At 52.6% G+C, this 558,199-nt stretch overlaps 19 protein-coding genes and 1 non-coding gene across 74 annotated transcripts in view; 11 read left to right on the top strand and 9 right to left on the bottom strand.

Moving 5' to 3' along the window:
* Positions 1-1,336: 1,336 nt before the first annotated feature.
* On the bottom strand, positions 1,337-16,737 carry ZNF101 (zinc finger protein 101). Of its 5 annotated transcripts, none has more exons than XM_033200374.1 (5): positions 16,347-16,692; positions 4,442-4,623; positions 4,113-4,239; positions 3,392-3,452; positions 1,337-2,692 (listed from the first exon to the last, which is right to left on the bottom strand). In XM_033200374.1, the coding sequence occupies exons 3-5, from the start codon at positions 4,144-4,146 to the stop codon at positions 1,573-1,575; spliced, it is 1,215 nt and encodes a 404-aa protein (XP_033056265.1). In that variant the 5' UTR covers positions 4,147-4,239; positions 4,442-4,623; positions 16,347-16,692; the 3' UTR covers positions 1,337-1,572. The 5 variants fall into 5 exon arrangements, with proteins under 5 accessions (XP_033056265.1, XP_033056266.1, XP_033056264.1 ...); XM_033200375.1 differs by lacking the exon at positions 16,347-16,692 and adding an exon at positions 15,240-15,309; XM_033200373.1 differs by lacking the exon at positions 4,442-4,623 and having other exon boundaries at positions 16,347-16,689.
* Positions 16,738-20,896: 4,159 nt separating this feature from the next.
* On the top strand, positions 20,897-39,718 carry ATP13A1 (ATPase 13A1). 4 transcript variants are annotated; one of them, XM_033200343.1, is made up of 26 exons: positions 20,897-21,701; positions 25,256-25,345; positions 25,419-25,642; positions 27,486-27,558; positions 27,747-27,902; positions 27,982-28,051; positions 28,132-28,238; positions 28,715-28,844; positions 28,964-29,019; positions 29,243-29,369; positions 29,444-29,581; positions 29,656-29,776; positions 30,185-30,342; positions 30,742-30,917; positions 30,992-31,102; positions 32,160-32,285; positions 33,080-33,188; positions 34,958-35,157; positions 35,235-35,331; positions 37,149-37,309; positions 37,380-37,494; positions 37,577-37,773; positions 38,571-38,713; positions 38,932-39,043; positions 39,127-39,270; positions 39,385-39,718. In XM_033200343.1, the coding sequence occupies exons 1-26, from the start codon at positions 21,306-21,308 to the stop codon at positions 39,493-39,495; spliced, it is 3,648 nt and encodes a 1,215-aa protein (XP_033056234.1). In that variant the 5' UTR covers positions 20,897-21,305; the 3' UTR covers positions 39,496-39,718. The 4 variants fall into 4 exon arrangements, with proteins under 4 accessions (XP_033056234.1, XP_033056231.1, XP_033056233.1 ...); XM_033200344.1 differs by having other exon boundaries at positions 21,302-21,701; positions 25,452-25,642; XM_033200340.1 differs by having other exon boundaries at positions 38,932-39,270.
* Positions 39,719-41,244: 1,526 nt separating this feature from the next.
* Positions 41,245-55,760, top strand: GMIP (GEM interacting protein). Of its 10 annotated transcripts, none has more exons than XM_033200345.1 (21): positions 41,245-41,400; positions 42,281-42,365; positions 42,848-42,923; positions 43,032-43,089; positions 43,994-44,119; positions 44,205-44,269; positions 44,371-44,478; positions 46,092-46,172; positions 46,249-46,419; positions 46,521-46,658; positions 46,996-47,192; positions 47,529-47,641; positions 47,762-47,851; positions 48,788-48,898; positions 48,982-49,136; positions 49,322-49,510; positions 49,607-49,744; positions 49,833-50,029; positions 50,346-50,745; positions 54,625-54,763; positions 54,900-55,760. In XM_033200345.1, the coding sequence occupies exons 1-21, from the start codon at positions 41,382-41,384 to the stop codon at positions 55,271-55,273; spliced, it is 3,030 nt and encodes a 1,009-aa protein (XP_033056236.1). In that variant the 5' UTR covers positions 41,245-41,381; the 3' UTR covers positions 55,274-55,760. The 10 variants fall into 10 exon arrangements, with proteins under 10 accessions (XP_033056236.1, XP_033056240.1, XP_033056238.1 ...); XM_033200349.1 differs by having other exon boundaries at positions 54,697-54,763; XM_033200347.1 differs by having other exon boundaries at positions 48,821-48,898.
* An 822-nt stretch (positions 55,761-56,582) lies between these two features.
* On the top strand, positions 56,583-61,677 carry LPAR2 (lysophosphatidic acid receptor 2). Of its 3 annotated transcripts, none has more exons than XM_033200395.1 (3): positions 56,583-57,121; positions 57,244-58,665; positions 60,772-61,677. In XM_033200395.1, the coding sequence occupies exons 2-3, from the start codon at positions 57,924-57,926 to the stop codon at positions 61,083-61,085; spliced, it is 1,056 nt and encodes a 351-aa protein (XP_033056286.1). In that variant the 5' UTR covers positions 56,583-57,121; positions 57,244-57,923; the 3' UTR covers positions 61,086-61,677. The 3 variants fall into 3 exon arrangements, with proteins under 3 accessions (XP_033056286.1, XP_033056288.1, XP_033056287.1); XM_033200397.1 differs by having other exon boundaries at positions 57,712-58,665; XM_033200396.1 differs by having other exon boundaries at positions 57,924-58,665.
* A 6,142-nt stretch (positions 61,678-67,819) lies between these two features.
* On the top strand, positions 67,820-126,947 carry PBX4 (PBX homeobox 4). Of its 7 annotated transcripts, XM_033200390.1 has the most exons (9): positions 67,916-68,052; positions 73,603-73,756; positions 89,934-90,008; positions 117,929-118,176; positions 118,463-118,653; positions 119,190-119,325; positions 123,440-123,596; positions 124,638-124,744; positions 126,315-126,714. In XM_033200390.1, the coding sequence occupies exons 3-9, from the start codon at positions 89,960-89,962 to the stop codon at positions 126,405-126,407; spliced, it is 981 nt and encodes a 326-aa protein (XP_033056281.1). In that variant the 5' UTR covers positions 67,916-68,052; positions 73,603-73,756; positions 89,934-89,959; the 3' UTR covers positions 126,408-126,714. The 7 variants fall into 7 exon arrangements, with proteins under 7 accessions (XP_033056279.1, XP_033056285.1, XP_033056281.1 ...); XM_033200388.1 differs by lacking the exon at positions 73,603-73,756 and having other exon boundaries at positions 67,820-68,052; positions 89,935-90,008; XM_033200391.1 differs by lacking the exon at positions 67,916-68,052 and having other exon boundaries at positions 73,685-73,737; positions 89,935-90,008.
* An 11,750-nt stretch (positions 126,948-138,697) lies between these two features.
* On the bottom strand, positions 138,698-147,483 carry CILP2 (cartilage intermediate layer protein 2). Its single transcript, XM_033200403.1, has 8 exons — positions 147,246-147,483; positions 145,558-145,656; positions 144,862-145,134; positions 144,133-144,288; positions 142,736-143,011; positions 142,412-142,520; positions 141,973-142,130; positions 138,698-141,697 (listed from the first exon to the last, which is right to left on the bottom strand). Exons 1-8 carry the CDS (start codon positions 147,307-147,309, stop codon positions 139,362-139,364), a joined length of 3,471 nt encoding a protein of 1,156 aa, XP_033056294.1. The 5' UTR covers positions 147,310-147,483; the 3' UTR covers positions 138,698-139,361.
* A 581-nt stretch (positions 147,484-148,064) lies between these two features.
* YJEFN3 (YjeF N-terminal domain containing 3) lies at positions 148,065-157,730 on the bottom strand. The gene is made up of 6 exons (XM_033200400.1): positions 157,570-157,730; positions 153,546-153,654; positions 150,934-151,044; positions 150,610-150,723; positions 150,381-150,531; positions 148,065-148,328 (listed from the first exon to the last, which is right to left on the bottom strand). Exons 1-6 carry the CDS (start codon positions 157,626-157,628, stop codon positions 148,123-148,125), a joined length of 750 nt encoding a protein of 249 aa, XP_033056291.1. The 5' UTR covers positions 157,629-157,730; the 3' UTR covers positions 148,065-148,122.
* A 634-nt stretch (positions 157,731-158,364) lies between these two features.
* Positions 158,365-173,179, bottom strand: NDUFA13 (NADH:ubiquinone oxidoreductase subunit A13). 2 transcript variants are annotated; one of them, XM_033200401.1, is made up of 5 exons: positions 172,615-173,179; positions 160,304-160,382; positions 159,204-159,275; positions 158,795-158,864; positions 158,365-158,556 (listed from the first exon to the last, which is right to left on the bottom strand). In XM_033200401.1, exons 1-5 carry the CDS (start codon positions 172,763-172,765, stop codon positions 158,437-158,439), a joined length of 492 nt encoding a protein of 163 aa, XP_033056292.1. In that variant the 5' UTR covers positions 172,766-173,179; the 3' UTR covers positions 158,365-158,436. The 2 variants fall into 2 exon arrangements, with proteins under 2 accessions (XP_033056292.1, XP_033056293.1); XM_033200402.1 differs by lacking the exon at positions 159,204-159,275 and having other exon boundaries at positions 172,615-172,802.
* Positions 173,180-173,263: 84 nt separating this feature from the next.
* TSSK6 (testis specific serine kinase 6) lies at positions 173,264-174,721 on the top strand. Its single transcript, XM_033200398.1, has one exon. The coding sequence runs from the start codon at positions 173,516-173,518 to the stop codon at positions 174,335-174,337; it is 822 nt and encodes a 273-aa protein (XP_033056289.1). The 5' UTR covers positions 173,264-173,515; the 3' UTR covers positions 174,338-174,721.
* A 5,354-nt stretch (positions 174,722-180,075) lies between these two features.
* GATAD2A (GATA zinc finger domain containing 2A) lies at positions 180,076-309,931 on the bottom strand. 10 transcript variants are annotated; one of them, XM_033200362.1, is made up of 13 exons: positions 309,537-309,931; positions 255,713-255,801; positions 225,667-225,936; positions 197,237-197,369; positions 196,963-197,094; positions 195,332-195,421; positions 193,808-193,939; positions 193,475-193,642; positions 189,943-190,222; positions 188,510-188,808; positions 187,884-187,958; positions 187,398-187,593; positions 180,076-183,675 (listed from the first exon to the last, which is right to left on the bottom strand). In XM_033200362.1, exons 3-13 carry the CDS (start codon positions 225,933-225,935, stop codon positions 183,545-183,547), a joined length of 1,905 nt encoding a protein of 634 aa, XP_033056253.1. In that variant the 5' UTR covers position 225,936; positions 255,713-255,801; positions 309,537-309,931; the 3' UTR covers positions 180,076-183,544. The 10 variants fall into 10 exon arrangements, with proteins under 10 accessions (XP_033056253.1, XP_033056255.1, XP_033056251.1 ...); XM_033200364.1 differs by lacking the exon at positions 309,537-309,931 and adding an exon at positions 287,947-288,275; XM_033200360.1 differs by lacking the exon at positions 309,537-309,931 and adding an exon at positions 287,947-288,275 and having other exon boundaries at positions 225,667-225,941.
* A 28,123-nt stretch (positions 309,932-338,054) lies between these two features.
* On the bottom strand, positions 338,055-376,856 carry MAU2 (MAU2 sister chromatid cohesion factor). Of its 3 annotated transcripts, none has more exons than XM_033200371.1 (19): positions 376,408-376,856; positions 361,694-361,711; positions 361,240-361,305; positions 360,202-360,297; positions 358,208-358,302; positions 357,158-357,185; positions 356,632-356,787; positions 355,333-355,479; positions 355,148-355,238; positions 353,783-353,886; positions 352,794-352,871; positions 352,348-352,413; positions 350,371-350,454; positions 347,622-347,671; positions 347,326-347,403; positions 347,121-347,232; positions 342,347-342,437; positions 341,433-341,560; positions 338,055-341,116 (listed from the first exon to the last, which is right to left on the bottom strand). In XM_033200371.1, the coding sequence occupies exons 1-19, from the start codon at positions 376,681-376,683 to the stop codon at positions 341,042-341,044; spliced, it is 1,839 nt and encodes a 612-aa protein (XP_033056262.1). In that variant the 5' UTR covers positions 376,684-376,856; the 3' UTR covers positions 338,055-341,041. The 3 variants fall into 3 exon arrangements, with proteins under 3 accessions (XP_033056262.1, XP_033056261.1, XP_033056263.1); XM_033200370.1 differs by having other exon boundaries at positions 350,368-350,454; XM_033200372.1 differs by lacking the exon at positions 376,408-376,856 and adding an exon at positions 363,924-364,446 and having other exon boundaries at positions 350,368-350,454.
* Positions 376,699-421,586, top strand: SUGP1 (SURP and G-patch domain containing 1). The gene is made up of 14 exons (XM_033200356.1): positions 376,699-377,072; positions 381,903-382,074; positions 387,958-388,061; positions 391,482-391,709; positions 393,707-393,830; positions 394,105-394,205; positions 395,180-395,303; positions 400,481-400,836; positions 417,834-417,940; positions 418,732-418,909; positions 419,301-419,407; positions 420,218-420,363; positions 421,031-421,160; positions 421,425-421,586. Exons 1-14 carry the CDS (start codon positions 377,039-377,041, stop codon positions 421,449-421,451), a joined length of 1,938 nt encoding a protein of 645 aa, XP_033056247.1. The 5' UTR covers positions 376,699-377,038; the 3' UTR covers positions 421,452-421,586.
* A 3,160-nt stretch (positions 421,587-424,746) lies between these two features.
* On the top strand, positions 424,747-434,382 carry TM6SF2 (transmembrane 6 superfamily member 2). 4 transcript variants are annotated; one of them, XM_033200384.1, is made up of 10 exons: positions 424,747-424,997; positions 426,950-427,053; positions 427,632-427,699; positions 427,798-427,901; positions 428,306-428,388; positions 429,921-430,045; positions 430,622-430,723; positions 430,995-431,087; positions 432,160-432,279; positions 433,875-434,382. In XM_033200384.1, the coding sequence occupies exons 1-10, from the start codon at positions 424,903-424,905 to the stop codon at positions 434,082-434,084; spliced, it is 1,104 nt and encodes a 367-aa protein (XP_033056275.1). In that variant the 5' UTR covers positions 424,747-424,902; the 3' UTR covers positions 434,085-434,382. The 4 variants fall into 4 exon arrangements, with proteins under 4 accessions (XP_033056275.1, XP_033056277.1, XP_033056274.1 ...); XM_033200383.1 differs by having other exon boundaries at positions 424,749-424,997; positions 427,632-427,729; XM_033200386.1 differs by lacking the exon at positions 430,995-431,087 and having other exon boundaries at positions 427,632-427,729.
* Positions 434,383-435,288: 906 nt separating this feature from the next.
* On the top strand, positions 435,289-443,410 carry HAPLN4 (hyaluronan and proteoglycan link protein 4). The gene is made up of 5 exons (XM_033197845.1): positions 435,289-436,023; positions 437,530-437,647; positions 437,918-438,280; positions 440,191-440,523; positions 440,874-443,410. The coding sequence occupies exons 1-5, from the start codon at positions 436,021-436,023 to the stop codon at positions 441,263-441,265; spliced, it is 1,209 nt and encodes a 402-aa protein (XP_033053736.1). The 5' UTR covers positions 435,289-436,020; the 3' UTR covers positions 441,266-443,410.
* Positions 443,411-447,105: 3,695 nt separating this feature from the next.
* On the bottom strand, positions 447,106-489,104 carry NCAN (neurocan). Its single transcript, XM_033197527.1, has 15 exons — positions 488,997-489,104; positions 484,366-484,445; positions 481,759-482,160; positions 476,657-476,831; positions 476,419-476,546; positions 475,585-475,878; positions 473,793-474,380; positions 472,230-473,585; positions 465,467-465,583; positions 464,278-464,391; positions 461,093-461,251; positions 458,823-458,905; positions 453,862-454,006; positions 450,443-450,625; positions 447,106-449,554 (listed from the first exon to the last, which is right to left on the bottom strand). The coding sequence occupies exons 2-15, from the start codon at positions 484,436-484,438 to the stop codon at positions 449,409-449,411; spliced, it is 3,963 nt and encodes a 1,320-aa protein (XP_033053418.1). The 5' UTR covers positions 484,439-484,445; positions 488,997-489,104; the 3' UTR covers positions 447,106-449,408.
* Positions 466,403-466,510, bottom strand: LOC117076979. The gene has a single exon (XR_004434586.1). It is a non-coding gene; the product is annotated as a U6 spliceosomal RNA (small nuclear RNA).
* A 10,608-nt stretch (positions 489,105-499,712) lies between the features above and the next one.
* NR2C2AP (nuclear receptor 2C2 associated protein) lies at positions 499,713-501,760 on the top strand. Its single transcript, XM_033199966.1, has 5 exons — positions 499,713-500,126; positions 500,268-500,358; positions 500,571-500,676; positions 500,748-500,815; positions 501,123-501,760. Exons 1-5 carry the CDS (start codon positions 500,089-500,091, stop codon positions 501,237-501,239), a joined length of 420 nt encoding a protein of 139 aa, XP_033055857.1. The 5' UTR covers positions 499,713-500,088; the 3' UTR covers positions 501,240-501,760.
* RFXANK (regulatory factor X associated ankyrin containing protein) lies at positions 501,300-512,257 on the bottom strand. Of its 13 annotated transcripts, none has more exons than XM_033199953.1 (11): positions 512,138-512,227; positions 511,907-511,977; positions 511,363-511,502; positions 510,340-510,534; positions 506,043-506,126; positions 505,839-505,904; positions 505,467-505,567; positions 504,853-504,978; positions 504,360-504,426; positions 503,761-503,925; positions 501,300-501,517 (listed from the first exon to the last, which is right to left on the bottom strand). In XM_033199953.1, the coding sequence occupies exons 4-11, from the start codon at positions 510,524-510,526 to the stop codon at positions 501,447-501,449; spliced, it is 867 nt and encodes a 288-aa protein (XP_033055844.1). In that variant the 5' UTR covers positions 510,527-510,534; positions 511,363-511,502; positions 511,907-511,977; positions 512,138-512,227; the 3' UTR covers positions 501,300-501,446. The 13 variants fall into 13 exon arrangements, with proteins under 13 accessions (XP_033055844.1, XP_033055856.1, XP_033055845.1 ...); XM_033199965.1 differs by having other exon boundaries at positions 511,438-511,502; positions 512,138-512,221; XM_033199954.1 differs by lacking the exon at positions 511,907-511,977 and having other exon boundaries at positions 512,138-512,245.
* BORCS8 (BLOC-1 related complex subunit 8) lies at positions 512,045-522,999 on the top strand. Its single transcript, XM_033199967.1, has 4 exons — positions 512,045-512,375; positions 517,528-517,640; positions 518,437-518,501; positions 522,196-522,999. Exons 1-4 carry the CDS (start codon positions 512,339-512,341, stop codon positions 522,308-522,310), a joined length of 330 nt encoding a protein of 109 aa, XP_033055858.1. The 5' UTR covers positions 512,045-512,338; the 3' UTR covers positions 522,311-522,999.
* The window catches only part of LOC117076443 (myocyte-specific enhancer factor 2B-like), a 42,726-nt gene continuing 2,996 nt past the window's right edge, over positions 518,470-558,199 (top strand). The window contains exons 1-6 of one of the 4 annotated variants that reach the window (XM_033199950.1): positions 518,470-518,501; positions 522,196-522,306; positions 524,103-524,178; positions 526,273-526,328; positions 556,050-556,132; positions 557,385-557,588. In XM_033199950.1, coding sequence (XP_033055841.1) covers positions 522,285-522,306; positions 524,103-524,178; positions 526,273-526,328; positions 556,050-556,132; positions 557,385-557,588 — 441 coding nt within the window. In that variant the 5' untranslated portion in view covers positions 518,470-518,501; positions 522,196-522,284. Of the gene's footprint in view, positions 518,502-522,195; positions 522,307-524,102; positions 524,179-526,272; positions 526,329-533,687; positions 534,955-548,394; positions 549,032-556,049; positions 556,133-557,384; positions 557,589-558,199 lie in introns of those variants that run through there. The other 3 variants (XM_033199951.1, XM_033199952.1, XM_033199949.1) reach the window with 3 other exon arrangements.

The following is a 558,199-nucleotide window of genomic DNA, read 5'->3' on the forward strand; positions in this document are numbered from 1 at the left end:
GTCCAGGCTGGAGTCCAGTGGTGCAATCTCCACTCATTGCAACCTCGACCTTCCAAGCTCAAGCAATCCTCCCACCTTAGCTTCCTGAGTAGCTGGGATTACAGACGAACACCATCATCCCTGGCTAACTTTTGTATTTTTTGTATACATGGGGTTTCTCCATGTTGCCAGGCTGGTCTCAAACACCTGGCCTAAAGCAGTCCACCCACCCTAACCTCCCAAAGTGCTGGGATTACAGGCGAGAGCCACTGTGCACAGCCCATGTGAATTTTAATAATTGTTAAAAATGAAGTTTCCTGTATTTTCCAAACTACTAACATTTCCATCCAGTGTGTATTCTTCGATTCATATCATCCATCTCCACTGTGCACTGACATGTGTCTTTGAATGGAGATGATAGCAATGAGAGTTTCCCCATATTCTGTACATTTCTACAATTTTTCTCCAGTATTAGTCCTTTTATGGCTCTGAATAGAACTGGGATATCTGAGGTCTTTGGATTTTTTTCCAGTTAGTCTTTTCATATCTTTGGAAACTGCATGCATTCCCATATTCCTTACATTCATAGGCTTTATCTCCTGTATAAATGAGAACTATTTTTTTTTTTTTCTTTTGAGACAGTCTCACTCTGTCATCCATGCTGGAGTGCAGTGGCACAATCTCAGCTCACTGCAGCCTCAACCTCCCAGGCTGAAGCGATCCTCCCGCCTCAGCTTTCTGAGCAGCTGGAACTACAGGTATGCACCACCCCACCCAGTTAATTTTTTTTTCTTTGGAGATATGGGGCCTTTTTTTTTTTTTTTTTTTTTTTGAGACGGAGTCTCGCTCTGTCGCCCAGGCTGGAGTGCAGTGGCACGATCTCGGCTCACTGCAAGCTCCGCCTCCCGGGTTTACGCCATTCTCCTGCCTCAGCCTCCCAGGGCCTTCTTTTTGTTTTGTTTTGAGACGAAGTCTCACTCTGTCGCCAGGCTAGAGTGCAGTGGCGCGATCTCGGCTCACTACAACTCCAAGTCCCTGGTTCAAGAAATTCTCCCGTCTCAGCCTCCCGAGTAGCTTGGATGACAGGCACACACCACCACACCTGGCTAATTTTTGTATTTTTAGTAGAGATGGGGTTTCACCGTGTTGGCCAGGACAGTCTCGATCTCCAGACCTCGTGATCTGCCCACTTTGGCTTCCCAAGGTGCTGGGATTACAGGCGTGAGCCACCACACAGTATGGGGCCTTCTTTTCTTTTTTTTTTTTTTGAGATGGAGTCTTGCTTTTGTCGCCCAGGCTGTAGTGCAATGGCGTGATCTCGGCTCACTGTAACCTCCCGGGTTGCCTCCTGGGTTCAAGCGATTCTCCTGCCTCAGCCTCCCGAGTAGCTGGGATTACAGGTGCCTGCCACCATGCCCAGCTAATTTTTTTGTATTTTTAGTAGAGATGGGGTTTCACCATGTTGGCCAGGCTGGTCTCGAACTCTGGACCTCAGGTGATCCACCCGCCTCGGCTTCCCAAAGTGCTGGGATTACAGGCACGAGCCACCGCACCCGGCCGATGTGGGGCCTTCTTATGTTGCCCAGGCTGGTCTCAAACTCCTGGGCTCAGGTGATCCCCGTGCCTCCTGCCAAAGCAGCGGCTGCGCCCGGCCAAATGAGTTCTTTCATGAAGCCTAAGGTAATATGAAAAAGTAAAGACTTTACCACACTGTTTACAGTCAAAGGGTTTTTCTCCAGTGTGAATCATTTCATGTCTTCGTAGGGAACTGCACCACCCAAAGGCTTTACCACACCTTTTACATTCATATGGCTTTTCTCCGCTATGAGTTTTTTTATGTCTTCGAAAACAACTGGGATAATTGAAGGTTTTACCACATTTATTACATTCATAAGGTCTTTCTCCAGTGTGCGCCCTTTCATGTTCTCGAAGGGATGAGGGGCATCTAAAGACTTTGGCACATTTCTGACATTTGTAGAGTTTCACTCCACTATGGGTTCTTTTATGTCTGTGAAGGGAACTGGAGCAATTGAATTTTTTCCCACATTCCTGACATTGGTGGGATTTCTCCAGCGTGTGAGATCTGATTTCATGTGTCCGAAGGTAACCTGCGGAAATGAAGGCTTTACCACATTGTTTACATTTGTAAGGTTTTTCTCCAGTGTGAGTTCTAACGTGAATTTGAAATAAACTGGGATAATCGATAGGTTTTCCACAGTATTTACATTCATAGCGTTTTGCTCCAGTATGCATTTTTCCATGTTTTCGAAAGAAACTGGAAACGGTGAAGGCTCTCACTATTTCCCTACATTTATAGGACCTCTTTCCAGTGTGAGTTCTTTGATGGATTTGAAATAAATCAGGAGAATTAAAGGCTCTCCCGCACACCCTGCATTCATAAGGTCTCTTTCGAGTTGGTGTTACTGTGCGCTGTGCACCACTACTGGGAGAGATGGAGGCTTTCCCATGTTGTTTCTGTTTACGGGGCTTCTCTCCCCATTCCCCACCACACTGGGATCTTTCGTGTCCAGCATGAGCTCTCATGTGCCTGTCCAGGAATGAATGACGGAGGAAGACTTTCCCACACACGCTGCATTTGCATGGCTTCACTCCAGTATGACTTTTCTTGTTCAGGTGACAATCAGGAATCTGGCTGAAGGTTTCTCTGTGTTCACTCCCTTCTTTCCGTCCACAGAGTCTCTCCACCAGACTTCTATGAAAAATGACAAGCACATGGTTTATTAATGCCTTTCTATTAATTGACATGTCTTAAGACTTATGCTGCTACCAAAATCAGGAAAAGTGTAGCTTTTCTGCCAGGTCAGAATTATTAGAAAGGAAGTAGGGCCGGGCGCGGTGGCTCAAGCCTGTAATCCCAGCACTTTGGGAGGCCGAGATGGGCGGATCACGAGGTCAGGAGATCGAGACCATCCTGGCTAACACGGTGAAACCCCGCCTCTACTAAAAATACAAAAAACTAGCCAGGCGAGGTGGCGGCGCCTGTAGTCCCAGCTACTCGGGAGGCTGAGGCAGGAGAATGGCGCGAACCCGGGAGGCGGAGCTTGCAGTGAGCTGAGATCTGGCCACTGCACTCCAGCCTGGGTGACAGAGCGAGACTCCGTCTCAAAAAAAAAAAAAAAAAAGGAAGTGTACTGATGATTCTGCTACCCAGCTCCCCATAGCTATTATCCAAACAGTGACATCCATGTCACAGATTCTTAGTACCCTGTCCAGACACTCAACATCTATATTACATTGAAGGATAGATTTTTGGTGGCAATCTTCTAATAATCAGTTAAAAATCTAACATTGTACTTATTTGTCTTGTTTTTTTTTTTTAATTTTCCTGACATGCTAAGATTTCCCTCAAGAGAATCTTTATTACATTCTTCCTCTTGTGAGTGCAGATTACCTTAGCTTAATCCCCAGATTTTGGTACAGATTCTCAGTGTCCTGGTCTTTCCATTGGATTCCTAAAATGTAGACCCAGAGAAATCATTATGAATTACCTAAAATTACAGAAAAATCACTTGGTTCTAAGTTCATTAAACACTGCCACAATACCTGATTTTTTTTTTTTTTTTTGAAACAAAGTCTCACTCTGCCATGCAGGCTGGAGTGCAGTGACACAGTCGTTGCTCACTGCAGCCTCCACCTCCTGAGTTCTAGTGATTCCCCTTCCTCAGCCTCCCGAGTAGCTGGGATTACAGGTATGCACTGCCACACCCAGCTAATTTTGTATTTTTAGTAGAGACGAGGTTTCGCCACGTTGACCAGGCTGGTCCCAAACTCCTGACCTCAGGTGATCCACCTGTCTCAGCCTCCCAAAGTGCTGGGATTATAGGCATGAGCCACCACAATTGCCCACTCCCCACCACTGTTTTTTTTTTTTAAAGAGACAGGGTCTCATCATGTTGCCCAAGATGGTCTCAAACTCCTAGACTCAAGCAGTCCTCCCACCGTGGCTTCCCAAAACACTAGGATTACAGGGGTAAGCCACTGTACCTGGGCCACGATGCCCGATTTATTCACCAACATATTCTCTTTCCACATTCCAAATTGTGCAACCACACTGGTGACCAAAGCACACTTGTCTTCTAATTCACTAAGGAAGGAAATGTTGTCCTTCTTACCGACAGAGGCCAGGTTCCTGAAGGTTTCCAGCATCACATCTCTGTAGAGATTCTTCTGGGAAGGACTCAGCAAAGCCCACTCCTCCTGGGTGAAGTTCACAGCCACATCCTCAAAGGCCACTGAGTCCTGAAACATCCCACAGGGGTGGAGGAGGAGGGGTGAGACTCAGCACTGGGGATCTCTACTCAATACATGAGTGATCCCATGACACCGGGTTCTCCAAACATTCACTCCATGACTGAGTCATCAGCCTCCTCCTCTCTATCTACATGCACTTCCTCCCTCACAGCAGTTCCGGTGTGAGAACCGACCTACTCAGAGAGCCGACCTATTCAGAGAGCCAGCCGCAGAGGAGGATCACCCTCTCCGTGGTGGGTCCAGGGAGTCAGTTGTGCTGCTGCGTTGCCCCGAATGCTCTTTGTAGAGAGGATCTCTAGTACCTGTCACAACAAACTGCCACCACCTGGTGCGCAGACAGCACTCCTTTCAGCAGTCCTGAGTCTGGGTATCCTTAGAAAGGCGTGTTCACCAAGTTAAACCTTTGCTACTATCAGGGCGAACTCAGACTACGGGAGGGATCCCATCAACCTAAGTGACAAAGTGGCTCACTGTGGCTAAACGGTTTAGTATTGACAAACAGGATGGTACTGACTGAACTGTTTTCCTTCTGAAAGCTTACTCTTTTGCTCCAAACTAGCAGCGGTGCCTAGGAGACTAGCCCCCAAAAAACACTCTGGGCACTGAGTCTTTAATGAGCTTTCCTGGCAGACATATGTCACACGTGTTGTCACAACTTGTCCACTGGGGAACTGAGCTCATCCCATGTGGTTATACCAAGAGAGAATATTCTGAAGGTTGCAAGCAGTTTACTCTAGACCAAATTTAATCTAGTAAATAAGACTCATAATCAATATTTAATTGTCCTCATGGAAGAATTTTAAAATTTCTATCAAAGCAGAATGGAGTAAGTGGAAAGATGACACGTGTTCCAGGAAAAACCTCAATAAGATGTCCCTTTTTCCAAATGATATCCTTATACAATTTCATAAATACCCAATACAGCTGGGCATGGTGACTCACACCTGTAATCGCAGCACTTTGGGAGGCCGAGGCGGGTGGATTACTTGAGGACAGGAGTTTGAGACCAGCCTGGCCAACATGGTGAAACCCCATCTCTACTAAAAATACAAAAAATTAGCCGGGCGTGATGGCACATGCCTGTAGTCCCAGCTACTTGGGAGCCTGAGGCAGAAGAATCACTTGAACCCAGTAAGTGGAGATTGCAGTGAGCCGAGATCATGCCACTGCACTCCAGCCTGGGCAACAGAGCGAGACTCTGTCTCAAAAAAAAAAAAAAAAAAAAAAAATCCTCAAAACAGACATTTTAGGTCAACAAAAGCTACTTTTCCAAACCTCCCACCACCTGGTGTGCAAGAATTAACATCTAATAATTGCCAAAGCCTCCTGAATAGCTGGTGGATGGCTTGCCTAACAAACACCAAGGATTTCCAAACCATCACATTCAGGACAGCATACTATTAGCAGGGAGATACACAAATAGATGAAAGGAAAAGAAGACAGTCTTCAATGGGCCAGTATTCATATGAAAACTTGGTTAATAATAGAGCAGACATCATAGAGTCGTAGGGCAGAACACTTGAGGTCAGGAGTTAAAGACCAGCCTGGCGTACATGGTGAAAACCAGTCTGTATTAAAAATACAAAAATTGGCCAGGCGCGGTGGCTCAAGCCTGTAATCCTAGCACTTTGGGAGGCCGAGACGGGCGGATCACGAGGTCAGGAGATCGAGACCATCCTGGCTAAGAGTAAAACCCGGTCTCTACTAAAAAATACAAAAAAACGAGGCGGGCGAGGTGGCGGGCGCCTGTAGTCCCAGCTACTTGGGAGGCTGAGGCAGGAGAATGGCGTAAACCCAGGAGGCGGAGCTTGCAGTGAGCTGAGATCCGGCCACTGCACTCCAGACCGGGCGACAGAGCGAGACTCCGTCTCAAAAATAAATAAATAAATAAAAATAAAAATACAAAATACAAAAATTAGCCAGGTGTGGTCAGCCTGGGCAAAAGAGCAAGACTCCATCTCAAAAAACAAAAAAAAGTAAAAGTTGTGGCCATCTCCAGAAAAAAAATTTTTTTTTTTTTTTTTGCTCTATTAACATGCAGAAATTTAATACATTACATTTTTGCATAGTAATAATGGAACTGAACTTTCACTTTAAACGTTTAAGTTCCAGGATACATGTGCAGGACGTGCAGGTTACATAGGTAAACAAGTGCCATGGTGGTTTGCTGCACCCATCAACCCATCATCTAGGTATTAAGCCCCACGTGCATTAACTATTTATCCTGATGTTCTCCCTCCCCTTACCATCCCCCAGCAGGCCCCCAAAAAAATTTTGTAAACATTAGCAGGGTATGTTAGCAGGTGCCTGTGGTCCTAGCTACTTGGGAAGCTAAGGCAGGACGATTGCTTGAGCCCAGGAATTCAAGGCTGCAGTGAGCTAGGATTCTGTTGCTGCACTCCAGCCTGGGTGACAGAGTGAGACTTTGTCTCCAAATAAATAAATAAATAAAGATTGATATAATATTTTTTTTGAGATAGGATCTTACTCTGTTGTCCAGACTAGAGTGCAGTGGTACAATCATGGCCCCTGCAGTCTTAACCTTCCAGGCTCAAGCGATCCTCCCACTTCATCCCCTACTACCACCACACCCAGCTAATTTTTGTATTTTTTGTAGAGATAGGATCTCCCTGTGTTGCCCAGGCTCCTCTCAAACTCCTAGGCTAAAGCGATCTGCCCACCTTCGCCTCTGAAAGTGCTGGGACTACATGCATAAGCCACTGTGCCCCGCCTATTATCTTTAAATGAGGCTAAGTCATAGGTCAATAGAATGCTTCCCCTCACCTCAACCCTTACACTCACAACGGCAGCAGCAGAATACATACATACAGCAGAGCACAAAAAACTATACGACTGTACAACTGAGGCTTAATTTCAGAAGTCCTTCAGAATACTTCGGCAAACTAGATAATTGATTACGTGGACAAATGTCTACACATACACAATATACCAAGACCGAGTCATGAAAAAACAAAAAATCTGAATAGAGCTGTAGTAATAGGAGATTGACATAGTAATAAATTAAAAAAAAAAAACAAAAAAAAACAAAAAACAGCCGGGCACGGGGGCTCATGCCTGTTAATTCCAGCACTTTGGGAGGCCAAGGCGGGTGGATCCCCTTAAGTCAGGAGTTCGAGGCCAGCCTGGCACACATGGTGAAACTCCGTCTCTACTAAAAATACAAAAAAGTACCTGGGTGTGGTGGCAGGCGCGTGTAATCCTAGCTACTTGGGAGGCAGAGGCAGGAGAATCACATGAACCTGGGAGGCGCAGCTTGCAGTGAGCCAAGATTACGCCATTACACTCCAGCCTGGGCAACAAGAGTGAAACTCCGTCTCAAAAAAATAAAATAAATTAAGAAAATTAGGCCGGGCGGGTGGCTCAAGCCTGTAATCCCAGCACTTTGGGAAGCCGAGATGGGCGGATCACGAGGTCAGGAGATCGAGACCATCCTGGCTAACACGGTGAAACCCCGTCTCTACTAAAAAATACAAAAAACTAGCCAGGCGAGGTGGCGGGCACCTATAGTCCCAGCTACTCGGGAGGCTGAGGCAGGAGAACGGCATAAACCCGGGAGGCGGAGCTTGCAGTGACTGAGATCCGGCCACTGCACTCCAGCCTGGGCGACAGAGTGAGACTCCGTCTCAAAAAAAAAAAGAAAAAAAAAAGAAAATTAATAAATTGGCCAGGCGCAGTGGCTCACGCCTGTAATCCCAGCACTTTGGGAGGCAGAGGTGGGCAGATCATGAGGTCAGGAGATCAAGACCATCCTGGCTAACACAGTGAAACCCTGTCTCTACTAAAAATACAAAAAATTAGCCAAGCATGGCGGCAGGCGCCTGTAGTCCCAGCTACTCAGGAGGCTGAGGCAGGAGAATGGCATGAACCTGGGAGGCGGAGGTTGCAGTGCACCGAGATCACGCCACTGCACTCCTGCATGGGCGACAGAGCGAGACTCTGTCTCAAAAAAGTAATAATAATAGGCCGGGCGTGATGGCTCACACCTATAATCCCAGCAGTTTGGGAGGCTGAGGCAGGCAGATCACGAGGTCAGGAGTTCAGAACCAGCCTGATCAAAATGGTGAAACCCTGTCTCTACTAAAAATACAAAAATTAGCTGGGCATGGTGGTGCATGCCTGTAATCCCAGCTACTCAGGAGGCTGAGGCAGGAGAATCGCTTGAACCCAGGAGGCAGAGGTTGCAGTCAGCCAAGATTGTGCCACTATACTCCAGCCTGGGCAAAAGAGCAAGACTCATCTCAAAAATAATAATTTAAAAAACCTCAACAAATACAAAACACAGAACACCAAAGAGTTTCACTGCTGAAATCCACCAAATATTTAAAAAAGAATTGCTATCAATCCTCCTCAAATTCTTCCAAAACTGAAGAGGAGACATTTCCAAACTCCCTCTATGAAGTCAAAATTATGCTGACACTACAAAAAAGAAAACCACAAATGTCCTTTATGAATATCAATGCAAAAAATCCTCAACAAATGCTAGCAAATCATACCTGTCATATTTAAAGGATTATACAACATGATCAAGAGAGATTTATCCACAAAATGCAAGGATGCTTCAATATATGAAAAACAATGGGGCCAGGTGCAGTGGCTCACGCCTGTAATCCCAGCACTTTGGGAGGACGAGGCGGGTAGATCACTTGAGGTCAGAAGTTCGAGACCAGCCTGGCCAGCATGGTGAAACCCCATCTCTACTAAAAATACAAAATTAGCCAGGTGTGGTAACCCATGCCTGTAGTCCCAGCTACTCGAGAGGCTGAGGCAGGAGAATCACTTGAACCCAGGAGGCAGAGGTTGCAGTAAGCTGAGATCACACCATTGTACTCCAGTCTGGGCAACAGAGGGAGACTGTCTCAAGACCAAAAAAGTCAGTTGCACTTATATGCACCATAAATGAATAATGAAAAAAAGAAATTAAGAAAACAATACTACAAACAATAGCACCAAAAAGAATTGAATAGGTGGGGCGCAGTGGCTCCTATCTGTAATCCCAGCACTTTGGGAGGCCAAGACGGGTGGATCACAAGGTTAGGAGTTCAAGACCAGCCTGGCCAAGATGGTGAAACCCCATCTCTACTAAAAATACAAAAATCAGTTGGGCGCGGTGGCAGGCACCTGAAAGCCCAACTACTTGGGAGGCTGAGGCAGGAGAATCACTTGAATTCGGGTGGCAGAGGTTGCAGTGAGTTGAGATCACACCATTGCATTCCAGCCTGGGTGACAGACTCCATCTCAAAAAAAAAAAAAAAAAAAGAATTGAACACTTAGGAATTACAAAACCAAGAAGTCAAAAGACTATTTGTACACTGAAAACAACAAAATGTTGCTAAATGAAATTAAAGACACGAATTGAAAAATATCTTGTGTTCATGTGTTCAAGACTTTACATTATTTGGCTGGGTGCGGTAGCTCATGTCTGCAATCCTAGCACTTTGGGAGGCCAACATGGGAGAATTACAAAGCCAGGAGGTCGAGACCAGTCTGGTTAACATGGTGAAACCCCGTCTCTACTGAAAATACAAAAATTAGCCAAGTGTGGTGGCGTGTGCCTATAATCCCAGCTACTCCAGAGACTGAGACAGGAGAATTGCATGAACCCAGGAGGTGGAGGTTGCAGTGAGCCAAGATCATGCATTGAACCCCAGCCTGGGGACAGAGCAAGACTCCATCTCAAAAAAAAAAAAAAAAAAAAAAAAAAAAAAGCCAGGCAAATCACCTAAGGTCAGGAGTTTCAGACCAGCCTGGCCAACATGGTAAAATCCCATCTCTAATAAAAATACACAAAAAAATTAGCCAGGCGTGGTGGCATGCGCTTGTAGTCCCAGCTACTTGGGAGGCTGAGGCAGAAGAATCGCTTGAACCCAGGAGGTGGAGGCTATAGTGAGCCAAGACTGTGCCACTGCATTCCAGTCTAGGCAATAGAGCAAGACTTTGTGTCAAAGAAAAAAGAGACTCTACATTATTTGGAAGGTAATAGTACCCAAAATTATCTGCAAATTCAATACAATCCCTATCAAAATCCTGTGTCTGTTTTTTGTTTTTGTTTTTTTTTCCAGAAATAAAAATACCAGCCAGTCACAGTGGCTCACGCCTGTAATCCCAACACACTGAGAAGTCGAAGTGGGAGGACTGCCTGAGCTCAGGAGTTTCACGCTGGCCTAGCCAACATGTTGAAACCCAATGTCTACTAAAAATAGAAAAAATTAGTGGTGGCAGGTGCCTGTAATCCCAGGTACTTGGGAGGCTGAGGCAGGAGAATCGCTTGAACCTGGGGAGCAGAGGTTGTAGACAGCCAAGATCACGCCACTGAACTGCAGCCTGGGCAACAGTGAGACTGTCTCAAAAAATAATAATAATAATTAATTAAATAAAATGTATATAGAATCTTGGCCGGGTGTGGTGGCTCAAGCCTGTTATCCCAGCACTTTGGGAGGCCAAGATGGGCGGATCACGAGGTCAGGAGATCGAGACCATCCTGGCTAACCCGGTGAAACCCCGTCTCTACTAAAAAATACAAAAAACTAGCCGGGCGAGGTGGCAGGCGCCTGCAGTCCCAGCTCCTCGGGAGGCTGAGGCAGGAGAATGGCGTAAACCCGGGAGGCGGAGCTTGCCGTGAGCTGAGATCCGGCCACTGCACTCCAGCCTGGGCGACAGAGCGAGACTCTGTCTCAAAAAAAAAAAAAAAAAAACTCAAAAAACCCAAAATAGCAAAAACAATAGGGCCAGGCATGGTGGCTCACGCCTGTAATCCCAACACTTTGGGAGGCCGAGGCAGGGGGATCATGAGGTCAGGAGTTCGAGACCAGCCTGACCAACATCGTGAAACCCCCATCTCTACTAAAGCTACAAAAAATTAGCTGGGTGTGGTAGAGGACGCCTGTAATCCCAGCTACTTAGGAGGCTGAGGCAGGAGAATCGCTTGAACCTGCGAGGCGGAGGTTGCAGTGAGGCGAGATTGTACCACTGCACTCCAGCCTGGGCAACAGGGCGAGACTCTGTTGCGAAAGTAAAAAAATAAAATAAATAAATTTATAAATATATAATCATACATATAATTTATAAATACATATATAAAATCATACATATAATTTTTATATATACACACAAACACACATTTTTTTAAGAGACAGGCATCTCACTATGTTGCCCAGGCTGGACTTGAACTCCTGGGCTCAATTGATCCTCCTGCCTCAGCCTCTCAAGTACCTAGAATTACAGGTGTTTGCCAGTGTTCCTGCCCTCAGTTCATCTTGAATTGCTAGTTACAAGCTGCTGAAATAAATTTTTAGAAAATAACAAAGCCTACTGAAATTTTTCTTGAAGTCTGAAAATGTCTCGTGAATAAAATGATTATGATGAAAAAAATATACACTGAAAAATATCAGGCCAGGCGCAGTGGTTCACACCTGTAATCACAGCACTTTGGAAGGCTGAGGCAGGTGGATCACCTGAGGTCAGGAGTTCAAGACCAGCCTGGCCAACATGGCGAAACCCTGTCTCTACTAAAAATACAAAAATTAGGCTGGGCACGGTGGCTCACGACGGTATTCCCAGCACTTTAAGAGGCCGAGGCGGATGGAGCACCTGAGGTCAGGAGTTCAAGACCAGCATGGCCAATATGGTGAAACTCCGTCTCTACTAAAAATACAAAAATTAGCTGGGTGCTGTGGCACGTGCCTGTAATCCCAGCTACTCGGGAGGCTGAGGCAAGAGAATCGCTTGAGCCTGGGAGGCGGAGGTTGCAGTGAGCTGAGACTGCGCCACTGCACTCCAGCCTGGGCGACAGAGCAAGACTCCATCTCAAAAAAAAAAAAAAAAAAAAATTAGCCAGGCATGGTGGCAGGTACTTGTAGTCCCAGCTACTTGGGATGCTGAGGCACGAGAATCGCTTGAACCAGGGAGGCAGAGGTTGCAGTGAGCTGAGATTGCACCACTGCACTCCAGCCTGGATGACAGAGCAAGACTGTCTCAAAAAAAAAAAAAAGAAAAGAAAAGAAAAAAAAAAAAAGGCCAGGGATGGAGGCTCACCATAGTCACCAGTACTTGTAGTCCCAGCTACTTGGGATGCTGAGGCATGAGAATCGCTTGAACCAGGGAGGCAGAGGTTGCAGTGAGCTGAGATTGCACCACTGCACTCCAGCCTGGATGACAGAGCAAGACTGTCTCAAAAAAAAAAAAAAAAGGCCAGGGACAGTGGCTCACACCTGTAATCCCAGCACTTTGGGAGGCCAAGGCAGGTGGATCACCTGAGGTCAGGAGTTCAAGACCAGCTTGGCCAACATGGTGAAACCCCGTCTCTACTAAAAAAATACAAAAATTAGCTGGGCGTGATGATGGGCGCCTGTAATCCCAGCTACTCAGGAGGCTGAGGCAGAAGAATTGCTTGAACCTGACAGGCGGAGTTTGCAATGAGCTGAGATGGAGCCACTGCACTCCAGCAACCCCAAATTCACATTGAAATCCTAACACCCAGCCGGGCTCGGTGGCTCACGCCTGTAATCCCAACACTTTGGGAGGCTGAGGCAGGTGGATCACGAGGTCAGGAGATAGAGACCATCCTGGCTAACATGGTGAAATCCCGTCTCTACTAAAAATACAAAAAAAATTAGCCGGGCATGGTGACAGGCGCCTGTAGTCCCAGCTACTCGGGAGGCTGAGGCAGGAGAATGGCGTGAATCCAGGAGGCGGAGCTTACAGTGAGCCAAAATCGCGCCACTGCACTCCAGCCTGGGCAACTGAGCAAGACTCCGTCGCAAAAAAAAAAAAAAAAAAAAAAAAAAGAAAAAGAAAGAAATCCTAACACCCCAGATGATGGTATTAATATCAGGGGGCAGCAACTCTGGGAAATAACTGTGATTACATGAGAACATGAGAGAGCCCTATGAGTAGGAATAGTATCCTTAGGAAAAGAGATGAATAACTATCACTTTCAGATGTCATTCAGTATTTTTTCCGTAATAAACCATTCAGTAAACAAAAGATCATATCTGACTACTTCTAGATGTTGCCAAACTTATCCCAAAGGACTCAGCATTAATCTGTCAAATCCAGATAACACAAAACAGAACAGTTATCCACCATCACAAATTCCCCAGCCTGCAAAGGAGAGGAACTGATGTGCTGGTGAATCTTTGTAAATCAGTAATTTCTGCGTATCTACCATACCTTTTTTGTTTTTGTTTTCTGAGACAGAGTCTGGCTCTGTCGCCCAGGCTGCAGTTCAGTGGCGCGATCTCTGGCTCACTGCAAGCCCCGCCTCCCAGGTTCACGCCATTCTCCTGCCTCAGCCTCCGGAGTAGCTGGGACTGCAGGCGCTCGCCACCACGCCCGGCTAATTTTTTTGTATTTTTAGTAGAGACGGAGTTTCCCTGTGTTAGCCAGGATGGTGTCCATCTCCCGACCTTGTGATCCGCCCGCCTCTGCCTCCCAAAGTGCTGGGAGTACAGACAGGCGTGAGCCACCGCGCCCGGCCTACCATGCCTTTTTTTTTTTTTTTGTGGGAATGTATTCATATTCTGCAGCCATAATGGACGATTTCCTTTTTTTAAAAAAAAGGTCTCGGCCGGGCGCGGTGGCTCAAGCCTGTAATCCCAGCACTTTGGGAGGCCGAGACGGGCGGATCACGAGGTCAGGAGATCGAGACCATCCTGGCTAATACGCTGAAACCCCGTCTCTACTAAAAATACAAAAACTAGCCGGGCGAGGTGGCTGGCGCCTGTAGTCCCAGCTACTCGGGAGGCTGAGGCAGGAGAATGGCGTAAACCCAGGAGGCAGAGCTTGCAGTGAGCTGAGATCTGGCCACTGCACTCCAGTCCGGGCGACAGAGCGAGACTCGTCTCAAAAAAAAAAAAAAAAAAGGTCTCACTCTGTAGTACAGGCTGGAGTGCAGTGGCGCAATGACGGCTAACGGCAGTTTCAACCTCTCAGGCTCAGGTGACTCTCCCACCTCAGTCTCCTGAGACTACAGGCATGCGCCACCATACCCAGCTAATTTTTGTATTTGTTGTAGAAATGGGGTCTCGCCACGTTGCCCAGGCTGGTCTCAAACTTCTGGGCTCAAGAGATCTTCCCGCCCCAACCTCCCAAAGTGCTGGAATTACAGGCGTGAGCCACCTGGGCAGGAGAATCCCTTTTGACTTCCAGACCAGATTGGGCAACATAGTGAGACCTTGTCTCTACAAAATAATAAAAATTAGCCAGGCATGGCGCAGGCCTATGGTCCCAGCTTCTTGGGAGCCTGCCTGAGGCAGGAGGATTGCTTGGGCCGCAGAGGTTGAGGCTGTAGTAAGCCATGACTGTGCCACGGCATTCCAGCCTGAGCTGCCTCAGAAGTTTCTTTCTACTGTTTCTGGCCCCACCCCACCCCCAAGGGACAGCAGGGACTCCCTCTGGAATTTCCTAAGGAAATTTATTTTCAAAAGAAAGAACTCCTCCCTAGGAAGCCTAATCAAACAACCAGGAAAGATTAACCACACCAGGACAGACTTTTCACTCGTTCTTCCGAGGGCAGCTGGAACAAATCCCTGGACGGTCCTGAAACCCAGGACCAGAAAGATAGGAGGGTGGGCTGAGGACCCAATACCCTCTGAAGTTCCCAAGAGGAGCCTCCACCCAAAGACAGTCTGACAAGGTGTCCGCGCCTAGGGAAGGTAAAAAGAGGGCAGGCACAGTGATTTTTTTAATATCGGAGTGTCTGGGGGTTATTTTCTGCTTTGCTCGCATGTGAAATGTTCACAAACGGAAAACGAACCTTTTAAGAAGTGCCATCTAGGGCTCCTTGGAAAAGATGACAATTAAAACGCTGGGCGCAGCGGCTCAAGCCTGTAATCCCAGCACTTTGGGAGACCTAGGCAGGCAGACCACCTTGTTAGGCAGGAATCTAGACCCAACATGGCGGCGTTACCCGGCATAGCAGGCCTTTTATTAATGACTCCCTTCACCCTTGTACACACCCGCAAACTTACAGGCATCAGAGTTCCAGCTGGGCAACCACACTCCCCCATGACCTGCAGCTCACCTGCATTCCACAAGTTGGTAAACAGCAGTTTCGGTTAACAGTTTCCAAAGACCCCTTCCTCCTGACCCTTACTGAACTCCTGCCCTAATAGTTTCAAGACCCCCCAGGCCCTGTTTGCACAACCAGCTTCCCTACCTCTCAGGCTATAAGCCCCTACCCTCCTCCCTCAGCGCGACTTCCTCGGCCCACGCCTTTGGACCAAGGAACCTCGCCCGCAAGCCCTAATAAAAGGCTGTTCTCACTGCCATTTGCCTTGTGTCTTCGTTCCCAGTTCGGTTCCAGCCTCAGTTTACCTTTACACATCTGAGATCAGGACTTCAGCATGGCCAACGTGGTGAACCTGTCTCTACTAAAAATACAAGTTAGCTGGACGTGTTGGCGGGCACCTGTAATTCCAGCTACTCGGGAGGCTGTGGCAGGAGAATCACTTGAACGCGGGAGGGGGAGGTTGCAGTGAGTCGAGATTGTGCCACTGCATTCCAGCCTGGGCGACAGAGCGAGACTCCGTCTCAAAAAATAATAGAAATAATGAAAATAATAATAATGTGAAGCGGATGTAGTGGAGGGAGAACTTAAGGTTGAGGAATGCGGGGAAATTTAGGGATTTACTGCAGTCCTGGGAGGAGCGAGGCTGGGGGACGGCGCCGTGAGTTTGAAACCCAGTTTCCCACACCTTTGAAAGACTCCGAAGGAAACGGGGGCCGCCTAAGGGAGGAGGAACTGGGGACCCCACAGGCCACGGCTCCTCCCGCACGAACTCCACACCCGAGGCAGGATCCCCCCAAGACCCTCCTGTAGCCCCAGCACAACCTGGGGAGACGCGGGCTACCGGCGCGGAGCTGCCCTGAGAGGGCTCCGGGGTCGGGACATGACACCCGGGGTCCCGGCGGCTGGTCCAGCTCCACCCTGCGACCGAGGAGACCAAGGGTCGAGCTGCGCCTGGGGTACTCGGGTCCCAGACCCCACAGTCGCGGCGGGGAGGCCCGGGTCCCGCCACTGCAGGTTCCGACCAACTCTTCCTCAGGTCTCTGGACGCCCGACTCCGCACGCTCACCATTTCCGGCTTCCGGGTGTCCTGGGTCCTCCCTGGGGCTGGAGCAGCCAAAGCAGGTCCCACACGACAGAATCTGCGGTACCCGGGGCACCAGGGGCTTCACCGAGGAACTAAAACCCGGAGCCGCGTGGGGGCCCGCGCGAAAACTGACCGCTTCCGGCTTTGGAAGTTGCCCCTCCTCTCGGCGCACCTGATTGGACAGTTTGCCCCCCAGCGCCTCCGACTGGATGGCGCCCCAGGCCCCGCCCCTGGGGCTTGAGCGGCAAGGAGAAGTGATCGGAATCCTAGCTGTGTGGGGTGTGACTGACAGGTGCTACCTGCAGCCCCTCGCAGGGCTGGACTATCTCTGGGACCTTAGACTTGGGCTTGCATGGAAGCAGAACTTGCTCCGGTTAGGGTCAACCCAACCAGACTGTTCCCCTCCTTCCCCCATAAGTTTTACAATACAGTCCTTTGTGACCTCCACACAACTCCCCCCGGGCTAGGAGCAGATCCCCTCCCCACTGACCCTTCCACTAACTGTTCAAAAGACTTCAGCTGAACTGGCAGACAGTTGCAGGATGCGGTCAGAACACCTGTCCACCTTGCATAACAAAGCTGGCAAAAACATCGCCAGGATGCGGTCAGGACATCTGCACCTCCAACTCAGTTCTCACATCTCGACCCAGTTCCTTGCCCTATAAAGCCCTGCTGTAGTCTGTAAGCGGGGCTGCCTCCTCTAACTGTGGTGGGGCAGCTCAGCAGGTTAATAAAATTTACATGATTGACTTCAAGTCTCTTTGTCCTTTCTCTCGGCTGACCTTACAGCTCCTGATTTTCCAGAGCAGGCCCTGTCGGCTTCCTGTACTCAGTGGGTCCTTCCTGCTGCTGCTGCTGCTTTTTTTTTTTTGGAGACGGAGTTTCACTCTTGTCACCCAGGCTGGAATGCAGTGGCACTATCTCAGCTCACTGCAGCCTCCGCCTTTCAGTTTCAAGCGATTCTCTTGCCTCAGCCTCCCAAGTAACCGGGATTTCAGGCGCCCGCCACCACTCCCGGCTAATTTTTGTATTTTTAGTAGAAATGGGGTTTCACCATGTTGGCCAGGCTGGTCTCGAACTCCTGATCTCGCGATTCACCCGCCTTGGCCTCTCAAAGTGTTGGGATTACAGGTGTGAGCCACTGCACCCAGCCCCTTCCTGCTTCTTTTTCCAGAACACTGGTCACACGAGTGTGCATGGAATTCCAGACTCCATGTTCAACGAAGCCATCCCCATGCCTTGGGGCTGGGGAGACTCCCAGGTCACTGGAACAGGTAGGAGGCCCTGATGTCCTCCAGAGATCAGGAATTTAAGATGAGGCTATTAGTCCCATGGCCAAGGTTTCCTACACTTTACTTCTCAGGCTACTCGTTTTCAGTCAATAAAATAAAAACATACCTTAAAGGGAACAAAATTATTAAATGCAGGGAGAAACTGGAGTAAACCACTCTTTTTCTTTTTTTCTTTTTGAGATGGAGTCTGGCTCTGTCCCCCAGGCTGGAGTGCAGTAAGCATGACCTCGGCTCACTGCAACCTCCGCCTCCCAGGTAAGCGATTCTCTTGCCTCAGCCTCCCGAGTAGCTGGAACTACAGGCACATTCCCCCATGCCCTGCTAATTTTTATTTTTTGTATTTTTAGTAGAGACGGGGTTTCACCGTGTTAGCCAGGATGGTCTCGATCTCCTGACCTCGTGATCCGCCCGCCTTGGCCTCCCAAAGTGCTGGGATTACAAGCCTGAGCCACCCTTGCCTGGCCTGGAGTAAACATTCTATAAAGGTATTGCTACCAGAAAGGGGTCCAGTCCCAGACTCCAAGAGCAGAAGGTTGGACCTTGCATGGGAAACAATTAATATTGGAGAAAAACCTGAAAAAGTAAGTATACTGAACTGTATAATGGGACAGAAACATGTCATTCCTATTTTTACTGAAGATTATCTTATTCAATACTATCTGATTATTAAGTACTATTACATTTCCTTTCTCCTTTTACAAAGTCATGTATCTTAAGAATATGCGGCCGGGCGCGGTGGCTCAAGCCTGTAATCCTAGCACTTTGGGAGGCCGAGACGGGCGGATCACGAGGTCAGGAGATCGAGACCATCCTGACTAACACGGTGAAACCCCGTCTCTACTAAAAACTACAAAAAACTAGCCGGGCGAGGTGGCGGCGCCTGTAGTCCCAGCTACTTGGGAGGCTGAGGCAGGAGAATGGCGTGAACCCGGGAGGCGGAGCTTGCAGTGAGCTGAGATCCGGCCACAGCACTCCAGCCTGGGTGACAGCGCGAGACTCCGTCTCAAAAAAAAAAAAAAAAAAAAAAGAATATGCAGCCAGGCATATTCTCCAGCTTGGGCGAGCGTGAGACGCCATCCCAAGAAAACGAAACAAAAGACAAGGACCGGGTGCCGTGGCTCACACCTGTAATCCTAGCACTTTGGGAGGCTGAGGCGGCCAGATTATCAGAGGCCAGTTCAAGACCAGCCTGGCCAACATGGCGAAACCAGTCTCTACTAAAAATACAAAACATTAGGCTGGGAACGCTGGCTCACGCCTGTAATCCTAGCACTTTGGGAGGCCGAGGCGGGTGGATCACGAGGTCAGGAGTTCGAGACCAACCTGGCCAACATAGTGAAACCCTGTCTCTACTGAAAATGCAAAAAATTAACCGGGCGTAGTGGCCCGCGCCTGTGGCCAACTACTCGGGAGCCTGAGGCAGGAGAATCGCTGGAACCCGGGAGGCGTAGGTAGCAGTGAGCTGAGATCACGCCACTGCACTCCAGCCTGGGCGAGAGTGAGACTCCATCTATTGAACTCGGAAGGCGGAGTTTGCAGTGAGCCGCGATCGGGCCACTGCACTCCAGCCTGGGCCACGGAGTGAGACTTCATCTCAAAAAAATTTTAAAAAGAATATGCAACAATATAAGCTACAAAATTTAAATATCCAATAAATTTTAAGTTTAAATAAATTTGCTGTATCAGAGGACAAAAAGAAACATAAAATATTATTACTATTTGTCACACATACTAATTGTTTAATCCTGCTAATTGGTACTGTTAAGTAGTCCTATTGTGGTTTTGTTCAAATAGCATTTTTGCAACAGTAGAGTTAATAATATAGAACTATATAATTTCTTTTTTTTTTTTTTTTTTTTTTTGAGGCGGAGTCTCGCTCTGTCGCCCGGACTGGAGTGCAGTGGCCGATCTCAGCTCACTGCAAGCTCCGTCTCCAGGTTTACGCCATTCTCCTGCCTCAGCCTCCTGAGTAGCTGGGACTACAGGCGCCCGCCACCTCACCGGCTAGTTTTGTATTTTTAGTAGAGATGGGGTTTCACCGTGTTAGCCAGGATGGTCTCGATCTCCTGACCTCGTGATCCGCCGTCTCGGCCTCCCAAAGTGCTGGGATTACAGGCTTGAGCCACCGCACCGGCCTTAGAACTATATAATTTCAAGTAAACACCAAATTTTTTTTTTTTTTTTTTTTTTTGAGACGGAGTCTCGCTCTGTCACCCAGGCTGGAGTGCAGTGGCCGGATCTCAGCTCACTGCAAGCTCCGCCTCCTGGGTTTACGCCATTCTCCTGCCTCAGCCTCCCGAGTAGCTGGGACTACAGGCGCCCACCATCTCGCCGGCTAATTTTTTGTATTTTTTTTTTTAGTAGAGACGGGGTTTCACCGTGTTAGCCAGGATGGTCTCGATCTCCTGACCTCGTGATCCACCGTCTCAGCCTCCCAAAGTGCTGGGATTACAGGCTTGAGCCACCGCGCCCGGCCTAAATTTTCTTTTTTTTTTTTTTTTTTTTTTTTTTTTGAGACGGAGTCTTGCTCTGCCACCCAGGCTGGAGTGCAGTGGCCGGATCTCAGCTCACTGCAAGCTCCGCCTCCGGGTTTACGCCATTCTCCTGCCTCAGCCTCCCGAGTAGCTGGGACTACAGGCGCCCGCCTCGTCGCCCGGCTAGTTTTTTGTATTTTTAAGTAGAGACAGGGTTTCACCGTATTAGCCAGGATGGTCTCGATCTCCTGACCTCGTGATCCGCCCGTCTCGCCTCCCAAAGTGCTGGGATTACAGGCTTGAGCCACCGCGCCCGGCCAAATTTTCATTTTTTATGTTAAAGTAATAACTTTTTGTAATTCATTTTTTTTTTTTTTTTTTCGGAGACAGTCTTGCTCTGTTCGCCAGGCTGAGCAATCCTGGCTCACTGCAACCTCTGTCTCCCAGGCTCAAACAATTCTCCTGCCTCATTCTCCCCAGTAGCTAGGATTATAGACATGTGCCACTACGCCCGGCTAATTTTTGTATTTTTAGTAGAGATGTGGTTTCATTTTTTTTTGAGATAGCTGAGACGTGGTTTCATCATGTTGGCCATGCTGGTCTTGAACTCCTGGACCTCAAAGTGGCCCAAAGTGGCCTACAGGGGTGAGCCACCGTGACCGGCTAGATTTTATCATTCCTATTTGGTCCGGTGTGGTTGTGTTCCGGGGCGGTCCCCGCCCTCGCCCCTCACAAGCCCCGCCCTCGCAGCAGGCCCCGCCTCCGGAACGCCGGCGCTCCCGACCCCGCCTCTGCAGGGTGCAGGCTCCGCCCCTCGTGACAGATGGTGCTGATGTAGTCACGGAGGAGGGCTCGCTTTTTTTGATTCAGGCTGTCATGGTGGTGCCCAGCCCGCCTTGCCGGCCTTTTCTTTTCCGGTCTCGTTCCGGCGTGGCAGCAGAGGCAGGCAGCATTAGGTCTTTCAGTCCCTCTCTGTCATGGCGACGCCGTGCCTCTTCTTCCGGCCACAGCCTGTCATGGCGGCATCCGCAGTAGTCCCTGACGGGGCCCGCCTGCTCTGCTGCCCCGGCTCTTCCTAGTCCAGGCCGCCATGGCGGCGCTCAGAGCTTACCGGAAGTAAAACTTCGGAAGTGAGGCGTTCCTCTGCCCGGAAGTGAGCGCGGGCGCTAGGAAAGATGGCGGCAGCGGCGGCGGTGGGCAACGCGGTGCCCTGCGGGGTCCGGCCTTGCGGGGCCCGGCCTGACGGGCAGCCCAAGCCCGGGCCGCAGCCGCGCGCGCTCCTTGCCGCCGGGCCGGCGCTCATAGCGAACGGTGACGAGCTGGTCGCTGCCGTGTGGCCGTACCGGCGGTTGGCGCTGCTGCGGCGCCTCACAGTGCTGCCATTCGCGGGGCTGCTCTACCCGGCCTGGTTGGGTGCCGCAGCCGCTGGCTGCTGGGGCTGGGGCAGCAGTTGGGTGCAGATCCCCGAAGCCGCGCTGCTCGTGCTTGCCACCATCTGCCTCGCGCACGCGCTCACTGTCCTCTCGGGGCATTGGTCTGTGCACGCGCATTGCGCGCTCACCTGCACCCCGGTAAGTGTGTACGCGCGAGCCCGACCCCCAGCACGGTCGGCTTCGCCGTAGATCCCAGCTGCGGCCTTCCTGTCGGTCACCATCCCGACCTGGGCCACCCATCTGCTGGGCCTGGGTCCCCAGGGGCACCCTCTACACTTCGGCGCAGGCTTCATCGTGACCCCGCTGCTGACTTGCTGTGCAACCCTGGTGCGGGTTATTTCCTTTCTCTGAAGTCCTTTCTGGTATGGTCATTTAGATTCAGTAATGTAATACTTGTAAAAGGCTTAGCACAGGGCCCAGCGTACGTCGTCCAGGTCAGGTAGGACTTGTTCATGCTAGTTCCCGTATTAGCGACTACTCTTGTTATTTTGGAAACGGCCCTATCTTCCCTCTCGTTTGTCTCCTACCTTGGTTTTCAAAGTGTAAGGCGAGGCCACTGGGATAGGTTTCCCCCATCTATGAAGCTTAATTTGTTCGTAGACTGAACCAAGTCTTGCTGTCCAGTGCTCAGTGGTCTTCCATACTGTGATGGGAAGGAGCATGAAATGCAGTTAATTACAATGTTGAAGAGAGGCAGAAGTGTTTATGAGCGAGTCACTAACATGATGTCTTTCCGCAAAATGAGGGTGGTGATAGTTCTGCTCAGGATACAACAGCAAGCAAGGTCGCGCTCCTGACCTATAGTTCTGAATGACCAAGTGTCGTCGGAGGAGTTGGTGACTGTGAGCTGCCCTGGGCCTGAAGCAGTGACTGTGCCATCTCTCTCTGGGCCTGCCTCAGGCGACACCAGCAGGTTTGCAGCCATGGACACTGAGGTCTATCAGGACACTTCCCCTCTGATCCCAGGAGTGTGTTTGCCTGAAGAAGAGGAAAAGGGAAGAGCATCAAGGACTACAGAAAGACAGAAGCCCCTACCCTCTCTGGCTCTGAATGTGGGTAGAACCCTCATTCTCCTCTCCTGAGAGACTGAACCTGTTCTGTCCTTCAAAGAGATTTATCCCAGGGGAGGAGCTCAACTTGGTGGCTTTGAGGTAGAACAGTGAAAGATGCCAATGAGGGACAAAATAAAGGAGGGGTTAAGGGGACTGTGGCACCGCTCAAACTTCAGCTGCCTTTTGACCTGCAGCTAAACAGCTTAGCTCTTAACTTCCTCTCCAGGGCTGGAGAAGTGGGAGGACCTGAACAGCCATCAGCCAGGAGAGGCGGATCTGGGTTTGATTCAGATCTCAGAAAGGGCCGCTTCTGCCTTCCGAGTTTCAGTTTCCCCCTTCTGTAAACTGAGAACCGTAACACCTACCTGTGGGTGCCATCATGAGAACGGAGATGATATCTGCAAAGTGCCCTCCCTGGGGCCAGCATGGCATATAGCCTCTTGTACCTTTTTTCCATAACGTCACATTTGTAGTTATGTGATTGTTGTTATTTGCTGCCTGGTTTGGAGGCCCATGAACCACCCGTGGGATGGCGCTTTGTTTCTGCGGGTCGTCATTGTGCTCCCGGGTCTCCATGCGGCTCCGTCTAGCAGAGCCGCAGAGGGATGGATGCGGTTCACGGGATCCAGGGAGCACTGAACGAGCTCCATTCAACATTTCTGTGTCCTTGGTGCTGGGGAAACAGCAGTGAACAAAACAGGCAAATCCCCCTGCCTTTGTGGTGTTACTGGGAGGGAGAACTTACAGTCAGCAGTTGATACTAAAGAGAGTTGACATCTAACATCAGGACAGGATTGGACATTGCCGGGAACTTTAGATGGGGCAGCCAGAGAGGGGCTCCTGGGAAGGTGATGTTTCAGCAGAAGCCTGAGGCAGCAAAGGGGCTGTGTGAATGTGTATTCCGGGCAGAGAAAACAGCACGTGCGAAGGCCCTTTGCTGAGGCTGAGGCACGGTGGAGCCCCATGTGCATGTGGAGCTGTGGAGTGTAGTGAGCAGGGTTGGTGGAAGAGGCAGAGCTGAGCAGAAGGCCGGGGGCCTGTGATGGGGGTGTGGGCTTGGCTCATGTGAATTGAGGGCATACTGGGTGGGTGCCTGGCAGCGTTCTTCCTATTTGAGTTCATGTCACCATCAGCAGAGCAGAGTCCTGGGCGTTCGGTGCTGTCTGTGCACCCAGCTTCCCAGCTTTTTTGTTTTTTTTTTTTTTTTTTTTTTGAGACGGAGTCTCGCTCTGTCACCCAGGCTGGAGTGCAGTGGCCGGATCTCAGCTCACTGCAAGCTCCGCCTCCCGGGTCTAGGCCATTCTCCTGCCTCAGCCTCCTGAGTAGCTGGGACTACAGGCGCCGCCACCTCGCCCGGCTAGTTTTTTTTTTTTGTATTTTTTAGTAGAGACGGGGTTTCACCGTGTTAGCCAGGATGGTCTCAATCTTCTGACCTCGTGATCCGCCCGTCTCGGCCTCCCAAAGTGCTGGGACTACAGGCTTGAGCCACCGCGCCCGGCCGCTTTTTTGTTTTTGTTGTTTTTGTTTTTGTTTTGTTTTTTGGAGGTTTTTGTTTGTTTTTGAGACGGAGTCTGGCTTTGTAGCCCAGGCTGGAGTGCAGTGGCACAACCTCAGCTTACTGCAACCTCCGCCTCCCGGGTTCAAGTGATTCTTCTGCCTCAGCCTCCCAGGTGGCTGAGACTAGAGGTGACTGCCACCATGCCCAGCTTTTTTTTTTTTTTTGTATTTTTAGTAGAGACAGGGTTTCACCATATTGGCCAGGCTGGTCTCGAACTCCTGACCTCATGATCTGCGCCCCCACACTGCCTCGGCCTCCCAAAGTGCTGGGATTACAGGCGTGAGCCACTGCGCCCGACCTTTTTATTTTGAGACAGAGTCTCGCTCTGTCGCCCAGGCTGGAGTGCGGTGGCGTGATCTTGGCTTACTGCAAGCTCTGCCTCCCAGGTTCACGCCATTCTCCTGCCTCAACCTGCCGAGTAGCTGGGACTGCAGGTGCCTGCCACCACACCCGGCTAATTTTTTGTATTTTTAGTAGAGATGGGGTTTCAGCGTGTTAGCCAGGATGGTCTCAATCTCCTGACATCGTGATCTGCGTGCCTTGGCCTCCCAAAGTGCTGGGATTACAGGCGTGAGCCACTGTGCCTGGCTGTTTTTTTTTTTTTTAAATTGAGATGGGGTCTCACTCTATCACCCAGACTGGAGTGCAGTGATGCAATCTTGGTTCACTGCAACCTCTGCCTCCCAGGTTCAAGTAGCTGGGATTATAGGTGTGCACCACCATGTCCGTCTCGTTTTTGTATTTTTAGTTGAGACGGGGTTTCGCCACTTTGGCCAGGCTGATCTTGAACTCCTGACCTCAAGTGATCCGCCCACCTTGGCCTCCCAAAGTGCTGGGATTACAGGTGTGAGTCACCGCGTACAACCTTGTGCTCTCAGCTTTAAGTATGGCACCAGAGGCACAGCAAGGTGGTCTCCTTTGTCCTGATGATAGACAAAGGAGTGACAGAGGCAGCACCAGAGCCCAGTGGCATGTTTCAGAATATGCCCATAGAGCTGCTGCATCCAAAACCTCCCCAGGGGAGGTCTTGGAACTGTAGGTTGAGAAGAGCTAAGCTGCAGTGCTTTCTTTGTCTCTGTCAGGAGTATGACCCCAGCAAAGTGACCTTCGTGAAGGTGGTGCCAACCCCCAACAATGGCTCCACAGAGCTTGTGGCCCTGCACCGCAATGAGGTAGGGACTGCCTGCTAGGCTCCTGGAGGAGGGGCTTGAGTGGGATTCCCAGGCACTGACACCCTAATGTCAGGGGCCTCTGTGGCGAACACACCTTCTGCCACAGGGCGAAGACGGGCTCGAGGTGCTGTCCTTCGAATTCCAGAAGATCAAGTATTCCTACGATGCCCTGGAGAAGAAGCAGTTTGTCCCTGTGGCCTTTCCTGTGGGAAATGCCTTCTCATACTATCAGAGCAACAGAGGGTTCCAGGAAGACTCAGAGATCCGAGCAGCTGAGAAGAAATTTGGGAGCAACAAGTGAGTCCTTGATTTGCTTGTAGCACCTTTGCCTTTCTGTCCTGCTCCCCTCCTGATTCAAGATGCCTAGGAAACGGGACAGAGGCATCTGCCCTTTTATTTATTTATTTATTTATTTATTATTAATATTTTTTTTTTGAGACTGAGTCTTGCTCTGTCACCTAGGCTGCAGTGCAGTGACGCAATCTCAGCTCACCGCAATCTCCGCCTCCCTAGTTCAAGCAATTCTCCTGCCTCAGCCTGCTAAGTAGCTGGGAATACAGGCCCCCCTGCACCACACCTGGCTAATTTTTGTATTTTTAGTAGGGACAGGGGTTTCACCATGTTGGCCAGTCTGGTCTTGAACTCCTGACCTCAGGTGATCATCCCATGTTGGCCTCCCAAAGTGCTGGGATTACAGGCGTGAGTCACTGCACCCAACCTGAACATTTCAATCCTCACTGTTTCATGTCTGCGCGTCTCAGCACTTCAGGAATGGTGATGAAGACAGCGACCAGGTCTGGTCTTTTGTACTGAGTACAATGGCCAATGTGCGATGCACACCCTATCCCTTCATCTTCACCGAAACTGCAAAGGCTGACACGTGGCTGGGAGCTGAGAACTGGGCTCCAGACCCCATCATGGCCTTGTGACAATGGTCCTCAACCTGGAACCCCACAGAACACCTAGGGAGCTCTTTCCTGACTTAATCACTGTTCAGAGATTACAAATATGTTGACTACAACTATCAATCTAATACGAGGATTTATAAGAAACATTTAGCGACTTCGTCTACCCCAAGGTTGGCCAGTCACATTAATGACCTGTGGCAACTATGTTCCCTTTCATGCTCTTCTTACTCACGCAAAGGTACCCAGCAACATACAAGGGAAGGGCTTATTGTTTGATAGCAGTGGGGTTGCTCTTTGGTTGCCTCTTCTCACATCCCATATATAAGACGTCCATCCGGTTAAAGGGCAGAGTGAGAATGACCCTCGTTGACATGACTGGCGCCCTGATCAGATTGGGCCCTAGCACAGAGTGCCGCAGAACACACCCTTAGGCCCGAGTTGTTGCATTCTTGAGGGTTTTGTTTTTGTTTGTTTGTTTTGTGGGTTTTTTTTTTTTTGGAGACAGGGTCTAACTTTGCTACCCAGGCTGGAGTACAGTGGCGTGATTGTGGCTTACTGCAGCCTTGAACTCCTGGGCTCAAGCATTCGTCCTGCCTCAGCCTCCCAAACAGCTGGGACCACAGGCACGCACCAGCACCCCCAGCTAATTTTTAAATTTTTGTAAAGAGAAGGTCTCGCGGTGTTGCCCAGGCTAGTCTCCAACTCCTGGGCTCAAGCACTCCTCCTGCCTCGGCCTCCCAAAGTGCTGGGATTACAGGCGTGAACCACCCTACCTGACCCATTCTGGGGCTTTAATTCAGGAATCGTAGAAAATCTCAGCTTTGGTGGAGCTGGGTCTCAGTGTCTTCTGCTGTCTGTAGCTTCAGGGCCTCCATCCTTCAGAGGTTCCTTCTCTACTTGCTGCGTCATTCGACCAGATGATGGGCTCTCGTCTGACACCAGCCCCAGGCTGCCGGGAAGAGCATATTGCAGATTCAGGAGCTTCATCTGGTTTATGCAGTGCCGAGGGCTGTGGGCGGGCAGCGTGTCTACCCCAGGCGCAGCCAGGATGAGGGAGAGCCACAGTCAAATGGATCCTCCCATCTGGAAGCTCGCCAGGGTTCCTGACACCCACATGTGGCTCTTGGTTTCTTGACAGGGGCCTGCCATGCTCAGGTTGGAGGGGTCAGGGTGGAGGCGCCATACCCCAGACGCCTTGCCCTGGGAACAGGATGGGGCCTGGTCTCTTGCAGGGCTGAGATGGTGGTGCCTGACTTCTCGGAGCTTTTCAAGGAGAGAGCCACAGCCCCCTTCTTTGTATTTCAGGTAAGGCGGTAGCTCTGGCCCATCTCCCAGTTTCCTCCCTGGGGGCTTTCCTAGCCGGAGCAAGCCTGCCCACCACTTCCAAACCTGGAAGCTTCTCCCCGTCCTCACGTCAGAGCCAGTGGGCAGAAAGAAGGGGCTCATGGGAACAGGGCGGGTAGGGCAAGGACAGACGGGCTGGTGTCCCACAGGTGTTCTGTGTGGGGCTCTGGTGCCTGGATGAGTACTGGTACTACAGCGTTTTCACGCTATCCATGCTGGTGGCGTTCGAGGCCTCGCTGGTGCAGCAGCAGATGCGGAACATGTCGGAGATCCGGAAGATGGGCAACAAGCCCCACATGATCCAGGTGCAGCTGCTGGGGAGACCCAGGTGGGGGGCACGGCACAGAGGCGGCTTCTGTGCTGACACATGCGTGTCCCACCCAGGTTTACCGAAGCCGCAAGTGGAGGCCCATTGCCAGTGATGAGATCGTACCAGGGGACATCGTCTCCATCGGTGAGGCCAGGTTCTGCTCAGTCCCAGTGGGACCCCCAGCCTCAGGGCCTCTGGCCAACTCTCCTGCCTCTGCCCTGCAGGCCGCTCCCCACAGGAGAACCTGGTGCCGTGTGACGTGCTTCTGCTGCGAGGCCGCTGCATCGTGGACGAGGCCATGCTCACGGGGGAGTCCGTGCCACAGATGAAGGTGCTTGGTGGGGGATGGGGATCCTCAAACTACTCAGGAGGAAACAGGCTAGGAGGTGGAGGCCCAGGGGGTGGCAGGGATCCCCCCCAGGCACAGGCAGAGGAGGCAGGGTGGGCACAGATGAGCTCTGTGTACTGGGGAGCTGGGTGGTGGGGGCGAGGAAGAAGGGGAGAGAGCCAAGGGCATCCAGGGTACATTGGTGCCCTGGGATGTCAGACCAAGGTGGGCTGGGAGCAGCCTGGAGCGGGTGAGTCCCGGACGAGGCTAGGTGCAGGCCCCAGGGAACGGATACTGTGAGTGCAGTGAGGAAAGACAGGACGGGGTGAGGGTGAGGACCCGGGAGCTGGGTGGAATGTGCTGGTTGGGTGGGGAGCCCCCTGGCTCATTCCAGCCTCAAGGTCCAGCTGTCCAGGAACTCAGATGGAGAAGGAAGCAAGATGGGCCTGGTCATCCAGATTCATGATCTTCCTCCCCAGGAACCCATCGAAGAGCTCAGCCCAGAGAGGGTGCTGGACCTCCAGGCCGACTCCCGGCTACATGTCATCTTCGGGGGCACCAAGGTGGTGCAGCACATTCCCCCACAGAAAGCCACCACGGGCCTGAAGCGTAGGTGCCTCACGGGCATCTAGGGGTATCTGGGCTCCCACCCACTTTGCCCATTTGCTTGATATGAGGGAGTCAGGATGAGGAGACAGGCATGACGGTGACTCTGTTTCTCTCCCCAGCGGTAGACAACGGGTGTGTGGCCTACGTCCTGCGGACCGGATTCAACACATCCCAGGTGCAGGGCCAGGTCTGGGGAGGGTGGACCCCAGGGCAGCTGGACAGCCAAGGCATCAACCCTTTCAGACCTCAGAACATCTACCCCATGGGCTGACTCTGGCAGCACAGCCCTGGACCTGGGCCAGGGTGCAGAGGCCACCCTGAAACCAGGCCCCCTCTCTCAGGCATGAGGTGCTAGAGGGAGCCCAGACAGCAGAAAGACTATCCCTCCATCCCTGCAGGGCAAGCTGCTGCGCACCATCCTCTTCGGGGTCAAGAGGGTGACTGCAAACAACTTGGAGACCTTCATCTTCATCCTCTTCCTCCTGGTGTTTGCCATCGCTGCAGCCACCTACGTATGGATTGAAGGTAAGCGCCATGGCCTCTGCGGTCCCCTGCGCCCGCCCTCTGAGGCCCCAGGCTCTCAGGCCCTGTCTCCACAGGTACCAAGGACCCCAGCCGGAACCGCTACAAGCTGTTTCTGGAGTGCACCCTTATCCTCACCTCGGTCGTGCCTCCTGAGCTGCCCATTGAGCTGTCCCTGGCCGTGAACACCTCCCTCATCGCCCTGGCCAAGCTCTGTGAGTGTGTCAAATGGGGTGGGGCCGAGTGGGCTGGGGCCAAGCAGGACCCCTGACCTCACTCCCGCCCCTAGACATGTACTGCACAGAGCCCTTCCGGATCCCCTTTGCTGGCAAGGTCGAGGTGTGCTGCTTTGACAAGACGGGGACCTTGACCAGTGACAGCCTGGTGGTGCGCGGTGTTGCCGGGCTGAGGTGAGTGTCAGGGGGCCTGGACCAAAGGTCACCCAGATGGGGTTTCTGGGAAGTCGAGAGACAGGTGGCCCATCCACCCCAAGCCGTTGCAGTGAGGGCCCATCAGAGGCCCTGCCTCGGGTTCATTTCCAGGGGCTCCCCACAAAGTCCTGGGTGTGAGCCATGGCAGCGGCACGGGGGCTCAGCTCAGGCCTGGAACATCCCACACCAGCCATGCGAACGCAATACCCCTATGCATGATGCCTGGCTTCTGGGGGCATCTGTGAAGCAGGTGCGGGTCTCACAAAGACACAGTTGGTGCCAGTGACTGGCACAGAATGAATGTCCATGGGGTTTCTCCTGCTGATGGAGATGTAGCTTCACTCTACCCACCTGCACCCTGTAACCAGCTGTTCCCCGTCCTTGCAGAGATGGGAAGGAGGTGACCCCTGTGTCCAACATCCCTGTAGAAACACACCGGGCCCTGGCCTCGTGCCACTCACTCATGCAGCTGGACGACGGCACCCTCGTGGGTGACCCCCTAGAGAAGGCCATGCTGACGGCCGTGGACTGGACGCTGACCAAAGGTGAGGGGCTAGGGCCTCAGGCCCAGCAAGGGGGAGCCACTGGCTCTTACAGCCCTAGGCAGGTGGGCTGCACCCTTCAGAGGATCTTGGGGACAGGCAGGCCTACAGCTCTGATGCTCCCGGAGGTGGGTGGCCAGAGGTTCACCTTAGACCCAGGACAGGCCACATCCTTGGGTGTCCCTCTGGGTTGTAATCTGCCCTGTCCTGGCGGAAGCCACAGTGCCAGGGTCCTCCGAGCCCAGGTCTCCCAGCTCTGGACCAACCCCTGCTCTACCTCAGAGCCCCGGATCAGGCCCTGGGGGAGGCAGGAGGGAGGTGGGGGAGGCCGGGGGGAGAGATAGGGGCTTGGCTGCCTCTTTGGAGCAAAGCCCCTCAGGACTCGTACTTATTTGTTTCCAGATGAGAAAGTATTCCCCCGAAGTATTAAAACTCAGGGGCTGAAAATTCACCAGCGCTTTCATTTTGCCAGTGCCCTGAAGCGAATGTCCGTGCTTGCCTCGTATGAGAAGCTGGGCTCCACTGACCTCTGCTACATCGCGGCCGTGAAGGGGGCCCCCGAAACCCTGCACTCCATGGTGAGCTGGCCCCAGCCTGGGGCAAGGGATGGGGGCGCGGGGCAGCCCGTGACATCCCCCTGCGTTCCCTGCAGTTCTCCCAGTGCCCGCCCGACTACCACCACATCCACACCGAGATCTCCCGGGAAGGAGCCCGCGTCCTAGCGCTGGGGTACAAGGAGCTGGGACACCTCACTCACCAGCAGGTACGGGCCCAGGCTCCCCCACCCGCCTTCACCATGTGCCTGGCCCGTCAGCTCCTCCCTGAGTCACTTCCTGTGCCCTACAGTGCCAAGTTGAATGGTCACGATTTTGTCCACCTTGCCCCACTTCCAGCTTCTACCTTTGGAGACCCCAAATGGCACTCAGTCTGGCCCCTGCTGTGGGGAACCACCCGGTCCTGGTTCATGCAGAGCACATGCAGGCCTCACCCGCCCCAGTCCTGGTGTGTCCCTGGCTCTACTCTTCTGCCCTGGTCTTGGGCAGGGCTTGGTGGCATCAGCCCTCTCACCATCCATCCTCCACACATCCCATCCTCCACCTCCACCACCGGCACATCTGTGGCATGGCTTCTTCCTGGGCTCCTGTTCATTCTGCTTGCATCCTACAGTTGCAGATCCTTCCAGAATTTAGCCTTAGGTTGCAGTGCTGTGTGCAGAGCCCAGGCCACGGCTCACAGCCTGCGTGCTCTGCCCCGTTCCTGCACCTGGAGCCCCCTTCCCAGTGGCACAGGTCGTCATCGCCTTCAGAGTGGGCATTCTGAGGCCTTTCCACACCCCTCTGGATTCCATTCCCACCTCCTCTCTCGTGGCACTCAGTACTCTGATTTCTGTGACCTTCTTGATCATGCCTCTCCCCTGGTGCAGTGTGAGCTCCTTAAGGCCAGGGGTCTCTGCCCAGTCTCTGGTATGTGGGCCCCGGGGAGTAAGAGTTCATGGCTAAACTCCAACATTATTGGGAGAGTCCCTACTTCATTGACTCGGAAGCTGAGCCACAAGGGACTCTGTGGTGTGCCCATGTCCACAACCAGGACATAGAGCCACATTCGGGGGACCTAGACTCCCCAGTCACTGCCAGATCCCACCCCCCAAGCGTGCCCGGTACCCTCCTGGCATTTCTCCCCTCCCAACCCTCGCATGTCCCCACTACGGGAACAGGGCCTTCCATCATCCCCCTGGCTCCTAGCGCATGGTCAGAGCTCAGGAAATGCAGACTATGGGTAGAGGGAGGGACAGGTGGTGAGGGTACCCCGTCTGTCCACAGGCCCGGGAAGTCAAGCGGGAGGCCCTGGAGTGCAGCCTCAAGTTCGTCGGCTTCATTGTGGTCTCCTGCCCGCTCAAGGCTGACTCCAAGGCTGTGATCCGGGAGATCCAGAATGCGTCCCACCGGGTATGGGACAGGGCTTGGCTCCACCCTCTGCATGGGAAATAGAGGCGAGGAGATGACAATTACAGCTTCGTGGTGGGGGTGGGCACCCAGGTCTCACAGGCTGCACATTTTGGCTGAGCAAGATGATAGCTCAGGTGCTAACATTGCTCCTGGCCCAAAGACACTCTGGGACCCGCCTATGCTGGCTCCTCTTACCTCCACAGACCACTCCCCTCATCCCCCGCATCATGGAAAGCTGGGAGCGCTTCTCTCTACTTCCCTGATTCACCGCCACCCTGGAGAGAAGGCAGCTGAGGCTGGGGAGTTGAGGGGTAGGGGCAGTGTCTGCCTGTCCTGGTGGCTTCTGGTGGCTTGTGTTTTCTCTTTTGGGACTTAGGGTGTCTTCTGATAAAAGACAAGGGGCGAGTGAGCTGTCTCAAAGGATGATGACTCTGGGTCAGATGGGTGATGTGGTTAGTCCCCACCAGGCCCAGAGGTCATGGTCCCATCCTCCTGTTCACTAAAATATTACCCTATAGGCAGCTACCAAGCAGAGGGCCCACCTCAGGGGCAGGTTCATTTGTATTGCAAATCCAAGCTAAGGGTGTCTTCAGAAGGACATATACACATGTCATTTGTGTAAAATGACCTGGGTGGGGGTGGATTGTGGCCCTTGGAAGCCCATTCAGGGTCTCGGTTAGAGGCCCAGGATCTCCCACTGTGGCCTGCCTTAGAAGGAGACTTGGCAGCCTTGTCTCTGGCCTAGAGCTTGGCCCTAGGCTGCCCTGCTGAGCTTCTGCCCCTCTCTCCCCAAGGTGGTCATGATCACAGGAGACAACCCGCTCACTGCATGCCATGTGGCCCAGGAGCTGCACTTCATTGAAAAGGATCACACGCTGATCCTGCAGCCTCCCTCTGAGAAAGGTGAGGCCCTAGCCTGGCCTACAGTGGGGAAGGGGGACCCTGAGTCCAAGAACAGCTCCCATCGCAACAGCCCACCTGTGTGCCAGGCCTCAGCAGCACAGTGTCTTCAAATGCCTGGCACCACGGTAGCACCACTAATCACAGCCCTGGCCCACTGGGCACCTGGGACAGCGTGCGAGTATTCACTGGGTCACAGGTCCCGGAAAGTGTGGAGTGTAGGTGTTTATTTACCATAATGAGGCGACAGTCTGACTGCCAGCTCAGGTTTCCTGTGCACTCATGGGCAGATACTGCTCCTACTATGCTTACTCCCTATCCTCAGCATCATCCTCATCTCACACCCTTTTTGGCCCAGCAAGCTGCCCATGTACCGAGCGCTCCCTTCCCAAGCACAGGGACTGCTGGCATCCTCAGCCGCAGTTGATGGCACAGTTTGCCCAGCGTTCAGCCTGACCAGACCCCAGGCGGAGCGCTCCATGTGTCTTACTACGTTGGTCCCTACACCCCACCCTGCACCACACGGGGTGGCTTGCCTTCCCCACGCCACAGAGGAGGAAGCTGGCTGGGTCAGCTCTCAGGGCCCCTGCTTTGTAGAGAAGGGACAGAAGCTCAGAAGTGAACCCACTTGCCCAGGTCACTTGATGTCCCCATGGCTAAGGATTGGAACCCAGACAGCCTGACTCCAGAGCTCATGGCTCCAACCTCTCCCTGGTTACCTCTTTGAGCAATGCCCTGGATTCAGACTGATGAAGAGGCAGACATACAGATCCAGCCCCTCCCAGCTAGAGGTGTGGGGCTTACCAGATATCTGCCCCAGGGCTAGAGGTGAAGCCCCCTGGGCGCACGCAGTCCAGGGCCTGCATGAGTGTTGACAGAGGGCCCTAAGGAGAACCACATGGAGCGGGGTTGCCACAGGGCTGCTGGTAACAAACATTCACAAGTCTGGGCCAGAGCGGCTTCCAGAACCTCCAGACCACCTCTCAGAGGACTCAGTCCCTGCCCTCCTTCTGTTCTGTTGGTCCCAGGCCTCCCCCTGTCCCAGCCCCAGGTACCAGGGTCTTCCAGGGCCTGGGGATTGTGGGCAGGTGGCCTGGAGCGGATGAGCAGGACTGTTGATTGAAAAGTGAAGCTGGTCTAGCAACAGCTGCAGCATGAGCCTCCGGTGGAGGTGTGCTGCTCTTCAGCTGGAGACGGTCCAGGGTGAGCAGGCCAGTGCCAGGAGGGCTGGTGGGCCGCCCTTGGCCATCCTCAGTGCCCAGCATCCAAGCCAGGGCCAGCCGTTAAGAAAGGGGAAGTGGAACAAGAGGACCTTGAGAACTCGGGGGCCCTGTCAGAGTGGGGAGGGGGCCCAGCCCCGAGAAAACAGGATTTCAGAGAGGCCACGGGCACAGGGATAAATGGGGTGAGGGCCTGGTGTGGGGTTTCCCAAGGAGAGCACCATAGTTCCCTTCTGTGTGTTTCAGGTTGGGGGGCCTTGCATGAGGTGGGCGCATGGCTTAGCCGGGGTCAGACTGCCTGGGTTCTAATCTGGCTCTGTCCCATGCTCTCAGGCAAGTAGCTCAGGCCCCAGGCTCTTGGTTCCACCCTGCATACCTGAGGGACGTTCTTTGTGGAGTGCCCAGAGCAGGGCTGGGGGTCACCTGCGTGGTTAGGGAGGTGGGGGCTCCAGAGAAGAGAGACTAGCCAGTGCTGGGGTCCGAGTGGAGGGAGGGCGCTTCTGAGCCCAGGGAAGCCAAGCCCCCAGCCCTAACCCTAGGTGCTGCCCACAGGCCGGCAGTGCGAGTGGCGCTCCATTGATGGCAGCATCGTGCTGCCCCTGGCCCGGGGCTCCCCAAGGGCACTGGCCCTGGAGCACGCATTGTGCCTCACAGGCGATGGCTTGGCCCACCTGCAGGCCACCGACCCCCAGCAGCTGCTCCGCCTCATCCCTCACGTGCAGGTGTTCGCCCGCGTGGCCCCCAAGCAGAAGGTATGTGCACAGCCCTAGGGGTCAGGGGCACAGAGGTAGGCACGCAGCCCCTACTCAGCCTGTTTCCACCGACACAGGAGTTTGTCATCACCAGCCTGAAGGAGCTGGGCTACGTGACCCTCATGTGTGGGGATGGCACCAATGATGTGGGCGCCCTGAAGCACGCTGATGTGGGTGAGTGCTGTGGGCTAGGGTGGTTCCTTCCTTTGTGGGCCAGGTGTTGAGGACATGTCACTGAGCTAGAAAAACAGACCCGGCCCTTGGTGACAGCCATGGGGGCGCTAATTCCTATGAGGAAGCAGTGCAGGGGATGGGAGAGGGTGTCAGGGTCAGGGGCTTTGAGGGCAGGAAGGGATTCGAGTATCCCAGGAACACAGCAGGGTGGAGGCCAGAGGCCAGGAGAGAGGCAACAAGTTGGGAGAGTGACTCAGAAAACCCGGAGCTGAAGCCGTGAAGATGGTTCATAGTCCCAGATGTCTGTCAAAAGCACACACATGGCTGAGCACTGTGACTCCTGCCTGGAATCACAGTGCTTTGGGAGGCTGAGGTGAGAGGATCACTTGAGTCTGGGAGTTCAAGGCAGTGGTGTGATCCACTGTAACCTAAGTGACAGTGCAAGACCCTGTCCTTTTTTTTTTTTTTTTTTTGACGGAGCCTTGCTTTGTCGCCCAGGCTGGAGTACAATGGCACAATCTCGGCTCCCTGCAACCGCCACCTCCCGGGTTCAAGCAATTCTCTTGCCTCAGCCTCCCAAGTAGCTGGGATTACAGGCACATGCCACCACACCCAGCTAATTTTTGTGTTTTTAGTAGAGATGGAGTTTCACCATGTCGGTCAGGCTGGTCTCCAACTCCTGACCTCAAGTGATCCACCCACTTTGGCCTCCCAAAGTGCTAGGATTACAGGATTACAGGTGTGAACCACTGCATCCTACCCAACCCAATTTTTTTTTTTTTTTTTTTTGAGACAGTTTCTCTCTTGTTGCCCAGGCTGGAGTACAATAGTACAGTCTCAGCTCACTGCAACCTCTACTTCCCGGGTTCAAGCAATTCTCCTGCCTCAGCCTCCCAAGTAGCTAGGATTACAGGCACCAGCCACCATGCCCATCTAATTTTTGTATTTTTAGTAGAGATGGGATTTCACCATGTTGGCCAGGCTGGTCTCGGACTCCTGACCTCAGGTGATGCGCCTGCCTTGGCCTCCCAAAGTGCTGGGATTATAGGCGTGACCCACCTCACCTGGCTTTTTTTTTTTTTTTTCAAGAACCCAGGCATTAAATTGAACTTTAAAGATCAACCTTACGTTGTTTTTTTGCTTTTCCAATATTTATCTGCATTTATCTACTAAAGCATTTATTGAGTGTTGTTTGCCTCCTAGAATTGTGCTCCTTGGCTATTTCTTTTGAAATCGATTTAGGTTGTTTTGTTTTGTTTTGAGACAGTCTCACTCTGTCGCCCATGCTGGAGTGTGGTGGTGCGATCTCATCTCACTGCAACCCCCACCTCCCAGGTTCAAGCAATTCTCCTGCCTCAGTCTCCTGAGTAGCTGGAATTACAGGCACATGCCACCACCCCTGGCTAATTTTTGTATTTTTAGTAGAAACGGGGTTTCACCATGTCAGCCAGGCTGGACTCAAACTCCTGACCTCAGGTGATCTGCCCACCTCAGCCTCCCAAAGTGCTGAGATTACAGGTGTGAGCCCCTGCGCTCAGCCAATATCAGTTTAGTTTTGACCCATCTAGTGTTGTGTGTATTTTCATTGCATTTTTTGTGGGCGTTTGTTGTTGGTGGTTTGTTTTCTTAAAGTAGTTTGTAGAAAGCAACATGGGCGCTCTCTGGGGTCTGCTTAGGGTGTCAGGTGAAATGGGGAAGTCTGGGAACTGTCCTCATGGGAGCCAGCTGGGGGGCTTCAGGAGCAGTGGCTCTGAAGCCACCAATCTGCTCCTCCGTGGAGCCCGCTCCTCCGGGTCTGACGCCCTCCTGCCCCCCAGGTGTGGCGCTCTTGGCCAACGCCCCTGAGCGGGTTGTCGAGCGGCGACGGCGGCCCCGGGACAGCCCAACCCTGAGCAACAGTGGCGTCAGAGCCACCTCCAGGACAGCCAAGCAGCGGTCGGGTCTCCCTCCCTCCGAGGAGCAGCCAACCTCCCAGAGGGTGAGTCCCAAGACAGGAGGTGCTGCACCCCATCCTGGCCAGGGCTGACAGCCTACTGCCTACCCTACAGGACCGCCTGAGCCAGGTGCTGCGAGACCTCGAGGACGAGAGCACGCCCATTGTGAAACTGGGGGATGCCAGCATCGCAGCACCCTTCACCTCCAAGCTCTCGTCCATCCAGTGCAGTGAGTTGCCTGCCCCCGCTCCCCCTCCTTTCGTTCCCACCTTGATACCCACACCCACACCTGCCTCCCCACCACCCTGCAGTCTGCCACGTGATCAAGCAGGGCCGCTGCACGCTGGTGACCACACTACAGATGTTCAAGATCCTGGCGCTCAACGCCCTCATCCTGGCCTACAGCCAGAGTGTCCTCTACCTGGAAGGGGTCAAGTTCAGTGACTTCCAGGCCACTCTACAGGGGCTGCTGCTGGCCGGCTGCTTCCTCTTCATCTCCCGTTCCAAGGTGGGCCCCAGAGGTGCTGGAAGGCCAGGGATGCATGGGCCAGCCAGGGCCAGGCTGTTACAGGCACGGGAATTGTCATCCCCAAGTTACAGGACCCGGGGCCCCAGAGGTGGGGGTTGTAGCTCAGATGGCTCAGGAAATGTCGGCAGGGCAGGTGCAGACTGAGGCACCCAGACCCCTCCAGGTGGCACAGCTTGGGGGTCCCACACCTGTCCACAGGCAGGGGTCCCAGGGGTGGGCCCCACAGAGCCCCACCAGCAGTGAACAATCATCAAGAGGGTAAAAAAACAACAAAGCGGGTCACAGGCTACACAGGCGAGGCTGGTGGACAGCTGGGGAGGCCTGTGTGACACCGACAGTCAGGCCGAGGCATAAAGAACCAGGGGCCCCAGCCGCCGGGAACTGGACATACAGGCTCCAAACAGGCATGGGCTGACGCCCGGAGGCCCCGGTGGCTAGAGGGGGTAGGAGATTGGCTGGGCGGGACTGTGCCTGTCCCATGGGCTCCAGGGAGGGCAGGATCTGCTTCATGATTCTCAGGCCCCTGTGGCTGCCACAGGGAGCCTGGATGGCAGAGCCAGGGCTAGGGAGGCAGCCCTGGGCTCGGGTGAGAGGCAGGCAGGGCTCCGGGGACTGGTGCCGACCCATGGAATCCCCCAGGATTTGGTGGCGGCTCTACACAAGCTCTCCCGAGAGGTAGTGACACAAGCTCTCCCAGGAGGTTATTGCCTGCTGAGTGGGCCGGGTGTCCCTGAGTGAGCCAGGTCCTGACTCCCTCACCTGCCTTGCTGTTGCAGCCCCTCAAGACCCTCTCCCGAGAGCGGCCCCTGCCCAACATCTTCAACCTGTACACCATCCTCACCGTCATGCTCCAGTTCTTTGTGCACTTCCTGAGCCTTGTCTACCTGTACCGTGAGGCCCAGGCCCGGAGCCCCGAGAAGTAAGTGCTGCCTTGGAGGAGGTGATGTCCCTGCAGCTAAGAGTAGCAGGAGGATGACGCTACAGACATCAGCAGGAGAGCCTGGGGTTGTCCAGGGAGTCCAGGGAGGGGCACTAGGCCAGGCAGATCACTAGCTTTGTGCCAGAGCAGCAGGAAGCCACAGAGTGTGTGTGAGCCGGAGCAGGAGAGGGGGCCCTGACTCCCATTTGTCCTTGTAGGCAGGAGCAGTTCGTGGACTTGTATAAGGAGTTTGAGCCAAGCCTGGTCAACAGCACTGTCTACATCATGGCCATGGCCATGCAGATGGCCACCTTCGCCATCAACTACAAAGTAAGGCCTGGGTCCCACCCAAACACTCCCTGTCTGCCCACCCAGCCCCACCCCATGAAGCCGTCTGTCCCTCATCCCCACAGGGCCCGCCCTTCATGGAGAGCCTGCCCGAGAACAAGCCCCTGGTGTGGAGTCTGGCAGTGTCACTCCTGGCCATTGTCGGCCTGCTCCTTGGCTCCTCGCCCGACTTCAACAGCCAGTTTGGCCTCGTGGACATCCCTGTGGAGGTCAGTGGCCCTGTGGAGGTGACCCTGGGGCTCAGCTTGATGGATCCTTCCTGTGGCGGTGACCCTGCGCTGGGCTGCAGGTCTCCAGCTTACCATCCCTCCCTGCCCCGACAGTTCAAGCTGGTCATCGCCCAGGTCCTGCTCCTGGACTTCTGCCTGGCGCTCCTGGCCGACCGTGTCCTGCAGTTCTTCCTGGGGACCCCGAAGCTGAAAGTGCCTTCCTGAGACGGCAGTGCTGGTACCCACTGCCCACCGTGGCTGCCGCTGGGCGGGAACCCCACCAGGGCCCCGGGAGGGAACCCTGCCCCCAACCCCCCACAGCAAGACTGTACAGTCTCGCCCTTGGAAGACTGAGCTGGGACCCCCAGAGCCATCAGCTGGCTTGGCCAGCAGAACCAGCCCCGAGCCAGCACCTTTGGTAAATAAAGCAGCATCTGAGATTTTAAAAGCCCTGCCTCCACCTCGTCTGTGCCACACTGTGTTTGCTGGGGGCTCGGGGACAGAGGGTCACTGAGGAAGGTCACCCTCCCCACAGGCCTTGTGATGTTGCTGGTGAATCCCTCAAGCACTTTCAGCACTTGAACGTGGACTTGTCCCTGCCCAGAGAATTCAGTGCCTATTTTCTAGTTTAACAAGAACCCCCACATTTCTGTAGTCTGTTTCACATTTTAACAACTCAGGTGCTGAGAGAAGCCTTAGGATGTGTATTTTTTTCTTTCCCGTAATACATAACAGCATGCCTTCCTCTCGGTTGGTGTCTGAGACTTGAGGAATATGATGTGCATCATTACGAGTCCTGACTCTGTCACCCTCTTTGAGGTCCTGCGCTGCTCTACCATCTCCTGTCACAGTCAGGGAGCTCTGGCTGAGCATCAGCCAGGATGTGACCTGGAAACCTGGCTTGACTCTTAGGTCGATAGTGTTGTTCCTTTCAATGGACTCACTCATCACAACTCAAGAATTGCAGAGTAGGCAGCGCGGAGCCAGTCAGAGAATCCTTGCCTCCTTAACAGCCAAAGCCTTTAGGACACAAAGTTATAAACATATTTTTTTTTTTTTTTTTTTTTTGAGGCGGAGTCTTGCTCTGTCGCCCGGACTGGAGTGCAGTGGCCGGATCTCAGCTCACTGCAAGCTCCGCCTCCCGGGTTTACGCCATTCTCCTGCCTCAGCCTCCTGAGTAGCTGGGACTACAGGCGCCCGCCACCTCGCCGGCTAGTTTTTTTGTATTTTTAGTAGAGACGGGGTTTCACCGTGTTAGCCAGGATGGTCTCGATCTCCTGACCTCGTGATCCGCCCGTCTCGGCCTCCCAAAGTGCTGGGATTACAGGCTTGAGCCACCGCGCCCGGCATAAACATATTTTAAAGTCTCTTTCCAGCCCCAAAATTCCTCTGTGCTGGGTGTGGGAGCATTTTTATAACTGACAGGCGGCTTGTGGCAACCCCAGAGCTGGTGCTTCTGGACAAACCTCCACCTTCTACCTAAAAGGGCTGCTCCCTGGTGTGCTGGAATTGGGGCCTTGAGCCTGATCCAGCTTTGAGGGTCAGGGAGGGAGCCTGGTTCGCCAGCCCCAGAGTATTAGAATTTTGGTTGGAATCGGACAGAATATCAGGCCTCCACTAGGGGGCGCCGTGACTCCAGCGGGGCCCAGGTGGTTTCAGGGCTGTGAGAGACAATCTGGGCAAGGGGATCACCGGGGTCGCGGGTTGTGGGAGCTCCTGAGAGAGGCTCTCCGGGACGGGTGGATTCTGCAACCATTCAGGGAGGAGGGGGCTGGGGCTCCGTGGGATTCGGGGTAGCACAAATATCTGGGAGGGAAACTATGGCCTAGATGAAGTCTTAGGATGCCCAGTTCAGGGGCACTGCAGCCTCCAGTGGTCGCTTAGGGGGCCCCGGCCCGACCCAGTTTCAGGCGGTTCAGGTAGAGGAGGTCACTATCAAGGCTTCCGGGCTACGGGGGCGTGGCCTGGTACAGGGGCGTGGTCTCTGCTGGGCGGGGCGACGCGGAACCCGGGTGGCGGCAGCTGCAGTGGCAGGAAATCGGGGCTCGGCCCCGCCGGCGCGCGACCCCATCCCCATCCCGGCCCCTGCAGAGCGATCCCCGGGCCCAGATATGGACGCAGCAGAGCCGGGTAGGGGGTTGGGGATCCGGGAGGGGCCTCCCCCGACCATCCCCTGCTTCCTACATTGAGGGGATACGCTTGTCCCGCTCCGTCCCGAAAGCCAGGAGAGGAGTTCCTGAATGGGAAGGACCCAGGGATCCTCCATTGTGGGGAGCCCTATGCCTGGAGGGGTTTGGGACGCCAGCCCTTGATTCCCCCTCCCCCTTTAGATCCCTCACCCCAGACGCCTGGGGGAGGGGGCCCAGGAAGGGGAAGTGGCTGCTTCTGCTTCTGATTTTTGTGATGGGGGCAGGGTGCTGAGGGAGAGGGCAACGCGGTAGGATCCCCACAGGGCTCCTCTATAGCCCTGGGGAGCGGGCAGTGCTGGTCTGGGCCCCCTAGGAGAGGGGGCAGGGGGGCAGCAGCAGAAATGTGGCAGGGTCCGACTTGGTGTTTCCGGCCGTCTTTGTGTCTGTGTTGTGTATGAGGAGTGTCATTCGGTCTTTATGTCCCTCATGGCTTCAGTCTCTCCATGTGTGTTTCTGCCTCAGGCTCTGCCTGGCTGTCCCTTGTGTATTTCCATCTGTCTAGCCTGGGTCCATGTGGTTCCATTGTGAGGCCGGCTCTCTTCTCGGAACAGCGTGGTTGCATCTGGGGCATCTGTTTTGTTGGTTTGCTTCTGGGTGCAGACCAGGGTGTGGGTGTCTCTGTTCCCGAGCAGCTGTCTCTGGTCTCTGGTGGTGTGTGAGTCCATCTGCCTGCCTCAAGTTGGCCCCAACTAAGCCCTCCTACTCCTCTCTTTCTCTCTCTCTTTCCCTTTCTCTTCCACCCCCTCCAAATGAGACTGGTTGAGGTGCCGTGGGTGGAGGGAGGCAGTGGTTAGCCCATGTATTACACTCCCCTCCCCCAGGGCTCCCCCCGGCTCCTGAGGGCAGGAAGAGGTACAGTGACATCTTCCAGAGCCTGGACAACTTCGAAATCTCACTGGGGAACGTGTGAGTCTGAGCCTGGATCGCCCCCAAATCCTGCCAAGATGCCCCAACCCCCTAACCATTTAGGTGCCCTGAAGTCCCATTTGGAACCCTTAACATCTGGACCTACATACCTAATAACCAGAGAAATATAGGATGGGAGCCTCCAAAATGCCTGGGTATCCCAAAAGTGTCCCCCTAAATAGACTGGAAATCCCCAAAGTGGTCCTAGAACCCTACATATTCTTGTAACCCCTTAATACATTTGCGATCCCTATAATCCCACTCTATGAACCCCAAAGTTACCTGGGGCCCTTCAGACCCTTTTTCAAGTCCCATTTTAAAAAAACTCACCTGATTCCCCCAAAACACCATTCTTCGGACCTCCTAGGTACAAGAGATGCCACAGAGGTGATGTTTGCCACAAACAACCCTAAAGTCCCCAGCACCCCTTGGCAGGACAGACTGGGTGTAAGGTGGCATCCTGACACACCTTTATCCCCCAGGACCCTTGAGATGCTGGCTGGAGACCCTCTACTCTCAGAAGACCCAGAACCTGACAAGACCCCCACAGCCACTGCTGTGAGTGGGGAGTAGGGGAATAGGGAGGAAGGCCTCAGGCAGAGGGGGCCTTAGGAAGGCCAGGTCCCTGCCCTGTTTGCTTCTGAATACTGTCTCCCTCCCCCACAGACCAACGAAGCCAGCTGTTGGAGCGGCCCCTTCCCAGAGGGTCCCGCACCCCTCACAGGTAGGGGCTTCTGGAGGCCAGGACACTGGGGACCGCAAGCAGTCTTTCCTTCAACAAATCACCACTGACCCCCTGTTCCATGCGAGGCATCGTTTAGGTTTTGGGAACATGGCAGTACACACAACAGATCTCAGTCCCAGCCCTCAGGGAGACCCCAGGCAGGGTGGAGGCTGAGGTAGGAGGATCACTTGAAGCCAGGAATTCGTGACCATGCTGGGCAACAGTGAGACACGATCCCTACCAAAAGAAAAAAAAAATGTTTTAATTAGCTGGATGTGGTGGTGTGTGCCTGTAGTCCCAGCTACTTTGGAAGCTGAGGCTGGAGGACTGATTAAGCCTAGGACTTTGAGGCTGCAGTGAGATATGATCGTGCCACTGCACTGCAGCCTGGATCCCTGTCCAAAAAAATCAAACACAGGCTGGGCACAGTGGCTCATGCCTGTAATCCCCGCACTTTGGGAGGCTGAGGCGGGTGGATCACCTGAGATTGGGAGTTCGAGACCACCCTGACCAACATGGAAAAAGCTTGTCTCTACTAAAATTACAAAAAATTAGCCAGGCGTGGTGGTGCATGCCTGTAATCCCAGCTATTCAGGAGCAAGAGGCAGGAGAATCGCTTGAACTTGGGAGGCGGAGGTTGTGGTGAGCCGAAATCGCGCCATTGCACTCTAGCCTGGGCAACAAGAGCGAAACACTGTCTCAAAAAAATAAATAAATAAAATCAAAAATCAAAACCAAAAACCAGTGAATCTGTAAAATTGCAACCAGGACAAGTGATCCTAAAGCAGTGTTTGGGGAGCTGTGAGGCTGTAGGACAGGGGCCACTGGTCTGGTCTGGGGGCTTAGGGAAGACATCCATAGCAGACTAGGGTGCAAAGGTCAGAGGTCTATCCATTTTCCCCAGGGGAGGAACTGGACTTGCGGCTCATTCGGACCAAGGGGGGTGTGGACGCAGCCCTGGAATATGCCAAGACCTGGAGCCGCTATGCCAAGGAACTGCTTGCCTGGACTGAAAAGAGAGCCAGCTATGGTGAGGACCCCTTCCACCCAGCCCCAGGCACCAGGCAGTCCCCAGACCCCAGCTAGACCCAGAGCCCTGCTCTCTTTTCCCCCAGAGCTGGAGTTTGCTAAGAGCACCATGAAGATCGCTGAAGCTGGCAAGGTGTCCATTCAACAGCAGGTAGTCATGACTAGACCCCCTAGAGAGCCCAACCCCCACTAGAACCTCACCCTTGCCCCTCACAGATCTTCAGTATCCTCCTACACCACTGTCTCCCCCAGAGCCACATGCCTCTGCAGTACATCTACACCCTGTTTCTGGAGCATGATCTCAGCCTGGGAGCCCTGGCCATGGAGACAGTGGCCCAGCAGAAAAGAGACTACTACCAGGTGAAGGGGAGGGACGGAATGTTACAGAGGGTACCCTGCTGTCCTTCAGGCCTGATCCCCTCGGTTCCCAGCAAGCTGGGAGGAAGGCACCACTACCAACATCGCCATTTCACTGATGAGGAAGCTGAGGCCCAGGGATGCTCGGGAACTTGCCCAAGGTTACCCAGCAAAGATTCAAGCTGGGCTTCCTGTGTAATTGCAAAACTTCACTTTACTTTTTTCTTGAGACAGAGTCTCTTGCTCTTTTGCCCAGGCTGGGGTGCAATGGTGCGATCTCAGCTCACTGCAACTTCCGCTTCCTGGGTTCAAGCAATTCACCTGCCTCAGCCTCCTGAGTAGCTGGGATTACAGGCGCCTGCCACCACACTCAGCTAATTTTTGTATTTTTAGCAGAGATGGGGTCTCACCATGTTGGTCAGGCTGGTCTCCAACTCCTGACCTCAGGTAATCCACCTACCTTGGCCTCCCAAAGTGGTGGGATTACGGGTGTGAGCCACCACGCCCAGCCAAAAACTTCATTTTTGTTTGTGGGGAGGGGCACGAGGTGCTGAGTGTTCTCAGGAGGAAAGCCTCGGTGTCTCTGCTTCCAAGCAGAAAGGATGGGGTGACTTGAGACTTCTGGACACAGGGGTTGGGGCGAGCAGGTCTGGAGAAGACCCCAGGAGGAGAATACTGACTCAGAAAAGGGTCCAGCCAGGCACAGTGGCTCACGCCTGTAATCCCAGCACTTCTGGAGGCCAAGGAGGGAGGATTGCTTGAGCCCAGGAGTTTGAGACCAACCTGGGCAACACAGTGAGACCCCCTACTCCCTTCTCCACAAAAAAAAAAAAAAGTTTTTTAATTAGCTGGGCCTGGTGCACATGTCTGTAGTGCTAGCTACTAGGAGGCTGAGGCTGGAGGATTGCTTGAGGCCAGGAGTTCGAGACTAACCTGGGCAACATAGTGAGATCCCTGTCTTTATCTACCAAAAAAATTTTATTTATTTATTTTATTTTATTTACTTATTTATTTATTTTTTTGAGACAGAGTCTCACTTTATCATCCAGGCTAGAGTGCAGTGGCATGATCTCAGCTCACTGCAACCTCCACCCCCCGGGTTCAAGTGATTCTCCTGCCTCAGCCTCCCAAGTAGCTGGGACTACAGGAGTATGCCATCACATCTGTATAATTTTTGTGTTTTTGTAGAGACGGGGTTTCACCATGTTGGTCAGGCTGGTCTCGAACTCAACTCCTGACCTCAGGTGATCTGCCCACTTTGGCCTCCCAAATGCTGGGATTAAAGGCATGAATGAACACACCTGGCTAACCAAAAAAAAAAAAAAGACATTGTTTTTTGAATTAACTAGGCCTAGTGCACATGCTTGTAGTCCTAACTACTGAGAGGCTGAGGCAGGAGGATTGCTTGAACTCAAGAGTTCAAGTTCAATGCTGCAGTGAGCCTTGATTGCCCACTTGCACTCCAGCCTGAGCAACAAGAGCAAAACTCCGTCTCAAAAAAAAAAAAAAGAGTCCAGAGGCGGCAAAGCACATGGCGCAGGAATGGAAGGACTGGGTGGCTGCTTCTGGGGTCGCCCTAAGACAGCGTCTCCATCCCCATCCCCAACCCTTGCCAGCCCCTCGCCGCCAAAAGGACTGAGATTGAGAAGTGGCGGAAGGAGTTCAAGGAGCAGTGGATGAAGGAGCAGAAGCGGATGGTGAGGCTCGGAATGGGTGGAGGGGTAGGCTAAGAGACAGGCCTGGATGCTGACGTTCTCATCGATGATCCCCCAGAATGAGGCGGTGCAGGCACTGCGGCGCGCCCAGCTGCAGTATGTGCAACGCAGCGAGGACCTGCGGGCGCGCTCCCAGGGGTCCCCTGAGGACCCATCCCCCCAGGCCTCGCCGGGACCTAGCAAGCAGCAGGAGCGACGGCGGCGCTCGCGGGAGGAGGCCCAGGCCAAGGTGGGCACCCGGCCCAGAGCCTCTGTAGCGTTTTGGCTCCCCCTGCCCTCTGCTCTCGCCCACACGCGCCACACCACGCCCCTGGCCTCCCGTTTCCCCAGGCGCTGGAGGCCGAGGCGCTGTACCAGGCCTGTGTCCGCGAGGCCAACGCGCGGCAGCAGGACCTGGAGATCGCCAAGCAGCGAATCGTGTCGCACGTGCGCAAGCTGGTGTTTCAGGGGGATGAAGTGCTGAGGCGGGTGAGACCCATCCCCAAGGCCATCCCCCCTTCACCCCGTTGGGGCCCCGACTGAGTGCCCCGCTCCTCGCCCCTAAGCCACCGTGGGAACACCAGGACTAGCCATTTCCCTCGACAGCCAGTTCCCGCCCCCAGACCCATTGTCTCGGCTCCACCCCATGAGATCCTGTCCCCTGGATGACCAGCCCCTGCTCTGACCACGCCTGGGTCCCCTGGCCGACTGCCCTAGTTCCTAAGCCGCCCAGGTGCGTCCCAAACCCTGACCCCGCCCCAGCTCTGGCCCTGCCCCCAGGCTCCCAGGCCCCGCCCCTTCGCAACTTGGTGTCTCCACCCGGCAGGTGACCCTGGGTCTCTTTGGGCTGTGCGGCGCGCAGGCGGAGCGTGGCCCCCGTGCCTTCGCTGCCCTGGCCGAGTGCTGTGCGCCCTTTGAGCCGGGCCAGCGCTACCAGGAGTTTGTACGGGCGCTGCGGCCCGAGGCCCCGCCCCCGCCTCCGCCCGCCTTCTCTTTCCAGGAGTTCGTTCCCTCCGTGAACAGGTGGGTCACTGGAGCAAGGAGTTGGGAATGAGCCCCGGAATCGCGATGCCAGGCTGTTGGCACCGCAGGCAGGGTACTCGAGGTCAGAGAACGCAAAGCCTTAGTGGAATTTAGTACTCCAGGCTCTCGGGGTTCTTAGGAGGCTGAATGGGTTGTCCCAGTCCTAGGGGCAGGGGCAGGAATTTGGGGCTACTGTACTGCAGGGGCCACAATACCCATGGGTGTCAGGGCCTGCAGACCCAAGTGCTTGGAGCTGGTACCTAGACATGATGCCTGGGTGCCATCACCACAGGCCAGTTTCCTGGGATTCAAACCTTCAAACCTCTGTTTTCTCAGCTCCCCTCTGGACATCAGAAAGAAGCTCTCTGGGCCTCTACCTCCAAGGCTGGATGAGAATTCAGCTGAGCCAGGCCCTTGGGAGGATCCGGGCACAGGCTGGCGCTGGCAAGGTGAGTGCAATGAGGGCCAGGTGGGAGTGGTGCCAGGAGTTCATTCCACCCACACATAGGTGGGCTACAGGAGTGGGGTTTGGGAGCAGGGGACCATCCTTATTGACCTGTCCCACCTAGGGACTCCAGGCCCCACTCCGGGCAGTGATGTGGACAGCGTGGGTGGCGGCAGCGAGTCTCGGTCCCTGGACTCTCCCACTTCCAGCCCAGGTAGGGATAGGACCTGGTCCTGACCCACACTCCCCCTGTGACCATCCTCCAGCCCCTGGTCAAGCTCTGACCCTCAATCTTTATCATTTGACCTCTGACCTACCCGACACCCCTGACCTATTTCCTCAACCTCTTTTTTTATCTTTTTAAAAATTATTTATTTGTTTATTTGAGATAGAGTCTCATTCTGTTGCCCAGCCTGGAGTGCAGTGGCATGATCTCACTGCAACCTCCACCTCCCAGATTCAAGCGATTCTCCTGTCTCAGCCTCTGGAGTAGCTGGAATTATAGATGTGTACCACCACACTGGCTAATTTTTGTATTTTTTAGTAGAGATGGGGTTTCACCATGTTGGCCAGGCTGATCTCGAACTCCTGACCTCAGGTGATCCACCTGCCTTGGTCTTCCAAAGTGCAGGGATTATAGGTCTGTGCCACTGCGCCCAGCCTTTTCTTTCTTTCTTTCTTTCTTTTTTTGAGACAGAGTCTTGCTCTGTTGCCTAGGCTGGAGTGCAGTGGTACGATCTTGGCTCACTGCAACCTCCACCTCCCAAGTTCAAGCGATTCTTGTGCCTCAGCCTCCCAAGTAACTGGGACTACAGGTGCCTGCCCCCATGCCTGGTTAATTTTTGTATTTTTAGTAGAGACAAGGTTTTGCCATGTTGGCCAGGCTGGTCTCAAACTCCTGACCTCATGATCCTTGCCTCATGTGATCCTCCTGCCTCGGCTTCCCAAAGTGCTGGGATTACAGGCGTGAGCCACTGCGTCCAGCCTATTTCCTCAACCTCTTGATCCAGCTTATGAACCACGCCCCAGGCTGCTGACCCAGTTCTCCAACCCTTAACCACTGACCTGTCCAATCCCCCTCCTGACCTCTGACCCCTTAGGAATTAGTGGGTAGTTCTGGAAGCCCTAAAAACCAGGAGTGCCTCCACAGCCCAGGAATCTCCCATGATTCCTCTGACCCCAGGCGCTGGCACGAGGCGGCTGGTGAAGGCTTCGTCCACAGGCACTGAGTCCTCAGATGACTTTGAGGAGCGAGACCCTGGTGAGGCTGAAGCAGGGTAGGGCAGGATGGGACAGGGCAGGGCAGGAGGTGGACCAGGCACCCCTGACCCTGTCTCCCTGCAGACCTGGGAGATGGGCTGGAGAATGGGCTGGGCAGCCCCTTCAGGAAGTGGACACTGTCCAGCGCGGCTCAGACCCACCGGCTGCGGCGACTGCGAGGCCCGGCCAAGTGCCGCGAGTGCGAAGCCTTCATGGTCAGCGGGACGGAGTGTGAGGAGGTGTGGCCCAGGCTAATGACCAAATGACCTTTGCTGATCCCTGATCATCTCCCTGACCTGAGCTTCCTACAGCCTTTCTGCCCCTGGGACCCTAACCTGTTGTCTCCCATGAGCCCCCATTCCTTGAGGATCTCTTCCCCTACTGGTCCCTAATGACCTCCCTGTCCCTGTGACCTTCCCTGCAGTGCTTTCTGACCTGCCACAAGCGCTGCCTGGAGACTCTCCTGATCCTCTGTGGACACAGGCGGCTACCAGCACGGACACCCCTCTTTGGGGTCGACTTCCTGAAGCTACCCAGGGACTTCCCGGAGGAGGTACCCTTTGTGGTCACAAAGTGCACGGCTGAGATAGAACACCGCGCCCTGGATGTGCAGGTGGTGTCCTGACCCTTTATCATCCCCAGAAGTGACCTGACCGAATCAATGGCCTGATCACGAACCGGGTGTCTGTTTCTTACCCTCTCCCTGCAGGGCATTTACCGGGTCAGCGGGTCCCGGGTCCGTGTGGAGCGGCTGTGCCAGGCTTTCGAGAATGGCCGAGCGTTGGTGGAGCTGTCAGGGAACTCGCCTCATGATGTCTCGAGTGTTCTCAAGCGATTTCTTCAGGAGGTGGGTGCTCAGGACACTGAGGGGAACGTGGGCAGGGGCCCTCCACAGCCCACCCACACTCGTGTTGCGCCCTCCGTTCCACCCCCAGCTCACCGACCCCGTGATCCCCTTCCACCTCTACGATGCCTTCATCTCTCTGGCTAAGACCTTGCATGCAGACCCTGGGGACGACCCTGGGACCCCCAGCCCCAGCCCTGAGGTTATCTGCTCGCTGAAGACCCTCTTGGTACAGCTGCCTGACTCTAACTACAACACCCTGCGGCACCTGGTGGCCCATCTGTTCAGGTGTGCATGGGTCCCCAAGCCTTGAAACACGACCCTCTTCCCTGGACATGCGACTACTGACTACCTTGGCTGACCCCTGACACTGACCTCTGACCTTTGACCTGTGTTTTCTGAACTCTGAACCATAATCCATGATTCATAACCTTGGGTACTAATCCCTGACCTCCAGCTCTGGATATGTGGTTGCTGGTCTCAGACAACTTACACCTGTGACATGGGCAAGTCACCACTAGGCTGGCCTGTGGGTCCCACCCTTACCCTCAGACCAATGACCTTGCACCCTGTACCCTGACCTTTCTCTTCACACCATCCCCAGGGTGGCTGCACGGTTTATGGAAAACAAGATGTCTGCCAATAACTTGGGCATTGTGTTTGGGCCGACACTGCTGCGGCCGCCGGACAGCCCACGGGCAGCCGGCGCCATCCCTGTCACCTGCCTGCTGGACTCTGGGCATCAGGCCCAGCTTGTGGAGTTCCTCATTGTGCACTACGAGCAGATCTTTGGGATGGATGAGCTCCCCCAGGCCACTGAGCCCCCGCCCCAAGACTCCAGCCCAGCCCCTGGGCCCCTCACAGCCAGCTCCCAACCGCCACCCCTGGACCTTGACCCGGACTCCCAGCCCCCAGTCCTAGCCTCGGACCCCGGCCCGGACCCCGGCCCAGACCCCCAGCCCCACAGTGCCCTGGAGCAGCATCCCACAGCCACACCCACCGAGGTAAGAACCTACTGGGCCCACAGCCATGGAGAGGGCCTTATCTCTGTTCAATTCTCTTACCTTCTCTTTCATCTTCTTTCCTTTCCTTTAAAAATTTCCTTCATTCTCTTCTTCCCTTCCTCATTTAACTTGTGTTCATTCTGGAAGGAATAATGAGGAATAAGCAGTGGGCAGTGATGATGTAACAAGAGGGAACAGCCCTGCACATGTACTGACATGGGTGATCATTCATTCCTCCAACAGAATATTTATTTTTTTTTTCATTTTTATTTTTTTCATTTTTTTTTTTTTTTTTTTTTTTTTTTTTTGAGACGGAGTCTCGCTCTGTCGCCCGGGCTGGAGTGCAGTGGTCGGATCTCAGCTCACTGCAAGCTCCGCCTCCCGGGTTTACGTCATTCTCCTGCCTCAGCCTCCCGAGTAGCTGGGACTACAGGCGCCGCCACCTCGCCCGGCTAGTTTTTTTTTTTGTATTTTTTTAGTAGAGACGGGGTTTCACAGTGTTAGCCAGGATGGTCTCGATCTCCTGAACTCGTGATCCGCCCGTCTCGGCCTCCCAAAGTGCTGGGATTACAGGCTTGAGCCACCGCGCCCAGCCTATTTTTTTCATTTTTTTTTTTTTGAGATGGAGTCTCGCTCTGTCACCCAGGCTGGAGTGCAGTGGCACAATTTCGGCTCACTGCAAGCTCCGCCTCCCAGGTTCACGCCATTCTCCTGCCTCACCTTCCCAAGTAGCTGGGACTACAGGCGCCCGCCACTGCACCCGGCTAATTTTTTTTTGTATTTTTAGTAGAGACGGGGGTTTCACCGTGTTAGTCAGGATGGTCTCGATCTCCTGACCTCGTGATCTGCCCGCCTTGGCCTCCCAAAGTGCTGGGATTACAGGCGTGAGCCACCACGCCCGGCCCCAGAATATTTATTGAACACATACTATGGGCCAAGCATTGTCATAGGCATTGCAGATACATCCACGAGCTAAATATCCAAAGACCCTGCCCTCTCAGTGCCTGTGTTTTAGTGGGGAAAGACAAACCATAAACATGACACAGTCAGTTATCTGAAATGTGATGAGGTGATGATGATAAGGGTAATGGATCATGCAAAGGTAGAGTAATGGCTGGGCGCAATGGCTCACACCTGTAATCCCAGCACTTTGGGAGGCTGAGGCAGGCGGATCACCTGAGGTCGGGAGTTCGAGACTAGCCCGACCAACAAAGAGAAATCTGTCTCTACTAAAAATACAAAAATTAGCCGGGTATGGTGGTGTATACCTGTAATCCCAGCTACTCAGGAGGCTGAGGCAGGAGAATCGCTTGAGCCCATGAAGCAGAGGTTGTAGTGAGCCGAGACCATGCCACTGCACTCCGGCCTGGGCAACAGAGCAAGACTCTGTCTCAAAAAAAAAAAAAAAAGTGGAGTAAGACACATGACACCAGGAAGCAGCACAGTGGGAGGTGGAGGGCAGTTTGTAGCACTAAGTAGGATGGTAGGGGCAGGTCTTAGAGAGCAGATGGACTTGAGCAAAGACTGGAAGGACGTGAAGGAGTGAGCCAGCCACATGGAGGTCAGATGAAGGGTGTTCCAGGCAAAGGGAACAGCCAGTGCAAAGGCCCCGAGGTAGGAGCGTGCCTGGTGTCTTAGGGCGCAGCCCCACCCTGTAATGAATGAGGGGAAGGTGGTATGAAGTGATACCAAAGAGGAGTGGGCCCAGGTGGCTCTGCCAGCTACCCCGACCTTGCATCTGCTATTCACAGGATGTGGACCACCACAGAGCACCTCCTATGCATAGGGCACAGACCACCACTGAATGCGCACCTGCTATGCAGGGGACACTATAGAGACTTCCTGTTGTCCTCTCCACAGTCCTGAGAGGTAGATAGTATTAGTGAAAATCCTTTACAGATGAAACAACGAAGGCTCTGAGCAGTTAATGACCCTAAAAGGGGACTGTAAGCAGTTGGAATCTTTTTTGTTTTTTGTTTTTTTTTGGAGACAGAATCTCACTGTGTCGCCCAACTGGAGGGCGGTGGTGCGATCTCGGCTCACCAAAACCTCCGCCTCCTGGGTTCAAGCGATTCTCATGCCTCAGAGACAAGGTTTTGCCATGTTAGCCAGGCTGGTCTCAAACTCCTGACCTCAAGTAATCCACCCACCTCAGCCTCCTAAAGTGCTGTGATTATAGGCGTGAGCCACCGCAGCTGGCCGCAGTTGGAATCCTTTATTTATTTTTATTTTTTTATTATTTTTTTTTTTTGAGGCAGAGTCTCGCTCTGTCGCCCAGACTGGAGTGCAGTGGCGCAATCTCGGCTCACTGCAAGCTCCGCCTCCCGGGTTCACGCCATTCTCCTGCCTCAGCCTCCCGAGTAGCTGGGACTACAGGCGCCCGCCACCTCGCCCGGCTAGTTTTTTGTATTTTTAGTAGAGACGGGGTTTCACCATGTTAGCCAGGATGGTCTCGATCTCCTGACCTCGTGATCCGCCCGTCTCGGCCTCCCAAAGTGCTGGGATTACAGGCTTGAGCCACCGCGCCCGGCCGGAATCCTTTATTTTTTTTAGACAGAGTTTCATTCTTGTTGCCCAAGTTGGAGTGCAATGGCATCTCCGCCTCCTGGGTTCAAGCGATTCTCTTGCCTCAGCCTCCCGAGTAGCTGGGATTACAGGCATGCACCACTACACCCGGCTAATTTTTTTTGTATTTTTAGTAGAGACGAGGTTTATCCACGTTGGTCAGGCTGGTCTCAAACTCCTGACCTCAGGTGATCCGCCCGCCTCGGCCTCCCAAAGTGCCTGGATTACAGGCATGAGCCACCGTGCCTGGCCTGGAATCTTTAATAAAGGTCACCAGTCTGGATCCAGAGCTCAGCTGTGAACCAGAAAGACAGCAGCACCCGCTGCTCCACATTGCTAGAACAGTCCATGCCCAAGGCCTGTGCTGCTGGTATCTTGCTGCATCTGCCATTCCTGAGAGCAAGGATCTATCCTGCAGCAGCCCAGAGCTGGGAAGCAGCTGCTGGTGAACTGTGGGTCTCTGAGAGCCGGAATGTCTCATAAAGTGCTCAGGACAGTGTCTGATGTGTAGACACTGCCAACCACTTAGCTAAGGATGGAACAGTAAAGTTGGTAAGGTTGCAGAGAGCAGCCCAGGATGGTAGTTCAGAGGTGCTATCTGGTCCTAATGTGGAGACGGCTGAGCCACTCCCTGGGCTGGCTGTTTGCTAAAAAAGGATTTTCCCACCCTCATGGAGCCCACGGTCCAGACTCAGTGAATGACACTGCTCTGTGCTGGAAGAGCAAGCAGTACACTTATTATTATTTTTGAGACGGAGTCTCATTCTGTTGCCCAGACTGGAGTGCAGGGGCATGATCTGAGCTCACTGCAATCTCCACCTCCCAGGTCCAAGTGATTCTCCTGCCTCAGCCTCCTAGTAGCTGGGATTACAGGCATACACCACCACACCTGGCTAAATTTTGTATTTCTAGTAGAGATGGGGTTTCACCATGTTGGCCAGGCTGGTATCGAACTCCTGACCTCAGATAATCCACCAGTGCTGGGATTACAGGCATGCACCACTATGCCTGGCCAAGCAGTACACTTATAAGGGCATTGTCTATCCCCGAACACCAAAACTGCAAAGGATGACAGGCGCACATTCAGTGCTGTTCCATGCCCTGTGCATAGGAGGAGTTCAGTGGTGGTCCATATCCAGTGCATAGTAGGTGTGAAGTCAGGGGTGGCTAGCAGAGCCACCTGAGCCCACTCCTCTTTGGTCTCACTTCCTACCACCCTTCCCTCATTCATTACAGGGTGGGGCTGCGTCCAAACACACCAGGCACGCTCCTGCCTCAGGGCCTTTGCACTGGCTATTCCCTTTGCATGTGCAGGAAGAAGCCCTCAGCTCTCCAGGAATCTCAAAGAACTGGGATTTTAGTGTTGGGGTCGGTTTCTCCCTGCAGATCCCAACTCCACAGGGTGACCAGAGAGAGGATGTGGCTGAAGACACCAAAGATGGGGGAGGGGAAGGTGAGTATGTTAGGGAGAGGCTCAGGAGTTCTGGGGGTGCCTTGGCCCCAGGGTGACTTGGCTAAAAGATGACTCCTGGGGGGGATATCCAGAGAACTTGGGGGTACTCTGCACTGACCACCCATCCCACACACAGTGTCCAGCCAAGGCCCAGAGGACACACTCCTGGGGACACAGTCTCGTGGCCACTTCAGCCGCCAGCCAGTGAAGTATCCCCGGGGCGGTGTGAGGCCTGTAACCCACCAGCTGTCCAGTCTGGCCCTGGTGGCTTCCAAGCTGTGCGAAGAGACCCCCATCACATCAGTGCCCAGAGGGAGTTTGCGGGGGCGGGGGCCTAGCCCTGCAGCTGCCTCCCCTGAGGGCAGCCCCCTGCGCCGCACCCCGCTGCCCAAGCATTTTGAGATCACCCAGGAGACAGCCCGGCTACTCTCCAAACTGGACAGCGAGGTTGTGCCCAGGGCCACCTGCTGCCCGGATGTCCAGCCTGAGGAAGCCGAGGACCATCTCTGACCACCCTGGCACACTAAATAAGGAAGAAGCCCAGATTGTGAAGACGGACGCAATCTCCCTACCTCCCACCACCTGGTGGCCAAACAGCCTGCCAGCAGTTCAATACTAGGAGAGGTCCAGAGGGTTCCTGTAAGGAAAAACTATTTAATACATGGCCTACGGGAGGCCTAAAACCCTTTCGAGGGCAATGTCCTGGAATCCCCCAACTGGACACAGGTCACTGCCAAGCATCAGGGCCACTCGGGCTCAGAGGTCACTCAGGATCAATACTCAGGGTCAATACAGGTTATGAGATCCTTGGGGTTCACCCTAGTCTCCCACCCCTGGGACAGGGGTGCTTTTGCTACTTTGGTTGTGGTCACTCCCCCACACCTGCCTGCCCCCTTCGTGGACTTGAAGTGACCTTCCTGGAGGAGGTGGGCAGCTCAGACTCCACATCCTGATGGTGCCTGGGGGTCTGATGGCCTCTAATAAACTGTGTCCTGTATGCCCTTGGGTGCATCTCTGCTAGGGGAGAGGCCAGCAGGGCAGCACTCCTTTCCCCCGTTTTACTGATCAGGGGAATCAAGACCTCTTTTTTTTTTTTTTTTTTTTTTTGAGACAGAGTCTTTCTCTGTCGTCCAGGCTGGAGTACAGTGGTGCAATCTCGGCTCCCTGCAACCTCCGCCTCCCGGGTTTAAGCGATTCTCTTGCCTCAGCCTCCCGAGTAGCTGGGACTACAGGCGCACGCCACCACGCCCAGCTAATTTTTTTGTATTTTTAGTAGAGACGGGTTTCACCATGTTGGCCAGGATGGTTTCAATCTCCTGATCTCGTGATCCGCCCGCATCCGCCTCCCAAAATGCTGGTATTACAGATGTGAGCCACCGCGCCCGGCCTCAAGGCCTCCTTCTTACATCATCAAACACCCTGCAGCATCTACCTAAAGGCGGTTGGGGCTGGGCCGCAGCACCCGGCTGAGTCACGCCAGCCCGGCCCTCCCGGAGCTCTGCGTCCCCGATCTGGTCCTGCATAATCAAATACAGTATAACAAAGTTCAGATAACCGGGACAATGGGGCTGTGTGCTCCGGACCGTGGGAGCCCGGGGCCGCCGCAGGGAGGCGGAGGGAGGAAGCCACAGGGCAGGGCAGCGCCGGGCTTTGCAGGGGGCAGCGCTGTCCCAGGGTGAGGAGTACGGGGGCGGGATTGCAAAACCCTAGCGTGCGCCCGATGATCAGCTGGGGCCGCAGGCGTGGGCCTCACACAGGAGGCCGCGGCGCGCTGTAGCTGCCAGCTGGGAAAGCCGAGGATGGGCGGGGGTCCGGGCGGTGGGAGCCAAGTCGGATCAGGGAGTGGCTTGTAACTCGGCGGCCCATTGGACACGAAGAAGAGAGCGGGGTGGGGCTGGGAGGGTTGGGGGTCCGGAGAAGGGGCGCGGACCCGAGACCACCTGGAGCTCCGCCCGGGCTGCGCGGAGTCGCGGCGGGAATTTTCGGGTCAGCCCCGCAGGCTCGAAACTGCGGGCGCGTGAGGTGTGCAGGGACCAGGGTGGGGGTCCCGCGCCGGAAATAGAGGCTACCGAGGGGCCGCGAGGCGGGGAGGAAATAGGGGGGCTGCGGTTCCGGGCGACACCGCCCCCGACGCGGCCGCGGAGGCGGGGCTCCCCCAGGTGGCGGGGCGGGGCGGGACTCCCCCAGGTGGCAGGGGCGGGGCGCCGGGGAGACCCCGCCTCCCACGCCCTCTCTGCAGCCCACGCAGGGCGCACCCGGACGCTCCACCGCTCCCGCCGCGGTCGCCGGGCCATGGGCCTCGAGCCCGCCCCGAACCCCCGCGAGCCCGCCTTGTCTGCGGCGTGACGGGAGGCCCAGGTGAGGCCGGCACGGACGGGAGGCGGGCGGGTGCGGGCCTGGGCCCGGGGGAAGGGCGCGGCATGTGCCTGCGGGGCCAGGACGCCGCCCTCTGATCCCTTAACCCTCTACCCCTTCCCCAGTCTGGAGACGCCTGGAGGCCCGGCCAGCTGTCCCTTCCCCAACCGCTGTCTTTGTCCCGGAGACCGCCAGTGTCCTCCGTCCCACCCGGAACAGCCTATTGCCCCGCCCGCTTGGGAAGCACCCGCGCCCAAATCCCGCAGACCAACTTCTAGGGCCGCCTCTCTGTCCACTCCGATCACCTCCACGCCTCGGCACCGCCCCCTCGCAGGGTCCTAGCAAGTGACCTCACTCTTGTCTGCACACGCTCCCGGGTCTCTGCTCCCTACACTGACTCCGGCACCTAAGTGACCCTCCCTCATCTCGTCCTGCAGTTCACACCCCTTTGTCTTGCCCTGACCCTCCTCTACCTACAACTCAAACCGGGTCACACATTGGCAGCAGGTGGGCTGGGATTCGACCATAGATGGGTTTTGTTTCACTTCTTCTAGTTCAAAACCCTATTGACTTGGGTTATGTCTTGCACACAGGTCTTATTAGTAGGCAAGAAACAGCAGCTCCTCCACCCCCACTCCAGCCCCATGGAGCTTGCTTTTTCCAGGCCACCGTGGTCCTCACCACTGCCACTTTGCTCCGAGGCATCTGAATTCAAGATCCTTGTCCTTCCTTGTCCTCTGTAGCTGCCGCCCCTCCCTGTGTCCTTCCAAGAAGCGCCACATGCACTGATCTCTTGTGTCCCCAGATGGTCACCATGGGCCAGTGCTACTACAACGAGACCATTGGCTTCTTCTATAACAACAGTGGCAAGGAGCTCAGCTCTCATTGGCGGCCCAAGGATGTGGTCGTGGTGGCACTGGGGCTGACCGTCAGTGTACTGGTGCTGCTCACCAATCTCCTGGTCATAGCAGCCATCGCCTCCAACCGCCGCTTCCACCAGCCCATCTACTACCTGCTAGGCAACCTGGCGGCGGCTGACCTCTTCGCGGGCGTGGCCTACCTCTTCCTCATGTTCCACACTGGTCCCCGCACAGCCCGACTTTCACTTGAGGGCTGGTTCCTGCGGCAGGGCTTGCTGGACACAAGCCTCACTGCGTCGGTGGCCACACTGCTGGCCATCGCTGTGGAGCGGCACCGCAGTGTGATGGCCGTGCAGCTGCACAGCCGCCTGCCCCGTGGCCGCGTGGTTATGCTCATTGTGGGCGTGTGGGTGGCTGCCCTGGGCCTGGGGCTGCTGCCTGCCCACTCCTGGCACTGCCTCTGTGCCCTGGACCGCTGCTCGCGCATGGCACCCCTGCTCAGCCGCTCCTATTTGGCTGTCTGGGCTCTGTCCAGCCTGCTTGTCTTCCTTCTCATGGTGGCCGTCTACACCCGCATTTTCTTCTATGTGCGGAGGCGAGTGCAGCGCATGGCAGAGCATGTCAGCTGCCACCCCCGCTACCGAGAGACCACGCTCAGCCTGGTCAAGACTGTCGTCATCATCCTGGGTGAGTGGGGCCCTCAGGGGGCAACAGGCACCCTGCTTCCCCTCCGTCTCCCACAAGATACTTCGAAGCAATGAACAAGACAAGCTACCTGATAGAGGGTGATAGGGGGAAGACTTAGGTGGGGGATGTTCTCCAGGGAGGTGATATATGAGCAGAAGCCTGAATGCTGAGGATAGGAACAGAGAGAGTTCCAGGCAGAGGAAACAAAGTAAAAACCTAAAGGCAGTACCAGGCCAGAGCCTCTAAAGAGGAAAGCGGGCTTGTGAGGAGGAGAGTTCAGCAAGGCCTTAAGGGGCACAGACAGGAGTCATATTTTGAGTTTCGTGGGAAGCCCTTGAGAGTTTTTAGCAGTGCTGGCCGGGTGCGGTGGCTCCCGCCTGTAATCCCAGCACTTTGGGAGGCCGAGACGGGCGGATCACGAGGTCAGGAGATCAAGACCATCCTGGCTAACACAGTGAAACCCCGTCTCTACTGAAAAAAAAATACAAAAAATTAGCCGGGCGTGGTGGCGGGCGCCTGTAGTCCCAGCTACTGGGGAGGCTGAGGCAGGAGAATGGCGTGAACCGGGAGGCGGAGCTTGTAGTGAGCCGAGATGGCGCCACTGCACTCCAGTCTGGGCGACATAGCGAGACTCCATCTCAAAAAAAAAAAAAATTAAAAAAAAAAAAAAGCTGGCGCGGTGGCTCACGCCTGTAATCCCAGCTCTCAGGGAGGCAGAGGCGGGAGGATAGCTTGAGCCCAGGAGTTCGAGACCTGCCTGGGTAATACAGCGCGACCCTGTTCTCCACAAAAAGGAAAAAAAAAAAAAAGACAAAAAAAAAAGAGTTTTTAGCAGTGCTAAGCCTGGTTTAACAAAAAGTCTTTAAATTATTTTTTAATCTATATGTATTTTTAAATTATTATTATTATTATTATTATTATTTTGAGACCGAGTCTCGCTCTGTCACCCAGGCTGGAGTGCAGTGGCGCAATCTCGGCTAACTGCAACCTCTGCCTCCCAGGTTCAAGTGATTCTCCTGCTTCGGCCACCTGAGTAGCTGGGACTACAGGTGCATGCCACTACGCCTGGCTAATTTTTGTATTTTTGGTAGAGATGGGGTTTCACCATGTTGGCCAGGATGGTTTTGATCTCTTGATCTTGTGATCCACCTGCCTTGGCCTCCCAAAGTGCTGGTATTACAAGCATGAGCCACCGCACCCAGCCCATACTTTTAAATTTTGAAATTTTTTTTTTTTTAGAGACAGGGTCTTACTCTTGCCCAGGCTGGACTATAGTGGCTCCATCGTAGCTCACTGCAGCCTCGACCTTCAGGGTTCAGGCAATCCTCCCGCCTCAGCTTCCTGAGTAGCTGGGACTACAGGCATGTGCCACCACACCTGGCTAATTTTTTATTTTTTGTAGAGATGAGGTCTCACTATATTGCCCAGGCTGGTGTCAAACTCCTGGCCTCAAGCTATTATCCTGCCTCAGCCTGTCAAATGCTGCAGTGAGGTATGATCGTGCCACCGCACTCCAGCCTAGGTGATAGAAGGAGACCGTGTCTTAAAAAAACACACACAGGCCGGGCGCAGTGGCTCACGCCTGTAATCCCAACACCTTGGGAGGCCGAGGCAGGCGGATCATGATGTCAGGAGATCGAGACCATCCTGGCCAACATGGTGAAACCCCATCTCTACTAAAATTTAAAAAAAACAAGCGGCTGGGCATGGTGGCGGGCGCCTGTAGTCCCAGCTACTCTGAAGGCTGAGGCAGGGGAATCTCTTGAACCTGGGAGGCAGAGGTTGCAGTGAGCCAAGATTGCACCACTGCACTCTAGCCTGGCGACAGAGCAAGACTCCATCTCAAACACACACACACACACACACACACACACACACACACACACACATGTCCAGTGCCTTGGCCACTGTGTACCAATTAGCATAGATGGCCCATCTTAGCAGGTCTTCCTGTTACACCGCAGAATCAGCAAAACAGTCAACTCTTGCACTGCAAACTGCACCGTTATTGTTTGAGCTCTGGAGACCTCTCCAACCCCAAACTGAGAGCTGTAGGTGCCGCGCCTCTGACAGCTTGCCCAGCTCACTTCCGCCTCTGTCCCACAGGGGCGTTCGTGGTCTGCTGGACACCAGGCCAGGTGGTACTGCTCCTGGATGGTTTGGGCTGCAAGTCCTGCAATGTCCTGGCTGTAGAAAAGTACTTCCTACTGTTGGCTGAGGCCAACTCACTGGTCAATGCTGCTGTGTACTCTTGCCGAGATGCTGAGATGCGCCGCACCTTCCGCCGCCTCCTCTGCTGTGCGTGCCTCCGCCGGTCTACCCGCGAGTCTGCCCACTATACATCCTCTGCCCAGGGAGGTGCCAGCACTCGTATCATGCTTCCCGAGAACGGCCACCCACTGATGGACTCCACCCTTTAGCTACCTTGAACTTCAGCGGTATGCAGCAAGCAACAAATCCACAGCCCCTGATGACTTGTGGGTGCTCCTGGCTCAACCCAACCAGCGGGACTGACTGACTGTCAGGCCAGGGTCTGGCACGGCACAGCACCACTGGCAGCCCTCCCCAGGCACACCACTCTGCCCAGAGAGTGGGGGCTTGGGGGTCATCTCCCACTGCCTGGGGGAGTCAGATGGGGCACAAGAATCTGGCTCTTCAGCCATCTCAGGTTTAGGGGGTTTGTAACAGACATTTTTCTGTTTTCACTGCGTATCCTTGGTAAGCCCTGTGGACTGGTTCCTGCTGTGTGATGCTGAGGGTTTTAAGGTGGGGAGAGATGAGGGCTCTCTCGGGCCATGCTACCCAGTGTGACTGGGTAATGAGGACAGACTTGTGGACGTCCCATCCACCTGAGGCTGATTCTTTAGCAGCAGAGACTGAGGGATGCAGAGTGTGAGCTGGGAAAGGTTTGTGGCTCCTTGCACCCTCCAGGGGCTGGCCTGTCTCTGTTAGAATTGAAGCAGTCCACTGGGAGGGGATGATACAAGGAGTAAATCTTTCTTTTCACTCCGAGGTCTCCAAAACATTTGTTGTTATCAATTCAGACAGTGTATCTCTCCATGTGTCCCGGAATTGTCTACCTTGGCCCAGGTCCAGCAAGGATCCTTCAACATTGGCCCTGTGCTCCCTCTTCTTCAGTCTGGCTGGCTGTTATTCCATCTCTTTTTTTTTAGACAGAGTCTCACTTTGTAGCCCAGGCTGGAGAGCAACAGCACAATCTCAGCTCACTGCAACCTCCACCTCCCGGGTTCCAGATTCTCGTGCTTCGGGGTAAGCTGGGATTACAGGTGCATGCCACCACGTCCGGCTAATCTCTGTATTTGTATTTTTATTATTTATTTATTTGTTTGTTTGTTTGTTTTTGAGAGGGAGCCTCACTCTGTCGCCCAGGCTGGAGTGCAGTGGCTTGATCTCGGCTCACTGCAACTTCTGCCTCCTGGATTCAAGCGATTCTCCTGCCTCAGCTTCCCAAGTAGCTGAGTTACAGGTATCTGCCACCACATTCAGCTAATTTTTGTGTTATAGTAGAGATGGTGTTTCACCATGTTGGCCAGGCTGGTCTTGAACTCCTGACCTTGAATGATCCACCCACCTCAGCCTCCCAAAGTGCTGGGATTACAGGTGTGAGCCACCGCATGCCTGGCTAATCTTTATATTTTTAATAGAGGTGGTGTCCCACCATGTTGGTCAGACTGGTCTCGAACTCTTGACCTCAAGCGATCCACCCACCCACCTTGGCCACCCAAAGTGCTGGGATTATAGGCATGAGCCACCACGCCCAGTCCCTCTCTTATTGGGGTCTTGCATCTGTTCCCCTCTATCTCTGTTCTTTGTTTCCCCTGTCTGTTGCTCTGCCTCCATCTCACTGCCTGCCTGCCTGTCTTTCTCTGCAGCTCAGGGTAGTGTCTGTACCCTATGAGCCCCCTCCCTCCCCACTGCCCTTTTGTTTGAGCCCTGATGGTTCAAGGTCATGTGCCCAGCCATTTCTATCCCATTGCCCACGACCTGCATTCACACTTCCAGCCACAGGTTGTGGGGTTCAGGTAGTGGGATGCAGGATTTGAGCATTACCATTTCTCAAGCTCCTCTGATGTGCCTGGCACACTGGTAAGCACTTTAGGTGCTTTTTTTTCCATTTTTTTTTTTTGAGACAAAGTCTGACTGTGTCCTCCAGGCTGGAGTGTAGTGTGCAATCTCGGCTCACTGCAATCTCTGCCCCCCAGGTTCAAGCGATTCTCCGGCCTCAGGTCCTGAGTAGCTGGGATTACAGGCGCCTGCCACTGTGCCTGGCTAATTTTTGTATTTTTGGTAGAGATGGGGTTTCACCGTCTTGGCCAGGCTGGTCTTGAACCCCCAACCTCGTGATCCACCTACCTCGGCCTCTCAAAGTGCTGGGATTACAGGCATGAGCCATTGTGCAGGGCTTTTTTTTTTTTTTTGAGGCAGAGTCTTGCTCTGTTGCCCAGGCTGGAGTGCAATGGTGCGATCTTGGCTCACTGCAACCTCTGCCTCCCAGGTTCAAGTGATTCTCCTGCCTCAGCCTCCCGAGTAGCTGGGATTACAGGTGCCCACGACACCCAGCTAATTTTTATTTTTAGTAGAGATGGGGTTTCACCATGTTGGCCAGGCTGGTCTTGAACTCCTGACCTCAGGTGATCTGCCACCTCGGCCTCCCAAAGTGCTGGGATTACAGCTGTGAGTCACCATGCCCAGCCTTAGATTCCTTATTATTTAATCACCTGCATCTTATGGCCCTATCTTGGCCCACTGCAACCTCCACCTCCTGGGTTCAAGCAATTCTTCTGCCTCAGCCTCCAGAGTAGCTGGGACTACAGGTGTGCACCACCATGCCCTGGGCTAATTTTTGTATTTTTAGTAGAGACGGGGTTTCATCATATTGGCCAGGCCTCCTGACCTCGTGATCCACTGGCCTTAGCCTCCCAAAGTGCTGGGATTACAAGTGTGAGCCACTGCACCAGGTGTTTTTTTTTTTTTTTTTTAGAGACAGAGTCTTGTTCTCCCTCGCCCAAGCTGGAGTGCAATGACAAGATCTTGGCTCACTGCAGCCTCCACCTCCCACGTTCAAGTGATTCTTCCACCTTAGCCTCCCAAGTAGCCGGGATTACAGGCACCCACCATCATGCCTGGCTAATTTTTTGTACTTTTATAGAGATGGGGTTTCCCCATATTGGCCAGGCTGGTCTCAAACTCCTGACCTCAGGTGATTCGCCCACCTCAGCCTCCCAAAGTGCTGGGATTATAGGCATGAGTCACCGTGCCTGGCCTTTTTTTTTTTTTTTTTTTTTGAGACAGAGTCTTGCATGATCTCAGCTCACTGCAACCTTTGCCCACCCAAGGTTCGAGCATTCTCCTGCCTCAGCCTCTCAAATACCTGGGACCACAGGCATGCACCACCATGCCTGGCTAATTTTTTGTATTTTTTTTTTTTTTTTTTTTGAGACGGAGTCTCGCTCTGTGGCCGGGCTGGAGTGCAGTGGCCAGATCTCAGCTCACTGCAAGCTCCGCCTCCCGGGTTCACGCCATTCTCCTGCCTTAGCCTCCCGAGTAGCTGGGACTACAGGCGCCCGCCACCTCGCCCGGCTAGTTTTTTTTTTTGTATTTTTTAGTAGAGACGGGGTTTCACCGTGTTAGCCAGGATGGTCTCGATCTCCTGACCTCGTGATCCGCCCACCTCGGCCTCCCAAAGTGCTGGGATTACAGGCTTGAGCCACCGCGCCCGGCCTAATTTTTTGTATTTTAATAGAGATGGGATTTCGCCATATTGGCCAGGCTGGTCTTGAACTCCTGACCTCGTGATCTGCCCGCTTTGGCCTCCCAAAGTGCTGGGATTACAGGTGTGAGCCACTATGCCTGGCCAGTCTTACTGATTTTTATGTGAGAACACTGACTCAGACATGTTGTGATCTGGCCTATGGTTAACACAGCTTGGAAAGGGCATATACATTCCCTGAGGGACCAGAGAGGCCCCTGGGAAAGGGACTTCAGATTCCCACAAAGCCCAGAGTTGGTCCCAAACTCAGCTGGGCTTTCCCTACCGCACCCCACAGCACCCAACCCACGAGTGCCAGACCCGTGATGTGTCCCCCTCTGAGATGCTCAGGGAAGCCCCCTCCAAGGCACAGTGTGTGCCAGGATCTCATTCTCTGCTCCCACCTCACCACTGAGGAAGTGGGGTTATGTCCCTACTTTTGAGTCCCAGGCTGAATAACAGCTAGAATTTGAACCCAGGTCACTCACACATGAGCCACCGCGCTCAGCCACCTGTGCCAAATTCTTAAACCACTAAAATATGTATTGTCAAAGAACCCAAAACTCCCAGGTCCTTCTCTATTAACTGGGCCTGGCCGGGCACTTTGAGTACCAAGGCTGCCAACTAATTTCTATGCAGTGGAGACCCCCGATGACCTCCAAAAGGCAACTATGGGACGGGCGAGGTGGCTCATGCCTGTAATCCCAGAACTTTGCGAAGCCGTGGCACGCTGGTCACCTGAGGTCAGAAGTTTGAAACTAGCCTGGCCAACATGGTGAAACCTCATTTCTACTAAAAATACAAAAATTAGCCAGGTGTGGTGGTGGGTGCCTGTAAGCTACTCGGGAGGCTGAGGCAGGAGAATTGCTTGAACCCGGGAGGCGGAGGTTGCGGTGAGCCAAGGTCGCGCCACTGCACTCCAGCCTAGGCAACAGAGTAAGACTTCTGTCTCAACAAAAAAAGAGAAAGAAAGAAAGAAAGAAAAGGCAACTCTGTCTCAGGCTCTCTGAGCTGGCTGTTCACATCAGCTCCTCCAGGTTTTAACCTGCACCCCGTGGGTCTCCTTCAAGACCTTGTCCCATTTCCTCTTGTCGATCTCCCCTCTCTACCAAGTGGCTTCAATTTTTGTCTCTGCTGGTCCCTGAAGCTTCCAGTGCCCACAGCCCTCCAAGTTCTCTGAAGGTACTACTTTGTTGGGGTTGGGGGAGGGTTTTGCTCTCTCACCCAGGCTGGAGTGCAGTGGAATAAACATAGCTCACTGTAGCCTCAACCTTCTGGGCCTGACTTATCCTCCCACCTCAGCCTCCCAAGTAGCTGGGACCATGACCAGCTAATTTAGCTAATTTTTAAATTTTTATTTTCGTAGAGATGGCGTCTCACTATGTTCCCCAGACTGGTCTCAAACTCCTGGGCTCAAGTAATCTCCCACCTCAGGCTCCCAAAGTGTTGGGATCACAGGTGTCAGCCACTGCGCCCAGCCTGAAGGCCACTGCTGTTCAGGCCTCCTGGGCAGTGCTGTGCTTGCGGGTGACCTTTTGAACAGGCACTGGTCTCCGTGGCTCCCATGCAATCTATTACTTCCTGTCATTGGAGCCAAGTGTCGGTGGTTTCCTTCATCACAGAGCTTTCCCTATTGTCCTGACAGTCAATGTCTTTCATTTTCACTCCCTACTCCCTACCGTCCCCTTTGGAGTCTCCCAACGCTCTCCAATCCAGCCATATCAGACGGTGTTTGAATGTCCTCCCCAGCAGCAATGGAGAGAACATGGGCCCCACCCTGGAAGGGTTCCCAGCCAGCTGGCTAAGGACCTTTTACTGAGCCCACATCTGGAGCCTGTCCTCATAGCAAATAGGCTCCAGGAGGTTCTGTGACTTTGGAAGAAGCGATTCATGTCCAGTCCTTACTTTTTTTTTTTTTTTTTTTTGAGACCTGGTCTCTGTCAACCAGGCTGGAGTGCAGTGGTACAATCATGGCTCACTACAGCCTCAAACTCGCGGGCTCAAGTGATCCTCTCACTGCAGCCTCTCAAGTCCCAAGTAGCTGGGACCACAGGCGTGCACCACCACGGGGGCTCACTATGTTGCCCAAACTGGTCTCAAACTCCCATGCTCAAATGATCCTCCCGCCTCCGCCATCCAAAGTGCTAGATTACAGGCGTGAGCCACCGCCCAGTTCCTTTTCTTGTGCACTAGGAACCTCTGATGCTGTGTCCTAAGGGCTAGAAACAAAGATGTGAGGATTCGCTCTGATTTGGGGCACACTGCAGGGGAGGCTCTCAGTAAACCTCTTTTTTGGCCGGGCGCGGTGGCTCAAGCCTGTAATCCCAGCACTTTGGGAGGCCGAACGGGCGGATCACGAGGTCAGAGATCGAGACCATCCTGGCGAACACGGTGAAACCCGTCTCTACTAAAATACAAAACTAGCCGGGCGACGTGGCGGGCGCCTGTAGTCCCAGCTACTCGGGAGGCTGAGCAGGAGAATGGCGTAAACCCGGGAGGCGGAGCTTGCAGTGAGCTGAGATCCGGCCACTGCACTCCAGCCTGGGCGACAGAGCGAGACTCCGCCTCAAAAAAAAAAAAAAAAAAAAAAAAAAAAAAAAAAAAAAAAAAAAAAAAAAAAAAACCTCCTCTTTCATTCGGTAACCACGTGGTAGCATTTTCTATGCCCAGAACTGTAGACTGCGAAGATGAATAAACAAGTGAGGTCACTCTTTAGCTGGACCTTGAAAGGTGACTGGAATTGATTTCTTCAGTGGAGAAAAGCGCTGCGTTCTGACCTCCTTGTTACCATCAACCATGCACACCTGCGCTCCCCCTTGGCCGGGTGAAGGGGGCGTGGAAAGCTCTAGAGGAAGAGCCAGGGGTCCCAGTGGCCCACCTGATGGGGCTGAGGCTGCAGGGAGCATTAGGGGGACTGAGCAGGGGTCTGGGGCTTGGGGCTTCTGGAAATGAATGGGGGCTGTTGATCAAGCTATAAGAGGTGTGGGGTTCTGAGGAGGAGGGGGTGGCTTGAAGGAAGAGTTGGGGTGCTCTGGGGAGTTAGGGTCTCTTGAGGACCGAGGGCTTTGAGGAGGAGCAGGAACTCTGAGGAGATGTGAGTGGAGCTGAAGGAGGCGTGCACCGCGGGAGATGTGAGGAATGGGGGCCTCTGGCTGGAGCGGAGCCAGCGCTGCCCTCTCTCAGGCTGGAGGAGGGCACTTGTGAGAAGTGCCGTTGCCTCGGCAACCCCTAACCGAGTCCAAGCCCGGGGAGAGGGAAGTTCGGAGCGTCTCCCGGGGCGGTGCGTGGCGCCGGTTGGCTGACGGCGTTGAAGGGGCGTGTCTGTGGGCAGTGCAATACACGGGTTGGCTGGCGGCAGCGGCGGTGGGCGTGGGTTAGGCGCGAGCGCTGGCTGGCGTGGAGCTCAGACAGCGGCGGTTGGCTGCGGCTCGCGTGCTAGTGCTCCAGGCTCGACGGCTCTTTCACAGCGCCCGCCTGGTCCTGCCGCTCATGGCCGCCACGCAGCGCTCCGCGCCATCGCCCCCCGCCCCGCGCCGCCCGGGGCGGCCCGACACGAGTGACGTCCTGCAGCAGATCATGGCCGTCACCGACCAAAGCCTGGACGAGGCGCAGGCCAGGTGCTGCCCGCGGGCTCGGCGGGGCCACGCAGGGTCGTGGCAGTGAGGGTGGCGGGCAGAGGGGACAGGGCGGGGAGGGCAGACTGACGAGGGACGCTTGAGGAGGGCTGGAGGGGGGCCCGAGGACGAAAGGATGTATGGGGTTCAAACGGAACGGGCTGGACGGGCCTTACGGGGCTGAGCAGTGGCGTGAAGGATTTTCAGCAGTTCATCTTGGGGTGAGAATGTTGGGTTTGGGGAGTAGGGCTGAGAAATGGGTACGTACGGTACTTTTGACGAGCGAATGACTAAATGGGTACGTTAATGGGAGTTCTGCAGGTGGGAAGTTTTTTGTTGTTGTTTGACACGGTCTCGCTCTGTCGCCCAGGCTAGAGTGCAGTGGCGTGATCATGGCTCACTGCAGCCTCCACCTCCCCGGCTCAGTTGATCCTCCTGCCTCAGCCTCCCGAGTAGCTGGGACCACAGGAGCACGTGCCACCACGCCTGGCTAATTTTTTTGTATATTTTGTAGAGACAGGGGGTCTCACTATAGTTGCTTGAACTCCTGGGCTCAAGCAGTTATGCCGCTTTGGCCTCCCAAAGTGCTGGGATTACAGGCCCCAGCCACCGAGCCCGGCCTGTGGGTGGGAAGTTTCCAGGACAGATGATGGAGAGTGAGTGGTGGGGAATGGGACTCAGGAATGTCTCTGCAGGAGATTGAAGAATTGAATTGGGGTAACTTGGTGTGGGAACCATCCAGAACTTTTGGGAAAAGGGTTAGTGGAGTGGGTGGAGATGGAAGACCTATTTTCTTTTTAATGAATTCAGCAAATTTTTATTGAATCCTTACAGTAACTGCGTAGGGAACCGGGTGCTGACAGTCCCTGCTCTCGAGTTCATGATTTAGGGGAAGGAAAGTAAATAGCAAAAAATACGGACTGGGTGGAGTGGCTCACATCTGTAATCACAGCACTTTAGGAGGCTGAGGCAGGAGGATTCCTTGAGCTCAGGAGTTCGAGACCAACCTGAACCATGTAGTAAGACCTCGTCTCTACCAAAAATAAAACTAAAAAATTAGTTAGGTGTGACACAAGCCTGTAGTCCCAGCTACTTAGGAGGCTGAGGCTGCAGTGAGCCGAATCAAGGCATTGCACTCCAGCCGGGGTGACAGAGCTAGACAATATCTCAAACAAAAGCAAAAAAGTATAAGCCAGGCATGGGTAGGTAATCCCAGCTGCCTACCAGTGGGAGGATCACTTGAGTCCAGGAGTTTGAGACCAGCCTGGGCAACATAGTGACACCTCCCTGCACCAATCTGAGAAAAGAAAAAAATAAAATAAATGGCAATAAAAGCTGTAGGGGTAGGGGTTGCATGCTGTGGGAAGCCAGGTGGAGAAGAACATCTGTGGAGAGGACAGCACCTTCAGAGGCCCTGAGGTGGGAAAGAGGTTGTAAAAAGCGGAGCCTGGCTTGGAAGAGAAAGTTCCTAGCCAGGGAGGGAAGGAGTTGAGTTTAAAGGGAGGCTGGGGCCAAGTACAGTGGCTCACGCCTGTAATCCCAACAGTTTGGGACGCCGAGGCGGGTGGATCACGAGGTCAGGGGTTCAAGACCAGCCTGGCCAACATGGTGAAACCCAGTCTCTACTAAAAATACAAAAATTAGCCAGGCATAGTGGTGCACAACTATAATCCCAACTACCTGGGAGGCTGAGGCGGGAGAATCACTAGAACCTGGGAGGCGAAGGCTGCAGTGAGCCGAGATCACACCACTGCACTCCAGCCTGGGCGACAGAGCAAGATTCTATCTGAACAAAAAAAAAAATAGTAATAATAAAGGGAGGCTGGAACCCAATTACATGGGGCCTACGAGTCTCAGTAAAGAGTTTTGTTTTTTCAGCCAGGCATAGTGACTGATGCCTGTAATCCTTGCACTTTGGGAGGCCAAGGTAGGCAGATCACCTGAGGTCAAGAGTTCGAGACCAGCCTGGCCAACATGGCAAAACCCCATCTCTACTAAAAATACGAAAATTTGCTGGATGCAGTGGCTCAAGCCTGTAATCCCAGCACTTTGGGAGGCTGAGACGGGCGGATCACGAGGTCAGGAGATCGATACCATCCTGGCTAACACGGTGAAACCCCATCTCTACTAAAAAATACCAAAAAAACTAGCTGGGCGAGGTGGCGGGCGCCTGTAGTCCCAGCTACTCAGGAGGCTGAGGCAGGAGAATGGCGTAAACCCGGGAGGCGGAGCTTGTAGTGAGCTGAGATCCGGCCACTGCACTCCAGCCTGGGTGACAGAGCGAGACTCCGTCTCAAAAAAAAAAACAAAAAAAACACAAAAATTTGCCGGGCATGATGGTGCATGTCTATGGTCCCAGCTACTTGGGAAGCTGAGGCAGGAGAATCATTTGAACCCAGGAGGCGCCTGGGTTCAAGCGCCCCTGCACTCCAACCTGGGCGACAGAGTGAGACTCTGTCTCAATAAAAAAAGAGTTTTGTTTTTGTCATCTGGGTAACAATCAGTAGGGAGTTTGGACTATTTATTCCAGTTGCAATGGGAAAAAATAAAGGCGTTTTAATACCTCCCATCCTGTTTACCTCCACTCACCGCTTGTCAGCCAGCCAGGATCTGTAGAATCTGCTTCACAAGGCAGCCCACTGTGTCTGGGTCCTGCACTGATTTATTAGAGAAAAGGAAAGGAAAGGACTGAAGTCCTTCTGGAGGATGAGGCCTTGTTGAATGGGGACTGTTGTAAGGTGAAGGACGGTCTCTGAGTATGGAACTAGGGTCTGGTGGTGTGGACTCTGTACCCACTAGAGCCCTGTAGTGGGGAGGGGTTACAAAGCCAGGTAAAGAGCAGTACTAGGAAGGAAGAGGTAGAGTAAAACGTGGATAATGCTTGCATTTGTTCTTCAATGCATTTTGTGTGTGTGTAACGGACTCTCACACTGTTGCCCAGGCTGGAGTGCCGTGGCGCAATCTTGGCTCACTGCAACCTCTGCCTCCCGGGTTCAAGCAAGTCTCCTCCCTCAGCTTCCTGAGTAGCTGGGATTACAGGCACGTGCCCCCATGCCTGGCTAATTTGGAATTTTTTTTTTTTTTTTTTTTGAGACGGAGTCTTGCTGTGTCGCCCAGGCTGGAGTGCAGTGGCGTGATCTCGGCTCACTGCAAGCTCCACCTCCTGGGTTCACGCCATTCTCCTGCCTCAGCCTCCCGAGTAGCTGGGACTACAGGTGCCTGCCACCACACCCGGCTAATTTTTTTTTTTTTTTTTTTTTTATTAGGGATGGGGTTTCACTGTGTCAGCCAGGATGGTCTGGATCTCCTGATCTCATGATCCGCCCGCCTCGGCCTCCCAAAGCTGAGATTACAGGCGTGAGCCACCGCGCCCGGCTAATTTTGACTTTTTTTTTTTTTTTTTTTTTTTTGAGACGGAGTCTCGCTCTGTAGCCCGGGCTGGAGTTTTTGAGACGGAGTCTCGCTCTGTAGCCCGGGCTGGAGTGCAGTGGCCGGATCTCAGCTCACTGCAAGCTCCGCCTCCCGGGTTTACGCCATTCTCCTGCCTCAGCCTCCGCAGTAGCTGGGACTACAGGCGCCCGCCACCTCGCCCGGCTAGATTTTTGTATTTTTTTAGTAGAGACGGGGTTTCACCGTGTCAGCCAGGATGGTCTCGATCTCCCGACCTCGTGATCCGCCCGTCTCGGCCTCCCAAAGTGCTGGGATTACAGGCTTGAGCCACCGCGCCCGGCCTAATTTTGTATTTTTAGTAGAGACGGGGTTTCACCATGTTGGCCAGGCTGGTCACAAATTCCTACCTTAGGTGATCTGCCCGTCTCAGCCTCCCAAAATGCTGGGATTACAGGCGTGAACTACTGTGCCTGGCCTGTTCTTCAGTGAATTTTTAACAAATTTGACCAATATTTATCAGACCTTTACAATATCTGGGTACTGAGCCGGGTACTTTCTTTCCTTTGCTTCTCAGGGAATGTTGACTCTTTCTGTAGTTTCAGATGCTCTATTTCAGAAGTTAGAGTCCTTGTCACCATACAACTATTTCTTTGCCTTTTTTTTTTTTTTTTGATACAAGGTTGCGCTCTGTCACCCAGGCTAGAGTGCAATAGTAGGATCCTGGCTCACTGCAGCTTCAACCTTCTGGGCCCAAGCAATCTTCACACCTCAGCTTCTTGAGTAGCTGCAACCACAGGCCTGTGCCACCACGCCTGGCTAATTTTTCTTTCTTTCTTTTTTTTTTTTTTGAGATGGGATCTCACTCTGTCACCCAGACTGGAGTGCAGTGGTACAGTCTCAGCTCATTGCAGCCTCTGCCTCCCAGGCTCAAGCAATTCTCCCGCCTCAGCCTCCCGAGTAGCTGGGATTACAGGCATGTGCCACTACTGCCCAGCTAATTTTTTTTGTATTTTTAGTAGAGACGGAGTTTCACCTTGTTGGCCAGGCTGGTCTTGAACTCCTGACCTCAAATGATCCACCAACCTCGGCCTCCCAAAGTGCTAGGATTACAGTCATGAGCCACCATGCCTGGACTAATCTTTCTTTTTTTTTTTTTTTTTTTTGAGACGGAGTCTTGCTCTGCCACCCAGGCTGGAGTGCAGTGGCCGGATCTCAGCTCACTGCAAGCTCCGCCTCCCGGGTTTACGCCATTCTCCTGTCTCAGCCTCCGGATTAGCTGGGACTACAGGCACCCGCCACCTCGCCCGGCTAGTTTTTTGTATTTTTAGTAGAGACGGGGTTTCACCGTGTTAGCCAGGATGGTCTCGATCTCCTGACCTCGTGATCCACCCGTCTCGGCCTCCCAAAGTGCTGGGATTACAGGCTTGAGCCACCGCGCCCGGCCTAATCTTTCTATGTTTTTAGGTCTCCCTATGTTGGCCAGGCTGGTCTCAAACTCCTGAGTTCAAGAAATCCTCCCACCTCAACCTCCCAAAAGTCGAGAATTTCAGACGTGAGCCACTGCGCTTGTTTTCAATGAAAACTATTTCCAACTGTTTTCATTGTGGTTTTTTGTTTGTTTGTTTTTGTTTGTTTGGCTGTTTTTGTGTGTGTGTGTGTGTTTTGTTTTGTTTTGTTTTGAAACGGAGTCTCACACTCTGTTGTCCAGGCTGGAGTGCAGTGGCACGATCTCGGCTAGTGAGCAACCTCCGCCTCCTGGGTTCAAGTGATTCTCCCGTCTCAGTTTCCCGAGTAGCTGGGATTACAGGTGTGCACCGCCACACCCAGCTAATTTTTCGTATTTTAAGTAGAGACGGGGTTTCACCATATTGGCCAGGCTGGTGTCGAACTCCCTACCTCAGATGATCTGCCTGCCTTGGCCTCTCAAAGTGCTGGGAATATAGGCGTGAGCCACTGTGTCCAGCCGTGGTTTTTTTTTTTTTTTTTTTTTTTTTGAGACAGGGTCTTATTCTGTCACCTAGGCTGGAGTGCTGTGGTGCAATCTCAGCTCACTGAAACCTCTGCTTCCCAGGTTCAAGTGATTCTCTAGCCTCAGTCTCCCAAGTTGCTGGGACTACGGCCTCAAACCACCAACGGCTGGCTAAATTTTTGTATTTTTTGTAGAGTTGGAGTTTCACCATGTTGTCCAGGCTGGTCTTGAACACCTGACCTCAAGTGATCCGCCCACCTCGGCCTCCCAAAGTGCTGGAATGACAGACGTGAACCAGTATTTTTATTCTTTTTGGAGCATTGTACCAGGTGCTAGAGAAACAAGATGGCTAAGATGTTCTCTGCCTTCTTGGAGCTCATTGAGAAGTAGGGTGTGTGGGAGACCAATTTGTAAATAATTGTTATAACAGGAGTGTGCTGTGTAGAGGTAATTCCTAGCACAGAAGAGCTGTGCCCGGAGAGGGTGCCTTCCGTGATGCCCTGTCTGTTAGGCTAGTCGGAGAGCAGTGGCTTTATTATACTTTGTGTTCCCAGAGCCAGGATCAATGCCTAACACCTTGCATTCAGGACAGTTTCATGACACTGAGGAGATTCTAGAGGGATTAGTAGGAGTTGGGAAAGGGGGAAGATGGATTTGACACACCCAGGAATGTCACCACAGAGGCAGAGCTTTGGGTGTGTCCTGGAAGCTACTTTTGTACTTTCCAGACTGGGATATTACTGCTTAAGGGGTGAACTCTGCTCAGATGTGGCCTTCCTCGGGCCCAGCGCAGCCTCAAGGCTGCTGCATTTTCCTTGTAGCAATCTCCTGAGATTCTAGTTTCCCTAGATAGGCTTTAGATTTAGAATGGAATGCAGCCAGTTACTTCCTTTTTTTTTTTCAGATGAAGTCTCCCTCTGTCGACCAGGCTGGAGTGCAGTGGCGTGATCTCAGCTCACTGCAACTTCCGCCTCCTGGGTTCAAGAGATTCTCCTGCTTCAGCCTCCTGAGTAGCTAAGATTACAGGCGCCCACCACCACACCTGGCTACTTTTTGTATTTTTTTAGTAGAGACGGGGTTTCATCGGCTAATTTTTGTATTTTTTTTAGTAGAGACAGGGTTTCCCCATGTTGGCCAGGCTGGTCTCAAACTCCTGACCTCAGGTGATCCGCCTGCCTCGGCCTCCCAAAGTGCTGGGATTACAGGCATGAGCCACCGCACCTGGCCAGCCAGTTACTTCTTTTTTTTTTTTTTTTTTTTTTTGAGACGGAGTCTTGCTCTTTCGCCCGGGCTGGAGTGCAGTGGCCGGATCTCAGCTCACTGCAAGCTCCGCCTCCCGGGTTTTACGCCATTCTCCTGCCTCAGCCTCCGGAGTAGCTGGGACTACAGGCGCCCGCCACCTCGCCCGGCTAGTTTTTTGTATTTTTAGTAGAGACGGGGTTTCACCCTGTTAGCCAGGATGGTCTCGATCTCCTGACCTCGTGATCCGCCCGTCTCGGCCTCCCAAAGTGCTGGGATTACAGGCTTGAGCCACCGCGCCCGGCCGCCAGTTACTTCTTTACTATTTTCAAAGACAGCTCTTTTTGATTTAAGGCTAAGAAATTAGGCTGGGTGCAGTGGCTCATGCCTATAATTCCAGCACTTTGGGAAGCTGAGGCAGGAGGATCACCTGAGCTCAGGAGTTCGAGACCAGCCTGGGCAACATGGAGAAACCCTGTCTCTACTAAAAATACAAAAATTAGCTGGGTGTGGTGATGCCCGCCTGTAGTATGTGCCAACTACTGGGGAGGCTGAGGCAGGAGAATCGCTTGAACCCGAGAGACGGAGGTTGCAGTGAGCCGAGATCGTGCCACTGCACTCCAGCCTGGACGACAGAGAAAAAAAAAGAAACGAGGGGGGGAGGGGGGAGGGATTGCATTGGGAGTTATACCTGATATAAATGACGAATTGATGGGTGCTGACGAGTTGATGGGTGCAGCACACCAACATGGCACAAGTATACATATGTAACAAACCTGCACGTTATGCACATGTACCCTAGAACTTAAAGTATAATAAAAAAAAAAAAATTCAAACATAAATAGAAATTGATAAAAATAAACAACTCTCATGAACAAAAAAAAAAAAAGAAACTAAATGGTGTGGTGGGGGGCATTATTCATGTTTGATAACACAGGTGTTAGGTAACTGGTTCCTGGTTTCTGGCCTCTTTCTGAGTTGGGATGACCCCTGGGGCTTTTATTTTGAGACTTTGGAAGCTTCAAATCTCCCTCATTTCTTTGGACCTAGCCTTTAGATGAACTCAAAGCCTTAAAGTTCACTCAAGTGCAGACAACAATCTTCCATCCTCAAATGGGCCACATCCCCCCGCTCTGGAGAAAATACGGCTCCTCACAGTAAACCCTGCAGCCTGGTAGAATACCAGCCTGGGCTGGGAAGCAGATTGTCTCTTCTGATCAACTGATCCTGTGAGGCTTTTGCAAATCTTTCTGATCCTGCCCACTCTCAATGTGCGAGTCACCCCTTTCATCACCCCAGCAATCAGTTGAACTTAAGTGTTTAGCAAGAAGGAATTTTTCATCTCAGATGTGAGCCCTCTCAACATGTTTTGTTGCCATACATTTATTTACAGAAGGAAAATATAGCTATCTCTTCAAACCTGGGTGTTTTGTTTTGTTTTGCTTTGCTTTTTTCTTGAGACAGTCTCGCTCTGTTGCCCTCGCTGGGGTACAGTGGTACGATCTCAGCTCACTGCAACCCTCGCCTCCCGAGTAGTTGGGATTACAGGCGTATACAGGTATGCACCACCATGCCCGGCTAATTTTTGTATTTTTAGTAGAGACATGGTTTCACCATGTTGGCCAGGCTGGTCTAGAACTCCTGGCCTCAGGTAATCTGCCTGCGCCTCAGCCTCCCAAAGTGCAGGGATTACAGACATGAGCCACTGTGCCCGGCCTTAAAATTTTTTTGTAGATGCAGAGTCTCACTATGTTGCCCAGGCTGGTCTTGAACTCCTGGGCTCAAGCTATCCTCCCGCCTCAGCCTCCCAAAATGCTGGGACTATAGTCATGAGCCATCCCACCCATTCTGAATGCTCACTGTTATACATGTTTTAGGAGCAAGCAGTGTGGTGTGTGAGATGGCATAGCTAAAACCAAAACTGTATTTAGAAGTTGGTTTTAGGCAACCCAACAGTGCCTGCACAGCTTTTCTTAGGAAGAAAACATATCTCTGAACTTTTCTTTCTTTTTTTTTTGAGACAGAATCTCTCACCCAAGCCGGAATGCAGTGGCATGATCTCGGCTCACTGCAGCCTCCGCCCCCTGGGTTCAAGTCATTCCCCTGCTTCGGCCTCCTGAGTAGCTGGGATTATAGGCACCTGCCACCGCATCCGGCTATTTTTTGTATTTTTAGTAGAGACGGGGTTTCACCATGTTGGCCAGGCTGGTCTTCAACTCCTGACCTCATGATCTGCCTGCCTCGGCCTCCCAAAGTGCTGGGATTACAGGTGTAAGCCACTGTGCCCGGCCTTCTCTTTTTGATTTGATTTTTACTAATATGACCTCAACTAGTAGAGATTTGCGTAACTTTCTTAGTCTCTCCAATATTTCTGCAGATTGACTTTGCTGAGATATGGATTAAATTCCTATTATGAAGGGGAGATAATGAAGTGATTTTGACTATCCTTTAAACTTACTGAAGAGGCAAGGCTTGAGCTGATACCTGAAATGTGTTCCCCTAGGCTTGGTACTTTTGTAATAAGGAATATAAGGTCAGAACATATATACTTATAAAGTATGTATACTTATGTATATTCTAACCTTATATTCATATATAGTTATAAAGCATGTCAGTGAGCATTCAGCCTTCTGCACACCCACTCAAAGAATGCAAAGGCTCTAGAGGGAATTTATGATATGGAATTTCCCAGAGCCAGATAGCATTAGCATGAGAGAGTCTGTCAGTCCAAACCTGGGAAGTAGGATTTCATATTTGAAATTTTCTTTTTCACTATCCCTAAGGAGATTAATTAGATGCCAGTTGACTTCGTGCCTTGTAGTCTTTCTTCTTATCTTGTTTGCAGGCTTTAGTTATGCTCTTAGGTTAACATGCTTAGCTTGACTTGGTCTAGTGCCAGAGGAGTCTTGCTGTCTTTGGTGTACTTTTCCTAAGAGTTGAATTGTGTTGGTTTTTGTTGTTGTTTGACACGGAATCTTGCTCTGTCACCCAGGCTGGAGTGCAGTGGTGTAATCTTGGCTCACTGCAACCTCCACCTCCCAAGTTCAAGTGATTCTCATGCCTCAGCCTCCTGATTAGCTAGAATTACAAGCGTGTGCCACTACACCGGGCTAATTTTCGTATTTTTAGTTGAGATGAGGTTTCACCCTGTTGGGCAGGCTGGTCTCGAACTCCTGACCTCAAATGATCATTCCGCCTTGGGTTCCCCAAAGTGCTGAGATTACAAGTGTGAGCCACTTTGTCTGGCTTGAATTGTGTTGGTTTTATTTTTTAAATTTTATTTATTTATTTATTTATTTAGAGACAGAGTTTCTCTCTTGTTACCCAGGCTGGAATGCAATGGCGCAATCTCTGCTCACCCCGCACCTCCGCCTCCCAGGTTCAAGCAATTCTGCCTCAGCCTGCCAAGTACCTGGGAATCCAGGCACGCGCCACCACGCCCGGCTAATTTTGTATTTTTAGTAGAGACAGGATTTCTTCATGTTGTTCAGGCTGGTGTTGAACTCCCAACCTCAGGTGATCCGCCCACCTCAGCCTCCCTAAGTGCTGGGATTACAGGTGTGAGCTACCGCACCTGGCTCTTCACTGTGTTTCTCGATAAGCAATCAAGTGACCAGAAAACTGGACCATAGTTGGATGGAGATTTGGACATGCTCTGTTGAACTCCGGGGCTATACTGCCTGCCACCTGTCTCTGCTTTTCCCAGGGATCCTACAAAACTCACTGAAATCTGACTTGCTTCCTGCTCAGAAGAGCCCAGCTGATTGGGTGCCATGGGAGATCAGACAGTCAGGCTCGGGCTTTACAGGACACTTTTAAAAGTGCATTATCACAAATTAAATATCATCTATTCAATAAACATGTATTTTGTGCCAGGTCTGGTGCTGGGTGTGGGAATGCAGCAGTGAGTCGTGAAAAGAGATTCATTTTTTGGAGAGGCAGACATCGGAGAGTGCGGTGACAAGGGGACCAGAGAGGGCAATGAGGAGTTAGCCCTTCAGCAATACTAGAGCTTGTGGAGCATGGGCAATCAGAGTGCATGACTCCAGAGTCTAGCTGAAGTCAGGCGGGAGACAAGGAGCCTTGAGGAGACGGCCAAGATCTGGACTTGAGGCTTTGCCTAGGCAAAGAAAGTGGGTGTGGCATTGTAGGCTTGGTGCAAGCATACATGCAAGGCAGGCGTGGAGCATGAAGGCATGCATTGCGGTTCCATCAGGCATGAGTGGTGGGTGTGACCTTGGAAGGGAGACTTGGGGGTGACTGCCTGCCTCAGCTGCTGTCCTACCAAGCATGGCCTTGAACTCCCTGCCAGGTAAGGAGTAGAGTGCGGTTTGTTCCAGACTTGTACAGCGTAAGTACTTTGTACGTTGCAAAGTATTCTGACCTTTTTTTTTTTTTTTTTTGAGACGGAGTCTTGCTCTGTCTCCCGGGCTGGAGTGCAGTGGCCAGATCTCAGCTCACTGCAAGCTCCGCCTCCCGGGTTCACGCCATTCTCCTGCCTCAGCCTCCGGAGTAGCTGGGACTACAGGCGCCCGTCACCTCGCCTGGCTAGTTTTTTGTATTTTTAGTAGAGATGGGGTTTCACTGTGTTAGCCAGGATGGTCTCAATCTCCTGACCTTGTGATCCACCCGTCTCAGCCTCCCAAAGTGCTGGGATTACAGGCTTGAGCCACCGCGCCTGGCTGTATTCTGACTTTTCTAAGGTATTTGTACTGGTTTGTTTTGTTTTGTTTTTGAGACACAGTCTCACTCTGTTGCCCAGGCTGGAGTTCAGTTTTCTTTCTCTCTCTTTTTTTTTTTTTTTTTGAGACAGGGTCTTACTTGCCCAGACAGGAGTACAGTGGCACGATCTTGGCTCACCGCAACCTCTGCCTCCCAAGCTCAAGCGATTCTCCTGCCTCATCTTCCTGAGTAGCTGGGATTACAGGCACGTGCCACCACGCCCAGCTAATTTTTGTATTTTTAGTAACGACATGAGGTATCACCATATTGGCCAGGCTGGTCTTGAACTTCTGACCTCAAGTGATCCGCCCGCCTCGGCCTCCCAAAGTGCTGGAATTACAGGCATGAGCCACTGAGCCTGGCCTGCAGTTTTATTTCTTAAGAGCAGGGAACATATCTTCTAAATTTTTGTTTGTACCTAGATCTGTCTCCAGGAGATGTATAATATTGGTGACTGCTTTTGTCAGCTAAAATCATCCTTCTAGAACTGAGAATAATCAAGGATAATCTAGTCTATCTTTGGTTAAGGTGTTAGAGTCGTTGCTTTCGGGAAGGCTTTTTCAAGTAGTCTTCTATTCCATGGGGACTGAAATCTCTGAATATATCTTTAAATCAAATTCCCAAGGAATTTAAAATGATACCTTGCTGAGGAAAGCAGATTGTTCCATAATTTGGGAAAGTAAATTATAGCTAAAATTATCAGCTAAAACATACTGTTGGTAGATACCAGAATGTGGATTATGTTTTTATTCATTTTCATGTTCCTTAGCCCTTATACAAGGACCAGCATATGGTATTCTTCCACAATAAATGTCTGTCCCATAAATATTGAATAAAGGAGGTTGAAGTGGGATCAAGCTCTATGCTTTCACTTTCTGGCATTTTCTATATGACTCTCAATTGTTTTGCTACAGATTTTGAATATTGGTTTAAAAATGATATTCAGAATTTTGGTTTTGGGCTTTTTTGGTTTTTGTTTAGGTTAGAAGACTCCTTGGAAGTCAACTGAAAGGATTTACTGTTCTTCCTTTTTTTGGAATGTTATCTCATAAATATTAGCATTTTAAAAAACTCAGGTATGTGGCCCGGTGCAGTGGCTGACGCCTGTAATCCCAGTACTTTGGGAGGCTGAGGTGGGTGGATCACTTGAAGTCAGGAATTCTAGACCAGTCTGGCCAACATGATGAAACCCCGCCTCTACTAAAAATAGAAAAATTAGCCACGAGTGGTGGCGTATACCTGTAATCACCGCTACTCGGGAGGCTGAGGCACGAGAATCACTTGAACCTGGGAGACAGAGGTTGCAGTGAACTGAGATCATGCCACTGCACCCCAGCATGAGCAACAGAGCAAGACTGTCTCAAAAACAAAAAAAATCAGATATGTGGATTTGGTAGAATATGTCATATACTTGTGTTTTTTGTGTTTTTGTTTGTTTGTTCGTTTATTTTGAGACAGAGTCTTGCTGTGTCTCCCAGGCTGGAGTTTAGTGGCACGATCTTGGCTCACTGCAACCTCCGCCTCCTGGTTTCAAGTGATTGCCTCAGCCTCCCAGGTGGGATTACAAGCGTGTGCCACCATGCCTGGCTAATTTTTGTAATTTTAGTAGAGACGGGGTTTCACCATGATGGCCAGGCTGGTGGCCAGCCTGGTTTTGAACTCCTGACCTCAGGTGATCCACCTGCTTCAGCCTCCCTAAGTGTGGGATTACAGGCATGAGCCCCTGCACCCGGCCATAACGTGTCATATACTTGTCAGACATACCAGCACCAACCCCATTTTTCTCCCCACAGTCCCCATTCTCTGGCTTCCAGTCTATCTCATTATCAGCTCTCTATTGCTTTATAACAAATCACCGCAAGCCTGGCAGCTTAAAACAGCAGATATTTATTATCTCACAGTTTCCTTGGGTCAGGATTCTGGGCACAGCTTAGCTAGGTCCTCTGCTCAGGGTCTCACAGGGCTGCAGTCAAGGTGTTGGCTAGGCTATGTTCCTATCCAGAGCGTGGGGTTCTTTCCCAGTGTGGCATGGTTGATGGAAGAATTCACTTCCTGCAGTTGAAGTAAAAAGGTCCCTGCTTTCTTCCTGGCTGTGAGTTGAGGCTGCTCTCAGCTCTAGAGGCTGCCTGCAGTTGCTGCCACCAGCTCTCATGATATGGCAGCTGGTGCCAGTGGATGACTCCCTAGTCCTCTAAGGTGGAGTCTTAGATAACAACTTAACGATGGCAGAGATGATACCATCACCTTTGGCACATTGCAACTCACAGGTACTTCCTGAACTCAAGGAAAAAGGATTATACAAGGACATGACTCATTGGGGGTTTCCTTAGGGTATGTCTACCAAGTAAGTGATTTCATCCCCTTGGGGAAGTTCTCATTAGTCAGTCCTCTTTACCTCATTGATTTGCAGCAGCTGCTTGATCGCTGCTAGCTCAAGCACATGCTCAAAGCTTGGGAACTTGTTTTCTTTTCATAATAAACCACAGAAACTATGAAATTACTTTGTATGTGTTAAAAAGTGCTTTCTACTATATCTAAAGTAAAATATTTTATAAGGAGAAAACTGGTAAAAACAAAAACAAAAACTTAGAGCCTTTGCAAAAGCAGAAGAGCCAACTTCATTTTCTTTCCTTTTATGGTTTTTTTTTTTTTTTTTGAGATAGAGTCTGGCTGTGTCGCCCAGGCTGGAGTGCAGTGGCCGGATCTCACTCAGCTCACTGCAAGCTCCACCTCCCGGGTTTACGCCATTCTCCTGCCTCAGCCTCCCGAGTAGCTGGGACTACAGGCGCCTGCCACCTCGCCCGGCTAGTTTTTGTATTGTTTTTTAGTAGAGATGGGGTTTCACCGTGTTCACCAGGATGGTCTCGATCACCTGACCTCGTGATCCGCCCGTCTCGGCCTCCCAAAGTGCTGGGATTACAGGCTTGAGCCAACGCGCCCGGCCCCTTTTATTGTTAAAATTAAGTTTCCAGGCAAGAAACAGGAGCTCATGCCTTTAATCCTAACACTTTGTGAGGCCAAAATGGGAGGATTACTTGAGCCCAAGAGTTTGAGACCAGTCTGGACAACACAGGGAGAATCCGTCTCTGTTTTTTTTATTTATTTATTTATTTATTTCTGAGACAGGGTCTCACTCTGACACCCAGGCTGGAATATAGTGGTGTGATCACAGCTCACTATAGCCTTGACCTCCTGAGTTCAAGGAGTCCTCCCACCTCAGCCTCCCTAGTAGCTGGGACTACAGGCACATGCCATTATTATTATTTGAAACAGTCTTGTTCTGTCACCAGGCTGGAGTGCAGTGGTGCAATCTCAGCTCACTGCAACCTCCTCCTCCCAGGTTCAAGTGATTCTCCTGCATCAGCCTCCTGAGTAGCTGGGACTACAGGTGTGTGCCACCATGCCCAGCTGAATTTTGTATCTTTAGTAGAGACGGGGTTTTACCACGTTGGCCAGGATGGTCTCGATCTTTTGGCCTCATGATCCGCCCGCCTCGGCCTCCCAAAGTGCTGGGATTATAGGCGTGAGCCACTGTGCCCGACAATTTTTTGTGTTTCTTATAGAGATGGGGTTTCACCGTGTTCCCCAGGTTTCACCATGTTCCCCAGGTTTCTTCTATTTTTATATTAAAATATATTTTTTTAAAGAGAAAAAGTTAAATTTCCAGAAGATGAGCTATAACCAGAGTCCATTTTAATTAATGTTAATACCGCTACTGTGGAAAGAAAATGTTTAATATTTTAAGCTGAATATCTCATGTGATCAATGACTGTATACCTTATAAGAAAGACTAACGTGGCCGGGCACAGTGGCTCACACCTGTAATCCTAGCACTTTGGGAGGCCGAGGCAGGTGGATCACAAGGTCAGGAGATCGAGACCATCCTGGCTAACACAGTGAAACCCCGTCTCTACTAAAAATACAAAAAAGTAGCCGAGTGTGGTGGCACGCACCTGTAGTTCCAGCTACTCAGGAGGCTGAGACAGGAAAATCACTTGAACCTGGGAGGTGGAGGTTGCAATGAGCCAAGATTGCACTACTGTGCTCCAGCCTGGGCAACAGAGCGAGTCTCCATCTCAAAAAATAAAAATAAATAAGAAAGACTAACATTCAGGTTTAAGATTTTCGGAAGTTCGTATCTCATCTCATCCCCCATAATCATTTTATATTTGAAGTTCAGAGACAAAGATTTTAGTTCTGCACCCCAGTTGTATTCCTTTTTTTTTGAGACGGAGTCTCGCTCTGTTGCCCAGGCTGGAGTGCAGTGGCTGGATCTCAACTCACTGCAAGCTCCGCCTCCTGGGTTCTCGCCATTCTCCTGCCTCAGCCTCCCGAGTGGCTGGGACTACAGGCGCCCGCCACCTCGCCCGGCTAGTTTTTTTTTTGTATTTTTTAGTAGAGACGGGGTTTCACCGTGTTAGCCAGGATGGTCTCGATCTCCTGACCTCGTGATCCGCCTGTCTCGGCCTCCCAAAGTGCTGGGATTACAGGCTTGAGCCACCGCGCCTGGCCTTTTTTTTTTTTTTTTTTTTGAGATGGAATCTTGCTCTGTTGCCTAGGCTGGAGTGCAGTGATGTGATCTTGGCTCACTGCAACCTCCACCTCCTGGGTTTAAGCGATTCTTGTGCCTCAGCAAGTAGCTAGGATTACAGGTGTACACCACCATGCCCATCTAAGTTTTTGCATTTTTTAGGAGAGACAAGATTTTGCCATGTTGGCCAGGCTGGTCTCAAACTCCTGAGCTCAAGTGATCTGTCCATCTCGGCCTCCTAAAGTGCTGAGATTACAGGCATGAGCCATTGTGCCGGCCTCTCATGGTGTTAATCAATCTGATTTCTGTTGTGAAGTTATTGATTTTCAGATACATTATTCAGCTGTGGCTTTTAATAATGGATCTTTTAATAATGGATGCTTGAATGACAGAGTTACAGGATTTAAAATCATAATAGTAAATGTTAATAGCATAGTACTCATCAAAGTTGTTCACAGAAGTTCTGCTACACGCACATACCAGTTACCCTATTTTTTTTTTTTTTTTTTTTTGAGACTGAGTCTCACTCCCTGGGATGCAGTGGCGTGATCTCAGCTCTCTGCAACCTCTACCCCCTGGGTTCAAGCAAATTATCCTGCCTCATCCTCCTGAGTAGCTGGGATTACAGGCACACTCCATCACACCCAGCTAATTTTTGTATTTTTAGCAGAGACATTGTCTCACTATGTTGGCCAGGCTGGTCTTGAACTCCTGACTTCAAGTGATCTGCCCACATCAGTCTCCCAAAGTGCTGGGATTACAGGCATGAGCCACTGTGCCTGGCCAGTTACCCTATCCTTGCATTATCAAATTCTCTCTCTAGACTGGCTTTTTGGCATATAAACATGTGCTAGTACCTCCTATCTTTAAGAACAGTCAAAGCCGGGCACGGTGGCTCAAGCCTGTAATCCCAGCACTTTGGGAGGCCGAGACGGGCGGATCACGAGGTCAGGAGATCGAGACCACCCTGGCTAACACGGTGAAACCCCGTCTCTACTAAAAAATACACAAAACTAGCCGGGCGAGGTGGCAGGCGCCTGTAGTCCCAGCTACTCGGGAGGCTGAGGCAGGAGAATGGCGTAAACCCGGGAGGCGGAGCTTGCAGTGAGCTGAGATCCGGCCACTGCACTCCAGCCTGGTCGACAGAGCGAAACTCCGTCTCAACAAAAAAAAAAAAAAAAAAGAACAGTCAAAGACAACAGGCTGGGCATGGTGGCTCACGTCTATAATCTCGGCACTTTGGGAGGCTGAGGCCAGTGTATCATTTGAAGCCAGGAATTCAAGACCAGCCTGGCCAACATGCCAAAACCCCGTCTCTACTAAAAATACAAAAATTAGTTGTATGTGGTGGCAGGCATCTGTAATCCCAGCTGCTCTGGAGGTCGAGGCGGGGGAATCACCTGAAGCCACGAGGTGGAGGTTGCAGTGAGCCATGATTGCACCACTGCACTCCAGCCTGAGCGATAGAGTAAAAGTCTGTCTTAAGAAAAGAAAAAAAGAAAAAAACCTCCTTTGACTTACCGCTTGGCGTTGCTTTGTGCCCGGAATTTGTTTTAATGAGGTATGGTAAGATGACAAACATGGAGACAACTGCTCTGTTGAAAGGGAAGTTTATTACTTATAGCTCCAGAGGAGGGGGCACACCATGCCATGCAGGGCCACGTGGGGAAGCACCTGGGTCAGTGGGCGACAGTGGAGGGAGGGAAAACACCGCCCAGAACTTTTATAGTGATTTCCTCAGGAAGGAACAGGCATGGCATGGCAGGCAAGTTTGAGCAAGCTTAGGTTAGATAGTTTAAATAATTTTGGCAGGCTCTGTGCTAGAGTGGTCTCTAGTTGGTCAATACCTGGCCCTGGGGTGATTTAGGGCTGGGAAATTATTGGCTTTGTGCATTAAATGAAGAAGATGATTGGGAATGTGGGCTTTTGATTGGTTGATTTGCATATGAATGGCATGTTCTTTGGCAAGTTGTTTGCTCTCTGTAGTAATAAGCTAGTCCGGGGAAAGGCAGTCTCTCCAAGCCCCAGAATGTCAAAGCAAGATAAAAAAAAAACATAATTAATAGTCCAGGCTCATGCCTATAATCCCAATACTTTGAGGGGCCAAGGCGGGAGGATCTCTTGAGTCTAGGAGTTCAAGAACAGCCTGGGCAATATAGTGAGACTTCAGCTCTGCAAAAATATTTCTTAAAAATTAGCCAGGCATGGTAGCACCACTTGTAGTCCCAGCTACTCATGAGGCTGAGGAGGGAGGATTGCTTGTGTTCGAGCACAACATGGCCACTACAGTCCAGCCTGGGCAACAGAGCGAGACCCTGTCTCAAAAAGAAAAAGAAGAAAGCATGATTAACACACATCCTGTCTTTTGGCACCTGTTATGTTTGTTTGATCTCCCTTATAAACATCAAAGACTTTGTGATTGCTGCTTCCGCTTCCTCTTCACCTCCACATTCTCTTCCAACTTTGTTTCCCTGCTGCTGAGCTACCTATGACCTTCATGTTACTAAATCTGAATTCTCTTTATTCATTTATATATTTATTTATTAGAGACAGGTTCTTGCTATGTTGCCCAGACTGGTCTTGAACTCCTGAGCTCAGGCGATCCTCCCACCTCAGCCTCCCATAGTGCTGGGATTACAGGCATGAGCTACCGCGCCCCACCTCAGATTCTCTTCTGGGTTCTTATTCTGCTTGATCTCTCAGCAGCATTTCTCACAGGCTACTGTTCTCTCCATGAAATTCTTCTCTTGGCCGAGTGCAGTCTGGGCAACATAACGAGACCCCGTCTCTACAACAAATACAAAATGTAGCCAGGCGTGTTGGTGTGTGCCTCTTGTCCCAGCTCATTGTCTTGCCATGTTGCCCAGGCTGGTCTCAAACTCCTGACCTCCAGCCATCTGCCTGCCTTGGCCTCCCAAAGTGCTGCAATTATAGGCATGAGCCACCGATTTTACATTTCTGTAGGTCAGAAAGCCAACATGGGCACTCTGGGCTAAAATCAAGGTGTTGCCCATTGAGCCCATGGACTGGTTCCTTGCCTTTTCCAGCCCATTGAGGCCACCTGCATTCTTTGCTCGTAGTCCCCTCCTCCATGATAAAGGCCAGCACCACATAGCATCTCTCCAACCCTTACATCATCAAGACTTTCTCTGCCCACATCTGGGAAAGGTTCTCTACTTTTTTTTTTTCTTAAGATGGAGTCTCGCTCTGTCGCCTAGGCTGGACTGCAGTGGCCAGATCTCAGCTCACTGCAAGCTCCGCCTGCCGGGTTTACGCCATTCTCCTGCCTCAGCCTCCCGAGTAGCTGGGACTACAGGCGCCCGCCACCTTGCCTGGCTAGTTTTTTGTATTTTTTAGTAGAGACGGGGTTTCCCCGTGTTAGCCAGGATGGTCTCGATCTCCTGACCTCATGATCCACCCGTCTCGGCCTCCCACAGTGCTGGGATTACAGGGGTTCTCTACTTTTAAGGGTCATGTGATGACAGTAGGCCCACCCAGATAATCCAGGTTAATCTCTCCATCTCAGGGTCCTTAACCTTAATTACATTGGCAGAATTATTTTTCCCATGTTTTGTAAAGTACCATATTTAGGGTTCTGAGGATTAGCATGTGGACCCTTTGGGAGCCATTATCCTGCCAACCACAGTTTCCAACCCAAGCGAGCAAAAACCAGAGTTGTCCCCATGACTTTCAAGGCCCTTAGAGTCAATCTCCACTTGCCACTCTAGCTCTCTCCCTCACGCCTAACGCTCAGCACCCTGGTCTCAAATAGCCAGTACTGAACCCAGTGTGTTCCCACAGGGCCTTTGTGCTTGGCTGTTTCTTCTGCCTAAACCATACCTCTCTCCAGCCCTTTTCTTGGTTGATTTCTCCTTCTCATTCTGATCTCAGCTTTGATGTCACCTCAGAGACATGGAAATTCCAAAAAGCCTTCTAACCATCACTGTCATGTGACCCCAGTTGCCCCAAAGGAACTGCCACGGCTGATGGGTTTCTTGTTGGTGTGTATTTTTGGTGTCTCACTCCCTCCATCTTAACCACCATGTGTGTAAAAACCTCAGCTGTCGGTGTCTCTGATGTCAGAATGGTGTGTGGTACATAGTAGGTACTCAGTAAACACCTGCCAAGTGACACTGGAAGAAGATGATTGGTGCTTTTGCTTATGCACCAGGACAGGCCACTGCAGGACCATAGCGTGAACACAGATTTCAAGTTATTGGACCTTGACATTTCATAGTTCTTTTCTTTTTCTTTGCTTTTTTTTTGAGACAGAGGCTCACTCTGTCGCCCAGGCTGGAGTTCAGTGGCGCGATCTCGGCTCACTGCAACCTCTGCTTCCCTGGTTCAAGCAATTCTCCTGTCTCAACCTCCTGAGTAGCTGGGATTACAGGGGTACAACCAACATGCCCAGCTTTTTTGTATTTTTAGTAGAGATGGGGTCTCATCATGTTGGCCAGGCTAGTCTCAAACTCCTGACCTCAGGCAATCCATCTGCCTCAGCCTCCCAAGTGCTGGGATTACAGACATGAGCCACTGCCTCTGGCTTTTTTTTTTTTTTCTTTTGTCTTAATGACAAGGTCTCTTACACTGGCTGGAGTACAGTGGCGTGTTCATAGCTCACTACAGCCACTAACTCATGGGCTCAAGCCATCCTCCTGTCTCAGCCTCCCGAGGGACTGGGACTACAGGTATACCACCATGCCCAGCTAATTTTCAAATTTTTGAAGAGAGTGGGTCTCTTGGCCGGGCGCGGTGGCTCAAGCCTGTAATCCCAGCACTTTGGGAGGCCGAGACGGGCGGATCACGAGGTCAGGAGATCGAGACCATCCTGGCTAACACAGTGAAACCCCGTCTCTACTAAAAAAAATACAAAAAACTAGCCGGGCGTGGTGGCGGGCGCCTGTAGTCCCAGCTACTCGGGAGGCTGAGGCAGGAGAATGGCGTAAAACCCGGGAGGCGGAGCTTGCAGTGAGCTGAGATCCGGCCACTGCACTCCAGCCTGGGCGACAGAGCGAGACCCCGTCTCAAAAAAAAAAAAAAAAGAGAGTGGGTCTCACCATGTTGCCCAGGCCGATCTTAAATTTCTGGGCTCAAGTGATCCTCCTGCCTTGGCTGCCCAAACTGTTGGGATTACAGACATGAGCCACTAATGCCTTGCAATAGTTTTTGATGAGTTATTTGCATTGCTTAATCTTTAACATATAATGGGAAATGTTTTGAATATTTGTATATTGCTTTATATTATTATTATTATTGTTGAGACAGAGTCTTACTCTATTGCCTAGGCTGGAGTGCAGTGGCAGAATCTTGGCTCACTACAACCTCTGTCTCCCAGGTTTAAGCAGTTCTCCTCACCCACCTGAGTAGCTGGGATTATAGGTACATGACACCATGCCTGGCTAATTTTTTTTTTTTTTTTTTTTTTTTTTGAGATGGAGTCTCACTCTGTCACTCAGACTAGAGTACAATGGCATGATCTCGGCTCACTGCAACCTCTGCCTCCCGGGTTCAAGCAGTTCTCCTGCCTCAGCCTCCTGAGTAACTGGAATTACAGGTGTGCACCACCACGCCTGACTAATTTTTGTATTTTTAGTAGAGACAGGGTTTCACCATGATGGCCAGCCTGGTCTCGAACTCCTGACCTCAGGCAATCCGCCCACCTTGACCTCCCAAAGTTCTGGGATTATAGGCATGAGCCACCGTGCCCAGCCAATTTTTGTATTTTTAATAGAGACAGGGTTTTACCATGTTGGCCAGGCTGGTCTCAAACTCCTGACCTCAAGTGATCTGCCCGCCTCAGCCTCCCAAAGTGCTGGGATTACAGGCATGAGCCACCACGCCTGGCCTTTATATTGATTTTGTGCAAATCAAATTCATGAAATGTGATTGTACTGCATTTTCGTAAGGCAGCTTATCTACAGTCAGAGTGGCAGACCTCGTTTGGTTTGATTTCTCAATATGGAAGATCTTTACTCTTGGGGATAAAATGATGACTGTTCTTTTCTCACACCCTCCTCTGTCACCTCCCTTTCAGAAAGCATGCTCTGAATTGCCATCGGATGAAGCCTGCTCTGTTCAGCGTGCTCTGTGAGATCAAGGAAAAGACAGGTAGGCTGTTTAGAAGACACTTCCTGGCCGGGCACGGTGGCTCATGCCTGTAATCCCAGCACTTTCAGAGGCCGAGGCGGGCAGATTACCTGAGGTCAGATTCGAGACCAGCCTAACCAACATGGAGAAACCCTGTCTCTATCAAAAATACAAAAATTAGCCAAGCATGGTGACACATGCCTGTAATCCCAGCTACCTGGGGGGCTAAGGCAGGAGAGTCGCTTGAACCTGGGAGGCGGAGGTTACGGTGAGCCGAGATGACGCCACTGCACTCCAGCCTGGGCAACAACAGCGAAACTCTGTTACAAAAAAAAAACCACTTCCTATGTGTGTTTAGAGCTGGGGCAGCCACACACACCTCTGATCTTGTAACTCAGCCCTGATGTGCATGGTGGGCAATTTTGCTCATCTCTTCTGTCTTGCAGAAGACCGCTAGGATGTTTTCTTTCTGCCTTATTGCCCTGGTTTCTGGTATGCACACTGATTTATTTTGTAGTTTATAACTGAGAAATACTGTTGCAAATCAGTAACAAGCAGCTGCATTCTAGGTTGAAGACCTAAGAGGTGCTTAGCATTCAGTTATACAGAAAAAGCAAAAATGACAGACTTAGGGAAGTTGAATAAGAACAATTTTGTCAGCTGGGCACGATGGCTCACACCTGTAATCCCAGCACTTTGGGAGGCCGAGGCAGGTGGATCACAAAGTCAGGTGTTCAAGACCAGCCTGGCCAAGATGGTGAAACCCCGTCTCTACTAAAAATACAAAATTAGCCGGGTGTGGTGGTGCATGCCTGTAATCCCAGCTACTTGGGTGGCTGAGGCAGGAGAATCGCCTCAGGAGAATCCTGAACCCAGAAGGCGGAGGTTGCAGTGAGCCGAGATTGCACCATTGCACTCCAGCCTGGGCAACAAGAGTAAGACTCCGTCTCAAAAAAAAAAAAAGAAAGAAAAGAAAAGTTGAAAAAATAGCACAGAGTTCTCATATCTCCTTCTTTGGGCTTCCTATCTCGTCAACACCTTCAGAGCCATAGTACCAATATGGAAACCAGGAAATTACGTTGAGTACAGAGCTCTTTAACTGAACTACAGACCTCATTTGGAGTTCCCCAGTTTTTGCCCTAATGCCCTTTTCTGCCCTGAATCCCACATTGTATTTAGTCATCATGTCTCTTTGGTCTCCTGTGATCTGTGACCTTGTCATCCATGAACGATGTTGACCATTTTAAGGAGAAGCGTTCAGTCATTTTGTAGAACATCTGTCAGTGCGGTTTGTCTGACGTTTCCTCTAGATTGGACCGAAGTTGTGTGTTTGTGGCCAGAGTCCCACAGAGGTGATGTGTGTCCTCGGCACGTTGTGTCGGGGAAAACATGCTGTCAATATGTCCTGTCACTGCTACCATTGACCTTGATCACTTGGTCAAGGTTAATAACAATTTGAAAATAGCTTACAAGTGGGGCCACAAATAAGGTATTTAAATCAATGGTCGTCTGCACAAAGGGTCACTTGATTTCCTCAAGTGAGCTGGTCTCTTGAGGTCAGTTATTTGAATTTTGTGTGTCCCTCAGAGCATAGCACTTCATGTGTGCAGAGGCTTCTGGAAAGTGTGTGTATGTTGTGTAAAAGTGTGTTTCTTTCTGAACACTGTTTTGCTGCAAGATTGATGTGCACTTGACATATACAGGGATTGAGAACAGCAAGAGGGTCTGGATCCTGCCTCCACCTCTGGCTGCATGACCCTGGTCCTTGGCTGAACCTTGCTCTGTTCCTGGCCCTCCTCTGATTTGAGGGCAATAATAATACTTAGCTCGTGGTTACTGAGGACTGTTGAGGACTGTGTGAATTCATATATGTAAGCATGTCTCCTGCCCAGCTGTCAGAAGGGATGTGGTAACTAAAGGAGAAATTCAAGTTTAAATCTACATTTAAGGTTCACCTAAATGCTATGAGGACACGATGTCCCTAACCCTCACCAGTGTGAATTTATTTTTATTTTTATTTTTTTGAGATGGAGTTTCACTCTTGTTGCCCAGGCTGGAGTGCAAATGGCGCGATCTTGGTTCACTGCAAGCTCCGCCTCCTGGGTTCAAGCGATTCTTCTGCCTCAGCCTCCCAAACAGCTGGGATTACAGGTGCCTGCCACCACACCCAGCTAATTTTTTGTATTTTTTATTAGAGATGGGGTTTCACCATGTTAGCAGGCTGGTCTTGAACTCCTGACCTCAGGTGATCCGCCTGCCTCTGCCTCTCAAAGTGCTGGGATTATAGGCGTGAACCACCACACCTGGGCTTTTTTTTTTTTTTGGAGACAGGGTCTCACTCTGTCACCCAGGTTAGAGGGCAGTGACATAATCTCGGCCCACTTCAGCCTCTTGGGTGGGTGATCCTCCCACTCCATCCTCCCAAGTAGCTGGGACTACAGGTGCAAGCCAACTTGCCCAGCTAATTTTTGTATTGTATTTTTTGTAGAGAGAGAATTTTGTCATGTTGCCCAGGTTGGTCTCAAACTCCTGGCCTCCCAAAATGCTGGGATTACGTGCGTAAGCCACTGTGCCCAACCAGGCTTGTATTCTGTTCTGCCTCTGCCTGCGCCCTGATTCCTTTCAGAGTAAATCTTGGCCCTTGCTGTGCTCATTGCTGTGGGGGTGTTGCTGCTCTTGGACACTCTTAGGACACAGAGCTAAGGAATATTTGTGGGTTATTACAGATGTGTGTGTACACACACACACGTGCGCACACATTCACATCTGTTCTCGTACGTCTGTATATGTTAAAAACCATGCGTTCATTACAATATCTTTATTTTTGTTTATTTATTCATTCATTCATTCATTCATTCTCACTCTCTTGCCCAGCCTGGAGTGCAGTGGTGCAATCTCAGCCTCCCAGGTTCAAGCATTTCTCCTGCCTCAGCCTCCGAGTAGCTGGGATTATGCCACCATGCCTGGCTAATTTTGTATTTTTAGTAGAGACAGGGTTTCATCATGTTGGCCAGACTCGTCTCAAACTCCTGACCTCAAGTGACCCGCCTGCCTCAGCCTCCCAAAGTGCTGAGATTACAGATGTGAGCCACCGCGCCCAGCTTATTTTTATTTTTGAGATAGGGTCTTGTGCTGTCACCAGGCTGGAATGCAATGGTGAAGTCACAACTCATTGCAGCCTCAACCTCCTGGGCTCAAGCAATCCTCCCACCTTGGCCTCTCAAAGGGCTGGGATTACTTGCGTGAGCCATTGCACCTGGCCCATTCCAATATCTTTAATTCTAGTTCACCACAGGGTTCCCACTATTTTTCTCTCTTTCCATGTTTGTGACTCCTTTCTCCAACAGCGAGAGCCTGCTTCTGTTGTCCTCAGTACTTTTGCTTGTGTAATCCATCTCTCACCTCCTTCACCCCCAAGTATACTTAATCCCCCAGCCAAGCAGACCCCTCTTTGTCCCCACCCCCCAGTAGACTGATGCTGCTGACAGCCTCCACGTGATCCACCCCCTGTTGGTCTCCAACACCCAGTGCCGGGTCATCCTCCCTGACAGGGCCAGTTGCTGGGCTGTGATGCCCCTGGCTTCCTGCCCACCTCAGATGCCTCTCAGGGGTGTGTGAATATTTGATGACCTATCTTATCTGTTCCTTATTTAAATTGTGGGAAGCAGGTGCTATGGAAATTGAAACACAATGGTTAGGCTTTCCTGGGGAACCAGACACACAAGTTTCTTGTTAGCAGGGAACTGGTTTTAAGCAAATTTGCCCTCAACTCCCTGGCAGCACTCCCTGCTGGTGCTTCAGCATTCATATGGTGAGCTGGACAAGCGGGGACCCTGCACCCGAACAAGCCCCAAGTCCTGTGGGCTGAGGGAAACTGCTCAGAGAGGACACAGCCAGTGTGTATCCACCCCCTGGAGACACTGGCTGTAGTCACATGTTCCTTAGTATTGTGGAATTGTGTAATGTTGGCCCATTTCGCTTTTCACCTAATAAAAATAAGTCAGTGTCAGGACCACCTGCTGAGGCATGTGTACCACTAGGCACAGGCAGCCCAAGTTGTCCCCTGCTCACCCCTGACCCTGACCCCAGGAAGCAGCCTTTGGGGGCTCCCTACTGCCCACAGCGGGTGTTTAGCAATGCAACATCTGGAATTTAGTAATAATAAAAAGCTATTTTAAAAAGTACTTTTAAGGCTGGGTGCCATGACTTATACCTATAATCCCAGCACTTTGGGAGGCCAAGACGGGTGGACCACCTGAGATCGGGAGTTCGAGACCAGCCTGACCAACATGGTGAAACCCCGTCTCTACTAAAAATGCAAAAATTAGCCAGGCGTGGTGGCATGTGCCTGTAATCCCAGTTACTCAGGAGGCTGAGGCAGGAGAATCACTTGAACCCAGGAGGCGAAGGTTGCAGTGAGACAACATGCGCCACTGCACTCCAGCCTGGGCAACAGAGTGAGACCCTGTCTAAAAAAAAAGAAGTACTTTAATCAACTGTAGTGTCAGGAAGCTGTCATTCTTGACCTTCTTCCTACCAGTGAGCTGCTGGGGCTGAATGAGAAACTGGTTTTTGAGAGTGTGGGTGTTCAACCTGGGCACGCCTCTTCATAATTCCATCTGCCCCTGTGTGGGTGTGATTGCATGAGTCGTTAGTCTCAAATTCAGCAGTTTCAGGAGGGAAAACAAGAGTTGATAACAACTGTTGCCAGTGCAGCCAAGATGTCTGTATATTTCAACCCCTGGCATGGCCCTGCCCCCCTATCCTCCTAGGCTTTGAGGGCCATGCTGAGGACATTTTTTGTTTTTAGACAGAGTTTCACTCTTGTTGCCCAGGCTGGAGTGCAATGGCGTGATCTCGGCTCACTGCAACCTCCGCCTCCCAGGTTCAAGCAGTTCTCCTACCTCAGCCTCCCGAGTAGCTGGGATTACAGGCATCTGCCACCATACCCAGGTAATTGTTTGTATTTAGTAGAGAGAGGGTTTCTTTTTTTTTTTTTTGAGATGGAGTCTCGCTCTGTCACCCAGGCTGGAGTGCAGTGGCTGGATCTCAGCTCACTGCAAGCTTCACCTCCCGGGTTTACGCCATTCTCCTGCCTCAGCCTTCCGAGTAGCTGGGACTACAGGCGCCCGCCACCTCGCCCGGCTAGTTTTTTGTATTTTTTAGTAGAGACGGGGTTTCACCGTGTTAGCCAGGATGGTCTCAATCTGCTGACCTCGTGATCCGCCCGTCTCAGCCTCCCAAAGTGCTGGGATTACAGGCTTGAGCCACCGCGCCCGGCCGAGGGTTTCACCATGTTGGTCAGGCTGGTCTCGAACTCCCAACCTCAGGTGATCCGCCCACCTCAACCTCCCAAAGCGCTGGGATTACAGCCATGCGCCGTCACGCCCAGTGACATTTTTAATTAATTAATTATTTATTTATTTATTTATTTTAAATTAAGACACAGAGCCTCACTGTGTTGCCCAGACTGGCCTCAAACTCCTGGGCTTAAGTGATCCTCCCACCTCAGCTTCCCCAGTGGCTGGGATCACAGGCACACACCGCCATGTCCAGGGGTCGCTGAGGACTTTTTTTCGGGGGATGAGGTCTTAGTATGTTGCCCAGGTTGGCTTTGAACTCCTGAGCTCAAGTGATCCTCCTGCCTCAGCCTCCCAAGGTGTGGGGTTACAGGCATGCGCCACTGCACCTGGCCACTCACGACTTTTGATTCCTCTAAGCTGAGTCCCAAGGCCACTGCAGGGCTCAGAGCATAGGCCACCTGGGCATTTCCTTGGAAACTAATGCTTTCTTCCCACTGACTGGCTCAAATGACTGGGAACGGGGTATGTTTTGGGGTGCAATAGGACAGGGATGAGACAGCAACTGCTCCTCCCCAAAATGCACAAGCCCGGAGCTGGGGGCTGCCTGTTCCTGAGTGTCACCTGGAGTGTTTTCAGATGTCTTTTTACATCAGAAGTGGTCAATGAGTGCTGTGGGTCCCACCTGTGGGCCACCGGTCTTGATGTGAGGAACACCTCAGCCTTCTAGTCTCAGAGACAAGACAGCCAGTGGCAGGAAAGTAAACAGGATCTCAATTCTGCTCCATCTGTCCCCATCCCGTGACCAGGAATGGCCAAGTCTTAGCCCAGAGGAAACCGTTCATGGTCCTGATCGTGCACCCTGTGGTACCCACGGGCCGCCTATCGAAGGGCAATCCCATGAGGCGAGCTCTTGGCGTGCTTTTGGATGTAACCCACAGTTCTCACATTGCCCTCTGGCTGAAGTCTGTAGCACGCCTTGTAGTAAAGACCAAACTTCCACAGAGCATTTAAAGCCTGGTGGGGCAGGACATGGTGGCTCACACTCATAATCTCAGTACTTTGGAAGGCCGAGGTGGGAGGATCGCTGGAGCCCAGGAGTATGAGACCAGCCTGGGCAACACAGTAAGACCCCATCTCTACAATAACAACAACAAAATGATTAAGTCTGGTGGGTATTGATGGAGCCTGGGCAGGCAGCTTGGGCCTTCCTCGAGTTGTTCCCCAGAGCCCTGCACAGCCTGGGGCAGACCCTGTTTCTCCTGTTTTACAGATAGGCAGTGGGAAGCTCTAAGAGATAGGGGCCTCCCCAGGGCACACCAGTCACCCACAGCCAGGCTACATGCTGCACCCCCATATGCTGTCCTCACTTGTGAAAGGGACCCAGGGCCTGTCCCTCATGGCCTGCGCTCATGGGCCCCACACACCCACCTGTGTCATCTGAACAATGACCATTCCTGGCCAGCGCAGGGTCTAGGATGCGCTATGTTCTCAGGGTCTGTCCTGGTGCCTTTGTTTTTGTTGAATGAAGAACTGTTGTTGGTGACTGATACATATTAACTGAAATCCCTTTCATCCAGTTCCCCTTATGAGGTTCAGAAGATTCAGTGTCTGGGGGCCTGACTTAGAACACAGGGCTTATCACTCACAGCAGCCTGAAAAGAAAGTGGTCCTCCGTGTAAACCTGGCATCACTGGATGCACTGCCAGCACTCCCTGGCGAACCCAAGGAATGGCCTGTCGGAGGTATGCAGGCAGGTGCCTCAAAGCTTATCTCCTGGGGTCAGCTTCATCGCACCACAGTGCCTGGGCGCTCCTGTCCTGAGTTGGTCTCCGAAGGCCAAGGACATCCTCAGCGTATGCATTTCCTCCCAAACCCTCCTTCCCAGAAACAGCTGTCTTCCTCGGTGTCTGGAGGAGCTGTTCTGAGGAGAACAAAATAAACCCTTATTAGTTGCAGAGCTTTGAATTTAGCTGGGAGGACCAGATACTGGCCACAGTCCCTTTGCTGAGATGCTGGGACTAGGTATCTTGCAGAATTCAAAAGCATTGGATTTAAGATTTGTCACGTTGGCCAGGTACAGTAGCTCACGCCTGTAATCCCAGCACTTTGGGACGCTGAGGCAGGCTGATCATCTGAGATCAAGAGTTCGAGACCAGCCTGGCCAATATGGTGAACCACCCCCACCCCCTCTCACCCACCCATCTCTACTGAAAATACAAAAACTAGTCGGGCATGGTGGCAGGTGCCTGTAATCCTAGCTACATGGGAGGCTGAGGCAGAAGAATCACTTGAACCCAGGATGTGAGGGTTACAGTGAGCTGAGATCATACCTCTGTACCCCAGCCTGGGTGACAGAGTGAGACTCTGCCTCTAAAAAAAATAAAAATAAAAAATAAAGTTTGTCACATCGATGTTCCCAGTGAGGACTCAGGTGTGGCCTGAATTCACACAGTGGTGTTTGGCACCAGAGCAGGAGCAGCCTGGCACATTGGAATGGCTCAGGCTTTACCTCCACGTGAGCATGAGTGACAGCTTGTGTGAAAACTTCGGATCTTAGATCTTGAGCGGGCAGGCAGCTTCAAGACGGCGTGCTGAGCCCCAGAGGCCCCTTGTAGACCCATCCGGCCATCCCATCCTGGGCGGTTCTCAAAAAGGGGCCTGCTTTGCCTTCTCTACCATGTGACTATGTCTCTGGGGAACGAGAAGTTTCTCAGCCAGGCCTGTTGTGCTGCAGGAATTCTTGCTGTGCCATAGGAGTGCACAGAGCCCCGTTCAGAGGAGCAAATGTAAATAATGCATAACATCAGGGAATGCCTTTTTGTCTTCCTGACTGATGATTGGCCTTGCTAGTAGTTGGCAGGCATAAGCCATTCTCATTCTCTCCCTTCCTCATCAGCTAGTCGGGTCTGTTGCAATTACAGAATGGGGTTCTGTAGGTTCAGCCAGGAAGCTGTGGTGTCATGGTGTTCATGGGGGTTCCTTGGTCCCAGCAGTCACCCTAAGGCCCACGAGTCACCTATCTGGAACTGAGATCCTTTTTCTAATTAGCTGTACCCTGGGGCTGAGTCCCATGTACATTTCTTTAGGGTTCTTCTGGGAGTAGACCCCCAGGAGCTGGGGGACTTATTCTCCAGGTTGATTAGAGTGTCCTTTCCTCCCCTCAGTCTCAGGGTAACTCACGAATCGAGCCCTTGAGTCTGATCAGCCAGGTGGCTCCAGACACTCACCGCAGGGCTGTTTACATTTGAATTAATTAAAACCAAATGCAATTAACCAGTGCATTCCTCAGCCACACCAGTGACATTTCAAGTCTCAGCAGCCACACAGGGCTGGTGCCGCCTATAATAGACAGATCTAGAACATTCCATCATTGCCAAAGTATCTGTCTGTTGGACAAATGGATCAGTATATATAAATATACAGATTAAGGAATCTGAAAACAACCTGATGTCCATGATAACTAGAAAAACAAAATGTGTGTCCAGGCGCCGTGGCTCATACTTGTAATTCCAGTATTTTGGGAGGCCGAGGTTGGATCACTTGAGGTCAGGGGTTCGAGACCAGCCTGGCCAACATGGTGAAACCCCATCTCTACTAAAAATATAAAAATTAGCCAAGCGTGGTGGCATATACCCATAATCCCAGCTATTCAGGAGGCTGAGGCATGAGAATCACTTGCACCTGGGAGGCGGAGGTTGCAGTGAGCCGAGATTGAGCCACTTCTCTCTAGCCTGGGCGACAGAGCAAAACTCTGTCTCAAAAAAAAAGAAAGAAAACAAAATGTGGTCCATCCATCCAATGGCGTATTATTCAGCCGTAGAGAGGAATGAAGTATCGGCACAGGCTACAACGTGGATGCACCTCGAAAACATGATGCTTGGTAGGAGAAGCCAGATGCGAAATGTCACATCACGTGCTGTGTGATTTCATCCATATGAAGAGTCCAGATCAGGCAAATCCATAGAGACAGGAAGACTCGTGGTTGTCCCGGGGCTAGGGAGAGGGAGTAGAGAGTGACTGCTCATCGAGACAGGGTATCTTTAGGGAGGATGAGAATGTTAGCTAGTGGTGGTGGTCGTACAACCTTGGGAATAAACTAAAAACCACTGAATTATTCACTTGAAGCAGGTGAATTTTATGGCATGTTAATTATATCTCAATAAAGCTCACCTCAAGGACTGAGGGTCTTTGCTAGGGGCAGTATCTAAAACAGTGTGCCTGTAGCTTAAGGCCTTAGTGCACACGCACATTCTTGTGAATTAGCACTTTTTTGCTGCCTTTTAGAGCTTAACCATTGACGGAAACTGTCTTGTGTACTTGAAGTTTTCTGGTTTGTTTTCTGACCTCTGACTCCTTTCCTGGAAGAACAGCATCAAGAAAGCACAGGGCAGATCTGTGGTTCATCTCTGCCCTGTTGTGGGCTTGGCACACCGTAGATACTGAGATACTGGGGAACTTCTTTTTTCCTTTTTTCTTTTTTTCTTTTGAGATGGAGTCTCGCTCTGTCTCCTAGGCTGGAGTGCAATGGCACAATCTCAGCTCACTGCAACCTCCACTTCCCGGGTTCAAGCAATCTCCTGCCTCAGCCTCCCAAGTAGCTAGGATTACAGGTGCCCACCACCACGCCCAGCTAATTTTTGTATTTTTAATAGAGACGAGATTTCACCATGTTGGCCAGGCTGGTCTCAAACTCCTGACCTCAGGTGATCCACCCGCCTCGGCCTCCCAAAGTGCTGGGATTACAGGCAGGAGCAAGTATGAGCCACTGTGCCCAACCAAAATTTTTTTTTCTTTCTTTCTTTTTCTTTGTCTTTTTTTTTTTTTTCTTTGACGGAGTCTCACTCGGTCGCCCAGGCTGGAGTGCAGTGGTGTGATCTCGGCTCACTGCAAACTCTGCCTCCTGGGTTCACGCCGTTCTCCTGCCTCTGCCTCCCATGTGGCTGGGACTACAGGTGCCGGCCATCACACACCACTAATTTTTGGTATTTTTAGTAGAGACGGCGTTTCACCGTGTTAGCCAGGATGGTCTGGATCTCCTGACCTCGTGATCCGCCCACCTCAGCCTCCCAAAGTGCTGGGATTCCAGGCATGAGCCACCGCGCCCGGCCACTGTTTTAACACTTGTACTGGTGTGTCATGTTATTTGCATTCTGAGAAATTGGAAACTCTTTCTGTTGCTATTATATTAATAAAGTTGGTATTTATTTTCTGGTAGTCAAAAAACAAAATTTAGCTGGACGGGGTGGCAGGTGCCTGTATTTATTTTCTTTTTTTTTTGTTTAGTGGAGTCTCACTCTGTCACCCAGGCTGGAGTGCAGTGGCGCCATCTCGGCTCACTGTAACCTCCACCTCCTGGGTTCAAGCGATTCTCCTGCCTCAGCCTCCTGAGTAGCTGGGACTACAGGTGCGTGCCACCACGCCCAGCTAATTTTCTGTATTTTTAGTAGAGACAGGGTTTTAATGTGTTAGTCACGATGGTCCTGATCTCCTGACTTCGTGATCCATCCACTTCGGCCTCCCAAAGTGCTGGAATTACAGGCATGAACCATTGTGCCCGGCCAAGTGCTGTTTTTCTAAGCTGTGGCCCTTAAATGTTTGCAACTCCTCACAGGGGCCTTGTTTTTCCAGATGTGCTGCCTGGCACATCTGAAAAAATACATATTACAATGTTTTACTGTCTTCCTTTTGCCCTGTTACCACATGCAAGGACAGTAGCACAGAAAAACAAGCCTAAACCGCATATCATTTTTATTCAGCATCAGCAGTTCATATAATTGTTTATTTGTTTATTTTGTGAGACAGGGTCTTGCTCTGTCGCCCAGGCTGGAGTACAGTGGCGTGATCATGGCTCAATGCATTCTTGACTTCCCAGGTTCAGGTGATCCTCCCACCTCAGCCTCTCAAGTAGCTGAGACTACAGATACAAGCCACCTTGTCTGGCTAATTTTTGTATTTCTTGTGGATGGGGATCTTGCTATGTTGCCCAGGCTGGTCTTGAACTCCTGGGCTTAAGTGATCCTCCCATCTCAGCCCCTCAAAGTGCTAGAATTACAGGCATGAACCACCACACGCTCGGCCTATTTATTTTTTAAGTGTACAAAACAGTACGAACTTTTTTAAAAAATCACCTAATAGTTTATTTCAGAACTGCAGGGTTTTAATTAACAAACATGTAAACATATGGAAATGAAATTAATTTGCATATTTGGTTGTGGTTCCAGCATCTTCATTTCTCACGTGTCCGTGTGAAAAGACCACCAAACAGGCTTCGTGTGAGCAACGTGGCAGTTTATTTCACCTAGGTGCAGGTGGGCTGAGTCCGAAAAAGGAGTCAGCAAAGGGTGATGGGATTATCATTAGTTCTTATAGGTTTGGGGATAGGCGGTGGAGTTAGGAGCAATGTTTTGCAGACAGGGGGTGGATCTCACAAAGTACATTCTCAAGGGTGGGGAGAATTACAAAGAAGCTTCTTCAGGGTGGAGGACATTACAAAGTACATTGATCAGTTAGGGTGGGGAAGAAACAAATGACAATGGTGGAATGTCATCAGTTAAGGCTATTTTCATTTCTTTTGTGGATCCTCAGTGGCTTCAGGCTATCTGGATGTTTACATGCAGGTCACAAGGGATATGATGGCTTAGCTTGGGCTCAGAGGCCTGACACTTCAGTTGTGACTGGTTGTGATGTATTTTAATTAGAGATGATGGACATTTGCCTAGTGTGATAATTCCTCAGTTGGGTGAATATCTAGTGTGTGGCAGCCACTATTTCAGAAACTGATGAGTGTTTGTTAAGTGTTATTCTTTTTGAAGTCCTGTGGATCTGAGAAACTTCCATGACTTAAGGATTTATCTAGAATGTTACTTTTTTTTTTTTTTGAGATAGAGTCTCGCTCTGTCACCCAGGCTGGAGTATAGTGGCGTGATCTTGACTCACCTCAATCTCTGCCTCCCAGGTTCAAGCGATTCTCCTGCCTTAGCCTCCCAAGTAGCTGGGATTACAGGTGTGCACTACCACGCCCAGCTAATTTTATATTTTTAGTAGAGATGGGGTTTTGCCATGTTGGCCAGACTGGTCTGTCTCAGAGAACAGAACAAAGCCTGTTCTAGCGCCTGTCCTAGAATGTTACTTAAATGGACTAACCTGTGGGATGTGGCCTAAAAGGTAAAGCCAGGCAGTTCTCAATACAAACAGTCTGGGTTCCAGAAGTCTCCTTGTTTAGAGTTAAGGAGTAACCTCAGTGCCCATGATGCCCAGGAAACCATAAGATAAAACAGCCCTTGGGCCGGGAGGTGTCTCACGCCTGTAATCCCAGCCCTTTGGGAGGCCAAGGGGGACGGTTCACGAGGTCAGGAGCTCGAGACCAGCCTGGCCAACATAGTGAAACCCCATCTCTACTAAAAATACAAAAATTAGCCAGGCATGGTGGCCTGTAGTCCCATCTACTCAGGAGGCTGAGGCAGGAAAATTGCTTGAACCCTGGAGGTGGAAGTTGCAGTGAGCCGAGATTGTGCCACTGCACTCCAGCTTGAGCAGCAGAGTAAGACTTCATCTCAAAAAAAAAAACCAAAAAACAAAAATAAAAAAAGTAAAAAAACAGCCCTTGGTTGTGTCAGACCACACCTTGAGGTCTGTTGGGGGCAGTGTGGAGGTTAGGAGGAGTTGTCCGTTACATCCATGACTCTCTGGGTGGCTCCAGCTGTAGGGACACCCTTCAGCCTATGAGTGGGTCACATCTTCTTCGTCGTGCGGTGCTGCCTGCCGGTCTGTCCCCCTCCCGAGTTTCTGGTCTCCTTGACTGGACCTTGCTGGTCTGAGCCAAGGAAGGACCTCCCTGCCTACCTGTGTCTGATTTGAAGCAGTGGCTCTAAAATATCTCCAGGAAGACTGGGGTTTGCTATGGGGTTTGAGGATATGCCCATTATCAGGTTAAGGAAGGTTCTTTCTATTCTTTGATTTGCCTAAAGTTTTTATTTTTTTGAATCAGAGTCTCATTCTGTCACCCAGGTTGGAGTGCAGTGGCACAATCTTGGCTCACTGCAACCTCCGCCTCTTGGGTGCAAGCAATTCTTGAGCCTCTACCTCCTGAGTAGCTGGGATTACAGGTGCGCGCCACCACACCCAGCTAATTTTTCTTTCTTTTTTTTTTTTTTTGAGACAAAGTTTCACTCTTGTTGCCCAGGTTGTAGTGCAATGCCATGATCTCGGCTCACAACCTCCACCTCCTGGGTTCAAGCGATTCTCCTGCCTCAGCCCCCCAAGTAGCTGGGTTTACAGGTGTGTGCTACCACGCCCAGCTAATTTTGTATTTTTAGTAGAGATGGGGTTTCTCCATGTTGGTCAGGCTGGTCTCCAAGTCCTGATCTCAGGTGATCCGCCCGCCTTGACCTTCCAAAGTGGTGGGTTTACAGGCGTGAGTCACCACGCCCAGGTAATTTTTCTATTTTTAGTAGAGATGGGGTTTCACTATGTTGGCCAGGCTGGTCTGGAACTCCTGACCTCAGGTGATCCCCCCAACCCCAGCCTCCTAAAGTGCTGGAATTAGGGCATGAACCACCGTGCCTGGCCAGGTTTGCGCAAGGGTTTTAATTGATTTTGTTAATTTTCTGTATCTTTCTCTTGGCGGGGAAGGGGGTCTTGCTTTGTGGATCTGACTGGAGTACAGTGGCACAGTCACAGCTCACTGCAGCTTCAACCTCCGGGGCTCAAGCGATCTTCCTGTCTCAGCTTTCTGAGTAGCTGGGATTACAGGTGTGTGCCACCACACCTGACTCATTTTTTAAAAATTTTTGTAGAGATGGGGTCTTGCTGTGTTGCCCAGGTTGGTCTCAAACTCCTGAACTAAAGTGATCTTCCCACCTCAGCCTCCCAAAATGCTGGGATTACAGGTGTGAGCCACTGCACCCGGCCTTTCTGCATCTTTGTTTTGTTTGGTTTGGTTTGGTTTTTTTGAGACGGAGTCTCGCTCTGTTGCCCAGGCTTGAGTGCAATGGTGTGATCTCGGCTCACTGCAACCTCCACCTCCCGGGTTCAAGCTATTCTCATGTCTCAGCCTCCCGAGTAGCTAGGATCACAGGCGCCCGCCACCATGCCCAGCTAATTTTTCTGTTTTTAGTAAAGATGGGGTTTCACCATGTTGGTCAGGTTGGTCTCCAACTCCAGACCTCAGGTGATCCACCCGCCTCAGCCTCCCAAAGTGTTGGGATTACAGGCGTGAGCCACTGCGCCTGGCTTTTTTTTGTTTGTTTTTGAGACAGAGTCTCTCCCTGTCGCCCAGGCTGGAGTGCAGTAGCGTGATCTAAGCTTACTGCAAGCTCTGCCTCCCGGGTTCAAGCAATTCTCCTGCCTAAGCCTCCTGAGTAGCTGGCATTACAGATGTCCACCACCATGCCTGGCTAATTTTTGTATTTTTAGTAGAGACGGGGTTTCACCATGTTGGCCAGGCTGGTCTCGAATTCCTGACTTCGTGATCCACCTGCCTCGGCCTTCCAAAGTGCTAGGATTACAGGCGTGAGCCACCACGCCTGGCCTTCTGTATCTTTGAAGCTATGGCTTTTCTCCTTTCAGTTACGGCAATAATTTACATTTATTTTCATGTACATTTCTTTACATTCATTTTCATTTACATTGATGATATACACTGGTAGACTTTGAAAGCACCTGTGTGCAGAGATAATTCCTCTTGGTTATGATTTATTTATACACACACAGATACGGCCAACTTCAGTTTGATTGTCTATTTAGCCATTTCAGTCCTGTTACACGAACGAGACTTATTTTCTCCCTCAACTCTGTCTTAAGTTGGTAGCAAAGTTCTCCAAACAATGATTGGGTGGCTTTTCCTAGTTCTGTTCTCTGAGGCAGTTTGTTGGAGAAAGGGATTCTTCCTTCTTTGAGAGCCTGGTAGCACCTGTCTATAAAATGGCCCAGTGCCCTTCATATATGGGCAGGGAAGGGTTTCTTAGCACAAGCTCCTGTTTTCTGAGCATTATTCTGTGAGGTCGGGCATGGGATGTTTCCAGGTGAGCAGGGCAGTTCCAGACTCAGGTAGCAGAGACAGCCATGCACCCTCAGGGCCACAGAGTAGAGAGATGGGGCCAGCAGAAGGGAGGGACAGCTTCTGGGGACATGTGTGAGCCAGGACCTGACTGATGGGACACATCCGCTTTCTTTTTGAGACGCAGTCTCACTCTCACCCAGCCTGGAATGCAATGGCACGATCTCGGCTTACTGCAATCTCTGCCTCCTGGGTTCAGGTTCAAGCGATTCTCCTGCCTCAGCCTCCTGAGTTCTGGGACTACAGGTGCCTGCCACCATGCCCGGCTAACTTTTTTTTTTTTTTTTTTAATTTTTTGTAGAGAAGGGGTTTCACCATGTTGGTCAGGCTGGTCTCAAACTCCTGACCTCATGATCCGCCTGCTTCGGCCTCCCAAAGTGCTGGGATTACAGGCATGAGCCACTGTGCCCAGCCCACCTCCGCTTTCTTACTGGGAAAGAGCTCATGACTCGGGCCTGAGCTTGGTGTTCCCGGAGCCCTGGTGAAACAGGAGTGTTCCCTTCTCCCCCTTGTAGCGTGTGCGACAGGGGTGTGGCAGCTCAAACTCCTAGTGGGGAGCATGCAGTGAGGTAGGTGGGGGAAGCGTGGGCTCCAACCCCATAGCAGCAGCTCAGTGCCTAGGGTTGTGTTTCCAGCTCCCAAAGCCCCAGTGGGCGTGCATTACAGTGTGCTCTTTCAGCTTAGCTGTCCCTGTCCGCAGGTGGCTTGTGTTAATCAGCTCAGTTAGACCCTCTGCCTTATCTCAAGGATAAAGGGCTTTCTGGATTCTGGGGTTCTTGCCTTAGTGTACTGGAAAAATCGGATCACATGTGGTCTTGGGGAACGAGTACAAGGTTTTATTGAGTGGTGTAGGTAGCTCTCAGCAGATGGATGGGGAGCCCAAAGGGGGTTGGATTGGGAAGGTGGTGTTGCCCTGGAGTTGGGCTGCTCAGCGACTGGGCTCTCCTGGACTTCCCTCGGTGTCCACATCGTTCCACCTTCAATGGCCCGCCAGCGTCTATTGGTGTGTTCTGCTAGTGTGTTCCTCTCGACGTCCAGCTGCTTGTGTGTGTCTGCTTAAGGTCTCAGGCTTATTTGGGCACAAGATGGGGGGTGTGGCAGGCCAAAAGGCAACTTTTTGGCCACGAAAACAGAAATGCTTGTTCTCACTTAGGTCCGAGGGTGGAGCCCTTGCCAGGGACCCTGCCCTTCTCTACCCAGCACTTCCCTGCCCCACTCCCATATCACTGGGAAGCTAGATTGGAGCTTAGAAGTGAGAGGAGCCAGCAGCAGCAGGGTTTGGGGGGTGGGAGGAGGTGCCAGGAGCAAATGAGGCCAGATCCCAAAGGTAGGGGGCCTTGGGTTCTCATGGAAGAGTCCTGCTGGCCTTCTGCCTTCACAGTGTTGGGCTCCCCAACCTCCTGCTGGGGCTACCCCATGATGTTCTTCACATCCCAGGGCACTCTCCTTGGCCAATAACCTTGTCCAGTCCCTCAGCTCCCAAAACCAATGGCAGCACTGCATGGCCTGGGTTCCCGCAGCCTTCCTGACACCCCTGGGCTGGCATTCTTGGGGTTAGACAGGCCTGCTTCTCACCGAACAGGTCTCTCAAAGCGAGTAGGTCGCTCCTCCTGCAGCGTGGTCTTTGTCTCCCCTTCCTTGTTTGGTGTCCTGGCGTTTTTTCCACTAGAAGCGCTGGAGTGGGCGCTCTGCCCTGTGTCATCACCTGGACAAAGGAACGCGGAACGCTGGCTCTTTCCAGGTGGCTGTGCCACTGCCACCCGAAAGACAGTTACGACGTAGAAGGGAAGCAGGCATCCTACAGACGTGTGCGAGGAAATAGGTTTACTCTCAATTCTGAACTGTTCCACCCCAGCTCTTATGGGCCCTGAGAGTTTGGATCTGGGACTGGGGTGGTTCAGAGGCTCATCGGAGCTTCAAGCAGCAGCTCAGGCTCAGCCTTCAGGGCCCTCCAGCCTCAGGCAGGGTTTTGGCCACCCCAGCATGGTGGCCATGTAAAACAAAAGCAAGATGAACTACTGGGAAAAAGAAAGGAAAAATAAAACAGACATACAAGTCAGTAAGGCCAAAAGTTGTGTTAAATTCAGTAGACGTCAAATTACTCTGTCAAATTGCAATACATTTCCACGTGCGGATGCTGGTGTCTATGCTGGCCTCGCTGTAGACAGGTGACCAGTGTGGGCTGGCCCAGAGGACAGATCACCTTTCTAGGAGTCCCACTCTAAACAAGGTAAAATCCAGCCGGGTGTAGTGGTCCATGCCTGTAATCCTAGCACTTTGGGAGGCCAAGGCCGGAGGATCATTTGAATCCAGGAGTTCAAGACCAGCCTGGGCAACATGGCAAAACCTCATCTCCACAAAAAAATATAAAAATTAACTGGGCAGGGTGGCGCATGCCTGTAGCCCCAGCTACTTGGGAGGCTGAGCCGGGAGGATCACTTGCGCCCAGGAAGTCAAGGCTGCAGTGAGCTGAGATTGTGCCACTGCACTCTTGCCTGAGTGACCTTCCCAATAGCTGGTGTTTTCTCTTTTAAGCAGTTGGAGTCTAAGTACAGAAGGTTATTTATCACCTGCCTCCCTTATCCCTGTCCTCCAATATCAGAGGCCTTGTTTAGGGAGGAAACACCCTCACAACATGAAAGTGACTCCTTGCCAGAATTCCTTGTAGAACTTATTTCCTTATTACTTTTGGCTCTTTGACTACAAGATAAGCTGGAGCTGATGGAAGTTGAGCTCTCATTCTGAAAATCGAGACAGGAAAGTTAACCTCAGCCCAGGTCCCAGTTACCACACTGGGTCCCACCGGCAGAGCTGTGGCCAGTGGCCCCGTTCTTTCCAAGGGCCACTGCTCAGGAGGCCGGTAGCATAGGAGATCCTGGTAGCAGCAAGACCCTGGTTCTTATCCCCCCAGGGCAAGCAGCAGCCACTTGTCATCCTCAAAGCTCAGGCCCAGCACTTAGTAGGTGCTCAGGAAGTGACTGAAAAAGCCTTGAAAGGTTTCTAGAAAGCAGGAAGTCCCGGCCGGGCGCGTTGGCTCAAGCCTGTAATCCCAGCACTTTGGGAGGCCGAGACGGGCGGATCACGAGGTCAGGAGATCAAGACCATCCTGGCTAATATGGTGAAACCCCGTCTCTACTAAAAAATACAAAAAACTAGCCGGGCGAGGTGGCGGGCGCCTGTAGTCCCAGCTACTCGGGAGGCTGAGGCAGGAGAATGGCGTAAATCCGGGAGGCGGAGCTTGCAGTGAGCTGAGATCCGGCCACTGCACTCCAGCCTGGGCGACAGAGCGAGACTCCGTCTCAAAAAAAAAAAAAAAAGGCCGGGCGCGGTGGCTCAAGCCTGTAATCCCAGCACTTTGGGAGGCCGAGACGGGCGGATCACAAGGTCAGGAGATCGAGACCATCCTGGCGAACACAGTGAAACCCCGTCTCTACTAAAAAATACAAAAAAAAAAAAAACTAGCCGGGCGAGGTGGCGGGCGCCTGTAGTCCCAGCTACTCGGGAGGCTGAGGCAGGAGAATGGCGGGAACCCGGGAGGCGGAGCTTGCCGTGAGCTGAGATCTGGCCACTGCACTCCAGCCTGGGCGACAGAGCAAGACTCAGCCTCAAAAAAAAAAAAAAAAAAAAAAGCAGGAAGTCCCCATGTTTTCTCCTTAATGTCAGTTTTCACCTGTGCAGAGTCACTGGCACTGTCAGTTCCAGACTTGGTGGGTGGACCCAAGGGCAGGTGGACGTGCGTGTCTGCGCCTGCGCCTTGCCTGTGTGATCGGAGCAAGCTGTGACTATGGGTGCCCACTGCGACTCAGGTCGGCACACTAAGCTTGGGTTCTCTGTCACCAAAGGACTCCTCAGAGAGAGGTTTGGCTGCCTCTCACCAGGCGTCAACCCTCTGTCTGTTTCAGATTCCACAGTTTAATCCTTCTCCAATGCTCATTCCGGTTGTGGATGGTGGGGGGAGATGGGGAGGAGGCTCGGCCTCCACGATCGATTGATTGGCACAGGAGGCCTTGCCTCTGCTTTTGAGGGGCCAGCTCTTGCTGATTTGAAACACCAGGGAAGGCGTGAGGTGAGTGTTTTGCTTAGTCCCACACCCAGGTGCGCTCCGTGCTGGGCCTGTGGTTCTATGTAATTCCATCCAGTCAGGTGCCTGCAGCAGCTCCATTCACAGAGATGGTTCCCACTTGCTATGGGAAGGAGGCAGGAGCATAGCCCGCTGCCAAGTGAGAGCACTGCTGAGTGGGTGAGGGGGCAGGTGAGCAGCTTGGGGAAGTCAGGGCAAAGGAGGGTCCCCTCTGAGCCTTCTGCTTTTCCTCACATCTTTGTTCCTGAGGAGAAAAATTAAAGCAACGTGGGGTTATGTTCCTTTCTTAATCTACTCAGGCCACCCTAACAAAATGCCACAGACTGGGTGGTTTACAAAGTAGAAACTTGGCCGGGCGCGGTGGCTCAAGCCTGTAATCCCAGCACTTTGGGAGGCCAAGACGGGCAGATCACGAGGTCAGGAGATCGAGACCATCCGGGCTAACACGGTGAAACCCCGTCTCTACTAAAAAATACAAAAAACTAGCTGGGCGAGGTGGCGGGCGCCTGTGGTCCCAGCTGCTCGGGAGGCTGAGGCAGGAGAATGGCGTAAACCCAGGAGGCGGAGCTTGTAGTGAGCTGAGATCCGGCCACTGCACTCCAGCCTGGGAGACAGAGCGAGACTCCGTCTCAAAAAAAAAAAAAAAAACAAAAACAAAAAACAAAGTAGAAACTTATTTCTCACAGTTCTGGGGCCTAGAAAGTCCCAGACGAAGGTGCTGGCCAGGTAAAGTTCATTATGAGGCCTTTTATCTTGGCTTGTAGGCGGCCGCCATCTTGCTGTGAGCTCATATGACCTCTTAGGGAAAGCAAGTCTCTGGGGTCTCTGCCCATCAGTACATTAATCCTGTCAGATCAGGGCTATATCCTTATGACCTCATTTAACCTTAGTCACCTCCTAAAAGCCCCACCTCCAAATAGTCATGTTGAGACTTAGGGCTTCAACATGTGAATTTGGAGGTAACACAAACATTCGGCTCACAGCATTGCCATATTGTTTCTTAGAAAAACATAATCCCGATTTTATTTTATGTCATTGTTTGATTTACTGGGGTTTCTGTCACATACAGTAAGTTGGGAACAGAAGGAAATCTGGCAGTTTGAGGAGGGGGGTGCCTTTGTTTCAGGTCTGTTTCCCCATGTGAATGCCTCTAACAGATGGTATCCCTGAACCGAGCTTCTGGTACCTCCAGCCTCCCTGCCTGCCAGTCAAGGGCCCTGGGGGAGCTGAGGAGCACAGCTGAGAAGCTCTGGAACAGTCACCGGAACTGAGCTTGCTGTAATTGATGGTAACGCATGTCTAATGACCATAATTAGGCTAGCAGCAGTGTATGGGGAGCACAAAGGCACGGTGCTGAGGGAGCTGTTGTAGGCGCCACCCAAGCGGCAGCTGGCAGGGCAGATGTCCCCAGCATGGACTGATGGTGGCGACTAAGGCACAGCGGTTCTCCTTGGTAACTTAGCTTTTTAAGTTTTGCTTTTGCTCATAATACATATATAGCAAAAATGCATACTTTTTTTTCTTTTTTTGAGACGGAGTCTCACTCTGTTGCCCAGGCTGGAGATCTCAGCTCACTGCAACCTCCACCTCCTGGGTTCAGGCAGTTCTCCTGCCTCAGCCTCCCAAGTAGCTGAGATTACAGACATGCGCCATCACACCCACCTAATTTTATTTGTATTTTTATTTTTTTTTAGTAGAGATGGGTTTTCACCGTGTTGGCCAGGCTAGTCTCAAACTCCTGGCTTCAAATGATCCACCTGCCTCGGCCTCCCAAAGTGCTGGAATTACAGGCATGAGCTACCGCACCTGGCCTCAAAAATGCATAATCTTTTTGTTTGTTTGTTTTTGAGATGGAGTCTCACTCTGTCGCCCAGGCTGGAGTGCAGTGGCGCAATCTTGGCTCACTGCAAGCTCCGCTCCCGGGTTCACGCCATTCTCCTGCCTCAGCCTCCCGAGTAGCTGGGATTACAGGTGCCCACCACCACGCCCGGCTAATTTTTTTGTATTTTTAGTACAGACGGGGTTTCACCGTCTTTGTTTCAGGTCTGTTTCCCCATGTGAATAGAGAAGCCACCGCGCCCGGATTTTTTTTTTTTTAATTATTATTATTTTTTTAGATGGAGGCTCCCTCTGTCGCCAGGCTGGAGTGCAGTGGCACAATCTCAGCTCACTGCAACCTCTGCCTCACAGGTCCAAGCGATTCTCCTGCCTCAGCCTCCCAAGTAGTGAGGACTACAGACGCATGCCACCACGCCCAGCTAATTTTTGTATTTTTAGTAGAGACCAGGTTTCACCATGTTGGCCAGGATGGTCTCGACCTCTTGACCTCAAGATCCCCCCGCCTCCCAAAGTGCTGGGATTACAGGCATGAGCCACCAAGCCCAGCCAAAAATGTGTAATCTTAAAGAAATAAGGTAGCCGGGCGCGGTGGCTCAAGCCTGTAATCCCAGCACTTTGGGAGGCTGAGACGGGTGGATCACGAGGTCAGGAGATCGAGACCATCCTGGCTAACACGGTGAAACCCCATCTCTACTAAAAAATACAAAAAAAAAAAAAAAAAAAAAAAACTAGCCGGGCAAGGTGGCAGGCGCCTGTAGTCCCAGCTACTCCAGAGGCTGAGGCAGGAGAATGGCGTGAACCCGGGAGGCGGAGCTTGCAGTGAGCTGAGATCCGGCCACTGCACTCCAGCCCGGCGACAGAGCGAGACTCCGTCTCAAAAAAAAAAAAAAGGAAGAAAGAAGGTGGCCGGGCACAGTGGCTCACACCTGTAATCCCAGCACTTTGGGAGGCCAAGGTGGGCGGATCACGAGGTCAGGAGATCGAGACCGTCCTGGCTAACACGGTGAAACCCCATCTCTACTAAAAATACCAAAAAATTAGCCAGGCATGGTGGCAGGTACCTGTAGTCCCAGCTACTGGGGAGGCTGAGGCAGGTGAATAGCGTGAACCCGGAAGGCGGAGCTTGCAGTGAGCCGAGATTGCGCCACTGCACTCCAGCCTGGGCGACAGAGTGAGACTCTGTCTCAAAAAAAAAAAAAGAAAAAAAAGGCTTATCACATCTGATTGCCTCATAATGGCACCCTCAAGAGACTCACAGGTGACACCACAGGGCCCGAGGGTGACAGGTATGCTGTCTGTGCCCAAAGTCATGCACATCTGCACCCTTCTGGTTCCCCACGATTACAAACACTGTGCCTCCTGTAAATACATCTTTGTTTGTAGGTGTCAGTACCCCATAGGATAAATTCTAGGTACAGAATGGGAATTTGGAGATTAAAGATTATGCACTTTTTCAAGGTTAACCAGTATCTCAAAACTCTTCTCCAGAAGTGCTGTACAATGCATACCCCTTGAAGAGTAATTGGAAAGGCACAGGTGTTCTCACTTTAATTTGAGAGCTTTTTTGTTTTGTTTTTGTTCTTGTTTTAACATGGAGTCTTGCTCTGTTGCCCAGGTTGGAGTGCAGTGGCGTGATCTTGGCCCACTGCAACCTCAGTCTCCCGAGTAGCTGGGATTACAGGCGTGTATCACCATGCTCAGCTAATTTTTGTATTTTTAGTAGAGATGGGGTTTCACCATGTTGGCCAGGCTGGTCTTGAACTTTTGACCTCAGGTGATTCACCTGCCTCAGCCTCTCACTATAATTTGAGAGTTTTAATTGGAGGACAGTAAGCCCTGTGGATTTTGTTATATTTTTTTACACTCCTCAGGCCAGGTGTGGTGGCTCACATCTATAATCCCAGCACTTTGGGAGACCAAGGTGAAGGCTCGCTTGAGGCCAGGAGTTTGAGACCAGCCTGGGCAACATAGTGAGACCCCCATCTCTACAAAAATAAAAAAAGCCAGGTGTGGTGTCATGTGTATAGTTCCAACTACTCAGGAAGCTGAGGCAGGGGGATTGCTTGACCCCAGGAGGTCGAGGTTACAGAAAGCTATGATGATGCTACTATATTCCACCCTAGGCAACAAAGACAGACCCCAAAAATAATAAATACAATAAAAATCCTCAACATTTAGTGTGGTGCCTGCACTTTGGGAGGCCAAGGTGCGCAGATCACGAGGTCAGGAGATCGAGACCATCCTGGCCAACGTGGTGAAAACCCGTCTCTACTAAATATACAAAAATTAGCTGGGCATGGTGGCACGTGCCTGTAATCCCAGCTACTTGGGAGGCTGAGGCAGGAGAATCACTTAAACCAGGGAGTCGGAGGTTGCAGTGAGCCAAGATCGTGCCACTGCACTCCAGCCTGGCAACAGAGCGAGACTTCGTCTCAAGAAAAAAAAAATTGTTTTTTAGAAACACGATCTCACCATGTTGCCCAGGCTGGTCTCAAACTCCAGAGGTCAAGCAATCCTACCACCTCAGCCTCCCAAAGTGCTGGGATTATAGACATAAGCCCCCTTGCCTGGCCCCTAAAGACATAAATGAATGAATGAAAGAATGCCACATATTCTGCGGCAGCCCTGCATTTCACACCCACATGAACACACACTCTCATTAAGCTGCATGTGCCAACATTGACTATGCTCCTTTCCCTATTTCAACTGGGCCTGTAATGGAACATGTGGAGGTGGCTTTCCTTGCCCCAGCTGTCAGAGCATGCCGGGGTTCCTGTGTGCAGGGACTGGGTCCTGTGTATCCTCCGCCCATGAATGACAACTGGCCAGGACCTCCACGGGTGCTCAGGAAGGAGCTGCTGAACAAGATTCAGGGGCATGTGGGACATCTGTGCTTGTCAGAGGCTGTGCAAGGCTCCGAGAGGGAACAGTTCCAAAGGCAGGTCCAGAAGAATGTTAGAGACTGGGTTTCTTTTGAACAAAAGAGCGGCATGATGTGTTTGAAGAGGGTCGGCCTGCAGGTGTGCATGAGGGATGGGAGGGGAGAGACTTTCCTCCGCAGGTCACAAAGGGCAGGAGAGGGTTAGCACAGTAGGGGGCCCAGGGAGGGGTAAGTGGAAAGTTGATTGTTGAGGCAAAATTAATAGGATTTGAAAACAGAGAGACCACCGAGAGGACAGCCATTGTCTGTTTTGAGCCAGGAGAGATTAGGAGGAGAGGGGAGCATCATTACGAGGTATAGGCAAACACAGGCTAATTCTGGGAGCAGCCTTTACCTGGCTCTCCGAGGGTGTCCACTTGCTGTGACTGTCACCCATATCTGTAAGACCCAAGTTGTGGGCACAGCACCTCATGAGCATCATTCCAAGTGGGCCCTCCTTGCTCATGGGGTGCTGGCAGTGGGAGGAATTAAAACAGACGGCTGGAGCTTCTTTTTTTTTTGAGACAGAGTCTTGCTCTGTCGCCCAGACTGGAGTACAGTGGTGCAATCTTGGCTCACTGTAAACTCCGCTTCCAGGTGCATGCCATTCTCCTGCCTCAGCCTCCCAAGTAGCTGGGACTACAGGTGCCCGCCACCACGCCTGGCTAATTCTTTTTGTATTTTTAGTAGAGACGGGGTTTCACCGTGTTAGCCAAGATGGTGGAGCTTCTTGAAGATAAAGTAAGATTGTTAGAAAATTGGGTCTCCAGGCTAGGCGTGGGGACTCACGCCTGTAATCCCAGCACTTTGGGAGGCCGAGGTGGGCGGATCACCTGAAGTCAGGAGTTCGATACCAGCCTGTTCATCATGGTGAAATCCCATCTCTACTAAAAATATAGAAGTTATAATTAATAAGGCCGGGCGCGGTGGCTCAAGCCTGTAATCCCAGCACTTTGGGAGGCCGAGACGGGCGGATCACGAGGTCAGGAGATCGAGACCATACTGGCTAACATGGTGAAACCCCGTCTCTACTAAAAAATACAAAAAAAAAAACTAGCCGGGGGAGGTGGCGGGCGCCTGTAGGCCCAGCTACTCGGGAGGCTGAGGCAGGAGAATGGCGTAAACCCAGGAGGCGGAGCTTGCAGTGAGCTGAGATCCGGCCACTGCACTCCAGCCTGGGCGACAGAGCGAGACTCTGTCTCAAAAAAAAAAAAAAAAAAGAAGTTATAATCAATAAACGATTTAATTCTCTTGAAAGAAAAGACAAAAAAACAAAAATTAGCCAGGTGTGGTGGTGCATGCTTGTAATCCCAGCTACTTGGGAGGCTGAGGTAGGAGAATTGCTTGAGCCCAGGAGGTGGAGGCTGCAATGAGCTGAGATCGCACCACTGCCCCTGAGCTTGGGCAACAGAGAGTGACTCTTTTTTTTTTTTTTCTTTTTTTTTTTTTGAGATGGAGTTTTGCTCTGTGGCCCAGGCTGGAGTGCAGTGGTCGGATCCTGGCTCACTGCAAGCTCCGCCTCACGAGTTTATGCCATTCTCCTGCCTCAGCCTCCCGAGTAGCTGGGACTACAGGTGCCCGCCACCTCGCCGGGCTAGTTTTTTTGTATTTTTTAGTAGAGACGGGGTTTCACCATGTTAGCCAGGATGGTCTTGATCTCCTGACCTCGTGATCCGCCCGTCTCAGCCTCCCAAAGTGCTGGGATTACAGGCTTGAGCCACCGCGCCCGGCCGACTCTGTCTTAAAAAAGAAAAAAGGGGGGGGGAATTGGGCCTCCAAACTGGAAGGTTGACTGCCAGCCGATAAAAAGGACACTTTTCCTTTAGCCATTTCAGAAAGAGCCTCGGTGTAGCCCAAAGAGACTGAGTGAGCTGGTGGTGAGGGGCCTTGAGTATGAGGTAGCGGGAACCTGCAGTTCAGCCTGGCACTCGGGGAGAGGGGGTGTTTTCTGAAGCTCTGAGGCCAAGGGCCACAGTGGCCACAGGCTGCAGGGAGCCAGCACCAAGTATAGCCTGAAGTGTCTGCTTAAATAAGTACGTGGAGGCAAAGGAGGGTGTCTATGAAGAGACAGAGCCAAAATTGAGTGATACTCACAAAAGCAGTCTGAGGAATATCCACTCCGATACAGTTCAGCCTCCCAAGGGGATGTATCCTGATGCCCTCATTCCTGGTAATGATTTTTCATAGACGTGGTGATAGAAATTTTAGAAACAGGCCAGGTGCAGTGGCTCACGCTTGTAATCCCAGCACTTTGGGAGGCCAAGGCAGGCGGATCATCAGGTCAGGAGTTTGAGACCAGCCTGGCCAACATAGTGAAACCTTGTCTCTACTAAAAATACGAAAGTTAGCCAGGCGTGGTGGCATGCACCTGTAGTCCCAGCTACTCGGGAGGCTGAGGCAGGAGAATCGCTTGAACCTGGGAGGCGGAGGTTGCAGTGAGCGGAGATCACACCATTGCACTCCAGCCTGGGTGACAGAACGATATTCCATCTCAAAAAAAAAAAAAAAAAAAAAAAAGCCTGATTCTAAGATAACACTTTTTTTTTTTTTTTTTTGAGACCGGGTCTCTCTGTCCTCCAGGCCAGCGTGCACTGACACTGGCAAGATCTCAGCTCACTGCATCCTCTGCCTCCCGGGTTCAAGCAATTCTCCTGCCTCAGCCTCCCAAGTAGCTGGTATTACAGGCAGGCACAACCACGCTTGGCTAATTTTTGTATTTTTAGTAGAGACATGGTTTCACCATGTTGGCCACGCTGTTCTCAAACTCCTGACCTCAAGTGATCCGCCCGCCTCAGCTCCCAAAGTGCTAGGATTACAGGCGTGAACCGCTGTACCTGGCCTTGAAGCCTCCTTTTCACCCAGCCCCACCTGCGCAAGCTGCAGCTCTAGGCTTTTTACTTGGGAGAATGGGGCGCCATTGGCTGTGCTGCCCATGGCAGAATCTGGGAATGACCCTGGACTCTTCTCTGACACCTGTGTCTCAGGGCTCGAATCCTGGGGGTTCTCTGACTGCCCTGTAGCTGACCTGCAGACCCCATAGCTGTGAGGTCTGCCCCTTGACTGCTTCTCCTGCAGTCCAGCCCTGCCCCTGTGCAGGTCCCCTCTCTGCAGAGCTGGAATGGCTTTTCCAAATTGTAGGGTCCAGTATTTATCTTGTTTCTCTGCTTAAAATCTTTCAGTGGGTTATTTCATCTTTTCTGGCACTTTCTTCATCAGGCTTTTCCTCTCTAGCTTTATAACACACCCCCACCCGACACACACCCCCCCACCCACCAGCCACAACAGGCCTACAGCTGCACAGTCCTGGGCCCAGGCCAGCCACGCTGCCGGTGCCAGCCTGCCACTTACCTTTATCAGTGTGCAGCATCTCAGGCGCCCCCTCTTCCCCAGCACTTCTGGAGACTCGGTTCAGGGGTTCAGATGTCCCCAGTAATAGGCGCCTGCCTGGCCCTGCTGCGTGCACACAGCTGTGGCCAAGGTTTGCCCTCATGGGCTACGCCAAACTGCGACCTGTCTCTCCCCATTCCTCCCCAGACTGCGCTCTGAGGATGGCACTTGGACCTATGTCTTAGCGGGGTGCTCAGTGTCTATCATCTAATTTGGTGATAAAGTGGAGTATTCCTTTCTCCCGAAGGGTTCTATGCAAAAATCTTCTGACATAACGCCAGTGCTCACATGTTCTCATGGTTTGTTTTCTCTCCAGAAAAGGAATTGTGATTTGTCCCCGTCTCTCTTATCTAGTGGTAAGCATCTGTGGCATTCAGGACGAAGATCCCCCTGACGCCCAGCTCCTGAGGCTGGATAACATGCTGCTGGCCGAGGGCGTGTGCAGGCCCGAGAAGAGAGGAAGAGGAGGAGCGGTGGCCGGGGCCGGCACAGCAACACCAGGTGGCTGTCCAAATGACAATAGCATTGAGCACTCTGACTACAGGGCCAAGCTGTCCCAGATCCGACAGATTTACCACTCTGAGCTAGAGAAATATGAACAGGTGATCTTTCTGCATGGAAGAGTTTCTGTTATGTGAATGCGCATTTGTCAAAGCGAAACACGGAACGCTAACCACCTTTCTTTCGTGGCGCAGCACAGGGAGTCCCTGCAGTTGGTCACTGCAGAGGTGGCCAATTTTTACTGAAAACCCTTTCCATTTACTTAACAGTCACCCGCCGGTTTGTGGGCCACAGGGGGTGGCAGGCAGCCGCTCCACTGTGGAACCTGCTGCCCCATGCCACCCTGCTGCCTAGTCACAGGCCGGTGTGTCTGTGCTCCCACCCCAGGCATGTCGTGAGTTCACCACGCACGTCACCAACCTCCTCCAGGAGCAGAGCAGGATGAGGCCCGTCTCCCCTAAGGAGATTGAGCGCATGGTCAGCGCCATTCACGGCAAGTTCAGCGCCATCCAGATGCAATTGAAGCAGAGCACCTGTGAGGCGGTGATGACCCTGCGCTCGCGGCTGCTCGATGCCAGGTCAGGGCCGCATGCACCCGAGACCTCAAGGGCCGGCTCTGAGGGACTGGAGGGAAGTAGTCGTGGCTTGGGTTGAAGACAGCCCTGGAGGCTGTGTCCGCAGTCACAGTTGGAGGCCTCGCATAACCTCTTGGGAGGAAGGCCCGAAGTATTGCTGTTTTCATTTTTATTTATTTTTATTTTGGTTTGGTTTTATTTATTTATTTATCTGAGACTGAGTCTCATGCTGGTGCCCAGGCTGGAGTGCAGTGGTGCGATCTCGGCTCACTGTAAACTCCGCCTCTTGGGTTCAAGCGATTCTCCTGCTTCAGCCTCCCGAGTAGCTGGGATTACAGGCACCTGCCACCATGTCTGGCTAATTTTTGTGTTTTTAGTAGAGACGGGGTTTCTCTATATTGACCAGACTGGTCTCGAACTCCTAACCTCAAGTGATTGCTGTTTTCAGAACTACTGGAAAATCATACTCAGAACTAGAGGTGGGGGTGGTACTAGAGTCCTAGCATATTAACGCTGAGTAAGGCTGGCTGTTTTTGCAGGCGCAAGCGGCGGAATTTCAGCAAGCAGGCGACGGAAGTGCTGAATGAGTATTTTTACTCCCATTTGAACAACCCTTACCCCAGCGAAGAAGCCAAAGAAGAGCTGGCCAGAAAGGGCGGCATCACTGTCTCCCAGGTGACGTTCTCTCCTGCCATGCCTCCCCACGCCTGGGAGGGGTGGATGATTAGGTCCCATGGGGACACCCAGGGAAGTTTGCTAAATGTGTGCAGAGGCCAGGCACGGCTGCTGGAATCCCAGCGCTTTGGGAGGATGAGGTAGGAGGTTCGCTTGAGTCCAGGAGTTCAAGACCAGCCTGGGCAACATAGTGAGACACTATGTCTCTACAAAAAATTTTAAAAATTAGCTGGGCTTGGTGATGTGTACCTATGGTCTCAGCAACTTGGGATGCTGAGGTGAGGGGATCACTTGAGCCCAGGAGGTTGAAGCTGCAGTGAGCTATGATGGCGTCACTACATTCCAGCCTGGATGACAGAGTGAGACCCTGTCTCTGAAAAACAAAAAAAGTGTGGAATAGGAGCCAAGTCTCCCTACTGTGAGTCAGCCAGACTGGCTCAGATTCAGGCTCTGCATTACAAATGTGAGACTCTAGCACTCTCCCCCTTCATCTGTGAGGCAGGGGTGCAAGTGCACCCACAGAGAGACCTGGGAACTTCCTGAGGGATGCAGATGGAATGTGAGGTCCCAGAGGTGATGCTGTGGAGTGTGAGCTCCCTGAGGGTTACAGACAGAGTGTGAACTCCCTGAGGGATACAGATGGAGTATGAGCTGCCTGGGGGATACAGATGTGGTGTGAGCTCCCTAAGGGACACAGATGGGGTGTGAGCTCCCTGAGGGATACAGATGGAATGTGAGCTCCCTGAGGGTTACAGATGGAGTGTGAGCTCCCTGAGGGATACAGATGGAGTGTGAGCTCTCTGAGGGATATAGATGGAGTGTGAGCTCCCTGAGGGATGCAGAGGGATAAAGATGCAGTGTGAGCTCCCTGAGGGATACAGACAGAGTGTAAGCTCTCTGAGGGATACAGATAGGGTGTGAGCTCCCTGAGGGATACAGATGGAGTGTGAGCTCCCTGGGGGTTACAGATGGAATGTGAACTCCCTGAGGGATACAGATGGAGTGTGAGCTCCCTGAGGGATGCAGAGGGATACAGACAGAGTGTGAGCTCTCTGAGGGATACAGATGGAGTGTGAGCTCCCTGAGGGATGCAGAGGGATAAAGACGGAATGTGAGCTCCCTGAGGGATACAGACAGAGTGTGAACTCTCTGAGGGATACAGATGGAGTGTGAGCTCCCTGAGGTGATTCAGGTGGAATGTGAACTCCCTGAGGGATACAGGGGGGTGTGAGCTCCCTGAGGGATCCAGATGGAGTGTGAGCTCCCTGAGGTGATTGAGGTGGAGTGTAAGTTCCCTGGGGGATGCTGTGGAGTGTGAGGTCCCTAAGGTGATGTGGTAGGGAGTATGAACTCCCTGAGGTGATGTGGTAGGAGTGTGAGCTCCCTGACTCTATAGCCTGGTAGGCAGCCACCAGTGTCCTCTGTGGAACTGGGGATGAAGGAGGGAGACACTAAGACCAAGAGGCTAAGAAACATTTCTGAAGGTTTTAGCTTGGGAACAGTAAGTCCAGGCAGCCTACAGCAGCAAGCCAGGTCCAGGCCATACCCCCGCAGCAACATGAGTGTGTGGAACAGGCCTTGGGTGCCGCCCTCCCACCCGGAAAGGCACAGCCCCACAGCCTCTGTGGCAGCAATAATGGCAGGCGCTGACCCACAGCATGGCTTGCTGCATGTCACCACAGCCCTCCCTACTTTGTAGTTGGAGGGGCTGAGTTTCTAGTCCTTCACCATCACGCTCTGCCCCAATTCAGACTAAGTCCAGTCAAGTCTCTGTGACAGACAGCAATTGGAACCCCTCGGGGTCACGCAGGCAGCAAAACATCCTGAGGTCATAGTCACATCTCACTCTGCTCATCGGGATCTGCTGTGGTGTCAGAAAAAAGGCCAGAGCTGGAGCAAGGGGCCGCACCTCTGGGTCTTCAAGGCCCCTGGAGAAGCGTGAGACATTTGGCCCCCAAGGAACAATTGTCTGGAGGACAACCAGGGCCGCTTCAACCAGGATGGAGCCTCTGGGGCCTCCCATGTGGATGCAGAGAAGGCTGCTCACACCCCAGGGGTAGGCAGACACTATTTTTAGAACAGAGAGCACACAGACAGGGATCCTTCTTTTTACAGTTAACATTGCAAGGATAATGTAAGTACACCAAACTAAAAAATGTTGGCCAGGCATGGTGGCTCATGCCTGAAATCCCAGCACTTTGGAGGCCAAGGCAGACAAATCACCTGAGGTCAGGAGTTCGAGACTAGCCTGGCCAACATGGTGAAACCCCGTGCCTACTGGAAATACAAAAATTAGCCAGGCTTGGTGGCACACGCCTATAATCCCAGCTACTGAGGAGGCTGAGGCAGTAGCCTCAGTGATTCAAGTGAGAATCACTTGAACCTGGGAGGCGGAGGTTGCAGTGAGTTAAGATCGTGCCACTACACTCCACACTCCAGCCTGGGTAACAGAGTGAGACTCTGTCTCCAAAAAAAAAAAAAAAAAAGGTACAAAAATTAGCCAGGCTTGGTAGCGCGTGCCTGTAGTCCCAGCTACTGGGGAGGCTGAGGCAAAACTTGAACTGGGAGGCAGAGGTTGCAGTGAGCTGGGATCGCGCCACTGCACTCCAGCCTGGGTGAAAGAACGAGACTCCGTCTCAAAAAAAAAAAAAAAAAAGTTTGAAGTAGCAAAGGTCATCCACAATCCTCCGCTGTCCCTTGGCTGTTTCATTTCTGTTTGTTATTACACTATGTGTTTATTTTACTTGCTTTGGGATACTGAAATGTGGCCCTGGGTGGGCATCTGAGGACGTCTCCATGCCTGTAGGAAGGCGTTAGCCTTGGGGTGCTCACTCATGTGAATCTGCCCAGGGGACATTTTTGTTGTCACGACTGCAGGAGGGAGGTGCTCCTGGCACCCAGTGTGTGGAGGCCAGGGATGCCGCTCAGCACCCTGCAGTGCCCAGGACGGCTCCCACAGAGCAGATGGACCCCAAACATCAGCAGTGCCTCCAAAGGTGACAAGCCCCTCCCTGGGGGACTCCAGTGCCAGTTTGCAGTCAGAGTTGGGCTGATTCCACCTTGGTGGTGGACCAGCTTCTTTTTCTCCTGCCTCTGCTTTCATACAGCAGGGATGATAACAGCTGCCTCCCAGGTCCTCATGAGGACGAGGCAGAACAATATATGAGGCTGGGCCTGGAATCCCAGCACTTTGGGAGGCCAGGGCGGGAGGAGCTCTAGAGCCCAGGAGTTTGAGACCAGCCTGGGCGACAGAGCAGGACCCTATCTCTAAAAAAAATTCTTTTTTTTTTTTTTTGAGACAGTCTCCCTCTGTCGCCCAGGCTAGATTGCAGTGGCGCAAACTTGGTTCACTGCAACCTCTGCCTCCCAGGTTCAAGGGATTCTCCTGCCTCAGCCTCCTGAGTAGCTAAGATTACAGGTGTGCGCCACCACGTCCAGCTAATATTTGTATTATTAGTAGAGACGGAGTTTCTCCATGTTGTCCAGGCTGGTCTCAAACTCCTGATCTCAGATGATCCCCCCACCTCAGCCTCCCAAAGTGCTGGGATTATAGGCGTGAGCCACCACACCCGGCCAAGAAACAATTTTTTAATTAAAATTAAGAAAAATATATGAATATATGAGGAGTGCTTAGCCTAGCACCTGGTACATTCCAACTACCCCTTCAGAGTTCACCTTGTTTTCATTTGATAAGTTTGGGATTCGATCACAGTTACTGGATCCCCAGGTCTCCCTGGCTCTCACTTTTCCTGAAGCGAACACGGAAAGTAACCTGCCGCCTGCTGCAATGGCAGCCAGAGGCGCTGTCCCTCCCCGCCCATCTCAGTCTCGTTTTCCTTCCAGCCCCATCCCAGGTCCAAGTTCCAGCAACAAAGGTTTTAGGCAGCAGAGTTCTAAGACATGCCGGCTCCAGGGTGTCCTCAACCCATGTGGACATCTCCCTGGGTCTGTGGTCCAGAGGGCACCACCTCAGTTCCTGTCTCTTCACAGCCCCAGGGTGCAGTGTTGTCTTGTAAGGCAGTGGGAGCAATGGGCACCGCAGGGAACCCACAGACTGCGTCGTGTCTCAGAAGTTGCCAGGTCAGCTCCTCCAGTGACTCCTGTGTGTCCACAGGTCTCTAACTGGTTTGGCAACAAAAGAATCCGGTATAAAAAGAACATGGGGAAGTTTCAAGAAGAAGCTACCATTTACATGGGTAAAACAGCTGCGGATACCACCAAAGTTGGGGTCCCAGGGAACCATGCCAGCTGCCTGTCAACACCCAGCTCCGGTGAGTGAGGCTGGCCCAGGGACAGTCATCTGTACCCACGTGGACGGCCACTGAGCTGCATCTGGGGAGGCCACAGTGGGACTGTATCGCCCTTCCCCCAGTGGTCAACTCTGTGTAACTCTTTGCTCTGTTTCAACTGTGAGAGTTCTGTTCCTCTTGGCCATGAACCCAACTAACAGATCCCTGTGCTTTGGGGACAGAATGGTGATACTGATAAGAAAAGACATGAAAGTGCTGTGCACGGTGGCTCACGCCTGTAATCCCAGCACTTTGGGAGGCCGAGGTGAGTGGATCACCTGAGGTCAGGAGTTTAAGACCAGCCTGGCCAACATGGTGAAACCCTGTCTCTACTGAAAATACAAAAAAAAATTAGCCGAGCATGGGCTGGGTGCAGTGGTTCATGCCTGTAATCCCAGCACTTTGGGAGGCCAAGGTGGACGGATCACAAGGTCAGGAGATCGAGACCATCCTGGCTAACATGGTGAAACCCCGTCTCCAATAAAAATACAAAAAATTATCTGGGCATGGTGGTGGCGGGCACCTATAGTCCCAGCTACTTGGGAGGCTGAAGCAGGAGAATGACGTGAACCTGGGAGGCAGAGCTTGCAGTGAGCCAAGATTGTGCCACTACACTCAAGCCTGGGTGACAGAGCAAGACTCCATCTCAAAAAAAAAAAAAATTAGCAGGGCATGGTGGCGAGTGCCTGTAGTCCCAACTACTCGGGAGGCTGAGGCAGGAGAATCACTTGAACCCAGGAGGCAGAGGTTGCAGTGGGCCAAGATCATGTCACTGCACTCCAGTCTGGGTGACAGAGCAAGACTGTCTCAAAAAAAAAAAAAAAAAAAACAAGACAGGAAAGGACATTAGTAGTGTGGTGGGGAGGACCCCGCTGGCCTCCCTGGGGTGGGGGGCTGAGGAGCAGAGGCCAGATGCTGAGGAGGAGCAGGAGCCACATTCGAGGCCTGTCAGCTGAGGGGCTGGGCGGGTCCCACCCGAGGAGGTGCCACGACTGTGCCCACCCCAGCTCCCACCTCTTCCAGGCTCCTCTGGACCCTTCCCGCTGCCCAGTGCTGGGGAGGCCTTCCTCACCCTGCGGACGCTGACCTCTCTCCAGCCTCCTCCTGGGGGAGGCTGCCTGCAGTCCCAGGAGAGTCTCAGGCACCATCCCACAGCGCCCAGGTGGGTGGCAGGTCCTCAGAAAGGCCGTCTTGTCAGTCAGCCCTCAGCCTTGGGGCAGCTCCCCCAAAGGTCCCAGCAGTCACACAGGCCATGCTGTGTGGCCACCACCGGGGCACAGCTCTGCAGGGCCCCACTCTGTAATGACTGTGCCCTCCCCCACCTCCACCTGTCACCACTGCAGCCGCTGGGAACAGTCAGTGGGAATGAGCCCCAAGATGAGGGCTGTGGCTGTGGAGGGGAAGGGCGCTTCCTAAAGGAGTGTGGAAGGACATGGTGTCCTTCCCTCGAGAGGGAGGGGCAGGCAGCAAGCAGAGGAGAGACAGGACCTTCCCTTGGGCTCAGACCTGGTGCCCTCAGTGCCGCAGCTTGGCCGGGAAGTCAGGTCTTGTGCCAGCACCTCCTCTCCTGCTGCTCTGATGGGGAACTGAGGGCACCCTGCTTGACCACAGTGAGGATTCGTTTTGGCGACCGTGAAGAAAAGGAGCCACGGGTCTGAGGCAGCTGACACACCCACCCCACCCAGGCCCCATGGCCTCCCACTCCCCCTTGGTGGCCACAGGGGCCTGACCCCAGCGGCAAGGGAGGCCACAAGTGGGGACCGTCTTGAAGACACTGCGGAGGCCCAGGTGTGACATGCCCAGCACAGGCGCAAGGCTGTGCAGCGTGTGCCAGGGCCCTGCAGAGCCGAGTGCCCCTCCCAACTCACCACTCTCTCCCAGGGGCTCAGAGAACAGATGCCCCTTGTGCCATCTGTGGGGTCCCGCCTGGTCCTGGGAAGCTCACGTCCCACACTGCCCTGCTGTGGCAGCTGCCCCCCATCACCGTGCAGCCCCCAGCCAGGGACACATGCGAGGGGCCTCACCTTGCCCTTTGCACCCTTGGGACCTGACTACACGCCAGCAGCTGTGCATCCACCCCAGTGCAGAGTGCCCCCCGGGTGGTGCTCCCACACTCACGGGCAGAGCAGTCCCAGCCACTTCCTTAGCCTGTACGGTGCCCACCATAGTGGGGGTGGGTCCTGTGGACAAACGTCTTAGCACCCTTGGACCTGACGCCATCTCTGCACTGCAAACAGAGCCCCCACCCCTCATGACAAGTGGATGCCTCCTGTCCTCCTTGCTGCCCAGTCAGACCAGTGTTGGGCCAGGTTTCAGAGCCCCTTTTTCCTACCGAGTCTCACCATGACACTCCAGGCGTCGCCATGGGCTCCAGGCCTGACCTTGTCTCCCTGCCCCTCACCGGGCAGGAGCCCTTGCTGTACCCGATGCCAGTCAGTCCTTTGCCCAAGCCCCAGGGAAGCCACTAGAGGCCAGTTTTCCTGCCAGGGAAGCTCGTCCATGTCCCATATCAGGTGGCAAGGCCAGCTGTGACCCAGGGCTGACCCCTCCATCCCTTCCCTCCTCCACTGGGTTGGAGGTCATCTGTGGATCTTTTCCAAGCTTTCCCAGGGACCCCTGGAGGCTCCGCCTGTGGCACGAGAGCTGGGTAGTCACCAGTCTCATGGCCACCCCTCTGATGCTCGATCTCTGTCGTTTCAGACCCAGGGTAGCTGGCAGCGGTCCACCCCCCAACCTGCAATTGTGTCACCTGCTGGAGACCCTGGCAGCATCAACTCCAGTGTGTCAGATTAAGTTTTGGGGATAAGCAGGAAAGAGCACCGCTTGAGCTGCCATGTATTGCCAGCCCTTGCGTTGTTACTGAACGTGCCGCCAATGACCTCAGAAAACCCAGATGGGTGGTGGTGCCCATGAGCCCCTCCTCCTCAGCCGGGCCCATGGCGCTGGCTCATGTGTCTGCTGGGACTCGAGATGGCCTGAAACGCTACTCATTCTCCCACCTCAGTTTGTTTTTTTGATAGTAATTTTATGGTAACGCTATGAATTGTCTGTTCTAGGACTTGGCACAGATTTTCCCATTAAAATGTTTGACTTATTTTAATTCTGATGTCTGTTCACCAGATTTGTTTTGGGTGGTAGTTGACACCGGTCACAGCTGCAGTGTCATGTGTGCTGTGATTCTGTCACTCATCTGCGCCGCTCAGGCACCAACTCCCAACACTATCTTCTGTAGAATCATATCATTCTGTTCTGATTTTAAAATGTCCTGACTGGGCGCAGTGGCTCATGCCTGTAATCCCAGCACTTTGAGAGGTTGAGGTAGGAGGAATGCTTGAGCACAGGAGTTTGAGACCAGTCTGGGCAATGTAGTGAGACCTCGTCCCTGCAAAAAAAAATTCTGCTTTCAGAATTTTTTTTTTTTTTTTTTGAGACAGATTCTTGCTCTGTCACCCATGCTGGAGTGCAGTGGTGTCATCTCGGCTCACCACAACCTCTGCCTCCCAGGTTCAAGCAATTCTCCCGCCTCAGCCTCCCAAGTAGCTGGGATTACAGGCGCCTGCCACTATGCCCAGCTAATTTTTTGTGTTTTTGGTAGAGACGGGGTTTCACGATGTTAGCCAGGCTGGTCTGGAACTCCTGAGCTCAAGTGATCCGCCTGCCCCAGCCTCCCAAAGTGCTGGGATTATAGGCGTGAGCCACCGCACCCGACCCCCACCCCCAAATTTTTTTAATTAGCTGAGCATGGTGGCACATGCCTGTAGTCCCTGCTACTCAAGAGGCTGAGGCAGGAGAATCACTTGAGCTCGGAATGTTGAGGCTGCAGTGAGCTGAGATCACGCCACTACACTCCAACCTGGGTAACAGAGTAAGACTCTGTCTCAATTATATATATTTATTTATATGTTCAGAACTCAGAATTTTACAGGGAATTAGTTTTGCACTTTTTTCGGGTTTTGCTCTATTTGCTGTTTTGCTGGGGTGTTTTGTTTTGTTTTGTTTTTTTTGAGACGGAGTCTTGCTCTGCCGCCCAGGCTGGAGTGCAGTGGCCGGCTCTCAGCTCACTGCAAGCTCCGCCTCCCGGGTTCACGCCATTCTCCTGTCTCAGCCTCCCGAGTAGCTGGGACTACAGGCGCCCGCCTCGTCGCCCGGCTAGTTTTTTTGTATTTTTTAGTAGAGACGGGGTTTCACTGTGTTAGCCAGGATGATCTCGATCTCCTGACCTCGTGATCCAGCCGTCTCAGCCTCCCAAAGTGCTGGGATTACAGGCTTGAGCCACCGTGCCCAGCCGAAGTTTATCATCTTTAATGACATTTCAACTGAAAACAGAAACCGGCCGGGCGCGGTGGCTCAAGCCTGTAATCCCAGCACTTTGGGAGGCCGAGATGGGCGGATCACGAGGTCAGGAGATCGAGACCATCCTGGCTAACACAGTGAAACCTCGTCTCTACTAAAAATACAAAAAAAAAACTAGCCGGGTGAGGTGGCGGGCGCCTGTAGTCCCAGCTACTCGGGAGGCTGAGGCAGGAGAATGGCGTGAACCCGGGAGGCAGAGCCTGCAGTGAGCTGAGATCCGGCCACTGTACTCCAGCCCGGGCGACAGAGCCAGACTCCGTCTCAAAAAAAAAAAAAAAAAACAGAAACCAGCTGGGCGCAGAGAGTCTCTCTCTGTCACCCAGGCTGGAGTGCAGTGGCACGATCTCGGCTCACTGCAGCCTCCGTTTCCTGGGTTCAAGCAATTCTTGTGCCTCAGCCTCCCGAGTAGGTGGGATTACAGGCATGCACCACACCTGGCTAATTTTTGTCCTTTTAGTAGAGATGAGGTTTTGCCATGTTGGCCAGGCTGGTCTTGAACTTCTGACCTCAAGTAATCCACCCGCCTCGGCCTCCCAAAGTGCTGGGATTACAGGCATGAGCCACTGCACCTGGCTCTTTTGTTTTTTTTGAGATGAGGTCTCGCTCTGCCGCCCAGGCTGGAGTGCACTGGTGTGGTCATGCCTCACTGCAGCCTTGACCTCCTTGGCTCAAGCAATCCTTCCACCTCAGCCTCCTGAGGAGCTGGAACTATAAGCATATGCCACCACTCCTGGCTAATTTTTGTGTTTCTTTTTATTTTATTTTAATTAATTTATTGATTTTGAGACAGAGTCTTGCTCTGTTGCCCAGGCTGGAGTACAGTGCTACGATCTCAGCTCACTGCAACCTCTGCCTCCCAGGTTCAAGTGATTCTCCTGCCTCAGCCTCCTGAGTAGCTGGAATTACAGGCATATACCACCATGCCTGTCTAATTTTTGTATTTTAGTACAGACAGGGTTTCACCATGTTGGCTAGGCTGGTCTTGAACTCCTGACCTCAGGTGATCTGACTGCCTCGGCCTCCCAAAGTGCTAGGATTACAGGACTGAGTCACCATGCCGGCCTACTTATTTATTTAGACATAGGGTCTTGCTCTGTCACCCAGGCAGGAGTACAGTGACATACCTCACTGCAACCTTGAACTCCTGGGCTCAAGCGATCCTCTCACCTCAGCCTCCTGAGTATCTGAGACTATAGACACGCACCGCAACCTCCCCCTCCTGGGTTCAAGCAATTCTCCTACCTCAGCCTCCCAAGTAGCTGGGATTACAGGCGCCCGCCCTCATGACCAGCTAATTTTTTTATTTTTGTAGAGATAGGGTTTTGCCATGTTGGCCAGGCTGGTCTTGAACTCCTGACCTCAGGTGATGTACCCGCCTCAGCCTCCCAAAGTGCTAGGATTACAGGTGTGAGCCACCACGCCTGACCTGGGACCTGCATGTTAAATGGGGCCACTGGCAGCGTTGTAGGGACTCCCGGTGGCCTGTGGGCACATGGATTCAAGCAAGAATCCCCAGCAGATCCCAAAACCAGTGGGGGACCATTTGAGGAGGGAGTCAGTGATGTCCTCACCTTCCTCAACTAAGTGCTAGGGAAGCCGAGGCACAGAGCGGGAGCCCTGGTGATGTGTGCAGTCCCCTGCCCTCGCACTGTCCATTCCCCAGCCTCCCACCTTGCCCACCTACCTGGGACCCTCACAGGCCCATAGTGGCTCCTCCAGCTTCCACCGGACACCCTCAACCTGGTCCAGCCCAACCTGCCAGAGCCCCAGACAGGGCAGGAGTCCTGGGTTGGAGTCCTGCCTCTGCACCCTGCGTGCTACCCTGTCTCCCTGAGCCCATTTGCCCCTCTGTAAAATGGGCACAACGTGAGTTCCTGCCCGAAGGGCTTGGTGGCAATCCCATGAGCACAGAAAGGTGCTGACGGCTGTGTCCATGCAGGGGTACTCTCGAAAGGTCTGGGATTCTGTTATTCCTTCTTGTCTGTGGGGACATCCAGGCTGGGAGAAGGGGGCCGCTCATCTGCCAGGTTGGGAGAGCTGAAGGGTAGACGGGAGGGTGGACCAGCCCCATCTCCCTGCCCCTTCTCTACTGGGCGCCAGGGGGCGATCTTACAACGGAACAGGATCCGGGCATCTCCCTCTTCGCTGACCCCCTCACTGCCCCTGAATAAGCTCATTCCCACCGCAGAGAGGGCCTCTGCACTGGCATTCCCTCCTCCTGGCTAACTGCTGTACCCCTCCCTAAGACCCCACGGAGCCCCCGACCCCCTCCCAGCCCTCCCTAGCTTTCTTTTCCCAGAGCTGCCTCTCCTCACCGCCAGCCGGCGTCCTGCGACCTCAGCCAAGGGGCTAGGGGCGTCCGCAGGGGCGGGTGCTTGTCTTCCTCCTGGCGCTGGTTCCCTCTCCTGGGATAGAGGCGGGCAACTCAGGCGGCCGCGGGCGTAGCTCCAGTCACTCTCGGTCCGTCGCCCCGACCCTCGGCCCGGAATCGCCCCCTGCCCCAAGTAACGGGGTAAGGGGCTGGGCCGAGTGACCCTAAGGAAGGTGCTGCCCCTCCCTGGGTCGCAACCTTGCGCCTGCCTGGCCCATGGGGGTTTTTGGACAGAAGCGGATCCCGAAGACGGTTGAGGGATGAGGAGAGGCGTGGTGTGTGGGGAGGAGGTCTCTGGCATCAGTCACCCCACGTGGGTCACAGGTCGAAGTAACCTGCAGCGTTCGGTTTACTTTCGCGATCTCTCCTGGGAGAGGGGAAGAATCAGACGACTGGGCGGGCAAGTGGCCTCGGTCCACCAGGACTCCGCCCCTCACCTGTCCCCGCCTTCTCTGGGACCTCTGCCTTTGATTCTAGATCCTTTGATTCTAGATACTGACTCTGGCCCTGTCCTGCATATGGCTACATCCCACTGGTGCTCTGGCCCCAGCGTATCCTGGCCCTGTCCCTCATCCCCCCCACCCCTCGCCGCGGCCCCTCCCCTGCCCCGCTCCTCCACTCTAACCCCCTGCTCTGGCTCTGAGCCTTCTCCACCTCAAGGGAAGCCATCAGGGTCACCTGGGACAGAGGGCGGGTCAGAAACTGGGGTTCTGGTCCTAGGGTGAGGATTGGCTGCTATCCCTGATCCCTAGACCACCTTCCCAGGCCCTGGGCCAGTGGGGCTTAGTTCCAAAACCCTTTCAGCTTCCCCTCCAACCTCAAAGAATGGGCACAACCACACACATTCCCAGGGCCGCCAAGAAGCGTAGGACCTTGAAAATATGAGTTCAGGGCTGGGTGTGGTGGCTCACCCCTGTAATCCCAGCACTTTGGGAGACCCAGGCAGGCGGATCACTTGAGGTCAGGAGTTCGAGACCAGCTTGGGCAACATGGTGAAACCCCACCTCTACTAAAAGTACGAAAATTAGCCAGGCATGGTGTCAGGTACCTGTAATCCCAGCTAATTGGGAGGCTGAGGCAGGAGAATTGCTTGAACCTGGAAAAAAGGAAAAAGAAAAGAAAATAGGAGTTCCGAGGCCCCTCACATGCGAATTCAAAGACTTTCCATACCCAAACCCTAGTAGACATTTCCACATCCCCTGGACCACGCATTGGGAAGATTTAGAGGGCCCCAAACCCAGGTCACGGAGGTATGCTCAGGCCAAGTGAGGTGTGCAGTGGCAGCTTCAAGGCCCCCATATGCAGTTTCAATGTCCCCCATATACAGTTTCAAGGTCTCCCTCATATAGTTTCAAGATGAAAGTTTTGGCAGGGTGTGGTGTCTCACACCTGTAATCCCAGCACTTTGGGAGGCCGAGGGGGGCAGATCAATTGAGGTCAGGAGTTCAAGACCAGCCTGGTCATCATAGTGAAGCCCTGTCCCTACTAAAAATACAAAAAATAGCTGGACATAGTGGTGCCTGCCTGTAATCCCAGCTACTCAAGAGGCTGAGGCAGAAGAATCACTTGAACCCGGGAGGTGGAGGTTGCAGTGAGCCGAGATTGCACCAGAGCCAGACTCTGTCTCAAAAAAAAAAAGATGGAAGTTTCTAGGGTCCCTTCATCAGTGCTTGGCAAAGCCCTATACCCACTCCCTCATGAACGTTTCTGTTCCCCTAGGACTCCAGGGGGGCATTTCAAGACACAATAGACTAGGACCTTCGATAAAGTTTGGAGGCCCCCACACTCTGGGGAGGAAATTGAGGCCCTGATTCGGATGCCTTGTCCTGGGTGGGGTGGGTAGTGATTGCTGAGAGAGGGGAGTTGAGGCTGCCTGGGACACCCCAGCTCAAGTCCCTGCCCCTCTCCTGTGTGTTACTGAGGGTGATGATTGCAGTCACAGAGCACCTAATCCATGCCAGCCTTGCAGTCGCCAATCCCTGAAGAGGCGGAGGCCATTGTTGGTTTATTCCCCAGCTGGGAAACAGGCTGTGAGGTTGAGTGAGGACAGGGCTTAGGTCTGACGCAAGAGGCTGGGTTTTGCAGTCAGGAGTCTCTGTAATGACACAGGAGAGGCTCGTCTAGCATCCCTGTGCCCGCCGAGGAGCCATGGAGGGTGTGTGAGCAGGGAAGTAACCAAAGCCAGTCTTAAGCTAGGGACACTGCAGCAGGCCCCACCATGGCCCAGGCTGCAGCTCTCCCTGTGGCCACCAGGCGTCGTCCCAGCCTGACAAACGAGGTTTCCCAGGCCCTTGTCCTGGAGCCAGTGGGAAACTGGCTTCTACTTCCAGAATCTGCCACCACATCTTCAGGACATGAAAGAAACCCCCTGAGCTTCTGTTCCCCACCTCCTGCAAAGTGGGGCATTAACGGGATCAGCCTCACCAGGAGAGGTCAGTGAAGAGATGCAAGTGAGGTGTTCTGCACCCAGCAGGCGCTCAGTGGATGTGTGGGCCACCAGCCCTGCCTGCGGCGCAGGGCAGATGGATAGACGGATAACCCTGAGACATGGCTACAAGGTGAGGAACACGTTTTGGGGTGAGATACTCGTGTCCATCTGGGACATGCTGAATCCTAGGGGACTAAGGGGACATCCGGAGATCCAGAAGGAGGTGGGACCCCAGGGAAAGGAGGGAGCGCCCAGGTTGCACTGACCTCCCCTCTGTGTGACCAAGGAAGCCAGAACTTCCCATAAAAAAATCAGCCTAGTTACAGGCTTCCGGCTGCCTGGCATGACAGCTGGAAGGGAGTGAGCCCTACGTCTTCAGGGGTGTGCAAGCCGACAAGGGGTCTTCAGCAGCGGCTGGCCAGGGGCTGAGCCAGGGGGCCACGCCAAGAGGCCTGATTCTCCAAGGACGCAGCAGGAGGTAAGTCACAGTCTGACCAGTGGGCACTGAGGATGGCACCGCCCAGCTGCTGGATTCCCCAGTCAGACAACACGTTCCAAAGCGTTAGAGAACGGACATTCCTCGGCTCTGGGCGCCCAGCAGGCCACTCCTGCCTGGTGAAACGTAAGCTGGGCCTGGCCCCGTGGGCTGCGTGTTTTTCCAGTGGCTTCTTCAGCCACGGCCTGACCACAACCCAGATTCCGTTGGGTCGGCCATTTCCAAGTGTTTGTGTTCAGCTGGGCCAGATGGCAGGCGGGGCTGAGGCCGGGGACCCAGGCCTCCCAGAAGGCCTGGCCAAGCACCGCCAGGCCCTCACACCAGCATCCCTCTGCCTAGAAGCCCCCACCCCATGAAAGCCACTCAGCAGCCAGATAACAAAGGACAGGGGATGATCTTGCTGAAAAATCCCAGGGGGATCTTGTAGTCCCGGAAGGAGGGGCCTCCCAGCCTGGCCAGGATTCCAGGTGCAAAGATGCAACTTTTGCCAAGGCAGACTTCTTTCAGCTGCACCATCCTGGCCTGCAAACTTTCGAGTCAGTTTGGGACCAGGTCAGCAGCCACAATTGCACATCAGTGACCAGGGCTGTGTGTGAACAGCTCTGCTTCCCTGTGGGCCCTGAGCAAGTGTCCCTCTCTCACCCTGTTTTCTCAGCTGTAAAATGGGTATCATAATATAATTTGCCCTATGGGTTTTTGACAGGATCCAACCCAACACATGACAGGTGCTTCACAAAGCTGAGGTATCTTCTATCCCTCCTGGCTGAGCCAGTGCTGCCTCCCCCATCTGACTGGAAGCTCCCTGAGGGCAGAGGCTGGGTCCTTAAAAGGAGGTAGTGAATGGGGGTTTGTCTGTCTCCCTCCCCTGCTCAACATCCTCACAGACAAAAGGTAAACTCTAAAACCAGCATTCAAGACTTTTGGACATCTGGGCTTGGTTTGGTAAACTCCTATTCACCCTTCAAAGCCCAAGTCAAAATGCCCTCTCTTCCAGAAAGCCTTCCCTGGGCCCTCCTCTGGATTTTCCCAGCCCAGCCTTTGGGCTGGGCCAACCTTGACCCTGCAGGCTGGGGTATCTGTGACCAGTGCTGCCTCCCCATCCTGACTGGGGCTCTGTAGGGGTCAGTCCTGGGGCTGAGTTTGTGTCTGATGACGCACATCTGTATCCACAGGTCTGCATGTAGCCATCACATGGGTGCATGTGTGTGCCCAGTGTGTGTGCATGGGTCCCTGTGCCGGGCCCCAGGATGGGCAACCGGGCCACCTCCCACCAGACAGTGCTGTCTTTATGAGGCCACAGTCAGGCTGGGATACTCTGGCTCGGCTGGGAGCTTATTCTTCCACCAACTCTCAGCAGGGAGGAACTGGGGTGGGAGCAGCCGGCCTCAGGCTTCATCGTGCTGGCCCCATGCCCTGAACGCCACAGTTAAAGCTGCAGCTCCATCTGGGGCAAGGGGGGAGGCTGGGGCCTGGGGAAGGACTGAGTCCCGAGTGGGAGCCCCCGCCCCCGCCTCAGCGGCCCCGCCAGGCAGCCTTCAAGGACATACCTGAGGTTTGGCAGCCCCTGGCCTAGCCAGCCCCCTGGGCTGAGTCAGCAGGAAGGGATTCAGGACTTCCCTGGAAAAGTGGCTGGGACCTTGAGGCCTCCCGCCAAGTCCCCAGCCCCAGGGCCGACCGGCTCCCCAGGGCCCCGAGAGAGTGGGAGATGCTGCCTGCGCTTGGCATGGCTTCGTGTGCCCCGTGGGGCTGAATTGTGGAGGGTCGTGGGGGCTTGAGATTGGCCCTGACTCGGGCCAGCTGGGAGTCTGGGGGTCAGGTGTGTCCCGATGTGTGGGGTGATGATGGGTGGGTCAAGGGGGCGCTGGGCACAGGTGCGCACAGGTATGCACAGGTGCAGCTGCAGGCACTGCTACCTGACCCTGAAGGGTGGGCCTTTCTCTGTGTTGAGGGTGCATCTGTCTGCCCAAGTGGCTGTGATGAGGGGGCACAGTGTCCAGCGTGTCCCATGGGTGTGGTGTGTCTGGCCTCATGCTCTTTTCGAATGCAACTGTCTATGTTGCTGTCCTGAGGGTGACAGTGTCACCAATCAGGTGACAAGAAGATGGCTAGGAAGTATGAGAAGGAGGGAGTCATGCCCCTGACTACAGGGGACAGGGATGGGGCGTGATGAGGGCAGTGTGACCTCGAGACTGATGGGGCGTGTCTGGTTCTGTGTGACACTCGCCCTGCCTAGGCTAGTGTTTGTTTCCAAACATCAGGGTCTGCTGATTCCCTGACGGCTGGGGTCTCCTCCCTCCTGCCTGCCCAGACCCCCTCCACCCTACGCCCAGGGGTCTAGCCTCAGCTACTGCCCTGAGGCATCAGGACATGGCATTCGCCTGGTCTGCTCTCACCCTGTGGCATCCTGCCTTTGTTTCCACCATTAAAGCACAAGCGCTTCCCCCACCTGACCAAAGCCAGGTCTCCCCGCCAGGCTGGCTCCAGTCTTTGGGGTCTGAGGCTGGGTCAGACCCAACTCCGAGGGCTGATGAGAGAGACAGACGGGGCCGGGGAAGTGGTGGGTTGCCACGCCAGGTCCACGAGGCCCCAGTGGAGGAGCCAGGGATGTTCAGCCAGGATGGGAGGCAGCTGGGGGAGAGAGGGCCCTGGGCTGCAGGGTTTGGACCCTGGAGGGGCCCCCAAGTGGGAGGGAGCAGATCCCAGTTCCATGAAAGAAGCATGTTTTCAGAAGCTGAGTCCTGCACCAGCTCCAGGGGAGTCTTTGTCACGAGATATTGTGTAACCCTCTCCTGCTTCAGCACCTCCCATAGCTCCCTATTGCTCACCAGAGAACTCAGGCTCCTCGCTCAGCATTCAAGCCCCTCCTCACCTTCCCTTTGTGTCTCCCTTCTACTGCTGCCCTCCGTGTGTCTCCCTCCTCCAGCCTTCACATTCACCTTTCCAGCACCCTGGAATGCCCTTCTTGCCTTGGCCATCCAGCAAACTCCTACACATCCTTCAAGACCCAGTGCTTATGTCCCCTTTTCCAGGCAACATTGCCCTTCCTCCAGCCCACAGTATCCCCATTTGCTGTGTGACCCTGAGAAGATTCCTTCAGCTGTGGAATAGGGGTATCACCCTCTCTAAAAGTGTATTTTGGGGATCCCAAGGCAACAGATTTACACTAAATGCCCTTAAAGTGAGTTAGGCTTTGCAGGGGCTGGCTCGGAGGGCTTACATTCAGTCAATGCTCAGTATGTGTTCATTTTTATCTCCCTCCTCTTGGATTCTGTGGTTTTAAGACTCTTGTTTTAAACATTTTACTGTTCCAAGATTTTTTCCCCATCATGGTGCTAGGAATTTTAAGAACCCCTGGTTCTAAAATTATAAAAGTCTAAAATGCCGTGGGCGGGACCAAGGGCCTCTTTGTGCCCTGAGCTGACCCAGGTTGGCTGAAGCTGGGGGTCTCTTTGGGGGGGTCCCCTGCCCCCCACTTCCCTCAGACTGAGGGGGTGTGATCTGGCAACCCCAGTTTGGTTGAGGGGGGTGGACAATGGATTTACCAGGAGGTGAATGGTAGCCCAGGTTCCAGGAGGGAGGGGGTGGGATTCCTGGCTCTAGGGCTGCAGTTGGGGCAGACAGGCAGTGTCAAGAGGCACATGGCTGTTGACTCAGGGCGATGGCTTCCTTCTCTTGGAGCCTCAGTTTCCTCATCTGGAAATTGTGGCCAAACGCTTCCCTCTTGCAGAGTTATCAGCAGGGATGGGAAAGAGCTGGACTGTAGCCCCCATGCCCTGCCCAGTTTTTGCTTCAGCCATGTCCTCCTCCTGAAATGCCCCTCCTGGCCCAACCATGGTGGCTGGGGAAGGGACTTCAGGAGGATGCCCACCCACCCCTGCCCCACCCTAGGGAAGGGGACAGGTCTGGGCCAGCTGCCTGCCCCACACTTGGCTGGCCGCCCTAGCCTGGCAGCGTCAGAGGCCCCAACACTTTCTCAATGAAAGGTATTTGGCTGTGGAGGCTGACACCTCATCACCCTCTGCCTGGAAGCTGCAGCCAGCTTTGCCCGCTGCAAATGGGAGCGCCCCCATTCCTGCCCCTCCCCGGGACCCCACGAGGCAGCCCTGAGCAGGGCTCTGCGGCAGGCAGGTTGGGGACCTAGTTTGCCTTGGGCGGGGGGCCTGCACCTTTGAGCCTCTCAGCTGGGGGTGTAGAGACAGTAAATTCTGGATAAATGTGTGTACTTCCAACCCCTGCCAGCTCCCTCAGGGACCTCAAAGCATCTCCCCTCTCTTGCCTCTCACAGCCTATCGAGGGTGAGGCTGGGGTGCCGATGTCTGGGGCTGCCCAAACCCAAACTCCAGCAGAGCCCTGGGGTCCACCTTCAGAGACCGGGGTGATGCCTCCCATTTTGAGCTTCTCCCCGTGCCCCCAGGCCCCGAAGTCCACGCTAGGGCAAAGGGAATGTTTTCCTGAGTGAAAGGGTGAGAGCTGCGGAGGTTCGGATTTGCCAAGACCTCAGCCGAAGGGGGGATGTGGCCAGTGGACAAGAGCCAGGGACCCCTCTGGGTAGAGCACTGGCCCCAGGGCATATTGGGGTCTGCACATGTGAGCCTATCTCCTCCCAGAGAGAGGCTGTCTCAGGGCCCCTGAGGTTTCCAGTGCAGCAGAGCTCACACCTCTAAATGCTAGATGGCTGGACGATGGGAGGGGGGCCAGTGGATGGGTGGGAGATTGAAGAGGAAGTGGGTGGTTGCCCCCTAAGCTAAGGGATGCTCCACATACCCACTCCCTGGGAGGTGTCAGCCAGGGACAAGTCTCCCATCTCAGGTGCCCTGGAGGCCACGCCAGTCGTGCCACATTGATGCCTTCGTCCCCAGGCCCTGGGGAATCACACACCTAGAGCTCCAGGGGGCTCAAAGCTGCTGGGATTCATGCCAGACTTCAGTTTTTCTATCTGGACAGTGGGGGTGTGGTCAGAACAGCGCCAGCCCCGTGGAGCTCCAGGAGGACACACGTGCACACAGACCGCCAGCCAGCTGTGATTCTGCCGCCTCTGAAACCAGGGTCCTGGCAAGGTCAGAAAGCCCTGGCCTCAGGCAGCCCCATCGCCACATGACCGATGTGTGGCCAGGGTTCAGGCGGGTGGGGCCCAGGGCGGGGCTGCTGTGGACTCGACTGAGGAGGTCCAGGGTGGCCTCGCTCGCTGTTGCCTGCCCCAGAGGCTCCCCTGCCAGGGCCCTTCCCTGCCCGCTGTAGCTCCAGGGCACATGGCCAGGCACAGCCAAGGAGGCCAGGCCAGAGCAGCGGCTGCTACTGTGTTCAGCGGTCACGGCCGCCTGGGCTTCTTGCCCCTGGTGCCCGCGTGTGCCTCCGCGTGTTTCTGCCTGCAAAGGTATATCTGGGCTGGGCAGCCCCAGCCTCCATCTTTCCTCCCTGGAGCCTGACATCATGAGTTGGAAATAAAGCATTTTTAATTGAGCCCCGGGAGGGCGGGAACATCCACCCCAACGCCCCGGGCAGGTCTCTAAGCACCAAACATGTGAGAATTGTTCCCCTCAGCCCCAGAGCCTACCCCACATGGGAACCCCAAGAAGCCCCTTCCTGCTTTTCACTGGGCCTAGCCTGGACCCCGCACCCCCACTCACACCCACAACCAGCTCCCCACGCTTTGTTTCAATAAATAACCCCAAAAACAAAACTCGGGGCAGGGGACCTGGTCTAGCGCTGAGCTCCAAATAGGCAGAGGGGACTTTGTGCTGAACGTCAGAACTCCCAAAGGTAGAAGATTGAAATCAGGGTCAAAATACACATGAAAAGTCAAAGACGGCTTCTGAGCTGGGAGCAGGTCCCTTCAGGCTAGGGTTGAATGTTGTCCCCGGGGTGCTGGCCCCAGAGTCACAGCAAACTCCATTCCATACCACACAGCAACAATCGCCTCCTTGGTGTTTCTACCATCGGATGCTCTGGGTTCCTGTCTGACTCTGAGTTCTGGACAGGGGAGGAGAAAGGAGGCCCAGACGCCTGGGGAGGGGGCTGTCTAGAGAAGAAAGAGGGGCAAAATTTCCTGGGGTCAGAGGAGTCCGGAGGGAGGCAGGAAAGCGAGGCCCCCGGCCCAGGTCACTGCCGGACCCTGCCCCGGCGGGTGCGGAGGGGACCTGAGGCCCGGGCCTGTGCCTGCGCCACCTCGCTCATCTCCCTGCGGATGTCACCAAGTGCTGTCGCCGGGGACTCCAGCAGCCTCTGGAAGAGGCTGGGTCGTCCAGCTGGTGGCTCCCTGCACTGGAAGGTGACGGCTGTGCCAGTGTCAGCCTTCATCTCTCTGGAGAAGCCGTCAGAGGAACCATCAAAGCAGCGGCCAATGGCGATCTCCTTGGCCAGCCGTGGGCTCTGGTCAGTGACCGTGTAGACGCCATAGTTGTGGCCCAGAGGGTCTAGGGGGGCCAGCATGGAGAAGGCAGCTGGGTCCTCCGTGGGCACCGGTGGAGGGTGCCGGGCCAGGTAATCCCGAAGGAGCCCATTGACGGCCACGCGCCGGCAGCTGCCCTGGGGCATAATGGTCACCAGCGTCCTGTCCACCTGCCGCTGGTCGAACAGCATCCCACTGCACTTGAACTCCACGCAGGCTGCCGAGGTGCCCGGTCGCTCAGGGTCCCGCACGCTCCGGGCATCCCGAAGCCCATAGAGCTGGCCCCGGGTGCGTGGGTGGCTGCCCCCCGAGTTGTGGGAGCGGACCATGTACTCCTGGGGACCCTGGATCTTCACCTTGAGGAAGCAGGCCCGGAACTCCTGCGGGTTGGGCCACCAGGCCAGGAGGTCACCAGTCCAGGAGGCAGGCGTGCCCTCTCGGAAGGGCACCACGTTGTACTCATACTTGTCCGCCTCCACCCTGGCGAAGCGGAAGTGGCTGGCGGTCACCGGGGCCCCCTGACATTCCCGCAGGCTGCGCCACGGGTACACAGGCCCGTTGGCCTCGGTGGGGTCACCTGGCCTGGGCTTGGCAAGGTTGATTCGGAAGCCGTTGCGCTTGAAGGCGGGATCGTCGTGGTCCGTCCGACGGTACCCCAGCCTGTCCAGGTAGGGCTGGGTGACGCCCACGGTGGCCGGGAGTGGGCGGGGCAGGGAAGGGGCTGGCTCCAGCTCCTCGCCGCCCAGGGTGGCGGTGACCAGGGCGGTGTAGGCGTCGGGCCGGTCGGCGTCGCAGAAGGCGGGGAGGCAGGCACCATTGGGGCCGGTGACCGCACTGTCAAAGCGGCCCCAGGCGCGGGGGTTGGCGGAGAAGCCAGGGGCGGGCTCCAGGTTGACCAGCGTGACCACCACTCCCTCCACCTGCTCGCTGGGGTTGAACTTGTCGTTGGCGTAGGCGCGCACCTTCACGAAGCAGCGGCGGCGCTCAGGCACGTCCAGGTTGAACAGGCGCCTCTCCCGGATCTCCACGTTGCCGACCAGGAAGATGCGCTCCTCGCGGCGCACCCGGGGACCCGAGGACCCCTCGCGCCGGAAGCCGCTCTCCTCCTCCCACAAGCCGGTCTCGGGGTTCAGCGACCACAGCTTGAGGGACTCTACGTGGCCCGGCATGTGGATCTGGCTGGCGGCCACCCGCACGGCCACTGGCCCCACCTGCAGCTGCTCCGCGGAGCCGGGCGCACGGAGGTCCACGGAGAACATGCCGTAGGTGCGCAGCGGAGCCAGCTCGCCATCGCTGTCCATGAAGCGCAGGTCACTGGGGGCGGATGCCGCCGAGGTGAGGTCTCGGGGATCCACGAACGTCACCCGAGCCTCCACAGGCCCTGAGTAGGGTTTGCCGTCGGCTCTGTGGAAGGCTCCAGAAGGCAGGACCAGCTCGCCCAGGGGCGCCTCATCTTCCAGCTCGCCCAGGGGGATCGTGTTGCTCTGGCTGGCATCTAAAATGACCGGTGCTTTCTTCCGCATGGCCTTGACCTCGTGGTATACGCCGGCACCTCGAGGGTCAAAAGGCAAGACCCGGACAGCGTCCATGAACTCACCGCTGGGGTCCACAAAAGTCACCACCAGCCGCTGGGTAGAGGGTGGCACCTCAATGGTAAAGTCTCCCTGGTAGGCGGTGAAGCCGATGGGCTCCTGGCCCAGCAGAATCCTGGCAAAGCGCAGCGGCTCCCCGGAGTCAGCAGCCACAACACGGCCCCGGACCAGCCCCCGAGGGGGCAGACACTTCTGGCAGCCACACTCTGCCACCACCTTCACCGGGAGGACATAGCCAGGGCAGTGGATCTCCCTTCTCTCCAGACGGCGCACAGAGCAGCAGCGGGAGCTGGTGTCCCCGCAGCGGGGGCCAGAGCCTGCCAGGCTGGGGCAGTGGGTGTAGGGGCAGAGGCCCACGTCCAAGTAGGCAGGGCCGCTGCCTGGCTGACCACAGTCCTCAGGGAGCTTGATCAGGTACTCTTGGGGCCGGGGGTCGCAGGCTGGCTGGCCTGGGGCTGTGGACCAAGAAAACGTACAAGTCAGGGCAGGGAGGGGGACTTCATGGAGGCCAAGGTTGGGGGCTCTGTCTGTGGTCAAGGACTCAACCTAAGGGAAATGGGTCTGCCCAGGGTAAAGACTGAAGGTTGGCACTCAGAGTGGTATGGGGGCTCAGTGGAGGCCTAGGATTGGATCGGTCTGAAGTGGGGGCTCCATTTGGGGTTGAGCTTAGCTATAGTCCGGGCTCTGTTTGGGTGAAGGTTTGCTCAGGGATGTGGCCAAGGACACTCACCAAGTACAGTGAGCCAGGCAGTGCCCGAGCGCACAGCACCCGCCTCGTTCCATGCCTTGCAGTGGTAGATGCCAGCCTGGTCTGGATGCAGCCCCTGGAGTTCCAGGTGGGCCCCATACCTGTACGCTCGCCTGTCCAGCAGGGTCCCATTGTGGAACCTGGGTGGCAGGTGAGTGACACCATAGGACTTAGTGGGAGGGGCTGTGTCGGCCCCCAGTCTGCAGGCGCAGCTCGGGATCTGCAGAGAGGCTTTGCCAAAGTCAGCCTCCTCCCCAGCGAGACTGGCCCCATTCAACCTCCTTGGTAGTCCCTCTCCCAACCAATTCATTCCCTGTTAACGTTTTCCCCACTCTCCAGATGGGAAACCACATAACATCATGAAATTGAATCCAACCCCAAAGCCGGAGAAGATGCCCCTGAGCCCAGGGCGGGTGCTTACCAGGAGTATTTCTTGGGCATTGGGGTCCCAGAGGCTTTGCAACAGAAGGTCACATTCTGGCCAGCCTCTCGCACTCGGGACTCAGGATGTTTCACCAGGTATGGCTTCTCTGGGGTCAAAGGTGGCAAAGATCAGAGCTTCTCCCACTGACCCTTCCCAGGCACAAGGTCCCCATCCTCTCCTTTCTCCCAGAAATGCCCGGACTCACTCTGCGCCTTCGCCAATGACTGTCACATCTTATTTCTTCCTCCCTTGACTTTGAGTGCTAGAACTTCCTCCCCCGATCCTCAGCCCCTTCATGCCCCATGTTGTAAGGGTGCTTACCTAACTTATCAAGGATGATGGTAACCACAGAGATGGATCCATTGGCCTGAGCCTGGGCCTCCCCTGCAGAGAAGCCATCCATCTGGGCCCTGATTTTGGCGTGACTGTCAGCACAGACACCAGGCACCCGGAAGGTTCCGTGAGCATTGCTGGTGGCCACGGTGCCAGGCTGGTCTCGCAGGGAGATCCTGGCTCCTGGCAGCGGTTGCCCAGATGGGGTGACCACTGAGCCCAGGAGGATGTGGTCCGGGCACTCACAGGTGTCAAGGCCGCACCCTGGGGGGATATGGAGAGGCAGCAGGGCAGAGAAGCCTCCACAATCCCTCCTGAGGAGGGCTTTCCACTCAGTCACTCAACAAATATGTCTGGGGCCCCCCTATAAGGTGCCTCTCAGAGGCCTCAGCATGGCCCTGCTTGGAGCAGTCCCTGGTGTGAGGGGGTGATGGGCTGAGTGGTCAGGGCTGGGCCAGGGGGTAGGAACTGGGACCCAGAGATGTAGGGAAGAGGTCCTATAGGAGGCGACAGGAGAGGTGAGTCTCAAAATATGGCACAGACCTTTCCAGCAGAAGAGAAAATGTCTGGACAGGGGCTGGGGGCCCAGCAAGGGGTTGGATCTTGGGCTGAGAACAACTGCCCCCCTTCCCAATCCTGCGGTTTCTCCATAAAATGGAAAATTGCACTGGAAACTTCAGGGCACAGGCGCCGGGAGGGCAGAGCCAGGCGCGATGGGGTGGGGACCCCAACGCCCCATTGGCCACCATGTGCCCCCACCCTGTGACGGGCTCCCCGGAGCAGCCTCCAGGCCGTGTTTGTGGAGCCCAGGCGCTAGCGGAATTTCCAGTCTCCTCCTGGCTTGCCCGGTGTCTGGCCCTGTGAGGGCCTAGGCATCATGTCTGCCAGGCTGTGAGCGGGTGTCTGTGTGGGTGTGGGGGACCAGGAGGGGCTGCAAATGCCACGCACGTGTGCACCCTGAGTGCATGAACTGACTTCTGTTCCCCCACGGAGACATCCGTACAGTCTGGAATGCACACAGGGGAAGCACCCCCTATCTGCCCATGTCTGCCTGCACAAGAGCCCCCTGGCATCCACCTGTCCAGATGTGCATAGTTACCAGTGCTCCTTGGGCCCAGGAAGGAAGGAAAGGCCAGTCTCCACCTGGCTCCAGAGTTTGGGTCCACCAGGCTCCGCCCCTGCACCAAGCCCCGCCCTTCACAGCCCCGTCCCATGAGGCCCCGCCCCCAACGAGATCCTCCCCTCTAGGCATCGCTCATGAGAGGCACTGCCTCTCTACATCCAGGCCCCGCCTCTAACTCCACCCTCTACCCCAGGCTCAGCCCCTAACCTCCCCTCCCTCCCCTTTGTACGGGGCCCCTGCCTCCAGACCCCGCCCCTCCTACCTGGACATCGAGGCCGCACGCACCTCTGCGCCTCCAGAGGACGCCCGGGACACGCATCCCCAGCGGGGCTTGGGCAGTGGCGGCGGCGCAAGCGACGGCCTGGCCCACAGCTCCCCGAGCAGGGACCCCAGGGGCCCCACGCGCCCCACGACGCCTCTGCGGAAGGCAGGGACAGAGATCAGGAGGCCGCCCTCCCCAGGAACCGCGCCTCCGGGTAACCTGGGACTAAAGGACCCTTCTTCCCCATGGCAGATCTGCCATCGCCCCCACCCATGCTCCCGTAAGCGCACCTGTCGAAAACATAGTTTAGGTACCGACCCTCCTCCCCACCCCGGGATAAGGTCCCGGGGGTCAGTCCTGCTCTTCTGCCTGCATCCTGCACACATTTGGGCTCAAGGCACGCCACAGAACTAAGTTCTTACAGATGCGCAAACGAGGGCAGCGGGAGGGAGATGCGTTCCAGGGGGCTGGACATGGGTCCTGACCCGCTGGGCCTCCTGACGGTGCACCTGAGCCCCGCGCTGTTTCCAGCACTTCTCTTCAAAAGCCCCGCCCCCTGGCCCCGCCCCCACACGTGGCTCTACTCCCAAGGGCCCCCTGGCTCTTCCTAGCCACGCCCATACCCCCACGGTCCTGCCCCGCCCAGCCCCACCCTCCCACAACGCTTCCCGGGGGTCGCCAGCCCCGCCCATTCCAAGCCCCGCCCCCATCATCCAGCCCCGCCCTCACCTAGTGGGCAGCGGAAGCGCACGTGGTAGTTGGAGCAGCGGCGGCCACGCGGTTGCTCGCGGTTGAGGCACCAGAAGCCCCGCGTGGGGTTCAAGTGCACGCGCTCGCCGACGGCGGACGGCAGGGCCCAGTCCGTGGTGCGCGCTTCCAGCGCCAGCGGCCGCTGGCACACGCGCGCCGGCCCGTAGTAGAAGCGGATGGCGGCCAGGCTCTCGAAGTCGCCGTCGCCTCCCGGGTGGTCCACGTTGAACCAGGACGTCCATTCGCTGGCCTCTGCGGGCACCGCACGCGCTGGGACCGGGGCGGCGGCCTGTAGGCCCCCATGCGTGCGTGCAAAGGCCTTACCTGCTGTCTCAGCCCCCTCCCGCGGTGGGCACGGGCTAGTCAAGCGCGCCCCCGACCCAAGACAGCTGCCTGAAACAGGTGCAAGGCAGACTGGGTTCCCCGTGCCCCCAGTTCTGCCGCCCAGGGCCTGACCTGATCCATCCCGGTGCGCTGAGCTCTTGCCTCTGTCTGACCGGCCTCTCACTTAGATCTTGAACTTGGGGCATCACCTCCAGGGTGATGTCATGTCCAGGGACCAGGATGGCGCCGGTCCCTTCGCCCAGTGTGTGCCCTCTCCTCACACGACCCCAGTAGCCCAAGCCCCCCAACAAGCCCGCAGCAGAGACGGGGCTCTGAGGCAGGCTAACTCACCTTCCCAGTCCTCCAGGGCTGGTGAGGGCTGGCCGGGGTACACGGACCGTCTTTCCAGGCCCAATGCAGTCGCCATGGGCTCCTCGGTGGGGGTGGCGTCTGTGGGTGAGGAGTGGGGAGAAGGAAGCATGCTGCTACTGATGGGGACCGCTGGGAGCCTCCTTTTAGGCAAGGTGCAGCCATGATCATCCCCCCTTTTTTTTTTTTTTCATATTAAGTAATCAAATTTTTTTTTTTTTTTTTTTTTTTTTGAGACAGAATCTCCCTCTCTCACCCAGGCTGGAGTGCAGTGGCACGATCTTGGCTCACTGCAGCCTCTGCCTCCTGGGTTCAAGTGATTCTCATGCCTCAGCCTCCTGAGTAGCTGGGATTACAGGCACTCGCCACCACGCCCCGCTAATTTTTATATTTTTATTAGAGATGGGGTTTCACCATGTTGGCCAGGTTGGTCTTTTTTTTTTTTTTTTTGAGACGGAGTCTCGCTCTGTCGCCCAGGCTGGAGTGCAGTGGCCGGATCTCAGCTCACTACAAGCTCCGCCTCCCGGGTTCACGCCATTCTCTTGCCTCAGCCTCCCGAGTAGCTGGGACTACAGGCGCCCGCCACCTCGCCCGGCTAGTTTTTTTGTATTTTTTAGTAGAGACGGGGTTTCACCGTGTTAGCCAGGATGGTCTCGATCTCCTGACCTAGTGATCCGCCCGTCCCGGCCTCCCAAAGTGCTGGGATTACAGGCTTGAGCCACCGCCCCCGGCCGCCAGGTTGGTCTTGAACTCCTGACCTCAGGTAATCCGCCTGCCTTGGCCTCCCAAAGTGCTGGGATTACAGGCGTCAGCCACCGCACCTGGCCCATGATCCCCATTTTAACAGGAGGGAAAACTGAGCCTCTGAGAGGCCAGAACCCAGGTGTAGCCCCGAGGGCTGCCACACACTCTCCTCCACCACGCTGCCCACGACCACCACCAGGCTCCCAAAGCCAGGTACCTCTCTCTGACCTAGCCCCAACCCCTCGGCTGGGGAAGTCCAAGTACCATTCAGTTCCCCTAGGCCGGAGTCTCCCTCCCACTGTGTTCAGCTGTCCCGAGTTCAGCCGGCTGTGCCTCTGCCCTCAGGCTGGGCTCCCCCTCATCAAGATAGACTGCTGGAAGACCCTCCCTTAGTCTATCTTCCATCCCTGTACTAGAGTCCAAGCTGCTGGCCAGAAGTCCTTGGAATCTAGACTGGCTTCTCCAAGAGAGGAGCTGTCTAAGATACTCCCGGCAGAGTGATGAGGTCAGACAAGCCCCTTACTTCTGGGCGCCTCAGTCTCCTCACTTGAAAAGTCGGCCCGTCCCCCGCCCCACTGAGTGTTCCAGGGATGGGCATTTCTTTCTCCAGCGGTTGGAGTGAGTGGGTGTGTGGGAGTTAGGTGGGAGGGGCCAGTTCCCACCCCTTCGGTCCAGGATGGGAGAGTCCAGACCCCGGGAGGAACCCTAGGTTCTTATCCACACTCCCGGCTTAGCCAAGGAAGAGAATGGATGAGGCCTGCTCCGCGCCCCAGGTGGTCGCGGGGATCCGACTGGTGAAGGGGACCCAGTCCCCGGGGAAGTGCGTGGGTCCCTGGGTTCTCTCCCCGAGTACGGCTTCATGCAAGGCCGGCTGCCAGGCCTTCGGGAGCTTCAGGGGCTGGGGGCGGGGGCTGGAGGCGCCTCACCTCGGGCCCCCGCCAGGTGCGCGGCGACGACACAGAGACAGAGTAGTGGCAGCAGCGACGCCATGGCCGGGGCAGAGCGTCCGAGGGAGGGTCCGGGCTCCGTGGCGTGCTCGGGTCCAACTCCGGCGGGTCTGGCGGCCGCTGGGACTGAGGATGGGGGCGGGAGGCGACCGCAGATCCCGCCCAGGCCACGCCCTATTCAGGCCACGCCCCCTGGGTGACCAGCGCTCGAGCAACCCCTCTGGGTCACCCCCCTCGGTGCGGCCGGCTGTGCCTCCGCCCTCAGGCTGGTCTGGGTTCCCCGTGGCCCGCTGGAACTCCCTCCCCGAGCCCAGTCCGTCCTCCAAGCTCCATCCTAAGCTGCCTGAGGGAAGTGCCACTTGGAATCCAGCCTCAAGCTGCTCGGACCCGCTTTAGGAGGCTGGAAGTCCTCCCTCGCGTCTGACTTCGATCCTATAGGATTTAGGCCACCCCAAGCATTCTGGGAGTCCCACCCTGAATATACCCTCCATTCTTCTGGCTCGAGTTTTCTTCGTTTTCTTTTAATTTGTAGAGTCGGGGTCTCGCTATGTTGCCCAGGCTGGTCTCAAACTCCTGTCCTTAAGCGATCCTCCAGCCTCAGCCCCCCAAAGTGCTGGGATTACAGGCCACCGCCCCCAGCCCTAGCTCAAGTTTTCTAGGAGGCCAGCGGGTAGTCCCACTCCACCACCCTTCTCCATGCTCCCCGCCTTGGATCACCCAGGATCGCGTGAAGTCCCTCTTCGAGTGTGCCCACCCCCGCGGCGGGCCCGGTGCACAAAGGAGGCGGAGGCGAGGCAGTGGTGGTGGGAGGGCTGTTTATTGGCGCGGGTCCCAGCGGTGTGGGCGCGGGTGGCGGTCACAGTGCCGCGACGCAGTCGGTGCCCGTGTATCCCGGCAGGCGCAGGGCGAACTTGCGGCGCACGTCGTCGGGCACGAACCTGCCGGCCACGAAGTGGTGGCGCCCGGAGAAGCGTCCAGCGCAGCGCTTGGGCGCGGCGAGAGACACCAGCACGTCAGGCCGCAGCCCGTCCTCTGCATCGCTGCCGGTCTCTGCGTCCCAGCCTGAGGGAGGAGGGTTCTGGGGGATTGGGAACTGGGAGGGTGGCCCGCCCTCAGCCTACAGTCCATCCTGGCCCTGCCTCTCCTCCTCTCCCCTCCAACACTGAGCCTCTGCTCTCAGACCAGAGTCCTGCTGCCCCACCCCCCACTTCCCCTCCCCCATCAGACCCAGCCTCTTCTGTCTGACACATGGGTCCTGGTGAGACTTGTCTCCCCCTAGAACTCTGCCTCCGCCCTCAGACAAGTCTCTACCAGTCTTTGGAGGTGTTTCCCTCCAAATCAGACCAGAGCTTCTGCACTCAGACTTTTCTGCTTCTGCTCCCATCCTACTATTCAATCGCCCTCCTCCATCTGACCCAGCCTCTGTCTTCAGACATCATTTTCACCTGCTGCCCTTTCCCATGAGAACCATGCCTCTGCCTTCTGACCTGGTACCTGTCCCTACAACTCTCTCGGCATCAACTTGCAGCCTCTCCACTTTAGAGCCTCTTTCCTCCCAGACCTCCCAGCCAGACCCCAGCCTCACCCCGTGACTAGATATCCGTCCTCTACTCAGACCACAAACTGGCCTCCAGCCTCAGGCAAGCCTCTGACATCGGACTCGTCTCCTTGCCCCAAGTTCTTGCCTCTAACAGGACATGTCCTCCTCCCCACCTGACTTGAGCTCACTTGATTAGAAACTCCTCCATCTGACCGAAGGTCCCTACCCTCACTCCCAGATTAGTACCCTCACCAGCAGATTAGACATTACCTTTTTTTTTTTTTTTTTTGAGAGGGAGTTTCACTCTGTTGTCTAGGCTGGAGTACAGTGGCATGATCTCGGCTCACTGCAACCTCCGCCTCCCGGGTTCAAGCAATTCTCCCGTCTCAGCCTCCCAAGTAGCTGGGACTACAGGCGCATGCCCCCACGCCTGGGTAATTTTTGTATTTTTAGTAGAGATGGAGTTTCACCATATTGGCCAGGCTGGTCTCGAAGTCCTGGACTTATGATCTGCCCACTTCGGCCTCCCAAAGTGTTAGGATTACAGGAGTGAGCCACCACGCCCAGCCTGTTTGTTTTTAAGATACAGTCTCTGTTGCTCAGGCTGGAGTGCAGTGGCACCATCTCAGCTCATGCAACCTCCACCTCCCGGGTTCAAGCGATTCTCCTGCCTCAGCCTCCCAAGTAGCCAGAACGACAGGCGTGCACCACTATACCCAGCAAATGTTTATATTTTGTAGAGACTGGGTTTCGCCATGTTGGCCAGGCTGGTCTGGATCTCCTGACCTCAGGTGACCTGCCCACCTCGACCTCCCAAAGTGCTAGGATTACAGGCCTGAGCCCTGCGCCCAGCCTCCATCACCTCTTGAATGAGCCTCCACTTTCAGCCTAGGAGCCTTGCCTTCTCTCCTATCTCTGACTTGATTCTGGGGCCACTCACCAGAAGCCACTGGATTCTCCCTCAGACTTTAATCCTTCTCTGACCATAGCCACCACCTCAAACTAGAGATTCCTAACTATCCCCTCTGACCTGACAGAGCCACCCTCTCTGTCCTAGGCTAAGCTTGCAGCCTCCCCACTCAGATCAGACAGCACACCTCCTCCCTTGGCGCCCCTGCTCTGCGGCACCCTGCTGGGATGTCCCTGGGATCCCGAGAGCCAGGGGACATCCCCCGGAGTCCAGCCACCCCCACGGAGGGTCCGGCTGGCCAGCGCCTGTTTGTTCCGTCTGCCTGTCGCCTAATGGTTCCAACAGGCATGGGGCGGCGGCCAGGGCGGGCGCGGCCTTTGCTGAGTGAGCTCACGTCTGCCCAGGCGACTGGGCCAGGGGTGGGCAGAGGGCATGTGGGCTGGGCACTGGGGTGGGGGAAGGAGGAGACCTGGGGTCACCTGGGGTGGCAGCCTCGATCTTCCCCATCTGAGGGATGGGTGTGACCCTTAGCCTCAGCCAAGTGTGGGTCCATCCAAGCTGGGGAGACTGAGGTTCAGACAGGCAGGGTCGGCCAGGAGCCGGGGCACGGGGGACTCCACCCAAGCCCTCAAGGCCCCAATGTGCCCCCCTCTGCCCGGCATGCCTGAGGGGATGTCCAGGCTCACGAGGGGGATGGACAGCAGCTTGAGCGTGGCCAGTGCGCGGGTGCAGGGGCCCCCGACCTCGCCCGGCTCCACGCCGGGGCCCAGCACGGCGTCCACCACCAGCCCGTAGGCTTCGTTAATGAGCTGCACCTGGGGATGGCAGGCAGGGTCAGGGCAGCTCGGGGCCACTGCACACCATGTCCCCCTCACTTGCCGCCCAGCGCTGACCTCAGTGGGCAGGTAGCTCAGGAAGGGGATGTCCATCTTCTCACACTGGGTGGTCAGGTCCCGATGCAGCAGGTCCAGCGAGCGCATGGGGTAGAAGATGGTGGGTTCATACTCCTGGGGGCGGAGGAAGAGGGAGTCAGGGCTAGAGGCCCTCCCAGGCTTCTCTGACCTGGTCACCAGCACCAGACCCTACCTGGGACAAGCACTGGGCATATTCTATAACCTGGCCCTGCGTCAATGTCCCGCTGGGACGCTATCAAAAGAAGGCAGTGATTTCTGCAGGGGCAGGGACTCTGGGAGGTCAAAGGGGTCCTTGCTACTTACAAACACCCGCAGGTGACGGGCACAGACCAGCCCCACTGCCCCGTTCTGCTCCGGGCCACACACGACCAGCACCGTCCTCTGCTTCCGGGAGAGAGCGGGCAACGGGAACGCCTGGTGGGGGGGGGGGGGGGGCACAGCAAAGGCACAGGCACAGTCCAGATTCCTCCTTGCCTGGAGAGGAAACTGAGGCCCAGAGTAGAGGAAGGGATGGGGTTTGGGCCTGGAGGCAGTGGGATAGGGCAGGAGGTGAGGTGTTCTGGATGAGGGGCTGGGCCTCTTGGGGCCTCAGTTTCCCCGTCGGAGATGCAGAGGCCCGGTTGGTCTCAGGCTCTGCCAGGTCGGTGCAGGAAAAACATGCGTCCGGCCACTGCCCGTCGCCGGGAGTGCGGTTTGTTTATTCTCCGCCTGAGCTGCAGACATTCTTCCACCTTTCTCACCGCGGGCCGGCCCCCGCCCATGTTTCCAGACCTCAGCCCCTCCCGGAGGCCCCAGAGTAGGGGAGCCCAGCCTTACCCACGATGCCCTGGGGCCTCTCTGTCTCTCTCTGGCTGTTTCTGTGTCTCTCTGTATCTCTCAGACTCCCCATGTCTCTGTCTGTCTCTGGCTCTCTTCATGTCTCTCTCCCCACCTGTCTGGCTATTTCTGTATCTCTCAGACTCTCTGTGTCTCTGTCTGTCTCTGTCTCTCTCCATCTGTCTCTGGCCATCTCTGTGTCTGCATCTCTCAGACTCTGTGTCTCTCTGTATGTCTCTGGCTCTCTTTGTGTCTCTGTCTCTCTCCATCTGTCTCTGGCTGTCTCTGTGTGTGGATCTCTCAGACTCTAGTGTCTCTGTCTCTCTGTATGTCTCTGGCTCTCTTTGTGTCTCTGTCTCTCTGTATGTCTCTGGCTCTCTTTGTGTCTCTGTCTCTCTGTATGTCTCGCTCTCCATTTGTCTCTGGCTGTCTCTGTATCTCTCTGTCTCTGCTCTGTCTCTGTATCTCTGTCTCTCTCCATCTGTCTCTGGACATCTCTGTGTCTCTCTGTATCTCTCAGACTCTGTGTCTGGCTGTCTTTCTCTCTGTATCTCTGTTTGTCTCTGGCTGGCTGTCTTTCTCTCTATCTCTCACCAACAAGTCTCCCTGTCTCTGTGTCTCTGTCTCCATCTCTGGGGCTCCATGTCTCTGTGGCATGTATGCATCTCTAACACAGGCATTTCGGCCCCAGCCCTGCCCTGACTCTGTGTGGCCCCAGCCCCTTCTCCTCTCCCAGCCTCAGTTTGGCCTTTATCAAATGCGATGACAGTGCCACCGGCTGACAGGCACACTGGGTGTCTCCTGAGCCCGGCTGTACTTTAAGCTCCAACACAGATGGCAGATTATTCCCCGCTCAAGTCTCCTCCCCATGGGCTTAGCACAGTCCTGACCTGCCATGAACATGCCTGTGACCCCAGTCACGCCAGGCCCACAGCCCAAGACCCAAGACTGGGACTGAGGGCCTTCTGGACAGACAAGGGACTTTCAGTGCAAAAACCTGATGGCTGGCCACTGAGCGCCAGGGGAGCGGTGACTACCTGGGTTTCTTTCTGGGGTTTTGATTTTCCTTCTTTGGGCGCCTCACCTGGGATCTATTTCATTTGGAAATGCAAACATTTAAGTCTACATGAAGAAAAACCCTGAGTTTTTAAAAAGTATACCATGGCAATAAGAAGAAAAAGAGGAGGAGGAGGAAGGAGGGGGAGAAGGGGGAGGAGAAGGAGGAGGAGGGGTAGGAGGTAGGGAAGTGGGAAGGAGGAAGGAGAACAGGAGGAGGGGGAGGAGGAGGGAGAGGAAGGAGAAAGAAGAGGAGAAAGGGGTGGAAGGGGAGGAGGAGGGAGAGAGAAAGGAGGAGGAGGAGGGCGAGAGGAGGCGGCAGGAGGAGGAGGAAGGAGGAGAGAGGCTAGGGGGATGAGGATGGTGGGGGAGGAAGAGGAGGCAGTCACGCTAGAGCCTTCTGTGTGGGGTAGTTTTCTGAGGCATTCGTGTTTAGGGACTGACTCATCAGTACCATTTATTATCCCGTTGCAGAGGAGGAAACTGAGGCCCAGCACGGCTGGCTGCACGGTGAAGCACTCCGTAGTATGATTATTGCTGTCACCCTTGTGTCATCCTCCTGGGCCCTCGAGGTGTGGGGGTTTACTCCAGAGCCAGACACACTTGGGTTGCAGCCCTGCTTCCATCCCCCTGTGACCCAGGGCAGGCCCCTTGCCACCTCTGAGCTTCCGTTTCCCCACCTGCAGAACGGGGTTGTTTAGGGGTGTTCAGATTGCAGGAGCAGATGTCCCTGGTGCCCAAGACCCAGGAGGTGGCAGAAGCAGGCGGGCCACATGTGCAGGAGGGTCTGCACTTCCAGGGTCGCGGCACTGTCCCTGCAATAACCTCTGCTCTGGCCTTCTCTAATACCAGGGGTCTCAGGTCCCCGTCTAGCCTGTACCAGCCATGAACCTCTCTGGGCCTCAGTTTACCCATCAGACTGGGGTAGGCCCAAGCAAAAAGGGGGTTCTTGAGGGCTGGACCACTCTGGTCAGTGGAGTCATGCAGCTCAGGAGAGTTGGCCGTCTGGTTGGGGTCAGGGTTGGGGGTCAGGGGTCAGGTACCTTGGTCACAGCCACAGCACTAGCATGACCGCACAGCTCCACGAGCTGCTGCCGCCCAAAGCGATAATCCTCCAGCAGCTCCCGCTCCAGGGCGGCTGCCTCCGCGGTGCTGGGGACAGAGTGGGATGGGACACTCAGAGACACACACAGAGCCTCAGATGGAGCCAGAAATGTTCCGCCAAGCTTCTGAACCCGGTCCCAAAGCCACCCTCCCAACCTGTACCCCCGAGTAGCGTCTGCAGCCTTGAACTGGGGATGCCCTCAGTTTCACCGTGCGACACGCGGGTTGAATCGAGGCCTGGCGGGCTGCGGTGTGGGAGCCAAAGCCCGAGGCGCGGGCGCCCTCTGGTGGCAGAAGATGCGCTGGCCGCGCGCGTTGGTTCTACTGCTCCAAACCATGGGACACGGAACAGGATCTGGACGTCCCCAGCCCCCAAGGAGGAAGGAACCAAGAAAGGGGAATGGAACATGAAGGACTTCGATGGGGGCGATGGGCTGATTTCAGGCAGTGGGAGCCACTGAACAAGCTTCAGGACGCCGGAAGGGGCGGACAGGACTGGGGGCATCTGGCGTCCATGGGTTTTTAAGGCTGCAGAGTTTGATGGCACACTCAGCAGGGTGGCCTTGGGGCCTGGGTCTATGAGGGCCTGGGCTATGAGGCCCTTTGGTGACCGATTTTCAGGGGCAGTGACATAATTAGATTATCTGTGGTCAGGCCGGGCGCGGTGCCTCACATCTGTAATCCCAGCACTACAGGAGGATGAGGTGGGTGGATCACTTGAGGTCAGGAATTCCAGCCCAACATGGTGAAACCCTGTCTCTACTAAAAATACAAAAATTAGCCGGGCGTGGTAGCGGGTGCCTGTAGTCCCAGCTACTCGGGAGGCTGAGGCAGGAGAATCACTTGAACCTGGGAGGGGAGGTTGCAGTGAGCCGAGATCACACCACTGCACTCCAGCCTGGGCAATGGAGGGAGACTCTGTCTCAAACAAAACAAAACAAAACAAAACAAAACAAACAAAACGGGCCGGGCCAGGCATGGCTCACGTAATCCCAGCACCTTGGGAGGCCAAGGTGGGCAGATCAGGAGGTCAGGAGATCAAGACCATCCTGGCTAACATGGTGAAATCCTGTCTCTACTAAAAATACAAAAAATGAGCTAGGTATGGTGGTGGGAGCCTGTTAGTACCAGCTACTCAGGAGGCTGAGGCAGGAGAATCACTTGAACCCGGGAGGCAGAGGTTGTAGTGAGCCGAGATCGTGCCACTGCACTCCAGCCTAGGCAACAGAGTGAGACTGTCTCCAAAAAAAAAAAAAAAGGTTATTTGTTGCCAGAGAAATGGGGCCACTTAGCTCTGTCATCCACTTCACTGAGTGATTGGGGTCCATCTCCACCTCTCGGAGCAAAACTGAATATTGGGGTGACCTACACAATTGGTGGGGCTAGGCAGGGCGTGGTGATGGACACCTGTAATCCCAGTGGCCCAGGAGGCTGAGGCAGGAGGATCACTTGAATCTGGGAGGTGGAGGCGGCAGTGAGCTATGATCACGCCACTGCGCTCTAGCCTGGGCAACAGAACAAGACCTTGTCTCTAAAATAATAATAAAAAACACAAACATAAACAATAAAAAGAACCAGGCCTAGAAAAGTTGGAAAAACAACTAATGATTCAGAGAAGCCGAGTGACTTGCCCAGGGTCATGCAGGAAGCAAGTCAGGAAACCGGGTCTTTCCCCCTTGGTGTCTCCAGAGCCACAGGACATGAACAAAGACGTAGAGCCAGACCTACAGACGGTGGAGGTTTGGGGGGATGAATCCTGAGGTTCTTTACTTCAATTCTTTGAATGGGAGATGACTGCCCTCTGGCCAATTTTGCAGCATGTTAAGGCCAGGTAGGCAGAGTGCAGGAGAAAGGACTGCTACGGGATGGGAGTCAGCGAGGGCTTCCTGGAGGAGGTGGCCTGGCACGTTGTGGGAGGTAATGCAGGGGCAAGAATAGCAAAAACCAAGTCCCTTGGGTGGGAAGGAGCCTGGTATGTTCAAGGGGCAGAAGGGAGGCTGAAGCAGTGTGATCAAGGGGACAGGGCAGGCAGGGCCTCAAATGCCAGACTGAGGAACATGGTGAGGAGGACACTTCGGGGGTCCACACATATGGGGAGGTGGAGGCTCAGGGCAGAAAAATCACACCCAGTGTGAATCCGGGACACCCCAGTAACTAGAGCCAAATTCAAACCTCAGCCTGTCTGCAGCTGACACAGGATGAAGTTGAAGGACGGGGTGGGGAAAAGGAGCTCATGGTGAAGTCAGACGAAGAGTCCCCTGGGGAAGGCCAGCGCAGATCCCAGGAAAGAACATAGGAGAAGGTGCGTTTGCATTCAGAGTGAGGAATCTGGCAGGCTGGGAACATGGCTCATTCCTCCACCTCCATCTTGTGACAGCTCTGACTGCTGCCCCCACAGGAGGGTGTGGGGAGGAAGTGGAGAGCGGGATGGCGATGCATTTCTCTTCTTCTGTCCCAAAGCTTTGGCCTCTGGAAGCCACTTGGAACATTCTCTTCCTGCCTAACTGGTCATTAGAATGATAATGGGGGCTCTGTGGGCAGAGGGTCGTCCAGGTTAGGAACCTGGGGGTGGGGCGCAGCAGCAGCGGTGGAGGTGGGAAGGCTGCGTGGGAATTGGAGCCTGGTGGAGGAGGGTGGCAGGCAGGACAGGTCCATTCTGCTGTTGTGGGATTCTGGGGGTGTTCAGTGGTGCCTTTTGCTCCCCCCAATCTCAGCCCCCAGATGAGAGAAGCTTCAAGTCCCCAAGGATTTCCCTGTCAGACCCAGGAAGCCTGAGGTGGCCTGGGTCCAAAGGGAACTGGGCCTGACACTCCCCAAATGCTTCCAGGAGCGGGCTCTCCGAGAGGTGAAACCTCAGGCCAGGGTGCTCATGCCACACTCACCCTGCCTCAGTCCTACCTGCTTCTCTCCACCTCACACCTTTGCCCACCAGACCACCACAGGGCCGCACACAGCAGCCTCCTGCCCCCAAAACTCAACATGAGCCTAGGGTGCTTTGAAAACTTGAACACCAGATTGCATCACGGGATCCCAAACCTGCTGATGGCTCCCCAGGGCTCTGGGAACATTCAAGCTCCAAACTCCTCACCATGCCTAAGAGGCCCTTCTGTGTCTCCAGCCTTGTCAGCCGGTTCTCCACTACGTTCTGCCTCCTACCCATCCCTGAGAGCCCCATCACTCCCCTCACTTAGCATTTGAGGCCCCCCACACCAGCTGAAGTCACGGCTCCAGCTCCTAGAACACTCTTCCCTAGACTGAGTCTGGACACCGGCTGAGGGGACATGTGCCCTGCTAGGTGGGCAGTGGGCAGGAGCTGCTGGACACATCTGGTTCACAGTGAGGTCCACAGCCTTGCCTGGGGTCCCATGTCACAAAGGCTGAGGAGGATGAGGTGGGAGTCACAGCTACGGTGCCAGTTTCAGATCCCAAACTCACCAACCTCTGGCAAACAGCCAGTGTTCCAAATCTGCTCTAGCCATGACTGCCTTCCCCAGGCCTCAGTTTCCTCCTCTGGACAAGGGAAGTGGTAGCATTTGAGCTAAGCTCAGCTCTTCCCATGTCGGGAAGTTGGGGCTGCAGCTCCAAGGTCCCTGGGAGAGATGGAGAGTGGAGTTGGGTCACGGTTGGGGTTCTGTGTGGGAGTGACCAGCGCTGTTGATGAATCATTCATGAGGGGCAGGGTTGCCCCCGAGGTAGTTTCCCCAGCAACGCAGTTGAGTGTCTCCAGCAAGATACCAGGCGGGTCTCGGATTCCCGGGATTCCCAGGCTAGTCTTTGCCATATCCCTGCCTCCGATTCCCCACCGTGGTCATGCCTCTGCCGCTGAACCTCCATCCCAGCTGTGCCCGTCTCCAGTCCCCGGACCCCATTCTGTCCCAGCTATGCCCCTGCCTCCGGTCCTACTGGCTGCTCCTGGCCCCATGAGAGCCAAGCCCGTCTCCAGCGCCCCTCTCCCCAGCTGACCTGAGGAAACGCCGCTCCTCGGGCGCCTCCGACGGGTCTGGGCCGGCTGCGCTGCTCATGGCCAAGGTGAGCCGGGGCACCGGGCGCTGCCGCCACCACCACCGCCTTTTAAGCACACCACTGGAGGGTGAGGGTGCCCGCTCTCCTCCTCCCTCCCGCCCACCCCGCGTGCCCACCAATCAGGAGGCGCCGCGAAGGCGCTGCGCGTCACCATTGGTCGGTGGACTCAGACGGACTTAACCCTTTCGTGCCAGGAGCGGAACTGCCAGGATCCCACGGCAGAGTCACCTGGCCAATCTTGGTTGCCTCATCCGATTTGGTTTCCCTGCAGATATCCCTGTGTCTCTGAGCTTCCCTCTCAGGGAGCGAGGAGCCCCTCCGTAGCCAAATACCCTCGCCATGCCTACAATTGGCGGGGCCGCACAGGGTATGGTGGTTCACGCCTGTAATTGCAGTGACGCAGGAGGCTGAAGCGGGAGGATCACTTGCATCCGGGAGGTCAAGGCTCCCCCCATTCCCCAGACCTCCGTGGAGAAGGTCTGACCCACAGCTGACCCAGGGGCCCCCAGCCTGGAGGGGTGAGCGGGCTGCTGACAGGCAGGTTTTCAACAGGGAGGCAGGAGAGTCCAGGTATATCAGAGGCAGAGAGAAGGCTGGCGGTGGATCCAGGGGCAGCCCCTAGGTGTGTTATGAGGTCACTCTGTATCACATCTGCTTCGTCCCCATGCTACATGTGATCCGGTGGTGCCTAGCTGGGCCCTCTCCTCTCCCCCAGTCCCCAGGAAAACAAGCAGGCCAGGTCTGCAGAGCATTTATTTCATCCCAGTGGGGAGGGGCAGGGATCCAGGTGGCTGGAGGGCACAGGGCCTATGCATACCACATGAAGCTGTGGCTGGCATGGAGAGCCTCCTCCATGGTGCGCAGCCCATACAGCTCCCCGATCAAGGGGGGCACCCAGCGGGTTGTGTTGAACACAGACTCTCCCACCTGTGGGGACAGTGGGGTATGGGTAGAGGCACAGCCACCCACATACAGCCTGCTGGGACCCATCCCCCAGGACCAGTGGCCCCTATGCATGGCCAGGCGCTATAGCCTTCCTTCCTGGGACCCAGCACCCACCACCCCCTTGGTCCTGGGGTTTCTACAGAAAGCTGTGAGAGCTCCCCAACCCCAGGCCCTGTCTCTGCCGTGGCTGGCACCCCTGCCCTCCCAGCCGGGGACCCACCTTCCAGTCGGGCACGTCCTTCATGATGACGGCCTCCTCCTCTAGGTTCTCCCGAAGCATCTGCAAGGTCCTGTGGGGATGGGGCCGATGGTGGGGGTGGGGCCTCAGTGCCCTGAGGGGCCCCTGCCAGCACCCCTTCAAGCCACCCTCCAACCCTGTCTCCCTTTCCCCCGGCAAACTCCTAGCTTTTCTCCTGCCCCAGCCCCAGTGCTGCCTCCTCCTCCAGGAAGCCTTCCGGTTGACCCCCTTGGGTCTTCACTAAGTCTCCACGCCTCTCTGAGGATGCAGCTGACGGTACATGGCAATGGCCCCCACGGGCATTCTGGCCACCTTCGGGGATGCAGGTCAGGCCCTGCAGCCTGAGGCCTTCAGGCCAGTGACCTCCCGACCTTGGCCCCAGTAGTGCTACCTCCGGTCAGTTTCTGCCTGGAACAGTGGCATCAGCGCGATGCGGGCCTCGAAGTCCTCGATCTGTAGGCGCCTGTGAAAGCCCGAAACCCACACTCAGGTCAGACCAGGCTGGGTCAGAGGAGCATAGGCAGCACCAGCCTCAGGGGTCAGAGTGCTGCTGGGGGAAGAGGCAGGGAATGGGGAGCTGGGGGAATAGCTGGGGGCGGGGCGGGGCAGGGGGCAGGCAGCGAGCAGGGTGAGGGTCATGGGCAGAGCCCACCAGGAGCCTGAGAGGAGGGCACGTGCAGGTAGCTGCACGAGTGACTGCCCACAAGACTGCTGGCTTTCTACTTTCTTTTCAATTAAAAACTTTTTTTTTATCCTAAAAATAACTCTGCCTGATGATCGCGATGAAGGGGGGGTGACTTCATCACGGGGCTCTGGGCCTCACAAAACCACGTACCCTTCATCTCAAAATAATCACAGTGTGTGAGGTTGGGGCAGGCGGGACCACAATCCTTTCTTCTCCCTGCTTTCTGGCAGCTTCCAAGTTCCCTGCAATGACCCCCATCTTCCAGCCCTGCCTGGCCTGTGTCGGGTGGAGGGGGGTATGGGGAAGCAGCGCCCAGCCTGTGACACAGGGAGGGGGGGCGCCCGGCCCTAGTTCATCTGGCCCTGTGTGGTCACTGCCTGGTGTGGTCTAGTTTGAGCCTGGTCACCTCTGACAAAATTCTGCTTAGAAGGCCCAAGGCAGGCCCCCCACTCATACCCTGTCCTAACCTGGATCCATGGGTCCCAGCCCTCCTCACTAGACATATTTTTTTGCATAGGGCGGGCGGACAGGGTTTCGCTCTGTTCCCCAGGCTGGTCTTGAACTCTTGGGCTCGAGCAATGCTCCAACCTTGGTCTCCCAAAGTGCTGGGATTACAGGCATGGAGACATCTCGAGGACAGAGCCTAGAAATGGAAGTGCTGGATCTGCACTTTTTGGGGCCTGGGATTGCACAGCCAAGTTCAAGGGGCCAGTTCATCCCTCGCCAGCACAGGCAACAGTGGAATGCTACAGGATCCTGACAACTGGCCAGGAGGACTTTCAGACAATGCCCACCGGGGGCCTTACCTGCGCTCACGGTTCCACTTCATCATGCTCCACTGCCCGTACAGCAGGGTTCCAATGCCTAAGGCCAGCAAGCTGTAGCCTGTGGAGAGAGGCGCTGCTCAGCGGGCCAGCCCCCACACAGACACCCTCCTCCACAGCTCCCAGCGGACCAGCCCCCACACAGACACCCTCCTCCACAGCTCCCAGCGGGCCAGCCCCCACACAGACACCCTCCTCCACAGCTCCCAGCGGGCCAGCCCCCACACAGACACCCTCCTCCACAGCTCCCAGCGGGCCAGCCCCCACACAGACACCCTCCTCCACAGCTCCCAGCGGCTGTTGTGGCTGTTCCAGGCGCTGTCCACTCTGTAGTCAGGGGACACCGGCAGCTTTTTTTCTCAGGAGTGAGGCTGCCTGGACTGTGACACCTCTGCCCCCGTGCCAGGGGTTTTCTGAAAGGTACACGCTGGGCATCGACCTCAGGAGGCCTGAGGGTCTAGATGGTGGTTGCTGGGGGGCCCCGGCTCCATCATCTTCTAGAAGGCTGTTTGGACCCTGGGCAGCAGGCTGGCCCCCAAATAGGAGGGTGGCTCTGACAGTGTCCATGGTGGCTCCCGGCCACCTGGGCCACAGTTCTGCGTGCTGCCCTGCGGGGGCTGCCCACAGCTGCCAGGGACAGGCAGTGCCCTGTGGGGGCTGCCCAGCCACCCCCTGGGCCCTAGGGGTGGCCATTGCTACCTCTTGGCTCTGCAGGGTCAAGCCCCCTGCCCTGCACCCCAGGGAGGACAGAGGCCATCATGAATATTTACTGAGCACCAGTGGGGCCTTGCTCTAATCCTGACTGACAGGCTGGGGGCCCACTGGGGTCTTCAGGGAGGCCTGGGTTGCCTGGGGTCTGGCTCCCAGGCTCACCCTGCACCCTCCAGATCCTTCCAGCCCCAGTCTCTTCTCTGGAGAGGCTTCATGCTTGCTGGGACGAATGACAAGCTCAGGCAGGCCGGGCTCCAGTCAACACTCAGGAAATGACCAGCAGGTGGAAGGCAAGGCCATCTCCAGGCCTCCAGGACACTGGGCCCTGCTCTACGCCTGCTGGGGCTACTCTGCGCCTGTCCTGTACTTCTGCTTTCAGCTCTGCTCCAGCATGGAGCTTGTGAGCCACCTCTGCTAGACCCAGAGATAATGAGAAACTGGCCCAAGTTTGCACCTGGTTATTTAACCTGTCAGAAGCCTAAGTCAGGGGTAAGACATTTCCATGCTACAGGTAATGAGGGTGTGTTGGGCTCAGAGGCACGTCTCTGGAGAGGCCCGGGGTGCTCAGGGCCACCTCCCAGCTCTCAGTCTCCTGTCCAGCACCTGGGAGGTTTTATCAGCTGCCTTATTCTGTTTTTTTGTTTTGGTTTTTAGTTTTGAAACAAAGTCTCACTCTGTTACCCAGGCTGGAGCCCAGGGGCGCGATCATGGCTCAATGCAGTCTCCAACTCCTGGACTCAAGTGAGTTGGAGTACCCTCCCAAGTAACTGGGACCCCAGGTGTGTGCCACCATGTTCAGCTAACTAATTTTTGTAGAGATGAGGTCTCGCTATGTCACCTAAGCTGGCAATATCTTGTTCTTTTCTTTTTTTAAAATATATTTATTTTTGAGACGGAGTCTCACTCTGTCACCCAGGCTGGAGTGCAGTGGCATGATCTTGGCTCACTGCAACCTCTGCCTCTTGGGTTCAAGCGATTCTTCCGCCTCAGCCTCCTGAATAGCTGGGACTACAGGCGCCCACCGCTACGCCTGGCTAATTTTTGTATTTTTAGTAGAGACGGGGTTTCACCGTATTGGCCAGGCTGGTCTCGAACTCCTGACCTCTTGTGATCCATCTGCCTTGGCCTCCCAAAGTGCTGTGATTACAGGCGTGAGTACTGTACCGGCATATCTTATTCTTTTCTTTTCTTTTTTTTTTTTTTTTTTTTGAGATGGAGTCTGGCTCTGTGGCCCAGGCTGGAGTGCCGTGGCGCGATCTCGGCTCACTGCAACCTCCGCCTCCCGGGTTCACGTCATTCTCCTGCCTCAGCCTCCCGAGTAGCTGGGACTACAGGCGCCCATCACCTTGCCCGGCTAATTTTTTGTATATTTAGTAGAGAAGGGATTTCACCGTGTTAGCTAGGATGGTCTCGATCTCCTGACCTCATGATCCACCCGCCTCAGCCTCCCAAAGTGCTGGGATTACAGGCGTGAGCCGCCGCGCCCGGCCATCTTGTTCTTTTCAACGGCTACAGAGAACCCAGGCGACAGACCTGGGCTGCCCTAAGCCTTCTGGTGCAGAAAATGGACCCTTGGGGAAAACCTGCACCCTCACACCTGCGCACTCAAATGCAGGTCCATCTGTAAGATAAATTCCAAAAAAGAAATAAATTCCAAAACTTATGCCGCAGCTGTGTGTACAAGACAGTGTGGCACTGGCATAGCACAGAGATGTATGAGATGACAGAAACAATGCAGGACCTCTTGTATTTGCATGCAGCCTGTGCAGGGCTCTTCCTCCTCACTGACCACAGAGGGGCCAAGGCCCCAGGCCTCAGAGTCTATGTCTCAGGAACTGCTAGTCTGGTGGGGAACACGGTGAAGGGCACGCACAAAAGGGTGTGCAGACCATTCTTTTTCTTTTTGGTTTTGGAGACCGGGCCTCTCTCTGTTGTCCAGGCTGGAGTGCAGTGGTGGGATCAAATTTTTTCACCTGGGTGCAGCAGCTCATGCTTGTAATCCCAGCATTTTGGGAGGCTGAGGCGAGAGGATTGCTTGACTAGAGTTTGCAACTAGCCTGTGAAACATAGTGAAACATTTATAAAATATATACTTTATTTTATTTTTTGAGACAAAGTCTCGCTCTGTAGCCCAGGCTAGAGTGCAGTGGTGCGATCTCAGCTCTCTGCAACCTCCGCCTCCCAGGTTCAAGTGATTCTCCTGCCTCAGTCTCCTGAATAGCTGGAATTACAGATGCGCACCACCGTGCCCAGCTAAATTTTTTTTTTTTTTTTTTTTTTTTGAGACGGAGTCTTGCTCTTTCGCCCAGGCTGGAGTGCAGTGGCCGGATCTCAGCTCACTGCAAGCTCCGCCTCCCGGGTTTATGCCATTCTCCTGCCTCAGCCTCCGGAGTAGCTGGGACTACAGGTGCCCGCCACCTCGCCTGGCTAGTTTTTTGTATTTTTAGTAGAGACGGGGTTTCACCGTGTCAGCCAGGATGGTCTCGATCTCCTGACCTCGTGATCCGCCCGTCTCGGCCTCCCAAAGTGCTGGGATTACAGGCTTGAGCCACTGCGCCCGGCATAAAATTTTTATATTTTTTGGTAAAGACGGGGTTTTACCATGTTGGCCAGGCTGGTCTTAAACTCCTGACCTCATGTAATCCACCTGCCTTGGCCTCCCAAAGTGCTAGGATTACAGGTTTGAGCCACCATGCCTGGCCCAAAATACATATTTTTAAATTAGCTAGATGTGGTGGCACATATCTGTGGTCCCACCTACTTCAGTAGCTGAGGCGGGAGTATCACTTAAGCCCAAGAAGTCAAGGCTGCAGTAGGCTGAGATGGCACCACTGTACTCCAGCCTAGGTGACAGAGAAAACTCTGTCTCAAAAAACAAAAAAACAAAAAAGGAAAAACATATATTTTTTCATAGAAACAGGGTCTTGCTATGTTGCCCAGGCTGGTCTTGAACTCTTGGCCTCAAGCAATCCTCCCACCTCAGCCTCCCAGAGTGTTGGGACTACCAGTATGAGCCACTGCACCCGGCCTTGGCCATTCTTAGAGAAGACCAAAATAAATAAAAACACATCCTGTGTTCAAGAATTGGAGCACTTAGCACTGTGCAGATGGCAATGCTGTCCAAACTGATACAGATTCGAAATGCAATCCCCATCAGAATGCCAACCATTTCTTTTCCTATTGCAGAAACTGACAAGCAGGTTGGGAAATTCATATGGAAATGCAAGGGACCAGAATAGCCAAAACAATTTTGAAAAAGAACAAAGTTGGAAGACTCACACTATACTATCTCAAAACTTATCCCACAGCTGTGTGTACAAGACAGTGTGGCACTGGCATAGGACAGAGATGTTCATCAATGGAACAGAACTGAGAGTCCAGAAATAAACCCTCACATTTATGGTCAATTGATTTTGGACAAAGGTGCCAAGATAATTCAATGGGGGAGAAAACAGTCTTTTCAACAAATGGGATAACCAGACGGCCACATGCTAAAGAATGAGGATGCACTCCTTCCTTATCCCATCCACAAAAATTAACTCAAAAGGATCAAAGACCTAAGCGTAAGAGCTAAAACTATATACTCTTAGAAGAAAATGTAAAAGTCAGTCTCTGTGACCTCAAACTAGGTTTCTTAGACATGACACCAGAAGCACAAGTGACAAAAGGAAAAATACATAAATTGGACTTCATTGAAATTATTATTATACATATATTTTTGAGACCGAGTCTCACTCTGTTGCCCAGGCTGGAGTGCACTGGCGTGATCTCAGCTCCCTGCAACCTCCGCCTCCTGGGTTCAAGTGATTGTTCTGCCTCAGCATCCCAAGTAGCTGGGACTACAGGCGCGAGCCACCACCCCCGGCTAATTTTTGTATTTTTAGTAGAGACGGGGTTTTGCCACATTGGCCAGGCTGGTCTCAAACTCCTGACCTCAAGTGATCTGTCTGCCTCAGCCTCCCAAAGTGCTGGGATTACCGGCGTGAGCCACCGTGCCCGGCCCAGACTTCAATGAAATTAAAAACTTTTATGCTGTAAATGCAACTGTCAATTAGCTGAAAAGACAACATATATACACACACTCTTACAACTCAATAACTCCATAATTTAAAAAACCCTACTAAGCCAGGCATTAGCCAGGCACGGTGGCAGGTGCCTGTAGAAAAAAAAAACAAGGTCGGGCGTGGTGGCTCAAGCCTGTAATCCCAGCACTTTGGGAGGCCGAGACGGGCGGATCACGAGGTCAGGAGATCGAGACCATCCTGGCTAACACGGTGAAACCCCGTCTCTACTAAAAAATACAAAAAACTAGCTGGGCGAGGTGGCGGGCGCCTGTAGTCCCAGCTACGGGAGGCTGAGGCAGGAGAATGGCATAAACCCGGGAGGCGGAGCTTGCAGTGAGCTGAGATCCGGCCACTGCACTCCAGCCCGGGTGACAGAGCGAGACTCCGTCTCAAAAAAAAAAAAAAAGAAAACAAAAACAAAAACAAAACAAAACCCTATTAAAAATATATAAAGGATTTGAATAGACATTTCTCCAAGACAGACATACAAATGGCCAATAAACACATGCAAAGGTGGTGGTTCACTCCTAGAATCTCAGCACTTTGGGAGGCTGAGGCGGGAGGACGGCTTGAGCCCGGAGTTCAACACCAGCCTGGGCAACATTGAGACTCCATCTCTTGAAAAAAATAATAAAAAATAAATATAATGAAACACATGATAAGATGTTCGACATCATCAGCCAGCAGTGAAATGCAAATCAATGATCAATGCCCAGAAAACTGAGCAAAAAAACCCCAAAAAGAATTTCTAAAAAACTCCACCATAATGAAATACCATTTCACATGCACTAGGACAGTGGCTATGATCAAAAAAATGGAAAATAATCAGTGTTGTTGAGATGTGGAGAAATTGGGACTCTCATACATTGCAGGTGGAAACACAAAATGGTGTAGTCAATTTGGAAAACAATTTGGCAGTTCCTCAAAATGTTAAACACGAAGTTACCATAAGATCCAGCGGTTTGTCTCTTTAGGGAAAGTTCACATGGGAGAAATGAAAATCTATATCCATACAAACACCTGTACAGCGTAAATCCTCATGGCAGTAGTACTCACATTATTCATAGCAGCTGAAGAGTAGGCAGATGACCCAAGTGCCCATCAAAAAACGAATGAAAACACAACACTTGGTACATCCACACAAGGGATATTAATTAGCCAGAGACAAAAGGCCACAGAGTCTATGACTCCATTGATATGAAATGCCCAGAACAGGCAAATCCAGAGAGAAAGGAAGCAGATTAGTGTTTGCCAGGGGTGGGATGACTGCTAATAGGGAAGACGGAGTTTCTTTTGGGTGATGAAAGTGGTCTAAATTCTGATCATGGCAATGGCCACACAACTCTGTGAATATACTAAAAAATCATTATACTGGGCACACCTTATTATTATTATTATTATTATTTTTATTAAGATGAAGTCTCGCTCTGTTGCCCAGGCTGGAGTGCAGAGGCAAGATCTTGGCTCACTGCAACCTCCGCCTCCCAGGTTCAAGCAATTTTCCTGCCTCAGCCTCCCAAATAGCTGGGATTACAGGTGTGCACCACCATGCCCGACTAACTTTTGTATTTTTAGTAGAGACAGGGTTTTGCCATGTTGGCCAGGTTGGTCTCCAACTCCTGAGCTCAGGTCCTCAAAGGGCTGAGATTACAGGCGTGAGCCACCATTCCCAGCCATTACATTGGACAGACTTTAAATGGGCGAGTTGTATGGTATGGTATGGGAACCTCAATAAATATATTAAAGACACAAGATGAAAAGGAAAGGGCTGCCTGCTAGGCTCAGGAGAGAGTGGGGACAGGAGAACTGGGTGTGGGAGATTGTGGAGGAGGTGGGATGGAGACATTTCAGGAGCGACATGGATTAAAAGGGGCCTGACCCAGCCGGGCGTGGTGGCTCACACCTGTAATCCCAGCACTTTGGGAGGCTGAGGCAGGTGGATCACGAGGTCAGGAAATTGAGACCATCCTGGCTAACACAGTGAAACCCCGTCTCTACTAAAAAATACAAAAAACTAGCCGGGCGTGGTGGCGGGCGCCTGTAGTCCCAGCTACTCGGGAGGCTGAGGCAGGAGAATGGCGTGAACCCAGGAGGTGGAGCTTGCAGTGAGCCGAGATCGCACCACTGCACTCCAGCCTGGGTGACAGAGAGAGACTCCGTCTCAAAAATAATAATAATAAATAACAAAAAGCTGCCTGAGCCAGCCCATCACGTCCTGGGATGCTGGCAGTGAGTGAATGGCTGACCCAGGCAGACAGAGGGGAGTGGGTGCCAGGCTTGGGGTCACCAGGCCTTGGACAGGAGCAGAGAAGGTAGGTCCGGTGGGAGGGCCACTGTGGACCATGGCTCAGGAGAGGCAGGGGAGGAGCACAGAGGAGGGAGATAAGGAGGGGCCTGTGTACTAGCTCTTTTTCTGCAGAGCAGACTTCTTCTCAGAGAGGTCCTCCTGGCACATCCTGGCTTAAGTGGGCCCAGGTTATCCCAGGCCTCACCAACAACTAGAAATCCTGGCATGATGTGTTGCATCTCTTCAGCTCAGCTGTGAGGGCTTGGGGACAGGGCCCGGCACCATGTGCTCACTCAACAATAAAAGCAGGGCCATAAACAAAGAGCACACCAGCACAGGGGTATCCTTCTCACTCCTCTGCCGAGAAAGGCTGGGATGGGGGTGTATGTGCTGTAACAAAAGTCCACACCATTAGGAGACACAGGCCGGGCGCGGTGGCTCAAGCCTGTAATCCCAGCACTTTGGGAGGCCGAGACGGGCGGATCACGAGGTCAGGAGATCGATACCATCCTGGCTAATACGGTGAAACCCCGTCTCTACTTAAAAAAATACAAAAAACTAGCCGGGCGTGGTGGCGGGCGCCTGTAGTCCCAGCTACTCGGAGGCTGAGGCAGGAGAATGGCGTGAACCCAGGAGGTGGAGCTTGCAGTGAGCTGAGATCCGGCCACTGCACTCCAGCCTGGGTGGCAGAGCAAGACTCCATCTCAAAAAAAAAAAAAAAAAAAAAAAAAAAAAAAAGGAGACACAACCCCAGGGAGTGGTATTTACGGCACTGTCTGGCACAGGGGGGCCACTGCTCTGTGGTGAACTGGGAGAGGACCAAGGTATTTATACAAAAATGAGATGCTGGAAGTGGGGAGCTCAGGGAGCCTCCAGGGCTGGGGTCTTTCTGTGGCCTGGTCTGGCTGCAGGTCACACAGGTGCACATTTGGAAAGAAATCTTGTGCTGCACACCTGAAGGGGTGGGGTAGCCCGGGTTACACCTGAGAAGAAGGAGACTCAGCCAGGCACAATGGCTCATGCCTGTAATACCAGCAGTTTGGGGGGCTGAGGCAGGGGCAGCACCTGAGGTCAAGAGTTCGAGACCAGCCTGGCCTACATGGCGAAACCCTGTCTCTACTAAAAAATACAAAAAAAAAAAAAAAAAAAAAATTAGGCCAGGCCCAGTGGCTCACACCTGTAATCTCAGCACTTCGGGAGACCAAGGCAGGCACATCACCCGAGATCTGGAGTTCGAGGCCAGCCTAACCAACATGGAGAAACCCCACCTCTACTAAAAACACAAAAATTTAGCTGGGCATGGTGGCACATGCCTGTAATCCCAGTTACTCGGGAGGCTGAGACAGAAGAATTGCTTAAACCTGGAAGGGGGAGGTTGTGGTAAGCCGAGATTGCACAACTGCACTCTAGCCTGGGCAATAAGAGTCAAACTCCATCTCAAAAAAAAAAAAAAAAAAAAGTAGCCAGGTATGGTGGCACACACCTGTAATCCCAGCTACTAGGGAGGCCGAGGGAGGAGAATCGCTTGAACCTGGAAGGCAGAGGTTGCAGTGAGCTGAGATCGTGCCACTGCACTCCAGCCTGAGCAACAGAGCAAGACTTGGTCTAAAAAAAAACACACAAAACAAACAAACAAACAAACAAAAACACCAGGCATGGTGGGTCATGCCTGCAAAATGAGCACTTTGGGAGGCCAAGGTGGGTGGATCACCTGAGGTCAGGAGTTCGAGACCAGCCTGACCAATATGATGAAACCCCGTCTCTACTAAAAATACAAAAATTAGTCAGGTGTGGTAGTGTCCAACTGTAGTCCCAGCTACTCAGGAGTCTGAGAAAGGAGAATTGCTTGAACCCAGGAGGTGGAGGTTGCAGTGAGCCAAGATCGGGCCACTGCACTCTAGCCTGGGTGACAGAATGAGACTGTCTCAAAAAATAAAAATAAAAAAAGAAGAGAAAAGAAAAAAGAAAAATGAGGAAACCCAGAATGCATTATATTCCTCCAATGCGTTCTGGGACAGGACTAATAGGCCAGATCTAGCCTGAAGCCTATTTTTGTTTTAATTTTTGGTAGAGGTGGGGGTCTCACTATGTTGCCCAGGCTGGTCGCAAACTCCTGGGCTCAAGTAATCCTCTGGCCTCAACCTCCCGAAGAGTGGGGATTATAGGCATAAGACACCTGGCTCAGAGGCAGTCTGTTTTTGTATAGCCTCCAGGCTAAGAACACTTTCCATTTGTAAACGGTTGTCTCAGTAACTGAAACTTTCTGGCCAGCCAAACCCAAAATACTTGTCATCTGTCCCTTTTTTTTTTTTTTTTTTTTTTTTTTGAGACGGAGTCTCGCTCTGCCGCCCAGGCTGGAGTGCAGTGGCCGGATCTCAGCTCACTGCAAGCTCCGCCTCCTGGGTTTACGCCATTCTCCTGCCTCAGCCTCCCAAGCAGCTGGGACTACAGGCGCCCGCCACGTCGCCCGGCTAGTTTTTTGTATTTTTTAGTAGAGACGGGGTTTCATCATGTTAGCCAGGATGGTCTCGATCTCCTGACCTCGTGATCCGCCCGTCTCGGCCTCCCAAAGTGCTGGGATTACAGGCTTGAGCCACCGCGCCCGGCCGTCATCTGTCCCTTTTATAGAAGAAGTCTGCCGGCCGGGCGCTGTGGCTCACGCCTGTAATCCCAACACTTTGGGAGACCAAGGCGGGTGGATCACGAGGTCAGGAGATCGAGACCATCCTGGCTAACATGGTGAAACCCTGTCTCTACTAAAAATGCAAAAAATTAGCCGGGCGTGGAGGCAGGCGCTTACAGTCCCAGCTACTTGGGAGGCTGGGGCAGGAGAATGGCGTGAACCTGGAAGGCGGAGCTTGCAGTGAGCCGAGATTGTGCCACTGCACTCCAGCCTGGGTGACAGAGCAAGACTCCGTCTCAAAAAAGAAAAGAAAAAAGAAAAAGAAAAAGTCTGCCAATCTCAGTTCTTGGATACAAGAAAAACAAGAGGAGGCTGGCCACGGTGGCTCATGCCAGTAATTCCAGCACTTTGGGAGGCTGAGGCTGGAAGATCACTTGAGCCCAGGAGTTTGAGACCAGCCTGGTCAACATAGCTGCACCCTTGTCTCTACAAAAAGCAGAAATAAAAAATTTAAAACCGCCAGGAGCCGTGGCTCACGCCTGTAATCCCAGCACTTTGGGAGGCCAAGGAGGGCGGATCCTGGCTCACACGATGAAACCCCATCTCTACTAAAAATACAAAAAATTAGCCGGGTGTGGTGGTGGGTGCCTGTAGTCCCAGTTACTTGGGTGGCTGAGGCATGAACCCAGGAGGCGGAGCTTCCAGTGAACCGAGATCACGCCACTGCACTCCAGCCTGGGCGACAGACCGAGACTCCATCTTATAAAAAAAACAAAAGCAAAAACAAAACAAAAAACCAAGAAGCGTCTAGGGAGGGCTTTTCACCTCACATTGACTTTTCTACTATCTGAATTATTACATTTTTAATTACTATGTTCATTTTTTGTATGTGTTAAAATTGAGGCATAATGTGCATAACATGTAATTTAAATGTAAAGTTTAATTTGTTAAGAGACATGCATTCTGCTGAGCCCGGTGGCTCATGCCTATAGTCCCATAACTTTGGAAAGCTGAGGTGGTTGGATCACTTGAGCCCAGGAGTTAAAGACCAGCCTGGGCAAGATGGCAAGACCCCATCTCTACAGAAAATACAGAAAGCTGGGCGCAGGCTTATAATCCCAGCTGCTTGGGAGGCTTAGGTGGGAGGATGGCTTGAGCCCAGGAGGCAGAGGTTGCCAAGAAATCACTCTAGCCTGGGCAACAGAACCATACCCTGTCTTAAAAAAAAAAAAAAGGAAATGTATGTATTCACCCTTAAATTACGTTTAAAAGTTTGTATTTACGGGAGGCTGAGGCAGGAGAATGGCGTAAACCCGGGAGGCGGAGCTTGCAGTGAGCTGAGATCCGGCCATTGTACTCCAGCCCGGGCGACAGAGCGAGACTCCGTCTCAAAAAAAAAAAAAAAAGTTTGTATTTGTCCGTTAACCCTGGGGACTGAGTATGGGCGCCTTTTTAAGTCTTTTTCATTTTTCTGTGTTGAGCCCCATAACAAAATTTAACATGTTACTTAAAACATTTGAAAACTTTACGACGGGCATGGTGGCTCACGCCTGTAATCCTAGCACTTTGGGAGGCCGAGGTGGGCCGATCATCTGAGGTTGGGAGTTCGAGACCACCCTGACCAACGTGGAGAAACCCCGTCTCTACTAAAAATACAAAATTAGCCAGGCGTGTTGGCACATGCCTGTAATCCCAGCTACTCGGGAGGCTGAGGCAAGAGAATCGCTTGAACCCAGGAGGCGGAGGTTGCGGTGAGCCGAGATGGCGCCACTGCACTCCAGCCTGGGCAACAAGACCAAAAGTCCGTCTCAAAAAAAAATACATGGGTCAGGCGCGGTGGCTCAAGCCTGTAATCCCAGCACTTTGGGAGGCCGAGACGGGCGGATCACGAGGTCAGGAGATCGAGACCATCCTGGCTAATACGGTGAAACCCTGTCTCTACTTAAAAATACAAAAAACTAGCCAGGCGACGAGGCGGGCGCCTGTAGTCCCAGCTACTCGGGAGGCTGAGGCAGGAGAATGGCGTAAACCCGGGAGGCGGAGCTTGTAGTGAGCTGAGATTCGGCCACTGCACTCCAGCCTGGGTGGCAGAGCAAGACTCCGTCTCAAAAATAATAATAATAATAATAATAATAATAATAATGAAAATAATTTGAAAACTTTAAGAATACGGATTCCTGGGACACCATGGAGGCGGGGGCTGCCTGCAGGGAACCACTTTATAGAACATCTTGTAAATTCCCTCCAAGTTCCAGGTTGCGGCCTCAGCCTTGCCTTGGGGAGCCGTGGCCTCTTTTGGGCCTCAGTTTCCCCATCTGAGAAATCCAAGGGTGGCTGAGGGCCACAGCGCAGACTATGCCTCAGTTTAACCCACTGTAAAATGTAAATAATTAGAGGGACCGATTTCCTGGGCTGTTACGAGAAGGAAGCGGAGCTGGGAAAGCGCTCAACAAACTGCAGCACTTGGCGTTATTACAGAAGCTATGGTGGATTCCCGAGCTCAGCCTCCGGTCACATAGCCAGGGAAACAGGCCCGCTTGTGTCCCCGGAACCTCACCCCCGACCCCCGAGTGCCCACTCTGAGACCCCGGCGCAGAGTGATACTGACCCGACAGTCCTCGACGCGGCAAGTTTCGTTTGTAGTCGATGGGCCCATAGCCCCCCGGCGGGGGCATGTCCTGCCTCACCTTCGACACCTCCATGCTCGCAGTATTCCACACTTCCGGTCCCGGGCGGAAGTGACATACTGCCACCGCCATGATGAGTGTGGCGGAAGCACTCGAGACGGCCTGCCGCAGCCCTGGGAAGCCTAGGACACTAGTGTAACTACCCGACCGCGCAGGAAAGCTCCGGGACCCTGGGTCGGAATACGCTGCCGGGCTGCAGCTGAGGAGTCTTTATTCCCTCTTTCTCCCAGACAGGGTGTGAATTGCCTTGGTTCTTGCATTAAAGGCCCTCGCGTTCACCTTGCCTCTGGGGTGCTGCGCAGGCCAGTCAGAAACTCCGAGCGCCCGAGGGAGCCAGGTGCCCCAGTTAAGGCCCCTTTTCCCTTTTTCGCCCCGTCTAGGGACTCTACGGGAAGCCCAGGGCTCCACGTAGTCACAGGCTGGGTACATGATGTTGGGGAGCAGCTGCTGCTCGAATTCGGACTCACCCCAATCCCCGGAACGGATGCTGCTCCCTGGTGGTGGTGGGTATCCCTTGCTAGTGGCCTCTCTTCAGAAACTGACCATTCAAGGTGATTATGAGTCACAAAGCAGGGAGGCTAGGGTGGCCCCGGGGCGGGGTCCTAGACCCCCACCCTAAGGCGGAGTGACGCCCGCGGTCACTTCACAAGGCAAAAATTGTTACGGGGCAGTAAAAGGCACAACAGCGGCCAATGCCTGGCAGTGGGCACATGGGGGTGCGGGGGTGTAGGTGCCAAGCGCCATGGCTTAGACCCGAGATTGGAGTCCGGCCGCCCCCCAACAGCAGCCGCCTCCTGCTCCCCGTGCGCCCCAGGCGCCACCATGTCGGGAGACAAACTTCTGAGCGAACTCGGTTATAAGCTGGGCCGCACAATTGGAGAGGGCAGCTACTCCAAGGTGAAGGTGGCCACATCCAAGAAGTACAAGGGTACCGTGGCCATCAAGGTGGTGGACCGGCGGCGAGCGCCCCCGGACTTCGTCAACAAGTTCCTGCCGCGAGAGCTGTCCATCCTGCGGGGCGTGCGACACCCGCACATCGTGCACGTCTTCGAGTTCATCGAAGTGTGCAACGGGAAACTGTACATCGTGATGGAAGCGGCCGCCACCGACCTGCTGCAAGCCGTACAGCGCAACGGGCGCATCCCCGGAGTGCAGGCGCGCGACCTCTTCGCGCAGATCGCCGGCGCCGTGCGCTACCTGCACGATCACCACCTGGTGCACCGCGACCTCAAGTGCGAAAACGTGCTGCTGAGCCCCGACGAGCGCCGCGTCAAGCTCACCGACTTCGGGTTCGGCCGCCAGGCCCATGGCTACCCAGATCTGAGCACCACCTACTGCGGCTCAGCCGCCTACGCGTCACCCGAGGTGCTCCTGGGCATCCCCTACGACCCCAAGAAGTATGATGTGTGGAGCATGGGCGTCGTGCTCTACGTCATGGTCACCGGGTGCATGCCCTTCGACGACTCGGACATTGCCGGCCTGCCCCGGCGCCAGAAGCGCGGCGTGCTCTACCCCGAAGGCCTCGAGCTCTCCGAGCGCTGCAAGGCCCTGATCGCCGAGCTGCTGCAGTTCAGCCCGTCCGCCAGGCCCTCGGCGGGCCAGGTAGCGCGCAACTGCTGGCTGCGCACTGGGGACTCTGGCTAGAACCCGGGGTTCCAGCCATTCCTGCAGCCAAGGGCACTGGGCCAGCGCGGCGCACGAGCAAGAGGCGAGCTTCGCGGAAACATGTGAAGCTGCCTCGTGCTACTGCGCATGCGCTTTCGCCCTGCCGCTTCCCACCGGGAAGTCCGCGGTTGCCCCGGTTGCCCCTGTTCGGAATCCACGTCGTCCGCGAGTCCGAGAGCTGGAGGCGCATGCGCATCCGTGATTTCCCAGCCCGGGCCTCGAGAGGGGCGAGACCAGAGGGGACGGAAGCATTGCGCCTGCGCGGAACAAGCTCAACCTCTCTCTGCGCGGAGGGCGTACCTTCCCAACCAACCATGGGTGCCAGGTTCCCGGTTGGAACCTGCAATAAACTCGCTGTTCCTCGCACCTGGCTCTAACGGTGGCCCCATTTGCGGACCAGTGGAGAAGGGATCGCTCCGTCCGGGGAAGGCGGGCGCGGTACCCTATTTTAGTCAGGCATGTTGAGGTTATTGCTCCAAGACCAAAAAGGGAGTCGGGAGGATTCGGACCCGGACCTTTTGGGCTCCCCGGTATGGGCCAGCTCGAAGGAGCTGTGTTGTTTCTGGGTCGTGATGGTGCTGTGATGATGGGTGGGGAAGCAAGTGGACCCCAGCGCCTCCCCGTCCACATATTTTGAGGATGGAACAGCCAGGGGCGGGGTGAGGGTCGCCTGTCTCCACGTAAAGTAGGAGTTTATAGATAAGGAAACTGAGGCCCACATGGATGTCACTTGCCAAAAGACACAGCCAAGGGCCGGGCACGGTGGCTCACGCCTGTAACCCCAACACTTTGCGAGTCCGAGGCGGGCAGATCACTTGAGTTCAGGAGTTCAGCCTGGGCATCACAGCTGATACCTCATCTCTTGTTTTTTTTATTTTTTTATTTTATTTTATTTATTTATTTATTTTGAGACACTCTCGCTCTGTCGCCCAGGCTGGAGTACAGTGGCACAATCTTGGCTCACTGCAACCTCTTCCTCCCGGGTTCAAGCGATTCTCTTGCCTTAGCCTCCCAAGTAGCTGGGACTACAGGCACGTGCCCAAACACCCGGCTGATCTTTGTATTTTTAGTAGAGATGGGGTTTCACCATCTTGGCCAGACTGGTCTTGAACTCCTGACCTCCTGATCCACCCGCCTCGGCCTCTCAAAGTATTGGGATTACAGGCGTGAGCCACTGTGCCCCACACCCTGTCTCTAAAGAAAAAGAAAAAGTCCGGGCGTGGTGGCTAACGCTTGTAATCCAAGGCGGGTAGATCACCTGAGGGCAGGAGTTCCAGACCAGCCTGGCCAACATAGAGAAACCTCGTCTCTCCTAGAAATACAAAAAAAAAAAAAAAAATAGCTGGGCACGGGGCAGGCGCCTGTAATCTCAGCTACTCAGAGGCTAAGGCAGAAGAATCGCTTGAACCGGGGAGGTGGAGGTTGCAGTGAGCCGAGATCGCGCCACTGCACTCCACCCTGGGCAACAAGAGCGAAACTCCGTCTCAAGAAACAAACAAAAAAGACACAGCTGTGATTTGTTTTTTTAAACAGGGTCTCTCTTTGTTGCCCAGGCTGGAGTGGCACGATCTTGGCTCACTGCAGCCTCTACCCGGTTCAAACAATTCTCGTGCCTCTGCCTCCTGAGTAGCTGAGACTACAGGCGCACGCCACCACGCCTGGCTAGTTTTTTGTATTTTTAGTAGAGACAGGGTTTCACCATGTTGGCTAGGCTAGTCTCAAACTCCTGACCTCAAGCGATCCACCTGCCTCGACCTCCCCAAAGTGCTGGAATTACAGGCATGAGCCAGTGCACCCGGCTCACGGCTGTGATTTGAACCCAGATCTAGCAATAGTGAGGTTGCAGGGGTGGGGGGAGATCTCCCCTGCTGTGGGTCCTTTTCCTCTCGGGAAGAGGGGGTGAGGGGAGTCAGTCGGGGCAGGGCTGGGCATGATTCAGCTGGACCCACTAGCTCATTCCCTCCTCTGTTCATTCATGTAGTCATGCATTTCTTGAGCACCTACTGTCTGCCAGGCCCCAGAGCTCATGGCGAAGACTTGGGCCCATCCTTGTCGGAAACGAGACAATTGAAAAGTCAAGTAAAATAAAAGAATGACATGGAAATAAAATACTTGTAAGTTGTGCTAAATGCCAGGAAGAGCTGGGAGGTGTTCAAGGAGGGACTCTGGGTGGGGTGTGGTGGCTCACTCCTGTAATTCCAGAACTTTGGGAAGCTGAGGTGGGTGAATCGCTTGAGCCCAGGAGTTAAAGACCAATCTGGGTGACACAGCAAGATGGCCATCTGCACAAAAAATTTAAAAATTAGCCGGGCGTGGTGGCGCGTCTCAGCTACTTGGGAGGGTGAGGTGGGAGGATCGCTTGGGCCTGGGAGTTCAAGGCTGCAGTGAGCTATGATCATGCCTGGACCACAGAGTGAGACCCTGTCTCAGAAAAAAAAAAAAAAGTACAGGGACTCCGAAGCTAAGGGAAACAGTCCAGGTGTTCCCCAGGAAGAGGAGAGCTAGTGTGTTTGAGTAAGGCCAGTAAGCTTATTTGCCTGGAATGGGGAGGGAGAGAGGGAGAGGAGATGGAGAAGTAAGGAGGAAATTGAGAGAGGACCCCACAGAGCCTGGGAGTGGCTCCCATTTAGGGTATATGGGGAAATGTATTAGGTCTATTAGGAAATCCTAATCCTGCCTACCTGCATATGAACCCCACATAGCTCCTCCTCTGGTGGGTCTCCCCATGCCCAGCCCCTGCTCACTCAGTGTCAATGGCTTTCTGGTGCCCTGGGGATGCAGTGCCAGCTCTATCTTCATCCCTCCAAATAGGGTATGGCCCTGTCCCCTTCAGTTTTGCAGATGAGGAAACCGAGGCTAAAAGAGGGGCAGTGCCTAGCCTCGTTTTGGCTGGACCACATCAGACTGGAGGTAGAAAACCTGGCTCCTGGGGCCGGGCATGGTGGCTCACACCTGTAATCCCAGCACTTTGGGAGGCGAATCACTTGAGGTCAGGAGTTCGAGTCCAGCCAGGCTAACATAGTAAAACCCCATCTCTACTAAAAATACAAAATTTAGCAGGGCATGGGTGGCTTGTACCTGTAGTCCTAGCTACTCGGGAGGCTGAGCAGGAGAATCACTTGAACCTGGGAAGTGGAGGTTGCAGTGAGCCAAGATCCCACCAATGCACTCCAGCCTGGGCAACAGAGCAAGACTCTGCCTCAAAAACAAAAAGAAAGAAAGAAAACCTAGCCCCCAGCCCCTCTGGTTTAGTCGAAGGGTGCCGCTCCTAATTGGGGCCATGCCTCAGACTCCCCACCTGGAAAATGGGGGCAAAACCCCATCCTTGGGGTAGTGGGCATGGTTTGGGAGTGGGCATGCCTGGAGGACTGAGCCCAGGGCCTTCCCTAGGCTCCCACTGCATTTAGCTAAAACCCACACCCTTGCCCCTGTCTTCCCACCCAGTCCCACCACACTGCCTTTTTTGTTCTTGATCTGCCATGCTGGCTCCTATCTCTGAGGCTTTGTAGACTCCTGGCACTCTTCTCCTCTTCAAGACTTGCCTAAAATGTCACCCCATGCCCTCCTCTCAAGGTGCTACGATATGTTTCTGTCTGGATAGTTCCTGCCACATCTCCAGGGCCCAGGGCATAGTGCATGCCCTCTACCAATGAATCTGTGGGAGCAGGGGCCAGGGTCTCTGCCTGCCATGTGGCCATAGACCCAAGGCTCAATTCAGAGAGGACGAGATGTTGGGGATGAGGCATCAGGGATGAGGGGAGTGTCCCATTTTCTCAGCTGGAGAAGCTATTTGAGACCATGACCCAGGACTGCTCCTTGGATCTGCCCCACCTGCACTGAGGAGCTTGTGCCCAATCCAGGGAAGCAGAGCCTCACGAGGGACCAAGAGCCAAGCCCAGGAGACAGCACCCCATAGGAATGTTTCTCAGGCCAAGTGAGAAATGCCTGTAGCAAGCCTGTGGCTCCAGCTACACAGTAGGCTGAGGTGGGAGGATAGCCTGAGCCCCAGTTTGAGGCTGCAGTGAGCTATGATTGTGCTTTGCACTCTAGCCTGGGCAACAGAGTGAGAGCCTATCTCAAAAATAAAAAATAATTTTTATAAGCCAGGTGCAGTGGCTCACGCCTGTAATGCCAGCACTTTGGGAGGCCAAGGCTGGTGGATCACTTCAGGAGTTTGAGACCAGCCTGGCCAACATGGTGAAACCCCATCTCCACTAAAAATACAAAAATTAGCTGGGCATGGTGGTGGCTGCACCTGTAATCCCAGCTACTCAGGAGACTGAGGCAGGAGAATCGCTAGAACCTGGGAGGCGGAGGTTGCAATGAGTCAAGATCGTGCTACTGTACTCCAGTCTGGGGGACAGAACAAACCTGTCTCAAAAAAATTTATCATGGTCAGCACTGGTGTCTGGGACACCAGTCTAGACATGTTACAGGTGGAGTGGGACAGGCTGGGGTTCAGTTTCTACCATGTCCTCTACCAGCTCTGTGCCCATAAGACCAGGCACTTGGGAGCTGTGGGGAAGGTATCAGCTCCCAGGCCAGAGGCATGGATGCTTCAAAGACAAGAAACGGGGCCAGGTGTGGTGACGCACACCTGTAATCCCAGCACTTTGGGAGGCCAAGGTGAGAGGACTGCTTGAGTCCAGGTCTTCGAGACCAGCCATGGGCAACATGGCAAAATTGTGTCTTTACAAAAAATACGAAAATAGGCTGGGCGCGGTGGCTCAAGCCTGTAATCCCAGCACTTTGGGAGGCCGAGACGGGTGGATCGCAAGGTCAGGAGATCGAGAACATCCTGGCTAACACGGTGAAACCCCGTCTCTACTAAAAAATACAAAAAAATTGGCCGGGCGAGGTGGCGGGCACCTGTAGTCCCAGCTACTCGGGAGGCTGAGGCAGGAGAATGGCGTGAACCCGGGAGGCGGAGCTTGCGGTGAGCTGAGATCCGGCCACTGCACTCCAGCCTGGGCGACAGAGCGAGACTCCGTCTCAAAAAAAAAAAAAAAAAAAAAAGAAAAGAAAATTAGCTGGGTGTGGTGGTGCATGCCCATAGTCCCAGCTACTGAGGAGGCTGAGATGTGAGGATCACCTGAGCCTAGGAAGGTTGAGGCTGCAGTGAGCTGAGATCAAACCACTGCACTGCAGCCTGGGCAACAGTGAGACCCTGCTGATGAGGCAAAGACGAGCAAACCCCGCTGAGATTTTTTTTTTGAGACGGAGTCATGGTCTGTTACCCAGGCTATACTGCAGTGGTGCAATCTTGGCTCACTGCAACCTTTGCTTCCTGGGTTCATGTGATTCTCCTGCGTCAGCCTCCCAAGTAGCTGGGATTACAGGCACCCACCACCACATCCAGCCAATTTCTGTATTTTTAGCAGAGATGGGGTTTCACCATGTTGGCCAGGCTGGTATCGAACTCCTGACCTCAGGTGATCCACCCACCTCAGCCTCCCAAAGCGCTGGGATTACAGATGTAAGCCACCACACCCAGTCCCCACTGACTCTCATTCCTCTCTCCCAGCCCATGGGGTAAGTTGGCCACAAAGCTCCAGAGGAGAGGGGCTGTGGGGACTCCATCAGGCCCCAGCAGCAGGTGCACCCCGCCCTTTGCTTCTCTTATTAACAAAGGGTCATCCTCCATCTCCCTCTAACCTGCCTTGGAAGCTAGGACGAAACAATACAGAGAAGCCAGGGCAGAAGGGACAAAAGAAAAGTTCAGTTGACACATCATCCATTTATTATCCTTCAGAGTCTAAAACTTCCTCGTGATACAATGTATAGCCACCCATTCCAGCCTGCTTACTGGAACTTCTATTCCCATCTGGTGGCAAACATTTATTTTTACATTTGTTTTACTATCAAAGATTTAGAGTCACAATAAATACAAGTGACAGCCTCCACCCCCGAAGAGCCCCCCCAATACCCTGCACTAGTGTAACCGTCTATTACACTTTAAGGATTATAAAATTGTTTGCTGTCCTTTTTTAAAAGCTCAGTCCAAGTTCTTTAGGTTAACATCATCTGCAGCATAGCTCGGCATCAAAAACCCTATGGCAGAGCAGCAAGGATCATCCCTTCTGTGATGGCGACCCCTGTGATGAGAATATTTGTATAGAGAAGTCTTTCCCCTGCCTCTACATCCAATAGGAGAGTGGCAGCCACGGGGCCCAGTGGGGCTGCCACTGGGTCGCCCCATTCCCTCTGCCCTGAAGTTTTTGCTTCACCAAGGTCCGCGGATACAGGAAAGACCAGGAGCCACTAGCACTGTGGACTGTTCCACCCTGAGAAGGGCTGCTACAGACCTCGTCAGAGATGGTTCTTGATGTCACCGTAGAGTTCCTGGGATGAGGTCAAGACGGCCATAGCTCTGGGAGGCTCCAAGGGCACTTGGCCATTCCAAACCCTACCCCCCATCTCCACTACAACAGGTGAGGTGTGAACTCTGAGATCTCCCCAGCCCTGTCTACAGGGCAGCCGACAGAAGGAAGTTTCCAGGTGCTGTTGGAGGTTCATGTCACAGATAACAGGGGATAGTTACAATCATTTGGGCTGGGGGCTCCCACATTCTGACGGCTTGCAGGAACCTGATCCTGGTAGGGCTCTCAAGAGAGACCAGGACCAGGCACTGGCCGGTTTTGAGGGTGTGCTTTGCTGCGGGTAGAACACCCTGAACATCAATCAATAGCTATCCTGATGAATCCAAATCCCACACCCAGAGAGGTACTTAATAATGCCTTCACCTGGAACATCATAAACGTCATCATACAACAACCCGCTTGGGGCTTATCATAGAGGTTATGCTGCAAGGAACTGAAAGGAAATAATGGGCTAGAGTGCTCGAGACAGCAGAAATGAAGGAAAGATTAAGGCATCTCACACTTTTGCCCCCTGAAACTATAAAAAAAAAATTATATCACAGTATGTACGTTGTCCCTGATGGAATACTCCCTGGGGACCTGGGGCTGACCCTCTCCCTTTCAAGGGGCAGCAGTCCATAAGGACGGGTTGACAGTCATCAGCCCTGGAGGGACAGCCGGGCCAGGCTGGGAGAGGTCAGGAGCTGGAGCTGGGGTTGAGGGCCGGCGGGTGCGGCTCGGATCTGGCCCCCTGGTCAGACCCAGCTGACCCAAGCTGCAGCACGCAGAGGTGACTTTGGCCTGGATGCCTGATCCCCAGCCACTGCATAGAACTGAGGTTGCTTCGCTGGGCAGGGCTTTCAGTGGGAAGAAGCCAGCCTGGGTGCTCCTTCCAGGAGGAGCTGGAAGATCTGGCTCCTGTTGTGGAACAGAGAGGGCTAACAGCTCAGGGTCGTAGGAGACAGGTATTTATTTGCCAGGCACACAGAAAAATGCGAAGAATAGAAATGCTTGCATACTCTTGAATTTTTTTTTTTTTTGGTGTAAAAAACACACCCTCCCCTCCCACCCCAAAAAACATCAAATTCCTTCCTTTTCCCCAAATCCCTGGATCTTGGAATGAAAGCCACCCTTCCCCACCCTGCCCTCACCTTCTTCAGCCCATCCAAATTATGCACAAAAAAACAAAAATCAGTGAGAAATTTGGGGGTTTGCACAACAAAAAATTAGATAATATTTTCCAAAACTAGGTCTTCTATGGTGTATCAAAAAAGTTTCCTACAGACTGAGGATATTCACACGACAGGAGCCTGGGGGTTAAATGAGCCTTTATTAGAACGTTGTAGCAGTTGTGTTTGAAGGCGGCGGCCCTACAAAAAAAAAATTTAAATTAAATTCCCTAACTGCATGGGTAGAAAAACCAGGGCTGGAGCTCAATTGGGACCGGTGGAACCCAGTCCTCACAGAGACACACGCATGTACGTGGGCACAGGATGCCCTCGCACCAGCAAGAAGCCGGCCCAGCGTGAAGGAGACACAGAACGGCTTCTGCCTTTCCTCATGGATCCAGTTTTTAAAGAGTGGGATGGGAAAGAAACAAAAATGAAACTAAAAGCAGACCTGATCCTTTTAAAACATTTTTGTAGACTCTAAAGGGAGTTCCAAAAAAAAAAGTCTGAAAGCAAATCCTGACAGCAACCCCTAGGTTTAAGGACAGGTTCTAAACTAGACCCAAACGGAAATCCTGAAGTCGTGTGTGCGGTGGCTCGCCGCACACCTGGACGGCGCCTTCCGACCTGTACACACCTGTGCACATTCACCTGCTAGGAACAAGGCCAGGGTGGCTTAAGATTGCGTCCATCGAAATGAATAGAAAAAAGGAAAGAATTTAATAAAATAAACCACAACAGAAAAACCCCGCAACAGTCCCCACTCCAGCTTCCTGCTCGGGGCTGCTGCCGACCAGATCCTCTCCTTCTCCCTTCATGGGCAGCTTCTGGCCTTCGTGGGCAGCTTCTGGAATCCCTGCTTCTCTGGCTGGGTCTGTTCTTCAGTTTGTTCTTCTAAGTCTAGGAGGTCCGGGGGCGGGGGTCTCCAGAACCAGCAGCAGTGGAAGCGTTCAGCTGGAGCGAGGGCTGCCTCGGTCATCCTGCATCTGTCCATCAGTTACCGGGGCGGGCCGGCCGTCCCTGCCAGGGGCTGTGGCACCATAAGCCGCCCACCCTCCAGGGCACAGGGCCAGCGGGACGACGCAGCGCACAACAGGGACCCCAGGGTCTGCATGGTTTACTTTTAACTCCATCATCATGAGGTGATTAAAAAAAATCTTTCAACTTACAGATCGCCATGGGAAGGCAGTCAAAGATCGGGAGCCTAAGACGGGGAAAAGCAAAAACAAAACGAAACGCCCCGCTCGGTTCAGAAGCCCCGGGCGCTGGCCTTGCCCATGCGCATCACAGTGTCCAGGGTAAGCCGCCCGTGTGCCGGCAGGGGCCGAACAAGGGGGCCGGGAGCAGAACCAGCCCCCAAGGTCCACTTTTCTGCTGGTGTCGGGCAAACTAAAGGCAAAGAGAGAAAGGAAGAAAGCCCACGGGAAAGGTCCCCCAGCGATGATCCTTGTCCGCCTATGAGGCGGCACCAGCCCCCCAGCCCTGATGAAACTTTGCAGCCAAGAATTGAGGTCTCGCCTCTGCAGCACGGCTGGTGCTTGCTCTTGGGACTGGCACGGTGTCTTCCCGAGCCAGCGGAGGGTGATGCAGTGGGTCCTTCTAGACTGGGGGCCAGGTAGGGGAGGAGGGAGCCCGTCTTCCACGGGGCCTGGCTCGCACTATTTCCACGTGGCTGACTGGGGGATGGAGCGGGGTGGGATCATGTCCAGGAGGTACTCTCGCTGGCGGTCCACGGCCGAGGAGCTCTTGTGCACTGCCAGGCTTGGGCTGACAAACGCAAGGGTCCCGCCTGCAACAGAACAGAGCAACCAGCCAAGAAGGCCCTCGTCAGGAGGACTCCTGGGAGGAACCCAGTCACACCTGCCTAGACCCCAGCCCCAAAACACACTAAGGACCCAGGAGCCCTTGTGAAGCTGCCCACACTAAATCAACGTTTCAAATCCCAGGCCCCAGAGCTGAAGAGTACTTAGGTAGCAACTCAATGGCCCTGACATTTCCAGGTTCTGCCAAGGTAATCCCAAGTGCAGGGCAATCATCAGAGGGTCAGCAGCTACCTGTGTTTACAGAAATGAAGGCACTGACCACAGTGCTGCTTAGAACAGTGGAAAACCATAAACAAATGTGTGCAACAGGACAATAATGCAGGATGGAATACTATGCAGCCATGAAAAACTATCTTAGCCGGGCGTGGAGGCTCAGCCTGGAATCCCAGCACTTTGAGAGGCTGGGGCGAGAAGATCGCTTGAGGCCAGGAGACCAGCCTGGGCAACACAGCGAGGCCCCATCTCTAAAAAGTATCAGCTGGACATGGTAGCACATCCCTACAGTCCCAGCTACTCCAGAGGCTGAGGTGGGAGGATTGCTTGGGTCTAGGAGATCCAGGCTGCAAGTGAGCTATGATCGTGCTACTGCACTCCAGTCTGGGCAACATAGCAAGAAGCTGTCTCCAAAAGAACAAAACAAAAAACAAAAAACAAAACAAAAAAAAGGAAAAAACCTATCTGCTACCCTCAAGTGTTTTTTTTTCTTGGTGGTGGTTGTTTTTAACTTGTAGAGATGAAGACTTGTGGTTTGCATCATCCAGACTGGTCTCAAACTCCAGGCCTCAAGCAATCCTCCTGCCTTGGCCTGTCAAAGCACTGGGATTATAGGCACGAGCCACTGTGCCCAGCTCAAATTTTTTTTTTTTTTTTTTTTTTGAGACAGAGTCTTGCTCTGTCACCCGGGCTGGAGTGCAGTGGCCAGATCTCGACTCACTGCAACCTCCGCCTCCCGGGTTCACTCTATTCTCCTGCTGAGTAGCTGGGACTACAGGCACCTGCCACAATGCCCGGCTAATTTTTTGTGTTTTTGGTAGAGACGGGGTTTCACCATGTTAGCCAGGATGGTCTCGATCTCCTGACCTCGTGATCCGCCCGTCTCGGCCTCCCAAAGTGCTGGGATTACAGGCTTGCGCCACCGCGCCCGGCCTCAGCTCAAATTTTAATGCTTACAGTAAGGGTCTCTCATTAACACACAAACTAGCCAACGCAAGGCACACATTCCACAAAGGACCCTCAAGGGAAGAGGAGACACTGGGGAAAACCCATTGCCACAGTCTTTTCTTTCTGTATTTTCCAAATTTCCATGATGGACAAATATCACTTTTATGATTGGAAAATAAATAAATGCCCCCACCCAGCACACGTAGGATTTTTGGGCAAAGGGTAAGGGCTGCCCCAGACCCCTTGAAATGGGGTCTCACTCTTGCCCAGGCTGGAGTGCAGTGGCACAATCAGTGCTCACTGCAGCCTTAACCTCCCATGCTCAAGCGATCCTCCTCCCTCAGCCTCCTGAGTAGCTGGGACCACAGACACACGCCATGTGCTTGGCTAATTATTTTTTTGTAGAGACAAGGTCTCACCATGTTGCCCAGGCTGGTCTCAAACTCCTAGGCTCAAGCAATCCTCCCATTTCAACCTCACAAAGTGCTGGGATTACAGGTGAGAGCCAGCACGTCTGGCCCTAAGAGTATTTTTAGTGGTGGCTAATACATCTTGTGGAAGAAGTGTTCCCAGGTCAAATGTTCTTAGGAACCATCCCTATGTGCAAGGGCAGCACTCCAGAAACCTGGCAACTGGGAGCTGCCAGGCACTCTCTCGAAACCCTCGGGGTAACTCTTTTAGGAAACAGTGCTTTCAACTATTTCTTTTCCCACTAATCCTACCATTAGACACAGCAACTACTGATGCCTTTATGCTCCCTTTCAAACTTCAAACACATACACACACACATGGCTTCCAGATGACTTCCACCACCGTGCCCACATGCACACACTTATCGACCTCTCCTACTTTTTTTTTGAGACAGAGTCTCACTTGTCGCCCAGGCTGGAGTGCCGTGGCACGATCTCGGCTCACTGCAAGCTCCGCCTCCCGGGTTCAGGCCATTCTCCTGCCTCAGCATCCCGAGTAGCTGGGACTAGACGTCCGCCACCACGCCCGGCTAATTTTTTGTATTTTTATAGAGATGGGGTTTCACCATGTTAGCCAGGATGGTCTCGATCTCCTGACCTCGTGATCCACCCGCCTCGGCCTCCCAAAGTGCTGGGATTATAGGTGTGAGCCACCGCGGCCGGCTAGACTTCTACTTTCTTTCTTATACTTTCACACTTCCCACAAGAGTAATTTCTTTTTTTTGAGGCGGAGTCTCGCTCTGTCGCCCGGACTGGAGTGCAGTGGCCGGATCTCAGCTCACTGCAAGCTCCACCTCCCGGGTTTACGCCATTCTCCTGCCTCAGCCTCCCAAGTAGCTGGGACTACAGGCGCCCGCCACCTCGCCCGGCTAGTTTTTTGTATTTTTAGTAGAGACGGGGTTTCACCGTGTTAGCCAGGATGGTCTCGATCTCCTGACCTCGTGGTCCGCCCGTCTCGGCCTCCCAAAGTGCTGGGATTACAGGCTTGAGCCACCGCGCCCGGCCCACAAGAGTAATTTCTGACCAGCCGTGAGTCCTTAGCTGTCTTAAACCTGCTGAGCAGAACGTCTGGCTGGCTCCTTTGATGACAGCGCACTCAACTGTCCAGGCTGCCTGCATTCCTCTGCAGCCGAACATCGGCCCTCTCCTGAACTGCTCCTGCAGAGCCTGGCACCTGGGCACGCCCCTCACTTAGGACAGCGGCAGGCTCAGCAGGCTCTCAGGCTCCCCCACTCTGCCTAGGATCTGTCTCATGACTGTCCTCTTCTACCTGCAGGGTCACAGGCTTCAGGGTGCATGTGGGACACTTTGGTTCCTCTCCCAGAGGGTGCCCGTCTCCATAACTTGGCCCTTCCTGACCACCTTTTATTTCCCCATTTTTGGTGGACACAATAAATATTAAACTTTTGTTCTAATGTTAGCACATACGTGAGAAAATAAACAGGCCATCGGGACCATGCCAGGGATGGTGGGGCCGCAGCTGACTCAGGAGAGCCCACTCGAGGGCCTTCACCCCACTGGTTGTTCTTCAAACACCGTCTCCGGCAAGGCCTCCACGACCTGCCCTAGGTGAGCCTGGCCCCTGCCCTGGGCGCACCCCCTGCCCCGCATTACTGTTCTACTCTGCACCACTTGGTGTGACCGCAGCATGGATGGCACAATGACAGAAAAAAGGATGTTCACTGCGGCACAAAGAGAAATGGGGAACCCTGAGCGGGCAAGACAGGGGTGTGTGCTGACAAGAGTACATGTGGATGGCTGTGGGGACACCCTCTGAACCAGGCCTGGCCCACGTTTTGTGGGTCAAAGGCTGAGCCTGGGTTCAGAGAGTGAGGGTAGTTACTATTTCCTATCTGCTTGCGGCTGTCACTTCTTCAGGGTGTCCTGGTTAGGGGCGGGAGAGAAAGCCAGAGTCCGAGGAGGTTGAGCTTGGGAAGTGAGTCTGGGAAGCAGGCCTTCCAGTGTTTACAGGGTGCACATGTGCCTCTGTTTACGATAAGGAAGGGTGGATCCTGCAATGGGTAGGTCCCCTGGGAAGTCCTGCAGAGGCCACCCACCTGTGCTGAGGGGCGTCTTCTTCCAGTTGGAGGTGGCGCTGCCCTTGCCGGAGCTCACGGTTCTCTCGGAATGTCTGCCGGTCCTGCTGACCAGGGCTGTGGCCGAGGCTGAGTTCTGCAGTTTTGGTGATGGACTGAACGTGTGCAGGACACCTCGGGGAGCTGTGGCCGAACCCCGGGAAAGCTGGCTGGAGGCCTGCAGTGGAGAGAGGGGGGCAACGGCTCACACAGGGAAAGAGAGAGCAGCGGGCGAGACACTCAGCGCAGCCTCTCCTTGCTCTGGCTGACCTCTTCCCACCCACACAGGGTCCCTAAAGTCCAAAATCAGGAGACCAGGTAAGTTACACAGAGGGGTGGGGGAGGGGAGAGAGAGAAACAGAAACAGAGGGGGAGACAGACAGAAGAGGCAGCGTGACAGTCGGCGACTGACGTGGTCACGGGCTGCGGTGGGGGCGCGGGGCTCCCGGCGCCCGGCGCGGTTCTGACCTGTAGCACAGCCCCGTTACTCCAGTCGCGGGCCTCTCCTGAGCGGAACGCCAACTTACGCCGGGGTTTTATGACCTACACAAATGGGGGTTAAAAGCGAAGTCAGTGCCGTCCGCTGGCTGGCCCAGAGTGACGGAGGGGGAGCCCCACAGGACAGGCCCGTCCCCGGGGACTTTAGGCGCTGCATGGGGATCTTGAGGAAATGTGTTTAGTGAATTGCAAAGAACTTCCAAGAAGACAAAAATTGCCAAAAGGGAGCTTCGGGTCTACAGAGGGTGGGAAGGAGAAACATTAAAATAAAACAACACGAGAACAAAAAACTTGATTTCAAACTTGTTCCTCTCCAAATTTAGCAAGAACATTTCTTCCAAACGCCCCTTTGGTATCTCAACGTGGCTTTCAGAAAAGTCCTTGGAGACAAGCAGTACTTGTCAGCCGGCAGCCTGTGAGTGAGAGCTACAAAATCTAAAGACACTGCAAATTAGTGTTTTCACCGCCCAACGCCACCATTAACTGCAATTTAGATGCGCAGTTAACAATCAGGCGGCCCAGCGCGGGTGTGGGGCGGATCGCAGAACGGCCTCTGCCTCCCAGGGTTGGTGCTGCCGGCAGCAGGCCAGGCTCACCTGCTTCAGCGCGGGGTGTGGGGCGGCGGCAGGTTCGGCCTTGGCCTGTGCAGGGGCCGCACCCTGCTGCAGGAGCCGCTGCTCAATCTCCTGCTCCTGCTGCAGCGCCTTCACAAAGGCAGCCTTCAGTCGGCTGGTGTGCTCCACCTTGAGCGCCTTCTTCTGGTTGGTCGTCATGCAGTTCTCACACATGATGGCGCCGCTCTTCTCCTCCCGCCAGCGGCACGTGAAGTCTGTCTTGCACTGTGCACACATGTAGGGCTCCCGGGACAGCACAGTGGCAGCTGATATCCTGCCCGCTGCAAGCAGACAGCACGTGGCTCAGGTCAGAGAGACAGGATGACAGTCAGGGCCCTGGCCACCCCGAGCCCAGGATGCTGGAGCCTCAGTCGCCGCAGTCTGTTCGTTCTGCAACTGCCTACTGGGCACCAATGACATGTGGACATGGGGCCAGCCAAGGCCGAACAGCTTCAGAAAACGTCGGCCTCCTGTCCCACCCACCGCTGGACATGACACCATTGAGGACCAGCAAGGACTATGCCAGGCCGTGCCTCGATGTGGTGGGCACCCTAGGTCATGTACGAGTTAATAAGGGTGACAGGCAAGTCACCCAGCCAGTGCTTTGTGGGTGCTGAGGTGCTCAGTTCATTCTTAGGAGGGGGTACCCCCAAATGTCCCATGTCCTGAGGAGGAAACTGTCCCTGCCCTGGGCCCCTCACAGTCCTGCCCACTCCTCTGCTCTGAGGGTCTGATGCAGTCACCAGAAGAGGACTCAGCCTCCTGGCCTACTCGTGTCACCCCCACCTCAACCTGTAGGCAGAAACATCCTTGGTCTCCACATCCAGGGAGCAGGGGCTCCCTGGGGGCCGACTCGGCCACCCAGATCCACCCGCCTGGCTGTCTCCAATGCTGTGTTGATCACCCCGTAGATGTCCTTTTATTCTTAAATCCCCCAGGACAAGGTGCACTCCACACTGCCCCTGAAGAGGGTGATTGTGCGAGCCTGCCCAGGCGGGGGCAATGGGGTGGGCTGTCCCTCTCCCTCTCAGAAGCTGGGAGCACTCGAGGCTCTGGAAGGTTCTGTCTGTGTGTCACAACCCCACACTGGTTTGAGAGTCAATTGTGGAGGCCAACCCCGTCAGTCTCCCACAGATGTGCACCCTCACCTGTACTCCACCATATGCCAACATCATGGGGCCACTACTGCCCGTCCCCCTGGGCCCTGAGCCTCTCAGTGCCTGGCTCTCAGAGGCCCCAACCAGAGGACAGTGTCCAGACTCCACAGTGGCACTGATGGTGTTCCTGCCAAGCCCACCCAAGACCCTCCTGGCTAGGCAGCCCTGACCCAGCCTCTGCTGTGTGTTGGAAAGAACCCAGGGGGCACCCTTGGAGGCCAGAGGCGGAAGCAACCTCGCTGGGTCCACGCCACGCACCTTGTGTCTCCAGTAGGTTCTGCACCACCTCCTCCAGGCCGACCAGGTAGATGAACTCGTTGTTGGCGGCGCTGGGCAGGAAATTCATCTCTGGGGCTGGGGGCTTGGGTGGGGGGATCTCGAGTAGCGTCTTCTCCAGCTGTTTGCGCAGCGCCAGCTTGGCGGCTGCCTGTCGGCTTGCTGGAGACTCGGCAGAGGTGACCACAGAGGCCACGCTAGTGGGGGTGGAGTTGGCCTGAGCGGAGGTGGCTGTCGTCCCCTTCAGTGATGCTGGGGTAGGCTTTGGGAGACAAGAACTCAGTCAGGGCGCTCTGTGTGCCTGCCCAGAGGAATGTTCCCCAGCGCCCCCATGCCCAAGGTCCCTTCAACTGCACTGACTAACCAGTCCCCTTGATGATGGCATCCTTACAAAAGTGAACCCAGCCATGGTAACAGGCTCTTAGAAGCCAGGGCAGCAGGGAGAGCTTCGAGAAACACACCACCCTAGGAGGCGACTGCTCATCTGCACACGCACGCAAAGGTTTACCAGATACACCGCACACACTTAAAATCTATCATTTGCTGCGCTCCGTCATGTGAATGTGAGGGCACCCACGTGGCTGTCACCGGGTTCTGGTGGTCACCACCCTGCCCACCAGGGCCACTGTCCTCTGCTGCGGCCTGGCCTACTGCCTTCTCACAGGGTATGAGAGTGCTCACCGCAGCATCCCCATGAGCCTCTCTGCACGTGCTCCCCTGGGATGCTAATGTCTGAGGTAGTCCCCAAGTTCTTATGGGGTGATAGGGGAAGCAGCTCCTAGGCCAACCTCTTCCCCTTACCCTCCACCTAGTCCTCGCTGCTACAGTGCCACTTCACAGTCCTGCCTGGATCCCAGAAGCAGACCCTTGACTGTCTCCACCAGCCCCACAACTGCTGGATGGGGCTCTCCCCGAAACCCACAACTGACCACATGCCAATGTTCTTAGCTTTTGGGGGCGGAGGACTCCTCTGGAAATATGAGGAAAGCTGTGCACCCCACCCCCAGAAAATGGACACACCCAGTGACTTACAAATGCCACACTGTGGGATGCAGGGTGTCCAGGATGCCTTCCCAGGGTCCCACCCTACAATGAAGGCTCCCGGAGACTGGCCTGCTGGTTTTTTCGCCCCTCAGCAACCGAGACCAAACCCAGGCCTCCGTCACCCCTGACCAGCCAGTTCCCCTACTCCTTCCCCTCATAGCCTCCCCCAAGCCCTGCTAGGAGCAGACCACCTTCTCTGCCACTGACTGCCTGTGCCCACCCTCAGGGCACAAAGACAACAGAAAGGACTGGATAAAAGGTCACGGGTGGGGCTAGGCGTGGTGGCTCACGCCTGTAATCCCAGCGTTTTGGGAGGCCCAGGCAGGCAGATCACGAGGTCAGGAGATCGAGACCATCCTGGCTAACATGGTGAAACCCTGTCTGTAACAAAAATACAAAAAAAGGCCGGGCGCGGTGGCTCAAGCCTGTAATCCCAGCACTTTGGGAGGCCGAGACGGGCGGATCACGAGGTCAGGAGATCGAGACCATCCTGGCTAACATGGTGAACCCTGTCTGTAACAAAAATACAAAAAGAGGCTGGGCGCGGTGGCTCAAGCCTGTAATCCCAGCACTTTGGGAGGCCGAGACGGGCGGATCACGAGGTCAGGAGATCGAGACCATCCTGGCTAACACGGTGAAACCCCGTCTCTACTAAAAAATACAAAAAACTAGCGGGCGAGGTGGCGGGGCGCCTGTAGTCACAGCTACTCCGGAGGCTGAGGTAGGAGAATGGCGTAACCCGGGAGGCGGAGCTTGCAGTGAGCTGAGATCCGGCCACTGCACTCCAGCCCAGGCTAGAGCGAGACTCCGTCTCAAAAAAAAAAAAAAAAAAAAATAGCCAGGCGTGGTGGCGGGGCGCCTGTATGTAGTCTCAGCTACTCAGGAGGCTGAGGCAGGAGAATGGCGTGAACCGGGAGGCGGAGCTTGTGGTGAGCTGAGATCGCGCCACTGCACTCCAGCCTGGGCGACAGAGCAAGACTCTATCTCAAAAAAAAAAAAAAGGCCGGGCACGATGGCTCAAGCCTGTAATCCCAGCACTTTGGGAGGCCGAGACGGGCGGATCACGAGGTCAGGAGATCGAGACCATCCTGGCTAACACGGTGAAACCCCGTCTCTACTAAAAAATGCAAAAAACTAGCCAGGCAAGGTGGCAGGTGCCTGTAGTCCCAGCTACTCGGGATGCTGAGGCAGGAGAATGGCGTAAACCCGGGAGGCGGAGCTTGCAGTGAGCCGAGATCCAGCCACTACACTCCAGCCTGGGCGACAGAGCGAGACTCTATCTCAAAAAAAAAAAAAAAGTTCATGGGTGGGCAGGATGTGGTGGCTCACACCTGTAATCCCAGCACTTTGGGAGGCCAAGTCAGGCAGATCACTTAAGGTCAGAAGTTCAGGACCAGCCTGGCCAACATGGTGTAACCCTGTCTTGACTAAAAATACAAAAACTAGCTGGGCATGGTGGCAGGTGCCTGTAGTCCCAGCTACTCGGGAGGCTGATGCAGGAGTATCTCCTGGGAGGTGGAGGCTGCAGTGAGCCAAGATCGCACCACTGCACTCCAGCCTAACCAACAGAGGAAGACTCATGTCTCAAAATAAAGATATTTGATCACACCTCTGTACTACATCCAGCCTGGGCAACAGAGCAAGACTCTGTCTCTAAAAAAAAAAAAAAAAGTTCACAGGTGTATGAAACTACCTGCCTGGGTCAGTCCAGGACTAGCCATCTTCTCTACACTCAAACCTGACCTTCAAAAGCAGGCAGGGACACTGCTCAGAGTCTTGCTCTTGTCTGAGGGCAGGCAAGCAAGAACAAACCGTGCCAAAGAAGGAAGAAAGAGCAAACACGCCCACCAGCAGAAGCCCCTGCGGACCCGGTAATTTTATCTGTCAGCCAAGGCGCTTGTTTCCAGCCTGCCTGCCCCTTGGTCCTGCTCTTCCCATCCTACTTCCAGGGGGTGGAGACAGACCCTCCCCATCTCAGAGGCTCTGTACAGAGGTGAAGGGACGTGTGGCTAAGAATAGGCGCGCCTGGTGACACGAGAACATTTGCTGAGAAGGAGATCGAAAGAAGCCACTGCTGGGAGGGCGGCATGGGCTCCAGTGCACCCCAAGGCATCTCCGGGCCCATCACTGGCCTCTCCTGGGCTTCGACTATCCCCCTAAACCTGCTGTGTGCCACGTGGTGTTTCCTCGGCCATGGGGCTGGTGAGCAGACCCCACCTTCAGCTCAGGTCGGTGCATTGCCCCTCTCGGCAGCTGCCCACCTGTGCTGGACAGCAAGTCTGCCCATGACCCACACAGCCCTATGGCCCCCAGGAGCTCAAGTCCAAGCCCCTGCCTGGCTCTGAGGGAGCAAGGCAGGTCATGCCACACAGCCCGGGGAGACACTACTGTGCCCCAGAACCTGGGTCCAAGGGGAGCAGTCACAGGTGGAACACACACTTTCCCTCACCCGCTGCGGCGCAGCCCTCACCTGTGGGATGTTGACGAGCAGGCTGGTGTTGGGAACATTGGCGACGCGGATGAGGCCCTGCTGGATGATCCTCTGTCCCTGAATCTGCACACTGGGCACCGACGCCCGGGGGGCCAGGAGGAGGGGCGGTGGCCCTGTGCTGGAATGTTGCCTAATGCTGTGGATTTGCTGTTTGGGTAGGGTGGGAAGAACAAGAAATCTGACTGAGATCAACAATGGAGGGGGACCGGAAGGCACAGGCACCTTGGCCCCAAGGACTGGGAAGGGCCCTGCTTTCGAGGTAGACAACTGCTGAGGCTGCCAGGTCTCCCCAGTGTGCACAGCCCTGCTTACCTGGGCCCCCCTGACGAGTGGGGGCATGACGACCTGCGAGCTCGCCTGTGGCCCCAGCTTCGAGGACGCCTGCTGCCCACCTCGGACCAGGGGCGGAGGTATGACACTGCCAGGCATCCGAGCTGAAGAGGTCTGCCAACGACACCAAGACCCAGATTTACATGGACCCCTCCCGCCCTTTTTTTTTTTTTAAAGCAAGCAGTTTTACTGCTTTTATGAAAGTACATACCAGTTTTTTTGATTTGGTTTTTTTCTTTTTAAGTAGCAGAGAAGTTAAAAAATAAAATTATGGATGGGTGCAGTGGCTCATGCCTGTAATCCCAGCACTCTGTGAGGCCGAGGTAGGCAGATCACGAGGTCAGGAGTTTGAGACCAGCCTGGCCTACATGGTGAAACTCCATCTCTACTAAAAATACAACAATTAGCTGGGCGTGGTGGCACATGCCTGTAGTCCCAGCTACTCAAGAGGCTGAGGCAGGAAAACTGCTTGAACCTGGGAGGCGGAGGTTGCAGGTTGCAGTGACCCGAGATCGCACCACTGCACTCCAACCTGGGTGACAGAGCAAGACTCCATCTCGGAACCAAAAAGAAAAAAAAAAAGATTTAGCTAGCTGGTTGGGGGTGGTGGCTCACGCCTGTAATTTCAACACATTGGGAAGCCAAGGCGGGTGGATCTCTTGAGCCCAGAGATTTGAGAACAGCCTGAGTAACAGTGAAACCCCATCTCTACAAAAAACAGAAAAATTACCCAGGCATGGTGGTGTGCGCCTGTAATCTTGGCTACTTGGGAGGCTGAGGCAGGAGGATGGCTTAAGTCTAGGAGGCAGAGGCAACAGTGAGCTGAGGTTGTGCCATTGCACTCCAGCCTGGGTTACAGAGCACGACCCTGTCTCAAACAAACTAACAAGGCGAATGTGTAACACAAAATTAGTAAAGATGACTACTGATTCTAAACACTGGAACAAGGAATAGGACTCCAACCACAGCCGTGCGAACCTGGGCTCACTTCTGAGTGAGTCCCACCAACATGGCAATTCATTCTCACGTGACACTGGCCGGTCCATGGCAGGATGGGCATGGTCACCCCCTAGAGCAAGTTGGGGGCTCAGGCCTGTTTGAGAGGGAGGGGCAGGAGGGCCTCTTCCGACCTCAGCCATATGGCTGGGAGAAAGACTCTGCCCCTCACCTGGAGGCCGTGGAAGGAGGCTCTCTTGGCCGGAAGAGTCAACATGAAGGGAGATCAGACCTGCTAGAGGCACTCACTGGAAGGCCCCCCTTCCAGTGTTGGCCATGATTTCTGTCTGTGACATCAACAGCGGCCTACTTTGGGCTGTGGGGCTTAGAGAGTGCATGTATGCTTTCTCCCCTGGGCTGTGGCCTGGAGGGCCTCACTCCAGCCTACTCTGAAGGAAAGGGCAACCTCTTGCAGAACCTGGACCAGGGCTGTTTGGGAACCCGAGGAGCCTATTCTTGAGAGCAGCAGTGCCAGCAGGGCACCCACTGAGACACAGCGGGGACACTGACCTGGAGCGATGGCTTGCCAGCAGGAATGTTCTGGGTGCCCCGAACAAGCGGGGGAGGGGTGGTCACGGTGCTCCCGACAGAACCTGTGGGCTGCAAGAGAGCAGGACACCAGGAGGTGAGGGGCCACCTGGCCCTCTCCCCACACGGAGGCGCCAAGATTTAATGCTGCCACAGAGGCCTGACTGTCTTCTCAGAGGTTCTGCTTGAAGGCTGAAAGTGACCCTGTCTGCGGCAGGAGGTGACAACTTCTACATGGGCCTAGAAGAGATTTTCCAGCAGCCCCACCCACTACTCTCAGCATCACTTCTTGGCCACTCCCTGACACCCACTCAGTGTCCTGGCACCCACTTGTGCCCTCCAGGGGACAGAATGGCTGATAGTGGCAGTGCCGCTGAGGCAAAGGACCCATGGCCCAGGCAGGGAGATATCAATCTCAGTGAGAAAACAGTGACTCTGGGCACTTTTTAAAGCTGCATGTTCCACTAGAGAAGGGTCAGTGACAGACTTGGTGTCCCTCAATGAGTTTTCGGCAAGTGACAAAGAAATAGAAAAAAGAAACAGGCAGGCTCTTTCCAACCCACCTGCTAATTGTGTGAGGTGTGCGGGGGGGCAGGGTTTCAAAAAACAAACCCCCACGCCAGAGCAGGGAGAGTCCTGTCCTTCCTTCAGCTCCTGCTGCCCAGGACACACTTACTTTCTGGTTCACTGAGGCAATTACTAAAGTACTTGGAAGGTAGGAGTTTCACAGAACAGAGTACTCAAAAAGCCCAACAAAATAAACTTAACTTCGCTGCCCATTCACCTGCATCTAGAAGCAGCGCAACAGTGAGCTTTAGGCTCCAGGGAAGAAGGAACAGAAAGCAGGACCCTCCCGAGAGTTGGGGCTGAGATCCATGGCAGCTCAGCACACGTCCAGCTGGGAGGGGACTGAGATGCACGCAGTAGGAGGGAGGACAGTAGAGACTGGGACATCCCCTGCACCCACAGTGCAGGCGGCCTTTCTGCACCGAGCCCTTCACCCAGAAACATGCTTCCAGAGGCACCAGACATCCGTGCTCCACTTCCCTGACACCTGTTGTCCAAGTGAGCTTTAGGGCGGGCGCGGTTGCTCATGCCTGTAATCCCAGCATTTTGGGAGGCCCATGTGGGCGGACCACAAGGTCAAGAGATCAAGACCATCCTGGCCAACATGGTGAAACCCTGTCTCCACTAAAAATACAAAAATTAGCTGGCTGTGGTGGCACGCGCCTGTAGTCCCAGCTACTCGGGAGGCTGAGGCAGGCCAATCACCTGAACCCAGGAGACGGAGGTTGCAGTAAGCCAAGGATTTGCGTCACCACATTCCAGCCTGGCGAAAGAGCAAGATTCTATCTCAAAAAAAAAAAAAAAAAAAAAAAAAATAGTGAGCTTTAGACCCTCAGATCCAGATTACTCTAGACTGAAATTCACTTTAACATCTCCTAAGCTAAATCCAAAATGCACACTGGAGTCCACAAATGGGGGAGCGGGACCTTGCTCTATACTCCCTCAAGGAAGCCCCTTCACCTTTCTGGCCCCTGACATTGATGTCGGGATCAAGGCAACGCCAGAGACTCCTGCTGGCCCAGCGAGGAGGGGAGACAGGCACGCACCTTCTGGGCGGTGGCTTCCTTTTGTATCTGACTCTGCCGCAACTTTTTCAACAAAACGAGTTTTGCTTCTTCTAACCTCAACTCTTCTTTGAGCTGTTTGATCATCCTTTCTCGTTCTTCAGGACTGCTTTTCTGCAAGGGCGAGAGGAACAGGGTTGAGGGGGAGCGTCCTTGGTGGGAAGCAGAGGCCCTGCCGTCACTAGCTCCACCCAAGGGCGTCATGAGTGGGAAGGGCACAGTGGGGCTCCGGCGGCAGTGCCACCACATGGCTCACCATGAGGGCCTCGGTGCTAGTCTCCTTCAAGGCCACCGTGGTCAGCCCATTCACTCTCGGGCTTGAGGGCTGCTCGTTGTCGGACAGCACAATCACGTCGGGTGAGGGAGGTCTCCTCTCGGATTTCATGTCACTGTGGGGCGGAGACAGGAGTAACCAGAGTGCCCTTGACAGCCGTGCCCACCCTTGTGGACACATGGCAGGGAGGTGAGACCTCCCTGGCTGCTGTCTGCCCTGCATCTTCCACATCCCCAGCCCCACTCCACGGTACCCAGGCTGCCTCCTTCTTCTCACCCACACGTCATAGGGCACCCAATCCCAGTGCCCAGGTGGGCACCTTGATGGTAGGGACTTGTTAGTGCCTGCCGCCATGTCGCCAGGGCTGAGGGTGTATATGCCCCTGAACGTGACATGGTGACTTTGGAAAACATGGCTGCTCCCTCTACCGTGTGCCTCGGATTGTGTAAACACTCGGCTCTGGATCCTGGGGTCCTGCTCAGTGTTAGCCATTGTGGGGGCTTAAGCATGCTGGGTCTGATGGCATGTGTGTGCCTCACCACCAGCGGCAGCCCCTGGCCATGGTGGAAACCCCTTAAAGAAGAGCCCAGCTCCCTGTGTGAACCACTTTCTTCTCTCTCCACCCAGGAAGGCCAACAGCCCTCACACCTGGCAGCCAACCTGTCCCCAGAAGACCAAGGGGTGTATCCACAGGCTGCCAGCCTGCTCACAAGGTGGCACCAAGTGCTAGATGGCCCTTCTTAGGCCCCACGTGGCAGCAGCAACTATCTGTTTTGAAACTGACTAGGACACAAGTTCTCTCAAAGACCAGAGACTCTCCACCGGCCTGATCTACTCATGGACTGGTTTCTGGCTGGCTGCTTCCAGCTCCACGTGGATGCCAACGTCATTCTGCCTGTTACCCTTCTGCCCACTCCATAAGTTCCAGTTCAAAACTGCATCATGAGACAGTTCATCATGATTCCAGCCCTCACACCTTTTTCTTTCTAATGAATTTGCCATGGTCTGGGGAATTCACTTCTACCTGTGAACTTGACCTGAGGCCTGTTCCTCCCTTCTCACTGTCGGCCCACAGCATCTCACTACCAGCTGAGAAGCACCAGGGGACAATCAGGGAAGTACGTGCAGGCTTTCCTTTTTTGTTATTTTGTCAAAATACGGTCACAAACATCTAAGAGTGTGGCTGATGAGCTGCTGTTATTCATCAGAATCGGGAAACAGTAAATATTCATTCTGTGCTAACTGTGGGCCAGGCTCCAAGATAAGTGCGCGTGGCACCCACGTCAGTTGACCCAGGCAGGAACACATCAGTCTGATTTTCCCCTTCCTGTGAACAATCCTCTAGGATGTATGTGTACAGCTGACACTACTGAAGGTGCAGGGCTGAACACCTGCTGTGGTGTTGCTGACCCAATGCAAGTCCCAGAGACAGCACTTGTCCCCAACCAAGCAGCTCCATTTGCTGATGGCACAAGGCAAACTGTCCCTGAAGATATGGGTTCATTGTACTTTTTTTTTTTTTTTTGAGATGCAGTCTCGCTCTGTCGCCCAGGCTGGAGTGCCGTGGTGCAATCTCGGCTCACTACAACCTCCACCTCCCTGGTTCAGGCGATTCTCCTGCCTCAGTCACCTGAGTAGCTGGGATTACAAGCATGCACCATCACGCCCGGCTAATTTTTTTTGTTGTTGTTGTTGGTATTTTTGTAGAGACAGGGGTTCACCATGTTGGACAGGGTGGTCTTGAACTCCTGACGTCAGGTGATCCGCCCACCTCAGCCTCATTGTACTTTCATCCAAGTGAATCAGGTCTGTTTTTTTGTCAGCAGGAAAACCAGCCAAGGACAGAACGCATCCTCTAGGTGGCACTGTGACCCAGGGAACAAACTCGGACAAAGTTAACTGGGAGCTACAGCTCAAAGTTATCCGGGCTCTCGCTCTGCCTGGGTCCAGTTCATAATCAGACTCCGGCAGGGTTGAGGAGCGTCGCTAGGATGAAGAACCTGGCTCTGCTCTAGCAGCCATTGGGACCTCTGAGGTCCCCTCCAAGTCCAGGAGCTGCGTCCTCAGGGAATGGTGGACACAGAGCACCAGAGGCTAAGGCTTCACCAAGGCTACCCTGGACTCACCAGATGCTGGACTCAGGAACCGCTTTACTTGCTCTCCTCTTGTCCCTCCTAATTCCACCCACCAGAGCTATGTGGCAGCTGTACCTGAACGCTGGTCCTAGCCCTGATCAACCAGGTTCTCACCAGAGACCTGGACATGGACAGAAAGGTATGATTTCAAAGTATACAATCCCCCAGGCAAGGGGTTATCAGCCCACATTCTGAAGCCCAGAACTGGGCAGTTTGTTTCTAAAGTAACCCAGGACACCTCACTCAGGTCTTAGCACACCGCCAGCATGTCTCTCCTTGCTGCCGGCCCCATGCCGCCCAAGATCGACTTTCAAGGTGACCTCAGGGCTCCAATTCCAGGCTCCCTGGACGTGTACACACACTGAGCACCTCAGAGGCAGGTGGTCCCAAGGTTCCAGCACAGAGCTGCAGCGGCTGGCCTCTACCCAGGTGGGCTCCAAAATGAACAGGGTAGCGGGGGCCCAAGGCAGCATCCCGTATAGAGTTACAGACACACTTCTGGGCCAGCACGAGCTGAAATGAAATGACAGCCAAGCTCTAAGGGACTTAACACCTCTTATCATCTTATTGAGGGCGTGAGGTTCTTCCAGAGGTGAGATGTCTAATAAAATTCAAATCTGCCTGAGGGAAGGGTCCAGACCACCTAGTAGCTGAAGCTGCCTGAGTGGGCTGCTCTGACCACGGTGCTTCCTAGCCCCATCTTGGCTTGCGACTAATCAATAACTCATCCAAGAGATGATGTCACCACCCATCAATGATCACTCAGCATCCCAGCAGCCAGCAGGGAGTGAACTTCCTGTATGCTAATCAGGCCACCAAAAAGTCATGTGACAAAGGCATTTCCCTCCTTGGTCACATGACCCTTTAACTGTGCCTTCCAACGTGAAAACCATGGCAACGGCCAGTTCCAACCGGTTTGTGACACGCAGCCTTCATTTTGAGAAGGGAGGTAAGGGTTCAGGTGCTGTCAGAAAATGGAGGCGCCAGGCTCACCCCAGGGCTGTGGAGCTGCAGGCACTTCCTGTGTGGCGCCGGCCCACAGGGGACTGTTGCTGCACCACAGGCTCCAGTCACCTCTACACACACCACACACAGGCCCCTCTAAGTTTCTAAAATGAAAAACTTTGTTAAGCTCACTTTTTAAAGGAGAGGGGCTTTAAGAGTCTCAGGACTTTTTAAAATAAAATTCAGGAAAAAAAGCATGTGGCTCAAAATGATGGTGGCATTATTTCAGGGAAAAATTTAATTATGAAAACTGTCTGAAGTAAATAAAAGCAGTGGAAACCTAGCCCAGCATGCTGAGAGGGATGGCATCGTGGCCCAGGGACAGCGTCTGCCATTCACTCCACAGCGGCCGTCCCAGGCACCAAATTTATTTGGAAGTGATGTGGTATTTCAGGACAAATCCCATAAGCCCGTCCTGCCCATCTTGAGAAGCCTTAATGTAAAACACACTGATCAAGAGATTTTATGTGACCTACAAAAATCCCTGGAAGCAGGCCAGGCTGTTATCAGCGTAAATGGTCTCACCCGCTCCCTGCCACGCACCACCCCCACTCCCCCACCCGCTGGTACCAGCCCTGACCTCACAAGCACAGAAATTCTGTTACCTGCCAGGAACTTCCACAGAACTTCCTGGAGGAGAGGCCGGGATTATAAACTTAAATTGAGACACGATCCCACTTCCACAGCACAAGGTTATGGCTTTCAGCTGCCCAGCAACCAGCGGCCAGTACGTGGTTAATATTTAGTGTTCCCTCAGCCAGTGCTGGGAAGGAGCCGTCCTTGGAGGCTGGGACCTTTGTGGTTCTCTGAATGGGCCTGCCTGGTATGCAGGGAAGGCACACTTCATCCCCCTCTCCCTCATTCATTCATTCCTCACTCACATCTGCTGAGAGCTCATTTAAAAAGTAGGTGCTGCAGCAGGCAGTGGGGAGGAACCCCTGGATAAAAGGAGGCTCTGTCCTTAGGGTTCAGTCTACCAGGTAGGTCAGACACAAAAGGGAAGGGGCAGGTGGGGGCGAGGCTGTAGGTGGGCTTGGGGCTGGCCCCGTGAATGTCTGACCACCGCTGTCACAGCCATAGCAGCAGGGCAGCTTCTCCAGAACTTGTATAAATGCAGCATGTCCTCCTTGCCCCAGACCTACTTGATCAAAGTCTGTATTTCAGCAAGATCCCCCAAGTCTTGCACACACTAGGGAAGTTGGGGATGACCATGACCTGCGGCCCAATGAGGCCTTGGGATAAGAAATCCTCCTCCAGGCTGGCTCGGGGAGACAGGCAGGGCCCAGCAATGCCTTCTCCAGCCACATAACCATTTCCCACTAGAACCTTTCCTCCTCACCTCTTTCAGGCCTAGCAGAGTGGGCTGCTGGCTGTGTGTAAAGGTGGGATGAGGGCTCTGCTAGTGCCAACACCAGTCCTGCCAGCCCACTTGTCCCTTGTGCAAACACTCATCTTGGGCTCACCAGGCCCTACCCGACATGAACCAAGCTGTTAACATCCCCCGCCCTCCTGGGGCCTAGCCCACAGACATGGCCCAGCATGGCTGTGTTCTGTCTGCAGAACATCCCTCTTCAACATGCCTCAGGAAGCCTGCCCGGCCCTGTCCCCATGCCCCAAGGTGAAGGTCATAGCAGAACTTGGGGTTCTACTTGGGGGAGTGCAGATCTAAGCAGAAACCCCCCAGCTTCCTAAGAGGGGCTGGCTGGGGGGTTTCTGTTCCTTAGCCCCCCAACAGCCCAGTGACTGGCCCACCCACGCTCGGCCCAGCAAGCCTGTCTAAGTGCCTTTGGTTCCCTGCACCGCACCCCACTCCACCCCTGTGAAGATGAGCCCTCCCTCCCCCTGCCTTGCAGGGTGACATGTCAGCACCTGTCTGACAAGCAGGTTCCTGCACCCTGAGCTGGGGGCCATCATGACCTCCTTCAGGTGGGTGTGGCACCGGCACAGCACCCAGGGACCTATGGCCTCACTCTGTGGCACAGCCTCAGCTCCCAACAAGGGACAGGGTGTCCCCAGGGTGACCAGATGAACAAAGGGCAAGGGGGCATCCAGCCCTGGGGTGATACCATAGCCCCAGAGAAGGGGGCAAGCTCCCATGTCCTCAGAGCCAGGAATCTCCTCCTAAGTCCATGATGGCTGGGGATAGGGGAAGAGGCTGGCTGAGCCCATCGTGTGAGGGTGCTGAGCCCTGAACCCACGCACTCCCTGTGGAGTAGCTCCTTTAGCAAGCTGCGGCCTGGAGCTCACTGGCCACCCCTGCCCAGCTTTGGACTTCAAACAGCAGCAGGCAAGTCAGACTGTGGAGAGAGCCCTCACCCAGTGAGTCAGAAGACACCTGGGTCTCACTTGGTTCTGCCTCTTGCAAGTGACACTTCCCTCTCCATGGCTCCTGCATGGCAGGGCAGAGGAATCCCTGTCCCGCAGACACTCATGGCTGCCTGGTGAGGTGAGACTTCAGTGCTGAGGAGGCTCGGGCACCTTAGACCGCTGGCTGGGTGCAGGGGGATCAGGCAGCCCTGCTGATCTGAAAATGCTCAGCTCAGGCCTCGGGAACAGTGACGTTCCTGACAGCACTCATAGCCACCCCACATGCCCCTAGGATGGAGAAGGAGGTCTGTCCCAACAGCCTGGGTCCCCTGCATCAGGTCCCATTCCCAACTCGGAGAAAGAAATGGAGTTGTTTGCCGGGAGCTGCCCCCAGGGCTGTCATTTGGTGGGGTGGAAGCATCCTGCTGTCAGATCACATGCTGCCTCTTCAGAGCCAACCGCCCACATGCAGCAGCCCCAAAAACCCAGATGGCAGCAGCACCACTGACTCCCAAAGCCCGATGGATGCTCTGACAGGATGCAACCTTGAAGGGGCTAGGAGCGCGCAGGAGTGATTTTCTTTCAGATTTTTTTTTTTTTTTTGGAGACGGAGTCTCGCTCTGTCGCCCAGGCTGGAGTGCAGTGGCCGGATCTCAGCTCACTGCAAGCTCCGCCTCCCGGGTTCACGCCATTCTCCTGCCTCAGCCTCCCGAGTAGCTGGGACTACAGGTGCCCGCCACCTCGCCCGGTTAGTTTTTTGTATTTTTTTTTAGTAGAGACGGGGTTTCACCGTGTTAGCCAGGATGGTCTCGATCTCCTGACCTCGTGATCCGCCCGTCTCGGCCTCCCAAAGTGCTGGGATTACAGGCTTGTGCCACCACAACCGGCCTTCTTTCAGATTGTAGGGCCTTAGAGGAAAGTACTTCCTGGGGTCCCCAACACTGGGAAGATAAGGGCAGCAAATAGGCCACCTTGCCTCGGCCTTGCAGCTCCCAGATGGGAGCGACAGCAAGGAATAAACTTGAAACATGTGCCTGACCTGACCGCTTTCTGAGGAGAGAGTGGGAGCCCGGTACAGAGCAGACAATCTCAGTAAACAAGTCCTGAAATGTGACACCTGAGCATTCACAAACTCCCCAAGGGCAGAATGGGTCTGCTGGGGGCCTGGAAAGACTGGGGAGGGCCCACCTCCTCCTCTTGCCTTGGTGGAGGTTCCAGGGTGGGGGCTGTGAGTTCAGGAGGAGCCACGCCGCAGACTGATGGACCCCCTTGCACGGTGGGCAGCTGCTTCCCTCGTGCACACAGATGTTGTGCTGCTAGAGGAAAGGGAAACCCACTTACAAGGATTTCTGAATTGTGTGTCTTCATGTGTCTTTGTAAAGTAACAGACCCTGGAAGCCAAACTCCTATTCTTTGAATCCAAGCGCTTTTGTGAATATGAAAAAGGAGCCCTAATACTTATGGCTGACAAACCCTGGACACCGGACCAGACTCTGCAAGACCCCCCGACCCATCTCTGTAGTCTTGAGGAGGCAATAGGCTCTGGCTGCATCTATTCACAGGCCCCGTAGTACTGGACCTGGGCTGGTTTTATGGCTCAATTCCCAAACTACAGAATGCAGAGGAAGTGACGTGGCAGCCTTTTGAGGTGAAGTCACAGAAGCCTTGCAGCTTCTGCCTGAGCCCTCGGAATGCTTGCTCTAGGAGAGCTGAGGTCTGACTGCCCCAAACCACCATGGGGTCAGAGGCCCACGCTAGCCTCCGCTACATGGGGGAGATGGAGACAGGCAGAGACTGGTCCAGCCAGTCCCAGCTGTTTTGGCCATCACATGTGAGCGATGAAACCACTGGGGACACCCAGCCCAGCTGACGTGCAACTGCAAAGACCAGAGCGCCCCACCAGCAGTGCCCAGCTGGGCGGGACCAGCCAACCAGCAGAACCGACAGACTGAAAAACGTCAATACCTCGCTGCTTTAAACCACTAAGCTAATGGAGCCTATGGCCCAGCCTGGCCCCTGGGGAGCTAACCCGTATCACTGTAACTCCACTTCCTCCCTCAGATGCTACCCTGGGACAAAGCAGGGAAAGAGAAGGGGGAAAGAAAGGGTTTACCCGGCCGGGAGCAGTGGCTCAAGCCTGTAATCCCAGCACTTTGGGAGGCCGAGACAAGCGGATCACGAGGTCAGGAGATCGAGACCATCCTGGCTAACACGGTGAAACCCCGTCTCTACTAAAAAATACAAAAAAAAAACTAGCCGGGCGAGGTGGCGGGCGCCTATAGTCTCAGCTACTCGGGAGGCTGAGGCAGGAGAATGGCGGGAACCCGGGAGGCGGAGCTTGCAGTGAGCTGAGATCCGGCCACTGCACTCCAGCCTGGGCGAAAGAGCGAGACTCCGTCTCAAAAAAAAAAAAAAAAAAAAAAAAGAAAGGGTTTACCCAAATAACTACCCGCGGAGCCTTAAAGCTCCCCCTGACAGAGGGACCAGCAGCAGCTACACAGAGGCCCCCCTAGACAGCTGCAGACTCAAGATGAGAACAGCTCTAGAAGGTCAGGTGGGAGACCAGAGCTGCCCAACAATGAAAGCGCGTGAAGAGGGTCCCATGGAAAAGAAGGAGAAAGTCTGCAGGCCGAGAGGCACCTCAGCTTCAGGCTGCACCTGGAGTGAAGTGAGTCAAGCCAGAAAGCAATTCCTCATGCTTCATTCAGTCTCTCTACCTGCCTTCAAGAAACACTCCCAGAAAAATCCTATGACAGAGAATAAGGACAGTTATCATCAGTTCCCCAAGTTAGTTCTACCACTGAGCAACTTTTTTTTTTAGAGACAGGGTCTCACTCTGTCAGGCCGGAGTGCAGGGGTGCAACCATAGTTCACTGTTGCCTGGAACTCCTGGGCTCCAGTGATCCTCCCACCTCAGTCTCCCAAGCTGCCGGGACCATAGGCACGCACCACCACACCTGGCTAACTTTTTTCCATTTTCCATTTTTGGTATTGAGACAGGGACTCTCACTCTGTTGCCTAGGCTGGCGCACAGTGGCATGATCGTGGGTTGCTGCATTTTTAAAGTTTTTGTACAGGTGGAATCTCACTATGTTGCCCAGGCCAGTCCCGGCAATATCTTGCGTGGCAGGCCCCTGTGTAGTGGGTGTGCTGACATACAATTCTGGCAGCATTCACTGCAACCTGGGGGTGGGCGCTGCTCACTGGGACCCCACACAGTTCTCCTTCTTTTCCCAAGGGGTGGTGTTCACTCACTCAATTGATAGAAAGGGAGCTCTGTTGTCCAGACACAGGCAGTGCCCCAAAACTGAAGAACTAGGCCGGGCGCGGTGGCTCACGCCTGTAATCCTAGCACTTTGGGAAGCCAAGACGGGCGGATCACGAGGTCAGGAGATCGAGACCATCCTGGCTAACACGGTGAAACTCTGTCTCTACTAAAAATACAAAAAAAAAATAGCTGGGCATGGTGGCGGGCACCTGCAGTCCCAGCTACTCGGGAGGCTGAGGCACGAGAATGGCATGAACCTGGGAGGCGGAGCTTGCAGTGAGCTGAGATCACACCACTGCACTCCATGCTGGGCGACCTGGTGACCTAGCAAAACTCCTCCTAGCAACTCCTCCTAGAGAAATTCCTCCGTCTCAAACAAACAAACAAATAAAAACAAACAAAAAAAACTGAAGAACTCCTGGGGGTTGTCTGGTGTCCTCCCAAGCCACCCCACCCCCACCCGCAGCCCCTCTGCGGATCCCTCAACTCCCTTCTTAGCATCCAACACACTCCTCCCGCCCCGTAACTTGAGCTCCTCTTGGCTGGGATGTTAGAAAAAAGCCCAGAGCCTGTTTTGTGGGGCCCAGGAAGACAGAACACATTCTGCTTCTCTGCCACAGAGGCCGTGGAGGTGAGCGGCTAAGATGGGATTTTTGAAACCCAGCCATCATTCTTCCTGGAGACGTTAGGTCCAATGACCGCTCTGGGACTCCATTATGGTGAGCCCTGCCACAGCGCTGGCTAAAGAGCTCAGGAAAAAGAGAGAGAGAGTCTGTGTGGCTGGCCAAGACCTGTGAGCCCATCCCTGCCCACTCTCCTTTCCTCAGTACAGAAGGGAGCAGTCCCAGGTCCCCAGCCAGAGCAGAGGAGCCCCATGCAGTGCTCGCCCCCAGCATCAAGCACAGCCAGGAGGCGGCCAGCCCACGCTGCCAGAACGCCTTCTAGGAATGCAACAGCCCCTAAAGTCAAAGGGCCCAGCCAGGGAGGCCCAGAGGACCTCACTGTGACAGGGGCCAGTCTTGGGGGCATGCAGAATGGCTTGGCTGAGGGTGGTAGAGACAAGCCCAGGAGACCTTAATACCATGCTCATGTGGGCCAGCAGCCTCTACCCGCCCACGGAGGCCAATGCAGCCCGACCTTGCCAGCAGCTGACACCACGAGGGAGGCCACATCAAATTCAGCATGCTCTGCTTAGAAATACAGGAAGACACATGCACTGGAAATGACTACAATCGAAGAACTGAAAGGCTAACTTTTCAGGTTTGGAAAACCAAGCAAACACCTGCTGGGCCTTTATGATGGCCACTCCTAGGCCAACCACCAAAATTCACCCTTCCACATAATCCTCTCCACAGCTCCATCATCACCCCCAGTTCCCAGTCCAGGGGACAATCTTCAGGGAGGGCCACATGACTTCCTAAGGTCACACAGCAGGACCTGCAGACAACCTGGGCTCCTACGGCACCTGAGCTCCTGTGTGGACCCCTCACTGTGCCAGGACCCTGGGGGAACCCAAAAGAGGAGATGTGGGGTTGGAGAGTATGGGCCCCATGTAACTGGCAGCTCCTAATTCAGGTCATCAAATACCTTTATTTTGAGACAAGAGTCTCCCTCTATTGCCCACGCTGGAGTGCAGTGACATGATCTTGGCTCACTGCAAACTCTGCCTCCCGGGTTCAAGTGATTCTCCTGCTTCAGCCTCCCAAGTAACTGGGACTACAGGTGCCTGCCACCACACCTGGCTAATTTTTCTATTTTTAGTAGAGACAGGGTTTCACCATGTTGGCCAGGCTGGTCTCAAACTACTGGGCTCAAGGTATCTGCCCACCTCAGCCTCCCAAAGTGCTGAGATACAGGCATGAGCCACCGCGCTCGGTCATATTTTATTTTTTTTGAGACAGGGTCTCACTCTATAACCCAGGCTGGAGTGCAGTGGTACAATCACGGCTCACTATAGCCTCGACCTCCTGGGCTCAAGTGATCCTCCCACCTCAGCCTCCTGAGTTGCTGGGACTATAGGCATGAACCCCCACACCAAGCGAATTAATCTGTTTATTTATTGGTAGACATGGGAACCACTACGTATTGCCCAGGCTTGGTCTTGAACTTTTGGGATCAGGTGATCCTTCCACCTCAGCCTCCCAAAGTGCTGTAACTACAGGCGTGAGCCACTGGAGCCCCACTATGTCATTTTTGGAATAGTGAACCCTTATTTATGGCTGAAGGATCCTGGACAGCCAGTAGCATCCAGAAGCTAAGTCCCTGAGGTGCGAAGGAGGGGGCAGTGTGAGGACACAGATGTGGCCCTCAGACTCTATCAAGAAATAACTTACCCAAATCACAAGACGAGTCAGGGGATGGTCAGAAACAAAACATGGCCAGGTGCGATGGTTCATACCTGCAATCCCAGTGCTTTGGGAGGCTGAGTGAGAGGATGACCTGAGCCTTGGAATTCAAGAGCAGCCTGGGCAACACAGTGAGACCCTATCTCTGAAAAATAAAAAAGCTGGGCATGGTGGCAAGCACCTGTAGTCCCAGCTACTCAAGAGGCTGAGGCAGGAGGATCACTTGAGCCCAGGAGCCGGAGGCTACAGTGAGCTATGATTGTACCACTGCATTCCAGCCTGGGAGCCAGAGCAAGACCCTGTCTTTTAAAAAAGAAAAGAAACAAAACTCAGTGGTGGTAGACACTCACACTGTAAGTGGGCCAACGCCGGCTGGAAGGGGTGCGATGGGGTTGTGGTGCTCAGGAATTCAGGCTCCCTAGGGCCTGGCGTGGGGATAGTAAAGGACAAAGAGGAGGGGAAACCCTGGCCACTGACCGCAGCACCCTCCTGACGCTGGTCCCTGTACCCATGCCAGGCCCACCTTCCTCCAGGGAGGAAACATGGTGAGAACTCCTCAAGCAGGGTGGAGGAAGGACTCCCTACAGCAAATGAACTGAAAGGCATCTCCTGGGAGAGATGCCAGCTTCCTCACCAATACACAGGGAGAGAGAAGTCACCTGTGTGCACGAAAGCCACAAAGATGAAACACACACTGCTTCTGAAACGACCACAAACTTTCTCAACGAATGGAAAGTGCTCGCTGTGTCTGGAAACCTCCTGCCCCTCTTTTAAACATCTGCATCACAAGTGGCTAGATCACCATCACTTGTACCCGTCCTCCTAGCCAGCTAGGTACACCTACACCCCAATCAGACCTGCTCCAGTTGCTCTGCGCAGAGTGGCCGCTGGTGACCCACGAGGACCACTGAGGGGCTGGGTGCACCTCTGCAGGTACTGGGGGGACTGGCCCATTCACCAAACCTCAATGAGGCCAAGTTTCTTCATCTGCAGAAGGGGACGCCACTCACCTCAGGGGGCAGTCATGAAATGTGATTAAATCTCACCTCTGACTAGCGCCTCTGTGGTATTCCATGACAAAGTACAACAGGATGAAGCCCTGCTGCTGCATACTCCAGTGGAATGGCGCCATGAAGAGAAGCACACACCTGAGCATTCATGCAAAGCCTGGTGCTTCAGGAAAAACACCCGAGGGTATCTGGTACCAGTGATAAAGTACGAGCTTCCAATAATCAAAACTCAGAACTTTGGAAAACTTGTATTTGCTACCTGCTGTGAGCTCAACAACTTCCCAACGGATAGGTGGTGACATTGACAAGTCTGATTTTGTGACACTAAATGATGATACGTGTATCTGAAATGTCTCTATAACTCAGTAAACTACTATTTTCCAACGTTCAATGGTATTACAAACTCATAGGTGAGTAAAATGTCATTCAGGGAAAGAAAAGATAATACCGTCAGGCAGAAGAGTCCCAAATAATTTATGCAGACAGTTCACCTTTGAAGAGGTGAGCATGAGTCCCCATCCCTCAAGAGTGGGCTGTGTGGCCAGGCATGGTGGCTCACACCTGGAATCCCAGCACTTTGGGAGCTGAGGCGGGTGGATCACGGGAGGCCAGGAGTTTGAGACCACAGTCTAGCCAACTTAGTGAACAACCCTGTCTCTAAAGTTCCTGTAGTCCCAGCTACTCACAAGGCTGAGGCAGGATAATCACTGGAACCCGGGAGGTAGAGGTTGCAGTGAGCTGAGATCATGCCATTGCACTCCAGCCTAGGTGACACAGTGAGACTCCATCTCAAAAAAAAAACAAAAAGAGTGGGCCACACACAGTAACTTCCTTCCAAAGAGGGCAGTATGGAAAGGGTGGAGCTGGGGAAGGGCGGGGAGAGTAACTTTACAGTAGGAAAACCTGACAAATGGCACCTCACCCAGATGATCGTTCAGTCAAGTCCAGCAGTACCTTTGATACGAAGTGACGAGAAGAGCACTTCACCCTCTGTGGTCTTCCTCCCCCAAATCAATCACCTGCCTGTGAGAAAAGCATCTGACAAATCCCAATGCAGGGACGTTCTACAGAACACTTGACCTCTGCTCCTCAAAACTGACAAGGTCACCCAAAACAAAGAAAGTCCGAGAAACTGTCATAGTCCAGGAATCTAAGGAGACGCAAGGACTAAATATAACCTAAGGGAAAAAGGACAACTGGAAAAAACTGAGGAAATCAGAATAAAGTATGAACTTGGTTAAAATAATATACAGACCCTGGCTCACTACTTGTGACACATGTTGTCTGTTAACAATGTGGAGACCAGGATGGGTTTGCAGGACTGATCTTTGCAACTTTTCTGTGAATCTAAGACTATTCTAAAATTAAAAGTTAATTTTAAAATTTGGTTTTTCTATTAAAAGTGCAAGAGTCCCATGGATTTTAACGTAACCACGTACAAAAAGCTCAATGATGAAGTTTCAGAGTCTAAGGGCCAACTCACCGGTGGCGACTCACCACTCTGGATTTTGGTTTCTCACTACAGGAGGAAATGCACAACGATCCGAAAAGCCTATGGAAACACCCCTCCACTCTCTAACCTCTTCTCCATGCTAGTTATATTTTCTTCACCATGTTTCAAACCCTCACAACGAATGCAAGAGGATGGACACAGACACAGCCATGGGAACCTAGCAGCTGCCTTCTTATTCTTAGTAAGCTGAGTGTTAAAGAGATTTGCAAAATAGATTTTTAATAAAAAGTTATTTATGTTAATATGTCACAGGTCTATTATAGTCATCTTTAAATGAGTTAATAAATAGGTTTTTTTCTTTTTTTTTTGTGAGACAGGGTCTCAACTCAGGTTGTTCAGCCTGGAGTATAGTGGCGCCATCTCAGCTGACTGCAGCCTCTGCCTCCCAGGCCCAGGTGATTCTCCCACCTTAACCTCCCGAATAGCTGGGACTACAAGTGTGCACCACCACTCTCTGCAATTTTTTTGGATTTTTAGTAGAGACAGTTTTGCTATGTTGCCCAGGCTGAAATTATTTTTCTTTATTCTGAGACAGAGTCTTGCTCTGTCGCCCAGGCTGGAGTGCAGTGGCGCGATCTGGCGTGATCTCAGCTCACTGCAACTTCTGTCTCCTGGGTTCAAGTGATGCTTGTGCCTCAGCTTCCCGAGTAGCTGGGATTACAGAAGTGCGCCACCACAGCCAGCTACTTTTTTTGTAGCAACGGGGTTTTGCCATTGTTGCTCAGGCTGGTCTTGAACTCCTGGCCTCATGTGATCTGCCCACCTTGGCCTCCTAAAGTGCTGGGATTACAGGTGTGAGTCACTGCACCTGGCCAAAATTTTCAAATTTTGTAACACAGTAAATGTCAACAGACATATCCCACAAAACCAACCGCTGTCTGGGGCCCAGAGATGGAAAACGGGAGGTGCCAGTGCTTCAGGAAAAGGATTTCCCTTCTCTGGCAGCCCCGACAGTAGTGCAGAGGCTGGGATCCTGGGTCCTGTCCTGCTGATATATCATGGCCCATGTAACTTTCTTTTTGCTGCCAAAGTTGTATTTTGAAAAGTGAGAAGTACTAAAAATTTAATAGGATTCACCCCACAGATATTTAATCATCAGCCAACAAAACTTGGTCACCTTAAGGTTCTCACGGCCTTATGTGGCAACTATACAGCCTCTATGTTTACCTAAGTCACAGAAAGCAGGCGTCGCCCTATGGCTATGGGTCAAACACAGGAACATGGCTGGCCAGGTCACCTAGGACCTCAGTGTGAGGACACTATCCTGAATCTTGTGCCCCACTGCCCCTAGACTGCTGGTCTCCGGGACTAGGAATCTCCTTCCTTCTCTAGCAAGTGGGCCGCCTCTCTCCCGTCTGAGTGCCTGAGAGATCCTGGGCTCCACCCAGGCTCAGAGTATCAACTCTCCCTTCTCCAGAAGGGGGTCCCGAACCCAAGGCCCAGTTCCAACTCTATGTTCCACCCTTCCTGCACCCAACAATCTATCCCAGCCCACCTTTCCGGCCTCTGCTCCTACCACCATGTACCTTCAGACTCTGACCCCTGTGCCCAGTGCACCGTGATTTCTGGGTCGCAGTCCCCTAAGAGAGTGCCCTCAGCCCATTCTTCCCATACTGACTGCAGATACGCCAAGTCTCCTGGAGGCCTGGACTGATGGCTCTCTTTAGAATGCTCTTTGTACGAAAGCTATCAGGGCCCTGCCTTGAGGAATTCTGCATGGCATCAAGTCTCAGCACCATGAACCCCCAAAGCTTTTCAATTTGATTACATCACAACAATTTTAAAGATATAAGCTCTAAAAATCTGCAGTCCTATGGCATGGGTCCCAAGCAAAGGGGGCATATGGCAACATCCGGTATGTCTCCCATCTTTCCACCCATCAGATGTCCCCTCCCTCGTCTCCCACCCTCCAGGGAAAACAGTGGCATGCGCCCGAGCCTCAGTCACAGGGAACTCAGCGTTTCCAAAGACAGCTGATTCAGCCTGGCTTCAGGCGTTACCCTGCCTTCCTCTCTTGAGGGTTCTTCCCATCAGCACTGTGACTTGACACTATGGTGGAGCCTCAATTCACAGAGGAGACAAGAGGCATTCACAAAGTGGGGGCAGACTGTCCCAGGCCACACAGAGATTCAGTACATGGACGATCCAAGCTGTCAGACACCCACGTTCTTTTTTTCTACCACCAGCTGCCCCCTCAGGCTCACAAATTATAATTCACATGCTCATCTTGAGAGAGAGAAGAAAAACCTCAGAAAGATCTCTCTAACCAGGTAGCCTTTTCTTTTCTTCCAGGGGCACATTATGCTAACTGGGAAAACACCGACCCCCGGGTGTGATGTCTATCTGTCCCACCCGGGATCCCACATGCCCCTGCAGGTTCTCAGGTATCCACTCCTCTGTTTCTACTTGTTCTGCACAGAGACCACCAAGGCCCGGCGCCCACTGCCCTTCGCTCCACTCCTTCACCAGGTTAGGGGACCATGAGGGACAGGACTGGCTCTCGGCCTAAGGAGCACTCAGAAGCCGCCCCGTAGCCTCCAGGTTGGTTTCAGTGCAACTGCTCGCAGCATGGCAGGGAAACTGGCTGCAGACTGAAAAGGAACAAAGCTAAACCCAGTTTCAGTGGGCACAGCGGAGTGCTGATCAGACACCCTCCCTGTCTTGTCCCTGTGGATGGGACATTCAAATAACCCGCTACAGCAGCTGGGGCATCAGTTACAGGAAGAGCAGCCTGTCAGTGAGTGACAAATAGGACAACAGCAGGAATACATGCTGGGAGGAGATATCAGAAGCCGCAGCAGCAAAACAGAAAGCAAGTCATTTAAAAAGAAGGAAGAGGTCTGCTTAATCTGCAAATCTGCTCAACTTACAGATGTGTGAGAGGAGTTCGGACAGAGAGAAGGTCAAGCATTTACTGGTGATTACCTCGATGACCGTATAAAGTGTGGCCTCTGGTTTTCTGTCAGAACCACCAAAGGAAAATATCCCCAGAGAGCCTGCACTGTCCAAAAGAGAAGCCCCATTTCAAAGTCAGGGATCCCGAGGTCCCCTCCATGACCAGAGGAGGGCGTCTAAAGGCAACAAAGAGCTGGCAACACCTTGGAGAAGCCGGAAGTTCAGGAGGACCAGGAGCGATGCTCTTTTACCTGGCACCAGGCTGGCTCATGCTACGGCCCTCATGTGAGCTGAGGACTTGGGGAGTTAGAAACAGTGCAGTCTATTATCCTGGTGCCCCTAAATAATCTAACGATTCTTAGAAGTACAGGCGGACCCCTCACATTTCAGCGATTTCTGGGATTAGATAGAGTCCCAAATAAAGGGAAATGGGACGAGGAACTGCAGGAAAGGGGTGACACAGAGAACAAGGAGGAGACAGACGGTGGCCACTGAGGTTTGGAGGGGCAGCAGCTAAGGCAGGGAAGGGAGCACACAAACAGATTCCCAAGGGAACATACCTCTCAGTTCCCAAGAGCAGCTAAGAAATGCCCGTAGGCTGTGGATTTCTAGTCGGAGCTGGTGAAGGCGCTCCCTGGGGCCACCCAGTCTCTCCTGGAAGTTGCCCAGCAGCAGACAGAGAATTAGCAAGTGAAAGGCAGCAGCCAGCCCTCAACAGGTGCTGGGGAGGGGCTGGAGCAGCGGAGGAGGGGGCTCCAGAGAGCCGCCCACAGAGTAACCCACCCTGGAGCCCCTTGTCTGGATCCTGACTCTGGGACGGGCCGGTGGTCACACGAAGGGAAAAAGCCTTCTTGTTGCGGGACTTCCAGAGCTCTGGCACCCCGATGAGGGATTTAGGGGTTCAATCCCTGACAAGAGTGCTGCAGGAGGCAGTCAGTGTGAGGCCCACAAACCATGGCCCTGGGCTGTGAGAACCCAGCCCTTTCCCGAGCCCTCACGTCGACAGCTGTGCCACATTAGTCCATCGTCCATCTCATTCAAGGACGTGCATTCCTGCAGACAGCCGGCCGGCGGGCTGGGCGCAGCTGCGGGGAGGCATAGTCCTGAGAGCAGGGGGTAGAAGCTCAGCTCTGCACATCGTTGTGAAGACACCCCCTCCACCCATACACAGGCAGCCAACACAATGATGATAGGGGTTCTGTGGCACCGATGACTGTCCAAGCATCTGCTATGTGACTGACTAGCACAAGGGGCAGTGGGATCTTCTGCCTGGCCTCGTGCTTCCCTCAGAGGGGCAAGGGTGATGGGCTTAAGACACAGCCACACATGTATGCCAGAGTCTGGACCCCGACCTCTCTGTAGACCCAGTGGCTAAAACTATAAAGACTGAGAACAAGTGAAAATGGTGTGCTGGACTGCCACGCCTGTGAGTGTGAAGAGCACAGACCGTTTTGGGGGAAAAGCCTAGTCATTTCTTTAAAACGACTAACCACACACACAATTTGTAACCCTGTAGTTCAACCCAAGTGTTTACCAAGAGAAATGCTGACCCGTGCCTACAAAGAGACATCTACAGGGACCTACACAGCAGCGGGTGCTCACACCAGCCCCAAACTGGAGGGTGCACAGATGTCTACTGACAGGTGAGAAGTGCCCTGTGCACACCACTCAGAGGCACACCAATACACACCAGAGGCAAATCCCAAAACACTCAGAAGAAAGCCGGACCCCAAAGAGCACTGACTCTGTGAGTGCATCCCCAGAAAACCGGAAAAGAGGCAAGATCAGTCTCATGAGGGGAAGCACCAAAACAGGAAGGGCTGGGGGTGCGTGAGGGCCCTTCTGGAGTGGGATAGTAAGGTTTCTGGGCAGTGATAAAGTTTGTGACCTAAATCAGGGTTTGACTCACAGGTGCATGCGTGAGTCAGAACTCATCCTCTCGGGCATACCAGGGGAGCCCCATGCTCATGTGGCGGGGGAGGGGAAGCAATTCTGGTGTCGACTTCACGTTCCTCTCCCTTCCCTGTAAAAAGTATCTGCCCAAACAGCAAGGACTCTATCCATGATCCTCAGAGTCATCTTGGAAAAATTAGGCAACCAATGCACACTTTTGCAGCTGGCCCCATTTTGGCACAGAACAAAACAAAGCTGTCCACACTCCCACGTTCTGGACAACTGGGTGGCTGGATGTACAGGAGGAAGCAATATCACATTACTTTCTGATTTGTTTTTTGTTTTTGCTTTTGGAAGGCTTGATGTGTTAGTTTTTTTTGTTTGTTTGTTTGTTTTTTTGAGATGGAGTCTTGCTCTGTTGCCCAGACTGGAGTGCAGTAGCAAGATTTGGGCTCACTGCAAGCTCCGCCTTCCGAGTTCTCGCCATTCTCCTGCCTCAGCCTCCCAAGTACCTGGGACTACAGGGGCTCGCCACTACGCCGGGTTAATTTTTGTGTGTGTGTTTTAAGTAGAGACCGGGTTTCACTGTGTTAGCCAGGATGGTCTCGATCTCCTGACCTCGTGATCTGCCAGCCTCAGCCTCCCAAAGTGCTGGGATTACAGGCATGAGCCACCGCACCCGGCCTAACATACATTTTAATGATGGGCATGCATGCTCACCGTGGTAGGCGCCCTGACCTGTCTTCACATCAAATGATCACCCAGTGCATTCTCTGGGCAGGGAAGTGACACCGATGCGCCACCCCACCGCCCGCTTGGTGACTGCCAAATTCTAAAAAGAAAGACAACAGCAATGATTCTAATTGTCATCAAGGACACCAGTGTCAACAACTGCGACTGGCTTTGTAGGCCTAGTAAACAGACTGCATTTCCAGTGTGTTTTACGGTCACTGGCCACAAGTGCTTGACCAGGGAGCTGAAGGCCAAAAAGAACTAAAGCCAAGATCAGATCTAACAGCACAGATGCTACTTTGAGTCCCCAAGTGGCCAAGGAACACACATCCCAGCCTGCCCTGTCCGCACCATGGGCCAGGCCTTTGGTCCATGTGCTGCTTCCCACAGCAGACAAGTCTCATGGTACAAGAGGAGGTGGGGAGCGAAGAGGAAGACACAAGAGCTGCCTGAACGCCACATGCCACTAACAGGAGGACACTTGCCAGACATCCACCTCGGCTGTGTTGAAGTCTGCCCAATCCATGGACCACGGAAGCCACAGCCCAGTCTCCTCCCAGGTGAAATAAGGAAATGGAGACGGTGAGCCACACCGCCAATGGCAAGTCCTTCTTTCCAAGACCTCTGCACTTTCCTTCACGACATGGTCTTCCAAAAAGTAAATGCATAAATTAGATCCTGTCTTGATTACCTCTCCACCACTCCAGCACAGTACCTGACACACAGCAGGTCTCATCCTGGACCACTGACAATCCAGAAAGAGTTGACACCTCAGAAAAGGCACACATAAACACATCCTCAGTGAGGTGTGGCCATTCACAGAGTTCTCATTCCCTCACCCCATGCAGGCCTGAGGTGACTGAGGGACCCTCAGTCCTTACCTTTCAGTTGCAGGACCCCTGGAGAAGAGCCGCACTTTTACTGAGCAACATGCTCTTCCATCCAAACAACAAAAAAAAATCAAGGCCAGGTGCAGTGGCTCACACCTGTAATCCCAGCACTTTGGGAGGTTGAGGCGGGCAGATCACCTGAGGTCAGGAGTTTAAGACCAGCCTGGCCCACATGGTGAAACCCTGTCTCTACTAAAAATACAAAAATTAGCCAGGCGTGGTGACAGGTGCCTGTAATCCCAGCCACTCGAGAGGCTGAGGCAGGAGAAACGCTTGAACCTGAGAGGCAGAAGTTGCAGTGAGGTGAGACCACGCCACTGCACTCCAGTCTGGGCAACAAGAATGAAACTCCATCTCAAAAAAAGAAAAAAAAAAAGAAAACAAATCAAGCTATTTACGTCTGGGTGTGGCCAGTTACTTCTGAAGATCAATCATTTGACAGAAAGAGACTCTCCTCTATAGCAAAGTGCAGGACTGGATCTGCTACTTATCACAGAAACAAAACAGACAGAACCAGCTAGGTGCCGTGGCTCACCTATAATCCCAGCACTTTGGGAGGCTGAGGCAGGAGGATCACTTGAGATCAGTAGTTCAGGACCAGTCTGGGGAACATAATAAACCCCATCTCTACAGAAAAAAATTTTTTAAAAGAACCAAAAAAAACCTATCCAGGTGTGGTAGCATGCATCTATGGTCCCAGCTACTTGGGTGGCTTGAGCCAAGGAGTTCAAGGCTGCAGTGAGCTATGACCGCACCACTGCACTCCTGTCTGGCCAACGGTCCAAGACCAACTCCAAAAAAACAGAGAACCAAAAGCAGCTTCCTCTGCCTGCCAGCTCCAGACTCATCTGACAGTCCGGGCTCAGCATGGGGGCAGCACATGTCCATGACCTTTGGATTGGCCTCACAAAACCAACAGACTCACAACTTCTACCTCTGAGGGTTTTGTTTTTCTGTGTGCACATTTATGGATGCCAGAACAGAAACCAAACTGTTTTAACCTTCATTTAATTATTTATTTTTAACATCCATATTGAGGTATACTTTACATACCGCAAAATTCAGCCACCGTAAGAGTACAATTCAATGATTTCAGTAAATTCGTGCAATCATTGCCACAATACAATTTTAAAACATTTCCATCTTCCCAAAATGTGCCCATGTGCTGTTAATCACTGCTACCACCCACCCCCAGCCCTGTCCTAGTCAACCACTGGTCACTTTCCATCTCTCAAATAAATTTGTTTTTTGGGGGGACATGCCCTGTAAGTGAAATTATACAACGAGTAGTTCCTGGGTCTACTGTTTCCCCTTAGCGTGGTAAGTCTGAGATTCAGCCATGTTATGGCACACATGAGTAGTTTATTCCTTATAAAGCTGAACAGTAATCTGGCGTATAGAGGTAGCAGGTTTGTTTTATCCATGGGACACTGGGTTGCTTCCATGTTTTTTTGTTTTTTTGGGACGGAGTCTTGTTCTGTTGCCAGGCTGGAGTGCAGCGGCACAACTGGGCGCAATGCAAGCTCCGCCTCCCAGGTTCAAGCAATTCTCCTGCCTCAGCCTCCCATGTAGCTGGGACTACAGGTGCACACCACCACACCCGGCTAATTTCTGTATTTTTAGTAAAGATGGGGTTTCACCATGTTGGCCAGGCTGGTCTCAAACTCTTGACCCTCAGGTGATCTGCCTGCCTCAGTCTCCCAACGTGCTGGGATTACAGGCGTGAGCCACTGCACCTGGCCCTGCTTCCACTTTTCGACCAGTAAGAATCATGCTGCTGCAGATGTACCTGTCTGTGTGGGCACATTTTCATTTCTCTTGGATAAATTGCTAAGTCATATGGTAAGTTTACATCTAACTCTGCAAGAAACTATCTGGGCTATTTTACATTCCTACCAGCAATGTATGAGGAATTCCAGTTTCTACACATCCTTGTCAACACTTGTTACTTCCTTTTTGTTTTTTTTTTAACAGCTATACTAGAGCCTTGTTTTATGGTCCAGTGTATGCTCAATGGAGAATGTTCACCTACACTTGAGAGGATGTATTCTGCATTCACCAGGTACTCTATATATGTCAGTCAGGCTAAGTGAGTTAATAATGTTCTTCAAGTCCTCCATACCTTGCCGATTTTGTCTAGATGTTCTACCAATTATCAAGAGTGGGATATTGAAATCTCTTAACTATAACTGATTAATTTCCATCAATCCTATCAAGTTTATGTTTCAGGTATTTTGGGGCTCTGCTGACTGTTAAGTCTTCCTGATATATTATATGAAATGTCGCAGCTGGGCACGGTGGCTCATGCCTATAATCTCAGGAATTTGGGAGGCTGAGGCAGGCAGATCACGAGGTCAGGAGTTTGAGATCAGCCTGGCCAACATGGTGAAACCCTGTCTCTACTAAAAATACAAAAAATTAGCCGGGCGTGGTGGCGGGCACCTGTAGTCCCAGCTACTCAAGAGGCTGAGGCGGGAGAATCACTGAAACCCGGGAGGCAGAGGATGCAGTGAGCTGAGATCGTGCCACCGCACTCTAGCCTGGGTGACAGTGAGACTCTGTTTCAACAACAACCAAAAAAAGGTTGCAGTTTGGCTCTAGTAATATTTTTTGTCTTAAAGTGTCTTTTATCTCTTATTAATACAGTTACTCCAGCTCTCAAACTGTCACTTATGGTATCTCTTTTCCCATCCTTTTGCATTATTCCTTGAATCTAAGGGGTGTCACTCATAAACAACATCTTTTGTACTAGTATCACATATATTTTATCTGTGGATATTATAAACCCAACAGATCATTCTTTCATTTTTGAAGGACTGTTTTTACTGGCTATAGAATTTTCGGTTGGCAGTTTTCTTCTTTGGATACTTTTTTTTTTTTTTGAGACGGAGTCTCGCTCTGTCGCCCAGGCTGGAGTGCAGTGGCCAGATCTCAGCTCACTGCAAGCTCCGCCTCCCAGGTTTATGCCATTCTCCTGCCTCAGCCTCCGGAGTAGCTGGGACTACAAGCGCCCGCCACCTCGCCCGGCTAGTTTTTTTTTTTAGTAGAGACGGGGTTTCACCGTGTTAGCCAGGATGGTCTCGATCTCCTGACCTCGTGATCCGCCCGTCTCGGCCTCCCAAAGTGCTGGGATTACAGGCTTGAGCCACCGCGCCCGGCCTTTGGATACTTTTAATATCATTAAATTCCTTGTTTCCACTGTCTCAAGTCAGAAGTCAGCTGTTCATCTTATTAATGCTCCCCAGACTTGTTGAGCTGTTTTTCTCATTACTTTCAAGATTTTCCTTTTTTTTTTCCTCTTTGGCTTTCTACAGTTTGACTATGATGCGTCTAGGTCAAGATCTCTTTGTACTTACGCTATTTAGGGTTTGCTGGGCTTCCTGGATGAGGTTCTCCTCAGGTATGTTTTTGTCCATTATTTCTTCAAATAGTTTTTCTATCTTACCCCAGTCTTGGGCTAAAACAGAACCGCTGTCCATCCTTACCTGCCTCTCTCCAAGACCACAGGCAGGGTTGTTACCACTCTAAACAGAGAAGCTGTTGGTCCTCACAGCTGACAGTGACTGGACAGAACCTCTTTACCAAACAGAAGGGAGAGGGCATGGGAATAGCTCCAGGACAAATGCCATAGTCTCACTGTTCTCACCTGAAGTTCAGCAGTTATAGGCATAAATACTTCTCAGATTGTTGTATGCCCCTGCTCAATTTTTCCAGAATGCTGAGATTGTTTCATTTTGCTTTTGTCAATTCTGCCAATCTCTCAACACAACCAGAAGTTGCCCTCCACCCTCAATTTATTTGGAATATAAAACACCCACACAAGTTGGGAAACTAAGAAAAACTGCTGAGTTAAAGAGAGAGAGGGAGGGGAGTAAAAGAGGGAGGGAGAAAGCTGATTCTACCACTGTATCTGCCTCTGCATGCTCCAAATCATCCCACCATAGTAATATGTATACTACACACACACATGCACACATAAATTTTTTTTTATGATTCCAATTCACCAGCCACTAAAGAAAAAGGAAATTCTCTCTCCTATAAGCCATTAGAAACTGCCTGTAGCTTTCAATATGCCCAAATTGGGTCATAAGACGGTAATAAGATAGCATGAAAGAAAAAAACGGTAGTTTTGAAAAACACCCAAATAGAAACCCTATAAACAGAATACTATACAGCAGTGAAAATGGATTAACTACTGGTATGCTCAACAATATGGGTAAATCTCACAATGTTGAGTGAAAGCAGGAAGATAAAAGGTACACAATATATAATCCCACTTATTTAAAGTACCAAACAGGAAAATCTAATCGGCATTGTCAAGAACGTGATTACCCTTGGAGGACAGTGACACCAAGCGAGCATGAGGGGGCTTCAGAAGTGCTAATAACATTTTTTTTTTTTTTTTTGAGACAGAGTCTCGCTCTGTCCCCAGGCTGGAATGCAGTGGCATGATCTCAGCTCACTGCAAGCTCCGCCTCCCAGGTTCACACCATTCTCCTGCCTCAGTCTCCCGAGTAACTGGGACTACAGGTACCCACCACCATGCCCGGCTAATTTTTTTGTATTTTTAGTAGAGATAGGGTTTCACCAAGTTAGCCAGGATGGTGTCGATCTCCTGACATCGTGATCTGCCTGCCTCGGCCTTCCAAAGTGCTGGGATTACAGGCATGGGCCACTGCACCCAGCCTCGTTTCTTTCTTTCTTTTTTTAAGTGAGAGGGAGTCTCACTCTGTCACCCAGGCTGGAGTGCAGTGGTGCAATCTTGGCTCACTGCAACCTCTGTCTCCCAGGTTCAAGCGATTCTCATGCCTCAGCTTCCCGAGTAGCTGGGATTACAAGGGCAGTCCCCTATGCCTAGCTAATTTTTATATTTTTAGTACAGACGGCGTTTTGCTATTGCTATGTTGGCCAGGCTGGTCTCGAACTCCTGTCCTCAAGCAATCTGCCTACTTCAGCCTCCCAAAGTGCTGAGATTATAGGCATGAGCCACTGTGCCCGGTCTATAACATTTTGTTCCTTGATTAGGGTTATGAGGTTGTGTTCAGTTTGTCAAAGTGTATCTAGTGGCTCACATGGGCACTTTTCATTACATATGCTATACTTCAATTGAGAAGTTAAAGAACGAAAATTAAATTCTATTGGCATGACAGTTTAAAACTGGCATGTCAGTCTTATAAGACACTGAATCTGAAGCCAAAGAGCTTCAGCTAACTTAAACTGTGGATTGATACAGATGTGCCCTATGAAGGACTGAAAACCAACCTGGGAATTGAGAAAACCACCACACTGTGCACTAAAGGGAGGCTCCCAAGGGGTGCTCCAAGCTGGACACTCCCAAGAAGAATCCAAAGACTTCTTTAATACCTTCATTTGAAGGTATTAGAAGACGGGCGAATCACGAGGTCAGGAGATCGAGACCATCCTGGCTAACACGGTGAAACCCCATCTCTACTAAAAAATACAAAAAAAAAAAAACTAGCCGGGCGAGGTGGCGGGCGCCTGTAGTCCCAGCTACTCGGGAGGCTGAGGCAGGAGAATGGCGGAGAAGCTCGGGAGGCGGAGCTTGCAGTGAGCTGAGATCCGGCCACTGCACTCCAGCCCGGGCGACAGAGCAAGACTCCGTCTCAAAAAAAAAAAAAAAAAAAAAAGGTATTAGAAGAAATCAGAGCCATGTGCTCCAGAATGGATTAGTTTTAGAATGGCTCTGGGCTGGACATGATGCTGTGATTCTGTCAAAACTCACATCTGTAAGTACAAAGAACGACACAAAACAGTGTGAGAATTTGGGGAGACACTAGGCATACACGTGACATCTCTTTTTGAGTAAAGCTGAAGACTGAAGGGAAGTTGTCACCAACACAGTCAGTGACCTTCCTCACTAGACACCAAACATGGAGGCTGATTCTTGGTACACGTTACCTGGCATACAATCAACCTGCAAGGCAGAGATGATTGCTCATCTTACAAATGAAGAAACACAGGCTAAGATCTCTGCTCAGGATCAGGCAGTGTGTGTGATGTGACCCCAACTCTGCCTGCTGGCCTGTGAGCTGGGTTCTTTGCTCGCTCTCACACTGCTTCACAAATGCCCTGGGTGTCTCAGTGCTCCAGGAGGGCCCTGACACCAGCACCACCAGCACTTGCGTTCATCTCTGTCCCCTGCTTCCTTCCTTTACTGTCATAAGGAAAGCAACACAATCGACTGCAGGAAACAATGTTGCATCTTCTCAGTTTGGAAGGCAATGACCCAGGGAGGAAAGACACCAAGAGGCCCAGTGTAGCCCCTGGCTTTGACAACAGAAAGTATTTGGGTTTGGGCCTGAACTCTGAGTTTCTTTTTTTTGAGACAGAGTCTGTGTCGCCCAGGCTGGAGTGCAGTGGCGTGATCTCAGCTCACTGCAAGCTCTGCCTCCTGGGCTCACGCAGTTCTCTTGCCTCAGCCTCCCGAGTAGCTGTGACTACAAGTGTACAAGTGCCCGCCACCATGCCCGGCTAATTTCTTGTATTTTGTTTAGTAGAGACGGGGTTTCATCATGTTAGCCAGGATGGTCTCTATCTTCTGACCTCGTGATCCACCCGCCTTGGCCCCACGAACTGCTGGGATTACAGGTGTGAGCCACCACGCCCGGCCAACTCTGAGTTTCTTTCTTTCTTTTTCCTTTTTTGAAACGGAGTCTTGTTCTGTCGCCTAGGCTGGAGTGCAGTGGCGCGATCTTGGCTCACTGCAAGCTCCGCCTCCCAGGTTCACGCCATTCTGCCTCAGTCTCCCGAGTAGCTGGGACTACGGGCGCCCGCCACCACCACGCCCGGCTAATTTTTTGTGTTTTTAGTACAGACGAGGTTTCACCGTGTTAGCCAGGATGGTCTCAACCTCCTGACCTCGTGATCCACCCGCCTAAGCCTCCCAAAGTGCTGGGATTACAGGCGTGAGCCACCGTCCCCAGCCAACTCTGAGTTTCTTTAACACTTAACCTCTCCCTCACAATCCACTGGCCTACCCTGCAGGGGAACATGGTGATTACAGGAGAAAATGCATGCCAGGAGCCCAGGAATGCACGAGGGACCCCATGCACATGGACTGCACCATGAGCATGGACTCCTCCTCTTTCTGCCCTGACTCCACACCAGTCCCTCACTGCTCACCCCTGCTGAGCTGTCATGGACTGGTCTCCGGCTGAAAACATAGTCAGAGAAAGGGAAAGGAGACTTGGACCTATAGTTTTATTTCTGGAACTTTAGAAGAGGACCTTGGTTTTAGAATGGGGACTGCAAACAGCAGAGTCAGACAGAAAAGCCCTCTTTGGACAGCAGGACCACAAAGTGTGTTTCCTCACACTAGGAGGCTTTGTCAACAGGAGTGGGCTTGGGTTTTCCCATTTATCTTCCCATTTTAAATGCTATGAACATCGGATGATCTCTGAAGTCCTCAGGATCCCAACAGTTTGGGTTCCAAAAACGAATCTGACATAAGACTGGAGGCTGGGGTCACCCTGTGGGGTTAGTTGACACGGAAAGGTGAGGAGCCACCAGCTGTCACTTACGAACAGGCATAGAGAGACAGACCCTCCACAGGGAGAAGACTCCAGTGGGTGGTGAGAGAGAGAGAGCAATGGGCCACAGAGGAGTCTGTCACAGGGCCAGCCAGGGAGCTGTGGCCACACCACAGCCCTCAGTGGGTGTCTGGGCGTGAACATTCTGCAGAGCTCCAAGGAAGTTGATGTAAGAGCAGGTGCTGGGTCTGAATTTCTCTTTACAGAGAAAAACGAAGGTTCTGAAGTCAAGAAATGGGTGGTAGATTGGGTCTCATTTTTATTTCAAGCTTTTACCTTAAGAGACTCACAAAAGATGAATATGAGGAAAGTCACTCTTGAAGTAATCAGTGTTGACTAAAGACAAACCAACAGAGCAAGCTGAAGACCAGAACCAAGTGAATGTGGAGTCAAGTGAGCACCCCGTACCCGCTCTGAGGAGGGTACCCTGGGCTGGGCTCCCGACTCTATCCCTAGCCAAGTGACCAAGGCAGGTGTAGCATCCCTGGCCCTCTGATCCCCATATCTGAAAAGCAGGGAAGCATAACCAAATGAAAACCTCAAGTGTCCTTACAAATCAAAAGCACCAAGTTAGACAGACAGCGGGCGCATGGGTGGCAAAGGCCTACTGATGGCAGGGGAGATGATGGAATGTGCCACTCCTCCTCCTGTGAGACCCACACCCAGTGTTACTTGCAGCTGGGACCTGGGGCCCTGGAATGGCCACAACAGCACAGCTGCCAGGGGGGTGATGCCCGAGCTGAGCCTACAGCCATCTCCACAACCCCACCAAGCTATTACCAACAGGCCTGGAGTGTGGCCGGCCCCAGTCTGGGCACACTGGGCCTGTCTCCAGGTTCCAGCCCCTCCCGCTGGCTCCTCCCACTCACCTGTGTGAGGTGCGCATGTCCACGGGTCCATCGCCCACCAGCCCTTCGCCTCTGCTCATGGCCACGGCCGTGACCTCTGTTGCCCTCAGCAATCCTTGGGCTGGACCCGCTCCCGGCTCAGGTGTCACCCTCATATCTCCATCAGTGTTTAAATCTGAAGCCAACAATCCTCTCTCCATTTTTATTTTCTTGCTCTCCACATCGTCCTCTGTTGGGTCCCGTTCAAGCGCTCGTTTCTGACTCCGTGTTCGGCATGCTTCTTCGGTCATTCTGAACTTGGGAGGGAGGAGAAGACACAACATTTTAACTGGGTGCAACGAAGGTGCCACCTTCTTGGAAACTTTTCACTGTTGCTTTCAGTGTTTTCCTCCCTATGGGAGGATGGCAAAAGAATGTACAACAAACGCAGGGCCCAGAAAAGCATCCCCAGGACATTTCATCACTGCCTTGAGGAAGGCGAGGCAGGATGGGGATGTCCCCAGCCTCCACCGTGTGGCTGAACATTGGTGGAGCCAAGCTACACCCTGCCCGGTTGGGGGCGAGAGGCAGCAGGGAGCTGGACAGGAGCAGTGGAAGGCAGCTGCTTATCAGCAAGGAAAGGCTCAACAGCAAACAGATGAAAAGTTGTTCTAGATCTGAACTACCTGCCTTTGGGATTTTGAGCACCTGCAATGTCTGGAATCCAGGAGGGCGGTGACTGCACTGTTCCAGGAACAGGGTCAGGGCCTGGGACTAGCCCTACACTGTGGTGACTCAAGTTAACCCCAGCTTCTCCCCTTCAGTGAAGGGAGGTCTCCTCACTCCCTGCTCACCTCTGGGGAGTGGGGACTGGGGGTCACATTTAACCCTTTGGTTGCCAGCAAGGTACACTTTGAGTAGGGCGAGGCCTGGCCCATCAACATGCCACCGCCCTGTACCTGCAGCACACACATATCTTGATTTAAAGAAAGAAAAAGAAGAAAAAAACAGCTGAGTCAGTTTTTGATCCCATGACATCACTGGGCTCCACATGACCCTTCCCAGGATTCAGTAGGAGAGACAAAGCACTTTCCAGAAAACCAGTCTGAACCGGTTCCAGACAACAGGCTGAAGTGTTGTTAACCCTCACGGAGACAGGACGACAGCACAGCGATGTCTGTCTGCAGGGAGGCGGCTGGCATTCCATAGCAGGGTCTGGGACACTGGCACTCTTAAAGGGGCTGCTCCAATCCCTGGCCTCGACGCCCCAACAGGACAGGTCACAGGAACTGAGATAGGGAGAGTCAGGTTCTTAAAAAAGCATCCCAATGTTTACCAGGGAACAAAAGAGAAATTTAGCAGCTGAGCTCTAGTAGAATTCCCAAAGTGTCACAGTTTTCCATGGGATGGTTGGCGCCCACTTGGGCCCCACAGAGAACCCTGATTCACACCTGTGGCATGCTTCATGCTGAGGCCCTCTGGTCCTATCTGTGTCCTCACAGGTAGGGCACTCATCTTGCCAGAGTCTTTGTTTCCTCACTGGCAAACACCCTAGGGAGGCATTCCCAGGTAGAGCCAGGCAGACCCAGTCTGGAGGCTGGGGACAGCACAAGGCAACACAGGGGTCCTGTCACCATCCATGGGACATGCTCCAGAGCTGACTCATCTGCAGCTTCCTTAAAGGAGCCGATTTCACAAATGAGCAATAGCACAAGGCCCTGCCCAAATGTGCCCCCTCATGCACTCAGACTGAAAGGAAAGAAAGAAACAGCTGCTTCATGCTCCTGGAGCCAGAGGGAAAGCAGGTCGTCTACACGTGTGTCATGCCAGTGTGGTCCAGCCAGGGCACCTGGGCACTGGCTCAAAACACTGGGGTCTCCTCAAGGCCAGGAAACCACTGGTGTGCTTTGCACAAGCCCAGAGCAGCTCTGTGCTTCCTCCCTACCCCGTCTCTCTCTCACCACCACCCAGGTGCCATGGCTGACCCCTAACACGACCAGGCTGAGGCAGGGAGATCCGAAATCTCAAGGGCACAGGCTTTCAGACTCGCCCCCGTCTCCACCCCTCCGGCATCCCAGCCTGCACCTACCACCTATCCCACACCAACTGTGCAGCCTCTGCTGCCCCCCCAGCCAGCCTGTACACCCCCGCCCCGCTCATGCCCAGCTGCCCCTCAGCTCCTCCATGGAATGGAGCCCAGGAAGACTACGGTTGAATGTGGAGGTCAAGGCCTCACTTCTCTGGGGGAGGTGAGGAATGCTACGGTGTCCCTCTTAGCCCTCAAGTTCTATGGTCTCTGTCCTTCCTTCCTCCGATGTGCCTTGCCCACAAACCCCATCTGAACTGCTCACTCATTAACAGGTTGCCTGTCCCACCTCCTGTGAGACCGCAGATAAGTCACTGCCCTCAGAATGTGGGTCCCCTCCTCTCCTTTCATTTCCCTCACTGTGGGAGGGGTGGGACATTTCTCCTTCAAGCATTGCCTTAGACAGCAGGTATGTGCACTCCCAGGCCCAGGGCAGGGAGGAGCCTGTCTAGGTGAGAGATGAGGGGAGACCAGGACCTCAGACAAGAAGGGCCCCCACCCTATGGGTGAAGCTTCCCAGTCTGGCCTGATAACTACTGTTGGGGATGACGTCCCCGGGTGGACAGGGAAAATGCACTTCCACCTCCAGGACATAGCACCCTTCCCTGTGACTCAAAGAAACCCACATGCTCCCCACTCTGCCCCCGTTCCAGCCACGCGGGGCCCCTCCCAGCACAGCCTCCTGCCCTGTAAGCCCTGGGCTCAGTTCCATGAAGCCCATCTGAACCCAAGACCCTGAATGAGTTCTCACGGCTGCTCCGGCCCACATGGACAAGGTGGAACTGACAGCCATATCAGGGGGGCTGTGCCTGTATGGCCTCACTTTGTGGTCACTGGTATAGGACCAGAGGCCACCCAAAGGTTCTGAGAGATGCAGTGCAGAGCAGGGCCTCAGATGCCCAGTAGGGCTGCTCCCTCCAGTCCCAGAGACTTCTCCTCTTGGGCCCCCCATTGTGATAGCGGGTCAGAGTCCTCAGCATAGGGCTGGCCGGCATGTACTCAGGGTGCACAGCCGCTCACTATGAAGCCTAAGGCCTGGAACTCTGCCAATCCCAGGCCCAGCACTGACGGCTGGCCTCACAGTGCCCGCCTGCCCTGTGCCTGTGCCTCCCAGAGGCAGGCCACTGCGGGGCTGGGCCCTGCGGCACCCCTCCCCCACCTCAGGAAGGACAGGCACAGCTGGAGGGGGCGGGGCCAGCCCCGCGAGTGCAGGGGGCTCCTTTGGCAGGAGGCTCCTCCACTGCCAAGACCAATGACGCAGGGCCTGCTACTGGCCAATCCTTGGCCACCACAGGACACTTGCTTCTGGGGAGGGCAGGTGGCGGTAAGGAGTGGTTCCTCCCTCCTGGAAGCAAGTAAGACCAGTGCCCCCAGTACAACAGGGCTGGCAGCCACCACACAGACCCAGGAGCAAAGTTGTCAGGAAGAAGAAACGCGACAGATGACTCCTGCAAAGAGCAGTGGGGGGTGCATTAGAACACTTCTTAAAAGTAGGTGAAGAGGCTAGGTCACCCTGACTGGCAAATGAGGATTCATTTCAAAATTCCCAGTGAGAGGGGAGAGTGAGGGGAAGGCAGCTCCGGTGGCAGAAGTTCCAGGGCAGGCCTGTGCGGGAGCTGCCAGTGCACAGAGAGCATCCCCGTCCTGGAGGCCGAGATCCTCTGCCGGCTACTGCCCACACAGATGGATCCCAATAGCAGTGTGCCCATTTGAAAGAGGAGAGCACTGAGGCTGCCAGGGCTGCCTGAGACACAAGGTTGAAGGTCAGCCTCACCCTCCGCCTCATTCTCTCCAAACACCCCAGGCCGGGCTGCAGGCCAGCACAGATGAGCAGCACCAGCAAGGCTGAGTGGGCATCAGTCTCCTCATCCCCACACACTGGGCTGGCAGGTGGTGGGGGCATAGCCCAGCTCCTCCTCAACTAGGGGCCAAAAAGGGCAGGTTTCAGCCACACTAGAGACCCCACACAGACACAGCGCAGCTCTGACAGGGAGCACCTCCATGGGCTTTAGGGCAGACACAAATGCTGCTTTATTTTCGTAAAATGCCACCATCCAACTGGCCTGAAAGCCTCAGGCAGAAAACATGTTCTAGAACAATTCCAAAAGGCTGACTGATGCTGTGGCAGGAACCGGAACTCTTAAAAGAGGACTCGGGGGACAAAGAGTAGGCACCCAGCACACTTCTGGCACACCAGGCCAGTAAGCATCTCTTGATAATTATTATTATTATTTTTTTTTTTTTTTGAGACGGAGTCTCGCTCTGTCGCCCAGGCTGGAGTGCTGTGGCTGGATCTCGGCTCACTGCAAGCTCCGCCTCCCGGGTTCACGCCATTCTCCTGCCTCAGCCTCCCGAGCAGCTGGGACTACAGGCGCCCACCACCTCGCCCGGCTAGTTTTTGTATTTTTTTTTTAGTAGAGACGGGGTTTCACCGTGTTAGCCAGGATGGTCTCGATCTCCTGACCTCGTGATCCACCCGACTCGGCCTCCCAAAGTGCTGGGATTACAGGCTTGAGCCACCGCGCCCGGCCATCTCTTGATAATTAAAAGAGAAATTAAGTACATAGACACAAATCATAAAGCCAAACCCCTGAGGTCGCACTGCTAATACTAACCCTACCATAAAATGCCATCTATGGCACCCATCACTAACATACCCATAGTAACTCTTATTTCAGACAGGAACAAAGTGAGGCTTCGCAGAGGATTAAAGCACTGGCGGGAGCGGCAGGGCTGATGCTCTGAACAGTGGGTTTAAGGCGTCTTCCTGCCTCCTCACCCGACAGCAGCTCACCGAGCCTCCACTGTGGGCTGGGGACTCAGTGATGAACAAGACAGAAGGAACACCATCCGCCCCCCATGCTGGAAAAGGAGCGAAATGACAGAGGGTGTTGGTGACAGTGCTGTGGGGACACGAGGTAGAGCACGGGGCAGTCAGAGCACGCAGAGGGACGGGGGCTGGGCAAAACGGGCGGCTCCGGAAGTCAGCCCTGAAGAAGACAGGGCCAGAGCGGAGACATGAACTGGGGGAAGCACTGGCCCAGACCGGAGGGGAGGAATCTGGCTTGCTCTAAAGGATCACCTGGCTGGAAGACCACAGGACAGGGGAGCGGTTCCTACAGGACAGGGGAGCGGTTCCTACGGTACAGCTACACTGGGGAAGGGGAAAGAGCAGAGTTCCGGGAGACACGGGCTCGCCAGAGGGGGTTGCTTTCTTTCACTTGTTTTTGCCTGAGCAACTGGACCAGTGGGACTGGCTTTATCTGAGATGGGGAGGAGCAGATTTGAGGAAAGAAGGTTGGGCTACAATTTGGATGTGCTGAGTGCAAGGCCCATGATGAGTCCCATGGAGATGTTGAGGAGCAGAGCCCTGAACCTGGGGGCAGCCACTGTCCTCAGGAGGCACAGGGCACCTTGGGGCACCTCCTCCTATCAGGAAGAAGGGCCCATGAAGCAACCAGTGCTGAGTCAGACGACGATGACGGGGTCGAGGTGCTAGCCTCGCTAGCTGTGAGCTGCGCCCAACACTCAAGATACAAGGGCCCTACAGGCATGCAGCTGCAGCAAGCCTGCGCCCAGGTGCCCACCTCCAGAGCGCCCCTGTGGCCCTGCCCTTCACAGAGATAGATGCACAGCACAGATGGCCCTCTGGACCCAGAACCCCTGTCTACTCTCCTCCCGGCAACATAGCCTGAGGAAGCTCCCAAAGTCACATCCTGGATCTGCACCCCCTTCAGTGGCTCCCCCACTTCCTAAGTGTCAAACCAAGGTACCTCGCTGTGGCCCAGAAGGACCTGTGGAGGGGGTAAGGAGAGAACAGGTGGGCCAAGTTTTGGCATTGGCAGCGCCTGCCTGATAAGCTTACATCTTCCTATGCAGAACAGACACCTCCATCTGCTCAGAACTGTGGCCCGAGCCACTTCCTGACGCACATCTCTGAGTAACAGTGACTGGGACTCATTCCGGAAGGAAGACACACCAGAAACAGCAGCTCTGGACTTTTCAACATCAAACTTTGTTAAGGCCAAGCACAAAAGATACAACTTAACTTGGGAGACAGGTGTTCCAAGCAGTCAGCTTCTACAACTAGACACAGCAGGGAACAAAGACTTAGTCTCAGCTCCATCACACACCCGCTGGCTGGCCAGGGACCAGGGGAGAGGCCTGTCAATCAATCACAGGACCAAGGACACAAGATGGACACAGAAGCTTCAGTGGGCCGAGAGAGGACGCCACTGCCCCTTCTTCCACAGTATTTATCAAAGATGTCCACGCAGCTTAAATCATCTACCTTCTGTGCCACATGCTAGAGACTCTCAAATTCTAAACGGTCAACCCAAACTTTTTTCTTTAAGAAACAAGGTCTGAGTCTCAGTTTCCCCATCCCTACTTCACAGCCAAATACTATGTGAAGAAAAATGGAAAGAACTGTGAGAGAAACGTTGCAGAATAGCATAGTACCATCTGCATGGTTTCTTAAAAAACAGGTGTATACAGGGGGAAAAAAACGGAAAGCAACTTCACTAAGATCAAAACTGAAAGGAACTGGACCAAAATCAGTAGTAGTAATCTCTGAAGAGTAGATTAAGAAACTTTCACTTACTATAGTAAACACTTCTGTATTGCTTGAATTCTTTCTGTTAACAGTGACTATGAATCAGTCCTGTACTCAAAGAAAGCAACGATTAAAAAAGAAAACCAGATAAAACAACAGCCCCATCTGCTAAGGATAAGAATCAAAAGCACGAGTGTGAAGCCAGGCACAGTGGCACATGCCTGTAGTCCCAGCTACTCAGGAGACCAAGGCAGGAGCATCACTTGAGCCTAGGTGTATGAGTCCAGCCTGGGCAACACAGTGAGGCCTTGTTTCTTCAAGAAAAAAGGAAAGAAAGAAACTAACAAAGAAAGACAGTACCGCATCCAGGTGCAGAGGAAGGAGGCTCCCCAGGGTGAGAAGCTCTGGAGAGACGGGGGAGGAGGCCAGCTCCTCCAACACTCCAACACACAGGACCAAGGACACAAGATGGACACAGAAGCTTCAGTGGGCTGAGAGAGGGTACCATTGCCCCTTCTTCCACAGTGTTTATTGAAGATGTTCACGCAACTTAAATCATCTATCTTCTGTGCCACATGCTAGAGACTCTCAAAATCTAAACAGTCAACCTAAACCCCTCAGCTCATCCCCACAGCTCGCCTTCTATATGGGCCACAAGCCTCTCTGAGTGGCTACCACAGTGACCACCAGGCCACAGCGTACCTCACCAGGACTATGATGAGGGCCCTGGCAACAATCTCCGTGCCACTCAGGAGTTTCACTCTCTCCCCGCAACTCAATGTTAAGCTCTTCAATAGAATAAACTTTTTTTCCCCATTCATCTTCCCTTTCAGTGTAGAGCAAACAGTATGGGCTTGGTATGCACTGCTGAGTTACACCTACATTTCTGTAAATTAGCCTCATGAAGCATGTGATTCCCGGGGTTGCCCTACAGGGCAAAGAGGAGCAAACAAGTAAAGTGTTTTCATTAAAAACTCCAAGAGCCAGGCTCAAGCCTGTAATCCCAGCACTTTGGGAGGCCGAGATGGGTGGATCACGAGGTCAGGAGATCGAGACCATCTTGGCTAACACGGTGAAATCCTGTCTCTACTAAAAAAATAAAAAAACTAGCTGGGCAAGGTGGCGGGCGCCTGTAGTCCCAGCTACTCGGGAGGCTGAGGCAGGAGAATGGCGTAAACCTGGGAGGTGGAGCTTGCAGTGAGCTGAGATCTGGCCACTGCACTCCAGCCTGGGCGACAGAGCAAGACTCCGTCTCAAAAACAAACAAACAAACAAACAAAAAAAAACTCCAAGACATGGGGACTGAGATGGCATCTCCCAGACTGAGGCCAGGGCAGGAAAAGGAATCAGGTGAGACGTTCCAGGCAGGGGAACAGCATGCGCCAAGCAGCTGAGCCGGGACGGTCTCAAGCCAAGAAACGGAAGGCCGTGGTGAGTCCTGAACTAAAGGCTTTCTCAAAAGGAGAACAGATGTCTACTACTCACTGGCTGAAGCTGGGTTCATAACCCTTGGTGGCCTGAAAATAAAGACACACCAGAGATACAGGCATCTTCTCTCTCACATGTTATCAGGATGGACGCCAGCCCAGCCAGCTGGCTAGGAGCCCCCTGAGCCTTCAAAGACCCCAGACTAAGAGATCGTCTCCCTGCTGTGGTCCTAGGACAAGACCAGCAGTGGGGAGGTGCATGCTGGCTGGAGCCAAGTGCCTCTCACTGAGAGCCTGCATGAGTTGGAGACAGGCATGTGTCACCCCACAAGGTACAGGCAACTGAAGTCTGGCTGGGTGAAGGTCCAGGCTAGGTCTGAACTCAGGCCACCAAACCTCTGTCTAGGTGGCCACTCTGATGAGCCTTCCACGGTATGCTACAAAGGGCCTTTTGTTATTATCTTTTTTTTTTGACAAGGAGTCTAGCTCTGTTGCCCAGGCTGGAGTGCAGTGGCATGATCTCGGCTCACTGCAAGCTCCGCCTCCCGGGTTCATGCCATTCTTCTGCCTCAGTCTCCCAGTAGCTGGGACTACAGGCTCCCGCCACCACGCCTGGTTAATTTTTTGTATTTTTTAGTAGACACAGGGTTTCACCATGTTAGCCAGGATGGTCTCAATCTCCTGACCTCGTGATCCACCCACCTCAGCCTCCCAAAGTGCTGGGATTACAGGCGTGAGCCACCACGCCTGCCCTTGTTAATCATGTTTAAACTGCATTTACCTGGAGTGACAGGCACAGGTGGGGCTCAAAGGAGAGCTGCATACATGTGAGGAGGAGGATGGAACAGTCATTCTCAGATGTCTCCAGGCAAGACTGAATCTAGACTTGCCCTTCCTGGGGCAATGGAAGCGGCCCTGGGAGGCCCCTGGGAAGAACCCGCAGCCAGAAGGTATGAGCCCTCAGAATGTCCCAACCACTTACCAGATAACAGACTCTGTGACAGCAGGTACAACATCTTGTCCGTGTCCCTGGGGTGGCCCCACTTCTGGAAGAGGGTCAGTCACAGAGTAGGTGTGCTGTACATACTGGGTGCGTGAACAGAGGTGTCACAGATAGGAGTGCTCTGAGTTGGGGGACTGGATCGGACACTTCAAACTCACTTTCAGCATAAGGATCCTCAGGGTCTGATCCAAATCTATTGCTCCTTTGTAATTAATAGAAGCATAGGGATCTTCTAATTTTTAAAGGCAAAACACCTAACAATGATTGAGCATTTACCCCACAACCACCTGTAAGGTAAATACTCTCATCAGCCGCCTTTTTGCAGGTGGGGAAACCGAGGCACGAAAACATCCGGTCAGCCATCAGAAGGCCCCATCAACCACTCAAAGTCAGACCTGAAGACTCCAAAGGACAAGGGGAACACTGCACCTGTGGCAATTTGGGCTTGACCTTGCCCTCTCACACCAAGGGGTCCAGATGAGATATTAAGTGATTACGACTTTAATGTCATGAATGACAGCAAATCTTCTGGTGTTTGCCTTTACCTTCAAAGTATGGTTAAGTTTTGCTGTAGCACAACAGAGGCAGCACTCCTAAAAACCACTGCAGAATGCAAACCCATGTGATAAAAACACAGGGCTTATGGACATAAGGGGGTTAGGGACACAGTACTTCAAAACTTCACCTATGACATAAAAAAGGAGTCCAAGCAATGACACATGTGGATATATGGGCAGCACAGCTGCATACATGCTCAGTGGCTGAGAAATACACAAACGGTGCATGTCTGACCCTCACCTCGGGGAAGACCTGCTGCTTGCTGTGGGCATGGGTGGGTTGCCATTTCTGCTGGAGGGAGGCTGTCTGACCCCAGAAAGGGATGGGGTGTGGCCCGTAAAGTGTGGGACCTCGCAGTGGCGTGGTGCACGTCTGAGGTGTGGGCAGTTTTATTTCATGTACTCACAGGTACTCTATTAAACTGGGAACAGTTTTCTAGATTCACCTAATGCAAGAGTTGGCAAACTTTTTCTTAAAATGCTACACAGTAAATAATTTTGGCTCTGCGGGCCATTTAGTCTCTGTCAGGAGTTCTCAGCTCTGTGGTTCTGACAGGATGGCTCTCCCTTGAGACCCTTGGAGGATTATTTCCAGGAACCCCTTGGATGCAAAAATTCCCAGATGCTCAATCCCAGATATACAATGGTGTAGTATTAGCATACAACCTGGCCGGGCGCGGTGGCTCAAGCCTGTAATCCCAGCACTTTGGGAGGCCGAGACAAGCGGATCACGAAGCCAGGAGTTTGAGACCAGCCTAGCCAAGATGGTGAAACCCCATCTCTACTAAAAACACAAAAATGAGCCAGTCGTGGTGGCAGGCACCTGTAATCCCAGCTACTCGGGAGGCTGAGGCAGAGAACTGCTTGAACCCAGGAGGCAGAGGTTGCAGTGAGCTGAGATCGCACCACTGCACTCCAGCCTGGGCGACAGAGCAAGACTCCATCTCAAAAAAAATAGCCAGTTGTGGTAGTGCATGCCTGTGGTCTCAGCTACGCAGGAGGCTGAGGTGGAAGGACTGCTTGAGTCCAGGAAGTCAAGGCTGCAGTGAGCTGTGACTGTGCCACTGCACTCCAGCCTGGGCAATGGAGCAAGACCTTGTATGTGGCGGGGGGACAGCAGACGGACTCGAATGTGTAAATTCAATCCAGGGCAAGGACTCAAGGTTAACCCTTTTGACAAGTCAGAAGGAAATTTAGTTTCAAAAAGTGCTATGTGCAGACAAGACAGCTTGCTACAGGGTCAATTTTATAGTGTCCTAAAAGCCCACACTTAGAACACTCAAGATAAATAGGTCCCCGGTAGAAGGAAATTATGTGCTATAAACTCAATTGCTGCAGTGGATGAAACTTTAACCCAGTTACAGAAACAAGCACTCCCTAAGCACAGGTGCCTGAGAATCACACCAAAGCCCTAAGGAAAAGCATGGAGCTGAGAATGACCTGAGGGGCACAAGCCCAGCCTGGGGGCCCAGGAGAAGCCTCACTGAGGAGGGGAGGTTTCAGTCACAGTGCAAGCGCAAAGTGTGAACCAAACACACCACTGAGCCTGATTGCTGAAGGAATGGGGGCTCAGGGATGCCCAGTGGCAGGAAGGGAGTCACACGGCACGGGCTTCCTGGGTAACAAGGATTGGCCATCACCTTTGAGGACTGAGGGAAAGCGAGGTCATTTGTGCCAGGGAAACCCTGAGGACGCATTACCTGGTTTTGGGGGGACGCACAGGAGGACAAGGTCCACACTCAGCTACTGTGACCTCTCCCAACTAATGCTCTGCCCTACACATGACAGTCCCACTCCGAGGCAGGATCTGGACAGGCAGGTAACCTACACCATGTCCTGTCCCACAGAATGAGTCAAGGTCCCAAAACAAAGTTACTGTGGGTGGCTAAAGGCCTGCGTGTGGTACATTTTGCCTGTGGCTTCAGCTCCTCAGCCCAGCCCCAGCCCAGGGGTTGAGTAGAACCACCAGGACCTGTCCTGCCCACTGCCACTCCCTGCCTTGATCCTTCAATTCTGCACGTCACTTCACCCCCCAACCTGGGGGCGATCTATGTCCTGTCCAGCTCACACTGGGGCTCCCTGGACTTGGGGGCTGACATGGATTCTCTAAATCTTCTGCCTGGTTGAGAGGCTGATGCAGTTCAACAGGTAGACAACCACTTTACAAAAACAGGAGATGGAGGAGCCAAGTCACTGTTACAAAGGCTTCCACAAGATGGGCAGTCTCCCCGTCAGCCTCTGACAGCCACAGCAAGGCTCTCAGTGCCTGAGCAGGGACTCCTCAGCCTCACCGGGGATGTGGGCTCCAGGGAAGCCAAGGGCAACAAGACTGGGAAGGGGACAAGGAACACGTGGTGCCCAAGAAGTAAGAGCATCTGACCCTGTAGGAAAGGCAGATGACAGACAAAGGAAACACTGGGACAGCAGACAGACACCTCCCTGCCCTGCAAAGCATACACTAGTTACACACAGAGCAATCTTGCACAACACACACGTGTATACTGACACTCATACGCATGCATGGTTTTTCATCCCCTCCTCCCACTTCTGAGTCTTGCTCAATTGTCTCAGAAAACATCTTTCTGGCCAGGAGCAGTGGCTCATGCCTATAATCCCAGCACTTTGGGAGGCCAAGAAGGGAGGCTTGCTTGAGTCCAGGGGTTCAAGGCTGCAATGATCGCACCACTGCACTGCAGCCTGGGCAACAGAGCAAGACCCTGTCTCTAAAAAAAAGAAGAAAAAAAGTCTTTCTTCTGCGTTTAATTCTGAGCAAAAGAACAGTAGTTCTCAAGAGCAATCAGCATCCACACAGCTACTGACCTACTTGTCTTAAGAATATGGAAAACCACAAAGTTCGGTTTTCAGACACAGGGGCCGGAATCACCAAGTTGTAGAGCATGTGAAGGAGCCCAGAGCCCTGCTGAGTCTCACACACATTCCCATCCGCCTACTTCACTTCAACCCACACTACTTCGTTGGCCCCGCAATTTCTCATCAAGCTGGATAGAGCCACAGAATGTCCCCAACTCACTGGTACTACAACCTTGCTCACTGGTTCTACTTCATGCCAAAAACATGGTAATGTCAGCTTCCAGAGAAGCCACAAGAACTGACTTGTTGGCTGTTGCACATCTGGACGATGCGTGAACTCAGAAGGAAACTTCTGCAGCATGAGGAGCCTGATGAGTGTCTGCGACACCCCTTCTAATTCACAGCCCACCTGGCCCCGTGGGATAGGGACCAATGATGGGCTCCTCAACTCGACCATACCTGATGACAAAGATTCACCCTCCACCAGACACTGACCTCCCTGAGGCACCTCCTCAGTGGAGGACAGGCAGAGGAGCAGCTCAGGTCTCAGCCCTCACAGGAACACAGACCCAGCAAGGCCTGGGAGATGTGTGCAAACCACTATTTTGTTACAAGGCAACACTGGAAAAGGTATCCAGCATGCTGGTCCAAAGGAAGAGAGAAGAATCTAGAAATGCTTCATTTGAGCTGGACCCCAAAGGGTAGAGTCTAGATTTGTAGAGACAGAAGAAAGAGGAAACGGTAGCAGAAATGGTGACGTGACAGAAATATACAGCACTGTGAAAATTAGTCTCCAAGAAAAGCAGATGAAGCCAAAATAAAAGGAGATTCAAACTTTTTTGGTTTTATTTTCTTTTTTTCTTATACCCAGAGAAGGTAGAAGAGATTCAAACTTTTTTTCTTTTTGAGACGGAGTCTCGTTCTGTCGTCAGGCTGGAGTGCAGTGGCGTGATCTTGGCTCACTGCAATCTCCGCCTCCCTAGTTCAAGTGATTCCCCTGCCTCAGCCTCCCAAGTAGCTGCGATTACAGGCACGCACCACCACACACAGCTAATTTTATTTTTTTTGTATTTTAGTACAGACGGGGTTTCACCATGTTGGCCAGGATGGTCTCAATCTCCTGACCTCATGATCCAGCTGTAATTCCAAGGTGCTGGGATTACAGGAGTAAGCCACCATGCCCACCCCACTTTTTAAAAGTCTGAATCTCAGCCGGGTGTGGTGGCTCACTCCTGTAATATCAGCATTTTGGGAGGCTGAGGCAGTCGGATCACAAGGTCAGGAGTTCAAGACCAGCCTGGCCACCATGGTGAAACCCCATCTCTACTAAAAATGCAAAAAATTAGCTGGGCATAGTGGCGGGCCCCTGTAATCCCAGCTGCTTGGGAGGCTGAGGCAGGGGAATTGTTTGAAACCAGGAGGCAGAGGCTGCAGTGAGCTGAGATCATGCCACTGTACTCCAGCCTGGGAGACAAGAGCGAAACTCCGTCTCAAACAAAACGAACAAAAAAAAGAATGTTTTTTTTTAAAAGTAACGAGGTTGCTTGGTGAAAGAAAGCAGCCCGGTACAGAGGCCATACTTGTATTCAGCTGAATACGATGAACAAAAAGCCCCCACATAACCCCCAGCACCTTTGTGGTGGGGGGATCTCGACCGCCCCCTAGCCTGTGAGAGGAGGCCTAAAATCTTTAACAGGTCCTGAAGAAGAGAAACCTGAAAGCTGTCAAAAGGCACAGAACACACTCCAAAAAGACATGAGCAGCACACATCCAATTCAAGTGAAGTACCTCCCCTCAGGCCACCAAATACATAAATCTGAGCATGAGCGTTCCCTGGAGGGGGGTGAGCAACAGCTCCCACAGGTGTTCCCTACCCAGCACTTCCAGGAAGACGCTATTTACAAGTGCCATGCTCAGCTCTGACAGAGGGAGAGGGGCATCTACTGCCTCCTCCAAACAGGGCACATGTGACAACCGAGGTGTGCCCAGTGCTGTGCTGCTGAATGGCAGGGTCCCTTCCTAGCACTTCATCTGAAATGCTAAGACCCATGAATATAAGCTGGTTCCCATCACCAAACAGTGGGCAGAGTCTGAGGCAACAACCAGGACATCCATCCCATCATCTCTAATCCTTGGTTCTAGAGCTACTCAGAAATGCAGGTAATTAAGAATGAAAGGGACCAGGTGCAGTGGATCATGCCTGTTAATCCCAGCACTTTGGAAGGTCAACGCAAGAGGATCCCTTGAGGACAGGAGCTCAAGATCAGCCTGGGCAACATAGCAAGACCCTGTCTCTACCAAAAAAAAAAACAAAAAAAAAACATTTTAATATAAGATAAATAAATAAAAGAACGAAGGAAGTAAAAAGAAAAGGCACCTCCGGCTTTCCCACTTACAAATAAATGCACACTTAAAATCTCATGTGTTTCAGGTAGAGGACTTGTAAATAATGCCTCCAAAATATTTTTAAAAATCAATTTATTAAGTTTTTTAGACAGCATCTCACTCTCTTGCTCAGGATGGAGTGCAGTGGTGTGACTACAGCTTACTGTAGCTTCAACCTCCCGGGCTGAAGCAATCCTCCCACCTTAGCCTCCCGAGATCACAGGTGGGCATCACCATACTGGGCTAATTTTTGTAGAGACAGAGTTTCAACCATGTTACCCAGGCTGGATTTTTTTTTTTTTTGATACATTTAACAAAGCAAACCTGGAGAGCAAAACATCACGGAAACATACCCAGGTATATATACACTCAAGTGATCATCTATGTTTTAAAAATAAAATCTTTCAGGTCTGGTGGCACGTGTGCATGTAGTTTCAGCTACTATGGAGGCCAAAGCAGGTGGAATGCTTGAGCCTAGGAGTTTGAAACCGCCTGGACTCTGTCTCTAAAAATAAATAACATCTAGATGGTCTGCAAATTCCTAAATGTAACTACACTAAGCCTGCACAGTGGAGAGCCGCTCTGGTAGCCTCTCAATCCAGTACCCTGTGCAGAGCAAAGCCGTTTTGGGCATAAGTTGTCTCTAGAAAATAGATCACTGCTCCCCATAACCAACAGCCCTCCCATGGTGTGCCCTACCGCTCAGACTCACCACAGAATTATGCAGGGCCAGCCTGGGATAGACAGGTCCCCAGACCCCAACCTCCCTCTCTGGTGTCATCTGGGGAAAAAAAAAAAACTGGAGAAGCATAGTTCTTAACCAGGGAAGATGGTGTAGAGATTATGCCATCTTCCAGAGACACAGATGATTACCTGAAAACTCCCAAAACCAGGGACAATAGTGTCCACACACGGGCCACGAAAGAGCCCCACAAGGATCACAATTAGCTGCTTCTGTACATTGGCCCTGTGTCTCAGCTTGAGGGCCCTTCCGGGTAACATGAGATGAAAGCCTGTCTTCACCCCCAAGTTGTACCAGACAATAGGAAAAAGCACACCTAAACTGATCACAGGTTTTATGAGGAAAAAGAAAGGTAGCAAATAAGCGTCTTTAAAACTACTGCTAGGCCCCAGGAGCGGTGGCTCACGCTTATAATCCCAGCACTTTGGGAGGCTGAGGCTGGCAGATCATTTGAGATCAGGACTTCGAGACCAGCCTGGCCAACATGGTGAAACCCCATCTCTACAAAAATATTTAAAAATGAGCCAGCATGGTAGTGGGCGCCTTTAATCCCAGCTACCCAGAAAGCTGAAGCAGAATTGCTTGAACCTGGGAGGCGGAGGTTGCAGTGCGCCGAGATTGTGCCACTGCACTCCAGCCTGAGAGACAGAGACTCCGTCTCAAAAACACAACACAACACAACATAACACAACCATCAATAGCTCCCTGTGCTCACACTGAAGATTAGGACTTGGTTTCTGTGTGTGACATCTTAGAACTGCTCAGTGCCCAACACTGCCCTCACTTGAGGCCGTGCTTCAAGTGGCCCCACACCTGCGCCGCTGTTGGCCAGGGCCTGTGCCCAAGCCCAACCCTGCAGCCCTAGAGAAAGAGATGCTGCCCAAGGAACACACGACATAGAAACAAGGTGCCACCTGTGATGGGGAATCCAAGCAGTCTTAAAAACCTCCACAGGTAAGCAGGGACCAGAGTCCCAGCTGTAGAATGTCACTGTGAGGGGTGGCCATGCTCCCCTTCTGTGGGAAGGGCCTAGCTCTCCGTCCCCTCCCAGATGCCTCCTGGGCTGTGAGCCTACGTGGCCTACGAAGGGTTACGCCTGCCATTCCATGCCATCTGCTACGTGGCCATCGGGCGTCACATCACAAAATGGGAGGCCTTAACCCTTCCAGGGCTGCAGTCTCTCAGGGCTGAGCCAGGCCGAGCTGTGGCCCTGACCACCAGCTCGATCAAGGCCTGAGACTGGTAATGGCAGGGAGATCTGGCACAGAAAATTCCAAGGGCCAGAAAAGCCTTCTCAGTTCCTGGAAGGAAATGTCAAGTAAAAGTGAGGGAACCAAAGATTCATCTCTTGCCATTTTCATCAGGGCACCCAGCAACGTGGTGACGCTGTGGGCTGGAGGCTCTGCCCACGCGCCCTTCCTCAAGCTCCTCCCTACAAGCATCCTGCAGCATCACAGAGCCACAGGGAGGATCACAGCCAGTGGGAAAACCTACTCTACGATGAAACAAACTTCCTGCTCTCAAAGCAGCCCCATGGGTCTACCCACAAACAATCCTTGCAGCACGTTCCTGCACAGCTATAAGGGCTGGGACAGAAATCCTACTTTGCAAATGGAACTCTACCTTGCAAATGGAACTCTTCCCCTCAGGGGTGGGAGGAGTCTGGGTATAGACACCTACACCAACCTCTGGGCAACAGCTAAGCCATGAAGTATGTACATGGTGGGGGAGTGGAGGGTCTGTCTATATCAGTGCTTCTTTAGTAAAACATGATGATAACACAGAAGCAAAGCCCTGGCCAGAAGGTCCTGTGGCCTCTCTGACCATATCCAGCCACCCCTGAGCCTGTCCCCCAAGTACAACCAACCCCTCTCCTGTTTTCTCAGCTGGAGTCACACTGACATCCTGACTCACTCCCACCTCAGGGCCTTTGCATCTCTGCTCCCCCAGGTCTCAGCTGATAATGCAAAGTGAGAAATGCCTCCCCTCCACAGATGCTCCCAGGGGGTCTCTATTCCCTTCCCTGCCTCATCACCACTTGACATGCTATTTACTCACCTCTCTGTTTGTGGGCTTCAACCCCCAGGATATCAAGGAACACCTATTTCTCTAGCACTACTATCCAAGGGCCCATGCAGGCACAATCTGCACGGAAGAGGCAATGGATACACATTTATTAAACAGATTTGAACAAGTACTTTCAGAACTCCCAACTACCACTGCCCTTCAACCTCCTTCCTGGTTAGTAAGCCAAAATGTCTTCATGCCGACAGAAAAGATAATGATCAAAACCAAAAAAAACCTGGCCAGGCACCGTGCAGTGGCTCACGCCTGTAATCCCAACACTTTGGAAGGCTGAGGCAGGAGGATCGCTTAAGGCCAAGAGTTTGAGACCGGCCTGGGCAACATAGTGAGACTGTCGCTACAGAAAAAATAAAAACAAAACAAAATCTTTACCTCACCCCATATATGAAAATTAACTCAAAATGGATGAAAGATCCAAGTATTAGGAGCTAAATCTATAAAACTCTTAGAAGAAAAAACAGGAGAAAAATGCCATGACTTTGTGTTTGGCAAACAGTCTTACATATGACACCAAAGCACAATATCAAAAAAAGAAAAAAGATAATTTGGACTGCATCAAAATTAAAATCTTTTATGCAAAGGGCATTATAGAGTGGGGAAACAAACAAAAAAAAAAACCCATAGAATGGGAAAAAATTATAGCAAATCATACACCTGATAAGGGTTTAGTGTCCAGAACATATGAAGGATCCTTACAACTCAGCAACAAAAAGACAAGCAATCCAATTAAAAAATGGTCAAAAGACTTGAACAGACATTTCTCCAAAAAAGAGAGACAAATCACTAAAAAGCATGTGAAAAAGGTTCTCAGTGTCATTAGTTGTAAGGGAAATGCAAATCAAAATCACCATGAGAAACCGCTTCACACCCACTAGGAGCTTCACACCCACTAGGACGGCTACAATCAAAAAAGCCAAATAAGTACTGGTGAGGATGTGGAGAAATTGGGACCCTCATACACCGCATGGTGGAAAGTAAAATGGTAGAGCGACGTGGAAAACAGTGGAAAGTAAAACAGTAGAGTGATGTGGAAAACAGTCTGCCAGTTCCTCAAAAAGTTAAATGCAGAGTTCCCACATAAGCCTGGGCAGGGCCTGCAAGTCCACTTCTAGGTATATCCAAGAGAGGTGAATATAGGTAGTCAAACAAAAATGTGCAGGTGAATGTTAAAAGCAACATTATCTACAACAGCCAAAAACTAGAAAACAACCCAAATGTCCATCAATGGATGAATGGATAAACAAAATGTGGTCCATCTATACAATGGAATATTATTTGGCCATAAAAAGGAATGAAGCGGCCGGGCGCGGTGGCTCAAGCCTTTAATCCCAGCACTTTGAGAGGCCAAGACGGGCCGATCACGAGGTCAGAAGATCGAGACCATCCTGGCTAACACAGTGAAACCCCGTCTCTACTAAAAAATACAAAAAACTAGCCGGGCGAGGTGGCGGGCGCCTGTAGTCCCAGCTACTCGGGAGGCTGAGGCGGGACAATGGCGTAAACCCGGGAGGCGGAGCTTGCAGTGAGCTGAGATCCGGCCACTGCACTCCAGCCTGGGCGACAGAGCGAGACTCCGTCTCAAAAAAAAAAAAGGAATGAAGCTCTGATACAATGTGACTGAACATCATGCTAAGCGAAAAAAAGTCAGACAAAAAGGTCACATATTGCATGATCCCATTTATATGAAATGCCAGAAGAGGCAAACGCAGAGACAAAAAGTAGAATCAGTGGCTGCTGGGAGGGTGGAGAGCAGAGTCAAGGAAAAGGGAGTGACTGCTAATGGGGGACAAGGTTTCTTTTCACGGGAGGGGGAAAGGTAATGAAAATGTTCTAGAATTACAGGTGATGGTTGCACGATATTGTGAATGGGTTAAATGCCACTAAACAGCACACTTTAAAATGTCAAAACTGGTGAATTTTCTACCATGTGAATTTTACATGTTTTCTTTTCTTTTCTTTTTTTTTTTTTGAGGCGGAGTCTCGCTCTGTCGCCCGGACTGGAGTGCAGTGGCCGGATCTCAGCTCACTGCAAGCTCCGCCTCCCGGGTTTACGCCATTCTCCTGCCTCAGCCTCCCGAGTAGCTGGGACTACAGGCGCCCGCCACCTCGCCCGAATAGTTTTTTTTTTTTTGTATTTTTAGTAGAGACGGGGTTTCACCGTGTTAGCCAGGATGGTCTCGATCTCCTGACCTCGTGATCCGCCCGTCTCGGCCTCCCAAAGTGCTGGGATTACAGGCTTGAGCCACCGCGCCTGGCCACATGCTTTCTTAAAGAGGTGAGAAAAGAAAATAAAAACAAAAATACTAATTTCAATAGCTATGAACCCCTCTAGAGCTACTAAAATACTAACAGGCAAAAGGTTTGCTGTGACCCCGAGAGCACAGAACTGGGTCCTCCAGTAAACACGCTCCTTTTGTACAAGAAGACCCCAAACAACCACACAGCCATCAGCCATCAGGGCAAGCAGTCTCTATGTCACCACCAACCATGAGCCCCACAGAAAAACTGCAGGACTGCAGCAAGCCCACTGTACATATGGGAATTCAGGACCATCTCCCAGCGAAAGATCCAATGCCTGGGAGTATGAGAATGTGGGACACGTAAGGGAGAATTCACCAAGGAGGAGCCAAGGCAGAAAGAGGAAGTGGCCTCAGAGGGCTGGAATCACAAGAGCTACTACCAGCAGAGCCCCACCTCCACCAGGCCTTATCACAGGCCCCACACTGCCTAAAATCCAAAAACAAAACCGCCGTGGTGGCTTGTTTTTTTTTTTTTTTTTAAAGATGAGGTCTCACTCTGTTGTCCAGGCTGGAATGCAGAGTCATGATCATGGCTCACTGCAGCCTCGACCTCCAGGGCTCAAGCAATCCTCCCACCTCAACTTCCTGAGTAGCTGGGACTAAAGGTACGTACCACCACACCTGGCAAATTTTTGTACTTTTTGTAGAGACTAGGTCTCACCATGTTGCCCAGGGTGGTCTCAAACTCCTGGGCTCAAGAGATCCACCCGCCTTGGCCTCCCAAAGTGCCGGGACCAACAGGCGTGACACAGTGGTTTTACACTAACACACTATTGGGGAAGTGCCACAGGCCTCAACGTCACAAAGCATTTCACTCGTTTATTCGTCCAAACACCTGCTTAAGTTTCTACTTAGGGATCAGGAACACCCTTGGGGTGCCAACGATAGGCCTCCTACTGGGAGCTGCCTCAGGAGCCCCAAGGAGAACACTGGAGTGGGGGGTACAGCAAGCACAGCACAGACCTGAGAGAGGCAGAGCTGAAGTCCCTCACACACTGTTCGCTGGATCCCTAGATCACAGCTCTATAAGCACTACTGTTCATGAAACAGTCATGTGCAAGTCCAGCTAACCACCTACTTTGTTCACTCGTGACGGGCCACGACTGCTGTGGATGGACAATACCAACGGGGAGGGGAGAATGGTTTTTATCACAGAGTCAGGGTACCGGAGTGGTGGTCAGATGTGCCCCAGGTACTGAGCAGGAAGGGGACAGGAAGGAGGCCCAGAAGCTCATGGTGCAGAAGCTGCCCTCAGCTGTCAGTACAAAGCCAGAAAGCCTGATTCACCCCCAAGGGCCTCAGCTTCCTCACCTGTAAAATGGGAACAGTATCCACTTTATTGCTAACATTTCCTGAGGGCTCCACGAAGGGTAGCAGTGAGTGCTGTTATTACAGAAAATAAAAGTGTGTAAGAGAGGCTGTCTGGTGGGCTGACAGGCCACAGTTCCTTCTGGCAATTCCAGTCTCTGCTCATGGTTTTCTGCTTGAATTTAAACTACCCCCAGGTGGCCTCCTAAACTACCCCCAACTGGCCTCCACCTCAGCTTTTATAAATGGCCATTTCCCCTCTTCTAGATGATCCAGTCATGAAGCTCCCTGAGGGAAGACCTGGGCCAAATCCAATTTTCACACTTTTCATTAAGGAAAATTTCAAATCCACCCACAGAGTAGAGAATGGTGTGATTAACTGCAGGTGCTTACCACCCAGAGCCACGCCCACCGGGGACCACCCTCGTGTCTTCCACATGCCACTCCTTTCTCCCTCTCTCCCCTACTAGCTTCCAGGAAGCAAATCCTATGAAACATGCATTTGTGCTAAAGGGTTCAGTATTTATCTTTACACAACAAGCACGACCACAACACTGTGATCCCACCTTTGACAATTTCACAATCAACCTTCCGTCTTTGTCGGAGTCACATCTGGTTGAAATCCCTAGGTCCCCTTACTGACACAATCATAGGTTCAGACAGTTAGGATGCTTGTCCTGTTTCCCACTGTTGGTTTGGCAAATGGCGTCCCTGTGGCATAAGTCCACATGCCCCCAATTTCTCGTAAACTAGCATCTTGAGGCGTGGTGAGTGCACATCCCTGTGGAAGCACAGGACACCCTCCTTGGGGGCCAGTGGCTAGGGAGAATCACTGTCTGGACCTCACAGTCTGGACCCCCCAATTCACTAGGTGCCTGCAATCAACTTAAAATTCTGTCATATCATATTAATTTGCAAAAATACATCAATAGCTGTGCTGCCCATTAGCCATATGTGGCTATTTAAATAGACAAAATTAAACTCAGCGTCCTCAGTCATGCTATGTTAAGTGCCACGTAGGGCAGACGGTGTAGAGCATCCCTGTCACCCTAGGCAGTTCTGTGGGCCAGCACTGCCCTGCAAGGGAACCTTGCCCTCACCCACAGTCTCGTTCTTAAGAATGTGCAGCCCACAGAGAAGATGCAGGAAAAATGCCTGTTGCTTTCCTTCTACCGATTTTCAAAACGAGCTAGCTCCGTAACTCCTACCAAAGGAGACCAGTGAGTTTCTTCCTTGTCCGTTAAGCATCAAAAAGAAACTGTGGGTCTTTTTTTTTTTTTTTCTTTTTAAAGCTCAGGGAGTCCCACTACATTGCCCAGGCTAGACTCAAACTCCTGAGCTCAGGCGATCCTATGGCCTCGGCCTCCAGAACAGCTTGGATGGCAGGTGCGTATAAACACAGCCAGCTTAAAACACTTGGGTTCCTTTTTTTTTCTTTTTTTGAGACAGAGTCTTACTCTGTCACCCAGACTGGAGTGCAGTGGCGCAATCTCGGCTCACTGCAACCTCCGCCTCCCAGGCCTCCCAGGCTCAAGCAATTCTCCTGCCTCAGCCTCTCGAATAGCTGGCATTACTATCGCCCAGCTAAATTTGTATATTTTCAGTAGAGACAGGGTTTCACCATATTGGCCAGGCTAGTCTTGAACTCCTGACCTCAAATGATCCACCTGCCTCAGCCTCCCAAAGTGCTGGGATTATAGGTGTGAGCCACGGCATCCAGCCAGCCTTGGATTTTTAACACATCTAACTCAAGGGCTCCTTGTTCTTGTTCACTCTCACTTGTCCCATCCGTGCCAGTGGGGGCTCTGTGGGTCCTTTCGATACAACCCCAGAAGTGTCTTACATAATTACCACGTTCCCCAGGCAGAATTAGAATTAAGCATTTTATTTAAAGTACTTCAGGTCTTAGCCAGGTGCAGTGGTTCACACCTGTAATCCCAGCACTTTGGGAGGCTGAGGTGGGTGGATCACCTGAGGTCGGAGTTCGAGACCAGCCTGACCAACATGGAGAAACCCCGTCTCTACTAAAAATACAAAAGTAGCCAGGCGTGGTGGTGCATGCCTGTAATCCCAGCTACTCAGGAGGCTGAGGCAGGAGAATCGCTTGAAACCAGGAGGCGAAGGTTGCAGTGAGCCTGGATCGTGCCACTGCACTTCAGCACGGGCAACAAGAGTGAAACTCTGTCTCAAAAAACAAAAAACAAACAAACAAAAAACCCCAAATTTAAAAATTAGCTGGACATGGTGGTGCACCTGTTGTCCCAGCCACTTGGGAGGCTGAGGTGGAAGGACTGCCAGAGGGCACAGTGAGTTATGATCACACCACTGCACTCCAGCCTAAGTGACAGAGCAAGACCCTGCCAAAAAAAAAAAGCTAGTGCTTTGGGTTTTATATTTGCATTTTTCTTTTGTGTGGTAAATTTTGGTTCTTAATAACATTAATTACCTGTTTTTTCCTACAATATATAACAGGAATAATGCTAAACCCTGAAACCAAAACCAGGATTCCAAAAACAGCTGAAGATTTTAAGAAAGTTGTGATGGTGGCAGGCGTCTGTGATCCCAACTACTTGGGAGGCTGAGGCAAGAGAACCACTTGAAACCTGAAGGCAGAGGGTGCAGTGAGCCGAGATCGCACCACTGCACTCCAGCCTGGGTGACAGAGCGAGGGGAGGGAGGGGAGGGAAGGAAGGAAGAAAGAGAGGAAGAGAAGGAAGAGAAGGAAGAGAAGAAAGAGAAGGAAGAGAAGAAAGAAGAAGAAAGAAGAAGAGAAGGAAGAGAAGGAAGAGAAGAAAGAGAGGAAGAGAAAAGAGAAGAAAGAGAAGGAAGAGAAGGAAGAGAAGGAAGAGAAAGAAGGGAAGGAAGGGAAAGATGGGAAGGAAGGAAGGAAAGAAATTTGGCCGGGTGCGGTGGCTCACACCGTTAATCCCAGCACTTTGGGAGGCCGAGGTGGGCGGATCACGAGGTGAGGAGATTGAGACCATCCTGGCTAACACGGTGAACCTCATCTCTACTAAAAATACAAAAAATTGGCCGGGCGCGGTGGCTCAAACCTGTAATCCCAGCACTTTGGGAGGCCGAGACGGCGGATCACAAGGTCAGGAGATCGAGACCATCCTGGCTACACCGGTGAAACCCCGTCTCTACTAAAAAATACAAAAACTAGCTGGGCGAGGTGGCGGGCGCCTGTAGTCCCAGCTACTCGGGAGGCTGAGGCAGGAGAATGGCGTGAACCCGGGAGACGGAGCTTGTAGTGAGCTGAGATCCGGCCACTGCACTCCAGCCTGGGCGACAGAGCGAGACTCCGTCTGAAAAAAAAAAATAAAATAAAAAAAATAAAAATACAAAAAATTAGCCAGGCGTGGTGGCGGATGCCTGTAGTCCCAGCTACTCAGGAGGCTGAGGCAGGAGAATGGTGTGAACCGAGGAGGCAGAGCTTGCAGTGAGCTGAGACTGCACCACTGCACTCCAGCCTGGGTGACAGAGCGAGACGAAAGGAGAGGAGGGGAGGGAGGGGAGGGGGGAGGGAGGGAGGGAGGGAGGGGAGAGGAGAGGAGAGGGAGGAAAGGAAGGAAGGAAGGAAGGAGGAAGGAGGAAGGAAGGAAGGAAGAAGGAAGGAGGAAGAAAGAAAGAAAGGAAGAAAGAGGAAAGAAAAAGAAGAAAGAAAACAAAGAAAGAAAGAAAGAAAGAAAGAAAAAAGAAAAAAAAGAAATGAAGAAAGAAAAGAAAGGAAGAAAAGAAAGAAAAGACAGAAGACAGAAAACAGAAAGACAGAAAGACAGAAAGACAGAAAACAGAAAGACAGAAAAGAAGAAGAAAGAAAGAAAGAAAGAAAGAAAGAAGAAAGAAATTTGTTTGCCCCTATTGGATATCTCACTAAAACATTTACAGTCAAACTACTATGTTTTAAAGTTATCAGAAATAAGTCCTGAGAGGTTAAGTCACCAATGTGTGTCATAACTGACATGCACCTAGATTCATTCATTTTTGTCTTTGGTTTTTTTTTTTTTTCTGAGACGGAGTCTCGCTCTGTCGCCCAGGCTGGAGTGCAGTGGCCGGATCTCAGCTCACTGCAAGCTCCGCCTCCTGGGTTCGCGCCATTCTCCTGCCTCAGCCTCCCGAGTAGCTGGGACTACAGGCGCCCGCCACCTCGCCCGGCTAATTTTTTGTATTTTTAGTAGAGATGGGGTTTCACCATGTTAGCCAGGATGGTCTCCACCTCCTGACCTAGTGATCCGCCCGTCTAGGCCTCCCAAAGTGCTGGGATTACAGGCTTGAGCCACCGCGCCTGGCCTGTCTTTGGTTCTTAAGGGATTGCTTCCCCCTCCACTGCCACCACTTGGCTTTTGTTTTATAATTATGTAAAGCCTGTACATGATGCTACAAAGAGAGGACACGTGAAGAAGTCTCCCAGTGCTCCAGTGCCCTCTCCATCCCTTCTCCTGAAGGTGACCATGTGGTTCCTTTATGGTTTGTAAAAATAAAAGATAAGCAAATCCCCCTACCTTTCCTTAGGTAAGTGACAAGCACACTCCATCTCTTCTTCCTTTACATTGTTCTTTTTTCTGCTTGTCATTTCAACTAGAAATCCTGTCACCACCACAAATGAAGACATCACCTACTCCTCCCTTCACTCAAGGGCTCAGGCACCACCCTGTAGGCAGAGCCAACACCACAAGTTGCCCAGTCCAGCCACTGACACATCTAAGTCATTCCCACAGCTTTGTTTGTTTCTGGAGTGTTGTAATGAACGCAATCCTTGTCACAATCCTTCCTTATTTCTAACCATGTTTGGGACACATTTCCAGAAGTGGATTTGCTGGAGCAAAGAGTAAACACATATCATTGTTTTTTTGTTTTTTTGAGATAGGATCTCACTTTGTCACCCATGCTGGAGTGCAGTGGTATGATCTTGGCTCACTGCAACCTCCGCCTCCCGGGCTCAAGGGATTCTCCTGCCTCAGACTTCCGGGTAACTGGGATTACAAGTGTGCACCACCACACCCAGCTAATTTTGTACTTTTAGTAAAGATGGGGTTTCACCTAGTTGGCCAGGCTGGTCTCGAACTCCTAACCTCAAATGATCCACCTGCCTCAGCCTCCCAAAGTGCTGGGATTACAGGTGTGAGCCACGGTGCCTGGCCACTTGTCCTTGCGCTAGATGTTGCAAATACCCGAGAGGAGGTGTGAATTCCAGAAGCAACTACCATGGCACTACCTGACTCACACCACTAGAACAGTGTCTACTCCAGGTGCTTGCCAATTGAAAGGTCAGAAATGTCTTGATGGTGCTCCAACGTGCAGGATTCTTATATCAGAAAGACTGTGCATCATTCACATCTTGGTCAAGGCCCATGTGCATTACCTGTCCTGTGATGCAATCTGATTTTCCATGGTCACATCCATTTTTGATCCTTAACACCCAGCACTAGGCAGTGTGTGCCTGTTTAACAAAGAAGACCTGACAGGCCAAATTCAAGGGCAGACATCAAGTCCACGAGCAGGCAAGATTGCCCCTCTGCCCGCAAGAATAAATGTACACACAAGCGGGTGTTGTGTGTAGACTGTGTGCCTCAGGCACGGAAAGGAGCTGCTGGGCACACCAAGGGCCAGCCCTCCTCCAGCCCTGCTCCCTCCACCATGCCCACGTGGTCCTGGGTGACAGGAATGGGGACAGTCCAGCCGATCACAGTCCAAAACTTCCAATGAAAGCACGTGTGGGCTGGTGCTGAGTGAGACACACCCAAGAGTACGTGAAACTTGCATTTTGTGGAGAAAACCTAAAATCAATCAATATGCTGGGCTGTCTTACACATCCACAACAAAAAGTGCATACAAGCTGACACATTTATAAATACTGAAGAAATAATTACTCAAGGGTGGCTTCTGCCTGTTTGACCACTAGGCATTGTGTGCCACGACTGTTTATAGGCCTGTGCTTTTCTTTTTTTTTTTTTTTTTTTTTTGAGACGGAGTCTCGCTCTGTAGCCCAGGCTGGAGTGCAGTGGCCGGATCTCAGCTCACTGCAAGCTCCGCCTCCGGGTTTACGCCATTCTCCTGCCTCAGCCTCCCGAGTAGCTGGGACTACAGGCGCCAGCCACCTCGCCCGGCTAGTTTTTTGTATTTTTTAGTAGAGACGGGGTTTCGCCGTGTTAGCTAGGTTGGTCTCGATCTCCTGACCTCGCGATCCACCCGTCTCGGCCTCCCAAAGTGCTGGGATTACAGGCTTGAGCCACCGCGCCCGGCCAGGCCTGTGCTTTTCTATCTTCTATCAAGTCCCTTCAAGCACAGGTCAAAGGAAAACCTGGGGCAACCTCTGGAAATTCCCTTGTGAACTCCCAAACTGACTGCCTGAATGCTATGGCTAGGTCTTCCCTGCTGGCTGGCAACAGAGAAGAAGGAGGTCTCCTCCATTGATTTATTCACTAAACAAGTACCTACTGCTTAGACCATGTGCTTCTGAGTTAAGAAAGGACCAGGCAGAGGGGTGGGTACCCCGCCTGGGGTCTGGGAGAAACCAAAGCCAGTCCTGCTGCCCTCAGACAATGCCCTGGGCTGCAGGACAAGAGGCAGTCGCTTGCTTCCCTGGGCTGGCTGTGGGGCTTACCCCTCAACAAAGGAGATGAGCTCAAGCTGGGCACAGTGGCCCGCACCCGGTAGTCCCAGCTACTTGGGAGGCTGAGGTGGGAAGATCGCTTGAGCCCAGGATGTTGAGGCTTCAGTGAGCCATGAACACACCACTGCACTCCAGTCTGGGTGACAGAGCAAGACCCTTTCTCCAAAAAGGAGGTGAGCAAACATGATGACAGCTATGTGGCTTTGCGACTCTGGGTCCCTAGTCCTCCTCTCTGTCTCTGTTAATGCCTGACATCTCCCAAATAGTAGTTACAGCATAACAGCACCAAGTAATAGGCTCTGACAAGTCTCAACTCTCTGTAGGAAATTGGCACAGACTTAGAGTCCAAACTTGTCTCCAAAGAGCTTTGAGAGCCCTGTGTAAGTGTGAGGGAACATAAAATAGTGCAGACACCATGGATAACAGTCTGGTAATTCCTGAAAAACAGAAAGTTATTGTATGATCCAGTAACTGCACCCCTAGGTATATACTAAGAAGAACGCAACACAGGTATTCAAACAAAAGCTTGTACACGAATGTTAAAAGTAGCACTATTCACAATAACTAAAAAAGTAGAAACAACTCAAATGTCCATCATTGAATGAATGGATAAACAAAATGTGGTTCATCCATATAATGGAGTATCATTCAGCCATAAAAAAGAAGGAAGCACTGATTCATGCTTACAATGTGGATGAACCTCAAAAACATGCTGACTAACAGAAGGCAGACCCAAAAGGCCACTTACACAAGTGTTAAGAGTCCACTTACAATAAATGTCCACAACAGGCAAATCAACAAAGACAGAAAGTGGATTAGAGGTCATCAGGAGAAAGGGGAGGGGGGAAGATGAGGAATGACCGCAAATGACCATGCTGTTTCCTTTTGAGGTAAAGAAAATGTTCTGGAATTAAATAAATGTGGTAGTTGTAGAACTCTTGAATATATTTAAAAAAATGAATTGCAAACTTTAAATGAGTGACTCGTATGGTATGCAAATTACACCCCCAAAAATTTGTATGCCCAATACTTTGGGAGGCCAAAGCGGGAGACTTGCTTGAGGCCAGGAGTTCAAGACCAGCTTGGGCAACACAGCAAACTCCGTCTCTACAAAAAATACAAAAATTAGCTGGTTGTGGTTGCACACGCCTGTATTCCCAGCTATTCAGGAGCCTGAGGCGGGGAGGATAGCTTGAGCCCAGGAGTTCGAGGCTGCAGTGAGCTATGATTATGCCATTATACTCCAGCCTGGGTGACAGAGTGAGACCCTGTCTCAAAACATAAAAAACAAAAATGTAAGCATCAGGAAAGTTTCGTTTTGTTTGGAGGACGTTCTGGAAATGTTTTCCTGACAATCGAATCACCTGCCCATGCCCAGATTTTCTTGCCATATGAAGAAAAGAGCTGAAACCTCACAAAACTGATTGCAACACTTGTTCTATGCCATGGTCAGCACAGCGGCCACATCTCACATTGCGTGGCCGGCAAGATCCTGTTCGATGGGGCATGAACCCCGAGGCAAGTCACCTGTCAACTCTGGCTCATGTGTGTCCCTGTCTATCAAATGGAGCAGCTGACCCAGGGACTGCCTCCAAGTTCTAAGACATCTTTCAGTTTTGCATTCTTCTCCAGGTAGGTAGCCCTGGGCCAAAATATCACTGACCAGGCTTGATGGTAACAGAGAAAATCCAAGGTACCCAGCAATGCCCTGGTAGGTCTGGACAGCTCTTGACAGTCTCCGTGTAAGAGCTCCACGCAGCAGGAAAAGCTCAGCTTTGCCATGAGGCATGAGGCAAGGTAAGGGCAACCAGCTCCAAGAACCAGTACGGGCCCCTGGGCTTCGCGGTGATGAAGGAAAAAATCTAACGGCATCTATCAGTGTTGGGAAATCATGGGAATGGCCAGAGGGCAAAGGCCACTGGCCAGGATTATCCTCTGCCCCTGCCCCTCAGAGAGGACAGGCTCATCTTATTTAGACCTAGGGTTTTCAAATGAATGACCAATTAGAATGGTTTCTTTTTCCCCTAGACCTGAGACCTGTCAGGCAGCCCCATACAGATGGCGCAGTGTGCAATCCCAGAGGGCCTGCCTCCCTCCATCTTCTCCAGCAGGTGGCTAAAGCAGCACTCAGTTTAAAGTGTCCAAGAAGCTGACTGAAGCCTGCTAAATGCGTGGAACCTTCACTCCACAGACACTATACCCCAAGCACTCACCTGGCTTCGGGGTATGGGGTGCTGGTCCTACCAGTTGGCCATGGCCACGGCGACGTCAAAAGGCTACTTGAGACAACGTGCTGACCAACCTAAAGCGAAGGACAGAGAAAGAAACACTGTGTTTCCAAGGAAGGTTTCTGGAACATACTGGCATTTCTAAAATGTCTCTAACCCCTGGAATTACATAGCAAAATTTCAGATTTCCAGAGTTTTGCCTCAGCTACCTTCCACAACGGGGACAGAAGAAGGAGACAAATTTCTGCTGATCTCTGAGGTATGAAACAATACAGTGCTAACCAATAAACACCAACATCCCAGACACTGTCTTCACCAATACAGATGGTGACATAAAAAGCAACTACATGGCCGGGCGCGGTGGCTCAAGCCTGTAATCCCAGCACTTTGGGAGGCCGAGACGGGCGGATCACGAGGTCAGGAGATCGAGACCATCCTGGCTAACAAGGTGAAACCCCGTCTCTACTAAAAATACAAAAAGAAACTAGCCGGGCGAGGTGGCAGGCGCCTGTAGTCCCAGCTACTCGGGAGGCTGAGGCAGGAGAATGGCGTAAACCTGAGAGACGGAGCTTGCAGTGAGCTGAGATCCGGCCACTGCACTCCAGTCCGGGCGACAGAGCGAGACTCCGCCTCAAAAAAAAAAAAAAAAAAAAAAAGCAACTACATGATGAAATACAATTATTTTTGTCTTTCAACTACCGAATACAGATAAACGGCTCAAGTTTCCCACCCCTGCCCCACCCAGACGGAGTTTCACTCTTATGCCCAGGCTTGAATGAAGTGGCACAATTTCGGCTCACTGCAACCTCTGCCCCCTACGTTCACACGCTTCTCCTGCCTCAGCCTCTAGAGTAGCTGGGTCTACAGGTGCCCACCACTATGCCCGGCTAATTTTTGTATTTTTAGTAGAGATGGGGTTTCACCATGTTGGCCAGGCTGGTCTCAAACCCCTGACCTCAGGCGATATACCCACCTCAGCCTCCCAAAGGGCTAGGATTACAGGCACGAACCACCGTGCCCGGCCCACGGTTTTATTATAATAGTAATGACATTAAAAACAGAAATAGGCCAGGTACGGTGGCTCACGCCTGTAGTCCCAACACTTTGAGAGGCCAAGGCATGATTGCTTGAGCCTAGCAGTTTGAGACCAGCCCGGGCAACACGGTGAAACTCTGTCTCTACAAAAAAATACAAAACTTAGCCAGATGTGGTGGTGTGTGCCTATGGTCCCAGCTACTTGGGAGGCTGAGGTGGGAGAATCACCTAAGCCCGGGAGGTTGAGGCTGCAGTGAACCCAGATCCCACCACTGCACTCCAACCTGGGCGACAAAGTGAGACCCTGTCTCAAAAAACAACCCAGAAACAGTAACACCTAGCATTTAATAGGTACTTAGTTCCAGGTACTGTGCTCACATAGCATCTCTGAATCTCCAAGGCAACCATAGAGGCAGGTTCCTGGATCATGCCCATTTTACAGATAAGGGATCTGATATGTTTGATCTTCAGGAACTTGCCCAGGGTCACAGAGCACACAGGCAGCACCCAGGGTTCACCCAGGTCTCATTCTCCAAATGTAACCTCCCCACCATCATGTTCTCTGTCATGGACCCCAGGGAAACCAGCCACCATTCCTGGTGGAGGCAGTACTAGGTTTATCCTCAAGATGAGGGCATGATGTGCCTGGGAATGGGCAGACTTCACCCTCCAGACTGAGAGGGCTTCACCTCCAAAACCAAAGGTCATGGTCATCCCCATGGGATGCTGTCCAGAGAGGAAGAGGCTGCCTGTCTTATAGACAGGAAAACTAAGGCTCAACAATGTTCAGGAACTTCTCTTCCAAGGTCATAGAGAGAATACCTCGGACTTCCACTTCCGTTTTGTGACGTCAGACGTCCAGGGCTGTGGGCCCGAGGCTGAACCTTAGGAACCAGCCAAATCCTAGACTCCCAAGCAGTTCTGTCAGTTGTACTTGCCAAATAGTGTCAACATCACTTCTGTTGTCATTCTTTGCACCCACATGACTACCAGGAGCTTGCTCTGATATAAAACCTTTATTTTTAAACTGGGTTCACAGCAATTCACAGCTGATGGATGGTGAGAAACACTCCCACAGGAGAACTTGCAAAAATAACAGGGGACAACACCGGTGAACTCCATGGAAAGACCTCTGGGCACCTCCTAAATGAGGCACAGGGCTAGCTCCTCAGGAAGAACCCTTTCTGCCACTCTTTTTAGCCCCACTCAGGCCGAGAAACCCAATGGGCAGCGTTAGTCCTAATTATTTTGTATCTGCCAATCCGAGGCCTGTCTGCCCCAAGGGTGGAAAGCCTCAGAAGCAGGTATCCTGTGCTGTTGCAGGATCTGTTGCAGGATCAAGGTCTATATATATAAAATCAGCTGTGTTTCTACACACAGGCACCAATCAATCAGAACTCAAAACCTGAAAAAAGTCATTTACATTAGCACAAAAAAGGTGAAATACTTAAGGATAAAGAACCTACAACGAAACAACGAGAAAAAATGAAAGAAGGCCAGGCACAGGCCGGGCGCGGTGGCTCAAGCCTGTAATCCCAGCACTTTGGGAGGCTGAGACGGGCGGATCACAAGGTCAGGAGATCAAGACCATCCTGGCTAACCTGGTGAAACCCCGTCTCTACTAAAAATACAAAAAACTAGCCGGGCGAGGTGACGGGCGCCTGTAGTCCCAGCTACTCGGGAGGCTGAGGCAGGAGAATGGCGTGAACCCGGGAGGCGGAGTTTGCAGTGAGCTGAGATCCGGCCACTGCACTCCAGCCTGGGCGACAAAGCGAGACTCCGTCTCAAAAAAAAAAGAAAGAAAGAAAGAAAGCCAGGCACAGTGGCTCACACCTGTAATTCCAGCACTTTGGGAGGTCAAGGCAGGCAGTCCAATTGAGCTCAGGAGTTCAAGACCAGTCTGGCTAATATGGCAAAACCCCATCTCTACAAAAAAATTTTAAAAATTAGCTGGGTGTGGTGGCGTGCACCTGTGGTCCCAGCTACTTTCGAAGTTGAGGTGGGAGGATCACCTGAGCCCATATGGGCTCTGTTGCCCGGGCTAGAGTGTACTGGCGCGATCACAGTTCACTGCAACCTCTGCCTCCCGGGTTCAATCAATTCTCCTACCTCAGCCTCCCGAGCAGCTGGGACTACAGGCACGTACCACCACACCCAGCTAATTTTTGTATTTTTAGTACAGACAGGGTTTCACCATATTGGCCACACTGGTCTCGAACTCCTGACCGTGTGATCCACCCGCCTCAGCCTCCCAAAGTGCTGGGATTACAGGTGTGAGCCACCGCACCAGACCACTTAATAAATATTTATTGAATGGACAAGCAGGGGTAGTTTAATCCCGAAGGAGAAGGGGCCGATCTGAGGAGCCCACTGCAGCAGCCCCGCAATACAATCAGTGCAAGATTCACAAAGGAGGAGACCAAGCAGAAGACCACTCAGCATGATCACAACTAGCAGCATTTCTTGAAAGTACACTGTAATCACTTTCCACTAATCTATCATTTGGACTGTTTTGCCATCCATCCTGCACTGGCTGGGTTCAGAGAGCTTTTACTGTTTTTATTTCCAACCCATACATTTAAAGCAGTATCAAGTAATCCTTAAGTGCACAATTACTAGCTCATAAGTGACTCTTCCACTCCCTTGATAAATCATTATGGTTTGGCTTTGACCTTGCACCTGGGTACTACACACACACAACCCTACCCTACAACCCACCCAAAGGCAAGGACTTCTCAAACTGAGGGAAGATCAGCCTTGGTGAGAAGGTAGCTATGGCAATTTACATGAAATCAAGTCACTACACTTTGGGCAACAGAAGTCCTTTCTTGCCATTTTATCCTCTCAAGCTCAGGCAAGCGAGGTCCTTTTAATTTGAGGGAAGGACACATGGCCTGACACTGGCCACTACCTGGGGAACTCCGGTTCTACGGGGATGCTGGGGTTGTGGCACCCATGGCTGCTACAGTGATGATGTCTCTGTACCAGCCATGGGTACAGCGGTTGTCAGTACAGGGCTGTCAGCACCTGATCGGGAAGCCTAGGCTTTACCAGGTGCCCCCAGGAAGCCCCGTTGTCCCTTCCCTGGGCCCAGACCCACTGACCTATCACCATCTGTAGTCACCAAACACTTATGCTGTCTCTAGAATTTTTCAACTAGTTCTGCACCCAAAGACTTACAGCTTGGCTCCAGTCCAATCCTGGGAACATGACATGACCAACAACATCCAAGGTGAAACCAACACCATCATTCACCTTCTCCCGCCCCCTCCTAAGTCCCACACAAACTGAATGCCCCCTTCACAGCGTCACCCAGACCCTCTCTGCTAATGGTCCCACCAAACTATCAATGTGGGGAAGTCCCCAGCTCAATCAGAAAAGAAAAAACTGAAGCAAGGCAACAGCAGATCATCCTGAGGAAGCCCAGAAGTCAGGCTGTTATACTACGTGCTGGCTGGCTGGAGAAGAATTAGCAGGGGCCACAGATCCAGTTTTCCAGTCTGGGGTCAGCACACTACTGCCTGCCACCTGTCCTAGTAAATAAAGTATTTCTGGGAAACAGCCATGTCAGTACTTGAGAACACACTTGTCTATGGCTGTTTCCACCTACAACAACAGAGACAGTAAGGCCCAAATCCCAATACTGAGATCTGAAGGCAGATCAAGAGGAAACTGTGCCTGATGAGCTACTCAGTAAAAAGACAGAGGTAGCCCTAGCCACAGCAGCAAGCTGCCGCCAACAAGTCAGGGGAGAGGTACACTGAGGTGTTCAGGCAGGTCCCTGAGCAGTCCCCGCTCTCCCCAAGGCACAGGGCCCCATCAACCCTCTGCGGGGAAGAGTATGGCTTGGCAGACTAGAGATGTGGAGAATCAGCCCCGGGAGAACCAAGAGCCAATCGTGAGGTTGGTCACACAAGCCCATCCCTGGCAACCAGAGCTGGCACTGGAGGCTGGAGTTCCCACCTCTGCTCTCAAATTGAGATTCCCATTAGGGTGACAGCCAGTACATGATGTAGGCCCCTGGTCTGCCCCTGCCTGTCTCCTCCTTCAGCTACGGGAACCACAACCTCCTCGAGGGAGGAGACAGGCAGGGGCAGGCCAGCAGCCTAAGGCATGTACTGGCTGTCTTCCACTTCCACCATCTTCTGCCCATAACGAACCAGCACAGCCCTTCTTAATTTCCCAGGTCCCCCCAGCGTCACAGCATCTCACCACGTCCTTCAAGGCTCGGCCCACTTCAGCTGCAAATGAGCTACATGCACGTGAAGAAGAATACGCGTTCCATGCTCCCACTCCAACCACCTGGCCTATTCTTGATTCCTCAGACCCAGCACGCCTGCCTACTCCCTGTGCCAGGTCTTTGCACACACCGTTCCCACGGCCAGGAGAGCCCCTCCTAGCTCCCACCCATTCTTTGAGTTCAAACACCTGTTACTCAGGCAAGCTCTCCCCACCAGCCCCTCACCATGGACCACTATGCTGGAACTTTTTGCTGAAACTTGCTACTTGAAATCGAGCATGCCACTTCCTAAAGGCTCCACGCTCCATGGACACAGGGCGCTTGCGCATCACCGCATCCAACACCCAAATGGGTATGGAGGAGGAGACTACAAAATGGGACCTCCGCAAGTTGTCAGGACCCAACGAAGAAGTTTCTACCACTGGCGGGAAGCAAAAAAAAAAGTACAAATGCTGTCTTTAACTAAAATAGTGAATCAGTGCCAGGAAGAAGCCACATGGAGATAGGCAAGACCACAGCCACGTGCACAGCCCCTGGCGTGAGTCCAGGGCTTCGGGGTGGGACCAACACCCCCTCCTGCCCCACCCCTGGCATGCTATTTGGGGATCTTTGGGGACCCTGTGTCTGAAGGGCTTCCCTCGGGCCACCACTGAGAATTGAGAGCTGCCCCAGTGTCAGTGGCGCCCACACTCTGCACTCCCCATCTCCTTTCTTATGGCAGAGGCTGGGTCCCACCCTAAAACCCCCACTCACAGTTCTCATGAGGGTCCAGAGTCCTGCCCTCTGGAAAGTTCCGACTCCACCACCACACCTGCCTCCCTCCTTGGCACTCCAGGTCTCCCTCCAAACCATCCCAAATGCTCACGAGCTTCCTCCTAGCACATTCTGCCCAGTCTGGCTCTCCGGCAGTTCAACAGTGGGCCCAATGCCCTCCCAGGGAGCCTGCCTGGCTGCCTGGAACTCCCCTCAGGTCTCCAGACCATCCTGAGAACCCAGCGACAGGCCCTGGTACCAGGCAGCTTCTCAAACAGAAGCAACTACTTCTTTCTTTTATTACTATGATTAATGTCGTTCCTCAAAATATTCCCACCTCTATCTGGATGCTCCTCTTACTGTTTCCACCCAGGCTCCCAGCAGCCGCCTGGGCAGTGCACACAGCAGTCCTAAACTACCTATTGACTGTAGATCTTAAATGCCCAGAGACTAAATGTCTACGTGTAGATGATGCTGAGGCCTTAGGAAGTGTCTGATACATTTAAGTGTTTAGTATTTCAGATGCCTGATGTGTTGCAGTATTAAAGGACACCAGAAGAAAATGTCACAAGAACAAAAGAGGAAATGATTTCTCCGCTAATACTGAAGATCTAGAAACTGATCTCAAAATAAAAATAAAAATACCAACACACTACTGTATTAAAGGAAACTCACTGACAAACAGATACAGGAAAACAAGAAATACCTTCAAGGCTGGGCACAGTGGCTCACACCTGTAATCCCAGCACTTTGAGAGGCCGAGGCAGGTGGATCACGAGGTCAGGAGATCGAGTCCATCCTGGCCAACATGGTGAAACCCTAAAAATACTAAAAATGTCTCTACAAAAATACAAAAATTAGCTGGGTGTTGTGACACATGCCTGTAGTCGCAGCTACTGAGTAGGCTGAGGCAAGAGAATCGCTTGAACCCGGGAGGCAAAGATTGCAGTGAGCCAAGATCACGCCACTGCACTCCAGCCTGGCCACAGAATGAGACTCCATCTCAAAAAAAGAAAAGAAAAAGGAAAAGAAAAAGAAAAGAAAGACCTCAGATGTTCCTGGACACTGTTTCTCCCTAAATCCCCTAAAGATTTCAGGGGTCCTAGGATCACCCCACCTGTCCAGGGACTGAAGAAAATTCATAGAATATCTGCATTCCAACATTGTGATCCCAAGATGATGTCATTAAGAGACTTCTAGAACCACGTGCAATTTTTTTTTTTTTTTTGAGACGGAGTCTTGCTCTGTTGCCCAGGCTGGAGTGCAGTGGCCAGATCTCAGCTCACTGCAAGCTCCGCCTCCTGGGTTCACGCCATTCTCCTGCCTCAGCCTCCCGAGTAGCTGGGACTACAGGCGTCCACCACCTCGCCCGGCTAGTTTTTTGTATTTTTTAGTAGAGACGGGGTTTCACCGTGTTAGCCAGGATGGTCTCGATCTCCTGACCTCGTGATCCACCCGTCTCGGCCTCCCAAAGTGCTGGGATTACAGGCTTGAGCCACCGCGCCCGGCCAACCACGTGCAATTTTTTAACCCCCCAGTACTTAGCACAATGTAGGCAATGAGTGTGTGTGCTTTTGTCCCTTTGTCCCCTTGTCCCCAAGCTAATTCTGAGAGGACAGAATACAATCTGTCATAAAGGTACAGAATATTTCTGAATTCAGAAAGGTTCAATTTTTTTTTTATTGTGGTAAAACGTACGCAAAATTTACATCTAAACCATTTTAAGTGCACAGTTCAGTGGCATTAGGTGCAGTCATACTGTTGTGCAACCATCATCCTTCCATCTCCAGAACTTTTCCATCTTCCCCAGCTGAAACTCTATCCCCATTAAATACCCACTCTCATCTCCCTGTCCCCAACCCCTGGCAACCCCACTTCCTCCTTCTGTCTTTAAGAATTTGAGAGTCTAGTAACCTCATATAGGTGCAATCATAAGTGTGTCTTTTTGAGCCTGACTTCTCTTACTCAGCATAATGTCCTCAAGGCAGAGCCACACACATCACTCACCCTTTGGGGCCAAAGCGTGTACAGAAAAAAAGCCGTGAGCCTGGTATACCCATGGCGCCAAACAAAGCATGGTTCTGAAATTCTGCTCCCCAGCTCAGCCATGCCCCTGACGTGCTTCACTACCAACTAGTCCTTCCCTCAGCTTCCCAAAAAAGCTGCACAAAGAAAGCATTGGAGGCTGCCACAGTGGCTCATGCCTATAATCCCAGCACTTTGGGAGGCTGAGGCGGGTGGATCGCTTGAGGCCAGAAGTTCGAGACCTGCCTGTGCAACATAGTGAAACCTCATCTCCATTAAAAAGACAAAAAAAAAAATTTGCTGGGGGTGGTGGTGGTGCCTGTAGTCTTAGCTACTCGGGAGGCTGAGGCACAAGAATCACTGGAACCCAGGAGGTGGAGGTTGCAGTGAGCTGAGATTGCATCTCTGTATTCCAGCCTGGACAACAGAGCAAGATTCTGTCTCAAAAAAATAAAAAATAAAAAGCACTGGAAACACAAGGAATGGTTAGATAACAGCAGCATCCACATATTATATCACAGATGGACAAGTCTGCCAGCCTGATCCCAGCTCTTAGCTGCAGAAGAACTCTACCTCCTGGGGACTCTAGCCTTGTCTCACAGCCATAAGCCAAGGAATGCTTGTTGTGTGAATGGAGATGGACTAGCTCGAGGGCACAAACTTTTCCTCTAAGTTTGTGTCATAGAAGCCAGAGACATCCCAAATCCACTCCCTGGAGCACCCTAGCTAGACACAGGGAGCCTTATATGGACCCACAGCTGGGTATGATCCCTGAGCTCCCATCACATCTAACTCTAACAAAGGAGACTCCAGACTCCAGACAACCCACCCATAGTGCCCCTACTAATTAACGTCATTAAAAAGAAAACCACTATGTCTGCAGGGATCAGGAGTAGTGGCTCATGCCTGTAATCCCAGCACTTTGGGAGAACAAGGTGGATGGATTGCTTGAGCTCACAAGTTTGAGACCAGCTTGGGCAACATAGCAAAACCCCATCCCTACAAAAAATACAAAAATTAGCCAGGCGTAGCAGAGCACCTGTAGTCCCAGCTACATTAGAGGCTGAGATAAGAAGATACCTTAAGCCCAGGAGGTGAAGGATGCAGTGAGGAGACATTGAGCCACTGCAGTCCAGCCTGGGCGACAGAGCCAGACCTTGTCTCAGAAAAAAAAAAAAAGAAAGAAAAAGAAAACCACTATGTCCCCCGTCAAGTTCTGAGCTCCAAGCCTGCCTAACCTGTAGACTGAGCCAGGTCCATGGGAGTTGCTGCACTGGGGAGCTGTCTGCCAGGCCGCTGTATGGCTGAGTCCACAGATGCTGGGTGAAAAACAAAATGCCCAGTGACCCTGCCTGAGGTACCCAACTGGAACAAGAGAGCAGGCATTTCTTTGCCAATCATTTCAGATTGGAAATGTACAAAGCACGCTAATTATGGCTTGGTCAAGTGCTCCTGAATAGAGTAAGGGGAAAGGGGGTAAACAACAATCTAGGGCTCCCACCTCGTTCACCTCTAAACAGGCCGTCTCCTTTGCACATGCACCTGTGTGACCTGCGACCACAAAGCACAGAGTCCTCTTGGGATGACTCTAATAAAGGGGAGATGGGGGGAACAGCTGAATGACCAGGACCAGTCAAAACAGAAAAATTTGGGAAGATCCCAAAAGGCTCCATCTGGCAGAAGACACTGCCTCCATCGTAGGAGAATGCCCACAGAAGGTTCTGATGACAGCCAGCCTTATCCCCAACAAATTGCCACCCAAGTAGCCTCCCCACACTGCAATGTTTCAACCAATTGTATTAGTTTTACAGTCAGTGGCTGAGTTTTGTTCACTTCATGCCAAGAAATAAAACCTCCAGTTACTCTATTCTTATGGCAAGTTTTCTCAAATTTGGGTTTTTTTGTTTTGTTTTGTTTTTTTAATTGTTGCCCAGGATAGTCTCGAACTCCTGGCCTCAAGCAATCCTCCCACTTTGGCCTCCAAAAGGGATGGGATTATAGGTGTCACTGACTGCACCACACCTTTTTTATTTTTTGTAGAGATGGGATCTCACTATGTTGCCCAGGATGGTCTCAAACTCCTAGCTTCAAGTAATCCTCCTGCCTCAGCCTCCCAAAGTGCTGGGATTACAGGCACAAGCCACTACATCCAGCTCAAGTTTGGTTTTCAAGCAGGAACAACACCTAACCTGTCATATGGGCAACCTCCTGGAAAGGTGAGGATGCTTCCTTCACCAATGCACAGCACAGTCACTGCCTCTGAGGCCCCAGACTCCAACCACATGTGTGTCACAGGGTCAAAAGTAAAGCCCCAGGCCAGGCATGATGGCCCATGCCTGTAATCCCAGCACTCTGGGAGGCCAAGACAGGAGGATCACTTGAGGTCAGGAGTTTGACACCAGCCTGAGCAACATAGAGAGACCCCCATCTCTACAAAAAATTTAAAAACTCCGTGGAGGCCAGGGACAGTGTCTCACACCTGTAATCCCAGCACTTTGAGAGACTGAGGGGGGGCGGCGGACCTCTTGATCTCAGGAGTTCAAGACCAGCCTGGGCAAAAGAGCAAAACTCAGTCTCTACAAAAAAATACAAAAATCAGCTGGGCAGGCTGGCTCATGCCTATGGTCATAGCTACTCAGGACGCTGAGGCGGGAGAATCACTTGAGCCTGGGAGGTGGAGGGTGCAGTGAGCCATGATCACGCCACTGCACTCCAGCCTGGACCACAGAGCAAGACCCACTCCAGCCTGGATGACAGAGCAAGACCCTGTATCAAAAACAACAACAACAAAAACTTACAAAGCCATGTGCAGTGGCTCATGCCTGTAATCCCAGCCCTCTGGGAGGCTGAGGTGGGAGGATCACTTGAGCCCAAGAGTTTAAGACCAGCCCTAGCAAACTAGCGAGACCCTGTTTCTATAAAAAATTTAAAAACTAGCTGGCTGTGGTGGTACATGCCTGTAGTCCCAAGTTACTCGGGAGGCTGAGGTGGAAGGATCACTTGAGCCCTGGAGTTTAAGGTTACAGTGACCCATGATCATGCCACTACACTCTGGCCAGGATGACAGAGCGAGACACTGTTTCTTCAAAGAAAAGAAGATAAAGGTAGTTTCTAGGATACCACAGGGTCCACCTAGATCCAAATCCAGAGTGGCTGGGGAACAACCGGCCAAGCAGCAAGGTCAGTGCTGTCCACCCACAACCCTCCAGACATCTCCAAGTCCAGTTTAAGGCAAGTGGGAGGGCCTGGCAGACCTCAAGCCCCCACATTTCGCATTCATTCTGCTCACACCATCCCCCACCCCCTCTACAACACAGAATTCTAGAAATCCACCAAGCTTCCTTTGCTAAGAGGCAGAACTGAATTTCTCTGACCATCAGCTGCCAAATCAAACAGTCAATTCGGTAAATTCTCAGACTTGGCTGAAGCCATCCACCAACCATCCCATGGCACCAATGGCCCTGGCTAAGGCCACGTGGTCAGCGCAGGGGGGCATTCAGCCCAGGACTCTCAGGGCCTTGCCTAAGGACCAGGCCAACAAGCTGGTTCTTAGTCCCAGAAGCTTCATCACTGCTGCAAACTGATGATGTACCACAGCCATCACAAAAATCATGTGATGACTGAAATGCTGCAAAGTATGAACAAAGAAACTATGAACAATGGCAACATCTATCAGCAAATCTCAGTCGCCACCGCATAGGCCAATTAAGAGAGAAATGGGCCAAGTGTGGTGGCTCATGCCTGTAACCCCAGCACTTTGGGAGACAAAGACAGGAGGATGGCTTTGAGCCCAGGCGTTTGAGACCAGCCTAGGCAACACAGTGGGACCCTATCTCTACAAAATATTTTAAAATTAGTTGGGCGTGGTGGTGCGCACCTGCAATCCCAGCCACTCGGGAGGTTGAGGTTGGAAGATCATTTGAGCCCAGGAAGTCAAGGCTTCAGTGAGCTATTTTTGTGCCACTGCACGTCAGCCTGGGTGACAGCGAAATCCTTTCTCAAAAACAAACAAAAGTCCGGGCGCCGTGGCTCACGCCTGTAATCCCAACACTTTGGGAGGCCAAGGCGGACAGATCACAGGTTCAGGAGATCGAGACCATCCTGGCTAACACAGTGAAACCCCATCTCTACTAAAAATACAAAAAATTTGCCAGGCGTGGTGGTGGGCGCCTGTAGTCCCAGCTACTTGGGAGGCTGAGGCAGGAGAATGGTGTGAACCCAGGAGGCGGAGCTTGCAGTGAGCCGAGATCGTGCCACTGCACTCCAGCCTGGGTGATAGAGCCAGACTCCATCTCAAAAAAAAAAAAAAAGGAATAGAAAAATGCAAGGCTGTACACATACTCCACATCTCCTTGACAATGCATAGTATCAAACAATAAAAGTGTGATTGGAAGATGCCAGAACAGCAAGGGCTCCTCAGAGTGTTTCACAGAACTGTCAACTGTCCTCACCACCACCCCCAGCACTTACAGGATAAACTGAGGCCAAGATGGAGGAAGCAACGCCTCCCTGAAGTCTTAGATGTCACAGAAGGGACACTGAGGCTTGGGGAAAGGAGGTGCCAGGTGGACATGGGGCCCTGCCAGCTAGGAGGAGTTCTGCTTGTGTGGCCCAACAGCCAGCTTCCAGGGAGCAAGCAGGGAGAAAAACTGTGCTGGTGGGGGCTGGCACCTGTGGAACCCTGCTCCAAGAGGAGTCAGATAGCAAAGGCCAAAACGCCTGCCTCCTGCGGTGGGAAGCAAGCAATCCCAGAGCCTTGAAATATGCTTGCTGTTTCTGCCTCAAGCTGCATTTTCCTTGCTGGAAAGAAGCTTTAGTATGAAAATGCTGATGTGTTATAAGAAACAATGTAAATTTCACTACAATCGCTGCCTTAAAATAAGGTCTGGCTGGGTGCGGTGGCTCACGCCTGTAATCCCAGCACTTTGGGAGGCCAAGGCGGGCAGATCACCTGAAGTCAGGAGTTCAACACCAGCCGAGCCAGCATGGTGAAACCCCATCTGTACTAAAAATACAAAAATTAGCTGGGCATGATGGTGGGCACCTGTAATCCCAGCTACTCGGCAGGCTGGGGTGGAGAATTGCTTGAACCCAGGATGGGGAGGTTGCAGCAAGCTGAGATTGCACCACTGCATACTTCCCGCCTGGGCAATAGAGTGAGACTGTCTCAAAAAAAAAAAAAAAGAGAAGGTCTGAAGAATATGTCAGACCACGCAGCCTTAGGCTAGGCCCTCTGCAGACTTCGCCTGCATCACTCCCAGAGTAAGACGGGACCCCACAAGAGGCTGAACTCTGCCACACAGAGCCCGTGTCCAACACAGACTAGGATGTCTTTCTTCCCTTGCACACAGTAGAGTGGCCGCACACACCAGGCTTCACGCCAGCAGGCAGGCCAGCAAACACAGGGCCAGCACACACTCCACCCTCCACGCTTCTAAGCTGTTGGTCCTTGAGAACCCAGCCATATCTCCCAGAGAAGCACACTGCTCTCAGTGTGGTCAGGGTCCCAAGTCAACCACAAAGTGTCACTGAAGCACAGCGCTGCCTAGACAACCCAACCTACATGCAAGACATCCCTTGGGAAACTCGTATGGACAGGCTAAGGGACAGTACAAGCCAGAAGGGGCGAGGAGGGTGGGCCATAGGGGCAGGGATGTTAGTTCACTCATCCATTCAACTGGCTTTCACTGGGCCAGGCTTACGGAGGACCCTCCTGCCTTCTCTTCCTCCAAGGAGGCCTGCTGTCCTCACCTCCCTGGCCCTCCCTTCCTCTATCTCAAGCCACCTCAAACAGATCCAGGCCCTACCTAACCCCTATGCCAGCACTAACATGCAGCCTGAGAGCCAGGCCCTGGATGTCTCTGTCCCCAGGATGGGGCTGCTCATGCATCCTCACAGTCCAAGCATCCCCCAGTGTCCATCAGGCAGTGCTGGGGCAGGAAGGGGAGGGCCTGACCCTCAACTGAGAAAGTTACCGCCAGGCACCTGGATTCAAACTGCTAGAGGAAAGTGCACTTCTGAAAACTTTGGGGACACCAAGAGAATCATCTCTAATATGTTGACAAGAGGTTTTGTTACTGAAAGAGGAAACGGTGGCTAACAATTACTGAATTCTTTATTTGGTGCCAGGCGATGTGCCAACACGTTACATGCCTGATTTCATTTAATCCTCATAACCACAGAACGAGGTACTGTCATCATACCCACACTCACGAGGGGCTGTCATCATACCCACCCTTCACACGACAGAACCCACACCATTACCAGCACTTCACGCAAGGCACTACCGCAGATATACACACCTGACAGAGGAGAAAACCAAGGTTAAAAAAAGTCAAGATGGGTCTGGGCACAGTGGCTCACGTCTGTAATCCCAGCACTTTGGGAGGCCGAGGCGGGGGGGATCATGAGGTCAGGAGATCGAGACCATCCTGGCTAACACAGTGAAACCCCGTCTCTACTAAAAACACCAAAAAATATATAAATATATTAACCAGGCAAGGTGGCGGGCACCTGTAGTCCCACCTACTCGGAAGGCTGAGGCAGGAGAATGGCGGGAACCCGGGAAGCAGAGCTTGCAGTGAGCCAACATTGCGCCACTGCACTCCAGCCTGGGCGACAGAGCAAGACCCCATCTCAAAAAAAAAAACGTCAAGATGGGCTGGGCGCAACGGCTCACGCCTGTCATCCCAGCACTTTGGGAGGCCGAGGCAGTCAGATCACGTGAGGTCAGGAGTTCAAGACCAGCCTGGCCAACGTGGTGAAACTCCGTCTCTACTAAAAAAAAAAAAAAAAAAAAAAAAAAAAAACCTGCTGGGTGTGGTGGTGCACGCCTATAACCCCAGCTACTCAGGGGGCTGACTGAGGCAGGAGAATCGCTTGAACCTGGGAAGCAGAGGTTACAGTGAGCTGAGATTGCGCCACTGTACTCCAGCTTGGGTGACAGAGACTCCGTCTCAAAAAAAAAAGTCAAGATGGTTTCCCAAGGTCACACAGTTAATAAGTCAGATGGGAATCTACACCTAGGTCAGCTACCTCCTAGGCTCAGGCTCAAACCTGAACCACTGTACCACTGAGAATCCGACTGAGACGGTCCTAGGATTAGATCCTTCCCAAGGCTCTGGGAAAACTTCCTCTACCAAAGATGTAGGTAGGCATCATCCAGGGCGGTGACTTACACCTGTCTCAGCACTTTGGGAGGCCAAGGAAGGCAGATCACTTGAGGTCAGGAATTCGAGACCAGCCTGGCCAACATGGCAAAACCCCATCTCTACTAAAAATACAAAAAGTAGCTGGGCATGGTGGCTTGTGCCTGTAATCCCAGCTATCCGGGCAGCTGAGGCACAAGAATCTGGGAGGCGGAGGTTGCAGAGAACTGAGATCGCACCACTGCACTCCAGCCTGGGTGACAGAACAAGACTCCATCTTAAAAAAAAAAAAAAGGCCGGGCGCGGTGGCTCAAGCCTGTAATCCCAGCACTTTGGGAGGCCGAGGCGGGTGGATCACGAGGTCAGGAGATCAAGACCATCCTGGCTAACATGGTGAAACCCCGTCTCTACTAAAAATACAAAAAACTAGCCGGGCATGGTGGCGGGCGCCTGTAGTCCCAGCTACTCAGAGGCTGAGGCGGGAGAATGGCGTGAACCCGGGAGGCGGAGCTTGCAGTGAGCCGAGATCGCACCACTGCACTCCAGCCTGGACGACACAGCAAGACTCTGTCTCAAAAAAAAAAAAAAAGATGTAGAGCATGTTAACCCTCTAGTGAACTGCTAGAAACTCCACAGGACAGGCCGGGTGCGGTGGCTCAAGCCTGTAATCCCAGCACTTTGGGAGGCCGAGACGGGCGGATCACGAGGTCAGGAGATCGAGACCATCCTGGCTAACACGGTGAAACCCCGTCTCTACTAAAAATACAAAAAAAAAAAAAACTAGCCGGGCGAGGTGGCAGGCGCCTGTAGTCCCAGCTACTCAGGAGGCTGAGGCAGGAGAATGGCGTAAACCCGGGAGGCGGAGCTTGCAGTGAGCTGAGATACGGCCACTGCACTCCAGCCTGGGTGACAGAGCGAGACTCCATCTCAAAAAGAAAAAAAAAAAAAAAAGAAACTCCCCAGGACTGAGCCCGGATGTAAAGGCATGGAAACCCTCAGAGTTCCACAGGCATGAACAGCCACCTGGCCTCTGAGTCCCTGTCTGCCAGTGGACAAGATGCAGGAAGGGGCTGGAAGGATAGACAAATACTACCCGGCCTGGGTCATAAACCAGGACCAATTCACATCTTCATTTCCAGTGAGACACACGTGCATGCCAACCACAAGCTTAGGGCACCACAGGAGCAAGCCAGGGTCCCTCGACAGGGAGTGTGTGCAGACATCCCTTCCTCCTTCCACTCAAACAGCACTGAGTGCTCACACATGTGAGGCAATGAGGAGTCACAGACCAGGGGGAGGGGACAGGTTCCTAGCCACTGAATTCAAGGATGGTGGAGGGTAAAGGCCTTGAGAAACAGCCCAGGCCCAGTTAGGAGGCCTTCTGTAGTGGGCAGCCCACATCCCAGCCCACTCCCACCTAACTCATCTGATACCTCACTCCCACCCCAAAATGACCCTGTTGGGGTCTTGGTGATCACTAGATAGATTCCAAGTCATTTTTATCCAAGTGGCAAATCCCCAAGGCTCTTTTCCTTCTGGCGACCACAACCCCTCCCCATTCTCAAAACCAGTGTCATGGCGGGACACCCACCTGTCTTCTCCCCCAAACTCTGCCAAAAGAGCTAGAATCTGAAAACATTTGAGCAATGCATGAAACAAGGAAACTTCCTAAAACCAGCAAGCAGCAGCTGTTAGAATAATTCATGTGGTTGTTTCAGAGATGTGTCTTAATCACTCTGGGTCTTTCTGGAAAGGCGTCCAAAACCTCAAGCTGGAAAATCCTCAGAATCTAGAAAATGTGGGTCCCCCACCAGCTCCCAGGGCTCTGGGTTCACATTGAGCCTCTTCCCTATACCTCCAACTGCTAGAAAGGTATCTCAGGCTAAGCCTGTGTTCCTCGAACTTCCATCCATCTGCTGCTATTTCATTCATAGGAACAGAGCAGAACAAACTTCTCCAACATATGGAGATGGTCCCTCGAATATTTCATTCTTTCAACTATTACTTGTCACACTTTCACCTAACACAAAGCACTACAGTTTGGAGAGGGGGACACACAAGGATGGATCAAATTCTACACCTGCCCCTGGAGCTGGCCGGTCAGATGGGGTCAGAGAGCCATGCTCCCTTCATTCATGAGGGTACTGATGGTCACATGGGGCCTCCACCCCTTACTCACTGCATCCTCTGCCATGAAAGCGGACAATGACTGCCCAGGGCCAACACCATGCTGTCCCAGAGCATCCTCCAGGACCTAGCTCAGCACCCCTAAAACCAAAGACACACAATCTAAGGACCTATGTCACCCTCCAGTTCTCGTTCAGCTGCCACCGCTCCGACACTTCTCCTGCCCACCCTTTCTCTGAGTGCCCCAGAGGTTTGCATCATGACATCCTGCCCTGTTTCCCCCATGAGGCTCTAAGACCCCAGAGGGCAGGAATCTCCCTCACAACCAGACACCCCTGGGGCTCAGCACTGGTCAAGCAAGGAAGGCACTTCAACAGTTGTCAAACAGATGAACTGTCCTCAGCCCTTGGTATCCAGTTAATCCCCACCCAATCTTCTTGCAGTGTCTCTGGCACCTGTCCCTGCTTTTTATTCCATCAGGCAAATCCAAGGCCATATTAGCTCATGCCTGCCTTTTATCAATGGCCTTTCTTCTGCCCAATTCAAGTTGAGATTGTCACGCTCAGAAACCCCTGAGGGCTCTCCACACTTTGAGAGTGAAGTATAAACAGTCTCCTGTTTAAGGACATCAACAATAATCACAACAACCTGCGCTTTCCACTTTAGTTCCCAGTATGACTTTCCATAAATCCTGAGGTCCAGGAGGGTGAATGGTCAACTCCACCCACCGTGCCCAACACTCCTCCAGTGCAGTGTGCAGAGGAACCCCTTCTCCACAGGAGTTGTGGATACCCTGAGACTGAGAGAGCCAAGAAAAATCATCTCTCTTCTCAGAATAGTGGGTGGGAGGTAATCAGATGCCCCATCTTCTTCAGCTTCTGCCATGTAGTAAGAATTCTAAGTGTGGAGGGCACTGGAGTAAGATGAGGCTACTCTCAGCCTAAGGAGCTGGTCAAGGGCAGGGGCCACTTACCCAGGAGGACGTTTGCACCCATCACTCATCCCAGCCCACCAACTAAGAAGCTCTGCTTAGAGAATCCTACAGCCCACAACACATCTCCTGCACAAGTCACTTCACTGTGTGGCAATGCAAAGTCCAGCTGCATTTCACTCCACAGGGTACCTGCTGGAGCAGCTTAAGCTCTAAAATGTCAATGGATTGACTTTAAAGAATAAGTTTCAGGCCGACGTGGTGGCTCACACCTGTAATCCCAGCACTTTGGGAAGCCAAAGCAGGCAGATCACCCGAGGTCAGGAGTTCGAGGCCAGCCTAAGCCAATATGGCGAAACCCCATCTCTACTAAAAATACAAAAATTAGCCAGGCATGGTGGTGCATGACCGTAATCCCAGCTACTTGGGAGGCTGAGACAGGAGAACTGCCTGAACCCTGGAGACAAGGTTGCAGTGAGCCGAGATCAAGTCATTGCACTATGGCTTGGGCAACAAGGGCAAAACTCTGCCTCAAAACAAACGTTTTTTAAAAAAAACAACCAAGAGTAGCTCACAAACTCAGAAGACTGGTTAAACAGCTCAAAACTACTCCAATTTTTCCAAGCAATTTAAGTATCCTTTTCCCTAATGCAAGAAATCAAGGCAACGGAGTAGAGAAGCTCCCCTCATCCTAAACTTCATAGAAGGGGGATGCAAGATTCTGAGCTGCTCACTCAATGCTGAGCTCCTTCCCCAGGTAGCCACTGTCCATTTCTGCTGTCTTTTGCAATAGCGTCACCTGATCTTATCTCTGGAAAGTAAGAGGAACCCCCTCTGTATTTCCCAAGGGGGTGAGCAAGTCTGCCAGACGGGTGCCAGCAACAGGAAAGGCCTTCAGTCCAGTCCTGAGCCAAGATCTTGAGGCCTTCTGGAATCTGCCACCACCCCTACCCCAAATCATCTCTCATCTGAACAAAACATGTTCAATTCCCTTAACCAGGTCACATCCAGCATCCCTGGCAGAGTGTTAAGGCCCTCGCTCTCACCTGGGACTAACACAGTCGACCATCGGAGCCCAGTGCAGGACCTAACATTTAGTCGGCTCCTCCCATTTCCATGGGCTCCTTTTTCATATCTTTAAATGGTCACCCATATATCAATTAAAGGATGTCGGCCGGGCGCGGTGGCTCAAGCCTGTAATCCTAGCACTTTGGGAGGCCGAGACGGGCGGATCACGAGGTCAGGAGATCGAGACCATCCTGGCTAACACGGTGAAACCCCGTCTCTACTAAAAAAAATACAAAAAATTAGCCGGGCGAGATGGCGGGCGCCTGTAGTCCCAGCTACTCGGGAGGCCGAGGTGAGAGAATGGCGTAAACCCAGGAGGCGGAGCTTGCAGTGAGCTGAGATCCGGCCACTGCACTCCAGCCTGGGCGACAGAGCGAGACTCCGTCTCAAAAAAAAAAAAAGGATGTCTACAAATTAAGAGTGATTACATTTTATAATAGATGGGACCTGTAATCCCAGTGCTTTGGGAGACTAAGGTAGGAGGATGGCTTAAGTCCAGGAGGTCGAGGCTATAGTGATTGTGATCATGAGCCTCTGCACTCTAGCCTGGGTGACAGAGCAAGACCATGTCTCTTCGAGGAAAAAAAAAAAAAAATACAAGGAAAAGTAGTTTTATGCTCTTAAAATGTAAAGTCAGCCGGGCGTGGTGGCTCACACCTGTAATCTCAACACTTTGAGAAGTCGAGGCGGGTGGATCACGAGGTCAAGAGATCAAGACCGTCCTGGCCAACATGGTGAAACCCCGTCTCCACCAAAAATACAAAAACCAGTTGGGCGTGGTGGCGTATGACTGCAGTCCCAGCTACTTGGGAGGCTGAGGCAGGAGAATTGCTTGAACCGGGGAGGCAGAGGCTGCAGTGAGTCAAGAACATGCCACTGCACTCCAGTCTGGCGAAAGAGCAAGACGCTGTCTCAAAAAAAAAAAAAAATTCCCGGCTGGGCATGGTGGTGCACGCCTGTAATCACAGCTACTTGGGAGACTGCGGCAGAATCATTTGAACCTAGGAGGAGGAGGTTACAATGAGCCAAGATTGTGCCACTGCCCTAGAGTCTGGGCAACAGAGTGAGACTTCATCTCCAAAAAAAAAAAAAACAAAAAGGCCCGGCGTGGTGGCCCACACCTGTAATCCCAGCACTTTGGGGGGCCTGGGCAGGCAGATCACCTGAAGTCGGGAGCTCGAGACCAGCCTGACCAACATAGAGAAACTCTGTCTCTACTAAAAACACAAAATTAGCCAGGTATGGTGCCAAAGGCCTGTAATCCCAGCTACTCGGGAGGCTGAGGCAGAAGAATTCATTTGAACTCAGGAGGCGGAGGTTGCAGTAAGTTGAGATTGCGCCATTGCACTCTAGCCTGGGCAACAAAAGCAAAACTCCATCTCTTTTTCTTTTTTTTTTTTATACTTTAAGATCTGCCGGGTGCGGTGGCTCAAGCCTGTAATCCTAGCACTTTGGGAGGCCGAGACGGGCGGATCACAAGGTCAGGAGATCGAGACCACCCTGGCTAATACGGTGAAACCCGTCTCTACTAAAAAAATACAAAAAATTAGCCGGGCGAGATGGCGGGCGCCTGTAGTCCCAGCTACTCGGGAGGCCGAGGTGAGAGAATGGCGTAAACCCAGGAGGCGGAGCTTGCAGTGAGCTGAGATCCGGCCACTGCACTCCAGCCTGGGCGACAGAGCGAGACTCCGTCTCAAAAAAAAAAAAAGGATGTCTACAAATTAAGAGTGATTACATTTTATAATAGATGGGACCTGTAATCCCAGTGCTTTGGGAGACTAAGGTAGGAGGATGGCTTAAGTCCAGGAGGTCGAGGCTATAGTGATTGTGATCATGAGCCTCTGCACTCTAGCCTGGTGACAGAGCAAGACCATGTCTCTTCGAGGAAAAAAAAAAAATACAAGGAAAAGTAGTTTTATGCTCTTAAAATGTAAAGTCAGCCGGGCGTGGTGGCTCACACCTGTAATCTCAACACTTTGAGAAGTCGAGGCGGGTGGATCACGAGGTCAAGAGATCAAGACCGTCCTGGCCAACATGGTGAAACCCCGTCTCCACCAAAAATACAAAAACCAGTTGGGCGTGGTGGCGTATGACTGCAGTCCCAGCTACTTGGGAGGCTGAGGCAGGAGAATTGCTTGAACCCGGGAGGCAGAGCCTGCAGTGAGTCAAGAACATGCCACTGCACTCCAGTCTGGCGAAAGAGCAAGACGCTGTCTCAAAAAAAAAAAAAATTCCCGGCTGGGCATGGTGGTGCACGCCTGTAATCACAGCTACTTGGGAGACTGCGGCAGAATCATTTGAACCTAGGAGGAGGAGGTTACAATGAGCCAAGATTGTGCCACTGCCCTAGAGTCTGGGCAACAGAGTGAGACTTCATCTCCAAAAAAAAAAAAAACAAAAAGGCCCGGCGTGGTGGCCACACCTGTAATCCCAGCACTTTGGGGGCCTGGGCAGGCAGATCACCTGAAGTCGGGAGCTCGAGACCAGCCTGACCAACATAGAGAAACTCTGTCTCTACTAAAAACACAAAATTAGCCAGGTATGGTGCCAAAGGCCTGTAATCCCAGCTACTCGGGAGGCTGAGGCAGAAGAATTCATTTGAACTCAGGAGGCGGAGGTTGCAGTAAGTTGAGATTGCGCCATTGCACTCTAGCCTGGGCAACAAAAGCAAAACTCCATCTCTTTTTCTTTTTTTTTTTTATACTTTAAGATCTGCCGGGTGCGGTGGCTCAAGCCTGTAATCCTAGCACTTTGGGAGGCCGAGACGGGCGGATCACAAGGTCAGGAGATCGAGACCACCCTGGCTAATACGGTGAAACCCCGTCTCTACTAAAGAATACAAAAAAAAAGGCCGGGCGCGGTGGCTCAAGCCTGTAATCCCAGCACTTTGGGAGGCCGAGACGGGCAGATCATGAGGTCAGGAGATCGAGACCATCCTGGCTAACACGGTGAAACCGTCTCTACTAAAAAATACAAAAAACTAGCTGGGCGAGGTGGCGGGCGCCTGTAGTCCCAGCTACTCGGGAGGCTGAGGCAGGAGAATGGCGAAAGCCCAGGAGGCGGAGCTTGCAGTGAACTGAGATCCGGCCACTGCACTCCAGCCTGGGTGACAGAGCGAGACTCCGTCTCAAAAAAAAAAAAAAGAAAAAAGAAAAACTAGCCGGGCGACGAGGCGGGCGCATGTAGTCCCAGCTACTTGGGCGGAGGCAGGAGAATGGCGTAAACCTGGGAGGCGGAGCTTGCAGTGAGCTGAGATCCGGCCACCACACTCCAGCCTGGGCGACAGAGCCAGACTCCGTCTCAAAAAAAAAAAAAAAAAAAGTTCTAGGGTACATGTGCACAATGTGCAGGTTACATATGTATACATGTGCCATGTTAGTGTGCTGCACCCATTAACTCGTCATTTACATTAGATATATCTCCTAATGCTATCCCTCCCCCCTCCCCACAATAGGACCCGGTGTGTGATGTTCCCCTTCCTGTGTCCAAGTGAAAAACTCCATCTTTAAAAAAGAAGATAAAGCCATCACCTACTCAACACTACTACAGTTTTTTAGGTTTGTTTTGTTGTTTTTTTTGGGGGGGGGTTTTGGGTTTTTTTTGGTGGGAGGGGCTCGCTATGTTGTCCAAGCCAATCTCAAACTCCTGGCCTCAAGCAATCCTCCCACTTCAGCCTCCCAAAGAGCTAAGGTTACCTGAGCCACTGCACTTGGCCACTACATTTTTTTTTAAGGCAGTCCTGGGAAACCAGAGGCAGCCCTAAGTTTTCCCTCCTCATGTCCTGTCCCATCCTCACCCTACAGACACCCAAAATGACCTCAGGGCTCAAGAAAAGGCAGGGCGTGGTGGCTCACACCTGTAATCCTAGCACTTTGGGAGGCCAAGGTGGACAGATCACTTGAGACCAGGAGTTCAAGACCAGCTTGGCCAACATGGTAAAACCAACATGGTAAAACCCTATCTCTACAAAAAAATACAAAAATGAGCTGGGTGTGGTGGCATGGGCCTGTAATCCCAGCTACTTGGGAGGCTGAGGCACGAGAATCCTTGAACCCTGATGCAGAGGTTGCAGTGAGCTGAGACTACGCCACTGCACTCCAGACTGGACAACAGAGCGAGACTCTGTTTCAAGAAAAAAAAAAAACCCAAGGCCCTGAGGAAGAAAACTGGCCAATGGACCTACATAAATAAAGTAAGAAGGAAGTGAAAACAAAATTCACCAAGCCACAAAGACATCAGTACGAACAACAGAGATCAGAAAGTCTAATTCCAGGAGAAAACAGGGATATATCCTCATTCCTTCTCCAAGTCAACCTTGGGCAGGCCACTCCTCCTCCGCTTGAGCCTCAATTTCCTGTTCGTGCCCAGTGCTGGGTTCGGTAGAACACAGGACACAGAAGAAAGTCCCAAGTAGAATCCTAAGTTTGTCTGCTACCCAACTACCAAAAACAGTTACATTTCTAATCCTATAACCTGACAGATACAAAATGACAGTAAGACTGCAATTACATTTCAACCCACACTCAGTATATGTTAATATACTTGCCCAAGAAAACTTCAAAAACAGACCAGGCAACTCCTACCACCGACATCTGAGGCTCCCAACCCTCTCCCCAGACTTCAGCATCAGGAAATGTTGCTTGTACAGTCAGAAGAGAGACAACAAAAAGACTCAACACTAAAAACTTGACCAAAAGTTTGGGGAAGGGAGGCAGGAGACAGATGACCCACATACCAACTACCGAGAAGGTCAGTTCATCAAACAAATGTGTTAACAAAAAACACCAAACACGGCCAGCATGGTGGCTCACACTTGTAATCCTAATACTTTGGGAGGCTGAGGTGGGTGGACCATCTGAGATCAGGAGTTCGAGACCAGCCTGACTAACATGATAAAACCCCGTCTCCACTAAAAATACAAAAATTAGCTAGGCATGGTGGTGGGCGCCTGTAATCCCAACTACTCGGGAGGCTGAGGCAGGAGAATCGCTTGAACCCAGGAGGCGGAGGTTGCAGTGAGCTGAGATCGCGCCACTGCACTCCAGCCTGGGCGACAGAATGAGACTCCATCTCAAAAAAACAAAAACACCAAACACACCAGCAAACTCTCCCTGGGTTAGAGTAGCTCTAAGAGAATCCTAGGAAAGGAGCTGACCATAGAATCCTCTGAAAGAACCACCACTGAAGGGGCAGGGCATGAACGCTCGGCAAACCCAAGGACACTACATGAGACGACCGAAAATGAAGTTTAGGTGTTCCATCAATGATAAGCAAGTCCTGAGAACAGCATAGTTTTCATGAATGATTGAACCAATTCAATCGATGCCTTCAAACCAAGAATTCAGTTCACCACTCTCCTACTTTCTCCAGCCACACTGAGCAAGAGGGAAAAAGGTTCCTCTGCGGATGTGAACAAAGGTTGCAGTAGCCGTTTTCAAAACTTGCTGGCAGAGTGAATCTGTGCTAAACACACAACAGAACTAAAAATCTGCTGTCACTACCACCAAAATCCACCAACTTGAAACCCCAGCAACAAGAAGACAGATGCTCCTCGATTTATGATGGGTTTATTAGAATGTAGCTCCACTGGGTGTAGAAAATCCCACTTTACAACGATTTGACTTACAATTTCTCAACTTTACCATGGTACAGAAGGGATCCGCGTTCAGGAGAAACTGTTACAAATCAAAGGGAGCTCCTCGACTTAACAATGGGGTTACCTCTGATAAACCCAACATAAAGTTGAAAGTTTTTAAGTCAAACCATCGTAAATTGGAGGCCTACTTTACTGGCCTAAAATCTGCCCACCTCCAAAGTCAGGGCAAGCAGTGGTCTCTAAGGTAAGGATGTGTTGAGTATAGATTCACAGCCACTGACTCAAAGGTTAACTGCACAGAATGGCTGTGACTGGAGAAAATGTTAAGTTCGTATTATTTGCAGAGTTAGGGCCATAGGGTTTTTCACATCCCTTCCAGATAATCTGATCAGACCTTTTTTATCCCCCCAAAGACAAGAGTCTCACTCTGTCGCACAGCCTGGAGTGCAATGGCATGATCTCCCCTCACTGCAGCTTCAACCTCCTGGGCTCAGGGGATCCTCCCACCTCAGCCTCACGAGTAGCAGGGCCTACAGGTGCGTGCCACCACACCTGGCTAATTTTTTTTTTTTTTTAAGAGATGGGGGATTGCTATGTTGCCTGGGCTGGTCTCGAACTCCTGGACTCAAGGAATCAGCCTGCCTTAGGCTCCCAAAGTGCTAGGATCACAGACGTGAGCTGCCGCGCCCAGCTTTGATCTGACTCTTAGACCTCCAAATTGTTAGCTTGCAGCGAGATTCTATTATAAGAAAACCAAGCTCCTCAATCTGAGTGTTACATTATAAATGATAACTGAGATGTGAGGTGTTCAAGAATCACTGTGTAGTTGACATCTGGCGGGGGAGAAAGCTTTTTGGCTCTGAGGTAAATGGACAGGCAAAGGCTGGAATACCCCTGACTGTTTGTAGACACTTTCCACTTGTCCTCACAGCGTCCTGTTAGGTCAAAGATGCTGTCTCAGCCAACAGAAGAGAAAGCTGAGGCCAGCTGATCAGGTGACCCACCCAAGGCTGAAGAGTGGTAAATTGCATGTCATCAGTGACAAAGCCAGGTCTGACCAACGCCAAGCTGGTTGGAGAGCAGTCAGTCTGGAAGGCAAGTCCAGGAGGATGAGATTTACCCTGGCGCTCCCAGACGCCACTGCAAGTACTATCAAACCACCTACTTCCAGCCCCAGCCCTGAGTCCACTCAGTGACAGGGACCCATCTCAGTTCTCTAAGGAAGGTTCCCATGACAGATCTGCCTGGCCAACAGCTTCCCATCTCACAGATGGAAGTCAGGATGCTGGCTTCTGCAAGCCCTGGACCAGGAAAGAGGCTGCCTCCTGGCTTGGGGCACAACCAACCCAGGCAATTAGTATCGTCAAGAAGGCCCCAAGGCTGTGGAAAAATCAGAAATCAGAAAGGCTGAGGTGGGTCCCAGCCGCAGAATAATGAGCAAGGTGACTGGCAAATATCACCCACTGTAGGGGACTCTGCCTTCTTCTCAGGAACATGGAGAGAGGGGAATAGGCTGGGGCACAAAGCTGAGGCATGCACCCCAGTGTGGCTCCAAAGGGTGCATGCAGACAGTGACAGTTTGCCATGAGCGTGGTGTTGTCCCCCACAGAAGAGGTGGGGCAGCTAATGCTTGTTAACTCTGGCTCACCTGTTACAGTCCTAACAGTACTCACTGAACTCCAATGTGTGGAACACATGGGCACTGGGGTCAGCCATTTGCACTCGCCATCTCACTCCTAGCACAGCTTCCATGAGAGATAGCAAGCACCCCCCTGAGATAGCAAACACAACCCTGACAGAAATGGGAAACCGGTGAAGTTCAACAAGGTCCTTTGCTAGGAAGTGGCCAGGCAGAGCTCACACCAGGCTGTCAGAGGCAAAGCCAGGGCTGTCCTGGATGCCACTAGAGACAGGCTGCTCAGCAACAGGCACATGGTCATACTTGGCAAAAAGCAGGCGCCCCCTAGACTCAAAGTGGCCTCCTTGGCACAGGAGGAGCTGCTGTGCCACCATAATACAGCAGTATTTTTAAAGTGTGTGCTCGAAGGCACCACCTTATTTAGGCTACATTTCAAGGTTCAAACCAGAATATCTAACCAGCAAGGCAGGCCAGGCAGCGCCAGATCCTGAGACGGAACTGCAGGAAGAATAACTGAGGGATTCTTCAACAAATCCTTCAAACAAGTGGAATTTCTCCCCAATCCTGTACCACATGGCCACACCCCTCCCCACAGGCACAGCTACTATCTTTGAGGCCAAGCGGCAGGAAAGCCCTGAAGCCTCAACCACCCCACCCACCACTCCCCATCCCCCACCCCCTGCCCCAAAAAAGCCCACTTTGACTTGCTGGGAGCCCCCCTTTAAAGTACTGCTCGGCCGGCCGGGCGCGGTGGCTCAAGCCTGTAATCCCAGCACTTTGGGAGGCTGAGACGGGCGGATCACGAGGTCAGGAGATCGAGACCATCCTGGCGAACACGGTGAAACCCCGTCTCTACTAAAAAATACAAAAAACTAGCCAGGCGAGGTGGCGGGCGCCTGTAGTCCCAGCTACTCGGGAGGCTGAGGCAGGAGAATGGCGTAAACCCGGGAGGCGGAGCTTGCAGTGAGCTGAGATCCGGCCACTGCACTCCAGGCTGGGCAGCAGAGCGAGACTCCGTCTCAAAAAAAAAATAAAAATAAAAATAAAGTACTGCTCATCTCCTGCCAGCAAATCCTATCTCAGAAGCCAGCCTCCAGCATCCTCAGAAATTGCAGGTCTTCAGTCCTTGCATATAAGGAACCCTAAAATCAGGAATCAGGCAGAAAGGCAAGTTCCCTGACAAACTCACCTGTGAAACACGGGGTGCCTCTGGAGGCTCAGGAGAGACAAAGGGGGTACAGTGTACAGAGGAGCTGCAAGGTGCCCTGGCAACTGTGCAAACCAGTGCAAACGTGCAACATTCTGACTGAGGGCCCCTCTCTCCCACACCTAGAGGGTTTCGTGGATTCCCAATCACTTCCTGAGGCTACCTGAAGATATTCTATTAGGGTAAATTCCTTTGTCTTCTAAAAGACTAACCTACATTTCCATCAGAGAAAAAGAGGTCACAAATATAGTCTGGAAAGCACAGGTGGGGGAAGGGCGAGAGGCCCACGGTCCGACACTCTCTTGACAAAAAAGTCCCAGAACCTGTTTGAGAGGATGCTGGGGAACCCACGCTCAAGTGGGATCTGTCCTCAGTAGTACCTTTGTTTCTGACAGCACGGGTCTCACTACTTCCACCTCCCTGCAACCACCAACCACTTCAAGATCTGTCTTTTTTTATCTCAACCTTCTTAATACACTGCCTTCCTAATTCCATTCAAAGACATATCTTTGCACAGTTAGCACTTAAGTCCTGTTAACCTGAAAGACCCACAGTCTGAGGCCAGAATGTGGAAAGTCACCTCCCAAAGCAGCTCAGATAACTCAAAAGCATCCATTCTAACAAACGACCACACTTAGCAGGCAACATAGTTCTGTAAGCCTCAAACTATAACACTGCCAACCCGTTCTTCTGGTTCTGCCGCACTTCCCAACCAGACAAGGGTTAGGAGGAAATCCCAGGGATGCACTATTACCCCAGGACAGCTGCTCGGGAAGACTTCACCCACTCACCTATTTCATAATCTTCCTAGTTTTCTACAAGCAGCATAAATTAACTCAATTATGGGGGGGAAAGGTCTAGAGAAAAGAGCCCTGCCTGTTCCATTTGATGGCACAGAAACACCCTGAGTCCAAGCAGACAGTTCTTCAGACAAGCATCTGAGCTGCCCAGGCTTTGAGGTGTCAGTACATGCTAATGATGGTCCTTAACAAAATTCGTGGTAAAGGGCCATTACATTTTTGTCTCTGTTGGGAATTGACATATCCAAGACTCTGCTAGTCATTCTTAATTTTCTCCCAAGAGAACAAACACCAAAAAAGCCGCCAACATTTCAAGAATGGCTTTACAACTTTCCCAGCCACATTCTTCAGAGGCATCCTTTAGTCATCTGCTGTCTTAAGACCCAAAGAGGTTCCAGCTGTGAGCCTCACTGCACCAGCCCTTGCCTTATCCCCTTCAAGAGGGTCCCCCTATTTGTTCTCTGACCCGAGTAGGAGAAAGGCCCTTTCCGGCTCACCAGGTCACAGTGTCCTTCTCTCCTTGATCCTGGTAAGTTTCCCCACGTTTCTGAGATTAATGATGACTCCTGGCCCACTAATCTCCATATAAACTCCACTGAGCAAGGATTCCTAGCAGTGTCAGAGGCACCGTATGCACTCTGATATTTGTTGAATAAATCAATCTAGAAATTACTACTTGCAATGCCAGAAATTCAGAGAATAAATGATGCAAAACAAGTCAGAGGAGCTACTGAAGAGCTGAAAATTAGAGTATTTAAAACACGTTTCCTCATTAAAAACATACACACACGCAAAATACAGAGACACTAAAAAGTTTTCTAAAAAAAAAAAAAACTATTGCTAATCCTAATGTGTAGACCTTTATTGACATTTTGGTACAAATCCTTCCAGGATTTTTTCCTACTGAAAGTAGCATTATATTTCTCCCTCACTATCAAAATATAAGATTATAGGATTTGCCAAATGATACTGCATTAATAGAGATGACTTGACATTTTAAAAAATGATGTCATCTGAGTGGAAACAACAAAGCATCCGCCAGGCACGGTGGCTCACTTCTGTAATCCCATCACCTTGGGAGGCTGAGGTGGGTGGATTACGAGGTCAGGAGTTCGAGATCAGCCTGGCCAGCATGGTGAAATCCCATCTCTACTAAAAATACAAAAATTAGCAGGGCATGGTGGCGCACACCGGTAGTCCCAACTACTCGGGAAGCTTGAGGCAGGAGAATTGCTTGAACCCGAGAAGTGGAAGTTGCAGTGAGCCGAGATCATGCCTCTCCAGACTGGGTGACAGAGCGAGACTCCGTCTCAAACAAACAAACAAACAAAAAACACACTGCATCTAAATCACTAAAACACAAGTCTTCCCATTCTCTACAGCCCTTCCAAGAAGCAATCTTCATAAAAACCGGCTTCAGAATTTTAGGAGACAAATTAGAAATGAAAGATGAAGGAGGGGAGAGAGTAAGTGAAGACAGAGGATATAGAAAATCCCTTGCAAATTTCCCACACTCTATAAACTGTTTCCTCTAGAAAAGGGCCAACTTAGGCCGGGCACGGTGGCTCATGCCTGTAATCTCAGCACTTTGGGAGGCCGAGACGGGTGGATCACGAGGTCAGGAAATCGAGACCATCCTGACTAACACGGTGAGACCCCATCTCTACTAAAAATACAAAAATTAGCCGGGCGCAGTGGCGGGCGCCTGTAGTCCCAGCTACTCGGGAGGCTGAGGCAGGAGAATGGCGTGAACCTGGGAGGCGGAGCTTGCAGTGAGTGGAGATCGCGCCACTGTACTCCAGCCTGGGCGACAGAGCGAGACTGTCTCAAAAAAAAAAAAAAAAAAAAAAAAGAAAAGGGCCAACTTTTCTGAGTCCAAAACTGAAGAAGAGAATGCAAAATAACAACTAACTCTGTGGTTCAGCTCCTTAAAATCCAGTTGGTAACACTGCTCCACTAGAACAAAGCAGGGCTAGCATGGTGTGGTGTCCCCATGTCACCAGATTATCCCCTACCTCCACGAACAGAGGTGCCCTGGAGCCTGGACAAGAAAATGGCCTTGTGTTTTAGAAGCACCAGAGAAATGCTCAGTGGAGTTCGCAAACTGCAGCATTTGTGGGCTCCAGAACACCAAGTACAGGCTGCCTGGCTCGGCCTCTCTACTAAGAGGCCTTGAGCAAGCCAAGCTGCCTGGCCCCCAAATTCCTCACCTGTAAAGCGCAGATAATACTCCCCTACTCCCCAAGGGATTGTTATGAGCACTGAATATGTCTGTGCAGGGGAGCTTAGCACACAGTAGGCACTCAAACCCGAGGGCTAGTATGAGCTATCAGCCCTCCACAGCTTGTGGTCAGGTCTGACAAACTTCTGCTTAGCATATGTTAACAAACTGGTGCCAGCAAACATTATTTCATGTAATCTAGTTTAAAAGAAAACTTGTAAAGATTACCAGAAAAGTAAGTAAGTCAACAGGACTACAGTCCAAGACTGTAGTCCAACCCGCACAGAGGGCTGTCTGTCTCTCAGTTTCTGTGCTGCCACAGCCAGGAGGTGTCACTGTGTGAATGGGCACACAGAACCAGAGATGTTACCAGCACTATGTACTCCAAGAAAACTGAAAGAAGTAAACCGGTAGGAAGAGAGAAAATTAAAGGCTCAAGTGACTCACTCGGACTTTGATCTAAAGAATCCAAAGCTCTTAAGATAAGGATGAACTATACACCTAAAGACGTGAAGTCAGACCTACAAAATTTTGCCCTGTGCAAAATTCTCAGAGCAAAAACACGCACCTAAGGGTTGTCAATCACTTCCTAAGGGAGGGGTCACCATTCATTTCTGGGTCCCAGTGTGCGCACACTCCAAGTGTCCGTCAGGCTCTCAGCCTGGGCCCTGCCCATAAGCCTTTCCTTGTTGAAGTGATCAATTCCGATTCTTGGCAATAATCCTTTTAAAAGGCCAGCTGCCGCTGTCTAGTCACTGATGCCGACCCACTCCAGGTGAGAAAAAAGAAATCAATGGAGCCACCGCCCAGATGGGGAGGCAAATTTAAAGTGTCGGGCCTTGAGAAAGGCCGGAGAACAGAGAGGGGGAAGGGTCCCGCGGATCCCGGGGGTCAGGCAGGAAGGGCGCGAGCTGGGGGAGGGCCGGCCCTCCAGGCGTGGGCGCGCGAGGACTCTTATTCTGACACGGGATCGGCCGCCGCCGCCGCCGCCGCGGGGTTCAGCGTCGCTGCCCAGCCAGCCCCGGGACCCCCGCCCTTGAGCGGGACCCCCGCCCCGCGCGCCCACGTGCCGTCTTCCCGCCGCCTCCACCCGTCCCGACCGCTCCGAAGAGGCACCTCGCGGCCCAGCCCTTCCCCCGACCCCGCAGGAAGCGCAGGACGGAAACGGGGCGACGCCGCGACTTTCCGGGACCCCCGCCCCGCCCGGCCCCCACGTGCCCAGGCCGCCTCGGGGCGAGGAACTTTCCAGGGCAGCGCAAGAAGACACTCCCAGAATACAAGGAGTAGAACTCGGCTAGCTCTCACTTTTCCACGCTCATGCGGGAGTCCCTCACATCCCCCCGAGGCCCCGACCCTGCGCCGCCCGCGCCGCTCGTCTCAGCCGCGCGTCCCCGGCCCCCGCCCCCGCCAAGTTTGGTCCAGAACTTACCGGGCCGCGGGTCGGCCGGGCCCTAGGGCAGCGTGCAGGTTAGTGGGGCTGCGGGTCCGGGGTCGCCCGCGGGGCCGGGCGGCGGAGGGGCCGGGGGCGCCGGACCGCGCGCGCTCGTTCCGCCTGTGGGGCCGCCCGGGCCCGCGGCGCTCGCTCCGCCGGTCCGCCCGCCCGCCCGCGCCGCCGGCCAGATAATGCGCCCTCGGCCGCACACATGGAGCCCGGCGCCGGCGTCACCGCCCGGGACATGCGCACCAGGTCAGCGCGCCCGGCCCGCGGCCCCCAAAACACCGGGGAGCTCTTAAAGGCGACGCCGCCCGCCCGCGCCCGGCTGGGCGGGGCCCGGCGACCGAGGGGGCGGGGCCTGGCGAGAAGGGAGGAGCTCGGAGGCGGGGCTCCGGGCGTAGAAGGCGGGCCCCTGAGTTGAGGGGGCGGTACCTGCCGGTACCGCCCCGGAAGCACCGCCCCTCTCCGGCGCGCTCCCACGCGACACCTCGCTGGGCGTGCTGGTTTCCCACGCGGGCTCCGGCTGACTCCCTCCCCGCCGAGTCCCATCGCCCTCCGCAGGCTGAGGGGTCGTGGCCAACTCACCGGCGGCAGAGCCGGGCGGGCCGCACCCAAGGCTGACTCACGACGCGCTCACCGCTGACCTCGCGCCAGCTGAGCTGGGCGACCTCAAGCAACTCAGGGTTGCCTCTGAAACGCCGGTTAGAATGTCACCCCCGCGGGGTCGTCACGCGGAAGCTCTTTGGGAACTTCGGCCCCAGTGTCTGTGGGGAGGGCGGGTGTGGGTCGGCTGAACGATCACTTCTCCAGCGCAGTGAACAGAGTTCTACAAAGAAAGCTCCAGACCCACCCACCTCAAGACACTTGGGGACGACTGCTCTCCCTCTCTAGTTACCTCCCAATCTGCCCTCGTGCCTCTGGGAGAAGATGAAACCCCCTCAAGAAAGCAAATCTGCACCCTTCCCTCTCCAGTGACGAGGAGGAAACACAGGAGACAGAATGAAAGCCTGAAAGAGAATGGACTTTGGAGATGTTAAACTACATAAAGCGAAATACAATTTCAATAGGGAAAATATCAAGTTCATGGAAAATCTACTACCACAAGAAGGCTCTCAATGCCAAAATCAGGTTCTGAGGAATCCCCAAAACCGCCTCTTTTCATAGTGTTTTAAAACAATTCCTGATGAGACACCTAGACTCCTGAAGAGTGGTGGTGACATGTTTTATCGCATACCCTAATACATCTATATGTACAACTGAAACAAAAGTTTCACCAAACATAAATTTACCACATGCAATGTACTGTTTTCTTTTCTTTTCTTTTCTTTTTTTTTTTGAGACGGAGTCTTGCTCTGTCGCCAGGCTGGAGTAGTGCAGTGGCACTATCTCGGCTCACTGCCACCTCCACCTCCCAGGTTCAAGGATTCCCCTGCCTCAGCCTCCCTAGTAGCTGGGATTTACAGGCGCGTTCCATCACACCGGGCAAATTTTTTTTTTCTTTTTTTTTTTTTTTTTGAGACAGAGTCTTGCTCTGTTGCCCAGGCTGGAGTGCAGTGGCTGGATCTCAGCTCACTGCAAGCTCCGCCTCCCGGGTTTATGCCATTCTCCTGCCTCAGCCTCCTGAGTAGCTGGGACTACAGGCGCCCGCCACCTCACCAGGCTAGTTTTTTGTATTTTTAGTAGAGACGGGGTTTCACCGTGTTAGCCAGGATGGTCTCGATCTCCTGACCTCGTGACCCACCCGTCTCCGCCTCCCAAAGTGCTGGGATTACAGGCTTGAGCCACCACGCCCGGCCTGTACAACATGTTATTTTCTATTCTACTTCATTTGAAAAGAAAATCAATGTAATGCCCAACAATAACCGGGTCTCAACTGCAAACCTGAAAAACACTTCATGTAGCTTCATGTAGAACAAGTTTTATAAAATTGTTTTTCTAAAAAGAAAAAAAAAATTGTTTTTCTCCTGTATGTCCCCTTAAGAGAGTCAAAAAAGCTCCTTTCTAATCCTATGTTCAGTTCTACATACAATTGTCAACTTTTTGTAGTTGATTCTACCCGGCCACCTCCCACCCCTACACACACACACACCGCCCCGCCCCCCAAAATCTTCCCACTGCTTAATGCAACATCTGGCACAACCTCCCCTAGGCCAAAAGAGAATTTAACCTAAAAATGATACAAAATACAAACTGTTGACTCCCAATCACTTTCCCTGACCCAGTTATGTCACTAATTTGCTTTGCTTTGCTACAAAGAAATTCAAATGTTCAAATTCAGAAACCAAACAAACAAAACAGTCTTATTCTCAAACAGGTGACTCGGTATAGGAATTCAGAGAGCTCCCTGATCCCAAGTGCAAGGACAGTTTAGGGCAAATATCCAGGTTTTTCACCCTAACATGGTGGCTGTATATTTTGAAAACTCCTGGCCGGGCGCGGTGGCTCAAGCCTGTAATCCCAGCACTTTGGGAGGCCGAGACGGGCGGATCACGAGGTCAGGAGATCGAGACCATCCTGGCTAATACGGTGAAACCCCGTCTCTACTAAAAATACAAAAAAACTAGCCGGGCGAGGTGGCGGGCGCCTGTAGTCCCAGCTACTCGGGAGGCTGAGGCAGGAGAATGGCGTAAACCTGGGAGGCAGAGCTTGCAGTGAGCTGAGATCCGGCCACTGCACTCCAGTCCGGGCAACAGAGCGAGACTCCGCCTCAAAAAAAAAAAAAAAAAGAAAACTCCTTCATGCTACGATGATTAATCAGATGATATTAAAGCAATACAAGCAAACTATTACCTCACTGCCCCTCACCTGGGTCTTGATTAATGTCAATTTAATTAACTACAAACAGAGCAAAGTGTGGTCAGGTGGGAGACCTGAGACTTGAGACAGATATACAGATTCCAGAGTTTGAGCTGGCAAGCCCTGTGTGAGTCACCAAGGTGACCACCACCTGTTTTTTTTTTTTTTTTTTTTTTTTAAAGAGAGAGGCATCAACTGCAACATATTAACGACACACCCCTGTGGACTGAGGGGTGCACTGGTGACAGGGCCTGCCCTAGAGGGCAGTGCCAACTTCTCAGCCAGGAAAGTCAGACGGTGGGTATGAGGAGCGCGGGGTATGTAGGTGGAGTGAAATAGCTACAGGGCTACAGCGTTTATTTCTGTCATAGGAAGAGAGGGCCAGGTGGGTAGATGGTAAGTGACAGTGAATCCAGATCTGCTTGGGGTCCCATAGGCTCAGGTTGGGTGAATGCTGAGGCTGTTTGGATTAAAGACCTTTTAGCCTCAGTGCCCAGTGCTGGACTAAACAGCAAATAGTTCAGCCGGGTGATTATGAAATATGATGCAATCGTCTTCAGATGCCATACTAAAGCTGAAGAAACTCTAATTAAGAAACAACTAGGGCTAGAACCATGTTTTCTAAAAGTTTTCTCCTTGCTCTGAAAACAAGATAGTCAGTACTTGGTGCTGGCAGGACACAGTGGCTCACATCTGTAATCCCAGAACTTTGGGAGGCCGAGGCATGTGGATCACATGAGGTCAGGAGTTTGAGACCAGCCTGGGCAACACGGTGAAATCCTGTCTCTACTAAAAATACAAAAATTAGCCAGACGTGGTGATGTGCGTCTGTAATCCCAGCTACTCAGAAGACTGAGGCAGGAGAATCACTGAACCCAAGAGGCAGAGGTTGCAGTGAGCCAAGATCGCGCTACTGCACTCCAGCCTGGGTGACAGAGCCAGACGCCGTCTCAAAAAAAAAAAAAAAAAAAAACCTTAGTGATAGCAGTTGTTAATGCTGTACTTTCTTTCTTTCTTTTTTTTTTTTTTTAATGAGACAGAGTCTCACTCTGTCACCAGGCTGGAGTGCAGTGGCGCGATCTTGGCTCACTGCAACCTCCACCTCCCAGGTTCAAGAGATTCTCCTGCCTCAACCTCCCGAGTAGCTGGGACTACAGGCATGCGCCACCATGCCCAGCTAATTTTTTTGTATTTTTAGTAGAGATAGGGTTTCACCATGGTGAATGGTGATGGTCAGGATGGTCTCGATCTCCTGACCTCATGATCCACCTGCCTCAGCCTCCCAAAGTGCTGGGATTACAGGCGTGAGCTACCGCGCCCAGCCCAATACTGCACTTTCAAAACACCTGTTATTTAGTTAAAATTTTCTTCCAGGCCAGGTACAGTGGCTCACACCTGTAATCCCAGCACTTTGCGAAGCCAAGGTGAGAGGATTGCTTGAAGCCAGGAGTTTGAAACCAGCTGGGTCGACATGGTGAGACCCCATCTCCATAAAAAAGAAAAAATTAGCCCAGCATGGTGGCACATGCCTGTAGCCCCTGATACTCAGGAGGCTGGGGCAGAAGGATCACTCAAGTCCAGGAGTTTTAGCCTGCAGTGAGCCATGATTGTGCCACTGTACTCTAGGCTAGGTGACAGAGTGAGACCCTATCTCAAAACAAAAAAAAAAATTTCCAAATTCATTTTAAACTTTATTGTCTTTCATAGACCAAACCCCACTAATAATAGCTAGGCCGCCTTCTACCTTAACTACAACAAAAATAGACTAATGATCTTTCAAGTGTACTCTTAAACTTCTAAACACCACCTGAGCCTGTCTTTATACAACTGAGGGACTGAGGAAAAGAAATTGGGGCCAAATTCCATGTTCGTGTCTGCTTTTATGGCAGAAATTGGCCAAAGGCTCCAAACTAGTATGAAACTACCGAAAAAGAGTACCATCACCTACTGAATGTTCAAGGTACTGTACCTTTTTTTTTTTTTTTTGTACTTTTCCAATCAGAAAATTTATTCGAAGTTCTTGGTGGACAACATACAAGATGAATTATGTGATAAATGCTGATCGACAACTGAGAGACCACTCCTCCCAAGGGTTTTGCAGCCCAAGACGCCAGAAGCTGACAGGCTGGTGCCAATGAAAGACACAAAATTATTTCAATGCAGAAAATGTATTCATAAGACTGAAGAATCAGCCGAGCATGGTGGCTCACACCTGTAATCCCAGCACTTTGGGAAGCCAAGGAGGGTGGATCACGAGGTCAGGAGATCGAGACCATCCTGGCTAACATGGTGAAATGCTGTCTCTACTAAAAATACAAAAAATCAGCCGTGCATGGTGGCACGCGCCTGTAATCCCAGCTACTCAGGAGGCTGAGGCAGGAGAATTGCTTAAACCCGGGAGGCAGAGGTTGCACTGAGCCAAGAACATGCCACTGCACTCCAGCCTGTGCAACAGAGGAGACTCCGTCTCAAAAAAAAAAAAAAGGCCGGGCGCGGTGGCTCAAGCCTGTAATCCCAGCACTTTGGGAGGCCGAGACGGGCGGATCACGAGGTCAGGAGATCGAGACCATCCTGGCTAACACGGTGAAACCCCGTCTCTACTAAAATATACAAAAAAAATAGCCGGGCGAGATGGTGGGGCCTGTAGTCCAGCTACTCGGGAGGCTGAGGCGAGAGAATGGCGTAAACCCGGGAGGCGGAGCTTGCAGTGAGCTGAGATCGGCCACTGCACTCCAGCCTGGGCGACAGAGCGAGACTCCGTCTCAAAAAAAAAAAAAAAAAAAAAAAAAAAAAAAACACGCCAAGTTTTTTCTTTTAATCGCCTTTATGAAAAATGAGCAATGGCCGGGCGCGGTGTCTCAAGCCTGTAATCCAGCACTTTGGGAGGCCGAGACGGGTGGATCACGAGGTCAGGGGATCGAGACCATCCTGGCCTACACGGTGAAACCCTGTCTCTACTAAAAAATACAAAAAAAAAAAAAAAACTAGCCGGGCGAGATGGCAGGCGCCTGTAGTCCCAGCTACTCGGGAGGCTGAGGCAGGAGAATGGCGTGAACCCGGGAGGCGGAGCTTGCAGTAAGCCGAGATCGCGTCACTGCACTCCAGCCTGGGCGACAGAGCGAGACTCTGTCTCAAAAAAAAAAAAAAAAAAAGGAAAAAGAAAAATGAGCACTGACTACTTTTTTTTTTTTTTGAGACAGAGTCTCGCTCTGTTGCCCCAGGCTGGAGTGCAATGGCGTCATCTTGGCTCACTCCAACCTCCACCTCCTGGTGTCAAGCGATTCTTGTGCCGCAGCCTCTGGACTAGCTGACACGACAGGCGTGTGCTACCACACCAGCTAATTTTTGTATTTTTAGAAGAGACAGGGTTTCATCATGTTGGCCAGGCTGGTCTTGAACTCCCAGCCTCAAGCAATCCTCTGCCTCCCAAAGTGCTGGGATTATAGGCAGAAGCCACCACACCCAGCCCTGCTTTCTGTACTTTGCATTCTTAGTACTCTAAAGTTTAAAACTATAAGTTTAGGGACAATATAACAACAATCTCTAAAGGAGGATCATTTTAAAGTTTCTTATTTCACCCCAAATTTATGTTTACATGGTGAGATTACAATGAAATTGACTGGGAAAGGAAAGGAAAAGAAAATATTAATTATTAAGTGATTTTGATTCCCTTAATACTTTGATACTCTTGATTCTTCAGGGAGGGACCAGAAAATAGGTATAGGGACTCTTACAGTGATGCTTTATGAAAAACAATACTTCCAATGCATCACCACTGCTAGGGCTACAAGAGTCATCTTTGCATTCACAACATTCTCACACTAGATCAGGAGTTCGTGGGACATGGGTCAGCAGCCCCCATTGTCCCTATCACCATCGCTGAAAAGCTCCCTGAAACCCAGCTCTCTAGGGATGGTCCACTTTGTCAACCTGTGTTTGTTTTGAATGTCGTCTCTAACCACAATTCGTTACGCTCAGTGTTTCTGCAGCGCAGGGTTCAGGCTCCATCTGCAGTTAGGCAGGCTCTGTCCAGAGGGAGTCTCTGTGTGGCCCTGGCAGTGTCCTGCTCCAGGGTTCTGAGCACAAATGCTCCCCTAAAGGGTTAAGCACAAACTGCTCAGAAGTGCTGTCGTGAACCGGAAGTGTATCTCCCACTCTGTCTTCATCTGCCATGTGTCACTAGTTGGCAAGGAATATCTCTTTTGTGTCTACATATGGTTTAAAAAAATTCCCACATAATTTGGATCAATTTTAAGGCTTGAATAATCAGGAAGTAAACTGTTTTCTATGAATTAAAGATGAAAAAAAAAATTCAGAAAACTACCAGGAAAAAAAAAAGGCTATATGACAGCCTTGAGTCCAGAGATCAGCCTATTCAAACCCCCCAGGCAGGGAAAGAGTATTGTTAGTCACATGATCAGTCTAATAAGTATCCTTAGTTGGACATGCAGAAAAACGTATTTTTAAAACTTGGCATCTATTTCACACACTACTCCCCATTTGTTAATTGGCAGATCTGCCAACTTAGGAAAACATTCCTCCCCAATGTTTTCCTAACAGGATGCATATACCCCAAACCCCCCATTTATAGTGAAATGCCCATAATTTATTTAAAAAAAAACACACAGGTGGAGTGCCTTTCTACTTTGTTTTCTCTTTCACAGCTTGATAATAACAACCATGCCCTCTTACATGCCGACGTAATCAGGTCTCTATCTAACCAACTCCTGTTTTGGGAAGACTAAGATACTTATTTCAAATTTAGGTCAAAAAGTTAACCTTGAATAGAGACAATTTGAGAAGTTAAATATAAAGGCTAAAGTTTGAAAATGCAGTGAAAGTTTAGAAATTGGCTGGACGAGGTAGCTCACACCTGTAATCTCAACACTTTGGGAGACCCAGGTGGGCGGATCACTTGAGCCCAGGAGTTCCAGACCAGCCTGGGCAACATGGCAAAACCCCGTCCCTGCAAAAACGAATACAAAAATTAGTAGGCTTGAGCTTGGGAGGTCGAGGCTGTAGTGAGCTGTGTCACTACCGCTGCTGCACTCCAGCGTGGGTGACCAAATGAGACCCTGTCTCAAAAAAAAAGTAGGTTTTTGTTTGTTTTTTTGAGATGGAGCTCGCTCTGTCATCCAGGCTGGAATGCAGTGGCATGATCTCAGCTCACTGCAACCTCCACCTCCCAGGTTCAAGCAATTCTTATGCCTGAGCCTCCCAAGTAGCTGGGATTACAGGCATCAGGCATGCACCACCATGCCTGGCTAATTTTTGCTTTTCTTTTTTTGAAACGGAGTCTCACTCTGTTGCCCAGGCTGGAGGGCAGTGGCGTGATCTCAGCTCATTGCAACCCCTGACGCACAGGTTCAAGCGATTCTCCTGCCTCAGCCTCCCAAGTAGCTGGGATTACAGGCACCCGCCATCGCGCCCAGCTAATTTTTGTAGTTTTAGTAGAGACAGGGTTTCACCATCTTGGCCAGGCTGGTCTTAAACTCCTGACCTCGTTATCCACCTGCCTCGGCCTCCCAAAGTGCTGGGATTACAGGCGTGAGCCACCATGCCCGGCCTAATTTTTGTATTTTAGTAGAGACGGGGTTTTACCATGTTGGTGAACTCCTGACCTCAGGTCATCTGCCCACCTCGACCTCCCAAAATGTTGGGATTACAGGCGTAAGCTGCCACACCCAGCCGAAAGTTAGTTTAAATTGTTCTAGGCTGGGCACAGTGTCTCATGCCTGTAATCCCAGCACTTAGGGAGGCCAAGGTGGGAGGAGTCCTTGAGCCCAGAAGTTCGAGACCAGCCTGGGCAGCACAGTGAGACACTGTCTCTAAGACAAAGTGAAAAAATAAAATTAGCTGGCCGGGAGTGGTAGCTCACACCTGTAATCCCAGCACTTTGGGAGGCCGAGGCTGGCGGATCACCTGAGGTCAGGAGTTGGAGACCAGTCTGGCCAATATGAAACCCCATCTCTACTAAAAATGCAAAAATTAGCTGGGCGTGGTAGCACATGCCTGTAATCCCAGCTACTCAGGAGGCTGAGGCAGAGGAATCGCTTGAATCCAGGAAGTGGAGGTTGCGGTGACCCGAGATCGCACTCCCACTCTCGCCTGGGCAGTTGCCCACTGCACTCCAACCTGGGCAACAAGAGAGAGACTCCATCTCAAATAAATAAATAAATAAGGCAGGGTGTGGTGGGTCACGCCTGTAATCCCTGCAGTTTGGGAGGCATGAGGCCACAGTTTGGGAGGCATGAGGCAGGCAATCACCTGAGGTCGGGAGTTCGAGACCAGCCTGACCAACATGGAAAAACCCCATCTCCACTAAAAATACAAAATTAGCCAGGCATGGTGGTGCATGCTTGTAATCCCAGCTACTCAGGAGGCTGAGGCAGAAGAATCACTTGAACCCGGGAGGCAGAGGTTGTAGTGAGCCAAGATCGCGCCATCGCACTCCAGCCTGGGCAACAAGAGCAAAACTCTGCTTAACTAACTAACTAAATAAATAAAATTAGCCTGGCATGATAGCATGTGCCTGTAGTCCTAGTTATCTGGGTGCTGAGGCAAGGGGATGGCTTGGGCGTAAGAGTTCAAAGCTGCAGTGATCATGCCAGTGTACTCCAGCCTGAGCAACAGAGCAAGACTCTGTCTCAAAAAAAACAAAAAACTGTTTTGAAGTATTAAGAATTATAGATCAGCTTAAACGATAACAATTCTCAAGAGAAAAAGTCAGAAGCAGCCCTGAAGTCTGTTTTCTTTTTTTTTTTTTTTTTTTTTTGAGACGGAGTCTCACTCTGTCGCCCGGGCTGGAGTGCAGTGGCCGGATCTCAGCTCACTGCAAGCTCCGCCTCCCGGGTTCACGCCATTCTCCTGCCTCAGCCTCCCGAGTAGCTGGGACTACAGGCGCCCGCCACCTCGCCCGGCTAGTTTTTTGTATTTTTTAGCAGAGACGGGGTTTCACAGTGTTAGCCAGGATGGTCTCGATCTCCTGACCTCGTGATCCGCCCGTCTCGGCCTCCCAAAGTGCTGGGATTACAGGCTTGAGCCACTGCGCCCGGCCCTGAAGTCTGTTTTCTTGAAGCTTCTTTGGAGGTTAAAGTCTACATATACAGTATACCATTACAGAGTCTAGATGGCTGATTTCACTGGCCATCATTGCTTCCTGATTGAAAACGTTTACTGAAAGCTCAATTTAAAGCCCAGCGCAGAGGCTCACACCTACAATCCCAACACTTTGGGAGGCTAAGGCAGGTGGATCGCCTGAGGTCGGGAGTTCGAGACTAGCCTGACCAACATGGAGAAACCCCCATCTCTACTAAAAATACAAAATTAGCCTTATTACACATTACTCATTCTCCTGCTGAGGCAGGAGAATCGCCTCAGAACCCAGAAGGTGGAGGTTGCAGTGAGCTGAGATCGCACCATTGCACTCCATCCTGGGCAACAAGAATGAAACTCCGTCTCCAAAAAAAAAAGGCTCAATTTAAATACTATTTTGAGTTTAATCGTGGATCCTACTATAGCACATTTTAACGTTCTACCTTTGGAAGCAATTTTGGACTTTTCTTGCCAAAGTGATCAGTTCAAACTCTGACTTTTAGAACAGCATAACCTCCTCAGGTCAAGGGAACTCACTTGGCTGTTTTCACCTCCAGGTCCCTGCCTGTGCCCATGCTATGCCTCTTCTCAGAACGCCTAGTGACTTAAGAAAGCTAACGGCCAGGGGCAGTGACTCACGCCTGTAATCCCACACTTTGGGAAGCTGAGGCGGGTGGATTATGAGGTCAGGAATTCGAGACCAGCCTGGCCAACGTGGTAAAACCTCGTCTCTCCCAAAAATACAAAAATCAGCCCTGCATGGTGGCCTGTAATCCCAGCTACTCGGGAGACTGACGCTGAAGAATGGCTTGAACCCATGAGGCGGAGGTTGTAGTGAGCTGAGACCACGCCACTGCACTCCAGCCGGGGTGACAGAGCGAGACTATCAAAAAAAAGAAGAAAGAAAGAAAAAAAGAAAGGAAGGAAAGAAAAGAAAGAAAGAAACCTAACAAATAGGTTGCGCACAGTGGCTCATGCCTGAAATCCCAGCACTTTGAGAGGCAGAGGAAGGCGGATCACCTGAGCTCAAGGTTTGAGCCTTTTTCCCAATTACCCCATCACATTTCCTGAGGCACTGCAAGTCCATATGGAGAGTACAGTAAGGTGAGGCTGTGGGGGTTAAAGCTACAATGAACTAAGGGATCTCACTGGGAAAAATCAACCAATCTAGGAACTTCCTGATCACTGGCCTTCAGACATGCCCAACCTATTGGCCCAGTGTCAACTGGTTTGTTCTTGGGCAGTATTAACACCCACAGATTGTTGTCCAAACTCAGGTGCCAACCTCAAGAGAAACAGTCAGTCTAAATATGATTCTTTTTTTTTTTTTTTCAGACAGAGTTTCGCTTTTGTTGCCCAGGCTGGAGTGCAGTGGCACGATCTCAGCTCACTGCAACCTCCGCCTCCCGGGTTCAAGCGATTCTCCTGCCTCAGCCTCCCTAGTAACTGGGATTACAGGCGCCCACCACCACGCCCAGCTAATTTTTTGTACTTTTAGTAGAGACAGGGTTTCACTATGTTGGCCAGGCTGATCTCAAACTCCTGACCTCAGGTGATCCACCCGCTTCAGCCTCCCAAACTGCTGGGTTTACAGGCATGAGCCACCGTGCCTGGCTCCTAAATATGATTCTTTAACAACTACCCTTACTAGGCATCTACAACAGTCTGGCCGTTTGCTGTATGCTTACAAACAAACCAGCCCACAAATGAGGATGTGAGTTTAATTTTGAGGAAACTGAGGCTCAGAAAGAGTAGGCCACTTGAAGTTAGGCTATTTTTCTAAGGTCACATGCCAGCAAGTGGTAGAATCAGGATCAAGCCCAAAGTTTTTTGGCTATAAAGTTTCTACGGCAGAGGGCCTCCCACAGTACTTTTATAAAGCAAAAAGCTGTAAGTAACTGTAAACCATTCTTCCAAAGCACACTCTTCCTGAAGGACCTAGCCACTGTCAGCTTCTTTAAGTTCCATACACATCTCCAGGCAGCTCTTGGTGCAGAAGAGTTCCCGAGGGGAACACTGTGATAATATAACAAGAAACCATCTTTTTCACTACCCTGCCAGATAAACCTCTGAGTCTGTGGGTGTATTAGTTGAGACCCCAAAACTGGCAAGTACAGGTCCACTGGTGGCTCCCAGCTCTGACAAAACGGCTTACTAAGGAAAAAGGGGGAACTTGAACCTGTTTTCTTTTTTTTCAGACGGAATCTCGCTCTGTCGCTCAGGCTGGAGTGCAGTGGAATGATCTCAGCTCACTGCAAACTCCGCCTCCTGGGTTCAAGTGATTCTCCTGCCTCAGCCTCCAGAGTACCTGGGATTACAGGCGCATACCACCACACCCAGGTAGTTTTTACATTTTTAGTAGAGACAGGGTTTTGCCATGTTAGCCAGGCAGGTCTCAAACTCCTGGGCTCAAATGATCCGCCTGCCTTGGCCTCCCAAAGTGCTAGAATTACAGGTGTGAGCCACCATGCCTAGCCTTGAACGTATTTTCTGTGCTCAACTTGGAGCCCAAGAACTCTGCCTGTAAGAAGGGAGAACAGGAAGTCAGGAGGGAGCAAGCATCCACTTCCCAAGGGCAGCAGAGCCCAGAGGTGGGAGCCTGGTCACATGCACAGTTGCATTACTTTTCCACGCCCACTTCCGGCCTAGGCCTGCTTCTCCACCTCCGGAGTCAGAAATTGGGTGGAAGGAAAAAAAAGACAACCAGAAACTCTCCTTCTAACAGCCTCCCTCTTGCCCTCAAGGCTGTGCCCAAAATGAATATCCCGCCTTGCTCTCCGGTCCCACCTCTCGCAGATACACTTAGTTAAGAAAAGCACCTGTCAAATCTAAGACTTCCAGCTTTGCCCAACATAAAAAAGTGTAAACAGCATCTTCCCAGTCCCAGTGTAAGAGGAAAGCCTAGGCCGGGAGCGGTGGCTCACGCCTGTAATCCCAGCACTTTGGGAGACCGAGGCAGGTGAATTGCCTTAGCTCAGGAGTTCGAGACCAGCCTGGGCAACATGGTGAAACCCCATCTCTACTAAAATACAAAAAATTAGCCAGGCATGGCAGTGTGCCGCCTGTAATACCAGCTACTCGGAAGGCTGAGACAGGAGAATCGCTTGAACCTGGGAGGCAGAGGTTTTAGTGGGCCAAGATCACACCACTGCACTCCAGCCTGGGCAACAGAGCGACACTCTACCTCAAAAAAAAAGAGGAAAGCCTAAGCAGAGGGAAATCCATGCACCAAGAGTCTACCAATACACAACAAAGCAGTCATCTACTGGAAATCTCATCATTCCTAAACCACCACCAACACCCAGGCAGCCCCACCTTATCTGAATGTTTTTAAGATTTCAACAAGGGAAGAGCTTTCAGAACGGTTTATCACTTTGTGTAATATGCATTGCCATGAAGAAATGCCCCAGGATTCCAAAAACACACCACCACTGACATCAAGAAAGGCAAACTCAGCCAGGCATGGTGGCTCCCGCCTGTAATCCCAGCACTTTGGGAGGCCAAGGCGGGAGGATTGCTGGAGCTCAGGAGTTCCAGACCACCCTGGGCAACATGGTGAAACACTCATCTCTAATAAAATACAAAAAATTAGCCAGCCGTGGTGGCAGTTGCCTATAATCCCAGCTACTAGGGAGGCTGAAGTAGGAGAATCACTTGAACCCAGGAGGTGGAGGTTGCAGTGAGCCGAGATCGAGTCACTGCATTCCAGCCTGGGCGACAGAGGAAGACTCTGTCTCCAAAAAAAAAAGAAAGACAAACCTGAAAATACCCCCTACCGTGACCATTCTAGTTTCTCTCTGTTTCTCCAAGATTACAATCACAGTGGTCATGAATCAACTATCGCCAACAATCAAGTACGAAAATGCCATAATTTCTGTCTCCTTTTAGAAATAGGAAACAGGGGCCGGGCGCAGTGGCTCAAGCCTGTAATCCCAGCACTTTGGGAGGCCGAGACGGGCGGATCACGAGGTCAGGAGATCGAGACCATCCTGGCTAGCATGGTGAAACCCCGTCTCTACTAAAATACAAAAAACTAGCCGGGCGAGGTGGCGGGCGCCTGTAGTCCCAGCTACTCGGGAGGCTGAGGCAGGAGAATGGCGTGAACCCGGGAGGCGGAGCTTGCAGGGAGCCGAGATTGCCTCACTGCACTCCAGTCTGGGCGACAGAGCGAGACTCCGCCTCAAAAAAAAAAAAAAAAAAAAAAAAAACAAAAAAACAGAAATAGGAAACAGGAGCCCAGTGAGGAAATTAAAGAGGTAGTGAGGTTTCACTTCTACACCTCCAAGGAACTCCACCTGAAGCTCCCAATGAGGGTAGCTGCAGCAGTGAGGGATATTCTCAAGAAACCTCACAATATTCTTTCATTCATTTGCTTGTTTATTTGTCTGCAACTAAGATGTATGCTCCTGGAAGGCCAACTGTGTCAGTCCTGCTTACTGCCAGAATCCCCTCACCAAGCATGAAAACGTTTTATCTTAGGCATGAAAATGTTTGCTCCTGAATTATTTGTTGGCATAGGAAGTTATATGGGCCAAAAAATTTAACACTTTCTAATTTTTTTTTTTTTTTTGAGACGGAGTTTCACTCTGTCACCCAGGCTGGAGTGCAGTGGCCGGATCTCAGCTCACTGCAAGCTCCACCTCCTGGGTTTACGGCATTCTCCTGCCTCAGCCTCCCGAGTAGCTGGGACTACAGGCGCCCGTCACCTTGCCCGGCTAGTTTTTTTGTACTTTTTAGTAGAGACGGGGGTTTCACCGTGTTAGCCAGGATGGTCTCGATCTCCTGACTTCGTGATCCGCCCGTCTCGGCCTCCCAAAGTGCTGGGATTACAGGCTTGAGCCACTGCGCCCAGCCACTTTCTAATTTTTAATGTAATGTAAATTGCACTAGAAAACACACACACACCATACTTTATGGCCACACAAGTAAAGCTCTTATTTGAGTGTTCACTTGTCCCTTATAAGTCAAAAAAAAAAAAATTTTTTTTTTTGACACAGAATCTTACTCTGTCACTCAGGCTGGAGTGCAGTGGCCTGATCTCAGCTCACTGCAACCTCTGTCTCTCAGGTTCAAGCCATTCTTGTGCCTCAGCCTCCCGAGTAGCTGGGATTACAGGCGTGCGCCACCTTGCCCAGCTAATTTTTGGATTTTTAGTAGACAGGCTTTCGCCATTTTGGCCAGGCTGGTCTCAAACTCCTGACCTCAAGTGATCCCCTGCCTCAGCCTCCCAAAGTGCTAGGGTTACAGGTGTGAGCCACTGCGCCTGGCCCCTTATAAGCCAATTTAAAAGAATAAACTTGGCCAGGCGCAGTGGCTCACGCCTGTAATCCCAGCACTTTGGGAGGCTGAGGCAGGCAGTTCATGAGGTCAGGAGTTCAAGACCAGCCTGGCCAACATGGTGAAACCCTGTCTCTACTAAAAACACAAAAAGTAGCTGAGCACGGTGGTGCACGCTTGTAATCCCAGCTACTGGGGAGGCTGAGGCAGGAGAATGGCTTGAACCCAGGAGGCAGAGGTTGCAGTGAGCCAAGATCGTGCCACTGCACTCCAGCCTGGATGACAGAGCAAGATTCTGTCTCAATAAAAATAAAAATAAATAAATAAATAAATAAAACTTGGCCAGGAGCAGTGGCTCATGCCTGTAATCCCAGTACTTTGGGAGGCTGAGGCAGGTGGATCACGAGGTCAGGAGTTTGAGACCAGCCTGGCCAAGATGGTGAAACCCTGTCTCTACTAAAAATACAGAAGTTAGCCAGGCATGGTGGTGGGTGCCTGTAATGCCAGCTACTTGGGTGGCTGAGACAGAGAATTGCTTGAAGCCAGGAGGCAGAGGTTGCAGTGAGCCAAGATAGCACCACTGCACTTGAGCCTGTGTGACAGAGCGAGACTCCGTCTGAAAAAAAAAAAACACAATAAACTTGGGCTGGGCACTGTGGCTCAAACCTATAATCCCAACACTTTGGGAGGCCAAAGTGAGAGAATCACTCAAACCTAGGAGTTCAAGACCAGCCTGGGAAAAATAGCGAGACCCGGTCTCTACAAAAAATACAAAATTAGCCGGGCATGGTGGTGCGTGCCTGTAGTCCCAACTACTCAAGAGGCTGAGGTGGAAGGATCACTTGAGCCCGGAAGTCAAGGCTGCAGTGAGCTGTGATTGTACCACTGCACTCCAGCCTGGGTGATAGAGCACAAGACTCTGTCTCAAAAAAAAAAAAAAGAAAAGAAAAAGAAAGAAAAGGAAAAACTCTTATTCAAAAGACACAACAGTATAAACAAAGGCAGTCAAGTTGCAGAGAGGATGAAGTCAAACTTAATACTAGAAATCAAAAATAACACCATCCATTCATTTGGATGGAATCACTTGACACAGAAGTTATTTCCCAATTCCAAAAGAGGTCAGTTTATTTCTTATCATCAAGATCCCACAGGGATTTAATGCCCCCAGTGCTGTCTCCAACAGGAAGGAAACCCTGACTTCCCTAGCTATTTCAGTTCCATAAATCAACAGTTTTTACCGTCCAGAGTTAGAAGCTGGGCAGTGTTTGGACCCACATGCCTTTTAGACCTGCCCACCAACAGATAACCACATTACATTACATCTAATAAATGTACCTAGATCAATATCATTTCTAACTATCCAAGGTTTTTTATTGCTGTAAGGATCCTTCAAGTAAAAAAAAATAAGTTTAAAAAACTTCCTGTTAGATAGAGACGTGGTGGTGGCGCCACCATCCACCAGAGTGAAGTCTGTGGCACATAAGAGACATAGCATAATTTTAAAGGGGAGAGTGATCCCTTTGAAGTTGTTTACCTTAGTTCTTATATTTTAAATATTATAAATTTTGCTCCTTTCCCATGTAATGGAATAACTGTCCTTAAAAGAACTGAAAGAAATTTAAGATTGATGGATATTTATTTGCTTCAATACCAAAGTCAGTGTATGTCTGTATATGTATGTATGAAAGAGAGAAAGAAAGAAGGAGAGAAGGAGGAAGAGAGAGGGTTTATTTCCAGGAAGAAAACAAACAAACAAAAAAAACCCAGAATCCTTTCTTCAAACGTAGGAGCAGCCCACCAGGGGCCTAGCTCAGACTTTCACCCATTATTTCCTCCTGGGTTTTAGCCGTCAGGGGCAGAATGCCATCTGTCCCCATACTAGTAAGTGAAGAAGGCTGGGCCTAATTTACCAGCCATGATTCTACGGCTTTCATTAACTGTTAAGAAAAAAATCATCTAAAAAAAAAATTTTTTTTAATGTCCTGTCCACTCCCCTCTATTCCACTGCCCCCCGACCCCTGCCCCAGCCTCTAAGCTGAGTTAGCATCTCCACAGCCCTCTGGGCCTTGGGAGCTTGAGGTGAATTCTGATCTCCTCGTGGGCACTAAGCCACACACTGGCCCTCTCAAAGTACTATTATTGTGTGGCGTCAAATGCCTTTGTACATCACTTTCCCAGTCTTTTGTCAGGGCTCTTCTTTCAAGGTTCTAAAATGTAAGAACAGATCACTCACCAGGTAACTGCTGGACTCACTCACTCAAGCAGTCTCATAATATGCATATGATCCCTTAGGCGTACATAGTTCATCTATTTTTTTCTTCCCACAATTCTTCAAGTTCATTATAATCTTCTATCTTGCCTGTGGTCTAATTAGAGTAATACACCTCCCTACTTGCCCTTAATTCACAAATTACCCCATTTTACAGGGGGAGACGCCAAGGCCAAGAGAAACACAAACGCCCTGCCACACGGCAAATCCATCTCACATCTGGTATCAGAACACAGAAAACTCTTGCTAAGAGACTCAGTGGGGGAGTGGGTTTTCCAAGAGACATACCAAGTTTCTTTCTCTTCGGGCATTTTTAGCCTTGGCAGAATATCAAGCGCTTTCTGGTCTGGGAGTCCAGGCCAGGACCCTAATCTCATGAGCACAACAAGCAGCCTTTACCGCACACCAACCGTGTGCCAGGAGCTGTGCTGTCCGCCTCCAGTTTATTACCTCAGATTCATTCATTCATCCATCTAGGAAGCACCTCCCATCATCAATAAGCACCTTGACACACATTCACAGCAATGTGTTCCCTCAAATATTTAATAACATGCCAATTTTGTGCCATCACTTGTCCAGGGTCACATAACTAAGAAGGGCAGCACCAGAATCTGAACTAGGTCCTTCTGACTTCAAAGTTGTCCATTCCCTTTTTAACATCCCATCTGCTGGTCCTATAGGTTTTATTAAAAATAATAGGTCAGTCGCAGTGGCTCATGCCTATAATCCCAACTCCTTGGGAGGCTGAGGCGGGTGGATCACTTGAGCTCAGGAGTTCAAGAGTAGCCTGGGCAACATGGTGAGACCCCGTCTCTACCAAAAATACAAAAATACAGCCGGGCATGATGGCATGCGCCTGTGGTCCCAGCTACTTCAGAGGCTGAGGTGGGAGGATCACGTGAGCCAATGGGGCAGAGGTTGCAGTAAGCCGAGATCGCACCACTGCACTCCAACCTGAGTAACAAAATGAGACCCTGTCTCAAAAAAATAAAATAGTAAATACGTGCAGGCACTTCCCTACCCTCAGGCACTTCTCTACCCTCATCTCAGTCCCAAGCTCCCCACCATCTTTCCCTTCCCCTGAGGGCAGTGCCTACAGCTGACCAGGAAGAGGCAGGAGAAGAGCAACTAAGTCTGCAGCAGCCTCCTGCCTGGACTTGACTTAGCCCAGCAGCAGAGGGCCCAGGAAAGTCTCCAAGCACTTCTCCCCAGAAGAAAATAGCTCGAGTTGAAACTTGTGTCCACATGGTCCACCGACAGATTTAGAACTCAAATTATAGCCTCAGCAGGAGTCTTCACAAAGGACTCAAATTAAGCAAGACCCAGATGGAAACGAACAGGAGAGAGAGTGCCCTCAGTCAAACTGTAAAGTGAACTGCAGTTCCAGTGGAGTCAGAGGGAAGAACTTGTTGAAATGCTAAAGCAAACACTAGTGCAGACCATACTTCAGAACTCCACTTCAGTCAAACGCTCCCCACGTTTTTAGCTTGAGACTTGTGCGTGGACACGAAGTGGTTACAAGTTACTCAGGTTTCAAACTGAGTTCATTCCTGTCCTTTGGACCATCTCTCAATGCCAGCATTCATCTACTTGGGCTCCACAGAGCTCTGCGTTTGGCAAAGCAGATAAAATTAGCTACTGAACTTGGAATCCAGGGTGGGCCATTAAAAAAAGTACATGAGATGTGTAAACGCCACGTAAAAAGTTCCTTTTGGGCCAGGCCAAAATCACCTAAAACTTACAGAAATCCTGTCCCTTGCCTCCTTTCCCCTGTTTCTGGATCTAAGGTGACCCATTTCCTGCTTCTTGTTCTGTCTTTCCAACCAAAGTGGCCTATGAACTAGGGATCCTATTTGATCAAGGGTTGAATCAGGGGATCTCGGGAGAGAAAATGCAACAGGAAGAGAAAAAGGAGAGTTTTCTTCTCCTTTTCATTTTGATGTTTTTCAGCAGGGGGAGGGAAAGTTAAGTTACAGTATGCAGAGGGAGGACTGAGGGATGGGACAGGAAGTGGGTCACTCCCACAGCTTGACAGTGTGATAATGGGGATACAATGTTTCTCCCTTGTCCCATTTGTCCTCACAAAGGCGTGACAACACTGTGATGGCCCCACAACTGGAAAATTGAGTAACTAAGGTGGTCATCTAGTAGCAGCTCCTGCTCCCCTAAATCTAGCAGATCTTAGAGGGACATGAGGAAATCATGCTTTTTGCCTCTCTGTCCCCGACTTTCCCCTCCAGCCACAAAATCCTCCGGGCCCCTGGAAACCGAAATAAAAGTCCAGAGAATACCCCTAGAGTAGCAACAAAGACTGAAGGAGGGGTACATTTCTGCTCTCTTCCTCCACAGCTGGGGGAAGTGGGTGCCACAGACAGAAAGAGGAGAAGCTTCATATGAGTGCTCCAAGGATAAATAAAGAGTTTCTCCCTTAGAAAATCAGGAGGAAAGCCTCTAGTAAGAGGGAATACTCTCAGGCAAGTGGGAGGGAACCCCATGGAATTCAGACAGACCCCTCAGAGAAGTGAAGAGATCCAGCGTCTCCCATCAGGAGAAGGGATATCTTGGAAAAGGGGAGACATACTTCAGAGACGTGAGGAGCCTACAGGAGTGGGATATCTCAAGTTAAGGGGAGATACCAGGGACCCCTCAGAAAACTGCAATATCCGTAGAGTATAGAAGAAATAGAAAAGTAGGATACTGGTAAAGTAGGGGTATACCTCAGATAACTAATGATCCGGTCAGATGGGCATTTCAAAGAAGTGGGGGACCCCCTCAGGAAAGTGAAGGCACTCATCAAAAAGTAGGGGGGCCAGGCGTGGTGGCTCACACCTGTAATCCCAACACTTTGAGAGGCTGAGGTGGGTGGATCACCTGAGGTCAGGAGTTCGAGACCAACCTGGCCAACATGATGGAATCCCCTCTCTACAAAAATACAAAAATTAGCCGGGCATGGTGGTAGGTGCCTACAGTCCCAGATACTCGGGAGGCTGAGGCAGGAGAGTCGCTTGAACCCCGGAGGCAGAGGTTGCAGTAAGCCCAGGTCGTACTACTGCACTGCAGCCTGGGCAACAGAGTGAGATTTTCTGTCTCCAAAAAAATAAAATAAAGGGGAACAAGTCAGAAAACTAGGATCACAGCTCAGAGAAGCAGGGGTGGGGAGGTTCCTACAGAGAGGTAGGGCTTCCTCTGAGAAGCTGGAATGTCTTCTTAAAAGAGGGGTCCCCCAGGGAAGAAGGGATTCCCCAGGAATCCACAAAAGGTGGGGGATCCCTCAGAGAAAGTATAGCCTAATAGAAGCAGGGGTCTCCTTAGAGGAGTGAGGATAGGGTCTTAGAGAGGCCAGGGCCCCTCAGAGAAAGCGGGGGGACCCTCAGAGAGGTAGAGGGTCGCTCAGATGGGGATTCCCCTCAAAGAGGCAGGGGTCCCTCAGAGAAAGGGACTCCCCTCAGAGGCAGGGGTCCTCAGATAGGAGGGGGTCCCTAGGGAGGCAGGGGTCCCTCAAAGGGGTGAGTTCCTGAGAAAAGTAGAGGGACCCTCAGAGAAGAAGGGAGTCCCCTCAGCTAAGCGGGAATCCTCAAAGAGTTGGGGATCCCCAAAGAAGGGAGTTAGTTCCTCCCAAAGGCAGGATTCCTCAGAGAGGTGGGGGTTCCCTCCGGCAGGGGTCCTCGGAGAGGCGGGGGAGCCCCTGATAAGGGGGACTCCCTTAGAGAAGCAGGGTCGCCTAGAGAGACAGGGCTCCCCTCGGAGAGACGGGGGTTCCCTAGAGACGAGGTCCCCTAGAGAGGCGGTGATCCTCTAGAGAGGCGGGGGTCCCCTAGAAAGACGGGGTCCCCTAGAGAGGTGGGGATCCTCTAGAGAGGTGGGGTCCTGTAGAAAGGCAGGGAGCCTCTAGAGAGGCAGGGTTCCCCTAGAGAAGCGGGGTTCCCTGCCTGGAGAGATGGGCGTCCCCAAGAGAGGCGAGGGTCCCCTAAAGAGACGGGGTCTCCTAGAGAGGAGGGGGGCCCCAGAGCAGGAGGCTCCCTTGAGAGGGAGGTCCTGTGGAGAAGGGAGTCCGCTCGGCGAAGGTAGTGCGGGAGAAGCGGAAGCCCCAGAGAGCCCGGGGCACCGGAAGCCGGGGACCCGCCAGCGGCGCCTGCCCCTTACTCACCGAAGTTGCTCCGCGCCCTCGCCGACGGCGGCCGGGACACGGGACGACCTCGGGCGGCGCAGTCCGGTCAGGTCCTGTGGCGTCCCGCGGAGGCGACTCCCTCAGGTGGCGCCGGCGGCGGCCGCGGCGGCGGCGGCGGCGACAGGACAGACGACCGACCCACCGACTGCGCGGGCGGCGCGGGACGCGCTCGAGCGGCGGGGGTGCGCGTGCGCGCGCCGGGGCGCTGACCCCGGGCGGGAGGAGCCGCCGCGCCGCGCTCAGAGCCGCCGCTCGGTCTCGCGGCTCAGACTCACACTGAAATTGCCCGCTTCACAGCCCGGCTTCCCCGGTTGCTAGGCAGATTTCGCCTCGCATACTTCCGGGTTGAGGCGCGTCTCTCCGAGTGAAGGCGCCACAAGCCAATGAGGTCCAGACAGGACTCTCAGGACCCGCACCCCATAGAAGGTGTGGCCAGCCTCATGACAGACAGCTCATGACGACCAATGAGTGCGCGGGCCGGCTGGTTCTCGGATCGCGCCGCCGGCCGGGGTGGGTCCGAAAGGCGGGACGGAATGACTGACAGGCACTCTGCCAATGGTAGATGGGAGCGGGCCGCAGAGCCACTGAAGGCCATGCAAGGGCGGGACTTAAACTTCGGGGCGGGAACCCCGCGAGGGGCGGGGCCTAGGGGGACGCGTCAATTCGTGGCCGGCTCGCTGGGACCCCGGAGGGCGGATCGCCTGGGCCACCCGGCGGACGGCAACTGGCTGGGCAGGGGGTTCCCCGCAGTGCTCTGCAGGGGCGCCCCACCCATAATGCACCGGAGGCAGCCTGGGCCTGGCGGACGTGGGGTGGCTACGCAGGGCTGCGGGCGGCGCCTCTGAGGAGCCCGGGCGCGTCGTGGCCTGCCAATGTTTCTAAGGGGCTCCGGTGGCCCCGCGCTCTTTCTGCCTCGTCTTGTGGCTTCGACCCTCTCTATTCTGGAGAATCTTGGAGATTCTGAGAAGACTCTGATTCGGGATTATTTTCCCTGGCCCCCGTTCTGAGGAGGATCTTCGGGAATCTGCCCCGACCCCTCTTCTGAGAGAGTTTGGGGGTTCCTTGCCCTGCCCGCTTTTCTGAGGACAATTGCCGGGATCACGATTATGTTGCAGATTCGGGCCCCCAGCTCTGTTCCCTAAGAAAACATGGGAGTTCGGGATCCCTTAGGAGCATTTGGGGAATCCACGGTCCACCGCCTTTTCCGAGGAGTATTTGGGGCACATCCACTCCTTTTCTAAGTACTCTTGGGGGCCGCTCTCCCTGTTCCTCCTTTATCTGAGGAAAGTGGGGACTGGGCGCCCCCCTTCACCTTCGTTTCTGAAGATAACTTGGGGATTTTCTGCCTCCCCTGTCCTCTCCACGAGGAATTTGAGACTTCAAGCACCCCGCCTCTCTCCAGAGAAGGATTGCAGCAGATGGGCGCCCCTCACCCCTTTACTAAGGAAATAAGGCCGGGCCCCGTGGCTCACGCCTGGAATCCCAGCACTTTGGAAGGTCAAGGCTGGAGGATGGATTGAGCCCAGGAGTTTTAGACCAGCCTGGGCAACGTGGCAAAACCTCGTCTCTACAAAAATTAAAATCAAAATTAAAAAATTAGCAGGGGTGGTGGCGCACACCTGTAGTCCCAGCTACTCCGGAGGCTGAGGTGGGAGGATTGCTTGAGCCGGGAGGTCGAGGCTGGGCGACAGATCGAGACCCTGTCTCAAAAAAAAAGAAAAAGGAAAGGAAGTTACCGGGCACGGTGGCTGACGCTTGTATCCCAGCACTTTGAGAAGCCAAGGTGGGCGGATCACCTGAGGTCAGGAGTTCGAGACCAGCCTGGCCAAGATGGTGAAACCCTGGCTCTACTAAAAATACAAAAATTAGCCGAGCGTGGTAGTGGGTGCCTATAGTCACAGCTATTCGGGAGGCTGAGGTAGGAGAATCCCTTGAACCTGGGAGACAGAGATTGCAGTGAGCCAAGATCCGCCACTGCACTCCAGCCTGGGTGACAGTAAGACTCCGTCTCAAAAAGAAAGAAAAAAAAAAAGAAAAGAAATGCCAGGGAGTTGTGCTCCATGTGCTTTTCTAAGCAGAATCTGAGTGTGGAAAGAAAGGTTCCCCTTTTCCCGAAACTTCGACTTTCTGACGCCTCCGCCCTAGGACATTGCAGGGAGTCCGACCTTTTTAGAAAAGCAACCCAGGATGGGCGCGGTGGCTCACGCCTGTAATCCCAGCACTTTGGGAGGTTGAGTCAGGCGGATCATGAGGCCAAGAGATCAAGACCATCCTGGCTAACACAGTGAAACCCCATATCTACTAAAAATACAAAAAAATAGCCGGGGGGGTGGTGGTGGCAGGCGCCTGTAGTCCGAGCTCCTGGAAAGGCTGAGACAGGAGAATGGCTGAACTCGGGAGGCAGAGCTTGCAGTGAGCCAAGATGGCGCCACTGCACTCCAGCCTGGAGGACAGAGCGAGACTCCCTTTCAAAAGCAAAAGAAAGAAAGCAACCCATTTTGCCCCCCTTTCCGTTTTTTTTTTTTTTTTTTTTTTTGACACGGAGTCTCACTCTGTTGTGCAGTGGCACTATCTTGCAATCTCCACCTCCTAGGTTCAAGCCATTCTCCTGCCTCAGCCTCCAGAGTAGCTGGGATTACAGGCATGCGCCACCACACCCAGCTAATTTTTGTATTTTTAGTAGAGACAGGGTTTCACCACGTTGGCCAGGCTGGTCTCAAACTCCTGACCTCAAGTGATCCCCGCCTCGGCCTCTCAAAGTGCTGAGATTACAGGTGTGAGCCACCACACCAGGCCTCCCCTTCTTTTTGAGGAGAATTTTTCCATGCAGCTCTCCACTCTTTCCCAAGGAACACATTTGTGGCCCTTCCCAAATCTGGCCTGTTTGCCTCTTCAGCCCTGCAGTTTCCTTCTCTGCTAGGTAAGATCCTTCTAATAAGCATTCCTGCTTCACAATCACCCCCAGATAAAATCAGTCAACCCAAACTCTTTTTTTTTTTTCTTTGAGACGGAGTCTCGCTCTGTCACCCAGGCTGGAGTGCAGTGGCCGGATCTCAGCTCACTGCAAGCTCCGCCTCCCAGGTTTTCGCCATTCTCCTGCCTCTGCCTCCCGAGTAGCTGGGACTACAGGCGCCCACCAACTCGCCGGGCTAGTTTTTTGTATTTTTTAGTAGAGACGGGGTTTCACTGTGTTAGCCAGGATGTTCTCGATCTCCTGACCTCGTGATCCGCCCGTCTCAGCCTCCCAAAGTGCTGGGATTACAGGCTTGAGCCACCGCGCCCGGCAACCCAAACTCTTGAAGAATCACCTCAGCCTGGGAGGTCAAGGCTGCAGTGAGCCATGATGGCACCACTGCACTCCAGCCTAGGTGACACAGAGACCCTGTCTTTTAAAAAAAAAAAAAAAGTCACCTCAAACTCTGAGAAGCAAGAGTGTTGTATTTTTTTTTTCTTTTTGTTTGTTTGTTTTTTGAGACAAGATTTTGCCCAGGCTGCAGTATAGTGGCAAGATCATGATGGAACCTCCACTCCTTGGGCTTAGGTGATCCTCCTGACTCAGCCCCTGAGTAGCTGGTACCACAAGTGCATGCCACAAGACCAAAGTTTTGTTTTGTTTTGTTTTGTTTTTGTGAGATGGAGTCTTGCTCTGTCCTCCAGGCTGGAGTGCAGTGGAGTGATCTTGGCTCACTGCAACCTCCGCCTCCCAGGTTCAAGTGATTCTCCTGCTTCAGCCTCCTGAGTAGCTGGGATTACAGGCGCGCGCCACCACGTCCGGGTAATTTTTGTATTTTCAGTAGAGATGGGGTTCCGCCATGTTGGCCAGGCTGGTCTCAAACTCCTGACCTCGTGATCTGCCCGCCTCAGCCTCCTAAAGTGCTGGAATTACAGGTGTGAGCCACCGCACCTGGCAACCTAAGTTTTTACATTTTTAAAAAATTTTAAGGCCGGGCGCGGTGGCTCAAGCCTGTAATCCCAGCACTTTGGGAGGCCGAGACGGGCGGATCACGAGGTCAGGAGATCGAGACCATCCTGGCTAACATGATGAAACCCCGTCTCTACTAAAAAAAATACAAAAAATTAGCCGGGTGAGGTGGCGGGTGCCTGTAGTCCCAGCTACTCGGGAGGCTGAGGCAGGAGAATGGCGTGAACCCGGGAGGCGGAGCTTGCAGTGAGCTGAGATCCGGCCACTGCACTCCAGCCTGGGCGACAGAGCGAGACTCCATCTCAAAAAAAAAAAAAAAAATTTAAAACAGAAGGTCTCCTTCTGTTGCCCGGGCGGGTCTCAAACTGCTGACCTCAAGCAGTTCTCCTGCCTTGTCCTCCCAATGTGGCAGAATTACCTTCCAATGTGCTAGAATTACAGGTGTGAGTCACCGTGCCCAGCCCCAACAGTGTTTGCACCTCTGCTGAAGCATGAAGCATGTACTGTGGCCTACTGGAGTCAGGACCTTCACTTCTGTCTTCCCCCACTTGATTCTGAACTTCTTGCCTCATTTCCCCTCCAAAGAACCCAGCTTTGTCCTTAGTAGGCAATCCCATTGAATGAAAGGAGTGAAGAAGGCTGTAATGAATGAGAAAGACCTGCAACACTGATGATTCAATATGGCAAACTTTTTTTAAGAGACAGGGTCTTGCTGTGTTGCCCAGGCTGGACTCAAACTCCTGAGCTCAAGCAATCCTCCTGCCTCAACCTCCCAAGTAGCTGGTACTGTGGTCGAAGGCTACTGTGACTGGCATGTCAAACTTTTATTGCCCTTACTTTGTACACAGAAGTGTCCAAGGTGCAAAGACTCCTGAATTATACGCTGGAACTTGTGAGTAAAAATAAATGCAATAAAGGGAAATAGGCTTGTTATACCAAGCAGAATGTTATACCGAAGAGGTACCAAGAAACTGTTGTAGGAATGCAGAGGAGGAAGTGATTAAATGAGATAATGGATGTGAAAGTGCTTTGTAAACCATGAAACAGTATACCCAGTAGAAAAGATGATTATTATTGTTACAAGTGCGCTGATGTTCCTGGAAGAAAAGTAAAGAATAAATTCAGTCACAATGATGGGAGGTTGGCAGGGAGCCCTGTGGGGCCTGACTCCCTGAGCAAGCTCAACCTGTCCCCAAGTGGCAAGGCTGATAGAGTCCTTGGCTAGGGAAAGAAGCCATTGTAAACATGAAGACAAGCTATTCCCAGAACACCTTCTGTGCACCTCTGTCATAGTACTTACCACATCCTGCAAGTATCTGAGGCAGTCCAGGTGGACAATAACACTTGGACTTTGGTGGTTGGCCCAGCTGGGGTCGAACCTATACCTGCCAATCCCTACAGAGGCCAGTTACTTTCTTCACCATATAAGAAATCAGGGCAAGGCCTGGCGCAGTGGCTCACGCCTGTAATCCTAGCACTTTGGGAGGCTGAGGCGGGCAGATCATGAGGTCAGGAGATCGAGACCATCCTGGCTAACATGGTGAAACCCCGTCTCTACCAAAAACACAAAAAATTAGCCGGGCATTGTGGCAGGTGCCTGTAGTCCCAGCTACTCAGCAGGAGAATAGAGTGAACCCGGGAGGCGGAGGTTGCAGTGAGTCGAGATTGCACCGCTGCACTCCAGTGTGGGTGACAGAGCGAGACTCCATCTCAAAAAAAAAAAAAAAAAAAACAGAAATCAGGGCTCATACTTGCAATTGTACCACTTTGGGAGGCCAGGGTGGAAGAATTGAGCACAGGAATTTGAGACTCACCTGGGCAACATATCAAGACCCCTTCTCTAAAAAAAAAAAAAAAAAAAAAATTAGCCACCAGGCACGGTGGTTCACACCTGTAATCCTGACACTTTGGAGGCAGAGGTGGGTGGATCACCTGAGGTCAGGAGATCGAGACCAGCCTGACCAACAAGGTGAAACCCCCATCTCTATTAAAAATACAAAAATTAGCCGGGGATGGCTATAATCCCAGCTACTCGGGAGGAAGCAGGCAGCATCACCTGAGGTTGGGAATTTGAGACCAGGCTGACTAATAGGGAGAAACCCCATCTCTGCTAAAAATACAAAATTAGCTGAGTGTGGTGGCATATGCCTGTAATCCCAGCTACTCGGGAGGTTGAGAATCCCAGCTACCCTGGAGGTTTTAGTGAGCCGAGATCATGCCATTGCACTCCAGCATGGGCAACAAGACTGAAACTCCATCTCAAAAAAAAAAAAGATCCAGCCATAAAATACAAGTGGGATGGCCAGGCATGGTAGCTCACATCTGTAGTCCCAGCACTTTGGGAAGCTGAGGCGGGCGGATCACGAGGTCAGTAAATCGAGACCATCCTGGTTAACATGGTGAAACCCTGTCTCTACTAAAAATACAAAAAATTTAGCCAGGTGCCCTGGCACGTGCCTGTAGTCCCAGCTACACGGGAGGCTGAGGCAGCAGAATGGCTTGAACCTGGGAGGCGGAGCTTGCAGTGAGCCGAGACCATGCCCCTGCACTCCAGCCTGGGTGAGAGAGACTCCGTCTCAAAAAAAACCAAAAAACAAAAAACAAAAAACAAAACAAAACAAAACAAAACAAACAAAAAAAAAGCCGGGCGCGGTGGCTCACACCTGTAATCCCAGCACTTTGGGAGGCCGCCGGATCACGAGATCAGGAGATCGAGACCACAGTGAAATCCCGTCTCTACTAAAAATACAAAAAATTAGCCGGGCGTGGTGGCGGGCGTCTGTAGCCCCAGCTACTCGGGAGGCTGCGCCAGGAGAATGGCGCAAACCCGGGAGGTGGAGCTTGCAGTGAGCCGAGATCGCGCCACTGCACTCCAGCCTGGGCGACAGAGCGAGATTCCATCTCAAAAAAAAAAAACAAGTGGGATGTGGATGAGTTACAGTTGCCCTCTGTGTTGCTCAGTTTCTCATGTATAAAATGAAGAGGCGGCCGGGCGCGGTGGCTCAAGCCTGTAATCCCAGCACTTTGGGAGGCCGAGACGGGCGGATCACGAGGTCAGGAGATCGAGACCATCCTGGCTAACACGGTGAAACCCCGTCTCTACTAAAAATACAAAAAAAACTAGCCGGGCGAGGTGGCGGGCGCCTGTAGTCCCAGCTACTTGGGAGGCTGAGGCAGGAGAATGGCGTAAACCCGGGAGGCGGAGCTTGCAGTGAGCTGAGATCCGGCCACTGCACTCCAGTCCGGGCGACAAAGCGAGACTCCACCTCAAAAAAAAAAAAAAAAAAATGAAGAGGCTGTACAATGAGCTGTTCTTTGATCCCGGTTCAATTCAACAACTATAAAGAAGTCATGTGCAGAGCACTGAGGTATTACTTAAATGAATAAGGTTAAATTCCTGCTCTCAGAAAGAATCCCAGAGACTGGAATGAAACTGAAATTTTCTGTGTTTTACAGTGTACCAGGCACTGTGGACACTTTGAGCTCACAACTCTCAGTGCAATCCTTAGAGACCGATGTTCTGATTTTTTTGTTTGTTTTGCTTTGTTTTTTGGGAAACAGAGTCTCACTCTGTTGCCCAGGCTGGAGTGCAGTGTCATGTCGCAGCTCACTGCGTTCTCTGTCTCCCAGGTGCAGGCAATTCTCGTGCCTCAGCCTCTCAAGCAGCTGGGACTACAGGCACATGCCACCACGTCCGGCTGATTTTTTTTTTTTTTTTTTGAGACAGAGTCTCGCTCTGTCGCCCGGGCTGGAGTGCAGTGGCCGGATCTCAGCTCACTGCAAGCTCCGCCTCCTGGGTTTACGCCGTTCTCCTGCCTCAGCCTTCCGAGTAGCTGGGACTACAGGTGCCTGCCACCTTGCCCGGCTAGTTTTTTGTATTTTTTAGTAGAGACGGGGTTTCACCATGTTAGCCAGGATGGTCTCGATCTCCTGACCTCGTGATCCGCCCGTCTCGACCTCCCAAAGTGCTGGGATTACAGGCTTGAGCCACCGCGCCCGGCCGTTTGTTTTTTTTTTTTTTTTTGAGACGGGGTCTTGCTCTGTCTGTCGCCCAGGCTGGAGTGCAATGCACTGCAAGCTCTGCCTCCCCGGTTCAAGTGATTCTCCTGCCTCAGCCTCCCGAGTAGCTGGGACTACAGGCGCCCGCCACCTCACCCAGCAAATATTTTGTATTTTTTAGTAGAGATGGGGTTTTACCATTTTAGCCAGGATGGTCTCGATCTCCTGACCTCGTGATCCGCCCGTCTCGGTCTCCCAAAGTGCTGGGATTACAGGCGTGAGCCACCATCCCCTGCCTTTTTTGTTTTTTTGAGACGTAGTCTCCACTTTATTGCCCAGGCTGGAGTGCAATGGTGCGATCTCGGCTCACTGTAGCCTCTGCCTCCCAGGTTAAAGCGATTCTTGTGCCTCAGCCTCCCTAGTAGCTGGGATTACAGGCATGAGCCACCACACCCGGCTAATTTTTGTATTTTTAGTAGAGACGGGGTTTCACAATGTTGGCCAAGCTAGTCTTGAACTCGTGACCTTGTGATCCGCCTGCCTTGGCCTCCCAAAGTGCTGGAATTACAGACATAGGCCACCACGCCCATATTAACATATTAAGTTTTAGGTTATTTTTTTTTGAGACGGAGTCTCGCTCTGTAGCCCGGGCTGGAGTGCAGTGGCCGGATCTCAGCTCACTGCAAGCTCCGCCTCCCAGGTTTACGCCATTCTCCTGCCTCAGCCTCCCGAGTAAATGGGACTACAGGCGCCCGCCACATTGCCCGGCTAGTTTTTTTGTATTTTTTTAGTAGAGACGGGGTTTCACCGTGTTAACCAGGATGGTCTCGATCTCCTGACCTCGTGATCCACCCGTCTCGGCCTCCCAAAGTGCTGGGATTACAGGCTTGAGCCACCGCGCCCGGCCAAGTTTTAGGTTCTTAATATGGTTCCGCTTTGCACAAGGACTCAACAGGGCATAGGCCTCTTCCCCCTTCATGTCACCATTCCTGCACATGGGCCCAATTTTAGATTCAGACAATGCAAGTTTAGGATTTGGCTGTAAGTGGCCGGGCACGGTGGCTCATGCCTGTAATCCCAGCACTTTGAGAGGCTGAGGTGGATGGATCACCTGAGGTCAGGAGTTCAAGACCAGCTTGGCCAACATGACGAAACCCTGTCTCTACTAAAAATATACATATTAGCTGGGCATGGTGGTGGGCACCTATAATCCCAGCTACTTGGGAAGTTGAGGCAGGAGACTCACTAGAACCTGGGACAAGGAGGTTGCAGTGAGCCGAGATCATGCCATTGCACTCCAGCCTGGGCAACAAGCGCAAAACTCCATCTCAAAAACAACCAACCAACCAACAACAACAAAAAAAAAAAAAAGAAAGAGACCCCATGTAACAGAATCACCAAGGATGTGCCTTCCTTTCCTTGGTGGTAGCCACAATTGCATCTCTGCACCAAGGCGTTTCCCTTCCTGGCTCTGGGAAATCATGTGGGCAAACTGGCTAAGTGACATTCACATCCAAATAGGGAAATGGGAATGGAGCCAGGCCACTCCACAAGCGACAAGGGAGGCGGGGCCTCAGTGGTAGCTAGAAAAGCGAGGGTTCCCTGGTGCTACCCTGTGAGACCTCCTGTTGATGCTGTACCCTTGGACAAAGGAAGTAGTGCTCACTGGCAATGAGGAATGACGGCTAATTAATACCAATGGAAAGGGTGATAACCAGAAGAGCTAAAGCACTCTAGTGTCAATGACAGTGGCGGTTCAGGTGCACACAGCAAGGTGCCCTCCATCATTGCCCCCTAAGATTATTCATTGGGGTTGGGGTGCAGTGGCTCACACCTGTAATCCTAGCACTTTTAAATTGCTTGAGCCCGGGAGTTCGAGACCAGCCTGGGCAACATAGTGAGACTTTGTCTCTACAAAAAATAAAAAATTTAGCTGGGCTAGGTGGTGCATGCCTGTAGTCTCAGCTACTCAGGATGCTGAGGCAGAAAGATCACTTGAGTCCAGGAATTTGAGGCTGCAGTGAGCTATGACAGTGCCACTACACTCCAGCCTGGGCCAGAGTGAGACCCTGTCCCTCCATACCCCAAAAAAGAAAACATAATTACTTATTTGGATTTGCCAAAGCACTTTCAGGTTCACATATGTGAACTGTTAATCCATTACAACCTGCATCCTTTGGGAAGCCCATCAGAATTGATGGGCTTGGTTCTTCCAGGGAAAAGGTGTTGAAAAAGTCAGTGTCTAGGCAGGATGTGGTGGCTCACGCCTGTAATCCCAGCACTTTGGGAGGCTGAGGTGGGCGGATCACGAGCTCAGGAGATCAAGACCATCCTGGCTAACACCGTGAAACCCCGTCTCCACTAAAAGTACAAAAAATTAGCTGGGCATGGTGGCAGGCGCCTGTAGTCCCAGCTGCTTAGGAGGCTGAGGCAGGAGAATGGTGTGAACCCGGGAGGTGGAGCTTGCAGTGAGCTGAGATCACGCCACTGCACTCCAGCCTGGGTGACAAGAACAAAACTCCATCTTAAAAAAGAAAATCTTATTTTATATACTTCTCTCAGTATAATTTTTTCATGACATTTCAGCGTGTTGATAATATGTTACGTGTGCATCTATTTCAGTTCCTTACAGTACTTTGAAACAAATCAGGCCGGGCGCGGTGGCTCAAGCCTGTAATCCCAGCACTTTGGGAGGCTGAGACGGGCGGATCACGAGGTCAGGAGATCGAGACCATCCTGGCTAACATGATGAAACCCCGTCTCTACTAAAAAAATACAGAAAATTAGCCGGGCGAGGTGGCGGGCGCCTGTAGTCCCAGCTACTCCGGAGGCTGAGGCAGGAGAATGGCGTGAACCCGGGAGGCGGAGCTTGCAGTGAGCTGAGATCCGGCCACTGCACTCCAGCCTGGGCGACAGAGCGAGACTCTGTCTCAAAAAAAAAAAAAAAAAAAAAAAAAGAAACAAATCTTTTGATAACAGTTAAAGAACTGTTAAGAATGAATACTGGCTGGGTGCGGTGGCTCAAGCCTGTAATCCCAGCACTTTGGGAGGCCGAGGCAGGCGGATCACCTGAGGTTGGGAATTCGAGACTTTCCTGACCAATATGGAGAAACCATGTCTCTACTAAAAATACAAAATTAGCCGGGCATGGTGGCACATGCCTGTAATCCCAGCTACTTGGGAGGCTGAGGCAGGAGAATCCCTTGAGTCCAGGAGGTGGAGGTTGCGGTAAGCCAAGATTGCACCATTGCACTCCAGCATGGGCAACAAGAGTGAAACTCCATCTCAAAAAAAAAGACAATAATAATAAAATATTCATTAAAAGGATCTGTGAAATCATTTACACTTATTACATGCAAATACATTTGTCATTTTATTTTATTTTATTTCATTTATTTATTTATTTATTTTGAGACGGAGTTTCTCTCTTTGTTACCCAGGCTGGAGTGCAGTGGCACGATATCAGCTCACTGCAACCTCTGCCTCCCAGATTCAAGTGATTCTCCTGTCTCAGCCTCCCAAGTAGCTGGGATTACAGGTGCCTACCACCACACCCGGCTAATTGTTGTATTTTTAGTAGAGACAGATTTCACCATGTTGGCCAGGCTGGTCTCAAACTTGTGACCTCAGGTGATCCACCTACCTCGGCCTCCCAAAGTGCTGGGATTACAGGTGTGGGCTACCACGCCTGGCCCCATTTGTTATTTTATTTGGCAAAGTCATTCACTTTGATAATCAACAAACATTTATTAGGTGCCTTTGATTTAACTAACATTACTTTCACTTAATACTCAGAAACATAAAGATGTAATTTTTTTTTTTTTTTTGAGACGGAGTGTCAGTCTGTCGTCCAGGCTGGAGTGCAGTGGCATGATCTCGGCTCACTGCAAGCTCCACTTCCCAGGTTCAAGCCATTCTCCTGTCTCAGCCTCCCGAGTAGCTGGGACTACAGGCACCTGCCACCACACCTGGCTAATTTTTTTTTTTTTTTTGAGAGGGAGTCTGGCTCTGTCTCCCAGGCTGGAGTGTAGTGGCTGGATCTCAGCTCACTGCAAGCTCCGCCTCCCGGGTTTACGCCATTCTCCGGAGTAGCTGGGACTACAGGCGCCCGCCACCTCGCCCGGCTAGTTTTTTGTATTTTTAGTAGAGACGGGGTTTCACCGTGTTAGCCAGGATGGTCTCGATCTCCTCAACTCGTGATCCGCCCGTCTCGGCCTCCCAAAGTGCTGGGATTACAGGCTTGAGCCACCGCGCCCGGCCGCTAATTTTTTTTTTTTTTGTATTTTTAGTAGAGACAGGGTTTCACCGTGTTAGCTAGGATGGTCTCGATCTCCTGATTTCATGATCCGCCCCCCTCGGCCTCTCAAAATGCTGGGATTACAGGCATAAGCCACCACGCCTGGCCAAGATGTAATAATTTTTAACACTAAAAAAAAAAGTCAATGTCGGGCAGGTGTAGTGGCTCACGCCAGTAATCCCTCCACTTTGGGAGGCCAAAGCGGGTGGATCACCTAAGGTCAGGATTTTGAGACCAGCCCCTGGCCAACACAGCAAAACCCTGTCTCTACTAAAAATACAAACATTAGACAGGTGCGGTGGCAGGTGACTGTAATCCCAGCTATTCAGGAGGTTGAGGCAGGAGAATCACTTGAACCCGGGAGGTGGAGGTTGCAGTGAGCCAAGATTGTGCATTACACTCCAGCCTGGGCGATAGAGTGAGGCTCTGTCTCAAAAAAAAAAAAAAGAAAAAAAAAGAAAAAAATGTATATTTCCAGAGAGAAACAGACATAGCCACACCAACAGGTTGACCTAAATACTCCTGCTGCTTCACCAGAGAAAGTCAGGTAGCACCTGAATTACACAGGGGTGGGGAGCAGAGTATAGCTTTATTAGTGTTGGTTGGCTAGAAAATCTGGAATTAAGTCCAGATGGAGCTCAGGAACTCTTTCAGCCAGGCCTTTTTAGATCTCTAGGTCAAAAACCTAATAGCAAATCTTCCCGTAATTAAGTGGGATGAGACCCTTTTCTGAGGCAAAAGGTATTAGGTAGACATTAGACGCCTAAAGTATAGAAGACTTCTAAGTCAAAACAGTGACTTCCCTAACCAGGAAGGAATGCATTTCTGAACTGGAGGGAGTTCATTTTGGACACCTGTGGCCACTTTGCATAAAGAAGGGAGGAGCCCAACCCAGTGTTAGATGGGAAAAAGATGCCTTATGCTATCCAGGGAGAAGAATTATCTTGAGATTCTGTAGGATCTGAGCTCTTTTGCATTCCAGACACACAGTTACATCTGAGTATAACTGAACCTAAAATACAGGTCAGGGCTTTCATCCGGATGCATTTCAAACCTTTCTCTTGGCTTTTTTCCCTGTCTTTTTGCCTTTTCTTCCTTTCTTTCTGATTTTAGAGACAGGGTCTTGCTCTGCTGCCCAGGCTGGAGTGCAGTGGCGTGATCACAGCTCACTGCAGCCTCAATCTCCCCAGCTTAAGCGATCCTCCCACCTCAGCCTCCCGAATACCTGGGACTGCAGGTGCAGGCCACCATGCCCAGCTAATTTTTAAGTTTTTTGGTAGAGATGGGAGTCTTATGTTGGCCAGGCTGCTCTTGAACTCCTGGGCCCAAGCGATCCTCCCACCTTGTCTTCCCAAAATGTTGGGATTACAGGCATGAGCCACGACAGCCGGCCAACTTTGTTATTATTATTTTTTAAATAGATGAGTTCTCATTATGTTGCTAGGCTTGCTTTGAACTCCTGGGCTTAAGCGAGCCTCCCATATCAGTCTCCCAAGTCACTGGAACTATAGGTGTGTGACTACACCCAGCTGAGCCCTTTTTAAGATTCAGGTCTCGGCCGGGCGCGGTGGCTCAAGCCTGTAATCCCAGCACTTTGGGAGGCCGAGGCGGGCGGATCACGAGGTCAGGAGATCGAGACCATCCTGGCTAACATGGTGAAACCCCGTCTCTACTAAAAAATACAAAAAACTAGCCGGGCGAGGTGGCGGGCGCCTGTAGTCCCAGCTACTCGGAGGCTGAGGCAGGAGAATGGCGGTAAACCCGGGAGGCGGAGCTTGCAGTGAGCTGAGATCCGGCCACTGCACTCCAGCCCGGGCGACAGAGCGAGACTCCGTCTCAAAAAAAAAAAAAAAAAAAAAGATTCAGGTCTCAGACCAGACCAGGAGTGGTGGCCTGTAATCCCAGCACTTTGGGAGGCTGAGGTGGGCAGATCACGAGGTCAGGAGTTCAAGACCACCCTGGCCAACATAGTGAAACCCTGTCTCTACTAAAAAGACAAAAATTAGTGGTGGGCACCTGTAGTCCCAGCTACTTGGGAGGCTGAGGCAGGAGAATCGCTTGAACCTGGGAAGCAGAGGTTGCAGTGAGCCAAGATTGCGCCACTGCATTCCAGCCTGCATGACACAGCAAGACTGTCTCAAAAAAAAAAAAAAAAAAAATTCCAGGTCTCAGTGCCAGGCACATTGGTGGCACACGCCTATATTCCTTTTTTTTTTTTTTTTTTTTTTTTTGAGACAGAGTCTCGCTCTGCCACCCAGGCTGGAGTGCAGTGGCTGGATCTCAGCTCACTGCAAGCTCCGCCTCCTGGGTTTACGCCATTCTCCTGCCTCAGCCTCCCGAGTAGCTGGGACTACAGGCACCTGCCACCTCGCCCGGCTAGTTTTTTGTATTTTTAATAGAGACGGGGTTTCACCGTGTTAGCCAGGATGGTCTCGATCTCCTGACCTCGTGATCCGCCCGTCTCGGCCTCCCAAAGTGCTGGGATTACAGGCTTGAGCCACCGCGCCCGGCACGCCTATATTCCTAACTACTTGGGAGGCTGAGACAGAAGGATCACCTGAGCCCAGGAGTTTTGAGGCTGCAGTGAGCCATGATTATGCCACTGCACTCCAGCCTGGGTGACAGAGCAAGACCTTGTGTCTCAAAAGAAAGGGGGTGGCCAGGCGCGGTGGCTCACGCCTGTAATTCCAGCACTTTGGGAGACCAAGGCAGATGGATTACGAGGTCAGGAGTTTGAGACCAGCCTCACCAACATAGTGAAACCCCTGTCTCTACTAAAAACACAAAAATTAGCCGGGCGTGGTGGCACATGCCTGTAATCCCAGCTACTTGGGAGGCTGAGGCAGGAGAATGTCTTGAACCTGGGAGGCGGAGGTTGCAGTGAGCCGAGATCACGCCACTGTACTCTAGCCTGGGCAAAAAGACCCAGACTCCATTTCAAAGAAAAAAAAAAAGGAGGCGGGGTGGGGTCGGGCCTCAGCTTGTGGACAGGCATTATGGTCACAGGAGCTACTCTTGTCCTTCCTGAGGTGGGACTGAGCACAGTGGCCCAGTCAGCTGGTAGGAGGGAGTGGCTGATCACTTGGGCCTGGGAGGAGTCAAGAGTTTATTCTGACCGGAAGAGGAAATGACTGTATTGCAAAGTGCAGTGAGCTTTGAGTTTTTTTTTACCTCACTGGTAAAATTATTTGTTTGAACTTCATCAGCTTCCTTTATTCAAGGATGTCATTGAGCATCTAGGGTGGCCATATTTAGCAAGTGAAAATATAGGATGCCCCATTAGATTTGGATTTTAGATCAATTATGAATTAATACCCTTTTAGTATAAGTATATCCCAAAGTATCTTCCACGTGCCAGGAGTCAATCTGGGTTTGGATAATCCACTTAATACACAGCCTAGTGCCTTCCAAGAAACTGGTCAAACATGAAGGTCAGAGTCTTTTGTGGCTTTTGTGGCTTGGGAGACACAAACAGGCTTCAAAATCCACTTCAAAATCCACTTACAGGTCAGGCACAGTAGCTCATGCCTGTAACCCCACAACAGTTTGGGAGGCTGAGGCAGGAGGATCGCTTGAGGCCAGGAGTTTGAGACCAGCCTGGGCAACAAAGCAAGACTCCATCTTTACAAAAAATAATTTAAAAATTGGCTGGACGTGGTGGCTCACCCCTATAATCCCAGCCCTTTGGGAGGCTGAGGCGGGTGGATTGTATGAGGCCAGGAGTTCAAGACCAACCTGGCCAACATGGCAAAACTGCATTTGTACTAAAAATATTAATACAAAAATTAGCCAGGTGTGGTGGCATGTGTCTGCAGTCCCAGATACTCTGGAGGCTCAGGCAGGAGAATCACTTGAATCTGGGATGGGGAGTTGCAATGAGCAGAAATCGCACCACTACACTTCAGCCTGGGTGATGGAGTGAGACTCTGTCTCAAAATAAATAAATAAATAAATTAGTAATAAATTTAAAACTGGCCAAATGTGGTGGTGTTCATTTGCAGTCCTAACGACTCTGGAGGCCGAGACAGGAGGATCCCTTGGGCCCAGGAAGCCGAGGCTGCAGTAGACTATGATTGCGCCACTGAACTCCAGCCTGGGTGACAGAGCAAAACCCTTTCTCTAAGGAAAAGAATAAAAATGTTGCTGGGCACAGTGACTCATGCCTGTAATCCCAGCCTTTTGAGAGGCTGAGGTGGGAGGATTACTTGAGCCCAAGAGTTTGAGACCTGCCTGGGGAACATAATGAGACCTTATTGCTACCAAAAAAAAAGAAAACCTAATTTGACCCCAAATTGTGACCCGCGTGGGTGCCCCCAATTCTAGTTGGATGCCCATGTTGTATTGGTCAAAATGCCATTGCCGGACAGGCACAGTGGCTCACGCCTGTAATCCCAGCGTTTTGGGAGGCCAAGGCAGGAGGATCACTTGAAGTCAGGAGTTCGAGGCCAGCCTGGCCAACATGGTGAAATCCTGTCTCTACCAAAAATGCAAAAATTAGCTGAGTATGGTGCTGGACGCCTGTAGTCCCAGCTACTTGGGAGGCTGAGGCAGGAGAATCACTTCAGCCCAGGAGGCGGAGGTTGCAGTGAGCCAAGATCGCACCTCTGCACTCCAGCCTGGGCAACAGTGCAACAGTGCGAGACTCCATTTCCAAAAATAATAATGATAATAATAATAATGCCATTGCTATATCCTGCATCACAGATTATACAGCAAATGTCACCTGGGAAAGTGAAGCTAGGTGCTTGGTTTCTTTGGCGGCCAGACACCAGTTCTAATCCTTTACACAGGAGTTAAGAGAAAGTGGCCAGTCACGGTGGCTCATGCCTGTAATCCCAGCACTTTGGGAGGCCGAGGCAGGCGGATCACGAGGTCAGGAGATCGAGACCATCCTGGCTAACACAGTGAAACCCCATCTCTACTAAAAATACAAAAAATTAGCCGGGCGTGGTGGCACCTGTAGTCCCAGCTACTCGGGAGGCTGGGGCAGGAGAATGGCGTGAACCCGGGAGGCGGAGCTTGCAGTGAGCCAAGATTGCGCCACTGCACTCCAGCCTGAGCAACAGAGCGAGACTGTTGAGAAAATGTCCTTTTCTGAGGTTAGGGATCGGGGCATGTTCAGCACTCGCTGGCCCCAGGGGCCTTGAGTACTGAGGTAAGTTTCTTGAAAAAGTTTCTAGCAAGAGATGCTGTGGCCTTGGGCTACAGTTCCTGTCACAGGACTGAGTGTATACAGTCACGGGATCGGTCTATATGCAAAGCCCACCCTGGTCTCCTACCCAGCAGACAATGAACGTGGGTGTCCCCACAGCCAGACCAGGCCTGGGTGTGGCCAGCGGACATTCCAGGACACACCCAGGGAAGGAGTGTGTCACAAAGAATGCCCGGAAAAAGAATCCTCTTGTCTTCAGCGAGGAACAGTGGCTCAGGGCTGGAATCCCAGCACTTTGGGAGGCTGAGGCAGGAGGATTGCTTGAAGCCAGGAGCTCAGGACCAGCGTGGGTAACATAGTGAGACCCTGTCTCTACAAAAAAATTAAAACAAGACTGGGCGCGGTGGCTCACACCTGTAATCTCAGTACTTTGGGAGGCTGAGGCGGGCAGATCATGAGATCAAGAAGAGTTCTAGACCATCCTAGCCAACATGGTGAAACTCCGTCTTTTAGTATTTTTAGTAGTAAAAATACAAAAAAAAATTAGCCGAGTGTGGCGGTGCGTGCCTGTAGTCCCGTGCACTCCTGTAGTCCCAGCTACTTGGGAGGCTGAGTCAGGAGAATCACTTGAACCTGGGAGGCAGAGGTTGCAGTGAGCCGAGATTGCACCGCTGCCCTCCAGCCTGGGTGACTGAGATTCCATCTCAAAACAAACAAACTAACAACAACAACAAAAATAAATTAATTAATTAAAAAATTAGCCAGGAGTAATGGCACCCACCTATGGTCCCAGCTATTTGGGAGGCTGAGGAGGGAGGATTGCTTGGGCCTAGGAGTTTGAGGCTCCAGTTCAAGGCTACGTCATGCCACTGCACTTCAGCCTGGGAAATAGAGTAAGACCCTGTCTCCACACACACAAAAGAATATTTTATTTTATTATTATTTATTTATTTTGAGACAGTCTTACCCTGTCACTCAGGCTGGAGTGCAGTGGCACAATCTCGGCTCACTGCAACCTCCACCTTCCAGGTTCAAGAGATTCTTGTGTCTCAGCCTCCTGAGTACCTGGTACTACAGGTGCCCGCCACCACACCTGAATGATTTTTGCATTTTTAGTAGAGATGGGGTTTTGCCATGTTGACCAGGCTGGTCTCGAACTCCTAACCTCAAGTGAGCCACCTGCCTCGGCCTCCCACAGTGATGGAATTACAGATGTGAGCCACCGTACCTGGCCACCAATTTTTTTTTTTCAATTTGAATTTAGATTGGAGTGGCCACAGAGGAGGGGACCAGGCCTAATTGCACCTGGCAAATTTTTAAATTTCATGTAGAGACAGGGTCCCATCATGTTGCCAGGCTGGTCTGAAACTCCTGGGCTCAAGTGATCATCCTGCCTTGGCCTACCCAAAGTGGTGGGATTTACAGGTATGAGCTACTGATGCCGGCCAAAAAAATTTTTTTTTGTTTTTGACAGAGTTTCACTCTTGTTGCCCAGGCTGGAGTGCAATGGCGTGATCTTGGCTCACCGCAACCTTCACCTCCCGGGTTCAAGCAATTCTCCTGCCTCAGTCTTCCGAGTAGCTGGAATTACAGGCACCTACCATCATGCCTGGCTAATTTTTTGTATTTTTAGTAGAGATGGGCTTTCACCATGTTGGCCAGGCTGGTGTCAAACTCCTGACCCCATGTGACCCAAACTGCCTCAGCCTCCGAAAGGGCTGGGATTACAGGCGTGAGCCACCGTGCCTGCCACCTCCTTTTTTTTTTTTTTTTTTAGACAGAATTTCTTTCTGTTGCCTAGGCTGGAGGGCAGTGGCATGATCCTAGCTCACTGCAACCTCTGCCTCCCAGGTGCAAGCTATTTTCATGCCTCAGCCTCCCGAGTAGCTGGGATTACAGGTGCCCGCCATCACGTCCAGCTATTTTTTGTATTTTTAGTAGAGACGGGAGTTTCACCATGCTGGCCAGGCTGGTCTGGAACTCCTGACCTCAAGTGATCCACCCACCTTGGCCTCCCAAAGTACTGGGATTACAGGCATGAGCCACCGCACCTGACCAAATAATTTTTTTTTTTTTTTGAGACAGATTCTCACTCTGTTGCCTAGGCTGGAGTGCAGTGGTACAATCTTGGCTCGCTGCAACCTCCGCCTCCCAGGTTTAAGTGATTCTCCAGTCTCAGTCTCCCAGGTAGCTGGGACTACAGGCACAAACCACCAATGCCCGGCTAATTTTTGTATTTTTTGTAGAGATGGTGTTTCACCATGTTGTCCAGGCTGGTCTGGAACTCCTGACCTCAGGTGATCCGCCCGCCTTGGCCTCGCAAATTGCTGGGATTATAGGTGTGAGCCACCGTGCTCAGTTAATTTTTGTATTTTTAGTAGAGACAGAGTTTCACCATGTTGGCTATGCTGATCTCAAACTCCTGACTTCAGGTGATCCGCCTGCCTTGGCCTCCCAAAGTACTGGGATTACAGACTCCTGAAGTGCTGGGAGTTTTTGCCACATCCGGCAAAAAAAATTGTTTTTAATAAAAAGGATCCTCTTGTCTTACCGATTTTGGGTATAAGGAGAACTAGTTGCCAAAAAAAAAAAAAAAATCCTGTGAGTGGAGGAGCTGAGTGGGACCCAGGGGTCACTTCCTTTGGTGGGTACCACAGGATGCTCCAGAGAAGAACACCCTGGAGTGATTAGGTCACTTTTCCTGGGAAGTGGGTGGCTCAGGAAGCAGCATGGTGGCCGGTGGCCGAAGTATTAGGGGCATTTGGATCCAGGACCTGGCTCCGAGACACTTGCTCGGGTTCCTTTAGGGTTAGGCCTGAGTCAAGCCAGGGCCTGGGCCAGTATCCGGAGTGCCCTGGACCCCTGGGCACGAGCTGTTGGGTTACACATTATACAAGAGAGTCAGGGACTGACCCTGGCCGGCAGGCACTGTCATCAGCTGACCCATCTGCCATGTATTCTGCCCTGGATGTACCACTGTCACCCACGAGTGCAGTTCTGGGCATGTGAGTCTCAGTCCAGTGGAGGCAGAAGGACGATGGCTCTGCTCTAGAGCCTCAGACATTTGATTCCTCCCCTGAACACAGGGGCCCAGGCACTTTCTGAGCCCTCAGTGTCCTCCTGGATGTGCTTCCAGATGTCAGTTGAGTGCAAGGTGGTGGTGGACTGGCCCTCCATGAGTGCGACAGGCAGCCTGGCAGCCCCAATACCCTCCCAGTGTCCTTTGAGGAGTGGCCAGACAGGAGGGGACCAGGGCTAGAGCCTGCAGTCCCCACCCGAGTCACTCAACTGTGCCAGTAGGGGACACAATTCCCCAGACGCCTGGGTCTTGGTGGCCACATCGCCAAAGCTGGAATGTTGTCCAGCTCTGATTAGCTGGCCCAAGGGCGGGGGGGCTCCTTTTTTTTTTGAGATGGAGTTTTGCTCTTGTTGCCCAGGCTGGTGTGCAATGGCGTGACCTTGGCTCACTGCAACTTCCATTTCCCAGGTTCAAGCAATTCTCCTGCCCCAGCCTCCTGAGTAGCTGGGATTACAGGCGCCCACCACCACGCATGGCTAATTTTTTGTATTTTTAGTAGACATGGGGTTTCTTTTATTTTCTTTTATTTATTTTTATTTTTAATTGGCAAATACTTTTTTTTTTTTTTTTGAGATGGAGTCTTGCTCTGTTGCCCAGGCTGGAGTGCAGTGGTGCAATCTCGGCTCACTGCAAGTTCTGCCTCCCGGGTTCACGCTATTCTCCTGCCTCAGCCTCCTGAGTAGCTGGGACTACAGGTGCCCGCCACCACGCTCAGCTATTTTTTTTGTATTTTTAGCGGAGACGTGGTTTCACTGTGTTAGCCAGGATGGTCTTGATCTCCTGACCTCGTGATCCGCCCGCCTCAGCCTTCCAAAGTTCTAGATTACAGGCGTGAGCCACCGCGCCCAGTCAACATGGGGTTTCACCATGTTGGACAGGCTGGTCTCAAACTCCTGACATGAGGTGATCCACTCGCCTCAGCCTCCCAAAGTGCTGGAATTACAGGTGTGAATCATTGCTCCCAGCCCTCCTTTTGGTCTTGTCACAGTGTCCCCCACCTACTGTGGGACACTCCCTTCTCACAGATGGTCAACACTCCCTCCTTTCTGAGACGCGTCATCAGGGGAACTATGTCCACCCTCTGAGGGTGTCAGACATTGTCTGATGTGGTCTTTGCTGTGTTCCCAGTGTTCAGCACACAGTAGGTGCTTAATACATGTTTGGCAAGTAAAGGAGGGAATGGTGTCACCCTGACACCTGGAGAACCCTGGCCATTGTCTTCTCCAACTTGCCAGTTACAGGAGTGGTGTGAAGGTCACCCCACATCCCTGCAGATGAGCACAAAGCCTGGCCAGACTGGGGTCTGGCGATATCCAGCCCAACCGTCCTAGTCTGATTGGAGGTTCCCACCCGCCCTACCTGGTGGGGACACTGCCTGGGCAGCCCTTCCTGCTTCTGGGCTGCCATGCCCCCTGGTGGCCAAGGCGGGAGTGGGCCGGGGCCGCCAGTAGCAACTGGGGACACATGCAGATGAAGACAGAGTGGGAGATACACTTCCGGTTCACGACAGCACTTCTGAGCAGTTTGTGCTTAACCCTTTAGGGGAGCATTTGTGCTCAGAACCCTGGAATAGCAGGACAGTGCCAGGGCCACACAGAGACTCCCTCTGGACAGAGCGTGCCTAACTGCAGATGGAGCCTGAACCCCGCACTGCAGAAACACTGAATGTAAGGAACTGTGGTTAGAGACGACATTCACAACAAACACACACTGACAAAGTGGACCATCACTTACCGGGCACATGGCTCACACCTGTAATCACAGCACTTTGGGAGGCTGAGGCAGGCAGATCACCTGAGGTCAGGAATTTCAGAGCAGCCTGGCCAACATGGTGAAACCCCATCTCCACTAAAAGTACAAAATAATTAGCCGGGCATGGTGGTGCCCCTGTAATCCCAGCTACTTGGGAGGCTGAGGCAGGAGAATCGCTTGAACCTGGGAAGTGGAGGTTGCAGTGAGCCGAGATCGAGCCATTGCACTCCAGCCTGGACGACCAGTGAAACTCCATCTCAAAAAAAAAAAAAAAAAAAAAAATTAGAGTACTAAGAAAATAAAATTCATGTGGAAATTAACCTTTTCCTTTCCTTTCCCAGCCAATTTCATTGTAATCTCACCATGTGAGCATAAATTTGGGAAGAAATAAGAAACTTCAACTATTTATTTATTTATTTATGTATTTATTTATTTTGAGGTAGAGTTTCTCTCTTGTCGCCCAGGTTGGAGTGCAATGGTGAGATCTGGGCTCAGGCTCTGTTGCCCAGGCTGGAGTGCAGTGGTGTAATCTCAGCTCACTGCAACCTCCGCCTGCCAGCTTCAAGCGATTCTCCTGCCTCAGCCTTCCGAGTAGCGAGGATTACAGTCACGCCACCAAACCTGGATGATTTTTGTGTTTTTATTTAATTTTAATTTTTATTTTTGAGACAGAGTCCTGCTCTGTTGCCCAGGATGAAGTGCAGTGGTGTGATCTTGGCTCACTGCAGCCTCTACCTCACGGGTTCCAGTAATTCTCCTGTCTCAGTCCCCCGAGTTGCTGGGATTGCAGGCTCCTGTCACCACGCCTGGCTAATTTTTGTTTTTTGTTTTTTTTTTGAGACAGAGTCTTGCTCTGTTGCCGAGGCTGGAGTGCAGTGGCGCGATCTTGGCTCACTGCAAGCTCCGCCTCCCGGGTTCACGCCATTTTCCTGCCTCAGCCTCCCGAGTAGCTGGGACTACAGACACCCGCCACTACGCCCGGCTAGTTTTTTTGTATTTTTAGTAGAGACGGGGTTTCACCGTGTTAGCCAGGATGGTCTTGATCTCCTGACCTAGTGATCCGCCCGTCTCGGCCTCCCAAAGTGCTGGGATTACAGGCGTGAGTCACCGCGCCCGGCAGCGTCTGGCTGATTTTAATTTTTTTTTTTTTTTTTTGAGACGGAGTCTCGCTCTGTCGCCCAGGCTGGAGTGCAGTGGCGCAATCTCGGCTCACTGCAAGCTCCGCCTCCTGAGTTCATGCCATTCTCCTGCCTCAGCCTCCCAAGGAGGTGGGACTACAGGTGCCCACCACGACGCCCGGCTAATTTTTTGTGTTTTTAGTAGAGACGGGGTTTCATTGTGTTAGCCAGGATCTCAATCTTCTGACCTCGTGGTCCGCCCGCTTCAGCCTCCCAAAGTGCTGGGATTACAGGCGTGAGCCACCACGCCTGGCCTTAAATTTTTTATAGAGACAAGGTCTTGCTACGTTGCCCAGGTTGGTCTCGAATTCCTAACCTCAAGCGATACACCTGCCTCAGCCTCCCAAAGTACTGGGATTACAGGCGGATGTTTTATTTTTTATAGAGACGGGGTCTTGCTACATTACCCAGGCTAGTCTCGAACTTTTGGACCTGAGCCATCGTCCCATCTCAGCCTCCTAAGGAGCTGGGACTACAGGTATGCTCCACCACGCCTGGCTCCTGTCATTTGTTTTTTGTTATGTTTTGTTTAGAGACAGGGTCTCACTCTGTCACCCTGGCTGGAGTGCAGTGGCATGATCATAGCTTGCTGCAGCCTCAACCTCCTGGGCTCAAGTGATCCTCCTGCCTCAGCCTCCCTCCCGCCTCATCCTCTAAGTGGATGAGGGATGAGATGGATGAGGACATGGCTTGTGGGAAAAGGAAAGTCACTCACTTCCTGAGTCAGGGTCCCATGGATGCTGCACAGGGCATAGCCTACTCGGAAATGACTCAACAGGAGGAGCTGTGTGACCCTGGTCTGCCGGGAGCCCAGGCCAAGGTGACTGCCTGGGTGTAGGCTCTGTGTGAAACACTGGTCAACCCAGGATAGGCCTGCTGTCCACACGCAGGTTCACACCTCCCAGCTGGGGGCTGCATACCTGCTGGAAAGGTGGCTGGTCCCATGGCAGGCTCGTCACGCTGTGCTCTGGTCCAGCTCAGGTTCAAGATGGGAATCCCATGCAGGGACTGGTGAGGTGTGAGGTGGGCCAGATAGGCCCCTGCCTGTCTGTCTGGAGGAGATGATGTCCGAGCTGATGATGAAGAATAAGCAGTCTACCTTGAGTGAAAAGGCTGCCTGGTGCTGAACTGGTGGGGAGGGGCAGAGGGGATGGGGTGCTGTGATCACCGTGTTGGGACTTAAACACTCGCACAGGGTCAGTGTGGTGTCTCAAGCCCGTAATCCCAGCACTTTGGGAGTCCAAGGTGGGAGGATTGCTTGAGCTCAGGAGTTGGAGATCAGCCTGGCCAATAGGGTGAAACCCCATCTCTACTAAAAAAATGCAAAAAAATTAGCTGGGCATGGAGGCAGGTGCCTGTAATCCCAGCTACTCGGGAGGCTGAGGCAGGAGAATCTCTTGAATCTGGGAGGCAGAGGTTGCAGTGAGCCGAGATCACGCCACTGCACTTCAGCCTGGGCAACAGTGTGAGACTCCATCTCCAAAAAAAAAAAAAAAATTAACTGGGTGTGGTGGCACATACCTATAGTCCCAGCTACTCGGGAGGATGAGGCAGGAGGGTCGCTTGGGCCAGGGTGTTTGAGGCTGCAGTGAGGCTCAAGTGATTGCACCACTGCACTCCTGCCTGGGCAACAGAGTGAGACTCTGTCTCTAACGGCACACAGCAAAACAAAATACAAAACCGTTGCACATCCAGCAGAGCCCCTTGGGGCTCGAGGCTAAGATGGCTTGTGTATCTCTCATGGGAAACTAACCTGAGAGTGACAAGAGAGTCTTCAACCGTGTGTGTGTGTGCTGAGCGGCCCCTTCTGTCCACAGTAAAGACACAGGGAAAGCCCAGGCAAACTGAAAACACGTGCTCCAGACAAAACACAGAGCAGCACTATTCACAGGCCACAAGGGGGAAGCAACCTGAATATCCATAAAAGGATGGATAAGGCCGGGCACCGTGGTTCACACTGGTAATCCCAGCACTTTGGGAGTCCAAGGTGGGAGGATTGCTTGAGCTCAGGAGTTGGAGATCAGCCTGGCCAATAGGGTGAAACCCCATCTCTACTAAAAAAATGCAAAAAAATTAGCTGGGCATGGAGGCAGGTGCCTGTAATCCCAGCTACTCGGGAGGCTGAGGCAGGAGAATCTCTTGAATCTGGGAGGCAGAGGTTGCAGTGAGCCGAGATCACGCCACTGCACTTCAGCCTGGGCAACAGTGTGAGACTCCATCTCCAAAAAAAAAAAAAAATTAACTGGGTGTGGTGGCACATACCTATAGTCCCAGCTACTCGGGAGGATGAGGCAGGAGGGTCGCTTGGGCCAGGGTGTTTGAGGCTGCAGTGAGGCTCAAGTGATTGCACCACTGCACTCCTGCCTGGGCAACAGAGTGAGACTCTGTCTCTAAACGGCACACAGCAAAACAAAATACAAAACCGTTGCACATCCAGCAGAGCCCCTTGGGGCTCGAGGCTAAGATGGCTTGTGTATCTCTCATGGGAAACTAACCTGAGAGTGACAAGAGAGTCTTCAACCGTGTGTGTGTGTGCTGAGCGGCCCCTTCTGTCCACAGTAAAGACACAGGGAAAGCCCAGGCAAACTGAAAACACGTGCTCCAGACAAAACACAGAGCAGCACTATTCACAGGCCACAAGGGGGAAGCAACCTGAATATCCATAAAAGGATGGATAAGGCCGGGCACCGTGGTTCACACTGGTAATCCCAGCACTTTGGGAGGCCAAGGCGGGCAGATCGCTTGAGTCCAGTTGTTCAAGACCAGCCTGAGCAACAAGGTGAAACCCCATGTCTAAAATAATATAGAAAAATTAGAGTGGCCTGGTGGTGCGTGCCTGTCATTCCAGCTACTTGAGGGGCTGAGGTGGGAGGATTCCTTGAGCCTGGGAGGTGGAGGTTGCAGTGAGCTGAGATCATACCACTGCACTGGGCTATACAGTGAGATCCTGTCTCAAGAAAAAAAAAAAAAGCCAGGCATGGTGGCTTACGACTGTAATCTCAGCACTTTGGGAGGCCAAGGCAGGTGGATCACAAGGTCAGGAGTTTGAGACCAGCCTGGCCAATATGGTGAAACCTCGTCTCTACTAAAAATACAAAAATTATCTGGGCATGGTGGTGTGCGCCTGTAGTCCCAGCGATTCAGGACACTGAGGCAGGAGAATCGCTTGAACCCAGGAAGCAGAGGTTGCAGTGAACTGAGATCAAGCCGCTGCACTCCAGCCTGGGTGACAGAGCACGGCTCCGTCTCAATAAAAAAAAAAAAAAAAAAAAAAAATTAAAAAAAAAAGTTTGGTCCATCCATATAATCGGTTATTATTCGGTCATAAAAGGAATGAAGCAATGATCCATGCTACAGTGCAGATGAACCTCAAAAACATGGTGCTGAGTGAGAGACCCCAGACTACAAGAGGTCACAGGGTATGATATTTCACTGATATAAAATGTCCAGAACAGGCAAATCCACAGACAGGAAGCAGATTAGTGGTTGCCAGGGGCTTGGGGAGGGAGGAGGAATGAGGAGGGACTGCTGATGGGGATGAATCTCCTTTTGGGAAAATGAAAATGTTCTGGAACCAGATAGAGATGATGATTGTGCAACACCGTGAATGTACTGAATACCACTGAGCAGTCCACTTTATATACAGTAATATTATATATATATATAAAAGAGGAAGACTCTGTCTCTACTATATCCTTCCGGGTTCAAGCAATCCTCCGTCTCAGCCTCCTGAATAGCTGGGGCTACAGGAACACACCACCATGCCTGGCTAATTTTTTTTTTTTTCTTTGAGATAAAGAGTCTCACTCTGTCACCCAGGCTGGAGTACAGTGGTGTGATCTTGGTTCATTGTAACTTCTGCCTCCAGGTTTAAGCAATTCTCTTGCTTCAGCCTCCCAAGTAGCTGGGATTACAGGTGTACACCACCACACTGGCTGATTTTTGTCTTTTGTATTTATATTTATTTATTTTTTGAGAGAGAGTCTCACTCTGTCACCCAGGCTGGAGCACAGTATTGGGATCTTGGGTCACTGAAACCTCCATCCCCTGGTGCAAGCGATTCTCCTGCCTCAGCCTTCCAAGTAGCCAGGACTACAAGTGCACAGCACACCACCACACCCAGCTAGCTTTTCTACTTTTTAGTAGACAGGGTTTCACTATGTTGGCCAGGCTGGTCTCAACTCTTGGCCTTAAGTGATCCGCCCACCTCGGCCTCCCAAAATGCTGGGATTACTGGCTTGAGCCACTGCACCTGGTTGCCTGGCTAATTTTAATATGTTTTTTGTAGAGACTGGGTCTCACTATATAGCCCAGGCTGTTCTTGAACTCATGGGCTCAAGGCATTCTCCTGCCTTGTGCCGTAAGCCAGCACAACCTGCAAAAACAGTTAAATGTTAAGTGAATTTCACCTCAAAACAAAAAAATCTGGGCAAATAACTCCCCTCACTCCCAGGAGCACGAAGGCTGGTCCCCTCTAAGAACGCAGAGACCAGCTGGGTGCAGTGACTTAGGCCTATAATCCCAGCACTTTGGGAGGCCGAGGCGGGTGGATCACAAGGTCAGGAGTTCAAGACCAGCCTGGCTAACACAGTGAAACCCTGTCTCTACTAAAAATACAAAAAATTAGCTGGGCTCGGTGGTGGGCGCCTGTAATCCCAGCTACTTGGGAGGCTGAGGCAGGAGAATCACTTGAACCTGGGAGGTGGAGGTTGCAGTGAGCAGAGATTGCACCACTGCACTCCAGCCTGGGCAAAAGTGCAAGACTCCGTCTCAAAAAAAAAAAAAAAGAACACAGGGACCAGGACACCTGAGTGCGTGGGGGAGTCTGCCCCTGGGAGGGCTGGGAGGATTCAAGGAGCAGGCTGCTGAAGGCCTCATATGCTGATGGAGCATGCGGTTCCTTCCTCTCTAGGCAAGGCCAGGCTGGAGGAAAATGATCAGTGGAGGGGATGGGGACTCAGGCTTCCATCATGTCATCTGGCTCAGCATTTGGGGACTGCATCCTCATGCTGAAGACCCTGCCACAGAGGGGGCCCCTGTGGGCATGGCAGGGAGGATGGCAGCCATCTTTGGGATGGTTCACAAAGGGGACAGAGGAAACAACAAAGACACAGCACGTGGCTCCTGTAAGTCATTTTACTTTGAATATATAGGAAACGAAATCCACAAACAGGAAGCTATGTTCTATGGTTACGTCTTTTAAACAATGTTCTGTATTTACAAATTGTCTTTTTTTCCTAAGTAAAAGCACCAGCTGAAAGTTATAGGCTGCTAAAACCATTACGATACTACAAACCCATTAAAAGACATTATGCCAAATGTACTTATTAAAAACCTTAACAAAATAAGACAACTGACAATGCAACCAACAAATTGAGCCACCATGCTGGTTGGGTGGCAGTTTCAATTTCCCTGCCTGCTTCTGATAAACGGGGCTGGGAGTGCTTCTCCCAGGGAGAGGACCCTCGCCCACCGGCAGGCAACTACAGGGACAGAGCTGGGGAAAGACAGCTGTCTGAAGGCAACACGGCAGCCTCACTTCCTGCTGTAGGTGGCTTCCTCGTCAGACCTCCTCAACCCACAGGCCACAGGCCAAGGGCAGAGGCATACAGGAGGGTCTGGTCAGCTTTCAGCTGTTCATCTGTCAACAGAATGCCTTTCGGCGACCTCCTTGTCCTCATCCACTGAAGGGTCTGGAGTTTTTATTTCTTCCTAGACACTTAGCTATAGGAGACTGTGTGATGTGTCCTCAGGGACTTGCTGTCTGCCTTCGTTTTATTTATTTATTTATTTTGACACAAAGTCTCACCATCACCCAGGCTGGAGTGCAGTGGTGCGAACATGCTCACTGCAGCCTCAATCTCCTGGACTCAAGTGATCCTCCTGCCTCAGCCTCCCAGTCAGCTGGGACTGCAGGCATGCACCCCCATGTCTGGCCTCTATTCTTGCAATTGAATGAGACACTATGAGGCGCTGAGTGACTCACAGGAAGGTACTTGTCAAAAGCTTTGTGTCATCAGAAGATGCGGCTGTGGAAGGAGGTTCAAAGCTTGCACACACGCGTGCGCACACACACACACACACGATTTGGCTTCCATAAAGCTCGAGTAGAATATTAAATATCGAGTACTGAGTTTTTAATTGTAAACTTAAGATCTCATCCTTAACTTTACATATACATAGATAACGGGGTGGTCATGAAAAGCACTTTAACATCAGGACAGATGTTAAGTTTTGAGGTTCTGTTTTCAACTGCTCTACATACAAAATGCCCTACAAGCAAAGAAAGGCTTAAATAAATAGATGGGGATGAACATGATGCACGCCGTGATGACATGAGTATGGTGTGCAGGGGTCAGACAGTGCGGGACACAGGTAGGCAGGAGCACATTGTGGAGACACAAGTGGTGGCATCTCAGTGATGCAGGGGAGGATCTGAGGGGCTCCTTCAAGGTGGAGCTAGCAGAAGCCATGGCTCAGGAGGAAGACGGGACAGGGAGAGCTTGTGGGTCAGTGCCACACGCTCTCCTATTGGCCTCACGGGCCTGGGGGCAGCCCTGGGTAGCACAGGACAGGGCCAGGCTCTCCCCCTGGAGACCCAGAGATGGTGGTGGTCCTTTTAGGACAAACCCTCACCAGCCCTGTCCTCTGACCAGCCTGTCACTGCTGCTGATGTCAGGTAGTGGCCAGTGAGGAAGGGGGTTATTGGCAGCCCTGCCTGTGGCTAAGGCACACCTAGCCTGGGAGCCCTGAGCAGCTGACCTGAGCAATCCAGCATCCCCTCAGTCACAGACGCTGAAGCTCCCAGAGGCAGCTCCACCAAGTGAGGGTGACAAGACCTGAAACCACCACCTACCCCGCTGAGCAGGACCCCCACTCCCTGCAGCAGGGAGAGGCTCCTGGGCCCCAGAAGCTGGAGGGGATGGTGTTTTGAGTCCTGATACCTGCTGCTGATATCCTAACCCCTGACCCCCCAACTCACAATGCCACACTGTGACCACTGGGGCACCTCCTGATTATCAAGAAAAGTGGATACAACCAAATGCTGCTGTCTGGGCCCAGCGGAGACTCCCTGGGGCCTCGCTAGGGTCGGAGTTTCACACTATGCCCCAGAGACCCAGCAGGGAAAGCGAGCCAGCAGGGTGGGGGACCAAGAGGCTGAGCCTATAGACGTCCTTTGCAGGGAAGGCCACAGATCTGCCAGGAAGAAAGTCCCTGGGCTCCAGATCTGGGGGGCAGGGGGCCCATGCCATGCACTCTAAGCTAGCTGAGGAGGTGATCTTAAATTTGGGAGAGAAGCCCACTCCCCCGCTTCCTGCCCCTCAGCAGCCACAAGATGGGGGAAGGTGGCTGGTGCAACAGGAGCCTCAGCTCCCAGCTCCAGCTCCACAGATCTTCACCGCACACCCGTGTGCACGCACATGCACACCCGTGTTTACAATCACCTGCACCCCCACGGTGGGATGGCGAGTCCGGTCAAGGTGCAGATGTTTGGAAGCTGAGTTCCTGGGTCCCTGAGGGTTCCTGACCAGAGGCCCTGGCTGCTGCAGGGACCGACGCTGGAGAGAAAGCTGGGAAAAGTGCTGGGATCTGTGCTTCGTCCCACACGTGGGCCATTACTTCTTTCCTCCAAATTCAGGCCAGAAACAGGTGTCTGGGCTCTGGAAATTGCCTTGAGCAGAGGAAACACTCTACTCCTGCTCGGCATCAAGGCCTGGGCGATGGAGAGTCAGGCACGGTGCCCCTGGGGCACCGCCTGCCCTGGCACATAGGATTAGGACCTGCTGGAGGCCTGTACCCTACTCCTGGCCGACGTGACCCAGATGCAGAGGCACGACTGGCACTGAGGTCCACTCTGAAGGATGGCTCTGGAGAGACAGCGCCTGTATGCCACCTGTGAGCCTCTGCAGTGGGGGTCTTGGTGCGAGGTGGGAACGGCTGCCACCCCTCCCGGGAGGGCAGGGACTGGCCCTGCACATTCCCAGAACTTGGAAGCTCTAGAGACAGTCAGGAAGGAAGCACGCCTCGGGGGCAGGCTTGAGTGCCGTCTGGGTGGAAGCCGGACATGCGCAGGCCCTGTGGAGCTGGACAGCCCCATCAAGGCCTCACAGGAGGCTGGCCAGGCTGGTGTTGGGTCCATTCTGAGCTTGGAACTGCACAGGGGGTGGACCGTCTGTCCACTGTGGGAAAGACAGGACATGCGAGTCAGGCACTGTGGGCCGTTCCCAGGGAAGGAGAGGTGGGAATGTTGCCCTCCTTGGGCTGCTAACCCAACCGGGACTCTGTTCTCCACGCCCCAGTCCAATGGGCCCCGAGGAGGCACCTGTGTCCCTTGCTAGGGTGGGGGTGCCCGTGGCCATCTCTCCCATCAGAGAGCACTCCTGAGGCTGAGTTAGGGTTTGTTGGACAAAGAGAAATACAGCCAAGGTGCCCCCTTCCTCTTGTAGGTGGGGAGCCCGCTGGTCCCCGATCCCATCCTCACACCCACACCCGTACCGTGATGAGGTTGTGTTCGGGGAGGCTGCAGGCCTCAATGTGGTCCTGGAGCAGCTGCTGCGAGAAGTTCTGGTGCATCTGGGCGGCTTCATGGGCATCCATGGCGTTCCCACAGGCTTTATTCAGGTCTGAGAGTGAGACATGAACATGGGGACCCACCTTGCCCTGTCACTGCCCAGGCCCTCCCACTTGGTGCAGATGGAGCCCCAAGGTCAAGTCTCAGCTGAACCGGTGGATCTCTGGGTGCCTGGCACGTCAGTGGCCCTGAGCCCTGTCTTGGGATCACAAAGACCATGCGCCAGTTGCTCTCACAGGGCAGAACAGGGCTGGTTGGGCAGTGAAAGCCCAATGCCAGGCTTCTCACCAGCACACCAGGGAGCCTATGGCCAGCCCTCAGGCAAACAGACGTCTGACGCCCATCCTGAGGCAGCAGCCCCAGGCAGCCCACTGCACATGGAGCACCCTGTCTCCTGTCACCTCCCCAGGGCCCTGGGGGAGTCTCTGGACCTCAGTTTCGTCATCTGGAAATGGGGGAGCTGCGGTAACAGCACTGATACTCGCTGAGTGCCCACACTGCTCCCAGAGCAAGCTGGCCAGCCCTGCCCAATAGGCATGGCTGCTGTCTGCCTTCCTGGGAAGAAGCGAGGCTCACAGCCCAAGTCTACCAGATACCAAGTCTCACCCTCTGGGTCCTGTAGAGACTGAACCAGACCCCGAGTCAAGTGGATGCCACAAATGCACCCACTGCCCTCAACCACGGTCTTCTGAGGAGCACCCCCTACCCATACTAGAACTGGGGCTGTGGCCCACGGAGGCCTAGTCCGAGCTAAGGCTGAGCAGGACGTGCCCAGCAGCCTTGATCTCTCGGGAGGGCCAGGCTGGGGCCGGGGAAGAGGGGTGGCCATTGCACTCACCTCGCAGCAGTGCTGACGACCACAGCTGTACTGACATGTCCGGGATCTTGCTGGCGAGCTGCATGGCAGGTACCACCATGTTGTTACTCTCCTGTCAATCAAGAGCAGCAAGGGGGAGTGAGGAGCCCGGACCCCACTTGCCGAACCCAGCCCAGGCTGGCGTGGGGATAACCTACTGAACCCAGCCCAGGCTGTGACATCCTTCTGCATCTGTTGAACTCCTATGCTTACCTCAGAGCCCATCTCAAATGGCCCTCTCTGAAGTATCACTGAAAAACAAACTGCCCTCACTTCTGGCTCTGCAGGTACCTACTCACAGGAGCATGGCCAATGGACAACTCTGGGGGCTTCTACCTTTTCAAGCGGAGAAAAAGCACTGATGGCAGTTAGCCCTGGACCCACAATGGGGGCTGATCAGAAATGAAGATTCGTTTAGGGTTCTGGGTTCCAGGTTCTGAGAGGGGCAGCAGCCTCTCCGGTTTGTCTTCCACAATTGAGTTGCCTCTCGTGGAGGCCCCGGCAGACACGTAGGGGCTTTGGGGGCACCAGCATGCAGGAATCCTCCAATCCTGAATCCCGGCTTGGTGACTGCACAAGGCCACCCCAGTTGCAGCCCTAGCATCCTCAGGATGTGGCAGGAAGAGCTCAGTAAGAGCCATCAGGGCCCATAAATGCCCATCCCTGTCACTATGGCAAGGGCCTGGAGCCGGTGGACAGGAGCCTGTGCTACACAGCCTACATGGCGACCAGCAGTGCTGGGCTGACCCTGTCTGGGTCGAGGACTCAAAGCCCTGTCAGCCTGGATGTGGGGTTCAGGTAAGGCCTGGAGAATTCCCTAGATGGTAGCTCCTGGCAGCCCAGGGAACACTTGGGAAGTCAAGATGGACACATCCCCAAAACCGACTCCTGAGAACTGGCTTTGATGCCACCAAATACTTCTCCAGAGTGCAGAGATGCTCCTCCTGAGACGCAAAGCCCAACAACTCTATGCTGCCCTGTAGCTGCACCTTGAAAGTGGGCTCCAAGTGGGTCTTGGAGCTTTTAAAAATTCACCAAGCCCTTCTGACACCTCACAGCAAGAAAAACTGCTCTCTTCCACTAGGCCTGGCTTATTGTGAGCCGGGATGGCCTCTCTGCAGAAAGCCAAGGGCCTCTGTCTGAAAGCAGCCTGGGGAAGGAGAGTCCTCCTTCAGTGCTCCTGGGTAGGTTCTCCCAATGCCAGCTTGGGGTACCCCACAAAATCTGAAGACTTGAGTGATCCTGGGGGGTGTCCCGCTCGTGTGGACACTCTAGCCTAACAGGCTTAGGACAGGGCATCCTAAGCTCTTCTTGGCCCCTGGACCCTCACCTGAGCCCATCTGACATACCCTGAGGCCACCTGCACTGTCCAATGGGGACATACAGCCCTCACTGTGCTCAGAGGCTGAGGGCAGGGTGGCAGCACATTCTAGAAGGAGCCAGCTACAGGTTTTGACGGGGTGGTGGCATCCCCAGTACTGAGGCCAAGGCCCACCAGGGCCTGAGCCGCAAGGCCCATTCGTTGGCCTCTGCAAAGGCTTACCACACAGTTGTGTGTGTGTGTTGCGGTGGGCAGGGGCAGGCACCAGGTTTGTTAACAGCATCCACACTGAGGGAGCCCTCAGATCCCGTGAAACTTTACAAGCCAAGACACACATCCTGCATTATCTATCCTGTGGAAATGGCTACAGTGAGAATGGTTAAACTACAGAGTAGATGGTGCTTCAAAACACTCACTGCCATTAAGGAAAAAAAAAAAAAAAGCTTCCAATACAGTGGTGTGGAGAAAGGCAAATATAAAATTACCCGGTGGCTCACGCCTATAATCCCAGCACTTTGGAAGGCCAAGGTGGGCAGATCACCTGAGGTGAGGAGTTTGAGACAAGCCTGGCCAGTGTGGTGAAACCCCATCTCTACTAAAAATACAAAAATTAGCCAGGTGTGGTGGCGTGTGACTATAATCCCAGCTACTTGGGAGGCTGAGGCAGAAGAATCCATGGAACCTGGGAGGTAGAGGTTGCAGTGAGCCGAGATTATACCACTATACTCCAGCCTGGGCAACAGAGCAAGACTCCATCTCAAAAAAAAAAAAAAAAAAATTACTAAACAGGCTGACAAGCAAAACCTTCAGGTGGAAGGGGTGGGCAGCAGGAAGGGATGGATGACAGAGACATGCTATTTTTTTGTTTTGCTTCTCAACCTTTTAATTATGAACATGTTATATTTTATAATCTAGAAAAATAACAACTTTTTTTTTTTTGAGCCAGGATCCCACTGTGTTGTCCAGGCTGGAGTGCAGTAACATGATCACAGTTCACTGCAGCCTCAACCTCCTGGACTCAAGTGATCCTCCCACCTCAGCCTCCCAATTAGCTGGGACCATAGGCATGAGTTCCCACACCGGCTAATTTTTTTGTTTGGTTTTTTTTTTTTTTTGAGGCGGAGTCTCGCTCTGTCGCCCGGACTGGGGTGCAGTGGCCGGATCTCAGCTCACTGCAAGCTCCGCCTCCCGAGTTCACGCCATTCTCCTGCCTCAGCCTCCCGAGTAGCTGGGACTACAGGCGCCCGCCACTTCGCCCGGCTAGTTTTTGTATTTTTAGTAGAGATGGGGTTTCACCGTGTTAGCCAGGATGGTCTCGATCTCCTGACCTCGTGATCCGCCCGTCTCGGCCTCCCAAAGTGCTGGGATTACAGGCTTGAGCCACCGCGCCCGGCCTTTGTTTGGTTTTTGTAGAGATGGGATCTCACTATGTTGGTCAGGCTGATATTGAACTCCTGAGTTCAAATGATCCTTCCACCTCTGCCTCCCAAAGTGTTGGGATTACAGGCCGCTTGAGTCACTGTGCCTGGCTGGAAAATATCTTATTATTATTTTTTTAAGAGATAGCGTCTCTAGGGCCAGGCACAGTGGGTCATGCTGTAATCTAGCATTTTGGGAGGCTTAAGTGGGTGGATCACTTGAGCTCAGGAGTTCAAGACCAGTCTGGGTAACATGGAGACCTGGTCTCTACCTGAATGGCTAAGCGTGGTAGCACACACCTGTGGCCCCAGCTACTTGGGAGGCTGAGGTGGGAGGATCACTTGAGCCTGCAAGGGGCGAAGGTTGCCATAAGCTGAGCTGAGATCGTGCCACTGCACTCCAAATTGGGTGACAGAGTGAGACTCGGCCTCAAAAAAAAGAGGGTCTCGCTAGGTTACCCAGGCTGGTGGTCTTGAACTCCTGGGATCAAGGGATTGTCCCCCATCCGCCTCCCAAAGTGATACAGGCAATGAGCCACTGTGCCTGGCCAAAATTTTTTTTTTTTTGAGATGGAGTCTTGCTCTCACCTAGGCTGGATGGAGTACAATGACACGACCTCAGCTCATTGCAACCTCTCCACCTCCTGAGTTCAAGCAATTCTCCTGTCTCAGCCTCTGGAATAGCTGAGAGTACAGATGTACACCGCCAGGCCTGGCTAATTTTTGTATTTTTAGTAGAAATGGGGTTTCACCATGTTGGCCAAGCTGGTGTTGAATTCTTGACCTCAGGTGATCTACCTGTCTCGGCCTCCCAAAGTGCTGGGATTACAGGCATGAGCCACCATGCCTGGCACAAAAATATCTTTTTTTTTTTTTTTTTCTGAGACAGAGTCTCACTCTGTTGCCCAGGCTGGAGTGCAGTGGCATGATCTTGGTTCAATGCAACCTCTGCCTCCTGGGTTCAAGTGATTCTCATGCCTCAGCCTCCCCAGTAGCTTGGATTACAGGCTCCCACCACTAATTTTTGTATTTTTAGTAAGAGATGGGGTTTCACTACGTTGGCTAGGCTGGTCTTGAAACTCCTGACCTCAAGTGATCTGCCCGCCTTGGCCTCCCAAAATGCTGGAATTACAAGCATGAGCCACTGTGCCTGCCCAAAATATCTTCTTAAAAAAAAAAAAAAAACAGGCTGGGCGCGGTGGCTAAGGCCTGTAATCCCAGCACTTTGGGAGGCCAAGGCAGGTGGATCACGAGGTCAGGAGTTCGAGACCATCCTGGCTAACACAGTGAAACCCCGTCTCTCTACTAAAAATATAAAAACATTAGCTGGGTGTGGTGGCAGGTGCCTGTAGTCCCAGCTACTTGGGAGGCTGAGGCAGGAGAATGGCGTGAACCCGGGAGGTGGGGCTTGCCGTTAGCCAGGATTGCACCACTGCACTCCAGCCTGGGCAACAGAGAGAGACTCCGTCTGAAAAAAAAAAAAACTTCAAGACCTCGTGAGATCAGGAGGGTGAGAGTAGGCAAGGAATTGACAAGAAGGACTGTCCCACCAGACACCAGCTGACCTTGGGTGGGGACCAACTCCAAGGGCCACTTGTACACTGAGAGGACACTGTGCATGCTGGGCAAGAATGAAATGTTTGGGAGTCTGACTGAGAGGAGGCACCTCTCTGCCCCACGGGTGTCAACACATAGGATGGGGTGCCTGCGTCATCCCCACTAGCTCAGGGCAGCTGCTTTGGTTCTGGCTTCAGCTCCCCGAGCCCAGGGGCTCTGCCTGCCTGATGTCTGAGGCCACACCCATCAGGCCTCCTGCCTGCCCCCACACCCTCTGTGGGTGCCCAGCTCCCCTGGCCCTGCCTGCCCAGGCTGTGGGAGTCAGGGTGTCCACCTAGACGTGCTCTTCGAGGGGCACAGGATGAACAGTGCCATGCCACCCCTAAACTGCTAGCCAGCTCCTGTCCCTCAGCCAAGCCCCACAGGTACCCAAGGGAGCGGCCCAGCCCAGGGTACTCACCCTGTGGTTTCCCAGCACATAGAAGATGTGGCCCAGGAGCACAAGGGAGCAGGCTGTGAGCCGGTTCAGGTCCTCGGCATTGGACATCTTCAGAGTTTCCCGCAGAAATCGCCTGACAAGGAGAATGAGGGCGCTGACGGCCTGCAGGATGGGGCCTGGGCTACCCTGAGCACGGCCCACACGCTGCCCCCTGCCCCACACTCACTTGGCCTCATTGTAGCGTCCCTGGAAGAAGGAGAAGAGCCCACGCACGTAGAAGGCGGCCGCTCGGAGGCAGTGTGAGCTGCAGGGAGAGTGCAGTGTCACGTGGGGTGGGGATTTTGAGAAAGAACGTTTACAAAACAGTGGTGGGCAGCTGGAGGGGATTTCTGAGAGCCCCCTGCTGCAGACTATCTGCGAGGAGGGGTATGGGGTGTCAGGGCGCAAGGGGCAGTTGGGGGCCCCATCCCAAGAGCATGGGGAGCCTAGGCCATGTGTGGAGTGGTGCCCGGAGTGGCTCACCTGACAGGGAAGCTGTGGTCTGGGTTGATCCTCTCCAGCAGACTGTAGAGCTGAGTGGGGGAGGAGGCAGAGAAGAGCCAGTCAGCACCATTCTGCATCTTCACAGGAGAAAGGTCCCCAAGACGCACTGCAGTGCATGGGGATTTCTCTACACCCCCATAGGGACTGTGGCCCCCAGGTCAAGCCTGGTGACTGACCAGCAAGAGCAGCCTCTGGTGAGAAGGGCCAGGGGCAAGACTCTCACACCCTCAGCCAGCCCTGCCTGTGCCACCCTGTCCTGTGGTAGATGACAGGGGCCTGGGCGTCCAGAAGGCCTTTATATGGTCAGAGTGGCGCTGAGGGGCTGGCCTGGCAGTGCGTAGATTGGCAGGCTGGGGCCCGTGAGCCCTGTGGGCTGCTAGGGGTGAGTGGGTGGGATTTCTCTGGAGGTGCAGGGACCCCAGGAGGCTTGGATGGGGGCGTGACCTGATAATTTAGATGCCCTCTGGCTGCAGAGGCACAGGGGAGCCAAACTCCTCAACACTGTGAGCCCACATCTGGCATCAGATGACCCAGCCAGGGCTGGGCTTTCTTTTTTTTTTTTTTTTTTTTTTTTTTTTGAGACGGAGTCTCGCTCTGCCGCCCAGGCTGGAGTGCAGTGGCCGGGTCTCAGCTCACTGCAAGCTCCGCCTCCTGGGTTTACGCCATTCTCCTGCCTCAGCCTCCCAAGCAGCTGGGACTACAGGCGCCCGCCATGTCGCCCGGCTAGTTTTTTGTATTTTTTAGTAGAGACGGGGTTTCACCATGTTAGCCAGGATGGTCTCGATCTCCTGACCTCGTGATCCGCCCGTCTCGGCCTCCCAAAGTGCTGGGATTACAGGCTTGAGCCACCGCGCCCGGCCGGCGAACTTCTTTTTCTTTTGAGACAGGTTCTTGCTCTGTTGCCCAGGCTGGAGTGCAGTGGCCCGATCATGGCTCACTGCAGCCTCAATCTCCCTAGCTCAAGCAATCCTCCTGCCTCAGCCTCCCAAGTAGTTGGGACCACAGGCCGGCAACCCCACACCAGGTTTTTAAAACACTTTTTGTAGAAATGGGGGTCTCCTATGTTGCCCAAGATGGTCTTGGACTCCTGACCTCAAGTGATCCTCCTGCCTTGGCTTCCCAAAGTGTTGGGATTACAGGCGTGAGCCACAGCACGTGGCCTGAGACACTTTGGAGGCAGACCTCCAGCGGTGAAAGAGATACTAGAACTGAGGGATATCCTAGGGCTAAGGGGGATCCCAGGGCTGAGTGGGATTCCGGGGCTGAGTGGGCATCCTAGGGCTGAGGAGGGAATCCCAGAGCTGAGGGGGATCCCAGGGCTGAGGAGGGAATCCCGGGGCTGACAGAGGATCCCAGGGCTGAGGAGGGAATCCCGGGGCTGACAGAGGATCCCAGGGCTGAGGAGGGAATCCCGGGGCTGACAGAGGATCCCAGGTCTGAGGAGGGAATCCTGGGGCTGATAGAGGATCCCAGGACTGATGGAAGATCTTAGGGCTGAGGAGGGGATCCCAGGGCTGAGGAGGGGATCCTGGGGCTTAGGGTATCCCGGGGCTGAGGAGGGGATCCCGGGGTTGAGGAGGGGATCCCGGGGCTGAGGAGGGAATCCCGGGGCTGACAGAGGATCCCAGGCTGAGGAGGGAATCCCGGGGCTGACAGAGGATCCCAGGTCTGAGGAGGGAATCCTGGGGCTGATAGAGGATCCCAGGACTGATGGAAGATCTTAGGGCTGAGGAGGGGATCCCAGGGCTGAGGAGGGGATCCTGGGGCTTAGGGTATCCCGGGGCTGAGGAGGGGATCCCGGGGCTGAGGAGGGGATCCCGGGGCTGAGGAGGGAATCCCGGGGCTGAGGAGGGAATCCTGGGGCTGACGGAAGATCCTAGGGCTGAGGGTGATCCCAGGGCTGAGTGGGGATCCCAGGGCTGAGAGGGACTGCAGAGGGAATCTGACTCTTATGCAAACATTGGCTCAGAAGCCCATGAGAGCAACCTGGGCGTCCCCACCCAACACTGCAGCCAGTGAGTGACCCTGACCCTGCAGTGGCATCAGTACAACCTGGGGACAACGTGCCCTGGCTGCTGCACCTTAGGACTGAGCCTCAAGGCCTGGCCGGCATCCTAGAGCAGAAAGCTTGGGCTACAAGACTTTGTTTGAGGGATTCATACAGCTTGGTTTGTGATGGAGAAGAGTGTTCTGTGGCTACAGGAATTTTTTTTTTTTTGAGAAGGAGTCTTGTGCTCTGTCGCCCAGGCTGGAGTGCAGTGGTGTGATTCTGGCTCCCAGCAAGCTCCACCTCCTGGGTTCACACCATTCTCCTGCCTCGGCCTCTTGAGTAGCTGGGACTACAGGTGCCCACCACCATGCCTGGCTAATTTTTTTGTATTTTTAGTAGAGACGGGGTTTCACCGTGTTAGCCAAGATGGTTTCGATCTCCTGACCTTGTGATCCGCCCGCCTCAGCCTCCCAAAGTGCTGGGATTACAGGCGTGAGCCACTGCGCCTGGCCTAGCTATGAGAATGTTTTTGTCTCAGACCTGGCCTCTCCCGGCCATAGCCCCTGATTCACCTCCGGGATGCCCTGTGTGCCTCTGTGTCGGGTGCTGCCCATCCCTCAAAAGGTGAACACCCTGGGGTCTGCTGAGATGTGCTGGTGCCTAGGACAACCCCCTGGTTCCCCAAAAAGAAGAGAACAGAGAGAAAGGATACCGAACATGAAGCATGTCACCTACTACCTCTTGGTGTCTATTTCCTTCCCGTATATACACACTCGCCAGGTTGGTGACGATGAAGGCCCACAGCTCCTGGTGGTTGGTGAGCTGGAATGGGAGGCAGGGACATTAGGGGGCTGAGTCGGGCGCTGTGACCCATGTGGCAGTGTGAGAGCCACCCACAATCTCCACGGAGACTACTTTGGAAAAGACTTGTTTTTTTCATTTCAAACACACTTGCCTTGCCTCCTAAACTCAAGGGTAACACAGCTATTAATTCTTCTCATTATAAAATCATTGTCTGTGTTACGGGGCAGTTAGAGAACAGAGAAGAGGAAAACCAGCCACCCCGATCCCACCCTCAGAACATGTTGGGTTTTGGCCCATTTTTTGCTGTCTGTCAGGACTGAGACCTGGTGGACCCTTCCTCCGGGCCACAGCCAGCAACCTGGGGGACCCAGGTGTCCACTGCTATCAAGGCACATGCTGGTCCTGGGCGGGGGTCACTCTTCATGGGGGGAAGTGGGGAAGAGGGGAGCTGTTGTCCCAGAGGGGGCCAGCACAGGCCCCGCTCCAGAGGTAGGTGACGCTGTCAGAGGCCAGAAATGCTGCTGATGACAGGTGGTGGATGGGTCATGGTCCCTGGCTCTTCTTGGGAAAGGAGATCATCAAGAGAGGAACCAATCTATGTGGCTCAAGCCCTGCCTAGACCCTGGTTCCCAGTGGGGCTGGGCAAGAGGTGGAGTGAGCCAGGGAAGCAGAGACCCCACCTGCACAGATGCCCTCCTGGCACACACCCAGGAGACCCAGAGGATCTTTTGAATCAAGCAAGCACAGATGCTCTGAGACTCAGCAAGGTGGGGGATGTTTGTTGAGGGGCCACAGGAGGCACGTGTGTTTGGGGTTAGTAGGGCTGGGGCTGCATCCTGGCTCCATCACTCCTAGGTGGGCCATGAAAAAGAGGCTCTCTTTTGGCCCCGGGGTGAGGACTCCTTAGGGTATGTGGCCTTGGGAACTTTGACATGGAACCAAACCAGCAACAGCAACCACTTGTGGGGAGTGAGACGGAGACGGAGATGGCAGGATGGCAGGGCCACAAGGAGGGTTCTGGCCCTGCTGTAGTCAGAGTGAGCCAGAGTCCGGAGAGTGAGGCAAGGAAGCGGAGGAGTGGGTGCCCAGTCGGCCCTTCCCTCCCAAGCATGCTGTCTGCACGTCAGGGCTCCTGTGCACCTCTGAGGCCAGTGGCGGGGGTGGCAGCACCCACAGGCCTGTGGGGTGCCGTGGAAGGGAACTCTGTCCAACGGTCAGGGTGCACGCAGGACTCCCTGGTGACCTTGCCCGAGTGGCAGACAGAGCAGCCCCTGCTCCCTGACACCTCTCCTCAGGGCCCTTCCTAGAACCATCGGGAAAAAAGCGTCCACAGCCTCCATTTCCTGTGAGGAGATTGAGGCTGAGGTGGGGACATGATGGTCCAGTCCTGGGCTGGGGCGCTCTATGAGGATGTGGCACTAGCCTTCTTCCCCATCTGCAGCCAGGAGCCTGGGGAGCTGCTTCACCCTCCCTGGCTCAGCAGGACCAGGAGTCCTCCACTGCCCAAAAAGCACCTGTGAGATGGCCCAGCTCCACCACTCCCCATGGGAGCCCTGAACCCAGGGTGGCTCTAAGTCGTCAGCTGACACTTGAGCCAATCCAGCCTTAGGGGTGGCTGCCACAAAAGCTCCTACTCAGGCCTGGAAGTGGTGTCCACCGACACGTCGCACCTCTCCCTCACGTCTGCCCTGGGGTCAACTCAGGAAGACCCTGGCCCCATAGCTGTCCCTTATCCAGATAAACAGTGCATCACTGCCAAGGCTGACATGGGCTGACTACTGTGCATTCCCTCTGGGGCTGCGGCTTTGCATAGCTGACCTAGTGCGACTGCTGTCCTCATCACAGACCACGCCCGACTCCTTACTCAGAAGTGTGGCCCGCCCCGAGCAGCAAGGAGGGCCGGCACCTTACCCGCAGGGCTGTGGTGAACTGGGCTTCCGCGTTGTCCATGCAGTTGACAGAGACACAGTACAGGCCCTGGAAGAAGATGTGTTGTCATCAGGGCCGGCCCCTGGGAAGGGGGCTCAGATCAGAGACACATGCAGTGCCAACCGGGCCTACACGGCTGCCCTGGAGGAGTATGATAATGGCTCACTGTCGAGCCAGCTGCGATGCGGGTAATATGCTCACTGTCCCCCGCTTTCAGACCCAAGCCAGTGTGGGGTGGGACAAGATGCTCACTGGAAACATTCTGGATCCTGCCTGGGGAGGTTATATGATTACCTATGGGAACATTCTGGATTCTGATTAGGGTGCTGTCAGGGGGTTCTTCACTGGGAATGTTCTGGATCCGGTTAGGTACTTACTTACTGGGAACATTCTGGATTCTCCTGGGGTGCTGTCACGGGGTTACTCACCAGAAGTGTGTGCAGCTGTGCTGCGTGGTTGGAGAAGAGCCGGGGGGACTGCTGGCACAGCTGGCAGACCTGGGAGATCTGCCGGGAGAGAGTGTGCCGCCATCACAGGACTGCAACCTGGGACCTGGCGTCTGAGCAGCAATGGAGAGACCCCATAGCTGGTGGGTGAGCCCATGTCCCATCTGCCCAAGCTGGGGTACAAAGCCCCAGCAGACACGTCCACCATGAGGGTAAAGAGCAGCCCGGATCAAATTGTGGACAGGGACCCTTGTCTGTTACTCGCCTTTTCCACCCTGTCCAACAGGTGTCTGGGCCGTAAAGGACCTCCAGCCTACTGAAGGCCCCCATGCCCTCTCAGGAGGGTGGGCACTGGGGGTAGAGAGTGTTCTGAACGGCAGGGTGGGGTAGAAGAATCACTGTCAAGGGACCCCCAAATCCCCAGAGACCATGTGTGCTATCCCCTCAGTGTGCAAGCTTTTGGGTCATGGTCCGTTGTTTTTGTTTTTGTTTTTTTTTTGAGATGGAGTCTCACTCTGTTGCCCAGGTTGGAGTGCAGTGGTGCGATCTCGGCTCACTGTAAACTCCACCTGCCAGGTTCAAGCGATTTTCCTGCCTCAGCCTCTCAAGTAACTGGGATTACAGGTGCTTGCCACCACAACTGGCTAAGTTTTGTATTTTCAGTAGAGACGGGGTTTTGCCATGTTGGTCAGGCTGGCCTCAAACTCTAAGCCTCAAGTGATCCACCCCCCTCAGCCTCCCAAAGTGCTGGGATGACAGGCGTGAGCCACCGTGCTCAGCCTCCACTGGTTTTTGTATGAGATTCTCTTATCAGTGGTGCCCATGCGGGGCTGTAAAATGCTGACTGACAGCAAGACAGCAGGATGGGCCGGCCTGCCAGTACTGCACTTGGCGAATTCAGTCTCTTGTCTGACACTGCTGAGACCCAACAAACTCCTGGGCCTTCCCACCCCTCCTGCGTCCAGCCTTACCTCCTGCAGCGCCGTGGCCTTGTGACCCGTGACGAGGCGGCACATGATGATGTGCTCCAGCAGGATCACTTGGAAGGATGACAGGATGGGGCTGCAGTCCAGCACTATGGGCGAGAGTCAGGGGTGAGCATGCAGGGGAGGCCAGAGGAAGCGCCATCCCCACCTCATTCCTGTCTCCAGTCACACTGGCCAGGCACCCACCCCGTCATCTCCCCTAGTCCCCACTGCGCCCTCCAAGTAAGGGAGTGTGTCTTGCTGTCCAGGTGGAGAGACGGAGCTAGAGCCAGAGGTTGGTTCCCACAGTGCTCCAAGAGGGGTCGGCTCTGACCCTCACCCTCACCCTACGTGCTCAAGAGCCTGTGGACATGGCAGGTTCTAGAAATGTGGAAATGTGGAAACCACCCTGGATCATGAGACCATGCAGCAGAGCCTCAGGCAGTGGGGTAGCGGGACCTGGGCCGGGCCCCACCTCCTGACAGCCCCAAGCAGCCATCCTCACATGGGGAAAAAGAGAAGCACAGGCCTCTCGGGCTTTGGGCTGCCTTGGCTCTGATGCCTTCTCCCCCAGCAGCACTCATGAGGGAGCAGACAGACAGACTAATGGGCACACTGCACCAGCCAGAGACATCTGCTCTGGGTTTGTGCTAGTCAAAGGTCCCTAGATGGATTAGACAGTTGAGCATCTGGAAAAAACTCATGACCGGCCGGGCGCGGTGGCTCAAGCCTGTAATCCCAGCACTTTGGGAGGTCGAGACGGGCGGATCACGAGGTCAGGAGATCGAGACCATCCTGGCTAACACAGTGAAACCCCGTCTCTACTAAAAAAAGTACAAAAAACTAGCCGGGCGTGGTGGCGGGCGCCTGTAGTCCCAGCTACTCGGGAGGCTGAGGCAGGAGAATGGCGTAAACCCGGGAGGCGGAGCTTGCAATGAGCTGAGATCCGGCCACTGCACTCCAGCCTGGGCGACAGAGCGAGACTCCGTCTCAAAAAAAAAAAAAAAAGAACTCATGACCTCCAAAGGACATGCTGGTGGTCAGTGAGGGCTGAGTTCTGATCCTGGTGTCATCCCGAGTGTCCCCATCACAACACTAATAATTGGGAGAGGCAGCCACCACCTGTTTCAACTGAGCACCATTGGGCACAACGGTCCTGACCAGTCAGGGAGGTACCCCCGACCCCAGTCCTGTCTGCTCTGCTCCGACGTGGGTCACCAGCATTTACCAACTAGGGGTGACGAGACCCACTAGGCAGGGCAGCTGGGTGCTGCGGTCACACGGTCACTGTGCCCTGGAACAGCCAGTGACTGGCCAGGCCGTCCGCCAGGGGGCGCTGTGGCCATGTGGCCCGTCGAGCACCTGACTTACTCTTGAGCTTCTCCAGCTGCATGAGGGCCTTGTCCGTGTACTTCTGCGCCTTCTCCAGGTAGCCGGCCTGCATGGAGTGCATCACAGTCACCTGTCAACAAGACCAGATAGCAAGGGTTACCAGGGCCCTCTCCCTCTCCCTGCCCCCGCCCCCAGCCCTGGCTCAGGCCCTGGTGGGGACGCACCAGGTAGACAAGCACACACATGTGCTCCTTGGGCAGCCAGTGGAAGAGGTCAGCGGGGTTGCTGGGCAGGATCTCATCATCGTGCAGCGTGGAGATGGTCTGGATGCACTGCTGCAGCTGCTTCAGACACGGCTTCACGCTCTTCACCTGTGCAGCACCCACACCTGAGCACCCACCTGAGCCTGGCCTCTCAGGAAGCCAGGCCCGGCCCAGCCACCCCTACCCCTTCCTTCAGGGAGCACCTGCCTTCCCCTTCTGCCAGGGCCACCTCCTGCAAGAGGGACCCGCCCCTGCCGCACTCCCATGAATCAGCCAGGCTTTCAGGGCACGGGGCACAGCCAGGCGGGCAGCTGTGGGACTGAGACTTGTCCACTGCCCAGTGTTGGGTCCAACACCAAGGCCCAGGAGAAGCCTGTCCAGACCCTGCTGGAGCTGCACTTGGTCTTCTTGCAGCCAGACCTGAGACAGCAAGGGGAGGCTGTGCTCCGCAGGGGTGGGAGGTGGCTTCCTGGCCCAGGAGTCGGGCAAGCGCTGTGGTCCATCTCGCCCTGAGGCCCCGAGGGATGTCTCTGTGGCCCTAGCACCCCGAGGGAAGCGTGGCTGCAGTCTGCTCTGTGTCCCTATGCGCCGAGTGCAGTGCTTCACCCAATGGGCAATGATGGGTATGGATGGAGAAACTGGACAACCCCCTTACCAAGCCCTGTGGAGAGACTCGCCTGTGGCCCACCACGACGGGTGGGTCTGAGGGGCACAGGGCAGCCCCTAGCCCCTGAAGCGCCGAGACGGTCACACAAGCACAGACAAGGAGCTCAAACACAGCTGTTTCCCACCCACGGCGGTGTCATAGAGTCCAGTCTCGGACACAGCTGGGCACATCAGTCCCTACTCAATCCCACAGCAGGGGGGCCAGACAGACACCAGTTGGGCATCTGCTGTGTGCAGGCACCGCCCCAGCACCTCTGTGTTTATTCTCATGATTCCCTGAACTGTTGTTGCAATCTCTGAGCATCCACACACTGAGCGAGTGTATACAATGTCACACATAGTACTCCCAAAGGGAGGCAGGGTGGCCAGGAGAGACCCTGCTCCCAGGCACCAGCACACCAGGCAGGCACGATGGTGCCAGCACTCGCGGCAGAGCAGGACAGAAGTGTGTGTGTCTGGGGCTGGAAAGACAGCCCTGCTGTGTGGCAAGGTAAGGCAATGACACAGTTGACCTCACAGCCCAAGACCCATTGGCCTGGTGCCAACCACACCCACTGGTCACAACCAGCAGCCCGCCCAAGAGGCGCCACACACCTGTCCGGCATCCAAATAGTGGGTGACCTGGAGCACCAGGAAGAAGACACGTAGCGACTCCTTCTGGATGGGGTTCCCCTGCCAGTTCTCCACGATCTGCCCACAGAGGGTCAGTAGCGGGTGCACCTCCTGCAGCTTGCGCTCCATCAGCAGCAGCTGGGGAGGGAGAGGCGCAGGTGTAGGGTACAGGGCTTGCAGGGGCCCTCCTGGGACTGGGAGCACAGGCTCACCTGCCCACCTGCCTTGGGACTACTGCCACCAACCCAGAGGGCAAGGCCAGCCTGAAACCCCGGCCCAGGCAGCTCCTAACCAGGCTCCTGCCTCAGCATGAATCCCATAGGCAGAAGCCTGAGTTTCCCTCCTGAACCCAGCAGGGCCCGGGCCTCACACTCCAGGCTGCTCACTACGCCTAAGGGTCTGGGTGCGTGACGGGCCATGCCATGGAGAGCAGACAGGGTCTGAGCAGGGAGTCCTGCCTCACCTCCACAACACCGGCTGCATCCAGCCATGCCCAGCCTCAACTTACCATCCCCTTGCTGAGGAGGAACAGCGCCCTGCAAAACAAGAGGCAGGGGTCAGGTCCCAGAAGGCCCAGGAGCCTCCTGAGATGACTGTGACTACCCCAAGGCTCACAGGACCTAATATGCCACCTTGGGGGACAGTTCAGTGGACAACAGTGAACAGTCCCCGTACAAGACTGCTCTGTTTTATCCTATTGTGCCTGTGTTTATTTTTATTTATTTTTATTATTTTTTTCTTAGAGTCTCGCTCTGTTGCCAGGCTAGAGTACGGTGCACGATCTTGGCTCACTGCAACCTCTGCTTTCCGGGTTCAAGCGATTCTCCTGCCTCAGCCTCCTGAGCAGCTGGGACTACAGGCACCCGCCACCATGCCTGGTTAATTTTTGTATTTTTAGTAGAGATGGTGGGGTTTCACCATGTTGACCAGGATGGTCTCAATCTCTTGACCTCATGATCCTCCCACCTCAGCCTCTCAAAAAGTGCTGGGATTGGCCGGGCGCAGTGGCTCAAGCCTGTAATCCCAGCACTTTGGGAGGCCGAGATGGGCGGATCACGAGGTCAGGAGATCGAGACCATCCTGGCTAATACGGTGAAACCCCGTCTCTACTAAAAAATACAAAAAACTAGCCGGGCGACGAGGCAGGCGCCTGTAGTCCCAGCTACTCGGGAGGCTGAGACAGGAGAATGGCGTGAACCCGGGAGGCGGAGCTTGCAGTGAGCTGAGAGCCGGCCACTGCACTCCAGCCTGGGCGGCAGAGCAAGACTCCGTCTCAAAAAAAAAAAAAAAAGTGCTGGGATTACAGGCATGAGCCACCAAACCTGGCCCCAACTTTTGTATTTTTTGTGGAGATGGAGTTTCACTATGTTCGTCAGGTTGCTCTTGAACTCCTGGGATCAAGTGATCCTCCCACCTTGGCCTCCCAAAGTGATGGTAATATACTGTGAGCCACTGTGCTTGGCCTGAAATGCCATTTCTGTTCTTTGTCCTGGACCAAGGTGGCCAAGCCCCTTCTATATTAACAGAGTGGGAGGGAAGGAGGGGAGTGGGTGCCTACCGTGTGTACTCAGATCCCACCACCCGGGCGTACTCGGCCCCCACACCCAGGAGGTCACAGGCTGACACCAGGTCCTTCTCAAGCGTGTGCAGTTGCTAAAAAGGAGAGAGAGAGCAGTGACCTTTGCTGCCAAACCCATCAGTTTTACGGTACCTGGCCTTTGTGCTTTGTTAACAACCAAACCTCCCCACGTCAATGAAACTGCCTGTGTCAGTTTTGAGCTAAATTAACCAAATTATCTCATCAACGCTAATTACTTTGGGCACAGAGCTCCAGTTGGCCTGTGGTATATATGTCATCTAACTGAATGGTGCCTGCAGTAGACACCGTCTAAACTTAATGGAGCATAGAACCAGCAGCCAAGGCTCATGGCACAGCCCCCAAGGCTGTGAGAGCACCTAGGGCTGTTCTGAGTGCTTCGTGGGTGCCTGTGGGGTCTGTCTTTAGTGGGGTGTCCCCAGTGTGTTCCACGGACAAGGAGGGACTCCCTCAGAGGCAAGTGTCAAAGCCTGGACAGGCTGAAAGGGAGGCACATGCCTGGCTTGACCCTGCAAGGCGACACCTGTGGGGCCATGGTGGAGAGCTCGGCCCTTGGGTGTGCGTGCACATGGGCCTGCCAACTCTGTGGCCTGGGGGTGGTGACTCACAGCCTGGCCTGCTCCTTTGTCTGCTAATGCGCACAAGTGTGCGTGGGGAGATGGAAGGAGACTGTGTGTGCATTCGGCTTCTCATCAGGCCTGGGGGAGGAGGGCCTTAGGAACTCCTGGCTCGGGCGCGGTGGCTCAAGCCTGTAATCCCAGCACTTTGGGAGGCCGAGACGGGCGGATCACGAGGTCAGGAGATCGAGACCATCCTGGCTAACATGGTGAAACCCCGTCTCTACTAAAAAAATACAAAAAATTAGCCGGGCGAGATGGCGGGCGCCTGTAGTCCCAGCTACTTGGGAGGCTGAGGCGAGAGAATGGCGTAAACCCGGAGGCGGAGCTTGCAGTGAGCTGAGATCCGGCCACTGCACTCCAGCCTGGGCGACAGAGCGAGACTCCGTCTCAAAAAAAAAAAAAAAAAAAAAAGGAACTCCTGGCTGCTGGGTGAGCTCTTCCCCGTGGGTACTTTTCTCAGCCAGACCCTCCTGGAGTGAGGGACTCAGCTGGAGGAACTCCCAACCCAGGGTCAACACACTGCGTGCCTAGGTGGGTGTCATGGGAAGTGGCTAAGTGGTGGCCCAGAGGGCAGGCTGGGTCATGGAAGAGAGAGGCTGGGGGCCGGGCACTCGCCTGAGGGTCCCCAGTGCAGAAGTGTAGGTGGAGCCCAGGACAGGAGTGGTGCCCCACACAGTGGAGCCTGCCGGCCCCTCCACTCTAGCTGGGAAGGCCGAATTCAGAGTCCCCCAACAACCGAGCACTGTGGAGCTTAGAGACCAGGGCACCACCTGTATCTGGGGGGCCGAAGGGAGCATGAGGAGGAACTGTGTGGATCCCAGAATGAGGGTGTGCCCCAGCAGCCCCCAAAAGTGAGGGGTCCATGTGGGAAACAACGCTTGACGTGGACATTTGTGGCCTGATAGGCAGCCCCCTGGTCTCAGCCTAGCTCCTAAAAAAACCCCACAGTGGGTCTCTGGCAGGAAATGTTCCTGGGATTTCAATGAGCGCAGGCCAAAGATGAGATAAGAATGGCTGGGAGGGACAGAAACCTAAAGACACCGAACAAGCAGCAGGCCCCCTGTCAGTGTCAGCTCCGGGGAAGCCCCATACTCCCACCACTCACCCCTGGGCGTTGCTGAGAGCCAGGCTCAAGCCGGGGATGCTGTCAAGCATGGAGGCTGGAGGGAGCTTGTGAGCAGGTTAAGGAAATGTTCCCATGTCCCCACCCACTCCGTGTGCCAACCCGAGGGGGGCTGCGCATCGTGGACTCTGCTGTTCTTTGCACATGGGGCAGGTGTGCCCCAGGGTCATGGTCCCCGCCAGGCACCCTCGTGCCTGGGCCGCAGTACTCACAGCGAGCTGGAAGAGCAGGCGGCAGTGCCAATACGGGGTCTGCTGTGAGATCTGTATCGCCTTCCGCAGCAGCGGCTTTGCTGCATCGACGGAATTCTGAAAGGAAATAGTTACGTTTGGCAATGTAAGAAGGCGGCAATCAAGCTGGATTCCTTAGCAGCAGCTGTGGTGCCAGAAGGCAGTTCCTGTGCATGCTTACCAAAGGATTTTTTGGGTTTGCCAATTTACTTTATTAAAAGCAAAAAAAGATATTTTATTGGACTCACTGGCTGGGAAGTTTCTGCATCACTCTTAAAATAACTTCTCATTCAACTGGACTGAAAGTACTTTCAGTTCAAAATTCTAAACTGTCAAATCAGATGCCAGTTCCCATCTTTTATGTTCTCAGACCAGAGAGAGGCATTGGGGTGTGAAGTACACACATTCCCTGCCGCCAAAGCCACCTTCATCGTCATCCTTCTGAGGTGGGAGGAAGGCAAATTTCAGCTACAATTGAAATTAGGAACCAGATTAAGAAGGGAAACTGTACAGACTTGTCAGGTGAGGAACAGGCTGATCTCTCCAACAGTAATATGTAGAAAAGGAAGCTGCTGGACCTCCTTAGCAGGTGGCTACCCACCAAAGCCGTGGGGCTTGGGCATAAGAGGCAGGAAAGTAATCTGATTGTTAAATGCCACCGGGCTGGGCATGGTGGTTCCTGTGTATAATTTTGGCACTTTGGGAAGTCGAGGCAGGATTGCTTGAGGCCAGGAGCTTGAGCCCAGCCTGGGCAAGACCATCTCTACAACAAATAAAAAAATTAGCCAGGCATGGGTGGTGCACGCCTATAGTCCCAGCTACTTGGGAGGCTGAGGTGGGAGGATCACTTGAGCTCAGGAGTTCAAGGCTGCAATGAGCTGTGATTGTGTCATGCACTCCAGCCTGAAAAAAAAAACCCGGAGGGATTCCAACTCCTGGAGCCCCAATTTACCAATGTGCTGTCATGTCTTAGCAACAGGGAGAGACACTTTGCTTTCAGAAACCTTAATATGTCCTTACCTCTTGACAGTACAATTCAGACAACAGACTTGCTGCTTCAAATTTAACATCTTCGAACTGAGGGATCTAGTGACGTCCAGTTAAGGAAGTAGGACACTGCAAAAAAGTTCGGTTTGAAAGGGCCACAGCTTGGGGCTCCTACCCTGCCGAGGTCTGCCGGGCACGCACATCCCTGCCTGCCCTGAAATTCCAAGTTTTTCTGTTCCCCCAGTGAATAATCTTGAGCTTACTGCAGGGCAGGGCTTGGAGCTGGATGCGAGGTACGAAGAGAAGCACAAAGAGGAGCACAGCGCCCAGGCGCAGCCAAGGGCCAGGTGGGGGATGCTCCAGGTGCTCTGTGGGCAGAGCCTCAACTCGCAGGGCATGTCGGGAGGTGGGATTCAAGCTTTGATACATTCTTTTTATTTAAGTGGAGAATTCCTTAAAAGGAACCATACCAACACGGAAAGGATACTTGCTGTGATATCAACCACTGAAAGAGAAAGAAAAGAAAGATTAATTCTCAAGCAAAAACCTGGCACCTGGTTACTGGCTCGCTTTGGGGTTTCCACAGGTTGTCCTGAGAACAGAGGCTGCCAGGTATCCAGGTAACAAGAAGGTGGCCTGCTTGGCCTGAGAGGGTGGGCTTACTCCCCTCCAATCCAGCCAGGGGAATGGAAGCTATAGAGCCCCAGAGGGTGCCTGGGGAGGAGGGGACATGCCCTTCTGACATCAGAGGAGGGGCTGGCACTTGGAGTCAGACCCCACAGGCTCTTGGGTGGGAGCTGTTTCAGAAAGGAACAGAGCTCAGAGGTGACCTGGCCCCATTAAGGACCCCACGTGTCACACGGAAGTAGGGCTAGCAGTCAGAAATCAGGCAGAGAGTCGGCCGGGTGCGGTGGCTCAAGCCTGTAGTCCCAGCACTTTGGGAGGCCGAGGCGGGCGGATCACGAGGTCAGGAGATCGAGACCATCCTGGCTAACACGGTGAAACCCCGTCTCTACTAAAAACTACAAAAAACTAGCGGGCGAGGTGGCGGCGCCTGTAGTCCCAGCTACTCGGGAGGCTGAGGCAGGAGAATGGCGTGAACCGGGAGGCGGAGCTTGCAGTGAGCTGAGATCCGGCCACAGCACTCCAGCCTGGGTGACAGAGCAAGACTCCGTCTCAAAAAAAAAAAAAAAAAAAAAAAAAAAAAAAAAAAGAAATCAGGCAGAGAGGAAGGATGTTCAGCAAAGCATAACACGATGAGAAGTCAGCTTCAACTGGAGAATGGGTCTTGGGGGGCAAGGTCAGTCCTTCTGAGCAAGAGGCATTCGAAAGATGCTTGGCTGGGAGCAAAGTCAGCCTCTCAGAGGGGAGGGAGGGGGGCTCCAGGAAGGACCGACACAGGCAGAACTATAGGATAGCACTGAAGACACACACCAGGAATGCAGTTCAGACAACAGGCTCCAACTCAGGGACCGCTGTGCCCTAAAGTTCCATGTTCCAACAGGTTCCCGGGCTAGTACAGGCCACTGACCACAGCCCATCAGATCACCCAGGCTCCCAAGCACAAGAGCCTAACGCTGTGCCCGGTGACCCGCATGTGCCACACACATTCAGAGCAACCTGCGCCTGACAAGAGCCTTGGTGTTGCTGGAAGGTGGATCTGGAGCAGAGTAGAAGACCCTAACTCATCACGCTCTGTGGGAGGACCGCACGGGGCAGGGCAGCATGTGTGGCAAAGTATGGGAAGTGAGGGGCCAGTTCTCTAGGCAAAGGGGGAGCAGGAGGTGCTCCAGGCACTGAAGAGAGCATGAAAAAGGCAGAGGGCCAGGAGGGTGAGGCTGAAGCCCGAAGGTCTCTGCCACTCATGAGGCAACAGCGGCCACACCTGGCTGAGGGTCAGAATGCCCTGGTGTCGCCCCTGGAGGCTGACTCAGTCAGGGCTGGGAAATGAAACCACCTGACCAGATGGGAGTTTCAGACCATTCTGGATGCAGCAGAAAATTCACGAAGGGAGCGCGGAGGAGCCAGTGAGGCCCGGAGATCCACAGCCTTGGGGCTGGAGATCTCTAGGGCAAGGATGAGCAGCAGCTGGGAATGTCACAGGCGCTGGGAAAGCACAGAGCTGCATGGAGAGCAGCTACTGCCAAGACACAGTGGGGCCAGGAGGACAGCTGTGGGAGAGAGCCCAAGCCCCGGGCTCCTGACACACACGCACCCACATGCAGGAGCCCAGATCACAGGCCCTCTGCCAGCCCAAGCATCTGCCTCCTGTGGTCCCCTCTTGTGGCAGAGACAGGAGGGGCTTGGGGTCCTCAGAGTGGTGGGGCCAGCACCTGCCATCAGAAGTGCGGCCCCAGAGGCGAGGTGCCTCAGCCAGAGGCTGTGTGTGGGGACAGTGGGAACGTGTGTGATGTGAGAGAGAAGCCGAAGTTGGGGGCTTTTTTCCACAGAAGCTGCTGAGAAGCCGGGTCAAGACGAGAAGCTCTGGAAGGCCACCAACTGGAAGGCATGGGCAATCACACAGGAGAGAGGGGGCCGTGACAAAGGAGCTGTACTAGAGCCGGGCTGAGGTCTCCCTGAACCCTGAGATTTGGTGATTCTGTGATCCGGGCACCATGGGGCTAGCAAAGGGAAGCTCTTCAGACATAGTTCAGGGAGGACAGAGAGCACTGCCACGCACAAACAGCAGCCCCAGCCTGGGTAAGTAAGGTGCAAACCTGGCATCTACAGCTGAGCCTGGCACCTGTGACAAAGCTGGCCTCATTTCTGTGTGTCACTGCATCCCAGCAGAGGTAAGCAAGATGACCAGTCAACAGGTGAATTCCCTCACCCTCCTTTGGGCGGACAAGCTTTCCTTTCCAGTCTGTGGCCATGGGATGCTCTCCCCGGAGCTGACGACAGCCCACACAGGCACGTCCGTGGCGGGTAGACTTCAAGAGGATATGTCCAGTCACTTCATGCCTCAGAACACTGCACCCCCTTCTACAAAGCTTTGGCCTATGCCACCGAGCTCAGGCCTGTGTGGGTCCAACAATGTCTCCTCATAGCAACAGCTTTTCTTTTTTTTTGGCCAGCAACAGCTTTGTGTCCCTTCCCCGTTTGGGGCCATGGCTAACATCAATCTATTCAGCACACAGTTGGACTGGACCTCATTTCTCCTGACCCCATGGACATCTCCTCTTCTTCTTTTTTTTTTTTTGAGATGGAGTTTCGCTCTTGTTGCCCACGCTGGAATGCAATGGGATGATCTCGGCTCACCGCAACCTCCACTTCCCAGGTTCAAGTGATTCTCTTGCCTCAACCTCCCAAGTAGCTGGGATTACAGGCATGTGCCACCATGCCCGGCTAATTGTTGTATTTTCAGTAGAGACGGGGTTTCTCTATGTTGGTCAGGCTGGTCTCAAACTCCCGACCTCAGGTGATCCGCTCGCCTTGGCCTCCCAAAGTACTGGGATTACAGGCGTGAGCCACCGTGGCTGGCCGAGACATCTCTTCTTTGCAAGCCAGATATGCCTGCTGCTAACGGGCTCGCCTCTCTGCCAGCTCCGTCCGTCCACGCGAGGGCTAGACAGAGAGGATCCCATTTCCCCTGAGGAAGGTGAGGCTCTCAGTGAACACTGGTGAACTGGGAAGTAACATGCCCAAAGGCTTGTGGAAGGCCTTGTCCACTAGCATCAGTGGGTGTCAGGAGTGCTGACTGGGAGCCAGAGGACTGGGTTCAAGGTGTGGATCCACTGTGAGTTAGCAATGCTCTAAGGCACTTGAGAAATTACATCTTAGGGTTTTTAACATCCATTTCCCAGGTATCTTTATTGCCCACTTTAAATACATACAGACGACATTAGATAAAGCCCCTCTTTTTGTGACCAGCCTGGGCAACATAGCAAGATCCTGTCTTTCTCTTTAAAAAAAAAAAAATCAGCCAGGCTTGGTGATGCATGCTGTAGTGCCAGTTACTTGGGAGGCTGAGGTGGGAGGATCACTTGAGCCCAGGAGTTTGGGGCTGCAGTGAGCTATGATCGCACTGCTACACTCCAGCCTGGGCAACAAGGCAAGAACCTGACTCAGGAAAAAAAGCCCCATGATGACTGACCTTAAAGTTGTGGCCGCAATGCTTGCAGCAGGCTGACATCCAGTAGGTGTTCGGGAAACATCTGCTGAACGAACAATGGCTTTATCCACTTGGATAATGAGCAGAGTTCATTAGAGGAAAGTGAGGGCTTCTGTGTAGTGCAAATGGCCACAGAACGGTATGCCTTTCAGACACAAAGCCCTAAATGGCATGGGATTTTCCGTCTTTAAATGCCACTACTTCTTCATTGCGACATCAGTGACACTTGGATCTCTCTGCATGAGGACATACACTCCTGAGGGGCAGGATGGGCCTGGTGTCAGGGCGAGCCTGTCACTTCCCCAGGGCCATTAATCTGACACCTACTAAATGACTTCACTTTTGTATCTTTGTTAGACTTTTTTTTTTTTTTTGGTAGAGACAGGGAAGGTCTTGCTATGATGCACAGGCTGGTCTTGAACTTCTGGGTTCAAGTGATCCTCCCATCTCCCATCTCAGCTTTCCAAAGCACTGGGATTACTGTTGTGAGCCGCCTCAACCAGCCCTCTGTATGACTTTTAGCATATATTTGGAAATCGGAAAAATATATCCAACTCACAAATTAAGGATGTAGAATGCCTTACCCGAGGTTGCTACCTCATCTACGTGATTTTTTTTTTTTTTTTTGAGACAGAGTCTCGCTCTGTCGCCCAGGCTGGAGTGCTGTGGCTGGATCTCAGCTCACTGAAAGCTCCACCCCCCGGGTTTACGCCATTCTCCTGCCTCAGCCTCCCGAGTAGCTGGGACTACAGGCGCCCGCCACCTCGCCCGGCTAATTTTTTGTATTTTTTAGTAGAGACGGGGTTTCACTGTGTTAGCCAGGATGGTCTCGATCTCTTGACCTCGTGATCCGCCCGTCTCGGCCTCCCAAAGTGCTGGGATTACAGGCATGACCACCGTGCCCAGGCAGTATTTCTTTTTTTTTTTTTTTTAACTTTGTAATGCTAAAAAGCAGCTTTTATGTTTCTTTCCTTGATGGCAAAGCAACCAAAGTGAGAGGCTGCAGGGAGCAGGGCAAGGAGGTGAATGTCTCCATCAGCAGCCCCTGGGGTCACCTTAGGGTTCTCAGGGAAAGCAAGAGAGGGTTGCTACAGGGCCAACAGGTTTCAAGTGGGGTGGAAGGGCCCAGACCAGCACAGCTCTGGTGCCTGGAGGATTCAGTTCAGGGCTGAGTGTTTCAAGGCTTCTTATTCCTTAAAACCAAAGTAACTTTTTATTAAAAAAAAAAAGGGTTTTCTTTTGGTTGTAGTTTTTAGATATGGTCTCCCTCTGTCACCCAGGAGGAGTGCGGTGGTCCTCACTGCAACCTCAAACTCCTGGGCTCAAGAGATCCTCCTGGCTCGGTCTCTCAAGTAGCTGGGACTACAGGTGCATGTCACCAGGTCCTACTAATTTTTTTTTTTCTTTTTGAGATGGAGTCTAGCTCTGTTGCCCAGGCTGGAGTGCAGTGGCACAATCTCGGCTCACTGCAAGCTCCGCCTCCTGGGTTCACGTCATTCTCCTGCCTCAGCCTCCCGAGTAGCTGGGACTACAGGCGTCTGCCATCATGCCCGTCTAATGTTTTTGTATTTTTAGTAGAGACAGGGTTTCACCGTGTTAGCCAGGATAGTCTCGATCTCCTGACCTCGTGATCCACTGGCCTCAGCCTTGGCCTCCCAAAGTGCTGGAATTACAGGCGTGAGCCACTGCGACTGGCCTCTAATTTTTTTTTTTGTTTTTTTGAGACAGAGTTTCGCTCTTATTGCCCAGGCTGGAGTGCAATGGTGCAATCTTGGCTCACAGCAACCTCCGGATCCTGGTTTAAGAGATTCTCCTGCCTCAGCCTCCCGAGTAGCTGGGATTACAGGGCATGCGCCACCACGCCCGGCTAATTTTGTATTTTTGGTACAGACGGGGTTTCTCTATGTTGGTCAGTCTGGTCTCGAACTCCTGACCTCTGGTGATGCACCCGCCTTGGCTTCCCAAAGTGCTGGGATCACAGGCATGAGCCACGGCGCCTGGCAGGCCCAACTAATTTTTTTACTTTTTTGTAGAAATGGGGGTCTCGCTATCTCCACAAAATCTAAATGAGATTTAGAAATCTAATGAGTTTGAGACCAGCATGGTCTTAAACTATGCTGGTCTCAAACTCCTGGGCTCAGGAGATACTACCGCCTCAGCCTCCCAAAGTGCTAGGATTACAGGCATGAGCCACTATGCCTGGCCTATTGTTGTTTTGTTTTTATAAGAGACAGGGCTGGCTGGGAGCAGTGGCTCACGCCTGTAATCCCAGCACTTCGGGAGGCCAAGACAGGTGGACTGCTTGAGCTCAGAAGTTTGAGACCAACCTGGGCAACATGGCAAAACCCCATCTCTACAAAATATGCAAAAATTAGCTGGGCATGGTGGTGTGTGCCTGTCATATCAGCTACTCCAGAGGCTGAGGCAAAAGAACCACATAAGCCCAGGAAGCAGAGGTTGCAGGGAGCTGACATCGTGCCAATGCACTCCAGCCTGGGTGACAGAGTGAGACTTTATCTCAAAAAATAAAAAAATTAAAAATAAAAAAACTAAAAAGACAGGGTTTTTGTCACCCAGGCTGGAATGTGGTGGTGCAATCATGGGTCACTGTAACCTTGAACTCCTAGGCTCAAGCGCTCCTCCTGCTTCAGCCTCCCAAGTAGCTGGGACTATAAGTATGTGTGGCTAATTTTTTTTTTTTTTTGTAGAGACAGGGTCTTACTATGCTGCCCAGGCTGGTCTCAAACTCCTGGGATCAAGTGATCCTCCCGCCTTCGCCTCCCGAAGTGCTGGGATAAGAGGCATGAGCCACCACGCCTGGCCCAAATTCAGTTGTTTTTTTTTTAACTACCCTGTTGCTTGCAACTCCTCTGGGATGGAAGCACAGCATTTAGCAACTTCTCTGGCCTCTTGCTGCTGTGTGACTGTGCCTAAGCACATTTTCCTGCAGTGGCTGGGTGTCACCACAGGTGAGTCTGAGGTGGGCCTTACCCTGTTAATTTGTTGAGGATCCAGGGAGACCTTGCTCTGTGAAGCACCAATGCAGGGCCTGGCATGTAGAAGGTGCCAATGATACTACAGTAACTGGCAATCAGTAAGTAGAAGAACTGGGATGGGAGAGGAAGGGACCAGCTGGTAGAACCATGAGGTGATGGTTCCTAAACAGATTTCACATCCTGAAGTCAGAGGTGACTCAGAATGACAGGGAAGGAAATAGAAACAAAAACAGGAGGAAGCACAGATCACTTCATGAAACTGTTTTAACGGCCAGCTCTGTACAAGTCTCTGCTCCCTGCAGACGGGATATGGAATTTAGCGGACACAGTTGTGATCCTGAAGCATGAAAGAACTGCTCACGCTGGGCCTGATGAGGACAGGCTCAGACCGAGCCCTACTGGGTCTTAAAACAAAAGGAAGCATTTAATCACTTGCTGAGAAGGTGAACCATAGATGCTCAGGCTAAACCTGGATGCAGAATTAAGGATCTGACCAGCACAGTTTGGAGCTGCTTTCTAAATCAGATGAGCAAAACCACCATTAAAAAGCAGCCCTGGTCCAACCACAGATAAAGCATGCATGGCACTGACACAGAGAAAGCACGCATGGCATACGCAGTCAGAAAACACCACTGTTCAAAGAATGACTGCCTGAATTACAGAAAATAGTAAGTTCTTCCAGACAGGTGGCATTTAGTCCTGGGTGGCTTTCAAATCAGGAAAACCTAAGAATGATGATGCACTTCCCAGACCAAGGGATAAAGGGGACTGAGATCAAAAGTAAGAAAGTTAAGGGGGAAAGGGATATGCAGGTACATTCTCTTGATTCAACAGCAGACGTCCAAATGATCAAGAGGGATCTGTCTGCTTAAAAGACAGGTGGGAAAATAAGACAAAAGCCATAAGACCTGGAAGAGAGGAGAAGACTGAAAACTCACAGGGATGGGTGTACAGCAAGAAGAGAGAGAACAAGAGGAAAGCAAAATACAGAAGAACACAACCCGGCAGAATCTGTGCAAATGGCATTGCAAAAATCTTTTTTTTTTTTTTGAGACAGGGTCTCTGTCACCCAGACTGGACTGCAGTGGCAGGAACACAGCTCACTGATGCCTCAACCTTCTGGGCTGAAGTCATCCTCACGCCTCAGCTTCCCAAGTAGCTGGGACTACAGGTGTGAGCCACCACAGGCCCACTAATTTTCAAATTTTTTGTAGAGGCAGGGTAGTGCCCAGGATGGTCACTGTGAATTCTCTAGGCAAGAAATTTCTAAGTAAAGGGACAACGCTTATAGTCATCAACCATTTACTTAGGGGAGTCCCAGAGTAGCCAAAACACACCACGTCACTGCCAAAACCATACTCAGAGAAGGAAGGCTTTCAGGTAAAGTGTCCTGCCATGCACTGTAACAGCTCCAGGATCTGCTGAGCAGACCCAGGGAACAAGGTGGCCGGCAGGTGTTCTGAGGCCCTACAGAGGCAAGAGTCACTGAGACACCAACTACTATGACCCCCAAAACGCTGCTGAGGAGTTCGAGACCAGCGTGGCCAACATGGTGAAAACCCATCTCTAATAAAAGTAGAAAAAATTAGCCTGGCATGGTGGTGGGCACATGTAATCCCAGTTGCTTCAGAGGCTGAGGCAGGAGAATAGCCTGAACCTGAGAGGCGGAGGTTTTAATGAGCTGAGACTGCGCCACTGCGCTCCAGCCTAGGCAACAGAGTGAGAGTCCATGTAAAAAAAAAAAAAAGGCGCAGTGGCTCACGCCTGTAATTCCAACACTTTGGGAGGCTGAGGCGGGCAGATCACGAGGTCAGGAGATGGAGACCATCCTGACTAACACAGTAAAACCCCATCTCTACTAAAAACACAAAAAATTAGCTGCGTGCGGTAGCGGGTGCCTGCAGTCCCAGCTACTAGGGAGGCTGAGGCAGAAAAACGGTGTGAACCTGGGAGGCGGAGCTTGCAGTGAGCTGAGATAGTGCCACTGCAGTACGGCCTGGGCCAAAGAGCAAGATACCGTCTCAAAAAAAAAAAGTTGCTGGGAAGGCTGTGTGTGGTGGCTCACACCTGTAATTCTAGCACTTCAGGAGGCCGAGGCAGGTAACTGCTTGAGACCCAGAGTTTAAGACCAGCCTGGGCAACATAGTGAGACCCTAGCTCTATAGAAAATATAAAAATAAATACAATTAAATTTTTAAAAAGCTGCTAAGGAAAGGAAGACACACCCTCCTTAACTCTGATGGGGATTTTTTTTTAAAGTTTTGAGACAGGGTCTTGGTCTGTTGTCCAGGGTGGAATGCAGTGGCACAATCACAGCTCACTGTAGCCTCAACTTTCTGGGATCAAGTAATCGTCTTGCCTTAGCCTCCTCAGTAGCTGGGACCACAGTCATGTGCCACCAGGCCCGGTTAATTTGTGTGTGTGTGTGTGTATATATATAATAGGGTTTTGCTATGTTGCCCAAGCTGGTCTTGAACTCCTGGGCTTAAGCAATCTGCCCACTTTGGCCTCACAAAGTCGGGATTGCAGGTGTGAGCCACCACACTAGGCCTGATGGGGACATTTAATGGATGATTCTTTCAAAGTTAGTTGACTTGATGAAACAGACAAGTAAGTATATTGTATGTCTTTCTAGATGACTTAAATACAGTTGAGGGCCAGGCGTGGTGACACACACCTATAGTCCCAGCTACTCAGGAGGCTGAGGTGGGAGGATCATTTGAACCCAGAGGGCGGAGGTTACAAAAATTCGAGATCGTGCCATTGCACTCCAGCCTGGGCAGAGTGAGACTCTGTCTCAAAAAAAAAAAAAGAAAAAAAAAAAAAAACCACAGTTCAGGAGACCATTAGAAATTGACAGAAGCAGATACAAGAAAAATAACCTTAAATAAAAATGCGATGACCAAGGAAGCTGGGGTCTCTGAGAGAAAGCAAAAGACGGTGAAAACAATAGGAAAGCTAGATGTAGCACTGAGTTCAGTGGTCAATAAGTTTTTTTTTTTGGGTGGGGGACAGAGTCTTGCTCTGTTGCCAGGCTGGAGTGCAGTGGCGTGATCTCAGCTCACTGCAACCCCCACCTCCTGGGTTCAAGGAATTCCCCTGCCTCAGCCTCCCAAGTGGCTGGGATTACAGGCGTGCACCACCACACCTGGCTAATTTTTTGTATTTTAGTAGAGACGGGGTTTCTCCACGTTGGCCAGGATGGTTTTGATCTCCTGACCTTGTGATCTGCCCGCCTCGGCCTCCCAAAGTGCTGGGATTATAGGCGTGAGCCACTGCACCCGACCCAATAATAGGTTTTACCTAAGCACTTATGTTAGAGAAATTAGTTCAGTAAAGAAGAACAGAGAGATGCTGGGTGTGGTGGCACGCCTGTAATCCCAGCACTTTCGGAGGCCAAGGCGGGTGGATCATTTCAGGTCACTTTGAGACCAGCCTGGCCAACGTGGTGAAACTCTGTCTCTACCAAAAATACAAAAATTAGCTGGGCATGGTGGCTCATGCCTGTAATCCCAGCTACTCATGAGGCTGAGGCACAAGAATCACTTGAACCTGGGAGGTAGAGGTTACAGTGAGCTGAGGCTGTACCAACTGCACTCTAGCCTGGGCGACAGAGTGAGACTCTGTCTCAAAAAAATAAAAATAAGGCTGGGCGCAGTGGCTCAAGCCTGTAATCCCAGCACTTTGGGAGGCTGAGGTGGGCAGATCACCTGAGGTCAGGATTTCGAGACCAGCCTGAGCAACATGATGAAACCTCATCTCTACTAAAATATAAAATTAGCCGGGCATGGTGGCACATGCCTGTAATCCTAGCTACTCAGGAGGCTGTGGTAGGAGAATCGTTTGAACCCAGGAGGTGGAGTTTGCAGTGAGCCGAAATCACGCCACTGTACTCCAGCCTGGGTAATAGGAGCAAAACTCATTCTCAAAAAAACAAAAAATAAAACAGGCTGGGCATGGTGGTTCACGCCTGTAATCCCAGCACTTTGGGAGGCCAAGGCAGGTGGATCACCTGACATTAGGAGTTCGAGGCCAGCCTGACCAACATGGTGAAACCCCATCTTTACTAAAAATACAAAAATTAGCTGGACGTGGTGGTGGGTGCCTGTAATCCCGGTTGCTCGGAAGGCTGAGGCAGGAGACTCGCTTGAACCCACGAGGTGGAGGTTGCAGTGAGCCAAGACTGCGCCATTGCACTCCAGAGCCTGGGTGACAGAGCTGGACCAGGCTCTGTCTAAATAAATAAATAAAATAAATAAATAAATAAATAAATAAAATAAAAGTAACAATAAAAATGAAAAGAACAGCAGAAAGAATGAGCAAGGAGAAAAGTCATAAAATACTGCAAAATACTGTTACACTGGGTTGTCTCTCCGAGAAGATACTGGAATCTCTTCAGCCATTTGCTTTTCAGAACTAGAAACCAGCAAACCACTTCTTTTTTCGTGTGTGTGGAGTCTCGCTCTGCTGCCCAGGCTGGAGTGCAGTGGCACGATCTCGGCTCACTGCAAGATCTGCCTCCCGGGTTCACACCATTCTCCTGCCTCAGCCTCCCTAGCAGCTGGGACTACAGGTGTCCGCCACCACACCCGGCTAATTTTTTGCATTTTTAGTAGAGATGGGGTTTCACCATGTTAGCCAGGATGGTCTCGATCTCCTGACCTCGTGATCCGCCTGCCTCGGCCTCCCAAAGTGCTGGGATTACAGGCGTGAGCCACCGCGCCCGGCCCAGCAAACCACTTTGAAGAAGATAACATATCATGATTCTTTATTAAGTAGCTCAGGGGAAGGAAAGAATAAAAGTTGATAGCTCCCTGATTGGGAAAAAATGAGCAATTAATAAAGAATGAAGATGAAAGAAAGCACACTTAAGTTGTAACACAAAAAGAATTCGCAAATGTTGGTGGAAGGAAACCAGTATAGAAAATATCACTTTAACTAAAAGCTGGAAAAATTCTCAGTTGGGATGTAACTGACAAAAAGAACGGGATTCCCAGGCATAAAGTTGGTGTGAGCTACAGAGGGCACCATGTGGCTCAGCGGAAGACGCTTCAAGATTCAAAGTTCCATTAAACAGAGCAAAGGCACTTCACAAGAAGGGTTTAAATTATGGGTCCAAAACCCAAGTGGTAAAGCGAGCAATTTGCAGCATGACTGCTTCTCCTAGACAGGTATGAGTGGCGAAATACGACGGTACACACAGTGACTATTAGCCACTGCCAGAAACAGGCTGAACAGCCCTGGGAGACAAGGTAAGGCGGGCGGTGGGAGTTGTTCATGGAGAGAAAGGAGAGTTTCAGAACCAAACATCCACTGGAGATGCTGGGCCACCAGACCCCTCCCAGTCAATAAAGCCTGGTGCCTCATTTGATCTCAGCCTCATCATGACCCTGGAGAGACCCTGATACCATCTGCCAGTCCCTGACAGCTTGGGCACTCCTTGAAATCAACCTGATCCCCTGAGTGGTTCTCCAGGCTCCCTGCCCCACCCATTCAGGCCTCTGCTCAAATGTCACTCCCACAAATAGAGACTCTCTCACTACCTCTGCCAAAAATAGCTCCACGTCAACTCCATCCCTTCTCCCTGGTCCACTTCTCATGGTTCTTCCATCACTGCCTCACCTCTTATTATATGCTTATCATTTGTCTTCCTCACGAAAACCTAGGCTTACATGAGCAGAAACTATTACAGCCATTGCTGATCCCCCAGCACCAAAAATAGGGCTTGGCAGCCTGCATGAGCTGAACAAATATCTGTTGAATGAATCAAAGAAAAAAAAACTTCACCAAAACAATAATGATCTTGGCATGTAACCTGGTTATCACTGAGCTGGAGTTTGGGCTCAGTTTTGTCAATAACTTGTTGTGCAGCCTTGGGCAAATCACTTTATCTCTCTGGGCATATAATGCCTCCCTTCTGAAACAAGGCAGTTGATCAAGTGAGGACTAAAGTCACCTTCCAGGCTGGGCACAATGGCTCAAGCCTGTGGTTCCAGCACTTTGGGAGGCTGAAGCAGGTGGATGGCTTGAGCTCAGGAGTTCAAGACCTTGTCTTTACAAAAAACACAAAAATTAGCTGGGTGTGGTAGTGCATACCTGTGGTCCCAGCTACTCAGGAGGCTGAGATGGGAGGACTGCTTGAGCCCAGGAGGTCAAGGCTGCAGTGAGCTGAGATCACGCCAGTGCACACCAGCCTGGGTGACAGAGTGAGACCCTGTCTCAAAACAAACAAACAAACAAACAAACCTGGCCAGATGTGGTGGCTTACACCTGTAATCCTAGCAATTTGGGAGGACAAGATGGGCGGTTCACTTGAGGTCAGGAGTTCAAAACCAGCCTGACTAAATGGTGAAACTCCATCTCTACTAAAAATACAAAAATTAGTCAGATGAGGTGGCATATGCCTGTAATCCCAGCTACTCGGGAGGCTGAGGCAGCAGAATCGCTTGAACCCGTAAGAAGTTGCAGTGAGCCAAGACTGCACCACCACACTCCAGCCTGGTGACAGAGCGAGACTCCGTCTCAAAAAAAAAAAAAAAAGAAAAGAAAAAAAATCATCTAGGGCTGGGCGCAATGGCTCATGTCTGCCATCTCAGCACTTTGGGAGGCCAAGGCAAGTGGATCACAAGGTCAGGAGTTCAAGACCAGCCTGGCCAATATTGTGAAACCCCATCTCTACCAAAAATACAAAAATTAGCCAGGCGTGGTGGCGCACACCTGTAGTCCCAGCTACTTGGGAGGCTGAGGCAGAAGAGTCACTCGAACCCAGGAGGCAGAGGTTGCAGTGGGCCGAGGTCACGCCACTGCACTTCAGCCTGGGTGACAGAGCAAGACTTCGTCTCAAAAAAAAAAAAAAAAAAATTAGCTGGATGTGGTGGCGGGAGCCTGTAATCTCAGCTATTCTGGAGCCTGAAGCAGAAGAATCACTTGAACCCGGGAGACAGAGGTTGCAGTGAGCTGAGATCCTGCCATTGCGCTACAGCCTGGGCAACAAGAGCGAAATTCCCTCTCAAAATAAACAAATAAATAAAATAAAATCTCCTTCCAACTTTTCAGTCTGCTAAACAAAGATTTGATCTGTTCCTCAAGGCAACTTGTTACTAGCTGAGGGTGAGTCCCAGTTACTCTGGAGGCTGAGGCAGGAGAATGGCGTGAATTTGGGAGGTGGAGGTTGCAGTGAGCCGAGACCGTGCCACTGCACTCCAGCCTGAGTGACAGAGTGAGACTCCGTCTCAAAAAAAAAAAAAAAGGAAAGAAAGCTTACCAAAGGGCAGAATGACAGCCACTCTCCCGCATTCTTTGAGGCACCAAGATGACACAAGTCAGGTTGGGTCAGGGGAGGGACTCACTCAGAAGAGGACGGACTAGTAGATGGTAGAACCCAGTGGATGCAGAAAAAGTAGGAGCTGCGAAATCCCCTAATAATGAAACTGAAAAGCGGGTCCTGGAATCCAGAACCCCTGTTTCTCCTCCTCATAGACCTCAAATGACCAACTCCAGACTCTGGGTCTCAGCTTCCCTCGTTTGACACCAGGCATTATTGATGGGTGCACGAGACCCTCCAGAAACCACGAGTACCAAACTTCCACGTCCAAGGAGGAGGATGCCCTTCCAGGTTCCTGAGACCAGACTTCTGATTCCCGGGGGAATGCCAGGAGTCTCGCCTCCGCCAACCCCTACCCCAAGTCACTTTAGGTGGAAGCGTTTGGGGCTGATGCTCCCGAAGCTGAATCAGGATGAGCTAGTAACTTCAGGACCCTGTGATGTCCCCATCGCCACCAACAGGTGGGATCCTCCTGAAAACCAGACGATTTGCGGATCCTGTTGCTCCCAACTTTCAGACTAAAGTGACGGGGCTCCTGGAGCCCTGTCATCAGAGACGGGAAATAAGGCGTGGGGGGCGAGGCCTTCGTGTCCCCTGAGAGGCTGGTAGCTTTGGGGTCCGGCAGAGGCGGGCGGGGGTCCTGTGGCTTTGACGGAGGTCGCGCCCTCAGGTCGCCGAGGAGCGGCCCCCGCCCGTCGCGGTCGCGACCCGTCAGCCCAGGTCTTGCAAGGAGCCCGCGACTCCTCCCTCGCGGCCCGGCCCGCGCTCACCGCCTTCTCCAGGTGGCTGCGCGCCTGCTCGCTGTTCTTGGTGTGGTGATAGAGAACGGAGCCCAGTTGCAGGTGTGTACGGGCCTCGATGCGCTGGGGCGGCTTGAAGGGGAACACGGCCTGCAGGCAGTGCACGCACAGGCGGATTTTGGGCGGGCTGGAAGTGCGGAAGTGCTCAGCGAAGCCCAGAAGCGCCAGGTACCAAGAGTCGGCCGCCTCGGCCTGCGCAGCCTGGGCCGCCGCCGCCTGGGCCGCCGCCGCCGCCTGAGCCGCCATTTTGGCCTCCACAACAACAAGCCGCCGCCACAGGGAGGCGGAAGCAGGCGCACGAGGCGGGGCCGGGCTCTCTCGCGGCTTCCGCGAGATCTGCCGCCCAAAGCATCCTGGAACATGTAGTTTGTATTTGAGATGACCGCCGCTCCGGGAAGGTGTAGAAAGGGCGACGCCGTCTGGTTATCATGACTGGGACTTAGGCATCGCCGATAGGATGAGGCTTTCGTTTCTGGAGGTAAAAAACCCAGTCGTCCACGCAGTGGTAGGGAGAGTCTGACCGAGGCGGACTACATCTCCCATCAGGCGATGCACACTATAACAGGGCCACTTAAGTGGTGCCGGAGCATTGTGGGATTGGATGAGTCTCAAGATGGACAACCGGGATGTTGCAGGTAACAGCCCCCGCCTCCCCTCAGGCTCTTGCCTGGGTCCCTGGGGCTAGGTGTCTCCCCTTACTCCTCGGGTCCGTCTTGCTGCGACCCGTGGAGCCCTCGCTTCAGCCCGGGGCAGCCCAAAGCTTCGGCTTCTGCACCTCTTGGTTTCTCGAGACCCCAGACCCGGGTTGCTGGCCGCCCCCGCCTGGTTTGCTGAGGACGCACGGATCTCCGTAGAGGCCGCCACCCGGCTCAGCCCTGCCTCCCGTTTCCGAAACAGCCGCCTTCAGGGCTGCTCCAACCTCCGTTCCCCAATACAGCGGCAACCTTGGGCTGTCCCTGCACCCCTCTTTTCGTAGCAGCTGCCCTCTGGCCTGTGTCCCGCTTTCTGAAAAAGCTGCTTTTCCGAAGTGCTTTGAGGCTCCCTTGACACACTTTCCCGCGTCTTTTGACCCTCACTTTGCTGCAAACCTTGGCCTTTCTACTTTCCCAGAATAGAATGCATTTATCCATCAGCATATACTTAGGGCGTGCTCACTGTGTGCCAGGCACTGTGCTAGGCGCTACGCCTGCAGCGGTGACCGAAACAGGGCCCTACTTTCCTGGAAGTTGCTTTCTACTGGGGAGTCAGTGCATTAATGAGAAAATATTACGAAGACTTACGTATGATGTGAGGTGGAGACTGTAGGCTACTGATACAGGGTAGTCAGGAAAAACCTTTCTTTCTTTCTTTCTTTTCTTTCCTTCCTTTCTTTTCTTTTCTTTCCTTTCTTTTCTTTCCTTCCTTTCTTTCTTTCTTTTTCTTTCTTTCTTTCTTTTTTTTGACAGGGTCTCACTTTGTTGCCCAGGCTGTAGCGCAGTAGCACAATCACGGCTCACTCTGGCTCCCTGGGTTCAGGTGATCCTCCCACCTCAGCCTCCCAAGTAGCTGGGACCACAGGTGCTTGCCACCACACACAGCGAATTTGTGTATTTTTTTTGTGTTGCCACGTTTCCCATGCAGGTCTGGAACTCCTAGGCTCAAGCGATCCTCCCACCTCAGCCTCTTAAAGTGCTGGGATTACGTCAAGGTGTGAGCCACCACACCTGGCCCAAGGAAGGGCGCTTTTAAGTAGAAGACATTTCAGTTGAGACAGTGAATGCCAGCTCTGGGAATCCCTGGAGGGTGGAGCCTTCCACACAGAGGGGGCCCAGTAAATGCAGAGGCCCTGGTAGGATGGGCTTGTCCTTTTGAAGAATGTCAAGGATGAAGAAGGGAGGGGAACCATCTGGCAGGGCCTTGAAAATGGCCTTTTAGAATTCTTTTTTTCTTTTTTTCTGAAGCGGAGTTCGTTCTGTCTCCCAGGCTGAAGTGCAGTGGCACGATGTCGGCTCACTGCAACTTCTACCTCCCGGATTCAAGCCATTCTCCTGCCTCAGCCTCCTGAGTAGCTGGGATTATAGGTGCCCGCCACCGCCCCTGGCCAATTTTTTTTTTTTTGTATTTTTAGTAGAGACGGGGTTTCACCTTGTTGGCTAGGCTGGTCTCAAACTCCTGACTTCAAGTGATTTCCCTGCTTCAGCCTCCCAAAGTGCTGGGATTACAGGTGTGAGTCACCGTGCTCAGCTCAGACTTCTAAAATTTGGATTTTATTCTGAGTCCCATGGGGAACCTCTGAGGTGTCTTCCCTGTCTCAATGCTATCACCCTTGTCTGAAGACATCATTGTCTGTTGCTTGGAGCCAGTTAGCCTCCCTGGTCTTGTTGCCTATGGATTCTCTGGCCGGAATGATTACCTAGTAGCCAGGATGAAAATAAAAAGACCCTGTGGCTATTGGCCAGGTGTGGTGAGCCACACCTAAAATCTCAGCACTTTGGGAGGCTTAAATGGGAGGCTCCCTTGAGGACAGGAGTTCAAGACTAGCCTGGGCAACATAGCAAGAACCTGTCTCTACAAAAAAATAAAATAAATAGCTAGGCCTGGTGGAGTGTCCCAGGTACTCAGGTGCTGAGGTGGGAGAATCTCTAGAGCCTGGGAGTTTGAGGATGCAGTGAGCTGTGATCATGCAACTGCAGTCTGGCCTGGGCAACTCAGTGAGACCCTGTCTCAAAAAAAAAAAGGGCGACCGGGTGCTGTGGCTCATGCCTGTAATCCCAGCACTTTGGGAGGCCGAGGCAGGTGGATCACTTGAGGTCAGAAGTTTGAGACCAGCCGGGCCAACACGGTGAAATCCCATCTCTACTAAAAATACAAAAAAATTAGACAAGCATGGTGGCAGATGCCTGTAATCCCAGCTACTCGGGAGGCTGAGGCAGGAGAATCGCTGGAACTCTAGAGGTGGAGGTTGCAGTGAGCCGAGATTGTGCCATGGCACTCTAGCCTGGGGGAAAAGAGCAAGAGTTCATCTCAAAAAAAAAAAAGAAGTCTGGGTTCGGTGGGTCATGCCTGTAATCCCAGCACTTTGAGAGATTTAAATGGGAGGCTCCCTTGACGACAGGAGTGCGAGACCAGCCTGGACAACATGGAGAAACTCTAACTCTACTGAAAATATAAAAATTTGCCAGGCGTGGTGGTGAACGCCTGTAATCCCAGCTACTCGGGAGGCTGAGGCAGGAGAATCGCTTGAACCTGGGAGGTGGAGGTTGCAGTGAGCCACGATGGGGCCACTGCACTCCATATTGGCTGACAGAGTAAGACTCTACCTCAAAAAAAAAAAAAAGCCACTGGTGCACAGTGGCTCATGCCTGTAAATCCCTTCACTTTGGGAGGCCAAGGTGGAAAGAATGTTTGAGACCAGCCTGGGCACTATAGCAAGACCTCATCTCTATGAAAAAATTTAAAAATTAGCCAAGTGAGGTGGTGCATGCCTGTAATCCCAGCTATTCAGGAGGTTGAGGTGGGAGGATTGCTTGAGCCGGGGAGGCGGAGGCTGCAGTGAGCTGAGATCACACCACTGCACTCCAGCCTGGGAAACAGAGCCGGACTCTGTTTCAGAAAAAGACCCAATTAATCTTGTCATTCTTCATCTTGTGCTTCTCCATCACTCCCCAAAGCCCTTATAATAAAGCACAGGGCCAGACGCAGTGGCTCACGCCTGTAATCCAACACTTTGGGAGGCCAAGGTGGAAAGAATGTTGAGACCAGCCTGGGCACTATAGCAAGACCTCATCTCTATGAAAAAATTTAAAAATTAGCCAAGTGAGGTGGTGCATGCCTGTAATCCCAGCTATTCAGGAGGTTGAGGTGGGAGGATTGCTTGAGCCGGGGAGGCGGAGGCTGCAGTGAGCTGAGATCACACCACTGCACTCCAGCCTGGGAAACAGAGCCGGACTCTGTTTCAGAAAAAGACCCAATTAATCTTGTCATTCTTCATCTTGTGCTTCTCCATCACTCCCCAAAGCCCTTATAATAAAGCACAGGGCCAGACGCAGTGGCTCACGCCTGTAATCCAACACTTTGGGAGGCCAAGGTGGGCAGATCACGAGATCAGGAGATCGAGACCATCCTGGCTAACACGGTGAAACTCCATCTCTAGTAAAAAAAAAAAAAAAAAAAAAAAAAAAAAATACAAAAAATTAGCCGGACATGGTGGCGGGCGCCTGTAGTCCCAGCTACTCAGGAGGCTGAGTCAGGAGAATGGCGGGAACCCGGGAGGCAGAGCTTGCAGTGAGCAGAGATCATGCAACTGCACTCCAGCCTGGGCAACAGAGCGAGACTCCATCTCAAAAAAAAATTAAAATTAAAATTAAAATCACCGATGCTCTGACATACCCTACCTCTCTCTGTCCTTGGAGCAGGCTCCTCTGACCATGCTGCTCCTTGGATGTACCAGGCTTCTTTCTGCCCTGAGCTTTCGCATATGCTCCTTGTGCCCAGATCATCTCCCTTTTGGCTTTTCACGATACTGGCTTCTTATTTGTTTTTTTCTGGTTTAAATGTCTCTTCCTCTAGTATTTATTTTCTGGTTGCCCTACCTGCATATGTACTCTCCTGTTACTATCTTTCACCATTTTTGGTTTCCAGCAGAGCTCTTACAATATTGTGCAGTTACTTTTTTTTTTTTTTTTTTTGAGGCGGAGTCTCGCTCTGTTGCCCGGACTGGAGTGCAGTGGCCGGATCTCAGCTCACTGCAAGCTCCACCTCCCGGGTTTATGCCATTCTCCTGCCTCAGCCTCCCGAGTAGCTGGGACTACAGGCGCCGCCACCTCGCCCGGCTAGTTTTTGTATTTTTAGTAGAGACGGAGTTTCACCGTGTTAGCCAGGATGGTCTCGATCTCCTGACCTTGTGATCCGCCCGTCTCGGCCTCCCAAAGTGCTGGGATTACAGGCTTGAGCCACCGCGCCCGGCCTTTTTTTTTTTTTTTTGAGATGGAGTCTTGCTCTGTTGCCAGGCTAGAGTGCAGTGGCACCATCTCAGCTCACTGCAACCTTTGCCTCCCTGGTTCAAGCAATTCTCCTGCCTCGGCCTCCCTAGTAGCTGGGGTTACGGGCACAGGTCACCATGCCCAGCTAATTTTTGTATTTTTAGTAGAGACAGGGTTTCACCATGTTGGCCAGGCTGGTCTCGATCTCCTGACCTCAGGTGATCCACCTGCCCTTGCCTCCCAAAGTGCTGGGATTGCAGGCGTGAGCCTCCACGCTGGCCTGAAAGTTACTTTTTTGTTATGGGTCTATTGTCTTCCCAGCCCAAAGCGAGTCTCACGTGGGCAGAGACCTGCTCTCTCTCTCTCTCTGTAAGTGTTTGCTAAATAAATGAACCAATAAATGTATAAATTAATCTGAACATCAGTTGCTCTCTGGCCTGTCACAGCTTCTTGGGGTGTTATGGAGTGAAGGTGATTTCTGACGTACTCCTTTTCCCTTCCCAGGAAAGGCTAACCGGTGGTTTGGGGTTGCTCCCCCTAAATCTGGAAAAATGAACATGAACATCCTTCACCAGGAAGAGCTCATCGCTCAGAAGAAACGGGAAATTGAAGCCAAAATGGAACAGAAAGCCAAGCAGAATCAGGTGGCCAGCCCTCAGCCCCCACATCCTGGCGAGTAAGTGCCTCCTGGGGCCTGAATGGGGCCTGGATGGGAATCTTTGAGGGTCACCAGCACAGAGTTTGGCTTGTGAGGGCAGTCAGCATGTGCTTGCACCCAGCCATAGCCTGATGATCCAAGGAATGACCCAGATGTCCTTGGGAGGCTCACTGTGGCAAGAGAGAAATGAGGAATATGTGGGAGCCCAGAGGACAGCCTGCCAGCTCATCCACTCAGCAGTTACTTACTGTCAGCCAGCTGTGGTGCAGAGGGCAGGGGTATAACAGAGTAAAGATCTCTGCCTTGAGTCCAGATGTGCTGTCTCACACCTGTAATCCTAGCACTTGGGTAGGCTGAGGCAGAGGATCACTAGAGGCCAGGAGTTTGAGACCAGATGTGCCAACATAGTGAAACCCCACCTCTACTAAAAAATACAAAAAATTAGCTGGGCATTGTGGTACTTGCCTGTGGTCCCAGCTGCTCAGGAGGCTGAGGCACAAGAATCTCTGAGATCTGGGAGGCAGAAGTTAGAGTGAGTTGAGATCGTGCCACTGCACACCACCCTGGGCCACAGAGTGAGACTGTCTCAAAAAAAAAAAAAAAAAAAGCTCTGCCCTTATGGAGTCACAAACTACTAGCAAAGGGATACGGCCACCCCAGAGCTCCTGGAAGATAACACGAGGCAGTGTGTTCCCAGGCCCCGTGGCCACAGTAAGGCCACAGAGAAGCTTTGCATCCTGAAAGCCCAGGTGGAGCCGGACACTGAGGAAGCAGAGAAAGGCTTGCCCAGCAGAGAGCAGAAAGGGGAGAGAGCCCATATGTGGAGGGCCAGCCTGAGCTGCTGTACCAAAGGGCCTGTCCCTTAGTGGATGGGAGGTGGATGGTAGCTCAGCAACGGTTTCCTCTTGCCTGTCCTGAGAAACACTGATGGCACCAAGGGTTTTGATCAAGGGTTGGTGTTGTGATGAGGATGACCAGATCCAAGATTTTCAGGCTGGAGGTTGATAATCTGAGATGCAGGCCCCTTCCTCTGCGGTCTGGAATATAGTGTGTGTCAACCTTCCCCAAGGCCTTGTCCCAGTTCTAGCCTTTCCTTTTCTTTTTTTTTTTCTTTGAGACGGGGTTTTGTTCTGTCACCCAGACTGGAGTGCAGTGGTGGGATCATGGCTCACTGAAGCCTTGAACTTCTGGGCTTTAGCAGTTCTCCTGCCTCAGCCTCCCAAGTAGCTGGGACCACAGGCACATGCCACCATGCCTGGCTAATTTTTTTCTATTTTTTGTAGAGATGAGGTCTTGTTATGTTGCCCAGGTTGGTCCCGATCTCTTAGACTCAAGTGATCCTCCCACCTTGGCCTCCCAAAGGGATTACAGGTGTGAGCCACTGCACCCAGCAGCTCTTGCGTTTTCTTTTTTCTTTTCTTTTTGTTGCCCAGGCTGGAGTGCAGTGGTGCAATCTCAGCTCACCACAACCTCTTCCTCCCAGGTTCAAGTGATTCTCCTGCCTCAGCCTCCCAGGTAGCTGGGATTACAGGCATGCGCCGCCACACCTGGCTAATTTAGTATTTTTAGTAGAGACTGGGTTTCTCCATGTTGGTCAGGCTGGTCTCAAACTCCTGACCTCAGGTGATCCGCCCGTCTTGGCCTCACAAAGTGCTGGGATTACAGGCGTGAGCTACTGTGCCTGGCCAAGAACCAGCATTTTTGTCTCCCAGTATTTGTTACCAGTGGTTTTCAGGTAGGAGCCTTTTGCTGTACTCTGCAGCCTGAATGTGATTTCTTGTCTTTCCTTGTCCCCATCTCTTCCTGGTCCCTCCTGAGTGAAGTTCTCAGGGTGTCAGTATGGGGGCAGGCCCGGGAACTGAGGGGTGCCCAGAATGTCCTGGTTGTTTAGTGTCAACGTTGAACCTCCTCTTTCATATAAAATTACTTCTACTCTTTTTTTTAAACTTTAAAGGTAACTCATGTACATGGTAGGAAATCCAGGAAGTAGAGGAGAGGTAAACAAAAAACCAAAGTCACTTGTAACTCTGCAACCCAGAGATAAGCACTGGTTGAGTGTATTTTATTTATTTATTTATTTTTGAGATGAGTCTTGCTCTGTCACAAAGACTGGAGTGTAGTGGTGCCATCTCAGCTCACTACAATCTCCATCTGTTGGGTTCAAGTGATTCTCCTGTTCAACCGCTCGAGTAGCTGGGATTACCAGTGTGCACCACCATGCACGGCTATTTTTTTGTTTGTTTGTTTGTTTTGAGACAGAGTCTCACTTAGCTGTCTAGGCTTGAGTGCAGTGCTGTGATCTCGGCTTACTGCGACCTCCGCCTCTTGGGCTCAAGCGATTCTCCTGCTTAGCCTCCCAAGTAGCTGGGATTACAGGAACCCACCGTCATGCCCGGCTATTTTTTGTATTTTAGTAGAGATGGGGTTTCACCATGTTGGCCAGGCTGGTCTTGAACTCCTGGCCTCAGGTTGATCCTCCCACCTCGGCCTCGCAGAGTGCTAGGATTACAGGCATAAGCCACTGAACCTGGCCAGTTTTTGGATTTTAATAGAGGCGGGGTTTCACCATGTTGACCAGGCTGGTCTTGGACTCCTGGCCTCAGGTGATCTATGCGCCTCTGCCTCCCAAAGTGCTGGGATTACAACCATGAGCCACCGCACTGGGCCTGTTTTATTTCAGAGGCAGGATCTCACTCTGTCACCCAGGCTGCAGTGCGGTGGCACCATCATAGCTCACTGCAGCCTTGAATTCCTGGACTCAAGCTATCCTCCCACCTCAGCCCCTTGAGTAACTGGGACTACAGATGTCCACTGCCATGCCCAGCTAATTTTTGAATTTTGTATGGAGATGGGGTCTCACTATGTTGCCCAGGCTGGTTTCAAACTTCTGAGTGCAAGTGATCCTCCTACCTTGGCCTCCCAAAGCATTAGGATTACAGGTGTGAGCCACTGCTCCTGGCCCGATGTGTTTGTCTAACAATTTTTTTTTTATTATTTGAGATGAAGTCTAACTCTATCGTCCAGGCTGGAGTGCAGTAGCACGATCTTGGCCCACTGCAACATTCGCTTCCTGGGTTCAAGTGATTCTCCTGTCTCAGCCTCCCAAGTGACTGGGATTACAGGGGCCCGCTACCATACCCGGCTAATTTTTTGTATTTTTAGTAGAGACGGGTTTTTGTCATGTTGGCCAGGCTGGTCTTGAACTCCTGACCACAGGTGATCCGCCTGCCTTGGCCTCCTGAAGTGCTGGGATTACAGGTGTGAGGTACCGCACCCCTCCTTTCTAACAATTTTTAATTCAAATGTATTTCGAGGTAAGTAGAACCACACTGTAGATACAGTTTTATATCTTGCCCTTTTGTTTTTCCTTTAGCATTGTATGTGATTGCTTGTCTAAAATTTCAACTTTTCAGGGCTGCCACATCTTCCTTGTGGATGGCCTGTCATTTATTTAACCATTGCCCCTTGTTGATTTATTTAGGTTATTTTAGTTCTAATGAACTAAACATTATTCCTTTTTCCTTTTTAAAGGAAAAAGGCTAGCCCTGTGGACTCCATGAGCTTTTAGCACCATTGGTACATCCATATGGTGGAACGTCATGTGGATTTAAAAAGCAGCGTATGTGAGGAATTTGAGATTGGAGCAGGATGGTGTGCTATAGTAGGAAATGGAAGAAGTAGAGCGCTGTGATCACAGCCTTATTTCCTCTGACTTCTAATTTAGAGAGCAAAATAAAGATATATAGCAGTGTTAATGGTGGCTGTTGCAAAGTAAGTAGACTTTGTTGGGTTTTCCCATTCCTTTCTGTGTTTCAGTTTTTCCTTTCTTTTTAGTTTTTTTGAAATGGTCTTACTTCGTCACCCAGGCTGGAGTACAGTGGCATGATTGCGGCCCACTTCAGCCTTGACCTCCTGGGCTCTGGTGATCCTCTGGAGTGCTGGGACTATAGGCACATGCCACCACACCCAGCTAATTTTTTGTACTGTTCGTAGAGATGGGGTTTTCTCCATGTTGCCCAGACTTATTTCAGTTTTTCTACATTTCCATTTTTTCCATAATGAGCCTCTATTAAATACTTTTTTTTTTTTTTTTTTTTTAAAGAAACACGATCTCACTCTGTTGCCCAGGCTGAAGTGCAGTGGCATGATCATATGTCACTGCAGCCTCAAACTCCTGTGCTCAAATGATTCTCCTGCCTCAGTCTCCTGAGTAGCTGGGATTATAGGGATGGGCCACTGTGCTTAGCCAAAGCCTGTGTTTCTTTACCCATGTGGGCCTGCAGCTCAGAGCTGGGGTCTGCAAGCATTTCTTCGGGCAACACACATTTCTTTTTTTTTTTTTTTTTTGAGACGGAGGCTCGCTCTGTCGCCCAGGCTGGAGTGCAGTGGCCGGATCTCAGCTCACTGCAAGCTCTGCCTCCTGGGTTCACGCCATTCTCCTGCCTCAGCCTCCCGGGTAGCTGGGACTACAGGCGCCTGCCACCTCGCCCGGCTAGTTTTTTTTTTTTGTAGTTTTTAGTAGAGACGGGGTTTCACCATGTTAGCCAGGATGGTCTCGATCTCCTGACCTCGTGATCCGCCCGTCTCGGCCTCCCAAAGTGCTGGGATTATGGGCTTGAGCCACCGCGCCCGGCCTGCAACACACATTTCTAAGAAAATAGCCAAAACAATCTTGCTAGAAGAATCACAGGGCATTTTATATTTTATCTTCACCCTCTCCCTCTTTTTTTTTTTTTTTTTTGCAAAGTATACGTTTTACTTTTTAAAAAATCTGTTTTTAACAAGTTAACACAAAGGCAAACCCAGGGGCCTAAATATGTTTAAATCAAATATATTTAATTTGATTAAATATTAATCAAAGCTGGGCACAGCTGATACACTGTTGTCAGAGCTGCCCTTCATGCCTGTCAAAAAAGGGCATTGGCTAGGAACAGTGTCACATGCCTTTAGTCCTAGCGACTTGGGAGGCTGAGGTGAGGACCATTGCTTGAGGCCAGGAGTTCAAGACCAGCCTGGGCAACATAGCAAGATCTTACCTCTGCCAAAAATAAAAATAAAAAAATTAGCCAAGCATGGTGGCACAAGCTTGTAGTCTCTGTTATCACAGCATTACACTCTGCACTTTAGCCAGGGCAACAGAGCAAGACCTTGTCTCTTAAAAATAAGTAGGTCGGGCGCAGTGGCTCACACTTGTAATCCCAACACTTTGGGAGGATGAGGTGGGAGGATCGCTTGAGGTTGGAAGTTTGAGACCAGCCCGGCCAACATAGCGAAACCCCATCTCTACTAAAAATATAAAAATTAGCCAGGTGTGGTGGCACATGCTTGTAATCCCAGCTGCTTGGGAGGCTGAGGCATGACAGTGTCTTGAGCCTGAGTGGAGGAGGTTGCAGTGAGCCAAGATAGCGCCACTGCATTCCAGCCTGGATGACAGAATGAAACTCCATTTCAGATAGATAGATAGATAGATAGATAGATAGATAGATACCTGTAGGCCCTGCCTTAGAGAACTCTAAGGTCTAGCAGGAGGACAGATGTGAGTCAGTAACAACCCAGATAATTAACTAGCAAGGGAGAACAGGTGCTGTGCGGAGAGAGCAGGAACCATCTTGTTGGAGGGCCATTTGAACCTGGAGGGTTAATATTCAGGCAGAGATAATACATGGAGTATTGCTCTTATCAGAACAAGATTGTTCCCAGCTTACCATACCGAAGCCTGCTGAGCACACTTCGCAGTAGTCTCCTGAAATTTCTGGGGGCTAGTTTGGGGTCCCTGTAGGTGAGAGTGCTGGGGTGTGTTAGGGACCGTGATGGGCGAGGTGACGGCCTCATCCTTGTCCTCTGGTGCCCTCACTACTTCTCTAGCCAGCTCACCCTCTCTGTCCTCTGTCTTGGTTCTAGAATCACAAATACACACAACTCTTCCTGCGTTTCCAACAAGTTTGCCAACGATGGTAGCTTCTTGCAGCAGTTTCTGAAGTTGCAGAAGGCACAGACCAGCACAGGTGAGTGTAGGCCTCCCTTTTCCTGGTGCTGTCCTTGCATCTCCCCCTGGGGTTGCTGGGCATGTGGGAAGTGACGGGTCCTACCTCAGACTCCTTCTGCTCACCCGTAATCATAGATCGCCCTCGTTCCACACATGCGTGCACCAAAGGCATAAATAAATAAATAATACATAAATTTTTCTTTTTTTTTTTTGAGATGGAGTCTCGCTCTGTCGCCTAGGCTGGAGTGCAGTGGCACCATCTCAGCTTATTGCAAGCTCCGCCTCCTGGTTTCACGCCATTCTCCTGCCTCAGCCTCTGAGTAGCTGGAACTACAGGTGCCCGCCACCACGCCCAGCTAATTAATTATATTTAGTAGAGACAGGGTTTCACCGTGTTAGCCAGGATAGTCTCCATCTCCTGACCTCGTGATCCACCCACCTCGGCCTCCCAGAGTGCTGGGATTACAGGCGTGAGCCACCCTGCCCAGCCAATAATTTTTGTTTTTTTGAGACAGGGCCTCACTCTTGCTCAGGTTAGAACGCAGTAGTGCAATCATAGTGCACTGCAGCCTCAACCTCTGGGGCTCAAGCAAACCTTCCACCTCAGCCTCCCTGCAGCTGGGGCTACAGGGGCATGCCACCACACCTGGCTAATTTTTGTATTTTTTGTAGAGTTGGGATTTCGCCATGTTGGTCACGCTGGTCTTGGACTCATAAGCTCAAGCAATCCACTTGCCTCAGCCTGCCAAAGTGTTGAGATTACAGGCTGGAGCCACTGTACCCGGACCAAGTAATAAATACATAAATTAATACCAAAAGGGGTAGGCTGGGTGCAGTGGCTCACGCCTGTAATCCCAGCACTTTGCGAAGTGAGACGGGTGGATCACCTGAGGATAGGAGTTTGAGACCAGCCTGGCCAACCTAGTGAAACCTTGTCTCCACAAAAATTAGCCGGGCGTGGTGGCAGGCTCCTGTAATCCCAGCTACTCAGGAGGCTGAGGCAGGAGAATCGCTTGAACCCAGGAGTTGGAGGTTGCGGTGAGCCGAGATGGCGCCATTGCACTCCAGCCTGGGGGACAAGAGCGATACTTTGTCTCAAAAAAAAAAAAAAAAAAAAAAAATTACCAAGGTGGCAAATATAGACCCTGCCCTCAGTGTGCTTACCCTGTAGGAGCAGAGACAGGTAAGTCAGATTTCAGTCTGGGGCAGGTGGAGCCATGATGAAGCCCTCCCCACACTTGCAGGACCACTTTGGGAGTTGGAGGCATCCCCAAGCTGGGTCAGCTTGAACCCACTAGCAGGGGTGAGCAGGTCTTCTGCAGATAGGCTTTGCAGGGACACTGGGCTGACCTGAGACACCTGAGCTACATCAGAAAACAGCAGGTTCTGGGGACTGCTACTGCTGAGGTTCCGGGTGAGCAGGCAGCTGGGGGCACCCAACAGTGACCACTGGGGCACTAGTGTTCATTGGGTACCACCCCGTGTGCCAGGGAATGTGGACTTAGTGCCTGCCATGTCCCTTGCTCCGTACAAGCAGACGACGCCTGTGCTCTCAATCCTCTGGAGGGACACCTCTTTCTACCTCTGTTTCCCTTTGGTAGACATCTGATAACACATGTCATGTTTTCTTCTCTCAGAACTCATAGATGTCGGCTGGGTGCGGTGGCTCATGCCTGTAATCCTAGCACTTTGGGAGGCCAAAGGGGACAGGATCGCTTGAGCTTGGGAATTCAAGACCAGCCTGGGCAACATGACTAAATCTCTCTACAAAAAAAAATACAATTAGCCAGGCATGGCGGTGCATGCTTTTAGCCCCAAGTACTTGGGAGGCTGAGATGGGTGGATAGCTTTTGGGCCTGGGAGGCGGAGGTGGCTCAAACCTGTAATCCCAGTCCTTTGGGCGGCGGAGACGAGCGGATCACGAGGTCAGGAGATCGAGACCATCTTGGCTAACACGGTGAAACCCCGTCTCTACTAAAAAATACAAAAAACTAGCCTGGCGAGGTGGCGGGCGCCTGTAGTCACAGCTACTCTGGAGGCTGAGGCAGGAGAATGGCGTAAACCCGGGAGGCGGAGCTTGCAGTGAGCTGAGATCCAGCCACTGCACTCCAGCCTGGGCGACAGAGCGAGACTCTGTCTCAAAAAAAAAAAAAAAAATAGATGAAGCCCCTGCCAGGCTTGGTGGCTCTTGTCTGTAATCCCTTTGGGAGGCTGAGGTGGGAGGATAGCTTGAATCCAAGAGTGTGAGACCAGCCTGGACAACCTAGCAAGAACCCATCTCTGCAAAAAAATAAAAATAAAATTAACCAGTCATGGTGGTGGGCACCTGTAGCCCCAGCTACTCTGGAGGCTGAGCCAGGAGGATTGCTTGAGCCCAGGAGTTCAGGAGGTCGAGGCTGCAGTGAACCATGATTGCACCACTGCACTTCAGCCTGGGTGACAGAGCGAGACCCTGTCACTAAAAAAAAGATGAGGCCCCCAAGTGCAGAGCCAGCCTCTATCTAATGATCCGGGGGCCCTAGTCCGGTTCTCAGGGTGGTGAGCTGGCCAATTTCATGATGCTGCTCCCCACCGGACTCAGGGCCCTTCCTGAAGCTGTCACACACCAGCCCTGCCCCATCCCCTGCTTTGCTGTGGGTGCTTCTGCACTGTGGGTCCTCTAGACAGCAAGGTGTGGGCTAGAATTGCTGGTCTCCAGGTCTGCACCTGGACCCCTTGTCAGTGCCCCAGGGGATTCCCAGCCTTCCCCAGAGGTAGCAATGCCTGTGCAAAGAATGGGACCCCTGTCTATAGGTTGGTTGCCTACAGGTGTGCAGTGTGACAGGCCAGGTGGATAAATCGTCACCCATGGAGCTTCTGCCCATGTCTCTTGATTTTGGGATTTAGTGACCAGAGCCCGTTGTTACTGGTGAGACAGCTGGTCCTCGACCTTTGTCAGGTTTCCTAGGGAACAGCTAAGAAATGTTAACCCAAGGCCAAATTCATCCTAGAATGAGGAAGGCTGGTTTGAGTCCCTTCCCCATCAGATCTCAGGGTGAGAACACCCAGTAGTCTGGCCCCGGCCAGTCAGCCTGGCCACAGACCTCCAAGGGAGTGGTTGTAAACTAGGATTCAGGGACTCGGGTCTTACCCGGCAGAACTGATGTTCTGTCCCCAGAACTGTCCCAGCCTGTGGGTGCAGCGCAATTGAGATGCCTCCAGCCAGAGTGGCTCCCTGCAGAGCGCCAGGCTTCTTTTCTTCTGGCTGGGGAACTACAATGAGTCTTTTCGCTCTCTGCCTCACTGTCCCCATCTGTAAAATCAGGGTGGCCTCCTCTGAGCCCCTGAGTTCTGGAAGTCAAGGACCCAGCTTCCCCGGGGCCCACAGCACTTGGGTTAGGTCGGAAGCCGGGAGAGGTACCCTGCACCCTGAGTGCGCATATCCTTCCTTCTATACCAGATGCCCCGCCCAGTGCTCCCAGCGCCCCTCCCAGCACACCCACCCCCAGTGCCGCGAAGAGGTCCCTGCTCATCAGCAGGCGAACAGGCCTGGGGCTGACCAGCCTGCCAGGCCCCATGAAGAGCTACTCCCACGCCAAGCAGCTGCCCGTGGCACACCGCCCAAGTGTCTTCCAGTCCCCCGATGAGGACGAGGAGGAGGACTATGAGCAGTGGCTGGAGATCAAAGGTAAGTTGTGGGAGCTGCTGCTCCCCCACCACCAGTGCCCGTGCTCTAGCAGGTGGGATCTGTGGTGGGCAGGGCAAATGCTGCCAGGGGCGTGGGTGCTTTGGGCTGAGTTGCAGCCACCAGGTCTCCGAGCTGAGCCTTGGGCCCTCTGGGGTGAGGAGAGCAAAGGAGGGTGAGGGGCAGGGCTGGGGTGTTGCTGGGCATCAGCACGTGGGCTTCATCTTGGGAGCAGTGGGATCCATCTTGCACTCACACAGAGACTCACCCAGCCAGGGCAGGGGCGCACGCCCTTCTCGCATATGCTCCAAAAGGGCATCCTCACATCCCTTCTTGGAGGAGCTTCTAAGGCTCTTCAGCTGAGCCCTGGAGGCCCCGAAGCACTGCCCCAACCTTGGGTTACCTGTCCCCCGAGTTTAGGCCAGAGGTATGAGCCGCAGGTTGGAGAATGCTCTCTCCTATTCCTAGGAAAGGATGGTCACTGGTCATGGGTGAGCTTGTCCAGATCCCCCACCGTAGGAGGGCAAAGGGGGTGGCTGTGGTGACAGCATTGCTAGCAAGTCTAGCCCCGTCCACGTTCAGAATGAGGCCCCGTGACACCTGAACTGCGTGGAGGGCTGGCTGGTGAGGTCACGTCACCCTGACAGCACAGACTGAAGCGACCGTGGAGTTGTGCCATGACAGCTTTGAGACCCCTTGCTTCTGGCTGTGTGTCCGAGCGGATCAGAGGCCAGCCTGGCCCCCGGGCCATTAGTCAGAATGGAGCTGATGTGTGTCCTTTCCTTAGAGAGGTTCCCCAGCAGCTCCAAGGGTACCCTGTTGGGAACTGCTGCAGTGCAAGGGGTATCGGGCGTCTTGAGGCCCTTGAATTGAAGCTGCTTATGGCCCACTGTCTGCGTGGCCTCAGATACCCACCTGTTCCTGTAAACAGCGACCAGGTCAGGATAGTTGCTGGGCCCGTGGCAGTAGGCCGACCTAGGGTGAAAGATGGTCATGGAATGCCCTTGGGACCTCACAGCGGCCCTCGCTGGGCCACACACTCCCCACCTCTCCCCGATTCCCAGCAGCCCAAGCAACAAGGGGAATAAGATTAGCCGCAGGTCTGGCATGTTGCCCAGTTGCCAGGTACTTGCTGGCAGTGAGAAATTTCTTCTGTGCATCTCCTACAAGGGCTGCAATCTGTGTAGTAGCTGACAAACTCAGCCTCGGAAACAGGCCAGGGAAAAAATGCAAAAGCAAGTTCCACATGGCTCAGTGGGGAGGCTAATCCATATATAAAAATATATCTTTATAGCTCTGTTCACTGAAAAGGCCCCGAGATAATGATTAAGCCCGTGGCATTGAGCATCCCTAGCGCCCAGATGCTGGTCTGGAGACACAGTTTCTCATGGAAACCGACTTCTTGGAGAAGTGGCTGGCTCTGGGTCTGGGCAGGAAGTGTATGAGATGATCTTTGATCTTGGAGCGCCCTGTCCCGGCAGATGGCAAGGAGGCCATCAGAGACTCCTGGGGCCATGTCCAGAGCCCTCAGGAGCCAGCTTGAAGAGGCTCCACCGGCTGCAGAGCTTCTATGACACTAATTGCCATGGATCGAAACCCACCCAGTGTGTTTAAATCAGAGCTCATAATGGTATTTTTAAAAAAAGAATGTGTCATCTTTGAAGGATGAAAGGGAACCGATGTGTTATGCTGAAAACTGGTAAAGAAAAGAATTAAGCATTTCCCCCCCAACAACCAGGATATATTTTCTGCTAGCTTCCAGCCTGGAGCTCACCACAGCCTCACACACTTCTCTCCCACCCAGTGTGTCTCACCAAGACAGTGAGACCAACTCCCCCCTCATCATGGTGTTTTATGCCTGGACTTGGGACGCCCGACAGCCTCCTGCATCTCACACTCTTCTCCCCCCACCCCCTCTGTCGTTGTGGTCCGTAGAGAGAGTGTGCCTATTGACTGTGGGGTGTGTGAGTTGAACCCCAGTACTGACAGCCTCCTTAAAGTTTCACCCCCAGAGGGAGCCGAGACTCGGAAAGTGATAGAGAAATTGGCCCGCTTTGTGGCAGAAGGAGGCCCCGAGTTAGAAAAAGTAGCTATGGAGGACTACAAGGATAACCCAGCATTTGCGTGAGTATCTCTGGGGAAGGGAAGGCCGTGCTGTTGAATGAATTTACTGCACAGTCGCAAGTGCGGGGCTGGTTGCTTGCTAGCATGGGCCGGATGCTGTTCCGAGCGTTTTCTAATTCTCACTAGAAGTGACGAGTGGCTCCTATGTGGCACGGAGACTTGCTTTTGGGTCGCTGCTCGCCAGCCTGCCTTTTTTTGTGCAATAGAAGCTGCAGGGATACGCCTGTCACAGATACTCATTTTCCCCCCCTTCTGCAAACTTCCTCCTCTCCAGATTTTTGCACGATAAGAATAGCAGGGAATTCCTCTACTACAGGAAGAAGGTGGCTGAGATAAGAAAGGAAGCACAGAAGTCGCAGGCAGCCTCTCAGAAAGGTAGGTGGACAGAGTGGGCGGGAGGTTCTGGGGAGGCCTGTGGACATACCGTGCCCCAGTGTGGAATCGGGGTTCCTGGAGGCGCTGGAGTGGCACTGTGTGGCACTGGTGGTTGAGGTCTGTATTCTCCCAGGCATCTGGGGTCACTCTGGGAATGGGTCTGACACCACCTTCCCCCTCAGTGCTCCAAGGACCTGGCGAAGCCTGAGTGTCAAGCCACATGTGTGGGGTACATGGGTGCTCTTGGAGATCGAGGTCACTCCTGGGAGATCAGTTCAGGGCAGTACCCTGGGTAGAGGGGGCTTTTGCTTGTTGGTTCTTTGTTACGTTAACAAGTGTTAATGAGCCCCAGCTTCCTCCTGGGCACTGAGGACAGGGCAAGGCAAGTGTAGTGTACAGCTGAGGACCTGGGGGACAGACACTGTCAGCTGGTGCCATTCGGATGGGATGAATTTCAGGGGAAGGGGAAATACTGGCTGGTCTTCGACTGCGATGACATAAAATCCCAGCCAAGTGTTAGTGGGTGGGGGGGATTGATGTTCAGGCCAAGCACAGGCTGCAGAGGTTTGTTCCTTGTGTTCCCTGTGGCCCTGTGCCCTGAGCCTCTCCCCAGGAGAGGAGGCCCAACAGCACCCCCCAGCCATGTGACCTGGGGTGCTCCCATCTCCCCTCCTGCCCCACCCAGACCTGCTGTCACATTTGGATCCTTTGTCCCGGCTCGTGTCCCAGGCCCTCTTGACCTCCCTTGTTGGACGGGTTGGGGGGGCAGGGGGCGGGCGGGGGCAGGGGGCGGGGGCTGGAGGTGTGTTATGAACTCTGGCGTCTGGTCCCAGTGCAGTAATCTGATTCCCATTTGCCTGTTTCTCTTTGCATCATTCCTAAAACAAACCCCACTTGTTGCCCTTGGGGTTCTTAGCAGAAATTAGGCTGTTGGGTGTGGTGAGTTGAGCCCAGTACTGACAGCCTGCTTAAAGTTTCACCCCCAGAGGACGAAGAGGTCAAGAACCTTGCAGAAAAGTTGGCCAGGTTCATAGCGGATGGGGGTCCCGAGGTGGAAACCATTGCCCTCCAGAACAACCGTGAGAACCAGGCATTCAGGTAAGGGGGGCCCTGCCAGGGAGGTGACCGTCACCTTGGCCACAGCCCCCCTGCAGGGGAGGACACTGGATCAGCAGAGTCCAGCCACTTGCTGGGGTCCCACTGTGAGACGCTGGCAGGTCTAAGAGTCTCTGACCCCAGAGCCTGGCTCTGCCTCCCCATAGGCATGTCCCACACGCACACCAGCACCCCTGGGTGGTCTCTGAGGCAGGTGCACGGGGCCTTTGGGGCCTTTGTGTCTTTTAGGTACCTCATGGAGAAAGTCTCTACCACTTGCCCAGTTGCCTTTGGGACACACAGCAGCCCTTGACCGGGGGCAGGTCAGGCTCTCAAGTGGAATTTCACAGTAGTGTTTAGTTTATGTTGTGTACGTTCTCAGGGTCTCCCCTTTATGACGAGGGAAGTGGCAGGGAATGGGGAACTTTAGAATCTATAGAGGGGGAACACCCAGCCTATATGTGAGTTCCACAGAAGGGTGGGTGCATGACAAGCAGCCTAGCCTCCCTGCCATCCCCCGCCATGCGGTCGCACCCTAGCCCCAGTGGCTGGGTCTGTGTTCACTGGCGCATCAATTCATTGGGTGGGTTTGGCACTTGCTCTGTGCCCGGGGAGGCGGGTGGGTGCCTGGGGGATGTGGGGGTGACGTGCCCATGAGATTATACAAGCCCCGACTCAGTCATTGAGGAGGTGTGACAGCACATGACAAAGTCCTGGAACAGCAGCTCTCTGGGCTGGTTGATTCAGCAGACTTCATCGCAGATGGGGCAACTGTGCTTTTTGTGGTCACTGGCCAAGGTCGTGGAGGGTGGGCAGACATGGCCAGGCCAGGTCCAGGCAGACGAGGGCAGTGGGCCACCCTTAGGAGGTGGGACTGAGGGAACATGGGGGCTGGGAACAGGGAGGGTCAAGGCTCAGCTGACCCAGTAGATAGGGACAGGGAGAGGGGCTGCTGGGAATTTAGGTGTGCCCCAGTCTGGTACCTCTGTGTCCGGGAGCCTGTGTTGGGGTCGTGGATTGTTTGGTCCTGGAGTTCAGGAGAGGGATCTGCCTGGGACCGGAGCGCCCCCCAGGTGTCCTGAATCTGGGACTTGCCCTGGGGACCATTGAGTTGTTGGCCACACCTCAAGGTTAGGTCACTAGTCTCTTCCAAGTCATTGTGTCTTTCCTTCATTTGCCTGATTAAGGCTATGTAAATAAGAAACCTAGTTTGCTGTCATTGTAGGTAGACACTGACTGTGAAACCTTTTCAAAGGAGAAGCAGGCAAGGATATGGAATTCTGTTCAAGGCCCAGAGCCTCGTGGCTCTGCCCGGTCAGAGGGGTCTAGGGCCCAGTCACTGCAGCCTAGCCTCTCCCCAGATGTCAGAACTGAGAGATGCTATTGGTGCAGGTGGCCCCGGCCATCCTGTGTGTCCTTTCTGTGCCAGGGTATTGCTGACAGGCGCCCAGCTTGTCAGGTGTGGCTGTGGGGGAGGCCAGACTGGTTGAGGTCGCCTGGGGTGGGTACCCTGGGCAGCCAGAGGAGTTGAGGCTGAAGGGAACTTGTCCCCACACTCACTGCAGAACTATAGCCAGACCAGGAAAGAACTGGGCGGGTCAGGGGGGACGACCAGGTATTCAGGCCCCTGCAGGGCATGCAGGTTTGCGCCTGTGTTTAATCTCCGTGCAGGGTCAGATATGAGGCAGCCCCAAAGCACAGAAATGCTGGTTCAACCCACGTGGTTGGCAGACCTCCCCTCACCCCCAAATCTAACAGCCACCTCATGTGGCCACTCCTGGCCCTTCCCTGTCACGCCTGTGGGCCAGGCACACCCCAGCCACTTTGGGAAACAATTCTTAACTAACTGCATGGCCATAAAGAAGCTGGAGGCCTGGTGTGGTGGCTCACGCCTATAATCCCAGCACTTTGGGAGGCCGAGGCAGGTGGATCACCTGAAGTCAGGAGTTCGAGAACAGCCTGGCCAACATGGCGAAACCCCATCTCTACTAAAAATATAAAAATTTATTGGGCATGGTGGCGTGCACCTATAATCCCAGCTACTTGGGAGGCTGAGGCAGGAAAATCGCTTGAACCCAGGAGGCAGAGGCAGCCGAGATCGTGCCATTGCACTCCAGCCTGGGTGACGGAGCAAGACTCCATCTCAAAAAATAAAAAATGAGGCCGGGCGTGGTGGTTCACACATGTAATCCCGGCACTTTGGGAGGCCGAGGCAGGTGGATCACCTGAGGTCGAGAGTTCAAGACCAGCCTCACCAACGTGGAGAAACCCCATCTCTACTAAAAATACAAAATTAGCCAGGTGTGGTGGCACATGCCTGTAATCCCAGCTACTCAGGAGGCTGAGGCAGGAGAATGGCTTGAACCCGGGAGGTGGAGGTTGCGGTGAGCCGAGATCGTGCCACTGCACTCCAGCCTGGGCAACAAAAGCAAGACTCCGTCTTGAAAAACAGACAAACAAATAAAAATGAAAAGCTGGAAACGCCCATCCCTTGGACTAGTCATTCTCCCATTTTTGAGATACATCCTGGAAATCATGTCAATAGAGCATCAGCTATAGTAATGAAAAGTCAGTAGGCTGGGCGTGGTGGCTCATGCCTGTAATCCCAGCACTTTGGGAGGCTGAGGCAGGCAGATCACGAGGTCAGGAGATCAAGACCATCCTGGCTAACATATAGTGAAACCCTGTCTCTACTAAAAAATACAAAAAAAAAAAAAGCCAGGTGTGGGTGGTGGGCGCCTGTAGTCCCAGCTAGTCGGGAGGTTGAGGCAGGAGAATGGTCTGAATCCGGGAGGCAGAGCTTGCAGTAAGCTGAGATTGTGCCACTGCACACCAGCCTGGGCAACAACGAGACTCCATCTCAAAAAAAAAAAAAAGAAAAGAAAAGTCAGTGACACAGTGTCCAGCCTCTGTGGGCTAAATCAGCGCATCTCCCCAGTGGAGTACGCCGCCTTCAGAAGGCGCCCATGTGAGCCGGCAGCCCAGCGTGAGGAAACTGAGGCAAGGCCAGTCAATGAACATGCTTCCACCGTTCTAACAGGAAAGGCTTATGTCATCAGCTTCAGGCAGAAATTTTTTTAAAAGCTGGGATATGTAAAATAGGATCACAGCTCTATTAAGGTAAATCTTTGTTGAAACTGACAGGAAACACCTTAACAGTGGTTATCACTGGGCTCAGGGTGGGATTAGTTCCACCAGAGGGGAGCCTTGGTGGTGCACCCAGCCCTGTTCTAGATGGGGTGGGGGGGGGGCTCCACTTTCTCCCTCTCATGGGGGTCCACCATTGGGTGCCATTATAACCTCCTCCCCAAGACGGACAGACCCTCCAGGGGACTGTGATGCATCCTTGGGCCATCCTGGAGGACATTCAGGGTGAAGCACCAGCTGAGGCCAGGAAGGTGCCCCCACACCCCCACGCCCACTTAGCGTTGGCAAGTGAGCCTCCCCAGCTTGGCCTCAAATCTGTGTCTGAACTCACCCGGCTGTCAAGTGTCTTTTCCAAATCTGACCAACTGTTCCCTACCCTCCTGAACAGTTGTGGCTTTTATCTCTTAATTTGCACAAATGTCCCTTACTGAGTCACACTTGTACCATGACCCAGGATTACAGAGAAGATGCTGCCATCTCCTGTCCTTCTGTCCCACCCTCCTGAGGTACCGGATGTTAGCAGGGCCGTAGACACACAGGCTCACGTAGAAATTGTCTAAGGGGTCTCTTGCTGCTCGTTCACTATTTATTTATTTATCTTATTTTTTTGAGATGGAGTCTCACTCTGTCATCCAGGCTGGAGTGCAGTGACCCAATCTTGGCTCACTGCAACCTCCACCTCCCAGGTTCGAGCGATTCTCCTGCCTCAGCCTCCCGAGCAGTTGGGACTACAGGCGCGTGCCACCAGGCCCAGCTGATTTTTGTATTTTTAGTACAGATGGGGTTTCATTATGTTGGCCAGGCTGGTCACGAACTCCTGACCTCAGGTGATCTGCCCACCTCGGCCTCCCAAAGAGCTAGGATTACAGGCGTGAGCCACTGCGCCTGGTCTCTGTCTTACACAAAAGGACTTCAGAGCATGCTTGACCCTTTACTTCATATTAGTGGCATGCCTTGGTGCAGTGACCATCCCTCCAGATTCACAAGTGCAGGTCCAGCCCCATGTTGTTCAGCACCGTAACATGCATTCAGGGCTGTACACGTATTCGGTTCTCTCCCAGTGTTCTGCCATGTGGAACTTGGCCACGACTCTTCCTTTTAGCATAGACCTCAAAGACAGTCCTATGGCTGGGCGTGGTGGCTCACGCCTGTAATCCTAGCACCGAGGCGGTGAATCACGAGGTCAGGAGATCGAAACCATCCTGGCTAACACGGTGAAACCTCTTCTCTACTAAAAATACAAAAAATTAGCCAGGCATGGTGGTGGGCGCCTGTAGTCCCACCTACTCGGGAGGCTGAGGCAGGAGAATGGCGTGAACCCAGGAGGCAGAGCTTGCAGTGAGCCGAGATCACGCGACTGCACTCCAGCCTGGGCGACAGAGCGACACTGTCTCAAAAAAAAAAGAAAAAAAAAGTCCTGTGGACTGGGGATGTGTACAGTCTGAGAGGCGCCAGTAGGTGCGGAACCCAGCTGTGAACCAGCGCCACTTGCTCTGTTCCTCAGGCTGGGTAGGGACTGAGAAGACCTGTGCTCCTGGCCTTACTGGAAGCCACACTGCCCTGAGGCTGCCTGCCCCCATAGAAAGTGAAAATCAGCTACTTGTTCTGTTCTGATATTCAGTGTCTCAAAGATGCATTTGAGAGGCCATTGGGATCAAGACAAGTCCCTCTGCCCTGTCTCATGTCTGGTGTCTCCCCACAATCTGAGATTTCTTGGTGTGAATGTCTCGGCTTTCCCAGGCCCTGGGGAATGGTGTGAGGGTCCCTGCCCTTTCCCTTTGTAGCAGGGTAAACAATGACAGTGTGATGGGTGCCTGATAAATACAGGGTGAGGATTGGAGTGACCCACAGTTCAAAGGAAGGGCATCAGGCCACCAGAACCAGAAGCCACTGCCAGGAGGCTGTGGTGGAGACCGTGATCATGACATGACCCTGGCCAACGTGGGCACTCAAGGCCAGAACTGTTCCTGCCCAGAATCAGGTACAGGGCCTCGGGCCCAGCTGACAGTGCACCCCCCAACTCTCCTTTGCAGCTTTCTGTACGAGCCCAACAGCCAAGGGTACAAGTACTACCGACAGAAGCTGGAGGAGTTCCGGAAAGCCAAGGCCAGCTCCACAGGCAGCCTCACAGCACCCGACCCCGGCCTGAAGCGCAAGTCCCCTCCTGAAGCCCTGTCAGGGTCCTTACCCCCAGCCACCACCTGCCCCGCCTCGTCCACGCCTGTGCCCAGCGTCATCCCTGCTCCAGCTGCCCCTGGGAAGCCACCATCCGTAGCTACCGTGAAGAGGAAGCGGAAGAGCCGGTGGGGGCCTGAAGAGGATAAGGTAGAGCTCCCACCTGCTGAGCTGGTGCAGAGGGACGTGGACGCCTCTCCCTCACCTCTGTCAGGTGGGCAGACCCCCTCCCCCTCCCTCTGTTGGAAGGCTCTGATTTCTTCACTGAGCGTGATGTCTTCAAGGTTCATCCACATTGTAGATTGTATCAGAATTTCATTCCTCCTTTGGCCACATCTTCCACTGTGTGTACATACCATATTTGGTTTATCCACTCATCTGTGAATGAACTCTTAGGTTGTTCACACCGCTTGGCTATTGTGAATAATACTGCTGTGAATCCATTTTCAGTTCTCTTATCGGTATACCTAGGTGTGGAATTGCTGGGCCTATTGCACTTCTGCCTTTTTTTTTCTTTTTTCTTTCTTTCTTTTTTTTTTTTTTTTTGACATGGAGTCTTGCTCTGTTGCCCAGGCTAGCGTGCAGTGGCACAATCTCGGCTCACTGCAAGCTCCACCTCTGGGGTTCACGCCATTCTCCTGCCTCAGCCTCCCGAGTAGCTGGGACTACAGGTGCCCGCCGCCACGCCCACCTAATTTTTGTATTTTTTAGTAGAGACAGGGTTTCACCATGTTAGCCAGGATGGTCTCGATCTCTGACCTTGTGATCCGCCTGCCTCAGCCTCCGAAAGTGCTGGGATTACAGGTGTGAGCCAGCCCACCTTCCGGGTTCAAGTGATTCTCCTACTTCAGCCTCTGGAGTAGCTGGGACTACAGGCGCACACCATTATGCTCAGCTAATTTTTGTATCTTTTTTTTAGTAGAGGCAGGATTTCACCATGTTGACCAGGCTGGTCTTGAACTCCTGACCTGAAGTGGGCCACCAGGCCTGGCCTTGCCCAGTTATTATAGAAACAAGGTCTCATAGTCTGTTACCCAGGCTGGTCTTGAACTCCTGGGCTCAAGCCATCTTCCTGCCTCAGCCTCTCAGAGTCCTGAGTTTCCAGGCATGAGCCATTGCAACCAACCTCCTTTGCCCATTTTAAAGTTGGGTTGTTTGTGTTGTTGAGTTGTACGAGTTCTTTTATAGATTCTGGATATTAACCCCCTCATTGGCTATGTGATTTGCAAATACTTTCTCTCATTTTATGGGTTGTCTTTTCACTTTAGTAATTAGTGTCTTTTGATGCATACAATTTTTAAATTTTCTTTCTTTTTTTAATGTGGCCAGAAAGATCTTTTTTTTTTTTTTTTTTTGAACTGAAGGCAGACCTTCCAGGGGGCAGCAGTGCCAGGGAGGGGGCAAGTGATTATGTAGTCTCCCAGTACCTGCTGTAATCCAGCCCTCCCTAGAAATGGAATTTTAATGAAGTCAAATTTATCTATTTTTTCTTCTGTGGTTTCTGCTTTTGGTATCATTTTTAAGGAACCATTGCCAAATCCGTGCATGAAAATTTGCCCCTGTGTTTCCTACCGAGAGTTTCGTACCTTTAGCTCGTAAATTTAGGTCTTTAGCCTATTGGTTTTTTGTTTTTTTTTTTTTTGAGACAGGGTCTCACTCTGTCACCCAGGCTGGAGTTTAATGGCTACTTATTGCAGCCTCGACCTCCCCAAGCTCAAGTGATCTTCCCACCTCAGCTTCCCAAGTAGGTGGGACTACAAATGCATGCCAGCACACCTGGCTAATTTTTGTACTTTTTGTAGAGATGGAATTTCACCATGTTGCCCAGGCTGGTCTTGAACTCGTGAATTCAAGCAGTCCTCCTGCCTTGTCCTCCCAAAGTGTTAGAATTATAGGCATGAGCCACTGCACCCAGGGTCTTTGGTCCATTTTGAGTTAATTTTTCCAATTTTATTCTTTTTTTTTTCTTTTGAGACAGGGTCTCTGACACACAGGCTGGAGTCCAGTGGCATGATCACAGCTTACTGCAGCCTTGACCTTCTGGGCTCAATTGATTCTCCTGCCCCAGTCTCCCAAGTAGCTGGGACTATAGACGTGCTCTTCCGTGCCTGGCTAATTTTTGCATTTTTTGTGTCTATACAGGGTTCCACTAAGTTGCCCAGGCTGGTCTCAAACTCCTCGCCTCAAACAATCTTGCCACCTTGGCCTCCCAAAGTGCTGGGATTACAGGCATGAGCTACTGCACGCGATCTGTTTGGATTCTTTAGGGTTTTCTATATTTAAGTTTGTGTTATCTGCAAACAGAAATAGTCTTACAGGTTTTTTTCCAACTTGGATACTTCTTATTTCTTTTTCTGTCTAATTCCTCTGGCTAGGACTTCTAGTACTGTATTGAATGGAAATGGTCGAAGTGTGCATCCTTGTCTTGTTCCTGATCTTAGGGGGAAAGCTTTCAGCCTTTTACCAGTCTGTGAAATGTATGATGTGTGGGTGTATGATGTTAGCTGTGTGTTTTTTATATATGGACTTTATTGTGTTGAGGAACTTCACTTCTTTTTGGTCTTTTTTTTTTTTTTTTTTTTTGAAACAGAGTCTTTCTGTGATGCCCAGGCTGGAGTGATGTGATCTCAGCTCACTGCAACCTCTGCCTCCTGGGTTCAAGCAGTTCTCCTGCCTCAGCCTCCCTAGTACCTGGGACTACAGGTGCCCGCCACCACAACTAGCCAATGTTGTGTTTTTGGTACAGACAGGGTTTCACCATATTGGCCAGGCTGATCTCAAACTCCTGACCTCAGGTGATCTGCCTGCCTTGGCCTCCCAAAGTGCTGGGATTATGGCATTAGCCAGCAGACCTGGCTGGAAGTTCACTTCTGTTCCTAGTTTATGGAGTGTTTTTATCATGAAAATGTTTTAGTTTTTGTCAGATGCTTTTTCTACATCAATTAAAATAGGCCAGGCACGGTGGCTCACGCCTGTGATCCCAGCACTTTGGGAGACTGAGGTGGGCAGATCACTTGAGACCAGGAGTTCAAGACCAGCCTGGCCAACATGGTGAAACCCCATCTCTCCCAAAAAAAAAAAAAAAATTAGTTGGGTGTGGTGGCACACGCCTGTAATCCCAGTTACTTAGGAGGCTGAGGCAGGAGAATCTCTTGAACCTGGGAGGCAGAGGTTGCAGTGAGCTGAGATTGCGCAACTGCACTCCAGCCTGGATGACAGAGTGAGACTGAGTCTCCAAAAAAAAGTAAATAAATACATAAAATCATCATGTGGTTACTTTCCTTCATTCTATTAATTTGGCGTATTACATGGATTGATTTTCAAATGTTGAGCCATCCTTGCATTATGGGGATAAATCCCACTTGGTCATGGTGTATAATCCTTTCATATGCTGCTCAATTTGGTTTCCTAGTATTTTATTGAGGATTTCTGCATCTGTTTTCATAGGAATATTCAATTGTATTTTTTCTTTCTTTTTTGAGATGGAGTTTTCCTCTTTGTTGCCCAGGCTGGAGTGCAGTAGCGAGATCTCAGCTCACTGCAACCTCTACCTCCTGGGTTCAAGCGATTCTCCTGTCTCAGCCTCCTGAGTAGCTGGGATTACAGGCGCCCACCACCACACCCGGCTAATTTTTGTAATTTTTGTAGAGACAGGGTTTCACCATGCTGACCAGGCTGGTCTCAAACTCCACATTGGCCTCCCAAAGTGCTGGGATTACAGGTGTGAGCCACCACGCCCGGTCTGTTTTTCTTTCTTTGTAGTATCTTTGTCTGCCTCGGTTATCAGGCTAATCCTAGCCCCATAGAGTAAGTTTGGAAATGTTCTCTCTTTTGTGTTTTTTGGAAGCGTTTGAGGAGAATTGGTATTATTTGTTTTTTTTTTTTTTTTTTTTTTTTTGAAACAGGAGTCTTACTCTGTCACCCTGGCTGGAGTGCAGTGGTGCAATGTCAGCTCCCTGCAACCTCCACCTCCCAGGTTCAAGCAATTCTCCTGCCTCAGCCTCCTGAGTAGCTGGGATTACAGGCACCTGCCACCATACCAGGCTAATTTTTGTATTATTAGTAGAGATGGGGTTTTGCCATGTTGGCCAGGCTGGTCTTGAACGCTTGACCTCAAGTGATCCGCCCACCTCAGCCTCCCAAAGTGCTGGGATTACAGGCATGAACCACTGCACCTGGCTTATTTCTTCTTTTAAATGTTTGCTTTACCAGTGAAGCTGTCTGATTCTTGGCCTTTTTTTGTTGGAAGGTTTTTTCAAATCTGATTTGATCTCCTTACTTGTCTATTCAGATTTTCTATTTCTTCTTGTGTTTGATGGTTTGTGTTTCTAGGAATTTGTTCACTTCATCTAAATTATCTAATTTGTTAGGGCACAGTTTATTGTATTTTCTTATGGTCCTTTTAACTTATGTCTTATTTTTAGTAATTAGTTACAGCCCCTCCTTCATTTCTGGTTTTAGTAATTGAGTCTTCTCTCATTTTTTTTGTAGTTTAACTAAAAGATTTGTCACTTTTGTTGATCTTCTTTTTTTTTTTTTTTTTTTTTTTTTTGAGACGGAGTCCTGCTTTGTCGCCCAGGCTGGAGTGCAGTGGTGGTGCGATCTCAGCTTACTGCAAGCTCTGCCTCCCGGGTTCACGCCATTCTCCTGCCTCAGCCTCCTGAGTAGCTGGGACTACAGGCGCCCGCCACTGCACCCGGCTATTTTTTTGTATTTTTAGTAGAGACAGGGTTATCACTGTGTTAGTCAGGATGGTCTCGATCTCCTGACCTCGTGATCCGCCAGTCTCAGCCTCCCAAAGTGCTGGGATTACAGGCGTGAGCCATCGCGCCCGACCCTTGTTGATCTTTACAGGGAACCAACTTTTGGTTTCATAGATTTTTTTCCATTGTATTTTTAGTCCTCATTTTCTTATCCTCACTCTAAACTTTACTATTTTCTTCTTTCTGTTAGCTTTGGATTTAGTTTGATCTTCTTTTTCTAGCTCACTAAGCTGTACACTTAGGTTATTGGTTTTAGATCTTCTTGGCTCACTGCAACCTCCACTTCGTGGGTTCAAGCGATTCTCCTGCCCCAGCCTCCCGAGTAGCTGGGATTACAGGTGGGCGCCCCGATGCCCGGCTAATTTTTGTATTTTTAGTAGAGACAGGGTTTCACCATGTTGGTCAGGCTGGTCTTGAGCTCCTGACCTTGTGATCTGCCCGCCTCGGCCTCCTAAAGTGCTGGGATTACAGGCATGAGCCACCAGGCCTGGCCTCTTTTTTTCTTTAAAAAAAAAAAAAATGATTGTTATATATATTAACTGATAGATTGACTTTGTCAGTAACCTGTAATAAACTTCTCTTCAAATGCTACTTTCAGAAATACAGTTTCCTTAAAAATAAAAATAACAAAACTATGTATAGCAAAGAGTTTTTTTGTTTTTTGTTTTTTGCCTTTGAGACAGAGTCTTGCTCTTTTGTCCAGGCTGGAGTGCAGTGGCACAATCTTGGCTTACTGCAACCTCCGCCTACCACGTTCAAGCGATTTTCCTGCTCAGCCTCCAAGTAGCTGGGATTATAGGTGTCCACCACCATGCCCGGCTAATTTATATATATATATTTTTTTTTTTTTTTTTTTTTTTTTTGAGGCGGAGTCTCGCTCTGTCCCCCAGACTGGAGTGCAGTGGCCAGATCTCAGCTCACTGCAAGCTCCGCCTCCCGGGTTTACGCCATTCTCCTGCCTCAGCCTCCCAAGTAGCTGGGACTACAGGCGCCCGCCACCTCGCCCGGCTAGTTTTTGTATTTTTAGTAGAGACGGGGTTTCACCGTGTTAGCCAGGATGGTCTCGATCTCCTGACCTCGTGATCCGCCCGTCTCGGCCTCCCAAAGTGCTGGGATTACAGGCTTGAGCCACCGCGCCCGGCCTTAATTTTTATATTTTTAGTGGAGATGGGGTTTCGCCATGTTGGCCAGGCTGGTCTTGCACTCCTGGCCTCAGATGATCTTCTTGCTTCTGCCTCCCAAAGTGCTGGGATTACAGGCGTGAGCCATCGCGCCCGACCCTTGTTGATCTTTACAGGGAACCAACTTTTGGTTTCATAGATTTTTTTCCATTGTATTTTTAGTCCTCATTTTCTTATCCTCACTCTAAACTTTACTATTTTCTTCTTTCTGTTAGCTTTGGATTTAGTTTGATCTTCTTTTTCTAGCTCACTAAGCTGTACACTTAGGTTATTGGTTTTAGATCTTCTTGGCTCACTGCAACCTCCACTTCGTGGGTTCAAGCGATTCTCCTGCCCCAGCCTCCCGAGTAGCTGGGATTACAGGTGGGCGCCCCGATGCCCGGCTAATTTTTGTATTTTTAGTAGAGACAGGGTTTCACCATGTTGGTCAGGCTGGTCTTGAGCTCCTGACCTTGTGATCTGCCCGCCTCGGCCTCCTAAAGTGCTGGGATTACAGGCATGAGCCACCAGGCCTGGCCTCTTTTTTTCTTTAAAAAAAAAAATAAATGATTGTTATATATATTAACTGATAGATTGACTTTGTCAGTAACCTGTAATAAACTTCTCTTCAAATGCTACTTTCAGAAATACAGTTTCCTTAAAAATAAAAATAACAAAACTATGTATAGCAAAGAGTTTTTTTGTTTTTTGTTTTTTGCCTTTGAGACAGAGTCTTGCTCTTTTGTCCAGGCTGGAGTGCAGTGGCACAATCTTGGCTTACTGCAACCTCCGCCTACCACGTTCAAGCGATTTTCCTGCTCAGCCTCCAAGTAGCTGGGATTATAGGTGTCCACCACCATGCCCGGCTAATTTATATATATATATTTTTTTTTTTTTTTTTTTTTTTTTGAGGCGGAGTCTCGCTCTGTCCCCCAGACTGGAGTGCAGTGGCCAGATCTCAGCTCACTGCAAGCTCCGCCTCCCGGGTTTACGCCATTCTCCTGCCTCAGCCTCCCAAGTAGCTGGGACTACAGGCGCCCGCCACCTCGCCCGGCTAGTTTTTGTATTTTTAGTAGAGACGGGGTTTCACCGTGTTAGCCAGGATGGTCTCGATCTCCTGACCTCGTGATCCGCCCGTCTCGGCCTCCCAAAGTGCTGGGATTACAGGCTTGAGCCACCGCGCCCGGCCTTAATTTTTATATTTTTAGTGGAGATGGGGTTTCGCCATGTTGGCCAGGCTGGTCTTGCACTCCTGGCCTCAGATGATCTTCTTGCTTCTGCCTCCCAAAGTGCTGGGATTACAGGTATGAGCCACCGTGGTCGACTTAGCAAGAATGTACATTGATTATCTAAACATTAAAAATAATAATGCAAGCACACCCAGTTCTCCTTGTATAGATTTATGTACCATCACCAGTTTCTGCTCCTTCCCTCTCTCCTTGCCCACAAGAACTTTTAGCCTTTCTCCATCACTTAGGAGTCACAGGAAACTGAAGGGTAATTTCCTAGGGGTCTCCAACATATCTCAGTGTGCTACCATCTCTTCCATTCTTGTGTGATGGCAGGTCACATCTGCCAGTCTACCACCTTCTTAAAATTCTAGAAGAGAAGCAGAGCAGAAGTTCATGCTACTCTTAGATCTCCAGACATAAAGTTCCTATCACCCACACCCACCGAGAGTAGGGGTTGGGGGTCGAGTACATGGCCCTTATATTTTTCCTAACTCCTCTCAGTTCCTTGTATTCTTCTTGACTTGAAGGATTTTTTCATATGAAGAGTCGAATAGGGCGAGGTATGGGGGAAGGGGCGTGGAGCTTCCATGACCTCCCTGGGCATGCCACCCTCCAGGAACCTCCATGAGTTCCGCTGTCTGAAACCTCCTTTTTTTTTTTTTTTTTTTTGAGGCAGAGTCTCCCTCTGTCTCCCAGGGTGGAGTACTGTGGCACTATTTCGGCTCATTGCAACCTCCATTTCCTAGGTTCAAGCGATTCTCCTGCCTCAGTCTCCCGAGTAGCTGGGACTACAGGCGCCCACCACCACGCCCAGCTAATTTTTGTAGTTTTAGTGGAGAATGAGGTTTCACCAAGTTGGCCAGGCTGTTCTTGAACTCCTGACCTCAGATGATCCGCCTGCCTCAGCCTCCCAAAATGCTAGGATTATAGGCATAAGCCACCATGCCCAGCCCGTGCCCAGATAATTTTTGTATTTTTAGTGGAGACGGGATTTCACAATGCTAGCTAGGCTGGTCTCAAAGTCCTGACCTCAAGTAATCTCCCCGCCTCTCGGCCTCCCAAAGTGCTGGGATTACAGGTGTGAGCCACCACGCCCGGCCCTGTATGACAACATTTTGGTCAGTGCTGGACTGCATTTATGACAGTGGTCATTTTTAAAACTGTTATAAGATTATAGTACAGTATTTTTACTGTACCTTTTTTATATTTAGATACATAAATACTTACTGTGTTACTTTACAGGTTTGTAGTTTGGGAGCAACAGGCTATATAGTTGTCCCTTGAACAACATGGGGGTTGGGACCCCAAGCCCTGTGCGGTTGAAAATCTGAATATAGGCTGGGTACGGTGGCTCATGCCTGTAATCCCAGCACTTTGGGAGGCCGAGGTGGGCAGATCAAAAGGTCAGGAGTCTGGTACCAGCCTTACCAACATGGCGAAACCCTGTCTTTACTAAAAATACAAAAATTAGGCCAGGCACAGTGGCTCACGCCTGTAATCCCAGCACTTTGGGAGGCCGAGGCTGGCAGACCATGAGGTCAGGAGGTGGAGACCATCCTGGCTAACATGGTGAAACTCCGTCACTACTAAAAATACAAAAAGAAATTAGCTGGGCTTGGTGGTGGGCACCTGTAGTCCCAGCTACTCAGGAGGCTGAGGCAGGAGAATGGTATGAACCCGGGAGGCGGAGCTTGCAATGAGCCGAGATTGCACCACTGCACTCCAGCCTGGGTGACAGAGCGAGACTCTATCTCAAAAAAAAAAAAAACAAACTAGCCAGGCTTGGTGGCACACGCCTGTAATCCCAGCTACTCAGGAGGCTGAGGCAGGAGAATCGCTTGAACCCGGGAGGTGGAGGTTGCAGTGAGCCAAGATCGCGCCATTGCACTCCAGCCTGGGTAACAGAGTGAGACTCCATCTCAAAAAAAAAAGAAAATCTGAATATAAACTTGTTTATTTTGAGGCAGGGTCTCACTCTGTTTCCCAGGCTGGAGTGCAGTGGTATAATCACAGCTCACTGCAGCCTCACCCTCTTGAGCTCAAGCTTATCTTTTCACCTTAGCCTCCCAAGTAGCTGAGACTATGGCCCCGTACCAGCATGCCTGGCTAATTCTTTAATTTTTTGTAGAGACAGGGTTTCACCACATTGCCCAGGTTTGTTTCAAAACTCCTGAGCTCAAGTAGTCTGCCCACCTTCAGCCTCTGCATGTAACTTTTGACTCCTCAAAAACTTAACTACTAATAGCCTACTGTTTTTTTTTTTTTTTTTTGAGACGGAGTCTCGCTCTGTCACCCAGGCTGGAGTGCTGTGGCCGGATCTCAGCTCACTGCAAGCTCCGCTTCCCGGGTTTACGCCATTCTTCTGCCTCAGCCTCCCGAGTAGCTGGGACTACAGGCGCCCGCCACCTCGCCCGGCTAGTTTTTTTGTATTTTTTAGTAGAGATGGGGTTTCACCGTGTTAGCCAGGATGGTCTTGATCTCCTGACCTTGTGATCCGCCCGTCTCGGCCTCCCAAAGTGCTGGGATTACAGGCTTGAGCCACCGCGCTGGGCCAAGCTACTGTTGACCAGAAGCCTTGTTGGTAACATAAACAGTTGATTAACATGCTTTTTATATGTTATATGTATTATGTACTGTATTCTTAAAGTAAGCTAGAAGAAAGAAAATATTACTAAGAAAATCGTAGGAAAAATTAGCCAGGCTGGGTGGTGTGTACCTATAGCTCTAGATACTCAGTAGGCTGAGGCAGGAGGAACACTTGAGTCCAGGAATTTAAATCTGCATTGAGTTATGATAGTGCCATTGCACGCCAGCCTGGATTACAGAGGGTCCAAACAGAGCATCCAGACAGACCCTGCCTCTTTATTTATTTATTTATTTTTGAGACAGAGTTTCACTCTATTGCCCAGGCTGTAGTGCAATGGCATGATCTCGGCTCACTGTAACCTTCGCTTCCCGAGACCCTGACTCTTTTAAAAAAAGAAAAGAAGGAAGGAAGAGAAAATATATTGACTATTTATGAAGTGGACATGGATCACCACAAAAGTCATCTTCGTCAACGTCATATTGAACAGCTAAGGAGGAGGAAGAGTAGGGGTTGGTCTTGCTGCCTCAGAGGTGGAAGAGGTGGAAGGAGAGACAGGCAGTCTGTGTAACTTTATGGGAATATCTCACGATTTCTGCCTGACTTTCTTTTTCATTTCCCTAAAAATGTTTATATACAGTATTGTTCCTTCTTCTACCATTTACACTTAGTTTCAGTGCCCATGTCTTGGGTCTGTGTCATAAAAGAAGTCAAAAACAGTCTCGAATAATGAGAATCCTCCTACCAGATTGTCATTTTCTTTTCTGGTACTGCTGCTGCTTCTCTAGCTTCTTTCTCATCATCTGGCACTCATTCAGAAGCACTCCTTTCCATCAGCTGTCTTCTGTTAATTTCTTCAGTGTGGTATATGTTAGCTTTTCTATTTTTAATTAATTAATTATTTTTTGATTTGGAGTCTTACTCTGTTGCCCAGGCTGGAGTGCAGTGGCGCGATCTCAGCTCACTGCAGCCTCTGCCCCTCTGTTTCAAATGATTCTCATGCCTCAGCCTCCTGAGTAGCTGGGATTACAGGCATGCACCACCATGCCTGGCTAAGTTGTTGTGCTTTTTGTAGAGATGGGGTTTCACCATGTTGCCCAGGCTGATCTCGAACTCCTGACTTCAAGTGATCCGCCCACCTCAGCTTCCCAACGTGCTAGGATTAGAGGTGTGAGCCACCTCGCCTCGCCTGTGTTTTGAGACCGGTATCACTCTGTCACCCTGGCTGGAGTGAAGTGGCACAATCTCGGCTTACTGCAGCCTCCACGCTCCCATCTCAGTCTCCCAAGCAGCTTGGATTACAAGTGTGTGCCATCATGCTGGGCTAATTTTTGTATTTAGTAGAAACAGGGTTTCACCGTGTTGCCCAGGCTGGTCTCTTACTCCTGACCTCAAATGATCCACCTGCCTCAGCCTTCCAAAGTGCTGGGATTACAGGTGTGAGCCACTTCGCCCGGCCTGTTTTTGTTGTTGTTTTTTTTTTTTTTGGCTTTTTTTTTTTTTTTTTTGGAGATGGAGTCTTGCACTGTCGCCCAGGCATGTGCCACCACAGCCAGCTAGTTTTGTATTTTTAGTGGACATGCGGTTTCGCCATGTTAGCCAGGCTGCTCTCGAACTCCTGACCTCAGGTGATCCACCTGCCTTGGGCTTCCAAAGTGTTGAGATTATAGGCGTGACCCACTGTGTCCAGCCAGACCTACTTTTTAAGATTTTTATTTTTAATTTTTTATAGAGACAGTCTTGCTATGTTGCCCAGGCTGGACTCAAACTCCTGGGTTCAAGTGATCTTCCCGCCTCAGCCTCCCAAGCATTTGGGACCACAGACATGAGCCACCCACTTCCAGATTGTTAGTTCTTAAATTTCTCCAAGATCTATCTCTTGAAATCCCTCACCCTCTACCCTTTTTTGCTGTCTCTACAATCTCTTTCGTGATTTCCTTCATGGGCTCTATTATAAATCCCATGAAGTCATGAACATCTGAAGACAGTTTTCTCCAGCAGGAATTTATTGTTTCAGGCTTGATGGCCTCTTCAGTGGTGTAACCCTTCCAGACTTTAGTAATGTTCGCTCTGCTGAAGTTCTCTTCTGTAGCTTTAATAATCCTTTTCCGTAGAGTACGTGTGTAATGAGCCTTGAGGGTTTTTACGACCCCCCAATCTAGAGGCTGAAGTAGAGACCTTGTTTGGAGGCAGTAGATCACTTTGATGCCTTCAGTGTTAAACTCATGAAGTTCTGGGTGGCCAGGGGCATTGTCCAATATCAAAAGAACTTTAACAAGCAGTCACTAGCAAGGTACTTCCTGATTTCAGGGGCAAACCAATCTAGAAAAATAATTTTTGTTGTCCAGGCCTTTTTACCTCCTGCCTTGGCCTCTCAAAGTGTTGGATTATAGGTGTGAGCCACCATGGCTGTTCTGCCCTGGCTTTCTTGTATAACCAGAAGACTGGCAGCTGGTGTTTATCTTTTCCCTTCAAGGCTCAGGGGTTAGCAGCTTCATAGGTAAAGGCAGCCCTGATCATAAACCCAACTGCAATTGCACAAAACAGTAGTGTTGTCCTGCCTTAAGTTCTGGTGCTTGGCCAGGCATGGTGGTTCATGCCTGTAATCCCAGCACTTTGGGAGGCCGACACTGGCAGATCGCTTGAGGCAGGAATTGAGATCAGCCTGGGCAACATGAGAAAACCCCGTCTCTACAGAAAAACACAAAAATTAGCTAGGTATGTGGCGGTGTGCACTTCTAGTCGCAACTATTCGGAAGGCTGAGGCGAGAGGTTTGCTTGAGCCTGGAAGATTGAAGCTGCAGTGAGCCATGTTCACGCCATTGCACTCCAACCTGGACAACAAATTCCGATGTTTGCTCCCCTTCCTTACTAATAAATGTCTTTTTTGGCTCCCCCACCCCAAATAGGGCACTTATGTCTGCATTAAATAACGTGTTTGAGGCTGGGCACAGTGGCTCATGCCTGGGATCCTAGCACTTTGGGAGGCCAATGTAGGTGGATAACTTGAGGTGAGGAGTTTGAAACCAGCCTGGCCAACATGGTGAAACCTCATCTCTACTAAAAATACAAAAAATTAGCTGTGTGTAGTGGCAGGCTCCTGTAATCCCAGATACTCGGGGGCTGAGGCAGGAGAATCGCTTGAACCCAGGAGGCAGAGGTTGCAGCGAGCTAGGATCACTCCACTGCACTCCAGCCTGGGTGAGACTCCATCTCAAAGAAAAACCTGTTTGAGCATGTACATATCTTTCCTTCTCAATGATTTTCTTAATGGCATCTGGGAACTCATCTGCCACCTCTAGGTGAGCAGAAGCTGTTGCTCCTGTTATCTTGACATCTTTTTAAAGCCAAACCTCTTTCTAAACTTATCAAACCATCCATTACTGCCATTACATTCTCCAACTTTCAATCTTTTGCCTTCCTTTTGTTCTGAATTGTCATAGTGACTTGACTTTTTTCTTAAATCGTATGACACACCCTGTAGGTGTGTCATTCTGTAGGTGTGTCTTTCTGATATCAGTCCTATACACATAAAAACTGCATTTTCAAAATGAAATAAAAAGTTACTTCACAGAAAGTACAAGGTTGACATCGCTACAACAGCTTCACCAATTTCCTTTTCTGTTTTGTTTTGTTTTGTTTTGTTTTTTACAATGGTCCTTATGCTGGATTCATTTATCTTGAAATGGTGGGCAACTGCAGTTGCAGACCTCAATCTATGACACATATCAAACAATTCAACTGTTTCTGGTAATGTTTTGAGTTTTCTCTGCTTCTTGGGAGCACTTCCGCCATCACTAGTGGCACTTTTTTTGAGATGGAGTCTTGCTCTGTCACCCATCCTGGAGTGCAATGGCACACTCTAGGCTCACTGCAACCTCCTCCTGGGTTCAAGCAATTCTCCCTCAGCCTCCCGAGTAGCTGGGACTACAGGTGCTTGACGAGTGGCACTTTTTATGGGACCCATGATGTTATTCAAGGTTTACTGTATTGCACTAAACCCAAAAAATGCTTGAGAACCCTGAGAGATGTCTCTACTGCAATATGCAATTTACTAAAGGGACAAACAGCTCACGCAGAGATGATTAGCATCACGTGGTGTTTTAAGCAGATATTCTCTACACTTGAGCTCATTACAATAGCAACAGGAGGCTACAAAATGATTACAGTAGTACAGTGTGCACTACAGCTAATGTTATGCAGTTAAGATTTAATCTGCTGGGTGCGGTGGCTTACGCCTGTAATCCCAGCACTTTGGGAGGCTGAGGCGGGCAGATCATAAGGTTGGAGTTTGAGACCAGCCTGGCCAATATGGTGAAACCCCATCTCTACTAAAAATACAAAAATCGGCTGGGCATGGTGGCTCACGACTGTAATCCCAGTACTTTGGGAGGCTGAGGCGGGCGGATCACGAGGTCAGGAGTTCGAGACCAGCCTGGCCAGTATCGTGAAAACCTGTCTGTACTAAAAATACAAAAATCAGCTGGGTGTGGTGGCGTGCGCCTATAGTCCCAGCTACTCGACTGGCTGAGGCAGGAGAATCTCTTGAACCCAGGAGGTGGAGGTTGCAGTGAGCCGAGATCGTACCACTGCACTCCAGCCTGGATGACAGAGCAAGACTCCATCTCAAAAAAAAGAAACAAAACTAGCTGGGCGTGGTGGCAGGCGCCTATAGTCCCAGCTACTTGGTAGGCTGAGGCAGGAGAATTGCTTGAACCTGGGAGGTGGAGGTTGCAGTGAGCCAAGATTGTGCCACTACACTCCAGCCTGGGCGACAGAGCAAGACTCTGTCTCAGAAAAAAAAAAAAAAAGATTTAAACTGCTATCTTTACGTTTGTTTACATTTCTCTGGACTGCAAAATACACTATGTACAGTCTGTGTCATAAGTTTTGATAAAGTTTAAGTTTCTGCAATGTGTATATGTTTTATGGTACTAAGTGATAAAACAGACTAGCGTCTACATATATCTTATACATTCATGATACACCTAACTTTTTCTTGATTTTTTTTCAGTATTTCTGGGCTACGTGGTTCATCTGATTTTTTTCGAATTGTTGCAAATCTCCAAAAATTTCTTCAATATATTCATTGAAAAAAATCAGCATATTAAGTGGACCTGTGTAGCTCAAACCCATATAATTCAAGGTCAACTGTAATATCTAGCGTAGGTGTGCAGTAGGCGGTAGCATCTAGGTTTGTGGAGGTACAATCTATGATGCTCACACGTTGGCAACAGTGCCTAATGATGCATTTTCAGAATGGTCCCCTCCATGAAGTGATTCCTGACTGAATTTGTGTTTTTGGGTCTGAAGTGAGCCTTTTTTTTTTTTTAATACATAAATAGAGATGGTCTTGCTATGTTGCCTAGGCTGGTCTCGAACTCCTGGGTTCAAGCCATCCTCCCACCTCAGTCTCCAAAAGTGCTGGGATTACAGGCATGAGTCACCACTCCCAGCCAGTACTTGGATTCTTTCTTGTCATAGAAAGTTCAGGAGGCCAGATATGGTGGCTCACGCCGGTAATCCCAGGACTTTGGGAGGCCAAGGCGGGTGGATCACCTGAGGTCAGGAGTTCGAGACCAGCCTGACTAATATTGTGACACTCCATCTCTACTAAAAATACAAAAATTAGCCGGGTGTGGTGCCGCATGCCTGTAGTCCCAGCTACTCGGGAGGCTGAGGCAGGAGAATTGCTTGTTCCTGGGAAGCGGAGGTTGCAGTGAACCAAGATCACGCCACTGCACTCTAGCCTGGGCAACAGAGCAAGACTCCATCTCGAGGGGAAAAAAAAAAGTTCAAGAGATGGATAATGATAAGCACAATAATTACCACAGTTTTGCACAATCACCTTTTCACCTCTCCCTTCTTAGCAGCAATTTCATAATTTCAGGGAGGGCCAGCGTATGGCCTGATCTCTCATTTTCTTACCAAACCTACAGGGATTGGGGGGTGGTCTCTTGTCATTGCATTCTGCAGATGACAGTGACTGACAGCCACTATCTCATGTCGTGTGGCGCCCCACTGTGCAGCTATGCAGCCTGCACTGTGAGCAGAAACATCACCCCCTCACTCCAGCTTCACCAGCGCTCGACACACAGGTGCATGGAGGAGTCTGACGTGCCCTGTTGTGTGGCACCATCACCTGTGTTTGCAAGATGAGGACAGGACCCCAAGAGGGAAGGCAGCCTTCCCAGGTCAGGTGGCCAGCCTCTTGGACCTGCTTGTCCAACTCAGGGATGGTTGCTTGCTCAGTGCCTCCCTGGCCCCAAGGGCCTCAGAGATTCTAGGTCAAGGAGAAAAGCTACTGAATGAAGATTCTTATGCTTACCAGGGCTATAGCCAGCAACTCTAGCCAGGGTAGAGGGTACCTAGGATTGGTTTGTCACTCAAGTGCCAAACCCTAGTGCTTAGATCCAGGTGCTTCTTCAACATGCACACACCCCAGCTCTGAGACACCCAGCGGGTAAAGAAGCTGCCCTGTGGCCTAGCTAGACAGAACAGGCTCCAAAATCTGAGGCCCAGGTTCAAGTCCCACTGATCCATGTCCTCAGGGAGCATGGTAGACCTCACCCACCCACTCATGTGGTAGAGTGGGCGTGGGGGAAAGGGACTTTGGGCCTGCTCTAAGGCACTCAACCAGATGCTCAGACTTCAGCTCCTGCATCTCCCCCACTGGGCTCCCCCACATCCCTCAGTGCCTCGTAAACCGAGGAAGGACTGAGAGTGCAAATGTGGGCTATTCTTAGTGACAAAGCCCGAGTGTTGATGAGCTGGAAGGACCCAAGTCTTTTCCCTTCCCAGAGGCCCCGCTGCACCCCTCTGCTCACCTCCCCCCGGAAGCACCATACCACCCGAGGGATGGTGGTTTCTGTCGCCCGGATGGGGCCATTGCAGCATCTTTCTATGTGTCAGTGTTACTGGCACCTGCTAGGTTCCACAGCTAATGCCAAATTAAATGTCAGCTGCTCTGAGGATGGTTGGCTGCCTCCCCTGCAGGAGCGAAGGGAATCGCACAGCTGAGTCTTACGCCAGACTCTGAATCTGTGCGCGCTTACACCTGGGGTCTGTTAGCAATGGGGCTGCCTTCTGAGAGCCAGCTTGTGAGTGTGTCCATGCATGCTGCCCACACTCCGTCTCAGCTCTATTGTCTCCAGCTCTGCAATTTCCTGCCCTGTCACTCATTAGCTGTGTGAGTCCCCAAACCTCTGATTCCTGGTGTCCACATCTGTAATGCGATGATGCGTAGAGCCTGGCTGGAGAGGTCACAAGGACATAAGATGCGGGGGTGCACATGGCAGCACACAGCATGGCCCCAAGGCTCTCACGTACCGTGTGGCACTGACAGTCGTGATGTGAGGTCCCTGTGTGCCTGGAGTGTCCTGAAGGCGTGAGACTCACAGCACACTCCAGTGTGAGAGCGAGATCAGGGTGCACCTGTCAGGCACTGACTGCCCTGTGTCTTTGGTTTCCAGTTCAGGACCTCAAGGGGCTTGGCTATGAGAAGGGGAAGCCTGTGGGTCTAGTGGGCGTCACAGAGCTGTCGGATGCCCAGAAGAAGCAGCTGAAGGAGCAGCAGGAGGTAAGACTGTGGGGACAAGGGTACCGGCATGGTCAGTCCCCAAAGAGTGTCATCCTCTACCCTCGGGTGCAGTGGTCACGGGGGTTCATGTGCTCGCCAAGCTCCTGCATTCAGGTGGAACCCATGGCCAGTGGGGAGGCTGCCAGGCGGGCACGTCCCCCTGCCCCAGTAGGTGGCATGCCACCCCCACTGCATTTGAATGGCCTCTCAGGCTGCCTGGGAGACCATTGACCCTTGGGGCAGCCCCGTTGGTCTGTGATCCCTGGCCTCAGCTTTGTGGCTGCTTCTCGCTGTGCTCCAGGGCTGGTCCCTATGGGATAGTCTCTATTGATGTTCTCTGTCCACAGTCCTCTTGTGCCTAGTGCAAGACTGTCCTGGTCAGCACAGGGCACCCTGAGGGACTTGAGGCCGCCCGGTTGGAGTTGGGCAGTGTCAGTGTTGGCTCTCCTGAGGAGCTGCAGGCACCTGCCTGTCAGTCCCTGGGGTCAGCTCACTCTGACCCCTCCTCCAGGCCCACAGCCCTGTCACATCACCCTTGACTCTTCCTGGCGTCAGGGCCCTGGGTCACCCTCATTCAGTGGCCAAGAGGTCCTCCGTGCTCCACACCGGGATTTAGAGAACCCAGGGTGGTACTCAGTACTTGCCTGAATCCTTGCTCTAGCCCTGCCCAGGGGGTCCATATGAGCCAGGTTCCGGTGGGGGCACGCCCTGCACTGGAGGTGGGGAGTAGGGGCGGGGCTCTGGCAGGCCACTGCGCAGTGCCCTGGCTCACTGGTGAGTGTGCCCTGCAGATGCAGCAGATGTACGACATGATCATGCAGCACAAGCGGGCCATGCAGGACATGCAGCTGCTGTGGGAAAAGGCAGTGCAGCAGCACCAGCACGGCTACGACAGCGATGAGGAGGTAGACAGCGAGCTGGGCACCTGGGAGCACCAACTGCGGCGCATGGAGATGGACAAGACCAGGGGTGTGTGGCACAGCGGGGCGGGCTGGGCTGGGTGTGGCCCCCTTCACCTGCCCTGGAAGGTTACCTGGAGGTGTCCCACGTGGTCTTGAGCTGCCCTCCTGGTTCAGCCCCCAGCCTGCCCCCTGTGGCTGTGAGGCCTGGAGTGAGAGGCTCAGTCTTTCTGGGTCCTAGTTTTCTCTGTGGTGAAAGGAGCAGTCCTGTCATCGTTAGGGTGGAGAGCCACACAGGGTTCACTGAATGCTGGGCTGCCTGGCCGAGGCTCGGGCTGGGGTCATGGCCCAGCCACCTCCTTCCCCGGCTCCCACTGAGTCTCATACCTTTGCCTGGGAGCCACCAGGCCCACTCCCCTCCTTCATGCTTCTCCCTCTTCTCACCTTTCTGCTTTGAGCAGAATGGGCCGAGCAACTGACAAAGATGGGCCGGGGCAAGCACTTCATCGGAGACTTCCTGCCTCCAGATGAGCTGGAGAAGTTTATGGAGACCTTCAAGGCCCTGAAGGTGAGCCAGGAGGGGCCCCCGGCTCCAGCCTCTGCTACGTGCCAGTCCCTCCTATAGCTGCCTCACCCTGCAGGCACCCAGAGTAGCCTAGCTACCCTGGATCACAGCGGGAGCCAGGCTTTCTCGCTGCGGGAGGCATCTGTTAATGACAGGCGCCGTCTGTGTAGGGAATTAGCAAACAGCAGCTCAGCTGCCGCCTCAGAAACATTTGCTGGGGCTGTGGGGTAAATTCTGCTTCCAGTGGAGCCAATTAAGTGCAGTTTACAGGCAAAGTGTTTCTCCGGCAGAAGTCCCCACGGACTGGCCTCTCCAGAACCAGAGCTTAACATTCTGCCTCTGCTGCTGTTGGACTCCTGAGGGGAGAGGGCTGACACGGCACGTCCCCCATTATCTTTTTGAGGTTTTTTATGAAACTGTTCAGGGCCTGATAGCCTCATCAGCGAGGTGGTAACCTCGCTGTCCATCTTTCGTTAGGACCTTGTACAACAAATTGCTCTCAGGACATGAACACAGGGCTTCTCTTTGCCGATGAACCATTTTTTTATCTCAGGTGGATAAGGCCTGTGTAACTCTTTCTCTTGCCCTTTTGACTTGGCCACCAGGGAGCTTGGTGCACAGTGTGGCACTAAGGCCCAGGGGACCCTGAGAAGCGGGAGGAGCTTGGTCTGTTATCAACGAGTCTGATCTGGTGAGAGGGAGGCAGATGGGCCACTTGTCCCAGCACTGATTGAAACCAAAGGCAGAAGGTTGGATTTGGGGGCCACCACAGCCCCAGCCCTGTTAGGTGACAGCTGCCTCTTCACCTTGTAGGAGGGCCGCGAGCCTGACTACTCGGAGTACAAGGAGTTCAAGCTGACTGTGGAGAACATTGGCTACCAGATGCTGATGAAGATGGGCTGGAAAGAGGGCGAGGGGCTGGGTTCGGAGGGCCAGGGCATCAAGAACCCGGTGAACAAGTGAGTGTGGCCCTGTTGGAGGGCGTGGCCATGAACTCGGGGTCCGTGGCTCCCCCACCACCTCCCCATTCCTACCCCTTTATGTCATCGCTTTTCCCTTGTGGCCAAATGATCAGAGCACCCCACTGCACACCCCTTGTCAGGCACAAACCTGCAGTGCAGGAGGCTGTATGGGCCGGGTCCTCCCCAGTCCCAGGGCCTCCTTCTGTCCCCTCATGAGTATCTCCAGGCCAGGTGGGGTGGGTGTGGGTACAGATGGGTCAGGCCCTGTCTGCCTTGTGAAGGGCCTCGTTTGAATTCCCCATGAGTGCGAAACCAGTCCCAGTGATGGGCAGGAGCTCTCTCAGGTGTGAGTCTGGCCCCGAGTGCCCCCTTTGAGGCTGTCCTTGAGTAACCATCCTAATATCCCAAGAGCTACGACAGCCTTCACTGTGGGCACCTCCTTCCTGTGTGGGACCCTGGGGCCTGGACCCCCCCGGGGTCACCCCTTCCTTCACCATTCAGGTTCAGGCTTCTCTCTGTGCAGATACGTCCCAGCCCAGCCCTGCGCCCCAGGAGGCTGCCAAGAGCCCAGCTGTGCTCGGCCCCCCTGCCCAGAGTTCCGGCCCTAGGCCCCTTCTAACTGACACTGGCCCAGCCCCCTGCTCACATCGTCTCCTCCCTGTAGGGGCACCACCACAGTAGACGGTGCCGGCTTTGGCATTGACCGCCCGGCCGAGCTCTCCAAGGAGGATGACGAGTACGAGGCCTTCCGCAAGAGGATGATGCTGGCCTACCGCTTCCGGCCCAACCCCCTGGTGCGCATGCCCGGCTGGGCTGCCTTTGCTCAGTTGACAGGAGAGGGTGGTGGTAGGAACAGAAGGTTCCCTTGCTTCCCCAGTCCAGCCAGTCTGGGTCTCACTAGCAAGCCCCCTACCAACTCCTGCATTCCAGCCCCCACCCGTCCCCCAAGCCTGCCCTGTCACCTCAAGGGTGCGAGCTCAGCTGCCCCCTGAAGGTTCCGGACAGGAGGAACTGCTGTCTTTAGCCCTAATCCCCTCCTCCTGTTTTGCCTTCCACAGAACAACCCTAGACGGCCTTACTACTGAGTGTTCTGGAAATACATACTTTCTGAATGACCAACCGTCCCTGGACTGTGGAATGTTCCGGCCTGCATTTCTGCCCACCCCTCCCGTTGTCACGAGTGCCGTGCCGTGTAATAAAGTCCCAGTGCTCATCCACCACAGATGCCTGGTCCTGTTGCAGGAAGCCCTTCCTGTTAGCAGCGGGACCAGGCTGGGCACAGAGTACAAGATGCTGCCTCGGGGCTCTCCTTCTTGGCCTGTGGAGTCTCCATCCCTGCTTAGCTTGGGTTGCACTGGAGGGGAGGAAGGAAGAAAGCTGTTCTCAGCATAATAAAGCTGGAAGGCCAGGTGCGGTATCACACGCCTGTAATCCCAGCACTTTGGGAGGCCGAGGCGGGCAGATCACCAGAGGTCAGGAGTTCGAGACCCACTTGGTCAACATGGTGAAACCCTGTCTCTACTAAAAATACAAAATTAGCTGGGCATGGTGGTCCACACCTGTAGTCTCAGCTACTCGGGAGGCTGAGGCAGGAGAATTGCTTGAACCTGGGAGGCAGTTGCAGTGAGCCGAGATTGCACCACTGTACTCTGGCCTGGGCGAGAGAGCAAGACTCTGTCTCAAATAATATAATAATAATAATAATAAAGCTGGAGACCTGGCCACTCCTGGGCTAAAGGAATGTCAGGAACCTCCCAGCCTAGCACTATGCTGCAGGGGGAGGTTGCGGAGGGGTCTCCAGGCAGGGCCCCACCTTCCCTCAGACCTGCAGGGTCAGGTGGCTTCTGGGCCCATCTGTGTGCTCTCCTGGCAGATGGTGCTGGCAGGGCCCAGCACACAGGTGATGGCTGTGGTCCTTCAGGTCCCACCAGTGTTGTAGGCACATGAGTCACTGGGGCTTGTGTCATTAGAGGATAGCCGTGTGGATGGATGAGCCATGCCAACATGTCGGACAGCTCCTGAAAGGAAGGGTCTCAGAGCCAGAGTTTTGGAGGCAGGAGGGTAGCCCCTTGGGCCACAGTGTGTGCCAAGACCCCCACATCTGCCCCAGGGCCAGAGCCCCACATTTGTGCCTGAGTCACCCTGGGATCTTGTTAAGCTGCAGCTGCTGAGTCAGCGGGTTGGGCAGGGCCCTGAGAATCTGCATTTCCATCTGCCTCCCCTCCACCCCCCACACATACCCAGTGAGTGCTGCCCAGCCCTTGCAGGCACCAGGGGCTCCCTATTCACATGCTTGGTGTGGAGTCGGGCTCCTGGGCCAGCCTGTGTTCACACAGCCATTCGGCAAACACTGGGTTTTTGCTGTGTTTGTGTGGGGACCAGGTGGACAAGATCTGCTCCAGTCAGCCAGGCTGCTGGGGACGAGGTCTGAGGCTGCTACTGAGAGGAACCAGGGAGCCGTGGTGGGGCGGCCTGCAGAGTGTCTCAGTGGGGTCTGAGACCAGGGAGGTGCCAGAGGCAGTGGCAGAGCCAAGGCTGGGGTGACATGCCACCCTTTTTCCCCTCCTGACGCTGTGGCTGAGGCAGAGCAAGGAGTAACATTGGTGGGCTTGGCCTGGGTGCCCATACATGGGGGCTGCCCAGAAGGCAGTGGGCCAGGGCCCTGAGCACAGCAGGGTAGCTCTCTGCAGCCAGTGGTTCAGGAGACGGGGAATCCTGGGGCTTGGTCCCAGGCATTCAGCCGTCCAAGTCACTTCTCAGTTCTCAGCGACATGGAGGCTCACCAGGCTCAGGACATGGACTTTACCCCCTGGCAGGGGATGAGGCCTCCAAATGCTATGTGTATGTGCAGGTGCATCCTGTACATGGGACAAGGCCAGGCCCCTAGGCTGAGCCAGGCACAGACACCCTGGCCCTGTGTGGAGAAGATGGGGTGGGGGTGGCAGGCAGGGCTGCCTGGAGGAGGGGATGCTGGGACACGCTTACAAGAAGGCTCATTTTGCAGACAGAAAGCAGGCCTGGGGGGTGTTGACTCTGCTAAAGTTGGGGAACGTCCAGGGGAACCTGAACTTCACTCATGGGCGGTGGGCATCTGGGGAAGGAGGCTGAGTCAGACTTGTGGCCAGAAGACTCTCTTGTGGCCCAGTTGAGAAAGACCTGTGACCCAGTTGGCATCACGCTAAGGGGCTGCGTGCAGAAGGAGCCTGAGGTAGGGGCAGGGGTTAGAATTTGTGCCAGCCGCAGACTGGGCTCCCGTGGGGCAGGTGTCAGGTGGGCATGGTTCACCTTGCTGTCTGCAGCATCCACAAGTACTCCACATGGGCCAGAGGGTGGTTGGAGGGGTGACAAAGACAGATGGTCTCCTCCTCATTCTCCCCAACAACACTGCGGCCCCCTCCCAGCTGTTCAAAACCTCCCACAGCCTCTCACAGCTGTCTCACTTCTCATCACACCCCAGCAGAACCCACCTCCTTTCCGCTGCTCATTTCCAAGCCTAAGCCATTTTCCTCCCTGCCAGGAACACCCTTCCCAAACTCTTCACCAAACTGGCTCCATCCCGATATTCTAACTTCAGCCCCCACCCCCTAGAATCCCTTCCTTCTACCCTCTCCCCCACATGAAGAACCCTCAACCCAGGACTAGCCTGCAAAGGTACAGCCCCGGAGTACACTTAAAGACCCCTCGCGGTGGCTCACGCCTATAATCACAGCTCTTTGGGAGGCTGAGGTGGGAGGATCTCTTGAGCACAGGAGTTTGAAACCAGCCTAGGCAACAAAGCCAGACGCCTGTTTTTACAAAAAAATAATTAGCTGCACGTGGTGGTGCATACCTGTAGTCCCAGCTACTTGGGAAGCTGAGGTGGGAGGATCGCTTGAGGCTGGGAGTTCAAGGCGGGCCACTGCACTCCAGTCTGGGTGACAGAGTGAGACCTCCTCTCAAAAACAAAAAAAACAACAAAAAAAAAACTTCACACCTGCCTGGAAACACGTTTACATTTGTCGTGGACACTGTGTGAAAACTCAAATCTAAGCCCACTGAAAGGCATTTTGTGCCGAAGAGCTGGAAGTCGCTCCATCAGCGTGCACAGGCAATGCCCACTTGATCTTTGGCTGGGGAATGCAGGGGTTTAGAAGGGCACAGTCCAGGAGAACGAATTTCCTTAGAACGAAGTTGTGGGGCAGGGGAAAGAGCAGGCATGCCAGAACCTCCAGGGTGTACCCTTTGGCCTAAGAGCAGAAACATCCCGAGGTGTTGTGTCCCAGCCTTTGACAGGGAAACTGAGGCTGGGCAGCGGGTGGGGTGTCCATGGTGAGGGGCGAAGGGGCGGGGCAGCTGCCAGGGGGAGGACCGGGGAGGGGCCTTGGAGGCTCCCCGGGAACACGCAGGGCGGGTCACGGCCGCCTGCCCAGTGCGCAGCGGGGGGCGACCTTTGTGCGGGGCGGGTCCCTGGCAGCCCCGGCCTGGACGCGCCGCCAACGAGGAGCCGAGCGCCCTGGAGAACGTCTGGGGCTGAGCTGGGGTCCAGCCGCCGCCGCTATGGACGTCCCGCCGCTGGCCGGCAAGATCGCGGCGCTGTCGCTGAGCGCCCTCCCGGTGTCCTACGCGCTCAACCATGTCTCGGCGCTCTCGCAGTGCGTGCGGGGAGGGGCTGGGGGAGCCTTCGGGGACAATGGGGGCGGGCGGGGGCTGGGAGGACCGGAGGTGGGCTGGAGGGAGGATGCGCGGTCCGCGGACCTGGCTCCCGCGAGCCCTGCGCCCCAGCTCAGCTCCGACCCGGCAGGATTGGGCCTGGGCCAGAAGAACGCCCCCGTCTAACCGGAAGTCCCCTTTCCGCGGTACTGGAGGCTGGGATGTGGCCGCTCCTGGGATGTTTGGGGCCTGGGGAGAAGGAATGATGAGGAGAGTCCCCACAAGCCAGAGCTTTGGAGGGTTTCTGGGGTTTTCCCAGGGATGCGCCCTGTGCAGGCTCCAAAGTCGCCAAGGGTAAAAGTATTGTCCCAGATAAGGCCCCAGGTACCTGGCTCCTGCTGACACACACACACACACACACACACACACACACACACACCCTGCTACGTTGCCTGTCTCAGGCCTGTGACTTTCCTCTTGTTCAGGACTGGCTAACCCTGTGCCTAGACTCAGTTTCCCCCACTGGTTCCTGTTCCTGGTCCCTGTCTCCTAACCCTAGATCCTAGCCCTGTGGGTCCAGCCACCGGATAGCGGGCATCTGCAAGCCCCTCACACTTCTAAACCCAGCTCAAACCAAGCCATAGGGTGGAGAGAGTCTTAACCATGGGCCTGCTCCCTGGGTGGGAATACCCATCTCCATCTCCTGGGATCCTGGGTAAGCCTCAGTTCCCTGATTAGTGTCATGGGCACAATCCTAGCTCTCATCTCATAGTTACGGTTAAGGATTACAAACTGTGTACAAAGATTTGTCCTGGTCTCATCTGAGTACTATAATGTCATCGTTAGATGGGGTCAGGATGGAGACCTTGGGTTCTGAGGGGATCATGAGAAAACAGGGGCCTGGAGAGTGATGGACAGAGTCTTGCTGTGTGACCCTGGACAACTGGACAGTAATCCCATCCTCTCTAGGCCTGGATTTGCCCACCTGGGTTGAGGGCTGCCCAGAGACCTGGCTTCTGTTATTTATGCAACTGGTTGACCTGTCTTATCAGGTTGGGGGCGCAGATCAGGGCAGGGGTAAGGTGGAGTTAATAGAGGCATTTGGACTTTAGCTGGGAGGAGCTGGGAGTGTCAGACAGTGAAGTCTACAGAACTGAGCACTCGAGACCCTGTGGCTTGGGAGCTGGGCCTGGCCACAGAGGGACTTGATGTTGCCGAATGACTGAACAGACTGAGTTAAACACATAACAAATGATGGGATAAATGGCAAAGTCAGAAGGGGCAGACCAGGCGTGGTGGCTTATGCCTGTAATCCTAGCATTTTGGGAGGCCGAGATGGGCAAATCACCTGAGGTCAGGAGTTCGAGACCAGCCTGGCCAACATGATAAAACCCTGTCTCTACTAAAAATACAAAAATTAGCCGGGTGTGGTGGTGGACACCAGTAATCCCAGCTACTTGGGAGGCTGAGGCAGGAGAATCGCTTGAACCCAGGAGGCAGAGGTTGCAGTGAGCTGAGATCACACCACTTCACTCCAGCCTGCATGTCAGAGCTCCATCTCAAAAAAAAAAAAAAGAAAGAAAGAAAGAAAGAAAGAAAAGAAGGGGCTGAGGAATGTCCCCTCTGTAGCTGGCTCAAGTTAAACAGTGATCCTTTCTGGGGAGTCAGGGAGGGCTTCATGGGGGAAGAACAATGTGGATGGGCCGTGAAGGATGAGTAGGAGTTTGCCAAGTGGAAAAGGCTTCTGGAAGCAGTTTCCAGAAGGAAGAAACAGCCTGGGCAAGGGCCTGGCACAGGGTGAGAGCAGTTTCAGGGAACAGCATTGATGGATGAACAGACACTTTAGTCTCTTCCCTTGGGGCTTCCAAGAGTCTGCCCCTTCCCCCACCAGGGAGAGTGGGTCAATGCCTCAGCACTAGGCCTGGCCTTCCTGACTTGGTTTCCCTCTCCACAGTCCCCTGTGGGTGGCATTGATGAGCGCCTTAATCCTGGGTCTGCTCTTCGTGGCAGTCTACAGCTTGTCCCATGGCGAAATCTCCTATGACCCACTCTATGCTGGTGAGTCATTGGGAAGCTGTGGGGAAGAAGACTGTCCAGGCAAGGGCCTCTACCCTCAGACTTAGGGGCCATCGAAGGTCCTCCTCCATCAGATTGAGGGCCCTTTAAGAGCTCCCAGCAGACTGGAGACCTCAAAGAGATTTGAACACTCCCATTAAACTGGCGAACTTCAAAGAGCCTCCTCCTTGAGACCTGGGGCTCCTGAGAATAGGGACTGCATCTCCCCCATCAGATTGGAAGCTCCTGAAAAACAGTGTACTGCCTCATCACTTTGAGATCTCCTGAGGGCAGGGACGGTTCCTCTCCCATGAGACTGGCGACTCCCAAAGGCAGGCACTGGTCCTCCCAATCAAACCAGGGACTTCTGAGGGCCAGGCTGTGTCTCCTCCATCAGACATGCAGAATGAGGCGGGACAGTGGTCATGCAACCTTTGGGGTTGGGGCAGGGACTGGGCCTGGAGTCCTTGCCTAAAATAATCTCATCCCTGACCTTAACTTCAAGCCCTGCCCACACTGAGCCCTAGCCCCACCCATGTGTGTCCCCGCCCACACCTGACCCGGCCGCCTACTCACTGCAGTTTTTGCCGTCTTCGCCTTCACCTCGGTTGTGGACCTCATCATCGCTCTTCAGGAAGACGGCTATGTGGTGGGCTTCATGGATTTCTACACCAAGGAGGTACTTGGGGGACGGCCAGGGATCCCCCTGCCCCACTGCCCGTCTGAGCCTCCCTCCTGCCCCCACAGGGAGAGCCATACCTGCGCACAGCACACGGAGTCTTCATTTGCTACTGGGATGGCACCGTTCACTACCTCCTCTACCTGGCCATGGCCGGCGCCATCTGCAGAAGGTGCAGGAGCCAGGGAGAGGGTGGCCCCTGACCCTGGGAGAGAAGTTTCATCCTCAGATGGGGCCCCAGGGCAGGGTGGAGCCAGAAGTGTCTGTAGGAGAAATCAGGATGCCCCTCTAGGGCTCCAGCCAAGGGTGTCCGGGAGAAGGTTCCAGGAAACGTTTCAGGTGTAGATGGTGGTGTGGCATTGCTTATATCCACCCTGTGTCTGGGCAGATACTTCTTTTCTTGGACAGAGGGTCTCACTGTTCATTCCCCTGTTCAACTCCCTGCTGTCCCTTCCATCCTGGGCAAAACTGAAAGGCGCCCAGAGCTGGGAAGCCCACGGTGGTCTCTGGGCCCTGGTTGGGGCTCTGAGATTACGGAGTGATTACCTGCTGGTCACCCCTCCGTCCCCTGCCCAGGAAGAGATACCGGAACTTTGGACTGTACTGGCTGGGTTCCTTCGGCATGAGCATCCTGGTGTTCCTTACAGGAAACATTCTTGGTAAGGACAAGGCTTCGGGAAATCTGGTCTCTCTTGGGCTAGGTCACTGCCCTGCACCTAGAAGCATCCCCATTGGATCCTCCACCCCTTCCCTGATGTCTGCAGAGGCCCCACCTCCCTCTTTGTGTGTCCACAGCCTCAGTCAGCAGCCCACCCCTTTCTGGTCCCCATTTCCTCTTGAAAGGTGGGGGAATCCAAACTCTACTTCCTCCCCAGGCAATGGTTCCCAGCCCCAAGGGTTTGACCCAGAATGCTCTTGACACGGGAAGGGAATTTTAGGATGAGTCCTGGGGACAGGGTGAAAGCTTCAGGAGTAGGGCTTGGGAGGTAGAGCAGTGAAAGCAATCCAGGAGGCTGGTATGGCAAAACCTCAGCAGAGGGAACACCCAAGGTGTATTCGTAGGAAGCAAAGAACCCACTGGAAGGTAGGATCCATATTCAGAAGGTAAATTGAGGCAGGCTAGGCTGAGGAGCATGGACATCATCCTGTGGGCACTAGGGAGCCATGGAGGGTGGTGGAGCTTGACTGAGGATGGTATTTCTTTTTTTTTTTTTTTTTGAGGCGGAGTCTCGCTCTGTCGCCTGGACTGGAGTGCAGTGGCCAGATCTCAGCTCACTGCAAGCTCCGCCTCCCGGGTTTACGCCATTCTTCTGCCTCAGCCTCCTGAGTAGCTGGGACTACAGGCGCCCGCCACCTCGCCCGGCTCGTTTTTGTATTTTTAGTAGAGATGGGGTTTCACCGTGTTAGCTAGGATGGTCTCGATCTCCTGACCTCGTGATCCGCCCATCTCGGCCTCCCAAAGTGCTGGGATTACAGGCTTGAGCCACCGCGCCCGGCGGTATTTCTTTTTTTTTTTTTTGAGACGGAGTCTCACTCAGTCACCCAGGCCACCCAGGCTGGAGTGCAGTGGCGCGATCTTGGCTCACTGCAAGCTCCGCCTCCCAGGTTCACGCCATTCTCCTCACCCGGTTAATTTTTGTTTTGCATTTTTAGTAGAGACGGGGTTTCACTGTGTTAGCCAGGATAGTCTCGATCTCCTGACCTCGTGATCCGCCCGCCTTGGCCTCCCAAAGTGCTGGGATTACAGGCGTGAGCCACCGCGCCCAGCCGAGGATGGTATTTCTGAATCGAGATGTCCAGCTAGAGAGACCGGGTGCGCTGGCTCACACCTGTAATCCTTATGTTGCTCAGGCTGGTCTCGAACTCCTTGGCTCAAGCAATCTGCCTGCCTTATTAATCACTTAAGCCGAGGAGATCAAGACCAGCCTGGGCAGCATGGTGAAACCCTGCCTATACTAAAAATACAAAAATTAGCCAGGCATAATGGCATGTGCCTGTAATCCCAGCTACTTAGGAGGCTGAGACAGGAGAATTGCTTGAACCTGGGAGGCGGAGGTTGCAATGAGCCAAGATTGCGCCACTGCACTCCAGCCTGGGTGACAGAGCAAGACTCTGTCTTAGAACAAACAAACAAACAGACATCCATCAGGGTTCTGGCATGGCTGACGCCCTCTCTCCTGCACCATGGCAGGCAAATACAGCTCCGAGATCAGGCCTGCCTTCTTCCTCACCATCCCCTACCTGCTGGTGCCATGCTGGGCTGGTGTGAGGGTCTTCAGCCAGCCCCGGGCGCCAACCTGCTGCACTGCCAACACGGTGAGTGCCTTGCCCCTCTTAGGCTTTGTCCCAGTGTGCCTGAACTTTCCCTGTGTGAGTTGCTTTTGGTCAAAGACTTAGTTTCTGTGAAGGATCTCCTTTGTCATAAGAAAGAAGCAAGGGCTGGGTGTGATGGCTCATGCCTGTAATCCCGACATTTTGGGAGGCCAAGGCTTGAGGATCGCTTGAGCCCAGGAGTTGGAGACCAGCCTGGGCAACACAGCCAGACCCTGACTCTACAAAAAGTTAAAAAATTAGCCAGATGTGGTGGTGCATGCCTGTGGTCCCAGCTACTCGGGAGGCTGAGGTAGGAGGATCACTTGAGCCCAGGAGATTGAGGCTGCAGTGAGCTGAGATTGTGCCACTTCACTCAAGCCTGGGCACAGAAAGAGACCCTGTCTCGGAAAAAAAAAAAAAAAAAAAAAAAAGAGAAGGAAGGAAGGAAAAAAAGAAAAGAAAGAAAGGAAGAAAAGAAAGAGAGGAGCCTTAGCAGCCTTTATATACCTTTTGAATACCTACTGAATACCTCTCATTGACTACCTCTCATGCTGTCTCTGTTTCTCTCCCCTGGGGCAGGTGCAGGAGGAACAAAGAAAGGGACTCCTGCAGCGTCCGGCTGACCTGGCCCTTGTTATATACCTCATCCTTGCTGGCTTCTTCACTCTGTTCCGGGGCCTGGTGAGTCCGCACTAGTCAGTCTCTCCATCCCCTGCCTCCAGTCTCTCTTCCCTGACCCACCTCTCCCACGCTGCCCTTCTTCCTGTTTGATCACCCAAGGAAGTTCTTCATCAAGTCTAACCTGAGTGTTCCATCACAAAGCCCCATTTCTCCCAGCCCAATTTGAGCTGGGCTGGGAGAGGCCAGAGCAAGGGGTGTGGACCTGGAAGGGTGGGGGAGGTTTCCTGTGGGAGGGATGTCTGAGAGTTCTTAGTATGTCTGTCTACTCCAGGTGGTGCTCGATTGCCCCACAGATTCCTGCTTTGTCTATATCTACCAGTATGAGCCATACCTGAGGGACCCTGTGGCCTATCCTAAGGTGCAGGTGAGAGGGGAGTGGGGAGAAGACCACACCCCTGCCTTGGGTAGGGGTCCTCTGGGCCTCTTTGAAACAGGTGCCAGAAGCACAACTCAAGCAGGCAGAAGGCCATATGGAATTTACTGTCTTACCAAAAAAAGGACAGATGTGGTCTTCAGGTATGGCTGGATCCAGGTGCTCAAGGTGCAGACCCTGGGCTCTTCTTTTCTTTTCTTTCTTCTTTTCTTTTATTTTCCTTTCTTTTCTTTTCTTTTGTGTGTGTGTGTGTGTGTGTGTGTGTTTTGTTTTTGTTTGTGTTGTTTTGTTTTGTTTTGTTTTTGAGACAGAGTTTTGCTCTTGTCGCCCAGGCTGGATTGCAATGGCGTGATCTCGGATCACTGCAACCTCCACCTCCTGGGCTCAAGTGATTCTCCTGCCTCAGCCTCCCAAGTAGCTGGGGTTACAGGCGTGCGCCACCACACTTGGCTAATTTTGTATTTTTAGTAGATACAGGGTTTCACCATGTTGATCAGGCTGGTCTTGAACTCCTGACCTCAAGTGATCCACCCACCTTGGCCTCCCAAAGTGCTGGGATTACAGGCGTGAGCCACCGTGCCCGGCCTCTGGGCTCTGCTTTGTTTGCATGGCTCTGCTCTCAGGCAGTCCCTTTATGGGGTAGCAGAGACAGCCGGTGGCAGCTCCAGGCTTCCATGCACCCCACTCAGCCACCCCAGAGCATTGTGAGCCCTTATTACCCCCGAGTTTAAGCACAAGTCTTAGGCAGGCTCAGATTGACCTAGCCTGAATCACTTGCCCATCCCTTACTGAGCGTCATGGAGAGGGGGCTGGAATGCTCCGACTGGCTAGGCCAGAGTCTCATGCCACTTCCAGAGAAAGGTTGGTAGGTTTGGTGTATGTGTTCGGCGGGTGGGGGCAAGGATCTGCAAGGGAAATAGGGGAGCACTTTGCAGAGAGCCTGGGTAGGGTCTGAGGCCATCCAGATCCTTCCTCAGGGCCTCCACCTCGGGGTTCTCAGGAGGCCCACCTGGGGTAGCTGCTCATCTCACAGGCTGGTGCCCCTGTCCTCCCACCCCTGCAGATGCTGATGTACATGTTTTATGTCCTGCCTTTCTGCGGCCTGGCTGCCTATGCTCTCACCTTCCCTGGTTGTTCCTGGCTGCCAGACTGGGCCTTGGTGTTTGCTGGAGCCATCGGCCAGGTGAGGTGACGGGTGGGTGGTTGAGCAGACATGTGGGAGGGAATTTCTGTCTACTCATCAACAACTTTGGTGTCCTCCCTGGGCACTGTAATGATGGGTCCCCAAGAGACCCCAGCCCCAGGCCCGGTATCCCAGGATTCCCTAGTCTAGGAGAGACAAAGCCAGATACAGACACTCCAAGCCCCATGAAAAGAGGTACAGGGACTGTGAAGGATTCCAGAAGGGAAAGGTTTCCTAGAAGCAGGGGCATAGGAGCTGGGCTTTGATGTACGGGGATGAGTTCTCTAGGCAGGGAAGGGCATTCCAGGAATGGGAACAGCATAAGGAGGAGCACAGAGGGAGAGAGTGATTTAGCAAGGCGATAACATGGGTAAAGGCAGAAAGAAGAGAAATTGGCAGCTAGATGCTGAAGGCTTTGAACTCTGGGACTGGGGGCTTGTACTGAGGGTGATGGGGAGTTTGAGGAGGTGTTTGAGCAGTGGGGGCCCAGTCAGAGCTAGGAACCTTTTTCTGGGTTCCTGATGAAAAGTGCTAAAGCCTGGGCCCTGGCCAGGGAAGTAGGGACCAGGAAAACGTCTAGAATCCACAGGATTTGTGCCAAGACCTCTGGGATGGGGAAGACTAGGAGGAGGATCTGGAGCCAGGTCAGAGAGAGATGGGGTGCAGGGCCCAGGAGATGAGGTTAGGCAAGTGGGGAGGGACTCACAGACAAGTAGACAAGCACAGGGGAGGGGGGGACAGACAGGACACATAAGGGTAGGAATCTTTACAGACAGAAGGCCGGGCGAGGTGATTCACACCTGTAATCCCAGCACTTTGGGAGGCTGAGGTGGGAGGGCTACTTGAGCCCAGGAATCTGAGACCAGCCTAGGCAACATGGCAAAACCTGTCTCTACAAAAAGTATAAAAATTAGCTGGGCATGGTAGCATGTGCCTGCTGTCTTAGCTACTCGGGAGGCTGGGATGGGAGGACTGCTTGAGCCCAGGAGTTTGAGGCTGCAGTGAGTCATGGTCGTGCCACCGCACTCCAGCCTGGCCAACAGAGCAAGACCCTATCTCTAAATAGATAGATAGATAGATAGGTAGATAGACAGATTAGATATCAATTTTAAAAATAAGCCAGGCATGGTGGCTCACGCCTGTAATCCTAGCTGGCACTTTGGGAGGCCAAGGTGGATGGATTGCCTGACCTCACGAGTTCGAGACCAGCCTGGGCAACATGGCGAAACCCCATCTCTATTAAAAAATACAAAAAATTAACTAGGCATAGAGGTGCACGCCTGTAGTACCAGCTACTCAGAGGAGGCTGAAGCATGAGAATCGCTTGAACCCAGGAGGCAGCAGAGGTTGCAGTGAACGGAGATTGCACCACTGCACTCCAGCATGGGCAAGAGAGTGAGACTCTGTCTCCAAAAAAAAATAGAGAGAGACAGACAGATGGACTGGAGATGGGAAACAGGTAGATGAGCAGAGCCCAAGAGGTGAGGATGGGCATCCCCTGGGTTCTGCCTGACCTACCTGGTGGGCCGTCGGTGATGCTGGGATTTCGGTTCCTTCCTGGCCCCTGACATCCATCTTTCCTGTTCGGCTACCAGGCACAGTTCTCACACATGGGGGCTTCCATGCACCTGCGCACACCCTTCACCTACCGTGTGCCTGAGGACACCTGGGGCTGCTTCTTCGTGTGCAATCTGCTGTATGCACTGGGCCCTCACCTGCTGGCCTACCGTTGCCTTCAGTGGCCTGCATTCTTCCACCAGCCACCACCCTCCGGCCCCATAGCCCTCCACAAGAAGCAGCATTGAGAGGGCTATGGACTTAGGACCCAGGACTCTGTTTACGCGCCCAGCCAGCCCTACCTGGGGAAGTGGGGGTCGGGTGTTTTAGAGACAGGAGGGACATCTCCAGGTGTCGTTAGTCCTGGCTATGGTGGTTTCAGTCCAGTGGGTGGGATGGAGACCAACGACCAAGTGTTCCTGCAAGGAGAGCCTCTCACAGCTGTCACCATGCTTCAACCCCCACACAGACGCTTCCACCCCTTCCAGAATTTACCCATCATCCCCCCATAGATCCTTTTAGTAAAAACCCTTTCAATTTCCAAAATATCACTGCCTAAGTGTTTCAGGGTGCAGGGGCGAGGGACCCTCTTCTTGGCCCCCATGAGGGCCCATCCATCACTGCCATCGTCGTTGCCAGGAGCAAGAGGTTCTGGGATAGCAGAAGGTGGCCTCTGGTTGGTATGCATGGCTCCATCTTCCAGATGGGAAAACCGAGGGTCAGTATGGACAAGAGACCTGCCCAAGGTCACAGCCAGAGAGAAAAGTTCCTGCTGTACCAATAAATCATAACCAATAGCATGATACATTTATTAAGCACCTACTGTATACCTTGACTGCTACATGCTGGATCTCACTCCTTATTCCAGCTGGGGAAACCAAGGCTGCAGGTGAAGGTCCTGGTCTGAGATCATTCCCCTCCTCAGTCCCCGAGGCATGGTTGAGCTGAGACGGAGCCCCAGTGTGTTGGACCACAGAAACCTCAACCCTGCCTCTGCTATCTGGTCAAGTTGGGCTCATTTTAGGGGAAACTGAGTCCTGGAAGGAAGCCAAGGTGTTGGGAGAAAGACTCACTATTTCCTAGTGTTTGATTTTTGAAGTTGGGTGAAAGGCCATGTTTAGGGGTGACTTGGGCCTGCAGTAAATCAGGGACTTGACCAGATGTCCCATTTTCTTTTCTTTCTTTCTTTCTTTCTTTTTTTTTTTTTTTTTTTTTTTGAGTTGGAGTTTTCGCTCTTGTTACCCAGGCTGATATGCAATGGCACCATCTCGGCTCACTGCAACCTCCGCCTCCCAGGTTCAAGCAATTCTCCTGCCTCAGCCCCCTGAGTAGGTGGGATTATAGGCATGTGTCACCACGCCTGGCTAATTTTATATTTTTAGTAGAGACATAGTTTCTCCATGTTGGTCAGGTTGGCCTCGAACTCCTGACCTCAGGTAATCCTCCTGCCTTGACCTCCCAAAGTGCTGGGATTACAGGCGTGAGCCACTGTGCCCGGCATAGATGTCCCTTTTTCTTGCCCCTCCCAACCCCTACCGGAGATCTACTGTATGTCTGGCTATTGGATCTTCACCAAAGAGTCGGCAACAGGCTCAGAGAGGCCAACTGTCTCCATCAAGGTCCCACAGCCAGTGAGGGGCAGACTTGGATTGGGGCCTGTGGCTCCAGGTCACAGCAGAGTGTGAGTATCGTGAGGCCCCCGCCCTGCACAGTGAGCACCTTTGGGGTGCTGGAGACCAGGACTCCACTATGACTACCCAATAGACAGATGGGTAAACCGAGGGCTGCAGGTCAAGTGATCTCTTTCACCAGATCCCCCAGGTTCCCTGCCAAAGCACAGTAACCATGACAGAAGACTCAGCCCCCTCCTCCATTTCAAAGATGGTTAAACTGAGGCTCAGAGAGATTCTTCCCTGGCCTAAGTTCAGCTAGCAGGGCGAGGGAACTAGCTCTGCACTCCAAGCCCAGAGCGCTTCTTTCTCCGCCCGCGCTCCAGCCACCTCTCCAGGGGAGCGTGGACCGCCGCGGCCCCTTTAACACACCCCGCCTTGCTCGCCTTCCTCCTCCCCTTGCAGGCAGACGCCGGGATTGCGCCGCCTTCAGGGACCTGCCCAGTCCTAACCGGGTGTGCAGGGAGCGCAGTCCGGGTGCGTAGGGGCAGCTCGGCGGGGCCGCGCGGGCAAGATGGTAAGTGGGGCTGCGGCGCGGATGGTGCGTGCCCCGTCTCCCCAGTCTGGGATTCTGTATCTCTCTGTCTCTGAATCTATATCCCTCTGAGTTTCTTCTGTCTCTTCCTTTTCTCTGTCTCTCACCCTCTTTGATCTCTCTTTTTGGCACTCTCGGTTCTCTTCCTCTCCATCTCTCCCTGCTTCTCTCCATCTCTGTCACCCTCTCTGCCTTTTTCCTCTCCTCTCCGTTTCTCTCTTTACCTGCCCCTATCTCTTCCTCCTCTTCTCTGAGTCTCTCGGTCTCTGGCACTCTCCTGTCTCTCCCTCTCCCTCTGCCTCTCTGTCTCTCCCTCTGCCTCTCTGTCTCTCCCACTCCCTGTCTCTCCCTCTCCCTGTCTCTCCCTCTGCCTCTCTGTCTCTCCCTCTGCCTCTCTGTCTCTCCCTCTGCCTGTCTCTCCCTCTGCCTCTCTGTCTCTCCCTCTGCCTCTCTGTCTCTCCCTCTGCCTCTCTGTCTCTCCCACTCCCTGTCTCTCCCTCTCCCTGTCTCTCCCTCTGCCTCTCTGTCTCTCCCTCTGCCTCTCCCTCTCTCCCTCTCCCTGTCTCTCCCTCTGCCTCTCTGTCTCTCCCTCTGCCTCTCTGTCTCTCCCTCTGCCTCTCCCTCTCTCCCTCTCCCTGTCTCTCCCTCTGCCTCTGTGTCTCTCCCTCTGTCTCTCTGTCTCTCTCTCTGTCTCTCACTCTCCCTTTCTGTCTCTCCCTCTTCATCTCTGTCTCTCCCTCTCCTGTCTCTTCCTCTGCCTCTCTCCCTCAGCTTCTCTGTCTCTTCCTTTCCATCTCTGTCTCTTCCTCTCTGTCTCTCCCTTTCCATCTCTGTCTTTCCCTCTCCATCTCTGTCTCTTCCCCTGCCCCTCTGTCTCTCCCTCTGCCTGTCTGTCTCTCCCTCTCCCTCTCTGTCTCTCCCTCTACATCTGTCTCTTCCTTTCCATCTGTCTCTCCCTCTCCATCTCTGCCTCCCCGTCTTCCCTTACCCTTTTTCTGTGTCGCGCACTCTCTTCTCTGCCTCTCCCTGCCTTTCTCTCTGTCCCTGTTCTCTCCCCGCGTCTCTCCCTGTGTCTCTCCAGCTCTCCCCCCTCCCTGCCCGCCCCGGCCCGGTTTGCTGCAGTCTCCTGGCGCACGGATAACCTTGCTGCCGCCGCTCCTCCAGCTCTTCCCCACCCCCCCATCCCTGGCCCGGCAGGGCCAGAAGGGGGCGGGGGCAGCGAGCCTCGGGTTTTGGGGTGAGGGGGATGAGGCGGGATCTGGGGATCTGGGGCCAAGGGAGGGGGGAGTCTCGGGGCGTGGGTTATTGCAGGAGCGAGGATGTGAGGTCCCAGGAGGAGGAGGGGGAGTTATGCGGGATCCCGGAAAGGGTGGGGGCATGGGCGTGTGCGAGGTCCTCCCTGTGGGGAAGGCAGGCCCGGGAGGGAGCCAGGCCTCCGAAAGGCCAAGGCTGGGAGGCTGGACTGAGCGCCCTGTGCCCGCCCCGCAGGTGTGCGCTCGGGCGGCCCTCGATCTCGGCGCGCTCTGGGCAGCGGCCTGGGGCGTCCTGCTGCTCACAGCCCCCGTCGGGGCGCAGCGTGGCCGGAAGAAGGTCGTGCACGTGCTGGGTGAGTCCTGGCGGCTAAAAGTGGTCTTCTCCGCGAAAAGCAGAAGAGGCCAAGTGCGGAGAGGTGTAGGGGGTAGGGCGTTCCTGACCTCCACGGTTCCTCCAACTACTCCCCATCTAAGCCCCTCGCCCTCTCCCTGAGCCCCTGGACCCTTCTAATTTCCCGACCCCCACCCGAGTCTTCCCACCTTCCCCTCCCCAGAGACCCCTTCCCCAGGGCCCCCCTTCTGCCCCTAGGCCCCTTCTCTGAACCCTGCTTGGTTGTCCACAGAGGGTGAGTCGGGCTCGGTAGTGGTACAGACAGCGCCCGGGCAGGTGGTAAGCCACCGGGGTGGCACCATCGTCTTGCCCTGCCGCTACCACTATGAGGCAGCCGCCCATGGTCACGACGGCGTCCGGCTCAAGTGGACAAAGGTAGTGGACCCGCTGGCCTTCACCGACGTCTTCGTGGCACTAGGCCCCCAGCACCGGGCATTCGGCAGCTACCGTGGACGGGCTGAGCTGCAGGGGGACGGGCCTGGGGATGCCTCCCTGGTCCTCCGCAATGTCACGCTGCAAGACTACGGGCGCTATGAGTGCGAAGTCACCAATGAGCTGGAAGACGACGCTGGCATGGTCAAGCTGGACCTAGAAGGTGATCAGCCGGTGGGGAGGATAAACCTTGCTTCTGAGGAAGGAGGGGGGCAGGGATGGCAAGGGACATAAACCAAATCAAGTTGGCCTGCAGGCATTTAGAGGGTTGGTGGGGTAGAACCCCCATATCTGATTCTGGGTGATTTTCCTCCCCATGGACATTGGCGATGTCTGGAGATAGTTTAGGTTGCCACATCTGGAGAAGTCAGTTGCTACTGGCCTCTAGTGGGTAGAGGCCAGGGATGCAGTTAAACATCCTACCAGGCACAGGATACTCCCCCACAAAGAGTGATCCAGGCTGGGCATGGTGACTCACGACTGTAATCCCAGCACTTTGGGAGGTTGAGGCAGGCGGATCACCTGAGGTCAGGAATTCAAGACCAGCCTGGCCAACATGCCGAAACCCCATCTCTAGTAAAACTACAAAAATTAGCCAGGCATGATGGTGCATGTCTGTAATTCCAGCTACTTGGGAGGCTGAGGCAGGAAAATCTCTTGAACCCCGGAGGCGGAGGTTGCAGTGAGCTGAGATCGTGCCACTGCACTCCAGCCTGGGCAACAGAGCCAGACTCCATCTCAAAAAAAAAAGCGGGGGGGGGGGGTATCCAGTCCAAAATGTCCACAATGAGGACACTGAGAAGTCCTGGGATAGGATTCAGGCACAGTGAGATCCAGGCACTCACACCATGTCAGGAACCATCCTTCTGCTCTGCTTCCCAGGTAGGCTTTCTTCTGACAGGTTTCTCTTTCTGGAACCAGACCACAGTGCCTAGGCATAGCGACTGATTTCCTAGGAGCAGCAGATAGAGTCCCAGAGTTGTCCCTCACTGGCTCAGCTTGAGTCATGTGCCCAACTGTGAGCCTATCACTGTAGCTGGAAGGTGGGATGCTCTGATTGGCTGACCCTGGAGCTGGGAGGTGGGGTTTCTATTTGAAGAATTCTCTCCCTTTTGGTTGGCCTTTTTCAGTTCACTTTAGAAGATTCTAGGTGAGATTTCAGGGCCCTTGCTTGCTGACCTCCCTAACAATAACAAATAACAATAATAGCAGCAGCTCTCCTTTACTGGACATTTCCTATGTGACAGGTGCTTAGCTGAAGAGTTCTCAGAAGTCTCTAATTTAATTTCCTAAAAACCCCAAGAGAGACGGCTATTACCAGCAGACGGACAACAGGCTCAGAGAGGTTACAGCCTTGCCCACGACAGTGCTAGTTAGTGGCAGAGCCAGGATCCAATCCCCAGTCTGTCAGCTCCAGATTTTCTCCCTGGCCCCTGTCTGCCTCTTTCCTGGGTGCCCTACTCACCCCCAACTCCCGTCCCTCAAACACAGACGCATAAAATACTTGAGCTGAACGGACTGTGAGTCCAATGAGGGACAAGTTCCAAAGTCATCAGAACTGAAGGTAGAAGGGTAGTAGTGGGTACTGCCTTGGACAATGCTGGGGGAATCAAATGGGTCTTCACCTAAGGCCAATCTTCCAGGGGGTCCTAGTCTAGGAAAGTCAGCACTGAACGCAGGCTCCGTGGGCTCAGGGCTGGACCACAGGGAGGGACCCAGTACTGGGGGAATGTCAGAGACACACAGTATTGAATGGAAGAGGGTTTGGGAGTTGGGTTTTGAAGGATGAATAGGAGTCCAACAGGTAGAATAAGGTGGAAAGAGCATGAGCAAAGGCCTCCAGCGGTAGAAGGGGATGGACACAATTACTGTGTTAAGGGGGAGGGTCAAGTGACTCCCAAGCTTAAAGTGAAGAGAGGGGTGTGAGCTGGGGAGGGTCATGGTCAGGTCTGAGGCCAGAGTGAGGAGGAGTGGACTGGAAGGTCCCGGTTGGAGAGTCATATAGCACCCCAGGCATCAGGTGCATGAGGGTGGGCTGAGGTGAACCGGCTGATCCCGTGCGCCCCCTGCCAGGCGTGGTCTTTCCCTACCATCCCCGTGGAGGCCGATACAAGCTGACCTTCGCGGAGGCGCAGCGCGCATGCGCCGAGCAGGACGGTATCCTGGCATCTGCAGAACAGCTGCACGCGGCCTGGCGCGACGGCCTGGACTGGTGCAATGCAGGCTGGTTGCGCGACGGCTCAGTGCAATACCCCGTGAACCGACCCCGGGAGCCCTGCGGCGGCCTAGGAGGGACCGGGAGCGCAGGGGACGGCGGTGATGCCAACGGGGGCGTGCGCAACTACGGGTATCGCCATAAGGCCGAGGAACGCTACGACGCCTTCTGCTTCACGTCCAACCTGCCGGGTGCGTAGGCCTCATCCCCAGACGGGCCTCTGCCACAACACTACCCCGACCCTGGGGCCTTCTTCCCCACCCAGCTCTTAGCGATCAGAAACAGGAGACCCCTCTCCCAAGAGTGCCTAGGGGAAGCACACACCGCCTGGCACCAACACTGGCTGGGCCTAGGCTGGGGTCCCAGGCTGCAAAGGAGGAACTGTTCCTGGATCCTGGAGCCGAGGCCAGAGTCCTGGGCTGCCTGCGGGGGGCAGTCCTGAATCCAGAGTCCTGGGCTGCATGCGGGGGGCAGTCCTGAATCCAGAGGCCGGGTCCCAGGAGCCGCACTAATAACCCACCCCCCCACCCCACCCCCGCAGGGCGCGTGTTCTTCCTGAAGCCGCTGCGGCCTGTACCCTTCTCTGGAGCTGCCCGCGCGTGTGCTGCGCGTGGCGCGGCCGTGGCCAAGGTGGGGCAGCTGTTCGCCGCGTGGAAGCTGCAGCTGCTGGACCGCTGCACCGCGGGTTGGCTGGCCGACGGCAGCGCGCGCTACCCCATTGTAAACCCGCGCACGCGCTGCGGAGGCCGCCGGCCTGGTGTGCGCAGCCTCGGCTTCCCGGATGCCACCCGACGGCTCTTTGGCGTCTACTGCTACCGCGCTCCAGGAGCACCGGACCCGGCACCCGGCGGCTGGGGCTGGGGCTGGGCGGGCGGCGGCGGCTGGGCAGGGGGCGCGCGCGATCCTGCTGCCTGGACCCCGCTGCGCGTCTAGGCTGGCAGCAGGCGGACAGCCAGGGCGCTTGACCACTGATCTAGAGCCCTGCGGTCCCCTGGAGGCTGGCCTCACCTCTGAAGCCCTGGACACTGGCCACATTCCCTGTGCCCTTACAAACTAACTGTGCCCCTGGGGTCCCTGAAGATTGGCTAGTCCTGGCAGAACAGTACTTTGGAGTTCCCTGGAGCCTGGCCAGCCGTCACCTCTTCTGGACAGAGGATTCCCCCAACTCCCCAACTTTCTCCATGAAGGCCACGCCCCCTGAGGACCTCAGGAGGCCAGCAGACCCAGCAGGCTCCTGAAGACTGGCCACGCCTCCTGAGACCGCTTGGAAACAGACCAACTGCCACCGTGGTCGCCTGGTGGCTGGACCCCCGGGATTGACTAGAGACTGGCCATACATCTTCTGCATCTCACTGGAGACTGAACACTAGTCCCTTGCGGTCCCGTGGACACTGGGTCTCCTCCTCCTCCTCCTCTTCCTCCTCCTCCTCCTCGCCTGGAGAGACTACAGGAACTTCAGGGTCACTCCCCGTGGTCACATGGAGGTTGTGGGCCGAGGAGCTTGTTTTCCCTTATGGTGACCTGAGCACTGGAGACTCCCATTCTCCCCCTCCTGTTTCTGGGTAACAGGGCCCACCCCTCTAGTTTCACAGACGAGCACCTCTATCTGCCACCTCAGACTGACACACAGCCAGCTGGCTCACTTATTGGGGGCCACGTCCCACCCCTCAGATATTTCTTTGAAGGGAGAGCAAACCCACGCTGTCCTCTGACATCCTTTTCCCAACTGTCACCAAAGAGACCATCTTCCCAGGCCTGGGGACCCATAAGATCCATGTCACTCATTATGGAGAGCAGCTGCCCTGGGTCCCCCTGTCACCAAGGCAACAGTCCTGCTGCTACCTGTCACCTAGAGTCACACACCCCTTCCCTCATCAGGTGCACCCATGAAGAGGGTGCCTCCCTCCTCCAGCTGTAACCACGGATACCACATATTTCTCATCTCACTGGCCCCCACCTCAGAGACCTCCACCTCAACTTCTGACTGTCCCTACCCTGACCCACCACCGCCATGGAGATCACCCTCCCCGAAGCTGTCCCCAGGGTGACACAACATCCACTTCTCTGGCTTTCACCCTGGAAACAAACAGTTCCTGTCCCCAGGCCCACTCCAGTTCCAGGCCACCCTCCAAGCTCCACCCCCAGGCCATTTGGACCCCACCACCGTTGCCATGGTGATCAAACTCTGGTGTCCAAGGTAACAGAACACCTGTCCCCGTAGGCTTTTCCTTGTGGACAATGGGGCCCTGTTCACCAAGCTGTTGCCATAGAGACTGTCAACGTCCTCGTGACAACCAAACTTCCAGCTCTCAGGAACTTCTCATTGTGGGCCAGAAGTCCTGAGTGCCTCCTACTGGGGCTACCTTACTGCACTCCATCAGGGGCCTGATGGCTGCCCCTTCCCCAGACAGGGCTGGACTTCTGGAGCTGCTAAGCCACCCTCTGTTTGCACGTTAACTCTATGCTGGATAGCAGCTGTGCACGAGACAATCTTGCAACACCCGGGCATGTTTGTCATCGTCCTACAAATGAGGAAAACGAGGCTATGGCATGCCCTGGCCTTTTTAGATATGCGAGCACAGAGTTCCTCTTTTGTCCTCTGAGACCCCCCCATCTCCATTCTCACTGAGTTGCCCTCTCCTTCCCTGACCTCCACCCACATTTCCCTCCTTAGAGATCCAGGAGGGATGGAATGTTTTTAAACTTCAACACCCACCGGGCTCTAAGTGGTCCAGCCAAAGTCCTCGGCGTTGACAGGCAGCTGGGGGGACATGATCCATGGACAAGGCCATCCCGGCCATGGGAGACCCCGGTCCTGAGGTCTTGCCTGCAGGAGTACTGGGGTCCCCCCTGGGGCCTTCTTTACTGTCACGTCATCTCTAGGAAACCTATCTCTGAGTTTTGGGACCAGGTTGGTTTGGGTTTGAATCCTGCCTCTTCTTGCTCACTGTGTGACCAAGTGACAAAATCCTTCTGAACCTGTGTTCTCCCGCTGTACCAGGGCTGTTTGGTCCCCGTGAGTGCCAAGCATACAGGAGGGGCTCAATAAATCCTTGTTTCTTTTGATGAATGAGAAAATGAGGCAGCCAGTGGGTAATTCCTTTATAATGCACTTTAGTAGATAAGATGTTACAAGCTTGGGGAGTTTGGGTTTTTTTTTTTTTTTTTTTCATTTTGTTTTTTTGAGACAGACTCCCATTCTGTCGCCCAGGCTAGAGTGCAACGGTGCAATCTCGACTCACTGCAACCTCCACCTCCCAGGTTCAAGTGATTCTCCTGCCTCAGCCTCCCAAGTAGCTGGGATTACAGGTGCCTGCCACCACACCTAGCTAATTTTTGTATTTTTAGTAGAGAGAGGGTTTCACCATGTTGGCCAGGCTGTTCTTGAACGCCTGACCTCAGGTGATCCACCCACCTCAGCCTCCCAAAGTGTTGGGATTACAGGCGCCTGGCCGGGCTTGGTTTTTATTCCCTTGAGAAGTGGTGTCCTTCATTCCTTCCCCACCTCCCCAATCTCTCACTCCTCTTTCTTCCTCCATCCTGTGTCCACTGTCTCCCTTGAGCCACCTACCATGGGTCTGCTCCTTGTCAACTCTGTCCTGACTGGGCCATTGACAAGATCCAGGGCATGAAATTCGGGAAACTGGATGGGTAGTTCCTGTATCAGGAAGGGAGAGATGTTGCATACTTTCCCTGACATAAGTATGTGGGCTCAGGGCGGGGACTGAGGAAGCACTGGAAGTTTCTAGGATACAAACAAAGCATGAAGAGAAAAAATAGTGTAAGGTCCTGACCGTGCCCGGGGGCTCATGCCTATAATCCCAGCACTTTAAGAGACTGAGGTGGGAGGATTGCTTGAGCCCAGGAGGTCGAAGCTGCAGTGAGCCATGATTGCACCACTGCACTCCAACTTGGGCAACAGAGTGAGACTCTGTCTCAAGAAATAAAAATGGCCGGGCGCGGTGGCTCAAGCCTGTAATCCCAGCACTTTGGGAGGCCGAGACGGGCGGATCACGAGGTCAGGAGATCGAGACCATCCTGGCGAACACAGTGAAACCCCGTCTCTACTAAAAATACAAAAAACTAGCCGGGCGAGGTGGCGGGCGCCTGTAGTCCCAGCTTCTCGGGAGGCTGAGGCAGGAGAATGGCGTAAACCCGGAGGCGGAGCTTGCAGTGAGCTGAGATCCGGCACTGCACTCCAGCCTGGGCGACAGAGCGAGACTCCGTCTCAACAAAAAAAAAAAAAAAGAAATAAAAATAAGCAATCTCCCCTTCCCCATTCTTTTGACAGTCTGAAGAGGATCGATGGTTTGGATTGAATGCACCATAATTTTGTAGTCAGGTTCCTAATGGTGGACATTTATATTGTTTTCAATATTTTTCTGTTTGAAGTTAAGTATCCACATCATCACTCACAAGTTCAAGTATAACTGGAGGGTGATATCAGAAGTTGTTTGTTCAAAGGTTCAAAACTCCCCATTTACTTTCTTTTTTTTTTTAAATAGAGTTTCGCTCTTGTTGCCCAGGCTGTAGTGCAATGGCACAGTCTCGGCTCACCTCAACCTCTGCTTCCCAGGTTCGAGCGATTCTCCTGCCTCAGCCTCCGAAGTAGCTGGGATTACAGGCACCTGCCACTACGCCCAACTAATCTTTGTATTTTTAGTAGAGATGGGGTTTTACCATGTTGGTCAGGTTGGTCTCGAACTCCTGACCTCAGGTGATCCACGTGCCTCGGCCTCCTACAGTGCTGGTATTACAGGCATGAGCCACTGCGCCCAGCCTAAAACTTGCCATTTTCATAGTGATTTCCACGTTTTCTTAGAGATGGGGCAATTTATACTTCACAAGTAATAGATATACTCACTTGGCTGGGCATGGTGGCTCACGGCTGTAATCCCAACACTTTGGGAGGCCGAGACAGGTGGATCACCTGAGGTCAGGAGTTCAAGACTAGCCTGGCCAACATGGTAAAACCCCATCTCTACCAAAAATACAAAAATTAGCCCAGCATGGTGGCAGGCACCTGTAATCCTGACTACTCGGGAGATTGAGGCAGGAGAATCACTTGAACCAAGGAGGTGGAGGTTACAGTGAGCTGAGATCACGCCACTGTACTCCAGCCTGGGCGACAGAGTGAGACTCCTTCTCAAAAAAAAAAAAAAAAAAAAAAAAAAGGTACTCACCTGTTCCACACATCCTCATCAGCCTCATGTCTTGTCACTTTTTATTTTTGTCAGTCGGATAGGTGAAAAATGGTATCTCACTGTGACTGTTGCTTGCGATTCTATTTGTGAGGTTGAACATCTCCAACCATCACCACCAACTTTGACCTTAGGTGCAGGTGGTCGAGCAAATTGTAAATCATTCATAGTTCAAGCACATTATCATCTTTGATGTATGCAAGGATCTCTCTCTCTTTTTTTTTTTGAGACGGAGATCACTCCATCACCCAGGTTGGAGTGCAATGGCGTGACCTTGGCTCACTGCAACCTCCACCTCCTGGGTTCAAGTGATTCTCCTGCATCAGCCTCCTGAGTAGCTGGGATTACAGGTGTGCATCACCACGCATGGCTAATTTTTGTATGTTTAGTAGAGACAGGGTTTCACCATGTTGGCCAGGCTGGTCTTGAACTCCTGGCCCCATGTGATCTGCTCACCTTAGCCTCCCAAATTGCTGGGATTACAGGGGTGAGCCACCAGGCCCAACCATCTTTTGTTACATTTGTTTATTCTCGTATATTTTTATGCCCTTCCTAGTGAATCTAGATGTTCTTGCAAAATGTGTATTATTTTATTGAGTCTATGTTGTAGTTTTAGAGCTGCTATTTCCTTTTTTGTAAACATTTTCTTTATATCTTTTGTCTGCTTGGCTACTGGATTTGTCTTTTTCCTATTGATTTGTGTGAGCCCTTCATTTTTTTCTTTTTCTTTTTCTTTTTTTTTTTTTTTTTTGAGACAAAGTCTCTGTTGCCAGGCTAGAGTACAGTGGCATGATCTCAGCTCACTGCAACTTCTGCCTCCTTGGTTCAAGTGATTCTCCTGCCTCAGCCTCCTGAGTAGCTAGGGCTACAGACGCATGCCACCATGGCCAGCTAATTTTTGGGGTTTTTTGTTTTTTGTTTTTTGTTTTGAGACAGAGTCTTGCTCTGTCGCCCAGGCTGGAGTGCAGCAGCGTGATCCTGCCTCAGCCTCCCGAGTTGCTGGGACCACAGGCGCCCGCCACTATGCCCGGCTAATTTTTTGTATTTTTAGCAGAGATGGGGTTTCACCGTGTTAGCCAGGATGGTCTCGATTTCCTGACCTCGTGATCCGCCCGCCTTGGCCTCCCAAAGTGCTGGGATTACAGGCATGAGCCACCGCGCCCAGCTTAATTTTTGTATTTTTAATAGAGACGAGGTTTCACCATGTTGGCCAAGATGGTCTCGATCTCTTGACCCTGTGATCCGCCCAGCTTGGCCTCCCAAGGTGCTGGGCGCATGAGCCACCGCGCCTGCTCCCTTCTGCAAGAGGACTTTTGCTTTTGCTCTTTCCTCTGAGTGGAATGCCTTTCCTTTCTTTCCCTCCTCATCTAGTTACTGTGACTTCTCGTTTATATTCTATTCCTCTCCTCTGGGAAGCCTTCTCTGACCACCCACTAAAGACCAAATATTCTCTGTTCACCACTATCTCCCCAGCACCCAGTACAGTACCTGGATCACAATAGCTTCTCGGTAAATACTTGCTGAATGAATGAATGAATGAATGAATGAAGGTATCAGGTGGTGACAGGCAGGTTGAACTGTTAAAAAATTTATTAAAATGTCCAAGAAGTACATTAATATACACAGTGTCAGATACCACAGACCCACAGAACACTGCAGCTCACAGCAAAACCAGCAGGACCCAAAGCCGTTCACACGCACACACACTCATGCGTGCCACGCACATGGCACACGCAGACACACACGCACATCCCAAAGGGAAAGATCAAAAGACAAACCACCCACTTTAGAAAAGACCAGAGCCCCCTCCCACCGTGGAGCCAAGGTGGGGGCAGGGCAAATGGCTGAGGGGCGCAAGGGTAGGCAGCATAAACCAAGACCCCCCAAAAAACATTGCATTCCCAGACCCCTGCATCCCAGCCCCCCACAAACAAAGGAAAATTTTTGTGTGACATGGATGACCAAAGATGTGTTATTATTATTATTTTAAACTAAGAAGAGTTATCAAAGTAAGAAGACAAACCTGTATCCCTGGGTTTTCTGAATAATAACCATAATAAGATCGATGTCTACAGGGAGGAAGATTGAAGACAAAGATAAGGGTTCAGTTTACACTTCTTAACCATTTCCTAAATGTGTATGAGGGTGCAATTATGTTTCAGTCTCCTCTCCAGAGTCCAGAGCAGGATTTGGGTCAGAGCCAAGACAGGAGTTGGCTCTGACTTCTGGATTTGGAGTAAGGATTTGGTGATGGAGATAAAGTATAAGGAGAGCCAGAGTAAGGATTTGGTCCAGGAAACAGGACCAAATCCTTACTCCTGTCATGGTTGTGACTTCAAGCCAGTACCTTTCTTTTATATCTGAGCCTCAGTTTCACTGTGTGTAAAATGGGAAAGTAACAGTTTCTAAGTCAATGGGCTATTGAGAAAATTCAAGGAGATTATATGTAAATCCTTAGCGTGGTGTCTACTTCTTAGTTGTCAATGGTCATTACTTCCCAGAAGGGATTCAGGCTCAATTAACACATTTCTTTCTTTACTGAACCCCTAGGAGGTCCATGCATTTTCTTATTTTTCTTTCCTGAAGAGGGCCATTCTCCACGGTGTTTTTAACCCTAATCCACAGATTTTACCCAGACTGCTGAAAGTGGGTAACAGACATGGAGGAAAAGCTGTGGATCTTTCCTGCCAGAGATGAGGGAACTGGATCCTGACCTCTGGTGTGGAGAGACCTTCCACAGGTTGCACATTTGGGGGAGGAAGACAAGGTGAGTTCTTTCCCACTTAAAAAATGAAAATCTACAAGAGAAAAATGTGTGTGTGTGTTTCAGTTTTAACAGTGAGCATCTCTCTACAACATGACCGCAGGTAGGTGTCACTATTCAAGTTTTAAGTGTTTCTAGACCACCAGGCAATGGCCAGGGAAAAAGGTGGGGTGGGGCAGGGGTGGGACCCAGGGCAGGGGCACTACCAATGTCTGCTTGAGGACTGGGTATGGGCACTGGGCTAGAAAACTTGGCAGCACCTCCTTGGTCCAGGAAGGAGGTTCTTTGTCTCCCTGAGAGATGGAGGGGGAAGAAATCTGGGCTTATCTAGCCCTAAATATCCTCTCGTCTATTTGTGTGAAAGAGATTAATCACACATGCAGAACCACCAAATCTCAGCACTGGACTAGACCTGGAAGGGTTAGCAATATACTCTCCCTCCATCACCTACATATTGCTTTGATTATTCTCACTCCTAACTCTGAAGGCATGGAGGGAGGTTGTCCTAAAAAGATCCCTAAAACGCAGTACATCGGATTTCCACACTATATGTGTTTATCCACCAAGACCAAAGACGGAACTTGGGCTGAAGCCCAGGGTAAAGGGAGAGCTGTTGTCAAGTTCAAAAACAGTGTGCTTCTGTGTAGCCTTCTATTCCCAAAGCTAATGACCCTACGTCCAGGCTTCTTCCTGGATTTAGGAATTCAGCCAACATTGACTAAGTCTGAATTTCTGGTGTGAAAAGCAATTCCTTCATGTGAATGCAAACATACACTCATGCACCCTCATCAAGGCCTGCTTCAATCAGCCTGGCAAACAAGAGACCAGACCAATGAGCTTTGCTACTTGTGCTTCCCTCAGCTGGGAGACGCTCCCAGAGTTCAGCCAGACGAGAATGGACTTTTCAGACACCTGGCTCCACCTGCCAAGAGGATCTTGCGTATGTAAAAAAAAGGGAAGAGGAGCTTTGTACAAAGGATAATGTGTGGGGGGATGTGGTTTGGGGTTCCGGGACTTCTGGACTCTCTTGTTTCTCTGGGTTCTGTCTCCCCAGGGGAAGGCTCCAGAGGAGGCGTGGGAAAGGTGTTGTGCTTTCTTTTTTTCTGGTTCTTCAGCAGAAATTTCCTTCATCCTTCTCCCAGTCCTCCGTTGGGTGTTTCTTGTGTTTTCTGCGCTCCTTGCGGGATTTGTGGTGGTGATGCTGGTGGTGGTGTTGGTGGTGGTGGTGGTGTCGCCGCATCCGATGTGAACGTCTGGCTGCAGGGAAGTGAGGGAGGACAGGGAAGGGACAAAAGGTGGTGAGAAGCAGGTGGCCTGATGCAGTGGGTCTCCTCAGGAGAGAAACTAGAGGAAAGCGGCCAGACATGCGGGCTCATCTCTGTCATCCCAGCACTTTGGGAGGCCAAAGTGGGAGGATCTCTTGAAGCCAGGAGTTTGAGACCAGCCTGGGCAACATAGCAAGACCCTGTCTCTACAAAAATCAAAAAATTAGCCAGGCATGGTGGCACATGCCTGTAGTCCCAGCTATTTGGGAGGCTGAGTTGGGAGGATCCCTTGAGCCTGGGAGGATAAGGCTACAGTGAGCTGTGATTGAGCCTTGCACTCCGGCCTGGGCAACAGAGTGAGACTCTGTTCCAAAAAAAAAACAAAAAAAAACCAGGCTGGGTGTGATGGCTCACGCCTGTAATCCCAGCACTTTGGGAGGCTGAGGCGGGCAGATCACCTGAAGTTAGGAGTTCGAGACCAGCCTGGCCAACATAGCGAAACCCTGTCTCTACTAAAAATACGAAAATTGGATGGGCATGGCAGTGAACACCTGTGATCCCAGCTACTCAGGAGGCTGAAACACAAGGATCGCTTGAACCCGGGAGGTTTCAGTGAGCTGAGATTGTGCCATTGCACTCCAGCCTGGGCAACAGAGCAAGACTCCATCTCAAACACACACATGCACACACACACATACACACACACACACACACACAAATGAAGGAAACATCAGACAGGCTGGTAAGTTCTCACTTATCTGCAAGGCTGTATTATCAGGCAGACATTAAGCCAGATCAATGTGTGGAGTAATAGGATGTCTTAACTGGAAACTAGAAATACCAAAAACCTATGCTGAGGTCTCTGGGAGAAGCTACTTACGTTTGGTGCAGACAATTTGGGGCCTGTCCCACTTGCCATTGCTCCGGCATCGAATGGTGGCCACATGGTGCTGGGCAAATCCTTCATTGCACTGGTACCTTACAGTGGCATGGACATTGTACTTGGCCTTGCGGGTACCGATGAGTGAGGCATTCTCCACTGCTGGAGGGGGACCACAGAGCACTGGGACAGAGGAATCTCCGGTGAGAGAGGTGCTCACATCTGGGCTAAGTTGTTGTATGAGACAGAGTTTTGTTCTGTCACCTAGGCCGGAGTGCAGTGACGCACTCTTGCCTCACTGCAACCTCCGCCTCTCTGATTCAAGCAATTCTCCTGCCTCAGCCTTCCAAGTAGCTGGGATTACGGGCACTGGCCTGTAATCCACACCTGGCTAATTTTTGTATATATTTTTTCTTGTTTTCAGATAGTGTCTCACTCTGTCTCCCAGACTGGAGTGCAGTGGCGTGATCTCGGCTCACTGCAATCCCTGCCTCCCATACTCAAGTGATTCTCCTGCCTCAACCTCCCGAGGAGCTGGGATTACAGACATGCACCACCATGCCTGGTTAATTTTTGTATTTTTAGTAGATACTCGGTTTCATCATGTTGGCCAGGCTGGTCTTGAACTCCTGACCTCAGATGATCTGCCCAGCTTGGCCTCCCAAAGTGCTGGGATAACAGGCGTGAGGCACTGTGCCTGGTTCTTGTTGTTTTTAAAAGAGGGTCTTCCTCTGTCGCCCAGGCTGGAGTGCAGTGGCACAATCACAGCTCACTGCAGCCTCAACCCCCCAGGCTCAAGGGATCCTCCCAACTCAGCCTCTCAAGTAGTTGAGACTACAGGTGCGCACCACCAAGCCTAGTTAATTTTTTGATTTTTTGTAAAGATGGGGTCCTACTATGTTGCCCAGGCTGGTTTTGAACACATGGGCTCAAGCAATCCTCCCTCCTCGGCCTCCCAAAGTGCTGGGATGACAGGCATGAGCCACCATGCCTGGTAGCCGTAAACTTGTTTTGAGTTTTATTGGAAATTATACCCGGCTCAGCACGTCAACAGGTCTTTGCCCAGTTCTGATCTCATAGGACTGGAAGTGACTGTGTCTGTCTATCTCCTCTACCCAAATCAGCAGCTCCTTAGGGACAGCAACCTCCTGGCACACCTCACTGTCTAATTCTTAGATAGTGCACAATGGGAGTGAAGGAGACAGAAGGCAAGAATGATTATCTGAGCAAATAAAAGGCTGGGTGCGGCTCACACCTGTAATGCCAGCACTTTGGGAGGCTGAGGCGGAAGGATTGCTTCAGTCTGGGAGTTTGAGACCAGCCTGGGCAACACAGCAAGACCCTGTCTCTACAAAAAAATCTAAAAATAAGGTCTGGGAGCGGTGGCTCACACTTGTAATCCCAGCACTTTGGAAGGCTGAGGTGGGCGGATCACAAGGTCAGGAGATCGAGACCATCCTGGCTAATACGGTGAAACCCCAAAATACAAAAAATTAGCCAGGCGTAGTGGCGGGTGCCTGTAGTCTCAACTGCTGGGAGGCTAAGGCAGGAGAATGGCATGAACCTGGGAGGCGGAGCTTGTAGTGAGCCAAGATCGCGCCACTGCACTCCAGCCTGGGTGACAGAGCAAGACTCCGTCTCATAAATAAATAAATAAATAATAAATAAGCCAGGCATGGTGGTGTGCACTCATAGTCCCAGCTACTGGTAAGACTGAGGTAGGAGGATTACTTGAGCCCTGGAGTTCAAGTGATCTGCAGTGAGCCGTGATAATGCCACTGTACTCCAGCCTGGGCAACATCGCAAGACCCTGTTACAAAACTAAATACATGAATAAATGGGGAGGGGGGAGGATGTGAAAACTGACAAAGAAATGGAAGCAAACACGGACAAAAGTATAAGAGAAAGGTAGACATACAAATGTATACAAATGATTTCTTTCATATATAAAGATCTCTTAAAAATCAGCAAGATAATCAAGTCAGTTCATAGGGAAAGAAATACATGCCAACAGCCTGTCAACATATAAACAGCTGGTTAGGCCAGGCATGGTGGCTCACACCTGTAACCCCAGAACTTTGGGAGGCTGAGGCGGGCAGACTACTTAAGGTCAGAAGTTTGAGATCAGCTCGGTCAACATGGTGAAACCCCATCTCCACTAAAAATTAAAAGAAAAAATTAGCCAGGTATGGTGTGTGTCCGTAATCCCAGCTACTCGGGAGCCTGAGGCAGGAGAATCGCTTGAACCTGGGAGGCGGAGGTTGCAGTGAGCTGAGACTGTAACACTGCACTCCAGCTTGGATGACAGAGTGAGACTCCACCACAAACAAACAAAAAACAATTGGTTATTCTCATCCTTAAAGGCATGCAAACTAAGATAACAATGAGATACTATTTTTCCTCACTTAGATGAACAAAGAAAAAAGTTTGAGAATGTGCAGAGTTGGCAAGGGTGGGAGGAAACAAGCACTCTCACACGCTGATGGAAAGTGAGAACTGGCTGGGCTGACATTTACCAACTTCAAAAGATGAAAGCCAGGTGTGGTGGCTCACGCTTGTAATCCCTGCCCTTTGGGAGGCCGAGGTGGGTGGATCACCTGAGGTCAGGAGTTCGAGACCACCCTGCCCAACATGGCAAAACCCCCGTCTCTACTAATAATATAAAAATCAGCTGGGCATGGTGGCATACACCTGTAATACCAGCTTCTTGGGAGGCTGAGGCAGGAGAATCACTTGAACCTGGGAGGTGGAGGTTGAAGTGAGCCAAGATCACGCCACTGCACTCTAGCCTGGGCAACAAGAGTAAAACTGTCTCCAAAAACGTAAATAAATAAATAAAAATAAAATAAGAATACATTTAAAAATATATATATAATGCTATCCACCTCGGCCTCCCAAAGTGTTGGGATTATAGGTGTTAGCCACCCCGCATGGCCTATTTCCAGAACTTTTTCATCACGACACACCAAAATTCTGTATCCATTGAGCACTAGTGACTCCCTCTTCTCCCGACCCCTATGCCCTGGCAAACACTAATCTACTTCCTCTATCTAAATTTGCCTACTCTGAATGCTTCAAGAAAAAAAAAAAAATGAATCAAGCCTGGGCACAATGGCTTATGGATATGATCTCAGCACTTTGAGAGGCTGAGGCAGGCAGATTACTTGAGCCCAGGAGTTTAAGACCAGCCTGGGCAACATGGCAAAACCCCATCTCTACAAAAAAATACAAAAATTATCTGGGCATGTTGGTGCATGCCTATAGTCCCAGCTATACGGGAGGCTGAGGCAGGAGGATTGCTTGAGCCCAGGAGGTGGAGGCTGTGATGAGCCATGATTATGCCACTGCATTCCAGCCTGGGCAACAGAACCAGTGAGCAAAAGTAACAGAGAGGAAAAGGAGCAGGGGGCACCGCATACCTGTGCCCTTCTTGCAGACATAGGGTAGATTGTAGTTGCAGGGGACATCGTTCCAGCGCCCGCTTTCATGCGCCACCATCACCACACAGTCCTCGCCACCCGCAAAGAAATTGTCCGGCTGGTTCTCTCGCCAGTTCTCGAATTGCTGCAGGAATAGGGGGCAGGGAGTTGTTCAGGGGACCTCTGTTCCAGCCCAGGTTCTGGCACTTCCTGCTGTGGGACTCCCCTGGCCAGACCCCTCAAACTCACAGGGATTCAGTGTTCCCATCTCTACAATGGCCACTGTCCTGCCCATACTGAGGGGGGCCACCACTGTCATCCAAGCCACCATTCCTGTGGCTCGGAAGCTGCATCATCCCCCTCCCTGGTCCTCCTGCCTCCCTGGGTGCCTGGCCGCACCCAGTTCATTTTCAACACGAATCAGTGTTAGATAAATGGTGGGCCAAGGCCGGGCCTGGTGGCTCACGCCTGTAATCCCAGCACTTTGGGAGGCCATGGTGGGCAGATCACCTGAGGTCAGGAGTTCTAGACCTGCCTGGTCAATATGGTGAAACACTGTCGCCACTAAAAATAAAAAAAAAATTAGCCAGGTGTGGTGATGTGCACCTGTAATCCCAGCAGGACAATTTCTTGAACCCGAGAGGCAGAGATTGCAGTGAGCCAAGATTGCGCTATGGCACACCAGCCTGGGCGACAAGACCGAGACTGCGTCTCAAAAAAAAAAAAAAGATAGAAAAGATAAATGATGGGACAAATGGTGATCTCAGTCCGAAGTCCAGGAGGACTTCCCTAAGGAGGCAATGTGAGAGTTAAAGAATCAAAGACGGGGCCGGGCGCGGTGGCTCAAGCCTGTAATCCCAGCACTTTGGGAGGCCGAGACGGGCGGATCACGAGGTCAGGAGATCGAGACCATCTGGCTAACACGGTGAAACCCCGTCTCTACTAAAAATATACAAAAATTAGCCGGGCGAGATGGCGGGCGCCTGTAGTCCCGCTACTCGGGAGGCTGAGGCGAGAGAATGGCGTAAAAAACCCGGGAGGCGGAGCTTGCAGTGAGCTGAGATCCGGCCACTGCACTCCAGCCTGGGCGACAGAGCGAGACTCCGTCTCAAAAAAAAAAAAAAAAAAAAAAAAAAAAAAAAAAAAAAAAAAAAAAGAATCAAAGACGGTAAGGATTCAAGGCCGGGCACGGTGGCTCACGTCTGTAATCCCAGCACTTTGAGAGGCCAAGGGGGGCAGATCACTTGAGGTCAGGAGTTCAGGACCACCTTGGACAACAAGGTGAAACCCTGTATCTAATAAAAATACAAAAATTAGTCAGGCATAATGGTGCACGCCTGTAGTCCCAAGCTACTCAGGAGGCTGAAGCAGGAGAATCGCTTGCGCCTGGGAGGCAGAGGTTGCAGTGAGCTGGGTTGCACCACTGAACTCCAGCCTGGATGACAGAGTGAGACTCTGTCTCAAAAAAAAAGAAAAGTAGTAAGGGTTCGGACAGGGAACAGCATTCCTAGCAAAGGGAACCACCAGTGTGAAGGCTCAGAGGCAGGACTGAACTTGAACTTGTTCTGCTTGAGGAACAGACAAAGCCTAGTGAGGCTGGAGCTGTGTGATGGGGCTGGGATATGCTCAGAGAGTGGAGAGGGACCAGATCTTGCATTAGAGGAAAGGAGGTGAATTTTTAGAAATTGTGGCAAAATATATATAGCACAAAATTCCTAAAAAACCTTTTTTGTTTTGTTTTGTTTTGTTTTGAGACAGAGCCCAGGCGGGAGTGCAGTGGTGCGATCTTGCTCACTGCTACCTCCACCTGCCGGGTCCTGGTTCAAGTAATTCTCCTGCCTCAGCCTCCTGAGTAGCTGGGATTACAGGCACGCGCCACCATGCCCAACTAATTTTTGTATTTTTAGTAGAGACGGGGTTTCACCATGTTGGCCAGGCTGGTCTTGAACTCCTGACCTCGCAATCCACCCACCTCCCAAACTGCCGAAATTACAGGCTTGAGCCACCGCACCCAGCCAATTTTAACCATTTTTACGTGTGCAGTTTATTTTTATTTTTATTTTTTTGAGACAGAGTCTGTATTACTCAGGCTGGAGTGCAGTGGTGCGACCTTGGCTCACTGCAATTTCTGCCTCCCAGGTTCAAGAGGCGGTGTGCAGTTTAATACATTAATTACATTCACAATGTTGCATAACCATCACCATTATTTCCAGAACTTTTTTTTTGAGATGGAGTCTCTCTCTGTCGCCCAGGCTGGAGTGCAGTGGTGTGATCTTGGCTCACTGCAACCTCCAGTTTCCGGGTTCAAGCAATTCTCCTGCCCCAGCCTCTGAGTAGCTGGGATTACATGTGCGCTCCACCACGCCCAGCTAATTTTTGTATTTTTAGTAGACACAGGGTTTCACCTGACCAATAGGTCAGGCTGGTCTTGAACTCCTGACCTTGTGATCCACCTACCTCGGCCTCCCAAAGTGTTGGGATTACAGGCGTGAGCCACCCCGCGTGGCCTATTTCCAGAACTTTTTCATCACGACACAACAAAATTCTGTCCCCATTGAGCACTAGTGACTACCCCTTCTCCTGACCCCTAGCCCCTGGCAAACACTAATCTACTTCCTGTCTCTAAATTTGCCTACTCTGAATGCTTCATGAAAAAAAAAAAAAAAATCATAGAACAGCTGGTCTTTTATGCTTGGCTCATTCCATGTTTTGTTTATTATTTTATTTTATTTTATTTTGGAGCCCGAGTCTCGCTCTGTCTCAATTTTTGAATTTTTTGTAGAGATGGAGTTTCGCCATGTAGCCCAGGCTGGTCTCGAACTCCCAACTTTAGGTGATCCACTCGCCTTGGCCTCCCAAAGTGCTGGGATTACAGGCATGAGCCACCCACCGCACCCAGCCTGTTTTGTTTTGTTTTGTTTGAGACAGCATCTTGCTCTGTCACCCAGGCTGGAGTTCAGTGGTGTAATCTTAGCTCTGGAGCCTCGAACTCCTGGGCTCCAGCGATCCTCCTACTTTGGCCTCCCCAAAGTGCTAGGACTACAGGTGTGAGCCACCACACCCAGCCTCTTTTTCTTTCTTAGTATAACATTTTTTTGTTTTGTTTTGTTTTGTTTTTTAGAGATGGAGTCCTGCTCTGTTGCCCAGGCTGGAGTGCAGTGATGTGATCTCGTCTCACTGCAACCTCTGCCTCCCGGGTTCAAGTGATTCTCCTGCCTCAGACTCCCAAGTAGCTGGGATTACAGGTGGGCGCCACCATGCCCAGCTAATTTTTGTATTTTTAGTAGAGATGGGGTTTTACCACGTTGGCCAGGCTGTTCTGGAACTCCTGACCTCAAGTGATCCGCCTGCCTCAGCCTTCCAAAGTGCTGGGATTACAGGCGTGAGCCACTGTGCCCGGCCTGTTTGTATAAATTTAAAGGGTACAAGCGCAATTTTATTACACGCATATGCATATAATAAAATATATATTGTCTACTGGCAAAGTCTTGGCTTTTAGTGTATCCATGACCCGAATAATGTACATTTTTGTACCAGTTTGAATCTCTGTTTTCAATTCTTCTGAGTATGTATCTAGGAGTAGAATTGCTGGGTCATATGGTAACTCTTATGTTTAACTTTTTATTTTTATTTTTATATTTTTAGAGACGGGGGTCTCACTGTGTTGCCCAGGCTGGATTCCAATTCCTAGGCTTAAGTGATCATCCCGCCTCAGCTTCCCGAGTAGCTGAGACTACAGGCATGTACCACTGTACCCGGTTTCTATGTTTAACTGTGTGAGGAACAGCCAGATTTTTACACAGCGGGAGAAGGGGAATTTTTATCTTGAGAACAATGGAGAGTCTGGAAGGGCTTGAAGCAGGGAGGATGCTGAGCTAATATGTTTTTAGAGACAGGGTCTCGCTCTGTCACCTAGGCTGGAGTGCAGTGATGTGATCACAGGTCACTGCAGCCTTGAACTCCTGGACTCAAGTGATCCTCCTCAGTCTCCCAAAGTGCTTGGGATTACAAGCATGGGCCACCAGCCTGGCCTAGAAATTATATATATATATATATATATAAATTTTTTTTTTTTGTTTTGAGATGGAGTCTTGCTCTGTCGTCCAAGCTGGAGTGCAGTGGTGCGATCTCAGCTCACTGCAAGCTCCGCCTCCCGGGTTCACGCCATTCTCCTGCCTCAGCCTCCCGAGCAGCTGGGACTGCAGGCGCCCGCCACCACGCCTGGCTATTTTTTTGTATTTTGTAGTAGAGATGGGGTTTCACCATGTTAACCAGGATGGTCTCAATCTCCTGACCTCGTGATCTGCCCACCTTGGCCTCCCAAAGTGCTGGGATTACAGGCATAAGCCATCACGCCCGGCCTATATATATATATATTTTTGTTTTTTGAGACAGAATCTCATTCTATCATCACCTAGGCTGAAGTGCAGTGGCGTGATTTCGGCTCACTTCAACCTCCACCCCACAAGTTCAAGCAATTCTCGCACCTCAGCCTCCCGAGTAGCTGGGATTAGAGGCATATGCTGCCACGCCCAGCTAATTTTTATATTTTTAGTAGAGACGGGGTTTCACCATGTTGGCCAGGCTGGTCTCAAGTGATTTGCTCACCTTGGCCTCCCAAAGTGCTGGGATTACAGGCGTGAGCCTCCATGCCCAGCCTAGAAATGAGAATATTTGAGAGACTATGGCTGGGGGACCAGGCAAAGTGAGTAGGGGAGGCGTCAGATCCTAGTCTCAGGTTTGTAACCTCTGCAGCTGGGTGGGCGTGGTCTGTTTACCTGAGCTGGGGAAGTCAGGGGAGAAGGCCTTTACTTGAAGCTCCTTTGCCAACTCCAGCATCTTAGAGCCACTAGAGACCTTTGACACCCAATTGCGACAACTTTGCACAAAAGGGTAAACTGAGGCCAGGTGTCAGGCCTGATGCAGCTCAGCAGCCTAGGCCTGCAGCCCCCGCCACTCACCAGCCCGGTGTTGTCCGTCCATTGGAAATCCCTCTCCACGATCCTGTCGTTCAGGCCGATCCACGTGTTTTCGTGCCCAAAGCCTGCAGGGTCGGGGGTTGTGGGTCTGGGTGTTCACCCATGCCTCTTCCAGCCCAGGGCAGAGGTGCAGGTGAGGTGGGGTAGGGTGTGGGAGGAAATAATTCCTCACCTTCCCCAGCCTGGAGGTGGGCTGGGTGGGGGGAAAGATCTAGAAGGTGGAAATCAAGGGGGAAGAGGAGGGTACAGGGATGGAGGAGGATCCAGAGCCCCTTCCTCACTCAGCCTCTCTATGGGCTGGGGGCCGGGTGAGGTATGTGTGGGAGGGGAAGACCCAGTCCATTCCTCAGCCTGGAGGTGGGCTGGAGGTTGAGGTGGAGAGTGAGGGAGATAGAAGTGAAGTTTACAGAGGTTAAAGAGGACACAGGTGCCCTCCCCCAGTCTCTGTAAGAGCTGGAGAAGGGAAGTGGGGGGAGGGAGAAGGAGAGAGAAGAGGGGGAGGAGGGAGAGGAGAAAGGAGGAGGAGTGAAAGGGAGGAGGGGCAGGAGTAGGAAGAAGGATGGGGAGGAAGGAGGAGGAATGGAAGGGAGGAGGAGCAGGAGGGAGGAGGGGGAGGAATGAGAGGAGGAGGGGGAGGAGAAAGAAGGAGAAAGATCAGTGGAAGAGGGAGGGGGAGGAGTGAGAGGAAGGATGGGGAAGAGAAAGGAGGAGGAAGATGAGTGGAAAGAGGAGGCAGAAGAATGGGAGGGAGGAGGGAGAGAAGAGGAAGGAGAAAGGAGGAGAAAGATGAATGGAAGGAGGAGGGGAGGAGTTGGAGGGAAGAGGGAGAGGAGTGGGAGGGAGGATGGGGAGGAGAAAGGAGGAGGAGTGGAAGGGAAGAGGAAGAGCAAGAGGGAAGGGGGAGGAAAGGGAAGGAGGAAGAGTAGAAGGGAGGAGGCCTGGGGAGGAGCATAAGGGAGGAGGAGACGAATGGGAGGAGGGGGAGGCAGGATAAGGAGGAGAAAGAAGGAAGAAGATGAGTGGAAGGAGGAGGGGAGGGAAGGGGGAGGAGAAGAGAGAGGAGATGAGGAATGGGAGGAGAAGAGGGAGGAGGGTAGGGAGGATGAAGAGGAGAAAGGAGGTGGAAGATGAGTGGAAGGAGGAGGAGGGGGGAGGGAGAAGGGGAGGACTAGGAGGAGGAGAAAGAATGGGAGGAGGAGGGAGGAAGAGGAGTGGAAGGAGGAGGGGAAGAAGTGGGAGGGAAGATGGGGAGGTAGGAGGGAGAGCAAGGAGGAGGAGGGTCAGGGGACAGGCATGAACCCCTCTCCGAGCTTCAGTGTAGGCTGCAGGTGCGTCCTCACCCCACCCTCCGAAAGCAAGGACTCTGGCTACCCTCTTTTAGAGGGGTGAGGCATGGGAAGAACCGGAATTAGGCCTAGGCTATGCCAGGGTTTGTGGCTAGAAGAAGCAGGAATAAACCCAGGCACTGTCACATCTTTGCAGAAATGAGAAGTAGGGGACAGGAGACACCAGTGGGCGCTGGACGGGCAGACAGGTGAGAAGGTGCGAGCCAGTCGCTCAGGAGGGAGTGGCCCGGTGGGATACGTCAAGGAAAAAGAAACAAGTGAACCAGGGAAGGAAGAAACGAAGGAGTCAACGAGGGATGGGATGGCGGCAAACGGAATAAACAGAATAAATGGATGGATGAGCAAAAGGCAGAGGGGTAATGAATAAATCAATAAGTCCCAGATTACATGAATGCAACCCTTGTCTCTCTCCTAGGTCTTTGCAAGGCTCATTCCTTATTTCATCCAACACATCACAGGTACTTCCCCCATTACCCTCCATCTCCTGGCCCTGTTTTGTTATCAGCACACATAGGATCCGTTGAATTACAGTATAGACTTATTCACTTAGATATTTACTTGTTTGTCTATATCCTCCCCAAGAAATGGTCACTCCCTGAGGACAGAGCAAAGTCAGCTTTGATCACTGCTGTGCTGTGTCAGTGTTCTTGGAATGGTGCCTGGCACACAGCAGGTGCTCAGTAAATATTTGGTGAATGAATGAATGAATGAATGAAGTGAATGTATGAATTAACAAGTGAATTGACAGATTTCATGCATTAAGAAGTAGTCAGGGCTTGCGTTAATGAACACAGTTTTGGAAAGGTGACGTCTTGAAAACCAGGGAAGGGTTGCCCTGGCAAAGGGCTACAAGTGCCACCCCTGCCCACCCTCCAGGCAGGTGGCCCCCTCCCCCAGAGCCCCTACTATTAATGAAGCTGTGCTCCTCTGGTGAGTGGACGCTGGTCAGGTGGCCGGAGCGGCGGCGGCAGTCCCTCTCAGCATCTTCCCATGCCCTCCGGTGGGCAAAATAGCGGTAACAGTGGCCCTGGAACTTGTGCCAGCCGCGGTCACAGCCCTCAGTGTCTGGGAGATGGGAGAGGAGCGTGAGGCGGGGCTGGCCTCGGCCCAAGGCCTACCAGCGTGAGCACAGCCAGCCCACCAGAGAGAGGGCCCAATCCAAGGTCACTGCGAGGCAAGATCACCCCTCTCCCCATGCCTGGCCCCTCCTCCTGAGGCTCTGCTCTCCCGACCCTTTCACCTCCCATATTGACTTTTGTTTTTTTTGGACAGGGTCTCACTCTGTTGCCCAGGCTGGAGTGCAATGGCACAATCTCGGCTCACTGCTACCTCCGCCTACCACACTCAAGCAATCCTCCCACCTCAGCCTCCAGAGTAGCTGGGATTACAGGCATGTGCCATCATGTTCAGCTAATTTTTGTATTTTTAATAGAGATGGGGTTTCACCATGTTGGTCAGGTTGATCTCAAACTCCTGGCCTCAAGTGATCTGCCCACCTCAGCCTCCTAAAATGTTGGGATTACAGCCATGAGCCACCACACTGGCCAAATCTTAACGTCTTTTCTTTGTTTCTGGAAGAGATTTAAGTGGGAGATCAGTCCCTGACACCCCCTCTCATTCCAATGCTGAAGTCTCCTTCTCTGATGTCAGGGCTACATCCTTTGTATGGACATGGGAGCTCAGACATTTCTCCACAGAAGACATACAAATGGCCAACAAGCACATGAAAAGATGCTCATTGTCAATGTCAAAACCACCATGAGATACTTCACACCCACTAGGATGGAGATATATATATATATATATTTGAGATGGAGTCTCGCTCTGTCACCCAGGCTGGAGTGCAATGTCTCGATCTTGGCTCACTGCAGGCTCCACCTCCCAGGTTCAAGCAATTCTTCTGCCTCAGCCTCCCGAGTAGCTGGGATTACAGGTGCGTGTCACCACGCCTGGCTAATTTTTGTAATTTTAGTACAGACAGGGTTTCTCCATGTTGGCCAGGATGGTCTTGATCTCCTGACCTCAGATCCGCCCGCCTTGGCCTCCCAAAGTGCTGGGATTACATATAATTTTTTTAAAGGAAAAGTAGGCTGAGGATGGTGGCTCAGGCCTGTAATCTCAGCATTTTGGGAGGTCGAGGCTGGTGGATCACTTGAGGCCAGGAGTTCAAGACCAGCTTAGCCCCATCTCTACTAAAAATTCAAAAAAAAAAAAAAATTGAGTCAGGTGTGGTGGTGGATGCCTATAGTCCCAGATACTGGGGAGGTTGAGGCATGAGAATCACTTGAACCGGGAGGTGGAGGTTGTAGTGAGCTGAGATCACACCACTGCACTCCAGCCTGGGTGACAGAGTGAGACTCTGTCTCAAAAAATAAAAATAAAAATAAATTAAAAAAATAAAAATTAGCCAGGCATGGTGGCACGAACCTGCAGTTCCAGCTACTGGGTAGGCTGAAGCAAGAGGACTGCTTGAGCCTGGGGGTTCAAGATGACAGTGAGCTATGATTGTACCACTGTACTTTCCAGCATGAACACAGCATGAGAAACTGTTTCAAAAAAAAAAAAAGACCAAGCACGGTGGCTCATGTTTGTAATCCCAACACTTTGGGAGGCTGAGGCAGAAGGATCACATGAACCCAGTAGTTTGAGAGCAGCCTGGGCAACATGGCAAAACCCCATCTTTAAAAAAATAAAAAATAAATAAAAATAAATTAAACCTAGAGTTACCATATGACCCAGCAATTCCACTCATCCATCAAAACATGAATAGATAAACAAAATGTGATATAGCCATACAACGGAATATTACTCAGCCATGAAAAGGAATGAAACACTGATTCATGTTACAACACAGATGAACCTTGAAAACATGCCAGGTGAAAGAAGGCAGACACAAAAGACACATATTTTGAGATTCCACTCATATGAAACGTCTAGAACAGGCAAATCCACAGAGACAGAAAGCAGATTAGCGGTTGCCAGGGTCTGGGGAATGGGAATAGGGAGTGACCGCCTAGTGGGCACAGAGTTTCTTTCTGGGGTGCTGAAAAAGTTCTGGAACTAGAGAGAGGTGATGGCTATACAACATTGTGATTGTACAGAATGCCACTGAAATGTACACTTTAAAATGGTTAATTTGGCTGGGCTCAGTGGCTGTAATCCCAGTAGATTGGGAAGCTGATGTGGACAGATTGCTTGAGCTCAGGAGTTCAAGACCAGTCTGGGCAACATGGTGAAACCTTGCCTCTACAAAATATACAAAAATTAGCCATGCATGGTGGCATGTGCCTGTAGTCCCAGCCTACTGGGGAGGCTGAGGTGGGAGGATCACTTGAGCCTGGGAGGTCAAAACTACAATGAGCCAAGATCACACCACTGTACTCCAGCCGGGGTGCCAGGGTGAGACCCTGTCTCAAAAAATAAAATAAATTTAGCAAGGCATGGTGGCTGGCACGTGCCTGTAATCCCAGCTACTCGGGAGGCTGAGGTAGATCGCTTGAACCAGGGAGGGGGAGGTCGCAGTGAGCTGAGATCACGCCACTGCACTCCAGCCTGGTGACAGAATGAGACTCTATCTCAAAAAAATAAAGTAAAATAAAATAAAATAAAATAAAATAGGGCAGGCGCAGGGGCACATGCCTGTAAATCCAGCACTTTGGGAGGCCAAGTGGGTGGATCACCTGAGGTCAGGAGTTCAAGACCAGCCTGGCCAACATGGCAAAACCCCGTCTCTACTAAAAAATACAAAAATTAGCCAGGCATGGTGGCGGGCGTCTGTAATCCCAGCTACTTGGGAGGCTGAGGCAGGGAGAATTGCTTGAATCTGGGAAGTGGGCGTTGCAGTGAGCCAAGACGACATCATTGCACTCCATCCTGGGTGGCAGAGTGAAATTCCATCTCAAAAAAATAATAAAATAAAATAAAATGGTTAATTCTATGTTAGGCACTATTTGTCTAAAACAATAATTTATCTTGTGTCAGGCCCACAGCCATGGAACTGGAGGCAGGGACCTGGAGTATATGGGGAAGCCTATGGCTGGGCACCCAACCCCACTCTTGGAACTGTTTCTGGGGTTGCAACAGAAACTCACCTTTCTCGCAAAGGCTGCCCCCATAGCTGGGGAGGCAAAGGCAGACAAAGCCGTTGACCTCATCGATACAGGTGCCTCCATTCTCACAGGGGCTGCAGAGGCAGTCATCAATGTCTGGCAGAGAGGAGAAGAGACTGAGTCAGAGGTCAGCTTCCCCTTGGTTCTGAGCCCCCGCAGGAAACTAAGCAGAAGATGGGGTCATAGTCCTACCATCCATCCTGGACCTGAGTGCAGCAGTCGCAGTCTGCACAGATGGCCCAGTGACTCTGCAGGCAAGGGGGTAGAACCTCATACAATTAACATAAATTAGCATTAATGAGAGCAGATGCCATTGGGGCAGCTGAGAGCCAGGATGTGCAGACTGTTCTCCCTGACTCTAGAGAAGTGAAGATTATACTCTCAAAAACAGGCTCATAGAAAACTGAAGCTGGAGTCTCTCTTAGGCATTTGCAAAGACTTGCACAGAGTCACAAAGCTGTTTGTGGGTAAAGCTAAATATTCACTGAGTTCTTCTTCTACCGGTCCATGTGTAGACCGTGCTTGAGGCACATACGGCACTGGGCAAGTCACTTTCCCTCCTTGAAACTCAGCTTATTTTTTTGAAAATGGTAATAATAATGGGCTCCTACTCAAGGGTGATTGTGAGTAGGGAAGCAATAGAAGAGCTCAATAAATTATATCATTTATATTTATTGTTATAATTCTGTAATCAGTCTTGTGATTGTGAAGGTTGTGAAGTCAAGATGATGCATAGAGCTCAAGAAATTATGTCACTTATATTTGTTGTTGTAATTTCATAATTGGTAGTATTTCTTGTGTTGGGCTTTGAAGCTAGCACCCAACAGTTCTGGTGGCAGTGCTTATACCTCCCACCCACCCAGGAAAGGGCAAGATCCCCAAAGGGCCTTTGCAGGGAGGAGTCTTGGACATATCATTCCTTTGTCTTTCTCTTCCCACTCTGACTGGTAGTAATGGGAGACAGCACACCAGAGATGACAGCTTAGCTGTTTGATTCTGGATCCACTAACTGGGCTGATTTAGCTGGATGTAAGGACCGGGATTTGGGAATGGAGCATCTGAAACCAGCTTTTTGTGATCTCTGAATTCTGAGGGCATGGCTGCTGGAGTACAACCCAAGGCTCTGGAGTCAAATGAATTCAGATTCAGATCCTGAGTCTGGGGTACTCACCAATCTCACAGTTCTCCCCGGTGAAGCCCTGATCACAGCTACAGCCATACATGGTGCCACTGGCATTACATGTCCCTCCGTGAAGACAAGGGTTGTTCTCACAGGGATCTGAGTGCGCTGCAGGATGGATGGGTAGTAGGGGGAAGAGTCAAACTACAGATCTTTTGCCTTCCTGGAATCAAGACCCCAGGCCCCCAAACTGCTCTAATCAAACCCTCCCTATGGAGTCCTCTTTATAACTTCCCCAACCAGTGGTCACCAACTCCCTCTCATATGCCCCCTGTTACGAGGAGTTTACTCCTTTCAGAAACTGCCCCAAAGCATCTGTGGACTTGCCTGCCTATAGCAAAGTCCTTCCTCAGCCTGAACTGGAATGGGGCTCCCAGAGACCAGGGCTGCCTGAAGGACCTCGCAGAATGTTTCTCCCAGAACACAGGCTTCTGTGTCCTCCCTGACTTAAGCGTCCTTCCCCTCCTTTGGGCACACCCTGCTCATCACTGTGCTTCTCACAAATAGCCTGGGCGACATAGTGAAAAAAAAAAAAAATCCTCATCCTGCCCCAGCCAACACAGATCCTGTCAGGGCAGCATCTGACCATTCCACTGCACAGTGGAATTAAATTTTTAAAAAATTAAATTAAAAAACAAAAAAGAGGCCAGGCACCATGGCTCATGCCTGTAATCCTAGTACTTTGGGAGGCCAAGGCAGGTGGATCACCTGAGGTCAGGAGTTCGAGACCAGCCTGGCCAACATGGTGAAACCCTGTCTCTACTAAAAATACAAAAAATTAGCTGGGCGTGGTGGCAGGAGCCTGTAATCCCAGCTACTCGGGAGGCTGATGCAGGAGAATCCTTTGAACGCCAAAGGCGGAGGTTGCAGTGAGCTGAGATCACGCCACTGCACTCCAGCCTGGGTGACAGAGTGAGACTCCATCTCAAAAAAAAAAAAAAAGAAAGAATGAAATGCTTCATTTTTTGCACAGGGGCCATGCTAATCTTCTCTGTATTGTTCTAATTTTAGCATATGTGCTGCTGAAGCGAGCATTACTTTACTTTTTTTATTAGAACAATCGTTTCTTGTCTGTATCTCTCCCTAGAGCACTGGTGTTCCATATGGCAGCCACATATAGATATTCACGCTTAAATCAATTAAAGTGAAATAAAAGTAAAAACGTCATCCCTCAGTTGTCCTAGCCACTTTTCTTTTTTTTTTTTTTTTTTTTTTTTTGAGACGGAGTCTCGCTCTGTCGCCCAGGCTAGAGTGCAGTGGCCGGATCTCAGCTCACTGCAAGCTCCGCCTCCCGGGTTTACGCCATTCTCCTGCCTCAGCCTCTAGTAGCTGGGACTACAGGCGTCCGCCACCTCGCCCAGCTAGTTTTTTTTTGTTTTCTTAGTAGAGACGGGGTTTCACCGTGTTAGCCAGGATGGTCTCGATCTGCTGACCTCGTGATCCGCCCGTCTCGGCCTCCCAAAGTGCTGGGATTACAGGCTTGAGCCACCGCGCCCGGCCGTCCTAGCCACTTTTCAAGTTAGCGTCGATAGAGAACATTTCCATCCCTGGGAAAGTTCTAGACTGTTGCTCTAGGACATCAGTTTTCAGAGGACAGGGGATTTGGTTTGAACACAGGGTCCGGGACAAAGCAGGCACTCAGTAATTGCTTGCTAAGGGAATGAAGGTGGCAGCTGGCCCTCCTGAGGTAGCTGAGGCCTGTTCCTGGGGTGACCCCATGGATGGCAAAGGGGCTTGTGGATGGCAGGGCCTGTGGCTGGACGATGGCCCTGCACGTGTGTGCACACGCACAGAGCTGCCAGGCGGCAGGACGCATGAGCCCCGCCAGGTGCCCTGCGCTGCTGACACCTGCCCACGGACTGGCGGTGACTCAGTCACTTGCTGGTACTGCATTTATTTTTGGCTTCATTAGCATTTCTTCTGCAAGCGGCGGATGGGTAGGCGCCTGGGTCTCCCCAGCACTGCCCGCCAATCTCTGTCCTGTTGCCGCTGGCTTCATTGTGGACCCCAGGATCCAGAAAAGTATAAGATAGACCCAGCCTCAGCCCAGGTGCAGCTCCAACCCCTGTTTACTTAGTGTTCCTATGTGGTCGCCCTCCCACCTCTCTGAACGCCCCTTCTCTATTTCTTTGGGCATTGAACTTCTTCCCTTCCGATCATCTTTCCAGGGTTGATCCCCACATAGCCCCTCTCTTCTCTCACCACCACCCTAAGATTATTACTATTTTTTTTTTGAGACGGAGTCTTGCTGTGTCCCCCAGGCTGGAGTGCAGTTGCATGATCATAGCTTACTGCAGCCGCAACTTCCCAGGGTCAAGCGGTTCTCCCACCTCAGCACCCCTGAGTAGCTGGGACCACAGGTACGCACCATGCTAATTTTAAAATTTGTTTTGTAGAGACGGGGTCTCACTACGTTGCTGAGGCTGGTCTCCAACTCAGAGCCCTGCCGAGGGCTCAAGTGATCCTCCCGCCTCAGCCTCCCGAAGTGCTGGAATTACAGGCATGAGCCATCACGCCCAGCCTCATGTACTTTTTTATGCCAATGAACTAAGCATTTCACAACCTAGTGACTGAGACAGAAGCCCTGTTTTCCAGCCAGGTGGGGTGGCTCTCGCCTATAATCCCAGCACTTAGGGAGGCTGAGGTGGGCGGGTCACTTGAGTCAGGAGCTCAAGACCAATCTGGTCAACATGGTGAAACCCCATCTCTACTAAAAGTACAAAAATTAGCCAGGGGGCCAGGCGTGGTTGCTCACGCCTGTAATCCCAGCACTTTGGGAGGCGGAGGTGGGCGGATCACAAGATCAGGTGATCGAGACCACGGTGAAATTCCGTCTCTACTAAAAACACCAAAAAAAAATTAGCCGGGCGCGGTGGCGGGCGCCTGTAGTCCCAGCTACTCGGGAGGCTGAGGCAGGAGAATGGCATGAACCCCGGAGGCGGAGCTTGCAGTGAGCCGAGATCTCACCACTGCACTCCAGCCTGGGTGACAGAGCAAGACTCTGTCTCAAATAAATAAATAAATAAATAAAATAACAAAAAATAAAAATACAGAAAATTAGCTGGGCGTGGTGGCAGGCAGGCACCTGTAGTCCCAGCTACTCAGGAAGCTGAGGCAGGAGAATGGCATGAACTGGGGAAGCGGAGCTTGCAGTGAGCCAAGATCGCGCCACTGCACTCCAGCCTGGGTGACACAGTGAGACTCCGTTTCAAAAAAAAAAAAAGAAAGAAAGAAAAAAAATTAGACAGGCATGGTGATGCATGCCTACAATCCCAGCATCCCAGCTACTCAGGAGGCTGAGGCATGAAAATCACTGGAACCTGGGAGGCGGAGGTTGCAGTGACCCCAGATCACTACTGTACTCTAGCCTGGGTGACAGAGCAAGACACTGTCTCAAAAAAAAAAAAAAAAAAGAAGCCCTGTGTTCAGACAACCTGGATCCAAACCCCAGCCTTGACACTCCCTTAGTTACATGGCTGCACAAGGCACTTGACCTCTCTGTCTCCCTATCTGCAAAGTGAGGATCACACTGGAGCTTTTCCCATAAGGACATTAAAAGGATTAACCAAGATAACTCCAGTAAAGTGCTTTGAATAAGCCAAGCACGCTGGCAGTAACCCATAAATGTCAGCCTTTATGGATACAAGCGGCCCTGCCCCTGGGTCGGCCTGCCTCCAGGACATCTAAGAAAAGAAGATCTGCCAGGCACTACGGCTCACATCTGTAATCCCAACACTTTGGGAGGCCAAGGCGAGAGGATTGCTTGAGCCCAGGAGTTTGAGACCAGCCTGGATAACATAGGGAGACCCCATCTCTTCATACACAACCACACACACACACACACACAGAGCTGGGTGTGGTGGTTGCATGCCTGTAGTCCAAGCTACTGGGGAGGCTGATGTGGGAGGATCACTTGAGCCTGGGTGCAGTGAGCTATGGTTGTCCCACTGCACTCCAGCCTGAGCAACAGACCAAGACCCTGTCTGGAAAAAAGAAAAAGAAAAAAAAAAACAAAATAAAATAGATCCCACCCCAACACAGCCCAGAGGTGACAGGCTGGATGATGAAACCTGCATCAGCTATTTCCATCATCATGACACTTTGCCTTCAAAAAAAAGGGGCACCAACTAGGGCAACATGGCAAAACTCTGTCTCTACAAAAAATACAAAAATTGGCCAGGCCTGGTGGTGCACACCTGGTCCCAGCTACTTGGGAGCCTGAGGCAGGAAGATCACCTGAGCCTAGGGAGGTCAAGGCTGCACGGAGCCATGATCCTGCCATTGCACTCAAGCCTAGGTGACAGAGTGAGACCCTTTCAAAAAAAAAGGCGGGGGCAGGGGGTTGCGGTAGTTAAACGCCAATGGTGTTAATAAAAGTGCGCAACTCGACCGGGTGCCATGGCTCAAGCCTGTAATCCCAGCACTTTGGGAGGCCGAGGTGGGTGGATCACCTGAGGTCAGGAGTTTGAGACCAGCCTGGCCAACATGGTGAACGCCCCCCCCCCCGTCTCTATTAAAAATACAAAAATTGGCCGGGCGCGGTGGCTCAAGCCTGTAATCCCAGCACTTTGGGAGGCCGAGACGGGCGGATCACGAGGTCAGGAGATCGAGACCATCCTGGCGAACACTGTGAAACCCCGTCTCTACTAAAAATACAAAAAACTAGCCGGGCGACGTGGCGGGCGCCTGTAGTCCCAGCTACTCGGGAGGCTGAGGCAGGAGAATGGCGTAAACCCGGGAGGCGGAGCTTGCAGTGAGCTGAGATCCGGCCACTGCACTCCAGCCTGGGCGACAGAGCGAGACTCCGCCTCAAAAAAAAAAAAAAAAAAAAAAAAAAAAAAAAAAAAAAAAAAAAATACAAAAATTGGCCGGGCGCGGTGGCTCAAGCCTGTAATCCCAGCACTTTGGGAGGCCGAGACGGGCGGATCACGAGGTCAGGAGATCGAGACCATCCTGGCTAACATGATGAAACCCCGTCTCTACTAAAAATACAAAAAACTAGCTGGGCGAGGTGGCGGGCGCCTGTAGTCCCAGCTACTCGGGAGGCTGAGGCAGGAGAATGGCGTAAACCCGGGAGGCGGAGCTTGCAGTGAGCTGAGATCCGGCCACTGCACCCCAGCCTGGGCGACAGAGCAAGACTCCGTCTCAAAAAAAAAAAAAAAAAAAACAAAATTAGCCAGGCATGGTGGTGGGAGCCTGTAATACCATCTAATCAGAAGGCTGAGGCAGGAGAATCACTTGAACCTGGGAGGTGGAGGTTGCAGTGCGCCGAGATCACACCACTGCACTCCAGGCTGGATGACAGAGTGAGACTCGGTCTGAAAAAACAAACAAAAAAAAATTGTGCAACTCAGAAAAAAAGACTTATTAATTAGCTGCTTGTTTTGTTTTGTTAGTTTGATTTGAGGCAGGGTCTCGTGGTGGAGCTATCGTAGCTCACCGCAGCTTGGCTACTTTCTTTTTATTTTTAGTAGAGATGGTATCTTGCTGTGTTGTCCAGCCTGGTCTTAAACTCTTGAGCTCAAGTGATTCTCCCACCTCAGCCTCCCAAAGGGCTAGGATGACAGGCATGAGCCATTGCATGCAGCCACTTTTTCGTTTGTTTCTTTTTAAATTTCATTTGGCCAAAAAACTCAGCTTAATTTGGCAGGACCTAAGAATGGCTGGAATTTGCAGACTGAGCTGAGGCCGACCTGGCCCCAGGGAGAACAGGGCAGCTGATTTCTCTGGACGCTGCTGGCCACAGAGTAGTTAAGACTCAGGCTGACTTGGGCTCCAGTTGAGGTTTGACCACTGATTAGCCAAGTGGAGTTGTACCTGCCTGAGCCTCGGTTTGCTATCTGTAGAATGGGGGTGATCCTCGCCCCTTGTGTGCCTTCCCAGCACCCACTTTCCCTGTGGCTTGAGACCCCTCATGAATCAAATCACTGAATTCCAGCTCCCATTCACATTTGTCCAGGAAACCCTCCCTGCCACGCCTCCTCCCTCTGGCCTCGCCTGGGAGGCGTCTGTGTCTTGCTCTGTCTTCCCCAGACTCGGGGAATCCTGGAAAGCCGGTCCCTGGGCGTCACACCACTGTCCAGCACAAAGCAGATGTACACATGGCTTGTAACTGAACTCATTCCCTAAATCAGACTCTACTCAATGCCTCGCCACTCCCCCATTTTGGTTTTGGTTGTTTTGTTTGAGATGGAGTCTCACTCTGTCACCCGGGCTGGAGTGCAGTGGTGCGATCTGGGCTCACTGCAACCTCCGCCTCCTGGGTTCAAGTGATTCTCACGCCTCAGCTTCCCCAGTAGCTGGGATTACAGGTGTGTGCCACCACACCCGGCTAATTTTTATATTTTTAGTAGAGACAGAGTTTCGCCATGTTGGCGAGGCTAGTCTTGAACTCTTGACCTCAAGTGATCTGCCCATCTCGGCTTCCCAAAGTGCTGGGATTACAGGTGTGAGGCACCGCACCTGGCCACTCACCACTCTCAAATTTTGTTCATTGGGATGTATGCTCTGTGTCCAAAATTGTTCAAGTGCTACTTCATCTCCTGGCCTTTGCCAGTACTCGTTCCTCTGCCAGGAATGTCATTTCTGAAATTCAGCTCCACCTGATAGGCTCCTACTTCCAGCGTCATGCCCCACTAGAAAGCTTCCAGATCCTCAGGGACAACCATTCCTCTCTGCTCTGGGCTCCCCCAGCCCCTGCCCCCCAAGCCCTGACCATGGATAGCTGGACAGAGTCCTGGGACTTTGTACTCACCCTCCTCTGCACCCTCATTCGTAGGGGTCCCTGACAGGGCTGGCTCCTCTCCACTTGCCACCTCCTCCCAGAAGCTCTCTACGCCTGGACTCCCTGCCAGGACCTCCAGTTTGAAGTCCTCTATGCCCAGGGTGACAGGCAGCAGGGTGCTGGAGGGGTCCCACGGTACCGTAGGCTCCCCTGAGGAAACTAAGGCAGACTCGCCCACACTGGCTGCAGTCGGTGTCCCAGAAGGAGCAGCCGGTTTCCCCAGGGGGCTGCTCTGATGAGGCGGTGCTGAAGTTCCTGATGTTCCCAGGTTCTCCACCTGATCCTCTGGCTCTGGGTGGGGTTGGGAGCTTGAGGAGGCCAGTGTAGACACGGCTGGAACTCCAACCTTGTCCCCCTGCTCGGTCGCTAGGGATGTCACAATGCTTGTATCAAGGGCTACCTGAGGGCTCAAGGTGGTGCTTTCAGCTTCTTCAAACAACTGGGATCCAGGTTCCCAAATTCCACTAGCATCACTGGGGGCTGGCATGACTGTGGAATCCGTGGGATTCACAGTGGGTCCTTCATCTTTAGCAACCCGAGGCTCCAAACTCAGGGTGACTTTGGGTACTAAGAAGACTCCAGGGCTTCCCGAGGGGGCAGATGGGGAGCTTGCATCCAGCCCTTTGCTGTACACTGAGGGCCAGGGGTCCTGTACCTCATCTACAGTGGCCTGCAAGCCAGAAGTGGGGCTTTCTGCTGTGTCGAAGACCCCAGACTCAGACCCTGAGATGCCCCTGAGGCCCGTTAGCTCAGTGGCAGTCTCAGTGGGGACAAAACCTACAGCCACATTCTTGTTTACAGAAGGCCATGGGCTGGAGCTGGGGTGTTCAGCTTTGTTGACCTGAGCAAGGCTGGTCTCCCCAATTTCTCTGAAGTCTGCCCTGGGGGACTCAGGTGTTGTGGGCATGGCCTCTCCACCCTGTCCTGTCGGGGTCAAAAAGGGAGGCAGGGAATACACCTTGGTCTCTGCAGCAGGGGAAGGTGGAGCCATGGCCATGGCCTCACCATGTCCCTCAACTCTACTGGCCTCTGTGGAGACGGAGGTGGGGTGTGGTAGCATCCACTGTTTGGGACCACGCAGCATGGCCATCATAGGGAGATCTGGGGAGGTGGCCAAGGGGGACGCCTCCCAGGGGGCAGGGCTGGGAGCTGAGACAGTGGCCTCCAAGGGGGACCAAAACAGATCTGGGGTGGCTGGCCTGGCACTGGGGCCCTCGGCTTTCTCTAACTCCGGGACAGTGGCCCTACTGTGGCCTGAGATGCTGGGTGGGACCATGGTCGGGGGCCACAGCCAGGGCTCTGGGGAGCTCTTGCCACCAGCAGAACCTGCAACAACATCAAAGCAGTCATTACAATGATCTCTCAGCAGCCCCTTTGGTTGGACTCCAGGCCCAACGGAGAGGGGGCTTCTGAGGCCAGAGTACCCAGCTGGGATTCAGAGCTTCCTCCCTCATCCTGAGTGTAGCCATGGCTACTTCTCCACCCTCACCTCCAGATCCCCAGGTAGGTCCCACCTCCCCCAGAGCAACTCACCAGCTCCAGGCATATCCACCTCATTGGTCAGATCAGCCCAGGGGCTCCGGCTGTGGCCACTGCCCAACATCTCTGTGACTGCCATGGCCAGTGGAGGCTCCACTTGGTTCCCCACAGCCTCTGAGGTTGGGGCCTGGACGCTGGCCTCCATCCCCTCTTGCAGCCCCGGCTCCGGTTCCTGCTGCTGAAAGTAGCGCCCATTCAACCCTTTGAAGCGCCCCCTCCTCCTAGCCGTAGGGTCAGTTGGGGCCACTTCCGTGTGTGAACTTGCTGTAGTGCCTGCCCCCGTGTCACTAGGGCTGGGGGCCACCGTGCTTAGCCACACTTCCCCAGTGGGCCATGAGGCCAGCATGGGGTCCCCACGGGTAGGGCTGAGTGTCTGTTGAGACTCCTGCTTCTCTGCCAAGATCAGGGGTTCTTCTTCCCCACTGGACACCAGAGGTTCCTGGAAGTCAGGGGTGACCACCTCTTCCTCCTCCAGGGTAGGCTCCAGTTCTCTAACTGGGGGCCCCTCTGCTGACAGAATCTCCCCCTCATCCCCAGAGGATGGGGTCTCTAGGTCTCCATGTTGTGATGTGGGGTGATGAGCTGTGGGAGAAAGCAGAAGAGGTTGTGTTAGGCCCAGGGGTGGCCTGGGAAGTGCTGCTTGAAGTCTACCCACTTTCCAGCATGCTGCAGCACAAACCTCCTGTGCACCTCTGTCTCTCCTAAGTGGTTTTTGAGATTCTCCCAGCCTGAGAGAGGGAAGTATAAAGCTTTCACCTCCACCGTTGAGGCTGGGGACCACCTGAGCCACTGTCAGGGTCAGAGGCAACTGGCTGCAGTGAGGGCTATAAGAATTTGGGCCAGGCGTGGTGGCTCACGTCCGTAATCCCAGCACTTAGGGAGGCCAAGGCGGGTGGATAACTTGAGGTCAGGAGTTCAAGACCAGCCTGGCCAACATGGTGAAACCCCGTCTCTACTAAAAATACAAAAATTAGTTTGGCGTGGTGGCGCATTCCTGTCCCAACTACTTGGGAGGTGGAGGCAGGAGAATCGCTTGAACACGGGAGGCGGAGGTTGCAGTGAGCCAAGATCGCACCACTGCACTCCAGCCTGGGTGACAGAGGGAGCCTCCATCTCAAAAGAAGAAAAAAAAACCCAACAATTTGGCTCATGGGCAAAGCTCAGGCAGCGTCCAACTCTCATGAACTTGGGTCGGCCTGTTGAGGGGTTCAACTCAACCTTGGTGACAGATCCTCTCCTGGTACAGGTGGTGCCCAGTGGGCATGGTATGCCCGTGCCAGGATTGGGGCAGCTTACTTAGAGGACTTGACTCCTTTGGGGTGATGCTTGCAGCTTCCAAAGCTGTCCCCACTGTCCCCCAACAAGGGCAAGTGTCATCCCTGCTCCCACCCCCGGTGTGGAGCCCAGAGGTGGCCAATTGAGGCGTAATCTCTTCCACGGGGGTGTGTATGTGTATGGGCGTGTCTCTAGGTAGAATATGCCCCACCCAAGGGCTTGTCTTTCACGGTTATGGGGCCTCCAGACCTCAGGAGATACAGCCCACCCAGCAAAGATGACACCCCAGCAGAGTAGCCTCCTCTGGAGCCCTGTTCTTTCCCTAGGACCGGGCTCCTAGGGAAAGATTTGTCGTAAGGGGTGTGGCCTTCGCCCGGGAGCGTGGCCCTCACCCAGGGACGTGGCCCTCACCCAGGGACGTGCCTCTCCCTTGGCTTGGCGAGGCTTTCAGGGGCGTGGCCTTCGCCAAAGTGAAAGCCCTGGGGGCGCGGCCACCAGGGGACGCACGCACCTCGGAAGCAGTAGGCGTCGAAGCGCGCGGCGGGCGAAGGGAAGCCAGTCCGGTTAGCGAAGCGGTAGACGGTGCGCACGCCCGGGGCTGGGCCCCCGCAGCGCCGGCGCGGCGTCTGGATCGGGTAGCGCACGCTGCCGTCGGCCAGCCAGCCCGGGTCGCACTGGTCCAGGCCCTCATGCCAGGCCAGGTGCAGCTGTCCCACCGAGGCCAGCGCGGCACCCTGGCGGCGGCACTGTGCACGCGCGCCAGCCAGTGTCAGGCGGCGGGCCGGGCCCACGTAGAAGACTTCTCCTGCGGGAGGGGCGGGTGGAGGTCAGGGGGGCTGGGGAACCCTCCCCTGGAGCCCAGGAAGTGGGTCCAACTCCAAATAGTCCCCACCTGGACGTTAGGGTGGTGTTTAAAAGAGGCAGTGACAACCGCAGCTCTGCGTCCAGCTCCGGGACCATCGTTGTCCTTACCTCTCATGCAGAGCTAAGTCTCTTTTTACAAATGGAGTAACTCAGGCACATAGGCAAGTCGGGCTTCAGGAGAGGGAGGGGCTCGGTGAAGGGGGCTCACAGAGGAGGAAGCAGGTAGGGACAGGGAGGCAGGCAGGGGACAGGAGATCAGAGAGGGAAAGAGGATCAGAGAGAGGAAGGGGGCAAAGGGAGGGAGGGGGACTCAGGGAAGCATGGAAAGCTCAGAAAATGGGTGAGATCATGTCTTGGTTGCAGGTTTAGAGAGGTTTAAGACAGGAGACTTGCATAAGGACCCGGGAGGATGCCAATTGGGGAGAATGATAGAGGCTCAAAGAGAGGCGGAGGGGCCGCGTCCTGCCAGTTCCAGACTTACCCCCCAGCTCCCGGGCAAAGCAATACACATCGTAGAGTTCCTGTGGGTTGCGCCTCCCATAGCTCCGAACCCCTGGAAGGCTGCTACGGTCACCATAGCAACCAGGACGAGACTGAGTGATAGGATACCTGATAACACAAGGGGAGGGTCCCTCTCAGATGTGTACTCCTGGAGCCCCCAAGGAACCTCCTTCCCCATCGGCTAGTCTTCATCTCCCTGCCCTGTGTATCCCCCTCACCGAACAGTGCGGTCAGAGAGCCAGCCAGCATCACAGTTGTCAAAGCCATCCTCGAAGGCAGCCTGTAGATGCCGAGGGGCTGCAATGATGGCTGAGCTGAGATGGCAGGCCTCCTGGGCCTCAGCGAAGGTCAGTGCATAGCGGTCCTGGGCTGCCCGGTAGTGGAACACAACACCTGTGGGGGAACATCCAGGATCGGGGGGCGGTCGACTTATGCTGGAATCTTCAAGAACAGACCTACCTCTTGCAGAATGACTCCCCACCCCTGTCTGATAATAGACCCACACACAGTGTGGGTCGAGGGTGGGAAGCAAGATCCATATGCCCCCATTTTACAGATGAGGAAACTGATAACAATGGCCATAAAGGGTTACAAGTTAGCAAATATTTACAATGTGAAAAGCATTTATGGCCGGGTGTGGTGGCTCACTTCTGTAATCCCAGCACTTTGGGAGGCCAAGGTGGGTGGATCACTTCAGGTCAGGAGTTCGAGACTAGCCTGGCTAACATGGTGAAACCCTGTCTCTACTGAAAATACAAAAAATAGCTGGGCGTGGTGGCACACGCCTGTAATCTCAGCTACTCAGGAGGCTGAGGCAGGAGAACCGCTTGAACCCAGGAGGCGGACTTTGTGGTGAGCCGGGATTGAGCCACTGCACTCCAGCCTGGGAGACAGAACAAGACTTCATCTCAAATAAATAAATAAATAAAACATTTTAAAAAAGAAAAGCATTTGTAAGCATTATCTTATTGAACTCTTACAACAAATCTGATTGCTTCCAGAGGAGGAAACTAAGGGTCAGAAAGGTTGAGGGACAGGTCCAGGGCCACACAGCAAATAAGAAGCAGAACTAGAATTCAAATTCAGAGAGATCCGACTCCAAAGATAGCACTCTTCATGCCCAGGGTTAGGCCCTGGAGGTGGCAGGAGGTGTGGAGAAGCCTGACAGAGAGATTCTGCCTTTTAGGAATTAAGTGCATGCACTGATAGGGAAGTGTAGGCAGCAATGGAAGAGATCAAATGTGATTCTTGCCTGGCCTGGAAATGTGGTCCTGGAAGGCTTCCTGGAGGAGGTGACATGTAAGCCAGGATGTGAAGCACCAGTAACAGGCTCACTGTGATTCAAATTCTGATTTAGGGATGAAAGAAATGGCTGAACAAGACAAAGAAATGAAACACCTTGCTCCGTCTTATCCTACTGAGAGCCCTTGTGTCCTCAGCATTAGACCAGTACAGAATAGGTGCTCAATAAATGTTTGGCTGAATGTCCGGGCACAGCAGCTCATGCCTGTAATCCCAGCACTTTGGAAGACCGAGGCTGGCAGATCACTTGAGGCTAGGAGTTGGAGACCAGCCTGGCCAACGTGGTGAAACCCTGTCTCTACTAAACATACAAAAATTAGCCAGGTGTGGTTGTGTGCACCTGTAATCCCAGCTACTCCAGAGCCTGAAGCAGGAGAATCGCTTGAACCCACGAGGCAGATGTTGCAGTGAGCCCAGATCGCATCACTGAACTCCAGCCTGGGTGACAGAGTGAGAATCTTTCTCAAACAACAACAAAAAGAATTTGGCTGAATAAATGAAATTGAAGTGACCTAGATGTGGAATTCACTTGCCTCACCCCCAATCAGTTTGTTGTTGTTGTTGTTGTTAGCTTTTGTCAATTTTCAGAAATAAGTCCTTTGAAAGGGGATGATTTGTTGGCCCCATAAACTGTATGGTGAGACACTGTGTCCCCAGTTCACAGTTTGGGGGTATGCAGGTTAAGCCCCAAGACAGGAATCAGGGACTTGCCCAAGGTCAATGTAAGTTAAGGGAAACAGATTTCCCAGCAGGAGTCCACAGGATGTTTGCTGTACAACAATCCATTCACTGAATCATTTATTGAGCATCTACTGTGTGCCAAACCCTGCTCTTTATTTTTAGTTTTTGACCATTTATTTGAGTCAGGGTCTCCCTCTGTCACCTAGGCTGAAGTGCAGTGGTGTGATCTCACTCACTGCAGCCTCCAACCTTCCAGGCTCAAGCGATCCTCCCACCTCAGCCTCCTGATGAGCTGGGACTACAGGTGCACACTAGCATGCCCTGCTAATTTTTTTTTTTTTTTTTTTGAGACGGAGTCTCGCTCTGTCGCCCAGGCTGGAGTGCAGTGGCGCAATCTCGGCGCACTGCAAGGTCTGTCTCCCGGGTTCACACCATTCTCCTGCCTCAGCCCCCTGAGTAGCTGGGACTACAGGCGCCCGCCACCATGCCGGGCTAATTTTTTTGTATTTTTTAGTAGAGATGGGGTTTCACTGTGTTAGCCAGGATGGTCTTGATCTCCTGACCTCGTGATCCACCCGCCTCGGCCTCCCAAAGTGCTGGGATTATAGGTGTGATCCAGCCATGCCCTGCTAATTAAAAAAAATTTTTTTTGGCCGGGCGTGGTGGCTCAAGCCTGTAATCCCAGCACTTTGGGAGGCCGAGACGGGCGGATCACGAGGTCAGGAGATCGAGACCATCCTGGCTAACACGGTGAAACCCCCTCTCTACTAAAAAATACAAAAAACTAGCCGGGCGAGGTGGCGGGCGCCTGTAGTCCCAGCTACTCGGGAGGCTGAGGCAGGAGAATGGCGTAAACCCTGGAGGCGGAGCTTGCAGTGAGCTGAGATCCGGCCACTGCACTCCAACCTGGGCGACAGAGCAAGACTCTGTCTCAAAAAAAAAAAAAAAAAATTTTTTTGTAGAGATGGGGTCTCACCATCTTTCTCAGGCTGGTCTTGAACTCCTGGGCTCAAGCAATCCTCCTGCCTTAGTCTTTCAAAATGCTGAGATTAGAGGTGTGAGCCACCACATCTGGCTTATTTAGTTGTATTATTATTATTATTATTTTTAAGACGGAGTTTCGCTCTTGTTGCCCAGACTGGAGTGCAATGGCACAATCTCGGCTCACTGCAACCTCCACCTCCTGGGTTCAAGCGATTCTCCCGCCTCACCTCCCAAGTAGCTGGGGTTATAGGCATGTGCCACCATGCCTGGCTAATTTTTGTATTTTTAGTAGAGAAGAGGTTTCACCATCTTGGCCAGGCTGGTCTTGAACTCCTGACTTCATGATCCGCCCGCCTCGACTTCCCAAAATGCTGGGATTACAGGCTTGAGCCACTGCGCCCGGCCATATTATTATTATTTTTGAGACAGGGTCTTGCTGTGTTTCTCAGACTGGAGTGCAGTGGCATGATCAGGGCTTGCTGCAGCTTTGATCTCTTGGGACTCAAGCAATCCTCCCACCTCAGCCTCCTGAGTAGCTAAGACTACAGGCACATACCACCATGCCTGGCTAATGTTTTGGAATTTGGAATTTTATAGAGACAAGGTCTCACTATGTTGCCCAGGCTGGTCTCGAACTCCTGAGCTTAAGTGATCCTCCTGCCTTGGTCTCCCAAAGTGCTGGGATTACAGGTATGAGCCACTGGGCCCCCATCCCTGTTTTTTTGTTTTGTTTTGTTTTTAATAGAGACAGGGTCTTGCTATGTTGTCCAGGCTGGTCTTGAATTCCTGGGCTCAAGCAACCCTTCCTCCTCAGCCTCCCAAAGTGCTGAAATTACAGGTGTGCACTACCACACGCAGCTCAACAAGAATTTAATAAAGGAATTGGTTAAATAGGTATTTGAGAACTGTTCTTGCTTAATATTTAATATACATTTTTAATTAACTTACTTTTAAAAAATTGCCTCACTTAGAAAAAAACTTGTTTGTTTTACAAGGAATTTTTTATTTCTATTTTAAATAGAAAGCCAAAATAGAAAGCCAGTATCCTTTGTCTTACATAAAATCAGATAACCATAAAATTGATTCCAAGCAAAATCCTGCCTAGACAGAGGATACAGTGAGCTTAGATAGCACCACTGCACTCCAGCCTGGGCAACAAGAACAAGACTCCATCTCAAAACGAAACAAAAAAAATCCTGCCTAGATATTGTGGCCCCCAGAAGTCTGACCTGGAGACTTCTCCCTCATAGCTAAAAAAGAGAGATGTTAAAGATAAGATAATACCCATACCCATAAAGACTTCATTTTTTTTTTTTTTCTTTTGAGGCAGTCTCACTGTGTTGCCCAGGCTGGAGTGCAGTGGCTCGATCTCAGCTCACTGCAACCTCCGCCTCCTGGGTTCAAGCAGTTATCCTGCCTCAGCCTCCCTAGTAGCTGGGATCACAGGCATGCATCACCATGCCTGGCTAATTTTTTTTTTTTTTTTAAAGACGGGGTTTCACCATGTTGGCCAGGCAGGTCTCAAACTCATGACCTCAACTGATCCATGCACTTCGACCTCCCAAAGTGCTGGGATTACAGGCACCATAAAGACTTTATGACTTTATCAGAAGAGTTGAAGGGGAATCCCTGTTCAGAGGGTGATTTCTTTCTTTCCTTTTTTTTTCTTTTTTCTTTTCTTTTTTTTTTTTTTTTGAGGCGGAGTCTCGCTCTGTCGCCCGGACTGGAGTGCAGTGGCCAGATCTCGGCTCACTGCAAGCTCCGCCTCCCGGGTTTACGCCATTCTCCTACCTCAGCCTCCCCAGTAGCTGGACTACAGGCGCCCGCCACCTCGCCCGGCTAGTTTTTTTTTTGTATTTTTAGTAGAGACGGGGTTTCACCGTGTTAGCCAGGATGGTCTCGATCTCCTGACCTCGTGATCCGCCCGTCTCGGCCTCCCAAAGTGCTGATTACAGGCTTGAGCCACCACGCCCGGTCTTTTTTTTTTTTTTTTTTTTGAGACAGAGTCTCCCTCTGTCATCGAGGCTGGAGTGGAGTAGCCTCAACCTCCCGGGCTCAAACGATCCTCCCACCTCAGCCTCCCGAGTAGCTGGACTACAGGCATGTGCCACTATACCCGGCTAATTTTTGTATTTTCTGTGGAGACAAGGTTTCACCATGTTACCCAGGCTGGTCTCAAACTCCTGTGCTTAAGCGATCCACTCACCTTGGCCTCCCAAAGTGCTGGGATTACAGGTGTGAGACACCACGCCAGGTCTCAGGGAGCAATTTCTAAGGTGACATTCGGTGGGTAGGCTCCAGGCTCATCCCTCCCTCTCCCAGCCCCCTAGGCCCTCCTTTGCCCCCAGCTGACCTGTCACCTCCAAGGGCACCAGGTCTTGCTCATCCTCGATGCCCCTCACCACCTGGCAGCGGTAGAGCCCAGAATCGCTGGCCCTCAGCGGCCCCAGGAGTAGAGTGGCGTTGACTCGGCGCCGGGGGTAGGCAGGCAGCGACACTCGTCCCTGCCAGCTTTTGGCCACCCTCACGACGTTGTCCTTGGCCACCAGGATGGGCAAATCCTGTCGCTGGCCCGATGCAGTCCGCACCTTGGTCCACTTTATCCGAGGGGCATCTCGGGCTGCGCTTGGCCGTGGCTGCAGGGTAAAGAGACAGGGCAGGGCCACCAGCTCCGCCAGCGCAGCCCGCACGGACCCAGACCCCAGCTTCTGCATGTGGAGCCCCCTTTCACTGGCATCGGCGATATCCTGTGTGCCTGGGTTGGAGAAGGTGGAGAGAGGGCGTGACTCAGAGGCAAGAACCAAGCAGGAACTGCTATTTCTCTCTTTTAAAAATCTTTTTTAAAAGGGCTGAGCCAGGCCAGGCGCGGTGGCTCAAGCCTGTAATCCCAGCACTTTGGGAGGCCGAGACGGGCGGATCACGAAGTCAGGAGATCGAGACCATCCTGGCTAACACGGTGAAACCCCGTCTCTACCAAAAAAAATACAGAAAACTAGCCGGGCAAGGTGGCGGGTGCCTGTAGTCCCAGTTACTCGGGAGGCTAAGGCAGGAGAATGGCGTAAACCCGGGAGGCGGAGCTTGCAGTGAGCCGAGATCTGGCCACTGCACTCCAGCCTGGGCGACACAGTGAGACTCCGTCTCAAAAAAAAAAAAAAAAAAAAAAAAAGGGCTGAGCCAGAATTCAAACCTAGGGCCACTTGACCTCAGAATCCAAGCAGTGGCTGGACGCGATGGCTCATGCCTATAATCCCAGCACTTTGGGAGACCAAGGCGGGCAGATCACCTGAGGTTTGGAGTTTGAAACCAGCCTGACCAACATGGAGAAACTCTGTCTTTACTAAAAATACAAAATTAGCTGGGTGTGGTGGCGCATGCCTGTAGTTCCAGCTACTCGGGAGGCTGAAGCAGGAGAATTGCTTGAACCTGGGAGGCGGAGGTTGCAGTGAGCCAAGATCGCGCCATTGCACTCCAGCCTGGGCAACAAGAGCGAAACTCTGTCTCAAAAAAAAAAAAAAATTATTTTTAGAGATGGAGTCTCTTATCACCCAGGCTGAAATGCAGTGACATGATCACAATTCATTGCAGCTTCAAGCTCCTAGGCTCAAGCAGTCCTCCCATCTCAGCCTCCCAAAAGTGCTGGGATTATAGGTATGAGCCACTGTGCCCAGCCCCTTATTATTATTATTATTAGTTTATTTATTTATACTTTTGAGATGGAATCTCGCTCTGTCTCCCAGGCTGTAGTGCAGTGTCATGATCTCAGCTCACTGCAACCTCTGCCTCCTGAGTTCAATCAACACCTCAGCCTCCCAAGTAGGTGGGATTACAGGTGCGTGCCATAACGCCTGGCTAATTTTTGCATTTTTAGTAGACGAGTTTCATCATGTTGGCCAGGCTGGTCTCCAATTCCTGACTTCAACTGATCCGCCTACCTTGGCCTCCCACAGTTCTGAGATTATAGGCGTGAGCCACCACACTCAGCCTTATTATTATTTTTTTGAGTCTGACTCTGTCACCCAGTCTGGAGTGCAGTGGCATGAGCTCGGCTCACTGCAACCTTTGCTTCCCAGGTTCAAGCGATTCTCATGCCTCAGCCTCCCGAGTAGATGGGATTACAGGCATGTGCCACCACACCTGGCTGATTTTTGTATTTTCTGTAGAGATGGAGTTTCATCATGTTGGGCAGGCTAGCCTGGAACTCCTGACCTCAAGTGATCTGTCTGCCTCTGCCTCCCAAAGTGCTAGAATTATAGGCATAAACCACTGTGCCTCGCCCCTCACTTTGTTTTTATAAGGACAGGGATTTTCTCCAGTGCCACTGACTCACTGTATGGTCCCGGGAGAGGCATTTTCCTTCCCTGAGCCCCAGTTTTTCCGAGAGGTAAAGCAAGAGACAGCTAATGAAAAGGAAATGGTATTTGCAGAGTACTGTCTTTATAACAGGCACTTTATAGCAATCAGCTCATTTGATTTTCATAACCATCTGCAGAGTAGCAATGTCTTATTCTCTTTGGGGGAAGTTGAGGAAACTGAAGTTCAGAGAGATCATTATGCTTGCCTAAGGTCACAGACCAAATATGTGAGGGATTTCTAAAACCTGGGCTCTTGACCACCAGCAGAGGCACCCAGACCTTTATTTCCATCGCTCCACCCTTGGCAGACAACACGAATCAATCTCTGCACTATTCTCATTTCTTTCTTTCTTTCTTTCTCTCTCTCCAGTTCATCTGAGCAAAACGATGAGAGGCGGGAATCTCCAGCTTCTGCTGACAATGACTAAAAATAACCTCTTAGGTATCTTGTTCGCTTTTGACTGTTCAAAGACCTTTTAAAATCTATTCTCATCTTATTCTCTATCCCATGCCAAGAGACCAGCAGGAGAAGGCTCTGGAATTCAAAAGCTGCCCCATATTGTCCATCCCCCAGACCCCAATCTCTCCCTCCCCACAAACCAACTCACTCTGTTCCCCAGCCACCAAGAGCAGCATCTGCAGCATCAAAAGGCCCAAGGCCCAGACAAACGTGGCCCCCATCCTGGATCTGGAACAAAATGGAAAGGGAGGGAGGAGTAAGCCATAACCCAACCCTCCCAGATATTCAGCATGGCAGGACCAAACTCCCCCACTCTACAGATCAGGAAACCAGGGCTCAGAGAGACCAGTGTGTTATTCTAGGTCACAGAAGGAGCCGGCAAAGGGCTGAGCCAGAATTCGAACTCAGGGCCACTTGACCTCAGAATCCAAGCAGTGGCTGGATGCGGTGGCTCATGCCTATAGTCCCAGCACTTTGGGAGATTGAGGCAGGAAGATTGCTTGAGGCCAGGAGCTTGAGACCAGCCTAGGCAACATAGTGAGATCTCATCTCTACTAAAAAATTAGCTAGGCCTGGTGGTGCACACTTTTGGTCCCAGCTACTCAGGAGGCTGAGGTGGGAGGATTCCTTGAGCCCAGGAGTTCAAGGCTGCAGTGAGCTATGATCGCACCACCACACTCCAGCCTGGGTGACAGCACAAAACTTTCTGAAAAGAAAACAAAACAACAAAAAACAATCTAAGCAATGAAGTCTGTGGTCAGAAGCCTGGGTGCTATCGTGAATCAAATCTGGAATTGATTTGATTCCAGATCAATTGACTGTTCCTTGTGTGTGATCTTGGACAAGTTGCTTACCTTCTCTGTGCCTTACTTTCTCTGTGGATCAGATGGGGATAACATCAGGTGGTTGAAAGGAATGGATGAGTCAATATATATAAAATGCTTAGAACTACCTCATGCAGTAAGGGGTACATTTTAGCTGCTGCTATTATTATTACTGACCTTAACACAGCCAAGACTGAAATACCATTTTTCAAGTCAGCCTCCTCCATCAGACTGGTGGCTCCTAGAGGGCAGCAGTCCGTCCCAGTCCTCCCAGCATCCCCAGTCCAGGCAGCAGGCTGGCCTCTAAGCCATCCTTTAATCTGGGTTTGCTGGCTGACACGATTCGCAGCTTCAATTCCAGGATTTGGTTGTCACCAAGATTCTATTCTTGGTTTCTGGGATTTTGGAGGAGCCGCCAACTCCTAGCTGGAGGAAGGGGCTCACCCCTGCCCACCCATCCTCCTCCTGACTTCACACAGCCCAACAAAGATGCTTCTTAGGCCCACAGAGAAACTTCAATTGTGGGTCCAGTTCCCTACAGGGGCTAGGACCCATAGGGATAAAGTGGACAATTATTAAGTGCCTACTGTGAGCAAAGCCAGTCGTTGGGACACAGCAGTGCATTTCCTGACTTCACATTCTTCCAGAGACTAGGAATCCTGGGGAGGTGGTCCCTCCTCGAAACCTCCCACCCCTGCCAATCCCCTCACCAGGGCTCAGGAGGTGGGCGCATATGGAAAATTAGAACATCATTTGCAAACCCAACCCTTGCTCCCCGCCCCCATAAGAAATTATCCTTGAGGAAGGGGTGTGAACAGAGTCCAGAAGGGGAGGTTGTAGGGGACAGCTGTCCCCTTTCCCAGTTCTCCTTCCCAGCTGCCAGAGTTCTGGGCTGGGAGGCCGGCCTGGGACCTGTCCGTGGTGCTGAACTCTGAGGCGGCAACGCAGCGGCAAAGCCCACCTGGTCCACCCCTGCCTCCTGCCTGCCAACAGGATGCCTCAGGGACCAGAGATGGCTAGAGGTTTGCCTCAGGCTGCACAGCAGGGTAGAGGTCAAGGCCAGACCCTGGACCGGTGCTCCCAACTACCAACTTGTAAACCTCAGTAACCTCTGCCTTCATCTCAGGCTGTTCTCATTTCTTCCCCCTTGGAACTCCAAGCAAGTGTGCGGTCCCCTCATAGCTGTTCTAGGCCTGGCCAGGTATTAGAGAGAGACAGGATTCCAGGTTGCACCTGCCCCCAGCAGGGCCTTAGGAATGGACAAGGCCAGAGAATTCTCTCTTTCTCTCTCTCTCTCTGTCACACACACACACGCGCGCGCACACACACACACACCCCGTTAAGAGGTCAGACTACATCCAGATAGCCCTGCTTCTAATCCAGGACTAGCTGCTTCCATCTCTCTATGCCTCAGTTTCCCCACCTGTAAAATGGAGATTATCCAGCAAGTACCGCCTACAGCTACTGTGAGGATGAAATGACCTAAGACTTGCAAAGTCCTAGAAATGTTAAATTTAAAAACAGCTCTTTAGACACAAAGCCTCATGTATACACTAAAAATATACTGAGGTTGCCCAACATGGTGACAGACACAGTTTCAGGTGCACACTCCCCACATACACCCTCCCACTCCCTTCCACTCGCACCCTCACACACCCACACCCTTCTCTTAAAATACCTCCTCCCCAGGGCGGCCAGAGATGAGCATTTACACAGCTGTCTGGGGCCCGTGCCCTCATGAATAATGTACGAGCCTCATGCATATGCAAGCAGGGGCCTGCGGGGTGCTGGAGGAGGGGCAGCTCAGATCCATGTGAATGTGTGTGTGTGTGAGTGTGTGTATGTGTGTGTCCCCTCCTTCACCCCCATCCCAAGTCTCGGTTAGCACTGAGTGAGGGTGAGTTTGCCAATGGGCATTTGTGAGTGTGACTGGGTGTGTGTCCGGGGTGTTGTGTCCTGGCAGGGGTGTGCAGGCGGTTGTGCCATGTGGTGTGTGCATGTTGTGTATGGGGGCCTGCAGCAGCTCCGTGCACCGGGTGGAGCACATGAGACCTAGTGTGATCTGTGGTTGTGTGTGGGTCCGGGTGACCCTCGGCAGGGGGCTGTGCGCACATGCGTGTGTTTCTGACCTGAGAGTCAGGGTGTATTAGTGTGCATGGGTGTGAATGTGGAACTCCGTGGAGGAGAAAGGGATATTGGCTCAGTCATGATCCCAGGCTGCCCCTTGGGGACTTCAACCCCTACTCAAGCTTTCCCTGTTAGTGCCCCAACTGTGAACACAGACCACATTCCACACCCCCATGCCCAGGGTGCACACTGCCAATCGCATGGAAAGAACCCTTGGCCCCTCCAGATACACAAGCGGGACACACACAGCCACACACCCCAGACACAGACCCAGGGGAAACACACACTCATACAGATTCACAGTGACATTAACAAAGAGAGACAATATGGGCACTTACAAGACAGGCGGCGTGTCTTCTGCACAAAGACACACACCCACAGTCTCGGCCCCCCCCCCACATAAACCCCTTGATGAACGGAACAGCCTCAGACATAGCTCCTCACTCACTCACACGGCGATGCCAGCCCCTGGCACAAACCGAGATGGATAAATGTGGCCTCGGTGACCGATTGGCACCCATCATTTTGCCACATGGTGATGTGGCCCTCGGCACAAGTTTTCTGACAAAGACACAACCACAGTCACATCAGACTCACAGGGGACCCTAGAACCCCTGGGCATGCTCCCCCTCCCCGCCTGTCCAGGGCGGACACACACACAAAACCCCCATATCCTTGAGGGGGAACTTTGATTTCAGAATGTCCATCAGCCATAGTCCCCCAGAGGGGTCCCACAGTGCACCCACCCCTCCCTGCCCACCCCGCCCCCACATCCCCCGCTGGGGCCCAGAGCCAACCCTCTCCCTGGCCTGGCTGTTTCTCATTGATGCTGCCTGAGAGGAACAAAGCCCCGCGCGTAGGGATGGGGGTCGCTCCTGCCCAGACAGGGCCTGGGGTCCCAGCCCCTTACTTCCCAGCGCCTGTGCCCCCAAACCAAGCCAGGGCTTCCACACGTGTCCATATGGACAGGTGGAACCAAAGGGGATGGGTGTAGGGGTCTGTGTCATGCTGTAAAGAGGTGGAAGGCTGTGAAGGTGCTGGGGGACAGCCCCCGCTCTGAGCTGGTATCCCTCACAGGTCCTGGGGATCCATAGCTGGGCAGTCTAGGGGACCCCCACCCAACATTCACGTGGGACACCCAGTGTGTTCCCTGGGATAAGGGACAACACCTCAACCCAAGGTCTAAAGGAATAACGGAGAAACACGTTGGGATGAGGCCCCCAGGACCTCCTCCCTGAGTCAGAACGGACCTGACCCAAAAGCACAGGGAGACAGCAGGGCGCCCCTTCCCCATGGCCGTTCCTCTCAGCGCAGATACCTTTCCATTGGGCACAGGGTGATCTGGGAGGCCCCCTCCCCACTGCAGTCCGGCCCGGAATCCTCCATTCATCCGCAAATTGGGAATCCCCACTTAAAATCCTGGGGTGTCTCGGCTGAGATACGGGGGTGCCCTGTTCCAGAGTCCCCAATTCGGTATCTGGGTGTCCTCTTCTTCTCTCCAAACTCGGGGGGCCCCTCCCCTAGCCCTGTTTCCCATTGCTCCCTCCCCAACCCTGAGACCCACCCCCAGCCCGGCCCCCTCCCCACCGGGGGGTTGTCTCCGGATTCCGCGGACAACCTTCCTCCCCAAATGTGTGTCCACCTGACATTCCCAAGCCCCCTCCCAGTTTGCGTTCCCTCCTCAACCCGGGGCTCCCCTCCCCCGCTTCAGCCCCCTCCCCATTCTGGGGGCTTCTCCCTGGTCTCATGTCCTCTCCCTAATCCCGAGCTCTGTCTCTAATCCCGAAGTCTTCTCCCCGCCAACACGGTCCCCTCACGGACCCCCCACCTGGCTCCTAGCTCGGACGCATCCCGGGGCGGTCGCCCGGCACAAAGGACGCTGCGCTCCGGCTCAGCCAGCTCCGCGCCCGGTCCAGCCCCTGCGCCCTGCGCTCCGCTCGCCCCAGCGCCGCCTCAGTGCTTATAAAGGGGCCGCGATGCCGCTCTGCGCATGCGCCCCCGCCAGCCCGAGGCCTCTGGCTGCGCGAGGGAGGGGGCTCACCTGTCTAAAATCCCCACCCCGCCCATTTTTTGGACACCCACCGCATCCAGGAGAAGACGGCACTGACTCTCCTCCCATCCTCTTTGCCCCAGGAACCGCGTTAAACGTCCCCATTACGCCCCAGAATGAGGCGGTCCCATTTTACAGGTGAGGAAACTGAGCCCCAAGGAGGCAAAGTCGCTTCCCAAGGTCACGCACAGAGGCAGAGCTGGGATTCGAACCTCGCCCTGACTGATTCTCTAGGGCTCACGTTCAAAGGAGTTTTGGGTACAATTACTGGTTTACCCCATTTACAGAGAGGAAATTGAGGCACGGACAAGACGGAGAGACTCCTTGTTCACACAGCTGGTAAGAGGCATGCAGGGTGGGAGCTCAGGTGTGTGACACCCCCGAGCTGTTTCCAGCAACTCCAGCCAGATTGTATCATTCATTCACCTTTGTCGGACCAGCATTTATGGCGCTCTGGCTATGGACTGGGTACTGCTGTTGACACAGGCAGAATTTTGCTTTATGCAGAGGCATAGGCTTGTCCCTGTCATGAGACATGAGACCTCAGGTTTTTTGTTTGTTTGTTTGTTTTGAGACAGAGTCTCGCTCTGTCACCCAGGCTGGAGTACAGTGGCACAATCTTAGCTCACTGCAACCTCCACCTTCCAGGTTCAAGCAATTCTCCTGCCTCAGCCTCCCCAATAGCTGGGATTACAGGCACCTGCCACCACGCCCGTCTAATTTTTGTATTTTTAGTAGAGATGTGGTTTCATCATGTCAGCCAGGCTGGTCTTGAACTCCTGACCTCAAATGATCCGCCTGCCTCAGCGTCCCAAAATGCTGGGATTACAGGCATGACCACCCAGCCTGGAGATCCCAATCTTTAAAGGCTAGATCCAAGGCTGGGCGTGGTGGCTCACGCCTCTAATTCCAGCACTTTGGGAGGCAGAGGTGGGTGGATCCCCTGAGCTCAGGAGTTTAGACCCGCCTGGGCAACATGGGGAAAACCCTTCTCTACAAAAGAAAAATACAAAAATTAGCTGAACAGGGTGACCTGCACCTGTAGTCCCAGCTATTTAGGGGCTCAAACAAGGAGGATCCCCTGAGCCCGGGAGGTCGAGGCTGCAATGAACTGTGCTCGCGCCACTGCACTCCAGCCTGGGTGACGAAGCAATACCCTATCTCTAAAATAAAAATAAAAAAATAAATAAACACCTAGATCCATTTATGAATATTAGTCATAAAAAGGAATGAAGGGGCCGGGCGCGGTGGCTCAAGCCTGTAATCCCAGCACTTTGGGAGGCTGAGACGGGCGGATCATGAGGTCAGGAGATGGAGACCATCCTGGCTAACACGGTGAAACCCCGTCTCTACTAAAAAAATACAAAATCTAGCCGGGCGAGGTGGCGGGCGCCTGTAGTCCCAGCTACTCCAGAGGCTGAGGCAGGAGAATGGCGTGAACCCGGGAGGCGGAGCTTGCAGTGAGCTGAGATCCGGCCACTGCACTCCAGCCTGGGCGACAGAGCGAGACTCCGTCTCAAAAAAAAAAAGGAATGAAGGAATGAAGCACTGATCAATGCTACAATATGGATGAACCTTGAAAACATGATGCTCAGTGAAAGCAGACAGACACAAAAGGCCAAATAGTGTATGGCTCCATTTACAGAAATGTCCAGGTCGCATTGGGTGTGGTGGCTCACACCTGTAATCCCAGCACTTCAGGAGGCCATGGTGGGAGGCTCCCTTGAGGCCAGGAGTTCAAGACTAGCCTGGGCAACAAAGCGAGACCCTTTTGTCTCTACAAAAAAACTAACAAACAAACAAAAAGCAAAACAAAAAAACAATTATCCAGGCATGGTGGTATGTTCCTCTAGTCCCAGCTACACGGGAGGCTGAGGCAGGAAGATCTCTTGAGCCTAGGAGGCCGAGGCTGCAGTGAGGCATGTTTGCACTACTGCAATCCAGCCTGAGCGACAAGACTCTGTCTAAAAAAAAAAAAAAGAAAAGAAAAAGGAAAGAAAAGAAAAGAAAGGCTCAGATCAGGCAAATCCGTAGAGACAGGAAGCAGATTAGTGGATGTAGGGGCTGGGGGAGGGGAAATGGGAAGTGACTGCTGACGGGGACCGGGTCTTCTTTTAGGGTGATGAAAATATTCTGGATCTAGATAGAGGTGATGGTTGCACAATAACGTGAATGTACGTAACACCATTGAATTGTACACTTTATTTTATTTATTTATTTATTCTTTTGAGACAGAGTCTCACTCTGTCGCCCAGACTGGAGTGCAGTGGTGCAATCTCGGCTCACTGCAACCTCTGCCCCCACTGTTCAAACGTTTCTCCTGTCTCAGCTTCCCAAGTAGCTGGGATTACAGGCGCCCACCACCACGCCTGACTAATTATTGTATTTTTAGTGGAGATGGAGTTTCACCATGTTGGCCAGGCGGGTCTTGAACGCCTGACCTCAAATGATCTGTCCTCCTTGGCCTCCCAAAGTGCTGGGATTACAGGTGTGAGCCACCATGCCTGGCCTTGAATTTTATACTTTAAGATGGTGAGGTTTATGTTACATATATTTGACCACCATTTAAAAAATAGTAATGAGGGCTGGGCTCGGTGGCTCACACCTGTAATCCCAGCACTTTGGGAGGCCGAGGCAGTTGGATCACCTGAAGTCAGGAGTTTCAGACCAGCCTGGCCGACATGGTGAAACCCTTTCTCTATTAAAAATACAAAAATTAGCCGGGCGTGCTGGCAGACACCTGTAATCCCAGCTGCTTAGGAGACTGAGGCAGGAGACTCGCTTGAACTCAGGAGGCAGAGGTTGCAGTGAGCTGAAATCGCACCACTGCACTCCAGCCTGGCAACAGAGTGAGACTCTGTCTTAAAAAAGGCTGGGTGCGGTGGCTCAGCCTGTAATCCTAGCACTTTGGGAGGCCAAGGTAGGTGGATCACAAGGTCGGGAGTTTGAGACCAGCCTGGCCAACATAGTGAAACCCCATCTCTACTAAAAATACAAAAAATAGCTGAGCGTGGTGGCATGCAGCTGTAGTCCCAGCTACTTGGGAGACTGAGGCTGGAGAATCACTTGAACCCAGGAGGCAGAGGTTGCAGTGAGCCGAGACCATGTCATTGCACTCCAGCCTGGGTGGCAAAGTGAGACTTCGTCTCAAAAAAAAAAAAAAAAAAAGGCCACGAGGAGTGAAATGTGCCCAGAGAGGGCAGCCTTTGCCCCTGCCTTTCTTCCTGTGGTCGTGGTGTCTCTGTGCTAAGAATGGGCTCACAGCACTCCACCCCGTGTCCTACATCTGTGAGTGTGTGTTTGAACATCTCTGAGGGTGGGTGTTCGTCTGGCAGAAGGATAGACAAATGAGGGACAAGATAGCTTCCACAAGATTATCAAAGAAAGGAGGCCTTGGCCAGGCATGGCGGCTCACGCCCATAATCCTAGCACTTTGGGAGGCCAAGGTGGACAGATCACTTGAGGTTAGGAGTTCAAGACCAGCCTGGCCAACATGGTGAAACCCCACCTCTAATAAAAATACAAAATTAGGGTGTGGTGGCGGATGCCTGTAATCCCAGCTACTCGGGAGTCTGAGGCAGGAGAATTGCTTGAATCCTGGAGGCGGAGGTTGCAGTGAGCCGAGATCAGACCACTGCCTTCCAGCCTGGGCAACAGAGTGAGACTCCATTTCAAAAAAAGAAAAAAGAAAAAAGAAGGACAAAGGAGGCCGAGCACCGTGGCTCATGCCTGTAATCCCAACACTTTGGGAGGCTGAGGCAGGCAGATCACCTAAGGTCAGGGGTTTGAGAACAGACCAGCCCAGCCAACATGGCGAAACCCTGTCTCTACTAAAAATACAAAAATTAGCCAGGCGTGGTGGTGTGCACCTATAATCCCAGCTACTCGGGAGGCTGAGGCAGGAGAATCGCTTGAACCTGGGAGGTGGAGGGTGCAGTGAACCGAGATTGTGCCATTGCACTCCAGCCTGGGTGTTAGAGCACAATTCCATCTCAAAAAAAAAAAAAAAAAAAAAAAAAGATGATCAAAGAAAGGGTAGGAATGAATGATGACTGAAGAATAGGGGGGGACCCCAGGGCAGCAAGGGGTAGCCCTGCGGTCCAAGATAATACAGCGGGAAGCTGCACTGACTGTCCAACTCTGTGTCACAGAGGAGTGATGGAGGTCAAGGATCCCAGCTGATGCGAGCCTCTGCAGGTGACAGCTGTGTCAGCAGCACCCAAACAGCATGCGATGACTAGTCGGTGAGGCTGGAGTGTACTTGGGGGATGGCTGTGGCTCACACTGGGGAAGACACTGAGAACAGCTGTGTGATGTGTGTGAGAACCGAGTAGCTCAGGCTCCACAAGTCTGGGGTTCAAACCCCTTCCCTGCCACTTGTAACACTGTGACTCTGAGTGAGCCATCTCGTCTTTCTGTGTCTCAGTTTCCCCATCTGAAATGGAGATAGGCTAGGTGCCGGTGGCTCACGCCTGTAATCCCAGCACTTTGGGAGTCAGAGGCGGGAGGATCACTTGAATCCAGGAGTTCAAGACCAGCCTGAACAACATAGCGAGACCCCCATCTCTACAAAAAATAATTTAAAAGTTAGCAGGACATGGTGGCACACATCTGTGGTCCCAGCTACTCAGGACACTGAAGGGGAAGGATCGCTGGAGCCCAGGAGATTGAAGCTGCAGTGAGTCAAGATTGCATCACTACACTCTGGTCTGGGTGACAGAGTGAGACCCTATTTCAAAAATGAATAAAATAAAATAAAAAGGGGGGGGGCGGGCACGCCGGCTCAAGGCTGTAATCCCAGCACTTTGGGAGGCCAAGACAGGTGTATCAGGAGGTCAGAATTTGAGACCAGCCTGGCCAACACGGCGAAACCCTGTCTCTACTAAAAATACAAAATTAGCTGCGTGGGGGTGGTACACGCCTGTAATCCCAGCTACTCAGGAGGCTGAGGTAGGAGAATCGCTTTAACCCAGGAGGTGGAGGTTGCAGTGAGCTGAGATCGCACCACTGCATTCCAGCCTGGGTGACTGAGACTCTGTCTCGGGAAAAAAAATAAATAAATAAATAAATAAATAAATATGGGGGATAATTAACGTCCCCACACTACCGGTTACTCAGAGAATGAAATGGGAAGTAAACACATAGGTGGGGACTGCTGTTTGTTTTACAGGTGCTGGGGAAACTGAGGCTCAGGGAGCTAGGATCACCTGCCGGAGGATGTACAGAGTGAGTAGAGACCAGGTGGGAGCCGAGGTCTGTGGGCACAGAGCTGAGCCCCAACCCCATCTATCCTCATCCCTCTGCTTCCCCCGCTTCTCCACTCCTCCCCACCCCTTGCCCCCGCCCCCTGGCCCCTCGCTGGTGCCAGGGCTGAGCTTAGACGGGCTGGCCTGGGGCCCAGGGGCGGGCTGTTGCTGGGGGCTTGAATGAGGCAACCTTGCCTGGGAATCTACTGGGCTCAAAGAGCTATTTATAGGCCTGAGCTGGGATTAGGCACCCCTCCCCAACCCTGAGTGCCTTCTCTGCCCCCCCCAACCCACTGGGGCCCTGGGCCAGGGGCTGCTGCCAGTGGGGGAGGGGTGGGGAATGGGACTGGCAGACCAGAGCAGAGGTGGGGAGGGAGGGTGGACCCTTCAAGACAGCTGGGTCTCAGGGGTGGACAGTGCCTCCAAAGTGCCTCTGAAGATGCCCAAGGTGACACATGGGTAAGTCACACACAGTGCCACCAACAACCACTGACACACAGTCACACCCCAGCCACACCCCAGCCACACTAACAGCATAGGTGGCTCACATGCAACCTCACCTGGCCACACACAGGTCCCACCACACACGACCAAACCTGACCATACACAATGACACCCGGTCACACACAACTACACCCAGCCAATGACAACCACACCCAGCCATACACAACCACACCCAGCCATATACAACCACACCCAGCCATACACAACCACACCCAGCCATATACAACCACACCCAGCCATACACAACCACACCCAGCCAATGACAACCACACCCAGCCAATGACAACCACACCCAGCCATATACAACCACACCCAGCCAATGACAACCACACCCAGCCATGCACAACCACACTCAGCCATACACAACCACACCCAGCCATACACAACCACACCCAGCCAATGACAACCACACCCAGCCATGCACAACCACACCCAGCCATACACAACCACACCCAGCCATGCACAACCACACCCAGCCAATGACAACCACACGCAGCCGTATACAACCACACCAGACCACACACAGGTTTCACCAACCATGCATAGTCAAACCTGGACATATACAATCACACTCAACCACACACAATCACACTTGGTCATGCACAACCACACCCAACCATATACAACCACACTCAGCCATGCAGAGCCACACCCAGCCAAACACAACCACACTTAACCATGCACAACCACCCCCAGCCATGCATAACCACACCTAGTCATGCACAGCCACACCAGGCCACACACAATCACATGCATAATCAACCTGGTCAGGCCACACACAATCATACCTGGACTGGGCCACACACAAGTCACACTTGCTGCACAATCAAAGGTGAAGCTATGAGCTGGGCTGCACCAGAATCCCTCCACATGCAAAGACACCCACTGCTGCTCACACCCACAACACCTTCGCCTTCCTGCCAGCAGCAGACAGTGGCCCCATGTTGCTCACACACAACCAGGTTTCTAGTTACAGACACACCCACAGGTAGTGAGCACACAACCATGTTCACACCAATACCACCAATGCCACCAACCCCAAGATCTATAGCCTTTCCAGCCACTGTTACAACCAGCCACACACATGCAGCTCCTAGTGCTCCCATACATGCCCACCTGAATCTTTTCACACCCAGACACCCCTCCCACTCCCACTGTCACCTCCAGTGGGACCCAGGCTTGCATTACACCAGGACTCATAACCCCAGCTGGTACTGTGTGAGCATCTGTCTCCTCGGAGAGGGGTCCGGATGGGCCCCAGTAGATAAATCAGACCCAGACCTGCCCGATGGGGGTCTCCAGGCTCAGGGAATCCCATTAAACCCTCCCTTGCAGATACCCCAGGCTAAGACCTTAGGGAAACTATTACATCCATCTCCCAGTGGGGAAACTGAGGCTTGAAGCTATCTGAGGGCCATTCCCTGCCTTGTTCCAGGATGATAAAATCATGGACAGAAGGACCTGTCTTCTGCACAGGTGGGGCTGCCTTCCCAGACACCACCAAGGCAGAGAGTCCCCACTGACCCAAACTCGCTGTGTGACTACAGCAAGTCCCTGACTCTTTCTAAACCTCCAATTTCTCCCCAGAAAAATGCTGAACCTGAGCCCAGTTAGGGGAACTCCAGAGTCAGACGGGTTTGCATCCCAGTTCCCCTTGGTGATCTTGGCCAAATGACTTTGCTGTTCTGTGCCTCAGTTTCCCCAAGTGAACCAGAGGAGCTGCTTTTGGACCTTCTAGAGCCCTCCCTGCCCCATTCCCTGGGGTGGGGGTGGGAGCTCTTAGTCTTTCCTCACTCAAGAGAATGAATGGACCACTTTTGGCTGCCCTGCTGGGAACCCAGAGCTGCTAATTCCCTGGAGAAACAGGAGGCTCTTTCATGCCCAGGCGCCAGTGGGGTGAGGAGGCGGGAAGAGGGTATGGAGCTGGCCTCATATCCGTGGGCAAGGAGGCCACATGCCAAAGCCAGGAGTGGTGTGGAGAGCCCCTGAGCCATGCATATCCTCACTGGAGGGCCTTGGCTAAGTTGATGTGTCCTCGGTTGTAAAATGGGAATGACAGGGAGCAGCCACAGCAGGTTTAACAAGCCAATGGGTGGTGATGAAACGTGGCTTCAAGTCAGACACAGTGGACTCTCAGTGAAAGTCAGCTACTGTTGCTATGTGTCAACCTGAAGAACCCAGAGTCCTCCAACAGTCCCATTGATAGAATTCCCCCATTTCACAGATGAGAAAACTGAGGCTCAGAGAGGTCAACGTGCTTTTCTAAGGTCACATAGCTAATGAGTGGTCCAGCCAGGACTTGAACCAGATCTGGGCTCTCCGGGGTCCCTGCTCTTCCTAACTTCCTCCGGGAGGGTTAGGTTGGGGGCAGGGTTTCCTGTCACCTCCAGCCCCAGCCCTGAGACCAGCGAAGTTGGGTCTGGATGGCACCAGACTCTGTCTAAATGCGGAAAGCCCTGGCAGGCAGGGGCTGAAGAGGCAGGCCTTCTGCTGGTGACCCAGTTTCCCCGCCAGCCCCCCACCCCCCGCCGCCTGGGGTGGGTTTGAGCAGATGCTAGTAGGATGCCAGGAGGACCATTCCTCCAGCCCTTGAAGACAGGGGCTGACTGCCAGACCATTCAGCTAAAGCCAGGAACAACAGCCTCTTGTCAGTGGCTGCTCTGTCTTGGAACTCTCGATTCATGCAGAATGGATGGTGTCCTGCCCTTTCTCCAACACCTTCTGTGACTTCTCCGGGCCCAGCAGGATGTGGCTCCACATATTTTATTCAAATTCATGGTCTTTCACCCAACTAGGCCTTTGCTTATGCTGAGTTCCCTGCCTGGAACACCCTCCCCACTCCAGATTTTCTCACCCTTGTGAATTTCTGGCGCCTGACCCCCTATTAAGGTGCAATTCTAATATCCCCTCTCCCAGGAAGCCTTTCCTCTAGGTAGAGCCCCTGCTCCTTCAGCCCCATCTCTCCCTTGGGCCTAGAAGTGTCTATGTCTACCTCTGTCTTGCCCAGATCGTGGGCTCCTCTGGGACAGGGCTGGAGCTGAGGCCTCTTGCTGTACCCAGCATCATCCAGCAGAAGACTGGGCATGAGAGTGTGACAGTAGAGGTTGCAGGAGGTGTCTAGTGAATCAATGAACCAAATCTTCAGCCTGGAATCTAAGGCTTTGTGTTTGGCAAACTCCTGTTCATGCTTCAAAACCCACCTTGCAGGCTGGGTGTGGTGGCTCACACCTATAATCCCAGCACTTTGGGAGGCCAAGGCAGGCAGATCGTAAGGTCAGGAGTTCGAGACCAGCCTGGCCAACATAGTGAAACCCCTTCTCTACTAAAAATACAAAAATTAGCCAGGCATGGTGGTGTGCACCTGGAGTTACAGCTACTTGGGAGGCTGAGGCAGGGGAATCACTTGAACCTGGGAGGCGGAGGTTGTGGTGAGCTGAGATCACACCACTGCACTCCAGCCTGGGCAACAAAATGAGACTCCATCTCGAAACAAAACAAAACAAAAACAACAAAAACACCTGACCTCGCATGCTCCCTCCTCCAAGAAGCCTTCCTTGATGTCCCAGCAGCATTTTCTGGGAAAGACAAACTTGGAGGCCTCCTCCTTGGACAGAGGGCTCCTCTGTCCAAACAAGAGCACAAGGGGCTGGGCGCGGTGGCTCAAGCCTGTAATCCCAGCACTTTGTGAGGCCGAGGCAGGCGGATCACGAGGTCAGGAGATACAGACCATCCTGGCTAACACAGTGAAACCCCATCTCTACTAAAAATACAAAACATTAGCCGGGCATGGTGGTGGGCGCCTGTAGTCCCAGCTACTCGGGAGGCTGAGGCAGGAGAATGGCGTGAACCCGGGAGGCGGAGCTTACAGTGAGCCGAGAGCAAGCCACTGCACTCCAGCCTGGGCGACAGTGAGGCTCCGTCTAAAAAAAAAAAAAAAAAAAAATATATATATATATATATATGTGTGTATGTATATATATGTGTGTGTGTGTATATATGTGTGTGTATACATACATGTGTGTATATATATCTCACAAGGGGTTGATGAGGACTTCAGATACTCCCAACATCGTGGCCTTTTCCACAACTCTGCCTTTGGCCTCCGGGAGGCAGTGAAGTTCAAGGATTCCCAAGCTGCATTTAGCGTTAGGTAGCGGTTAGGGTAGAGTAGGTTAGAGCAGGAAGAAAGACATTGTCATAGGAAGTCTCTCTGGCCGGGCGCGGTGGTTTACGCCTGTAATCCCAGCACTTTGGGAGGCGAGAGTGGGCGGATCGCTTGAGCCCAGGAGTTTGAGACCAATCTGGGCAATATGGCAAAACCTCATCTCTACCAAAAAATAAATAAATAAATAAATTAGCTGGCCGTGGTGGTGCGCGCCTGCTAGTTCCAACTATTCGGGAAGCCGAGGTAGGAGGACTGCTGGAGCCTGGGAGGCAGAGGTCGCAGAGAGCCGCGATCGCACCACTGTACTCCAGCCTGGGCGACAGTGAGACCCTACCTCAAAAAAAAAAAAAAAAAAAAGGAAGTCTCTCGGATTCCAAAATCAGTCAAAACCAGTGCTCTACACCTTCGCGCGCCGAGGGACAGCGTCCCGAGCGCGCAGCCAGCCTTTTCCCTACAGTTTTCAGGAAACCAAAGTAAATTCAATCATTGAACTCGGTCCCTTTAAGAAGCGAGCATGAAGGGGCGGGGTCGAACCAAGCCCCGCCCCAGGAGCGGCTACTCTGGGCACCGGATTTACAACAAGCATGCGCCGAGCCCACGCGGTTCCGGATCCCAACGTTCGGCCCCAAGAGCTGTGTTCGCAGAGAAACAGATTCGCACAAAAAGCCACCGCCCCCGAAACCCGCAGGAAATCTGTTTCCTGTGAGAGGCCCGGCCTCCGGTCATTGGCGGTTTCCCTGATCCTCTCTCCCAAATCTTTCGGCAGGGGATTGATCGAGGCGACTTTTAGGACTGGGGTGGGCGAAGGAGTGGCGGTTCTCCTCCCAAGTTACAGGTGAGGACGTGCAGGCCAAGGCGTAGCCGAGATCGCGCCGCCCTGTGGCTTGAGGAGGCGCCGGGATTCGAACCAAGGCTGTGCCCAATCCTAAGCCCTGCGAGGTCTTGTGGAACCGACATGACCCACTCTTTGGTCTGTCCAGAGACAGTGAGCAGGTAAGCGTCTGTGGGGACAGGCAGTGGCGAAGCCCTAAGCCTGGGGTCGAGCCCTCAGTGGACAGAGCTGTGGAGGTCAGGCCCTCCGCGGAGCTGAGAGCTGGTCTCAGCCCCTCTTCGCCCTGATCCTGGTGCCTCCAGGGTGAGTTCGGTGCTGAATCGCAACACCCGGCAGTTTGGAAAAAAACATCTTTTCGACCAGGATGAGGAGACGTGTTGGAACTCGGACCAGGTGAGGCGCCTCCCTCGACCCTTCGTCTCTGGGGTGATTCAGATTCAGATTTCATGGCTTGAGAACGTCAGGGGGCCCCCATAGGTGGCCAGGAAAGGAACAAGTGCCTAATTTCTCTCTTCCCCCCCCAACAAGGACTGTGTGAATGAGATAGGCATAGCAGGGCTCTGCCTGCAGTGAGCTTGTGCCTCAGTTTCCCTGTCTGCTTCCAGGGCCCCTCCCAGTGGGTGACGCTGGAGTTTCCCCAGCTCATCCGTGTCTCCCAGCTGCAGATCCAGTTTCAGGGTGGCTTCTCTAGTCGCCGGGGCTGCCTGGAAGGTACTAGGAGGCCCTGGGTGGCGGGGGTTCCAGGGGTCACCCCAGACACTCATTGCCTTTCTCTGCTGAAGGTTCACAGGGCAGTCAGGCTCTCTGCAAGATTGCAGATTTCTACCCTGAGGACAACAACTCACTTCAGATATCCTGCCCTTGCTTCTGGGGTGGGGTGGTCTGTGCCTTTGGACTCTGTGGTCTGGAAGCTTTGGACTCACCCAAACCTGAATGGGAACCCTGATGTGTGATCTTGAACAGATGACCTCTAGGACTCCATCACTTTTTCTGTAAAATGGGGCTGATGACCACCTGTTCGGTGTCAGAGGCTTAGAGGGGCCTGCAGCTTCCCCAGGGTGCCCACATCAGTGGAGTCTGAGCTGGGTCTGAAAGAGGTGGGGGCCTGCGGGTGGGAAACCAGAAATCACCTGTTTCCCTTGACTGCCCACGATCACACTTTCCCCATACCAGCTGCTGAAGTGGACCGGCTGAAAGTGATGTTTGAGGATGCCACTGACTTTTTTGGCCGTGTGGTCATCTACCACCTGCGGGTGCTTGGGGAGAAGGTGTGAGACCTCTGGGGTCTGTCTCCTCCAAGAAGCCCTCCGGGAAGCACAGCAAAGTCCCTCAAATTCTGCACAGAAGGTTTATTGGTTCCTCTTGGGAAGAGTCCCCTCCCACCACCTGTCCAGGAGCTGCCTTTGAAGCCAGTTCTAGGTTTCCCCAGCTCTGGCCAACCGTTTTGTTCCCTGAGTGTCTGAGTCCCCAGCGGGCGGCCTTCACTCAGGGTCAGCGTGCACCAGGTTGCTCTGGAAGAGCTTGAGGATGTGGTTCTCGATCACCTGTTGCACTGAGATGGGGCAAGGAAAAGGTGGGCTGTGAGCTTGAATTGGGAGGGGCATGGAGGCGCAGGCCAACCTGCGCTCTCCCCTTAGGGAACAAACAAGGATCCCTACAGAGACCTGCATTACAGAGCAAAGCTGGGAGAACCTAGGCCCCATCCCAGGAACCTCAACTTCCCCTAAGTTGGCAAAAATGCATTTTTATAGCTTTTCAGAATTATTAATATAAAAATATTTCTTACCAAGCAAAATGTGTGAATTGTGACTTTTATGAAAAGATGAGGCTGGGTGTGGTGGCTTACACCTGTAATCCCAGCACTTTAGGAGGTCCAGAGGGGAGGACTGCTTGAGCTTAGGAATTTGAGGCCAGCTTGGGCAACATAGCAAAACCCTGTCTCTACCAAAAAAATTTAAAAATCAGGCTGGGCTTGGTGGCTCACACCTGTAATCCCAGCACTTTGGGAGGCCAAGGTGGGCGGATCCCTTGAAGTCAGGAAAGGCCAGCCTGGCCAACATGGTGAAACCCTATCTCTACTAAAACTACAAAAATTAGCCGGGTGCAGCCAGGCGCAGTGGCTCACACGTGTAATCCCAGCACTTTGGAAGGCTGAGGTGGGTGGATCACCTGAGGTTGGGAGCTCGAGACCAGCCTGACCAACATGGAGAAACCCCGTCTCTACTAAAAATACAAAAAATTAGCTGGGCATGGTGGCACATGCCTGTAATCCCAGCTACTTGGGAGGCTGAGGCAGGAAAATTGCTTGAACCTGGGAGGCAGCGGTTGTGGTGAGCCGAGATCGCACCATCGCACTCCAGCCTGGGCGACAAGAGCAAAAGTCCATCTCAAGAAAAAGAAAAAAGTTAGTCGGGTGTGGTGGCAGGTACTTGTCATCCCAGCTACTTAGGAGGCTGAGGCAGGAGAATTGTTTGCCTGGGAAGCAAAGGTTGCAGTGAGCCGAGATCATGCCATTGCATTCCAGCTTGGGTGACAGAGCGAGACTCTGTCTCAAAAAATACATTAAAAAGATTTTACAAATTAGCTGGGTAGACTGGTACATGCCTGTAGTTCCAGCTATTTAGGAGGCTGGGGCAGAAGGATGGTTTGAGCCCAGGAGTTTGAGACCAGCCTGGGCAACATAGCAAGACCCTGTCTCTTCTAAAAAAAAAAAAAAAACACAGCCGGGCATGGTGGCTCATGCTTATAATCCCTGCACTTTAGGAGGCCAAGGCAGGCAGATCACAAAGTCAGGAGTTCGAGACCAGCCTGACCAACATGGTGAAACTCCTGTCTCTACTAAAAATAAAAAAATTAGCCAGGCATGGTGGTGCACGCCTGTGATCCCAGCTACTTAGGAGGCTGAGGCAGGATAAAAGCTTGAACCTGGGAGTTGGAGGTTGCAGTGAGCCAAGATCGCGCCCTTGCACCCCAGCCTGGGTAACAGAGCGAGACTCTGTCTAAAACACAAAAAGCAACAACAAAAAATTAGCCAGGCGTGGTGATAAATGCCTGTGGTCCCAGCTACTCGGGAGGCTGCGGTGGGAGGATCACTTGGAGCCTGGGAGGTTGAGGCTGCAGTAAGCTCTGCCTGCCCCATGCTCTGCCTGCACCACTTCATTCCAGCCTGGGTGATAGAGCAAGACTTTTTGCCTCAAAAAACAAAACAAAACAAAAACAAACCCCCTGAAAACAAGAGGAGGGATGAGGAATTATTTCCATCCCAAACGCAGTAGAACTCCCAAGGAAGGTAGGGGGATATTTCCTAAGCCCTCCATCCCTACCATGAACCCAGGGGATCAGTTCAATTGGGATCTCCCCATTTTATGGATGGGGAAGTTGGGGTCCCATTGTGACAGAGGAAATGGACTCAAATTTGGGTGTGCCTATGGTCTCTGTGCAAACCCACTGCCCGCCATGGAGAGGGGCGGCCTCCATGGCTCTGTGCGCTGTGGCCTGGCCACCTACCCTTTGGTGTCCTCACTGCCAGGCTTCCGCAGGGGCCAGTCCTCCCACCTGGATGCCATTCTCCCTCCCTTCAGGTTCCCTAGAATCCCTCCCTGACCTCCCCATCCCAGGGCTGGGCCCATCTCACTTCTTGGGGTCTCAAGCTTAAGCAACATTCCTCCAGGAAGCCCTCTCTGACTTCCATTGGCCACTTTGGGGCTCTTTGATGAGAGGCCCCTCTTTGGGCCTCTCCATGCCTATGTGTCCCCCATCATGGCCCCAGTCACTGACACCCATTGTCCTCCCTACCCCAGCACATGTGGAGCCCCAGGAGCCAGGACTGGGATGTGCCCAGGCGGGACCCCATTCCTGCTCTGTGTGTCTCAGGCTGACCTTTCCGGTATCCCAGGGCCACGGCAAGGTCCATCGGGGTGTAGCCAGAGTCGGCTTCGGTGGTGAGGTCAGCACCTCGGGCTGTAAGGGAGAGGGGAGGGTGCTAGAGGGTGGGGCCTGGGAGCCCAGAATGGGGTCTGGGGACCTGGGAGATCCCATGGCACCACCCCTCATTCCCCACAATGCAGCCGTGGGTCTGCCTATTGCCCATGTGGCCTTTTGACAAGAGTCCAACCTCTGCTATCTCGGTCTCCACTGAAGAACGTGGCTGAAGGGTCTCTGAGCCATGGAGGATAGAGGTGCTCAGCCTCTGGGCCAGATCCTAGACCCAGACCCTGACTCCCGTGTGGTCCCACCACCTCCTCCCCTCTGATCCACCCTCCGAGAAGAGCAGGCAGTGACCACCTGCTCCAATAACTCTTCAAGCAACGCTCAGGCATCTCCCTGCCCTCAGGATTCCCGCAGGGCCTGCTGGAGCGCTGGGGCCCTTGGGGCCAGTCCCGACTCCCACTCACCCAGCAAGGCCTCAACGCATTTCACGTGGTTCCCACGCACAGCGTACAGCAGCGGCGTCCCTCCATTCTGTTGTGGGTAGGGGCAGGAAAAACCAAAGTTTACTTCTTCCTCATTCTCACAATGCCTTTTACTCTCTGGCCTCCAATAGAATGTGGTTCCTCCTCCTGCTCATCACTGGGCCCATCTCACTTTTTGGGGTCTTAAGCTTAGACACCTTCCTCCAGAGAGCCTTCTCTGACTTCCCTTGGCCACACGGGGCTCTTGCAGCCACCTGTGCATCTGTCATCATAGCGCAATTCACTGCATCTCAGCTGCCTGTTTTCATGTCTGCCTTCCCCACATGGGGAGCTCTGCTCTGTGAGGCTGGGAATGGGGCTGTCTCCTGTTCTCGGCACCCAGCGCAGGCCTGCACCTTTCAGGTGCTCTGTGAATGTCTGAGGCAGGAATGAAGGCCAGGAGGCTGAGAGGTCCCGGGGGAGGGCAGTCCCTCACCCAGTCATAGATGTTGATGTCCACGTCACGCTCCAGCAACAGCCCCACAATGTCTGTATAGCCGCCAGTGCTGGCCAACGACAGGGCACTCTCTCGCTCTTTGGCCAGGATGTGGGGGTCGGCACCCTGCAAGAAGAAGGGGCAGTGGTGGGATGGGTTGGGGCATAACCAGGAATCCTGGGGTACCCACAGCAGCTGCATCTTTTTTTTTGTTTTTTTTTTTGGAGATGGAGTCTTGCTCTGTTGCCCAGGCTGGAGTGCAGTGGCGTGATCTCGGCTCACTGCAACCTCCACCTCCCGGGTTCATGCAATTCTCCCACCTCAGCCTCCAGAGTACCTGGGATTACAGGTGCCTGCCACGACGCCTGGCTAATTTTTGTATTTTTTTAGTAGAGACAGGGTTTCACCCATGTTGGCCGGGCTGATCTCCAACTCCTGACCTCAAGTGATCTGCCTGCCTCAGCCTCCCAAAGTGCTGGGATTACAGGCACAAGCCACCACACCCAGCCAGCAGCCGCATCTCAAAGACAAGGCACCAGCAGACACAGCCAAGAACCCAGCCCACCCTAAGACCCCCGGGAACCCCCCAGCTGCCCAGCTTGGCTGGGACGCACCCACTCCAGCAGGAAGCGAACGGTCTCAATCTCTCCAAAGGCCGAGGCCCAGATGAGGGGAGTGAAGCCGCGCTCGTCTGGCTTGTTGACGAGGTTGTCACCTGGCAGGAGGGGGCAGGTGATACCACCAGGCTGCACCCCTGCCCCCTATCCCCAGTGCTGCCAAAGGGGGACGAGGTGGGGGGCTGGGGTTAGACAGGAATGAAGGGGAGCGTACGTCGATGGACATACATGGACACGGTCACACAGACAGGTAGATACAAGCACACACGTGGACACTCACAGGTCACGTCAGCGTCATGAGTGGACATGGACACCCATATGCATACACCACCCAGGTGCGGACACGCCAGCACACGTGTGGACACGCACCTTTCCGCAAATGCTCCTTCAGCTGGTCGAGCTCCCCCTGCGCCGCGAGCTGGTGGATGGACAGGGCTGGGGCAGGACAGAGGCAGAGTCCTCACTCGTCCCCTTGCTTCTCTGTGCCTCAGTTTACCCTCTGTCCACGACTGCTCTCACAGGCCCTCCCACCCTCCTACTCCTCTCCTCGTTGGGGACCGTGGGCTCACTCACAGTCTAGGGTGGCCGGCAGAGCTGACACCTCATTCCCCCGCTGCCGGTTGGTGAGAGTGGTAGAGTGCTTCAGGGAGCTGCCTGCTGGGAGAGACGATAGGCCTCAGTTTCCCCTCGGTAGATGTTCTGAGGCTACAGGACAGAAGCCCATTTGGTTTTTTGCTGCTGTTGTTGTTGTTGTTGTTGTTTGAGATGGAGTCTCGATCTGTCCCTCAGGCTGGAGTGCAATGGCGTGATCTCGGCTCGCTGCAACCTCCATCTACTGGGTTCAAGCGATTCTTGTGTCTCAGCCTCCCAAGTAGCTGGGATTACAGGCGCCCGCCACCACACCTGGCTAATTTTTGTATTTTTCGTAGAGACGGGGTTTCGCTATGTTGCCCAGGCTGGTTTCAAACTCCTGACCTCAAATCATCCACCTGCCTCAGCCTCCCAAAGTGCTGGGATCATAAGCTTGAGCCACCACGCCTGGCTGTTGGGCTGTTTTTTTTGAGACATAGTCTTGCTCTGTTGTCCAGACTGGAGTGATGTGGTGTGATCACAGCTCACTTCAGCCTCAACCTCCTGGGCTCAAGCCACCCTCCCACCTCAGCCTCCTGAGCAGCTGAAACTACAGGTACCACCATACCCAGCAAATTAAAAAAAAATTATTTTGGTAGAGATGGAGTCTTGCTATGTTGCCCGGGCTGGTCTCAAACTCCTGGGCTCAAGTGATCCTCCTGCCTCGGCCTCCCAAAGTGCTGGGATTATAGGCATGAGCCACCATGCCACTGCCTTTGGTATCTCCCTGGGGTCTTGGAGCTACCCAAGGCAGTGCCTGGGACTCCACCATTCACTCACTCTACTCTCTTGAATACCTAGGATGCATCTTTCTCCTCCCTGCCTGGCAATGTTCTGGGCAAACAAGACATAGTTTTTGCCCTCTAGGGAGTCTGGGGTTAAGTAGGTGCATCAGAAATAGAGACATAATAAAAAACTTCAAGTTGAAATAAGTGTTCAAAGGAACTTAAGGCCGGGCATGGTGGCTCACGCCTGCAATCCCAGCACTTTGGGAGGCTGAGGTAGGTGGATCACCTGAGGTCAGGAGTTTGAGACCAGCCTGACCAACATGGTGAAATTCCATGTCTACTAAAAACACAAAATTAGCCAGGCATGGTGGCAGATGCCTGTAATCCCAGTTACTTGGGAGGCTAAGGTAGGAGAATCACTTGAACCCAGGAGGCGGAAGTTGCAGTGAGAGAGATCACACCACTGCACTCCAGCATGGGCAACAAGAGCGAAACTCCGTCTCAAATAAAAAAAAAAATAAATTAAAAGCAGGTAGAAGAGGACAGAAAGAAGGGAGCACAAGGAGTAAGTCCTTCTTAGGCAATGTGGTAACTGGAGGGCCTCCCCAAGGTGACATCACCGAGATCTTAGGAAGTCAAAGGAATCAGCTACAGGTACTGGGCACGGTGGCTCACACCTGTAATCCCGGCACTTTGGGAGGCCGAGGCAGGCGATCACCTGATGTCAGGAGTTCGAGACCAGCCTGGGTAACATGGCAAAACTCCGTCTCCACTAAAAATACAAAAATTAGCTGGGTGTGGTGGCGTATGCCAGCTACTTGAGAGGCTGATGCAGGAGAATCGCCTTAACCCAGGAGAGGGAGTTGCAGTGAATTAACATAGTGCCACTGCACTCCACCCTGGGTAACAGAGCAAGACTCCGTCTCAAGAAGACAGGGGACTCCAGGAGGCATCTCAAGATTGGGGAGAGGGAAAAGGAGGGGATGGGAAGGGAAGAGAGGGGAGCCTGGGCAACAAGAGCAAACCTCCATTTTAAAAAAACAAAAAAACCAAAAATGAACTGTAGTCCCAGCTACTCAGGAGGCTGAGGCAGGAGAATGCAGTGAGCTGAGATTGTGCCATGCGCTCCAGCCTGGGCCACAGAGCGACACTCCATCTCAAAAAAAAAAAAAAAAAAAACCCCGGAGGCGGGAAGGGAGGGGAGGGGAGAGGAGTTAGCTATAGGAAGACGTGTAGGAAGAGCATTCCAGACAGGAGTGGCAGCAACAAAGGTTGTGGGAGGGAACTAAATTAGGCATATTCTTGGACTCTAATCAAAAATAAATCCTCAGTTCCTCAGTAAGTAAAACAGGATGACCATCTGATCCAGCAATTTCACTCCTAGCTATCTACCCTCAAAGAGTTAAAAACAGGTGTGAAGGGACAGGTACTGTGGCTCACGCCTGTAATCCCAGCACTTTGGGAAGTGGAGGCCGGCAGATCACTTGAGCCCAGGAGTTGGAGACCAGCCTGGGCAACATGGCAAAACCCCATCTCTACAAAAAATACAAAAATTAGCTGGGCATGGTGGTGCACGCCTGTAAACCAGCTACTTGAGAGGTAGCTGGATTCTTGTGAGGCACGAGAATCGCTTGAACCTGGGAGGCGGAGGTTGCAGTGAGCCAAGATCGCACCACTGCACTCCAGCCTGGGCGACAGAGTGAGACTCGGTCTCAAAGGAAAAAAAAAAAGGAAGGAAGCACTGATCCATGGTATGACGTGGATGAACTCTGAAAACATGATGCCGAGTGAGAGGGGCCAGACACAAAAGGCCACATAGTGTTATGATCCTACTGGTACGAAATGCCCAGAACAGGAAAATCTAAATAGATAGAAAAGCAGATTGGTTGCCAGGGATGGGTGGAAGGAGATTGGAGAGGGACTGTTATGGTATGGGGTTTCCTTTTGGGGTGATGAAAATATTCTAGATAGGCCGGGCGTAGTGGCTCACACCTGTAATCCAAGCAGTTTGAGAGGCTGTGGCGGGCGGATCACGAGGTCAGGAGTTCAAGACCAGCATGGCCAACATGGTGAAACCCCATCTCTACTAAAAAAACAAAAAATTAGCTGGGCATGGTGGTGCGTTCCTGTAATTGCAGCTACTTGGAAGGCTGAGGCAGGAGAACTGCTTGAACTGGGACCTGGGAGGTGGAGGCTGCAGTGAACCGAGATTGAGCCACTGCATTCCAGCCTGGGCTACAGAGCGAGATTCTGTCTCAAAAAACACAGAGGCTAGGCGCGGTGGCTCACACCTGTAATCCCAGCACTTTGAGAGGCTGAGGTGGGTGGATCACCTAAGGTTGGGAGTTCAAGACCAGCCTGACCAACATGGAGAAACCCCGTCTCTACTAAAAATACAAAATTAGCCAGGCATGGTGGTGCATGCCTGTAATCCCAGCTACTTAGGAGGCTGAGGCAGGAGAATTGCTTGAACCCAGGAGGCAGCGGTTGTGGTAAGTCGAGATCATGCCATTGCACTCCAGCCTAGGTAACAACAGCGAAACTCCGTCTCAAAAAAACAAAAAACAAAACAAAACAAAATATTCTAGATAGAGGTGGTGGTTAAGCAACACTGTGAATGTACTTACTGATATTGAATGGTACTGCAATCCTGGCTTAAATGGCAAACTTTTATGTTATGTATAGTTTATCACAACAAAAAAATATATACAAAGTTGTAAAAAAAAAGAAAAAGAAAAAGAAACAAACCCTTCCTGAATGGAGAAGGAAGACACGTCCTATTAGTGAGTCATAAAGACAGAGGTCCCGGCCAGGCATGGTGGCTCACGCCTGTAAATCCCAGCACTTTGGGAGGCTGAGGCAGGAGGATCGCTTGAGGCCAGGAGTTCAATACCAGCCTGGGCAACATGGTGAGACCCTGCCTTTCAATTACAAAAAAAAGAAAAAAATTAGCCAGGTGTGGTTGCATGCCTATAGTCCCAGCTACTAGGGAGCTGAGTGAGGTAGGAGGATGGCTTGAGCCCAGGAAGCTGAGGCTGCAGTGAACTATGATCTCATCACTGCACTCCAGCCTTGGTAACAGAGCGAGAACCTGTATCAAAAAGCAAAAACAGGCTGGGCACAGTGGCTCACACCTGTAATCCCAGCACTTTGGGAGGCCGAAGTGGGTGGATCACCTGAGGTCAGGAGTTCAAGACCAGCCTGGACAACATGGTGAAACCCCGTCTCTACTAAAAATACCAAAAACATTAGCCGGGCATAGTGGTAGGAGCCTGTAATCCCAGCTACTCAGGAGGCTGAGACAGGAGAATCAGTTGAACCCAGGAGGCGGAGGTTGCAGTGAGCTGAGATCATGCCATTGCACTCCAGCCTGGGCAACAAGAGCGAAACTCCATCTCAAAAAACAACAAAACAACAACAAAAAAACGAAAGCAAGACAAAGGTTCCATCTGGGACCTGACATTCCATCATGATGGAATCCCAGAGGGCCAATCCCAGAGGAGGTATCCTACCCTGTGGAGAGGAAACACTGGCATCCGGTTCGGGATTCACAGGCTCGGGGGTGCAGGGGAAGAGACTGAGGACCACAGTGTCTGAGCCATCTGCGGCCTCCTCTCCCGGGTTTTCAGGGTCCCCAAGTTCTGAGGCAGGGGGCAGCTGGGTCAGGATGAGGTCCTCTGCAGGCTGGGTAGGCTCCATGAGGAACGCTGGCGGAGGTGTCAGAAAGGGAGAGATGACAATAATTATCAACAGCTATAATAAAGTAGGCACTGACTGCATACCTAGCCTTGCATTGTGAGGGTGGGTAAACTGAGATCCAGGTTAATTACCAGAGCCAGGGAAATGAAAACCAGAGTCCAACTGCTTTCGAGGTCTACCCTCCCCCACCATCAAAACACCTGCAATGTGCAATGTTTAAAAGCCTGGGCTCTGGCTGGGCACGGTGGCTCACAGCTGTAATCCCAGCACTTTGGGAGGCTGAGGTGGGTGGATCACAAGGTCAGGAGTTCGAGACCAGCCTGGCCACCATGGTGAAATGCCATCTGTACTAAAAATACAAAAATTAGCCAGGTGCGGTGGCGGGTGCCTGTGATCCCAGCTACTCGGGAGGCTGAGGCAGAGAATTGCTTGAACCCGGGAGGTGGAGATTGCAGTGAGCAGAGATCACACCACTGCACTCTAGCTTGGGCGACAGAGCAAGACTCCGCCTCAAAAAAAAAAAAAAAAAAAAAAGCCAGGGCTCTGGGGTCAGCTGTCTGGGTTCGAATCCCTGAATTTATAGGCCCTGAGAACTTGGGCATGTGACTTAACCTTTGAGCCTCAGTTTCTTCCACGACAAAATGTGGAAATGAGCCGTACAACGAATTATGTCTGCACATAGCTTATCCAGGGGTCTGCTAAGGGCGGAGCTCAATAAATATTCGCTATGGTTGTTGCGGGGGGGGGGGTCCCCAGAATGAGTGAGAGCTCAACAAAGGTGTGATTGGTCCCACTCCCACCCAAGCTTCCCAAATCGATCCAGGAGGTCCACTCACCTCCCCACGAGCCTCCTCTGTCCCCCCGCACCTAAAGCCCAGTTCTCTCAAAACTTGGGGGCCCAAGTCACAAACTTTTCTCTTTCAATGGATATAGCGGGAGGCAAGCTGGAGACTGGACCCTCAGCGATCCGTTTCCTCTGCCAGGACAGAAAGCAACTTGATACTCGACCGCTACCCCCACCCCAGAGCTTCCCCACTGCGCGTGCGCACCCCGCCCCCCAAAAGTGAGGAAGGGCCCAAGCAGTAAGTGCTGCCTCTAGCCCTTTAAGACTTAGGGGAGGGCGTGGATTCCGCTGGGGCCCTGGGAGGGCAGTTGCGCCTGCGCCTTCGTTTCCCCTCCTCACCGACTCGGAGGGAATGGGCGGGGCCTAATGGGCTCTGCGAATTTCACAGCGCCTGTGCCCGCTTACCTTTACCCCGCCCACAGATTTTTCCAGAGGGAGCCAATCGGCTCCGGCTTCGGGTAGATGGGCGGGGCTATATCAAGAAGAAGCAGTAGGGGAAGTAAGCGGGGCGTCTGGAACTTAAAGGGGCAACGTACCTTTGCCGTCCCGTTCCACAAGGTCCCTTCTGCGGTCTCAAAGGCTTATAAGCAAGGGCGGGGGCAGAGGGCTAAAGAAGGGAGTTTATGCGGTCCGAGTGGGTAATGCGTGGAGGGCTCCCCCAGCTCGTCTCTCAGGGAATAGAGGGTTCAGAAAGGGAGAGAGTTCTTCCCCCTCTCCTGCCTGGGTGTCCCTCCACCAGCTTCAGGGGCGTCGCGCCCCCTCCTCACCGCGCCACCCCCGGGTGTGCCTCCTTCCCTCCGTCTCACAGCCCCTTTCCTGTCCGCGAAGACTGAGGAGCGGGGAGGGCGGGCCCTCTGACGCCGGAACTGGAGCCGTGCGGTGTCCGGTTTCAGCAGGGAAGGCTTAGGCGGCCGTCCCAGCCTCCAGGCTTCCGGTCCCGTTTCCCGGTTCGCTCGGCCGCCGTCGCTATGGAGGAACCAGAGATGCAGCTCAAGGGGAAGAAAGGTGGTGCGGGCCTCCGGGCGGGACAGAGGGGGCGGGGAACTCGTGGAGGGGCGACCTGACAAAGGCCGGGCGCGGAGGGACCGTGCGAGGAGCAGTGATTGAACTGCCGTCCAACCCCAGCTCGGCCGCTGACTAGTTTTGAAACCTGTAGAAAGGCTCCGTATCTGCTTTAATTACCCGTCCCCCCAGGATTGTTTCAATAATTCAGTAGCTGAGGCTGGGAGTGGTGGCTCACGCCTTTGTAATCCCAGCACTATGAGAGGCCTAGGCGGGAGCATCGCTTGAGCCCGAGACCAGCCTGGGTGACATAGTGAGACCTCGTCTCTAAAAAAAATACAAAAATTAACTGGGCGTGGTGGCACACGCCTGTGGTCCCAGCTACTTGGGCGGCTGAGGTGGAAGGATTGCTTGAACTCGGGAGGTCGAGGCTGCACTGCAGTGAGCTGTGATCGTGCCACTGCACCCCAGCCTGGGTGACAAGTGAGACCCTGTCTAAAAAAACAAACAAAAAACAAAACTCAACTATCTGATATTTGTAATGCATTGACAGAATCCCCGGGGTAAAGTAATCGCTGTGCGTGTTGTTTCCTTTTTTTTTTTTTTTTGAGACAAGGTATCACTCAGTCGCCCAGGCTGGGGTGCAGTGGCGCGATCATGGCTCACTGTAGCCTCAATCTCTCTGGCTCGGGCAATCCTCCTGCCTCAGCTTCTCCAGTAGTTGGGACTACAAGCGCACGCCACCACGTCAGGCTAATTCTTTAATTTTTTTTTTTTTTTTTGACGGAGTCTCGTTCTGTCACCCAGGCTGGAGTGCCGTGGCGGGATCTCGGCTCACTGCAACCTCAGCCCCCTGAGTAGCTAGGATTACAGGCACACACCACCATGCCCGGCTAATTTTTTTGTATTTTTAGTAGAGACGGGGTTTCACCATGTTGCTCAGGCTGGCCTTGAACTCCTGACCTCGAGTGATCCGCGCACCTTGGCCTCCCAAAGTGCTGGGGTTACAGGTGTGAACCACTGCGCCCAGCTAATCCCCTATACTTTGAATCACCTCTAGATTACTCACATCTAGAGTACATAATACAGGCCTACACATCACTTCATTCACATTGATTCAAAGAAGTGCTTAGTGTAGAGCAAATTCAAGTTTTGCTTTTTGAAACTGTAGATTTTTTTTTCCTGAGTATTTTCCATCCACAGTTGGTTGAATCCACAGATTCGAGAACCGTGGATAATGGAAGGCAAGAGTAGGAGGCATAAGCCACCGTGCCCTGTCTGTTATGCTCACTTTCCTCTTTTTTTTTTTTTTATTTGAGACGGAGTTTCACCCTTGTTGCCAAGGCTGGAGTGCAATGGCATGATCATGGCTAACTGCAGCCTCCACCTCCCGGGTTCAAGCGATTCTCCTGCCTCAGCCTCCTGAATAGCTGGGATTACAGGCATGCACCACCATGCTCAGCTAATTTTGTATTTTCAGTAGAGACGGGGTTTTTCCGTGTTGGTCAGGCTGGTCTCAAACTCCCAACCTTAGGTGATCCTCCTGCTTCGCCCTCCCAAACATCTGGGATTACAGGCGTGGGCCATCGCCCCTGGCCGTTATGCTCACATTCAAAGTAAGGAGGCTTATCTGGTAAGAGGTCACACAGTTTGGAGGTGGCAGGTTGGGCTCTGCCACTCAAGGCACAGTGGTGAGATGGAGAGACTCATGTTAGCCTCCTTTGACTCCCAGACATGCCTGGGTTCTCTCTCCTAAGCAATCACCGGCATTGGATTCATCTCGGTAGCAAACCTTGAGGCAGGTGCTGTTACTCCTTTTTTCCAGATGAGGAAGCTGAGGCTCAGAGAAGCCCTGCTCTCCCAAATTCAAGCTTTTAGCTTTTCCTGTGAACATGTAACCTAATCAGTTGAAATTGGTATTAAAAGAAAGGAACAAAATGCCAAGGTCCTGAATTAGGTGGAGGGGACATCTGTTAAGGCTGGTAGTCAGGGAGGGTCTTGTGCAGGAGGTGACATTTGAGCAGATCTGAGGGATGAAGGAGAGCCAGTGACGGAATGGTGTCTCCGGTTGGGAATAGCAGGTGCAAAGGCCTTGAGGTGACAGAGTGTTCAGAGCTCTGCTGTAATGAATAAAGGAGTGATTGGTCACATACAGGCATTTAATTTTTTTTTTTTTTTTTTTTTTTTGAGATAGAGTCTTGTTCTCTTGCCCAGACTAGAGTGCAGTGGTATGATCATGGCTCACTGTAGCCTCCACTTCCCAGACCCCAGCAATCCTCCCACCTCAGCCTCCTGAGTAGTTGGGACTACAGGTATAGATCACCATGACCAGCTTATTTTTGTACATTTTTGTAGAGGTGGGATTTCACCATGTCTCCCAGGCTGGTCTTGAATTCCTAGGCTGAACCCATCCTCCTGCCAAAGTGCTGGGATTACAGGTGTGAGCCACCACACCTGGCGTTGGTCTCAAATTCTTGTCCTCAAGTGATCCTCCTACCTCGTCCTCTTGGGCAGTGAGAAAGTTATTTTGGGCAGTGCTGGGAGGTCCAAGGAAGAGCCAGGGATGGAGGGCAAGAAAGGCAGGGAGGTCAACAGCAGCTGGAACATGCAGGGCCTCATGGGCCATGGCAAGAAAGGTGGATTTTATTCTCTGGCAGGTGGGAGCCATGGGAGAGTTTAAAGCAAGGGTGGGAATAGATGATTCGTTCATTTGGAGTTCACGTCATCTGCTGCATGGAGATTGGACTACTGGCAGGAGGGGAAGCGGGGAGACCAGGAAGAGGGTGGGCCTGGCATCCGGGCAAGAGATGGCCGTCCTGGCTGTGCCTGGACCCATGCGGGCAGTGTGGTATAATAGTGAGAACAGGTGAAACTAGAACCATCAGGATCTGCCCAAGGATGGGACAGGAAAGGCGGGCCCTGCTCGCTGGCTGGGAATGCCATTGTTGAAGCAGACCCTGTAATGAGGATTTGTGTGCAACGAATTTATCAGGGCCAGGCGTGGTGACTCACTCCTATAATCCCAGCACTTCGGGAGGCCGAGTTGGGCAGATCACTTGAGGTCAGGAGTTCGAGACCAGCCTGGCCAACATGGTGTAACCCCGTCTCAACTAAAAATACAAAAATTAGCCAGGCGTGGTGGCGGGTGCCTGTAATCCCAGCTACTCAGGAGGTTGAGGCAGGAGAATCGTCTGAACCCAGGAGGTGGAGGTTGCAGTGAGCCGAGATTGTGCCACTGCACTCCAGCCTGGGCAACAGAGCAAGACTCTGTCTCAAAAAAAAAAATTTTTTTTTTCATCAGGAGACATCTGCAGGGGAGAAGGGGAAACAGGGCACGACTGGCTGGTGAGGAGGCTGAGTGAGGGGCACCTCAGGTAAAATCTGCAGAGGGAGGCCTCAACCTGGGCCAGCACAGGAGCCCAGGGGGATACGTTAGGCTCCAGGTTGTTCCAGTGCCCAGCGAGGGACACAGGTTTTCATATCCCTCACTGGTGAGTGGCGGCTGAGGGCCTCCTGGGATGTGAACTTCCAGGCACTTTCGGGTCCTGTGGGCATGCGCTGAAGAAGAGTCCCAGGTGTGGTCATGGGGGCAAAAAGAATGCTGGGAAGTGCAGTAGGCAGCAGTGTCCACTACCAGTGGGTTTGAGAGGGAAAGATGAGAAGAGTTCACTGGGGTCCGCATACAGTGGCTCATGCCTATAATCCCAGCACTTTGGGAGGCCGAGGCAGGAGGATCACTTGAGACCAAGAATTCAGGACCAGCCTGGGCAACATAGCAAGACTTTGTCTCTATTTTAAAAAATGAGCCAGGTGCGGTGGCTCACATCTGTAATCCCAGCACTTTGGGAGGCTGAGGTGGGCGGATCACAAGGTCAGGAGATCGAGACTATCCTGGCTAACACAGTGAAACCCTGTCTCTACTAAAAGATATAAAACGTTAGCCGGGCATGGTGGCGGGCACCTGTAGTCCCAGCTACTCGGGAGGCTGAGGCAGGAGAATGGCGTGAACCCAGGAGGCAGAGCTTGCAGTGAGCCAAGATTGTGCCACTGTACTCCAACCTGGGCAACAGAGCAAGACTCCGTCTCAAAAAAAAAAAATAATAATAATAATAAATAAATAAATGAAAAAACTAGCCAGGCATAGTGGTTTGCACCTGTAGTTCTAGCTCCTCTGGAGGCTGAGGTATGATGATGGCTTGAGGCTGGGAGTTTCGAGACTGCAGTGAGCTGTGATTGCACCACTGCACTGCAGCCTGGGCAACAGAGCGAGACCCTGTCTCTAAAAAAAAAAGAGTTCAATCAAACTGGCCAGGCACGGTGGCTCACGCCTGTAATCCCAGCACTTTGGGAGGCCATGGTAAGCAGATCACGAGGTCAGGAGATCGAGACCATCCTGACCAACATGGTGAAACCCTGTTTCCATTAAAAATATAAAAATTAGCTGTGCGTGGTGGCACATGCCTGTAATCCCAGCTACTCAGGAGGCTGAGGCAGGAGAATCACTTGAACCCGGGAGTCGGAGATTGTGGTGAGCTGAGATTATACCACTGTACTCCAGCCTGATGACAGAGCAAGACTCTCAAAAAAAAAAAGTTTACTCCTTATGAACTCATCACTCATTATGTCCTCTCATTAATGTCCTCTTTTTTAAATTTTTTATTTTTTAATGTTTTTTTGAGATGGAGTTTTGCTCTTGTTGCCCAGGCTGGAGTGCAATGGCATGACCTCAGCTCACTGCAACCTCCACCTCCCAGATTCAAGTGATTCTCCTGCCTCAGCCTCCAGAGTAGCTGGGACTACAGGTACCAACCATCATGCCCGGCTAATTTTTGTATTTTTAGTAGAGATGAGTTTTACCATGTTGGCCTGTCTGGTCTTGAACTCCTGACCTCAGGTGATCTGCCCACCTCAGCCTCCAAAGTGCTAGGATTACAGGCATGAGCCACCACACCCGGCCTCATTAATGACCTCTTAAGTGAGCCCTGCCGTGACCACTTCCTCCAGCCTGTCATGAGCCAGGGGTGACATAGCTGCTGAGGGATACACCAGATGCCCCCTTTGCTCTGGCTGGACTCAACACTTGAGCAATGAGGAGGCTGATGCTTTGTCTCCCCACACCCGCCCCACCCCTACCACCTGTGGACCTTGTATCCAGTCACGGACAAGTTTACTGAGAGCATCTACGTCCTGGCCAACGAGCCGTCCGTGGCCCTGTACCGGCTGCAGGAGCACGTGCGTCGCTCCCTCCCTGAGCTGGCCCAACACAAGGTGAGCTGGGGCCTGCTGGGAGGAGCAAGGGCTGTCGGGGCAGGAGTCAAGGCTGGGACACCAATAAAGAGGCATGTGGTGGCAGAGCCAGGTCAGAGGCATGGTGGACAGATCTGGGGTAGATTCTGAAGGAGGTGGCAAGATGTGTGTATTATTAGTTCATTCTCTTGCTGCTGTAAGGACATACCCAAGACTGGGTAATTTATAAAGAGATTTAATTGACTCACTGTTCAACAGGGCTGGGGAGGCCTCAGGAAACTTACAATCATGGCAAAAGGGGAAGCAAACATGTACTTTCTCACATGGCAGCAGGAGGAGAAGTATGAGTGCCCCGTGAAGGGGGAGGCCCCTTTTTAAAACCACAAGATCTCGTGAGAACTCACTTATCAGGAGAACAGGATGAGGGGAACTGCCTGTATGATTCAGTTATCTCTACCTGGTCCCTCTCACAACACACGGGGATTATGGGAACTGCAATTCAAGGTGAGATTTGGGTGGGGACACAGCCAAACTGTTCTATTCTGTAACAGTTATGACCTGTGTAGCAAGGAGGCAGCCGTCTGATGATCTAAGGGAAGGGTGTGCCAGGCAGGGGGAACAGCCTGTGCAAAGGCCCTGAGGCATAGTGGCCAGGTGTTCACAGAAAGCCCAGACCTGTGAGGGAAGGGAATTGCAGGAGGAAAGTTCTCTGCATCCACCATGAGGGCTCAGGGGAGCCCCAACCAAGAGAGCTGGGAGGAAGGCCCTCTAGGTGGGGGTGGCCTCCCTTGCCAGACATCTCCTGCACCCCCTACAGGCAGACATGCAGCGTTGGGAGGAGCAGAGCCAGGGAGCCATCTACACTGTGGAATACGCCTGCAGGTGAGCCTACAGCCTCTCCGCTGCAGGGCCACCTGCTGCTGCTCTGGCCTTCTGGGCGTTCAGGGGCATCCCAGCCATCTGCCCAGTAAGCCCCACCCTGCCAAGCCTACCCGAGTGGGTGTATGGAGTCTGTACCATGATTAACCTGGCCAGGGCTCCAGGTGGGTCTCTTCCCTGTGTTCCCCAGCTGCCACAGAAGAGAGGGATAAGGATTCTGGAAGATGCTTCCGGGGACGAGCATTTCTGTCCCACAGCCAGGACCACAGATGGGCCGGTGGGGTAGATGGCAGCCAGGGGGAAGCCCAAAGCACAGATAAGGCTGTTTATTTTTAAATTTTTTTTGAGACAAGAGTCTCACTCTGTCACCTAGGCTGGAGTGCAGTGGTGCGATCTCAGCTCACTGCAACGTCCGCCTCTCAGGTCCAAGCAGTTCTCCCGCTTCAGCCTCCCAAGTAGCTGGGACTACAGGCGCCTGCCAACTCGCCTGGCTAGTTTTTGTATTTTTAGCAGAGATGGGGTTTTGCCATGTTGGCCAGGCTGGTCTCGAACTCCTGACCTCAGGTGATCCACCTGCCTCAGCCTCCCAAAGTGCTCAGATTACAGATGCAAGCCACCACGCCCGGCTGGTGTTTCTTTTTGGTACTGAACCCTTGCCTCCTGCGCTTTGCTTCTGTTCCTCATGACTGTATTCCCAAGCCTTATTCCGGTTGCTCGGGTTGCCCAGTTGGCCTTGGAACTTCCTCGACTTTGCGCAGATATGCTGTTTGCCCCTGACATGGGCTGTAGGCCGTTTTGGTGGTGGCTGAACGATGCTCCTGGCAGTTCCCCTGGTGTGTTGCTGTTTGGTTGTGTGGGCGAAGGTGCCTAGACAAGAAACCCTGCTGTTGGAGCAGCATTCTGCCATTGGCAGCCTTGCCCCCCTTGGTGGGACAAGGTGTGACCAGAGAGACAGTATCTTCCTTAGCTCAAGGAAAAGAAAAGAAATAAGAGTTTCTAGAGCTGGGCATGGCGGTGTATGCCTGTAGTTCCAGCTACTCAGGAGGCTGAGGTGGGAGGATGCCTTGAAAGGAGTTCAGGGTCAGCCTGGGTGATACAGCCAGAACTCTTCTTTAAAGAAAAAAGAAATACGGCCGGGCGCGGGGGTTCACGCCTGTACTCCCAGCACTTTGGGAGGCCGAGGTGGGAGGATCACTTGAGCCCAGTAGTTTGAGACCATCCTTGGCAACCTGGTGAAACCCCATTTCTACAAAAAATACAAAAACTAGCCGAGTCTGGTGGCACACACCTCTAGTCCCAGCTACTCGGGATGCTGAGGTGGGAGCATCGCTTAAACCTGGGAGGTTGAGGCTGCAGTGAGTGAAGATTGCACCGCTGCACTCCAGCCTGGGCAGCAGAATATGACCCTGTCTTAAAAAAACAAAAAAACAGGCCAGGTGCAGTGGCTCACGCCTGTAACCCCAGCACTTTGGGAGGCTGAGGCGGGCAGATCACGAGGTCAGGAGATCAAGACCATCCTGGCTAACACGGTGAAACCCTGTCTCTACTAAAAATACAAAAAAATTAGCCAGGTGTGGCAGCAGGCGCCTGTAGTCCCAGCTACTCGGGAGGCTGAGGCAGGAGAATCGCGTGAACCTGTGAGTCGGAGCTTGCAGTGAACTGAGATCACACCACTGCACTCCAGCCTGGGCAACAGAGTGAGACTCCATCTCAAAAAAAAAAAAAAAAAAAAAAAAAACCCTGTGCTTTCTTCCTCTAGCTGTGGCATCTAATCCAGGAATCTATGCCATGGGTGGCTAAACACAGTTCATTTTAACTCGTTAAAATGAAATAAGGCCAGGCGCAGTGACTCACGCCAGTAATCCCAGCACTTTGGGAGGCCGAGTGGGCAGATCATTTGCGGCCAGGAGTTGAGACCAGCCTGACCAACATGGTGAAACCCCATCTCTACTAAAAATGCAAAAATTAGCCACTGGGCTAATGGTGGTGGGCACCTGTAATCCCAGCTACTTGGGAGGCTGAGGCAGGAGAATCGCTTGAACCCGGGAGACGGAGGTTGCTGTGAGCCAAGATTGTGCCCAGTCTGAACAACAGAGTGAGACTTTGTCTCAAAAAAAAAAAAAAAAAATTGAAATTAGAAATGAGGCTGGGCGCAGTAGCTCACGCCAGTAATCCCAGCATTTTGGGAGGCCGAGGCGGGAGGATCACCTGAGGTCAGGAGTTTGAGACCAGCCTGACCAACATGGAGAAACCCCATCTGTACTAAAAATACAAAAATTAGTGGGGCGTGGTGGTACATGCCTGTATCCCAGCTACTCGGGAGGCTGAGGCAGGAGAATCGCTTGAACCTAGGAGGTGGAGGTTGCAGTGAGCCGAGATCGCGCCACTGCACTCCAGCCTGGGCAACAAGAACAAAACTCCATCTCAAAAAAAAAAAAAGAAAGAAAGAAAACTAGTAAATATTCAGCTCTCAAGTCCCACTAGCCACATTCCAAGTGCTTCTCAGCCATCTCAATGGATGAAGAACATTTTCATCACCACAGACGTTGCCCCAGACATCACTGGGCTAGGCGGGAGGCCAGCAAGCATTTGTCTATAATGAAATGTGTATTTCTTTTTAATTTAATTTTATGTATTATTATTTTTTTGGGACAGAGTCTTGTTCTGTCACCCAGGCTGTAGTGCAGTGGCGCAATCACAGCTCCCTATAGCCTTGACCTCCTGGGCGCAAGTGCTCTTCCTACCTCAGGCTCCTAAGTAGCTGGGACCACAGGCTAGTGCCACCATGCCTGGCTAATTTTTACATTTTTTGTAGAGATGGGACTTCACTCTGTTACCCAGGCTGGTCTCAAACTCCCAGGCTCAAATAATTCTTTTGCCTCAGCCTCCCAAAGTGTTGGGATTACAGGTCTGAACCACCACATCCAACCAGATTTTTCTTTTCCTTTTCTTTCTTTTTTTTGAGATGGAGTATTGCTCTGTTGCCCAGGCTGGAGTGCAGCAATCTCAGCTTACTGCAAGCTCCACCTCCCAGGTTCACGCCATTCCCCTGCCTCAGTCTCCCAAGTAACTGGGACTACAGGTGCCCGCCACCATGCCTGGCTAATTTTTTTGCATTTTTAGTAGAGGCATGGGTTTCACCGTGTTAGCCAGGATGGTCTCGATCTCCCGACCTCGTGATCCACCTGCCTCGGAGTCCCAAAGTGCTGGGATTACAGGTGTGAGCCACTGCGCCCAGCCTAGATTTTTCTTTAAGAGATGGGGTCTTGCTGTGTTGCCCAGGCTGGTCTCAACCTCCTGGGCTCAAGCCATCCTCTTGCTTTGGCTGTTGAGTAGCTGGGATTATAGGCATGAACCACAGTGCCCAGGTGTTCTTTCATCCCTTTTTTTTTTTTTTTTTTTTACACTCCCATTATCAGTAGTAATGACTGAGATACTTTTTATGACATCTTTATACACTGAAACCTCCTTCAAAACATTAGATGTTTCAGTGGCAGATAAGTGAATGTGCTGTGTTGCATAGACGTCATTTAGTCATAGCAGGGAAATCTAAAATGTAAGCCCATTGTGAGTCCTCGGGGAGACCCGCAGAATCACCGAGGTACCCACTGAGCTCTGGTGGTGACCTCTAGTGCTGGGGTGTGAGACAGTTACCTGCAGGACCGGGCCACTGACCAGGCCTGTCCTCCCGTTTCAGCGCCGTGAAGAACCTGGTGGACAGCAGCGTCTACTTCTGCAGCGTGGAGGGTCTGCTCAAACAGGCCATCAGCATCCGGGACCATATGAATGCCAGTGCGCAGGGTCACAGGTAGCTCCTGGGACCGCCCGCCCCCACTGCGGCTCTCAGCTGCAAGGACTGTCTCAGCTGCGCTGAGAACCACTGCTTCTCGCTTATTAGAAAACTTTCTCTTTCCTCTTGTCCTGGTGTCTGGTGACCTCCTCTTGTCCTGTGGCATCTATAACCTGAATTCAGTCACTTAATACCCAGGTCCTGAGCTCTGCTGTGTGCCTGGCCCTGGGCTGGGTGCTGGGGACATAGCAGTGACTGAGACAGGCTCACAAGGAGACATACGACAACGAGGTAAACATGGCAGACAAGAGCATGTCAGATATGCTGTGAAGAACTCCATGGGGCCCCTCCTGGGAGATGGCATGAGTGACATGCAGACAGAGACGATCTGGGGGCAGATGGAGTTCCACACAGGGCAGTGGTGAGGGCAGATGCTCTGGGGCTGGGTTCCCTGGGAGTGTTCGAGAAGCACCAAGAAGGCTTCTGTGGCTGGAGCGGGCCAGCTGGGGGGAGATGGGGCCAGGGAGATGGCAGGGGCCTTTCCCTGTCCCATGACCCAGAGCCGAGGGAGGCTTCGAGCCGAGGACCAGCGGTCTGAAAACGAAAAGCACTCACAGTGCTTGAACATTGGAAATAGAGTTTTTGAAGAGTAGCCCTTCTTTTTGTTTTTTGTTCCCATTATAACTTAATAAATACGCTTATAAACACACACTCATGTGCCGGGAGCAGGAACGTCGCGTTGGGATGTGTCTGGCTTCCACAGATTAGGGTTCTGGCAGGCCTGTCCCCCGCTATGCACAAGAAAGCATCTGTGTTGCTTAACTAAGACAACAAGAATTGCAGAAAGAAGACTTGAGTGTATGTGTAAGAATGGGAGTGTAGCCATCTTCCCTCAAAGGGTAGCATGAAGGGTTTATCTGGGCTCTCTTGCATCTGAAGAGGAGCGGCATCGGGCTTTTCTGCCATGGGTTGGTGTTGGCAGTTGGAACTAGACTTCACTGAAAAGGCATAGCTCTTACTGTCAACTCAGGGTTTCCAAAAATGCTTTTATATGCCCTGTTTGTGCCTGCTGTTTCAAAAACGCAACATGCTCCTGAAAGACATTAGTAGCAGCTTGAGTTGCTGCTAACACCTCTCTGTAAGCCCTATGGGTTTGAAGTGCCCAGTCCTGTGTGAATGAGTCCCAGATGTGGCCTCTGGAGTGCTTCATCCCACTTTTAAAAACATACATATATATTTTAAATAGAAACGCGGTCATGATACATTCCCCGGGCTGGTCTCAAACTCCTGGGCTCAAGCAATCCTCTCGACTCAGTCTCCCAAAGTGCTGGGATTACAGGGATGACCCACTGGGCCCGGCCATTTGTCACTTTTTTTTTGGAGACAGAATCTCACTTTGTTGCCCAGGCTGGAGTGCACTGGCAAGATCTTAGCTCACTCCAGCCTCCCGCTCTGGGTTCCAAGTGATTCTCATGCCTCAGCCTCCCGAGTAGCTGGGATTACAGGCGCACGCCACCGCGCCTGGCTAATTTTTGTATTTTTAGTAGAGATGGGGTTTTGCCATGTTGGCCAGGCTGGTCTTGAACTCCTGACCTCAGGTGATCCACCCATCTCAGCCTCCCAAAGCGCTGGGATTATAGGCATGAGCCACAGTGCCTGGCCCACTCACCCCACTTTTAAGGAGGATGCCCCAGAAGCTCAAGCCAAAGGTCTTCCGAGACCAGAGTGTCACCCAAACATGCACTCCAGCCAGCTGAGCAAGCCTCGTGGCCTCTGACCTTGGCCTCATGGATGCTGCACGTGTTTTGTTCCAGCCCGGAGGAACCACCCCCGCCCTCCTCAGCCTGATCCTGGAAGAGACTCGGGGCACCCCAGCCTCCGCCAACCCAGGTCAGTGCCGAAAGTAGCCGCGAGCCTCTCTCTGCTCTGAACTAACCAACCCACCCGCTTGGCAGTCAGCCAGGCACCTGCTTGTCTAACCACTTGGGGTTTCTTACTGGGCTTGTGGGATGATTTTGGAGGTGGCAGGTGGAGGGGTGTCTGCGGGTCCAGAATGTTCCACCCTGCTGCTCAGGGACCATGTCAGCCCATCTTTCCCACTCTCTCTCTGCCACCTTCCTCTCTCTTTTCCAGGCCATAGGCCCTATGCCAGTCCCAGAGATTTCCACCCCCCAAGACAGAGAGGGGAGCCCACATTTCCTCTATCCTACCACATGCCAGCAACCTGCTTTACCCATGCACAGTCTCTCAGGCAGAGCCCAGCATGGGCAATTACCCACCTATCTCTGGGACCTCCCTACCAATCCACTGCCTAACTGCTGTGTGACCAAGCAAATTAACCCCCCTCTCTGGTCTCTGCATTTCCTTTCTGTAAAGGTGGCTCATCAGGTGACTGAGAGGGGGCAGGGCATAGTGATGGATGTGCTTTGGAGCAGTCAGCTATTTCTACATAACACAGCATCCAAAAACTTAGTGGTTTACAGCCCCAGTAATTAATCTACTCACTGTTCTGCACTTTGGGCTGGGCTCAGCTAGGCGGTTCTGCTGCTCTCTCTGGGGCTCGCCCATGTGGTGCTCATGGGAGCTCAGCTGCAGCTGCATAGTCGGGGGCCCTTGACCAGGACTGCTGGCAGCAGGCGTCAGGTTTTCCTCGTGGCCTCCCCATCAGGCCAGCCTGGGTTTCTCCTGGTCGCTGGGAGCAAGGAGAGTAGCTTCCATGCAGAGTGCCGGTTTCACATTTGTGGGTGGCCCATCTGTTGAGGCCAGTCACGTGACCAGGCCCAGGATCAGATGGGAGAGGAACATACAAGTGCAGCGTGAGCCGTGGGAGGCATAGCTGACCACGCTTAGAAAGTGTGGTACCAGGAAAGATCTGATGTGTCACCATTCTATATCTGTGATGGGCAGACACAGGCAGGTTGAAGGGGCCCTGGGGACTTATTGAGCCTCTGCCTGTTGGCCAGGCACTGTGATTGTCCTTGGTGCCATGGAAGCCCTCTCAGAGGTCGAGGGGAGGCAGGTGGAGACAGAGCCTCTGTAGGCCTTTCAAGCTGTAGCCCCAGAGCCCAGAGGCAGCCGAATTCATGTGTCCAGTCAGAGAGCACTTAGTGGGCACTGCAGTCAATCAGAGAGCACTTACTGGACACCACAGGCAGCATGCATTTATTGAGTACCTCTGACAATTGATGTACACTTCCTGAGCACCTGTTCATAGCAAGCTTAGCTCTGGGTGTGGGGTGGTGAGGAATCCCACAGGCTGAGGGGTGGCCTGGGAGCTTTCTGGGGGGCCTGAAGCAGGAGGGGCTGCCTGAGGGGGTCAACAGCCTACTGCCCTAAGCAGTCCTGCCCACACCCCCAACCTAGCCTCTGTCTCCCCAGTCCCATCCCCCACACCCTGGTCACTCCTACTTTGTGCCTCAAGGACACTTGCCCCTCTGCCCTCCTCACTCCCCAGCGTCTGCTGTCCCCTCCACTGCTGCTCCCTGGCAGGATTGCTCTGTGTCTCATCCAGCTTTGTCCCTGCGGAGTCCCTCTCCCCAGAACCACCAGTTCCATGCCCCATCTCAGAGCCTTTCTTTTTCTCTTTCTTTTCTTTTCTTTTTTTTTTTTTGAGTTGAAATCTCGCTCTGGTCACCCAGGCTGGAGTGCAGTGGCATGATCTTGGCTCACTGTAACTCTGCCTCTCAGGTTCAAGCGATTCTCTCACTTCAGCTTCCCGAGTAGCTGGGACTATAGGTGCCTGCCACCTCACCCGACGAGTTTTTGTATTTTTAGTAGAGAAAGAATTTCACCATGTTGGTCAGGCAGGTCTTGAACTCCTGACTTCAGGTGATCTGCCTCCTTGGCCTCCCAAAGTCCTGGGATTACAGGCATGAGCCACTGCACCTGGCCTCAGAGCATTTCATTCCCACTTTTCCCCCAAAATTGCACCCCTTAGGGTCATCAGTGACCTTCACAGGGTCAAATTGTCCCCCTCCTCTCCAGTCCCAGGACCTTAAGCACTGCCCCGTTTTACAGAAGAGGAAACCAAGGCCCGAGAGGTAAGGCAGCCAGCCCAGGGTCATCGCCCATGCCCAGAAATGCCAGGATTCCCACCCAGACCTCTGACCACCAAGCACCACCTTAGCCTGGCCCAGGTTCATCCCTCAGGTGCCGCCTCATGCCTTGAGTCTGCCTCTCTGACCACCCTGACCCTCGCCCCCGCTCGCCAGCCTGACCGAAGCTGGGCCAGGCAGAGACTGAAGACTGAATGAGTGCGGCCAGCACCCTCCTCCTGCGCCTGCCCAGAGACTCCAGGCCCAGCCGTCAATGTTCCCAGAAGTGGCTTACTGCTCCTGGACTCTTACTGGCCCCCCATCGACCCTTGGACCAATAACTGCCATCAAAATAATCCTGATTATGCACCTACCAAGTCCCTGGCCCTGGGCTAAAGTCTTCACAGGGGTCATCTCATTTCATCCTCAGCCCCCAAAAGCACAGGTCTCATCCCCAAATACAGATGGACAAAGAGAGGCTCTGCCGGGCATGGTGGTGGGCACCTGTGATCCCAGCTACTCAGGAAGTTGAGGCATGAGAATCACTTGAACCCAGGAGGCAGAGGTTCAGGTGAGCCAAGATGGCACCACTGCACTCCAGCCTGGGTGACAGAGCAAGACTTCGTACCCCCCAACCCCCGACCACCAAAAAAAAAAGAAAAAAAGGGGAACAGTCAGAGAAGAGCAGTCCCCAGCCTGGTTTGGTCCCAGCCCTGCCCGCCTCTAATGTGCTGTGTGATATAGGCCTGGTGCTGGCCCTCTCTGGGCCTCCCTCCCTCCCTTCCTTTCTTTTCTTTCTTTCACCTGGCGCTGGCCCTCTCTGGGTCCCCTACCCTCCCCTCTCTTCTTCTTTTCCAGGATCTGGCTGTCACCCAGGCTGGAGTGCAGTGGCATGATCTCAGCTCACTGCAACCTCTGTCTCCTGGGCTCAAGTGATCCTCCTGTCTCAGCCTCCCAAGTAGCTGGGACTACAGGCGCACACCACCACCCCCAGCTAATTTTTTGTATTTTTTGTAGAGACGGGGTTTCACCATGTTGGCTAGGCTGGCCTCAAACTCCTGAGCTCGTGATCCTCCCACCTCAACCTCCCAAAGTGCTGGGATTATAGGCGTGAGCCACCACACCCAGCCTTGGTTCTCCCTTTCTTCATCTGGATAAGGAAGGCTGGACTGCACCTTCCCTACAGGCTAAGCTGGACACTCGCATATCTGCCCTCCCAAACTGCATTCTGCCTCAAGCAGAGACGCCCACCCCAGGCTCAGGCCACATGGAGAGGCCACCCCTAGTTCCAGGGGTGGATGTGGCACCTCGGCCTGGCCAATCAGAGCTACTGTGACCTAGGTTCCCAGTGATTGGTTCGAGATGGACACGTGACCCAATGAGAGGCCTTCCTGGGAGTTCTACCGGGAACATCAGGAAGGTTGAGCTGGGTGGATGGGAACAGGGCAGGGGCGAGGGGGTTCCAGGGGAGACCTGAGAACATTGCCTGGGGCCCTGGATCCAACTGTACGTGACATAAGCCAATTTCATTTCTTCGGTTTCATGGACACCTGAATTATGATTTTTGCCAAAATGGCTTTGAGTCCGTTTCTGCTGCTGTTTGCAGAAGGGCCTGCACTGACCTCTGTGAATGCCAAGCCTGGGTGACCTCCACAAGTTATGCATCTCCAAGGCCAGCTGTGTTACCCCAGAATCCCTTGTTCCAGTACAATGTATTAGGGAGGTCAGATAGAGTTGTTTAGGGTCAAGGCAGGTTCCAGTCCCACTACTCTGGGAGGGTCCCTCATCTTGACACTGTGGGGTGGTTGATGGAGACGGGTGGGAAGAGCAGGGGTGCCCCAAGGGAAGACAGAGGACATCCTACTGGGACATCGGGCCTGTCGAGGCGTCTGAAGGCCTGGAAAGCGGGTTCAGCCCTACCTCTCCTACTCCTAGGACACATTGGGGGGCCTCTGCCATTATGCCGCCTCTCCACTGACCCACTCAGCTTAGGAGTGAGGAGGAGCCTAAAACCACCCCGTGTAGGGCCCTGATTGGTGTGTGGCCTCCAGAGTCCTTCTCCCTTCTTACTTGCTCTGAAGGCATCTCTCAATGTCCATCTGTCCTCCGTGCCACCCTTTATCCAGCAAACACTGATGCGTATTTGTGAGCTAGACAGTCCTGAAGGTCTTGCTCAGACCTTCAGGAGAAACTGGCAGCAGAATGGGATTATCGCCTGCCTCCTAGGACCTGCCTAGGAAGACTGGGGCACTAGGAGCTGGGGGTGAGGGAGGCAGGTGTGGGGGACCCCACCAGACCCTTCTAGGGCTCTGAGTCACTCATAGCCTCTGGATGTGACCTCAACCAGCGACTAACAGTCATCTCTCTTTTTTTTGAGATGGAGTCTCACTCTGTCTCCCAGGCTGGAGTGCAGTGGCGCAATCTCGGCTCACTATAACATCTGCTGCCCGGGTTCAAGCCATTCTCCTACCTTGGCCTCCCGAGTAGCTGGGATTATAGGCACCTGCCACTGCACCCGGCTAATTTTTGTAGTTTTAGTAGAGACGGGGTTTCACCATCTTGGCAAGGCTGGTCTTGAACTCCTGACCTCGTTCTCCCAAAGTGCTGGGATTATAGGTGTGAGTCACCGTGCCCAGCCCAGTCATCTCTCTTAAAAGGAGTCTAGGCCGGCTGCGGTGGCGCTCGCTTGTAATCCCAGCACTTTGGGAGGTCAAGACTGGAGGAACCCCTGAGTCCAGGAGTTGGAGACCAGCCTGGGCAACATGGAGAGACCCTGTCTCTATATTAAAAAAAAAAAAAAAAAAAAAAAAATAGCCGAACATGGTGGCTCACGCCTGTAATCCCAGCACTGTGGGAGTCTGAGGCGGGCAGATCACCTGAGGTCAGGAGTTCAAGACCAGCCTGACCAATGTGGTGAAACCCTATCTCTACCCAAAATATAAAAAATTAGCCGGGTGCGGCGGTGTGCACCTGTAATCCCAGCTACTTGGGAAGCTGGGGCAGGAGAATCGCTTGAACCCCGGAGGCGGAGGTTGCAGTGAGCTGAGATGGAGCCACAGCACTCCAGCCTGAGTGACAGGATGACTCTGTCTCAAAAAATAATAATAATAATAAATAAATAAAAGGGGTCTGATCAGGAGTCTGGGTTGTCAGACACCTCATCACGCCAAGTCCCAGGGCTTGTGGGGTCGCTGGTTAATTTGCATCTCATTTGAATGCTCCCTAGCCCTTTTTGCCTGGAGGGCGCCCCGCCCCCTCTAGCCGCCAGGGGGCGCAAGGTGCAAAGCGTTGGCGGGAAGCTCGGCCTCCAAGCGGTCATTGTCTGCAGTCCTGGCTGGCCCTGGTGGGCACACTGTGACCCTCCACCCTTTTTCACTCTATATACTCTCGCTCCCATTTTTCAGAGAGAAGACAGGTTCTGAGAGGCCAGAGGGCTCTGAGAACAAGAGCTCGCAGCCTCCCTTGTCAGGGTGGAGGGCAAGGGCACTCCTAGAGCTCACTCAATAGCACTTACTGGCCAGGCGCAGTGGCTCACACCTGTAATCTCAGAGCTTTGGGAAGCCGAGGTGGGCGGATCACTGGACGTCAGGAGTTGGAGACCAGCCTGGCCAACATGGTGAAACCTCGTCTCTACTGAAAATATAAAAATTAGCTAGGTGTGGTGCCCGCCTGTAATCCCGCTTACTCTGGAGGCTGAGGCAGGAGAATCGCTTGAGCCCGAGAGGTTGCAGTGAGCCGAGATCACGCCACTGCACTCCAGCCTGGGCAACAGAGGTAGACTCCATTTCAAAAACAACCAGATGGGCACGGTGAGTCACGCCTGTAATCCCAGCACTTTGGGAGCCCGAGGTGGGTGGATCACGAGGTCAGGAGATCGAGACCATTCTGGTCAACATGGTGAAACCCTATCTCTACTAAAAGTACAAAAATTAGCTGGGTGTGGTGGTGCACACCTGTAATCCTAGCTACTTGGGAGGTTGAGGCAGGAGAATGACTTGAACCTGGGAGGCAGAGGTTGCAGCAAGCTGAGATTGCACCACTGCACTCCAGCCTGGCTACAGAGCAAGACTCCGTCTCAAAAAAAAAAAAAAAAGCATTTACTTCCAGCAGAACTCCAGAGATAGGTGGGCAGCTAGAAGAGACAGCTCTCCGTGCCATGGGGCATCCAAACAGGAGCGTAGCGCTCATGAGGCTAGAGATCACCAAGAAAGGATCCCAACCCTGATCTGCAGATGGGGTAAAAGGAGACCCATAGAGGGCAGTGACCTGCCGCCTGCTCTGTCCACAGTAGTCAGGACAAGAATCAGACTTCTGCTGGGTTTTTGTCCTTAGCCCTTGGTCTGAGTCCTTGTTTTTATTTCAGACCTGCTCTGGGTTCCTGGAGAGTCCTGCACACTCAGGACCCTGGAAAGCCTTTTTGTTTTTTTTCCCTATTGTATCCCTGAACAAGGCTTCTGGATGCCCCAGGCTTATCCCCCACTCCCTTTCACTGCTTAGACCTTCTTTGAGATTCTCCAGTTCTTCAAGAAACCCATGGAGACTGTGTGCAATGGCTCACACCCGTAATGCCAGCGCTTTTGGAGGCCAAGGCAGGAGGATCGCTTGAGCCCAGGAGTTCGAGACCAGCCTGGGCAGCAAGTGAGACACCCAGTGCACCTCAAAAAATATTTAAAAATTAGCCAGGTGTGGTGGTGTGTTCCTATGGTCCCAGCTACTTGGGAGGTGGAATCGAGAGTATCACTTGAGCCCAGGAGTTCAAGGCTGCAGTGAGCCATGATTGCACCACTGCACTCCAGCCTGGGCAACAGAGCAACTCTGTCTCTAAAAAACAAAAAGAAGGCCGGGCATGGTGGCTCAAGCCTGTAATCCCAACACCTTGGGAGGCCGAGACGGGCGGATCACGAGGTCAGGAGATCGAGACCATCCTGGCTAACACGGTGAAACCCCGTCTCTACTAAAAAAAAAAAAAATACAAAAAACTAGCCGGGCGAGGTGGCGGGCGCCTGTAGTCCCAGCTACTCGGGAGGCTGAGGCAGGAGAGTGGCGTGAACCCGGGAGGCAGAGCTTGCAGTGAGCTGAGATCCGGCCACTGCACTCCAGCCTGGGCGGCAGAGCCAAACTCCTTCTCAAAAAAAAAGAAAAAGAAAAACCCATGGAGACACCCCTTTGGTGCCACCATGTACTGGGCTTGGGCCTAAGGAACCCCCAGGCTGGGGGAGACAGAACCAGCCACACACTCTACCTCGCCCCCTGGATCAGTGCTAAGCTGGAAGGAAGGATGGGGAGGTGGAAGGATCCTAAATGGTAAGAGGATAGGAAGGCTTTTGGAGGAGGGAACATTGTAGGTGGACCTTGAGGGCTCCTCTTGGCTCACTGCAACCTCCACCTCCTGGGTTCAAGCGATTCTCCTACCTCAGCCTCCTGAGTAGCTGGAATTACAGGCATGTGCCACCGTGCCTGGCTAATTTTTGTATTTTTAGGAGAGATGGGGTTTTGCCATGTTGGCCAGGTCCATCTCGAACTCCTGGCCTGAAGTGATCCACCCACCTCGGCCTCCCAAAATACTGGGATTATAGGCATGAACCACCACGCCCATCCTATCTGCACTTGTCACATGAGCAAGGAGGCCCCATGGGGTGCAGTGACCATCCTGAGGTCGCACAGTGAGTGGGCGGCACAGCTGGGATGGGGACTTGGTGTTCTTTAACCTCGGGGGCCCTCCCTACCCACTGGGCCATACATCCTTGCCATGGAAGGTCCTTCAAAGCCTTCCCCTGGGAGAGGGGAGAGAATTTGGAGGAGGGAGAGTGGGGACAGCTTCTCCACCCAAGCCTCCCACCCCAGCCTTCTCCTCCATTCCCCACCCACCGCCTCCCCCATCTCCCAGGCCCCCCTTCCCAGGTCACCCTTCTCCCTTGCCACCCACTCTGGTCCCTTCTAGCCCTTCCTCCTCACAACCTTCCCTCTACCCTCCAACTCTTACCCTAGCAACTAAAGGTGTCCCTTCATCTGAGAAGAATGAGGTTAAGACTCTTGGTGACCCTGCTAGGGGACACAATTAGTGGTTGGGGAAGGTATAGGATAGGAACAGAGGCAAAAGGACAGGGGACAGACTATGAATAACAAGATGGTGCCCACCAGAAGAAGGGGGCTGGGAAGTCGGGTTGCATGAGGGCCAGCCCCAGCCAGCTTCGCTCTGCCGAGCTAGCCCTTCCCCCAGAGCTGGCCCAGCTGCCGGCCTCACGTAACCAGAGCCTGCCTGTTGCATCAGAGGCGGGCGGGTGGCCTCAGGTAAACAGAGCAGCCCTCCGGGGGCCCAGGGCTCCCCAGCCACCTCCACACTCCCCAAGCCTTGTTCTGCACCATGGAGTGGAGGCAGAAGCCCCCAGCCTGGCCCAGGCCCTGGCGTGTCCTTGGGACACCTGAGTGTGTGGCACTGGGCACTGGATGGGGACAGGAAGGACCCCCTGATGACACAGTGTGAACTCTATAGTTTTTATGTCCAAAGAAAAGTCATGCTCAGACTAGAGACCCACACTGCCCATGTCACAGATGGGTAAACTGAGGGATGGGGAGAGACATGAGCCTCCCAGGCCCCCTGTTCCCTGTCTCAGTGTCCCCGACACTCCAGCATCTGCCACATGCCTCCCCCTGAGTTTGGGGGACCAGTCTCTCTCTTCTCTGGAGGAGATGGACACCAGGCAACTTTGCAGCCCCCCTGCTCTCCACCTGTATCTGCCCCTCCTCTTCACCCCCACCCCCTGTTCTGGCTTCACCTTCCTCATCTCCCCCGGCCAGAGAATGTTCTGTGCTCTTCTTCCTCTGCACTTTTGCAAGTGCTTTTCCCTCTTGAAAAAGCCCTTCTCAGGTCTGGTGTAGTGGCTCACACCTGTAATCTCAGCACCTTGGAGGCCGAGGAAGAAGATCTCTTTTTTTTTTTTTTTGAGACGGAGTCTTGCTCTGCCACCCAGACTGGAGTGCAGTGGCCGGATCTCAGCTCACTGCAAGCTCCGCCTCCCGGGTTTACGCCATTCTCCTGCCTCAGCCTCCCAAGTAGCTGGGACTACAGGTGCCCGCCTCGTCGCCCGGCTAGTTTTTTGTATTTTTTTAAGTAGAGACGGGGTTTCACCGTATTAGCCAGGATGGTCTCGATCTCCTGACCTCGTGATTCGCCCGTCTCGGCCTCCCAAAGTGCTGGGATTACAGGCTTGAGCCACCGCGCCCGGCCGAAGGATCTCTTAAGCCCAGGAGTTTGGGACCAGCCTGGGCAAAATAATGAGACTTCCTCTCTACAAAAAAAATTAGCTGGGCTTGATGGTGGCGTGCCTGTAGCCCCAGCTGCTGGGGAGGCTGAGTTGGGAGGATTGCTTGAGCCCAGGAGGTAGAGGCTGCAGTGAGCTATGATCGTGCCACTGCACTCCAGCCTGGCCAACAGAGTGAGATCCTGCCTTGAAGGAAAACACAAGAAAAATCTTTCTCCTAGTGGCAAACTCCTACACATACTTGAAAGCCCAGCACAAATGCCCCCTCTTCTGAGAAACCCTCCCTAACTCCTCTGGCACAGCCCTTGCCCCAATTCTGGCCTGTCTCAGCCTCCCATCCCTCCCTCTGGCCCAAGACTGACCCCACAGGGCTAGGGAGTGCATGGATCCCCTGCCTGCCTCAGACGGGGTGGGGGGGGCGGGGGGGATGCGGGGGTGGGGGGTGGTTCTCCAGAAGTGCCCAGCCCAGAGCCATCTTTATCTTGTAATTCTTTTCACATTGATACAATCACCAACCCCCGCTCTGATCTTCCTGTGCGTCTGGCCTGTACTGGAATCCCAGGGGAAGGGGTAGATTTAGAGGTCTGGGCTGGGGTCCAATCTGGAAGGCTCTTCACAACTGACCTTTGAAGTTTAGAAAACAGCCTCTAGCGGGAAGAGGGAGGGAGAGGGGCGCGGTTGTTGGAAGCATTGTGGTTGTCTTGGACTGTGGAGAGGCAGGCGGAGCGGGGTTGAGGGACCAGTAGCTGCGGAGGGTCTGTCACTCCCTGTGGGGGCACGTATCTGGCCCCGGGAGGCACAGTTGAGTGCCACACAGGCGACCCCAAAGCCCCGTCTTGCAGCCTTTCCATTCTAGTGAGCGCGAGGGTCAGCGTTGCCTGCGAGAAGGGCTTGGTTCCTAGGGTCGACGGGGTCCGGGATCGGAGTTCTATTTCACTCAGGATGGAATTAATCCAAGCAAGTTGGGCCGAGTTAGGAACAGGTTTAGAATTAGGGTTAGGGTCACAGTAGGGTCAGGGGTCGGCAGTAAGGTCAAGGGCGCCCAGTGAGGGCGGGGAAAGCCTGGCCAGTCTGATCCAGCCCCCTCCCTTAGTCCTGCTTCTTCCTTATCCGCGCCCCCACCCCTGGCGCCCCAGCATCCTTTCGCGTCCGAGTCCCAGGCCCATGAACTCCCGGGCGGGGCCACGCCCAAGTGCCTGTCCATCGCCGCCTCCAGGGTGACGCCCTCTATGCAAATAAGTCTGTCACGCCCAATCAGCTCCCGGGGGCAGGGCCGCCCGCTCCCAAGGCACCTGCGGCCACGGGCCCCAGATCTTCGTGCAGCCGCCGCGGATCCGTGCGCCCAGCGTCCCAGGGCTCAGGCCGAGCAGGTGCGTGTCATATCGGGTTGAGGCTCCTGCGGTGTCCTCTGAACGGCTTCTGCGGGCTGGGTGGGTTTTGGAGGTCCGGGTGTACTGCTGGGCGTCCCAGGGTGGGGTGTGTGTCTAAAGGGGTGTGTGTCGTGGGGTTGTGAGTCCCGGAGGTTGTGGTAGGAGGGAGTTGTGTCTCCAAGGGGTGTGTATCTGAGGTGTGTGGGTCTGGAAGTTGTGTGTCCAAGGGCTCTGCGTCTGAGGTTTGGTGTGAGTCGGGGAGTTGGAGAGTTAGCTGTGTGTCCAAAATCGTGATACAGTGAGGCCCTATTTTGTGTCTGTGAGCTCTGTGATGTGGCATGCGATGTCCCTCTCTCCTGGTGTGCACTCCTTTAGCATTAGCGCATCCCCTGTGCACAACCCTATGCCTTCCTTCTGTGGGTGTACACTCGTTTGTCACAGCAGGACGGTAGGCATAAACCTTGGAATGGGGGAGCAACAGCTGCCTGGGCCGACCCTCCTCCCTCTGCCTCAATGACTGTACCTGGGACTTGGGTACAGGAACAAGAGCCACATCCCCGTGTGGTTGTTAGCACACGACAAGGTGGTGGCAGCATTACTTTCATGGTCACAGTCCTCACTCCCTGTCTCTTTTGGGGTCCAGGGCTGCAGATATGGGCGACCTGGGTCCCTGGCCACCCTAACCCCTAGTTGCAGACCCAGTTAGTCAGAAATAGCTGGCTGGGCGCAGTGGCTTATGCCTGTAATCCCAGCACTTTGGGAAGCTGAGGCAGGAGGATCACTTGAGCCCAATAGTTTTGAGCGACATAGCCAGACCCTCATCTTTTTTTCTTTCTTTCTCTCTTTCTCTCTTTCTCTCTCTCTCTCTCTCTCTTTTCTTTTCCTTTCCTTTCCTTTTCCTTTCCTTTCCTTTCCTTTCCTTTCCTTTCCTTCTTTCTTTCTTTCTTTCTTTCTTTCTTTCTTTCTTTCTTTCTTTCTTTCTCTCTCTCTCTCTCTCCTCTTTTTTGAGATAGGGTCTCATTCTGTCGCCCAGGCTAGAGTACAGTGGTGATCTTGGCTCACTGCAACCTACACCTCCCAGGCTTTCCTCCCTCAGCCTTCCCAGTAGCTGGGATTACAGGCACGTGCCACCACTGCCTGGCTAGTTTTTGTATTTTTAGTAGAGATGGGATTTCACCATGTTGACCAGGCTGGTCTTGAACTCCTGACCTCAAATGATTCACCCGCCTCAACCTCCCAAAGTGCTGGGATTACAGGCATGAGCCCCTGAACCCGGCTTAATTTTTTTTTTTTTTTTTTGAGAGAGAATCTCACCCAATCACCCAGGCTGCAGTGCAGTGGCTCAATCTCGGCTCACTGCAACCTCTGCCTCCCGGGTTCAAGTGATTGATTCTTTGCCTCAGCCTCCCGAGTAGCTGGGACGACAAGCATGTGCCACCATGACCAGCTAATTTTTGCATTTTTTTGTAGAGATGGTGCTTCACCATGTTGGCCAGGCTGGTCTCATGCGATCTGCCCGCTTCAGCCTCTCAAAATGTTGGGATTACAGGAGTGAGCCACCGCGTCCGTCCAAAAAAATTTTTTTTAAAATTAGGCAGGTGTGGTGGCTTACGTGTATAGTCCCAGCTATTCGGGAGGCTGAGGCAGGAGGATCACTTGAGCCGAGGAGTTCGAGTCTGCAGTGAGCTATGACTGAGCTAGTGCACTCCAGCCTGCGTGACAGAGCAAGATCCTGTCTCTAAAAAAAATAAAGAAAAATAAAGAAAAGAAACAAAAAAAATGGCCAGGTACGGTGGCTCACACCTGTAATCCAAGCACTTTGGGAGGCTGAGGGGGAGCGGATCACCTGAGGTCAGGAGTTCGAGACCAGCCTGACCAACATGGAGAAACTCCGTCTCTACTAAAAATACAAAATTAGCCGGCCATGATGGTACATGCCTGTAATCCCAGCTACTCAGGAGCCTGAGGCAGGAGAATCGCTTGAACCCGGGAGGTGGAGGTTGCAGTGAGCCAAGATCGCGCCACTGCACTCCAGCCTGGGCAACAAGAGCGAAACTCCGTCTCAAAAAAAGAAAAAGAAAAAGAAACAAAAAAATAATAAAGGTCTCAGACTAGCATGGCCAAGAATCATCCCTGGGAAAGGGTTAGGGCCCCTGGACCTTGGGCATTAGAGACAAGAACTCTCAGACTCTTGGAGTGAAGGAAACTGGATACAAAAATCTATTACGACTTCGGAGGACCAGTGTCGGAGGACTGATTTCCAGAGGTGAAAGGGGCTTTCTAAAAAGGCAGCCTTGTTCCCCCATGTCTGCTGCCTGTTGTGCGGTAAAGAGGGAAGCTTGGCCTCCAGCAGACAGAATTTCAGGACATTTAGGATCTTGGGGTATCACCTTAGAGAGCAGGAAGCTGGTTTGCAGGAGGGAAGGCTGAGGCCAGGTAGTAACACTAGGCCCCTCAGAAAAAGGATGGAGCTCAAGGCCATGCCTCAGCCCCCGAAGAGAACAGAGGCCGGGGGCGCAGGGCCCAGCTTCCTCTCCCTCCTCTCTGTGTGACCCCCCAACAGGTGGCTGCCCCTCTCTGAACTTTGTGGCCGCTCCTGTGAGCCGAGCAAGTTGAACCCAGTCTTGGCTTGCCCATCCCAACAAATGATTTATTTGGTTAAACTGTGACCCAACCAGGTGGACATCTGGAAAATGCAAATGAAGAAGGGGACAGGAATTAAAAACATTTGTTCACCGCAACTTGGGTGCAATGAGTGTAGACATGTTGGGTGTTTGGCCTTCTGGAAGAGGTGGTTTTTTTTTTTTTTTTAATTTCTTTTTATTTTTGAGACAGCATCTTGCTCTGTTGCCCGGGCTAGAGTAAAATGGTGTGATCTTGGCTCGCTGCAACCTCCACCTCCTGGGCTCAAGTGATCCTCCCACCTCAGCCTCCTGAGGAGCTAGGAATACATGCTCACACCAGCACACCCAGCTAATTTTTTTTTTGAGACAGAGTCTCACTCTGTTGCCCAGGCTGGAGTTCAGTGGCGCAATCTCAGCTCACTGCAACCTCCATCTCCCAGGTTCAGGCGATTCTTCTGCCTTAGCCTCCTGAGTAGCTGGAATTACAGGTGTGTGCCACCATTCCCGGCTAATGTTTGTATTTTTAGTAGAGACAGGGTTTCACCATGTTGGCCAAGCTGGTTGCAAACTCCTGATCTCAGGTGATCCACCTGCCTTGGCCTCCCAAAGTGCTGGGATTAAAGGAGTGAGCCACCGTGCCCGGCCTGTGCCCAGCTAATTAAAAAAAAAAATTATAATGATGGGGTATTGTCACGTTGCCCAGGCTGGTCTTGAATTCCTGTATTCAAGCAATCCACACACCTCGGCCTCCCAAAGTTGTGGGATTATAGGTGTGAGCCACCGCACCTGGCCCACTTTATTTATTTATTTATTTATTTATTTATTTATTTATTTATTTATTTATTTATTTATTTATTTATTTATTTATTTATTCTAGGGACAAGGTCTCCCTATGTTGCCCAGGCTGGTCTTGAACTCCTGGGCTCAAGCAATCAGCCCAACTTGGCCTCCCAAAGTGCTGGGATTAGAGGCACTAGCCACCACACCCTGCCCTGTTCTGGAAGATTCGAGGCACAGAGTGGTCTGGAGAGAGACTGTCTTTCTGTCTTTCTTTCCTTGAGTGTTGCAATCACAGCTCCCTGTGACCTTGAACTCCTGGGCTCAAGTGATCTTGTCACCTCATCTACCGAGTAGCTGGGATTGTAGGGAGCGCTACCATGACTAGCTTTTTTTTTTTTTTTTTGAGACGGAGTCTCACTCTGTTGAGGCTGGAGTGCAGTGGCGTGATCTTGGCTCACTGCAAACTCCGCCTCCCAGGTTGACGCCATTCTCCTGCCTCAGCCTCCCGAGTAGCTGGGACTACAGGCGCCCACCACCACGCCCGGCTAATTTTTTGTATTTTTAGTCGAGACAGGGTTTCACCGTGTTAGCCAGGATGGTCTTGATCTCCTGGCCTTGTGATCCACCCGCCTCAGCCTCCCAAAGTGCTGGGATGACAGGCGTGAGCAACCACGCCTGGCCTCTTTTTCCTTTTCTTTCCTTTTTTTTTTTTAAGTAGAGATGGGGTCTCCCTATGTTGCCCAGGCTGGTCTTAAACTCCTGGGCTCAAATGATCCTCCCGCCTCGGCCTCCCAAAGTGCTGGGATTACAGGCATGAGCCCAGCCAGATGCCATTTTTCTGAGAAGATTTAGAATGTGTCTGGGATCAGTTTTGGGTTCAGGGAACTCGCCCCAGCCCCGGCCTGTGAATCCCCATGGGGTGGGCAAGGAAGTTAAATCCCGTTTCTCAGCCTCCAAAGGGCCTCTCTGGGGCTGCATCTTGGGGACTTGTGTGGTTACCCTGATACTCTGGAGCCCAGGATTGAGTTTCCTGGACACTGTGATGGTGATTCTGGGCTGGACAGGCCCAGGCCCACTTCCCAGCCTGGGTGGGGGTGGTGAGATTGAGGTGTCACATGATGGCCCTGGGGTACAGCCGAGGATTGGGTGGGGATCTGAGGGTCTCACCATGTGGCCCTGGAAGAAGCCTGCCGAATCCTGTGTAAAACAGGGCACTATCTCTGCTTCCCTGGGGTGTCTGGGGGTCAGGCAGGTCTTATATGTAAATGAGGTGGAGTGTGGGCCCTGGCAGACAGTAAGGGCTCAATAACAGAAGGTCCCATCTGGGCTGTGATCAAGCGGAGGTGTTTGTGAGCCCATCCAGGCCCCTTTCCTCTCCGCCCTCTGCCAGGTGCTGTTTTCCTCCAAGCCCAGGTTCACCCAAGGTCAAGGTGGGGCCTGAGGAAGGGAGAAATGGAAGTGGATCATAATAAGAGTCATGGCTGCTGTGGGCATGGGCCTGCCTTGCCCACTGTTCCAACCTGCAGCCTGTGCCTGGTTCAAGCCCTATCATCCCTAGCTGGATGCTGGCCTGGCTTCCTGCTCCAACAGGCCTTTTCTCCATGAAAGCCACAGGGTCTTCTGAAAATTCCGAATCAGACCACAGTCCTCCCCTCCTCACACACCTTCCATGGCTCCCTCTTGCTCTACGTCCACCCTCTTTCTGTCCCCCAATGCCTCTCTGACCTTCTCTGTCTCCGGCCACTCCTTGCTCACTCCACCCTAGCTGCATGGGATTTGCCTGCTCCTGGAACCCACCTGTTTAGCACAATCCCACCTCAGGGCCTTTGCACCTGCCATTGTGTCCACCAGGCAGGCTGGCTCCCATCTCCCTGAGACACCTCAGAGACAGGGTCTTGCTCTGTCACCCAGGCTGGAGTGCAGTGGTGCGATCTCGGCTCACTGCAATCTCCGCCTCCTGGGTTCAAGCAATTTTCATACCTCAGCCTCCTGAGTAACTGGGACTGCAGGTGTGGCGCCCCTACACATCACCACCCTGTGGCTGGTGTCCTGTCTTCCTCAAGACCACTCCTCTTCAGAGAAGCCCTCCTGGACCCTCTGTCCAAAGTAGCTCTCTCCCTGCCCCACCCTCCACTGCCTCCTCCTGTTGAATTTCTTCCTTGAAGGCCTTCTTCCCAGATACGGTTACGTGGCCGCTGTTGCCTCCCCCATCAGACTGAGTGATGGGGGAGGCCTTGCTCTGCCCACACCCTGCTCCTGCATCCCTGGCACCTGATGGGCTCCCAGACATTTCTGCGGGAAGATATTGGGGGCTGACGATGTCCTAAAGCCCCATCTCGGGGTCCCTGCTGGCTGCATCTTGGGGCTGCTGGGCTGTGTGGGCAGAGTCCTTTCTGCCCAGTGCTGACAGATGTGCTAATTTCCCAAGCAGGGAGGCTGGGGCATCTGGGGATACATTTCCGAGGCCCCACAGGGAGAGCTTTCTCTGGAACAAAGAGAGGAAAACCTTGGGCTGTCCCTGCGGCCACTACCGTGGCTCAGGGGACATCACTGGGGGCCTGAGAGAGCCTTGGACTCTAGCCTGCATGGGACAGCAGGGTCAAATTCAGAGTGTAGGGTCTCTCTTGGCTCCATGGGCTGGGTGACCTCTGACTCCCAGGTTCAAGTGATTCTCCTGCCTCAGCTTCCTGAGTAGCTGGGATTACAGGCGCCCACCATCATGCCCGGCTAATTTTTGTATTTTCAGTAGAGATGGGATTTCACTATGTTGGCCAGGCTGGTCTCAAACTCCTGACCTCAAGTGATCTGCCCACCTTGGCCTCCCAAAGTAGTGGGATTATAGGCGTGAGCCACCACACCCAGTCTGGAACAGGACTTCTTGGCAGGTGAGGGTGCCTGTGCCAGGTCAGGTTTGCCATGGATGGTCACCTGGACATGGTTTTCTCCCAAGCTGGGCAGTGAGACATTCAGAGGGTCAGTTCCTTGGCCTGAGAGGAGCATCAGCACTGTCCAATTGACTGTTTTGCTGTGCAGGTTGTTTAGAGGAGGGGCCACAAACGGGCAGCCTGTGGGCTGGATGCGGCCTTAAATTTGTTGTATGGACCATGAAGTGTTTCAATGAGAAGTGAATACGTAGGGCCAGGCTCACACCTGTAATCCCAGCACTTTGGGAGGCTGAGGTGGGCGGATCATCTGAGGTCGGGAGTTTGAGACCATTCTGACCAACATGGAGAAACCCCGTCTCTACTAAAAATACAAAATTAGCTGGGCATGGTGGGGGCGTGCCTGTCATCCCAGCTACTAGGGAGGCCGAGGCAGGAGAATCGCTTGAACCTGGGAGGCAGAGGTTGCGGCCAGCTGAGATCACGCCATTGCCCTCTGGCCTGGGCAACAAGAGCGAAACCCATCTCAAGAAAAAAACAAGTAGTTGCTGGGTGTGGTGGCTCACTTCTATAATCCCAGAACTTTGGGAGGCCAAGGCCGGCAGATTGCTTGAGCTCAGGAGTTCAAACCAGCCTGGGCAACCTAGTGAGATCCTGTCTCTACAAAAAATAAGATGTCAAAAAATCAAAAAATTAGCCACGTGGAGGGGCAGGCGCCTGCAGTCCCAGCTACTCGGGAGGCTGAGGCAAGAGATTGGCTCAAACCCGGGAGGCGGAAGTTGCAGTGAGCCCAGATTGTGCCATTAAACTCCAGTCTGGGTGACAGACCAAGACCCCATCTCAGAAAAAGAAAAAAGAAAAACAGAAAACTGAGTAAGTTGTTGGTGTTGCTTCTGTTTGTGAAGCAGTTGTTTGCTCACTGATGAAGGGTGACTGAGGGCCTTCTATGTACTAGGCGCTGGGGAGCCCGGCAGGACGAGATGCTCATCAAAGAAAGCAATAAGGAAACACACACCAAAAAATCTGATAGGGCTGGGTGCTGCAGAAAGAGTTGAATTTGGCCGGGCGTGGTGGCTTACACCTGTAATCCCAGCACTATGGGAGACCAAGGCAGGAGGATCACTTGAGGCCAGGAGTTCGAGACCAGCCTGGGCAACATGGGGAGACCCCAGCTCTACAAAAAATACAAAAATTAGCTAGGTGTGGCCTTGTACTACTCCCAGCTACTCCAGAGGCTGAGGTGGGATGATCACTTGAGTCCAGGAGGTCCAGGCTGCAGTGAGTTGAGACCACACCACTGCACTCCAGCCTGGGTGACAGAATGAGACCCTGCCTGAAACAATTAAAATAAACATTAAAAAAAAATTGGCGCCTCCAGAAAGAGGGTTTTCTGCAGGTCTTTAGAGGACATGGAGACACTCCTGGACTTGGGCAAACCTAGAAGGGTGTCCCGGGGTTGGACACAGTCCGGGCAAAGGGAGAGTGATGGGCAGGTAGGGGATCAGTTTGGGGCTGTTGTTGCAGACGCCCCCAAACGGGTAGAAGGTATGCTGGGCGTCTGTTGGTAGACACCTTTTCAAGTGAGGGGAGAGGTGGGTGGGTACCTGGGGAGTTTGCATGGACCCCTTGTACACACAGGAAACCGAGGCTCAGAAAGCATCACGCAGTGGGCAAGTGGTGGGATCCTGGACTGACTAGCCCACAGCCCCAGCCCTAGCCTCTCTGTGCATGGCCAAAATGGGATCCTGGAGCAGAGCAGAGGGGGCGTCCCACAGGGGGTCCTACTCACCCTGGACTCCTGCCCCTCGAACAGGAGCTGTCCCTCCCAGGAGCAGGCCCAGGGAGAGGTGGGAAGGAGGGTCTGAGGGCTCCCACTGGGCCTCACTTTCCCCATGGATGTCAGAGGGACCTATGGAGAAAAGGACCCCCATGGGGCCTTCTCCAGCTGGAACATTCTAAGATTCCTGGATTCTAACACTACCCATTCAAATCTAGCCTCAGATGCCCCCAGCCTGCATTTCACCCCTGGTGGGTGGAGACCACCCTGCCTTGGGAAGGAAGCCAGGCCTGTGTGGTGGCTCACACCTGTAATCCCAGCACTTTGGGAGGCTGAGGCAGGAGGATAGCTTGAGGCCAGAAGTTCAAGACCAGCCAGGGTGACAAAGTGAAACCCCTTCTCTACAAAAATTTTAAAAATTAGCCTGGCATAGTCTGTTTAAAAGTTAGATGTGCGCTTGTAGCCCCAGCTACTGGGAAGGCTGAGGTGGGAGGAATGTTTAAGCCGAGGAATTGGAGGCTTCAGTGGGCTATGATGGCGCCACTGCACTCCAGCCTGGGCAACAGAGTGAGACCCCATCTCAAAAAATAATAATAATTAAAAAGAAGAAACCCAGCCAAGTATGGTGGCCTGTAATCCCAGCACTTTGGGAGACTGAAGTAGCAGATCACACAAGGCCAGGAGTTCAAGACCAGCCTGGCCAACATGGTGAAACCCTGTCTGTACTAAAAATACAAAAATTAGCCGGGTATGGTAGCGCGTGGCTGTAATCCCAGCTACTGGGGAGGCTGAGGCAGGAGAATCGCTTGAACCTGGAAGGCAGAGGTTGCAGTGAGCGGAGAACATGCCACTGCACTCCAGCCTGGGTGACAAAGCGAGACTCTGTCTCACAAAATAACAAAAAAGAGGAAAGCCAGAGTGTGGGTGATACCACTGCAGGGATGGGGGGCCCTACCTGTGGAATGGGGGACCAGCATGGATTGGGGGAAGTCTGTATATGTTTTCTGGAAGAGTCTGCATGCGTCTGGTGGGAGTCTGCACATTGTTCAGGGGAAAGGGGTCTGTGTGTATTTGGGGGACTGGCATGTGTTTAGGGAGATCTGTATGTATCTGTGCATGTGGGGGATTGGTGCATGTTGGGGCATCTGGGTGTGTCTGAGTGTTTTCAGGTTCTGTCTATGCAGAGGGAACAGAACGTGTTTTGGGGACATGTGTGTTTGGAGAGCTGTGTGGGTCGGGGGTTTGGCGTACTGTGAACTACATGTATTTTGGGGACTTTCTCAGGAGGAATCCTTGTGTATTTGGGGTGTCTGTTATGTTTTGGGCATCTGTGGATTTTCCACGGCTCTGTTCGGGGGTCTCCATGTGTGGGGAATATTCCTACCTCCCATTATGCCCATACAAGGATGGAGTGACCCCCAACCCCATCCGCCCCTGTCCCCTAGCACTCTACCAGGAGCTTTCTGGGGCCCTCAATCTGAGCTGAGTTCCCCCAGGGTGGAGAGGTGACCCCAAGGCCTTCTGAGAGGCATCAGGGCCCAGCGACCACAAACCCTCCCCGCATCTATAAGGCACCCTACTATGAAGCCCCTCCCCTCAGTTCAGCCGGGTGGCTCCTGCTGCCCCCTGACTTTCCGGGGGGAGGAAACTGAGTTCCAGAGAAGCTCAGCAACGGGAGAGTCACTGCCCAAGCCCACCCTCTCCCCTGAGTCCCTGAGGGCAGGTGTAGGGCTCCAGGGAACGCTGTGAACTGAGTCAGGCCACCAAGTCACCTACATGCCCCCCGACCCGGGCACCACCTCCCTAGGCCCCCAGGGGAGGAGGCGGGCCCAGGGCTCTGGCTGGGGAAGGAGGGTCGCCTGCAGCTGGGGTTGGAGCCGCTGGAGCCCCCAGGAGAGGGGAAGAGGGGTCCTGGCTTTCCAAGGGGCTCTTCCTGTCGCCCATAATGAGGTACTTGGGGAGCAGGTGATGAAACCACAGCCTGGGTTGCGTGAGGCGGGACGGCAGGCCTGATTCGCTGCAGGGCCCAGGAGCAGCGCCCCCTCCTTGCTTCATCGCCTCCCGCGGGCCCTCACCCCCACCCCCACCCAACCCACCTGCCTCTCACTTCTCCTTTTCCGGCCTGGGTTCCTCCGCCAAGCCGTGGCCTCCCTGCGGGCTCAGGGATCTGGCAAAGTGACTCTGCAGCTCATCTCCCCAGTAAAGTCCCGCACGGGTGCCAAGAAAGGGAACTTGACTTGCTCCTATTCTTTTCTCTTAAACCCTTGCTGCAAAGCCTGTGAGGTTAGGATCCTGTGACCCATTTTACAGGGGAGGAAGCAGGTGACTGATGACAGTATTTCAAGGTGGTCTTGCAGGATGCTGCACTGACTCAGCACCCCTATTTCCAAGACCCGGACCTTCTTCCTTTTGGCTTCCCAGAAGCCAGAAGAAAAGTTCAGTAGAGGCCCCTGTGCGGTGGCTCACGCCTGTAATCTCAGCACTTTGGGAGGCCGAGGTGGGTGGATCACTTGAGGCCAAGAGTTCAAGACCAGCCTGACCAACATGCTGAAACCCCGTCTCTACCAAAAATATAAAAAATTAGCTGGGTGTGGTGGTGTGCGCCTGTAATCCCAGCTACTCGGGAGTCTGAGGCAGGAGAATCGCTTAAACCCGGGAAGCAGTGGTTGCAGGGAGCCGAGATCACGGCACTGCACTCCAACCTGGGTGATAGAGCAAGACTCAAAAAAAGCAAGTCTCAAAAAAAAAAAGTTCAATAGACCCCTGCTCCCTACCCTCTCCCCAGCTGGTGGAAGAAGGATTCTCACCCCCAATTAACAGGTAAGAAAACTGAGTCCTACTACGCAGAGAGGCCAGAGGGGAAGGGTCAGCGGAGGGGTGAGATTCCCTCCAGCACTCCATCTCCATTACTGGGGGTCTAAGAGGCCTCGCCACTCTGGGGAGATGATCATCTATGGCTTGAAGAACTTCAGGGTAATGTTTGTTGATTGACTTAGTGACCACAGATACTGCCAGAGAATTTCTGATGCTTCCGTACTCCTGAGCTTTTCTTTGTCCTCTCAATTCCCCCTAACCCCCACATTGCTCAGGCCTGGGATCACCAGGCTCCTCTTCTATCCCAGGTCACCAGCACATCCTGCCCCTTTGGTCACCAAATGAACAGTCCACGTCTGCCCAGGTGCCACCCCTGTCTCCATTCAAACTCCGTATTTCCCACTGGCTCAGCCTCTTCATGTCACCTCACTCTAGACTGAACAGACATTGCTCCCCAAGGCAGCCATAAGCAGCAGGGAGCTTTTTTATTTTTAGAGACAGAGTCTCACTCTGTCACCCAGGCTGGAGTGCAGTGGCCCACTCATAGCTCACTGAAGCCTCTACCTCCTGGGCTCAAGTCATCCTCCCACCTCAGCCTCCCAAATAGCTGGGACTGCAGGCAGACACCACCATGCCCGGCGAGATTTAAATTGTTATTTATTTATGCATTTATTTATTTAAGGCTGTGCACTGTGGCTCTCGCCTGTAATCCCAGAACTTTGGGAGGCTGAGATTGGTGGATGACCTGAGGTCAGGAGTTTGAGACCAGCCTGGCCAACATGGTGAAACCCCATCTCTACTAAAAATACAGAAATTAGCTGGATGTAGTGGTGTGCACCTGTAATCCCAGCTACTCAGGAGGCTGAGGCAGGAGAATTGCTTGAACTAGTGAGGGGGAGGTTTCAGTGAGCTGAGACTGCACCACTGCACTCCAGCCTGGGTGACAAGAGCGAAACTCTGTCTCAAAAAAAAGAAAAGAAAATTTTTTTTAGAGTCAGAGTCTCACAATGTTGCCAGGGCTGGAGTTCAGTGGTGGGATCTCAGTTCACTGCAACCTCTGCCTCTCCTGCTCAAGTGATCCTCCCACTTCAGACTCCTGAGTAGCTGGGACTAAGGGGTGCACCACCACACCTGGCTAAATTTTTTATTTTTATTTATTTATTTATTTATTTATTTTTTTTTTTTTGAGGCTGAGTCTTGCTCTGTCGCCCAGGCTGGAGTGCAGTGGCCAGATCTCAGCTCACGGCAAGCTCCGCCTCCCGGGTTCCCGCCATTCTCCTGCCTCAGCCTCCCGAGTAGCTGGGACTACAGGCGCCCGCCACCTCGCCCGGCTAGTTTTTTGTATTTTTAGTAGAGACGGGGTTTCACTGTGTTCGCCAGGATGGTCTCGATCTCCTGACCTTGTGATCCACCCGTCTCGGCCTCCCAAAGTGCTGGGATTACAGGCTTGAGCCACCGCGCCCGGCCTATTTATTTATTTTTTGAGACAGGGTCTGGCTCTGTCGCCCAGGCTGGAGTGTAGTGGTGTGATCTTGGCTCACTGCAGCCTCCACTTCCTGGGCTCAACTGATTCTCCCACCTCAGCCTCCTGAGTAGCTGGGACCATAGGCATGCCACCACACCCAGCTAACTTTTTTTTTTTTCCTAGAGACAGGGTTTTGCCATGTTGCCCAGGCTGGTCTTGAACTCCTGGGCTCTAGCGATCCTCCCACCTCAGCCTCCCAAAGCACTGGGATTACAGGCGTGAGCCACTGCGCCTGGCCCTAATTTTTTCTTTTTTAGGGACAGGGGCAGGGTCTCACTATGTTGCTCTGGCTGGAAGCTTTTTAAGAAATATTCCTTTTGGGCCAGGCGCCATGGCTCATGCCAGTAATCTTAGCACTTTGGGAGGCCGAGGTGGGCAGATCACCTGAGGCCAGGAGTTTAAGACCAGCCTGGCCAACATGGTGAAAACCCATCTTTAGTAAAAATGCAAAAATTAGCCAGGCACAGTGGCGGGCGCCTGTAATCCCAGCTACTCGGGAGGCTGAGACAGGAGAATTGCTTGAACTCAGGAGGTGGAGGTTTCAGTGAGCTGAGATCATCCACTGCACTCCAGTCTGGGTGACAGAGCAAGACTCCACCTCAAAAATAAAAATAAAAAATAAAAAATAAAAAGAGAGAGAGAGAAATCTTCGTTTTGAAATAAATCACACGAAGAAAAATGCACAAATCAGTACAGTTGAGCTCAACACATTTGCACAAACTGAACACATCTGTGTACCCAAACCTGGGATCCAGGAACAGGACTTCCCCAGCCCCTGGGACTTCCCCCTTGGGCCACTGCCTAATCACAGCTGCTGCCCAGGGTGACCAATGTGCTGTCTTGATGTCCATCAGCCTCAGTAAGGGTTTTTTTTTTTTTTTTTTTTTTTGACACGGAGTCTCGCTCTGTTGCCCAGGCTGGAGTACAATGGCACGATCTTGGCTCACTGCAACCTCCGCCTCCTGGGTTCAAGTGATTCTCCTGCCTCAGCCTCCCAAGTAGCTGGGATCACAGGCACATGCCACCACGCCCGGCTACTTTTTGTATTTTTAGTAGAGATGGGGTTTTGCCATGTTGGTCAGGCTGGTCTCAAACTCCTGACTTCAAGTGATCTGCCTGCCTCGGCCTCCCAAAATGCTGGGATTATCGGCTTGAGCTACTGCATCCAGTTGCATCAGTGAGTTTTGATTGTTCTGAAACTTCATGTAAATAAAATCACACAGTGCGTCCTCTCGGTGGAGTCTGGGATTGTCGAATTGGCCAATGGTCTCTGAGATTCATCCACGTGGTTGTGTGTAGCAAGAGTGCACCCCTTTTCTGTGTTGTGCCATAACTGATCATAGAATCGACAAGAACGTGTTGACCAACTCTCCCATTAAGGGCTTCCGGGTTGATTCCAGTTTGAGGCAATGATGTACGAAGCGGCAGAAAACATTCTTGTCTGTATCTTCAGGTGCAACTTGGACCTATTTCTCTTGGGTCACAGGGTAGGCATCTGTTCAGATTTAGTAGATGCCAGAGAATTATCCAAGTGCTTGTGCCTTTTTCCTCTACCACCAGCAATGCATGAGAGCTGGAAGTGGAAAAGCTTGCAAGATCATTGCTCACTGTATTGTTGAACTCCTGGGCTCAAAGAATCCTCAAGCCTCAGGCTCCCACATAGCCAGGACTACAGGTGTGTGCCATGGCGTGCAGCTAATTTTCACTATTTTTGTAGACAGTTTCTCGCTATGTTGCCCAGGCTGGTCTCCAATTTCTGGCCTCAAGCAATTCTCCCACCTCAGCCTCTCAAGTAACTGGAAGTATCTGGGAGTAGCCAGGAATTTGAGACCAGCCTGGGCAACATAGCAAATCCCCATCTCTACAAAAAGTTTTAAAAAATTTGCTGGGTGTGGTGACACTTAGCTGTAATCCCAGCTACTCGGGATGCTGAGGCTGGAGGATCACTTGAGCCCAGGAGTTCAAGGCTACAGTGAGCTATAATTGCACCACTGAACTCCAGCCTGGGCAACAGAGGAAGACCCCATCTCAAAAACAAAAAAAAATGACTTGGCTGGATCCCGTCTATTTCAAAGATCTAAGTTCATTGAAATAACACTGCACTTTCCTGTTGTGTGAAATTTGAGAAAATAGCTGTAAAACCACCTGGGCCTGTTGCCTTTAAACATGTTTTTTAGTTATTGTTTTAATTTTGAAATTATTATTATTTTTTAGAGACAGAGTCTCACTCTGTTGCCCTGGCTGGAGTGCAGTGGCTTAAAGCTCACTGCAGCCTTGAACTCTATTGCCTTTAAAATTTTTTTTTTTTTTTTTTTTAGAGATAGGGGTCTTGCTATGTTGCCTAGGCTGGTCTTGAACTACTGGGCTCAAGCAATCCTCCCACCTTGGCCTCCCAAAGTGCTGGGATTACAAGTGTGAACCATTGTGCCCAGCCCACTTTATTACTTTTTTAATGCTAGGTCCTGAGTCACCTTTCTAATCTTCTATGGTTGTTGGGTCTACTTAAGCTTTCTACTTCTTCTGAGGTCAGTTCTTGGCTCAGTGACTTGCACAGGTTGATGCTTAATAAATGCTAAGTATAAGGGTGCAACAAAAGGGGTAGGAAGGTGCTGGACTCTTAGCTTCAAATGCCCACCTCCCTCCCCTTCTTCTGCTCAGGATCCCACTCAGCCTCTGCATCTACCTCCAACTACATGCCTCCTCCCCCAGGAAGCTCTCCTGGGTTTCTTCTCCTGTTCTTTCTTGGTCCTATTCCTTGGTCAATAGGTCCACCTCTCTGCCTCTGTGCTGGGCAGATGTCACAGCTCTCTGATTTCTGGCTGGACAAAGCAGGGAGGGTATGTGTGTGCGGAAGAGGCCTCCCCAAACCTCAGCTTCCCCCCTCGTGCCTGGCACATTCAGCCTGTGCTGCCACCTCCCCCAGCAGTTCCGATCACACCAACATCTGGAGAATGGGCCACCAGGGTCTGTCTGCGGCTCTGGGCAGGGATTTGCATGTGACTACAAATATACATGCACACTCTGGCCTGCCGCCTCCGCATTCTTTGCCTGGCCCTTCACACCTGGGCCCGAGACAGGTCAACGCTGTGTGGCTGGATTTGCATGCGCGTGTATTTCTGGGCAGGGTATCAGCTGGGGCAGTCTGAGAGGAAGTTGTTGAGGGAAGCTGTAGGGTTGTGGAGGAGGTCAGTGACATCTCTCTTGATCTACTCTGCTCACCAAACCTTACTGTCCATTCCTGGTCCTGATCCAGAGAGGCTTTTAGTCTGGAGGAGACAAATCTGGATATATATACCCTCAATGCCATGGAATCTGAACTGGAGGAGGATGGTGACTGTGGGAGACCAGAAGAATGGCAGGGAGGACTTCCTAGAGGAATGGGTTTTTTGAACTGGGTTTTAACGTTTGAATAGGAGTTGGCTTGGTGAAAAAGGGGAAAGGCTCCTTCTAGTCAAGAGATATTTATCGAAGAGAGAGAAGCAGGCAAGAGCTGATTTGGGAAGAGGACTTGAATACCAGGCTAGGTGCTGGAACTTTCTCATAAGGGCAGTGGGGAGCCATGGAGAGTGTGTGAGCAGGAGAGGACCATGCTCAGAGCTGTGTGTTGGGTAGATTCCCTCAGGGGCTAGAGTGGAGGATGGCTTTGGTTCCATGTCACTGGGGTTCAGGAGAGTGAAACTCCTGCGTGCGTTCATCTGCACCTGTCAGGCCTGGCTCCAGAGCTGGTGTAGGGCCTGCTGGCTTCTGGAGGACTAAAGCACCCTGGAGTACAGTGACTTAAAGTGCAAGGCACAGGCCCAGCACAGAGGGGGCCCTACCCCCAGTCTTTGTCCAGACAGACACAGCCCTTGCCTCCTCTCCAGCTGCCCATCATCTCCATCCTGGCCTCTAACGGACCTGCTCCCCATGGAAACCATGAGCTGAGTCTTAAAATAATAAACCAAGCCCATCCCTTCTCTGCTTAAAACCTTCTCATAGGCCGGGCGCGGTGGCTCACGCCTGTAATCCCAGCACTTTGGGAGGCCAAGACGGGCGGATCATGAAGTCAGGAGATCGAGACCATCCTGGCTAATACGGGGAAACCCCGTCTCTACTAAAAAATACAAAAAACTAGCCAGGTATGGTGGCAGGCACCTGTAGTCCCAGCTACTCGGAGGCTGAGGCAGGAGAATGGCTTAAACCCAGGAGGCGGAGCTTGCAGTGAGCTGAGATCGGGCCACTGCACTCCAGCCTGGGCGACAGAGCAAGACTCTGTCTCAAAAAAAAAAAAAAGAAAACTTCTCATAGTGGCTCACGCCTGGAATCCCAGCACTTTGGGAGGCTGAGGCCAGTGGATCCCTTGAGGTCAGGAGTTCAAGACCAGCCTGGCCAACTTGGCAAAACTCTGTCTCTACTAAAAATACAAAAATTATGCCGGGCTCAGTGGCTCATGCCTGTAATCCCAGCACTTTGGGAGGCTGAGGTGGGCAGATCACGAGGTCAGGAGATCGAGACCATCCTGGCTAACACGGTGAAACCCCGTCTCTACTAAAAATACAAAAAATAATAATAATAATAATAATTAGCCGGGCGTGGTGGTGGGCGCCTGTGGTCCCAGCTGCTCAGGAGGCTGAGGCAGAAGAATGGTGTGAACCCAGGAGGCGGAGCTTGCAGTGAGCCAAGATCATGCCACTGCACTCCAGCCTTAGTGAGAGCAAGACTCCGTCTCAAAACAAAACAAAACAAAACAAAACAAAACATAAAAACAAAAATTAGCCAGGCTTGGTGGTGCACGCCTGTAATCTCAGCTACTTGGGAGGCTGAAGCAGGAGACTCGCTTGAACCTGGGAGGTGAAGATTGCGCCACTGCACTCCAGCTGGCATGACAGAGCAAGACTGTCTCAAAAAATAAAATAAAAGGCGGGGCGCGGTGGCTCTTGCCTGTAATCCCAGCACTTTGGGAGGCCGAGGCAGGCGGATTATGAGGTCAGGAGTTTGAGACTAGCCTGACCAATACGGTGAAACCCCATCTCTACTACAACTACAAAAATTTGCCGGGCGTGGTGGCACATGCCTGTAGTCCCAGCTACTTGGGAGGCTGAGGCAAAAGAATCATTTGAACCAGGGAGGTGGAGGTTGCAGTGAGTTGAGATCACGCCACTGCACTTCAGTCTGGGTGACAGAGCGAGACTCCATCTCAAAAATATGTATCTATTAAAAATAAAAAATAAAATAAAATAGGAAATAAAATAAAATATGCTCTCATAGCTCCACATCACTCTTAGACCAAAATCCACAGCCCTCATCCAGCTCAGAAGGCCCACAGTGGGCCAGGTACAGTGGCTCACACCTGGAATCCCGGCCCTTTGGGAGATTGAGGCAGGAGGATCACTTCAAGCCAGGAGTTTGAGACCAACCTAGACAACATAGTCAGACTCCATCTCTGCAAAAATAAAACAAAAATTAGCAGGGAGTTGTGGCACTCACCTGTAGTCCCAGCTATTCAGAAGACCGAGGTGGGAGGATTACTTGAGCCTGGGAGGTCAAGTCTGCAGTGAGCTGAGATTGCACCACCGCACTCCAGCCTGGGCAACAGAGCAAGACTCTGTCTCAAAAAAATAAATCAATATGGCCAGGCGTGGTGGCCCACGCCTGTAATCTCAGCACTTTAGGAGGCCAAGGCAGACAGATCACTTGAGGCCAGGAGTTCGAGACCAGCCTGGCCAACATGGTGAAACCCATCTCTACTAAAAATACAAAAATTAGCAGAGTGTGGTGGTGCATGCCCGTAATCGCAGCTACTCGGAAGGCTGAAACGGGAGAATCACTTGAACCCAGGCGAATCACTTGAACCCGGGAGAATCACTTGAACCCTCCAACCTCATAGCTGTTTCTTGTCCCTCCTCAGGGCCCTGGTTCCTTCTGCCTGCTGTTCCTTCTGCCTGGAACCTGCTGTTCCTTCTGCCTGGAACTCACTTCCTGTCTCAGCTCTGAGGGGCTCAGTGCAGACAGAGACTTCCCAGTTCTCCCCCATTGCATGACCTCTGCCCTAGCCATGGTGTCTATGTCTAAAACGGGGACAGATGGAGTGAGAAGGGGCTCGAGTCAGGTCTTCCATGCTTAAGAGACTTAGGCCTAAGCCCCAGCCCTGCCACTGCTCTCATGGGACCCCGGGCATCAGGGACATTTCCGGAGTCATCTTGGCACTGGGACCTCTGGACCAAGGCCCCCCTCCACCCCCCAGGGACCCATCAGGGTGGGGACAACACATCCCAGCCGTGGGAACAGTCCCGATTCTGGCTGGGGATTAAAATTAGCCCTGGAGGTTAAATTTAGCAAGTTAAGCCAGAGCTGAGGGTCTGGGACCAACAGCCTGAGCTCTACATAGTTGTGGGGGCTCAGAGACCCAGCCCAGAGAGGGCAGAGGGTGTGCCTGGGGTCACACAGCATGCCATATATGCCAGTCGAGGTGTCTGACACTTCTGGGCCCTGGGATAATGGAGGCCTTGCCCAGACTGCGTGGGCAGGGGTCTGGGAAGGCCCTGTGGCCGCTCCCAGAGAACAATCTGGATTTCTTTATTTCCTTCTTTTTTTTTTGAGACTGAGTCTCACTTTGTTGCCAAGGCTGTCAAAGTCTCGGGATCTCGGCTCACTGCAACCTCTGCCTCCCAGGTTCAAGGGATTCTCCTGACTCGGCATCCTGAGTAGCTGGGTCTACAGGCGCCTACCACCATGCCTGGTTAATTTTTGTATTTTTAGTAGAGATGGGGTTTCGCCATGTTGGCCAGGCTGGTCTCAAACGCCTGACCTCATGATCCACCCACTTCAGCCTCCCAAAATACTGGGTGGCATGAGCCACCGCGCCCAGCCGGATTTCTTTTTTTTTTTTTTTTTTTTTTGAGACGGAGTCTTGCTCTGCCACCCAGGCTGGAGTGCAGTGGCCGGATCTCAGCTCACTGCAAGCTCCGCCTCCCGGGTTTACGCCATTCTCCTGCCTCAGCCTCCCGAGTAGCTGGGACTACAGGCGCCCGCCTCGTCGCCCGGCTAGTTTTTTGTATTTTTAAGTAGAGACAGGGTTTCACCGTATTAGCCAGGATGGTCTCGATCTCCTGACCTCGTGATCCGCCCGTCTCGGCCTCCCAAAGTGCTGGGATTACAGGCTTGAGCCACCGCGCCCGGCCCGGATTTCTTTTTCTAAGACAGAGTCTTGCTCTGTCACCCAGGCTGGGGTGCAGCGGCACTCCTGCCGCAGCCCCCCAAGTGGCTGGGACTACAGGCGTGCACCACGACACCTGGTTAATTTTTGAATTTTTAATAGAAACAGGGTAGGTTGGATGCAGTGGTAATCCCAGCACCTTGGGAGGCCAAGATGGGTGGATCATGAGGTCAGGAGTTTGAGACCAGCCTGACCAACATGGTGAAAACCCGTCTCTACTAAAAATACAAAAATTAGCTGGGCGTAGTGGAGGGTGCCTGTAATCCCAGCTACTCGGGAGGCTGAGGCAGGAAAATCGCTTGAACTTGGGAGGCGGAGGTTTTAGTGAGCCGAGATTGCGCCATTGCACTTCAGCCTGGGCAATAAGAGTGAAACTCATCTGAAAAAAAAAAAAAAAAATAGAGATGGGGTTTTGGCATGTTGGCTAGGCTGGTCTTGAACTCCTGATCTCAAGTGATCTGCCTGCCTGGGCCTGCCAAAGTGCTGGGATTACAGGCATGAGCCACCGTGCCTGGCCTGATCTGGATTTCTTGATAACTTGTTGCCAAGCCTGGTGGTGGGTGCTCAGCATTTCATACCAGCCCATTCACAGAAGAGCAAACTAAGGCCTGGGGAAAGGGCCTTCTGCGCTGAGGGCTGCCCTGAGGGTCAGAGGGAAGGCCAGGCCCGAGCGCAGGTCCGCGTGACCCTGGAGAGGCCCCTTGCCTGAAGCCTCAGTCACCTGTGACATGGTAGAGGCTGGGGGGTGGAGTGTGGTCACACAGTTGGCGGAGCGGGGACGTCCCCTGGGGTGTCAGGGGATGTCTGTACAGCGGGCGGTGGCTGCAGGACAGGCCATGTGATTTGATTGTTCCCAGGAACCTCACGTGGGGGTCTCTGGGGAAGGCCTGGACCCCAACATAGTCCAGCAGTCTCCTCCTTCTGGGACCCCTACCAGGGCAATCTCACATCTCCTTGAGTGGGGTACAGGATTTCTTCCAAGTCACCAAGTGGATGCCAGGCCCACACCCTGGCCCAAGGACTCCGAGCTGGAGGCCTTTCCAGAGTGTGCCTGCATCCTCCTGCTTGAGCAGCCTCAACCTCCCCAGCTCAAGTGATCCTCCTACTTCAGCCACCAGAGTAGCTGGGACTGCAGACGTGTGCCACCATGCCTGGCTAATTTTTGCATTTTTTGTAGAGCCAGGGTTTCAACATGTTGCCCTGGCTGGCCTCAAACTCCTGGTCTCAAGTGATCCTCCCGCCTTGGCCTCCCAAAGTGCTAGGGATCACAGGCATGAGCCACCATGCCCCATTTGGTCTAAACATGTTTATTGAGCCTCTACTGCATCCTCAGGCTGGCCGGGGGCGGAGTCTGCGACAGTAACCCAGCCTGCCTTGATTTTCCCCATCATCTTCCCCTCAGTGACTGGCAGGGGCAGGTAGAGGAGAGGCGTGAGGCTGGGGTACCCCTCCCCACTCTCCACCCACTCACTCTGTCCTCTCCCTCTTCTCCTCCTAGACAGAGATTGCTCCACTCAGCCTGGGACGATGGGGAGGAAAAAAATCCAGATCTCCCGTATCCTGGACCAAAGGAATCGGCAGGTGAGTTCCACCGGGTGAAACAGTGGTTGGGAAAGACATTTCTAGCAGGGGGCATGGCCTAGGCAAGGGGCTGACCTGACCAATTGAACTGCAGGGGAATGAGGAGGCATGAGGAGTCCTGATGCCGTATCAGCGTTTCTTTCTTTTCTTTTTCTTTTTTTTTTTTTTGAGATGAAGTCTCACTCTATTGCCCAGGCTGGAGTGCTATGGTGCGATCTCAGCTCACTGCAACCTCTGCCTCCCAGGTTCAAACGATTCTCCTTCCTCAGCCTCCTGAGTAGCTGGGATTACAGGCGTGCACCACCACGCCTAGCTAATTTTGCATTTTTAGTAGAGACGGGGTTTCACCATGTGGGCCACGGTAGTCTTGAACTCCTGACCTCCTGATCCGCCGGCCTCGTCCTCCCAAAGTGTTGGGATCACAGGCGTGAGCCACTGTGCCCAGCTTGTCAGTGTTTCTTGTTTCTCCTCCCTCCCTTCCTCCCTCTCTCCATCCCTCTCTGCCTCCTTCCCTCCCTCCCTCCTTCCCTCCCTCCTTCCCTCCTTCTCCTTCCCTCTCTCTTTCCGTCCTTCCTTCCTTTTTTTTTTTTTTGAGACAGAGTTCACTTTGTCACCCAGGCTGGAGTGCGTGGAGTGATCTCAGCTCACTGCAAGCTCCGCCTCCTGAGTTCAAGTGATTGTCCTGCCTCAGCCTTCCGAATAGCTGGGATTACAGGCGACCGCCACCACACCGGGCTAGGCTAATTTTGGTAGTTTTAGTAGAGTCGGGGTCTCACCATGTTGCCCAAGCTAGCCTCGAACTCCTGACCTCAATCAATCCTCCTGCCTCGGCCTCCCAAAGTGCTGGGACGTCAGGCTGAGCCACCGCGCCTGGCCTGCTCATTTTCATGATCATTTATTCATTTATTCTCACTGATGGCTGGAACCCCAGCCACAGGGGAGATGGAGCTCGACACAGCCACACCCAACTCAGAGGGCCAGAACAGAGGGAGGCCCAGAACTGAGAAAGCCCAGAGGGTGCATGTGGGCTCTGCTTGGGAACCCAAGGCACACTTCTCAAAGGGCAGGAGACATTTGGGTTGGGTTTTGAAGCTCCAGTAGGAGTTTGCTAGGTTGTGACATGAGAATTACCAGTGCAGCCAGAAAGAATCCTGAGGTATGTTCGAGGAAGAGTTAGGCCCTGCCACTTCCCCCACACCACCCCACATTCGTCTCTTCTTCTCTCCCCTACCCCTGCGGGTCCTGGGTCCAGGTAACGTTCACCAAGCGGAAGTTCGGGCTGATGAAGAAGGCCTATGAGCTGAGCGTGCTCTGCGACTGTGAGATAGCCCTCATCATCTTCAACAGCGCCAACCGCCTCTTCCAGTACGCCAGCACGGACATGGACCGCGTGCTGCTGAAGTACACGGAGTACAGCGAGCCCCACGAGAGCCGCACCAACACTGATATCCTCGAGGTACCCCAGGTCCTCCTCCCCAGCCCCACCAGGTCCCATGCACACTGCTTTCTCAGAGCCCAGGGACTCTCGGTTTGCACAAAAGATGAGCATCTTCATCTGGCTTTGCAGGCTGATGTCCTTTATTTCTGCTGTCCCTAGAGTCGGGGGACCCTTCTAGGGACAGCAGAAATAAAGCACATCTGGCAGGTCGCGGTGGCTCACACCTGCAATCCCAGCACTTTTGGAGACTGAGGCAGGGGGATCACTTGAGGTCAGGGATTCTAGAACAGCCTGGCCAATATGGCATAACCCAGTCTCTACTAAAAACACAAAAATTAGCCGGGCGTGGTGGCTCATGCCTCTAATCCAAGCTACTTGGGAGGCTGAAGTAGGAGAATTGCTTGAACCCGGGAGGCGGAGGTTGCAGTGAGCCCAGATCGCACCATTTCTCTCCAGCCTGGGCAACAGAGCAAGACTCTGTCTCAAAAAAATAAGCAAATAAAATAACAAATAAATAAATAAAAAAGACAGAGGGGTCTTCACTGGGATGGGAAGCTAAAGCCTAAGGGCTGCAGAGAGCAGCGGGCTAGGACTAGGCCTGGGAGTCCCAGTGTTTCAGAAGTGTGGGG

This window comes from Trachypithecus francoisi, unplaced genomic scaffold, assembly GCF_009764315.1.
Source record: "Trachypithecus francoisi isolate TF-2019V2 unplaced genomic scaffold, Tfra_2.0 Lachesis_group5, whole genome shotgun sequence".
NCBI classification, from domain to species: Eukaryota; Metazoa; Chordata; class Mammalia; order Primates; family Cercopithecidae; genus Trachypithecus; species Trachypithecus francoisi.

Coding starts and splice junctions, on each gene's coding strand:
- ZNF101 (XM_033200373.1), bottom strand. Junction 3,453..4,112: donor CAGGAACCTGGCCTCTGTCG/GTAAGAAGGACA, acceptor TCTACATTTTAG/GAATCCAATGGAAAGACCAG. Junction 2,693..3,391: donor AATCTGGGGATTAAGCTAAG/GTAATCTGCACT, acceptor CATTTTTCATAG/AAGTCTGGTGGAGAGACTCT.
- ATP13A1 (XM_033200340.1), top strand. CDS start 21,306: ATGGCGGCAGCGGCGGCGGTGGGCAACGCGGTGCCCTGCGGGGTCCGG. Junction 25,643..27,485: donor AAGAAATTTGGGAGCAACAA/GTGAGTCCTTGA, acceptor GGTCTCTTGCAG/GGCTGAGATGGTGGTGCCTG. Junction 39,271..39,384: donor TCGTGGACATCCCTGTGGAG/GTCAGTGGCCCT, acceptor CTGCCCCGACAG/TTCAAGCTGGTCATCGCCCA.
- PBX4 (XM_033200388.1), top strand. CDS start 67,925: ATGGCCGCCACGCAGCGCTCCGCGCCATCGCCCCCCGCCCCGCGCCGC. Junction 118,177..118,462: donor AGCTAGAGAAATATGAACAG/GTGATCTTTCTG, acceptor CTCCCACCCCAG/GCATGTCGTGAGTTCACCAC. Junction 118,654..119,189: donor TCGCGGCTGCTCGATGCCAG/GTCAGGGCCGCA, acceptor CTGTTTTTGCAG/GCGCAAGCGGCGGAATTTCA.
- TM6SF2 (XM_033200383.1), top strand. CDS start 424,903: ATGGACGTCCCGCCGCTGGCCGGCAAGATCGCGGCGCTGTCGCTGAGC. Junction 427,730..427,797: donor TGGATTTCTACACCAAGGAG/GTACTTGGGGGA, acceptor CTGCCCCCACAG/GGAGAGCCATACCTGCGCAC. Junction 432,280..433,874: donor TTGCTGGAGCCATCGGCCAG/GTGAGGTGACGG, acceptor TTCGGCTACCAG/GCACAGTTCTCACACATGGG.
- NR2C2AP (XM_033199966.1), top strand. CDS start 500,089: ATGACCCACTCTTTGGTCTGTCCAGAGACAGTGAGCAG. Junction 500,127..500,267: donor TGTCCAGAGACAGTGAGCAG/GTAAGCGTCTGT, acceptor TGGTGCCTCCAG/GGTGAGTTCGGTGCTGAATC. Junction 500,677..500,747: donor TCGCCGGGGCTGCCTGGAAG/GTACTAGGAGGC, acceptor TCTCTGCTGAAG/GTTCACAGGGCAGTCAGGCT.
- YJEFN3 (XM_033200400.1), bottom strand. CDS start 157,628: ATGAGCAGCGCAGCCGGCCCAGACCCGTCGGAGGCGCCCGAGGAGCGG. Junction 153,655..157,569: donor GAGGAGCGGCGTTTCCTCAG/GTCAGCTGGGGA, acceptor CTCTGTCCCCAG/CACCGCGGAGGCAGCCGCCC. Junction 148,329..150,380: donor GAGCCTGGACATCCCCTCAG/GCATGCCGGGCA, acceptor CTCCTCCCTCAG/GCTGGGACGCAGAGACCGGC.
- SUGP1 (XM_033200356.1), top strand. CDS start 377,039: ATGAGTCTCAAGATGGACAACCGGGATGTTGCAG. Junction 382,075..387,957: donor CAGCCCCCACATCCTGGCGA/GTAAGTGCCTCC, acceptor TCTTGGTTCTAG/AATCACAAATACACACAACT. Junction 421,161..421,424: donor GCTTCCGGCCCAACCCCCTG/GTGCGCATGCCC, acceptor TGCCTTCCACAG/AACAACCCTAGACGGCCTTA.
- TSSK6 (XM_033200398.1), top strand. CDS start 173,516: ATGTCGGGAGACAAACTTCTGAGCGAACTCGGTTATAAGCTGGGCCGC.
- NCAN (XM_033197527.1), bottom strand. CDS start 484,438: ATGGGGGCCACGTTTGTCTGGGCCTTGGGCCTTTTGATGCTGCAGATG. Junction 475,879..476,418: donor CTTTGCCCGGGAGCTGGGGG/GTAAGTCTGGAA, acceptor CCCCTCCCGCAG/GAGAAGTCTTCTACGTGGGC. Junction 461,252..464,277: donor GGGCAGCCTTTGCGAGAAAG/GTGAGTTTCTGT, acceptor CCCATCTCCCAG/ACACTGAGGGCTGTGACCGC.
- CILP2 (XM_033200403.1), bottom strand. CDS start 147,309: ATGGCGTCGCTGCTGCCACTACTCTGTCTCTGTGTCGTCGCCGCGCAC. Junction 145,657..147,245: donor GCACCTGGCGGGGGCCCGAG/GTGAGGCGCCTC, acceptor CCTCACCCACAG/ACGCCACCCCCACCGAGGAG. Junction 143,012..144,132: donor CGTGCGGCCTCGATGTCCAG/GTAGGAGGGGCG, acceptor ATATCCCCCCAG/GGTGCGGCCTTGACACCTGT.
- NDUFA13 (XM_033200401.1), bottom strand. CDS start 172,765: ATGGCGGTGGCAGTATGTCACTTCCGCCCGGGACCGGAAGTGTGGAAT. Junction 160,383..172,614: donor GCCGCGTCGAGGACTGTCGG/GTCAGTATCACT, acceptor CTCTCTCCACAG/GCTACAGCTTGCTGGCCTTA. Junction 158,865..159,203: donor CAGGCAGAAACTGACCGGAG/GTAGCACTACTG, acceptor CCATCCCCACAG/GACCTTGCAGATGCTTCGGG.
- GATAD2A (XM_033200366.1), bottom strand. CDS start 225,935: ATGACCGAAGAAGCATGCCGAACACGGAGTCAGAAACGAGCGCTTGAA. Junction 193,940..195,331: donor CTGGCAAGCCATCGCTCCAG/GTCAGTGTCCCC, acceptor TGTCGTTGGCAG/ACCTCTTCAGCTCGGATGCC. Junction 193,643..193,807: donor CACTCGTCAGGGGGGCCCAG/GTAAGCAGGGCT, acceptor CTACCCAAACAG/CAAATCCACAGCATTAGGCA.
- GMIP (XM_033200345.1), top strand. Junction 44,120..44,204: donor TGAAAAGAGAGCCAGCTATG/GTGAGGACCCCT, acceptor CTTTTCCCCCAG/AGCTGGAGTTTGCTAAGAGC. Junction 50,746..54,624: donor CCACAGCCACACCCACCGAG/GTAAGAACCTAC, acceptor TTGCATGTGCAG/GAAGAAGCCCTCAGCTCTCC.
- HAPLN4 (XM_033197845.1), top strand. Junction 438,281..440,190: donor GGTCAAGCTGGACCTAGAAG/GTGATCAGCCGG, acceptor GCCCCCTGCCAG/GCGTGGTCTTTCCCTACCAT. Junction 440,524..440,873: donor CTTCACGTCCAACCTGCCGG/GTGCGTAGGCCT, acceptor CCACCCCCGCAG/GGCGCGTGTTCTTCCTGAAG.
- MAU2 (XM_033200370.1), bottom strand. CDS start 376,683: ATGGCGGCTCAGGCGGCGGCGGCGGCCCAGGCGGCGGCGGCCCAGGCT. Junction 358,303..360,201: donor GCCTGCTCTTCCAGCTCGCT/GTGAGTACTGCG, acceptor TCTCCTTTTTAG/CAACTGCACACGCTTGAGAA. Junction 350,455..352,347: donor AGTTCACCACAGCCCTGCGG/GTAAGGTGCCGG, acceptor CTCCCATTCCAG/CTCACCAACCACCAGGAGCT.
- BORCS8 (XM_033199967.1), top strand. CDS start 512,339: ATGGAGGAACCAGAGATGCAGCTCAAGGGGAAGAAAG. Junction 512,376..517,527: donor GCAGCTCAAGGGGAAGAAAG/GTGGTGCGGGCC, acceptor CCTTGTATCCAG/TCACGGACAAGTTTACTGAG. Junction 518,502..522,195: donor ACTGTGGAATACGCCTGCAG/GTGAGCCTACAG, acceptor CTCCCGTTTCAG/CGCCGTGAAGAACCTGGTGG.
- RFXANK (XM_033199954.1), bottom strand. CDS start 510,526: ATGGAGCCTACCCAGCCTGCAGAGGACCTCATCCTGACCCAGCTGCCC. Junction 506,127..510,339: donor CAGTGTTTCCTCTCCACAGG/GTAGGATACCTC, acceptor CGTCTCTCCCAG/CAGGCAGCTCCCTGAAGCAC. Junction 504,427..504,852: donor ACATCAACATCTATGACTGG/GTGAGGGACTGC, acceptor TACCCACAACAG/AATGGAGGGACGCCGCTGCT.
- LPAR2 (XM_033200395.1), top strand. CDS start 57,924: ATGGTCACCATGGGCCAGTGCTACTACAACGAGACCATTGGCTTCTTC. Junction 58,666..60,771: donor GACTGTCGTCATCATCCTGG/GTGAGTGGGGCC, acceptor TCTGTCCCACAG/GGGCGTTCGTGGTCTGCTGG.